The 576,716-nt window shown below is 36.0% G+C and overlaps 4 protein-coding genes, 1 long non-coding RNA gene and 1 pseudogene across 6 annotated transcripts; 3 read left to right on the top strand and 3 right to left on the bottom strand.

Annotated features, from left to right (window-relative positions):
- Positions 1-12,886: 12,886 nt before the first annotated feature.
- LOC145687126 (general transcription factor II-I repeat domain-containing protein 2-like) lies at positions 12,887-20,086 on the top strand. The gene is made up of 2 exons (XM_081760582.1): positions 12,887-13,498; positions 20,003-20,086. Exons 1-2 carry the CDS (start codon positions 12,887-12,889, stop codon positions 20,084-20,086), a joined length of 696 nt encoding a protein of 231 aa, XP_081616708.1.
- A 9,217-nt stretch (positions 20,087-29,303) lies between these two features.
- LOC145687635 (uncharacterized) lies at positions 29,304-33,256 on the bottom strand. The gene is made up of 2 exons (XR_014131689.1): positions 33,119-33,256; positions 29,304-29,805 (listed from the first exon to the last, which is right to left on the bottom strand). It is a non-coding gene; the product is annotated as an uncharacterized LOC145687635 (long non-coding RNA).
- A 5,724-nt stretch (positions 33,257-38,980) lies between these two features.
- On the top strand, positions 38,981-40,006 carry LOC145687125 (general transcription factor II-I repeat domain-containing protein 2A pseudogene; annotated as a pseudogene).
- Positions 40,007-118,087: 78,081 nt separating this feature from the next.
- Positions 118,088-431,480, top strand: LOC145687848 (leukocyte elastase inhibitor-like). Of its 2 annotated transcripts, none has more exons than XM_081761317.1 (5): positions 118,088-118,285; positions 276,729-277,439; positions 418,142-418,346; positions 420,553-420,719; positions 428,273-431,480. In XM_081761317.1, the coding sequence occupies exons 2-5, from the start codon at positions 276,766-276,768 to the stop codon at positions 428,463-428,465; spliced, it is 1,239 nt and encodes a 412-aa protein (XP_081617443.1). In that variant the 5' UTR covers positions 118,088-118,285; positions 276,729-276,765; the 3' UTR covers positions 428,466-431,480. The 2 variants fall into 2 exon arrangements, with proteins under 2 accessions (XP_081617443.1, XP_081617445.1); XM_081761319.1 differs by lacking the exon at positions 118,088-118,285 and adding an exon at positions 253,510-253,623.
- Positions 431,481-460,075: 28,595 nt separating this feature from the next.
- LOC145687124 (uncharacterized) lies at positions 460,076-460,519 on the bottom strand. Its single transcript, XM_081760581.1, has one exon. It carries the CDS (start codon positions 460,517-460,519, stop codon positions 460,076-460,078), a length of 444 nt encoding a protein of 147 aa, XP_081616707.1.
- A 1,377-nt stretch (positions 460,520-461,896) lies between these two features.
- LOC145687123 (uncharacterized) lies at positions 461,897-463,408 on the bottom strand. Its single transcript, XM_081760580.1, has one exon. It carries the CDS (start codon positions 463,406-463,408, stop codon positions 461,897-461,899), a length of 1,512 nt encoding a protein of 503 aa, XP_081616706.1.
- Between the last annotated feature and the right edge of the window lie 113,308 nt (positions 463,409-576,716).

Raw genomic sequence — 576,716 nt, 5'->3', positions numbered from 1 at the left:
TGAACCAGTTCCAAAACAGTCGAAACCAGCACTGCACCAGAAGATCCTCCTGTGTGTTTGGTGGACTGCTCACGGCATCGTGCATCGGAAACTCCTACCAGCTGGTCAGAGCATCAATGCAACTGTGTGCTGTCAGCAGTTGAGCCATGTTCAAGAAAAACTCAAAATTCTAGAGCCAGCACTTCTGAATTTCAAAGGGGTCTTCCTGTTACAGAACAACGCCAAGCCCCATGTGGCTAGGATGACCCGGGACACCATTCTACGAATTGGATGGGAAACACTACCTAGGTATAGCATCCGCCATACTTCAAGGACATTGCACCGTCCGATTATTACCTGTTCCATTCCTTGGATCATCACCTTAGTGGGTTCCAGTTCAAATCCCCAGTAGAGGTGCAACATGCACTTGATACTTTCTTCGCTTCACGGCTGACAAAGTTCCACCGCAATAGAATCTATGGCCTTCCAGAACGTCGGTAGAAGACCGCTGATGCTGATGGAGACTATTTTTGATCTTCCAGATACGCCTTTGGTGACATATCGCTGTTCGAAGTTGGTGGGTGAAAAAGCGACAGACCTTTCTTGGTTACCTTTATACATAATACATTTCTGGTTGTTCAGCAAGGAGTTTACACTGAAAGTTTTCTCTCAGTTGAAGGTTAAAGCTACTTTTCCCACCTCTTCAGGTTAGAATTTTTTGAAACTATTCAATAAATTCCGGCGATAAGTTCATTCATCTATATCAGAAATTTCGAAAAAGAACACAATCACGATTTAAAGTTGAAAATCTAATGTCAATGTCATATAACAGCGATACGGAAATTAACAACTAACGAGTAATGTTACTGTTGTACGTGTGATTGAAAGATGGAATATCTTTATTACACATCCTGCTGCCTTTTCTATTCTAGAGTGTCAGATGATAAAAGGGAATCTTATTATCTATTATATGCAAAACACAGCGTATTGCTACGTTGTCTTTACTGCACACCTCTAATAGGTCTCTATGTATAAATTCTTTCTGATACTTTCTAAAGTTTTCAAGGCTGTTTGAAGAAAGAAATATTCCGGAAACAATTTTTAGAAAGTTGTTTTGATTTGCAAATAAGCGTGAGCTCGTACAAAACACTGTAAACAAAAGAACTGTAACCGGCCAGTTATAAACTTTTTATTTTAGTTGTAACTTGGTCTTAAATGTAATTCTTAAAAATAAACAAAAGAGAAAAATCCTTTACATAAATTCAAATAAAAAATCTATAATAAAATGTTAAAAATTATGTAATTTATCTGCAAATTCGTTTTATGTGCTAAAGACAGTTTAACTTATATAATGAACTTCCTCATTATGTAAATCTTGCGTTAACAGATTTCTTTGTCTAAACCAAATTCCAACTTAAACCCAATTTTCTAGGTCATAGCGTGGTTCTACGTCACTTTGGGTAACAACGTCAACACAAGAAAATAGTATATAATCTCACAATATTTCCAAAATAAAAAAAATATATAACCGAACTTTATATCGTTAATTATCTCAATGTAACTAAAATATTAAAAACACAGTTTATCTTCAAACACCAAACATCATAGTCTACGTCAAATAAAGTTTTAAAAAGTTACTATTTTGTCAATCCTAACCAAATTAAAAACTTGTGCTAAAATTAAACCTCAAATAACTGTCGTAAAGCAATATCTTCAACAAGAAACTCAGATATGTGCTTAAAAATTCTGTCAACTATCAAAAATGTCTCCACACATAAATCAATTCACAAACACCACATAATTAACCTAGAACATTAAATCAATCACACATTTAAGACTTGTATCTTTTATTCACGCCTAAAATTTCTAAGTTTAATTAATATTGTATAACTCTCCTATCAGGAGTACAGGAGAGAGTTGGTTATGTTTAAAATACAAAACCTCTCGCAACATAGACCAATTAAGATGAACATTAAACATAACCACAAAACCAACATTTCAGGGGTAAACAGGTTTTTATGACATTTTATGCGACCAAATGTGTTTTATTGACAAGAAATAATTTTGTTTCAATCAAAGGTTCAAAATGTATATAAAACTATAAAATTTCGGGATCGTGCTTCAATTATTTTTAGCAAGTTTTGGTTATAAATACATACTGTACTTACTTTCCGTAACTCGTTTCTTAAGTCTAAGCTCAACATTTGGAGGTCAATAACTTGTTAAATAAAGATCTGCACTTCACCATACTTGAAACGTTGGCAGAAGTTGACAAATTTAATATGCGCATGAGATACTATGGCGTTCAAACATTTGGTTCAGAGTTATTAACTTAAACATAAGTGCAAGCCTCAAATTCAATGGCAAATAACTCAAGAACGAAACATCTCCACAATAAATATATATATATATGCGTAGTAAGCTGATAAAAGGTATACCAACATGTCAATTTTGATAAAGATCGAATGAGTTCAGTTAATCGCTTTTAGTGAAAGTTCTTGCTTTCTCTGACCTTGAATTCAATTTCTATGTCAATAACTTGGAATGTAAAGATCTGTATACAATAATGATTCATACTATGCTCGCAAAACTCCTCATCTTTATATTTGGTGAAGATCGGATGTGCTTTATCCATCATAATTTAGTGAAATTTATTCATTTCTCTCTAAGTTCAAAACTCAATTTGGTTGCCAGTAACTCAAGAAAAAATTAGTTTCTATATCACAATATTTCACAAACATACTAAGCTACACTACTTCAAGATTCTACTATAGCATCAAATTATGTCAAGATAGGATCTGTATCGTTGATAGCATACTACATGTAATAAACTATCACTAAGTCGAGCCCCAAATTTCATGGCGAATAACTTAGGAAGTAAAGGCGTACACACCATAATATTTCACGTACTTACTAAGCTCGTAAAGTTCTATTACCATCCAATTTTGGTCAAAATCGAATGCCATAGATCGAGTACAATATGTATTGTCCTTCTGATATTGATTTAATAAAAAAAAACTCAAGAACAAAAATGAAGCTACCTCATATACATATATGATGAGAAGTGTCAATACTATTTAAACTTCTAAAGTATGTTTTATAGGTATGGTGAGGTGATGATATTTCCTTCATTTAACTCAAAAACTGCTATAATGACTTAAATGTTAGAATTGTAATCTTGGAGCAAATTATAGACTACTGTCACGCTAGTATTCTAGAATTCTGCCTAATAGCATTAAAAATGTAGTTTAATCTGGAAAATAATTGTGCTTGGTTCAATTCTTTTGGTTACGCGATGATTTCCGTGAAATAAGATGAATCTACTGCTTTCGACTAAGAATCTGGTGGAAGGTAGCTCTCGAATTTTGGGTACGTTCTTGAGGGAATACTTCGAGAATATTCACTTTGGGAAGGCTACTGCTTTTATGAAACTAAATGAATCAATCGTTTTTTTTTTTTTTTTTTTTTTTTTAGTAGAAGGAAACGATTTTGGTAGGTCTGAATTAGTCTAAAATCAATGTAAAGCGATTTTTTCCCCATGAGACGCACGGAAAGGTTTAAAAGTTCAGTGAATTTCAGCTTGAATCAACGAGTTTCTTGACCTTGATTTACAAGGTTTTATATTTTTCAACTATTTTCTAAGATCAAAATTACGCGAAGTATACGCATTTACATTTTGGGAGTGAAGGTAAATAAGAGATTAACTTCAACTCATACTATCTTCATATTTCTTTTTAGCTGATTAATAAAAACAACTGTAAATGTTCTATGTAGTTGTAAGTATTAACAAATGTGGGCTGTAATGCTTCTAATCTGTCCTGTGAAAATCCGGTGGTACAAAACATCGATTTTTAAACTGTAGAGAGTCGTAAAAAAGTTTTGAGATTGCAAAAGCTGATCGACAGAACCCCATACAGAGAAAATTATGATTACAATCTCCAATATTCACACACGTGTTTCTTCATCCATTGAGTAAGAGCTATTTATTTCTCAGAGTTTGCTCCATCTTTGGAAGTGATATCATTGCCAGAAGATCCAGCATTGTAAGTGAAAAGATTTAACATATTACGAGGTATATCTCAATGCCTAAGTCAGCAGTGAAAGGAGAAAACTAAACAGTTTCTCACAAAGAAACTCAACAACAGTAGGGTTACACAAACAGCAGTGGCAATAAAACAACAGTAAGGTTAGTTTAGTACAACAAAATAACAGAAACGAAATAAATATTAGGATTTAAGGGAAAATAAATATGTTTAAGGACGAGACATGCCAATCAATTGATCTCATTCAGCTGAACAGAATGATATTGCTGAGTATACAGACGTGTTCAAATTATTAGACTCAACATTCAGTTTCTGAATATTTTACGGTTCTTACAATATTACGTGAGAAAATACATTCGAACTTAGTCCAAATTACTACTTTGTAACTCTCTCCTACACTGTAAAAAAAAATCGCCTTAAATTCACTGACCAATTACTCTCGCTGCCATCCGATTACCCTAAATTTTACGGACCACTGTTTTTTCATAAAAAAGGTAGACCGTATATTTAGAAGCAAAATAATATTGACCGTGTTTAGAAACAAATTTCGTAACGTATATTTTGAGGTAATTTACCGTAATTTTTAGTTTTTTTTGAAAAAAAAAAAACAAGCACAGGTGTGTTATTACCGTACAAAATTTATGGTAATTATCACACCGATTCCCTATCTAGAGGTCCTTGCCGGTCCAGCATGCCCTTTTGGTAGATCCAGTAAGAATTCTTGCTGGGTAATATATATTGACCCAATTTTCATCGAATTGCTGGAAACTGTATCAGTACACACACTGGCTAGCAATATTTTTTCCTGGATGGATGCAACTAGAGTGCACACTGCTCCACTGGTGTTAAAGACTACTTAACTAAAGAAAACACAAAAGTGAACGAAAGAAGCGTTGCACGTACGGCGTGCATAATATCCATAAGAATAAAAGTTGAAATTAATTCTTAGTTTGTAATATCGAACCCTTGTTCTGATATCATCTTGAACATACATTGCTTTTTCTTTTCAAAATTACTAATTTTGTCATGTATTGAAAAGAACACCATAAGAGAGGTTCGATATCACACAAAAATAAATAAATAAATAAATAAATAAATAAATAAATAAATAATAAAATAACTGTATTTCTTGAATTTTATAGCTGAGTTTTCGCACGCTTTGAAGATGTAGTTGGAAAAAATCCATGTCTTTTTAAGATATTCATAAATTGATATTCTGTTGCAGTGTTAAGACTAGCTTTATTGCATGTATTTTCGCTATAAGTACCAGTACACTAATAGACCTCAAATATTGTAGGGGTGCGCGGTGGCTCAGTCGTAGAGCGTTCACCTCCGGTGCTTGGGGTCCCTGGTTCGATCCCAGCTGGGCCGTGTGGACTTTGTGGTGGACAAACACCGTACTCGTGGGTTTTCTCGGGGTTCTCCCGTTTCCTCCCTCTTTCTTCATTCCACCATTTCACTCATCAATCATCACCGTCTCCTTTAGCCTAACCGGCATAACCATGAGAGATTTCATTTCATTTCATTTTCAAATATTGTAATCAGCGATTCATTAGATTAGCCGCATTATTACGGTTTCAGATAACGAAGCAGGCACCCGACAACATAGCTGAGAATGACCAGAAGTACGACAAAACAAATGTAAAATCATATGACTTCTCACAACACGGTCCACTATCCAGTATCCGCTATCCCAAATTAATAAATATGTGTTTGCATAATTATGTAACAGTGGCATCAAATCTTAAAAAAAAAAGTCACCAAACTTCCAGAGTATCGAACTATTGCATGTTTATTAAACGCTCAAATGTATTAACAAGACACCATAACAGATTATAGGTACTCAGAACAAAATTAAAGATAAAAACAACATTTACAGAAATATTTTTCAAATCTAACAATTCATTTATCCAAACATAGTGACAGCATGGGCGCCCGATGAAAATTTTCTATGGGACTCATCTCCCTGGTTACTATATACCTTATTACCTTTGGTACTTTTTATTTGTATTAAGAAATTTAATACGTTTTCATTAGCTATGTGAGCCACCCCCCTTACCCTCCTTTGGGCACACATGAGTGACAGTATACTTTTATTTCCGTAACATGAAAAATTCCAGTTGATGCAACCAGTGTTCAAAGTGGAAAATAGGCAGAGGCGGTATGTTTTATTACAATTTTGACTCGACATACAGGCTATCTAAATGTTGAAATACAGCGAGGATGTTGCCTAAAAGATTGAATTTCTATTTACATAATGACTAAAAACCATTGGAGAGATTCTCTTTATTTACAAGGAAGGAAGGGGCATGATCCCCTGCCAACACGTTTCTAGGAAAAAAAAATCAAAAATATCCCCTTATGTAGTATTATAGAGAATTATACACAAAAATGCTCAAGAACCGACTTTTTATATTAAGAATTTCCTGCGAGAAAACTCCTGGACCCCACTCGACTGAGGGATATTCCAACCCCCCGGAAGATCCGGCCTCCACAGCAGAAAACGCCTAAATCTGCCCATGCTCAAAACACGACATTTATATACATTAAGGCAAGAAGACACACACACACACACACAGGTAAGAAATAAACAATTCAATATGACAATCAAAATATAAACTAGAAGAACTTCCTTGAAGACACCTCATATTAAAAACAAAAGATAGTAAAAAGAAAACAAAAATGTCGGTGTTGTCAACTTAGAAATTATTTCTACATAAGGGATCAAATCTTTTTACTTGCAAAGTTATTTATCAATTACTGTGTATAAAACTGATTTGTTAAAAGGATTGTAGCACGTGCTCTCCAGTGACGGCATGTCCTGATCACTGAAAAAACAGCGGTGGTATGCCTTCATCACTGAAAAACCAGAGGCAGTAGGGCATGCCATCACATACCGTCTCACTTCGACCACTGGATGCAACACAATTTATGTAATACTGTACTAAGTACGGTAAACTACGAAGCACTTTTCCTAAAAGTTTTTTTTTGTTTGTTTAAGTAATTCAACATTGTGATTCTAATTTTAGCTTCACCACCATTCGTAGTTGGCTACATTATCATAAAAACTTTAGTTTATACATCCAACAGCTTCTTGGTTTCGCATCGTTGCACTTTGGAGCGATCTGCTTGCTACGATAGGCAACTAAAGTTTTGTTTGTCACCGAAGAAAGTTTAAATATTAACATGATGCTTTCCCATACATTACCTTGCTTAATGTTGAATTTCCAGGATATCTTCAACAGTAGTACTGTATATATCACACCAGAAAACCACACACTAAACAAACAAACAAACAAAAGAAAGAAACAAAACAAAACAAAGCACAACACATCCGAACCTACGCGCCATCAATCATCGCTTCGAACATGTGCTTTTTCTCTCCAATGCGCATGCTCGACACAAGTATCTGACAGGAAAACGGTATCCTACTATTATTTTAGAAAAACGGTAAACCGTATATTTTTCATGGTAGAAGGCACTTATTTTCACGGTTATTGGTTACAGTGTAATTTCTAGTGAGTGTGGCATATGCTTTTCAATATCAATGAAACAAATGCGTACGTAATATTCAAATATAAATACTATAAAGTGTGTATATCCAAATTGGAAACAAAAAAAATGGAATGGAATACTTACAAGAAAATTATCTCTCACACAATGATTAATATTTCTTATGAAATACCTTATCTTTATTAAGTCATTTATCCTTTGTGGCATCCTATGTACGAATTTAGCACATTTTGTCTACAATTCAGCATCGTCATACCACACATTGTTGATCTCCTTGATCAATTGAAGATTGGTTCTAATTTGGTTCTTCTCTAGCTTTTCTTTCATGAAGCTCCAAAAGTGTAATGTACCATTACAGTTAATGGAATTTTTGTTTGGAGGAGTCCATTAATTTTTCAACGCACTGTACTACAGGTTTTTCAAAATATAAATCACTTACTAATTTAGAATCACTCGTTGCTAATGTACCATTATCTAAATACTTAGTAAACTGGTTTATACACAAATGACCCTTTCTTTTACAATAAATTACGAGTAAACATTAGCTTAGGCCCATACGAACAGGTATTTAGACAAACTTACTTATAATTGAACGTTCCAAAAAAGCACGATCGTTTATATAACCTAGTAACCAAAATATTATTAATAATAATCTTTGCGTTTCTATTTAATTTGAGATTTGTCTATATGGTGTTGTTTTATCTTCGGGCTGCAGTCACAAATCCGTTGCGTGCTGCGAGCAATGGCATTGTTGACATTTTTCTGATGTGCAGTAGCATACTATTCATAACATTGAACTTTCATTGCATACAAAATTAAATTTTAAAGCTGTGAAGTGAATTATACTATAGTTTGTTACGACAGAAATTTATATTTGGTTCATGTAGGATCACACGTGTTAATTAATGGATTATATCAATTGCTGATGTTTAAACATAGTTATTTAGACTGCTTTGAACAGTCTTGGGCTGAGTAATGAAGTATAGGGTGTCTAAAAAGAAATCGGTGTAGAAAAGAAAAGTGAATAAATAAATAAATAAATAAATGATTAATGATAATATTATTAGTCTATAAATGTGTATAGTAATGAATATTAGTAGAATAAATATAATAATAATTTCCCGAGTGCATTAATTACCACGTCAAATCTTATATAAGAATAGTGTGTTATGAAAAATGATGGATGGTATTTTTCACTTAGCGGCTCGACTATTCTGAAGTAAATACACCGGTAATTTAGTCAACCAGCCTGACGATACAAATAATAGCCATATGACAAAATGAACCCGGATACCTCACAGTTAATTACATGACAGAATAGCTGCTTGCAGAGTTAATAGAGTTCAGATATAGGCGCTTGACCTGTATTTTGGATAATACCCGGCAACTTCGAATTTTTTTTCCACGTCACCCGACGAAGCCACGTTCCTTATTGTTCGTAAAGGTGACAGAGTGGATAGGATCAAATAATTTAGTAAATATATTACAGTACACTCTAGTAATACCGTACCAAGGCGTCTACCCCAATACCCATGAATTTTCACTTCTTTTATTTCTAGTATATAGTGTTCGAAATTAATTGACGCCTCAAGATGTAGCGACTCTTGCGGCTGGGATCTACTAGTAAGATTTCGCAGACAACTTACTAGTTCAAAATTTATTTTACGTTTTTTTTTTTTTTGGCAAATCCCTTTTAGATTTTCTACTTAGTGACTTTAGTCTAGTTTTCCATACTTCCCTCGAAACCCTTCTCAGTTTCTGAGGAGTCGGATATATTTTTTTTTAATTTAGAAATCCTAAATTAGCAAACCACACTGACTTTCCGGTAGGGCCGGAGTCTCCATGATCTCAGTCGGATTACAGCGAGCAGGGAGATTTCCCTAAAGCTTCTGTCTTTGGGGAAATCCCCTTGTGGGCACAGACTTACTATTGCTTTGGAGATACTTTATTTTAGGCTACGTATTTAGTAGGCCAACCATTTTTCAGCTTATGAAAGTATGTTTGGCTATGGATTGTTGTAGGTTGAAATTCGACCACATATCTTTGTAGTTTTAGTGCCCTAGCTTATTCCTTTGACGTCGCCATCTCCCTTTTCTCTTCTCTATCTATTTCTCTATTTTCTTCTCCGAGATTTCTTTTTAAATTGTAACTTCCCCCCGAGTTTTGGACTTTACAAATATTGATCATTCAATATACAGTTTTGAACCTAAATTACCAGAAGAGACGTCGCAAGACACTATTCGTAGAGGCACTCATTGGTGTGGGGTATAAAGTGAACGTTTTCCACAATACTGATGGACTGTAGTAGAGAGCGATGGACCAATCTATGATTAAATTTTCTTGTATTTCATTCTATCACTATTCGTGTAGAATCTTTGGTCAAATTACTAACTATTCCCACTAACTATTCCTATGTATATAATCAAGTTCTTAATCCGAGTGTGGGTTTGTTATATTATGTTGTTTCGCTTTTTAGGAAAAGAGATAATCTGTTGATACGAAAAAAAAAATACTGTAGCACTTGTTTGTAATTATCTAAGTATTATCTCCAGAAAATTAGCTTATGCATGTATGTGTGTACGAATAGGCTTAGCAAGGGGTTGGTCGTGGAGATTAGAAGCCAGTATTACACTATCAATAGAAGAATAGTATTTCTTACCCCACTTTTAAAGTGGGGCCGCGGTGGCTCAGTGGTAGAGCGTTTACCTTTGGTGCTTGGGGTCCCGGGTTCGATCCCATCCCCCCAAGTAAACTTGCGGTGGACAAACACCATGTGCGTGGGTTTTCACGGGGTTCTCCCGTTTCCTCCCACTTTCTTCATTCCATCATTTCATTCATTACTCATCATCACAGTCTCCTTTAGCCTAACCGGCATAAGCGTGGGACGTAAAAGCCAAAGATTTCATTTAATTTTTTCCACTTTTAATGTTACTTCGATCGCAAAGAATCACGCAAAATATTAAGAGAGCCAAAGAGATTTTCCATTTTTAACCCTTTCCGGATCCTGGCTTTTTGGGCTATTTTTTAGACTTTCAGTCAAGCAGCTACTGTATCGTCACTATTTATCCTAGGATCATGGTACATACCTCATTCTCTTCAGAATAGAGCTGGCTTTCGAATGGTATCACTTTCATACTCATACCATATACCAGAAGCGGGGAAAAATGTCAAAGTGAAAATTTCGGAGGGAAAAAATTTTTTCTCGAACTTTGGCCCCCCCTGGACCCCTCCTGTGTGATCGTAGCCATCAAACAAGAATCTGATAAATAGTACTTGGTATACTGAAAGTGTGTGCCAAATTTCAAGTTTCTATCTTGAATAGTAAGGGCGGGATAAGTTTTATCAAAAATTCCCACAATGCCCCAAAGTACCATAAAACACTAAGATCTCAGGGAAAAAATCCTGAGACATCCCTAATTACCCTAGGACTATAATCTGCCTATCATTCTCTTAAGAATAGAACTGTCTTTCAGGCGGTACCATTCACATGTCTCCATCATGTATCTAAGGCGGGAAATTCCTGAAAAAAGGGATTCTTGGGGCAAATTTTCCTTTTTTTCAACTTTTGCCCCTCTGGACCCCCCTGTTTTTACACAGAAAATGAAAAAAAAAACTTCTGGTAAATACTACTCGGTGGACTGAATGTTTGTGCAAAATTTCAATCTTCTACGTGAAAAATTAGGCCCGCCAGAAAAAAATCCCTACCATGCCCCACTTTTACCCTATACAGAAGTATATTTGGATAAAAATTCACTGAGACGGCCCTAATTACCCTAGAATAATAATTCGACAGTCGTTCTCTTCAGAATGGAACTGCCTTTCAGACGGTATGACTCACGTGGGGCGGGTCATGTATGTAAGGCGGGAAAATGACGAAAAACATCAAATCCCTATTTTTACCCCTTTGCCCCTCTGGTTTCCCCCTTGTTTTAGCACTGACATCGGAACAAAAAATATGGTAAATACTACTCCGTGGACTGAATGTTTGTGCAAAATTTTAATCTTCTACGTAGAAAAATAAGCCCGCCAAAAAATAATGAACATACGCTTAGAAAATGAGAAAAGAAATTTTTGACTTATGACGTCATCACCTCCTATGTCTGGACGCAAGACGGTCTGAAACCATACGTAATGTCTTCTGCAAGGCCTCTGGACTTAGAAAAAAAAACGGATGAAAAAGCTCAAATAGAAGAGAAATAACGCAATGTACCATGAAAAGTGCATATGGTACAAATTGTACCATAGGATCCCGAAGGGGTTAAGAGTGACCATTAGTGAATACCATTAGTTTTTTTTTTTTAACAAGAAGTGTCTTTTTAATGAGGAAAAATAAATTGTCCCTGGCAGGTTGCTTGCCGGTGGCTCTTTAAAAGTGAAAAAGAATGTTAAATCATATCAACGACTGAAGCTACACGCTTGTCTTTCTTCGATAGTTACTGACTGATTTTGAAAGTCACGATGTTGTAGGCCTACTGTAACAGCGTAAACTCGGAAGGGAACGTTCCAACTGAATGGTACGAACAGTTATTCCCAATGTCTTGAACATGAAAGGTGGATTGCACGGATAACGCTTAAAGTGGGCTGGACTGCACTGGAATTTCCTTCTGGCAAATTAGTGTTTGGTCGGAACTCAGTTCTTCTATGTAAATGTCTATTAACAACATTTGAACATTTCTTTTAGATAATAATAACTATCTAACTAACTCTATGGCCTATGGAACCCGAAGGTTCAATGCTGCGTTTACAACATATTTCCACTAACTTCTGTCCTTAGCCAACTGGATCCAGTTTCTACTCTGTACTCTTATTTCTGCAAGATCCATCTTAATATTGTCTTCCCATCTACGCCTAGGTCTTCCTAGTGGTCTTCTTCCAATTGGGTTTTCAGTTAAAGTTATGAAAGCGTTTCTAATTTCTTCCACTCTGGCTACATGGCCTGCCCACCTGAGCCTTCTACACTTAATGACCCTAACAATGTTATGCGAGCGGTATAAACTATGCAATTCCTCGTTATGAATTTCCTCCAACCCCATTTTCCTCCCTCTTTGGTCCGAACACTACTACTACTACTACTACTACTACTACTGCTACTACTACTACTACTTAGTAGTAGTAGTAGTAGCAGTAGTAGTAACAAAAGTAAATATTAAGTACATGACGAAACAGCTTTACTAGTGTATAGCAGACAGCAACTAGTGCCACTTATGCTCAGCCTACTATCATAAGTGCTTCCAGTTTTGGCACCTGCATACATAATACGTTAGTCATCTAGCCACTAACTCCCCCTGTGTACATCTGCTTATAGAGACCAGTATCGAGCACAGTCGTTGTAAAGAGTTGAAGGCGGTAAGATGGCGAAACGATGCCGCCCTACACCTACACTTAAGTTCAACACGCAGCGGGAGGAGGATTATCTCTTTGTAGAAGAAGACGGTGTAGCCAAATGTTTAGTGTGCTTTAAAACATTACACGGATTTAAAAAGTTCAACCTTCAACGTCACTACAATACTTATCACGTGGAGCAATACGGGGAACTTGAAGGGCATCTTCGCAAAGAAGAATTGAAGAAGTTGAAAGAGAATAAGGCCGCATCGGAAAAGGAAGACGGGGAGAGAACGTGTGAAGCCTCTGTGCGGGCGAGTTACAAAATTGCGTTGCATAATGCGAGGTTGTTGCGCGCCTTCACAGACGGACACCTAATAAAGGAATGTATAGTAATATCAGCAGAAGACTTTTGTCCATCTCGAATACAGCAGTTCGAATCGGTTCCACTTTCCCGACAGACTATTACGCGACGCATAAAACATCTTGCAGATGATGTTTTGAGCCAGCTATCGGAACTTTCGAAAACGTTTATTGCATTTTCCCTGGCGCTCGACGAAAGTACGGATGTTACAGATACTGCGCAGCTTGCTATCTTTATTCGTGGTGTACATAGTGATCTGGAGATTCGAGTAGGGATGGTATCGAGACGAGACGAGACGAGACTTTGCACAGTCTCGGTCTCGTCTCGGTTGATAAATAATGGTCTCGGTCTCGGTCTCGTCTCGAGTAAAAAATCACCATCTCGGTCTCGGTCTCGTCTCGGTCAACAAATGCTTGTCTCGATCTCGGTCTCGGTCTCGAGTACCAAATCTCGGTCTCGTCTCGAAAGTCTCGAAAGTCTCGAAATAAATAGTGTGAAATTAAAATAGTGAAACTATCATTCTCGTACAGTCTGTCGTTTCCGCTTATTTTTTCCTTTCATTTTGACTTAGAATTATGGTATCGTGTACCTCTTCGTCGCTAATTTGCTAGTGGTAATGCTTTCCATGCGCGTATTCCAGGTTCAATGATCAGTGGATATATCACGCTAAAACCCTAATAGAACTCATATTTGACTCTCAGCAATAGACTTTGTCTCATATAGCCTCAGAACTGCGGATGCACTTAAACTCTATTAAATTAACTCCAGTACTCTACAGTAGTTTATTTCCTTCCTTTGAATCAGAATTGTTCAATACCTCCTAACGGATAACGCAACACATAGCAGCACGAATGTATTTAATCGTACCGAAATTGAAACTTTACAATTTCTCATTTATTATTCAATACATTCTGCTTTGACTGTCATTTTAAAAACCAAAAATAACGTTCACTATCTTAACAAATAGGTTAAATTATTACTACAATATACGTATTTTGTTTGAAATTGATGAAATGTTATATTACAGTTTCACATCTCCGTGTTTAATTGACACTTTATAACACGAACGTCCTGAACCTTGTGGTGGGAGCTACTACACTCATCTTTGCTATCTGAGGTCTCGAGTTGGATCACAAAACAAGTTAGATTCAAAGTCCGCTGTTTCATATAGTTCGCGTCTCATTTTAAATGCATTCTGTGTCTTATACAAGTTCATAAGGTCGTAATGCATTACGTAAGCACATATCCAGTGCCATAACATAGATTAATCTTATTCCTGAGCTCTCAACGGTGCATGCAATCTTTATTCGAGAAAACTAATCTTGCTTCATTACCTAGAAATTTTATATTGATTAAAAATTACTTGCGAAACATGGACATACATATTATATAAGTATATAGGTAATTCGAGCTATCTCCAAAACAAATCATTCTTAACTTTCTAGTTTTCTTTTGTATTAATTTTCCTAGATTTGCTGCAACATGATGAATTGAATAGTCAAAAATATTTTTTTCGCTCTATGATTTTCATTAAATTTTGGATCCATTTTTACCCTACCTTACCTAGTAAAAGTAATATATTTAGTCTTAGTTGAGGAACCGGTTTTTTGCATCTGTAAAATTACGAAATTATGACTTGGTTTAGTTTACCTCCGAGGTCCAGATATAATAAAATCATCACCATCATCATAATCAACAATTATCAGTCCATTGCTAGATGAAGGTCTTTCCAATTCTTCTCCACAACTATCTAACTTGGGCAATTCTTTTCCAGCTTACTCCTCAGTGGCTCTTGATTTCGTCACACCTTCTTGTTTGGGGAGGTTTCCTAGGCTGGTTTTGTCTCGTGGTATCCAGTCTAGAATTGTTTTCGTCCGTCAATCATAATTTCTTCTTGCAATACGTCCAGCCCACTTTCCAGCTCATATTAAATTATTTCATTAGCACCATCAGTATTCGTTTCTATATATTTGAGCTGCAAATAGTTCGAATTCGCTACTTTCGGAGTACAGACACGCTACTTTTTAATCTTCAGATCTGGAAACACTGACGGAATGATTTAAATCAACACAATGTGAGGACCGCCATTTGGTCTGGCGACTAGCACTTTTGATTTCGGTTCCCGTGGTCTGGAGTTCGATTTCCGGTAGGGGTAATGTTGAACGACCGAAGTGGTTCCAATTCCACTATAATCATTAGCTCCACGTCTCCTTTAGCAGCCCTAGCATAACTGTGGGACGTTAAACTAAAACAAAACAAAACAAAAGTGAACACTGTGTATTACTAACTGTAAGTCCTTGAATAATTGCATATAGCTATATGGTATAGATCGAGTTTGAGGTGGTCGGTGGTCAAACTAAAGCAAGTGAAATGTAATTAGAATGTAATTAGAACTTTTAATTAAGTACGCTCTTAATCTAAAGTGTACACCAGGCATAAGGCTTAGCGGGAACAACTAGTGTTACTGAAAATATATCAGTTACATTTAATTTCAGTTACAATTTGCATTTACATGTGTTGCTGGAACGAAGACTTAAACATTAACGTTATAAGTAGCCCAAAGACTATGAAAAACGTCGTTTCTTGAAAGCATTCTTGCACCATGAAACAAATTACGAGTAATTTTAAAATATTTTTCAGTTTATCTATTTGCACATATTTAGAATAATATTTAGAAATTTATTTAAGTGAGCAACACTGCTTAAAATAATGTAACTGCGACTTGTAACTAAAACCACCAGAAACTATTGTTGTAATGTTATAGAAGCAAAGAAAAGCAATAATCTTTATAAAAATTTAATACAAATACGTCATAAGCCGTATAACAATCACTACCAATGTGTTTGGTATCTCTGAAACGATTTGAAATAACAATTGTTGTAAATGGCGTTATAAGCATATAAGTCTTTTGGAAGCATCTGCATGATGAGACGTGATATGTCAGCGCGTTTTCGAAGTAAAGTCTCTAGAAACATTTAAATTTTCCGTTTCTTGTAGCTTTGTTCCTTCATTCATTCGAAATATATTATACCATGATCATAGTATTTGACGCTAAGGTACAGTTGATGCGCATTGCACTGTCCATGTCATTTGAGTTATTAGAGATTTCCAAGCTACACTAAATAATGTGTGGGCTATTGTGGTTTTGTTAAATAACTAAATTAGAAATATGTAATACTTTACGTAGCGCAATTTGAGAAAATACAACTTTATTTTGCTTTAGTAACATTGCTTGTTTATCTAGTGATATTGCAGAGTATATCCAGGATGGCTATATATATCCAGGATGGCCCATTTTAATCTTTCCACAGAGATATCTCGAAAACGGTTGATCATAAATGAAGCAAACAAAAACTCAAATAGGAAATGCCATGGGGGACACTGAATGGTGTTGTCGCGGTGCCGCCTTAGTAGTACTTGGTCCTGGATCTATCCAACGTGTGAGGTAATAGAACAAAGGATTGCCGACAAATACTATTGTATTCGTAATAATGAAGTACCAGCGGGGCGCCCGGAGACAATGGGTAGAGAGTATAGTTGTATAGAAATACACTATTGTTGAAATGACATATGATGACAGGTAATGGTTGTTGTACTATTGTATGTATAGTACTGACACAAAAGAGAATAATAAAAGAGAAACCTTGGAAAACTTGTTGAACAATGCTAGCTTGTTATAAAGAAATAATAAAAGAGAAACCTTGTAGTTGTATGTAAAGAAAAACCTTGCAGGTGTATGTAAAGAGAAACCTTGCAGCTGTATTTTTTTAAAATAATAAAAGAGAAACCTTGGGAAAATCGTTGAACAAGGGTATAAAGAAATAATAGAACTATAGAATACTTTGCAGCTGTATGTAAAGAATAATAAAAGAGAAACCTTGGAAAACTTGTTGAACAATGCTAGATTGTTATAAAGAATAATAAAAGAAAAACCTTGCAGGTGTATGTAAAGAGAAATCTTGCAGCTGTTTGAAAAGAATAATAAAAGAGAAACCTTGGGAAAATCGAAGAACAAGGGTAAAAAGAAATAATAGAACTATACAATACTTTGCAGGTGTATGTAAAGAATAATAAAAGAAAAATCTTGGGAAAATTAATTGAACAATGCTAGATTGTTATAAAGAATAATAAAAGAGAAACCTTGCAGGTGTGTGTAAAGAATAATAATTTAGGTGCTGAACAATAGCGGGTTGTTATAAAAAGACTTTTTAACCTGGTAGCGGAAACGCGGACGCGGCGCGGAAAGGTGCGGGGACGCGAACCGTTGGGCGCGGATGGTAATAAAGTTGAAAATGAAGTAAAAGAGAGGACCTTGAACGTATATATGAAAAGAATTTTGGGATTTTTTTTTGTTAGTGCAAAGAAAAGTTTTTATGTTTTTTGTATTGTGTTATTAACATGCTTAAATATTGTTTTGAAAAGGAATAGGTGACTTGTATGAACTTGATGGTATTAGAGGACGCCATCTTGTTTGTTGGAACTGTTTAAATACGAGAGTTTTGGAAAATGTTGTATGTATTTTAGCTATGGCTGCTATACAGAAAGAAGATTTTGTGTACGCGGATGAAGAGACGTTGTTTTCTCCGCCATGTGTGGAGCATAACCCGAATACCGAGAATACCATTTTATCGGTAAATAGCAGAGCAGAGTCTCCAGACAGTGTAAAAACTATTTATTTATCATCATCTTCAGATGATGATGATGATAATAATATTGATATTGAAGAAGATGAAGAATTTGTGGGAGGATCACCATCCTTACTATCGAGGACATCAAGGTTCTGGAGGTTGAATTGCCGCTGCAGTAATTATAAAGTGGACATGAAGTGTATTGTGAAAGCGATTAAAGAGTGGGAAACAAATAAAATGTTAATTTGTAGCGGATGTTATGAAAGTGTTAACAATCAAATGGGCGATGAATGCTTATTCATGACTGATGAAGAATTGGAGGAACGTGCCATATCAACTTTAATAGATATAGAAGTTGAAGAACTGTTTTATACATATGCCAAATCGCATATAATAGGCATATGTACTCAAGAATTGTTTTATGAATTATACTATGATTTGGTTGAAGAAAGGGATAAGACATTTTTAAGTGATGTAATTGAAATTTTTAGAATGAAAGACAGAAAACATGTGTGAACTGAACTACAGATGAAAAGTGAACCTTATGTTTGTGTTTGTGTAAAGACAGAAAAAAGTGAAAGAAAGAATTAAATGTACTCAAGAATTGTTTTATGAATTATACTATGATTTGGTTGAAGAAAGGGATAAGACATTTTTAAGTGATGTAATTGAAATTTTTAGAATGAAAGACAGAAAACATGTGTGAACTGAACTACAGATGAAAAGTGAACCTTATGTTTGTGTTTGTGTAAAGACAGAAAAAAGTGAAAGAAAGAATTAAATGTACTCAAGAATTGTTTTATGAACTATACTATGATTTGGTTGAAGAAAGGGATAAGACATTTTTAAGTGATGTAATTGAAATTTTTAGAATGAAAGACAGAAAACATGTGTGAATTGAACTACAGATGAAAAGTGTACTTTGTGTTTGTTTGTGTTTGTGTAAAGACACAAAAAAGTGAAAGAAAGAATTATACTTTAAACTTTTAATTATATATGTATACATATTACGTATTTTGAAAATAATTTTTTGTGTATCGTATAGTGAACATCATACAAGTGCATACTTACGTTTTAATAATAATAATATTTCTTGTGAACAATGTTTATTTTATTATGATATTGGAAATTTTGCTGTAGGATATTTATCCAACGATACAACTTTTATTGATTTATTTGAAGAACATGATACTGAAATTTTAAGTATAATTTTTACACGCAAAATGCGTGATCATCGAATTTGATGTTACGTTTTTTTTTGTTAGAAAACAAGATGCAACCTTTTATTGTAAAGGTGTAGAAAAAAATCACATGGATTAAAAATATTTTTGTAATATCTAAAATTTTTATAACATTAATTGTATTGTATACAAAGAAGAAATAATTATTATTTTATGTATTGAATGAAAATAACATCAAGTTTTTTTGTTAATGTAATTTTATTGTATTGTATTGTAATGAAAATATAAAGAAATAAACTTTCGCATTATAATAATTTTTGTTGTTTTTTTTTAAAATGAGTAATGAAATAAGTAATTAGAAAAATTTGAAAATGATTGCAACTAACATTTGTTTGATATTTATTTTCTTTTGCATTTACTTATATTATTTTACAATTAGTATTGTTTCACACGTTTGCATTTTTTTAATTTTTCATAATATTATTTTACATTTTAAGAAAATATTTAAAGATAAATAGAAATAATAATAAAAGTTTAATACTTAAATAAATTTATGTTGAAAACAAATGAATTTTGAAAATACTAAATTACTTGAACACTTTGTATTGTCGTGTTAGAAATCGCAAAGAAAACTTTACATTTGTATTTTATCGGTTGTTTTGGATAAACTTTTTTTTTGTATTATGTGGAAAATGTTTGGAGAATTTGTTTTACTAACTAATTTTTTATTTTTAAACTTACGTATTATTATCAAAATTGTTTTACGAAAAGTATTTATTTAACATTGCGTAATAAATTACACGACCATGTTGTGTGAACTAATAAAATTGATTTGAAATAATAAAATGTGCAAAACATATATTAATATTTATTGTTTTGGATATACAACACAATTTTATTTTGTTTGATGAAAAATACATGTAAACATACATACATACCTGCATAATGAAAAGTAAAATTCTTATGTTGCAGTTGGAAGCTCTGTTAACCAATGGAAACTATGTTTACCAATGGAAAGTAAAATACCAACTTATAACACGCATGAGCATTTGTTAAAAGTTTATACGCATGCGCAAATTTATTTGTGAAAAGGAAAACACATGTTGGAGTTGGAAGCTGTGGTATCCAATGGAAAGTAAATATAAGTTTGTAACACGCATGCGCATTCGTTAAAAGTTTATACGCATGCGCAAATTTATTTATGTATACACAGGAACAATACTTAAATAGTATAGTATTTGTGAAGATGTGTAGTAGAAAAGTATCCCATTCCGAATATATTTCACCACGAGAGAAAGAACTTAAACTTGTTAATAGGAAGAAAGTTATTTGTGAGGTGAAATTATTACATTCTAATGAAGAACATTGTAATTCGTTTAGAAGATTTTATCGAAATGATGATGAAATACAATTTGAAAAAGTGTATCCTAATACAGATATTGAAATTCGTGAATTAGATATTATAAACTGTAAGTGTAATCGCTTTAAAGTAAGTAAGTTGTGCATAAAAGAACTTTTTGAAAATTATAAACTGAATGAACCACTACTTTGTTCTGCTTGTTCATTAAGAATACCAGATGAGCGCCTTCATTTATGTTTATTAGCATATAATAATCGATTAAAACGCTCTGTGTGGGAATTTGTAATTAAGAAGACAACTCGTGACATAGTGTTTAAACTGTATTTGAAGAAACATTGTTTACACGATAATTACAAACAAAACAAAACGCTTTTAAATAGATTTAATTTATCATATGAATCACTCACATTTTGTGATAGTTATATTTCTGAGTTAGTGGAAGTGTTTTTAAAAAGTGACAAAAATGCCTACAGGAATCAGACCGTGTCTGTATAATTGCACTTCTTTTTTTGTGAATGAACAGTGCGTGTTGGATTGTATTTCAAGATGGAAACCAGAATATAAACTAGTATGTGAAGGATGTTTCGAAAACTCTCATATTATAGAACACCATGATTGTATTACTTGTGAATATGAAATGATGTGCTTTAATGCATGGTGTGTTATGGTACGAGGTCGTACTTTTGATGAACTGTATGAAATTTTTTCAACATATCATGATATTGAAATAGATGATTGGACCTTTGTTTATATGTTATATAATATTTTATTAAACAAAAATTATGTTGATTTAATTACAGAGCTTTTGTTAAAAAAAGATTTTGCTTACAATTTTTATAATTTTTTTTAATTTGTTTGATGTGTTAGTGAAATAAGTAAACGAAGTAAAAGTTATACATTGTAAATATAGTAAATTTGAAAACAATACTTATTATAATTTTAGTATGATGAAATTGTTTTCATGTACATGAATTTAAAATTAAAATAGAATATAACATTACATATTTATTTATATGTAATCAGTTTAAATTATGTGAAAAATAAAAATATTATTTCTATAAAAGTATTTTTGTTATTTTTTATTTGTTTTAAATACCTAGTTTGTAATTTTTGTACGCACAAATAGTCTGTAATGTTATGTGCAAACGGATTTAGTTGTAATTTTGCACGCATTGGAATTTATTTTACATACATGATTTTATTTTATATTTGTGCATAAAATTGAATTACATAATTATTTTAATATCATTAGGTAAATTATTAAAAAAATGAAATAACATTTGTAAAGAAAAAAAAACTTTTCAAAGGTAAGTAGAAAAGAACTATTGTTTATATTAATACTTTAATATGATAAGAAGAAATTTTTAACATCGAGTTTGTTTTTTAGTATACGTAAATATTATTAGCACAAGTTTTTTACAATAACTTTTTTATTACGCAAGAGAATAACTATTAATGAAAAAAAAAAGACACAACGTTTACAAAAAGTTTACGAGAAATTATTATAAACGTTATTCGTTTATGATATTGATATTTTCGTTAACAGTTTATTTTAATATTTCCCTAAAAGTATAACATTAGTGAAAACAAAAAAAAAGATTTTTAGTAATCATGTATTACAAATACTGCAACTTAAAAAGTTAAAATCGAATATTACATAGTAATAAAAATACTGAAAAAAAAAGTATTAATCATCTGATACCTAAAGATAGTTTTATGGTGGGATGTTTTAATGCCTTGTACGAATGTATCACCGATCAGTCTGTGTCATATTATGATGTTACAAGTCTTTACCCCTGGGTAATGGCACGTAAGCCATTGCCTATAGGAAAACCTATAATATACAAGGGGCCTGACTTTCCACAAGTGCAAAGTATTCATGGATTAGTGAAATGTAGTATCTTGCCTCCCAAAGACTTATATTTTCCAATTTTACCATATACATGTAATGATCGCCTTTTGTTTGGGTTATGTCGTACGTGTATGGAACAAAGTGACAACATTTGCATCCATAATGATGCCGAGCGTGTCCTTACTGGTACATACTGTACTCCTGAACTTCATGTGGCTTTAGATCTCGGATACAAAATTCTACAAATTATTGAAATTTGGGAATTCAAATTATCTGGATCAGAAAATAATCTGTTTAAAGATTATGTCAATTCCTTCTTAAAAATGAAGCAGGAGTCTTCAGGATTTCCTAGCTGGTGCAAAACTAAACAAGATCAAGAAAAATATATTGCAGACTATTATGAACATGAATGTATTCAGTTAACGGAAAATAACATTGAATCAAATCCTGGTCTAAGATATATTTCCAAAATATTTCTCTATTCCTTGTATGGGAAATGGGGACAAAGAACAGATTTATCTCAATCTGTAATTGTAGATACTCCAGAAAAATTTTTAAGTTATCTATGGGCACCACAATATGAGGTACAAACTGTATTGCCTATTGGAGAGCGGCATCTCATTGTATCATATAAAAACATTGAAAACAAAAACAAGCCATGGAAATTTTCCAATGTTGTCCTTGCAGCCTTCATTACCTCTTGGGCACGTCTAAAACTTTATGAGTTACTAACAGTTATAGATCCTGAGCGTGTATTGTACTGCGACACTGATAGTATTATGTTTGTGCAGCAACGTAATGAAAAGCCTCCACTTTCTTTGGGTTCCTATTTAGGTGAGTTAACTAATGAAGTTCCTGATGGGTGGGAAATTGATGCCTTTATAGGCTTAGGGCCAAAAAATTATGCCTATAGGATGAAAGAAGTTCAAACAGGGAAAGTAGATTATGTATTTAAAATTAGAGGAATTACTTTAAATCATCGTACACGACAAGAAATTAACTTTGATCATTTTTATCAACTAGTTCAAGATAAAGCTGACAAAAAAAAAACAGTTACACAATCCAGGAAGAATTGTTCGTAAGCCTGGGTTTGTCATTGTATCCAAGTCTGAAACTAAAACACATCAGAAAGTTCAAAATAAAAGACGACGATTAAATCATAACAGTATTACTGACTATAGAACATTACCATATGGTTATCAAAGTATTAAGTGCATAAAATGAATGGTATTCTGTATATATGTAAATAGTAGACTGTCTAAAGGTACTATAATGTCATAATATCATCAAATATGTCCATAAGTTTTCCTATTTGTTGGTACTTGTACGTATATATATAATGTAAATATCTTATTTAAATATATCTTATTTAAATATGTATATCAATATTGGAAAATAGAATATTGTAGAGTATATAAATACAATAAAGCGTTACAATTTATAATAATATGTTTTATTTCTCCAAACAAATATTCATATAATACGAAGTATCTGTATTCTATATAAGATAAAGGAACAATACCTATGCTTCATATAAATGATCCTAAGTTGGAAATTATGTTGTCGGCATAATGTCTTCTACAAGGTGAACAAGCATCTTAGAAGTAACTAAAAGTATGAATACTCTAATGAATTAGAATCTATATGTAAATGGGTTATAACACAGTGATATCCTTTGTGCTTCAAATATCCGTACAACATCTTTGGTATGCTCACATTTTGAGGTAACATCTTTGGTATGCTCACATTTTGAGGTAACATCTTTGGTATGCTCACACATTTTAGTATTTTTCGGAACATCTTTAGTATGCTCACACGAAGTGTTCGAGTAATTTATTACGAGAGGTTAAATAAATAAGCAGTTTGCTTACCAATTTAAATACGATCACACTCTATGAGTGTTCTATTAAAAAGATAAGCAACTAAAATTTTAAAGCAAACGATACAATAAAATATATGAGAGGTTAAATAAATAATGAGATTGCTTAGCAATTTAAATACGATCACACTCTATGAGTGTTCTATTAAAAAAGATAAGCAATTAAAATTCCAAACGAAACAATACAATAAAAAAATACAAGAAGATAAATAAATAAAGAGTTTGCACAGCAAACGATCCAATAAAAATTAGGAGTTTGCACGTTAATTTAAATACGATCACACTCTATGAGTGTTCTATTAAAAAAAAGCAACTAAAATTTACAAATTACATCATATTGTGTAATATCACTGTTACTAAATTTAAAATATGTTAAAGTACCTGTGTACGAGATTACAAAACGTAATGCTTTTGGGTACGAGACTACAAAACGTAATGCTTTTGGGTACGAGACTACAAACTGTGTTGTAGCTTATACAAGTAGTAGTGTTATATTTTGTGTTAATATTATAATTATTATTTTGGACGGTAATTAAATTATATTTAATGCAAAGTATACGTATACTAAACGTGTACGGTAATTGATAATACATTTTTATGTTTATGTTTGCAACCGTTTGTGTAATACATGTACACAAATTGTAAATAAACTCTTAGGATTATGTTCGGCAATGTTCGGGAAACTTCGGTTAAGTTCGGAAGTATTCGTGTGGTACATTAACCAATATGTACAAAATTCTACATACATTTTTGTTTGTTCGGCAATGTTCGTAAAACTTCGGTTAAGTTCGTGTTAACTTGTTTAAATTTTTAATTATTAGTGTTTTTAAAAATAATGTATACTAAATTAATGCACATTAAAATCCATCCGCCATATTTGTTTCTTGAAAGAACGCCACCTGTACCATAACATTCACATTAGTGTGTATAAGACTGTGCGTGTGTGTACATGTGCCATAGCAAGTTACCGAGTGTTGTTTGTCCGGCAATACCCCGCGCAGTTTCCGGGCGGCAATATTTTACGCGTCCCGCGTCGCAAAAACCTTTTTCCCGGCGCAAATACTGCGCGGCGCGTATCGCTCGCGGTAAAAAAACGCGCGGCGCGTACCGGTCGCGGTAAAAAACGCGCAAAAAGGTATTTATTTTAGTAATATTATTCATTTTACCTATTCATATAAAAATATACCCTTTAATAAACATATTTCCAAAGTTTCAAAAAATTCGACGCCATATTGTTTATGCAAATTCATTAAATTTTTATTTTCAAGTTACAGTGTTCTAATCTGTATAGTCATGTTCCTTAGGTCCTAACGATTAAGAAAATACCTTTCTTTTCTTTCTACGACCAATAGTTTGGCCAAAAAAGCGAAAAAATAAAAAACTATACTTTTGGAACACACTGTATATAAATTTCAAAAAAATAAAAATTGTTCAAATGTATCATGTATGGTGTCTTTCTATATAGATTTTGACCTGATAAATCGATTTCTGTTGTCCAATTTCACCTACGATGAACCGTTTAGGATTTATGACCATTTAAAATTATTTTCAAGTTACAATGTTCTAAGCTATATAGTCATGTTCCTTAGGTCCTAACGATTAAGAAAATATCTTTCTTTTCTTTCTACGACCAATAGTTTGGCCAAAAAAGCGAAAAAATAAAAAACTATACTTTTGGAACACACTGTATATAAATTTCAAAAAAATAAAAATTGTTCAAATGTATCATGTATGGTGTCTTTCTATATAGATTTTGACCTGATAAATCGATTTCTGTTGTCCAATTTCACCTACGATGAACCGTTTAGGATTTATGACCATTTAAAATTATTTTCAAGTTACAATGTTCTAAGCTATATAGTCATGTTCCTTAGGTCCTAACGATTAAGAAAATATCTTTCTTTTCTTTCTACGACCAATAGTTTGGCCAAAAAAGCGAAAAAATAAAAAACTATACTTTTGGAACACACTGTATATAAATTTCAAAAAAATAAAAATTGTTCAAATGTATCATGTAGGGTGTCTTTCTATATAGATTTTGACCTGATAAATCGATTTCTGGTGTCCATTTTCACCTACGATGAACCGTTTAGGATTTATGACCATTTAAAATTATTTTCAAGTTACAATGTTCTAATCTGTATAGTCGTGTTCCTTAGGTCCTAACAATTAAGAAAATATCTTTCTTTTCTTTCTACGACCAATAGTTTGGCCATAAAAGCGAAAAAATAAAAAACTGTACTTTTGAAACACACTGTATATAAATTTCAAAAAAATAAAAATTGTTTAATTTTATCATGTAAGGTGTCTTTCTATATAAATTTCGACCTGACAAATCGATTTCTGTAGTCCATTTTATCGTACAATCAATCGTTTAGGAGCTATGCCCATTTAAAGTTATTATACGGAAAAAAATCTTAGTCTTTATGCATCAACGCCACCTATATACAAACACATGTCAGTACCATTCATGCTTTTGTGCGGTTAGCATCACATCATATGGGTCTCGTCTTATTTAAACAACCGGGAATGCCTTATACGTTTACCGACGAAATCATTTTGTCGTTTCCCGTCTCTTTTTCCCTCCATATATTAGTGCTTCGTATATGCTTCAAACATCAAACAAAACAGTTTATCCTAGGTAAGTATCATCATTTTAACATTTCTATACTTTACATGTGCTTTTTAGTACACATCATAACATTATGATCTAACTTTACATATTTAAAAAGAAAAAAAAATAGTCACTCAAACCCGTTTACATATTCAGTTAAAATTTCAATAAACGCATGCATATACGCCACTGATATCAACAGATAAATTATTCGTTTTCGTTCATGTATTTGTTTTCTCTTGGCTTACACAAACTTGCAGTTTCTGTGTTCAACATCACGCTTTTTCCCCTCCTTTTAAAAGACCGTAAATTCCGCTGCATTCAACTAGGAATAAAAAAAAAAAAAAAAAAAAAGCCTGAAGCAGGTTAACCCCGCGCCTTCCCCCTGTCTTCCGCTCAGCAGCACACGTATGCATGCTTCGCTCTACCTCTCTCTCTCCCTATCTTTTTGCTCGTGTCTATATTGCTCTTACTCTTCAAGTCAAACAACAAACAAAATTTCCCCCGCACGTCTCCTCTCCTCTTACGCACCCAACGCATTTATCCAAGCTTGCTCTCTCTCTCTCTCTCTCTCTCACGCACACTATTGGTCTTTTCGTCAAAGTACAAGCACCAAAATCCTCCCACCCTCTCCTCTCCTCTTACGCACCAAACTCAATTATCCAACCTTGCAAACATTCTCTTTCTCTCTCTCTCTCTTTATCGCATACACTCTTTCCGTAAAACACCCTTCCCGTCTCTATTGCTGTTTCCTTCAAACTAGAAACACCCCCTCCCGCCCTCGCTTCATAGCATGCATTCAGCGTATATGCATGCTTCCCATATTATTTCTCTCTCTCTCTCGCTGTCTTATGGTAGGTAACCTATCCGTTCACTATTGGGCTTCTTGGTGTTTTAAATATCCACAAAATACACAACATTTCTGGTTTCCGTATTTCAATCTTAAATTTGCCGTAACAACGGTTCTATCTGACATTTGTCCAATAAATAAAAGCAAACACAAGTCATTTTAATATTCCCATTGATTTTCGCTTATAGTTAAGGAGCCATACTTTCCATTTAGGGAAGGACGAGAAACGCTATACTTTTAGGAATTATTCATTCATTATCTAGGATGTTAAAAAGTAGGTAATAGACTGAGTTCTTGCCCTTGTACTTAAAGTGTTCACGTAGTGCAACAGTAAGATGTATCCTCATGCACGAAAGATGACAAGTAGCTGTTCTTAACTATTACCTCTTTTTCGTTCATAATAACGCTTACAAAAACTTTTAATTCAGCTTTATTCTTAACCAATTGGATTCATGCTGTACTTTATGCAATATTCATTTTAATATTCCCATTGATTTTCGTTTATGTTATAAGTTTCACTAGTGAAAAATGTACATAGGATTTCCTTTTTTAAATATCATACATATTCAGTGAAGTCTTGTACACATAATGATTTTTTATGAAATATTTTTCAAATTAATCTATTAAAATGCATCAATCAATGAAATATGGAAATAATCCCATGGAAATTATGAGTTATATATCAAAATTTTAAGTAAATTTTCCACTTAGAAACAAACTTGGTCTTGATTTTCAGTGTTCCTTCAATCAAGATCAAAATACGTTACCAATACATAAGTTATAAAGCTTCAATAGTGTTTTTTAAGGGAAACAAGCAAAATTATTTTAAAAAACGGGTAGCAGAAAAGAGGTGAATTTTATTTATCTTTCTTGTTCTTAATATTATTATTATTTTCATTGCATATAAAAATAACTAACTAAGTCTATGACCTATGGAACCCAGAGGTTCACACAAGCTCTTCACTGACTTCTATCCGTACCCAATTGTATACAATTTGTACTTTGTATTCCAATTTTTGCGAAATTCATCTTAATATTTCCTCCCATTTGTGCATAGGTCTTCCTAACGATCGTTTTCCTATAAGTCTACCAGTCAAGACTTTGAAAGCATTCTATTAAACCTATATGACATGCTCACCTAAGCCTCCTAGACTTGATAACCCTAACAATAATGGGTAATTCTATAAACTATGTAGTTCCTCAATATGAAGCTTTTGCCAATCACCATTCTTATTCCTCTTAGCTTCCTAGAATTCTGTTCTCAAATACTTCACTCAGAGTAAGAGATTATGTGTGACAACAATTTCAATGCATATAGTTTACGAAAAATTGTCTTTTTTTTTCTTTATATGAGTATAAAAGGAAAAAGTAGAAGGAAAGCAATGGATACGAAGAATAAGATAAGCATAATTTTTTAAAAAAAAAAAAAAACAGAGTCAAAATTATTTTCCAGGTCTGTCAAATGTATAATAATAATAATAATAATAATAATAATAATAATAATAATAATAATAATAATAAATATTTAGATAGCTGAGCTGGATTCCAGCTTGCACGATCTAAAATTTGTCTTTTAATCAAGTTCAAAAAAGCATCTTTAGTCAGCAATTGGAAATTATATTTTCAGCAAAACAATCTTAAATCCCTGTGAAACTAATATTCTTTGCTGGGTCTTCCATAAAAAATTATACAATACCTTACTCCACTCCATTTGTTAGCTGAAGTCTTCCTACAATCCACCAGAAAACTGAAAGAGAAAACCATAAAAATGTGGTCGCTATAAAGCCTTCCAACCACCCAAACAACCAAGTAACCTTAAAACCTGATTTTTCTCAGTTCAAATTACCTAAAGTAATCATATTGGAATTAATAAAACACACAACTTATATTGTCTAATCTAATTTTCTTTTTTTTTCTTTTTATTTCGTATATTTACATTTTTTTCTTTTTTTTTACATTTTTCTTCTCTTTAATTTTAACTTTTCGACTGCTTCCACCCGTTTAACAGCCAATATTAACAATTTAGCTGTTTCCTCATCCAAGGGAAACAGTTCCCAGAGATCATCTTCTTCTTTCTTCATTTTTTTTCTTTTTTCTTGTTCTTGTTCTTCGCCCTTTCTTTTTTCGGATTTGTTATCTTCATTTGCAACCGCCAATAACATTGCGTCTATTTCGTTAAATGAGCCAATAATCTCGAATGATGTGGATGGTCCCTCCATTCTGCAAAAAACAAAAATAAACACTTATAAATATCAAATAATACTATAAAATTTCAGATGTTATATTTAAGCAGACGTGCTATTAAAAATATATTAAAATAGGTATCATCTTATTTTTTATATCTCTCAATAATTCATTCAATCAGTTCACTGTTCTATTCTCAAAATAAATAGCTACTGTACATTGAATACTCAGTTATCACTCTTATACTTATTCGTTTAGCGCCTATAATTTGATCTGTCAAAGTTATTTCATTATTTAAATATCAGTTCTTAAAAGTTGGATCTTCAATACAAATAATGACTGTAAACAAGCTGCTATTATTTATTTTCCATCAGTAAAAAACTCTGGGGATCTAAGTTCCCTAAATTATAATTATAAGGCAATTTACCTATATTTCCAACAAAAGTAATATTTCATTCCTTCAAACATAAACAATCTATTTTTTTTTTCTACAATTTTTTTACCTTACTTTTAAAAGTAACCTACATATAACTGTCTACAATACCTTAAAAATTACCAGTTTGAAACATATTCTAACAAAATTACTTTGTAACCCTCCCAACAAAAAATTTCAATGTTTGTCTTTGCCTACATATTCAAAATATCAAATAACATACGTCCTTATTACGATTGTATCAACATATTCGTATCATTTATATAAAATTCCACACAAATTAAGCAAAAGTTTTTTTTCTAGGAAACATTTCTATTTACAATACTACCAAGATAATATTCAGTTATCATTACGTTTTTTATTTTACTTTTTCCATACAAATCCTAAACTAATTTCCTCTAGTACATTTGGTTCATAGTTCTGTTTTTTGCTTAAATCATAATTATAGATATTTTGCCTTTAATACCATGTCACTTGCCACAGCTAACAAGCTTGTATGCTCCACGGTCCTCCGCTAACCTTTTCGTTTTTACGTATAATCTTTTTGTTTTAATATTAGCCATTAATTCTAGTCTTCTTTGCCCCCTCCCTTTCTTTCTTCTCAACATACCCTCTAGGACATTCCTTAACAAGAGATTTGGTTAACTAATCTTATACTAAACAATATTATCATCATAATTTTTTCGGAATGCTTCCATTTCCTTCCACATCCTTAATTATGATCTCCTTTTACCCTGACTCGCATTACCGTGCAATATAAAGTGCTAAGTGTCATAAAAACAATTCATTATTTTCAATAAATTATTATAAGAAAACAAAATCCATTTTTCCTAAAAAACTATTGTCGTTCATAAGCTCCTACATGTCTAAGCGGTTAACGTACGCGCATTTGCCATAGGTAACCAGCATTTGCTTCCCGTGGCAAACTCATGTGGTTCCCATTGCACATACAGTTGTAGGTCCACGTCTCATATTCCATGGCTGCACAAGGGAACGCTAAAGTCATAATCAACTTAACTCAACTGAAATCTTCTTTATAACTACATTTTAAATACGGTCATTTGATTTTTTTTCTATACTTATATTAATATAATATAATACATGAATTTACTTTCAGTCTGAGTAAATATTTTAGCCCCTCAATGCTTTTATGTTTCCTGTATTTTTAATTTTTATTCTTTCGGACATAAGGGCAGTTACATAATCTTATACAAGAGGTATAACGCCATATATAGTCCAAAAAATAATAATAATATTTAAGTCGCAAGCACACGTCGTGAAATAGTGATATTCCCAATAAAAAGTCCATATGGGTATTAATTTCAATTAAATTTAGGCATTAAAACATTTCTCTGTACGTTATTAGTTAAATCTATACTAATATTACACATGCATGGTTTTGCCCAATTCTTTACTTAACAAATATAATTCAATTATCTCTTTTCCAAAATAATTATGACACACTTGCACCTACATTACCAATTTTCATGTCATAAATGTTGGTGAGTGTTTCCAATATTAAAAAACTGTCATTGCCAAACTGGCACATAATAACAGTCTGTTTAAATCCATGGCATTTTTACGTAACCTTCTATTTACACGCAAAAATATATGGCAAACTACACTTTTCCAATTAAGCTAGCGGTGCATTAAACGTAAAACAATTCAGTTCAATTCAACACATTTACTCAACTAATTTCAATTGCACATTATCTTACATAACATTGCTTTTGTTTTTTCAATTCATGAATTAACTAAAAGTTTATATTTCATATCCTCTTTCTAATAATAAATTCCAATATTTATTAAAGCCAGTTTGCGCTACCGCGCGCCTCCGGTGCTTCAAATCTCTCATACAATCCCAATCCGCAACAAGTGAAATTTATGCTGCGCAAACACCGTATGCGTAGGTTTTGTCGGGGTTCTCCCGCTTCCTCCCATTTTTCTTCATTCAACCATTTCACTCATCATCACCGTCTCCTTTAGCCTAACAGAAATACACAGCAACGGTATGCGTCATAGCTACTACGTCACTGTAAAAAACCATGTAAGTACTCTCATCATGCATTTTCTCGCAATTTTTCCCTTTCATCCCACACTCTCATTTCACCATTTCATCCATCTTGCATTATTACCCTTTACCCTAACCTGCATAAGGGTAAAACGTCAAACTTAAAAATTTTATTTTCTATATCATTAATAAACTTTTATTTTTGCACCATCTTGTGCTTTTTTCTCCATATGTTCCAACGGTACCTCAATGTTATAATGTACACCTCTGGTGCGTGCAATCCCTCCTTCAATTCCCCCGCAAATTAACTTTGTGTTAAACATCATTCTCTTATTGGGTTTTCACGTTTTTTCTCTCACTATCTCATTCCAACAATTATTGAGTTATTATTTATTTGCCTTAATCACGCGTCAGTCTTAGCATAACTGGTATAACCGTGGGACGTTAAACTTAAAAATTTCATTTTCTATCTTTTCATCGTTTCCTCTATATATGTTTCAACGGTATCTCTCATGCGTAAGGTCTTTCATTTAATCCCTAGACATGTAACTTTTTAGTGGACAACATCGTGTTCGTGAGTTTACTCGGGGTACTTCCTTTTGCTCCTACTTTCTCATTCCACCAATTCTTCCAGCATCATTCACTTGCCTTAATCACGCATCAGTTTTAGCCTAAAGGACATAATCGTGGCACGATAAACTGAAATATTGCATTTTCTATGTTATTTATAAGCTTTTATCTTTCCATCGTTTCCTGCTTTCCTCTCAATAAAACTAGGCTACACATACTATACTCAAAATGTTCGCAACTAAAACTAATCTTTTCCAAAAAGTCAATTAAACATAATAAGCTCCACAGTTTTCCTCTCTTAAGTTTAAAAATAAATAAAATAATTTATTTCTTACCTCAAATGTAAAAATTCCTTCAAAAATCGCTTCACAATCGATCCAGGAAAAAATCTAAAACAAAAATAAGAAAAAATAATTAGTATAAATTCAACACATCCTCCGCAAACACACAATATCATTCTCTCTCTCTCTCTCTCTCTCTCTCTCTATATATATATATATATATATATATATATATATATATAAACTTTAATAAAAATTACTTGGGTGGTTTAGAATTAAGTTCTATGCTATTATATAAATTTAAAAATTAATTCCACCATCAGCTTTTCAATATTTCTCATTTTATTTTTCTTAAAAGTCAATAAATAAAAATAAACTCATATTACAATTTACATTAAAAATGATATTATATTCGCACTTCAATTATCTATAAAAGTTAAGTTCTTTCGTTATTACTTTATAGAATAAATATAAAAAACAAAATTCAACTTACCTTCCAAATATAGATATTTCCGGTCAACTAAAAACTCCTTTCCTCAAATATCACACGCAAATGTGGTATCACCCAGTAAGCTCTAAACTAAAAATAAGCGTGTTCTCCAAAACAAGATATTTATATTTTTTCACAAATAAAAGAGTCAAACTAACGCCAAACAATTTACGCTTTCTTTTCTTTTCTTTTTTTTTTTTTTTAAAATCTTAGCGTCCCCTGCAAACACTTTCGTCCAATTACTGTGTGTCTTAAAGCAAAATTCTTTTAAAAGACTACCCCCTACAACTTCCCTTCAATACAACACAAAATTTACGCAAGTATCTCTCTACAAACAATAAATTCTCACATAAAAGATACTCTTTCCCTTAAATACAGCTTGTAGCGTCTACATAATTCACAATAGCCAAAAAAAAAATACAATACACTTTTGTAGGTTCTGCAAAACGGAAACGAAACCAATGGTTTGCCTTTTTTCAGTTTTATTATCTTATTCAGCACTGGAAGAGCTCTTTTCCGTCTCTCTCTCTGTAAGTATAGCACCATACAATGACATAATTCTTCAATACTAAGGCGTTCAGTTTTCGTGCTTCAAGTCTCAGCTTCAGTCACACTTTACACCACATACATATTTTAATATATCTATAATTCACGTTATACAATATTCCATCTAACGTAGCAAAGGTTCAATCCCCGACCCAATCAATTCAACTTTATGTTAAACAAAGACCGTGTTCGTGGGTTTTTTCGGGATTCTCCCGTTTCCTCCCACTTCCTATATACTTTTAAGAGCTTATTTTAGCTCCCATATTTAGTTCAAACACATCAGATTGTTCAGAGTTTGTAAAAAACAAACGAACCAAAAAATAATCATCGTCTCCTTCACCTTAGCCGTACACGTATCAATGGTATGTACCCTAGCTACTACGTCAATATAAAAAAAGCATCTAAATACTATCATCTTGCAATTTCTCGCAATTCTCCCATTTCATCCCACTATCTCATCGTCTCCCTTAGCCTAATCCAAATAACCATGCAACGTAATCTTAAAAATTTCAATTTCAATATTCCAACTACAAAAAATATAAGTTTGTAAGCATCAGTATTATACACAAATTATTCACTAACTTTATGCCTCATGTAGCGTCGCTGTTGAAACCAAAGCAAAACTAACATCAAGTCAAGTCAAAATCCATTCAATTCATATTGTGTTCCTTCGAATTTTCATGTATCTTCCTATCAATTTTAATCCAATTATCACAACACTAATAAAATATTTATCTTTAATGTATCAAACATCTATGTTCCAATCCTCAGCTCACAGCATATATATTTTCCCATATTTTATTCTATTTTTTTTTTCTCAACTATAATATAATATCAAATCAATCATGTCTCTTCTCATCTGCATCTTTTCAACTATATAACATAAAAATTCAACTAAATTAAAACTTCAAACAAATCCATAACCCCGAAATATCTAAATTTCTATTGCAAATATTATCTTATTTTCCACGTAAGTTTCTCACACTCCTTTTCAAAACTACAAAAATCCATTCATGATAGTATCCCTAACTTCAACAATACTTTTTTTTCTTTTTTTCTCACTCTGTTAAACCACTGGTATAATAACAATCTTACTCACAACCTGTCTGTTTTCGCCCTTTCGTTTTTTCACAAAAAACAAGTACAAAGCTATTCTTTAAAGTTAACAAGAATCTTTTCCAGAAAAATGGCTTTTTCTTTCTTTCTTTTTTCATTCTAACAGGGCATGCTAAATGGAACATTTTTCTGTCTAAGTCAGAAAAATCTTTTTTTTTTCTTTTCTAAAAAAAGTTACGTTCAACTCAAAATTACAGGGGGTCCCATCCCTCAACAATAAATGTCACATACATTTTCTCAAATAACTTTCTATATCCCAACAACTTAAAAGATCTTTTTTTCTTTCTTTTCTAAAAAGAGTTAGACATACAGCTGGGTTGAAAGTATCATGGCGTTTTCTCATCCACACACAAAAAAAGTTTCGCTTTCTATTGTAGTAATTTTAACTATTCCCACGTTAATTTAAACTGGTCCTTTGGTCAAAAGGACACTACACTTTCCCTATGTAACATTTTCAAGGTATTTCTTACATTCTCTCTCCTTCAGTATACTCATTGCTCTTTCTCCATAGGGTGCAAGTTACACTGTCAATTAAGCAATGTCTTTTTATTCCATGGGCAGTACAGTTCGTTCCCCACCTCCAAAAACCCTGGAACACACACATACAAGCAGGTGTCTCCTATTTCTTTCTTTTCCATGCAGTGAAATCACAGTCCATCAATTAACCAATGTCCAGAGCACAGTACATCCCCCTCCAACTCCAAAAACTGGACCACCCAAAATTACAGTACACCTGTGTATATGTTTCTTTCTTTCTTTAGTACACATCAAAGAATTCTCTCCCTACTCATGCCATTCTTAGGTTACATGACTTTCTCACGTCCTGCTGTTACACTATTTTCTGGCTTCCAACAGTTAAACTTTCTCACACAATATATTCTTTCTTTTAATGAAACAATGTTCAAATTGTAACAGTGTTACAAAAAGCTTGTCAATTTCAAATTGTATCCTTTTCTTTCATGTTTCTCATGTTTCTCCACCTTCCAACATTTAAAGTATTGTGCAACATCCATATGTCACATTAAATTGACACTTTGTTACTTCCTTAATTGACACAAAGATGGAATTACGACACAGCTTCAAAAGAAGCATCTGCTACGAATACAATGGTGTTTGTCGGCTATCTATTGTCTATAAGACCTCACACGTTGGATAGATTTACCACTACGACTACTCGCCTTTCATGGGATACCAGGGCCAAACTTTAAAATTTTAAATGGAAACATGGGGCGAGTAATACCTCGTTCCATAGATCTTTAAAAAGCAAAAAGCGTTGTGGCAAAAGATTTTTCATATCGGTCACCGTATTCAAGATGGCCGCCAAGACATGATGCCTGTATCTGATAAAACGTCCAGTACTACTAATACGAAAACAGTTGGAGATAAACGAACAGTCAGAAAGTGAAACAGGAAAGGATGGGGCGCGTCGAATAATGTTCTCGCGGTACTCCCAGGGCTGCCTTTCGAGGGAGCCAAACTTAGAAATTTTAAACCGAAATATAGGTCAAGTGATACGTCGTTGAATAAATTTTGAAACACTAAACAGTATTGTGGCAAAAGATTTTTCATATTGGTCACCGTTTACAAAATGGCCGCCAAGACATGGTGCCTGTATCAGATAAAACGTCCAGTACCACTAGACTCCTAATATGAAAATAGTTGGAGATAAATGAACAGAATAAAACTCGTATAAGAAAGCACAGAGGGTATTTATCATTCCACGGCTCGAGTATAATGTAACGGAGAAAAAGATTATTAAAATATAATTGACATGATGCAAAAGAGGAAATGATAGAAAATTATCTTTCCGGTCTCTGTCCGTAAGTAGGTGAAGCGGGAATGAATGGTAAAATCTCAAACGAGAACCTCACTTTTATTTGCAATAGATGTGGTTTGTCTGAAACACTTGTGTGTACAAATGACTGGTACTATAATGAATAAAAATAAAGTGAAATAAGGTGAATAAAAATAAGGTGAAATTCAAGTTTAGCAACATTTTACCCGCCTCTTCGCCCTGATAATTTAACGCATTGCGTGCAAGATTTTTGGGACATATCTGCATCAGTATGTACCGTTTCGTTACCAAGGATCAAAACTGAAATTACCGCTGAAAGTTATTCGGAATGTAGCTGTGGACATTTCAGTGAAACTCATCACATGGAAGGAACAGAAGACAGAAGGAAAAGAATCGAACCAATATCATAATATCATGCAGAGGACTGTTGAAGAAAACCAACGTTCGTAAACATTGTTCTAAAATTGCATTGTTCGACAAATTTGTTTTGCATTTCAGTTGATTCATTTCCGCATCAAACCATTGCGCGCAATCAAAATGGAAGGTACCATTTAACAAGAATTTTATATACTTTATCCCATTACAAAGACATTTATCTCTTTTAAAAACATATTTCAAATAACTTTGTTTCGTAGATACAATTTGCAAAAAACTAAGGCTCTCATTTGCAATTTCACCGATCCTTCCCGCTTCACTTACTTACGGAGTGAGGTTGGAGCGATAATTTTCTAGAAGTTAAATTTCTTCCTTTCCATTATGGCACTTTCACTCTAATCATCTTTTCTACTGTTGCAACATTCCCGAGCTATAGAATGATAAATACCCTCTGTGATTTCCCATTCGAATATTTATTCCGGTGTTTTCATATTAGTGATACTGGACGTTTTACCTGATGCAGATACCATATCTTGGTGGTCATTTTGAAAACGGTGACCCATATGAACAATCTTTTGCAACAGCACTCTTTAGTTTTTAAAGATATGTCGAACGAGGCATCACTCACCCCATGTTTCCATTTACAATTTTGAAGTTGCGCCCTGGGCCCCATGAAGTGTGGCCCTGGGAGTCTCCGCGACAATATCAATCGATGTGCCACATGACATTTTCTGTTTGAATTTTTGTTCGATTCATTTATGTTCAACCGTTTTCATATTAGTGGTACTGCACGTTTTACTGTATCCGATAGAGGCAACAGGTCTTGGTGGCCATTTTGAATACAGTGCCCGATATAAAAGATCTTTTGCCACAACGCTTTTTAGTTTTTCAAGATCTATCGAAAGAGGTACCACTCACCCCTTGCTTCCATTTAAAATTAAAGTTGGGCCCCCGGGAACCCGCAGGGCGGACCTCGGTGGCAACGCGACCAGATCTCTCTCTCTCTCTCTCTCTCTCTCTCTCTATATATATATATATATATATATATATATATATATATATATGGAGAGAGAGAGAGAGAGAGAGAGAGATGAATTCTAGTTGCATCAGCAGTGGATTTTGTTTCGGGAGAGGCTTGAGGAACGAGTAAGAAACATTTGCGTTGTACGTGCAATGCAAAAAATTATCACATTTTTTTTTTCGGGAGGGGTTTGAGCCCGATAACCACCCCCTAAATACGCCACTGTACATGAGTCAACCGTTCTCATATTATCAAACACAGCAACGAAACAAATTTTGAGTGAAGGTAATTTTAGTATCTATCAATATCAATATTCGAGACGAGACCGAGACTTTCGAGACTGACCTAAGTCTCGTCTCGGTCTCGTCTCGATTTATAGAGGTCTGTCTCGGTCTCGGTCTCGTCTCGGTGTTTGAAAGTCCGTCTCGGTCTCGGTCTCGTCTCGGTGTCTGAAAGTCCGTCTCGGTCTCGGTCTCGTCTCGATAATTCGAGACGAGACCGAGACGAGACCGAGACTAGTCTCGGTCTCGGTACCATCCCTAGATTCGAGAGTAACTGTTGCACATAGTACCTATGAAGGGCACCACAACGGGCGCTGATATTTTTGCGTGTGTTGAAGAAAGTGTCGAAAATACAGGCCTTGCGTGGAATGCACTGGTTTTTGTAGCGACCAATGGGGCACCTGCTATGGTTGGGAAGGAAGCAGGGTTCGTGGCGCGACTAAAACAAAAACTGCAAGAGCTTGGGGTGTCGCACGATATCAGGGGAATTCATCGTATGTTGCATCAGGAGCAGTTGTGCGCAAAGAGTGTAACGATGAACGATGTCATGGACGTTGTAGTTCGTACCACTAGCTACCTCAGAAAACATGGACTGAGACATCGCCAATTTAAATCCTTCCTGGAAGACCTAAACAGTGCATACGGAGACATGCCTTATTATACTGAGGTGCGCTGGCTGAGCCGTGGAAACTTGTTAAACCAGTTCTTTCAGTTACTAAACGACATTCATATGTTTCTCGATATGAACGATCATTCCGTGCCAGAACTGAAAGACGACCAATGGAGATGCAACCTTGCGTTTTGGGCAGACATAACTACTCATCTCAATGCTCTTAACCTCTCATTGCAGGGTCAACATCTGCTAATTACAAATATGTGCGATCGCGTCGAAGCGTTCAAAATGAAGCTATCCCTTTGGGCGAAGCAATTTGAAAACAAGATTTTGGTTCACTTTCCCAGCTTAGGCACCTTACAAGAATCCGGTAAACTTCTTGACTTGACTCATTACCGCAGTTTCCAGCTTAGCCTTAAGGACGAGTTTGAAACCAGATTTCAGGACATAAAATGTTTGGAGATGAGCTTCAGGGTATTTGCCACCCCATTCTCTACAAACATTGCAGACGCTCCTCCTGATGTTCAGTTGGAACTTATAGACTTAGTGTGCGACAGGGAATTTAAAGAGAAATTCCATCAGAACAGCAATTTACAAGAGTTCTATAGGAATTTACTTCGATGTCGATTTCCGCGACTGCATAGAAATGCTGCCAATATTATGTCAATGTTTGGTTCGACGTATGTGTGTGAGCAATTATTTTAAAAAATGCGACTGACGAAATCAAACCAGAGAAGTTCGTTGTCCAACCATCACCTGGAATGTTTGTTACGTCTCAGCTGTGTTCAAACAATATCACCTCGTACAGAGACACTTAAGAAGAAATTGTGCGGTACATCTGCCTCAGAGAACAAGACTTGAAGTAAAACACTTGTCAGTTACTAGTGTTTATAGTGTATTTTCTTTTTTCTGTGTTTCTAACTTTATACACATTCGGCCTCTTTGTGCGTTTTCGTGTTCTGTTGGTTTGAATTTTGATTTGCTACTGTCAGAAATTTGTCTCTTGTGGCGTTAAGATACTTGAATACGCTTCGGCAATTGTGATTCCATTTTCGGAATGTGCAACAAGTGTTTTCCTTTTGGGACCTTTGTCTACGATCTCGGATTTCTGTGGTAAGTTATAAAAGCTATTACAATGTTTATATTTTGTAGCTACGGAAATCTAATAAGTATAGACTATTTGGATGATTTCTAATTGAATAATATATTTTCGAATAAAATTTACTCAAATAATCTGAATTTCGAATTGTTCCTCATCTCTCTTTCTTTGCCTACATTAGCATCCAGTGGCAATTTACGGCAGAACTCAAGCAGGTATTATGCATATTTCGAACACGATCTTATTATTATTATTATTATTATTATTATTATTATTATTATTATTATTATTATTATTATTATTATTATTATTATTTTCAACCTCCCGTCGTTCTGCTATCAATCTAGCAACGCAAGGCGTTCACAACTTAGCAAACGTGAAGCGAGCGACAAGTTACAGACCGAGTGCTAATGTAATACAACGTCACGAATTGTGTAAGCAAGCTAAAAAAAAGGCCTGAAACAATTCGTTTCCAATTTTTGCAGTCGTTTTTACGTCTGTAAGCTGACATGTTTAATATTAGTTTCTTTCTTTCTTTCTTTCTTGTTCATTTGTTAGTTACTTCAACGCTAACTATAACCTCTATCATGCGTCTTCCTCGATCAAAAAACGTACCAAATTTATTTCCTGCAGTGTTTTCGCGTCACTGCTTTCGAAATGGGGAGGGGGAGAGCACACCTGCACATTTCACGCTTGCGTCTGCACAATGCTTCAACATCGTGCGAATTTGTGACCAGGCTTGGCCGTAGGTTTTTTGCCATCATGTGTGGTTGGCAACACTTATCGGATGCAGTGGAAGGGGCGGAGCTACCAACACCTGTGCTCACCTGTTCTTATCTCCGCTCGTGCTCGCTCACGCATCGGCTCCGGGAGCCAATTCATGGACAAGCCTGATATAAGGCGATAGTGATTTAAACCTGGTCAAGGAACTAGTTAATTAGTCGGAATGACCAGAGAAGTAAAATAATCACCATAATAGTGGAGACGACGCTTTGTCCTTGTAATCTAAAAGTGGGAGAAATATATTAATAAGTACATCTATAAACAGAATATTTGTTGGTTACAATTAGCAACCTAATCGTGTGTGTATACGCAAATTAAAATAAAGTGAAATGTTTGGACACCAGAAAAGAGTAATTTGATATGTTGTGCAATAAGAACGCTCATCGCTATCTACGAGATAGAACTCGAAAATTCACTCAGAAATCTTCAAATATGAGAATGGACTCATTCAAACCCTGATATAAAGTTATTTTTTTTTTCCAGTTCTGGTTTTGTAAAATATAAATGCCTTTTATTGTTTTTTAATTCATATTATTTTTAAACAATTTAAGCAAGTATCTATGTATATCCAAATATAAAATGTTCCTCTTAACCTTTCTGTTAATTTCTCCCACTTTTCCCATAATATATATATATGTATGCATTGCATGTTCATAGTAATTTGTGTCTCATCCTAGAATAGATGTGATAAATATTTACCAAATTGTAGTTAGATGGTTTCTGTTACATTATTTTTATCCATGTCGATACACTGTCCTGTATGTATGTGAGTGTGCGTGAATGAATGACGAATTTAGTTTTAAGTGGTAGCATTAAAATTGACTTCCGGAGGTAGTAGTGTCTGTAATACATGTGTAATAACTAACTAACTAACTCTATGGCCTATGGAACCCGGAGGTTCAATGCCGCGTTCACAAAAGCTCTCCAATGACTTCTATCCTTAGCTAACTGTATTCAGTTTCTACTTTGTATTCCAATCTCTGCAAGATCCATCTTAATATTGTCCTCCCATCTGCGCCTAGGTCTTCCTAATGGTCGTTTTCCGATTGGTCTTCCAGTAAAGACTTTGAAAGCGTTTCTACTTTCTTCCATTGTAGCTACATGACCCGCCCACGTAAGCCTCCTAGACTTGACGACCCTAACAATATTGGGTAAACCGTATAAACTATGTAGTTCCTCGTTATTAATTTTCCGCCATTTCCCATTCCCGTTCCTCTTGGGTGCGAATATTTGTCCCAGGATCTTGTTCTCAAATACTTTCAGTCTATGTTCTTCCCTCAGAGTAAGTGACCATGTTTCGCAACCATACAGAACAAGAGGCACGATTACCGTTTTGTATATTTTTAGCTTCAAATTTCTCGACAGAATTTGCGACGACAAGAGATTTTGAACCGAATAGTAACACGAATTCCTTGCTTTTAGTCGACATTTAATTTCTCCGTGAATATGATTTTCCTCTGTTAATATTGAACCTAGGTATTTGAAACTATCCACTTTATCAAAAGTATTATTTAATATTTTAACGCATCCATAGTTTGCTGTATTCCTGTCCCGACGCACTTCCATGTATTTAGTTTTCTCTGCATTTACTTCTAAACCCATATCCCTGCAGGTTTTTAATAAGATCTCTGCATTTCTTTCTATTGTTCTTCTATCATCCCCTATTAAATTTACATCATCATCATATGCCATAACCTGGTGAATACCGTTCAACTATAGACCCTGGTTGCTATCTTTGATTTTCCTTATAGAGTATTCCAGAACGAAGTTAAATAATAATGCATCTCCTTGTTTCAGGCCATTTTCGACGTGAAAGCTCGTGGACAAAAATTTCTACCTGGACTTTACTTTGGGATTCATTTAAACATATCTTAAGTAATCTAATTAGCTTTTTCGGTATTCCAAGTTCTGTAAGAACGTTGTATAATGTTTCTCTCCTAAGCGAGTCGTACGTCTTTCTAAAATCAATAAATAGTTGATGTACCGGGGTATTGTATTCCCACTTTTATTCGAGTATTTGGCGAACGGAAAATATTTGGTCGATAGTTGATCGATTTCGTCTAAATTCGCACTGATAATCTCCAATAATTTCATCTGCGTATGGGGTCAGTCGTGCTAATAGAATATATGAAAGGATTTTATAGGATGTTGCAGAAGAGAAATGGTTCTCTATTCGGTTGCGTTCTGGAATATACGGTTCTCCGGTGTGTATCTTCTTTTCTCCGCGCACACTAGTTTTTGGTTGCGTGTTAAGCAAATCGTCAAATAAATCTTTCCATCTATTTAAGGTGCTATTTCTCTCTTACCTGGCTCTCTTCTAATTTCTTTAAATTGAATCTCTCCGTTTTCGAACAATGAATATTACCTTTATTCAACGATAACCTCTCTCGTATTATCGCTGCTACCAGGTAGTGGTCAGTGTCACAATCAGCCCCTCTGAACGACAAGACATCAATTATGCTAGATTGCCTTCTTCTATCTACTAAAACGTGATCAATTTGATTATATGTTTTTCCGTCTGGTGATGTCCAAGTGTATTTATGAATGTCGCGATGTGGGAATTTTGTACTCTTCACTATTAGGTTTTTGGATGTTGCAAAGTTCACGAGTCAAACACCGTTGTCATTACTTTCCTTATGCAGACTTTCGTTCCCTATAATCGGTTTGAAAATATCCTCTCGTCCTACCTTCGCATTGAAATCCCCTGATAGAATTTTCATATGGTATCGCGGGAGTTGGTCAAATATCCGTTCCACTTCTTCGTAAAGACTGTCTTTTATGTCGTCATCCTTACCTTCAGTTGGGACCTGTACATTTAAAACAATAATATCACACCACTGTCCAGTGCATGACTGAGGTCATGAATGATAAGTAATTCAAAGGTACTCAGAATCAGCTCTATGGGAAAGGCCAAAGCAAAAGGATGAACCAGAATGACGACAGTCTGTCCAGAAATCTTAAAACTTCTGTTTGTGGAAAATATATTCATTACTGTATTTTTTTTTCTTTTTGGGGGGGGGGGCGATTCAAATGTGTGATGGATCTTCACTATGGGAATTCAGATACTGAGTAAAGGTTATGCAACGTTTGGAAATAACAAATAAACAAATAAATTAAAACTTTTTCGTCATCCGGGCTGAGTCGGGGAAACCCCCACTTGTGTAATTGCCTGGATCCAGGTCAGGGTCGTATGGGGGAACATGTGTCTCTTCCGGATCACTTCAGCATTGATCCTCAAATAATAGCACTTGGATATGAATTACCTCCCAATATCTATTTAAGTTCCTTCACCATATTCCCATATTTATCCAGTAATTCCTTCTTCTCTAACTTCCTCTACCTTTCTTCTTTTCCTCCTCTCCTTCTTCTCTCCTACCTTCTTCTTCTTTCTTACTCTCTCTTTTCCTATTTCTAATAAAACCGAAGAGGGGCCGTGACTGGGAGTTGTCTCTATTGACACGGTCACTAAATTGTTTTGATGTTTCTCTTCGAAAGTCCGATATGAATTAGTCAACTCTAAAACGAGCATTTTGAAGTTAGAATAATAAATAAAATTCATTTATTTTATATTTGTTTTATATTTTTGACTAAATTATCGTAGATTACAAAAGAAGATTTTTATTTTCAATTTTTCGAAAGCTAGCGAGTTCATTCTTTTCTCCCATTCACGACATTCTTATTTCAAAAGTTTTCTATAGGATTCATATCAGGACTAGTGTCTGACCACTGAAGAACACTAATTTCGTTGTCCTCGAAGAATTTCGTCACAGATTTGGCCCGGTGGCATGAGGCTCCGTCTTGCATACAGATGAATTGTACGCCATCAAACCAGAGTGCACTCTGGGAAAGCAGTTCTTCTTGAAGAACTTGTAGGTATTAGTCGTGCTTCATTGTCCTCTCTACGATATACAGTTTTCCAGGACCGAAGACAGAGATCACACCCCAGACCATAACTGAAGTAGGATGCCTCACAGTTTATTAAATACATCCCAACTTGAATTTCTCCTAGGTCAACGTCGCACATATTGTGAACACTCATCAGACACAAAGATACATGATTCATCACTGAAACACACTATTCTCCAATCGTCAGCAGTCCAATATTCTAGGCCTTGTGCCCATTCGAGGCGCTTCTTTGTCCTGATTGGAGTAGACTATTTTTTTGTTCTCCTTCTTGAACGTGTGCTTTTATTCCCTCGGCACAAAGAATCCTTCGAACACTTTCAAGTCAAATGTCTGCGTCATACTCAGCCATTTTTATGCTTAAGTCTATTAGAAGTTGTCCTTCTGTGTCCCAGAGCCAATCTTTTTAGTTTTCTGATAGGCCTACCTCTTAGCAATAGCCTTTGGTTTTCGCCGACACTTCCCAACCCTATTTTGGCTCTTGTTCATTTCAACAGATATTCTACTCACAGATTTTTGTTCTATCCCAAATCTACTAAAATGTGTCGCCGTGTATATCTTATTTCCACCAGAAGTATTTTGTTAACTTCCACTTTACGCGGAGAAATGTCCTTTGCCTTTTCCATTATGGTGCGATTATAGGACTACACAGAATAAAAGATTGATACACGAAACACGTCACGATCATTTTAAACTGGCCCATTCGAACTGTTGAATGCTTTGAATGTCGTTAACTTCTTACGACAGCAACCACACCACTTCAGACTGTAGCTTGTTGATAGGAACCACAATAGCTATCTACAACGGAAACACCACTTTCAGAATTCCTCCCCCCTCACTAATACCATCTGCTGTTCAACGGTGATATCACCGCTTCAACTGTACAGTTAACAAATGGAGGATCCTATAATGTTAGTTTAACCATTAAATGAAATGTTCTAGAACACTGAAATTAGGACTTCTACATCAATTTTGAATTTTTCGAGCGAGAGTCTTATAATTTGAACACGTTTGTAAATTATAATGCGTATTTCCTCAGAAAATAAATGTGAAGATGTCGAACTTACGATCTTAAAAAATATTTCGTTCATTGGGAATCTGAATCAGTTGGTAGTTTTTATTATCCAGTATTATTTACTAACAGAAGTGCCCAGTGTTCGTACGGGAAGAATAATATTTACGCAAAATCTTTGAAAGTAAGGAAATGGGTGAAATAATATAATAACGAGCAATGCTTTCTGCATGGCCCGTATTGATTTTCCGGCCAGCAACCTAGACAACACCAGAGTGGTGTGGGTTGCCTACCTCATAAGCAATGCTGTACATATACGCACCATATAGTTTGACCCCCAAAATCTTCCCTCGAGCTAAAAATCGAAAAATGTGTTTCATACGCGATTAGATCTATATGTGGCTCTGGCTGACTTCTTTCTGTGCGAAAATCTGATGAAAGACACAAAGGCATACATTTATATTAGTATAGATGTACTGTATTGAAAAAATATCCACTGTTAATTAGTACTAATTGCTGCTTGATTTTACCAAACAATGACACACAGACTACTTGAAAACTATTTGTTCTCATTTTTGCCAATAATCATGTTCGATAGCAATTGGTGGCGATGCACATCTACGTATTTTATTAAGCTTTCACCATGTGAGGTTATGCGATCTGATTTTCAGTTTAGCGTATCTTGCAGCAGCAAACGTGATCTACAGCTTAACGTGGGAACTGAACCATATGAGCTCCCACTGGAAATCGAACTTTGATCTCCCACGCCTGAGGCCCGTACGTTAACAGCATAGTCACGAGAATGCTCAAAGCTTTCATGATTGTATATTCACTTTCAAAAATATTTCTAATCTTACTTGATATTTAAAAATGTGGAAGCCCAGGTACCGATAAACTGTCTTCATATTTGGAATCGCCATTCTCCATTTTGAATAATTTTAAGTGACAAGACCTGTACCTCATTCGCGTTGCCAGGAAACTCATCTGGGAATTTCGCAAAAATGTCTGTAAAAGTAATTGCATGAATACCCGTTTCGCGTGCCATTGACACAAGCTTATCCTTAAAAACATTGCCCTGTTTGTTTTCGATTTTATATTGCCTTACGTGACTGCAGAATCAACAGTCCCTAATCCTAACTACATATAAAACTACATGAACTGACATAAAATAACAGTTTGACGTAGAGAGAATACTATCTTTCGGTTGACGTGGATAGTTGAAATTTGACATGATTGTAGTTTTTCGGGACTATCCACAGGAAAAATGCCAAAAACGAATATTTTTAATTTTTAGGTAGTCTAGAGGGGAGGATGAAGAAATTTCTCATGTTATTTAAATGAGGCTTTTATAGACCTATAATCTTATATTTTAGGTACTTGAAATTGGAATAAAAACTTGAAATTCGGTATGCTTGTAAGCTTCCATTAGCGTTAACTAAATAAATCACCAAAAATAAGAAATTACAACTTCAGTGTGGTTTTATGGACAATTGAAAAATCTTATCCAGGTTATTCATAGGGATATCTTCTACACCCCAAAAATTATTGGACACTTCCTGTAAGCCCATAATAATTAAATTTGGCATGGTTGTAACCTTTCGGGACTAACAGAGAGGAAAATTACCAAAAGTTAATATTTTAGTTTTTAAGGGGGGATGAAGAAATTCCCATGTTATTTAAATGGACGTTTTGTTGGAAAACAAAATCTTATATTTTGGATAGTTGAAATAGGAAAAGAAACATGAAAATCGTTAGAAATGTGGGTTTAAGAGGTGTGAAGCCGTAGGCTAAGCAAACGTGAGAGTCCGTGGGCTCAGCCCCCAGTTAGCCAAAGGCTAGTCATCCTTATAAAATGAAAAAAAAAAGTTACGCTGGCTAAAGTAATCATGATGGAAACATGTGAAATTGAGGGGGAAACAATTTGATGTGATTTGAAGTGTTGATAGGTATGTTAGTGGCCGCCACATGGAATTCAAGTTGAAAATTTTAAAAGTAAATGGCATCATGTGATGCATAAAACAGGGTTAGATTTTCAAAACTAATTCAATGGTGAAGGTTTGGTTAAACTCCAACCTAACTTCAATTAGCAAGAAGTTGTGAATGCATAGGTTGTACTAGAATCCCTCTAACATGTGATTGACATATTGAGTTAATCTTCCAGAGACATGCAAGTACCGCTGCAACTGGATTTATGTAATGCCATCCAAAAATACAGATTGTGTCGTATGTGGAAGTTACGTACTTACTCAAGATGTTATTGGAAACAGGACTACGACACGCAATGTTCTGAGCGTCCATAGAGTGTAACTTACGAAGAAACGTTAATTTGCCCAACTCATGGTGTAGTGATAGGCAATCATCAATCATTTTAATCTTGGATAGCAACAAATAGAAATTACATTATAGAAATGTTATGCAGCAGAGTCTTAATACAAAATTGCCTGACAGATAGGGGCCTGTTCCATGGCTTCCACGTTCCCCAGACTTAACCCATTGGACTTCTACCTTTGGTTACAACTGAAAAAATGGTGAATTGAATGAAACTCAGGGATCTTGATCATTTGCGACAACACATTGTAAGTGCTTGTGATGCTATCACACCTGGAACATTTGAACATCCGAGTGACTGGGAAAGACGCTTGACAGTATCCATATAGGAACCAGTTGAGAATGCTCCATGAGCATTACCAGAACGAACTTTAAAGAATGGAGAGATGGAGCGGGAAGGATAACTGTCACTGCTCCTAGATGTAGAAGTAATATTTTTATCCGCACATTCTTCTCTTTCTCGCAAAAATTAGCAAAACATCTTCTCTCTATTACTTACGGTTTCCGAGATTTGGTTATTTAAATATCTAGAAATTTGTACTTTTGGCCAATATCTGGGGATGGTGGTCAGTTGGCCAGTAGACAATTAATCAGTTGTTACCGGTTATTATTTGGTATTAAAATGTTCACCACCCTCTTAGGTATTGATCAACACCAATATGATCTCTGTGCGACTTGCGGTTCCCGAGATTTGGTTCCTTAAATCTCCGGTAATCGAAACTATCTTTTGGCCAATAGCACGGGACTGGTAAATCATAGAGAGATCATATTGGTGTTAATCAATAGCTAAGAGGATGGTAAAAATTTTGGTACCGATATTAGTTGGTGGCAACTGGCCAACTGGCCATTGGCCAAAACAATGGCCAGTTAGACAGTGGCCACCGGTTACTATTTGCTACCAAAATATTTTCCATCTTAGGTATTGATCAACATCAATACCATCTCTCTACAACTTATGTCTCCCGAGCTATGGCTCGTTTTATATTTCCCATTCCTTATAAAATCTTTTTTCGATAGCTCCTGGACTACGAGAAATAATGTTATTATATTGTTACCTTGAATAAACCAATTCACAGCCGAAAGTATATCCTATGCAAATTTCGAAACAAAACGGAGAGAAATTTAAGGATTATAAATAACGATTACTTGTACTTAATTTACGTTGCTATATAAATTAATCTGACTTAATACATTGTCTTTATCTCATGATTACGCTTTACAAGGGCTTGATATTCAGTTTTGGATAGAGACAGACGCGAATTTGCAATATACTCATAAAATCATATAGCTTCCTAATTACTAATGTGAAGAAATTAGAAGAAAAAGAAGACAGTTATGGACATTTATTGTTGTATACTGTTGTAGAACGACCAGTCATAATTGTGAGTAACTTTAACATAGAGGGTACAACTTTGATTGCCGCCAATGAGAGATTTAGCAATAGCGTGAAATACTATATTGCACACTCCCAGTTCAAGCTTTTAGCTTCTCTCGTTTGGTAGTCCTTCTTCAGCACAAGCTGCAAAGGTATGCACAAGGATAGGCAAATAGGGAAGACCGGGGACAATTGTGACGCGGGTCAATTGTAACATTGGCCATTACTTGTAGAAGTCAGTTTCGAAATATCACTTGTATCCTCGTCGCCAAAAGTGCTTTTACAGGCATGTGACCGCGCAATACTCTAAAGAAGGGATGGTTGCATAAGAATGTGTGATTAATTTTGAAGAGTTTTTATTTTGACTAGGGAAATAACGTAGGTATAGGGAGTAAAGGCACAGATTTAAAGCATCAGTCCACTGTCATCTCTGAAAAGACTCGTATTCTCCGTTTTTCAATTTATTGCTTTATATGTTAAGTTAAACACCACAACATCTGTCACTGATAGCGTAGATCATCTTACTTTTCAAAATTGCCTCTGTAGCCTATTTGTCCAAATATTAATCTCCAGACACGATGTAGAGAGAAGAGAAAGAAAGAGATGAAACATCTGTAAGATTTATATAATTCACTAAAGGACTATAGGGACCGACTGAGTTAATTACTGCTACTAGTGCTTTTCACTCTTCAGGAATTTACTACATGTTCGCAGGACACTTTCTAAGTCCTAAATCTGTGCATGAATTATTTCATTCGCCTCGAGAATGGAAACTGATTACGCTGAACATGAATATGTTTCGCTATCGTAAAGCAAGGGCCGTAATAAATGTAAATAAGGTTCTTGTTATTACATAAAACACATAAGTATTTATTCCATGTGTAGAACAATATAATACAGTAACTAAGCAACATCATAATCACAAACGCCCGCAGGGGAGGGGTGCGGCAAAAGACCGATATAGAATTCGTTTTTTATTCCCTATAAATGTTAAGTTAAAAGTCATAACATTTATCATTGACAGCGTATATCGTCTTTCGCCGCTGTAGCCTATTAGTCAGAACATTCATCTCCAGATATGATGTCGAGAGAATAGAAAGAAATATATATGAACAGGGGTGTAACTAATTTTACTGCGCCCTAGATCGATCGATCATCAATTTACTCATACCCCCCAGGCCCCCTGCCCCAGGCATTTCAGCTGCTGCGTTATACCCAAATAGCACACTACGTCCCTGAAATGTCCCATTTTGATCCCGATCATCCCATTCGGGCCCCGAGATTATCGGGACAAGAAGAAAGATGTCCTGAAGGATTCCCATGTAGAATGTCCACGGGACGTTCCAGATGGGACCGGAGGTCCGAGAGAAAACCAGTAGACATCTCTTTGTGGACCCGTTTAATATCCCGTATCCCGGGTATTAGCGGACATCTGGATCTCACGCTAAAATCCTGTGGATGTCCCGGAAGCACATTCGGATAATCTCGGTATATCCCGTCGTCCGTTGCGGGCTTAGTTTCGGACATCCGTGGACGTACTTGTGTTATGTGGGATATATATGGTTCCATGTCAGAAGGGCCAGACAAAAGGGTAAAGACATAAAGGCCCGACTCAAAACGACCACGGTCAAAATGGCCCGGGTCAGAAGGGCCCTACGTCAAACGGGCCCGGGTCGAAAGGGGCTCCGGTACAAAAGGGCCTGAGTCAAAACGGCGCTACGTCAAAAGAGCCCGGGTCAAAAGGTCTCCGCAACAAAAAGGCCGAATAAAAACGCCCCTCATATAAGGTTCCTTGTCAAAAGGTGACCCGCTACAAAAGGGGTCGAGTCAAAACGGCCCCGCGACAAAAAGGCTCGAGTCAAAAGGGCCCGAATCAAAACGCCGCTCATAAAAAGGGCCCGGGTCAAAAGGGTTCCACGACAAAAGGACCAGAGTCAAAAGGTCCTGCGTCAAACGTACCCAGGTCAAAAAGGAACCTCGCTACAAAAGGGCACGAGTCAAACGGCCCTACGTCAAAAGGGCCCAGGTTAGAACTGCCCGAGTCAAAAGGGGCCGAATCAAAACGCACCTCATTAAAAGATCCCGTGTGAAAAGGGTCCCACGACAAAAGGACGCGAGTCAAAATCCCTGCGTCAAACGGGCCCGGGTTAAAGAAAGGCAACGCTACAAAAGGGCTTGAGTCAAAATGCCCGAATCAAAAATCTCCTCATCAAATGGGCCCGGGTCAAAAGGTCTCCGCAACAAAAGGGCCCGAGTCAAACGGCCCTGCGTCAAAAGTGCCCGGGTTAAAAGGGCCCGAGTCAAAAGGACCCGAATCAAAACGCCCCTCATCAAATGGGCCCGGGTTAAACTTCTCCGCAACAAAAGGGCCCGAGAATCGTTTGTTAACACAACCCAAGAATTTGCGATTTAGGTAGTGATAATAAACATAACAATTATATTGACTCCATTTTTGCGTTGCGTTACTATACTCAGAATTTTTGAGAAGACTGGTACGGAATGACAACCAACGTCGGTAACAGAGGGGACTCTCGAGGGAAGTGACATTGGTAAAAATTAACATTTTAAGAATGCAATCCACGAGAAATTAACTGCGCAAATGTATGATGAAATTTCATTTACGATGGAAAACATTAATGGTCTCAAAACAAACGTTCAAACAAAACACATCAACCACTTTTTGTTCATTGTTATGGATATTTTGATTATTATTATTATTATTATTATTATTATTATTATTATTATTGTTGTTGTTGTTATTATTATTATTATGTTACTTTTATTATTTTCATTAATAATAATAATATACAAGGTCAGTGGTAGCCCATGCTTTCAAACCAGTATACGGCACTGCTCGGAACTATTAACTCTATATTAACATCGGTCGTCTTTCGATCATTTTATGTTACTCCGTCCCACTCTCCAAGGTGTGCAAAGGTGTCTTATCTCTTACTTCAAAGGAGGAAAAGCAAACAATATTTTCGCAAACACAGCCAGGGACAGAGAGGGGGTGACACAGAACGCACACAACTCGCTATTTAGCTGTAAGAGACCCATGGGTAATTATAGTTGCTCTCTTGTTACAAGGCGTTCAGTCAAGGCGTACCTATCAAGTCAGTTCTGGCAGTTGAACACAGAGTTGTCTGTTAGAAAACCACAGCAGCACACAACCATCCAATCTGTTTACACGAATATTTTTTTGCCTTTATGCGTACAGGTCACGAATTGCATAGATTCAAATGACATGCTGTGTCAAGTATGCATTCCCAAATGATATGAGTACTCAGAAGGCAAAAATATGTAACTATTTTTTTTATTTTTCTATTAGCCAGTGGAAGTGTATATGATTGTTTCAACGCCCTTCTTTTAGTGTGCTTAGGGTTCACTTCCTCTTTTTAGTTGAGCTTTTGGCTATGAATACCACCGCGACAAGTCGTGGTGCTTATGATAGTGGCATATTTTCGCCCGGAGAAATTACGGAAATAATAAATAATGTAGAATCCGATGCTTTTGAAACGGACGATGAACGAAGTTTGTAGGAAGATTCTGCCATCGATTTATGTGACACACACATCTCGGAGAAATTACGGAAATAATAAATAATGTAGAATCCGATGCTTTTGAAACGGACGATGAACGAAGTTTGTAGGAAGATTCTGCCATCGATTTATGTGACACACACATCTCTTTTCATATAACATCGCTGCTGAACGGGACGTTAAATTCAAAATCAAAACTCATCACATACCTCTTTCTACTTTAAACTATTGTGTAGTATACAATATGCGGAATTCAAGATGGTTGCCATGATGTACACTAAATCATTTAACTCAGTTTCTACACCAATGCCAAATTGTAATATTTGCTCAACCTCCGTATATGCGTTACTTTGTTACTGCCCCATCATGATACATTTTTCTATTAGATACATATGTCAAACAACACACTCTGTCTTAAACAGATGATGTGTCAAAAATGAGTTCACATTATCATTAGTGGTAATTTTCAAGCCTAAGTTGAAGTGCAAAATCATAATCTTTTACATTTAAAACAATACTGTGTGATATGCAATATGGCGGAATTCAAGATACCTTCCATGGTGACCACACTGCAAATCAATGCAGTTTTTGCAATAATAATATCTGTAACATTTATTTTTTCTCCGTCTACGCATGTCGTTATTATTGTTCTGTCCCAATACTCTTCACTAACACTGTTGTAGCGTCCGCAAATATCATTCAATATCTGCCACCTGTTTTTTTTTCTTTTTTTCCTTTTCTTTGCATTTCATTGCAACAGAATTCGCGTCTCATTCACTTCTTTTAAACTCCGAATTCTGTTGGGAAGTTTCGCTGTAATTTTTCCTAGCTGGAAACCAGACATCATGTCTGCCTTCAAGTCTCAAACTCGAGTTCCCCCTTTCTGACCTGTAGGTCAAGAGCAGTTAAGATAAACATTCTCCCCTTTTGGTTCTATACAGAAGCCTGGTTCTTTTTTTCTATATTTATGTAGTCTTTTAACAAGTTAGATTATTATTATTATTATTAGTGGTAGAATACTGTTAAGAAAACCCATACAGTTTTGTGTATCTTTTAAATGTCATTTTCTGCTTCTAAAAAGAAGATTCTTTTTCGTTCTTCGAAACATTAAATATATATGTATGTCTTTGGTAGAAAACAAGTAGATAAACTGTCGAAGGGTCTTGAGTTCATTATGTATAAAACCTTTCAAGTTTATTACTTGAAATCTTTTATGTTTAGTATATGTTTTATAGTTTAAGATACTGTTTGTACAATTCTCTGTAAACTAGATGTAAAATCATTCTTCCATAGAAAGGGGCTCACACACCTAAACCCAAGGACTACACATCACACGCACACGCATGCGCACACACAAAATCTTATCTTTTGCCTGGCTCCGCCCAAGGCACCTTGTTCTAGCCAATCTAGATGTTAATGGCATGGCTTGTTCCAATAGCTAGTATCTCCGCCCCTCAGAGTGGAACTCTTCCGAGCCCCTATGCACCCGAAACCGTGTGCAAAGCCAATAATCTTTCTTTTCAGGATACTGGTCCCCCTCGGGCTCCGCCCTAGGTACTTTTTAGATCTCCACGCATGCTCAACCTCTAACCAACGTTTGCACACGTTACTATTTTGCACACAGACCGTAAATTGGTGCCGGTTGCACCCCCGATCGAGGCCCTTAAAAACGCGTGTTTTGGGCTCTCTCATCGGACAACGTCCCTCTCCTGAACCCTCAGAGACGTGCGGCCTACGAGGAGTACGCAATTCGTTAGGTACGTCTCAGTTCAGGAACTTATCACGAAGAAGTCTCTAGTTGTCCAACCCTCTGCCTTCCAACCTCTCTGCCTCCACGGAGGCCTGCCTACTCACTCTCTTGGTTAACTACCTCACTCTCTTGGTTTACCCAGTACTTGGCAATTTGTTTCTGAAAGCTCGATGGCTCAGCCAGGGTTCTCCCATAATTGCTGGTCGGCTTAGGAAACTGACGGTCAAAGTACTACCCTACCTAATCCTCACGGTAACTTGGCAATCTGTTTCTGAAAGCAAGACGGTTCAGCCAGGGTCCTCCCATAATTGCTGGTCTGCTTAGGAAACTGACGGCTAAAGTTACCTCCTTCCGAACTTGGCAATCTACTTCCGCAAGTTTTGCTACAGCCCGGACTCGCTCCAGAAACTGCTGGCAAGCTTAGGAAGTTGACGGCTAAAGTCCTGTCGCACCCCTATTTGATGTGTGTTTTGACAGACTCTAAGTTTATTGCTTAGCTGGCTAAACACACGGGTAATCAAATAGTTACACCCTGTTTGATGTCTGTTCGCAGACCGGTAGATCAAACGGTAAACCCTTACACCTTCCTTGTTTGATGTCTGTTCGCAGACCGGTAGATCAAACGGTAACCTTAATTCCTTCTGGTAACCAACTTTGTTTGATGTCTGCTTAGCAGACCGGTAGATCAAACGGTAACCTTTACACCTACCCTGTTTGATGTCTGTTCGCAGACCGGTAGATCAAACGGTAACCTGTTCCTAACCTCTGGTAGCCTACCCTATTTGATGTCTGTTCTGCAGACCGATAGATCAAATAGTATACCTCTTACCTACCTACCCACTAGGACTGATTCGTGCCCTCCCAGTCTAGTGCAGTTTTGTTTTATTTGTGAACAGTGCAACAGTTAAGCTCTTTTAATCAGTAAAGTAATTTAGTGAGTTTATTTTTTGAGAATTATCTTTGGAACACTCTTTTATAAATATACACAATACTTACACCATCGCCCCGGCTCTGGTTCTTGTAATTTGCTTAGAGCCAATAAACTGCAGGCTTACTGCAAGGAACATATTTGTCGAGTTTTGTTTCAAGAGATATCCCAAAGGATTGTTTGGTTATCAAACCTTAATCAGAATAACGATTTTATTGTTTCCACTAGAAGTTAAGTCTTGGCCTAGGCCAACGCTACCGTGTAATACTAAGATTCCTCAGACTGTTTTGTTAGCTGAGTTCCTGTTTCCAGTATAACTTTGCCGCTCGAGTTATAGTTGGTGTTTTGCAGAAACTTTGGTTGACTAATTAGAAGTATTTTGGTAAATTACAAAACTCTCTTGTGTGGGTGCCGGTCTACGCAAACGCATACAGCCGGCCCGCCACACTGTATACAGATCCACATATGTCACCTCACAGCAAAATTAAACTAATCTTTTCCACAGAATATGTTTCATACTATACTTTGATCCAGGAGTAGAAATGGAATTTTAGAAGTAAGGTTAAACTCAAAATAGATAAAGTTCGAATGGGCTATGTCACGAGGAAGATGGGAGTCAGGGGCGGACTAGCCAGGGCCGTCATGCCGCAATCGCGGCCTAGGCCTCTCAGAAAAAAATAATTAAACAATAAAGAAAGAAAAAGAAAGGGCGAAAAGCTAAAACAGAAGAAAGCTAAATAATTCGGTAGATTACTGTTATTATGCTACCAACACACACTCCTCTTCCATCCTTCCATCAATCAGTAAGTTATCTTTTTCAATAAGGTCCTTTTGTTACTGGATTTCTGGCTAGGTCCATCTTTCATTATGGTATTTTATTATCACAAAATGTGATTTAGTTTACCTGGGGCCTTGGGCCCTTCTTTCAATATATTGGACAGTTGGGTCCTGTCCTGGGTCCTTTATTCATTATATTGGGCAGTTGGGGCCTTTTTTCATTTCATTCAGCAGTTGGTGTCCTAGGCACTTTTCATCATGTTGAGCTGTTGGGACCTGGGACCATTTTTCATTATATTGGAGAGTTGGGGCCCTGTCCTGGGTCCTTTATTCATTATATTGGGCAGTTGGGGCCTTTTTTCATTTCATTCAGCAGTTGGGGTCCTAGGCACTTTTCATCATGTTGAGCTGTTGGGACCTGGGACCATTTTTCATTATATTGGACAGTTGGGGCCCTTTCATCGTTGAAGACTGGCTGAGTCCATATTTAGCCACAGGCTGATTGGTCCTTTATGGATGTTAATACATCTTGTAGGTCTATATTTGATAACTCAAAAATGGAAAAACAACGCATTTTTAAAAAAGTTATTTTCTATCAAAAACGTTTACAAAATTGCAGTAGAAAACAGTGGAAGACGCCAAGAAAGCTGGCACTTTCAGCATAATGATTGATTCTATTTAAGATGTTTCAGTGATTAATCAGCAGGTTATAATAATTCTCTACGTTATAAACGGTTAAGTATTTGAGCGGCTGCTAGCAGTTGTCGTAAACAGTGACACTACAAGACAAGTAACTTATAATGAAATCATAAGTGTACTTTGTGCCTACAATGTCTTGACATCGGGTATTGTAAGCTGCTCTTTTGATGGAGCTGCTAACTTCAGTGGATGCTATAAAGGAGTTAAAGCATTACTGGAGAAGAATAAATCTGATATCATTTACACCCAATGCATTGCTCATGCTCTTAATTTGGTTATGACAAATTTGACTGACTAGATCCCTGAAGCTGCGAACTTATTTAATGTGGTTAAAACCTGTGCCGCGTTCTGCCTGTTTACCACAAACGAAAGGATGTTTGGAAGAAAATGATTGATGCAAGCCAGAAGAGACATGGCAGACTAGGAAAAGTTTAACAAGTTGGTGCAACACCATGGGGGAGCAAAAACAGGGCACTGAATGCGGTAGTCGAAAGTAACGAGTTTCGCTACGAAACATGAAGCCAAGACGAGGACGACTGTCTATCATCATCAAGATTTCTTTCATTTTTATTGTTTCTTAATGATAACGTACAGGACAGAGGTTTTAATGTGAAATCAAAATTTGAAGCTAAATTTTGCTGAATAAATGGACAGAATTTAACACTGTAATGATGTGCTCTGACCGGAACCTGTTTCAAAATACCTGCAGTCTCACGGTATTTTATCTACAAGTCGAATTTGTCACATGGTATTTTCTACAAATTGTCTACAAGTATCCAGGTTGTAAGATAGCCCATATCTTACAACCTGGAGACTTGTAGCTAATTTCCAGCAGCAGCTTCAAGAGAAAATACGGGCAAAAGATGTCTGTTTAATACTTTACGAAGATACAAAAAAATATTTTGTGTGAAAATAAATCAATAGCTTGCGCAATCTTGAGTAGAGATAGCAATGGAAAGAGACTATCCGTCCAGAAGTATCTTAAAGAGAATGTGAGGAGAGTTTGCGGCAGATGAACTGGAAAAGAACTTAAATATAAGTGAAAATGATTTATTGAGAATAAAAAAACTTCAACGAAAATTCTGAATACAGCTCTGGCATGTGTCAGTGACAGATTTCAGCAGCCAAAAGAACTACAAATGCTGGATCCCAAGCACTTTTCGGAAATCAAGAAGAATGGTGTGTCTTTAGGAGCTTTCAGAGTTCTTGCGAAAAAAACTAAATATAAAACAGGAGGAAATATACAAAGAGCTCCAGTAGTTCTCTGTCGTGTATTACACTCTGTCACAAAACGTTCTAGTTTTTGATGAACCTGAAGAGAATGATGCCCCTGAATCCGTAGAAGAAGATGAAGATGATTATGCATCTAAGCATGCTATGGAAGATGGAACACCTTTGGACGGGATTCATAGCAAGAGTGATAATGATGCTGCAAACACCTTGTGTAAAAATTGTTTGTCATGTGCAGGGAAAATTTTGTAGCAATTTCTGTCAGTCTACTTGTCTTAATAATTTAAAGATTGTATACAAACATGCATTGTCTCTACCATGCACGCAAGTGACATGTGAGAGGTGCTTCTCAAAGTTAAAGTTAGAGAGTAAGCACATCTCACAGTCAGAGCTAATTTATGTGAAGACATTTTGGACACATTTATACTAATGAATATGAAAAGAGACATGTTAAATTTAGTGACTGTAAACCAAGTTTTTCAGGAACTCTGCAATTCATAATCTGAACTGAAAAGAGTATTAACTTTTTAAAATTATTAGTTGTTTAGTGGTTCAGCAGTGTTTTTCATTTTCAGTAAAATATCGTGTTTATTGCACAGTCAAAAGTTATTATTAGTTGTTTAGTGTTACAATTTTCAGTAAGCTGTCCTGCTCATTTCATAGTAAAAAGTTATTGGCCATTATTTGTTTAGTGTTTCAGCTACTATACAGAGTGTCTAAAAAGTCCCATGACATACGGTAACTTTTATTATCAGAGATACAACAAAATGTAGAAGGGGAAACCGTCTCCAAATATGGTGTTTTCAATCTAAAGTGAAATAATTTTTCAAATCGGACAAGCCGTTTGGGCTGTACGCTATACGCGCCCAATGTTACATGAAAATGCAACGTTATCATTTACCTGGACCCACAACATAAATGAATGAAGTTACTGTATATTAAAAACATCATATTTGGAGACAGTTTCTCCTCTTACATTTTGTTGTAACTCTGATAACAGTTATCCTATGTCAGGGGAATTTTTAGACACTTCGTGTGGTAACACAATAATAATTATAAAATATTTTCTTGAAAGTTTGTGTTTCTGGAAATCCTGTGCTTGCTGTGACATCAAATTTCCAATGACCAATGATAAATCATAGTTTGGAAAAACTATAAAGTAAAAACGAATTTACAACTGCATAACGCGATGGCTCATCGCAGATGTCCATTGTACGCAGTGACGCAACCAGGATTTTATTTCGGGAGGGGCCAAGAATATCCAAAACAGTAGTCTGCAAACGGGCTGCACCATTTAATATGGACAAAATTGAAAGTTTGATTTCTCCTCATTACAAGCAATTTAGTTATCCTTATTATTAACATGCTAATAAACCTTAAAATGAAAATTCCAATTCACAAATCCCCTATTATTAACGGTTACAAGTTTTAAAATTTGCGCTATAATTATTATTTTGTACATCTTAATTTTTCCATAAAATGACGCACTCTTTACTAACATTTATTACTCTAAAAAGTTAATGTAGGGGTTTTCATTGGGTATTGCTCCTTTCGTATAGTGCTTTGACCTTATTCAATATTCATTTGTGCATTGATCTCTTTTGAAATTTCACCAAAATTTGTCTGCAGTGCTGCTGTATATGATAGACCAGCTTTGTTTCTGAGAGGGCATGGCCCCCCAATCTCATAGCTGGTTGCGACACTGATTGTACGTTATTTTACAAATTGGTGTTATAGTCTGAGGGCCCTCCATGGTAACCGCGGCCTAGGCCCTAATACACCCAGTCCACCTATGACGGGATTGCAAGCAAACTTTCATGGAGAAAGACTTAAGCGATAGGATTGTTGCAAAACAATTAACAAGCAAACAAAACTAATATCATCATTCAAATTTCCTATTTGTTACTAATAACCACAGATATATTTCCTCCTTTTGCACAAACATTTCAACTTGCAAAGGGGACACAGCCCCGTTGGGCATGCCTGATCTCAAGCTTTTTACACGTGGAACAGTATTTAGCGGGCCCTTTCTGACTTGTGCCTTTTTCACGCGGGGCCCTTTTGAATCAGCAGTAGTTGACGCCTGGCCGTTTTGACCCGCGCCCTTTTATAGCGGTGCCCCTTTTGACCAGGGCCCGTTTGACGCAGTTCCGTGTTGACTCGGGCCGTTTTGTCGCAGAATCAGATTCATCAGAAATAATCAACATTGCAACTTTTCACTTGTTTTACTTAATCTCTCTCGCACAGTAGCGCATTCCCTGTTCGCCTCGTTGTGTGAGGGATGTGTATAGAGGTTACAAATGCAGTGTGGTGTCTATTGGGACAATATCAGTAGGATTTGATACAGTAGCGTAACAATAGGAGAGGCAGGGTAGACATTGCCTAGGGAAACCGTGCGCTTGGGCATATTAGGGGGGGATATGGGGCGCCACTACGGATTTTGCCTAGGGACGCCAAACGCCATTGTTACGTCACTGACTTGAATTTTTATGTTACGTCATATTTTAATCTTGGCTTGCTTGTCCAAGCTTGCTTTAAGTTAGGCCGAAGAAAAGTTATTTCGAGCTAATGTGTCAAGGTACCTGTAACAAGTAACTCATCATTCATGCATTTGTTGACACATTGAAATTGTATATTTTTAAATAGTGTTGCTTTTAAATTTGGGGATGTAGTCTATACTCTTAGTTTGAAATCTGTGAAATCTGTGAGTTTTACGTCCCACGGTTATGCCGGTTAGACTAAAGGAGACGGTGATGATGAGTGATGAATGAAATGGTGGAATGAAGAAACTGGGGGCAAACGGGAGAACCCCGAGAAAACCCACGAGCACGGCGTTTGTCCACCACAAAGTTCACTTGGCGGGTGCTGGGATCGAACCCGGGACCCCAAGCACCAGAGGTGAACGCTCTACCACTGAGCCACCGCGGCCCCTACTCTTAGTTTGTTTTTCCCATCTGTTATTAAACCTATCTGTATTATTAGTAGTAGTATCACTACTATTAAACCATATATATTGTTTTGTCATGCCACATATAATGTACTTTTCAATAAAGGCATCATGTTGCAATTGTCCCAATGCTCTGTTACAATTGACTCGGACACGGGGACGTTTGTAACAAGACAGATGCTGTCATAAAATGTTTCGTAACTTTCTATATTAGAAATTGTCATGTGTGAAAAAAAAAATGGAATTTAACAACAAATCTTCACTTAAGATATTGTATAATTTTCAGACTTATTGGAGCATAAATATGCGAGAAAAAAAATAAAATGAAAATTTGTTACAATTGTCCCCGATCTCCCCTGGTGTATGCTCTCTCAAGCGTCTGGCTGTGCGTATATTACAATCACACACTGATGCTGCAAACAGAGTGATTTTATCAAGTAAAGATGGCTAAATGATAACCTTGGTACAATCATCACGAACAATGATTTTGCAGAGTAGTGAACGAATTAATTTGGAGTTTGCTACTTAAGTAACTTTTCCAGTTTTACAGGTAAAAGTTTTACTATGTGTGTAAAATGTGTAGTGTTGCTTGTGAAGTTAATACAGTAAAAATAGCGGATCGAAATGGGCCTTCTGTTCAACAGTGATTTAAATAGAAAGAAGAGAAAAACTTAACGTATTGTGGAAATGCAAAGTCGATTTCATGCACATTTCAAGAGTGAATGGGCTCCATCTGATAGATAGGCCTTCCAGACGTCCCAATTTAGCTGACGCAGTCTCGGATTTACATCGTCTGTCCCACAAAACATTGCTCAAAACCCCAAATATTCCAGTTTTTGGAATATAACTCCAAAACCTTATGTTAATATCGTGCAATACTTAAAAAAAAAAACTATTTTATTAGTTACATTTGATAAGCGTTGATCTACTAGTTAATTCATTTTGTATTTCAGCGAAAATAAAATGCATAAATATTACTATTCTGTAAATTTTCATAGGGTGCCCTGTTTTATAAGACTTTAAATCCGGGAGCCCTATACATAATCTGTATTAAAAGTTCAACATGTGGGACTAAAGTATCTTCAGCCTGCCGTTGTGTGATCTACAGAAAATGTGCAGGCTATCCGTGTGGTGTGACAAAGAATCCTGGAAAGACAACCCCGAAACTTTTTGCAGGAATTGGAATATTAAAGCGATCAGTGCATTGAATATCAATCGATGAAATTTTTTTTTCTTTTTATCGATTTCCAAATCTGTTTTATTGTGGACAATTGTGGCCACCAAACAGGCTAGATTTAATTCCTTGTGACTTCTTTCTTTGGCGATTTCTTAAGGAAAAGGTAAAAGGTATTCAACAAACATCCGCACAATGTAATGAAAATGAGAACGAAAATCATTCTGACATGCAGTGAAATCAGTGAGGGAATGTGTCACGGTGTAATAGGATACGTAACTGTCCATTTTGAAAATTTACTAGTAAAAACGTTTGACATATTGAGCATCAGCTCAAGAGAAATGAATCTTCCTATTCGAGAATGTAATGCATTGACATTCGATGCTTTTTGAAAACATCATTAATTTCTTTTCTTTTAATCGAAACTAAGTCCCAGATTATTTCGTGTTCCACCCTGTATATATCCTATATGTTGTTTTGTTAATAACGTTCTACCTAATTAAATAATTGGAGTAAAGTTTTCGGCACTGTATCAAGTTACCTTAAAGAAAAAGGGAACTGAATTAAAATTGGTCAGATTATTCCGAAGTTATGCACTCATACCCAATTTCTGGTTGTGAGTGTATATACAAGGCCCTGTATTTGTCTGTAACTCTTTTTTATTTCTTTATTACTTTCTACGTTTCTATTTTTCAGTCTCATATTGAAACTTTCACAAGTAATTCAATATTTACGAAAACACAGGCGAAGTTTATCAACATCATATAAAAACAAACATTATGTAATATTAAAATGCAACATCAAAGTGGACTTTTTATTTTTTCATTCCTTGCGTCTCATGAAGAACAAAGTGAGTTTTGATTTATGTATTTTTTTCTTTCCTTTGAAAATATTGATTTTATTTTTAACAGGCAAGCAAAAGTAGTTTTTGTTTACTTGGCACCGAACAAAACATTGTTCAACTTTTATCATAACTGTTTATTTTCCTCGCCTTTCCTTTGGCAATCAAAAGTGAGGAATATTCTGTCAAATAGCAGTGAAATAATTTCATCGTAGTTTGTAGTAGGTATTGCAGGAAGAAATTTAGTTATAACATTGTTATAGTTAAAGCTGTTCACAATGTAGGAAAAAGCATAATCGTTAAATCCGAAATATATTTATTCTGATATTTATTAACGAAAAATGTTTTTTATTTTTTTTCAGTTTGAAAGGCTTTAGCATATACCAGTTACCGGTGGTGTAAACAGAAAATCATCATGGGTAGTGTATGTTGTGAAGAACCATATGCACTGACCACGTAACTATGAAGTTTTGCAAATAAAATTGTTAAAGTTAGAAGAAAACAATTTCAGCTCGAAAGAATGTGACATATGTAGGCATTTTCAATGACTGTTTAATGACTCGGTACGGAAGAAAAGCTCGCAATAATAAATGTAAATAAATAAAATCTTATGAAACCATCATTCAAGTATATGTTATTTAACAATTTACTCGCGTACGTAGCATGTGAGTTGGCAGAATTATGTCCGCTCAAAAGGTTTAGATTGTTATTTCAGATAAATAGTAAGAAACTTCAAATCTTTGTGTACTAACGAATAAAGTAACCTAAAAATAATTACCTGTATGGTTTATAGAGGTTGTTAGTTGTTACCTTGACAATCAATGATTAAATGTACAGAAGAAAACATGAATGTTGTTTAATCTTAGTAAACTAAAAAAAAATCGCATTTATTTCATCAATTTCCGCTTATCGCTTTCAAACATTCTATTAGCAAGTTTGACCCCATACGCAGATGAAATTATTGGAGATTATCAGTGCGGATTTAAACGAAATCGATCAACTATCGACCAAATATTTACCATCCGACAAATACTCGAAGAGAAGTGGGAATACAATACAAACATTGTACAACATCCTTACATAATTTGGAATACAGAAAAAGCTAATTAGATTAATTAAGATATGTTTAAATGAATCCCAAAGTAAAGTCCAGATAGGAACAGTTTTGTCCACGAGCTTTAAAGTCGAGAATGGCCTGAAACAAGGAGATACATTGTCGCCATTATTATTCAACTTTATCCTGGAATACGCTATAAGGAAAATCAAAGATAGCAACCAGGACTAGAGTTGAATGGTATTCACCAGGTTATGGCGTATGCTGATGATGTAAATTTAATAGGAGGGTGAATCCATGCAAAGTGATCGAGAAAAAAGAAAAATTGCCACCCTACCTTTTCAAAAAATCTAATTCTTTCATGAATGTTTATTCTATATAAGAGTACTTCAAAACCACAATTATTTTTTTTTACAACATCCCATAGCGACGCAGCCGCTCCCGCAATTTTGTGTTTTTTTTTTTCTATTTTAGGCGTTTACGTTGTTTTGAATATCTCAGCATGTATTTGTCCTACCAAATTGAGACTTGCTGGATGTCTCCAACTCATGCAGAGGTAAAACTTTGATCTCTTAACATTTTTGCCTAAAAACACTTGAAGGGGGTGAAGTCTCACAAAACATCTCGAAGTAATCTCGCAAAACGTGCAGTGAAGCTTCATATACACACCTACAAAGTCCCATATTTGAACTATTTTTTTTTGGAATAAAATATTAAGCTTTTGATCAAAATTCTGTTTCCATGAAATTCCTTTAGATCAAACATAAACAAGCGATGTATAACTCAATTTCGGTAAAAAAAAAAAAAAAAAAAAAAAAAAAAAAAAAAAAAAAATGGTGGCTTTTGATACTAGGCGTCTCATATACTATCCGGTAACTTTCTAAGCTTTTAATGTTCCTCTTTGCCTTTGATTGGGCTTTACCTCGGACGTCTACTTTTACCCAAACATGTCCTCTTTCTCGGGCCCATAAAACAATCCAACCAGTTTTTGTGATGAGGGGAAACAGCTTCAACTTCAAAATTCATAATATAGGTAAGTTGCAAATAATTGTTAATGTTCATATTGTTCCAATGTTCTGTTTCCAAAGGAAATTCTGTGTAACAAAACCTGATGTGTACACAAAAGAAAGTAAGTTAATATTTTAATAATAGGTATGGTAAAAGTTAAGTTGTATATATATTCTCGCTATGCCATTAGGAGAGTTGTTGAGTTTAATATATTGGATGTTCTAAAAATGATACCCACGGACTGCAAAGCACAATTCTACAAGTCAAAGTAAAGCGAAAAACTATATGATTGTATACCTTTCGGGTCCTCCTCTGTAGACGTGAATTGGACTGTGTAGCAACGTTGCAGATGAAGAACCACAGAGTAGATCTACCGGTCCATCAAATAGTTACATCGATTTTTTTCCAAATGACAGTTAAAGTCGATATACATTGACAATATCACCACTTATTAGTGCAACGATCGATGTGATTGCTTGATGCATTCGTAGAGCAATGGTGATTGTTTCAAGTTGATTATGACGTCGCCACGTAGTGAAATTTTTGACTCTCCAAAGCGATTGAATGATGCCTTGGAGGTATACCATATTTATAGCAATTTCGCTTTACTTTGATTTGTAAGATAGCGCTCTGTTGTCCATGGGTGCCATTTTTAGAACACCCGATACATATGTTTTAGTTTAGCCCCAAAAGTGTGGGTGAACTTACTAAAAAGTCTTAACATTCATTTTAACCTTTATTATTTGTAAGTATGATAACTGCATTGGCGCTCGTGCAGGAGAAAGAACATACGTAAACTAGTGAGCAATGACAAACAAATTTCCTTATGCGAAGATCTAGTGCCAATACGAAAACGAACATTAATTTGTCTTTCCTCTTCGGGTACTGTGATTAGAACAGACAAAATAAAGATTCCAAGTTTAAATTTCATGTACTTTGAAGTCCTCCACTTTCTTCCCTTAAGAAACGAGTGGTTGATCTTCGAGAAGTTAATGTGTCAGCCGAGTGATTTAAACATGCACACGCACATTCCTTATTGTAGCTGTGGGATTTTGTTAAGTGAAAGGCACTTGTTAATTATTATATTAGAGACATAAGTTTAGTTGTTATCATCACCATTATGGAGCATTTATTACTTACTACTCTGTTAAGTGTTACTGCTAATACCGTATTACTATCTAATTCTATCATTAACAGACAGAATGCACCCGTTTTGTACGCTCTTCGTTGGTTGCTTGCTTGACTTGGAGTTAAGTGTTCCATTCAGCACAGAGCCTATATGAGACAAGTACCTACATCTTAAAGTGGGGTCCGAAACACAAACTCTCCCTTGCCGAAGGCGCGTATGCTAACTATATAGGCACAAGGGAATTCCCATTGTTTTGTATGTTAATTTGGATCTTAACGTCCCATTCAGCATCAAGGTTGTATCCTATAGCTTAAAGTGGAATCTCTCATTGTGAATCGAAGCCAGGTCTCCACGTATGCTCACCATATAGTCACGAGGGTGTTACCAAAATGGCAGCCATGTTAGAGTCAAAGAAAAAGCTGCAGCTTAATCTTAGCGATAAATTGCAAGAAAAATGGAAAAGAAGATACAGAACAATGTGGATTCAATCTATCAACACTGGAAGAATGTTCATTTTACAGTATAACAAACGTTTTATTTTGCATGAGTTTGGTTTTATTTTGTAGTATAACTCACATATAAATAAATATATGACTGCTAGTTACTACGATAAGTATATATTGATTATACACTATTTGCAATCATTTAAATGCACTATATTTCAGAATACTTGCTATTTGTTTCACAGTGATTCAGTACACTTCTACATAATAACATGGCGTCCACTTGCATTATATTTCTAATAAGCATAGATAAACAAGTCTGGCAAGGGAACTGTTATCATAGCAACAGTACTATTATCCTTAAGACCGGAGAAGCTTACAAAGCAAAGTGTGTGCAACGGGGTGTGCAGAAGGGGGGTGGTAGTGTCATGTTTTGGGAATGTATTTTCAGTGCTGCTGTAAGCTCCTTGATAGAGGTGAGCAACCTCATGACAGCTGCGGAGTACCTGATTATTCTGGAAAATGAGGTGGTCCCATTCGTCCAGTTTCTGCAAAATGGCCACATCCCCGATCCCAAATTCCAAGACGACAACTGCAGCGTTCACCGAGCCAGGATTGAGTAGGATTAGTTTGCTGAGCATCAGGTGGACATCCCACATCTTTCCTGGCACGCAAATTCCCCTGATCTCAACGCGATCAAGAAAATTTGGGACATATTGAAACCGGCAATGAAGAAGAGACAACGACATACCCTCACATTGGCCGCTCTACGTGCCCAATTGTTCCAGGAATGGACCAAACTGGAAGTGAATGTCATCCGATCGCACATTGACAGTATGCTAAACAAAATCAAAGCTGTTATCCGAGCCAGTGGGGATGTAACACGATATTAACCAATAAAGTACGTACTTCGTAATATTTGTCCGGGGTGCCTATGAGACCTGATCCTTGATTATATAATGAAAGATGAAGACGTCTGGGACATTGTAATCCTGAAATGTTGCAAAATAAAAATTTTCGTTTAGTGTGGGCAGCATAATATGCAACTACAAAATCTTTCTTATTCTGTTACCTAAGGGTCTTATTCCTGTTACCTACTTTTTTTCACTACCCCCTTCAAGACTAAGCATGATTCTTCCGTAACTTCCTAATCTCACTATAAAGAATTTGTGGTCAAAACTTCTAACTCAAGAAATAGAAATTATGAAACCTGTTAACTTAAACGCTTGAAGCAATTTCACGACCAGCAATTACGCAATAGATGATTAGGATATGTAACCTATATACATCCTATACGATAGTAGAGATGATACAACTATGATCTTTTAACTGAAAGTATGTCGAGTAAACGTAACGTCATATAATACTGGGAACTCATACACATACTATTTACCCTTGTGTATACTATTGTATGCAGAAAATAGAATTGTTGACGAAACGAGACAATACGTCCTCCTCCAATAGCCGTTTTATGAAATTAAATTGCATTTTCATGATACTTCACGAGACAAAAAGACCGAAATTTCATTTCGTGAGCAACACTAGCAAAAATCACGAAGTTTACGTTGTGCCGTGGGGAATTCCCTCGTAATAGTTAGTGTTCATCTTCGGCACAGGAGACCCGAGATCGATTCCTGTTGGGAGCTTATGTAGTTCATCTTCCACGTTAAGGTGTAGGCCCACGTCTTAAACAGTCTCGGCGCTGAACAGAATACTAAACTCCAAATCAACCTACCAACCAACCAATGGCGTCGGAATCGGGAGTGTCTTTCCCTGTCATAATTGGGGTATTGTGGCTCAATGATTGAGTTCCCACCTCTGGTTTCAAGGTCATGGGTTCGATTCTAGGCTATGTCATGTAAGTCTGCGTTGAATAGCATCGTGTTCGTTGGTTTCTAAGAGTTCTTTATTTCCTTCCACTTCATTCCTCAGTTACTTGCATTCATTTTGTTCACTCATCATCTGTTTCTTTGACCTTTAGAACATAACAGTGCGATGTTAAAAGTTCCATTTCATTTCATAATGTTCGACCAATAATGCAGTCTTGAATTTCCGAAATCACTTTTCATTGTTCACACGTCAATTACCTGTGATCGTTAAATATCAAGAAATTGGTCATTTTTGGTCAATATCACGGGAACTGTAAGTCATAGAGAGATCATATTGGTATTAATTAATACCTAAGTGGGTTTAAAAATTTTGGTACCAATATTATTTGGTGGCCACTGTCCAACTGTAGACTCAAACCAGTGTCTAGTTGGACAGTGGCCACCGGTTACTATTTCGTACCAAAATATATACCATCCTTCTAGATATTGATCTACACCAATATGATCTCTGTATTGTTCCCGAGATATGGCTACTTAAATCTCAGGAAATTGGCCATTTTTTGGCCAATATCTCGGGAACGGTAGGAGTGACGCGAAAAATGTAATCACTTTCTCTGATAGTTTTGATGTTCTATCGAATGCAGGGTTTAAAATTGAAAAAGTCGCAAATAACAGTCAGACGAACAGACAGACAGACAGATAGTCAGACAGACGTAGAGAATTTAGTAACGAACTTTTTAAGTTCGTTGCCCAATTATTACCAGTTGAGAATGCTTCAAGAGCATTGCCAGAACGAACTTAAAAAGAATGGAGAGATGGAGTGGGAAGGATAACTGCCATTGTTCACACATGTAAAAGTAAATCCCTTTACCCACACCTTCTTCTCTTTCTCGCAAAAAATAGCAAAATATCATCTCTCTATGACTTACAGTTCTCGAGATATGGCTGCTTAAATCTCCCGAAAACGAAACTATCTTCTGGCCAATATCACGGGAACGGTAAGTCATAGAGATATGATATTGGTGTTAATCAATCCCTAATAGAATGTTATACATTTTCGTACCAATATTAATTAATGACCACTATCCAACTGGACACGGGTCAAACCAGTAGCCAGTTGGACAGTGGCCAGCGGTAGTATTTGTTACCAAAATATTTTCCATCTTCTTAGGTATTGATCAACATCAATATCGTCTCTCTACAACTTATGTTCCCGAGCTATGGCTTGTTAAATATCTAGAAATTGGAAAATTTTGGCCAATATCATGGGAATGGTAAGTCATAGAGAGATGATATTGCTGTTAATCAATATCTAAGAGTATGGTAAATATTGTGGTACCGGTAGTAATTGGTGGTCACTGGCCAACTGGCCATTGACCAAACCAGTGGCCAGTTTGACAGTGGCCACCGGTTACTATGTAGTACCAAAATATTTACCATTCTCTTAGATATTGATCAACACCAGTATGATCTCTCTATGACTTACTATTCCTGAGATATGGCTCCTTAAATCTCTGGAAATTGGCCATTTTTTGTCCAAAATCTCGGAAACGGTAAGAGTGATGCGAAAAATTTATTCACTTTCTCTGATAGTTTTTGATGCTCTATCGATTGCAAGTTTCAAAATTGAAAAAAAAAAAATAGCAAATAACAGACAGACGGACAGACAAACAGACAGATAGACATACACACAGACATAGAGAATTCTATAACGGACTTTTTAAGTTCTTTGAATATTATTTAGAATAATGTTTAAAACATGCCTAAACGATTCTCATGTAAAATGGTTTTAATATATATATATATATATATATATATATATATATATATATATATATATATATATATATATATATATATATATTACTGACATTACCTGACTTATATAGCGCACAATTATTTATGTAATCGAACACAAGGATCTGTTCACATTAGAATGTTTACATTAGGAAATACGATTCACTCATGCAATACTAGGTAGAATTGTAATATATATGCAGATTTTAGCAAAACTATTTATATGAATTGTATAAAATTGTATAATAAATTACCGACAAAGTAGAAGGGCATCAATGAAAAAGAGGTAAGCAGAAATACTCTGTTACAATAATTGTTAGAAAAAAGTTATTACTCTGTTGAAATTTATCTTACTGATAACATATAGAGAATGCATCCATATATGGCAACTGTAAAGCTAATTGGGAGTATCATCATATTGTAAGCTTTGAACAGGCAAATAAATGTGAGTATGAATATGATCTTTAACGAAACCTCAGAAGAAGATATTCGGAGGAGTGAGGTGACCATGTAATTGGACCTATACGGCCAATCCACCAATGTTGGAAGAGAACATAAAGGAAATTCTTGAGGAAACGAGCTAGTGTGTCGTCCTGTTAGTAGTTATAGGTCACGTCTTGTTCATTAATCTGATGAATTAAAATAAATCCAACATATAAAGGTACATGATACCAGCGAGTGTTCTCTATGAAGAAAAAAAATAAAGATCATACACTTTAAATTTCCTAAAGGTATTTACCTTTGGACTGTCAAGGATGCGTTCAATGGTTTGACGTGGGTTTTCACTGCCTCAGAATCTAATGTTGTAGGTGTTCACCATATCACTGATATGAAATGTACTCTCATCGCTGAAGATAATTGTGTGAAGGAATGTTTCGTTTTCCTCTATTCGATCCAACTTTTCCACACAGGACTCTCCAAGAGCAACTTTATCTACGTCAGTAATTTGTTGTATCATTGTAGCTATGTATGGTTCCAAGTGTAAACGTTTACGTAGTACCGCGAAACTGTCTTTAGTGGAATTCCTGTCTCGCGAAATGCATGTCGCGTTGATCTTCTTGGGACTACGGGCAAAGCTTTCCCTCACCTGTTCGACAACAGCAGCTGAAACGCGCTGGGACCTGGTGCTTTCAAATGACAAACAGAACATCAAAGTTCTTGTGCCAACTGGAAATTGTAGGCCTCCTTGGAGGTTCCTTACTTTATTGCGTACGAAATCTGCGCTGAAAAGCGGTTGCATAGTTCGTTTCATGAAATAACTACACACACCAAGCACACTCCGCAACCAGTGAAAGTCGCTATTTTAGGAATTTACTTTGGTGGCGTTCGGTTGCGGAATGGTAATACGGCACTACGCCAGTCGAACTTGAAGTATTTTGCAACAAATTGACAACTATTTCGATTCTCTAAGTTAATTCAATACGTTTTTTATGCTTTCAAAGTTGTAAAGTCCTTTTAGACCCACCCTGTATTATCTTTTCCTTTATATATATATATATATATATATATATATATATATATATATATATATATATATATATATATATATATATATATATATATATATAATAACACAGGTCTGCAACTAAAAAGGTATTTGCATAAGCTTAGCTGATTTTTTGCGCTTCTGGATGCACCGAAGTCGAAAATTATCCCCGTTCCTTCCTGGGACATCAAGGTTTTGCACAATCGAAATGTAACTTGGTCAAACGGGTAGCTGGAAATCGCTAAATTGCAAATGCATCAAACGAAAATAAAAAATGAACATGAAGGATTAAATGTATTTGTGCTCCCCGGAACATGAAAATACATGTATATTGGTCCGGATGGGGATCACTGACACATATCGTAATATGTCATGAATGAGAGCACGAGATTACAAAGGAAACCAAAAACAATAAATCTGTTCATAAAACGACTTTAGTGAGATTACATCTTAGATTTCCAAAGGCTGGTAAGTAGTCCTGGCTACACTGTTTGTTGCTCAAATAGTACGAGTACGCGAGTACGCGGGGTTTTGTTGGCCCTGATATTAGAAAACTCATATCCGACAAAGACTTCATCAGTTCAACGACTCCAACTCAAAAAGAGGCTTGGGTTGCCTTTACTGTGGTCATCAAAACGTTTTTGGGAAACCGAAAGGACCCACAGTACAAGGAAATGATAAAAAAAATGTTGCACGCATTCCGAAAGCTTGGTTGTTCCATAAGCTTAAAAGTCCATTTTCTCAAGTCCTACCTTGACTACTTTCCTGACAATGTGGGAGCAGTGAGTGAAGAACAGGGGGAGCGTTTCCACCAAGATATTAAAGAAGTGGAACAAGGTATCAGGGGAACTGGAGTGTTAAGATGATGACATACTACATCTGGATGTTGTTTAGGGATCTGCCGGCAGTCACCTACAAAAGGCAAGCTCCAAACGAAGTTTGACCTTTAAAAAATACGATTTCATAAGCAATCTGATTGAGGGTGGTATTACTTTTTTGTCTTCACGTGTGTGTGTGTTTCTGTACCTTAATTTGTGTTACGCTGTTAATGGTGTTTCTGTAAATCGCATATTTGTGTTCATATTTTTGTTCAACAATGACCACCCGTTTGTTCGAAACTCAGACTTCCAGGACAAAACGGTTGTCATTCCTGGATTCAGGGCACCCCAACACATACGAATCAGTTAACTAAACCGATACAGCTTAGCATTCTTTTACTTTCGCAGACCTGTGTAATTTGTGTATGTGTATATGTGCATGTTCCACTATAACTTTGAAACAGCTGGAGCAATTTCAACCGAAATTAAGACACATATTACTTACAATAAGAAAAAGAGTAAGACTCCTAGCACATCTAGGGAAGGGAAAGGGGAGACATAAAATGATGGAAAATAAGCGATATTAATGTCGAATATTACTTTTCGGGGCACATAAGCTGATTGGTGACAGTTGCTACCCCTTTAAGTCCAAGTTTAGCCCCACAGTGAGAGCAAGTCCTCCTTGTACACTTAGGGGTTGGGGAGGGGGATGCATATACATTGATCGGAAAAGCCCTATATGATCCGTAGTTTTTGGAGTCACTGAGATGAGCATTGACACTCGTGATGCCGCTCAAATCTAAATTCACCCCATTAGTACTCCTGAGAGGGATGGTGAAATGGTTGCATATAAAAGTAGTTGAAAATGACCGATATTAGTGTCGAATCCATAGTTTTCGGGGTCCCTAAATATATTGGTGATAGTTTTGGTGCCTTATAAGTTGAAGGTCAGCTCCAAGTTGGGATAAGACCCCCTAGCACTACTAAGGGGAGGGGAGGGAAAAACATATAAGAATGATCGAAAACGACATGTATTAGTGTCGAATCAATATTTTCGGGGTCGCTTAGATAAACAGTGACATTCCCGATGTCATTTAAGTTCAACTCCATTAGCACATGAGGAGAGTGAATTGGTGACATGTAAAAATATTGAAAACGACAGACATTAGTGTCGAATCATTAGTTCCAGCGTCGCTAAGTTAATTGGTGGCAGTCATAATGCCGTTTAAGTAGAAGCCCAGCCTCCAGTGGTTGCAAGTGTCCCTTAGCACTTCTAGGTCGAAGTGGGATTGGCAGATATAGAAATTGTAAAAAGAACGACTGATATTAGTTTTTGGGGTCGCTTAGATAAAGACTGACATTCCCAATACCACTAAGGTTCAAGTTCAGTCCCCATTAGCACCATGGACGGGAGTCAAATTGTGGCATGTAAAAATAACTGAAAAAATGAACGATATTAATGTTGAATCCATAGTTTCCGGGATCACTGAAATTAAAAGTGTCGCTCCCAATGCTGTTTACATCCAAGTTCATCCCCATCTGCAGAGGACGGGGTGGGGGAAGTGAAAATAAGATTTCAAAAATGACGTATTTGTGTCGAATTTATAGTTTTCAGGGTCGGAGAAACGTCTGATAAGTTTGAAATGACTTTTATAAGGTAGTTAGTACCCCCTTTAAGCAGTGATTTTTAATCATATCGATTTGATTAAAGGTGTATTCTGTGGTGGAAGGGTGTTCCAATATTTATACCGAAAATAGAGTATCTTCTGTATTTTTATGAAAACACTTTCATTGGAATAAGTATTCTAATGGGGAAGGGATTCGAATATTTCTCATAAACCTATCCTCCCTGTGGGAAGAACAAGCATTTCAGCTAATCTATTGGGTTGGCAACTAAGTTCCCGCCGTTTTTAATAATGTTTGGTAAAAGGTTATTTTTCAATAAACATATACAAAAAGTTAATCAAGAATGTATTCTCCGTTGTTGTTTACAACGTTTTCCCAACGTTCCACCAGTTTTTCAATACCTCGTTGGTAGAAATCACCTGTTGGAGACTCGATAAAGTCATCCAACCAATCTCTCATTTCTGCACCAGTATTGAAAGAAACTTCCCGCATAGCATTTGAAAGAGATCGAAACAGGTGAAAAATCCATTGGTGCCAAATCGGGAGAGTATAGTGGGTGTTTCAGCACTTCCCAACCATTAGTTTGAATGGCTTCCTTAGTCATATTGGCGATATGATGGTGGGCGTTGTCGTACAGCAAAAGAACACCATGCTGCCGATTAGGTCTTTTCTCTTGAATAGCCGTGTTGAGTAGTTCCATTTGTTGCACATAGAGTGCCGCGTTTATCGTTTGGTTCCTTTCAAGCAATTCGAAGTGGAGAATCCCTTCCCAGTCCCACCATACACACAACATCATTTTACGCAGATGAAAGTCCTGTTTCGCGCTTGGGGTCGCTTGTTTACCAGGGCTAAGCCATTTCTTACGCTGCTTCATATTCATGTAGAGGCACCATTTTTTAACGCCAGTAACGATTCGGTGAAGAAATCGTTCCTTGTGTCCATGGGTTGCACGGTGACGAGCAAGCAAACCACCGGAGATTGTGGCTCGTTGATTTTTGTTGGTGACACTTAAAGTGTGAGGCACCCATGCTCCACACTTTTCAACTTTGCCCATCGAGTGAAGATGCTTCTCTACAGTAGTGTGGGAGCAATCCATTGTCTCTGCCAGTTCCCTTGTTGTTTGACGCAGATTTTCATGCAAAAGATGGTTCAATAGCTCTTCATCGAACTGAACTGGACGGCCAGAACGAGTTGCGTCTTTGAGGTCAAAATTTCCTTTTTTGAACTTGTATACCGTGCATACCAATCACGGGCGGTTCTTCCAGCTATAGCACCCACTCCATACACAGCACAAATGTTGCGAGCAGCTTCTGCGGCTTTAGAACCTTGATTAAAGGCAAAAAGAGGGAGGTGTCAAAAATGCTCATTCTTCTCAACTTGACATTCCATGTTAATGATCTGTGAATAAGAAGAAAATATATCTTCTAGTAACAACGAAACACATATTTAGGTAGAACTATATATTCTCTTTCGAATTATGTAACACTTAGTGCTAAAAGTATTTAATGCCATACAGATTTTTCCAATTTAAAAAAACGGCGGGAACTTAGTTGCCAACCCAATATATAAATGCATCTGTGCGTATGTGTATGCTTCAGCATAGTCTAATTCTGGAATGCCTGGATCAATTTTAACCACACTTTGCACACACATATTACTTATAGTCTTGAAAATAGTACTGTTGGTGTAAGCCCCCTGACACATGTAGGGAGAAGTGGGAAGAGGTGGTATAAAATTATCGAAAACGACCAATATTACTGTTGAATCCATAATTTTCAAGGCCTCTGAAACGAATTGTGACACTTCTGTTCCTTTTTGGGTCGAATTTCAGCGCCTTTAGCACCCTGGGAAAGATGAAGTTCTGACGTAAAATGAATTGAAAAGTTACGGATGTAGTTTTTATGGTCTCTAAGTTGATTGGTAGCATTTCCGATTATCTTTAAGTTCATTTTCGACCTTCGGTAAGGAGTAGGTGTCCTAGCAGACCTTGGGAGAGTGCAAAGGTTAACATATAAATTGATTAGAAACGAACAATATTAGTGTCAAATTCATAGTTTTTCGGGTCGCTGAGATAAACAGTCACATTCTAGATACCTTTAAAGTCCAAATTTAGTCATTATGGGTATGAGGGATGAGAAAAGGTTAAAAATAAAACTTCTAAGGTAACCAAGATCAAATCCAATCTATCATCGATTACAGTGTTTTTGGGATCGCTTAGCTGTTGGGTGCCAATGCTGATGAAATGTAAGCTACATTTTAATCAAGAACGGGCATGTAAGGTTCTCGTGAAAATGCAGAGGCAGCTCCGATGCCTCTATTTATTACTTACTTATTTATTTATTTATTTATTTATTCTACTTGTATCAATATATTGTGACAGGGGTAACGATGAAGGCGTTGCTTGTCGTTATTTATTTAGTCAGTTCCTTATTTTGCGACAGGGCAATGTCAAAGGCGTTGTCCACACATCTATATACATAAAAAATCTATGTATTTTAAATTCAACCAAACTTGTATACGTATGATTTATAATCTGAGAGAAATTGCTGTTTGCTAAAACATTCCTAGCTCTATTGGGAGTGGCAGTAGATATGGGTAACGTAAAAGTATTCCAAAATGATATATATTAATGCCGAATAAATAGTTTTCAGTGTTTCTGATATGAATACTGACACTCACGATGCCGGTCAGTCCAAGTACAGCCTCCACTCTCAGCATCAACTAGTTAGGTATAAATGGCTTGACATGTAAATATAATCAAAATCGGCACATATTAATGTTAAAAGTACATAGTTTTTGGAATCGCCATGATGAATGCTGACACTCCCGAGACTGTTTAACTCCAATGTTATTCTCAAGCGGAAGGAAGGATGAAAAGAGTACCGAAAAAAAATAACCAAAGCGATGCTTAAGATGGAGGAACATAGGAGGGCAAGAAACACGGACATCAATGAATATAGAAGGCTGAATAATGAATTAAGAAAAGAGACGGACAAAGCCAAAGAAAAGTACATGGAACAGATACGTGAAGAAATAATGGAATTTCAATTGCGCGGCAGCTATGTACCGTGTTATGCAAAAGTGAACTAAGTGCCAAACTTTGAAAATCCACGTAAATGCGACGATTGGTTCCTGATACGAATTATAACGTTTTGCACAGTCGAAAAGAGAGGAAAACCAACACCTTTCTTAAAAAAGAAACATAATTTCACTTTTGATTACGGCTATATTTGTGTTGGACATCAACCTTTATGCGTAATTTTCTTAAAAGTATGAAAGTGGCGCTTAGTTCGTCTTCGCATGACACGGTACATATGATCTGATGTATCAAAAAGCACAATAATTAGGGGGGAAAACTAACAAAAGTATACGACCGTTTGGAATTGAAGATCAACAAGGTCATGTGGTCACTGGCCATCAAGGAATTCTTAGAATTTGGGAGGGATACATAAAATATCTGTATGATCAGAAGAATCGCCCCAAAAGATATTGCGATGGAAGCAGAGGAGGAGGTGGATGATGAAGAAAAAGTACCCAGTATATTGAAAAGTGAAGTAGTACAAACAATCAAAGACATATAAAGGAGGAAGGCCACTGAGGACGACGACATACCAGTAGATTTGCTCAAAATGTGTTGCGTATGAACGTCTTAATTGCTATTTAATGAGTTCTCTAATACAGATGCAATTAACAGAGTTCTCTGAGTCGTCTAATATAGATTTACTGAACAACACACCATCCTAAAGACTAAAGTTTCTTTAGGACCAGCAAGTTATCTCAATTCGTACTAAACTTTTTTTTTTTTTAAAAAAAAAAGAAAGTTTCTCTGAGTAAATAACCGTCAACTTTAGCATATTTTCATATAGAAACTTCTGATGATTCTTAACATATTTATAATTTATTTTATATATATATTTATCATATAAAATTTCCTAAGTATTTTATCAAAATTTTGGAAACTGATTTATTATTGGAACACTTTTTCCTAAACCGGGGGCAGCGGGGACTTAGAGCGTTTACCTGTGGTGCTTGGAGTCCTGGGTTCAATCCCTGCTCCCGCCATGTGAACTTTGTGGTGGACAAATACCGCGTGTGTGGGCTACCTCGGGAATCTCCCGTTTCCTCCCACTTTCTTCATTCCACCACTTCATTCGTTTCTCATCATCACCGTCTCCTTTAGCCTAGCCGGCATAGCCGTGGGATGTAAAACTAAAAAAAAAAATCATTTCACTTTTTTGTAAACCAAGATCATTTTGTAATGATGATAGAAGACGTCATTTAGGGGTGTTATATGATTATCTATCAAATCCAATCTCAGGTGAGGAAGTGGGAAAAAAGTTCATATTATCAACATTTTTCTTGAACACAAAACACAAAACTGGACACAAACGCAAAATAGTTTTATGTTTGTGAGGTGTCTGCTGTTCTGTTATTTAAGTATACATAATCTATATTCTTAACAAAGAATAGAAGGAAGCACAAAATATTGTAAGGAAGAACACGCAGAGGTATTTACTGGTAACTTTTTTTTTTTCTATGATGCATTTTAGTATACTAGAAAACGACATTGTATTACAAGGTATTATGTTATTTTTCCTGGTATCCATGTGTCTTGATTAATTCCGTGTTCTTTGTTTTCCATGAGGCGTGATGTTTGTTACAAAGAAAGACATTGTAATGATTTCACGTTCATATTTTTAAATGTTCCTTCACAGAAGAATTTTGTTAACTAGGAATTGGCAAATGAACAATAGCAACGGAACGATTTAAAAGAAACTGATAAAAATGTCTTCCTTTTGTTTACTTCTCGTCCATGAGTCATCATGACTATAGCAATAGTGGCAGCAATACGTGGCTTGGAATTCCCACTATTCATAAATGTTCTATTCTCAGTATTTAATGCCACGATTCCAGTACGCATGAAATAGAGCCTTCAATTGCTGGTCATGACATATCTTTACGTGTGTCGCAGGTCAGCGGTAATATTGTTGAGGAACAATATACAAGAAAATAATTAATGCAAGAACTTGTGAAGGTCACATGTTGTGTGGTGCAATGATTGAAGCAACATATCAGAGATCCCCCTTAAGCATGCTTAATATATTATTACTCTACGCTGTTCTATTTCCATTCAAGGCAAAATTATTTCAAAATAATTCGAATATTACATAATGTTAGTTTCTTATCAAGGATGGAATAGTATGAATTGATAGGATCAGACTAATTCATTTAAACTGTTTTCAATTTTTGTCCGATATGACATATTGCAAGGCTGAATATATTACCCTTAGGGTATAGTAAATTTTAAAAAGGAGTTAACCAGTCACACACAACGTCTCTAACCAATGAAAAAGAAAGATGTCAAATTGGTATATATACAGTTGCTAAGACTTGAGTTTGAAAAAAGTTTTTTCATCATATTGTATAAAATATATCAAGAAGTTTCTTTCTTACTTAAATAACCAATATTGTTTTTGTATTGTTAAAACTAGCAATTGCATACAAAAAATATATAAGATAATACGTAACTAGGTAAAAAAGAAATTTTTAATAAACAATCGTAAAGTAGTGAGGTTCTCCGGGAGTCATGTAGCATGGAGGATAATGAAAAAAAGCTATTATGGAGAACTTCAGGGTCTAAATGATAAAAGTTGTTGCATATAAAAAGGTAAGGGAGAAGACAGACATAATCCAAACATCATGCAGAAATCATCCAAAAATCATCGAGTACTCATTCAAATTTTAATCTAACAAAATAGCTAAACTTGAACATTGGTGGAAAATTGCTATTGTTTCTATAAGTTGTACTTTTCACCTTTGTGTATCAAATGCTGTTATTTTTTAAGGCTCCAAACTAAACGAATTGGTTTCCCAAGTAATAGTTAAAATTTAGTTTGTATCCTTAGCTTTTTTAAGTTCATAAAAATAAAGCCTTGCTTTTTGCAATATATATATATATATATATATATATATATATATATATATATATATATATATATATATATATATATATATATATAAATCTATTATTTTACTATCCTTCAATTAATTTAATATACAACCAGCAAAAATACTTGACTACCAAAAATAAATACTCTAAAACCCTAACTACCGCACTATTTAAACATGGCTCCCAGCGCGATCTACAATGCCTGCGTTCACCCACCCTTTTAAAGGCACGAGCAGACTACGCAGAAGCGTCATTTCAGATTTTGCTTGGGGGGGCAAGACCCCTTGATATAAGTAAAATTTCGCGTTTTTCACTCATTTAGTACTATTCTATTGATAAAATCTATATACATCTGAAACTCAGGGGGGGGCAAATGCCCCTTCCTGCCCCCTCTAAATGACGCCCCTGAGACTACGCTGCCTGAGTTCCAGTCTTTGGTCCTGTAACGAGCATAGTGCCCCTTCAGAACTCGCCGTGGTTACATTCCCACATGCAAAGTTTGAAACATACCCCGACAATGTAAACACTACGTCAACAGTAGCAATCGTCAGTAATTGCAACAACAACATTCTTTTGTGTGTGTGTCTTTGGCTGTGCTAAAATAAAACTTACAACATACAAGCGATGAGCAGGGGCCAAGTATGAATCTAATTATCGCCCTGCGGCTCATCAACTGATTACGGCCCACAATAAACACTATCACCTCATAGCACATTGAGTGCTAGACTAACAAACAACAAATTTAAACTTAAGGTAATGCAATCTCATCATCGTCCATAAACAATGAACCAATACAAACTGTGTTTTTGTGTGTAAGTGTATATAACAATAACATAATAGTTTATAATTATTACTGCTCCAAACAGTGTCTATGAGTCCTACAAACTTTTACGTAACTCAACACAGTGTGAAAAGAACTGAGTTTAAGAAGAGAAATGATAGACACATACTACGGTGCTGTTCAGGAACAGTTCCTCATTAGTGGGGGACTGTAATAAAATTATAAGACTTGAGTTTAATGAACACAGGCATTGTAGACCGCGCCGGTGGTTTCAATAGCTATGGTGAACTTAGGCATGGGAGAGTTCCCGTGGCTTTAAAGGGCTGGTGAATACAAGCTTTGTTGACCGCTAGTTTTAATAGGGCTGGTGAACTTAGGTGGCATTGTAGACCGCCTTGGTACCTCCAATAGGTTTGGTGAACCCAGAAATGGGAGTTTTTTTTTTGGGGGGGGGTTAATTGGATTCATTAGCTCAGGCATCGTAGACCGCTTTGGTGCTTGCAATGGGTATGATGACTGGACCCAAAGACTTGAGCGTTGTAGGCTTTTGAAGGGTGAAAATGAAATGAAATCTTTGCGTCCGACTGTTATGCCGGTTAGGCTAAAGGAGACGATGATGATGAGTAAAGAATGAAATGGTGGAATGAAGAAAGTTGGAGGAAGCGGGAGAACCCCGAGAGAACCCACGCACACGGTGTTTGTCCACCACAAAGTTCACTTGATGGGGCTGGGATCGAACCCGGGACCCCTAGCTCCAGAGGTGAACGCTCTACCACTGAGCCACCACGGCCCCGCTTTTGAAGGGTGGTAATTGGTTTTGGTATAAGGTTAAACCGAAAGGAGATTGTTGTATTTTTATGTTATTTTTTATACAAGATTGTATTTTATGTTTTTTTTTAATAAATACTTGTTATGTTTGAGGTTTAGTAGTGTTATAGTAAATATTTTAGTGCAAAGAATGTTTTTCCCCTTTATTTTATTTTATTTATTTTCTTTTATTTATTTTTTTGAATAGCGAAAAGGCAGTTTAAGACGGATCTTTTTATTCAATGTGAGTGAGAAGGCAAATTGTAAAAAAAAAAAAAAAAAAAAAAAAAACTTAAGATAGTTGTAATATTGTTGTATGATGCAAGCTTACGAGCAAATAGTAAGTGTAGGGAGTTTGTGGATTTGATAGGTTGTTTTATTTTTAAAATATTAATTTTAATTTTGTGTGGGTGTGTATAAAGGATGTGAGATTGAAACGTTATAGTTTGTTTGTGGGATATGGTGGATGTATTGATTGTAGGTGGGAATTGTTGCGATGGGGGTATGTGTTTGTATGTGACAGTAGTTTTTGTACGCTAAGTAACGTTTGCAACAGACTATACTGACAGTAATAAGTAGGGTCCGGAAGTTGAGGAAAAATTCTCTTTTTTACGAGTGCCCGAAGACGAGGCTTAATATAATATATGTTTATTTTGGGTCATTGTAGGCCAGAAAATGGTGGATTTTATTTTTTTCTTTTTTTCCTTTTTTGGCGTTTTTTTTCTTTTTGTTTATTGGTCTTTTCTTTAAAAAAAAAAAGCTTTTCATAGGTCTTAACGCCTTTTTTTGCACTTCATCTTTCGACCATAGAATTACTGGCCATTAACTCGAATCACCACTACCTCTTAAAGAAAATTCAAAAGATAGGACATTCTTCAACGACTGGACTGATAAGGCCATATCTGCAACAATCACAAGTCAGATAAGGAGGTGTAACAATGTCCTCCAGCAAAGGTGGGGAAGTTTTCTTATTTTAGTTTGTACTTCACTTTGTGGAAGGACAGATCGTTAACCTACCAGAAGCTCGTAATTTCTTGAGCATTATGTTCATTACATATGTAATTCTAATTAAATTGGTTCTTATTTTTACGTCCCTTTTTGCAGTTTTTAGGCCCTTTTTAGATATTTTTAGGTCTTTTTAGGCAATGTTTAGGTTTTCAACTTCCGAGCCCTAGTAATAAGCAAGAATAGTGTTAGAGGTGTTATTGTTAGGAGGGTGATATTAGAGAGTGAACGGGCTAGAGTTGGGGTAGGGAACAGGAGTAATAAGGAGAATTGAATGTTGAAAAAAGAGAAAAGGGAAAAAATAATGTAATTGTGCTAATGGAATGGCTTTTGGATTTGAACTGCGTACCGAAAGTTGGAAGGATTTAAAGCGTTTCTAGAGGATAATAAGAAATATTGAGTTAGTAATTGTTATGAGAAATTGTAATAATGCTCTTGTAGTACTTATAGGTATGGAATATTTAAGCGGTATTTAACTGCTTTAAGGTAACGTTGTATCGTTGATTGTAATGGGTAAAATTTTGGATATTTTGGAACTGTAATTTAATGGTATATTAGACAATTTGGATTTAAATTTGAATAATCGATTATTGGGCAATAGAAAGAAAGAATCATTTATGTGTAAAGCATGTGTTAACAAGAAATGATGTGGCAAAATTTGACTATGGTGGCATAAGTTCGGCTGCATAACCAATATTGTTTTTGTAAAACTAGCAATTGTATACAAAAACAATATTGGTTATTTAAGTAAAAAAAAATCTCCTTAATATATTATATACGATATAAAAACATTTTTTAAAACTGAAATCTCATAATTTTGTTACAATATCAGTCACCGTCGTTTGAGATTCAATACCACGTAAGCAACGTTTCAGGAGAGACAAAAATGTATAAAAACTAACTTCAGTTTTAGTATACGTGGTATTACTTTGAGGAAATAGCAGAGCCATCTTTCGTGATATAGATGTACTACTTAACCAGATTGTACGCCATCCTATACTGATTCAAATTATATAAAAAAAACTCAATTTCGCCAAAATTGGATATACCCGGTGTTGACACTTGGACCAACAACATAAAGTGAATGGGAGCATTTTGAAATGGAGGCTGACCATCGACAAGTTAGTGTAAAAGGCAGTCATATCATTCACTTATGTTGTGGGTCCAGGTAAATGGCAATGTTGCATTTTCAACCAACATTGGGCCCATAAAGAGTGCACAGCCCAAATGACTCGTCCGATTTAAAACATTCCTTCACTTTAGATTGAAAACATCATATTTGTAGACGGTTTTCCCTCTTACATTTTGTTGTAACTTTGGTAATAGCAGTTACCTTATGTCAGGGGACTTTTCAGACACCCTGTATATATCTATCTATAAATATATATAAAGTTTATTGAAAATATTTGAAATATATATATACATCGGGTGTTCGAGACCACCCATAGACTCCTCTGGAAGTCTGAATAAGTAAATTTAAAAAAAAAAAAAAGAAAAAAGAAAATGCAAGAGGAATTTCATGTATTTGGCTGTTTTATCAGCTAGTGCTATTTTAAGCTTCCGGTTTTTACCGGAAATACATTATTCAGATCGAATGTGATTTATTCTAAAATTAGTTAGGTTAGACGAAATAAGGATTAGGCCAAACGATGCAATATAATATTTTTGTTGTTGTTGTTTGTTTCAAAATTGCCTATTGATGCAACTTCGATGTCACTGAAGTTACGTAAACACTATCTCCATTTCCTTCTGTAAGAGCAACATTTCGTACAATTTCATCTTATACATGAGGCAGATTTAGATAAAAAAAAAAAAAAATAATATTTGACTGTTAATCGTTCTAGGGATGCGATGAACGAGAAAAACAGCAAGTTCCTCAAATTTTCCACTTAACGGTTGTACTTAGCAGAATTCTGTACTACCCACAGCCTACAATGCAAGGACTAACTTTATACAAATTTTGAAGTTTCTACACCTAAACAATTTCAAAGATCTGGTTATTGATGAATCAGTGTGAATTTATGGTTTAGCTTTCTTTGAAAAGTAGTGGTGTGAACACATTCTTTTCTCATGTTCTGGGAAAAGTCGTGCCTTATCCAGAAAGATGGTCAATGTGAATACTTTCTTGCTTGTTTGGGTATGTTCTTTCATCAAGGTTTATACAGCTAACCAAATCACGTTAAACTGCGACTTTTTTTTTATTTTATGCAGTAGTGGAAAAAGTAAGTACTTGAAAAAGGAATTTTACTATGTTCTTGTAGCTAAATGTATTTTTTTTTTTTTTAAATATACAGTCAGGAATCTTGGAGTTCTCGACGTAAGCAGGCTAGCTGTTAAACAGTGGTGGTGAAATAGATAAGATATGACACTAGAACATACGTCATCAAACCAACTTCACCCAATCCCTCATTGGATGATTAAATTCTATTAATTAATATTATTTAAGGTTTATGTTAATACTATTACGACTGACACATTCCATAGAATTCAATCTTCCACAAGAAATTTTTGATGTGCCTTTTTGTTAACTTTCTATTCAAAGACAATCAAAATAGATTTTTCTTCTTACTAAAAGCTTCTTTCGCCATTCATACTGCATTTCCATGATTCTCGCAACAATTATAAAGATTTTAGACTAGAACTTCCTACATATTTGTCATCCACGGCGTCCGTAATGTGCTATACTTGACTCTTCCTCGATTTCTTTCTGGAAATGCTTCAGTTTAATATTAATATTATTATTCAATAAATATATTTAATATCCTTTCATTTTAGTTTAACGTCCTATGATAATGCACCGAGGCTAAAGGGGACTGTGGCGATAAGATGGATGATAAAGGAAATGGGAGAATATAGAGAAAACACATGCAACGCGGGGTTTGTCCACCAAAAAAACCACCTGGATTTGATTTTGAGTTTAGTGGTCCTTTTAGCAGTGAGGTTATGTGAGGTTGGACCTCCAGCTTAACGTGGGATCCGAACCATATGAGCTCCACTGGAAGTCAAACTCGAGTCTCCCACGCGAAAGACACATACTCTAACCGCTTAGCAACAAGGGAGTTCAATGAAAACTCACTCGGTGGGAGCTTCAATCAAACCAGGGAGTTCAAGCCCCAGAGTTCAGCAATTCACCACCGAATAGAGCGACCTCATTTTATAAAATGTGAAAAAAGATGTTGAATAATGACGTAAACTACATCAGTTGTATATCGTTGAATTTTAAAGTTGAGAACCAGGAAAACAATTACGATTTACTTTAGATCTGAGATATATTAGTGAAACAACGGTAAAATGCTGTAAAATCCACTACGTGTAATTATACTTTGAGCGTATAAAGTAATAATTTGAAGAGTTTTCTAGGTTCGGAAACTGATATCACGTATTATTTAGCGTCCATTTAATTGCATGTATTGACGTACTTTTAACAAAATAAGGAAATAGTATCTTTCTTGGGTCTTAGCATTACAGAAGATTGTGTGTTCCGTTTATTTATAGAATACATGGAAAGCAGAAGCACTGATTTGGATAACCCAGCGTCTTCCGCATCGACTCTTTACAGACAGACGGAGGCTGTCCCTTGATGGCATGTTCTTAAACTGGTTCTCAATTACCAACAATTTCCAAGAGATTTCCCAAATACTAGACAGAACCATCACATATCGAACATAAATATGTTCAATAATTGTGCGTTGTGGAATGGATTGACTCCAGATAGTACAGACATAAACATACAAACGACCTGGATCATCTTCTCATTTAAACTGTGTTTATGCAGATCTGACCTTTATCAAAGCAATCTAGACTCCAAGAAAGGAATTGCTGTTTCGTCAATAAATTTTTTACTCTTTTATTCGGCACTGGTTTACATATGAAGAGTTGTCTATAGATGATTTGATTAATAGTTGTGATAACCGCTTGGAGTGTTCAACCTATCATTTGTACCCATTTGCTAGAACGCATGACAGTACATTACGACACGATGGAGGAATATAGCTTGCTTCGGCCGGTGTTCACTTCTAGACCATTTAATTTAATTCTCGTCTGCAGCATCTCCTTGTCAGACTTGCACTCTCAAGTTTCGAAAGACTCCTCCGAACACCTTTCAGTTGAGGAAGTTTATTACTGCAGGGAAACTATCACATCACAACCAGCGACAACCACAGTGGCTCTTAACATTTTGCTATGCTCGTGAATGATGTTCAAGTATCTTGTTATTTTTCTTTTTCTTTTTTTTCTTCTTTTTTTTGTCCTCCAAATTTTTACTATTTACACTGTATACTTTAATTTTCAAAAAACAATCAGATTGACTGGAAAATAACACTCCTAAACATCAAAGTAAAGCTTATTGGAATTCAAGTTTGATACATTAATCAAAATAAATCAAATTTAGTGATGTTAAAACTTCTGGCCCTCCATTTCTCTTTTAGAAAGTCTGTGAAAAGAATCCTATATCTAATGTAAATTAATGAAAGAATAGGATAATCTTTTACATATTATACAGTTAAATGAATTGAATATAATCATGAGTTTAATCAAACTTTGCATATGTAGACGATTAGCTCTAATTGATAAAAAATTCTCCAGAATGTTCTTGTTCCTTTTGTCCACGCTTGAACCTGAGCTACTAATACAAACCGTTCATAAAATTAAAAATTAAATAAAAGAAAGTTTAGTCAAGACCTCACGAATACAATGATGTTATCTTTCCTGTTTCTGTTCCTTCGTGAACAAATTGAGCACGAAACGTGAACAGCTTCAGTTTCTTTAAATTCTTCACTGTTATTTGGCAAACGGTCTTCATATTTACTCCGACGAGAATTGATATAACCCTGAGACTTGCATTTTGGTTATTCAAAAATATATTCCATATTGTATTAATCATTTTGTTGTTTTAAAAAGCCTGTTGTCATCTTCCACGGACTCACTCCCAACGTTGAGCTTCTTATTCTATTAAAAACAGGAGACTAGAAAGGTAATTGTTTCTCATAAACATTTTCTAACATCTCAAATGTCCCCTTCGAGTTTTCTGTAAGGATGCATCTAACTTAATATTCACTGGCGTTTCCTAATTGACGCACTGTGTAGAATCGTAATGAAATGTTGGAAATGTCAACGAAAAATTGAGTTAACATATGAAATGCCAGAGAATGTTGAAAATTATAAATTTAAACTCTTTTACCCAGTAGTGGGGGCGCGGTGGCTTAGTGGTAGAAGTGTACATCTCCGGTGCTTGGGGTCCTTGGTTCGATCCCAGCTCGCGTTATGTGAGCTTTGTTGAGTTCATTGAGTTGATTTTAGTTTAGCGTCACGTTCAGCAGCGAGGTAATATGAGACGTGGACCTACTGATTAACGTCGAATCCGAACCACATGAGCTCCCGCCGGGAATCGAACCCGGGTCTCCCACGCCAAAGGCGCGTACGCTAACCGCTTAGCCACGAGGGAGCTCTGTGAACTTTGTGGTGGACAAACACCGTGCTCGTGGGTTTTCTCGGGGTTCTTTCGTTTCCTACCACTTCTTCATTCCACCATTTCATTCATTACTCATCATCACTGTCTCTTTTAGCCTAACCGGCATAACCGTGGGACGTAAAACTAAAGATTTCATTTCATTTTTTTTATTTTACCCAGTAATTCTTCAACGATTTAAAACGCAACTACTACAAAGTTTATTGAAGTGTCATGAATATACACTACGTTTTATTAAAACCAATATATATCTATATCTATATCTATATCTATATCTATCTATCTATCTATCTATCTATCTATCTATCTATCTATCTATATATATATATATATATATATATATATATATATATATATATATATATATATATATATATGATATAATTATTTTGAATGTACATGAGTAGACTTGTAACATTGAGAGATTTCACCTCACATTTACCCCTATTCTTAATGAACTGCAGTTCCAAACAAGAGAAGGGCCACGGTGTCTCTGTGGTAGAGCGTTTCCCTCTGGTGCGTGGGGTCTCTGGTTGTATCCCACCTCGCAGCAAGTGAACTTTGTGGTGAACAAACACCAAGTGCGTGGGTTTTCTCTGGGTTCTTCCGCTTCCCCCCCCCACTTTATTCATTCCACCATTTCATTCATTGCTCATCATCATCGTCTCCTTTAGCCTAACCGGCATAACCATCACACGTAAAACTGAAGGATATCATTTCATTTTTTTCCCAACAGGAGGAATCTTTCTGGAAGTGAAAGGAGAGTACACTGATGAAATTCTGAGGGCGCCACTGTGTACATTAGTTTGGAACCGTTAGAGCTACTATTTCCCCGAACAAGCCCGGGAAGGGGCTGTCATTTTATTTACACTTCTACCTACGATTTTTACAGAAGGTTTCATTTTACACGGACTAGTTTTCGGAGAGTAATCGTGGAACTGTGAAGTATCTGTGTAATCTACAAAAGGTGTCTGAGAATGTACAATCTTAATAAAAGTTTTTTTCCGATGAATTTTAAAGAGAGTTCCTGATTTTTTAAAACATAGTCGCAATTTAATAAATAATAGAATTTAGCGAAGCAATTTAAAGGTTTGCACAGTTATCTCATAATCATGTCAATCTGATTACACAGATACTTCACAGAACAGATAGTTATTCTAATCATCACTGTCTTATTTAGCCAAGACAACAAAGCTGTGAGACGTAAAACTGAAAAATGATTAAACCATTTTTCCTTTCTTTTAATTGCCATCTTATATATATTAGGAATTACATTTCTGAGCTTTTGGCATCTACTGCCATGTTAGCCCATCGTACACGCTCTCCCGGGGAATTGGAGAGGAAGAAAACGACCTGGGACTACTATGTTAGGTACCATCCTGGAATTTGCCAGCCGGCTGGAAAGCAAGATAGATAACAGGTTAGAATAAGATCGATTTGGATTCCGGAAAGGAAAAGCCACCAGAGATGCTATTGGATTGATGAGAATTATATTAGAAAGAATTCTTAATGTAAACGAAGAGTTGTGTTTGTGCTTCATCGACTGGCGGAAAGCTTTCGACCGAGTCAATTGGACGAAACTTCTGAAAATACTTAAAGAAATCGGAGCCAACTGGAGAGATCGACGACTCATTCAAAACCTGTATATAGGACGAGTGAAGCTGGTTTGAGTGAAGGAAAAACCAATAGTGTTGAGACTGGACGAGGAGTCAGACAAAGATGTAGTTTGTCGCCCCAATTATTCAACATTTACAGTGAATGTTTAATGAAGGAAGCATTAATGGGAATTGGAGATTTCAAGATTGGAGCGCAGATCATTAACAAGATCAGATATGCAGACGATACGGTTATAATAGCTGAAACCGAAGGAGGACTACAGGAGATGATTGACAAAATTGTTGACACTGGAAAACTGTATGGAATGGAAATTATCATCGAAAAGTCGAAAGTCATAAGAATATCCCGTGGAAACAGGCCCTTACGGATCAGAGTAGAACAAAGAGAACTTGAAGAGGTCGATAATTTCAAATATCTGGGAAGTATTTTGATGAGAGACGCTTACTGCACCAAAGGGATCAGGTCAAGAATTGCCATAGCTAAAGAAGCACTCAACAAGAAAAGATCGCTCTTAACTAGCAGGCTCAATATTGGACTTAAGAAGAAGTTGATCAAGTGCTATATATGGAGCATTGGATTGTATGGTTCAGAGACTTGGACATTACGGAAGTTAGAGAAGAAATATTTGGAGAGCTTCGAAATGTGGTGTTGGAGGAAGATGGAGAAGATAAATGAACAGAGAGAGCAACAAACGAAGATGTTTTAAAACGAATAGGAGAGAAGAGGACATTTCTAGCCACCATCCTTCGTAGAAAGCCCAATTGGATTGGACATATCTTGTCTTATTTACATCGCCATAGAAGGAAAGATGGAAGGGAAGCGAGGAATAGGAAGAAGAACACAGCTGATCGATGATTTGAAAGATAGAAGAACATATTGGGAGTTAAAGGAGGAAGCTGAAAATCGAGAAAAAGTGGAAGAAACATTTGCAGACCCAAATCTAAAATTGAAATAAAAATCCTCATTAGTCCAGGACCTGCCGAAAGGCAGAATACTTAATAATAATAATAATAATAATAATAATAATAATAATAATAATAATAATAATAATAATAATAATAATACCTATATGAAATATTATAATAAACGTACTCGCATATCACTTACCCCTATTACAGCGGGAAAACGTATCAGCATAGGAAAACGTAATCTAGATTGCTGTAGTTAACAGTCGTGGTAATAGGTATAGTACTGTACTCGGCAATGAAAATGTTGCAAATGTTTAAATCCATATTACTAATAAACTCTTGCGCCAACTTGCTATATATTCAGAAACACAATTTTCGATCGACTAAGTGCTCCTGCTCTTCTTGTCTAAGCTGTCTCTGTAACGTAATACACTCTTTCCATTGAGACGGAAAAACAGGAACCATGTTTGCGAGCTTTATAGTCCTAAAACCGTCCCTTTCATTCGTTTGTTCTGAAATGACTTTTCAGAACCTGAATAAAAAAATGTCACAAAATGTTCCTATAGCTTCGTAAACGCCTGTATTTGAATTCTTTCAGTTCTTTGAAGACTGCATATCACATCAAGGTAGGAAGATGCTGCTTGTAAAATCTTTACAAATTTTCAATTATGACAGTAGATTTTGTGCTTCCCAAAATCTGCAATGTGGGAGCAGTGAGAGAAATGAGTGTTATTCAAATATTAATTTCATTTTCTCCGAGTAATTGCAAATAAATGTTCCAGGAGCGTCATTTGGGCAGGACAGGAGGGTGTAATTCACACCCCTTAAGTTTGACAAACACATATTGTTTAATCAAATGTATAGTGAAACACATATTAAAAAAAAATTAATCTCATATATCGGCGGACAATGTCCCCCCAAACAAAACCTAATGACGCTGATTTTAGCAACAAGCCTAGTGGATACACTGAAAGAGAAAGCTTGAAATATGAAGACAGAGAGGGGTGATTTACAATGCAACTTTAGAACTGGAGAAAAAAGTGATAGGACAGCATTCATATTATGACGAAATTTGTGATTTTGTGAAAGAGACGAAAGTTTACGAACTGTGAGGATCACATCAGGCAGTTGTCGAGTTAAGGTGGAGAACTCTTTCTAGAGCATCAGATGATTGCGAAAGGAGAGAAAGATCTTAAGATACAGAAAATTAAAGATTTAAAAGAAATCTTCAGCTTCAGAGACGGATGTCGAACCACGAACCTCTTAACTGTCGAGCTATAAATTTATCCATTCAGCCACGGAAAACTCTACGCGTTCATTCATATACATTTCCTTTAGCTACGCTGAAAAACTACTGGAACGGAATATCCCAAAATTGACTCGGTGTGTGTGCCGTTGACATTGTCCGTAGACCTCTTGTAGCTTAGATACAGGGTGCATTATGAACTGCTTCTTGTTCAGGAACAATTTTTAAGAGAGTAAAAGTTTGTAACTACTGTGTTAATTGAGTTATACTTGATAGAACAGTATGATAAGATAGTGCCAAATACTTTTACATAAATCACCTTTTGCGAAGCTCAAGTGGAAAATGAAGCAAATCTCTTTAACATATTGGATTTCTAAAAAGAAAAAGTGATTTAAAAAAAAAACAACGAGAATGTGCGTAAGAGTGTCACGTAGATGTGAATAGGGATGAGCACGAGTTGAGCTAAAACTCGACTCGACTCGAAACTCGAAGCAAATTCAAGTCGAGTCAAATGCAATTTTCTCGAGTCGAGTTCCGAGCCGAGTTTCTGAGGTCGAGTCGATTTGATAAATGGCTCTCTCGTTCAACTCGTTTTAATTCTTTTATGAAATCATTGCCTGATTAAACAGGAAAGCGAAAGCCATGGGAAATGTAAGCAGTAATGTGGAATATTTTTGGTGTTGCTCACGAGATGGGACAATGGATTTTTATAACTAGACAGCCTCAAATATCCTGAACACAAATATAAGTATATACTGTAGTTCTTACCATCAAGACTGAGACCTGCACGGTCGAAGTTTTGAGCCCAACAGAAGCCCAACTCGGGAAGTAATGTTAACCGGCTCAGCTCGGTTCAGCTGAGCGAACAGCTCGAGCCGGCGCGGTTGGGATGAGCCACTAACTCGGTTCAGATGAACCATTGGCTCGAGCCGGCTAGGTTGGGTGAGCTGTTGGCTCGCCCCTGTAGTGAATGAGCTGCGAGCCGAGCTACTCGAGCCGTTGACAACCCTAGACCCAGGCCAAGCAACACATGTTTTTTGACACATGTTTGGCAGGCGCCCTATAACTTTTAGGCCTAACAACTTTTGGCTTGAGCCCGAATACTTGCTCCTGCGGAACTCTAACCCAGAATCTCGTAAACGATGTCCTTGCCTCCTAGACTTCAAGAGTACCGAGGTCACCAGTCAACTAGTTTTAGTATTCAGTTACAAACCGCCTATCCTTCTTTATACACTGTGTTGTTAAATTAATAATAATAATAATAATAATAATAATAATAATAATAATAATAATAATAATAATAATAATAATAATAATAATAAAGTTGTAGTAGTAAGTATCATTGATAATAATTATATTGTCTATATAAGATCCTTGAAAAAAGTACTTGAAACTACAAACAGCATTTGGCTAGACTTGGTTCGATTCGACTCGACGCAAATTCGAGTCGAGTTTGAGGAAATTTTTGAGCCGAGTTCTCGAGTCGAGCTCAACGATGTCTATTTCGGATCGAGTCGAGTTTCTATGAAAGCTTGCTCGAACTCGCTGGTGCCTAGCGCTAGATGCGTACCCGTAACTTAAAAAATAGCGTGTTTACGCCATTGTCTATTAGATGAATGATTAGTGTAAGGGACTCCTATGTGGATGGTCCTAGGTTCGAATCCCAACCATTCTTATTGTTTTGTTTCCTTTAGCTACGGCTTGTGCATTCCAGGTCAATTTTTAATTAAATGTAGTCGCAAATAGTTTAAACTGAAATTATTTTGAAATATGAGATTTGTTATTAGATGCTTTTCTTTAATTTGTGATGTTTCAACTTTGATATTAAATCTTACACCTTTATTTAACCCATTTCAATACATCATATCATGTTGAAATTTTTGCAGAACGACAGCAGTCTCCATTGTTACTGTCATATATTTATATATCTGTAGAAATTTTTGACTCAGAAGAAAACGTAAGGTGGACAGTACGATGCAACATGCACTCCTGGAGAAATTTCAAACGGATTTAGTATACGAACAAATTGCCATCTGAAAACTATACTGTGTGTCTAGTAAAACACTGAAACCATTCCTAGGAGGAGAAAGGATGACATGTAAAAGTAATAGAATACGAAAAATAATGGCGTAGAATTCATAGTTTTCGGTTTGAAGAGATGAATAGTGACACTCTAGATTAGCAAAAAATGAAAATGAAATATAGTCTTTGAGTTTTACGTCCCGCGGTTATGCTGGTTAGGTTAAAGGAGACGGTGATGATGAGTAATGAATGAAATGACGGAATGAAGAAAGTGGGACGAAACGAGGGAACCCCGAGGAAACCCACGTACACGGTGTTCTCCAGATAAGCGCTCCCCACTTCTTTTTTTTTTTAAATTATATTTTTCCTTTCAAATCTGATTTTCTTAAAAATAAAGTCCTTCATCTTTATTGTTTAATTCTATTCTACTTAGTTATAACTGCATACATTTCGTATTTATTTTAAATAGCTTATAATATACTTGACTCCCTTATGCATTTAACGCACCATATGCCAGTATTTAAACTATTAAGAGAACAATACAATTGTTTTTCATTAAAATAACACCAAACAATTCCTTCCATTCCATTCTGACTAAAAGTGTAGTGCAAGCTCAAGCATTTTCGGCACCAAAAGTTGAAGTTTGAAACAAACCTCTTGACTGTTCTCCCAGACGGCGGAGGCGGTCCATTGCAGAACGTGACCCTGGCTCTAACGGGAGACTAGTTTATGACCGAATGCAGCAATGACCCTGGCTCACGACAGAGAACCGCACCCCTTCAGCTTTCTCCCAAAATAATCCATCCATTCTCAACTGTATCGAAAAAAAAAAAGTAAAAGCCCATAACCACACCAATCGCATCGCTCCCCAAAACTCCCATTCTCCTGAATCCACTTCTTAAAGTATTACTTTCACGTTTGCTACTAAACTATAATTATTACTATTACTAGCTTTTACTGTTCTTATTTCTTATTACTCATTTTATGTAATATATTTTAATTCCTACAGCTGGACAGCATTTGGAATAGATTCATAAAACTTACTTGTATTCTGCCTAACCTATTCAGTATTACATGATGTAAAAGAGGGCAAAATATAAAACTTAAATGATATAAAGTCACATTATTATGCCTAAAAATTTACAAAATGACGTTTCTAAAACTTATGTGTATCAAAACGGTTTACGTATTGCTTTGGCATTGGCAAAATCATTAATAACGACATCAAAAGTTTAAGAGTCAAATCAGCGTCGATAGCTAAAACAGCTAGATGAACTAATCTCTTACGACAAAGAGTAGATCTCAAATAGTTTTTAATTCTTGGCCGTGTGGAAAATTACCTTTCCATCTCACAGGTAATTGCTGGTTGAGTTGAGTTGATTTTGAGTTTAACGTTCAGCAGCGAGGCTATATAAGACGGAACCTACTGATTAACGTGAAATCCGAACCACTTGAGCTCTGGCCGGGAATCGAACCCGGGAGTCCCATGCCAAAGGCGCGTACGCTAACCGCTTAGCCACGATGAAACTCAGTTAGGTGCTGGTGTACACAAAACACTTTAAGGCAAATACTTAACCTAGGTAGGTTAGGATATAAGTCCTGAAATTTTTTCGATATGAGAAATCGGTTAAGTTGCGATAGTGATATTTCTTCAGCATTTCCCAACTTCTCTTGAGCTCTTAAATGAAAGTACTCAACAACAAAGATTCTTCGATGTCAGCTGTAACTAACTTTTCTTTCCGAAACAAAAATGGTGCTAATGTAGGCCATACTGCTTCAAACCGAGAGAAATAGCTTTGTTGGTAGCTGGCGTTGGGTTCACATTCGGAAGGTCGTGGGTTCCACCGTCACCGTAGACCATCCTAACTGGGATTTTCTCTATTTCTTTCCCTTGTCATATCTAGTGTAGAATGGCCTCCATATTCTAGAATTTGTTGTATAAATAAATACAAAACAATTTGTGAAAGTACGAGTGTCGAGCTGCCTACTGCCACCCTTTCTAGCAGATCCACCCACAACTGATCAAGTTGAGTTGATTTTAGTTTAGCGTCCCGTTCAGCAGCGAGGCTATATGAGACGTGGACCTACTGATTAACGTGGAATCCGAACCACATGAGCTCCCACCGGGAATCGAACCCGGGTCTCCCACGCCAAAGGCGCGTATGCTAACCGCTTAGCCACGAGGAGCTCACACACAACTGATCAAATCATCATAATAGCCAACTGACTTAAAACAATATTTGCTACGACTAATCTGCTACAATATTGTCATAGTCACTGCCATTAAAAAAATGGCTTTCGCTTATTCTATTAAGTTGTTAGTAAAATATGTATCTTCAATAGTTTTATTGTTTATCTGCTTAACTTAAAACCACGAATTATTACGTTATTTTTGTTTTGCCCTAAAATTATGAACACGAATATATTCTTGCAAAGAGAAAAGATCTAAATATTAATTTAAACGACGAATCCTTACGTTCGCCATACGCAGCTGAGTGTATGTGTGTTCGCTAGATGTCAGTAAGATTCATTTAACTATTTTTGGCTAATATTTTGCATTGAAGGCCAATGCTTATTGGCGAAATGACTAAGTTGAAATAGCATATTTACATTGTACCGAGAATTCATTTGTTTGTTATTTCTCTTTGAAATAATGGTATTTTTTGCAAAACAGAATACAATAATTCGTGCTAGATTGATTGGAATATTGACTTATATTGAGCTCATTTTTCCCCACTGAAGTTTTGTCAAGATGGACAGTGAAAGTGACTTCGATTTAGAAGTTAGCGGTTCCGACTAACTCAAATGCATAGAGATTTTCTAATATCTGTCATTTTATTGTTATTAGCCTGCGACATTCTATTCAAAAATATTCTAAATAAATAAAAACGTATTAGAATATATATTTCTTTCCCTTTTGCTGAATATGCTAGTGTAATTTTGTAATGTTTATTGTGGAACGTACATATTCGGGATTTTAAATTTTTTTGCAGGAAAATTTAAATCTCAATTTTGATCAGCTTGAAGTTCAAGTAAATTCAACGAACTGCATAAAATATTTTAAAAGTTTCGTTGCAGCTTCTTGTATACAAAAAATGTTCAAAAAATTAAGACTAACAACAAGATTCATTTGCTTTTACTACGAACGAATATATTCGTGGTTTTAAAATAGGTGATTTTCAAGTGCCTAATTTGGGCCTAAATTTTGGACAGTTTTAGTAATGTTTGCTTCCACATACCTCTACCTTCAACGTAAAATAGAAATAACAAATAAAAAATAATATATAAAATTTGGAACGACTTTTGCGAAAAAAAAATATATAAGTTAAGCGGTTATAATATTTTTTAAAAACACTGCCGCCCCTTAAAATGTGCCACCCTCGTCCCGGGCACATGCGGCCCATGCTTAACTCCGGCGCTGGACACATAGAGGCTTATAGTAGATTTCATTTAAATACATAATGGCAGAAGGTTCAAGTTATCAGTCAACCATGTGAGGATGAAATCTCAAACAAGTTTCAACTACCTATGTATATTACAGCAGCCGTCTTTGATGAAATCTAGTAACACATCTACGATCCAGACATCATAATCAACTAATTGACCAGAGAGCAGAACGAAATCATTTAACCACCTTCTTTTCAGAGCACCATATTTTGTATTTAATTCCTGAGAACAGAGGGTGGAAAGAATAAATTCAGTCTGCATTCGATGGAGAGGGGAAGACTAGAAAAAGTATATGATATGGCACGGAAATCATTTTTTAAACACACACACACACACACACACACACACACACACACACACACACACACACACACACACACAAAGTTCCTTGACCTTCGCAACTTTTGGTTTTCTGTTTTATCAATCACCCTGCAATCAAACTCTTAGCAATACACTTCTAAACTTACATTTTTGCTTTAGTTCGGCAGCAGTCATTATGACTTCTAAAACACGGTAGTGCTTGATCTTAACACCAGGGTAAAAGTGATTCATGCTAGTGAACGTGATAAATTGAATGTAAAGCAAATCATGAAGTCATTCAACGTCAGTGAAACTCAGATGCAGGAGATTCTAAAGACAAAATCTAAATTTGGAAGCGATGGGAAAACTGCAGCAATGAAAATATAAATAGGACACTTAAGAAAACTGAAAACTAAGACATTAATTAAATAGTGTGGGAGTGATTTGTTAGTGTCAGACCCCCCCCCCCAAAAAAATGACAGCATATCTGGTCCTATATTACAGGAATACGCTAAAACGGTAGATGAAAAGTTGGTAAAACTGAACTCAATATATCTAATGGATGGTTAGAAATTTTCCGCAAAAGACATGAGATAGAATTTTAAGGTGAATTGTGTGATGTAAATAGTGAAACATTTGATGAATGAATTGGTAAATTACTTTTCATAATAGAAGAACATGAAATTGAATTGTATTTATTTTAAAGGAAATGTCTACCTCCATTTTGTGAGTCCCGCTTGATTCCGCTAAAGACAGGTTTCACTGTAGATAGATAGGTAGATAGATAGATAGATAGGAAACATACCTTTGAAAATGTTAAGGCGAGTGACTCACCTGTTCATTATTACATATTTCAAACTCAAGCAGTGATGATGATTGAGGAGCCTCCAACAGAATACACACCATATCGCGTGAGAACCGAGTAACATTGGTAAAAGTTTTGGGCGATCATATTCTAATATAAATAAAGTAAAGAGTTTGTTTGTGTGTGTGTGTGTCTGTCAATGTGTCTATGTGCGGCAACGGGACCAGACAAGCGGGCCGAGAGTTACCAAATTTTGGTCACGTGTACCTTGGTCCAGGCCCCAGAGCAAGACGAAACTTGAAAAAAAAAAAAAGTACCAGGGTGTCTCATAATGGGACATTTCCCGGGTCATGTAAAAGTAGTATAAAATGGCCGATATTAGTGTCGAATTCATAGTTTTTGCGGCCGCTGAGGTGATTGGTGATATTCCAACAGGCGTTAGCTTCCAAATGCAGTCCCCATCGGCGGGGGACCAGAGGCGTTTCTTTTTCAAAATTCGAATTAGGGGGTCTCAGGGGACTTTTACCGATATATGTAACGGTAGTAGAAAATGACCGATATTTTTTTTCTTTCGTTGTTCAGTTTGTTTACATAAATATTTTACCTGACCCATGCGAAGATTTTGTATTTCAACTAGTATTTAAATAAAGTAACCTCGAACTTCGAGGAAGCTTATCTCTGATCGATTTTAACCTCAACTAACGGTGTTGATTGGGAAAGCCTAAATAAAATATACACGTTGTTGTAAAACAATAGAACTCTTTTCAGTTATACTGGAAAAGTATTTTTGCTGTCTGATTATGTGTTCGTGCAAACTTATAATATGACCATTATATCCGACAGGTTACAATCCCAAATAATGAAGTTGTTTCCAAAGGGTGCAAATGTAATTAAAATAGGATACATTTTACGATAGTTACCTTTGAACAGACAGATGGGCAGGTAGATGGATAGAAGGACATAGAAATTTCTGATCGAATCGAAACTCGTTACATTCTCTTGAGCAATTATCAAGTATTAGATAACAATATTGAGAAGCTGTGCCAGATCCCACATTCAATAGGCTAACATGTCATTCCCAAATAAATGACATATATGAAATAATCTATAATTATTGTTATTATTATTGAAATGTATAATAAAAAAAGGAATAGCTCCAAAAGACGAAGATAGGAAACCCGGGTTCTAGTCCCGCTTTTCAATGTAACACTATATATAAAATGCGGACTTTTGTGTCCACTGAATTAAAAAAAAAATGGACCAACGTTATCTTGGTTGTCCGTTACATGTGAGGAGCATACTGAAAGTAATGAGCAACAAACGTATAATTATACATAAATGAAGTAGATAATTGCATTCTACAGACTTCACTGAAAATGTCGAGACAATATTGCTTCATTGGTGATTACTTAAACGTAGACAGCTGTCTTGAAAATGAAATCTTTGAATTTTACATCCCACGGTTATGCCGGGTAAGCTAAAGGAGAATGTGGTGATGGGAAATGAATGAAGAAAGTAGGAAGAAATGGAAGAACCTGGAGGAAACCCACGCACACAGTGTTTGTTTACCACAAAGTTCACTTGGCACGCGCAGAAATCGAACCAGGAACCCCATGCACCTCAGGTGAACGCTATACCACTGGCAGCTGTCTTGTTTCAAAGTTACTGAGAGTAATGTTTATTTTCGGCAACATGCTGTGATTGAATTTCTGCTGCTGAAAGCGTTACTATAGAGATCTGTTCTTGGATGCTATAGTGGTTGCCAAAAGTCGCGAAACTTAACGTAGATCTACCAATTCTAACAGCCAATAGAACGCGAGAGTCTATCCCGGTCGTTAACCCCATCCAGGAAAATTGGTCAGTGTCTTTTCTTCTGCTATACAGAGGGGAAATTTCGTTTTATTTATTTATTGTTGTTGTTGTTGTTTTATATTTTTGCTATTATTATTGTTACCGTTTTTTAGTGCTCATGTTATAGTTCTTCAAGTGCTGTCATTTGTTCGTCATGTCTTCTAAGTTTGAAACATTGGTCGTTCACTTCTGTTGTTTCATGCTTTCTCACGCGTTCGTTCGGAAGGCAGCTCCACGAGTCGTGCCGAATTTTTCCGATGCATCACACGTGAGGCAAAGCATTTCTATCATTGATGTAGAGTCCAGGCTTCACGGATCGTTGTGGTCACTATAACAGACATTATGAGATGCAGAAGGGTCGTTTCAAGGGCTAATTAATGCTTGTAATACAGAGTTGCACATCAAATTAGAATAAAGTAATGCCATATTATACATATAAAAAAAATAAAAATAAAAAGGTAACATTCTGGGGGAGAAGTCTCTTCTACCGCCCTCCGCGTGGATCTGCCAATGCCAGCGGACGTACAAGATGGGCAAAATACTATTAAGAAAATGAAGAAAAGGTTGTGAAGTAGTTCATTTCCTGTACTGAAACATAATCCCAACTTGCTTTTGACTTTCTGGCAATAAATGAGGCTACTTGTCAAACTGTTATCAATACAATTTAAATAGCAGTGATAACAGAATGGTTAGCGCGCTTGTATTTGATTCATGTACTCCTGGATTCGACTCCTGGTGGATGCTCAAACTTTTTTTTTATGTTGAGCCATTATTTTCTAGAAATTGGATTGTATTTGAAGTAAAGATTAGCTACTGTCGAGTTAGGGACCGGAAATCGAAAAGAATGTCCTGAAAACGCATCAATTTATCTTTGTGCTCTGTACTGCCAGAGACTTTACTGAAATCGCAACGTTTACATAAGCTAAAAAGAGGCGGATGATTATTTAAAGCGAATCATTATGAAATAAACGATGAAATGACAATGTGGAGGAAAACAGAAGAGCCCCCAAATAATCCCACAATGTTGTCAACCCCACAAACCCACATGGGCATCTCTCACCAGAAGTGAACATTTTTCCACTGAGTCATTCTTCCTCCCCTCCCTCAAAGAATTGACGACTTTGAAAAAAAAAAAGTCAAGTCCAAAAAGTGACAGTGTAAAGGAGATAGCTTCACAAGGGTTTCTCGACGTCCGATTTTCTTCAAACTTCGCACATTTATACTACATTGAAAATAAATCGACACGTATTTTTTTTTGTTTCTTTCGGAAAATAGCTTAAGGGGGCAAAGGGCTCCTTTACAAAAAAGGCTCCCATTGACTAAAAGGGCCACATTAAAGAAACGAAACTCTGACAATGCAAAGGTGACTTCAAAGTAGGAAATACGGGTTTCGTCGTTTTTGCGAGTAAAGAGATTCACGGGGTAATGGCTCCCTTCGAAATGACAAAGGACAAATGATAATGTTGTAAATTTTGGGCCAATGGGCACAACCAAAGTCCTAATGGGCAAAACCAAAAATCACTGACCGTTTGGCCACTATAGGGCCATTTTTTTACAGAACGGATAGGGATTTCAAGAAAATCCTAGACCTTTACGTTGACGGCCCTAGTACTCCTTCTAATTGTTACAATTATATTAACTATATCTCATTGTAAAGGTTATAGTACGCACATTCCAGCAAGCTAACTTTTGTGTCCCTCGTGACAAACCCATAGAATAAGAAGAAGACGATTTTTTGTAAAAATGAGAAGTTTTTGGAAATTTGTCAGAAGCTGGCAACACTGGTACTTGTCGTAAGCAGGAAAAATATTTTCACGTGTACACCAGACACTGTGTACAATCATGTAGAAAAGTGAAGGGCGAATGTTAAATACCAAATGAGAAAAAATTCCGAATTTCTTTCCTACGAGAATCACCCTGTACATATTTTTCGAAATATTTTGGTATACCCTGACGCCCCTAATCGTCACAGAGATATAAGCCATACCTGATTGGAAAGCCCATGGGACACAGATTCCAGCTAGATTATTTTTGTGCTCCTCGTGCCCAACCCGTAAAAGAAGAAGAAGAAATTAAAAACATTGGGAAAAAAGTACATTTTGCGATGTTTGTGGGACTATGGTAACCCTGTTATTTGTCGTATGTTGGAAAATATATGTTCACGTGTACGCCAGACATTGAGTACAATCATGTAAAAAAATGGAGGCGAATGTTCAATACCAAGTGAGAAAGTAAATTCAAACGTGTGTCCTACGAGAATCACCCTATGACCATACACAGGGTATCATTGGTTAGGATGTTTATTTATCTTTATTGATAAGACTTTTTATGTTTATAGCTCCTTTAGAGGGAGAGTCTCCCTCCCCAAATGCTGAGGGCGGGGGGACTAAAATATCCAACTTTTCCCCTACCCTTCTGCTGATGGACCCCCGATGTGGACAAAATGCACACCGTTGGAAAGTTTGATCCTTTCTAAAGAGATGGACACCTAAACCATCTCTTTAGGTTAATTAGGAGCAAAGTGATGGAGGTTTAAGCTGGTGGCTCAACACTTGAGCTGTTCGTCCTGTAAAGGTTAAATGAGCAGAAGGTGACGGAATTCTGGATTTCGGTGTAATCGATTGAAGCCATAATATGATCCTGAGAACAAGTCTCAATGGGCACAACCACCCATCACTGACCGTTTGACCAGTTAAGGAGCACATTTTTTGACAACAGCAGAAGGTGGTATTCTGGATTTCGGTGGAATTGGTTGAAACCGTGATATACTGTAGATATTGTGATCCTGAGAAAAAGTCTCAATGGACACTACCACCAACCACTGACCATTTGGCAACTACGGGACCACATTCCTTAGAACAGCTTTAGGTAAATATATTCTGAAACTTTTGTTGAATTGTATGGAGCCATGAAAAGTCCTATCCCACAACCCGAAAAAGGGATGGGGAGAGTAGCGGCTAACATAAGCATAGACAACATTTCGATGTTCATCTTGATGGACAGAGCAAATCCCTAGAAAGCATTCGGTGCCTTTCATTTCAATTCAGGCAGAGCATGTACCATCACCATCTCAGATATTGTTGAAACTTTTTTATAGCAACTAGACATGTTTTTAAGAGACCCATATTTTTTTGTTTTGTCGAAAAAAAATTTTCCGCCAAGTAATGGGCCATCAAAGACGGGGAGTACAATTTATGAATTGTAGAAGACATGGAAAATGGTCAACTTCGGAGCCTCACCATTCGGCTATCAAGACAGGTAGAGTTATAATTCTTGTTGTGGTATGTACATAGGGATATAAATAAACTATATTTTATTATAGTTTGGTTTGCGCATGCGTATCTTTTTGTACATAAATTAACAAATGAACGTCAATTTATCTGAAAAGTCGAAGTTTGCGAATTTTTTTCGAGCACTTCCGGTTCGAATTTTAAAATTCTGTTTTCACGGTTAGTAAGACCTGGTTACCCGCTTTCCGAAAAAAAAAATGTTTCGCTTCTGTGTGCAACCGTTTTGTCGCAAAAAATTCGAGAAATTGTAAAATTTTCAAAAATCGCCATTTTTGGGCGCCATTTTCTCGCAAACACCATCTTTTAAAATTCTGAAATTTTGTCACATGGTTCAACTTTACATGAGTAATAAACACACCAAATACCATTCTCGACCAATGCTTCATGAATTAACTGCAGCCTTTTAAAGTAGCGAAGTTTCGTTAACTTTGATGTCACAGTTAGCAACACTGGGAACAAGTGCAATGATTTGATGATGTTTGTGGTTCACATTCATTAAATGAAGAATAAAAGGTTTTCTTGGCTGTTTTTTTATTGTTTTGAACAAAGAGGCTCTCTGAAATAGTAAAATGGGCCTCCCCCTACTCCTTCGTTTTCTTAAACCGAAATAATCTGAGGTGGAAATTACGATTACGAAACACACAAATTTTAAGTTTACTTGAAATGTCCATCCAATAAATTCTGATCTACAAAAAGCCTGAACTATTACCTCAATGATGATTTGGAATGCTCCAGATAAAGTCTCATTTAAGTGCGATGTCATTACAGTGATCGAAAAAGGACAAAAAGTTAAAAAAAAAAATCGAAACGTTTTCTTACGCGTTCCAAAGAAATTTACTGACTTTTTAAACAGAACAATCCCAACATAAGAATGGGTCACTCGGAATTTTAGAGTATTCGACTAAAGTGGGTCAGTCCGCAACTTGCGAGGGAAGTTTGTATGTGTGTGTGTGTGTGTGTGTGTGTATTGTCCAAATTTTAAGTTAGCTGCTACTGGGTTGCTACAAATCAAAGGTGCAGCCTGTATTGAAGCTGTCATGAGTGACCTATTTCCTTTAGTAGTATGATCCGTAGAAAATTACAACTGTCTTCTTCAAGAATGTGGTGAATGTCCTGGAGTGGAAGGAATAAGTGTGGAGTCTTTAATTATTGATCCTGATGAAAATGAAAGTGTTACGTATGCCATATGGGAAAACAATAATCTCGTTAAAAAAAAAACTGACACTTTCTGTTTTCGTATCGTATATTGCTTGTTTAACTGTAAGAATTGTAATCAAGAATTGTAATCAAGAACTGAGTTTGTATATCAAGAATTAATTGCTACCGAAAAGCACCGTATAAAATTTCAAGATACAAATTCTATTTTACTTCAATTGGACTTCGCTGAAAACTGGACTTTTATTCTGCAAAGTGAAATTCAGAGTTATCACCGGAATATGAAACAACTGACAGTTTTGTTGTAATAAACGACGATAAAACACACGATTCGGCTCATGTACTCATAGCCATAGACAAGATTCTAAAAATACTCGAAGAAAAGCGAAAATATACTTTATAGACTAAAGGTTTGAATACGAGAAAATAAGTGCCTACAATTTCCCAAACCGTATCAGTGATTTCTGATGGCGCTGCATCCCACTTTAAAAATCGATCTAAGATGTTCGAGATGCAGACAGGTCCAATAAAGCAGTGGTTTTGTAGTGAAACCGGCCATGGATAGTCTCTGCGACGGTACTGGGGGGGGGTGTAAAGAATGTGGCAACGCGGCATAACCTTAGGCAAATACGATACACAGTATTAAAACCGCAGAAGAAAAAAAAAATAAATGAAATCTTTAAGTTTTACGTCCCACAATTATGCCGGTTAGGCTAAAGGAGACTGTGATTATGAGAAATCAATGAAATGCAGAAAGTGGGAGGAAACGGGATAACCCCGAGAAAACCCACGAGCACGGTGTTTGTCCACCACAAAGCCCACACGGCGCGATTTGGGATCGAACCAGGGACTCCAAGCACCGGAGGTGAACGCTCTACCACTAAAACCGCAGAAGAATCCGTGAGTATAGTGCAAGTACAAACTCCGGGTATTACTCTCGTTTTGTTGTCTGGAACTGAATTCGACGACTTCCGGAAGAAAAAAAGGGAAAGTATGCAACCGGTAACTGGTATTCAACGAAGTCATTTTTGGCTTTCGGAAAATGGCAAAGTTTTTATTGCAGTAACGGGTCACCATGAACTAACTTCATGCTTCCCCCAAAATCGAACTTCTGCAATTCAAAGTGTAGATTTAAGAAATCTGCAAAAAGGAACTTTTGTTACATACATATATGTATGATAACCAGTGGTGCGTAGCAGAAATATTATGAATAAATCATGAATTACGTGAAGTTGAAGAGCTGTTTTTATGCTTCCACATGGACGTTCAGCATTTGTGACTATAGACAATTTGCCACGCAGGGGCGGAACCAGGACGGACTTCTGGAAGGGGGGGGGGTACTGCTACTTAGAGCTACGAGCTCCAAACTCGGTTTTATTTATATATAAAATAAAAAAAGTTTCTTCCCCCTAGATCCACTCCTGGACAAGTTGTGAGTGAGCCAACACCTATTGGAGCACCTGCACGGTTACATGCTATTAGACACCAATCAAGCAAATGATTGGTCCATGTAAAAATAAAAAAAAGTGAAATTTTGTTTCCGAAGACCATTTTATGTAAGTGAACTTGAAATTTGTGCGTTTCGTAATCGTAATTTCCACCTCAGATTAGTACGGTTTAAGAAAAAGGGGGAGGCCCATTTTACTATTTCAGAGAGCCTTCTTGATCAAAATAATGAAAAAAAAAACAGTCAAGAAAACCTTTTGTTCTTCATTTAATGAATGTGAACCACAAACATCATCAAATCATTGTACTTTTATTGTTCCCAGTGTTGCTAACTGTGACATCAAAGTTAACGAAACTTCGCTAACTTTAAAAGGCTGCAGTTAATTCATGAAGCATTGGTCAAGAATGGTATTTGGTGTGTTTATTACTCATGTAAAGTTGAACCACGTGACAAAATTTCAGAATTTTAAAAGATGGTGTTTTCGAGAAAATGGCGCCCAAAAATGGCGATTTTTGAAAATTTTACAATTTCTTGAATTTTTTGCGACAAAACGGTTGCACACAGAAGCGATACAATTTTTTTTTCGAAAAGCGGGTAACCAGGTCTTACTAACCGTGAAAACAGAATTTTAAAATTCGAACCGGAAGTGCTCGAAAAAAAAATTCGCAAACTTCGACTTTTCAGATAAATTGACGTTCATTTGTTAATTTATGTACAAAAAGATACTCATGCGCAAACCAAAGTATAATAAAATATAGTTTATTTATATCCCTATGTACATACCGCAACAAGAATTATAACTCTATCTATCTCGATAGCCGAATGGTGAGGCTCCGAAGTTGACCATTTTCCATGTCTTCTACAATTCATAAATTGTACTCCCTGTCTTTGATGGCCCATTACTTGGCGGGAAAATTTTTTTCGACAAAACAGAAAAATATGGGTCTCTTAAAAACATGTCTAGTTGCTATAAAAAAAGTTTCAACAATATCTGAGATGGTGATGGTACAATTTTATATTTTTTTGCCTGAGTTGAAATGGAAGGCACCATTAGACAATTTTTCTCAGGATCATGACATCTACAACGTATCACAGTTTCATTCATTTGCACCGTAATCAAAAATATCGTTATACCCTGCTGTTTTCAAAAATCTGAATCTGTAGTGGCCGTACGGTCAACAATTCATGGTTGTGTCCATTAAGACTTTCTTTCACGCTGAGGAGATCTACAACATATCACAAATTTACTCATTCTAACAGAAATCCAAAACATCGTTATACTTGGCTGTTTCCAAGAAAGTAACCCTGTGGTGACCAAATATTTGTGACTTGTGGTTGTGTCCATTAAGGCTTTCCTCAGGATGACAATATCTACAACACATCATAGTTTCTGCCATTTTGACCGAAATCCAACATATCACTATCTTCGACTCGGCTGCTTTCAAACAAGTGGCCTCGTACTGGCCAAACGGTCAGTTATTGGTGGCTTTGCACATTTAGACGTTTTCTCAAGATCACAATATTTACAACACATCGCAGTCTGGAGCAATTCAACCGAAATCCGGAATACCCTTATCTTCTCTTCTTTTTAAAAAAAGTGTCTCTGCAGTGGCCAAATGGTCAGTAATTGGTGGCTGTGCCTATTGAGACTTTTTCTCAGGATCGCAATATCTACAACATATCACGATTTCAAGTAATTCCACTGAAATCTAATTTCCGTAAGGATTGTGCGGGGTCCTTTCTCATTTCGAAGAGAGCCATTGCCATTGAAACTCTATTCTTGCAAAAACGACAAAACTCGTATTTCCTACTTTGAAGTCATCTTTGCATCGACAGAGTTACGTTTCTTTAATGTGACCCCTTTAGTCAATGGGACGTTTTTTTTTTTTTTTTTTTTTTTTTTTTGAAAAGTGACCCTTTGCCGTCAATCTATTTTCCGAAAGAAACAAAAAAAAATCATTGTCGATTTATTTCCGATGTAGTATAGATGTGCTAAGTTTGAAGAAAATCGGACGACGAGAAATCCTTGTGAAGCTAGCTATCTCCTTTACACTTTCGCTTTTTGGACTTGACGGATTTTTTACTCAAAGTCTTCAATTTACTGAAAGAAACAGTGAAATACAACAACTTGAATCAATTTTAAACCAACGCAGTAATTGTCGTGGTGATTACCAGAGCATATATATATATATATATTTTTCTCAAAATGTGACGTCCTATTTTTGTGTGTAGAGATGTATCGATGGCAGTTGTGTTGTAGACTAAACGTTATCAGACTCATAAAACAAGTTATACGTTCTTTGGGAAAACCAGGTGCAGAAAAAAAAAATCCATTCTATATAAATGAAGGCATGCTTAAACGAAAACTACAAAACCAAATAACTACTATTAACATCTGCAGTATACCAGGATTATTATCTTGATTGTTTAGTCCTCCCTTTCGATTGGATTACGATCTCCGATCGCCTCTTTATGATGGAAAGGTGCCTTTAATACCTATCATATTGAAGCTATAAACAAAAGTAATGTGAGCATCAGCGCCAATTACTAGCCATAAGCGGTAATTGCATTAAACAAGATGATGCTTACTGTGACTGAAAATAATATTCTTATAGTATTCTAACAACTTCAGCTTTTAGAAAGATTTTGTAAGTCATCTTTGGTATCCTGAACGTGTTTCATATAAGAACGTATATACAACTAAGTTAATTGTAACACATAAATCCTTGAGTTTTTATACTCAATTCTGGAACATTTTCTTCCAAAGTTTTCTATCTCATATATCAGTCAATGTTAAACAAATACTAAAATGCATTTTATAAATGGACTGAAATTAATTAATCATTTACTATAAATTAAACTATCTTCTCATCAAATGAAATCTTTTAGTTTAACGTTCTACGATTATTTCCTTTAGGCTAAGGAACAGGGGTGTAGCCAAGGGGGGACATCGGGGCCAGGACCTCCAAATGGTTTCCTTTCCCCCCAAATGACCAGCTTTTAAAACATCATAGTAAAATTATCTCGCTTCATTCATTTAAAAGTAACAAAGTTTATTGGCAATTCATAATTTATGGTAAAATAGTATGGAGAAATATTGCTTTTCCATACCGTTCGAAAAATAGTATAGTATCTCTTCCTTATATCTCTTCCTTATAGGATACTTTTTTTTGTGACAGCAGATTACACAATTTACGGCGATTTATATTTGACAGTTTGAAGACAAACGTCTTAACAAGGTACTACAAATACAGCCATAAAACAAAGGTACTAAACTGCTTTGCAAGTACAGTACATTTTTATATGCTTTAACAAGTGTTTTGAAAGGCATAGAGGATGGAAAATTTGGTGAGAAACAATGTTTTTATTCAACTCTCTCTTTTATTTCTACTCAGTGTAATAAAATAATTATGTTTCTTTAGTCACGAATAATAAATAAATATTGTTGTCAGGAAACCGTAAAGAAATTAAGTGAAATTTCAAAGAAAATCAATCTTTTGTAGATAGGTTCTGTATACAAGGTCTTAAATTTAAACATAAAGGTAACGAAGAAAAGTTTTGTTGCTTTTTCACCCACCACCTTCGAATATCGATATGTCACCTAACCTGGAAGATCAAAAATAGTCAACATCAGCATCGACGGCCTTCTGAAAACCATGGAAGGCCATGGAATCCATCGCGGTAGAACTTGGTGGGCCGTGAAACGAAGAAGGTATCAGGTGCATTTTGGACTTTTACTAGGGATTTGAACTCCTCTAAGGTGATTGTCTACACCTTAGGTGAAGGTCTAAAATTGTTCAAGTACACTAACTTTTGGATTAATAGGACTTATTATACATTGCCGATGAAACGATAACTGAGTCAGTAGACACATTCCTATATCAACCCCAATCAATGCCCGTGAACTTGGCCTCAGCCACATCGGCACTAATTTTAAAGCATATGCTTAAAAAATAGTGCACAATTAGTACTGACGACCTGTAATGTTGAAAAAATTGCTCCGTTACACAGAAGTCAAACACACACACAAAAAAAAAAAAAAAAAAAAAGAAAGAAAAAGATCAAACCGATCGAGACGAAACCTACACACAAAGTTAGTGTTAAATTAGTGCTATCGATACAGCATAAAAATAAAATTAGTGCTATTATCAGAAGGCCAAAATACATTCGAAAATGTTCAATGGCAAAAATGTTCTTGTTTCATCAAAGAAAACAAATGATCCCTCATTTTTATGATAAGATATATATAACACTCATCTTCTTTCTATGCAGTATCGTCAGCACTAATTTAGCACTATTTTTTGGCATAGTTTACAAAATTAGTGCTGCATTATGAAAAGTGGGTGGGGCTGTCTTCACGTGAACCTGGCTCCACCCACACAAGCACTAATTTTAAAACATATGCCAAAAGGAAGTGCCTAATTAGTGCTGACGAAGTTATCGCCATGTTTCTACGTCAATTTGTAGGGATTTTGATATTTCTGAATTTTTCGCCCACCAAAAATCTTAAATAAATCCCAAATAATGATAGCAAAAACGTTAGTGCTTAGTGCGTTTACGTGCACTGACGATGCACTAATGATTGTCGTTAACTCAAAGCCATTTTACATTTTTATTTGATAAACAAATGAGTTTCTTTTTACAGTATTAAACCATGTTAGACTTCCAATTACAAATACTTAAAGAAATAGGGATCAACTGGAGAGACCGATGGCCTATTCGCAACCCGTACATGGGACAACGAGTCAAGATGCGCTTGAATGAAGGAGAAACCAATAGTGTGGAGATTGGAAGGAGTCAGACAAGGATATAATATGTCGCCCAAATTAGTCAACATTTACAATAAATATTTAAGTATTAATGGAATTGAGGATTTCAAGATTGGAGGGCAGATCGTAAACAAGATCAGGTATGCAGATGATACGGTTATAATAGCTAAAACCGAAGGAGGACTACAGGAGATGATTGATAAAATAGTTTACACTGGGAAGCTATATGGAATGGAAATCAACATCGAAAAATCGAAAGTCACGAGCGTATCATGTGGAAATTCACACTTACGGGTCAGAGTAGAACAAAGAATACTTGAAGAGGTCGACCATTTCAAATATCTGGTAACTATTTGGACGAAAGCTGCGTACTGCATCAAGAGATATTACGTCGAGAATCATTCAATAAGAAAAGGTCACTCTTAACTAGCAGCCTTAATATTGGACTAAATAAGAAATTGGTCAAGTGATATATATATGGAGCATTTGACTTTGGGTTCAGAAACTTCGACATTACGGAAATTAGAGAAGAAATATTTAGAGAGGTTGGAGGATGACGGAGATAAAATGGACAGAAAGAGTATCAAACAAATGCGTTTTAAAACGGATAGGAGAGAAGAGGACACTTTTAGCCACCATCCTTAGTAGAAAGACCAATTGGATTGGACATATCTTGTGAAGAAATTGTCTTTTTTATACCGCCATGGAAGAGAAGATGGAATGAAAGCGAGGGGCAGGGAGAGAAAGAACACAACTGATCGATCACTTGAAAAATAGAAGAAAATATTGGGAGGTAAAAGAGAAAACTGACAATCGAAAAACATGAAAGAAACATTCCCAGATCCAAACTAAAAAATAAGAAGAAAATAAAAGAATCATTAGTCTCAGGATCTACCAACTCATTAGCCCCAGGCAGAAAACTTGTAATAATAATAATAATAATAATAATAATAATAATAATAATAATAATAATAATAATAATAATAATAATAATAATAATAATAATAATAATAATAATATACTTCCAATTTAGGGGAATTCAATACTCAAACTTCAAGTAGTACATCTATAACTACTGGTTGGAGTAATAAAATCAAAGAAGAGCCTGTTTCTCGGACGCTCAATCCAAATGAAATGTCCATTACTCGGTATGCCTTTATTATTACTATGTTCTATGGTGATAAAGGCTGAAAGAGAAAATCATTAATTTAAACCACTTCTGATTTGAATAGATTGTTAAGAAAGATATCTGGTAGCGCCACGTCACTGATCACGTGCACACATGTCCCAAAGGTTCCTTTGAACGTTGAGCCTTCATGATTTTAATCTGATTTCCTATTATATATATATATATATATATATATATATATATATATATATATATATATATATATATATATATATATATTAGCTAAATATACCCACTCTTCGCATGGAAGTCAAGGCCTGTGGAAGTATTACCCTCATTTCCGCGACTGCGTAAACTATGGATCTGAGACTAAATCGATCATTTTGGATTACTTTTACATGTCTCGGTATCCCCCCCCCCCCCGCTGACTAGCGGCCCGCATACAATGGTAACTGAATTTGCAAATCATCGCTAATGGAAGTGTCACCATTGTTCTCAACGATCACTAAAACTATGGATTTGACACTAATATCGGTCATTTTGTATTACTTTTACATGTTTCGGTATCCCCCTCCCCCCGCAGACTCCCGGCCCACATACAATTGTAGCTGAGTTTGCAAATCATCGCTAATGGAAGTGTCACTATTGATCTCAGCGACCGCGAAAACTATGGATTCGACACTAATATCGGTCATTGTGGATTCCTTTTATATGTCTCAATATCTCAACTCTCCATTCCCCCCGGTGACCCCCGGCGCGGTGCCGCATAGCATGATTTTGGAAATTAATGGGATTGGAGTTTCACCATTGATTTCACCGACCGCGAAAAGTATGAATTCAACACTAATATCGGTTGTTTTCTACTACTTTTACATGTCCCGGTAAACGACCCCTGAGACCCCCCTGGTTCGAATTTTGACAAAGTCGTTTAACTCTGGTCTGGAGCCTGGACCAAGGTATTCGTGACTAAAATTTGGTAACTCTCGGTCCACTCGTCTGGTACCCAGGCCGCACAGAGACAGAAAAACAAAAAGAAACTCTTATTTTATTTATATTAGACAGCTGAATATACCCATTCTTCGCATGGGGGCAGTATTTGGAAGACAACGCCTGTTGAAGTATTACCATTCATTTCTGTGACCGCAAAAACTATGAATCTGACACTAATATCGATCATTTTGGATTACTTTTACATGTCTCGGAATCCAACCAGGGGGTCTCAGGGGGGCGTTTACAGGGGTATGTAAAAGTGGTAGGAAATGGCCGATATTACTGTCGAATTCATAGTTTTCGCGGTCGCTGAAATCAATGGTGAAACTCCGTCCGATATCTGTAATGAGGTGGGGGGCGCCCAACCCCTCGACATTTAAACGTCCTTTCCCCTTGGTTTCGCCACTTGTTGAAGACAATCACCACAGCACTCCTCGAACACCTGACAAGTCCTGCAGTTTCCAAAATTCTCGTGCCGAGTGTTTCTGAGTGAGCACTTTCTTCAAAATAATATTAAAAATTATAGAAAGATTTTCGAGACATTCGAGTCGAGTCGAGATTTTAACCAGCTGTCCCGACTCGACTCGAGTCTCGACTCGAAAATTCGAGTCGAGAAATACGTTTATCTCGACTCGTCTCGAATTTTACAAAGTGTGTCTCGACTCGAATCTCGAGTCGAATTCGAGTCGAGTCGAGTCGAGATTCGAGCCATGTCTCGACTCGTGCGCATCCGTATTCATTTCCCTTGCTGACTACCTTCCCGTTCTTATTTTTTACTGCCATTGTAATACCCCCTTGTTTCTTCCGAAATGCCACAGATTTAACCTCCTTGTACATTTTCTCATATTTCCCAACTCTTTCTAGCTCTTCCATGTCCTCGCATATTCATTTGTAAAACTTCCCTCCGCTTCTCTTCGTAATTCATTATTTAACTTTAAATTTCTTCTTTATATAGAGTGTTCCCGGTTGGGATAATATGCTTCCTTGATATCCTGAATAAATTGCAGAAAACAGTTTTTCGCTATCTATTACAAACTATCTATTTTTATTCTATGACGATAAATACAGAAACCGTAAATGGTTAATTTTAACTAGTTACGGATTCAGTAGAGGGTTAAGGGAGATCAAATGTTTTCTTCGGAAACACAATCGATTGCAAAAAGCTACATCTCGATGTCTCTTACCGTTTTTGTTCTACGGAAATCAGTATTGAAACCGGACCGTAATATTAAATTACAACCATTTCCGGTTTTTGGTAGAGTGTTGTGGTGGTATGTTCTCTTGACAACCGGACTCGTTTGCAGAAAATCCCTTGTCGCTATCTAAAAGTATTTTGTTCTATGGAGATAAATTTTGAAATCGGAAATAGTTTGATTTAACCATTCTCGGTTTGAATAAAAGGTTAACGAGAGAGAGATGAAACCTATTTTGGGACACTGAATCAATTGTAAATAAAAAAAAATATCGATATATTTTACCGTTTTTTGCTCTGTGAAAATGAACATTGGAACTGGAAGTAATATTAAATTTTAACAATTTCTGGTTTTGGTAGAGTGTTCGGGATAGTGATGGTAATTTCCTTTGAAACGCTGAATCCTTTGGGAGGAAAAAAAGAAACACTGCTCGCCATCTGTTACGTTTTTCATCTTACAACGATAAGCGTACAAACGCGGAATGACTAATTTGAACCACTTCCGAGATAGATAGAGAGGTAAGAAACCCTGTTCTTGGGAATTGATTACAAAAAATCATACCACTTACCGCTTTTACTTTGATACCTGTCAACAGAGGTTCTATAATATTTCTGGTACTTGCGTAGTATAGTTTGGAGGTCTCATAAACAATCAGTATGAGATTGTATTTACATTGTCTCCTGTAACAATCATGTATGATAAAGAGTTCTGTGTTCCTAACTCCATCCGTCCAGCTCTTTTCTCATCTATTTTGAACAAACGTCTTTTTGTCTTCGGAAAGCTTTGTCTTCTGTTTGTGTGTCTGTCCAACTTTGCCATCCATACTGAAAAGCAGGTACAACTATTTTGTTATTCATTTTATACTTAATTTCTGCGTTACTTTCTTATTGCATTCTGCTTAAAGTTGGTTGACTGGACTGTGTTAAGCGTCAATTTCAGCTCCGAAGCCATAATATGAGACATGGACTTAGAGCTTAACCTGGGATTCGAATTATATGACCTCTCGCGAGGAATAGATTCCGGGTCTTCTGCACGTACACTAATCATACAACCACAAGGGAGATAGATCCTGTCAAAGTATTTAATAACATAACTATCTCTATCTGTTGTAAGATCGAGTTTGAAATATGTTAGACCTTTTCATATATTTTAAGTGCAACAAGGAACAAAGAGAAACTGGTTGAAACAGTACGAAAAGAAAAAAAGAAGAAAAAAGTCTACAGATGATAGACGGTACTATAATGTATATATCACAAAGATATATATATATATATATATATATATATATATATATATATATATATATATATATGTGTGTGTGTGTGTGTACACAGGGTTTTGAAAACAACACCGACAACGTTTGGGAGGTGATTCCTGACACCAAGACAAGACAAACATATAGACCAACCTGGGTGCAAAAATGCTTCCTTTCAGAGTTATAGGCTACCGAAAACATGAAAAAATGAACTTTGAAGGTCCATAGCTCCAAAGGTATGGGACCTTCCCGTAGTCGGGTCAAGACTTCACTTAGGAACTAATATGTGCCCTATCCAAATATCCATGTTTCAGAATCCTGAGGTACTTCCGCAACAATTTTTACAGAGGTAGTTTGTGAGTACTTCAATTTATATGCCCGTTGCCAAACTCTCTCCATAAAAAAATGTTGTGCGAGTACCGAAGGATTTTGAAACATGGATTTTTGGATAGGGTATATTCTAGTTCCTAAGTGAAGTCTTGATCCGACTACGGTAGGTTCCATAGTTTGGGAGCTATGGGTCTTTAAAGTTATTTTGTTATGCTTTCGGCAGCCTATAACTCCGAAAGGAAGCATTTGTGCACCCAGGCTGGTCAATACGTTTTTTTGTCTTGTCTTGGTGTCAGGAATCTCCTCCCAAAGTTGTCGGTGTTTTTTGAAATACCCTATGCAGTATATAGGTTGATTTCGAGTTTAGTGTCCCTTTAGCACCGACGCTATATGAGACGTGGACCTATAGCTTAACGTGAGATCCAAACCACATGACCTCCCACCCGCACTGAAGACGCGTACGCTAACGATATAGCTATATAAGGAAGCTGGCAACAAAGAAAAAGGGAAGGGATTAAATAGGTTATAATTGGTAGATGGGTGTTAAAACAGATAATGGCTACCCGAAGTCGAAGGGGTTAACTCAGAACCGTAGTGAAAACTTATCAGTTTGCAGTAAGTATTATGCCAGTACTTACAAAATACCTATTATTATTATTCAGAAACCATAGGCCTAAATACATTTGAATTTTGTCCTTGCAGAAGAATAAAAAAAGTTTAAAGAAATACTAATAATAATATTAAGTTTGTGTAAGATTTTCGATCTGAACAAATTTAAAGAAGTAAAAACTAGATCAACACTACCGCTAACTGATTAGCTTTCTTTCTTAACGTCCAACGTTTTTGCACCGAGGCTAAGTAAGACAATGACAACGAGATAGATAATGAAGTAAATGGGGGAGGGGAATGGAATAACTCCCTGAGTACCAACGCAAATGTTTTTTCCAGGTCTTCATAAACCATACTTTGCTGGAGCTGGCAGAGATCGATCCAGGAACCCCAAGCACCGGAGGTGAGCGTTCTACTGCTCAGCGTTTGCAGGAACCCGCTAAGTGAATGTGAAATTGTTAATATTAGTATTAGTAATAATAATTGTAGTAAACAAAATATAGACTGATTTGTATTTTTGAGTTTTTTTTTTTTTTAACGTAAGTGTGTGCATTTCTTTATCTTTTCCCTTTCTTTCATCTTTTTGTATGTTTAGTTGCCTGATATACTTTTCTATTGGATTTGATGGAGTCTTTCTCTTCCCAGGAATAGCAATATTTGTAACACTTCCGGCGAGGGATTGGACGTCGCCTCACCTTTTGACAATCAACGAGTCGACCTTTCCGAGGTCGTGGCAGACTGATTGTGGGCCCGCTCGGACCGGCTCGGCTTGTATCGGTTCGTATCGGACCAGCTGTCGCGGGCGGGAAACCTCCGGTGCCGTATTGTAGCAAAAGAGTGAATCGAGTGCTGTCAACCAACCACAATCCGATTTGCATACGTGGTAGCCTTCCCTTCAACCAACTACAGTCCAGGGATGATTAATTGTGGAGACCACCCCTCGACCATGCGAGGAAGCTGAGGTCCAGTGGCAGACAGCGTGGGACCTCCCACCTCACCTGGCGGCTAGGCCAGACCATCTCAACCCGGCGAACAGGTAGGTACCTTTCTCTGATAGTCACACTTTAAGTTGTTAAACACTGCTTTTATACAGTACTAGGACTTTATTAGCATTGTCTTCCATTGTTGGTCGAACTCTTCCAAGTAGTGTCACCTGACTTGGAGGTGAAGTTGTCTGCGGACTTTCTCAATGAATTTCTTCAGCTGTTGTAGACTGGCCGGAGGGGAAACGTGTTCCACAACTTCCGCGGTGGTCATTCTAACCCAAAAAACAAGACGAAGAATATAAACACTCACAAAAAAATGAATCGGAACTACTTGATTCAGCTGTCGTCCAGCAATTGCCTGTTGCACGTCAATTGATTGACCAGTGAACGTGATGCAGACTTATGCATTTCAATAATGGTACCTGGGTGTTTCTAGTTTTGTGTCATTTACGGAACTGTTGAATGAAGGATTTTTTTTTTTTTTTTTGTATTTGTGTAAGAAGTCAAACAAGTTTCACATCGGGAGTGCTCCCGACTAAAACTGCACGCGCGAACTACCGTTATATGTTCTTTAATCCGACAGTTTTTTTTATACATATTCTCAGGAATCACTATCCGATATGTTTATAATGCATAATAATATAGTGCATACTCGGATTTTAAACACAAATTGAAAAGGAAAAGACTAATCAAACCTTCTATAAGAATCCAAAAATTGTTCGATATTGTTCACTAAAGTATTGAACGTGCGTTTGAGATTTCTATTTACCGCAAAATAACCATAAAATGACTACAGCATTCTATAATTCCGTTAGGGCAGTCAAATTTTGAGGTAAAGTGCACTTAATATACCACACAATATAATTGTAATATATTACAAACCTTATACAACATTAGACGAAAGGAAAAATAAAGAGAAACACTTTATTATTTGTTAGAAATAAAGCGAAAATATTTATATATAAACCATTTCTTAACTTTTATATTTGATTTTAATTTGAGATATAATGGTATAGAAATTAACTATACAAAGTTTAGATCTACACTTACACGATCGTGCTAATTTGGGTTTTCTCTCGAGTAAGCAATTATCTTTTTCTCACTTTTCCTGAATAAAAAAAAAAAATCTGAGTTTTCTTTCGGGTGGTCGTATTTAGTCTACGCATTAAGCGGTAGGTTCATGTTTCATATTGCATAGGTGCTCAAAGTAACATTAAACTAAATAAAAGTTTAGACTAAAACTGCAGGCTTTTCTACAAATCAATTACTAGTTGTAAATATTGAGCGTATAACATTGAAACTGTGTCGATTTTAGTAGGCAAACGAAACTAATTTTAATACCTTATTCTCTTCTCCTGAATATGGAGTACCATTCAGTTAATGAAATTCCTGTGTTGATATAATTGTGAATTATAGCAACGTTTTATGAGTCATTTATAAATAACTAAACCTCATTACATTTCGAGGGAAAAAAAAAAACTTGTTAACAGTTAACTAAGTTTATATTTAGTTTATATTTTTCATTACAAAAGCGACGTAATATGCGAACCTGCAATTTAATGTCAGATTTCAATTACGTGTGAATCAAATGAACTCTCTGGTATCGAAGTCGCGAACAGTAATTAACAAAATTCAATTAACTATTATAAATATACTAATGGAACGCCTTATCAGTGGATTTCTATTATATTTATCTATTAGTTATTATTTTTTTTTCTTTTTTAGATATCCAATGTTCAATTTACTCACAGTTTCAAATTAAAATAATTGTGTTCTTCCATATTTCACACCGGTAATGCAATTAAATAGCGTTAAGCCAGTGTATGCTAAATGTGGTGTTTCCAACAGCTGCTGGAGGCATGGTGGCTCACTGGTAGAGCGCTTAACCTTGCTATATGGGGTTTCTAGTTCGATCCCCGGCCAAGTAAGTTTGTAGTGGACAATTACGTGTTCGTGGCTTTTCTGAGGGTACTTCTGTTTCCTCCTACATTCTAATCCCACCGATCCCTCCAGCATTATTCACTTGCCTTAATTGTTCGCCTCGCTTAACCTAAAGGTCACAATCGTGGTACGTTAAACTGAAAGATTTCATTTCATTTCCAACCAGCTGTTCTTCTCCCGAAGTAAAATTACTTGCTCTCTCCCTTGTGGTAAACAAAACTCGATCGCATCAAAGTAAAATATTTTAAATTTATGTATGAAGATTATATAATACTTTATTTATTATATAAGATCTGGAATGTTTCTTGTATGTTATCGTATAGTCGTGTAGAAATATATTTCAGAATGTATTCCTTGCTGCTAACAATTTAGTTTGAAATGTGTTCTTAGATAGCAACAAAGTATCTGCTGGAGCTAGTGCCTTCATCATTTGTAGTATGAAAGCTTTGCAATCTATTTGGAGTCGATCAGGGACGCCTGCAGATCTTTTTGCAACCGGGAAAGGGAGGAGGGGCAATTACCGACACACAAGCGCAGTTGTGACTACACACACACACACCTTTATGCACGTGTGAATATTATACTTATTATTATAAACAACAATTTATTTACGTACGTTAAATATAAACATACAGTATTTAATAATATATAATATGTTAAAAATGTTATAGTATGTATGTAAAGAAATATGTATGTGTTTTGACATGCATTTCGAATAACTGAACCCCTTTGAATATCCAGGGAAGAACAATTGATCCTGCTCTCTATCAGTGGCGGTAATGGACTCAATATTCTTTTTTTTTTTTTTCGGAAATGCAGACTTGATTATATTAAAAGTTGAGGTTGAATTTCTTGTGTGGCTGATATCACGATTGACTTCAAAATAGATCCACAGGTCTTTTGTTTTTGTATGACATAATCATTCCTTTAACTTATTAAATAATGTATTATTTTGAATATTGTTCAATTCATACGATACTTGTCTACTTACATTTGATTTTCTATTTTATTTATTTTTTTTTAGTTTTAACACTGCTTGCACTAAGTTTCACACATCGTACTTTACTAAAAGATTTATTTTTTTTTTTTTATCGGCACCTTTGAATATTTGGAAACCTGAAATGTTTTGAAACTGTGAAAATACAATATGATACTCTTTGTGTGTACTTCAGCTTGTAAAGCTGACACATTCTACCTCCATTGTCAGTTTTGAGTACTCCTTTGTCATGCATTTCCTTTATGTAACAATGCACATGTTATCGTTCTATTTGCTTTGTAAAGATTAAATTCACAAACTAGCTTGCTCCATGCCTTAACATGCCGAAAACTTCATAGCTGCAGACGCAAAGATAGCCATCTTAATGTAAAAGCCCTCGGTGTCATATTATGTGAAAACAATTGAAACCGGAATATTGTTAACCGAATCCCTAAGTTCCTTCCTTGTATTAGTTTCAAGCTTCTTATAGGTCTGTGGGTCTAAATAGTGTTCGATCTCATATGACAAACGTTTTTCTTTCACTAATACATTTGGTCACATCTATGTATTGTTCTTTATGGTTTAACTTTCTCTATTCATCAAATGAATCATACCATTTTTGTTTTGATTTCTTCCTTACTTTTTGTTTTGTTTTGCAAACCCCTGCGAGAGTGAACGCGCAACTTTTACAACCATAAAAATTACAACAAACAAACCTATTCATGTTTATTTTTTTTTATTCGATATTAGTCATGATGACATGTTTTATACACAGTACTAGTTCCTCTTGAGTTGCTTAATCTGTTTATACTTTCTTCGTGTTTTCTAAATTATTATTATTATTATTATTATTATTATTATTATTATTATTATTATTATTATTATTATTATTATTATTATTGACTTAATAATAATATCTGTTCCCATGTTTCTCTCATTACTATCTCGATTTTATTGCTGTGTATTCTATATTGTTTGCATTAATTTTGAAGTCACGCAATAGGGGCATTAGATCATTTAACGTTGACCATTTCACCTATAATTGTTACCAACGATCACCTAAACGGGATAAGCGATTCAGCACAACAAATTATTATTTTACAATTTACTTTACCACTTATTTTACGAATTGGTTTAGAAAACATTGGTCAGAGTTAGAATCATGAAAATATTCTAAATAAACAATATTTATTGTAAACAAACAATAAATGGGAAAATCATTTAAATGCGAAAATATTAGAAACGAGTTCCAGTAGTACAGGATTTTAATACATAAAATTGATGTGCAGTACTATTTTGTTTGGAAAATAACAAACTTTTTGTTTCACTATTTATCTCAAGGACTATTCTGGCTTAACCAAATCGTGAGTATATTTGTGAATAGTGCAAGTTTGATTTCTGCTGGGACACAGAACTCTTCATGTTGACTATACGTGGTAAGAAAACTCAGAGATTAATAGAATTAAGACAGCGAAGTCTGGTCGAGAAAGCCCTTTCCGTTGGACAACAATAAACAATCAAACAAAACTCTGGTGTAGAAAGCCAGCAATAAAGACGATAGGAACTGATGCTATAACCACACTAATCGTCTGACGAGATGAAGTCGTTTGTAGCCTGCAATCACACAAACGAATCACTGACATGTCTTTCAACAAGCAGCTCATTATCGTATTTATGAGAATGCAGCTATTCTGTTTGTGTTAAGCTTACTTATTAATACTGAAGCCTTGCATTATTGTTTTACTCTAATTCTAACAGTATTAAATTAAACATACTACTACTGTAATTTGTCTCCTCATTTGTTAGGAAACGTATATATAAAGGTAACTTAGAAAGTTTTGTAGCTTTTTCACCCACTATCTTCGAATAGCGATATGTCACCTAAAACGTACTTGGAATATCAAAAAGAGACCCCATCAGTAGAGACACGATTTTGTGGTAAACAAGAATTCTTAATTTCGTTATAAAAATACGCATAAGGCGGGATAAAATCGGCGAATAAAAATTCAATGTAAGAACACTATTTTCCTTGGCAATTTCAATTGGTTACATTTTATTTCACATTAATTTCCACTCATCAATCATCATGACATAAGCTCAAGCATGACTATATTAAACAATATTTGAGGTTTAAAAAAATGGCACTAAGAATCCTTATTGAATAAAAGTATCATTTACAGAAAAAGAAAAAAAATCTTCAGTGTTCACAGTTTGCTTATGCAAATAACACGTAAGCATTGTTTCAAGTTTTCTGGTGTTAAATTTGTTCTTTTGTCGATCATTGTAAGGAAGCTATCTCCACATAAACATTCGAGACTGATATATACACTCATGTCCAAAATTATTGTCGCATATCTATAACTGTCTTCTTGTAAGAATATAATTTGATAATGATTTTGTAGGGTACTTTTAATACTGATATTATGTGTATAATCGGGAAATGTATATTTGTGGTAAATTCCAAAGGAAAATAATTATAAATAAGAAAATTATAATGAGTAAAATAAAATGTTGCTAAATGGACAAGAAAATTTTTATTTTCGTTTTATTGTTCTTATTTACTGCTCTTTTTACATGAAATTTACCACATACATGTCTTTGCTGATTTTACACATACTAACATTATAAGAATTACCGGCCGAATTCGTTATCAAATTATATTCCTAGAACAACATATTTATAGACATACGACAATAATTTTGGACATGGATGTACATTAGTTGGGAGTCTGAATGTGCATTTAACTGGTGGTAAAAGTGAGGGGAGGGGGGACGCGGGAGGACGTTCAAAGGTCTACTTCCACAAAATATCTATGACATATCTCCACTTCCTAAAAGAAAAAAAATGCAGTGGTCAAAAAGTAACGGAGGACGGCGTAATATTATCATCCGTCCCCCTACTTTTTCAGATCCACTTTTTCCCCTGCGTCTAACATACCTCGCAACACTCCTTCCACTTTGCCAGTAGATACCATTTGGAGCTCATTTTGTAACTGTTAATTTCAAAAATTCATGTTGGTCTTTTTTTTTGTCAAAAATGGGAATGTTCATCACGTTGCTAGTAATTGTCAAATAATGGTAATGAATAAATCGGAAAAGCGTCGAAAATTTCGTAAATTTCGTGGAATATCGAGACTTGTTGCACATTTCGCTAATTTGACAGAATTTCGCGTTTAATCGTGAGTGTTATATGGCCTAACAAATAGTGAAAAAAGTATATATTTTAGGTACACAACATTTTCATACAAAACTGATTCATTTCGCGTTTTCGAGTGTCGCCAAAAAAAAAAATAAATCGTGTCTTTACCCATCAGCATCGACGACACCTGCCAACGTTCTGGTAGGCCATGAATTCCATCGCCGTAGAACTTGATGGGCCGTGAAGCGAAGGAAGTATCAAGTGTATCTTGCACCTCTACTAGGGATTTGAACTTGCATCCTCTAAGGTGATGATCCGAGGAATGGAACATGTGATAATCGGACGGTGCAATGTGAGGGGAGTATGAAGGATTCAATAGTGTTTCCCATCCAATTCGTAAAATGGTGTCCCGGGTCATCCTAGCTACGTGGAGCTTAGCGTTGTCCTGTAACAGGAGGACCCTTTTACAATTCAGAATTAAATGGACAAGAAAATTTTTATTTTCGTTTTATTGTTCTTATTTACTGCTCTTTTTACATGAAATTTACCACATACATGTTTTTGCCGATTATACACATACTAACGTTAAAAGAAATACCGGGCGAATTCGTTATCAAATTATATTGCTACAACTACATATTTATAGACATGCGACAATAATTTTGGATATGAGTGTACATTCCTCGTTGCTCCTCGAAAAACCGCTATGTGCTAAATTGGCAACTCTCCAGGAGTCCTAGCGCAATCTTTAAATGATAATAACTCCCAACTTAATGAAGAAGATAAAAACTTCGTTTAGATGTCAAATTTAAAGCTAATATATGTGTTAAGCGTTAGAAGTCATTGTAGGTCATATAGTGGTAGCTCGTAATTTTTAAATATAGCTCGAGATTTGTCCAAAATTTAGTTTCGTTCGTTTCTCTGTATTTCTTTTATGGCGAATATCTTTGAAAGCATTCCAGATATGGATAACGTTTTGAAATAAACGTTAGGGGTTAGAATGTGAACCATTTCAATACCATTAATCTATCTTTTGATTTTACGTATCACGTGGTGGTGTTTTCAATCTTCAATATAATGAAAGTCCAGAACTCCCTCTTGGCTAAGCTGTTAGTGCATGGACCTTTGGTATGGGTGAGTGGGGTTCGATTCCTGGCAGGAGGTCATGTGGTTCGTATCCCACTTTAACCTGTAGGTCCACGTGTCATATAGCCTTACTGCTGGAAGGGACGCTAAGCACAAAATCAATCAAATCAAATAATGCAAGCCTAGTAAGTTTATGCTAATGGGGTATAATAACCCAGAACTAATTGCAACAGAAATCGTTATTATGTTATTTTCAGTTTTAACAATAACATAATAAAACAGTAAAGCAGTGTACATAAGGAAACACCTTCAAAATGGTGGATACAATACGACGGGTACTTTGTTATTTCTTACCACAGTATTTGGCGAAAAAACTTTAAAAATTTGAGAATATCTGTTTCTTTGCTATAATATTTTTGTGTCTATTGGTGCCAGAACCTCTGTACCAGCTGCAACAGAATGAAAACAAAATGAATGCATTCTGATGTGTATGTAAGTTGTATTTAAAAACTAGATTACTTGGTGCTCTACGAGGAAGGAGTTGAATAACAGGAGTTCTAAAAATACAGGGTTTTCATAAAGTCTGGACGGATTTAATTTGCTTATAATTTTCACAAAAATGCTCATAATGAAATGAAATAAAGTGCAAACGGTAGCGGAAGAATTAAATTTTTAGTTGACAACACTGTTAGATAAGCGGCAACTCTGAACACGTTGAGAGAGGGAGAGGGGTGAGACAGTTCCTTGACGAGAAATTCCCTAACCGATGGATTGGCCGCGGTGGCCCGACCGCTTGGCTGCCAAGATCACCCGACCTTACCCCCTGCGACTTCTGGCTTTGGGGTCATGTGAAAACGGAAGTTTATGCAAAGAAGCCAAGTGGTTTCGAGAACTTAAAGGACAAAATCAGGGCGTCTGTGGCTGACATTTCGGATCAAACACAGCGGAATGCTGTGAGTGGATTCCAGCGCCGCCTACGCGAATGCGCCCAGTTGGAGGTGAATGAACTGAGCTGGTGCAGACTACAGTTAAAAATTTAATTCTTCCGCTACCGTTTGCACTTTATTTGATTTCAATGTGGGCATTTTTATGTAAATTATAAGCGAATTAAATCCGTCCATACTTTATGAAAACCCTGTATAACAATGTTACACCTACAATAATCATATTTTAAAATTTACAAATATGTACTCCTGAATATACTCTTCTTACTGCTCAGACTCTTTAGTAGTCAGTGAACTGATGTAGCTTAGATTGCAGCAGTCAGCACAGGCAGAACTGCAACTCAAGTTGTTCTTTCTACATTTACGCTTTTAGTATAGCATGCTGTTTTACGTTTACACCCTCTCATGGACAGGAAGCGTTCTGGTGCAGAGGAAGATGTCACTATTACGAATTGCAGCTTATTTACTTGGCAAACCCATCCGAAGTCCTCAGATTTAGAACTTTTGCTATTTCCCATCCAACTTTGCACTTGATAGAAGACTCTTAATAATTGGTACTGCAAGATATGCTTAAATGGTCGAAAAGATCTTCCCCTATCACAACAGTACTTGTTTCCTTTGAATAATGAACAGGTGTTGTAGCAATCATCCCATCGGCATCACCGTCCGCATGTTAAACTTCAAAACCAGAACTAGTCAAGGGGCTGCGGTGGCTCAGTGGTAAAGTGTTCACCTCTGGTGCATAGGGTCCTTGGTTCGATTCCAAGTCGCGCCAAGTGAGCTTTGTAGTGGACAAACACATAGTGCGTGGGTTTTCTTGGGGTTCTCCCGTTTCATCACACTTTCTTCAGTCCACAAGTTCATTTATCGTCATCATGGTCTCCTTTAGCCAAGCGAGCATAATCGTAGGACGTAAAATTTAAAGATTCTATTTCAGTTTTTTTTTCTTCAGAACTAACCAAATATTTACAAAACATGTTAATAAAAGGTTGTTTATTCGCTTTATTTTGCAAGAAATTCTCCTTCTTGGTAAGGAAATGTATGATTTTTGATAAAACTACCGTAGTGTATGCTCTTCCTGCACTTCGTCTTTAATAGATGGATTCTCATACCCATCAAAACAACAGCAGAGACATAAACTTTTTTCTTCATGTATTGAAGATATTTCTCACAAATTTGTTGGTAAGATTCTGCAGAGGTCTATCACTTGTCGGCATGATGTATTTTGTCGTTTTCCACATTGATTCTGCTAACTCAGACTTACGAGATACTCTCATGAAACCATAAAAGTCAAACATTCATGGTACACAAAGCTCATGCTGAAGCATTGTTTCAACATCTACATCTATAAACTTAGCTGGAAGAAGAAAACCCTGGAAGCTTGTTTGTGAATCAATATGTACTTGTTCACCATGTAAAAGCCTCACAAAATGTTCTGCCTCCATTCCTTAACTTTTTCTACGTTGATGTTCTCCGCTGCAACCACTTCGTTGGCAACGTTTCTCAACACTCTATTTCCATTATTAATAAATGGGTTTCCATCTTGGAGGAATGAAAATATAGCTTGCAAATCTTCGTTCATTCGGGAATTTAAACACCCTCTGTGTTCATCACTGGTGCGGTACTTTATCGATATCAATTCCTGCATAGCAGTATTAATATCTGAGCATAAAGGCATGGATAGGATCGAAAGGTTGGCGTTGCGTCTCATATCAAATTCTCATCCATGAGTTTGGCTTTCAACAGATTTTATACTTCTCATTAGAACTTTTCAATGGCTACGTCTGTTGCAACTACACCCCAGAAAGTTTCTGTTCTACAAACTACGTGTACAAAATGTCCATCAGCAATATTTTTGGATGTATTGTCTCGAGCTCTAGCGTCTACTGATGATGTATATACATAGATTTTGTATAGTTCTTGTTCCAGGATGCAAATATGGAAGGATGCTTTGACAGATTTGAAGGTAAAACATACGCTGACCAGTCCTCTTTACTTGGATAAATGTCCTCATTATGTCAATCATGTCCATGTAATGAATCCAGAGACAGGACATGCAATTCACCGTTCTAAGTTCTCTTCATTTTCCCATAAAATTTAGTTTTTATCCTACAAAGTTCAATGTTGCTCATGGGCGTATGCAGTGCTTCCTTTGATAAGACTTCATGGTACATTGTAAGAACGTCTTTGAAATCTTCTAAATTTATCTCGGATTTTTCATTACCATTAAACGTGCACTAGGACAGAAGAGCACTAAATGCATTGTCAACAAGCAAGTGTCCTCCCACTGCTCTGGAAACAGTTTTTCCCGACAATATGTTAGCAATGCTATGGGAAACATATATCTGCTCAAGTGTTTCGTGTGAACCTTTAAATGTTATAGCTTGATCTAAATGGTATGGTTGAACTTCGTTACATTGAAATTCAAGAGTTGAGTAGATGTACGAGCGACAAGTTGGATCCATGTCAATAATCGGTAGAAAGAGAAAAGTAGATTTTCCAGTTCATCGTTAACAGCTTGCATAAATCCCGACCTAAGTGGCCATGATATTTTCCATAGCAGATCAAGACAACACATAGTGTCGCTAATCGAATTTTCAGGCAAGATTCCACTCTTAACACCTGCCGTACCAATCCTCCTTTTGCGATAATATTATATTGTAATATTGTTAATTTATTTTACGTCTTTTAATATTATCTTTGCTCTGGGAGGAACCGTGTTTTCATATTGAATACTGGAGTATATATTTTTATCGTTCCCATGCCATGAAACGTTTTTTTTTTTCGTCTAGACTTAGAATATCATGATCTACATTATCTGCAACAAACACCACTGATTGATCTGGGTGCAGAGTATGATTCTCTCTTTAATTGGTTAAAGGGGTACACATTTAAACTTCTTATCCTCAGTATATAAAACGTAAAACCCGGGTTGATGTGGTGCATCGATCAGAAAGCGAGGTCCAAATTGGTGATGGCATTACACACCTAAACTACGCTGAATAGACATTATAGTAATTCGTGATCGAGTTGCTTGGGTAATAGATTTTCCAATTGTAACCGCTTTCCGGATCTGCCCCCTCCTGTCCCAGCAACGAGTACTTTGAGGAGATCTGAACTACTCTAGCCCCTAAGATGTTTGACAAACTTGCTGAAGTTTCATCAGTTTGTGCTCGCCTAATCTAACCTAACCTAATCTAATTATATTAACATTAGAGTACTTTTTGTCGAGAATCAACATGCACAGTCTGTCGAACACACTTAACGATATGTTCACCGTGTTCTTCGCTTGCACTGTTTATTCTAACAACTCTCTTTGCGCCGGGAACATTCTCTGGTTTCAGATTATCATCCGCTGGGTTCCCACAAATAATACAATTCGCTGTTAAAAATATTTAATCACTTTAAAATTTGTAAGAGATAATAAGTGTACAGTGATTTCAAATTGTGAAAGCATGCTGATGAAAAAGTGGGCAATATTTCTTTTATTCTAATTTTGATAGTGATTATCTCGTCTAATCAAAGTATTTCAGCTTCCTCTACCAAAGCATGCATTGCAAACTGGATCTACTAAATCACAACGTTCTGCTGCTTCCTCTATGGCATAAATCAATTTCAGCGTTGTTAGTTTACGACATTCAGTCAAAAATCAGTGTTTTTAATTTGTTAATAGCAAATCCCCAGTCGTGTCGGAAGCGCTGAGATCCACAAATTAGACAAAAAAAAAACTAGATTATTTATATTTTCCTTCTGTAGATAGTGATCACTTTTTATGTAATATTAAAAGAAAACATTACCAAAATTTAAAAAAAAAATGTAATCTTTTCCATCAGGGTGATAAATGCAAAACAGTTATTCGGCAAGAATTGCGAAAAAATCATGTTAAATACCCGCCATAGTTGTTCCCCTTATGTATATATATTTTTTATATTTTTATCATATTGTTGATAAAACTGAAAAGAACATAATGGCGCTATCTGTTGCAACTGTTGCAAATACTTCAGGGTTAGCTCCACTATTAGCGTAAGCTTACTGGATTTGCGTTATATTGAAGGTCGAGAACACAACACCGTGAAGGATCTCAGTCAATTTTTAAGATACATTAATGATATTCGTACCATTGGAAAGAAGTTCTGCTTCTTCACGTTTGTTTTAAAATGTTTTTCCATCACTATAACGATTTCGTTGATATATGCCAGGAAAAATACATTGAAACGAACGAAACTAAATTTTGGGCAAAGTATGCGCCATATTTAATTGCTGCTATGGAGATAATCAACAATGGCTTGTAACACTTAATGCATATAATAATTTCAATTTGACACCTAAACGAAGTTACTACCTTCATTGATTGAAAATTTATCCTCATTTAAAGTTTGTATTATGACTCCTTACCGCCGTCATATTGATCCGCCATTTTGAAGGTGCTACCCTACAGAAGTGGAAAAATTCCCGATCTGGACCACTTTCTATCAAATTTTTAGTGTTTTTTGGAACCATATCTAGTAACTTTTTGTAGTATTTTATGGCCTCTTTTTCAATGCTAAAAAGGAGTATGAGGGTGTATTTGTTCTTTTTTATGACTCTATATAACGTAAGACCATGAACATTTATTTTCGCAACACATAGCACAGCTAATAAAAGACTATGTCTCACTTATTTTTCAATCACTATTTAACATGAGACTATGAACACATTTTCCAACTTCTATGTAACATATCAAAAAATACACAGAGACTACGAACATGTAGGAAAGCTGGTAAAAGAGTATAGCGTAATTTTAATCACTATTTAACATAGCACATATTACATAAGACTACGAACATCTATTTTAGCAGCTCTCCTATGTATAAAAGAGTATAGCTTATTTTTCAACCCCTCCACCCCTACTTAACATAGCAGAGATTTGACCAGGTATAGTAAACTTCTTTCAACCCCTATATAACATAGCTGAAATTACACAGAGACTACGAGCACGTAGCAGAGCTAATAAAAGAGTTTGGCTTATTTTTCCACCCCTATTTTAACATAGCAAAAATTACTTAAGACAATGAAAACAGAGACTACGGACACATATTTTAGCAGCACTCCTATGTAACATAGCAAATACTAATAACATAAAAGAGAATAATGGGGGGTGTACTTGTTCCCTTTTATTAACCCCCTTTTTTTTGTAACATAGCATATAACACATAGCACTATGAACACAGATAATACGAACGCATATTTTAACAGCACTCCTATGTAACATAGCAAAGACAATAAACACATCTATGGCATACCGCAACCCTTATATAACATAGTAGATATTACACAAGAAAGGCTACATAATATTAGACTATGAACACATTTTCCAACCCTATTTAACATAGCAGAGATTTGACCAGGTATAGTAAACTGTTTTTAGGACACATTTTTAGGGGTGTACTCGTTCTCTTTTATGACCACTTTTTTGAACTCCTATTTTAACATAGCAGAAACTACACAGAAACTACGAACACCTATTTTCGCAACCCCTATGCGTAAGAGTATGGCTTATTTTTTAACCACTACTTAACACAGCACAGATTACAACCCCTATTTAATACAGCTGAGAATATGAACTAATAGCAGGAGTATATTCGTTCCCTTTTATCAACCCCCATGTAACAAAGCAGAAAATTACACAAGCATTCATCAAGTACCTCATGTCCCAAAAGTACTGATCATCGAGGACAATTTATAAACATACAGAAACTTAAGTCTGCGCCAATGGGTTAAGAAACACTTTAAGTAGTAGGGAAATTGATCTTGGATACTTTGATAGTCCACTGTGTTTTCCTCCTTGAAGCTTAAGGTGTATTTCTAACACTGAGATGTTGGTCTACAACGGATACATAATCATGTATAGTCTTTGAAATGAAATGAAATCTTTAAGTTTTACGTCCCACGGTTATGCCGGTTAGGCTAAAGGAGACGGTGATGATGAGAGATGAGTGAAATGGTGGAATGGGAGGAAACGGGAGAACCCCGAGAAAACCCACGAGCACGGTGTTTGTCCACCACAAAGTTCACTTGGCGGAGGCTGGGATCGAACCCGAGAACCCAAGCACCAGAGGTGAACGCTCTACCACTGAGCCACCGCGCCCCCCTCATGTATAGTCTCACGGGAACTCTATGTTTTTGGGAGCCAAAGTTGTCAAAAAAAAACTTCCTTGTCTTTTCAGTATATGCGACGTGTATCTACATTTAACAGCTAACTCACCTTTTTCTGTGATCGCAATCCTCTATTCAATCTCTCTCTCTCTCTCTCTCTCTCTCTCTCTCTATATATATATATATATATATATATATATATATATAACCCTTAAAAGTACTGAGGAAGGATCAGTTTTGGTCACGTGTTCAAATTTTAAATTTTTTACAGGATAAAGTATTTCCTAAGATCTCTGACTTTTTACGTTGTTGATTTGAATGTGACGTTCCCTTTCGTTAGTTTTGTATCACAATATTATTATTTTTTTTTTGTAAAAACAAAAAAAATAAGTGTTCATTTTTTATGAGCTGGTGTCATCCTTCATTGCTACTATGTATAACACATCTTTGTTTTCATTATTTTTCTTTTCAGTTTTCTTTTACATTCCACAACCTACATTGTTCTTTAAGTGTTACTGCTGTGTCTTATATAACTCGGAAGCTTACAAGAGTATTTTCTAGTGTTAGTTATATTAAGAGTTTAATCCTTTCTAGAGTGGTATTTCTGTATGCGTAGTATATACATGATGATTTATACATAACTTTTCAGAGGTTTCTGGCGGTAACGATCACTTAGAAACAGTTCGGGTAAATTTGAATCCCCCTAATTTTCGTCCTTAATTTGATGTTTATAAATAAGTAAATAAAGAAATCAAGTTACAAGAATAGCATTCTATCAGTGGAACTCACATAATCTTGAAGAAAGCTAACATGCTGACACATCTCGACGAGTTTGTTATGCATGCTAGATACTACAATGTGCAGATGTCTGGTTCGAGAGACTTTGGCCACTAAATTTGGGTTTGAACTTATTGACATCAACAAATTTCACGAAAAGAGAAATTTATCAAGTCTTGATGAAACTAATAAAGTTGTAGATGTTGACCTGGTTAGTGCGCATAGGAAATCTGTTTTGATGACAGCTATTCAACGAATCAGCTAGAATATAGAGCATTCACAAGGTACAGAGATGATACAAACAATTGCAAGGTATATTGTATTAAAGCCAGCTTCCAGTTCCTTGTAAAGATTCTCCATCAGACTTCTATACAAATAAAAATGTTGACAAAGTTTTTGTTGCGACGTTTGTTTAAAATCAACGAAGAACGGATTTTTCTTGCTTCCGTTACAATTACTTGTTAAAGAATCACAAACCGCAGATAAGAAATTTTAATTTGTTGACAATGTCTTCTACAGAAACAAAAGCGAAGAGATATTCACTATTGTGAAACATGTTTGTTGAAAACTATTTACTGTAGAATATAGTTGGAGTGGACACTAGTAAACACTTTAAGTTCAGAAACAGACTATTTCCGTATATATGTATCTGGAATTCCTTAAAATAAAGATTATTACTAAGTTTTGAAGCTATAATTGCCACTTCTAGAGATTCATAAACACCATTAGTTGAGCTTCCGCCTGCTACTTTGTTAGCATTCTTGCTTTTCATGCAAGATACTCCAGTTGCATTCCCGGTGGCAGTACTTTGGTTGCATCCGACATTAATCCATACCTTCTTATACTATATAACATCGGAGCTCCTCCGTGGCTAAGCGGTTAGCGTACGCGCCTTTGGCGTGGGAGACCCGGGTTCGATTCCCGGCGGGAGCTCATGTGGTTCGGATTCCACGTTAATCAGTAGGTCCACGTCTCATATAGCCTCGCTGCTGAAAGGGACGCTAAACTAAAATCACCTCACCTCACCTCACTATATAACATCGGTACTTGAAGATTAATATTTTATAGTTTTCCTGAGAAAGATGTCAAACGTAGTTACTTTGGTGCAAAATTATGAATTTTCATTTATCAATGTTTAATCCACTTATAAAAACTTAAAACGTATGTTTGTTTTCATCGGATATTTCCGTCTTTTTTTTTTAATAATCAGAGAGCACCTGTCTTAAAGACGTGAAAAGTCTCTTTCATATTATAAGCAAATTCATTCAGACGCATATTTTTATGAATGAATCTCCTTCTTCCTATCAGTTATATGCTGATCACGCCAGTGCGATTTGTCAAGGAAGCTTGTTTAATAACCGACCAAGCCATTGGCATACTTCGCATGTAACCTTGTGTTGCTGTATATGCAGTGATCGTCCACTTCAGGGGAATTGAGCCATTTCCTCATTCACACTTCCATTAATTCTAAACTGAAACGCTAAACATCAACAATAAGTGTTCTATTTGTTATAGTTATTAGTTGTTGTTGTTGTTGAAAATACAAGATAATATTATATAATTCGTAATACTTTCATTAACGATCAGTCTGTAAGTAGGAGCAAATTATGTTGTTAGTCTAATACAGGTGTTTAATAGGAATAAAAATATTTTTGCTAATTACTACTTTAGATAATTCTGACATGTGAGCTGAAACAACAATTTCTCTCTCTCTCTCCACACACAAACACACACACACACACACACACACACACATATATATATATATATATATATATATATATATATATATCAGTTTTCACTGCAGACCTTTCATATTGTTTCGTGCCACTTCTCTCCTTTCAACATTAAACATGAAATGGGAAGTCAGGATATGCATTCAGTCACTATATATATTGGCGCCAAGATAGCCCGCCCCCAAATGTCATCTCCTCTTTCTCGAAAACTATCAGGGTACAAACAAAGCTTTTTTTTCGGTACAAACGGTACAAACAATTTCCTTTCGAATGGTTTATTTAATTTTTTTCTGCTGTGATAGGGGGGTGGGCTATCTTGGCGCCAAGATACCCCCCCCTAGTTGACCTCTCAAGTAACTCTATTAGGAAAATGGTACAAACTGTACAAACGTAGTAGAAACGAATTATCTAGTCATTGTTTCAATTTTCTAAAGTGAGGGGAGGCTATCTTGCCATACGTGTAATTCGAGTCTCCAGACGAAGACCCGAAAGATACATAATTATGTATATTTTCGCTTTATTTTGACTTTTAGAATAGTTCTCCACAATCCCTGGGAGTTTTTTTTACAACCCGATATATATATATATATATATATATATATATATATATATATATATATATATATATATATATATATATATATATATATATATATATATATATATATATATATGCAGAATGTTTCAAAACAACAACGACAAATGTGATTCCTGACACCAGGATAAGACCAAAAAAAAAGTATAGATCAATCTGGATGCACAAATGCTTCCCTTCGGAGTTATAGGCTGCGAAAACGGGAAAAAGATGAAATTTAAAGGCCCATAGCTCCAATACTATGGGAGCTACCGTAGTCCAGTCAAGACTTCACTCAGGAACTTCAGTAGTACCCTATCCAAATATCCATGTTTCAAAATCCTAAGGTGCTCACGAACAATTTTTATAGAGGGAGTTTGGCTACGGGCATATAATTTGAAGTACTCACCAACTACCTCGTTAAAACTTTTTGCGGAAGACCGCGGGATTCTGAAACATGGATATTTGGATAGGGCACTAATGAAGTTACTAGGCGAAGTCTTGACTCAACTACGGTAGGTCCCATACTTTTGGAGCTATGTTCCTTTAAAGTTCTTTTTCTTCATGCTTCCGCAGCCTATAACTCCGAAGGGAAGCCTTTGTGCTCCCAGGTTGGTCAAATTCTTTTTCTTATCTTGGTGTCAGAAATCATCTCCCAAACGATGTCGGAGTTGTTTTGAAACACCCTATATATATAGGTTGTTTCGAAACAACTCCGACAAGGTTTCGGAGGTAATTCCTGACACTAAGATATATATGTTCCATCAGCTCATGATCGTAGGAATGAAGATTTACCATTAATCATTGCTATAGCCATCAAGTTCATAAAAAATACATAAATTCCATTTAAGACTTTACTTACATCTGCTTACTATTCTCTCTCTTTTAATTTGTTCTACTCATATAGAGCTATGTTATAGGTATCAGGTTAGGTTAGGTTAGGTTAGGTTATAGGTATCAGGGCCGGTAACATGGCCTTGTGATCCTTGTTTCCGTAAGGATAGATAGTTTGGTGGGGAATGGCCTAAACTGTGAGGGTTGATTTCAGTGATGTAATGATTGAACGTTTGGATGCTATACGCTAGACCATTCGTCCTTTCATAAATTTCGTTTGAATATACACTGGACTATAAAAATATTAGGTGTATACACCCCATTACTTACCTGGTTGATTTAACATTATGGTTTATGCACCCGCCAACTGCACCGAATTCAAATTCTTGTCGCAGTTCTCATCACATATTATTATTAAGCCCTGTTCTTTATAACCTCGGCGCTATATAATGACAAAAAATAGAAAAAGGATAGAACTCATGTTAACATTCTAAATTACATAGCATTCTCAGGGATATACGACATTGCATTTACACTCATTCTTTTAAAATGTAATATTTTCAGTAGAACTTTGTTTTCGTATACTCTCATCCCATATTTGCTCCTGTGTGCTAGCGCTCACCTTTCGCATTTATACAGTGCAAGGAAAAAATGTTTTTCTATTAATATAGTATATATTTTACTTTTAATTTCTATAATTTCCATATTATTATTCGTATCATATTTTTTTGACAAACACAAGTAAAATTTCGCCTTTCATTCCTAGCTCGCTACAAATAAAAAACTACATTTTCGAGAATCGTTAGACTGTGACGATTCACTACGAGTAAATGCTATTTTTCGCAACCACATAATACATTAGACCAAATGATACTTACCAGTCTATTAAAATGCTACAATACCAATAAAAACGTCTGAGCTCCAACCTCTAATTGTTGATTTCAAACCTTTGATATACGGTTATTTATGATTTCACGTAGGGATGCACGCGAGACGCGAGAAGTCTCGTCTCGTCTCGCGTCTCGTCTCGCATTTGCGAGACGAGACACGAGACGAGACTGAAAATTTTATGCGAGACGCGAGACGAGACTAAACCATGCGAGACGAGACGCGAGACGAGATTCAGTTAAGTCTCGCACGAGAAGTCTCGCAACATTTATGAATTACATGTGATTATATATTTAGTGATTTTACATTTATAGAATTTTCTAAGTTGAGCGTTAATGCCTCCAGGAACAAAAAAGTGATTGGGGCAATAGACATTTTATGAGATTTATTATTATTCAAGGTTGATTTTCAGAATTAAAGCCTTCTTTAGTTTCTAAACATCATTAAAAAAGAAAAGCTTTGTAAATTGGAAATTTATTACAACATCGATTTAGGACTTTGTTTTGCGACACAAACACATAAACGCGGGGGCGCACGAATACTAGAACTTCTGTTTTTTGGTCTGAAAAGCGAATAAGACTCCCTATTGCTGCAAAATGTGATATTTCTGTTTTTTTCACATTACTACTAGCGATTTATGTTGGGGGATGGCGGGGAAATCCCCTCTCGTCAAAGTTTATCCCGGGTCCGGCTCGCAGAAATAACATGATATTTTTACATGGAATAAGTATTTTCTTTCTATATATTTATCAAAAACATCCCCCTCTAGTTCGGAAGTTTAATTCAAACACTTTCTTGGTAGGATGGCCCTATAGGTTTGATGCGAGATAGTATGAATGGCCCTATATCTGTCAGTAATTTTATTTTCTAGATCTGGCAACACTATATAAGTTGAAAGCGAAAGTTGATAAAATGCGATAATGCAACATTGCTACAAGCGCTTTTGGTGGTATGAAAACATCTTTATAATGGAAAATCACCCTCAAGGAAACGACCAAAACGTGTAAATGTTGATAGTGGCAACGATATTTTAGAAGAGCCAAATATTGCTGGAGACCTCTAAGCTGGAAAACAATGTTGGATCCAGCAACAATTTATGCTGGTTTTGCTGTAAATTATGCTATTAACCCTTTGGGGATCCCATGGTACAATCTGTACCATACGGGATGTTTCATGGTACATTGCGTTATAACTCTCCTATTTGAGCTTTTTCGTCCGTTTTTTTTTTTTGTTTGTTTTTCAAGTCCAGAGGCATTGTAGAAGACCTTACGTATTGTAACACAAAGTGAAAAATGGGGGGTTGCGTAGCTCGAGAGGGCTAAAGCAACTGGGCAATGGTAGAGCAAATATATAACAAATAAAAGAACGGTTTCAAATTAGAGAATGGTAGCTTAAGGTGCGTGAAGGGATAGATGGTAGAGCAAGGGAATAGCAACTAAAGATTCAGTCTCACCCACACTAACAAGATGAGCAGGCCGGTGTCTGGTCCTTCTGAGGATGGTCTGGAATTCTCCGGCAGCCAAGTGAACCTTCGGTGAAGTAATACTGCGGTTAAGTTACCATCGACTGGTCTCCTCTCAGCAAGTCGACCCGCAAAATGACCAAGATCAAGCTTTCTCAAGTCTATTTGTTCCGACTGTCTCTCTGAACAGTAGTGATGTTCAGAGAGACTTACTTAGTAGTGATGCTTCCTAGTTGTGTCAGACCCTGGGTAAATGTTCGGAGCGTCCATTGATCGACAATAAGGCATGACTATGAGAGTCCAGTAGAAACAAACTTATTGAGAAAGCAGCTGATCAAACCAGAAGTACGGAAAATAGCAAACGCGGATGAGACTGTTAGAGGTTAAGGTACTGAAGGTTGCTACCACTGTTTATTACACAAAATACATACAAGGAGCTTCCTTGTAGTAAGCAAACAGTTTTCAATTTTAATGATTCAAAAGACTAACGCTGACATCGGGCGACGTGGTCTGGTGTTGTTGACATCTGCCAGGCGACGAACTCCCAAGGGCGATGACTGAAGCACTTCCAAAGAATAGATGAAATCTCGGGAAGGCTGGTGGGCAGGCCTTCATATCCCGTTACAGTATGGTTTCACACCTTCCTGCGTCGAGACATAGGAGGTGATGACGTCATAATTTTAAAATATATATTTTCTTTTAATATTGCGGGGCCGGTCTATGTTCATTATTTTTTGGCGGGCTTATTTTTAAACGTAGAAGATTGAAATTTTGCACAAACATTCAGTCTACCGAGTAGTATTTACCATATTTTTTTTTCAGATTTCTGCGTTAAAACAGGGGGGATCCAGAGGGGCAAAAAGTTGAAAAAAGAGATATTTTACCAAAAAATTCATTTCTTCGCGATTTTCCCGCCTTAGATACATGATGGAGACAAGTGAATGGTACCGCCTCAAAGGCAGTTTCATTCTGAAGAGAATGATATGCGACACATGACCCTAGGATAATTAGGGAAGTGTCAGGGAATTTTTATGAAAATATACTTCTGTATAGGGGAATTTTGGACATTTTCGGTATTATTTTTTGCGGGTTTATTTTTGCACCTAGAAGATTGAAATTGTGCACAAACATTTAGTCTACCAAGGAGTATTTACCAGATTTTTTTCGTACTTCTGTGTTAAAACATGGGGGTACAAAGGGGCTAAACGTTGAAAAAGGGAGATTTTTACCAAAAAATCTCTTTCACGGGATTTTCTCGCCTTAGATACACGATGGAGACAAGTGAATGGTACCACCTGAAAGGCAGTTCTATTCTGAAGAGAATGATGTGCAAACCATGATCCTAGGGTAATTAGGGATGTCTCAGGGAATGTTTAAAAATGTCCCTCTGTATACGGGAATATGGGACATTGTCGGTATATATATATTTTTTTTGGCGGGCTTACTTTTGCACCTGGAAAATTGGAAATGTGCATAAACATTCAGCCCACCTAGTAGTATTTATCAGATTTTTCAGATCTCTGCGTTAAAACAGGGGGATCCAGAGGAGCTAAAAGTTGAAAAAAAGGATATTTAGACCCAAAAAATCCCTCTTTTAGGGATTTTCCCGCCTTAGATACATGATGGAGACATGTGAGTCATACCGCCTGAAAGGCAGTTCTAAGCTGAAGAGAATGATGGGCGAAATATGACCCTAGGGTAATTAGGGATGTCTCAGGAATTTTTTTACCTGAGATCATGATGTTTTACGGTAATTTGGGGCATGGTGGGAATTCCTGATAAAATTTCTTCCGCCCTTACTATTCAAGATAGAAACTTGAAATTTGGCACACACATTTAGTATACCAAGTACTATTTATCAGATTTTTTTAGATGGATACGTTCACACAGGGCCGCTCCAGAGGGGCCCAAAGTGCGAAAAAAATTCCCTCCGTAATTTTCCCTTTGACATCTTTTTCCCGCTCCTGGTATATGGTATGAGCATGCAACACAACTTTTCTTTTAATTTGAAGCGGAGGGGACACAAGTTCGGATACCATGTTGAACTTCAGGTTCCGTCTCCTTAGGATGTTATGAACATTCATCCCATGGAAAGCAATGGCAAACCACCATGGATTACCTTGCCAAGGGACTTTTAGGTCAAATACCTGCCTTCTGACAGAATATCACATCATCATTCATTAACAGCCATATAATAACACATTGCAAAATTTTGACTAGAATATATGCGAGACTGCGAGACGATGCGAGAAATTCTCGCGCGAGACGCGAGACGAGACTCAAAATTTTATGCGAGACGCGAGACGAGACTTCACATTTGCGAGACGAGACGAGACGAGACGCGAGACGAGACCAACATTTGAGGCTGCGAGACGAGACGAGACTTTTCCATTTCTCGTCTCGTCTCGTCTCGCGTGCATCCCTCACGTTTAACAAAGACAAATATTTTAAAGTATGTGTACTTTAAATAAATAATTTAAATATGTCTTTTTCATAAAGTTTATCCTTTTAAATTGTTGTTCAAAGAATTTGCATTTTATTAAACCTTCTCCAAAATAAATGCAAACGAATTGAGATGCCATCTTTGGAGATTTTTGTTTTTTAAACTATACATTTGTGGACGTTTGTGGCCAATCCTTTCGACAGCGAGATCTCGGAAACTACAGGCTCTAGAAAGATGACGTTTTCACTGATCGATTGCAAATTTTGCGTAGATTGTCCAGTTCAAATCGAATATTTATAAAACATGGCCGTTATTTCTTTATTACACTTTACGGGTACACTGAATGTGTTGAAATTAAAAAAAAAAATAAAATAAAATAAATAAAGTATCATATTCCACGAGTTCTACATTCCAACATGACATAATTGTATATAGGGGTTGTATATCTCTCAGGCTTTTGTTTCATGGCCAAATAATAATGAAAAACGAAGGATAATCATTACTCCAGTCTAAGATGAGTCTTTATTGTTTGGAGTGTTTTGCTTAATAAACACAGTATATCACTGACGTTATAATTAGTTGTTTGTGTAATGTATTTGCTTATTGCATAGCTACTGCATGGAAGAATAAAGTAAACACTGGTCGTATATGAATTAAAAACTCCAATTGGAAGTATGCTCAAATCTTGCAACTTCACTTGTGTCTGGAAAAGGATATGTATAGATGTTGTGAGGAATGACAATGAGATTCATGCTCATATGTGAATGATACGCTGTGTAGAGGGTGCAGGTTCAGCTAGCCTGTGCACTAAAATATTAGGTTTAATTGTTTGTCTCCAATCCTTTCGACAATGAGATCTCGAAAACCATAAGTGCTAGAAACGTGCCGCTTTCACTCATCGATTCCAAATTTTGTGTAGATTGTCCAGTTTTAATAGAATATATCATTTCTTTGTTACGTTTTTTAGGAGTACACGGGAAATGTTGTAATTGAAAGAAAGTATCATATCCTATCAGTTATACATTCCAACATCATATAGTTATATGTATGGCTTGTACATCTCTCAGGCGTTCGTTTCATGATCAAATGATAATAGAAAATGAAGGATCTCAATTCTAAGGTGAATCTTTATTGTTTGGAGTGTTTTGCCGAATGAACACCATCTATAGCTGCCATTATAATTAATTGTGTATGTAATGTATTTGCATATTACATACTGCATTCGTTGCATTCATGCTCATTTGTGAATGATGTGCTCTGTAGTATAAAATAATTTGTTTTAGATTAGCGGCGAAGACAACTAACTTTGTCATTCTCGAACGCTCTTATCATTAGAGAACAGAGTATGACTTTTTTTTTTTTTTGTTTACTTATTGTGTTCTGGTCAAATGCTTGGAAACCCTATCTGCTTTTGAAAATTCTGCTAAGGAAAGACTAAAACGATCTCTGTATTCTGGGCCTGTACGACATACATGCAAAATATTTTAGTTTATTTTATTATTTTGTTGGTTTTGTCGGACCACTGTCATTTTACCATTACATTGTCTATATTTGTTATCACTTTTTTTTTTTTTTTGCGTTCGTGTACACAACTTCATTTTGGGGCATATAAGCCCAAAATTTTAAAATTATGTTGTTCAGTAAATGAGATAATTTTCTTTTTTACTATTAAACAAAATTCAGTTCAGTTGATTTTGAGTTTAACGTCCCTTTCTGCAGCGAGGCTATGTGAGACAGGACCTACTGATTAACGTGGTATCCAAATCACATGAGCTCCCGCCGGGAATCGAGCCTAGGTCTCCCGCACCAAAGGCGCGAACGCTAACCGCTTAGCCATGAAGGAGCTCTATTAATCAAAAATGGTGGGATAACACTTTGAACACAAAGGAGATTATCACAGATGATCTCCTACAACTTAACTATGTTTTTTTTGAATTTGCTTCACCGTTGTCAGCAATTGCAGCAAAACTGAACGTATGCGAGACACACTCAGAAAAGAAATGTAGGTGGCGTTCTTAACAAGGTAAGTTACATGCGTAATTCCTGTAGTTTTTGAACTTAATGTACAGCAAACGTATAACTGAAAGCGCATGTTTTATAATACTTTCCGTATAACTGTTTCATCTATACGTACTTTCCGTATGAAACACGGTCAGGATCTCACATACAAATGGACGTACATAACATATAGCTGAAGAATGTAACATAAGTATATGCATGTGATATAGAAAAAAACTGTTAGATGTCAGACATCCTGCAAAGGCATGATGTAACATCTAAGGGCAGTGCGTATGTGGCATACAGATAGCGTATGCTCCATACTGATTTCTGTGGTAAGGATGAGGATTCCGTATATTTGGACAATATACCGCTGTCCAGAGAACGGATTTTTCTCAGTGCATGCGCTACAACAAAATACAATCAATTTGGTAACAATACCTTGCTTGGCAGGCTATTCAGTCAGTGTTTATATTATTACGATATGACTATCACATTATCCTAAGTTTACGTTGTTTAAGGTAACATAGTATTACTACTTAAGGTATAGAGAAAAAATATTTAACACACACACTTTAGAGCAACTTTTTGTAGCTGAATGGTTAAAGCGAGTATTTTCGAAGCACGTACACCTGAGTTCGATATTCTCCTGTAAAAACTTGAGTCGGGATTCGACTGTAGACGGTAGGTTCTGTCTTACATACCCTTAGTGATAATGCTATATATGGTCATCACCATCATCATCATAGGTATTCTGCCCTTACTGGCAGGTCGCCTGTGCTCCACGCCCCAAGGCCTTCTGCTAACCTCTTTGCCTTCATGTACGATTTCTTTGTCCATTAATTGTAGTCTCGTTCGTCCCCTCCCTCTATTTCCTGCCACCATATCCTCTACCACATCCCTCATGACACAGTTCCTTCTTAGCCAATGTCCCAAACAGTTTCTCTTCCTCTTCTTAATAATATCTAAAATTTTCTTTTCTCCCCCACCATTTCCAACACACTCTCATTCGTTTTCCGCCCGACCCAGCTAAATTTCTCCATTCTTCTCCACACTCACTTTTCGAAAGCTTTGAGTCATTTTTGATAATTTTCGGTAATGTTCATGTTTTTAACCCGTACAGTATAATGGCCCACACGAAGCAATTTATGAGTATTTTTCTCAACTCTTTATTCAAGGTTCAACAAAATAGTATATCATTCCTCCTAAAGGCTTCTTTCGCCGTTCCTATCTTTACTTTTATTTCACGTTCACGTTCCTATCCTTGCTTTTATATCATCACTAATAATAGTAAATAGATATCGGAAAATAGTTATCTGTTCTATTTTCTTCCCTCCTATTTCAACATTTGACATCCACGACTTCATTCCAAACAGCGTGCCTTTTGTCTTTCTAACATTTATTTTCATCCCATATTCTTCACAGCTCTTTCTCAAGTTTTCTAACATCCAATTGATTTCCTTTTCAGATTCTGCAATAAGCACGATATAATCTGCAGACCGTACACACCTAATCATTCCACCTCCTACTGAAATACCTGAAATACCTCCGTCTTCATTTTAAAGACTCTTTTCCCTTATTCCTTCTAGATAGATATTAAATAATGTAGGCGAGAAACAGCAACCCTGTCGAATTCCTCTTTCAATTCCACTTTTCTCTGTTATTACCTCCAATATTCTAACACTTATTTATTGGTTCATGCTATTTATATTCCGAATACTTATTCTTTACCCTTGTTTTCGGATTTATGTTTACACTTGATTGTGATATATTGACTAAAATAAGAAATACTACAGTCTTTATTAATAATGGTCAGAAAGGTTTTCGTAAAATATTACATAGTATCATTCCTCGTTCTGGCGGCATATTATTATTATTATTATTATTATTATTATTATTTATATTATTATTATTATTATTATTATTATTATTATTATTATTATTATTATTATTTAGAAATCAATTTATATTTTCGTAATTGCTAGATCCCACTGAGAGAAACTGAAAATCTCTAAGATGTCTAACGTTTATGCACATAATTTGTTTAGCTTCGAAATGCTTTTTATTTAACCTTAAAAACACTTTCAAGTACCTTAATGTAGTAAGTAATGTTGCTATTTGGAAAATTTATTTATTTTCTTGAAGTTGGATTAAAAGCTAAAAAAGGAACCTAATCTAAATCATAACTTAAAGACAAATATTAATTTGTTCAATAATTTATTAGTTACTGCTTTTCTGATATCATCTATTCGGTTCTCATTATTGGTCCAACGTCAAATCATTCGGTTTAAGATCGGAAGTGTGCATTTTGGTTGCGTGGGTGACAGCCGGAATGTCAACCTCTTTAATTGTTAGCGGGACATTTGTGTCTAGCTTCACAAAAAGTGGAGCTTCTGAAATAAGCAATATATATATGAACCCGTTTCAACAATTACATTAATTTTGCAACAATTACATTAATCTGCAATTTGAAGATTTTACTTTACATTTTTTGTTACAAAATAATAAGCATTAACTCCAAAATAAAATTCGATAATTGAAACCAATTTAAAATGTTATATTCAAGACAAAATGGAACTAGCAACGCCATTTAAGTTCTACAGTACTTGATCGTTCACGCACATTGTGTATGTGGCCCTTTGCACAATGGGCAATGCTTGTGTTTCCTGATACGAAAGATTTTTGTTGCTTTTGTTTGTCGATTGGAACGGAAGTAGTTAGATGATGATCCCCTGGCCATGTCTGCTGTGGTGAAGCGAAGTTTCCGAGGAGGTGATCGCTCCAGACCAAGCAACATGAAGCTATTGACCTCCAAGAAGCAGACATCTCAGGGTCAAGACGTCTTCCAAGAAATAACCTGATTTTGCGTGTTCAGCCACAGCCATTTCCTCTTCACTTGCCGTAAGATGGACGAAAGATAAAGGTGACCAGAGAGATCGGGAACTGGGAAGTTGCAGGCTTAGGATGCTATTCGTGAAACAATAGACAACTTGGAAAGCGCACGAGAACACATAAAGTTTGTATGTACAAAGCACATATGGAACCGTTACTGATATAGAAAATTCATTTTAATATATACTCGTGGGGTAGAGTATAGTACCTAGGTAGATGCAAGCTAATCACATTTTGAAGGGATGGAAGAGTTTGAATTCATTATCTCATACTTAATCGATTTCAGCCCCAAGCAATAGGCCTGATTTTTAAGCCTCAGAATAAACACGCCGAAATTCACCAAAATCAAGAAAGAGTAAACAACAAATACGTACAAATGCGTATAATATCAAACAATACAAACTGGCTTTTCAGTCCCGTTAATGACAATATAATTTAAGTGGAACGAATGAAATAAACAAAAACAATTAGTTTTATCACCTAAGACCTATATATTAATCGCGATAATGGTATATAAAAGTAATGAAATACCAAATTGTATGAAAATAACATGAACTGAAAGAGTAATACACGAAAAAGAAGTACGTTCAGCACAAACCTCACATACTGCGGGAAACTTTGCAAATCATCTGTACATTGTTCTGGTAGCAAGTGAGCAAAAAATACTTATATGTAATCATAGCATTTTTGATTAAATTAAGTCATTAGAACCATAATCAAAAATCATTATCAGAAAATGTTGTACTTACGAGTAAAATATGTTTCACTGCTAGAATTATGTTCACCTTTAGAGGTATTTGTGCCTGGCAGTAATCACACTCAGCAGCAACCTAGGCTACATTTCCGGAACCGCCTTTACCAACAAATAAATAAATAAATAAGACATTAGAAAAATCAATTTGTCGCGATCCAGCGTTTATTCGAGACTGTACAAATCTCATTGTTGAATACACGTTTATACGGCAGGATCAGGCAAAAAGGAAAAAAAATAGGTATATATTATAATCTTTAACACAGAAAAGCATGCAAGGAAATGTCCAATGCATTAAATTAGTTTATTCTATAATCATAAAATTGAAGAGAGGGAGCTAAAGATGCCAACTCTATGCTGCATATCTCTGTAGGCTCTAGCCTGTTCAGCCTAGGCGATAATCTGGGCCTATAATTATATCACCGTTAGGAAAACCCAAACAACAATAGATAGATAGATTTTCATAGACAAATAACTAATGCATTGTAGCAGAAAAGCAACTATTATTTATTGTTGTCAAAGAACGGAATATATTTTAACACCACAACTATTCTTTTTTTGTTGTTTTTTTGTCAAAAACTACGCATGATTATAACTAACCCTTTGATGTACGACTCATTTCTACACAAGATTATAATAATCATGATAGGTATTCTGTTATTATTAGCAGGCTACTTGCCCCAACTAACAAGCTACCATGTTCCAAGGTCTTCCATTAACCTCTTCTTCTTCACGTACGATATCTCTGTTTTGATATCGCCCATTAATTGTAGTCTCCTTCGTCCCCTCCCTTTCTTTCATGCCACCATATCCTCTAGTACGTCCCTCATGATATAGTTCCTTCTTATCCAATGTCTTAACCAGTTTCTCTTCTTCTTCTTCTTAATAATAACTATTTTTTTCTCTCCCACCATTTCCAACACACTCTCATTCGCTTTCTGTCCGACCCAGCTAATTCTCTCCATTCTTTTCCACACCCACATTTCAAAAGCTGCCTCTCCTTTCTCTTCATTTTTGCGTAATGTCCATGTTTCTCCCTCATAGAGCACAATACTCCACATGAAGCATTTTTTTTTTTGATTCTTTTTCTCAACTTTTTATTCAAAGTTTCACAAAATAGTATTTTTTTTCCTTCTAAAGGATTATTTCGTCATTCCTATCCTTGCTTTTATTTCACGTTCACACTTTATATCTGCACTAATAATACTATCACACAATGTCATAGTGACATAAAAAATTAAAAGTCAGAGCTAATGAAAAGCTTGTGCTATTTATCGTTAACTATAATCTTTCTGTTGTCAGAGTAAAAAAGTTCATGAGGATATGCTCCAGTGTCATTTTGTCATCTTAATATGTAGCATAGTAATCCTACCGCAATTTTTAGTTTTTTTTCTCAATTTTCTCAGAAACTACGCATCATGATTTACTCTCACCCATTTCATTTTGTTTGTTTCAATCAGATGCTAATAACATTGTAGACCTGGGAGGGGGGTTCAATGCATAAGGGAATCATGTCCACCTTCGGTCATTTCAGACATATTTTAGGAGCCACGGCGGCTCAGTGGTAGAACGCTAACCTCAGGTACACTCATGTCCAAAATTATTGTCGCATATCTATAACTGTCTTTTTGTAAGAATATGATTTCATAATGATTTTGCAGGGTACTTTTAATACTGCTATTATGTGTATAACCGGGAAATGTATATTTGTGGTAAATTTCATAGGAATTATATATATGTAAATTATAATGAGAAAAATAAAATGTTGCTAATGGACGAGAAAATTTTATTGTTCTTATTTACTGCTCTTTTGACATGAAATTTGCAACATACATGTCTTTGCCGATTATACACATATTAACATTATAAGAAATACCGGTCGAATTCGTTATCAAATTATATTGCTACAACTACATATTTATAGACATGGGACAATAATTTTGGACATGGGTATACATGGGGTCCTTGGTTCGATTCCCAGCCAAGTTAGTTTGTGGTGGACAACATCGTGCCCGTGGGTCTTCTCGGGGTGCACAGAAAGTTTCATACACAGAATACAACTGTGTGATTCATTAGCTCTAACTCAATGAGGTGAGTTGACTTGATTTTGAATTGAGCGTCCCTTTCAGCAGCGAGAGAATATGAGACGTGGATCTACTGATTAACGTGGAATCCGAACCACATGGGCTCCCGCCGGGAATCGAACCCGGGCTCCCACGCCAAAGGTGCACACGCTAACCGCTTGGTCAGGAAGGAGCTTAACTCTAACTGAAGAAATGAGCGGAAGGAAGGATAGGAGAGAAGGGGCGGTGACACGGGGGAAAATTATCTTTGCTTTATATAACGGTTAATCAAATAACTTTTTAAATATTTATACCACAATTTCATATTTTATTTTTAAGTGCTTAATTCTATATACGAATAGATTAAATTGTGACATTTTACGAGTGAAAAAGAGCTTAACCTGGGTCATAAGCTCCACCTGGTCTTACCTGTATTAATTCAAAGATCATTGTCTCATCTATTCTTTTGTACAAATAAGCGTTCGGAATTTGACTAATCATAGGTGATGTGACTAGAATTAGAAACCTGACTAGTAAAAGGATTTTAACTTTCTAAATCCCACCTTCTGTTTGTGTCTAACAAAAATACAACATATGTTCGTAACTCCAGCAAACCTGTAATAACTAAGTAATCATTGGTTGTTTTACGGCACCATTCACGCCTTTGAGTACTCGCTGTGTATTTTTCAACGTTAGTTGTGTGTTATTACGTAGTTAAAAGGGTTTTAAAAAGATACTAAACACGGTATTTTAATTGCCTCGCAATTTGATGTTATTGTGGACTTGTTTTGTGCAACAGGCGGAAAGATTCTACTATTTTTTGTTCTTCTGAACTTTGTTGATGCAGTTCTATTGTTTTGAATGTCTCACGTACAGAAGTTACAGGAAACCGTCAGACTTTACTTTTTCATGTCGCACACCGGAGTAACCAGGTCACCACGTGATACCTTAGTCGAATGTAGGATAGAACGCAATTATTTTGTTGAAAAGAAAAGAAAAGACAAAAAGAAAAAAAATACTTTATTAAGAGATAACTATGCCATCAAAGAAATACTTTTTTTATATTCCACCGAAATACGTTTTCAAGTAAATATGTCTACGAAAAATGAGAGTTTCCTTTATTTACAGGGGAGAACAATGGCTCAGTGATAGAACGTTTATCTCTGATATGTGGGGTCCCTGGTTCGATATTCGGCCAAGTAAGTTTGTGTCCGTTGGTTTTCTCAGAGTACTCCCGTCTCCTTCCGCTTTCACATTCCACCAATTCTTCCATCATCATTCACTTGCCTAAATCATTTGATTCCCTTAGCCTAAAGGACATAATCGTGGGACGTACAACTGACAAGTTCCATGTAATTTTTTTCCCCTCTTTTCTTTTCTTATTTCGTTTTACTTCCTTACAGCTTTAGGTTTTATAGCAAGATTATCTACCCATTTTAGTTTTAACAATTTTACTTTTCGTTTTAGAAACAACTAGCTATCTACAGGGTATTTCAAAATGACTATCTGGGTTTTAAGTCTTTGTAGTATTTATTACAATTGACTTACACTTATAAGTAATATATGAAATGAAAGAGCAACTCAAATAGTTTTGTATGCATGCATGCACATGCACTGTTTCCTCTGTCTGCCGTTAGAAAGGGTTAATAGCAAAAATGGCGATTAGTGAGCAGAAATCTTTTTGTGTTTTATATTTTGCAAAGACTGAATGTGTAGTTACAATGCAACCGTCTGTGTGGAGAATTTTAAGGAGACGCTTACAACTACGTCTTTATTGTTTGCAGTTGCTACACGTTCTAAAGCCTGCAAACTACGGTTTACGTGTCAATTTTGCAAATGAAATGTTACTGCATGACTATGAAGATTTTCTGGTGGTGAATCGACACCTCAGTTAAGTGGTGATGTGAACACTCATAATGTTCGCATATCATGGACAGCAATTCCCCACGAGATGGTACATTTGCAACGATACTCCCCTAAATTGAATGTGTTTTGTGTCATATCCCGCTTTATGGGCTTTTCTCGCATGTTGACTCGATGAGTGACGTGTGACGAATGGTGCTCACAGTGAACACTTGTAGCAAGAACTGTTTGAATTGGTCTTTCATTTGATGTGTGATTTATAGTTGTATGTTAAATGTAATAAACATCACAAAGCCTTAAATTCCCGATATTTATTTTGAAACACCCTGTACTAATCTGTTTACTAGCCCTCTAAATTGAATCTTAAAGCAATTACAAAATAATACAGACTCCTGAGGATTACCTCTCATGATTCATCGCTCAACAACAATCAAGACGTTGGCCACCCGTGCCCTACAGGCTAATGTAAATGAAGACCGTAGAGAGGGTCGAACTTCGTACTGTCGAAAAGGAAAGTTTTCTTGAAAGAGGGAGAGTGGAGCATTAGGACCTGTTTTCCTATAACTTTCAAATCACTTTTCATACACTTTGCAAACACATCTCTCGGACCCCCCCTTTTTTTTTTCATTTTTCTCCAATATATCGTATTTTTGCTTTAAGAAAGGTAACATAATATTGGAAATATAATACTGAATAACTGAAATTACTAAGAATGCATTAGCATTATTAATCAGAATCATTGTAAAACACTAAAACTATAGAGCTTTGACTTTTATAAGATCAATAGAATTATGACAAATAAGCCAAATTCCAAATAAAACAAGTTAAAAATTAAGCAAATACTATTAGCAACAAGAAACATGAAATTTTACTCAATTTTCATTATAAATTAGTATTGAGTTCATTGCATGTAATTTATGACAGTGATATGAGAATGGGGCAGGGTCAATGCACATCAGAATGCAATTTTAAACTGCTATGGAATATATATATATATATATATATATATATATATATATATATATATATATATATATATATATATATATATATATATATACTTAATTAAGAATGAACACATTAAGAGCAAAAATTTGCAAATCATTCTGGAGTGCAAAATGGTAGAAATATCCCAGGAAACTGTAGTTGGACTGCATCCCACGTGAATGCATAGCGTGGGTGGACCAGGAGACAATGGATCCTCAGCACTGCCAAACAAGGCGCCTGCACTCTATGAAGCGAAGGTCATGCGTGAACTAAGACGAGTGTGGTTGTGATTTGTGAATTTTTGCCCATTTCTTCCTGCAGTTTCGATTTCCAGGATCAACTTCGTACGGTAAGTTGGTCGCCTGTAATTCAAGCAAACAGTTTATACTTGACAAGTAGCCCTCTTCAGCCTATTGTCGCGGTATTGTTTCTACAACAACAAAAAAACTGTCATTTTCTTTTTTCGCCATTCAAAAACTAGCGATGCATTCAACAATATGGATCAGCGAGTCAATGAATTATATTAGAAGAGCATTAACTTTCTACGCATGCGCGCCTCACAGTTTTAACACGTTGGTGGTTTGTAAGTTCTTGACAACCAATTCATCCTTACGCATCGGAAATGGGCTACATCATATATATATATATAATAAAATCGGGTTACGAATTTATGTTGTATTAATGACAGTCTCTCTAAATGTCATTGCAATCCCTGGCACGTTGTTATCTGCTTTCTATTTCTAGTTTGTGCTATTTTAATGTGTTATTAGTTTGATTTTGAATATTTTTTTTTCAGTGTTGCAGGCAAAAGGAAAGTATAAGACAATGAAACGCTAATTATCTGGATTAATAAGGTCTTTACGTAATCCAGATCGTTTAACGAAGTCATAAAAAGTTACTTTGTGGGAGTTCTCTAAAATTGCATTTCTTAAAAAAAAAAAAAAGAAAAAAAAGAGAGAGAGAGATACATCTAATGTATGTTGAAAATAAGGTCACTTTTACAACAAACAATTAGAAATTACATCCATTTCTATTATAAATTTTGAAATGAATTTAGGTTTGAATAGAAATTTCAAAGGAATTATATTTTTACGAACGAATACTTACCGTTTGAATTTCGTTTTTTTTTTTTTTTTAATGTTATTTTTCTGAAATACCAAATTCAGATATTTGGCAATCTTACAGTATTTTATTTGCTATTTTCTTGAACAATTTTTGAAAATACGGAAAAGTAAATATACCAAACTATCATAAGTACTAAATAGTGGTCTATCTTCTTGAGTTCGATCCGGAAGACTGAGTTTGTACCCTAATAAGAGTACATTAGGTTCGGATTCCACTGTTCGTAAAGCGTCAGTGTTGCAAAAGAGAGATTTTTAACCTCAAAGTAAACAATGAATTAATAATATTTTAAAGCATGCGGAGTACATGTAGCAAATTTATCAATGTTTTGATTCGTTTGTTTGTTTGCAAATTATTACAAATCCTTTTCCTTATTGAGGACCTGCAATTTATGGTGGAATCCGAATGATTGTAATGCGCTCAAATTTCAAAGCTCTAGCAGCAAGAATCGAACCCGAAACCACGTGTAGAAAAGGCGTATGCTAGCAACAAGACCAATATTTTCGAGATGGACATTTTGCCCTTTGCTGAGTGCACTATGATTGGTGACATATTTATATAGTATTTATTATTTTAAAACAATAATCATATTAAAGTGCAATGCATTAACATGGTATGTGCTTAGGGAGTTCAATTTTCCCTACCTTCAAAACACTTTTATAACATAATACCTTTGTAACATAAATGCATGACCAAAAGTGACGAGGTGATTGCAGATATCGAAATAAGTAAAAATGTTCCTATAAACATGGGTCCGACGCCGCTTCGTTTCCGAGATACAGGGTATTCAAGTGTCGAGTCCCTCCAATGACTCACTATGGGAAAATGAATGGAAATGTTCAATATTACAGGAATAATACAATCAAGTGTAATTATGATTGTGCAAATACATTTACTCTAAGATAGAGAATGAAACTAATCAACATTTGAGATTATTGGGCTGTTAGTGTTGCCAACCTAGTGCAAAGTGTTGTTTCAAATACCACTAGACGTCCACACGTAGTGAGCAGCATTGTTATCCACAACAGTACTTTGTGTTTTTTAACAGTTAATTATTTTGTGGCTTCATACGTAAGTTATTCTCATGTGAATTCATTTCTAACGACACAATAACACTTTCATGCAAGGATTGTGAACTATGAACCGTTAATTGTCTTCGCACTTGGACGCCTTGTCTTTCGAAAGCGAAGCGGACTCTGCCCCATGTTTAGGAACGTTTTGATGTCAGCAATCGTATACTAACGTGTAGACCTCTAGTGCTGCTGTTTGAAAACAACACTTTGCACCAGGTTGGCAAAACTGACAACCAAATAACCTCAAACGTTGATTAGTTTTATTCTCTATGTTAGGGCAAATGTATTTACACACGTATCATTCCACTTGATTGCATTATTTCTCTAATATTGAACATTTCCATTCATTTTAACATAGTGAGCCACTGGAGGGATTCTACATTTGAACACACTGTATCTCCGAAACGAAGCGGCGTCGAACTCATGTTTATAGGAACATTTTGACTTATTTGGATGTCCATAATCACATCTTCACTTTTGAACATGCATTTATGTTACACCCTGTATATATCACCCCCCAGAAAGCAGAATAGTGCTAAGTGCCACTTTTCTTGATTTCCAACTAAGTGCATATCCTGACTACCTATTTCCTGTTTAATGTCGTGCAGAAAGGAGACCGTGGCAGGAAACAATATGCAAGGTCTCCACTGAAAACTGAATTCTAGAAGAAAGAAAGAATCGGAACTAATTATTACTTCATTCGTTTTTATTCATCTCCTGAGAAATTTGCATTTTGGCGCTTAGCACCTTTCTTCTTTGTGGGGGCGATATATAATTTCCTATGCGAGTTTATATAATTCGAATCGTTTTCAAAGTCCACGCCTCTTCTGACCTCTCTGTATGGCAAATAAAATTTAAACGCTAACAAACACACCTAGAATGACACGCGTAAAGTTAAATTTCTGATGTTCAGTTTTGATTTTCTCTTAGTTTTAAAATTGTATACGAAACCTAAAAATACTCCAAGGAATATTATTATGTATGGTTACCGGTACACCGAAAGAATATAACACTGCATGCTCTTCCACCGGGAATCGAACGCGAGACATTGTGCAGTAAAATCGCTGCACCAGGGATAAGATCTCTCCTATACATATTAAAACATAAATATAGTAGCATTCTCCATTGGAGTTAGTTTGATTTGTCATGTAGAATACTAATATCTTATTTGTAACTCACTACAGGCCAGAAGTAAATAAAACCTATAGTTGGCGTCCATTTTCTTTTCTCTTCTCTCCCAGGTGATAGTTTGATGAATGTACGTAAGTCATATTTTTTTCCTGAATCTTTGTTTTATCCTACTTCTTGTATCAAATCTAAGACTTGGTAGGGCTCTAGGCTTGGGCAACAAGCATTTGAAAGTAGCTCTTTGAAATTGGATTTCTCTTTGTAATAACGCCAACTTGGGTTCCGTGTGAACCCCAGAGATGGTTGTGTTTAAGTATTTCGTCTTTGTCTTGAATTGTAGACTTCCAAACTATACTATGCATAAGTGCTGGAAGTCTTATAGAACGACATTGTTCGTCTGTCGACAGGTATCATAGCTAAAACGGTAACACATATCGAGAAGCGTTTTTTTTTTTTTTCAATCGATTCAGCGTCCCAGGGATAGGTTTCATCACCTCTGTTAGCTTTCTATTCAAACCGTCATTTCCAATTAGTCATTTCCAGTTTCACCGTTTATCTCTGTAAAACAAAGCCCGTAAATATAGTGAAAAGCGTTTTTTTTTTTCTTTCTTAGAAACGAATCAGTATCTTATGACAACACCTACCAAAACCGAAAGTGATTCAAATTTACTATTATTTCCAGTTTCAGAAAAATAAACACACTGCTGAACAAGACTCCACTTATTTAATAATAAAAACACATTTACACGTGACGTTTCGATCGTCTAGCCAAGATCCTCATCAGACGTACATCCTCTCAGATATCTCGGGAACAATAAGTTATAGAGAGATGATATTGGTGTTGATCGATACCTAACAGGATGGTGAATATTTTGGTACCAAATAGTAACCGATGGCTACTGATTAACTGGCTAACGTTCCCCAGATAAAGGACAAACAATTTCGGGAGATTTAAGGAGTAATATCTCGGGAACCGTAAGTCATAAAGAAATGTTATTTGCGAATTTTTTCGAGAAACAGAAGAAGGTGTGGATAAAAAGATTTACTTTTACATGTAGGAACAATCACAGTTATTCTTCCCGCTGCATCTCTCCATTCAGTGGCGGCAATTGGACGTTAAAAGTGGGGGGTCAAGACATGATCTGAATATTTGTATATCCATATTAGTTTACCTGGTTGATGCTAACATTTTGACAAAAGGTTGTATAACTAATAGTATATTATATTTTTCAGTTAAAATACCGTATATCGTATTTCATATTTTATTAAGTCAATTGACAAGAGCAACGGAAGTAGGTACTAGCCCTTTGTATTGTTAAACAACGAAAGTGTTAGAAGAGATTTGATTCCTTGCTCATGAACATCTTAAAATTCTGTCTGGAAAATTGTGTGATCAGATTAAATAATTATTTAATAACAAATTTGCAAAACAAATAAATAGAAAGGATAATATTATCATAGTAATGAATACATGCTTGTTTTGCAAAAGTTACATTGCAAACGGGAATTAATAAACATCTTATATTTTTAATTCCACACATGCTATTAAATGTATGTTATTACTCTTAGAAAGACAGTAAATACTACGAGCGTATGCTACGACATTTAAAGAAATACTTTTGTAACTTCCCGAAACATGTTCGTTGCCATTAGGTGCAGTTTTCACTTTCTTGGAATACATCTAAACTCAACAATACTTAGAATTACTCCACACTCCAGTTATACAAAATAATACTGAAACCTTCAATTATGTTGAACTCACTAAATTTAATTGTATATACATTCGTACACCCTTAAACATAACTTCGCTCGTAGTACATACACTGCAAAACAATGGAAAAAGTAGAGGTGTTTCTTATTATTCTGTTTTTATTCAATATTTCTTATTATTATAAAAAAAGAAAATTTTAGGAACTGTCAATTTTTATACAATTAAAGAATAACTTGTGAATGATTTTTTTTTTCGAAATGTTATCTCAATTAGTTTCAAAGCGGCTGAATAACATTGTAAGTAAGAAATGAAAGTACGCTGGAATTATTGCGCTCCAATAGATTAAATTTTGGATCATTTTCCGTGGCAATTGAAACGCAATTCCTGTAACTTTCTTTTGGGGTAGATGCTCCGTGTTTTGGCTGCATACGCGAAATTTGCCTACCAACACTTTGCTATTGCTCGCAGAAGTTTAATTTTTGGTCGGTAAACATGTATAGTAGTTCTGCGTCTCGGTGTTAATTCTTTCCTCTGAATCTTGCCTTTTACGCATGTGGCATGGGCTCAAATTTTTAGCAGAGCCGTAAAATGTATTTTTTTTTCTTGGAAATTACTGAAGGGATTCGTTTAATTTTTATACCACGCACCCTACACTAGCTGGTAATGCTACAGAACTAGTATTATTTTTGTAGGTTACATACAAAGCTAATAATTATTTAGAAGAAAGTTGAAGAATTTAATTAATGTGATTTTTTTTATATTCACCAAACAGTAATTGATAGAAATTAAATAACTATGCTATAATGTTTATTCAGTAAATAGAGGTACATATGAGTAAGATTTGTGAAAAATTTGGCTACTTTAGCGTTAATAGTTTTTTTTTTTTTTTTTTTTTTAAAGAATACGTGAATGTCCAAAAATGCAATTTTGAAAAAGTAAAAGTTTAAAATTTACAATGGAGTTTTATCAATAAGGAGGATGACAACATTCAGAAAGCACCATAACCATGTTCTTCGTCTTCGGCCGTGTCTTCTTCATCCTTTTTACAACTTCTTTTTCTCATTCTTGATTCCTTGGTAAGCTTCAAGTTTGCCAACTCAGGTTTCGTTATACACTTTCTGTCCAGGTCTCGCAGTAGTTTGGAGGTGTACTTACCGCTTGAAATTCCCATCTTTTCCAGAACACCAGTTCTTGCTTCACGGCCACTATTAAAACACAGAACAGCACCATACACTGAAATTTGTACGATTATTGAACCCAAAAATGTAGTTTTTGGGCATCATTGCCATATCAGTGCATTGAAACTTTCATTGCGGTTCTGTGTTTTTCCCATGCAAAATTTTTTCCAAAACAGCGGGAACCACAAGAGCTCTGTAGGTAGGTTTGATAGCACCCATCACTGCAGCATGCAAAGAATGCTTATGTTTGTAATGTTATTTAGTTGTTTGAGACAGGGGCGGATCCAGGACGGACTTCTGTGGGGCATTGGGTTGTAATACTGTTACTTAGAGCTACTTTTTAGAGCTCTGGAATGGGTTTTATTTATTTATAAAATAAGAAAGTTTCTCCTTCTGGGGGGGGGGGCGATCGCCTCCCCCCTGGATCCGCCCCTGGATTGAGATCTGTTACACCCTCAGCAAAATTTTCTCCTTTTGGACAAAGCATATGCGTTGATTTCTCGTCAATTGAGTATTTATGAAAGTAAGTTGCCCATACTGTTTTATTCATCTTCTGCAGTTTGCCAGCGTCTTCCTTGATTGCTTTCCCATAATATACCTCTAAGTTATCAATTTCTTTGGCAATAATGAAAACAAAGAACTGTGAATGCAAAATAGTAAACAACAATAAAATGATCTGTGTATTCTTTCCGGAACGACAAAGCAAACATATATTTACTACATCATAACAGAAGATTATGATAATAAAACAACCTGGAAGGAACGTCAAAACCAAAAATAGATATTTAAGCCCGAAAATACAACGGAAGCACATAATAATTTGCATTTCTCGAAGGGAATATCATGTGGTATAAACATGAAACTTCCCGCAATAAAACTTCAAAGACTGTAAATTCTGAAAATACTATTTTTCAAAAATCAAAAATTTCAACCCCAAACGCGGACACCACGAGAAAAGAAGTAACCAATACGTAATCACGCAACGGGAAATTCTGTGAATTCCGGAAATTTTACGTTCTTTTACCGGGAAGGAAAAAAAATCACCAGTTAGGAACAGGGTTTTTCGTTCATAAACGTATATTACCAGCAATTAAACGGGTTGAATTTGTTACTAACAGACTTTCTTTTATTTCTCTTAAGGGACGGAGGTGTGATATTATTGTTTCAATTGTACAGGCCCCAACTGAAGATAAGGATGACGATATAAAAGACAGTTTTTACGAAGAAGTGGAACCGATATTTGACCAACTCCCGCGATACCATATGAAAATTCTATTAGGGGATTTCAATGCGAAGGTAGGACGAGAGGGTATTTTCAAACCGATTATAGGGAAGGAAAGTCTGCATAAGGAAAGTAATGACAAAGGTGTTAGACTCGTGAACTTTGCAACATCCAGAAACCTAATCGTAAAGAGTACAAAACTCCTACATCGCAACGTTCATAAATACACTTGGACATTACCAGACGGAAAAACACATAATCAAATTGATCACGTTTTAGTAGATAGAAGAAGGCAATCTAATATAATTGATGTCCGGTCGTTTAGAGGGGCTGATTGTGATACTGATCACTACCTGGTAGCAGCGATAATACGAGAGAGGTTATCGTTGAATAAAGGTAATATTCATTGTCCGAAAACGGAGAGATTCAATTTAAGGAAATTAGAAGAGAGCCAGGTAAGAAAGAAATACCAGATTGAAGTTTCGAATAGATTCTCGGCTTTAGAAGATTCGGAGTGCACTAGTGTTGAGGATACCTGGATTGAAATTAGAGATAGCATTAAAATTTCAGCAAAAGAAAAATTGGGACACACGGAAATACGTAGGAACAAAACCATGGTTCGACCAGGAATGCATAAAACTAGCAGAGAAGAGAAAACAGGCAAAATTACCCTGGCTACAAAATCCGAATGAAATAACTACATAAAATTTCGCAGATATCAGGCGGGAAACTTCCAAAACTTTTAGAACAAAGATATGCGATTTTCTGAAAGCTAAAATTAAGGGACTTGAAGATAATAGTAAAAATAAAAACATAGGGACATGTATAAGGGAATCAACGAATTTTAAAAAGGTTATCAACCTCGTGCTTATATATTAAAGAAATCTGACGGTACAGTTCTCACTGATACGGATAGCATCTTAAATAGATGGAAAGATTTCTTTGATGATTTGCTTAACACGCAAGCAAAACTAGTGTGCATGGAGAGAAGGAGATACACACCGCAGAACCGTATATCCCAAAACCCAACCGAATAGAAGTAGAAACTGCTATAAATAAATTAAACAAACACAAATCTCCAGGTGTAGATGAAATTCCGGCTGAGTTAATTTAGGTGGAGGCGAAAAATTGTGGAACAAGATACACAAACTCATTCTCCTTATCTGGAACAAGGAAGAATTGCCAAAAGAGTGGAAAGAATCATTCATTGTTCCAATTTACAAGAAAGGCGACAAAACTGACTGTAATAATTATCGATTCATTTCTCTTCTGTCAACATCCTATAAAATCCTTTCAAATATTCTATTAGCAAGACTGACCCCATACGCAGATGAAATTATTGGAGATTATCAGTGTGGATTTAGACGAAATAGATCAACTATCGACCAAATATTTACCATTCGCCAAATACTCGAAAGAAAGTGAGAATACAATACGCCGGTACATCAACTATTTATTGATTTTAGAAAGGCGTACGACTCGGTTAAGAGAGAAACATTATACAACGTTCTTACAGAACTTGGAATACCGAGAAAGCTAATTAGATTAATTAAGATATGTTTAAATGAATCCCAGAGGAAATTCCGGGTAGGAAAATTTTTGTGCAGGAGCTTTCACGTCGAAAATGGCCTGAAACAAGGAGGTGCGTTGTCGCCATAATTATTTAACTTTGTTCTGGAATACGCTATAAGGAAAATCAAAGATAGCAACCAGGGCCTAGTGTTGAACGGTATTCACCAGGTCATGGCATATGCTGATCATGTGGTTGAGTTGAGTTGAATTTCCCTTTCAGCAGCGAGGCTATGTAAGACGTGGACCTACTGATTAACGTGGAATCCGAACCACATGAGCTCCCGCCGGGAATCGAACCCGGGTCTCCCGCGCCATGGGCGGATCATGTGGTTGAAATTAACCATTACTGGTTTCAACATTTGTCGCCATAGAAGACAAATCATAGTAGATAGGAACTAGCGGTTTTGTTCAATTGATTGAAGACTTAATGGGGCGTTTACACTTAGTCGATTTGCGTTCGATTCAGTTCAATTGACGTCACTTTCAACTTAATCGACCGTGTAAACGGGAATTCAACTTAATCGCTTGTTGATCGAAAGCGACTAATCGACTGGCAACTGAATTAAAAGACGTTCTATTTTCTGTGGTTGAAATAATTGAACACATCCATCGATCTTATTCGGCCTAGTTGCTTCGATTTAGTGGCAAATGCAGCGAGTCGATTTAGTCGTGCGACTAAATCGACCAAGTGTAAACGCCCCATAAGAACGTTATATTTCTTCAACTGATGATAATAGAATTGTCGGTGTAGCTGCGCAACCCAGTTAGTGGTAAAAAGGTAACTTAACATGGTGGACGGACGTTTGAGTTTTGAAGAATGGAAGCAGATTGTTAAATGGTACTGGAAGTTTGAATGTTGTTGCAGCTCAGAGCAGGGGCGGATCCAGGACCGACTTCTGGGGGGGGGGGTTGTCATACTGCTCCTTTAAGGGCTCCAAACTTTGGGATGGGTCTTACTTATATGTAAAATAAGAAAGTTTCTTCTTCTGAGGGGGCGATCGTTGCGATCGCCCCTGGTTCAAAGATAGTGGAGACGTGATATAGAAATGATCCATCTTCAGGGGCAGCAATTACACGTATACGAGACAAATTCAATATTTATCAGTGTGTGGTGTGCAGAAAAAACAATCAGGGCAAAGCAGTGTGGCAGCAAGTGCTTAATCCTCATTTGCGGTGCTGAAGCTGTTTGAGCGATCACCACAAAAATATTCAAGGCAAGGGCCACGTAAGATTGATGTAAGTTATAGTAGTGTGGTATGCATACTGAATGAAGGTAAGGTGTACATTCCAAGGGTGGTGCAACTGATAGGTGACTACCACTCAGATCGCAGGATGCATTATGTGAATGGCCTCAGGAGATCGTTACACGCAAACCAGAATTCATGGGTAGCATTGTTGGTCAGATGAAGTTCAATTCAAACTTAATTGAACTGTCAGTAGGTATAATTTCGTATAGGTCTAGTAGGCTGAAGATAATTCCCACATTTATGTTGCAAAGGCTACGAATTTATATGGTATAAACGTGTGATGTTGCTTGTCTGCTAGCAGATTCATTGAGCCTTTGCGTCTTGACAAGACTGTAATTGGAGAAAAGTACCTAACAATGCTTACTGCCATTTTCACTGCGATCCATGCAATGTATGGTAAAGACAGGTTTTATAAGCAACAAGATGGTGCTCCGTTGCACTATCGTAAGGATGTGGGAACACACCTGGATGAAAATGTACCAGGGTAGTGGATAGGACGCAGGGGTCACGTTTCCTGCTACCTCTCCAGACCTTACGCTGCTCCATTTTTTCTTACGAGCTTAGTAAAAGGTGAGGTGTACAAACGTAAACTACGTAACTTGAACACACTTTGAGATCATATTCAAATTGTGTGCACATAAATTCGATTGAACACCTTCATGCGAAATATGGAAGCAGTTGTGACTCACACCCAGAAATGTATAGATCCTGAAAGCCTTCATTCGAAACATTTACCGTTTCAAACCTTCACTTTGACCAGAAAGTGTACTTATTTTGCAAATTGGACTATAGCCTTACTGACCTTCTACGTTGGAAAATAAATTTTCTATGACAGTTCAAAGCGTGTAATACATTTTCTGACGCACTCGGTATTTATTCACAAACTGTTGAACAACAAATTTGATACCTTTAATTCCTTACTCCAATGAAAGTTCACGTACGTCATCAAACAAGAAGTGAAAATACATTTTCCTTTGTCCCAAGAGAACAAAAGGAAATTAATATTCTCCAGTTTGAAAATTTCTATCACTTTGTAAAATATAATCTGAGTATTGACATACCAGAGAAAGCAAAACGATTTAAAACAATAATTATTTATGCAAGTATATGTAGGGGGAGATGGGCTAATAAGAGAGGGATAATAAGAGACAAAATGGCTGGTAGTTTGGTTTATCATAAGAAAAAAAAATAAAAAATCCACAGCTTACTTACTGTATCTTTCTGTGTACAAACCTAAAAAATCACTTTTAAGCAATTTCTTTGCCTTCTTTTCTGTCTTTTAAAAAGTGTCTACCAAAAACTTTAGGTACCTAAAGTCAGTCTTTTTCGTGAAGAATTTCTTTTACAACTTACAAGGAACCTCTTGAGTGCAAGGTCGCAAACGGCCAATGATGTTTACGCATTCGATGCCTCACATATTGTCTAATCCACAACTACAATATTGGCTGGAAATGGCAGGCAACAGGGGAGGAACTGGAGGTGTCCAATAATGAGCACAGCATGAAGTTATGAAGAATAGTTGAACTGTTTAGTCGACGTGCAACGTCAATTGTTCTACAGTGCTAGTGGTGTTGATATACAGCAGAGTAATGGCAACGACAAACAAAGCAAATATTGCATTATATCTACAAGAGTTGCTGAAATTGACATTTCATCAGAAAGGAACCCAAGGAATTTCTCAAAGTGAGAAACAAGTGGCAGATGCAATATTAGCGTTCCTACATGGTGAGTCAGTGGAATGTGTGGTGTTGTATACTCTCGACTGTGCGGACAATGTACTACCATGAGCAAAATAAATGACGCGTCTCTTTATTTTGATTTTTTTTGAAAATATCTCTGTTTTCTTTATATGTTCGAAATTTCGGAAGGTTTCCCCACCAGGAGAGGTTAATAACAAACCCGTTTTTAATATTTGTGTTAGATATTAGCTTAAAATAAATAAATTAGAAGCAAAAAACATTAAATCGACAGAAATCTCGAGAATTACCAACTCTGCTAAAGTGGGAAATTTTCAAGAACGCGAGGGAATTCTGCAGTTCTACACGAAGCAGCGACATCTATGTCACTGAGAGAAATGTGGATAAAATCTACAAATGAAACTTTTAACGAAATATTTCTAATATGTCTTATTTCGTGCATTATCTGCAAAGTCCAAATATATGAATATATGCCAAGTATTAATGTAAAGATAGAGCAAAAAGTGGAAATTGTCTATGGAAAAGGACGAATTGGTAGCGCGACCGTAATGAAAAATCGTCTTTACCGTAGAACAGGGTCAGTTCACGTAAGGAAACGTATAGCTCAGTTAGTTAAAGCAACTAGTCTGTATGCCGAAGGTAGCGGGTTCGAATCCAGATGGAAGTGACGTAATTTTTATTATTATGGCTATTTTATTTATTTTTTATGTGGGAAAGAATCAAATTGTAACATATGTGTAAAATTCATGACGATACCAAAAAAAGAAAAAATGTCGTTGTTGTACTTGCATTAGCATCCCTAATTTTGTTTGCAAAAAGTTTAGTAATTATTTCCCCTGTGCTCACTGCTCACTGTACGTAATGCTCGCTGGCGCGTTGTTTCCCAGTAAATGTTAATCCTAATTTGGAGAATTTTATAAAGTTTCACAATATTTCTCACTAGATACTTCTATCTACTTGTTTGGATATTTTGATAACAGATTTCCCTATTAAATGTTTAATTTTCCCTAGATGTTTAATTACGGAAAAGTTTTACAATGCATTTGTATTAAATTGAAATTGTTTTGAATTTACCACATGAGATAAGTAGCTCGAAGGAGGAAAACTCAAGTAATTGATATTCTACGTAAAATCTACCTATTGTAGAATGATGATACTTCTTGCCATCAGCACATAATCTTCACGTTAGAGAGTCAGACAGAAAAAAAAATTCTGGTTTTTCCTCTCTATGACCACCCATCTTAAACCTCTACATTCCATTGTTCGTCTCACAAAATGTCGGTGCTCCAAAAACATTCATATAATAATAATAATAATAATAATAATAATAATAATAATAATAATAATAATAATAATAATAATAATCCTGAATATGCCATCCTTACATAATGTAAGGATATCTCAGTTTCTTAGTTTAAATCTTAGATATCTTAGTCTAAAGTGCTTTCTTTAGTAATTATTTGAACAACCATGTAGGAGGGGGTACGGCGTTTTATTTTGCCCCTCTCATTTCAGTACCCTTCCAACAGAAAGTAATTTCTCATAAGCAGGGTAGACAAAATGAATAAGAAATACATTTACAGCATCCTCTCTCCTTTCATGATTGGAATATCACGTAGCATTTTTTTATTCTACCAAAGATGGCCCTGTGCGGTCAGGGGTAGGTAACTAAAGACATACCTAATATATAGCGCCCCTTGATTGTAATATTACCGCTTCTTTATTTGTACGAGGGAGCCCCAACAAGGTGATAAAAAATAGGAAAAATGTCTATTGAATCCAGTGGCGGATCCAGCATAAACTTCTGGGAGGGGGTAGTGAAAGATTCTTTTGATGATGTGAAGCTGTCACAAATTACCACTTAACTAAACTAAACATAATAGTGGGGTGAACTGGAATCCAGTCAGTTTAAATTGATATAAAAGTTTAATTTATGGCTTCATATTGAAGTTTTGGTTTCAAATGAAAATTTCAGTCTCAGTGGTCAAGGATCAAATCTCGTGGGGCTCTTCAGTGTAGGCTAATACGGGCCCCTTATGAGAAAAGGCAAAAATATTAAAATGTTTCTAACGTTCGAATTTTTCGTCTATTATAAGAATTGTTGGGCTTCGTATTAAAGTGTTGGTTCCAAATGGCAATTTCAGTCCGATGGAGAATGATCAAATCCTGGAGTCGGGGGGGCTCATCAGTATAGTGTGCTACGGCTCCATTATGGGAAAAGGTAAAAATATGAAAATACTTATAACTTTCGAATTTTTCGCCTATTTTAAAGAAATTATTGGCTTCATATTAAAGTCTTGGCTTCAAATGACAATTTCAGTCCTTGTGGACAATTATCAAATCTCGGAGGGCTCTTTGGTGTAGGGGTTTCGGCTTCTTTATGGGACAAGATTCACGTAATTGATATTGCAAAATTGTTTTGTATACATTAGTGTAAACTTGCACCATTTGTTTAATTTTACCTCTCATATTTTGCAGATTTCAAATTCCAAGCATAGTTACTTCTGAAAGCTAAAAGGCACTTACTAGTTTCATTAAAAGGAAATGTCTTTTATGAAAAGTTGTCATGGAGTAGACGAACGAACAGGCACCCAAACATTGGTTGAGTCGGACGGTTGAAACTCGTTAAGCTCACTTCAATTATTATTATTATTATTATTGTTATTATTATTATTAATATTAATATTATATTATATTAATATAATAATATTATATTAATAATAATAATAATAATAATAATAATAATAATAATAATAATAATAATAATAATAATAGAGCATTCATGGGGTCCGTGGCTCGACTCCACTTCGCGCCAAGTGAAATTTGAGGTAGACAAATACCGTGTGCATGGGTATGGGTTTTCTTGGAATTTTCCATTTTCCTCCCACTTTGTTCATTTCATCATTTCATTCATCATCATTCTCCCTTAGCGTAGGTGCATAATCGTGCAACGTTAAACTAGATATTCCATTTAATTTTAATTTCAATAATAATAATAAACAATTAATTCAACTGAAAGAACTGTAATTTATGTTGACGGCAATTATCATAAATATGTAACCATTATAAAAACAATGCTTTGAGTAGAAAGATAATCCTTCCCAAGTGTTAACGAATGCGCACGAGATAAGACATGTCTCGAGAAAGAGACGAGACGCGCTTTGTGACATCCAAAAGAAGACGTAACAAATGTTTTGGACACGAGATAGCTTTTAAAATGTCTCGTCTTGTCTGGAATGTCTCGAAAACAAAAGTCTAAGTTTTAAAATTATTTTTAAAGATCTATTCTGTCAAAAGTAGCTCTCTGCCTTAAAATTAATAACGGCATTTGTGATTTTTTTTAAAAAAATAAACAATGTCTAAAGTTAATAGTTAACTTTTCGAAAAGAAGCTTCATTAAGTGTCAACCTGAAAGATGTCCACAAACTTCGGGAGATGATTCGTGACATCAAAAGGAGACAAATAGCCCGCTTGCAGTTTTCGAGTTCAGCTTCGTTGTCGAGATACAGGGTTGCCAACTGGTCGTGTTTGAGAAACTCACTGGAAATAAATTTAACTCCAAGAATAAGCTACTACAGGTCAATTGACTTATACCATGCTGCAAGGTTAAATATTTGTTTATGAAGTGTGTACAAAATTTGCCAGTGTCCTTTCTGAGAACACCGTCGAGAAAAAGTCACCTCCAAGAATAAACTACCCCTCGTAATTTTTTCTAAGAGAAATATCTGATACTGCAATATAGGGTTGTTAATTAAATATTGATTAATGAAAAATAAACAAAATTGTTAAAACCATTTTGGAGAAAATAGCTTTTTTCGATTTTCGGCTGTTAGTAAACCTCACTTATTTTAGGCGGTAGGAAAAAATGGGAAAATCTTCTGTAGGAATACTATGTAAACCCTAAGTTTTAAATTTGGTGTAGATACGTTGAACGGTATGGCCTCTAGGCGAGTGCACAGAAAAGTGTACCAAACGGACGGACCGGAAGGACGGGTATCGAGAAATCACATTTCCGGTATGTAGACGCCATGAAGTATGTAAATCCGTTGAAATCTGAATTTGATGTACTATTTTCACAATCACCATATTTTCTTCTCTCTTTTGTCGCTCGAAAAAGAAAAGCCTGAGTTTACCACAAAAAGCTAGGGTGTTTACCCTTCCCTATTTATATTTAATTTTTATATTCAATTACAGGGCCACCGCACTAAACTTTTTCAATTCAATTTCTTAACTGTGTTAGGCCGCAGTTGTTACTGAAGTGTGTATTTGGATAATACGAAAAAAATATCGTATTATTCAACTACATCAAATGTCAGATTATCGAATAAAAAACTTCGATTGAAGAAAATCCACACTACAAAACTAACTCACACTTTGAGCACATTTTCATTAGACATATAATAGAGCAATTAATGCAATAATTGTTTATGAAATATGAAAAAAATCAAATGAGTCATTTTCGAGAAAGTCGTTCAAAAAGAACACGTCAGAAGTAACCTACCTCTTGTGAATTGTTTCGAACAATGAGTTAAGATATACTTTTCCTTATTAGGGGCACAAAATTACCAAATTTTACTACAACCACGTGTTTGGTATTTTGGCTCATTTTATCACCTAGTGATCAACCAATCAGATTGCATGAAAGATGGTAATCAACTAATCAAATTGCATCAACAATAACTTTGCTAAATTTCAAAGTGTTGTAGCATGTATTGCCTTTCGTCTATGAGTCATAAGATTCAAATAAGGTTAGCTATAACATTTCTAAAGCTCAAGGTCAAATCAATCACCACCAATGATCTTAGACTATGAGCTGTGACTAAAGTTCAAAGTATTGTTTCAAATTTCGCGCCTTATGTTAAAGTTCTGTTTATCACAATTCCGAAATTTAAAGAATACTTCTCTCGATATACCTAAGTCTTAGAATTAATCATATCATTATATGTTCAATAAGGGCAATAATGTCCGTCAATTGTTTACCTGATTAGAACCAACTGTTTTCTGCAAGTGTGTACTCAAACTTAAGAAGTACCACGACAAAGGAAATGAATCCCTGTACACTACGTCATCAAGGTCAATCACGTGGTGCATCGTATTGCTTACGTTTATATTTGGTCCATAGGCTGGAATAATCAAAACCAATGACGCAATTTCATTTGACAATTCTCAAATTATCCTACAAAATTTCAATGTACCAATGTCCTGGACTCCTAATCCCATCATAGGTCAATAACTGATCACGTGATCATACTCATATTTGACAATGATTTACTCAATGAATGAGATACTATCCAATTTTAAGAACAATTACCAATTATTGATACGACAATAAGAAATGTACCCCTCCCAAAATTTAGGATTGGTACACAAATACACCTGTGTCTTATGAAAAAGTAATAAATCCTGTAGTTATTCAATAATAAAGCCGGTCAATAACCTTTAAATTTTGAATATTTGGCCATAAGAGGAACACCAACATCTACAATGGGTCCTAGAAAACGTTTACCGAATTTTGTTATTTGATAATTCCCAAATTTAAAAGGGAACATAAACATATGAAGGTAATAAACCTCTGTACATACTCATATAACGTGTTAAATCCTTATCAGACGGGGTCAATAACCTCCGAAATTTGACTTTTGGTAGTTCTTTACCCACGAAAGGGAACGAGGTGGACCATCCAAATTTATAGTGATACATATTGAAGTCCTGTACTATGATACCAAATGCTTATATTAAACAATTTCTAAAACCGAGTGGATGAGCCAAGATACCCCTCCCAATTTTTTAAAGGGTGCATCAATGTATCCATGTCTTATGATAGAATATGAACCCCATATACATGACCATATAACCATATAAGGTAATAGAACATCATCAAAGGGGAGAAATTGGGCCAAAAACCAAACACATGGTACAACATATTGCTTATGTTTATATTTTGGCAATTTTTTTACCCATGAAAGGGAACAAGGTGGACCACCCAAATTTATCATGATACATGTTGAGGTCCTGTACTATAATACCGAATGCTTAAACTGAAAAATTTCCAAAATTTAAAAGATTGGCCATGGTACCCCTCCCAAAAATTTAAAGGGGTGCATCAATGTAGCTATGTTTTATGATAAAGAATGGACACCTATACATGATCATATAACCATATAAAGTAATAGGACCTCATCCAAGGGAATAAATTGGGCCAAAAAACAAACACGTGGTTGTACTAAAATTTGGCAATTTTGTACCCCTAAAATGAAACGAGGTGGACCACCCAAACTTATAGTGATCTATATTAGGGTCCTATACAATAATACCAAATATATAAAATGAGCAATTTCCAAAATTAAAGGGGTGGGCCAAGGTACCCCTCCCAAAAAAATTAAAGGGATGCACAAATTTACCTATGTCTTATAATAGGAAATGGACCAATATACATGACCATATAACCATATAAAGTAATAGGACCTCATCCAAGGGGATAAATTGAGCCAAAACCAAACACGTGGTTGTACTAAAATTTGGCAATTTCGTACCCATGAAAGGGAACGAGGGGAACCACCCAAATTTATAGTAAGCTATATTAGGGTCATATACTATAATACCAAATATATAAAATGGGCGATTTCCAAAATTTAAGGGGTGGGCCAAAGTACACCTCCCAAATTTTTAAAGGGGTGCACAAATGTACCTATGTGTTATGATAGGAAATGGACACCTGCATACGCCCATATAACTATATAAGGTAATAGGACCTCATCCAAGGTGATAAAATGAGCCAAAATACCAAACACGTGGTTGTAGTAAAATTTGGTAATTTTGTGCCCCTAAAAGGGAACGAGGTGGACCACCCAAATTTATAGTGAGGGTCCTATACTTTTATACCAAATGTTTAAATTGGGCAATTTCTAAAATTTAAGGGGTGGGCCAAGGTACCCCTCCCAAATTTTAAAGGGGCGCACAAATGTACCTATGTCTTATGATAGAGAATAGACCCCTATACATAACCATATTACCATATAAGGTAATAGGACCTCATCCAAGAGGATAAATTGGGCCAAAAGACCAAACACGTGGTAGAACGTATTGCTTACGTTTATATCTTGGCAATTTTATACCCCTAGAAGGGGACGAGGTGGACCACCCAAATTTATCATAATACATATTAGGGTCCTATACTATAATACCCAATGTTTAAATTGGTCAATTTCCAAAATTTAAAGGGTGGGCCAAGGTACCCCTCCCAAATTCTTCAAGGAGTGCATTAATATGATCATGTCTTATGAAAGGGAATGAACCCTTGTATACACCCATATAACTATATAAGGTAATAACACCTCATCAAAAAGAATAAATTAGGTCAAAACCCCCCGAAATTTGAATTTTTGGCAATTTTTACCCATAAAAGGGAACAACATAGACACCCAATACTAATAGAGGTACATACTGTGGTCCTAGGCTACCATACCAAATTTTTAGATTTGGCAATTTCTAAAATTTAAGGGGGTGGTCATATGTACCCCTGCCAAAATTTAGAGGGGGGTGGTCCTAGGTACCCCTAGGTCATTGACCCCGTGCCAAGGTCATTGACCTTTGACCTGTGACGTCACAAAGGTCGGGGTCAAAGTCCAAAGTTAGGTCAGGTGTCGCAATTACTACTTCCGTTCATTGTTAAAGGAGCAGAATTTGTAAGTATTAAGAATCTTTATTCTGTTAAAAAGAGAGAATATTTGGTTTAAAAAGTTTTGTTTAGACCTATTTTCTGTTTTAGAGCTTAAAGTTGCATTCCATTATTGTTAAAGGTATACACGCAGGCTATTTTTCATTTGGTATAGCCTATTTAATTTTGCATAGCCTACTGTGTAAGAAGTCACTGTAGCATAAACAGTTGTTCTTAGAATGTAGGCCCTACCTTTTTAATTAAAAAAAAAGTTTATATGACTACAACGTGTAATTTTGTCATTTCAAAATGCTCAAAATGAGTGAAAAGCTTCACAAATTACGAAAGGCTGAAATAAGTATAGTTTGTAATTAAAAGCATTCAAGTTTCAAATACGACTTTCACTAACCTTAATTTTCACATGGCAATTAACAGAAAAGTAGCCAAAATAAAAACATGTAAAAAGGTAGGGCAATAGAATACATCTTAGGCATATCCCTTGAAACCCCAGTTTTTATAACAAGGCACAGCATGAAAGAAATCTGAACAACGTCTCTTATTGCCCCATACGGAGTAATAAGAGACAAGAACTGAAATTTAAAAACAAATATATTTTCGCAGCCTTCCTGTACATTGAGAAGAAACAAAATAATTTTATATTGTGTTGCCCAGTAACAAAGTATACACACACAAAGAATCAGAAATGTCACTTGAAAACTGTTAACATTTTAAAAACTTTTCTCTTATTACCGTGAATGTCTCTTATTACCCCATCTTCCCCTAAGTAACTTTTGCCTAGCTGGAGATTTCTTCTCCAGACTCCAGCGTTTACTCGGCCTACAACCTTGCATCTCATATTTCAGCCTTTGCTCCCGTTCACGGCAAGTATACGATTATGGCATTAGTCTTTGTGAAAAGAAAAAACTCCTTTCTCCATTAAAGTACACATATCAATCAAAGTGGATTCAAGTGCTGACTGTGTTTAAAAATGTGTTTCGTATGATTCATTCGTTTTCCCGTCATGATGAAATTGACAACCTGGAAGTTACTTTTATGTATTGAGAGAAAAATATACATTGTCCCCTTTTCTCGCTAAAAAGCAGAATTTCTGAAAACGCCGTGTGGAAATTTCTGTAAACGATGTGGCACGTGCTCACTTGTTTTGAACAAGGAAATTGTATATCAAATTTCATATCCCTAAGATGTGTCTAATCGTAAGGGATTTCGAGAGCTCCCTAGTGGCTAAGCGGTTAGCACACACGCCTTTGGCATGTAGACTTGCGTTCGATTCCCAACGGGAACGTATGTGGTTCGGATCCCACGTTAAGCTGTACTTCCACGTCTCATATAGCCTTGATGCTGAATGGGACAACAAACTAAAAATCAAATCAAATTAAATGATTTTGAGTTAGGACCACATTATTATAACAACTGCAACCCTTCAGCCATTTTTGTTTCCTTATACAGAAAATATCAAAAAAACGCCGAAACACTCCTTTGAAATATTTTAAATGATAAGCCTAAACCAGTTTTCATGTCTCTATGCTTAACGGATTTGGAGGTATACCCATTTTATTACAACAGTTGTAGTTTCCATCGTACCTTTCAGGGGATATGAACTCTTGCGAGATCTTAATATCCAGACTCCGGAAGCACGCAAAAATAACTCTGATCTGAATTTTTTTTCATAAGATAGTTAATGGGAAGTTAAAATAGGAAACTTTAGTTCAAGAATTATCCTTATGTGTCTCTTCCCGAAAAACTCGGAATACCCATCTATTCCACCTTGCGTTCCCTAGATTGGCAATTATACAGAGGTCTCTTTTTCACCGACTACCAAACTATTGTATTTATCCAAAAACCGATGTGGACATTTTTTTCGAGTTACCCGGTGTTTGAAAGTTCATTTAATTGCATGCTGGCAAGTAAAATTACTCTTCCACTCTTTGTTGATATTATTGGTGCTATTGTTGATATATATTTTTATTTATTTATTTATTTTTTTTATTTTTTTTCCTGCTTCTTAACATTCCCCTGTGTAAAATGGCAAAATTATGCTGTATCTGGGAATTTGTTCCATATATATAGAAAACAGTTAAAACATATATTTCATTATTTTAAATGAAACTAAATATGAAGTATCTAACCTTAACGAATTTGGAGATATAGTCATCTTATGATAATAATCTCACTCTTTTTCTTGCCTACGTTTCTTCTAGGGAAAATATCAAAAATCGGAGAAACACATGCATAGATATTTTAAATGGGAACTTCATATACCAAATTTCATGTGCCTTATTTCAAGAAATTTTGAGATATGAATGTTTTACTATAAAATTGCCACCCCTATCCCTCCTTTCTCTTGCAATTTCCAAATATCCTTCTTTAGTGGCACCTTACGTCACAAATCCTATGCTCTGACAAAATTTCAAGATTCTAGCGAAAGCGGTTTGACCTGGTCGTTGATTAGAATATCACTCTGTCATGACTTATGTATATAGAGAGATGAGCACCTGATTACGTGCAACTGTTGTAGAGTATTTACCAAAACTGTTGGCAACGGACAACATTCTAGTCGAACTCTTCAATTACAATTAATTTTCTGTATTAATTGTCAAGTTATTTGTAGAAGTTTTTGATAAGCTCTTCGGTTAAATTCAAACGTATTTAGGTCTCCCATCAAAATTCCCTATCTGTTAACCCAGCATATATTTCGTTTAATTTCTCTATAAACCTAGTAGAAATATAGTAGAGGATACTGTAATAAAATTTTGCTCAAGCCATCATAAGTTATAAAAAGTCTGAAGCACTGGCGCTTACGTTAATGAGCGTCAATTTCTACTTTAGGCAGCAATCAAATTTCAAAAGAATAATTTATTTCCTAACACTCTTACAATAGAAGACGTTTGATTTTATTACTGGAAGTTCGTTAGACATAAATTATTTAAGTCTTTTTGTTCTAAAATATGTTAAATTGTTCTTCTGATTAGTTTATGGCCCATTTACCTGTATGATGCGCTTACTAAATATTTACTTTGTACTACAACAATAATATCAATCTTTACATTGTATGCTATATCCGATTGATTGTTAATATAAATCTGGTTAACCAATCGGTATTGAGTGCATTACATTGTTCCAAAAGAACCTCTCTCTCTCTCTCTCTCTCTCTCTTGAACAGCATTCATTTTTGACCATTATAAAATTAGCCTCTGAGAGTTTCTCTTGAGCCTTCATTATTTTTCACTCTGAAATTAACGACCACGCATATGCACAAAGCGTCGGAAATTTTATTTCTCTTCTCTACCCATTCCTTAATCAGGCGTAATTACTTTTGCTTGTTCATGCAACCGCATGCTGTGCTTACAATAAGCGTGATGTAATATCACTTGCGAGTTTTGACCCCATGTATATAAAGGGGTTTCGTTTGTACTGAACCAAATACTTCTAAAGTAATAATAATAATAATAATAATAATAATAATAATAATAATAATAATAATAATAATAATAATAATAATAATAATAATAATAATAATAATAATAATAATTTCCTTTTAACTTGTCATTAATAGTTGCACAGATTCGAATTTTTCATAATGGGAAATAAGACTACATATGTCGCTCCTTCTTTGGTTGGTTTGAAGCTTAACGTCCCTTTCAGCACTGAGGCTATGTGAGACGTAAATCTTAACGTGGCATGCGGATTGTATAAGTTCCCAGTGCGGATGAAACTTGAGTCTCCTCACCATAGGAGCCTGTGCTCATCACATACCCACGAAATAGCTTTCTAAAGTTGTTAATATGTTTAATAGATTTTAATAGATTGCGACGAACGCTCAGATTTAAGAAGTTTTCTTTGTTATAGAGAAAATTCAACTTTGTTTATTAACTTATGAGTTTTATGCTGTGAAGTTAGGCTAGAGAATGCAATGAGAAATAAATTTGACGACTTCGGACTGCTGAAACGATAATACGAAACACATACGTCCTGAGTGGAATTCGAACCCTCGACAAACAAGTCTTGCCATAGCTAGGTTAATGTCTTATACGTATAGTGGCCTAATGGGGGCCCGCGGGCATAAGAACAAGTGTCTTGCATGCACTTTCGACTCTCTTAAAACAAGGACTGTAACGCAAGTAAGCTTCAAGTATTCGTGTACATAGAGTTCAATACATACGAGAGCTCAGATATACACGGTGGACCACTTAAACCGATCTCTTCCTGTAACTTCTAAATTAAGCGACAGGAAGACCTGAAATTTTAATAACAAGTAAATATCGAAATGAGAAAGTAGTTTAATATATTTAGCTTTTATATCAGATAGGTAATGCTGCCATTCCAACATAAAGTTTTTAAAAAATACTACATCAGGTTATTAAATATCTCAAATCTACATGTAAAATGAAAACTTCCAACAATAACATATTTTATATTTAGCGCTTCTAACTAAGGGTGCTAAAGTGTCACAAACTTTCAAATTCTGGAAGAGGGTACAACAGTAATAACGCAACTGAGATGGGCAAGGTGATTCGCATCCAAAACAACTTAGTCTCTGCCTATTATGAATAGATAAGAACAAAGTTACAATGAATTGCAAATTTAGCTTCTTTGGAAACGCTTTCTTTCAAGAAAGTGCTTAGATAAGTGTCCTATGTAGAGAATTATATGGTGTCCAATACACGAAATAATCATAACGTCGTTTACAGTAGTTTCATATCTCCACCCGTTCCGAAGATATTGTAAACATTGGTACATCGTTGATTCTTGGTGAGAGCCTGTGTTCGATCCCTGCTAGGATTTCGTGTGGTTCGAATCCCACACAATAGAAAGATGATGGCGTTAATTCATTTCAATTTTAACACAAACCGACTTGACCAATTATCACTTAATGTACAATTAGTAAGGGTGGCACCCTATCGCGTTTTTGATTATCCTCAATGATTGGCCCCAAGGCCCGGGATCAATGACCTAGGGGTACTTAGGACAACCCCCTCTACATTCTGGCAGGAGTACCATGGCCCATCCCTTAAATTTTGGCACGGGTACATAGGAGCACCCCCTTAAATTTTGGAAATTGCCAAATCTAAAAATTTGGTGTGGTAGCCTAGGACCATGCTATGTACCTCTATGAGTACTGGGGGTCTATCTCGTTTCCTTTCATGTGTAAAAAGATGTCAAATGTCAAATTTCGGGGGATTTTAATTAATTTATCCCCTTTGATTAGGTTTAATTACCCTATATGGTTATATGGCGTATACAGGGGTCTATTTTCTTTCAAAAGACATGGGTATATTGATGTACCCCTTTAATTTTTTGGGAGGGGTACCTTGGCCCACCCCTTAAAGTTTGGAAATTGTCCAATTTAAACATTTGGTATAATAGTATAGGAAACTAATATAGATCACTATAAATTTATGTGGTCCACCTCGTTCCCTTTTGGGGCTACAAAATTGCCAAAATATAAACGTAAGCAAGACCTTGTACAGCGTGTTTCGTTTTGGCCCAATTCATTTCCTTTGATGAGGTCCTATTACCTTATATGGTTATATGGTCATATATAGGGGTCATTCCTATCATAAGACATAGGTACATTGGTGCACCCCTTTTAAATTTTAGAATGGGTACATTGACCCACCCTACAATTTTGGAAATTGTCCAATTTTGAGCATTCAGTATCATAGTACAGGACCTCAATATATATCATGATAAATTTTGGTTGACCATCTCGTTCCTTTTCATGGGTACAAAATTACCAAATTTTAGTACAACGTGTTCGGTTATCCTCAATTTATCCTCTTTGATGAGATCATATAGAGTTATAAGGTGTGGACGGTTATCCCCTTTCAATTTGGTAGGACCCTTAGGGTGGCAAATGCTAGTATGGTTACGTGATCGATAATTTGGTTTTGACGCGCGAGTCTTTGATACGACGACTGGTCCCTGATCAATGTTCTCTATGACTTTGGTGCAAATTTTGAACAAGATTCATGGCATTTAGAAATGTTTTCAACTTTCAAACAACAACAACAAAAAAAAAAAAAAAGAATCAAAGCACAATTTAAAAAAAATCAAACAAGATTTTGAAATGAAAAATTTTTCAAACTAAATATTTCTAACAAAAATTTCAAACTAAAAAATATGAAACAAACATTTTGAAACAAAACAATTCAAACTAAAAAAATGAAGCTATTTTTTTTAAAACAAGAATTTCAACTAAAATAATTTCACGTTTCAGGGTTAACCGTCAAACTTTATCCGGTTTTTAAGTATTCGATTAACAAATAAACGATTTTGATCATTTATCAGTGAGTGCAAAATGTTGAACGAAAATGTTTAAACCTTGATTTTTAAACAGTAATCGATAAATGTTAAGCAAAACTTAAAGGCAAATATTTGAAAATCATCAACCAATCAGATTACGTGAAAGATAGTGATCAACCAATCACGAAGATTTGAAAGTCATCAACCAATCAGATTGCATGAAAGATAGTGATCAGCCAATCAAATTGCATCAACAATAACTTTGCCAGTTTCAGATTACATCACCTTGTGACTAAATTTCAAAGTTTTGTATCATGTATTGCCTTTAGACTATGAGTCATAAGATTGAATAAGGTTACGTATTAGACTTCTGAAGCTCAAGTTAAAAATCAACCAATCAGATTGCATGAAAAATAGTAATCAACCAATCAAATTGCAGAAGGAAATAAGCAGAACCAACTGGTGTCTAGAAGGCAACAAATTTTGAAAAGGAAATGAATCGCTGTACACTACGTCATCAAAGACAATCGTGTGGTACAACGTATTGCTTACATTTATATAAAAATTGGGTCAATAACCTCCAACATTTAAATTTTTGGCAATTTTTTTATCCATAAAAGGAAACGAATAGACCTTCCAAATTTGTGGTGATACATATTACGGTCTTATAGAACTATATTAAATGTTTAAATAGGGCAATACATAAAATATAAGGTAATAAAATTTCATCAAAGGGAAGGGGGATCAATAACCTCTGAAATTTGATTTTTTGGTAATTATTTACCCATGAAAGGGAACGAGGTGAAACACCCAAATTTATAGTGGTACATATCGTGCTCCTGTACCATGATACCTAATGTTTAAATTGGGCAATTTCCAAAATTTAAGGGGTGGGCCAAGGTACTCATCCCAAATTTTTAAAGGGGGTGCACCATGGTACCCATGTCTTATGTAAAAGAATGGACACCTATACATCCCATATAACCATAACTCCTTAAACACATACATCCCATGTAATAGGAACTCATTAAAGGGGATACATTGAGCCAAAAACCGAACACGTGGTACAATGTATTGCTTACGTTTATATCTTGGCAATTTTTTACCCATGAAAGGGAAAGAGGTGGACCACCCAAATTTAAATTGATACATACTAGGGTCCTACACTATGATACCAGCTGCTTAAATTCGACAATTTACAAAATTGAAGGGGTGGGACAAGGTACTCCTGCCAAATTTTTAAAGGGGTGTACCAGTATAACCCTATCTTGTGTAAGAGAATGGACTCCTATATAAATGTATCATATAAGGTAATAGGAACTCATCAAAGGGGATAAATTGGGCCAAAACCAAATACATGGTCGTACTAATTTTCGACAATTTTGTACCCATGAAAGGGAACGAGATGGACTACCCTAATTTATCATGATACATATTAAGGTCCTGTACTATAATATCGAATGCTTAAATTGGAGAATTTCCAAAACTGAAGGGGTGGGTCAATGTATCCCTCCCAAAATGTTAAAAGGGTGCACCAATGTACCTATGTCTTATGATAGGAAATTGACCCCTATGCATGACCATATAACCATATAAGGTAATAGGACCTCATCAAAGGGGATAAAATGGGCCATAAACGAAACACGTGGTACAACGTATTGCTTACGTTTATATTTTGGCAATTTTGCACCCCTAAAAGGAAACGAGGTGAACCACCCACATTTATAATGATCTATATTAGGGTCCTATACTATTACACCAAATGTTTAAATTGGACAGTTTCCAAAAATTAGGCGGTGGGCCAAGGTACCTCTCCCAAAATTTTAAAGGTTGCATCTATATACCCACGCTTTATGAAAGGGAATGGACCCCTGTATTCGCCCATATAACCACATAGGATAATTAAACCTCATCAAAGGGGATGCATTAGGTCAGAAACCTCCAAAATTTGACATTTTGGCAAATTTTTACCCATGAAAGGGAACGAGATTGACCCCCAATACTGATAAAGGTACATAGCATGGTCCAAGACTACCACACCCAATTTTTAGATTTCACAATTTCCAAAATTTAAGGGGGGTGGTCCTAGGTACACCTGCCAAAATCTAGAGGGGGTGGTCCTAAGTACCCCTAGGTCATTGACCCCGGGCCAAGGTCATTGACCTTTGACGTTTGACGTCACAAAAAAATTTGCTGTCTCGGTTAGCCATACGGGGGCCGCTACTATTGTACAACACCTGCTCCTGAGGTCACATTGGACGAAGTTTTCCTACCCATATAATCTAGATAGCTGTATTGGGCGAAAGAGATTTCTAATCACAACCCACCTCCAGGGACTGCTTTGGGCCAAGATGGATCCCTATAAAACCTCTCCCATAGTTGTGAAGATTCCTTTATAAAAGCCTGGAGACTGCATTGGGCAAAAGGGTTACCCGTACATATTTAATTCCAACCTTCATCAACCGAAGCCACTTTACGCGTACTGAGGACTAATATTCAAACACTTATTTTATATTTTTACAAAGAAACTTAGTAATTATTCCATACAGGATTATTTTATAATAAAATTGATGAAGGGCTACTCCGGGACTATTATTAATATTGAGTCTACCAATAGACATCACATTGTGATAGGCACAGATTTTCGTACGGGACGCTCTTTTTATTAACGGAATTTGGACTTTGATTTTGGCACAATAATAGGTCAGTATAATGTTACTTCTTTCCTATTTTTTTCTTATTTTCTTCTTTTTCTTCTGTAAGTGCGATTTGTATGCCGGAAACAAAATCTGGTAGGCAAACGTTATTTCGGGTTCTAGATTGTTCATCTTGAGTAGAAACCACGAACGTATCAGACTGACATGAGCAGGCAAACATCGTCACTGGCGTGCTGAATGGTAAAATGTGGTGTTTTGGAAGAGTCCCGTTTGAACTTGTCCTACATTGATTGCCACATACGCGTACAATGCTACCGTGGTGAGCAGAATCTGCCAGCTTGCATTGTTGAGCGTAATAGCGGACAAACGCCCAGTGAGATGGTGCTACTTGATATTGGCGCAATCGCAAGTCATCCGCATCCAGGGAAATCTGAACAGCAACTGGTATATTGGTGAAGTTTTAGATCCCGGGGTGATAACCTGTATACAGGCAACCCCAAATGCCAAATTTCAGCAGGACAATGCCAGGCCATATGTAGTGAAAAATGTGCAACTTTTCTTTGCCGAATGCCACGTATCACTATTTCCATGACTTGCTCTGTCACCTGACATATGGTGGCCATAAACTCCCTCGTCACGGTTCACCACTGATAAATGTTGATGCCTTGTAGACTCGCGTACAAACCGTGTGGCAGAATATTGCCCAGGATGATATCCAGAAAGTTTTTGATTACATGCAAGGACGTATAGAGGCGCTGATCTCAGCACGTGGTAGATTCACACGATACTGATTTTTCAAGATCACAACTGATGTACAGTTCTGTAATTCTAATCATTTGTGGCTTGTCATGTACCTAATCTCTAGGATAAATTTCATTGCTCTACCATAGATCTTTCTGGGTGTTGAATTTTCCATAAACAGCAGTATAAAGTTGAAATGGTCGTTCATCGTATAAGAATAAGTTTATGGAAAATATTTTAACCTCCTTCTCCATTAGGGTAAGTGTTTCAATGCAGAGCTCTGCACACGCCCGGCGCGCCCATTTGGACCGGTGGATTACCCGGCCCAGCCCGGACGCTGAAGGATGAATCGGAAACTAATGTTGACAACCTATGTTAATCGTAATGTGTTTGGGAATCTGACTCTTTATTCAAGACTGCAAAGTACTGTAATACTACTACTATTACTACTTCTGCCACTACTACTTCTTCTACTATTACTACTACGACCACTGCTAATACTACTACAACTGCTATGACTTTGCGTCAGAGTTGACATGTCTGGTGGTATAGAATTTACCTTCTAAGTACAGAAAAAATCGGAAAAAATAATGCTAGTTAGTATGACAGGTCTGCGTAGAATGTGAGCCGATGATTGATCTACGAGGAATAACGCTGGCTCAGTAGGTAAAGTACACACATCTGATGCTAGAGGTCGTCAGATCGGTTCCTGGTCGTGCTATGCGAGCTTTGTAGTGGACAAATACTGTGTGCGTGGACTTTTCGGGTTGGTCCCGTTTCCTACCACTTTTTCGTTCCACCAAATCATCCCATCATCATCCATACCGGCTCAGCCGTAGTTACCTAAATAACGTATGATAAAGTCAAGTACTTGACCTACTAAGTAGAATTTGTTACGCTGCCATTAGACTACGGAGGCCGAAACCATGAACTGGCGTGTTCATAAGATCAGTGAATTTGCGGTAAGGTTCAACTAGCAAGGCAAATACCAAATAGTATTACATGTTCCTGTGTTTTTTATAGTATAATACTTTTTTTTTCTTTTAGTCCTGCCTTTTCTTGTTCGTACGGTCTTATTGGCAGACGCATCTGCCCCTAACTCTGTTTTAATCTCTCTCTAGTATTTCATTTCATCTCTCTTTTCGTTTTTGATCTACTCCAAAAGCTGGGTCTGGGGCTTATATTTTTTTTCCTGATACCTTATTATTAAATCAGGCCTGGTTTCCTCTTTTTATTTCTTGATCTGAAAAATTAAAAATAATTATTATTTAACAATATACATACATTAATACATACATACATAAACGACGCATAACAATACAATAATACACATATACCTAATAGTATAATACTACAAATATAACAAAATAAAGTCTTCCAAAAGTACTGCTAAAAAGTAAAAAGTTGTAACTTTGTAACCATTTATTGTATTTGTACGAAACTTTTAGTGGACTTGTAGGAAAGTCTGAAATTTTGTTTCTAATCTTTTTTCAACGTCAAACCTCCGGCTGAGCACCATTTACGTCCAAATATTGCTAAAGTATTTTCGGGAATCCAAGAATGTCATTTCGATGTGCTTCATCCGTAATACTCCCAATCACATCACGTATCACGTATTTACATCCCAATCACATCGCAGGTCCTGAACATCTTTCGGTTTTTGTTTGTAAACTTCTTTATCATTTTCTTACGAACGATATTGTGTAGCGTTGTCATTGGCACTCACAGCTCCAAGGACCTGCGTTTCAACGATTTCTTTGGATTTCGCAACACGCTTTCCTGCACGGACTGAATCACATCAACACTGGTTGTTGGCCTTCCGCTACGAGTCAAGTCCAAGACACTTCCGGTAGCTAGGAACTTATCGTACCATCTCTTGATACTTGAACCTACAAGTGATTGTTTCTGATATTTTTGTCGGAATTTTTTTCTCACCAAAACACCAGATTTTAACTCACAAAACCACGTCACACACTGCGGTTTCTCTTGAGTAGACGCCATCGTTGTCACGTGATTTGCGGTTATGACGTCAACGTTTACATCCGCTCATTGTTGCGAACAAAAATTTTAACATTTCCACTAAACATTACATCCAAAATACAAAATTGTAAGTAGTACTTTCAAAGTTACAGCTTTTTACTTTTTTGCAGGACTTTTGGAAGACTCTGTATAATGATCAAATAAATCACCAAGACGCCAGAGTCGATTAGGTATTCCTGGAACGGTGGCACATTGGTTGAGCGTTCACCTCTGGTGCATGTAGTCCCTGGTTTGATCTCAGCTTGCGCCAAATGAAATTTGTTGTGGACAACACCGTGTGGGGTGTTCTCGGCGTTCTCCCGTTTCCTTCCACTTTATTCATTCCACCATTTAATTTTTTTCTCATCATCACTGTCTCCTTTAGCCTAGCCGGCATAAGTGTGGGACGTAAAACTTAAAGATTTCAATTTCATTGTTTTGTTTTCGTATTACTGGTAGTGGTATTCGCTGTCGTATTAGTATAGTATTGAGTAGTAGTAGTAGTGGTAGTAGTAATAATAGTAGGAGTGGCAGCAATAATTGAATTAGTACTAGCATTTGTAATCGTAATAGTAATAGTAGTATTAGCAGTAGTAGTTGTAGTATTAGTATTACATACGATATAGCAGTTTTACATATCTTCTCTGTTACTCGTAACACACTAATGAGTGTAGTACAAGACTTTTCCTTCCATGAGCTGTATTATTATATAATAAACATGGTTGGACAGAGCAAGTACAGGTAACAAATAGACAGACAGAATAGGAATATAGAAAGCAAACTTTGAGTAACCTCTCACACGATTTTCCCATTCGAGAAGGACAAATATACATTGCAATATTATGACGACACATTTCTCATTTTCCATTGCATATTAAAGGATTGACTTGACATATCAGACTTGGTTGTTCTCAGGGCGGTTACTCCCTGCCCGTTTAGAGTCCGGCCCGGTTAGAGCCCGGCCCGTTCTCCGCCCGGCTCGAGATTCGAACTGGGTCCGGTCGGGTAGGGTCGAGCCGAGCACAGACTACAGATCCATCTGGGCCGGGCTGGGCCGAGCCGTCTTCGGGCCTGGGTTTGCAGGGCTCTTTTTCAATGAAAGGGTAATGCTAAAAATCCATAAGATAGTCTACTGAAGCATGAAATGTTAAACAACATACACCCTTAGAATACATTTTTAATCAAATTGGTGTGATTAAATAACCGAGCTTGAGGTGGGTACAATGCTCCTAAGCCATTTCAAACGGGCCAGCTCTTTCTTCGACTCCGAAATCTATAATTCTGCACTAAACTCAGTCATTTGGACACATTATGGATGGAATGGGCACGAGAGAGTTTTCTTTGAAACTCGACTCGACTAAAACCAGACATCTTTAAGTTTGACTCGACAACTTGGCTCGAAAGTTTTCCTCCAACTCGATTCGAAACTTGACTCGAAGTCAGGTTGAGTTTCGAGTCGAGTAGAGCTAAAAGGAAGTGTTTGATCCTCAGTTTTTGGGGTTGCTGAAATGAATAGTTAGATTTCCGATGCAGTGTAGGTTCACGTTCAAACACAGTTAGCATCCGTATGGGGTGGAAAGGATATGCAAAAATGATCGGAAATTACCAATCTTAGTGTCAAATCCATAGTCTTTCGTGTCACTGACATGAATAGTAACACTATAGATACCTTTGAAGTCCTAATTTAGTGTTTATCAGTATGGGAGTGAGTAGAGGTGAAAAATAAAATTTCTAAGATGACTGAGATTACTGTAGAATTCACCGGGGTCCATAGCCGATTACTGTGTTTTTCGGAGTAATTTAAGTGTTAGGTGCCAATCCCGATGACATTTAAATCCAAACTTAGGCAAGGTAAGGAATGAGCATGTTAACTAGAGCGGGAATTCACACATTATTTATTCTACCCGGTACGTTATTTTGTGATAAGGGTACGCCGAAGCCGTTATTTGTCATTATTTTCATTGATTTTCGTTATTTATTCTACTTTGTTCTTTATTTTCTCACAGGACAAAGAGAAAGTGTTGATCATACATTGTTTATGTCAGTGATCGCCAAACTGTCGATCGCGAGTTATTTTCGGTAGATACCCATAATATTTCGGTTGACTAACCTTGAAGTGTAAGTTTATAGGCAACAAACAAATGTAAGATTTTTTTTTTTAAGTTGGTAGTTCACGTAGGACTCAACCCTTTTAGGATTTCCAGTTTTTGAGGTTTAGATTTTCACTGAAACAGCTACTGCTTCATTACTATTTATGGTAGGATCATGGTTCATACCTCTTTTTTTAAAAAATAGATCATTCTTTCCAACGATAGCACTCGTTTGTGCGTAGTATACATCAGAAAGAGGAAAATAAAAAAAAATAAAAAAACAGGAGATTTTTAGAAAATATATTCTTTTTTTTTTTCGAAATTTTTCCGCCTCTCTGGCCTGTGCCTGGGTTCACGTAGGAATCTGAATTTAAAAAAAAACACGTTGTTATATTCAAAATATGTGTTGAAAATTTCAATCTTGTATCTTGGAAACTAAGATCGGGAAAAAAAAAATTAAAATCTGAAGGTGACTCTTTTTTCATATATTTATACTTCAAAAATTACTGCATCATTACTATTTGACCCAGAGCCATGGATCAAAGTCATTTTCTTCTGTATAACAAGCCCTTTCCAACGGTACTACTCACATGTTCATATCATAACCTGAATCGGAAAATTTGGGAAAAAATGGATTTTTTCTGGAAAGTCACACCTTCGGAACACATTCGCCCCTCGGACCAAGCTCCAGATTCATGTAGTTACCTCAGAAAGAATTGAGAAATACCCAACGGTATACATAATCAGTATGCGAAGTTTCAATCTGATATCTTGAAAAGTCAAGGCGTGATTTTTTTTTTTTTTTTTTTTTTGAAATTTGCATTAAGAAAAAGTCACGGCCCTCCGCCCCCACTTGGCGCCACCAAGTTGACCATCCGGTTCCAAAACGCATCTGAAGTGTTCTTTTGTCCATCCTTGACTTCCCCCCCCCCCGCCAAAAAAAAAGAAAACTTGGATTAAATACCTTTTAGAACCTAAATAAGCGGTCAAAGACGATACTACGCCATGGTAACAATAATTACCAAAAATCCTAAAAGGGTTTCTCAGAAGCTTCATAAGTTTGGCGTCCGCCGGTATGTATCAAGATCTATCTAAGTTCCATCGTAACTTTGAAAGGCATAGAGTTATTTCAATTAAACTTAGCACACTTACGTTTTACAACCTGTGAAAAAAAATGCTGTGGGGTAAGACTGAAAGTGAGGGTGACGTAAATGTAATAGAAAACGGCGGATATTAATGTTCAGTCCATAGTTTTTGATGTTATCGATATGAATACTGGAACTCTCGACACCGCTCTTTCGGAGTCCAGCCCCCAGTGTGGGTGAGACGCTCCTAGCACCATCTTGGCGAAAGTGGTGGCAAGTAAAAATAATAGAAAAAGGGTCATATTAGCAGTGGTGGATTAATGCACAAGCACAGTAGACACGTGCGTAGGGCGCCAGCGGTGAAGGGGCACCCAAGAAAAATATTTAAAAAAAAAAACAGTCATCGAGAAATCGGTCATTGCTTAAAAAGATACTTGATAGGCTTATTTTATAATTTCAGAATAAAGCACATATCTAATGTTGCACTAGCACTTTAGTTTTTAAAAGCGCTGTGCAGTTTTGATTTCAATAAGGCACCGGTCTCATTTTCTGAAGCGCCCACTTGTGTACGCAGATCTTATTCACTTCCTTTCTGTACTGTAGCAGATTAAAAGAAAGAAAAAAAAAACTAAATAGAGAGCGCTGTAGAGTTTGATTGTTTTAAAGGATTGTAGATGGAGCACTGCACTGCAATGTTGTCAGAGGAGACATTCGGATCATCACATAATGGAGATTACAAGGGGTTTTAGAAGTCAAAGCAGAATTTGACCCTTTCTTAGCCGAACATATAGCACGGTTTGATAATGCTGGGAGAGGAATTCCTTCATATTTGAGCTGGACCATATGTGATAAATTCATCCAACTTTTAGGAGACAAATTAATTAAACAAATGTTGAAAGAAGCTAAGTATTACTCAATCATTGTTGATTCCACATCTGATACTGCACATATAGATGAACCCACTTTCGTGATCCGCTATGTTCTTCCAAATGGTGAAACAGCAGAAAGGTTTATTAGGTTTATTGAGCACCCAGGACACAAATCTGAGAAGTTAGGATACAAGGACCAGGGTACAAGTCGTGCTGACACAAATTCTAAATCTTGGACTTGATATAAAACACTGTAGGGGACAAGGCCACGATAATGCTAACAACATGTCAGGAACTTACGCTGAATTACAAGCAAGAATTAAAGATGCTAGCCCTTTAGCAGAATAAATACCCTGTTTTGCACATTTCCTAAATCTTATAGGAACTTGTTGTACTGAGTCTTGACGTGACGCTATTTCGTTTTTTGGTTTACTGCAGAACCTATATAACTTCTTCTCAGCCTCAGACAGAAGGTGAGAAATTCTACTAAAACATTTGAAGCGAGGATTAACTGTTCCGAAAAGCTTATCAGCAACTCGTTGGTCAGCAAGGGGAGATGTGTGTAAAGCACTTTCCACAAGCACAGTGAAATACGTGTAGCTCTGGAGCAAATTACAAGTGACAACAATGAAAAACCACAAACTCGTAGTGATGCTGATGGTTACTGTGAAAACCACAACAGTTAGACTCGGCGTTGATGTGTACTATCTGGAGAAAAAAAACTACTACAAGCAACAGATATTGACGTGAGTGAAATAACAGAAGTAATTGCAGGATTTCAAGCATATTTGCAAATTGTTCGTACAGAGTTCGATGCATACGAAGGGCAAGCAAAGAACATAAGTGGGTGTCATTAATATCTGCATGTTAAGAGACGGAAGAAGACTAGGAAAACTGCTCCCTAAGAAACAAAAGAGGGAGAACTCGTGTTTACAGGAAAAGAACGATTTCGTATGGAGACATTTAACGCAATTGTGGATTTCCTCATCTCTGAATTGTGCAGTGCAGAAGGAAAAAAGGCATACAACATGATAAATGAAATAATAATAATAATAATAATAATAATAATAATAATAATAATAATAATAATAATAATAATAATAATAATAATTTCCTCGAAAAACTGGATAGTGTTGACTGTGAAACCATCCGAGGAAAATGTGAATGCATTGGTTCTCCGCTACAAAAATGACTTAAATGACAGTGTTTTTCAAATGAATGTATTCACTTCAAAGTTCACTTGAAAGCGTTTGTTGTAGCCATCAAAACTGCATTTGAAATGTTGAAGTACATTCGGACAAAGAAACTTGAAACCATCTTTCCCAATGTCGATATTTGCCTTCGAATGTTCGTATCTGCGCCAACTGCTAACTATTCACCACAACAAAAAAAGCTTTCAGCCCTTAGGAAATTATGTATTGAAAGCGAACTATTAAGAAAGACAGATTTTGAACCAATTGTTAGTTTATTTGCAGATGCTAAAGCCAGAAAAAAGTTTTACTGTGTAACAAATATCGTACTATTTGCAGTAACTGTTGATATTTAAAGATAAAAAGATAGTATTACCGTCCAAATTATGACATGTAAGTATGTAACCTATAACCGCTCATAAATGTTTGTTTTATGCAATGTGATAAACGGAGCTCTTTTATATACTGGTATGTATATATATTAAACATGAGTTGTGCTGGTGTTTTATGAAAAGTGCGTAGGTGTAGGCAGGGGGCGCCTTATGTCAGAGTGCCTAGGGGCGCCAGAAACCTTAATCCGCCCCTGCATATTAGGTGCAAACTGTAGTTTTCAGAATTGCTAAAATGAATGCTAACACTCCCGAGGCTGTTTAAATAAACGTTGAGTCCCCATTGGCACGGCAGGTGAGAAAGGGTGTAAAATAACGTTTCCAAAATGACCGAGAATAGTATCGAATCCATAGTTTTCGGAGTCGAAAAAACCGCTGACTCGCTTGAAATAACTTTTGGGACATAGTATGTACTTCAACGTGACTTTTTATAATGTCGCTTATTAAAACAATAATTAAACAGCAATTTGAATAAATATTATTAAAAAAAGTAATAACAATTATTTTATAAATTGAGATTACGTATTATATGTGTACATATGAAAGATATGACGAGAGCAACATTAATGTTATTGTTGGCTTCCACTGTATTTCCCCATGCCCTTGATATGTGAGCGCGCGAATGGAATTGACTCCTACGCGAGTGTGTGCAGTTTACTTGCGGTAAGTATCTTGTTTCAAAAGAGTCAAAAGTGCACGCAAGACGCTTGTTCTTATAGCCGGGTAGACTTCCAAGAGCACAAACGACAGAGCGAGCGAGCGAGTGAGTGAGTGAGTGAGAGAGAGAGAGAGAGAGAGAGAGAGAGAGAGCATAGGGTGTGGCCCCAGAGGCTCTCTTCCCACTTCCTCCCATTGTACTACGAGGGATTTAATTGTGGGGGAGGGATCAAAACACGTTGAGAAGATACTTCTGCCTTGCTCAATACCGTATCCCATATGAACACTCGAATTGCCACACTCGCGAAGATGGTGGAAAAGATGCAAATAAGCAGAATATCTCCAAAGCAGGATGATCACTACAATATTAGCGTATTTATACTTACATCTATATATTAAAATGCTAGGTTTATAAGTTTGTCTCCAAAGGAAAGTTTAGGCCTATATGTTTGTCTCCAATCCTTTCGACAATGAGATCTTGAAAACCACAAGTGCTAGAAACGTGTCGTTTCCGCTGGTCGATTCCAAATTTTGTGTCCAGTTCTAATTGAATATTTATTTTTAATAAAACGTGGCAGTTATTTCTTTGTTACATGTTTTAGGGGTACACTGAAAATGTTCATTTTTAAAAAATAAAACGTCATATCCTATGAGCTATACATTCCAACACAACATAGTTGTATATAGGAGTTGTGCATGCTTCAGGCGTTTGTTTCATGGCCAAATGATGATGGAAAACGAAGGACAACTACGTACTTCTCCAGTATAGCCATAAGATGAACCTTTATTGTTTAGAGTGCCCCATGAACACCATATACCACTGACGTTATAATTAATTGTGTATGTAATGTATTTCCTTATCACATACTGTATGCAAGAAGAAGAAAACACTGATCATACATGAATTAGAAACTCCAACAGGATGCAGGCTCAATCTTGAAACGGTGCAAAATATTGAAAAAATAACAATCGAAAAAAAATATCCTCTTTATGGTACCCGTTGCCGACTTTTATCAAGACATCTTTCACTTGCGTCTGTAAAGGGACATGTGCAGATGTGAGGAATGACAAGGAGATTCATCTTATATGTGAATGGTGTGCTATATAGAGAACGCAGGTTCAGCTAATATTAATTTATTTCCGTTTTCTTCATCCTCGTATACTAACAGCACCTACTCTTTTTTCTTTTCTTTTTTAAATAGAGTATTTCTGATTATTTGAATGGTTAGGTCGCTTCTCTTTGGTCCCATTCCCGTGGGAGAATATCAGATGCGCTACAGAGGCAGGGGCGGTCTGGCATCGCTGGGGCCCTCGGCTGCAGGAGGCCAGGAGCCCCCCCCCCCTTAAAAAATGCCCACTTGCGTATGTTACTGAGTTCTATTATTATTGACCCACTTAAGTAAAGTTACGAATCACATTGTTTTATAGGGGTTTTATTTTAATAGCATACCTTTACAGTAGGCTTAAATTGCATAAAGTTTACCATAATATTCTTTAAAAACTTATTTTCATTCCCTTGATCAATAATATAAGGTAAATAACCAATAAGTAAGTAACTACTAGAAGTATTTTATGCGTTTCACTCTTTATTACGTGAAACTTACAAAAAGTGAAATGAAATTTTTGAGTTTTACGTCCCACGCTTATGGCGGCTTGTCTAAAGGAGACGGTGATGATGAGAAATGAATGAAATGGTGGAATGGAGAAAGTGGAAGGAAACGGGAGAACCCCAAGGAAACCCACACACACGGTGTTTGTCCACCAGAAAATTCACTTGACGGGAGCAGGGTTTGAACCCTAGAACCCATGCACCAGAGGTGAGCGCTCTACCACTAAGCCACCGCGGCCCTCATGAAACTTACAATACATACTTGTTACTTGAAACTTTGAAATAGTGATTTTGCATAGGCGTATAAAACACTAAATAAAAATTCTAATAATATCAAAGAAATATATAAAAAAAAAAAAAAAAAAAAAAGATGAGTACGTATTCTAGTTAGATTCACTCAGAAATAGAAAATTCTGTATTCTGTTGATGAAGAAGAATTTAGCATATTATGAATACAATATTTACTTAGAAAGAAAATAAGTCTCTTTCTACCTAGATCACGTCTATGGGCCTAACGCCTAAATGCATCATTAAAGCAATAACTGTTTCCTAAGTTCCTCACTCGTTATTGCTGCTTCATGTATAATCATTTTTTTTTTAAATCTAAATTTACAAACAAGTCTTGTTCTATATTCATAAAAGTAGCTTAGATATTAAATCTTGGTTTAGCGAAGACCTTAATATATTCTCAACAATTTTAAGTTTTGAAAAGGTCCTTTACAGGTTACCTGCGTACAAAACAGAGTTAATATAAACTTTTAAGTTGTATACAGATTGGTGAAAATACCGGATTGTGACAGTATTTAAACAATATTAAAGGCATTTGCTATGCATCTAGAACATTTCTTCTTCACTAAGCAGTGAACATAATTCTCTTCGTCTTCTTCTAACTCTGATTTGAATTTTCTTCTTCGTCTTCAGTTAAGTTATTCAGATCTTCTACTTCATTATTTTGATCCCACTCAGTCTTAACAAGACTGTCGTACTGCTCAGGAAACAGTTTCAGCTCTATTATAAAAACATTTCTCTCAACTTTGGCTAGGTGACAAATGGCGCGTAAGACATATGTAGAAAATTCGTCAATATCTGCAATTTTAGGGAACTTTTTTTTTTTTTTTTTTTTTTGGATGAAGATATGAACAATATTTCAAAATATCATTGTTTGGATTAAATCTTTTTTTTTTTTTTTCAATACTTTACTTACCACAACCGACAACAAGGAAATAGATTAGTTTAAATTTCTGAACTATAGTAATTTCTGAAACTTGATTTTCAGCATTTTCAGCAGACATTCTTGTTTTCTTTTCCGAAATTCTTTTCTCACCGAAGTCAGTAAAACTTCTACATCATCCATAACCTCTAAAGCCCCGTAGGACTGTGGCCTGCCAGCGGACTTGCTTCAAACCGGTGATGTGTGATCAGCGCAACGCCACCCACAGTCAAATAGCTCCCCAGTTGTCCTCACGCTGCTGGGTCAACACCAAAATTTTTGAATGATCCTACCGAGAATCGAACCCGGGACCATTAGTACCGTAGCCACGCACACTAATTATTCATCTAAAAACAATACTAATCAGCGAAGATATTTATATTTGACAATTGAAAAGGGAGCCCTAAAAACAAGAAAACAAAAAAGTATCAAAATTGCTAATCATCTACAATTTCACAATAATTATTCCTCACACGTAAGAAATGAATAAAAACATAAATATTGAGTACGATGTAATGAACGGGTTCAGCCTGGAGGCCCCGCTATTTTTTACTGAGCACCACTAAGTTAAGTAAGTTTCATATTTTAGTTCTAATTTTCAGCAGTCCACTAGAATTGCTTTCTTTCAGAATGTCAATCAAATGTGTGTTCATACTAATGGTTGTTGGGAACATGAGTTAGTGCGAACGAGGTATAGCCCCACAGCCTATTTGAAAGAATCTTCACACATTCTGTGCTTCAATACGATGGGATCTGAATATATGTAAATGCTTTTAATACCAACCAAAACATTATCGTTTTGTTCCTGGAGGCCCCAGAGCTCCGGGGACCTAGGCGATTTTCGAACTGTCGACCTGGCCAGAGTGCCCCTGTACAGATGTTTAGAAGTTAGTTTAAACTGTGTAACCTCCTTCCTGAAATGACATGGGCTATAGGTGAACTTTACATAAATCACGTAAATACAGATCAACCAATGATAAGGCTATTGTGTGATTTCTCTATTATATTTTTGGTTTATCTAAGGATCTAGACTAGTGGTAGTGTTCTTGCTTCACAAACTGGAGGTGCTGGGTTCGAATCCATGAACCAGCCATTCTCATTGAGAGTTTTATATGGTTTTCCTCAGCCCCACAAGGTGAATATTGGAAGAGTACCTTTAAACATAGGCTCTGACCGCATTCTCTATTGTTGTTTGTTGTTAATTATGAAGCGCATGCTATATCTATTTTTTTTCTATAAAAATACTCAAATTAGTTAATATTGTTAAATGAAATAAAATAAATATGTATCGTTCTCATAACATGAGTAAGAGCTTCCTGGTTTTAATATAAATTCTAGTTCCGATTATCAAATTAATTTTCGAATTTAATTCGTCGATTATGTTAATTAATTTTCATAGTTGTTTTCTTTTTAATTTGACCCTAAAGACCAATACTAAAATCGCCTTTAGAAAACGGTCTAATTCCTTAATTTCTCTTCCGTTATTAAAACTTGCAGTGGAAAATGGTCCGAAAATTTTCACCTTATACATAAATTAAAAACTGAAGTCTTATTACACAAATTTTGGTTATTAAAAAGTTGTTCCATTTTTTCAGGTTTGATTGTTGCGCTGAAGTCTTCGGCTCAATGTACACCACGACTAAAGTTGTGCTTAATTAAAAACTGTAATTGATGTACACCTGTACCAGCAGGTTGACCAATTATTATCCTCCCTTCCGCATTTAGGTCTTACTAATGGTCGTTTTCCGATTTACTTCCAATTAAGACTTTGGAAGCATTCCTACTTTCTTCCATCCTGGCTACATGATCTACGCCCCCATTCTGAGACTCCTTGACTTGATGACCCTAACAATGTTTGGTAAACGATATTAGTTTTGTAGCTCCTCATTACGAAGTTTCCGTGATTTTCCATTCCCGTTCGTCTTGAGTCCAAATATTCGTCTCAGGATCTTGTTCTCAAATACGTTCTTCCTTCAGAGTACGCGACCATGTTTCGCAACCATACAGAACAGCAGGCATGATTATTTTTTTTATATATTTTAAGCTTCAAATTCCTCGACAGAATTCGCGACGCTGAAAGATTTTGAACGAATAATAACACGAATTTCCTTTTTTTAGTACAAGTTTAATTTCTTTTTGAATATGGTTTTGGTATGTTAATTTCAATCTTAGATATTTGAAAATACCTAGTTTGCCGAAAGTATTACTTGATATTTTAACGCATCCTTAATTTTCAGTACCACGATTATGACGAACTTCCATGTGTTCAGTTTTTTCTTTATTTACTTCTAAACTCTTGCGCCTGCTAGCATTTAATAAAACCACTGATTTTTTTATATTGCTCTTCTATCATCTCCTATCAAATTCTAGTGCAGCGCAAGGGCTACTCAGGTAGCACGTCCCGATTAGGGGTTCCAGATCAATTTTCAGCAGTAAAAATGCTCCCAAACTCGGTGCGTGGAGGTAGGATGAAATAAGTTTGAAGAGGATGAGGACGAAGAAAATGTCAGCAGTGTGTATAGGTTTTCCGGGACCATAGTCTAATACTTTTCTGACAAGTCTCTTATTTACAAAGTCCACTCGTTCCAGAGACTAACTACGTCATGGCTCACCTCCAGATCTGGTCAGAATCCAGGTTCAAATGTTAGACAAACTAATTAGGTTTTTAGAGCTAATAGTCAAATCAAAAGTGGTAACAATTTACCATTTCCGGTGTTAACGTACATCACCATAGAGCAAAAAGGTAATAAATAAGAGACAAGGGGTTTTGTGCAATCGATTTAGCGTCCCGAGGATGCATTGTATCTCTAACTATCTACTAAAACCGGAAGTAGTGCTGAGCAAATGCAAGACCATGATCAAGACTCGGGTGTTCTTGGTCTTGGTCTTGGTCTTGCACGTCCATTCTTGGCCTTAGTCTTGCACTGGAACCCTTGGTCTTGGTCTTGTACACCCATTCCTGGTCTTGGTCTTGCTTACAAGAGTCTTGCAAGTCTTGCTTTTAAGAAATCTTATGCTTTTCATGGGTAAATTTTACTCTGAATACATGGGATTATAAATTCTACAATACACCAATAGTAACGGAAACACGATGTATGTTTCTTAATGTAATATAGTTTACCTTCGTGTAGGTATGATGATAATACAATATAGACGATGACTTTTTATTTTTTATCACTGGGTGCCTATACTTCACTACTTATAAATCACAACGTTTCGTGATCTTTTTATATTTTTAACATATCAAAAATTCTACTGGTTCTCAAACTGGGGAGGTTACACTGTAAAAAATGAGGGTTGACACAACACAAAATGACTACTACTTTAGCGTGTTACTTGTGTGTTAATTCAGCACGAAGCACATCCCCTTCCGGGCATATCAAAAATAACTCGTTACTATCTGAGATAATTTGCATTGGCAGTTATCGTATAACATGAGAAAAACGTTGCGAAATATATTTGGCACTTATACCAAGTAACGAATAATGTGTTATGTTTACTGTAATCAGTCACAATAATATTGTTGTAAACCTGTGAGTCGTGTGACAAGAGTTACATAGACAAGAGTTCTGCCATCTTCTGTTCATACGTGCTAAGATACCAGAATAACAAAGAAAACAGATGGAAGCATAGTTATCTGTGTAACTGTTGTGAAATTATTCACAGGTTTACAACAATATTATTGTGGCCGATTACAGAAAACAGAATGTTATTAGTTACTTGCCATAAATGCGAAATATATTTTGCAAAGATTTGTGGTTTGGATACAAAACCTCGCGGCCAGAACCTCGCGGCGACAACCTCGCGGACCAAAACCTCGCCTGCCCAAAACCTCGCCTGGCCAAAACCTCGCCTCCCAAAACCTCGCAGCCCGAAATCTCGCCGGGCCGAAACCTCGCCTGGCCGAAACCTCGCCGCCCAAAATCTCGCCTGGACAAAACCCCGCCTGGCCAAAACCTCGCCGCCCAAAACGTCGCGGGCCAAAATCTCGCGGGGCCAAAACCTCGCCTGGCCAAAACCTCGCGGGCCAAAATCTCGCCGGGCCAAAACCTCGTCTTCCAAAACCTCGCGAACCAAAATATCGCCATACCCAAAATCTCGCCTGACCAAAATGTAAATGTTCCAACAGATGATAAGGATGACGGTATAAAAGACGCTGTTTCAGAAGAAGTATCACGGGTATTTGACCAAGTCTCGCGATACCATATGAAAATTCTATTTCTGTATTAGAGGATTTCAATGGGAAAGTAGGGCGACAGGATGTTTTTAAACTGGTTATAGGGAAAGAAAGTCTGCATAAGGAAAGTAATGACAACTAACGAGGTTAGTTTCGTGAACTTTGGAACATCCAAAAACTTAAAATTTTAACAAAAATCTGATAATATTTATGAAAGTATGAAATAATATATGAATTTTTACGACGTCCCTTGATTATGTCCTGTAGGTTAAAGGAGACATAGATGAAGGAAATGATCGATTAAAGAAAGTGGGAGGAAACGGGAATAACCCGAGAAAGCACACGCACACGATGTTTTGTGTCTTATTATTATTATTATTATTATTATTATTATTATTATTATTATTATTATTATTATTATTATTATTATTTGTAATGTGGAATTGCATATTAAGAAACTCATTGGGTAAATTTTAAAGAAAAGTTTCATTCGCGGCGAGGTTTTGGCCACGCGATGTTTTGGGTGGCGAGGTTTTGACCCGGCGAGATTTTGGGCGGCGAGGTTTTGGCCCGGCGAGATTTTGTCCCGCGAGGTTTTGGGCAGCGAGGTTTTGGCCACGCGAGGTTTTGGGCGGCGAGGTTTTGGCCACGCGAGGTTTTGGCCCGGCGAGATTTTGTCCCGCGAGGTTTTGGCCGGCGAGGTTTTGGCCACGCGAGGTTTTGGCTCGGCGAGATTTTGTCCCGCGAGGTTTTGGCCGGCGAGATTTTGGGCGGCGATGTTTCGGCCGCGAGATTTTGTCCGTATCCCAAGATTTGTTTATACCAAACATTAAAAAACAATGCAAATACTCACAGTCAGTAATAAGATACTTCTGATATGCTGTAAGGCGATGTGCTTGCTGTTGATTACACCCCATTAAGAGACGATAGACGCTCTACTTGCACATGGGGCATACATCTATAATCGAAAACGTAGAATTGAACCATAGCGATCGTCAGCACCATTGCCAGTATGCTGCGAGCGCTGTCTGGAATATAATACACATACCACTTCTGAATGTAAAAACAATTATAAGTGCTGCTCTTTGCCGGACCCCATTCAACACGGTTCTGTATCAATTTACACCAACCAGCGAAGTGTTCCACATGTCTCGATAACCACCCCACTTACAGCTACAAGTGTAAATCAAAGCCGGAACCATTCTGAACTTGTTGTACCACTACGTATGACATCCGTTGCCCCTTCCACTCCGTCTACCACTGACACCCCTGTCACATTAAATCAGTTGCTAACCTTTTTCACCCTGGCACTCCAAAATATTCACCCTTTCATAAGGCCACACATTCTACAGCAAATTACTCTAGCAGCTAAATCAACATTTCATATCAATTTCTCAGCTACTTATTCTGGTAATACAGTACACTTTCGTGCATCTCCAATCACTCATCTCGGATAATCACCCTTTCATTATGGCTTTAAACTTTCTGTACTTGAATATCAGATCATTCTCTACAAATAAACTACTGTTTGAAACTCTACAAATAAACTCCTGTTTGAACATATCACAGTTTTTCTGTTAAACGAAACATTCTTGACAAACGGAACATTCTCCATGCCGCATACCCGGTTACACCATTCTTAGGGCAGACAGTCACATTCTAGCACAACGAACGAATGGGGGCATAGCAATTGGTTTCTCTCCGCATTTCCCCTATCGTCAGCACCATTGTCCCATCAATCTGTTACCTGAACATCTCATCACCACTGTATATTTCAAATCTCTCAGCATCACGTTTGGAACCATTTACGTACGTCCTGGTCACCCTCTTCCGAATCAGTTTGTTCAATATATTTCAAATATATACCGTCACTATATCATCATGGCCGATTTTAATCTGCACAGTCGCTCACAACTAGATCGTGCGAATTTCGAAGCTTTTATACTTACACACACAACTGGGATCATACATCCTCTCCCAAAGCCTACTCGACCCATTTCCAACACAACACCTGACATTGTCATCACTTCAGCAAATCTCTTCACCTATAGTCTCATCTCTGTTCTCGATACAATAGGTAGCGATCACGCTCCTGTTCAATTAACGCTTCAGTTACAAGCCACTGCATCACCTCGCTCGCAATTGCCTTTTCGCCTATGTTATCGCTTCGATAAAGCAAACTGGACTCATTATCGCAGCTATCTGACTCAACATACGGCACACCTAACATCACCCACTACTGAAGATGAACTTTACGCTACAATGGATACTATTATCAATGCCATCCAGGAAGCCAGTAAACTTTCTATTACAACCAGTAAAAGCATTCCATACCAACCACGCCTACCACCAATTATCTCACAATGATATCCCGCTCCCGCCAACTCTTCAGAGATTATCTTCGTACCGGAAACCCTGAAGCTTTACATCATCATAAACAACTGCAACGTACAGTGCACAACTACATCAAAGCGTACAAACTCAGATGCTGGGTTAAAACCTGCAATAACCTATCAAACATCAGTCATCCCACTAAGTACTGGAAAAGGTTCAACGCTGTATGCGGCAAGTCCAGCAACACTCCATACCCTATCCTGATTCGAAACTCCACTGGTCCTACAGATACAGACACAGCAAATGCTTTTGCCGATCACCTCCAGAGCATCTCCACCCCGCCAGCCTCTGAAGACCGGCCAAACATTGCTGATTGAGTAAACCCATCTACTCCATTCTTATAGCCTAGTCATCTACATGTTCTCAATCAAAATCAACCTGTTACTGCACGCAACCACCGTCACGGAGATCACCGATTCCATAAAATATAAACGAAATACAGCACCAGTACTCAATAATATAACATATCGCCAGATCCGAGAATGTCCTTCTACATTACTACTTCTTCTTGCAAAAATTCTTACTTTCATTGTGCGTACTGGATACTTTCCTATGTCTTGGAAGACTTCAAAAACGCTAATATTTCCGAAACCACATAAACCACCTCATGAACTATCTTTTTACAGGACGATTCAACTCACATCAACATTCAGCAAGATTATTGCGCACATTCTTGTTAAATACGTCCATAGTTATCTCTCAGACAGAAACATCCTACCTCTCAGCCAAGCGGTTTCCGGCTTCAGCTACCTACCGCATGCATACGCCTCGTCTTTAAGTTTCTCTCCAGCCGTCTTACATATGTAGCCATCCGAAATTGCCTATCTCATCCGATCTTCTTACTCTCATGAGTCCCTCAAGGTTCTGCTCTCTCACCTCTACTGTACATTCTGTTTGTAGCTGACATGCCACGCCTTCCAGATTCTGTTCATACCTTAAAGTATGCAGACGACACTGCTTTCCTCACCTTGGCATATCCAGTCAACATATCAACCGCATCTTACAAATCGTCATATATGACTTTTGCCTATGGTGTAGACACTGGAAACTTAAAATTAATGCTACTAAGACACAAGTCATCGTCTTCATCCCGAAGAAAACATCTAAAGTACGCAGAAATCGACATTGTCTCTCCCTGCATGTGGATCAGGTTCCGTGGCAAGCTACCAGGTCAGTAACCTACTTAGTCATCACTTTTGACACTCACCTTACATGGATGCACCATCTTAAAACCATAACGACAAAGGCTTACAACATACTAAATTTGCTTAAACGTCTTGTTGGCACGACTTGGGGCCTAACACCTTCTACTGTATTAAGCACCTACAAGTACTTTCTGCGCCCTTCCTTAACGTATGGCTTCATAGCTTGGATTGCTGCTTCCGACACATTCTACAATAAACTACTTGTCCTTGAACGATACGCCTTCCGGATTGCTTTTCATATAGCATTGCCTAGTCCAACACGTGATCTCTGTTCTTGTATCTCATTTCCAACATTGCAATATTACCTTGAAGCACTCCGACTCCCCTACTTCCGTAGCCGCTTTCAAGCTCACCATTCCGTTCTCTTTGACACAATGCAATGCTTAGCATTTCATCCCACACCTTCACGATATGTACACACACCATTATCCCTTCCTTTCACGCTATATCATTACACACTTCCACCCGATGATCCCTCACTTTTGCTTATCAATGATTACATTACTCATGTTCATCGTCCTCTCATATTCCCATCATTTCATGCACAGTGATTTCCTCTGCCTACTAGCTTGGGTTCCCACCGTCTTTCATCATAACCTAGAGTCCCCCTAGGCAAGAAGATAACCGCATTCGTCTGCTAGCATTTAACCTTTTGTGTTGTCCTGTACATCGCAGCTCACTTCGTGTTATTTCCGTAACTATCATACATACTGAAAACCTTACTTTCATTATTTTTTATTATTTTTTCTGCAATTCATAACAACTGCATGACTGTATGTATTAACATGTATCACTGTATTTAATGTTTGTCAATTGTGATCATTCCTTATCCACTCCAAATGTTAGGGAACGCAAAGTTCCTTGAGTCCAGCAATTAAATTAAATGAACACTTGGACTATCCCCAGACCTTGAAACCTAAGTCTTCCCACACCACTTCCCTAAAACATGGCGTAACCCTGTAAAAGGTAGCTAGCCATGGCTAGCATTGTAAATTAAACAAAAAAAACTTGCTGTTGAATTAACACACAAGTAACATGCTAAAATGGTAGTCATTTTGTGTTGTTTCAACAACACATTTTTTGCTGGGTACCCCTGAGACGAATGAAAGAAAATCAAGACGGACAGATTACTGAAATACCCTGAATTGTAAAATTATTTTTACACTCAAAAGGCGTCAGATTTCTTTCTTTCAACTACGATTAGCTAATCTTTGTATTGAACTAACTTCCAATATGTAGCGTATAGGGCAGAAAAATGGACATTACGCAAAAGCGATGAAAACATTGGAGACTTTCGAAACGCGGACATGGGGGGGGGGAATATAATTAGTTGACTTGAACGTAAAACAAATGAGGTGTTAGTAATGGTAGCAGTAGGGGAAAAAAGACGAATTTTAGATGTAATTAAGACGATGGAGAAGAGCTGGTTGGGACATTGGCTGAGAGAAATTGTATTATGAGGGACGTGGTAGAGGGTATGGTGGAAGAAAAGAGAGGGAGGCGGCGAAGGAGACTGTAGTTGAAGGAAGGTATTTAAACAGAAAATTGCTAGGTAAAGACGACGAGACTAGTTGAGGATCACCGTACATCGAAGTTTCTCAATTGTAACAAATGACCTACCAATAATGGCAAAATAACTATGATGATGATATGTTTAGCAATATTGGCCAAAAAAAGAGAGAAAATATAATAATAATAATAATAATAATAATAATAATAATTACAACCAAACCTCTTAATATTTAGAATAATTTGAGTAAAAACTGAAAATGACAACTGTCTATGTGTTTTGTGTAAACTCAATTTCTACAGGGTGTTTCAAAACAACACTGTTTAGGAGGTGATTCCTGACACAAAAATAAGACAAAACGTACAGATCAGCCCGGGTACACAAATACTTCCTTTTGGAGTTATAGGCTACCGAAAACATAAAAAAAAAATTATAGATCCGTAGCTCTAACACTATGGGACCTATCATAGTCGGGTCAAGACTTTACTTAGGAACTAATATGTGCCCTATCCAAAAGTCCAATGTTTCAGAATCCTGCGATAGTCACGCAACAATTGTTATGGAGGGAGTTAGGCTGCGGGCATGTAATTTGAAGTACTCACCAACTACCTGTATAAAAATAGTTTCGGAAGTACCAAACTATTCTGAAACTTGGATATTTGGATAGGGCACATACAAGTTCCTAAGTGAAGTCTTCACTCGACTTCGGTAGGTGCGATAGTTTTGGAGCTATGGATCTTTTAAAGTTCATTTTTTCATGTTTTCTACGGCCTATAACTTCAAAAGAAAGCATTTGTGTACCCAGGTTGGCCTATACTTTTTGTCTTATCTTGGGGTTAAAAATCACCTCCCAAATGTTGTCGCTGTTGTTTTGAAACACCCTGTATAAATACTTTTGACCTGTATTAGAAATACACAATAACGGCATCAAACTCCAAGTTATTTGAAATGACTGTATATAATCACCCTCACTGGTGAATATGGATTATTTATTGTTGTATAATGTTATATCGCTCAAACCTCGATGTGCTGTGTATCTAAGGAGACTAAAAGTTATATTGATAAACAACTATTCAACCCATAAGCATCCACCCATAAATCAAACTTGCGGACACATGCACTAATTTTTTGTCAATGTCATGAAAATGTTATTTCGATATTGATTTTATTAGCACACATTAAAAATTACCAACGGATTCTTGAGCCTCGGAGTTGATGGTTTTCGAGAAACAGGGGATGACATTTGGGCGGCGGCTATTTTGTACGCAAGATACGCCCCGTAATGTGTACTTTTCCATGCCCAATAATAAGTATTATGTGTTTATTCATGTGAATTTGTGTGTATTTAGAACTCTGGTTGTACATATCGAAATAATAATAAAAAAAGAAATTGTTAGGAATAACTCAACGTTAAAATTGAATCGGCGAGTGGGAAAACAGAGTGAGTTCAAAATAAGCCATTTTGAGGTAAAGGCAAAAATAACACTAAAGATGTAGAACTACAAGTTGTAATGAAGAGCAGTACAATTTGCAAGACCTCGCACGTTACAGCAGAATGCTATATTGTCAACTGTACATTTGTTGCATTAACAAACGTATGTTATTTCTTCAAATATCTCAAAATGCGTTTTGTGGACTAGTGGTGTTTTTTCACTCACATATTCAATTAAATTTTCCTTATTTCTACCCTTATCCGTAAATAAATAAAGTAAAAAGAATAACAAATTTTGTACAAATTCAGAAAGAAACTTTATTTACAGAAATAATCGTAAACAATGAAAAATAGAAAATCAAATGTTAACTCACCCAAACCGCATCCTTCCACGTTTCAGCTTTACACCAACTGAAGAAATTACTTGTTTGTAACTGTCACATTAATGCCTCGAGAAGCTTGCCGCTTTCATACCAAAGCCCTGCGCGGGCCGGGCGCGCCCAGTTCGGCCCGGCCCGACCCGTTTCAAGTAATATCAAACTGGACCGGGCCCTAACCGGGCCGTGCACATTTCGGGCCGAACCGGGCCGAATCGGGCCGGGCACATTTCGGCCCGGATACTCTGAAAAGCGGTTCGGAAACTAATGTTGTCACCCTATTTGTTTTTTTAATGTCCTCCACTACCTCTATTTTTGCCCTATTTGTCTTACTGTCAGCCTATGTTAATCGTAATGTGTTTGGGAAACTGTTTATTTAAGACTGCGATGTACTAGTAATATTATTACTATTACTAGTAATACTATTACTATTACTACTTCTACTACTACTATTACTACTACGACCACTGCTAATACTACTACAAGTGCTACGACTTCGCGTCAGAGTTGACATGTTTGGTGGTACCGAATTTACCTTCTACAGAATAAATTGGAGAAATGCTAGTTATTATGGCCGGTCTGCGTAGAATGTGAACCGATGCTTGACCTACGAGGGAGAACAGTGACTCAGTAGAAAAAAACACTCACATCTGGTGCTAAAGGTCGTCGGATCAATCCCTGCTCATGCTATGTGAGCTTTGTGGTGGACAAACATCGTGTGCGTGGGAGTTTCTGGGGTGGTCCCGCTTCCTCCCACTGTTTTCTTTCCACCAATTCATCCCATCATCATCCATATAGCCTGAGCCGTAGTTACCTAAAGAACGTATGATAAAGTCAAGTACTTGACCTAGTAAGTAGAATTTGGTACGCTACCATTGGACCACAGAGGCCAAAACCATGAACTGGCGTGCTCATAAGATCAGTGCAATTTGTAGTAATGTTCAATTAGCAAGGCAAATATCGAATTGTGTTACATGTTCATGTATTGTTTATAGTATGATGCTACAAATATAACAAAATATAATGATCAAATAAATCACCAAATCGCCACGGTCGATTAGGTGTTCCTGGAACGGTGGCTCAGTGATTGAGCGTTCACCTCTGGCGTATGGGGTCCCTGGCTTGAGCCGAGCTCTCGCCAAGTGAACTTTGTGGTGGAAAAACACCGTGTGGGGGGTTCGCGGCGTTCTCCTGTTTCCTTCCACTTTATTTATTCCACTTTTTCATTTATTTCTCATCATCATCGTCTCCTTTAGGCTAGTTGGCATAACTTGGAACCACTTACCAAGAAGAATAAACTAATGGACTGGGAAGATAGACATTCAGTCTCTGGTGAATTTGATGATGAAGTAGACATCTACCTCAACATGTCATCATATGTAAGAGAACTAGATATATTGCAGTGGTGGAAGCAACAAGAACAAACATTACCAAAATTGTGTAAATTAGCGCGTCAGTATCTCGTCATTCCTGCTTCTAGTGCGTCTACTGAAAGAGCTTTTAGTACTCAGGAACGGAGAAATGCTCTAAAGCCTGAAACTGTTGAATCTGTTTCCGTGCTATTCGATGCGTACAAGGACATACAGTAAAGCGATGTTCATTTTGCACTATTGGTTTCTTATTAAACCTTATATTTTCATTTTCTTAATATCAACTATCCCTTCTATTATATGTGATGTTAAGAGGCATTTCTGATAGCTGATATCTATACATTTTTCATTTAGGGGACTTTTGAGGTATTTTTTGATCAACAATGATATGTGTGGATTTTGTTTTGATTTACTGCCTCGCATTCCGTCATATAGCTCTGTTATTTTCTTGTTACGAACCGTTCCAGGAACACTTCATCGATCCTAGGGTCTGGGTAATTTATTTGATCATTGTTTTTTGTTATTATTATTATTATAGCATCGAATTATAAAGAATACAGGAACATGTAATATGATTTGGAATCTGCCATGCTAATTGAACATTACTACAAATTGCGCTAATCTTATGAACACGCCAGTTCATGGTTTCGGCCTCCGTGGTCTAATGTAGCGGAACAAATTCTAATTAGTAGGTCAAGGACTTTACTTTCTCATATGTTATTTAGGCAATTACGTCCAAGACGTATGGATGATGATGGATGAATTGGTGGAATGAAGACAGTGGACGAAAACGGGCTAATCCAAAAACTCCCACGCTCGCGGTGTTTGTCCACCACAAAGCTCACATAACAGGAGGGATCGATCCGACGACCTCTAGCACCAGATGTGAATGCTTTACCTACTGACCCACCATTGCCCCTCGTCAAGCATCTGTTCGCATTCTACGCAGACTGGCCATAATAACTAGTATTTCTTCGATTTTTCTGTACTTAGATTGTAAAGTCTGTACCACAAGACATGTCAACTCTGACGCGAAGTCGTGACAGTTGTAGTAGCAGTAGTAGTAGTAGTAGTAGTAATAGTAATAGTTGTAATTGTATTAATAATAATAATAATAATAATAATAATAATAATAATAATAATAATAATAATAATAATAGCAGTAGTAGTAATAATAAGAGTAGTAGAAGTACAGTACTTTACACTCCTGAATAAAGAGTTATTTTCCCAAATACATTACGATTAACACAGGCTGCCAACATTAATTTCCCATCCGTCTTTCACAGTGTTCGGACCGAGCCGGGCCGGTCAGGCTCGGCCCGGTTTGTGCCCGGCCCGTTTCGGCCCGGAATGTGCCCGGCCCGGTTAGAGCCCGGCTCGAGATTCGGGCCGGGCCAGGTGGAGCCGGGCACAGAATTCAGATTCATCCGGGCCTGGCCGTCATCGGGCCTGGGTTTGCAGGGCTCTGTTTCATACCCAATAGAGGAAAGCAAGTAGGCCGTTGCTGAATAATAGGTATTTACTTACGGAAAAGGGCACAAATAGAGAACATTTAATTGAATCAGTGAATGGAAAAACACTACTAGTCCACAAACGCATTTTGAGATATTTGAAGAAAGAACTTTCGTTTGTTAATGCAACAAATATACACTTGACATTATAGTATTCTGCTATAACGTGCGAGGTGTTCTAAATTGTACTGCTCTTCGTTATAACTTGTAGTTCGACATCTTTAGTGTTATTTTTCCCTCTACTTCAAACTGGCTTATTTTGGACTCACACTGTTTTCCCACTCGCCGATTCAATTCTAACATTGAGTTATTTCCGAATGTTTCTTTTATTTGGATATGCACAACCAGAATTCTAAATACACATAAATTCATATGAATAAACACATAATACTTATTAATGGGTATGGAAAAAGTACACATTACGGGGCCTATCTTGCTTACAAGATAGCCCCCAATTGTCATCCCCTCTTTCTCGAAAACTTTCAGGGTACAACACAACCTTTTTCGGTCCAAACGGTCCAAACGATTTGCTTTTGAATGGTGTATTTCAAATTTTTGTGCTGTGACACGGGGGGACTATCTTGGCGCCAAGATAGCCCCCCGCCCCAAATGTCATACTCTGTTTCTTGAAAACTATCAAGGTACAAACAAAACTTTTCTCGGTACAAACGGTACAAACAGTTTGCTTTCGAATGGTGTATTTCAATTTTTTGTGCTCTGATACGGGGGTGCTATCTTGGCGCCAAGATAGCCCCCCTCAGTTGACCTCTCAAGTAACCCTATAAGGAAAATGGTACAAACGAAAATATTTTCGGTACAAACGGTACAAACGTAGTACAAACGAATGACCTTGTCATTGTTTCAATTTTCTAAAGTGGGTGGGTGGGTGGGGGGGCTATCTTGTCAGACGTGTGGAAAATTTGATCGAAAGCGGTCAGGAAATTCAAGAGTTATCAAGCCACAAACATAGTGACTTTAATTTATTAATTTGAATCGAAATGTGTATTTTTAATACGATTAGTGAATTTGTTAATATATATATAATATATATATATATATATATATATATATATATATATATATATATATATATATATATATATATATATATATATATATATAAAGTGTCGTATGGAAGGGGGGAAGGGGGACAGAGGGGCCGGGCCCCCAAAGAGGTCCGACAATATACTTTGGTACTTTGATGTTTGAAATTTTTTATATATTTTTTGTGTTTATATATTTTTTTGTTTGTAATTTTTCTATATGTATTTATAACAGCACTTGCCCCCCCCCAACACACATCCTGGCTACGCTACTGGATATATATATATATAATTTTAAAACATTTTTTTAATGTTATCATTGTTGTATATGTTGCTGAGATGTTTTCAATGTCACGCCTTTCATTCAAAGAGACAGCTGTTAAAAGAGAAACAACACCTGTCGTTCTTCCTTGTTTATGATTTGTATGCCTTTCCGATCACGTTTGAAATATGAGTCTTGTTCTTTCGGTTGTTTCAACAGTAGCATTAATTCCCTTCATAAGTCTTGAAGAAGGAGAACCTGCGGCAAGGCAGATTTTTTTCTTTCCTTTAGAGGAGAGACGTGATTTCTTCTTCTCGTGCTTAATCAGGTTATTAAAAGAGTCTTGAGCTTTTCGAGATCAAAATTGAGAAGGCATTTATTGTGATTACAAAATAACATTGTGATATCATATATGCACCTTTTTCTTCGGTGATATACCATTTATGTAACAAGACCTTAATCCCGTCGCTATAGAACTTCTGTGCTTTCTGGTGAATAGGGCCGCGGTGGCTCAGTGGTAGAGCGTTCACCTCTGGTGCATGGGGTCCCGGGTTCAAACCCTGCTCCCGCCAAGTGAACTTTGTGGTGGACAAACACCGTGTGCGTGGGTTTTCTCGGGGTTCTCCCTTTTCCTCCCACTTTCTTCATTTCACCATTTTCATTCATTTCTCATAATCACCGTCTCCTTTAGCCTAACCGGCATAACCGTGGGACGTAAAACTCAAAGATTTCATTTCATTTCTGGTGAATAGGGTTACCACCCGTCCAGGTTTGACCCGGACATTCCGGGAATTAAACAATTCAGCCGGAGTCCGGAGGGACATCTACTCCGGACACCAAATGTCCGGGAATATGAAAATTTATAAAACTACATTTCATACCATCATACATAATTCAAATACAAGCGAACTTAAATGGCAGTGAACTATATAAGTACTAAAGTGAGCTTTGAGGTCATTTTTGAAGTAAGCATTTTAGTAATCTCCATACAATGTGTATGTCTAATGTAACTGAATTTCTTCCTATACGTGTTTCATTTTGATAAACTGAAATTACAAAGTAAAATAGAATACGTAAAAAAACAAACAAAAAAAAAAAACGATATTTTTAAAGAGAGCAAATCCGAGGTTGCGTACTAAAAGGGTGTAAGTTTAAAAAGAAAATGTTACTCTTTTTCAAGAAAGAAATAGTTGCTCTCTTGAAAAGAAGAACTTTTTACTTTTTGCCTTTTGCAGTGCAACTCCAGGATTGCTCTATTTAAAAGTACAATTTCTCACTTATCCTCCTATTATTACCTTCTTACGCTAATAATAATAATAATAAAATGTTTTTAATATTGAGAGTATACCCTTGCATGTGGTGTGTAAAAGGGGTGCATTATAACTAGTTTTGCATGTCTATCTTTTATCTTGACTTCAATTCTCGATATGTCCGGGAATTGTCCAGATAAAAGGTGGTAACCCTATTGGTGAAACAAATGTGACACCTGGTTTTCCTTAACGCCATTCAGGAACATCTGGAGATATCGAAACAAATGATAGTATGATGGTTACAATATCGGGACTATACTGTGGATGAGTCAAAACCTTCCAGCCAAATTCTCTGAATGTCGGACGGGTCGTTTCATATACAGTGTATCCATAAAATCCGTTGCCACCCCGTGTATCTGCAAAAGGTCCGAAAATATGAGAAAAGTCAAAAACAAGTCTTTCATTATTTTAAGAAGTTTTACAAACGTATTTACGATACTTACACCCTGATTACAAATCACAGAAACGTAGAAGGACCACATTTACAAGCCTTAGCTATCTAAAAGCCGCCAAAGGCCTTCACTCTGAAATTTAATTTCACCAACCATTTAAGTGTCGGGAATCTAGCAAATTTAGAATTTACAGCAAAAGGTCTTTTGTCGAACCTGTTCAAATTACTCAACCCCCTTTGCCATTTGAAATGTTGAAGTTTAGACCCGTACCCCTATTTGGGTGAGGGGTGGAACTTTTACAACACGTAACTACAAGCACTTAAAATAATGAACGTGTTTTTGCGTTTTCTCATCTTCGCAGTCGTTTCGCAGATACACGGGATGGCATCGGACTTTATGGACACGAAATGTGAATCCCCGTCATTTTAGATGGGGTCAACACAGCAACTTAAATTTTTCGACAAAATATTTCTCTTCTTGAGACTTTTCCAACGATATATTACTCGACCACCTTTGCCATTTGAAATTTTCAAGTTAACACCTCGTAGTTCTATATGGGGGTGTCTGGGTTGGATCTTTTGTAGCTCAAAATTCAAGCTCCTCACAATAGTGTTTCTGCGTTTTCTCATGTTCGCAATCATTTCAAAGATATATGGGGTGCAACTTACTTTATGGACACCCTGTATATTCAATCTATCATTGTCAATATGATATACGAAACCCTTTTTATTGATCAATTCTGGTCGTTTTTTTCTGAATTGATAGTGCATTCGTGCTCTCAACAGTACATGCCTAATTCTATCGTTCTGCCCGGCGGCAGGATTTCGGTTCTTCCAATCCCACCAAACACATAGTATAGAACCTTCCTGGGCATGATTGTTGGCTTTGCCACGGAGTGTGGAGCTTTTTCTCAATCAACTATGACCTTTTTTTCACATCATTGCTGTCGTAGGTTATCCACTTCCATCACTCGTGATCAACGGCCTCAGAAATGGCTCGAGTTCGTTACGTTTCAGTAGAGATTCTCAGATAGGCCTAGAAATTCGATCAAGTTAATGGTTTTCTTTTGTCAGATAACGTGTTACCCAAACGTTGAGCTTTTTTGTAGACAGTTTTCTTGAATGGTTTAACACTGTTTGATTAACTATATTGCGGCTGCTTACAGGCCAGTATTACTCAACTTTTATCAGAATATAATCCACTCTTGCTGTGATTCGTCGCCTTAAAGGAGAAGCATTTTGTACATCGGATAACTAAATACTGTTTTACTCTTGCTTTCTATAAGGTATAGACAAGTGCCCATAAACAGGAAAAAAAATCTTTAAAAGCCTACGGGTATTTGCGCGTTTATCGAAATAAATTTGTAAAATGTAGCGCAGTTTAGTGGAAAGTTCAATCTTCACGGCTCACTACCTTACGTCGGATTAGAAAAATTCCAACATTCATGGGACATCTACGAGCTTCAACTGCCGGCTGCCGAACGACGTTAGCCTTGACTCATTGCAACGTATATAGCCTGAGACTACAAATGCTCACTAATTGTAGATGACCTAATAGTTTGACTTCTAAAATGAAATCAGATATTTTAGTTTTACGTTTCTCTATTATGACCCGTAGCAAAGGAAAAAAATCATAAATGAAGATGAATGAAGTGAAATAAAAATGTTGGGGAACTCCAAGAAATTCCATGATATGATGTTCGCCTCAAACCCACATAGCGTGGAATTGCACTAGAGGCTTCTCGCAGCATAGCTTTGCTCTGTATCAAACTTTAAAAACTCTCTCGTACCTTATGTCCTCTTACTGATATTTTCATGAATACCATACTGGAAAGGGACACAGATACAGAAAGAACGAGGGCAGTTAAAATAGCCATAGGAAGACTCGAACCCCGAATGAGTTTCATCTCACAATCGTCCATTTGATACCGCTCAGCTACACTACACTGCTTCCCTTAGTTGGGCTTCTATAGATTGGTTAATTACCTCCAACTGCGCAGGTACGAGCGTTAGTAGGCCTGGTCTGCCTTTTTCCATGCTTTCTGTCAATTTCTCCAACATAATATCGTCGCATAAGAACCAGAGGAACATAACTCCAAAAATGCTGTTTTCGTTGTCTTCATGTTTGAACATAATTTTGAAAGCTCCACTTGGTGTAAATGGAACAAAACGCCATCTGTTCTCCTTGTTGATCGTCTGTTGAAATGTAGCCCAATTACCATGTTATTAAAAACACATCTTTCTAAATAATAATAATAATAATAATAATAATAATAATAATAATAATAATAATAATAATAATAATAATAATAATAATAATTCACGTTGTGCGGGCCGATTTGATCCCCCTTGGTCATAGGTACTATCCATCTTTGTATCTCCAAAATTCCTTTCAGTTTTTTTTTTTTTAATATATCTAAAACATGTATTAGTTTTAAAAATATTTTTCTCCTTTATATAAACAGTTAGGCTTTCATAGAAATTGCAGTTTTAGTTACAATACTGTTTTTTTTTTACATAGTATTATAAAAAAATAGTAGAATAGTAGCATATAATCCCGTTCCGCTGGGTTTGAAAATGAAAATTTAAATGCACAACTTCGTATCTCGTGTGTTTAGTTTTCGTTTTTAATGGCATCGATCTAAACGGCATCGGAAAGATCATTGATCATCTTGGCGACCCCGAAAACCATGGATTCGACACTAATATTGGTCATTTTCGATCATTTTGTTATCTCCCCTACTCCCAAGGTGCGGGGCTGAATTTGGATTTAAACGGGATTGGAAGTGTCACCGGTCATCTCAGCGACTCCGGAAACTATGGATTCGATATTAATATGGGTTATTTTTTATCAGTTTTATGTATTTCTCTTTCCCCCTCCCCAAGATACGTCACTGAATTTGGATTTAAATAGCATCAGAAGTGTCACTGTTCATCTCGGCGACCCGAAGAACTATAGATTCAACACTAATATCGGTAATTTTTGACCATTTATATATATAATGTTTGAATATAACATATGTAATGGTGAGAAGACTTAGGTATATATGAAGTGTACACTCGGATGCAAAGCCACTGTTGTTTTTCTTGGAGATAAGCTCATAAAATCGTCAAGTATACATTTGCACGAGCCACAAAAAAAAAAAAAAAAAAAAGTCAATTGAAGCAGATGTTTAGTGGGTAAAATGACGAACAGGGTAATCGAGGATCCAGTTCAACTATTTCCAAGGATTTATAGATACGTCCATTTCTTTATTGTAAGACACAAGACAGTGGATTTTTTTTTTTTTTTATCTTGGGAGAGGGTATTGCAATCGTAGTGCAAGTCTCAGACGTTCGTAGTATAATAAGCACAGAGTTGGATTGTCAGATTTCACCAATAAACAGTGGAATAGCCAAGTGGAAGAGTGAAGAAAATTTCACCCTTTTTTTTTTTTACTGTATTGTATGAAAATAAATGTGACAAAATGGGGAAGAGTGAATTATAGTGTTGAGTGATGACATTCAGATGTGAATAGAGAATTGTCTCATGATAATCCATATTTACATTGTTGGAGTTATTGAAGCAAGGACAGCAGGAGAATGAAAATCTATTATTGATGTTGGAGGTAGGGAACCGAGCAAAAGTGCAGAAATTGAAGTACAAACGCTTAGATCAACGAATTAATACTTTGAAGGAGAGATTAAAATCTAGAGCTATGGGTTTAATGGATTACATTGATACTGTATTCTATTGCATACATTTGGAAAACTGGGTGTGAGTGTACGACAGAAGAAAAAGTACAAACAAATGTAGATGTACAATATCTCTTCTCTAATTTTCATTTCTTTTAATCCTGATCACTTAGTTTTATTTAGAGATGCAAGGGCTCGGAAAAAACCCGGCTTTTTTGAAAAAAAAACTCGTTTTTTTCTGCTTCGCTTTTTTGCTTGGGAAATTTTGGGCTTTTTTGAAAATTCTGCTTTAAATTGATAAACCAGATTTTGTTTCGCTTCTCTATAATACAAAAAGTCATTTAATTAGTGGTTGATGCCGATAATAATATAAAACCTCGAAAATAAACCATGGATTTCGAAAAGATATTCAAACAGTTTTACTTCTCATTATATTTACATTGTGAATTCCAAAGGATTAACCAATGTATATAATATTTTTTTAACCTCTTACATACAAAAGTAAACAGGGTTGGCAAGAACCATGGTTGCTTTTGAAAATTCAAAAAAAAAAAAAAAACGTTTTTTGGGGGGGAGTTTAAACTAGGATTTTTGGGGTTTAAATCAGTTTTTTTGGGGGGTTTAGATATTTTGCTTTATATATTTTTATTACATATTGACAGAAATAAGTTTGTTTCGCCTTGGTGTTATTATGCAACAACGGGGTTATGCTGGAAGAGGTCACATAAGCTTAAAGAAGCCCGGTCAGTAAATTTCTTAAATTGAGAAACTTCCGCCCTAGCCATCGGGAAAATCCCGTCATTATTCTAAATGTAAAACAATAACGGAAAAATCCTGTTATTGCTTTGCATGTAAAATTTAAAGGTCGACGTATCATAATCAGTACGCTAAAACTGAAGTATTAAATTATAAATTTTGTACGTACATATCATTGAAAGTACAATCCAAGCTAATGTTGGAAGCTACGTAGGCAATCAATAAATTTTGTCAATTTATATCAATATATTTAAACAACCTTGGCTTCTTTATAAAACAACAGGCATTCAGGCATGCGGAAATATACAATTTAGTTCGTTTCGTATGTTCAGGCTTAACATCCTTACGTAATACCGAGGTTATCAAGGAGAATACTTTCGCTTGAAGTTACATCCGAACCGCTACTTTGTTTACGCATGAAAGAAGGGTTGTGGTTCGACCGAGAATTGAACATGAGACACCTTGATTAAAAGGTGAAAAGGAAATAAAACTAATGCAGATGGTTTGATGTGTGGAAACGTCACCATAAAGTTCACACGATTCGCATTTTTCGTTCTTTTTATTTTATTTTTTGGTTTAAACCAGTTGTTTATTTAAAAAAAAGAAAAAAAAAACAGCTGGTGTAAACCAGCCAACCCTAAAAGTAAATACTTCTTTAAAAAATATTCAAATAAGTAGCAAAATTCTAGGTAGTATTTTTACTTCAAAATATTCCATACCCTCATTTTGGGCTGACACACAATCATAGTCATACGTCTTGCAAATAAAATCAGGAAAATAAACACGCTGCTGAACAAGACTGCACTTATTTAATATGAAAACACATTTACACGTGACGTTTCGATCTTCTAGCCAAGATCCTCATCAGACGTACACTCTGATGAGAACGTCTGATGTATCCTGATGTATCCTCTGATGAGAATGTCATCAGAGTGTACGTCTGATGAGGATTTTGGCTAGAAGATCGAAACGTCACGTGTAAATGTGTTTTTATATTAAATAAGTGCAGTCTTGTTCAGCAGTGTGTTTATTTCTGTTTTTGGAACAAAATAAAATTAAAATAAAACATAAGAAAAATACTTAGATTTATATGATACACTTAAAGGCTGCACGTATACAGCTTTTGGTTTTGTATATTCTTGAAATTCTACATTTTATATAAGCACCATCACGGTTTATTCATTCCTCAAGTTTTCTGTATTTTTAACAAGAGGGATTCAACATATCAAGGGTGTGAGGTTTTTTACTATTTAAGAAATTAGAAATTTTCTGCTGCACAATCCATTTTGAAAGTCGGAAAGCTGATTTTTCACATAAGACTCTACATGAAGGATTAAACGAAGCGGTATGCGTTGCTGTCTATCTGGTGCTGCATAACTCAGCAATTGAAAAATTGTTAGTTACCATGTTCTTGGCTCACACCCTTCATATCATTATGGAACTCTCCCCACCCCACCACCACCAAAACAAAAAAGACTACGGAATATATTAAATATATATTTATATTATTTTTTTTTTTTTACACAAGACCTTGCAAAAATCTCAATTTCTGATTTTTTTTTGACTTAACCGACTTTACACACGCACGCCAGATTTAAGTTAAGATAAATACAACTGCACAACAAACATGATTGAGTGGAGCTTTTGCGCTTCTATCGGGAAGTCCGGGATTCAACTCAGCATTCGACCATTCTGACAAAACTTTTCTTCATTACATCTATGAAGTAGAAATAGTGCGTGTACTGTGAGTTGGCCGACTTCATTTCTTATTGTTTTTAAATCGTTATTATTACTAATTACCTGCAGTAACGATTTTGCGAAGGTTAGGGGGACGGTCTTTCGGACTGAAGCCTGTTCCCCAAAATTACGGAATGTCTAAAACAAACGAAATATCTATTAGTTATGCCTTTACTCATAAACTTTAAGCTCCCGTCAAATAAAAATTACGAATGTTTAGAAAAACTAAACATTAGTAAGAAAAAAACCTCCCAAAATACTTTTCTAAATCCGCCACTGATTCTCAGTATAAAATGATCTTCAAGATTGTATCCGGAAGATTATATCTAAATATATAAACGAAACGAAATACAGTATTAGTTATGCCTGTATCAGGGGTGCCCACAAAGGGGAGCTATGACGCAAAGTGCGTCATTGAGATATTGGGGGGGGGCAAAACTCTATATAAATATGTTTGAGGGGGTGTAAAAATTAATCGAAAAGATTTTTTTTTCATGGAAGAACACCTACGGATAGACAATTGAGGGGGGTGCGTCATGAACATGAGGAGGGTGGCCACCACTGCCTGTATTCATAAACTTCAAGCTCCTCCCAAATAAAATTAGGACATTTTAGAAAACGAAACAATCAGAGAAACCCGCCCCAAAGTACGTTTCTAAATCCGCTACTGATTATTTGTATAAATTAGTATTCAAAATTGTATCCGGAAAATTATTGCTAAATCGTTGCACAGCTACAGTATAACAGAAATGTGGAAGTACGGTTAGACGGATATATTGAAAAACGTACGCTTTGACGGATATATAGAAAAACGTAAGTTTAACTTTGGCGCTAGAAGCTAGAGTACTAAGCTCTTAGAAATGAAACACAAACGACAAACTGAAATGATCCCGAGAAGAAAAAAAATGTCGATAACTCAAAAGTTAAAATAAAGTTAAATAGCCTCTAAAATTGCCCTCAAATACTACATTCTTCATGTTAGCTTTAATTCGTAAAACATGTGCTCCATCCATCTTGATGGTGAATTTTAGAGCGAAATATGTCATTTAGGTCATGGAATTCTTATCTAACTATAGAATATACTATAAGAAAGCTATTTAGATAGAAAAACCATGAAAATGAAAAAAGCCAAAATTTCCAAAATTCTCGTTTTTTTCCCAAAAAAGCCGGCTTTTTATGTGCAAAAAAACCGTCGATTCAAAAAAGCCGGCTTTTTTGCATCTTTAGTTTCATTTCATGCTAAAATGATTTTACTTCCTTTTGGTGACTTGAATTAAATCAATATTTTGAAATCACATAAAGCTGAAATCCCCAAGAAAAATCACAAACTCAAAAAAAAAATCCCTTTGCACTAACAGTAGACGAAACAGGAATAGACAAAACCGGAATTCCTGTTTCGCCTACAATTTTGATAACTTAAAATATTGATAAATATTGCTGGGAGGCTAGTAGGCGAAACAGGAATAGGCAAAACAGGAAGGAGTCATTACCACTACTCCTAAATCTATGGATTCGACACTAATATTAGTCATTTTCGATCATTTTTAAAATGTTTATCCCCTTCCCCTACATTGTACCCTGCCCCTCCCCAACTATCAGGGCTGAACTTGGATTAAAACAGCATCAGAAGTGTCACTGTTTCTCTCATCGACCTCGAAAACTATGGATTTAATACTAATGTCGGTCATTTTTGATCATTTTTAAATTTCTTTCCCCCTCGCCCGCCCCTACTTTGCATCGTCAAAGTGAATATCCTAAAGTAATCCCTTCCCCTAAACTCATGTATGTTGAGAATCTAATCGAGATTGGTTGGGTGGTTCAAAAGTTATTAGGTTGTATTAGTTTTTATTTATACGTGCCCCTCCCCTCCCCCTCCCCTAGAATCTACCGTTAAAGTGAAATTACAAAAACTGTTTCCATATGCGAATCTCATGTATCTTGAAAATTTGATCGAGATCAGTCGGATAGTTCAAGAGTTATAAATTTACAAAAATAGTCATTTTCATTCTTATATAAATTGATTTTTATATATCTCTCCTCCGTCTCCTCCCCTACATTGTTCCGTCAAATTTATCATAAAAACAATCTCAGGCTTGAACCTCATCTATGCTGAAAATTTGATCAAGATCGGTCTAGTGGTTCAGGAGTTATTAAGTTTTATTTATTTTTACCCCCTCTTCCTCCCTCAACCCTCAGTTCTACCATCAAAGTGAATAGCCTAAACCAGCCCAGCCTTGAACCTCATCCATGTTACAAATTTAATTAAGATCGGTCTGGCGGTTCAGGAGATTTAGAGTCACAAATATAGTGATTTTCAATTGTATATTGTATATAGATATAAGGAATTTTACGAACTGTATTGAGCGTTTTTTTTTTTTTTTAATAAAAGGCACAATTTCTGGAAAAGTTTCTTTTTTGAAATTTAGTTCAACACGTTAGAACAAATTTAACAAATATGCTTTGAAAGCTACTTAAAACCAGTGCTGGCAAATTTTACCCCCCTTGGTCCTTCACATACGAGATGCGAGCACGGACTTTCTAGGGTTAAAGAAAGTCATATACATTCAGCATGTGAAATTTGAATAAAAGCCCATTTTTGTTTCAAAGTTCAAGGTCACTATTCATCCTGGGCCTCCAGTTATAAGTTTCTAATTACCTATTACGCTCAGTAAATCTGCCCTGAAAAGTGTGTACCTTGCAAATGGACTAAAACAATAATAAATAAAATCAAATCAAATCAGTGAACTCTGGAGTTTTAATGAGTCTTGGATAAATCTTGTAGTTTTACGTCCCACTTTTATGCCGTGTAGGCTAAAGGAGATGATGACGATGATAATGAATAAATGGTGGAATTAAAAATGGAAGGAAACGGAAGAACCCCCAGAAAAAAAAACATGCATACGGGTTTGGCGACCAGAAAGATCACCTCCCGCAAGTTGGGATGAAACCTGGAACCTCACACATCAGAGGTTTACTCTTTACCACTGAACCCCGCGGCACCAATGAATCTTAGAAGTTGGTAGAGTAAACCATAGTTAAATAAAGAATGAAATATGTATATTATAGTGTAAGCAAAAAATTCAGTCTCTCAGAATTCAACATTAAGAAAATAAACATTGAATTTGAAATTGCGAAAGTCATACAGTTTATTATTATTATTATTATTATTATTATTATTATTATTATTATTATTATTATTATTATTATTATTATTATTATTATTATTATTATTATTATTATTATTGATCTTTCTTCTGGCTATGTCGATAAAGTACGCGTCTTTGATATGAGAGACCGAAGTTCGACTTCCGGCGAGAGGCCATGCGGTTCAGATCTCACTTTAAGCTGTTGATTCATATCTTCGAAAGTCCCGCTCCTAAAAGGGACGCAAAACTCAAATCAAATCCAATTCTTCATCTTCTTCTTTTTCTTCTTTTTCTTCTTCTTCTTCTTCTTCTTCTTCTTCTTATTATTATTATTATTATTATTATTATTATTATTATTACTATTATTATCATTATTATTATTATTATTATTATTATTATTATTATTGCGTATTATTGAATATGCATTTTGAATAAGCATACACTTTCGTTATTTTAAAATCCTGGTTAGTAATTTTCAACTTTACAATAATGAGCAATGAACGGTTTTCTTCTTAATAATATATATTTTTAATCGAATTTCTATTGCTGTCATATCCTGCGTTTTTATTCTCAACACTAGAGAAAGCTGTGGTGGACACGATAACATTTTTTCCGTTTTTTTGGTTATAAAGAAACCGGTTTTCATCTTTGAAAACTTTCTAAAATAGGTTGTTATAAAACCCGATTCAACTTACTGTCGAAAGCCTGTTCAGCTTTCTATCAAACCGGTTCGTTGTTTTAAACTTGTTCTGTTTTGTGTCAAAGTAGTGGATTTGGTTTTAAGATGATCGGTTTCTTACAGTAGAAGAAATCCGTTTTCGATTAAATTGGTTTTGGTTCTAAAACCAGTTTCGTTCTCTATTAAAAAAAAAAAAAAAAAAAAAAATCTTGTAAGTTCGTGTGTTAATTAGTATACTTAAAAATGTCAGATTTCGCTAGAATCCCACTGGCTTAGGGAGAAAATGGAAAACCAGATAAGTTTTTAAAGAGAAAACCGAAACCAATTTCGGTGTAAAAGACGAACCAGCTCTTAGTGAAAACCGAAATGTTGGTTTCCGGCTTTTCTACGAACTGGTTTTAGAGAAAAGAAAAGTGGTTTTGCCACCACCAGGTAAAAGTACCCTCTCCTCAGTTGTCCGGACGCAAAGAGAGATTTCTAACTTGTCAGCTAACTTCTAACTAACTAACTTCTAACTTGTATTGCAATGTTACCCAAAGTTTCTCTACTGAAATCATACTTGGTCAAATTTGCCTCTTGAAAGGAATGACTTAAAATACCTGTGAATACATCGGAAAGATACAGTAGGTCGAATTACAGGGTCGTATCCAGAAGTAGTAGGACTGATTTTTTTACGCGTGCGCGGAGCAATGTGGGGGGGGGGGGCTGCAAGTCCGGATGTTATGGAGGAGAGCCTTGGGAACAGCTGTTGATCGGCGACAGTCGCCTACGTGCGTTAGTTGAGCGTGGACCACTGTGTTAGTGACCTCCTGTTGTGACGCTTTGTTGTCGGTTGCGATGGAGCGAAATTTGGTGCAGCGGTACGCCAACAAGTTTTGTGTCAAACTGGGAAAATCAGCGACCGATACCAAGGGCATGCTTACGCAGGCCTACATGGAGGATACCATGAGCCGCACAATCATCCCGTAAAGAGAAGGCCAGAATGTCGAAATCGAAAGTGAAATCGATGTTGATTGTATTTTTTGACAGTCGTGGCATTTTCCATAAGGAGTTTGTACCTCCTGGACAGAGTGTAAATGCAAGATTTTACGTGGGAGTGCTCACACGGTTGCGAAGTCGGATCACACGCGTGCGACCAGACCTGGTGGGAAAATAGAAGTTTAACCACCACGGCGCGTGGATTGTGAGGGATCTCCTGACCAAATTCGGCGTTTCCACGTTGCCTCCCCCCTACAGCCCTAATGTGGCACCGCCGAACTTCTTCCTGTTCCTCTTATAAAGAGGCAGCTCAAGGGGCATCGTTTCGACGCGGTTGAAGCGATCCAAGCGGCTACGACGAGGGCGCTGAACGGCATCCCGGAGGACGATTTCCAGGACTCCGCGACCTGAAAGGCTCGCTACCAGAAGTGTGTGAATGTCCAAGGGGAATATTTTTGAAGAGTATTAAATCGATGTACCAAAATGTTCAATATTTAAAAAAAAAAAAAAAAAAAAAAACAGTCCTACTATTTCTGGATACGACCCTGTATTTCATAACGGGAAGCCTTGAATAAAATGCTCGAACTTCGAATTTTGGGAAATTTGAATTAGAATGCAATAAATAATTCTGTACGTTTATATATTCTGTATTCTAGCCCAGATTTGAAACCAAAAATAAAAAGAAGAAGAAGAAGAAGAAGAAGAAGAAGAAGAAAGAAAGAAAGAAAGAAAGAAAGAAAGAAAATATGTAAATTAGATGTTCATGATTGTTATGAATTGCTTACGAGGAAACATCTTTTCATTGTGGGAAGTATTTGATGTTAGTTCCTCCCATCATACATATATTTTTTATGCGGTTTTTCAACTGTACTTGGATCACCCTGTGTTGTTTTCCATTGAAATCACTGCTTCACCTGCTAGTATCTGGTTGTTAGTGAAATCTTTCAGCGTTGAGAATAAGAACTTTCTCTTCTGTCCTTTTGCATTTGCATTTAAAACGTAAGATTATTACGTGTATAATGTTGTACATATTTCTCCCATTTGAATACTTCATGGGATGCGAGTAGGCTTTTCTCGTAAGATTGTTAACATATGCAGCAGCGGAAGAGAGTTTTAAGTGTTGTTACATGTGTGAATGAATGCTGATGAGGCAAATTTCATTTTTCTCCTTATTGAACAGTTGAAGAATCCTCAAAGCTGCTTCACAACCTACTTTTCGCTTTATATATATATATAATGGATGACTCTTTGTAACTTCATTTATTTATTTTGTATATTATTATTATTATTATTATTATTATTATTATTATTATTATTATTATTATTATTATCTGTTATCTAAATGCATTATCAACAACAAATGTCCCAAACATTATTCTACATCCAATTGGTAATGAACAAGACCATGCTAAACTTTTCACCTGTTTACATATAAGTTTTAGTTGTTGAAAAACTTTCAAATTTTAAAATAGGAATAAATACACGTATATGAGAATATACACTGCTCCACAAAACTTAAGCAACTCGAAGCATGTGGCAGAAAATAAAACGACACGAACACTGCACCAAGTATAATGAACAACCAGAGGGTCCAGATGCACAATGCAACACAAGTGAAGACAAACAATACAGTTAGGATGTACAGAGTGACCAAAAAGTTCAGCACAACGATACCTCAACAGGTGAAACTGGATTGAGCGACGGCATAGGCAGTCAATATGGCGTGTGACCACCACGAACAGTTATACAGGCACGACATCTGGCCTCCATGCTGCAAATCAGAGTGTTGATCAAGTCTTGCGGCAGATGGTGCCACTCCTCGAGGAGAGCTGTTTGAAGATCAGGGAGAGTGCGTGCTGGTGGACTGCGCTGCGCTATTCTCCGCCTAAGAGCATCCCACACATGCTCGACGGGTTTCAAGTCCGTCGAATATGCAGGCCATGCAATACGCGTAATGTTTTCGCACTCCAGATACTCGGACACAAGATGTGCACGGTGTGGGCGGGCATTGCCATCCATGAATAGGAAGTCTGAGCCAAATGCTCCGCGGAAATTGCGCACATGTGAATTGAGAATTTCATCCCGGTACCGTTGTGCTGTCAAAGTGCCATTCACACAATATAGAGGTCCGTTTTCCCATCCAACATAATTCCACTCCACACCATAATGGAACCACCGCCATAGGACGGCCGTTCAGCAATGAAGTTTGGATGATAGCGTGTTCCTGGCTCTCTCCACACTAAAGTCCGACCAGAATAAAACGACAGGCTGAACATCGACTCATCGGAGAACATGACACGCCCCCACTGGTGTTCCCCCCACGCAACATGTTCCTGACACCATGTGTAACGCGCACGTTTGTGCTCCAGTTTCAATGGCACACACAGCACAGGCCTTCTTGCATACAGTCCTGCTCTATTGAGCCGCCAACGAACAGTTTCACGACTCACGTGTTGTCCTGTAGCCTGAAACAACTCATTGGCCAGTTGAGAGCTTGAAGCTTGACGGTTACGTTTGGCAGCAATTGTGAGATATCGGTCCTCGACGGCCGACGTCTTCTTCGGACGGCCTCTTCCATGACGTCTATTGACTTCACCTCCATTTTGGAAGCGACTCCACAGCCTCGACACAATTTTTTGTTCACGTTGAATTCCTGCGCCATTTCCACTTGCGATCGGCCCAATTCCAACCGACCAATTATTCGCCCGCGGCCAAAGACACTCAAATGTCTTCTACCAGCCATTGCAAGGTGTGTACCTCACACAAAATTACTAACTCAATGCTTGGAGCCTTGGACACTACTGGGCTGTGGTGTACTCCTCATGGCATAATTTGTTCACCGCGCTTGCAACGGTGCTGATTATGATATAGAGTGGGTGCTCGCCTTGCTTGTGTGTCTCTGTGTATGTGCATGTCACTAACCAGTGTTGAATGGGCCCCACACGTCACTTATACTACGTTCTCTCGGGTTGCTTAAGTTTTGTGGAGCAGTGTATTCATGACTGATATTGATATTGAAATTTTAAAACCGAAGAAACAACTCTCATGCTGCATATGTCGACGTACGACAAATCAAAAACAATGCTATGCTAATTAACGAAATACGAGATACGTTCAAGTTCTAAGGTCTCCTAATTTTTATTTTGCAGAATATTTACCTGAGGCGTTGAACTTAATAGAACTTTGCAATAGCGGCCCATACCGGTAATTTGCATACTTATGAGCCTTCATATTTCCGAAATTCAATCATATAACGCTCTGACAGAAAATTATTTTAGTTTCATCAGATATAACTGGACGTGAACGTGGGCATATGCAAAACAAATTGGATAAAATACTGCTTATCCTATCGACACAACTTATCCACCCCGAACGCCATCTTGGATCCGCCATATTGGATTCAACTTTATGTGAAAGTGATACATCAAATTCATGTACAATTTTCTCGGAAATTCACTAGTGTAGTGAATTTTACAGTAGCTTGTACCGTTTGGAAGGTATTGCATGTTAAGTCCCTCCAGGCACTTCGCGAATAGACATTGCAAACTAAGATGTTACTCTTACGTTTTTGATGTTGACAAATGAAAACAATTTCTAACTGGAAATATACTGTAGGTATAAACGAACTCTTTACAACATTGCTGTCATAACCTTATTATATTTCTGTGGGTAATTGTTATTACTTCCAAGTTATACTATAACAAGGAAGTATTGTATTACGGTCAAAATGTCTGATGTAAATCCAGATACGACCAGATTTGGGTGAAGATCTACCATTTCCGTATTGACGTTCGTGTGTCTGTATGTATGTACGTTCAGAGAGTATTTATTCAGCGACAAATGACGTAAAATATTACAAATACACACGGGGACCTGAACAACTTTCTATTTGGTTCAATGTTCGTGAAGTGCCTGACATTGAAATCATCCAATAACTTGCGAACGGTGCAAGCTATGGTAAAACTCACTACACCAATGAATTTCCGAGAAAATTGTACATGAATTTGATGTATTACTTGCTCCTATTCCCATTTGAAAAAAAGGAAAAAAAACAATACTTATAAAAAGTTGAATCAATATGGCATATCTAAGATAGCGACCGGGGTGGGTAACATGAGTCAGAGAAGCAGCACTTGTTTCAATTTGTTTTGCATATGCCCACATTCATGTCCAGTTACATCTAAAAAAAAAAATAAATAAATAAAAATAAAAGCAAGTTTGTGTCCGAGCGTAATAGTAATGTATTATTGAATTCCGGATATATATATGAAGGCCAATAAATATGTAAATTATCGGTATGGGCCGCAAAAAAATAGTACAGTACACATTGGGCGGCGGTGAACTTTTCATTTGAATCAATTTTAGAGGAATCCCGAGAGGACACTTCGCGAATGTACCTTGTTAGTCACTTCTTACCGTAATCTTGCTTGAAACGCATGCATTCTTCTTCTTCTTTTTCATTGTCGACGTCATGATTCCATGTCCTCCAAGAACGCTTCACTAGGGATATGTTTCAACTACTTTGAAATTGCTGATACCAGAACGGACCAACTGGAAAAAGAGCGTCCATGAAGGTGTCATTCATTGTCGGAAACAACTAGAAATCGATAGTAGAGTGTTGAGTAGAGAGCATGAGACGCTACTTCAAAGTTCTTGTAACAAAGAAAACACTAAACAGTGTTGCCAAAAAGTTGACATAAAAGGTCGTTAAATAGGAGATGAATTTACTCCAATTTCGGGTAAGAAGTCGATAAAAAAATTAGTTTCTCTCTCTCTCTCTCTCTCTCTCTCTCTCTCTCTCTCTCTCTCTATATATATATATATATATATATATATATATATATATATATATATATATATATATATATATATATACTGCTCCACAAAACTTAAGCAACCCCAGAAAACGCGGTCTATAAGTGACGTGTGGGGCCCATTCAACACTGGTTAGTGACATGCACATACACAGAGACACACAAGCAAGGCGAGCACCCACTCTATATCATAATCAGCACCGTTGCAAGCGCGGTGAACAAATTATGCCATGAGGCGTACACCACAGCCCAGTAGTGTCCGAGGCTCCAAACATTGAGTTAGTGGTTCTTGTGTGGGGTACATACCTTGCAATGGCTGGTAGAAGACATTTGAGTGTCTTTGGCCGCGGGCGAGTAATTGGTCGGTTGGAATTGGGCCGATCGCAAGTGGAAATGGCGCAGGAATTCAACGTGAACAAAAAATTGTGTCGAGGCTGTGGAGTCGCTTCCAAAATGAGATGAAGTCAATAGACGTCATGGAAGAGGCCGTCCGAAGAAGACGTCGGCCGTCGATGACCGATATCTCACAATTGCTGCCAAACGTAACCGTCAAGCTTCATGCTCTCAACTGGCCAATGAGTTGTTTCAGGCTACAGGACAACACGTGAGTCGTGAAACTGTTCGTTGGCGGCTCAATAGAGCAGGACTGTATGCAAGAAGGCCTGTGTTGTGTGTGCCATTGAAACTGGAGCACAAACGTGTGCGTTACACATGGTGTCAGGAACATGTTGCGTGGGGGAACACCAGTGGGGGCGTGTCATGTTCTCCGATGAGTCGAGGTTCAGCCTGTCGTCTTATTCTGGCCGGACTTTAGTGTGGAGAGAGCCAGGAACACGCTATCATCCAAACTTCATTGCTGAACGGCCGTCCTATGGCGGTGGTTCCATTATGGTGTGGAGTGGAATTATGTTGGATGGGAAAACGGACCTCCATATTGTGTGAATGGCACTTTGACAGCACAACGGTACCGGGATAAAATTCTCAATTCACATGTGCGCAATTTCCGCGGAGCATTTGGCTCAGACTTCCTATTCATGGATGGCAATGCCCGCCCACACCGTGCACATCTTGTGTCCGAGTATCTGGAGTGCGAAAACATTACGCGTATTGCATGGCCTGCATATTCGCCGGACTTGAAACCCGTCGAGCATGTGTGGGATGCTCTTAGGCGGAGAATAGCGCAGCGCAGTCCACCAGCACGCACTCTCCCTGATCTTCAAACAGCTCTCCTCGAGGAGTGGCACCATCTGCCGCAAGACTTGATCAACACTCTGATTTGCAGCATGGAGGCCAGATGTCGTGCCTGTATAACTGTTCGTGGTGGTCACACGCCATATTGACTGCCTATGCCCTCGCTCAATCCAGCTTCACCTGTTGAGGTATCGTCGTGCTGAACTTTTTGGTCACTCTGTACATCCTAACTGTATTGTTTGTCTTCACTTGTGTTGCATTGTGCATCTGGACCCTCTGGTTGTTCATTATACTTGGTGCAGTGTTCGTGTCGTTTTATTTTCTGCCACTTTCTTCGAGTTGCTTAAGTTTTGTGGAGCAGTATATATATATATATATATATACAGGGTGTTAATGAACTATACCGACAAACTTTAAGGGGTGATTCCTTTCATAAAATCAATATATATATAATAAAAGTAAGTGTGGTTTGTCCGTGCGTGCCACAAACTCTCCGAAGTCAAGCCCCATGGGAGTTATACGGTATTGTGGCGCCCTGTATCTCCCATAGTAGTAATTGCATGACTTGGTCTCACTTTGGACTTTGACCCCGACCTTTGTGACGTCATAGGTCAAAGGTCAATGACCTTGGCCCAGGGTCAATGACCTAGGGGTACATAGGACCACCCCCTCTAAATTTTGGCAGGGGTACCATGGCCCACCCCCTAAATTTTGGCAGGGGTACCTAGGACCACCCCCTTAAATTTTGGAAATTGCCAAATCTAAAAATTTGGTATGGTAGGGTAGGACCATAGTATGTACCTCTATCAGTATTGGGGGTCTATGTCGTTCCCTTTCATGGGTAAAAAATTGCCAAAAAGTCAAATTTCGGGGGTTTTTGACCTAATTTATCCCCTTGGATGAGGTGTTATTACCCTATATGGTTATATGGACGTATACAGGGGTCCATTCCCTTTCATAAGACATGGGTATATTAATGCACCCCTTGAAAAATTTGGGAGGGGTACCTTGGCCCACCCCTTAAATTTTGGAAATTGCCAAATCTAAAAATTTGGTATGGTAGCCTAGGACCACAGTATGTACCTCTATCAGTATTGGGGGTCAATGTCGTTCCCTTTCATGGGTAAAAAATTGCCTAAAATTCACATTTCGGAGGTTTTTGACCTAATTTATCCCCTTGGATGAGGTGTTATTACCCTATATGGTTATATGGGCGTATACAGGGGTTCATTACCTATCATAAGACATGGGTATATTAATGCACCCCTTGAAATTTTTGGGAGGGGTACCTTGGCCCACCCCTTCAATTTTGGAAATTGCCCAATTTCAACATTGGGTATTATAGTACAGGACCCTAATATGTATTATGATAAATTTGGGTGGTCCACCTCATTCCCTTTTAGGGGTAAAAAATTGCCAAAAATTCAAATTTCGGGGGTTTTTGACCTAATTTATCCCCTTGGATGAGGTGTTATTACCCTATATAGTTATATGGGCGTATACAGGGGTCCATTACCTTTCATAAGACATGGGTATATTAATGCACCCCTTGAAAAATTTGGGAGGGGTACCATGGCCCACCCCTTAAATTTTGGAAATTGACCAATTTAAACATTTGGTATTATAGCACAGGACCCTAATATGTATCGTGATAAATTTGGGCGGTCCACCTCGTTTCCTTCTAGGGGTACAAAATTGCCAAAATATAAACGTAAGCAATACGTTATACCAAGTGTTTGGTTTTTGATCGATTTTATCCCCTTTGATGAGGTGTTATTATCCTATATAGTTATATGGTCATGTATAGGGGTCTATTACCTTTTATAAGACATAGGTACATTTGTGCACTCCTTTAAAAATTTGGGAGGGGTACTTTGGTCCACCCCTTTAATTTTGGAAATTGCCCCTTTTACATGTTTGGTATTATAGTATAGAACCCTAATATATATTACTATAAATTTGGGTGGTTCACCACGTTTCCTTTGATGGGTACGAAATTGCCAAATTTTAGTACAACCACGTGTTTGGTTTTGGCTCAATTTATCCCCTTGGATGAGGTCCTATTACCTTATATGGTTATATGATCATGTATAGGGGTCCATTCCATATCCCCTTAAATTTTGGAAATTTTCCAATTTAAGCATTCGGTATCATAGTACATGACCTCAACATGTATCATGATAAATTTGGGTGATCCATATTGTTCCCTTTCATGGGTAAAAATTACTAAAATATAAACATAAGCAATATGATGTACCATGCGTTTGGTTTTTGGCCCAATTTCTTCCCTTTGATGGGGTTCTATTACCTTATATGGTTATATGGTCATGTATATGGGTTCATTTCCTATCATAAGACATGGGTACATTGACGCACCCCTTGAAAAATTTGGGAGGGGTATTTTGGCTCATCCAGTCGGTTTTAGAAATTGTTTTAATATAAGCATTTGGTATCATAGTACAGGACTTCAATATGTACCACTATAAATTTGGATGGTCCACATCGTTCCCTTTCATGGGTAAAGAACTACCAAAAATCGAATTTCGGAGGTTATTGACACCTATTTAGCACGTTATATGGTTTATTACCTTTATATGTTTATGTTCCCTTTTAAATTTGGGAATTATCAAATAACAAAATTCGGTAAACGTTTTCTAGGTGTTCCTCTTATGGCCAAATATTCAAAATTTAAATGTTATTGACCGGTTTTATTATTGAATAAGTACAGGATTTATTACTTTTTTTTCATAAGACACAGGTGTATTTGTGTACCAATCTTAAATTTTGGGAGGGGGTACATTTCTTATTGTCGTATCAATAATTGGTAATTGGATAGTATATCATTCATTGGGTAAATCATTGTCAAATATGAGTATGATCACGTGATCAGTTATTAACCTATGATGGGATTAGGAGTCCAGGACATTGGTACATTAAAACTTTGTAGTATAATTTAAGAATTGTCAAATGAAATTACGTCATTGGTTTTGATTATTCACGCCAAATATAAACGTAAGCAAGACGTTGTACCACGTGATTGTCCTTGATGAGGTAGTGTACAGGGATTCATTTCCTTTGTTGTGGTACTTCTTAAGTTTGAGTACACACACTTCTAGAAAACAGTTGGTTCTACTCAGGTAAACAATTGACGGACATTATTGACCTTATTGAACATATAATAATATGATTAACTCTAAGACTTAGGTATATCAGGAGAAGTATTCTTTAAATTTGGGAATGGTGATAAACAGAATTTTAACATAAGGCGCGAAATTAGAAACAATACATTGAACTTTAGTCACAGCTCATAGTCTAAGATCATTGGTGGTGATTGATTTGAAATCTGATAGCTAACCTTATTGAATCTTATGACTCATAGACGAAAGGCAATACATGCTACAACACTGGCAAAGTTATTGTTAATGCAATTTGATTGGTTGATCACTATCCTTCCTGCAATCTGATTGGTTGATCACTATCTTTCGTGCAATCTGATTGGCTGATGATTTTCAAATCTTTGCTGTATTCAGTTTTAAGTTTTGTTTAACATTTAAAAATCTTGGTTTCGTTCAACATTTTACACTCACTGATAAATATGATCAAAACCGTTTATTTGTTAATCGAATAGTTAAAAACCGGATAAAGTTTGACGGTTAACCGTGAAACGTAAAATTTTTTTAGTTTGAAATTTTTTTGCTTGAAATTTTTTTGTTTGAAAATTTTTTCGTTTCCAAATTTTTTTGTTTCAAAATTTTGTTTGAGATTTTTTCGTTTGAAATTTTTTGTTTGAAAATTTTTGTTCGAAAATTTTGTTTAAAATTTTTCGTTTCCAAATTTTTTGTTTGAAATTTTTTGTTTCAAAATTTTGTTTGAAATTTTTTTCGCTTCAAAATTTTGTTTGAATTTTTTTGGTTTGAAATTTTTTGTTTGAATTTTTTTTTTTCGTTTCAAAATTTTGTTTCAAAGATTTTTGTTTGAAATTTTTGTTTCAAAGTTTGAGTTGACATTTTTAAAAGTTTGTGCACCTATTAGTAAAGAACCGGAACTGTTTAGAACAAAAACCTTTGACAACATTGTGGTGCAATAGTACACGTCAGAACCTGGGGTTGTACTTGAAATGAAAAAACACAATTCATTGAAATGGATCATTTTATTACACTCCACATACATCCATACCAGATAGTGGTTCTGGATATTGTCGATACAATGTATTTTGAACTTCTTGCACTAGTTTGTCTTTAGCATATAATTTTAATTCCAGTTGAAGTCTTTTAAGGTCTAATGCAATATCAATTGGTGGTAACTCAATGTCCATTTGATCACAAATAAACTGTTTATCAATACAGGTATGCACCCACGAAAGATGTTGACAACCATCACAATATCTAGATACATGTTGTACAATATGCATAACACATTTTTCAAAATAGTACTTTTTCAGGAATATACTAGTTTTGTTGCACACTTCCACTGCATGTTTAACACACTGAAATACGCTGATGAATTTGTTCCATTCCGTTTTTGTTAGATACACCATGTTGCGAGGGACATGAAATGTACTCTTTTTACGTAACAGCACCATCTTCTCTTCGAGGACTGTACGCAGCACCACTTCATGATTTGAGCCTAATGATTTGACTATGGTCACATTTAGCTCATCATGAAAATAATCGTTCATTTGGTCGATTCGTGAACATAATATTTGCCATTCTTCACAGGTCAGTTGTACACCAAATTGTTCTGCTTTGCCCAATCGAATCACAGGTTCAAATGTTCTAGCACTGATACCAATCATCACATGTTTTGTTTGAAATATATTTATTGGATAATAGCTTGCGAAGATGAACTCTTTATCGTTAGAAGTACACATCTTTCCTCCTGAAAAGCACTTGCTCAAATGATTTCGTGGGATGACAGTGTATTGGTTAATTTATAGAACTACGGCTGACGTCATAGGAAGGAATGTGCTGACGTTTGAATTCATGGTTTCATCACAGTTGCTGACGTCATGCCGACCAACCACATTCATACAACTATGTCTGACGTCAAAGGAATGTGCTGACGTTTGAATTCATGATTTCATCACAATGGCTGACGAATCTGGCTGTGTACTAAATTCAAGTTGATGACTTCGACCCAAGAATCCTTTGTAACATAAAGATACAGATCCAGTATTTAAGAAACGCAGCAGTTCTTCTTGTTTTGATGGTTCCATGGGTAAATATCTTGCTGGTAAAATTATATTCTTATCATTTTCAAGCTTCACTACGATTCTTAATCCAAACTTTGTAGGGATCATTTGGCTAGCTAAGATTCTATAAGGTACATTCTGTTGTAAATCAGTAATCTTGGTAAATGATTTCATCACATCACGTGTGTTTAGAAACTGCAGACAAGTAGCCATGATGACGTTATCATGAATACTAACTCGAACGATACTTAGATATGATGCAAAACTGATGACGTTGCATTATTATGTTCTGACGTGTACTATTGCACCATGATAAACAACGTTGCCAGATGTTTTTGTTCTAAACAGTTCCGGCTAGTGCATACCTGTATTGATAAACAGTTTATTTGTGATCAAATGGACATTGAGTTTCCACCAATTGATATTGCATTAGACCTTAAAAGACTTCAACTGGAATTAAAATTATATGCTAAAGACAAACTAGTGCAAGAAGTTCAAAATACATTGTATCGACAATATCCAGAACCACTATCTGGTATGGATGTATGTGGAGTGTAATAAAATGATCCATTTCAATGAATTGTGTTTTTTCATTTCAAGTACAACCCCAGGTTCTGACGTGTACTATTGCACCACAATGTTGTCAAAGGTTTTTGTTCTAAACAGTTCCGGTTCTTTACTAATAGGTGCACAAACTTTTAAAAATGTCAACTCAAACTTTGAAACAAAAATTTCAAACAAAAATCTTTGAAACAAAATTTTGAAACGAAAAAAAAAATTCAAACAAAAAATTTCAAACCAAAAAAATTCAAACAAAATTTTGAAGCGAAAAAAATTTCAAACAAAATTTTGAAACAAAAAATTTCAAACAAAAAATTTGGAAACGAAAAATTTTAAACAAAATTTTCGAACAAAAATTTTCAAACAAAAAATTTCAAACGAAAAAATCTCAAACAAAATTTTGAAACAAAAAAATTTGGAAACGAAAAAATTTTCAAACAAAAAAATTTCAAGCAAAAAAATTTCAAACTAAAAAAATTTTACGTTTCACGGTTAACCGTCAAACTTTATCCGGTTTTTAACTATTCGATTAACAAATAAACGGTTTTGATCATATTTATCAGTGAGTGCAAAATGTTGAACGAAACCAAGATTTTTAAATGTTAAACAAAACTTAAAACTGAATACAGCAAAGATTTGAAAATCATCAGCCAATCAGATTGCACGAAAGATAGTGATCAACCAATCAGATTGCAGGAAAGATAGTGATCAACCAATCAAATTGCATTAACAATAACTTTGCCAGTGTTGTAGCATGTATTGCCTTTCGTCTATGAGTCATAAGATTCAATAAGGTTAGCTATCAGATTTCAAATCAATCACCACCAATGATCTTAGACTATGAGCTGTGACTAAAGTTCAATGTATTGTTTCTAATTTCGCGCCTTATGTTAAAATTCTGTTTATCACCATTCCCAAATTTAAAGAATACTTCTCCTGATATACCTAAGTCTTAGAGTTAATCATATTATTATATGTTCAATAAGGTCAATAATGTCCGTCAATTGTTTACCTGAGTAGAACCAACTGTTTTCTAGAAGTGTGTGTACTCAAACTTAAGAAGTACCACAACAAAGGAAATGAATCCCTGTACACTACCTCATCAAGGACAATCACGTGGTACAACGTCTTGCTTACGTTTATATTTGGCGTGAATAATCAAAACCAATGACGTAATTTCATTTGACAATTCTTAAATTATACTACAAAGTTTTAATGTACCAATGTCCTGGACTCCTAATCCCATCATAGGTTAATAACTGATCACGTGATCATACTCATATTTGACAATGATTTACCCAATGAATGATATACTATCCAATTACCAATTATTGATACGACAATAAGAAATGTACCCCCTCCCAAAATTTAAGATTGGTACACAAATACACCTGTGTCTTATGAAAAAAAAGTAATAAATCCTGTACTTATTCAATAATAAAACCGGTCAATAACATTTAAATTTTGAATATTTGGCCATAAGAGGAACACCTAGAAAACGTTTACCGAATTTTGTTATTTGATAATTCCCAAATTTAAAAGGGAACATAAACATATAAAGGTAATAAACCATATAACGTGCTAAATAGGTGTCAATAACCTCCGAAATTCGATTTTTGGTAGTTCTTTACCCATGAAAGGGAACGATGTGGACCATCCAAATTTATAGTGGTACATATTGAAGTCCTGTACTATGATACCAAATGCTTATATTAAAACAATTTCTAAAACCGACTGGATGAGCCAAAATACCCCTCCCAAATTTTTCAAGGGGTGCGTCAATGTACCCATGTCTTATGATAGGAAATGAACCCATATACATGACCATATAACCATATAAGGTAATAGAACCCCATCAAAGGGAAGAAATTGGGCCAAAAACCAAACGCATGGTACATCATATTGCTTATGTTTATATTTTAGTAATTTTTACCCATGAAAGGGAACAATATGGATCACCCAAATTTATCATGATACATGTTGAGGTCATGTACTATGATACCGAATGCTTAAATTGGAAAATTTCCAAAATTTAAGGGGATATGGAATGGACCCCTATACATGATCATATAACCATATAAGGTAATAGGACCTCATCCAAGGGGATAAATTGAGCCAAAACCAAACACGTGGTTGTACTAAAATTTGGCAATTTCGTACCCATCAAAGGAAACGTGGTGAACCACCCAAATTTATAGTAATATATATTAGGGTTCTATACTATAATACCAAACATGTAAAAGGGGCAATTTCCAAAATTAAAGGGGTGGACCAAAGTACCCCTCCCAAATTTTTAAAGGAGTGCACAAATGTACCTATGTCTTATAAAAGGTAATAGACCCCTATACATGACCATATAACTATATAGGATAATAACACCTCATCAAAGGGGATAAAATCGATCAAAAACCAAACACTTGGTATAACGTATTGCTTACGTTTATATTTTGGCAATTTTGTACCCCTAGAAGGAAACGAGGTGGACCGCCCAAATTTATCACGATACATATTAGGGTCCTGTGCTATAATACCAAATGTTTAAATTGGTCAATTTCCAAAATTTAAGGGGTGGGCCATGGTACCCCTCCCAAATTTTTCAAGGGGTGCATTAATATACCCATGTCTTATGAAAGGTAATGGACCCCTGTATACGCCCATATAACTATATAGGGTAATAACACCTCATCCAAGGGGATAAATTAGGTCAAAAACCCCCGAAATTTGAATTTTTGGCAATTTTTTACCCCTAAAAGGGAATGAGGTGGACCACCCAAATTTATCATAATACATATTAGGGTCCTGTACTATAATACCCAATGTTGAAATTGGGCAATTTCCAAAATTGAAGGGGTGGGCCAAGGTACCCCTCCCAAAAATTTCAAGGGGTGCATTAATATACCCATGTCTTATGATAGGTAATGAACCCCTGTATACGCCCATATAACCATATAGGGTAATAACACCTCATCCAAGGGGATAAATTAGGTCAAAAACCTCCGAAATGTGAATTTTAGGCAATTTTTTACCCATGAAAGGGAACGACATTGACCCCCAATACTGATAGAGGTACATACTGTGGTCCTAGGCTACCATACCAAATTTTTAGATTTGGCACTTTCCAAAATTTAAGGGGTGGGCCAAGGTACCCCTCCCAAATTTTTCAAGGGGTGCATTAATATACCCATGTCTTATGAAAGGGAATGGACCCCTGTATACGTCCATATAACCATATAGGGTAATAACACCTCATCCAAGGGGATAAATTAGGTCAAAAACCCCCGAAATTTGACTTTTTGGCAATTTTTTACCCATGAAAGGGAACGACATAGACCCCCAATACTGATAGAGGTACATACTATGGTCCTACCCTACCATACCAAATTTTTAGATTTGGCAATTTCCAAAATTTAAGGGGGTGGTCCTAGGTACCCCTGCCAAAATTTAGGGGGTGGGCCATGGTACCCCTGCCAAAATTTAGAGGGGGTGGTCCTATGTACCCCTAGGTCATTGACCCTGGGCCAAGGTCATTGACCTTTGACCTATGACGTCACAAAGGTCGGGGTCAAAGTCCAAAGTGAGACCAAGTCATGCAATTACTACTCCCATCCATGAAGAAGGTTTTGGTTTGGACCAGCAAGGGTCCTAGAGGAAGAAAATGCCCTAGCAACGGTGTTACTGTGCTAAAAAGTGGGTTAATATTTAGCGACAGTGCGTGCATTTCAATATTTTCAATTTCAATGTTGCTTTTCTTTCTATAAAAATCATTATTGAACGAATATTCCATAATGTTCTAGAATTATCAACAATCTTGGAAAATGTTACAGACTGTTACAGAAGGTTCTCAAAAGTTCGAGAATGTTCTACAATTTTCAGGTTGCTCTAGAACCCTCCAGAATGTTCGAAATTGTTGTAGAATGTGCACCACTAGTGAGGTACACATTAAGAATATGAGGTATCAGGTTCTTCTCAACCTATTTAATGTTCTGACAGAAAAATAGTTGGGTTATGTCTAGATGAGGGGAGCCAGACAACAGAACCTACCTAACCTAACCGAATCCGAGCTACTACCACTATTTGTACTGCTACTAGCACTACTTACTACCACTGGCGTCTCTGGCATGTATTTTTTTTGGGGGGGAGCATCAGAGGAAGTGATTTAAATGCTAGTACCTCAGCGGAATTTTAGATTATATCTCGTCGATTTGTTATTTATTTATTAAACAGATGACTGTGATAGACTGAACAAAATTATCTTGCAGCTATTCAATAATATATTGAACAATAAAATTTAAAAAAAATCAACACGAAAATGCAAATTCACACATACAATGACGTAAGGAATACAAAGTCATTGTAATGTCCTTTAGTTACTTTTTTTTAATGGCGATTAGACCAAAGATCGTCATGCGACGGTCACTGCTTGCAGTAAATCTGTCCGCTAATTCGTCTAGGCTGAGGTCTAGTAAATCATGATGTGTGAGACAGATGATAACATGATTCAACCTCTCCTGTGTCATTGTGTTTCTAGTCTTCGAATAGAGCTAAAGCTCTGTTCAGCTTCACATGAAGAAACTAACAGCACAATCAAAAGACGCAATAAGTTTTCAACGTTTTTAAACATTGCTCGAACTTCTGGTTCCACTTCTTGTAGTACAGTACTTTGCAAGCATGACTGACACAAGACACACCAGTCTTCTGTAGAAACATTTTCATCTCAAGAGAAAATGACACTGCATCTATTTCTGGATAATTTTCAAGTATGTCAGCTTGTTCGACCACACCTGATAAAAGCCGTATCTTCTTATTGCCGAAGACGCAGGAAGTCCTACTGAGTAAATCTTGATTCTAGCACCTTGATTACATCAATGATGGCATATTTTTCCCCCTATAATACTCACTGACATCTTCAGGGACAAACTCTTCTACCGTTCCTGTGTACTTACTTGGTACTCTCTTCATTCTTGGCAATGAAAAGGGGTTCAAATTATATATATATATATATATATATATATATATATATATATATATATATATATATATATATATATATATATTACTTTCTCACTAGCTTCTTGCATTATCTTGTCAAACCTTTCTTTGTTGTGTAGGTTCTGAATATTTCCTGAAACAATTTCAACACCTTTAATCAAGCCTGTTACAGTTTATTTCCGACTTTGGAATGACTTCTTCAGAAGCACTAGCATACCAATTATTTTCTCTCTAAGTAATAAATCCAAAAGCTTTATGCCAGTTTCAAAATGGGATAGAAGAACTGGAGCCCTTATAATCTCTTTTTCGGTTTCAGAAATACCATGCAGAGTTTCTAGTATAACATCATATCTATCTGGAATTTCTCGAATCTGGTCACCTCTGTATAACCACCTTGTAGGACAAAGCGGTTTTATTCTAGTGACATTGCCTATTGGTCCTTCAGATTAGATTCAATTATAGCAACAAAATTTCCTCTTGCTATAACTGATTGAGAAAACAAGACACCTAACTCATGAGCTCATTGCATTGCATTCATGAGTTTCCAAACATTACCCTGAAGGACTATTACTCGACTAATGAAGGAAGATAAAAATATTAGACCTACATTAACATAATGTTATAATCCAACGGTTCTTAATCTTCTTTTAGTCACGGTCCCCTCTGAGACTATTATTGGAGTTTTGAAACTCATTCTAAGAAATATGAACTTAAATATAAATTTTCGTATACATTATTTTACAGAAACTTGATCGTATCATACACAATAAATTACTACTCTGTTATCTAATACTAATAATACTCAACCAACACTGTAATCTAGTCCAACCTGTGAATTATCTTCGATTCAATTTGTTACCTTTCATCTTGTCTCCACGGACCCCCTGAGACATAACAAGAACTCTGTTATAATTGTTTCACAGCCTGAATATTATATTCCTAATAAGTATAATTATTATTATTTAAATGTTATTCTGTCGTTAGTACATAAATTAAATTAGAATAAAATATTGAATATGTCGTACTTCAAAATTTTGGGAGGTACGCGTCCCCTTCGCCCCCCCGCCAGAGACTCCCGTGCTTACTACTATTAGCAACTACTACTACTACTATTTGCTCTACTATTACTACTGCTACCACTATTAATACCAACTACTATTATTACTATTTGCACTAGTACTACTACTTCTACTAAACGCTGCCTCCCATATCTAAACACAATTATCTCTATGGCGTCCCTGAAGTTTACCTATTCCAGCTTGAGTATCGCCATGCGCCAACACAAGAAGAGTCTATATTTATAGAGTAGTGACGCTATTTCCACAAAGAAACGTGTTTCAGAGTTACGGTAAGAATTACTTATTCAGAAGCATAATTAACTAAAATTATAGATTACTGAGAAACAATTTTTCTAAGAGGTACATTGACAGAAAGTTAAATACATGTCAGTTTCACCTTCAAATTACTTAATGCTCTTTGGCACCAGTGTGCTCAAATAGCACCAAAGAAAGTTAACAGGCAGCGATGGACCGAAGTCTGAGCCATTACATTTATTTACAAGTTTGTTTAAAAGAAGAAGATATAATGTCTAGAGAAATCGTTGAAAATACGATAATGGTTAGTGATGAGCAAATGCAAGACCAAGACCAAGACTGGGGTGGTCTTGGTTTTGCATATCTAGTCTTGGTCTTGCTCTTGCACTGGAACCCTTGGTATTGGTCTTGGTCTTGGTCTTGCATGCAAGAGTCTTGCTAGTCTTGCTTTTAATAAATCTTATGCTTTTCATAAGTAAATTTTACTCTGGATAAGAGGGATAATAAATTCTACAATGCGCCAATAGTAACGGAAATGCAATGTTTATTTCTGAATGTAATATAGGTTACCTTCGTGTATGATGATAGTGTACAACAAAGGCAATGATCTTTATTTTTTTTTTCCAATGGGTGATCACGCCTTACTGCTTATAAGATAAACTACAACGTTTCGTAATCTTTTTTATATTTTTTAACAGATCCAATACTCCACTGGTTCCCAAACTGGAGAGGCTATCCCTGAGATGCATATTTTTTTTCACGCACTACACTAGGCAACTGTAGTGTAGTGGTTGGTCACAAGGAAGTGAGTGACGTTAGATTTACATCGAAGTTGTACAACCTGATACGACGTAATGTTACGTGCAGTAGCGTACGCAGGAATTTATTTCGGTGGAGGTCCAAACTCAATATGAGGATATTTTATATTAAAATTCCTAAAATTGTCCCTAAAATTAGGCTAAATTTACACAAAAGTCGAAAATTCGAGGGGTCCGAACCCCAGGACCCAACCCCTACGTACGTCCCTAGTCACATGGTATTATCATGGGGGTCAAGGTGGAATAAAACGAGCCCTGCGGGGCTTCTATCTCTATTCGCTCGCTGACGCTCTCTGAGCTATGTAAGGATGCGTTCGAGTCGAGTCGAGACAGAATTTTCCTGACAAAATTCGAGTCGAGACACAGCTCTTCCAATAGAAAAATATATATTTTTCGAGTCGAGACATCACTTTTACAGCACATTTTCGAGTCGAGACAGTCTCAAATCTTGTCTCGTGCGCATCCCTAGAGCTATGTTCCATAAGTAAATCACATTTTATGTATTATATATTACTAGAGGGGCAAATGAGTATTCTTTTTATCTTATTATAATGATAAAAGAGTGATGTTACATGACGAGAAACGGATAACTTCAACCAATCAGAACCAATCAGAATCAAAGTCGAGCGTGATTAAAATATCATATGCCCCTGAGACGCATGAAAGAAAATCAAGAAGCCCAGATTACTGAAATATCATGAACTGCAAAATTAATTTTACACTCTAAAGACGTCAGATTTTTTTTTTCTTTTCAACCTCAATTAGCTAATCTTTGTATTGAACAAACTTCCAATTAAATATTGAGATTTTGTTTTACTGATTCCAATATGCACTCTATAGGGCAGGAACATGGACATTACGCAAACGTTATGAAAAAGTGCAGGCTTTCGAAACGTGGGCATGGAGGAAAACTGAGAGAATTAGCTGGGTTGAACGCAAAACGAATGAGAATGTGTTAAAAATAGTAGCAGTAGCGGAGAAAAGAATAATTTTAGACGTAATAAGAGGAAGAAGAGGAACTGGTTGGTACATTGGCTGAGGAAGAACTGTATTTTGACGGACATGCTAGATGGTATGGTGGAAGGAAAGAGGGAGAGACAAGTTAAAGAGACTGTAGTTGAAGGAAGTTATTAAAACCGAAAGTGCTACGTCAAGACGAAGAGACTAGCTGAGAACCACCATACATCGAAACTTCTCAGTTGCAGCAAGTGACCTGCTAATAATAGCAGAATACCTATGATGATGGTTTGTTTAGCAATATCGGCCAAAAAAGAGAGAAAAAATTAAAACAATATTTATTATAATCAAACCAGGTTTAAAGAAATCTTCGAAGCACGCGTGAAATTTACTTTTTGCGCTCGCCACTTGCGGTTTTCATTTTGCAGATTTCTTATTACTGGACGTTTGTGGCGTTTCGTCAGCAGACTGCATGAGGCAAAGCAGCTGAAGGGTGAAAAAAACCTCTTTTGGTATATTTATCCCAGGACGATTGGTATTAGGATTTAGATTTCTGGGTTTTCGGTATCTAAGGCCATTTAGCCCTTCACGTTTTTAGGGATGATGTCCCTCGGCGAGCACACAATCCGAGGAAAGGGAAGGAAGGAACCTTAGTTAGGTACCACCCTGGCATTTGCCTGGTGTCAGTGAGGAAAACCCAGGAAACCCTCAATAAGGATGGCTGGCCGGAAAATGTTTTTACACTTTTTCGACCGAATGCCCCCACCGGGAATCGAACCCGGTACCGAAGGCGAGATTATCCTAGAACAAGTTGACAAACTTTACGAAGTCCAAGGCCAAAGGATTAAGTTTACTCCACATAACACATAGCTGTAGAATAGTGTCTGATTTCCCGGTAGGTAATTATAAGTAATTCTCATCGTTTAGAAACGCAGGAATACATCGTAATCCAGCACCAAGGATACATTTCTTGATGTGAAACAAGCTTTGATTACAGTGACACCTGTGTGGCTTGAAAACGAGTAATAACTACAGAAAACGCGAACAACCGATTCAGAAAATGAAATACTGTAGCTATATGCTACGGGAGCAGGTGGACCCACACAGGTTGCATAAACTACTGGGAACACATTCACTACAGCTGCATTTCTACTGAAGCCAAGAAATGAGAAAGATGTGACAATTTTTCCCTCTTTTTACATTCCATAAAAAAAATTAAAGTACTACCGCTGCTTGTGCAAGACTCTTGCGCAAGAGTTTTGGTCTTGGTCTTGGTCTTGCACCCCTTGGTCTTGGTCTTGCATCGAGATTTCTGGTCTTCGTCTTGGTCTTGGTCTTGCATGCAAGACTCTTGGAAAAACTGCAAGACCAAGACTCTTGCGCTCATCACTAATAATGGTTTCAGAATTATCACAAAGTACCTAAAATGCCCGTTCTTAGCACAAGGAAAATACGTTTATAGGAAATGAAATACTCTCTTTAAATTGGAAATTAAATATATGTCAGGGAAACTTTTAAATATAAGATCGGATCAAGGAAAGTAAAATTGTCAGACAGTTAGTTAATTATGTGCCAGTGATATGTTTGAAACGTAACAAGTGAAAGTAAATTACTAAAGGAATTACTAAAATAAATTACTAAATGTATTAAATGGAATTTAAGAGTGTTAAGTAATAATAACGTTAAACAGAATGCCGAAACGTAAAAGAGGATGCAATCTTGTCACTGATGACTCTAAAAGAAGGACACAAAAAGAACAGCGAAGAAATAAAACAGATGAGGAGCACTAAGCACGTTTAGCGTCACAACGGAAGAGAGTGAATACATTAAGAAAAAGCTTAACATAGGCACACCGAGAAGAAATTAAAGAGGATCGAGTGAGACACGCAGTAATCAGATACGGAGAAACTGCTGAATAAACAACATTACAAAACGAACTAAGTAGAATTACAATGACTGGAGTTCGTGAAAGACAATGATCGCAGGCGCATGAACAAAACATTAATCTTGGTTCAGAGGAGCAGAAAAGTCTGTTGGGGTCCCGCAGCAGAAGAGTATGTTGCGGACCCGCGCGTGCCGGAAATACATTGATTCTTATCACTCATGCCACACGAGCAGACTCCCCCGCGCGACTCTGCCGCGGACCAGCAGCGGGCAAAAATTTAGTTGCGGGGACTGCTGGATCGCAACGAGTCCGCACATGTGTAGCGGGTCGGCAAACCATTGCTGGCAATGAGTCAAGCCATACGAGCAGACTTTCCCGCGCTCGCAGAAATGGGAATCGAAGAACTGGATGTAGAACTATTTATTAACGAAATACAAAAATATCCCAAGATATGGTATTTAAAGCGTGAAACCGTAGGCCTATGTGTGAGAGACCGTGTGAGAAATTTAATGAAAGAAAAAAAGAAGAAAAACACAGCATTGATATGTATTATTATTATTTTTTAATATGAGAATCTGATATTCATGTTGTGTTATTAGTGACATAGTAACACCTTAAAACTAGAGTCAAGATATCGTTAAGTCTTAATTGTTTTGTTTTTTCGTTTGATTGGTTTTCTTTTTTGCTTTGTTTTGTTTTTGTTTATCAATCCCTTGTCTGTGATTGTTCCTGCTGTGTTGACCTTCCCTTCCCTGTTTATCAACGTTTGTAGTCGAAAGTGCTTGAATTTTATCGTTTGTGCAATAGAACTAACGGTGTTATTAAATGTATAACGGGGAACAAAAGTGTAACTTTCATCTGTAGAGCGATTTTCATTTCTCGACTTTATTTATTTACCTAAGGATAAACAAATGAAATGAAATATTTAGTTTCACGTCCCGAGAAATTGCAGGTGAATGATGAACGAACAACTGTACGAATGAAAAAAGTCGTGGAAACGGGAGAACTCGAAAAATATCCACGAACACAATGCCACGAACACCACGAATTCACTTGAGGTGAGGTGAGGTGATTTTAGTTTAGCGTCCCTTTTCAGCAGCGAGGCTATATGAGACGTGGACCTACTGATTAACGTGGAATCCGAACCACATGAGCTCCCGCCGGGAACCGAACCCGGGTCTCCCACGCCAAAGGCGCGTACGCTAACCGCTTAGCCACGAGGGAGCTCACGAATTCACTTGACTAGGACATGGGATCGAACCAGGGACCCCTGGAACCAGAGGAGAATTCTCTACCACTGAGCCAATGTGCTGCCTTATATAGCAGGATACGTTATATTACAGGGCATACAAACACATTTTATTTAGAGTTGGCTGCTTCTGTACCTGTGATAATATATTTTTTATTATAAAACTTACTTCATGAACAAATAGTAAAAGAGAAGATTTTATCCCTTGCACCGCTTCTGCCTTTGTTGCTGGCAGGTCCGTCGACGTCCTGTTGCACTATCGTTTCTGAAACCGAGCATTCTCTGTTGCGTATTCCTCATACAAATAATGACACATTTTCTTCCTTCATTATACATAGGGTAATTTAATCATAGAGGTCTACAGTTAATTTAACTTTAAAAAAAATCAGCAATTACTACAGTTCTTACTTAATTTTACACATTCCATTTTTTTATCTGCTTTATATTAACTTGTTAATAGCTATAGAGAAGCAACCAACTATAAATGGTTAACATTGTTTGAATTATTCAAAATATTATAAATATATGAACTATTTTGCACTTCGTATAATCGTCCATTTTACATAATAGGCTTGATGTTTCTATGAAAATAAATCTTCAATTTTGAATTCTCACATTGAATTCCCTGCAATATCATAGTGCGAAATAGAACAAATCAGTCAATCTTTAAATAAGTGAGAATTAATTTTATAAGTTTGTTTCCCGCTATGTTTTATTTTCACTAATGCAGTTAATTTCCTTAAACAAATAATAATACCTAACCACTTTCAACCACAAACGTAGTACAATGAATATTCTAGGCCTTTTGCAAACATAGGATTCAAGAAGCGTCCCGACGAACTTGACATCGTAACGTGGGACATCTAATATTAAGTAATGGCGTTATTTCTATGAAAGTGAACCTGTAATTTTGAGTTTACGTATTGAATTATTTGCAATATCATGGTGTGAATTAATGCAAGTGCTTGCATCTTTTAAATAAAGAAGACTATTAATTCTTTTAATATTGTTTCCAATTTTCTATTAACAACGCCGTTAGTTTGCTGCACAAAACGATGAAATTTTAGCACTTTCGAGTACGAACATAGGAGAATAAATATAATTTGTAACGTTATTTATACTTTTTGTTACCTTTATGTTACCCACAGTTCGAGTAAGTCAACACGATTCGGTACTTTAATTTTTACACTTAATTGCAAAAACTAACAATTGCATACCTTGGAAGCTAGGCTCGTCAAATAGATAGAATAACTAACTTTTATTCTCAAAACTCCATGAATAATAATCTTTCTGTTGTCATAGCAACACGAAACAAACAACTATCTCTAGTTATAACAACTACCATTACATGAATATCAATCTATCTCAACATATATTCTACATTTTTTTTCTTTTTCTTCTTCATAACACACTGTGCACTTTCAAGCACCGTTGCCCAAAATAGCTACAATTAGAAATGGAAGTAATTCACAGATGTCAGGTATAAAATATGTCAGATATACAATATCGTTGTATATATGGGCCCTGACGAGGACTTCTTAAATTGATTACAATTGAAGAAAGAATCCTGGACCGTTACATAGCTTACATACGTGGTTACCTTACTTTCCGAATAGCCCTCACATATATAATATATAACATATATATATATATATATATATATATATATATATATATATATATATATATATATATATATATATATATATATATATATATATTTCATTTTGTCTCAATAATATTCTTACATTCATTTAATAATCAATTCCATTTTAATTCTATAAAATTATCGACGAAGAGGACTTATTCAAAATACGATCCTTTTGCTGATTATTTAGGTCCTAAAATAGATTCTTTAGTTCAATATCGTCGGAGCTTATAAACAAATTAAATTAAAGTATATTGAAATGTTACATAACGTATTTTTTTTTTCATTTGGGCATAATTAAGATAGTTATAAAAGATTTTGAAAGCACAATATTGATAAGTGAAGCGAATTACAAAGAAATCATAACAATACTCAAAATGAAACAAAACAATACTTGATTAATATAACGGAATAATACAAATAAAGAAATTATTATATTATGAATCAGCAAAGTTTATGTGAGTTAGAATACAATATAACATGTTTTATTTATTAAGGCATAGTTAGCATAACTTTGATAGGCAATATTCGTATTCATACTACAATGATTTTTTTTTTATAAATTATGATTCTTGTTGATATGGATTAGTTAATTTCTGTGTAGAATTCAAAGTACAAATAACAAATGAAATTATTACGATATTTAAAGTGAAATAAAACAAAAGCAATTGAATATATTTTCTCGGACGCCACAACATTAGCTTAAGTTATATTACCAAAGAATTCGGTTAAGTTGCATTGCACGCCACAATCTTGAGTACAGTCTTGTATATTATGGATTCCTCCAGATCTTTGGTTTCTATTTTGAGAATTTCTGCCACCTATGAAATTGTTACGAAATCAATTTCGAGAAAAAAAATAGACGTACTGTTTACCTGATTTCTAAATGTTGTGCGATTACTGTTTCTATTTCTTCTGAAATTGGGTTCGGTTCTATTACCGGTATAATTGAATCTATCATTATTTCTTACATTGGGACTACATTCTTCACGCACATTAATATTTCGGATTGGAATATGATTGGCTTGGCTTCGGTTGTTATTAGTTTGGTTTCGATTAGTGTTACTTTGCACCATTGATTGATTTTCAAAATTTGGTACTATCATAATTAGATGATTGAAATTAATGCATTGTGCAGAAATCAATATTTGCTGTAACGTAAAAGGAAACAATATCCGGATCGATGCTATGGTTCGTGATTCCTGTTGGTACTATTTAATTAATTTCAACTCATTATATACGGAAATCACAAAATCAGTAAGATTCTTATCAATTTTGGGATCATACCGTCTGTTTCGAACCAAAGCATCTCGGTTTGTTAACATAAAATCATTCTCAAAATTGGAAAGCAGTGCGTTCTTAAAATCCAAATAATTACGTAAATTCCCCCTGATCACTTTGAACCAGAGCAAGGTGGTAGTAAAACGTGTGGTAAAATCTTAATAAATTTAGACTTGTCTACACAAATTAAATCGCATTCTTTATAGTTGCCAGTGTGTGTGTGTCATTACTGGAAAACAACATCTGGCGCATAGGATGGACCCAGCACCCTAAAATGAAGACATAACGATGGCTAGTATCTGTCAGTATATAACCTATGGAAGACCAGGATATTTTGGCACAGCATCAGAGAGCCACCGTGATGTTTCAAGTTAGGCGGACACATTAAGAATCATATACGCTTCTTTGCACGTCCGCCATACAAACACAGCCCAAGTTTGAAATAAAGTAAAGAATGACTCATCTCGACCATGTCACACCTTTTCAGTGTCCATGTCTATAACGTCTGCAGTACCTATGGTGACACGCTAAAGCGTTATGGTTCCTTATCAGTGGTTTCGCCCGTGCCACCTTACCTTGTATGTCCATGCCATGTAATTCGTGGCGGACTATGATTGTTGACAGAGGGTGTGATTGATTCTGCTTGAGTTCGTCCGTCACTTACACCGCAGTCACACAAGAATGACTATTCTTTTTATTATTCGGTGGATTCTGTCACAGGAAGTATTCTTCAAACCACTGTTCCTCTTTGCTGCTGTGGTTCTACTGTAAATTTTGTAGATCATTATAATTTTCTGTGAAGTGTCACATGGTCACCATTACTTTCTGAGTACTTTCATGTAACCTGAAATTTTCTTGGTGGTGGAAGTCTGTGCTTCAATTGTGGCAATTGTTGTTTCGTTTCATGATTGAAAAGTGGCATCAATGGTTCATCGATTGTGACAATTGATGAAAAGAAAGCACCAATAATGGCGTCGACGTGTGTTGCACCACAGTATTATGGTCAGCAATTCCGCGAACCTACCTTTTCACATTTTCAGGGGTTTATGCAGAATTTTCTCAACAAATTCCATAAAAATAACTGGGAGAGCACGAAAATCACACTACTTTATTTTCATTAATCACCCATCTCCTTTATTCCAAAGGGCATAATTATGGGACATTAAACTGGAGAAAATAGGTTGCATTTAATTTATACGTACATACATTTTTCACATCCTTTACACCTTTACTACATGTCTCGATGAGTTGTCGATGAATATTGACATGTGCCACACAGGTGGAAAAAGCGGATGATCAAACGGTGTCTTTGTCCACGTTCTTGCACACTGAACGTCGCTCATTGTAGTATCAGAAAAGGTGCTCATTCTAGCAGTGGCTGTATGAACTACGAGCACTGAACGGTGCTGCCTTCTATATTAAGAATTTACAAATAATGTCCGCATATTTTAAGATGAACTGTATCCTTTTACCTGAACTGTAACCTTAGAACTTGAATGCTCCTCGTACAATCTCAATATTTTTATCTTACACGTGTATCGGAAACGTGATACTACCTTAAACTGTAGTCGACGTTTCATATAACCTACGCTGAAAGGGACACTAAACTCCATGCAATCACTCTATGGGAAAATGCATATATATACAGGGTGGGCACCAAGTCGCTTTTGCCAAAAATCAAGTAAGGAAATAAGAAAAATAGGAGAGCTATAAACAAAGGTTTTTTTTTTAGGTACTAGAACTGCACTAGTTTGTCTCTCAGTGGGGCTGGGACTGGTAACCATGTTTTCATAATACTTATTTTATTTAAGATTTGTTTACTGAGTGAAGTTATGCAAAGCGGTACAAGTGTTGAGATGAATCGCAGATTAACAAAAGTACAGTCTCTTTCCAAGCTTTGTGAAAAGAAACACACACACACATACAAATGTAGTGATAGTAACCTTAAGAATAGATTTCTACGTGCGGAAACATCGTTACGTCAAGCCATGAGGAATCTGAGTCAAAGAGTTAAGGCTAAAGGTTATATGTATGATCCACCGGAGAACCGAATACCACGAAGTGTACAATATAAAGGAAGCGCTGAATTTGTTGCTCAGAATTGTGCATGTAGCCCGAATAAGTCTACCAGAAGGCACATGTGAACTGGGGATGACACGTGCCTCTTATATGTTAAGTGATTTCAAGATGAAAGCTTCTGCATATGTTGCTTAAGTGTGATCCGGACCAGGATGTTGAGTTTTATAAGCGGTTTCTTATTCGGAACGAGGCTGACAGAGACTTCTGGGAACGAATTTTTTTTGGATGGATGGGGCCTCATTCTAGATGAGCAATCGTGTATACAGGAACAATTGTGTTCATTAGAGTAAAATGAAATGGAATTTTTCAGTTTTACGTCCCACGGTTATGCCGGTTAGGCTAAAGGAGACGGTGATGATGAGTAATGAATGAAATGGTGGAATAAAGAAAGTGGGAGGAAACGGGAGAACCCCGAGAAAACCCACGCACACGGTGTTTTTCCACCACAAAGTTCACTTGGCGGGGGCTGGTATCGAACCCGGGACCCCAAGCACCAGAGGTGAACGCTCTATCACTGAGCCACTGCGGCCCTGCACGAAATTGTGATAGAAGTGTTACTCTTCTCTGGTGTCACTTTCTGGGGTGGTATTTGGAGTACTGGTATGATAGGTCCATTCTCTTTTGAAGAAACTCTTACCACTGACACATGTCATCAGATGTTACAGGAAGTTTTCGATCTAGAACTTCAAAATAGCCCTCGTTACGAAAACATTCAGTTCAAGTGCCAAACATTTTAATACCACCTAACGTTGGTTTTGTTATGAGGGATTACTTGGATCGAGATTTGGATGAATGGGGTGACCGTCGTGGTACGAGAGATTTACCGTCCCGTTCATGTGATCTCACGCCACGAGACTTGTCAATGTGAGGTATTGTCAAAGTCGAGATGTTTTCCGGACAACTACAGAGTTTGGATCATTTGAAAAAGCTAACCGAACAGCCATTCGAGAGATTGGATGCCAATACTCGGTTGTGTTGTGATGTTTTCAAATCAGTGCTGAAGGGCTGTACCTTGTGCATGAAACGTGCTGGAAGACAGTTTCAATAGTGTTGGTAAATACTATAAAATTGACACTTCACATAGCTTCTTATATTTTATTTTCTCACATATTGTGGAAAGCGACATTGTGTCCACCCTACAGCATATATATAGGGTGTAATGGTGTTAATGAACTATACCGACAAACTGTAAGAGGTGATGCCTCACATCGAAATAAGATAAAAGTTCATATGGACCTATGGCGAAAAGAGTATAGTTTCAGAAATAGGGATGTCCGAAATCGCGAAAAAGCTAAATTTCAATAGGCCACATTTCGAATTCCAGGAACTGTAAATGGCGGTTTTTATCAACGTAAAGGAAGCCAGGCATACACAATCTAAAAGTGCATATTTTATCGATTGTCAATAGGTGTAGAGGGTATTATCTACAAGGTGTAATTCTCAGATATGTTTTCAATACAATTTTCAGATATATCCTGATTTCAAAAAGATTCCAAAGTAGGCTGGAGGTAAACCTTGACAACAATGGACATCCAATGTTTCGGAGGGAAAGCGGAAGTGCTAGAAACCGGCAATTTCGTGTTTCTTTGTGTTCGGAATGACGTGTGATAATATGTATTTCATCACGCTATATTTCACGATTTCTTCACTTATAAGCGTGAAAGAAAACATCGCATCATGAGTTTTCCCGAGTACGAGAGACCGTGCTGCTGACAATCCTTAACACTTCCGACATCGCGCCAAAGGATTCCATGTTTACTGCTATCAAGGCTTATCGTTTGCCTACTTTGGACCAATCACAAAGTCAGAGCATATCTCAAAATTCGGTTGATGCCATGTCTGGGAATCTCACCCTTCAGGGAATAATCCGTACACCCATTGAACATTAGCGGAAATATGCATTTTTGGATTGCGTATGCGTGATTTCCTTTTTGCTGATAAGGATCACCATCCACAGTTTCTGGAATTCGAATAGGGTCCCTTAAAATTTTCCTTTTCGCTATTTTGGACAGCCCTACCTCTGAAACTATGCACTTTTTGCCATAGATCCATATGAATTTTTTCTCTTATTTTGATGTGAGGAATCACCTCTTAAATTTTGTCGGCACAGTTCATTCACACCCTGTATATATATATTGGGTGTTCTAAGAATGGTCCCCACGGACCACAGAACACTATTCTGCAAGTCATAATAAAGCATATATATATATATAGATGGTGATCAGAAAAATGAAAACACCTGAACAAAATTGCAACTTACCAGATTAATATGGTGTCGGGCCACCTTTCGCCTTCAGAACAGCCTTGATGCGACGTGGGATGGAGGCATAGAGGTCGTGAATGGTAGCAAGTGGAATTTTACACCATTCCTCGTGCAGGGCATCGGCCAGTTCTGTGAGAGAGGATATAGGTGGAAATCGACGCCGGAGTCGTGTTTCCAAGACGGACCACAGATGTTCAATTATGTTGAGATCTGGGGGTTGGGCGGGCCAGGGAGGTGTTGAACTTCATCCCGATGTTCCTCAAACCACGCTGCAGCAAAACGCCAGCTGTGTGAATGGGTGCATTATCATCCTGGAAGATGGAGTCATTGACCGGGAACAACATCCGGATCATAGGATGTAAGTAGTCTTCTAAAATTGCGACATAATCGTTGGTAGTGATTCGTCCGCTAAGTGTGACCACAGCACTCAATGAAAACCATGATATGGCAGCCCACAGCGTCGCCGAGCCGCCGCCATGTTTCACAGTTGGGCGGATACACTGCAGATCATAAGCTTCTTTGGGCGTTCTCCACACATAAACACGGCCCGTGGTCGGGAATGGGTGAAGGATGACTCATCCGACCATATCACACGTTTCCAGTCCACAACGGTCCAAGTTGCATGGCCGCGGCACCATTTGCGGCCTGCGAAAGCGTTATGGTCCCTGATGAGCGGTTTGGCCCGTGCAACGCGACCCCGTAAGTTCATGTCATATAATTCGCGGCGGACTGTGATTGTCAAAACAGGGCGGGGGAAGTGCTGATTGAGTTCCTCCGTTACTTGCTCCGCAGTGGCACGACGGTTCTGCGTGACAATGCGCTTTAATACCCGGCGTGACCTGTCACTCATGATTTTGTTCCGCCCACTGTTCCGCTTCCCCGATGTGGTTTTCCCGTGTGTTGTGTAGGCCGTCATCACCTTCGACACTGTCCCACGCGACACACCTAACACAGTAGCCACTGCCGTCACACTCACTCCACATAACCTCGCACCAACAATTTGCCCTCTTTGAAAATCTGAGAGGTCTCCCATTTTACACTACCTCCGTCTGCTGCAGCCACTGGACACTGCTGTTCCACTGCGCCTGACTGAGTACGGAGACCGACCTAATACACCACCACCAGCGGTCCGGCGATGTGGGTGCCACGAGACCACTGCCAACCCATATATCTGACGTGTTGCCAACTACAGTTTTTTCCATTTTTCTGATCACCATCTGTATATCTTCCAGGTCTTTGTCTGGAGACACTAATTGCACTATGTAGCAACGTCGCAAATAAAGTGCCATAAACTATATATACTATTCTATCAAATAATTGCATCGATTCTTTCCAGGTGACAGCTGAAGTCGATATAGATTGATACTAGAATCACTTATTAGTGTAGCAATCGATTTAATTGCGTGATGTATTTGTAGAGTGATGATAATGGTTCCAAATTAATTTGCGAAGTTGCCACATTGTGAAATTTTGATTCCCTATAACGGCTAAAGGAAGCCCCGGAGGGCAAATTATCCTATAATATTTTCGCTTTATTGTGGCCTGTAGAATAGTGCTCTGTGGTCGGTGGGCGTCATTTTTAGAACACCCTATATATATCAATGTATAAGGTCAATGCATAAGTTTGTGCGGTTTTCTTTTGGCTTGACATGACAACAATGTGGCGTGAAGCGATTGTTTGTCATTATTCCGTTGTTTTACTGTAGTTTGCAGTTTGTGTGCTGTGAAACAGGTTTTCTTGATTATGAACGTATTATTGTATATATTTCAGACAAACTAATAATGGTTGTCAACAGGCCTGTAGCAAGCCCAAAAATGTAAGGGGACCCGGCTGAAGTTAGGGGGGGTGGCGATGCAACTATATTATAGTTCATCACCGTATTGTAGTTCATTTGCCAGTCTACCGTGAAAATTTTGGGGGGCGGCCCCCCTAGACTCCACCCTGGATACGGACCTGGATGTCAAGTTGAGAAAAGTGATCATTTCCATCACATTTTACTTCTCGAGTGTAACCGAGGATCCATAGCAGCAGAAGCTGCGAGAACAATTTGTGCAGTGTACGAGAATGAAGCAATTGCTGAAAGAACAGCAGAGAAAAGCTTCTCTTGATCAATGGCTAACATATTTCTTCTGGTCAAAACCGAAACAGTTCCACAGGCGAGGCATTGAACTGTTACCTGAACGTTGGCAGAAGGTTATAGATAGTGGAGGTGAATACATCACCTAGTGATTGTGAGTTTTTGTGAGTGACAATGAAATGTATGCAATGTATTGTTACACTCGTAGAATATGTTAATGTCATGTCTATGTTGTATATATATTTGAATGAACAGAACAGCAGGATAAAAATAAAATATAGAATATAAGAACGGCACGAACTTATGCATCGACCAAATAACATTTTAGTTGAAACGAGAGAGCTTCTATCATTTGACTCGAATGGTACTTGTGAGTTTGTATGTCTATTCATCTATCTCTCTCTTGTCTGTATGTGCTTTATTTCAGACAACTGTCGTATACTTTATTCGGTTTTAATGAACTTTGTATGTACCTTCCTCTAACTTAAAAAAGAAAAAGAAAAAGAAAGAATTGTAAAGGAAAAATACAGATGACTACCTGAACCAACCTAGACTAAGATAAAACTAGAACATTTGGTAAAAGCAAAAGGCAATTTTTACCACCTGATGCCAATTCCTCGCGATGAACAAACCCAAATAAAATTCACGAACTGGAGAGATATGTTTCTAGGATTAGAGAACTTTTTATTATCAAACACTTATTTCAACTTCGATCGATACCACATTATAAGCTACAATATATATATATATATATATATATATATATATATATATATATATATATATATATATATATATATATATATATATATATATATATATATATATATATATATATATATATATATATATATATATATATATATATAAGAGTAATATCAAACTTGTACTTTTTTTTTTTACTCTCTGAATTAATAAATGTAATGCGGTGATTCCATATTTACTCTAACGCAGTGTGTTTTGAGACTGTAACAAATTTCCTGATTATAAAAGTGATACCTCCACTGGTTTTAATTAAGTTTTGCGATAGTGGAGAGACGATAGCAATTGTGAACCGCTATCTCCACGTGTCACTGCCTGGTAGAGTGAAAGTTTTCAAACGATGATAATCGCAACAAAATATCATACAAAAGATCATACTTTTAGATAACATGTGCTACATTAAACACCATTGCTAGTCGTGAATTTCTTGAAGTGTTTAACCAAGGAAGTGAATTAACACTTACACTCCAACTGTAAGTGGGTGAGTAAGTAAATAATTGTCTTTTTAGTATGTAGTTCTTTAAAAAGGACAGAATGTGTCTAACTGAAAAGTTAGCATGTTTTGGTTCTACCTTGAAATATGTTTTATGTAAATGTTTTACTAATCTAAACACAAGTTCCTTCGTGGCTATATAGAGAGCGCACACATTTGTGGCGCCTAAGACCCGGGTTTGATTCCTTTTGATAGCTCGTGGATCGGATCCCACATTAAGCAGTAGATTTATGTCTCATATAGCTTCGGTGCTAAACTCCAAATCATCCACCCAATGTATAGAGGATATAAACTGTCACATCTATATGTATTTCTACTGTACACGCACACTATAATACTTCATACGGAATGTTTAATCACTCTTCTTCCCTACCCAGTTATTCAGTGACCTTCTGTTATTATTATTATTATTATTATTATTATTATTATTATTATTATTATTATTATTATTATTATTATTAGACTTCCAAACTATGCTATGTATTAATGTCGGAAGTCTTATACAACGTCTTTCACCGTCCGTTCGTCTGTCTGTTGATAGGTATGAGAGCAGAAATGGAAAGATGTGGTTTTCTGTAACCAATTTATTGTCTTCTTAATTAACCCTCTATTCAAACCCGAAGTGCTTCAATTCAGTCATTTAAAGTTTCTACTTTATTTTATCACAGAACAAAAAGCGAGAAATGGTGTACTTCAAACGATTCATTTTTCAACACGACGTACCGTGACTATTCCAACCACTCTACCGGTACCAGAAGTGGTTTAAATTTAATATTACTTCCGGTTTCGATACTGATTTCCGTAGAGCAAAACGATAAGATATCTCGAAGTGCGGTTTTCTCTACTAAATTCATTGTCCCAAGAATAGGTTCCGTCTTTCTCATTTAACCTTCTTGTTAAACCGAAAGTTGAAATTTATACGTTTTCGATTTTCAACAATTGAGGATTTTGATGTAATAAGGGCGTAAATCTGAAACATGCAATTGGAGAAAAACGATGTTAAAATTTAAGTAGCATTTTTTTTTTACATAAATAATATAATATGCAACATTTTATTCCGATATTGAATTGAAATGTTACCAGGAGGTTAAACAAGCATGGCAAAAAACACAAATGCGTTTGATGCAAAAAGGGCGTAAATTCGCTTACGCCCTTATTACATCAAGCTCCTGAATTATCGCCATAGCACAAAATAGTAATAGATAGAGTTAAGCTGTTTTCTGCAATCAACTCAGAGTCTTAAGAATGCGTACCGTCACAACCAGCAACACTACCCAAACCGAAAATGGTTGAAATTTACTACTACTACTTCTCATTTCAATACTGATTTATTTAAAGTAAAATCGATAAGAGATATCAAGATGTCGTTTTCTGTAAGCGATTCAACTTTCCAACAGTAGGTTCTATCTCCTCCTCTAACCATCTTTCCAATCCGGAAGTGGTTTAAATTAACACTTTGCGGTTTCAACCTTTATCAGCATAGAATAAAAACAGTAAGACATATTGAGTAATGGATTTAGCGTCCGAGGAACAGCTTCTGAAATTTTCTAATAACATACACATATTTCGGTTTATTTCCTTCCTTTCTATATTAGTATATTTGCCTGTTTCAAAAGATATTGACTGTTTTTGAACTGTGATGCGTCTGGCAGTTAAGGATATGCAGGAAGTTAAAAATAATCAAATTTACACAACTTTTCTGCAAAAACACGGCTGTGGTCAGAATACCAAGACGGGCGAAAAGGAAGCGTTATTATTTTATCTTTGGAAATGGAGATAACTTAAATACAGCTCATATTGTTGCTTGGTTAAGATTTTAACCTATATTTGCGTAAACGAAGAATTAAAAGTTTCTGAGATGGCTGAAGGTAGTCATAGGGTCGAACTCCTCATAGCTACGAGCTCTTATTCTCCTGTTTTCTTTCTTGTAATATAAAAGAACAGTGGAACTTCTTTGTTACCTTCTGCTTACGTATCAATGCATCCTTTGAAAGTTCATAAATATATCTGCATTATGGATGTAAGTTCTGCGATGTTGGCGATAGTTATTAACAACAATGTTTCTACCAAAGATGAAAATTATCTTAAACAATCAGTTACATCATTATTTAACTTGCATTCACGGGTTTGTGTACTGAGCTACTCATCATGCAGTTATGTGACGCTTTATGACTACTGTGTGTTATGCTCTTGCACGGCACTTTTTTAAAACATATTTTCAATGGTTGCTTAACAAATAGGCCTATAGGAAACACGTACAATTTTACAGTATGCATTATTCTCTCATGATCATTATTTAAAAGTATCATGAACTTGTTCTACTGAGATAGTAAAGAATAACAATAAAATATAAAAGGAAAAATGTTTCTCTGTTCCAATAATGAATGTTCACCACAATTTTTCTTCAACATGTCTGCAATAATAATTTTGTTCTATCAGCTTTGATTTCAATTGAAATATAGATGATTTGATTACAATAAGGTAACCTACTTAGCTAGTTTTTGCTTTTCTTCCTTGTAATTAATTCGTTCTCGAAAATGAAAAAAAAATAATAACAACGTAATGTGCAATATGATTTCTTTAATAGCTCGATGGCACATTTTCAACTGGGTGTTCACTGATTAAATGCCACGTAAAATTCAGTTGCTATAGGGGATTCTCTATGATGCCAGTTAAAATAATAATAATAATAATAATAATAATAATAATAATAATAATAATAATAATAATAATAATAATAATAATAACTCATGATCCCTGACACTGGTTACAAGTTACATATGAGTATGTTGAGAAACCAACTATGAATAAAACTGACTCCATCATTATCTGATGTGAGTGAAGAAATAAATAAAGGAAAACTAAAATTTCTGAAACCAAATCTATAACATTCTAGTAAATGGTGTGTAAGTACTGCCGCTAAACAGCCTTTTATATAACTTTAAATAAATTAAGTGGTATTTTTATTTTGATCAAACATGAAAGCTTTGTAGTTCCTTGGCAAACATTTTGTCCGAGCTGAAATTCCATGCACATTGATCCAGAACTTTATTCTGATCCCACTACTTCAAATGAGATTAAGCATTATGTTAATTTCGAAACAGTAGTCGAAGCTATTAATAGAATCACTTTGTTATATTCGAAATAAGGATATGGTATTTTCCTACTTGTATAAACTATGCTGTGGCTTGGGCAATAAAGAGAGCTTCAGACGTAACGAAATGGTTTCGCCAGTGCTATTACTATTAACAAGCTATTACTACCACACACACACACACACACAAAAAACATGGCATCATACAAGCTAGTGACAATTCGTAGTACCAAATCAATTAAACTAGCTCAATGGATTTTAACATTAATTCCTTTTACATGTCTTTTCTCAAATTTAGTCAACGAATCGTTTTCTTCTTTGATTTTATTTTGTTTTGCAGTTCTTTGATTTCTCTTAATAGCTATGTGTGGTAAAAACTAAGTACAAAGTAAATATAATGAAGGTTGTCAGAAAACAGTAGTTTAAGATTTGTACACTAGTAAAGCACTCATTACCATTTATTCACTAAATTAAAGATTCACTTAGTAATTAATAGAGAGCTGATTATGAAAACTAGGGAAACCAACACCATGGGAACACGTTACTTGGTAAAACCAAAGCACAGTGTTGTATGCAGCACTTGTTTATTAATAAAGACTTACGTCTGAAGCACGTAATTTCAAAGGGTGATTTTTTCTCAAGAAACTGGATTCTCATCAATCTTGCACACCATTTTTATCAGTTTCATGTTGAACAGACGGTCAAGGCTATTGGCGTACATCATTGGAGATCCGCTTATGAACGGACTAGTTGTAAGAAAACAGGTTCCTCTCGGACAGGATTATCATTAAATGCAGAACTTCAAGGCAACAAACACTGTACACAAACCATACTCCCTCTCGACTGATCCATTAGGCAATAAATGTATGTACACGGAATCAACATTACAATCGAGATAAGAAACAAAAAAGATGCCCAACGCGAAAGAGAAAAGGAAGTTTGTTAATAGTATATGATATCCTAAATTGCCATTTAACAATAAGAAAACAGATAATCTCCGTAACGACTCTCGCAACACATCATATAATGCCGCAATCAAATAATAGAGGGTCTAATTGTCATATTAACGCACGACTGTGACCATCCTATGATTACAGATTGCATTTAATTCGGTTTGAGATTTCTCTGTGTTGAATAGGTGTTCTACAGTTCGCGGTTAGCAAATGAATTGTGTAACAACACTATATGAGAACTCGTGAAATGCATTAGAACCGCCGGCAAATCACAGTACAACTTAATTTGTTCGATTCTTCGAACTGTAATAACAGTAATTTTGAGGAGTACTTTCGAGACTTAACAACGTGTAAACATCATTTTCTTGTTACACTACTATAACAGGTGCCAGGGGAAAAATGTCCCAGAATGGATTAAAAAAAAAAACTTATTTTTGGAAATCGCAAACTTTGGTTATCCTATTTTTGTAGACTCCACAGCGCTTTATTACGACACCTGTTACGAATGAATAAGAAGGTTATTTTAAATGTCACCTTGATGGTCTTCTTATGACCTGATGAGATACTTTATATTTAAAATAAGTCTGCTTCAGGGTTCAAACCCAGTACCTTGGGTTGATGGCTATGCTGCGACCAGAAAACATTTTGGTTAAAGATGTGTCTCGTTTCTTATAACATACACCTACCTGATTACCGAGGACTTAAATTTATTCACAATTAAAGCTTGGGAAATTACATTAATTCGTGGCTTTATGAAATGTTAGAAAGAAGATGTAGCCAATGTAGGAAAGAAGAATTTGAAGATCTTACGTTAAATAAACAAATAAATAAGCAATCTTTAAATAATAGCTCGTACCACAATACCTATAGCATTACAGCCATATTTTAAAAAAGAAAAGCTAAAGATGAATCAAATTCTATTGTTTTAATTTTTATTATATTTATTTATTTCTTTATTGTTTGTTTGTTTGTTTATGTAAGTTCAGTGCTCCTATTCAGCACGAAGGATACATGAGACGTGGTCGTAAAGTTTAACATGATGCATTCAAATTGCTTAGCGCTCTCCCACATCGAAGGCTTAAGCGCGAACGACTAGATCAGCGATGAGCGCTAGCACTTTGTTATTAAGATGTGAGTAGTACGCTAGAAAGAACAATAGTCATGTAGAGTCTTCTTCAAAATCTTTGATCACTCAAATCTTCGTTAGAAAATCTGTATTCTAATCTATCGATAGAACTAAATCAAACTCATTTCAAGCCAAATTGTTTCATCTTGCTGCTAATGGCTGTAAGAGTGTGGTTTTTCAAAGAAGAAAGCCATTTTTTAAAACAAGAAAATACAATAATACGTAGTTACATTGCATGAAAAAAAGAAAAAAGCACCTGCATACTACTTTCTATAGAATAGATTCCTACTTTAATGAGTAATGTAGAGAACACCGTAGACTATCGGATAAGTTCATTACATTTATAAATCTGGGAAAAGTCAAATTAATATGTAATATGTTCTCTGAGGGAACAAAGAGACAAAAGTATGCATCGAAATGTGGTGGAAGAAAAAATCAAATGAGTTTTCTTTGTACCTTATGAAGCACAAACTGAAAATGACCTGAGAAATGTTTTATACAAAATTTGAAACATTCAAAACTAAATCTGATTCAAACTGATACTCAAAGGAAAGAATGTGAACCAAAACATATCAACCTGTACTTCTCCTCGCACCACAGCCACTAACACTTTCCCTTTCATCTTGGGTTCGATTCCCAGTGGTGACACTCAGCCGAAAAACTTCAGGTCAGCCATCTTTTTCAGGTGATCCATCTTGAGTGAAGGTTTCCTGGGATTTCTTCATCCACACCAGGCGAATCCGGGGTTCGTACCTAACATACAGGTCACAGGCTGTTTCCTTCCTTCCCCTTTTTCCGGATAGTGCGCTCGCCCAGGGAGACTTACGCCTGAGGGACTCGTAATGTTTACAAATATGTACAAATAAATAAATAAGGAACTTTATCTCGGAAAATCGAGAAATCTCCAGCCTAAGTCACGATAAGACACTAATGGGAAAATAATATGTACAGTTTTAACACTATATAAAACGTTTCTTTAGTTAATAAATTACTTACTTATGATTGCAATTATGATAAGGATATTGATACATAACTCTTAGCGTGTTTGCACACGATACCGACAAAATCGGAGGAAGCTCCGATAATATCGGTGTCGGTGTCCGCGTACTTTGCACTCGTCGCCGACAATATCGGTGGAAGCCCCGACAATATCGTTGCCGGTGATGAGCGAAGTAAGCGACACACACAATATATTTTGCACTGTTTCTAAAAAATCTTCTCCGTATATGGAAACAAATAAAAGTAATAATAATCGGGAAAATTATCTTTCAAAAGAATGATTATAAAAATTGTTCTGAAGAGGTGTGGAGAACGGTACAAGACTTAGAAAAAATAGGCCTGTGCCTAAACATGTTTAGATTTAACAGTGCCATTTTAAATAGATGTCGTAAACATATTATTTTCGTTTCGATGAGAATTGATGCTGCGGTACATTGCAAACTATATTAGTTTTTAATTTTTGTTGAAACACTGTTACATATTGTATGTATGTATGTTATTTTGTTTTCCATGCAATTAACACTAATGTCATTAGTAGATTAAATTATAAGATTCGAATTAGTAATTTTGTTCTACATTGCTCTATACACACAGTGGCGCAAATCCCGGGGGGATTGTCCCCCCCAATAATCCGATTTGAAATGTGTTTTTTGGGAGAGAAATTTGATTGTGTCCGGTCGCCAGAAAGGAAAGTGAGATGAAATTAATGTCCACTCAAAATAAGCCTCAAATCTGCCCGCCTCCCAATGTTGAAGACAACTCTGCTCCCCTGATCCTCCACAGCATTGATTATCGAGCACAGAAATATTTTGAACATCTCTCTCTATCTCTCTCTCTCTCTTTCTCTCTCTCTCTCTCTCTCTCTCTCTCTCTCTATATATATATATATATATATATATATATATATATATATATATATATATATGTACTCCTTCCAGGCAGGATATCTCGCTTACCTCGCCACCATGTATTGCAAGTAATAGAAATCTCCTCATAAGAAAGAGTAACCAAAAACTTCCTGTAGTTTTTAAAAATATTTTTAACGCTAATCCTTTCTTTTCCTGATTTCATTTTGTTTCATCCTTCCTTATTTTTTTCATTTCTGGTCTCGAAGTGGGGGGGGGTCCGGACCCCTCGAACCTTCCTTGGCTACGTGCCTGATTCACAGTGTATCAAACTTTGAAAATTACGCTTAAATTAATTTCCAAAATGTATTAAAATGTAAATGCATTAATATATTAAAAAAATATACCATCGAAGAGTGTGTGTGTGTGAGAGAGAAAGAACAAAAATAAAAGAAGGAGTGGAAAATAATCAAGAAATTGGTTATCTAAATTTCCTATATTCTATTTGGTAATAGCCATTTAGAGGGAAACCAGTACTCTTCAGACTTCCCACATGTTATACTTATTTAATAAAGGGAATTAGCTACTCCAAAACAGAGATTAAAAAAATAATAAGCTGTTCCGAAGTTGTTTATAGGACAAGATAATAATAATATTATTATACAATTGTAATAGAAAAATGGAAACAACAAAATTCCAAAGACAAGAAACGAAACATGAAAATAATATGTATACAGCACCTTTTCAGTCACTCTCTTCATCTAACCCACTGGCCGGCCGACATAATCGGCCGCATTTGCATACAATCATAAGAAAACATTGCTCCCGACAAAATCGGTGTCGGCGATGTCGTCGACAATATCGGGGACTTGGTAGACAGCATCTGCGTGTCGGAGGATCGGCCGATAATGTCGGTGGCGTGTGCAAGCCACGATTTGAGTACATTGGAGTCGATTTCACCGCCGACATTATCGGCGCTTCCACCAATAGTATCGTTGTCGTGTGCAAACGCACTTAACCCTCACAAAGCAGTTTTGAGAAAAATGTAATTAAATAGAATATTGTAAATGCAAAACTTAAATCACTTAAATTCAACCTCCTATCTGTCACATCAATAACTTCTATGCGACTCGTTAGCCACTAAGCTACTAAATGGTAGCATTTACAACTGTTATCAATCGAGTTTCCATGGCCAGTACTTGATTTTTGAACGGGCGTTGACCACAGCAAAAAGCTCTGGGTCATATGTCTCACAAACTCCTAAATTAACTAATTCTTACAGAATACACATCAACACCAATAGTTTTAATGTAAAAACTAGATGAGCCTGCGCTCTCTACACAGTGCATCATTCATATATGAGCATGAATCTTCTTGTTATTCCTCACATATGTCAATGTCCCTTTGCAGACACTAGTGAAAGACGTCTTGATAAAAATCGGCAAGAGATACCGTAAAGGCGAGATTTTTTTTTTTTTTTTCGATTTCTCTTTCAATATCTCGCACCGTCTGCAAGATTTCAGCCTACTCCCGTTTGAGTTTTTAATTAATGTATGCTCAGCGTTTTCTTTCTTCTTGCATGCAGTATGTAATAAGCAGTGGTGCCCACCCCCCTTATGTCCATGACGCACCCCCCGCAATTCTCTATCCATAGGTGTTCTTCCATGAAAAAAAATATTTTCGATTATTTTTATACCCCCCTCAAACATATTTATATAGATTTTTAACCCCCCAAATATTTCAATGACGCAGTTTGCGTCATAGCCCCCCCTTGTGGGCACCCCTGTAATAAGCACATACATGAACTAACTGTATGGCCTATGGAAGTCGGAGGTTCGAAGCCGCGTTCACAAAAGCTCTGTACTGACTTCTATCCTTAGCCAATTGGATCCAGTTTCTACTTTGTATTCCTATTTCTGCGAGATCCATCTTCATATTGTCCTCCCATCTGCGCCAAAGTATTCCTAATGGTCGTTTTCCGGCTGGTCTGCCAGTTAAGATTTTGAAAGCGTTCATTCTTTCTTCCATCGTGGCTACATGGCCTGCCCACGTGAGCCTCCTAGATTTGGTGACCCTAACAATGTTGGGTAAACCATATAAATTATGTAGTTCCTCGTTATGAAGTTCCCGCCATTCCCTATTCCCGTTTCTCTTGGGTACGAATATTCGTCTCAAGATCTGGTTTTCAAATACGTTCAATCTATGTTCTTCCTTTCGAGTAAGCGACCATGTTTCGCAACCATACAGAACGACAGGCATGATTATCGTTTTATATATTTTAAAATAAGATAATACATTACACATAGAATCAATGATAATGTCAGTGATATATGGTGTTCATTGGGCAAAACACCCTAAACAATAAAAACTCAACTTAGTCTTTAGAAAGGTTATCCTTCGGTTTTCATTATAATTTGGCCGTGGAACAAACCCCTGAAAGGTATGTAACCCATATATGCAATTATGTTGTGTTGGAATGTATAAGAGGTAGGATATGATGCTTGATTTTTTTTTTTTTTTTTTAATTTCAACACTTCCAGCGTACCCGTAAGAATGTAATAAAGAAATAATGGCCGTGTTTATTTTTTTAAAATATTGAGTTAGAACTGGACAATCTACGCAAAACTTGCAATCGATCAGTGAAAACGTCATCTTTCTAGAGCCTGCAGTTTCCGAGATCTCACTGTCGAAAGGATTTGCCACAAACATATAAACGTCCACAAACATATCTATCTATTAAAATGCTACAATAGCAATTAAGAGCGCCTGAACTCCAACATATAACTTTTGCTTTCAAATCTTTAATTTACGGTTGTGTGTGATTTCACGTTCAACAGAGACAAACATTTTAAGTATTTGTACTTTAAATAGTGTAAATTAGTTAACTATATTTTTTCATAAAGTTTATGATATAAAATTATTGTTCAAAGCCTTTGTATTTTAATAAGCCTTCTCTAAAATCAATGCATGCGAATTGTGCTTCCATCTTCCGAGTTATTTTAAACTATATGTTGAGGACCTTTATATGTTTGTGGTCAATCCTTTCGACAACGAGATCTCGGAAACTACAGGCTCTAGAAAGATGTCGTTTTCACTGATCGATTGGAAATTTTGCGTAGATTGTCCAGTTCTAATTGAATATTAAAAAAAACATGACAATTATTTCTTTATTACATTTTTTAGGGTACACTGGAAGCGTTGAAATAAAAAAACTAAAACGTCATATCTTACGAGTTATACATTCCAACACTACACTGTTGTATATAGTGGTTGTATATGCCGCAAGCGTTTGTTTCATGGTCAAATAATAATGAAAAAGGAACGATAACCATTTCTGCAGTCTAAGCAGTAAGATGAATCTTTATTTTTGGAGTGTTTTGGCCAATGAACACCATATATAACTGCCATTATAATTAATTGTGTATGTAATGTATTTGCTTATTATATACTGCATGCAAGAAGAAAGAAAACACTGGTCATACATGAATTAGAAACTCCAACCGGAAGTAGGCTCAAATCTTGCAAACGGTGCGAGGTATTGAGAAAAAATAATCGAAAAAATCTCCCATTTATGATACCCCTTGCCGATTTTTTTTAAAAATCAATACGTCTTTCAGTTGTGTCTGTAAAGAGACATGTACACATGTTGTGAGGAATGAGAAGGAGATTTATGCTCATATGCGAATGTTGCGCTGTGTAGAGAGCGCAGGTTCAGCTAGTAGTTTTAAAAAACTGCAAAGAAGGCAGGACAATTCATTTGCATTTATTTTGGAGAAGGCTTATTGAAATGCAAAGGCCTTGAACAATAATTAAAAATGATAGACTTTATGGGGAAAAAATCTCTTTAAGTAATTTATTTAAAGTACACATATTTTAAAATTTTTGTCTTTGTTATAAACGGGAAATCACAAATAACTGTAAATCAAAGGTTTGAAATCAAAAGTTATAAGTTGAAGCTCAGACGTTTTTATTGGTATTGTAGCATCTTAATAGATAGATAGATGGTTTAAAAAAATAAAAATAGTCTTATAAAATAATTTCTGTATGTTTATGTTTAACATCTTTCTAAGCTACATTATTAAGCATTTATTTTCTTTCATTGTTGTTTGGAGGATGTAAACAACAAAATTAGTAATTTAATGTTTTTTTTTTATGGTGATGTCTTGAATTCTATACGATATAACAAATAGAAGTATTATTTCACTTTGCTTAGGGTGTTTTTAAAGAAAGAGCTCTCCAGAAATATTTTCCTTCTTTTTACAAGTAAGTGCACTATACTTGTCGGACAGCGGTACAAAGTGTGATAATTTTGCCTCAGCATGCTAAGAGAATAATCCGGCATTCTAAAGGTCAACCAACTGATCTTGTCAATTACTTTGGACCAGTGGATTTTAATCGTCCAATAGTACTACTAATGCAACCATAGCCCGAAAACAGTTTTTTTGAGTATTCTACAAGAAGCGTCAAATGAAACATGGACCATCACGGTACACGGTCAATAGCATTACCAAGCTATTGTTGCATTTGTAGTACTCTTGGACGATGAAAGTATGTCGCTCCAAAATGTATAGCGCCATCTATTGGTTGACTTTGAGAATGTCGGATAATTATTTTGACATACAGAGCTGGAGTTCTGACCCTTTGTAAAACTGGTCGTGAATTTTGGTGTCTTTACCTGTAAAGCGAAGGGAAATAAAATGTGTTACTTTTGAATAATTCTTTCTTTTTTTAATAAGACCTTGCATAAAAACAAAACGTTCAGACTGAAGACTCTTTCAAGTGGAACGAGTATGGAGGGGCAGATAACTCCCAAAACTCAAAACTTTCACTGACTAAGAAATAATTTCAAGTAAATGATTATGGATTTACGGCCGAAGTAGTGTAGTCGGCAAGATCCCTACTAGGGAACTGGATACAATCCTTTGGAGGTGGGGTACGATTTACAAAGCGTGTCCAAATGAAACCTCCCTGGCAACATTGCGCGCTCTACTGAGAATTGAGGAAAGTGTACGTGTTGGGCAAAGAAATCAACAATTAATAATAGATGCATACCAGACAAGTTGTTAATGCGTTACGTTCGAATGTGGTGGCACGGAAAGTGCGTGGCGACAATTGCAAACTCAGCCCGCGTTGATCGACGCGCTGTGATTCAATTCTTGTCAGCAGAGGGATGGCAGCCCAGTGAAATGCACAGGAGATTGAAAGAGAAGTGTGTATCGGAGGCAACTATAAAGAATTGGGGACGAATTTTCCTTGAAGGTCGTGACCACACGACAAGCTCTCCATGTCTAGGCCAGGTATATGCATCAACAGTGATGACCTCGTAGTGAAAATTGACACCAATCAACGGAGACTAGAGGATTACCAGGAAAGTGTACCTCCGCAAACCGTTGAGTTATTCCAAAGATGGTGACAAATTTCTTCTGCTCGTTGTGAAAGGGGAGGAGACGTTGTTCCATTATTTCGAACCCTCAATGAAATCAGGAATTATGCAGTGGAGGCATCCGTTATTGTCATAAGCGAAGAAAATGAAAACCCAACAATTAGCTGGCAAGATTATGCTTATGACATTTTTGGACCACCAAGGACCATTGTTGTTAGAGTTTAAGAAAGTCGACATCACAGTGAATCCAGAACGCAACACCGCGACCATGACGCTCAACAAATTGTGAATTGCATACGAAATAAACGCTCCAGGATATTGACGTCTGGTGTTATCATTCTTCATGATAATGCTGGCGTTCATAGTGCAGGAGGCGTTAAAGGAGAAGCAATGGGAAGTTCTGCTTCTCCCACACTGCATCCCGGACTTATCACATCTCAAGGGAAAAAGTGTTTCACAGCAATTATGCGGTGAAGTGCGCTGTGATGGAGTTGTTCAGTGTACAGAGATAATCCTTCTTTTGGGTCGAAAGTCGAGTCCTGGTGAAGTAGTGGGATACCTGTCTGAACCATATCATGACTACTAATCCCTAACATCGGCTACTTTTGACCTCTGCATTCTTTTCTACATGTGCTCCCTGTGTTCGCCTGTATTTTCGATTCCCATCATGGGCAGGTTCCATTTAGACACCTTACCTTCCAAGTTCTTCCTTCGTTACAATGTAGCTCAGGGGCTCACCGACCTCCTGTAAAATCAGTACTTAGAGAAATCTGGATGGTGACTACGTCAACTTCTGCACATTCCCAAGTTGATTAAATGCTATCATGGTAGCTATTGATATAGGACAACCTTTTAAGCGGTTAAATTTGGAAGTGTTGACGTAGATTCTAGGGAAGGTTGACTTGGAATGAAAGGGGAAAGATTTATCAGGAACTTACACTTGAATCAACAAGAGCCAACACGAGGGATAAAGGGTAATTGGAGAGTGACTTAAAGAAATATATTGTTTCTAATCAAAATTATTCAAAACATATTTAGAAGAAATAATACATAATAATGAACAGCAGAAAGGATGATAGTTTTGTAGCAGGTAGACTGATTAGGTATACCTTAAACTGCAGAGAACACGTTTCTGTTTTGGGGATCTCAAATCAAACATAGCCTGTTGTTAGGGAACTTAAAACGTAAATAATATAAGATGAAAAAAATGTTAGTGCTGATTAGGATGTAGCGGTCTGTATCAAATAAAGGTAAAAAAAAAATGAAGAGATGACTATTTTCCTAACCTAAGTAGCACTAATAGTGAATAAGTTTCTCTCCTGGGTATTAAATTGGCGCGTGTGCCCTTGGTGTACACAGTAATTTGACTATCATTCACTTTCATTGCTGTCTGTTTTAGCTTAAGTACGTAACCATGGGAAGTTAAGGTAAAAGAAACCAGATAACATTTCATTTCACTCTTTGAAAGCTAAGCTAGAAATGAAAGTAAGGAAAGAGGAGAAAGGGAATATTTTGCAGGAACATCGAAAAAAGAGTAAGGAGAAACACAGGATGCAGACAAAATTTACAACTATTGGGGATTTTAGATATATGGATGTAGAAAATAATGAATAAAAATGGTTGATTGAAACAGAAAATCAGTAAGAAAAAGCAAAGGATAGCAAGAAAGGAATGAGCAAGCTTTATTTTTTTTAAATAGGAAAACATGGTTGAGTCATTGTTTGAAAATAGATTTGATAAGATGTCTAATGCAGTCATTTCCAACTGGATTGCTGTTCCACTTTTCTGTAAACCATACATAGAGTAAATCTGACGTTAGGAGTAAACAGTACAAAGAAGAAAGATTTTTTTTTTTTTTGTTTTATATTCCACTGTTATTCTGTGTAGGCTAAAGAAAATGGTAATTATAAGTAAAGAATGAAGAAAATGTGAAGAAGCGGAAAAACTTCAAGAAACTCCCTACGCTCGCACGATGTTTGTACACCACAGAGCCTAGTTGACACGAGCTGAAATTGAACCAGGCATCGCAAGCAACAGAGATATACGCTCTACCACTGAGCCACCAGGCCCTACGAAAAAAAAAACATTCTTCAGGCATACTCATGTATCCACAACTGCACTTCCAACCCTTGCTTCTCTTATTCTAGTGTTTCTCTTTGCTAGTTATCTTACCATAAAAACATGCTCCAATCTCAAACATCGGACAGTTGAAAGTGACTGGTCTTATAGTGGAAGTAAAAGCAGTGAAGAAGGAAGGTACAAATAATTGGCTGGATTAAAATTAGTAACTCAGACGTCAAACCGAAGAAGCTAGCCCCAGAAGAACCATACTGCTCGACATGATGATAATGATGGTGATGTCAGAAGTTGAGTAAGATTTGCAACATAGATTGCTTCGCCAGCGTTCTTTCGAACTTTCCTTCCTCTTGCATCATTTAGAAGAACAACAGGATAAACAGGATTACTGGCTTCAAGGAAATGACCATTTTCCTTCTTTTCATTGCAGTTTTATGTGCATACTTGCTGAAAATGGTTAAAAGAATTTTTTTAAAATAACGTATCTTCAATGTTTTTAAATTGTAATTTAGCTCATTTACCGAATAGTTAGCGTCCTTGTTTTGTAAATGAAAGATCCACGTATTTTCATCATGAGGTGATCCTGACGAATATCTCCTATGCCTTTTTTTAGCCTTTTTAGTTGACGTTTCCTTCCAAAAACTCCCCTGTTATATTCAAATATAAAAATCCAGCGCTAAATGAGTCTGGGACAATTTAACTCTCTTTGTAGAGAAAAGTTTTAACCAATCTATTCAGTTTAGTGAGCAGGGATAGGGTTGCCTGTTCTTTTACCATGAAGTTATAAATTATATTGCTACAGAAAAACACGTTAGCCGCCAAGCCATATTTCGGAGTTTTTTGCGCCACGCCAAGACATTTTATTAATTATTTTTGTTCCCGTCCCACTGCGCCATGTGCACCAATTTGATACACAACTAGACTTTCTGTACCAGGCCATGTGCATACATCTGGTACACATTATTGTCGGAAGTTCAAAAGGCTTTGTGCCTGTTTAGTGAATGCATATTGTTAATTGGAAGAAAGTTTTATTTTATTGTTGACTTGAATAATAAAACGCAATAAATAGCGGAAGGTTTTTCTTTTTTATATTGGCAGCAGAGAATCGTCGAAAATTTGGTCATTTGTAAGTGCTTTTATTCATACATAGGACCTTCTGCGGGCATTACTGTTGTCGTTCTTCGATGCTGTTGGCTCCTTACAGCGATGGCCAATTCTGATAAGATAAAACCGTGGTTAGAAGATGAATACAGTGCAAGTGACCTAAGTAATTACAGTATTTTCAGTAACTTGACTGATAGTAATGATCCTGAATATTTTCCGGAAAGCCATATTGATAGTTCTGATGATGACTACTTACAAGTTGGTGATAGGAATTCTCCTGAACCTCGAGAAGGAACGTGCAAGAGGAAACGTAAAATGTCACCGGAAACGTGCAAGAGGAAACGTGAAATGTTACCGGTACTTGCAACAAATCCAGATTCCTCTGGAACAGATACAGCTTCTCAAATGGATTCTTCGAAAACAAACTTGAGAAGAAACCCAGAACCGAAAATAATCTGGAATGCAGTACGTGGTAATCTACACCAGTGCAACGTTACAATGGTTGATAGTGGAACTCAGGACAATGCATTTCGGCAATTACAAGGCAAACAGAACGAGTTAGAATATTATCGTTTGTTTGTTGATGACTCCATCATCCAGTTGATCGTGACAGAGACAAATCGCTACGCAGAACAGTGCATTGTAGACAGTATTGCAAATGAAAATTGCAATGAATATTTAAGAATGACAACGCGGACTGACACCTGTGATGAAGAGATAAAGACGTTTCTTGGTTTTGTCCTATGGATGAGGCTCGACAATAAACCTGCTCTTGAAAAATATTGGTCTAAAAATCTGTTGTATAAAAATGATATAAGTAAGATACTGTCTCGTAATCGGTTTGAGTTGCTACTTCGCATGTTTCATCTCTCAGACAACTCGGTGCAAAGTAAGGATAGACTGAGAAAAATTGCGCCGCTGGTTGAAAGAATGAACCATAACTTCCAAGAAGTTTACACACTAGAAGAAACATATATATATATAGATGAAAGTATGGTTCCTTTCCGTGGGAGAGTAGGCTTCAAACAGTACATACCTGGGAAAAGACATAAGTATGGGTTGAAATTATTCAAATTGTGTGCAAAAGTAGGATACACTTGGCATGTAAAAGTGTATTGTGGGAAAGAGGAAGCTCCGAAAGATCAAGCGTTCTCAACAAGAGTTGTACTCGAAATGATGAAACCTTTATTGAATAGTGGGCGAGTGTTGTATACAGATAATTTCTATACAAGCGTTGAGTTAGCACATGAACTCAACAAGGAACAAACTCATCTCGTAGGTACTTTGAAAAGTAATAGAAAGCACAATCCAAAGCAAGTTCTCGATGCAAAATTGAAGAAAGGCGAAATGACTTGCCTTCAAAGCAACACCAACGTTGTAGTCGGAAAATGGAAGGACAAGAGAGATGTTTTGTTTCTTACGATTGAAAGCATACCCGAATTACAAGAAGTAACCAACAGAAATGGAAATACCAAAAAAAAAGAAAACTATTTTGGATTACAATTCAGTGAAATCCTTCATTGATATTTCGGACCAGATGGCAGCATATTCTTCCACTATTAGAAAGGGTGTTAAATGGTATCGCAAAATTGCCTTTGAATTGCTGACTAACACCGCTGTAGTGAACTCTCATGTTATTTTCAAAAAGATTACACAGAAGAACAAATCCATAACCACGTTTCGTGAAAATCTCGCAGTGGCTTTGATCTTTGGTTGTGATTCTGAACGTGACCAGCGAGAATGCAAATCTCCAAGTCGCAATCATGTTTTGCAAGAAAGTGGAAAGGAGGGAAACCGCTGCAATGTTTGTTACAATACATTATCTGCCCAGTACGGACGAGATAGTGCAATCAAAAATTCAAAGAAAGTTACGACCAATTGTGCTGGTTGTACAGACATAAAACGTACGTGTCTTGACTGTTTCTTCAAAAAACATACCGCCATGCCAAAATAAAGAGTGAAGCGATATAAAAAAAATGCTTCTCAGGTTTCATTTATTACATTATTATTGCGTATATAATTGTAGAAAATTTTACGATATTATACAATTTATAAAAGAAAATACCTTTTGTAACGTAAGTTTCGAAGTTTCTTCAGTTGTACGTAAAAGAAAATACAATAAGTAACATATATTTGGAAGTTTGTATATATAAAAAAAAATATATATATATACCATGATCATCACAATGCATGTGTACATATTTGATGCACATGGCGTCGTGAGACAAAATAAACAATCAAAAACATAAAAATCGTATCCACAGGCCGCGTGCATCAAAATTGGTACACGGACAAAAAGGAGTCAAAATCTGTTAAAAAAAAAAACTCCGGAGTTTTTGTACCATTTTAGGGCCTCACGAACCCGATTTAATAAGGAAACAAATCGGAATAGAACAAATTTTTTTATGAAACTCGACCTATGCTGAAAACAGACATTAGCATTGTGTATCAATTTTATGCACAGGGCGTGTGCGGAACCACTATTTGTGCATCAGAAGTATGCACATGGCGGCCAACGTGTTAAAAAAAAAATACAAATTGTAGTTTCAAGAAATACATGGCTACATCCTATTTCTTACATATATGATTTACATATATGAATGATTCATATATATATAAACAAATATTTGTAAATCTAATAATGAATTCCTTATAATTACCCTAAAGGAGAAACACTATCAATTGCTGTTACAAATTTTACTATTTATTGTATGTTGCACCTGCTTCCCAGATTCTATCATCATTTTTCATTACCGAATTTCACATTTTACTCTGGATTTAAAATAAAGTGTTGTCTGCTGCGGTGGGTCGACATTTCGAAAGCATGAGGCTTGAATCCCAATAGCATATAAAAGTTGCAATTTGTCTTACGTAATGAATTGTTAAATTTGAAAAAAAAAAAAAAAACTAACGAAGTCAAAACATGTCTTTGACTTCAGTCGAGATTCAGCCTGTCGTCTGATTCTGGTCGGACTTTAGTGTGGAGAGAGCCAGGAATATGCTATCATCCATACTTCGTTGCTGAACGGCCGTCCTATGCGGCGGTTCCATTATGGTGTGGGGTGAAATTATGCTGGATGGGAAAACGGACCTCCATATTGTGCAACATGGCACTTTGACAGCACAACGGTACCGGGATGGAATTCTCAATACACATGTGCGCAATTTCCGCGGAGTATTTGGCCCAGACTTCCTGTTCATGGATAACAATGCCCGCCCACACCGTGCATATCTTGTGTCTGAGTATCTGGAGAGCGAAGACATTACGCGTATTGCATGGCGTGCATATTCGCCGGACCTGAATCCCATCGAGTATGTGTGGGATGCTCTTGGGCGGCGATTAGCGCAATGCAGTCCACCACCACGCACTCTCCCTGACCTGCAAACAGCTCTCCTCGAGGAGTGGCGCCATCTGCCGCAAGACTTCATCAACACTCCGATATGCAGCATGGAGGTCAGATGTCGTGCCTGTATAGCTGTTCGTGGTGGTCACACGCCATATTTACTGTCTATGCCCTCGCACAATCCAGCTTCACCTGTTGAGGTATCGTCGTGCTCAGAGTGACGAACGTTTTGATCACTCTGTACATCCTAACTGTATTGTTTGTCTTCACTTGTGTTGTATTGTGCATCTGGACCATCAGTTTGTTCATTATACTTGGTCCAGTGATCGTGTCGTTTTATTTTCTGCCACTTTCTTCGAGTTGTTTAAGTTTTGTGGAGCAGTGTATAAAATACTGGGTAGAGGGTAGCTCGTCTATTGCTAATTGCAATTAGCTACACAAATGGTTATGAGAGTTTCACATATTTAGTCTGGATTTCTCTTCTTTTGGTCAGCTGACGGGTAACGGTGTGTTAAAAGTGAAAAACATCACAACTTGACGATCATTTCATCGTTCATAACATATACAGTGAAATATTAGCACTTTTTTTTTTTTTTTTTTTTTTAGTATTTTAACATAGTTTTAGTAACACTCCTAGAATTGAATTTATGTGCAAGTAATTCATTGTTGAAGGTGTAGAAAAACAAATCAAATTGAGACACGAGCATTACACGTGCCTTGCCTTCTTGCACAAGTGAGCTATCGCATTCCTCATCATTTCGTTAGATTTCCGTATCAATAAAAACTTTTCGTCAATATTCGTTCGGGGTCACAGAGAAAATGATGATGAAGTCCTATTCTTCATTATAAATTTCGATATCAAGTCCATTGTAAAGGTGAGTGAGTAAATTTTATTATCTTGCAATTGCTTTATTAATAAGTACAATATAATTAAATATGCGTGGAATATATAAGTATAGTTTATTTTTACTCTAATGCTATTGATGTGATTAACAAAGATATTCGTAGTATTGTATTTTTAAAATGTAATGTTACTTATCCTTTACTAACTTTACTATTTGTATTACTAATAAATGCATTCGAAAAAAAATAAGAATAATATAATTTGACAAAGTATAATAATATCAACAAAATATTATAATTACAACATATAAAAGTACTTACAACCTAACATAACATAATTTTAAACGCTACATTACTTACATCAAGAACGCTACATCAAGTTGTATTACACTACTTACATTTCCCTTCTCATTCCATTACAAACTATGTGAATTCTTGATGAGTATTCCGAACAGTTGCTTCTCATTTTATAAACTCGTTCATAGTTGTCCATCTCTTATCATCCAGGGCGTAAACGTGGGACATTAAAGAAAACAAAACAACAAACAATCAAATCTTTCAGTTTATCCCAGACTAAGGGAGACAATGATTCGGGTGAATGAATGATGATGCAAGATTTGGTGGAGTAAAAAAATAATAAATAAAATAAAAAAATAAAAAAAAAACGTTGCAACGAGTTTCAACGAGAAAATCCACGGACGCGATATGTCCACCACAAACTTACTTGGTATCGAACCAGATATTGAATAATTCAAATATATGTTAGATTAGGTTAGGTGAACTCTTAAAATTCAATTACATCATTTGCCGCTTCTCTTTCTCCAGAGATCTTGAAAGTCACGATTTTATGTATGCTACCATCATGAACAGGAAGGAAAGTATACTCTCAGTCAAGGGCGCCGATCCTGGGGGGGGCGGGCCCTCCAAAGCTCATGTGGGCCCTCCCTATTGTATTTATGAATACACAATATTTGGCATAATTCGAGTGCAATTTCTCTTAAAAATGTTAATAGGCCTATATATACCTTCTGCATCTGAATGGGCTTCCCGAAATTTACAAAGAAATCGGCGCCCTTGCTCGCAGTCAGAAAGGCCTAAATACCACAGATACAATTTCATTGTGTGTTTTATTTTATTTTATTTTTATTTTATTTATTTTATTTTTTTTAGATAATCTATTATGTTAACGAAATATAAAGCAAACAAACCTGCAGATGAAAGATGGTAATCGTTTTTATAGAATTCAATTTCGAGCTTCAATCTCAATATATCAGTTGGCAATTCCAGTGTAACTAGCTCTTCTGTTTTTACTTCTTGATTTTCCTTCGACGTCTGTTAAATATATATATATATATATATATATATATATATATATATATATATATATATATATATATATATATATATATATATATAATGGAACTTGTTTCCACCTTCTATGATAAGGAACTTGCTTGTGACAAAGAGAATACTAGTTTTCATATCAAAACTGTGATAACTAACTCAATGGAACAGGTGTTTGCTGCAGTTCGAGAATTGAATTCTTGTATTTGACAACAATCAAGCAATTCATGCTGGGATTTGTTTTGCATTTTCTTTAGCACTATCCATATGACCTTAACCTAATGAGATCTAAACATGATTTAAGAGTGTAGTATTCAAATAGAAGTCAGGTTAGTAAATTTAAGTACTATCATCATGAAGTCTGTTTCGAACAGGAAGTATATTGTAAGTAATATAGTTATGGCAGATTTTGGCGCCCCACGAAACTTGCTGTCCCCTGTGTTGCACATATGATAGACCCGCCCCTGGTTACATAGCATAAGTCATCTCCTAAAGATCACCATACTTGGCGTTAAACTTAAGTTGCTCATTGGCACCCATTCAGATGCCCAACACCAGAAGTAAGTACACTTCCACTGGGTCACCGTATCAATTAGGACAATAAACCAAAAATATCATTTTTATTTTCATGCTATGAAGGTTTCATGTGAATAAGCGGGGAACAGCTGAAAATGTAACGTGAATTAAGTCTTGGGATCGTCTTTTTTTTTTTTTTTTTTTTTTTTTTTTTTTTTTTTGAAACACAGTACAAATGCCTTGATTGCTGTCTTGAGACTTTTCTTCTTCAAATGACAGAAACTGTAAATCAGCTTGTATCTTTACATCCTATGAAAATACATTTTATCATAACTAAACTAGCACTTATCAGTAAACGTACTACTTACCAAAATTTAGTACTAAACATCTATACTCTTTGGAACAAACAATGTAATCAGAAGTCCCGTTTCTGAATTATAAACTTTATAGAATTCACAAATTCACAAGTTCTCAATTCAACTTTCTGAAAAAAAATGCATTAAATAAATTAATGAAATTGTTAATTAAATGTAGTATTTTATTTCCGGAGAGGTGTCTTTTGTTCCAGGTAGTATGTAAAAGGAATGGTAAAGCTTAAGTAGCGGATCTGCATTTAATTACCAACAATAGAGTAGGAAAGAAGTGTGTGCTTCTGCAGGTATGAAAACCGCATACGAAATATATTTCTATGTAATAATCTTATGCATCATGATATGACAAAGAGATTCATTAAATTGTTACCCGCTTATATTTTTGTATTGCTAATAATGTTGCGCATTGCCATTAATAATGCAACCTATTACACTGAGATGTTATCCAACTTTTTTTTTTTATCATAAATTGCATCCGTTGAGAAGTGTCCTAGGTAATGGCCTTCACACTTCATTGCAAATTACGCGGATTGAAGTGAAATTGACCTACATCCTCCGCTCATGGGCGTCTTTCACTGGCGCTGAGGGAAAGTAGCGGCTCCATTGGTTTCCACTTGTGACGTTCAGGCTTTGTGCGCTTCGAGAGGCCACAAACGATGAAGTGAAGTCTTTGTAAAAACGTGTGATAGTAACAACACGCGCCAGCATCTCTTCTCTGTTTCCTGCAGAATGGGGTGACACAGAAGGGCCTTTCAGCTGTGTTCCTTTTGACTCTCAGTACAAGTGGAAGATTCGTGATTTTGTTTTCTTTCTTTCAAATAATTAAAGCTACTGTCATGCTACCAAGAACACAAAGATTTGAGGAAGTGAAAAATGTAGCACATGAAAAAGAAGTGTGATGGTTATCAACAAGAAAGTCGCATTATTATTTCTGTAGTATCTGAAACATAAGGATTTGAAAACATATGACAGCTCCTTAAATGTAGCGTTGCTCTTTCAAACAAACCTTAAAAATCTACATTCATATATTTGAGTACTTAATGAGAATATCTCTGTGAAAACATCTTGTAATGGTGATATTGTCTCTGTTTACAGAGGTTGGTACAACTTCGGAAACTGGACTTTGTCAACAATGTGGGTGATGAGACTGCTGTGCGGTGCTTCTGTGATTCTACATGTGATTGGTAATTTTGCTAGTTCCGCTTACGGGACCAATGTTCAGCGGCTATCGCGAGCACACTTTGAATTTACATTGGACTTATACAGGAATCTAATAGACGAACCAGGAGGACGAGAAAATGTTATATTTTCGCCGTACAGTATCACAAATGTGTTATCCATGCTGTTTCTAGGTGCAGGGGCTGCGTCCAACACGTCTCGTCAGTTAAGGGAAGTGCTTTATTTTACCAACCTTAGTTACTCAGAGGTCCACAATGCATTTAAATTAGTTCTGGAAAATTTCCAGGATGCTTATTACAATGATACAGTGAAAGTGGCTAACGGTGTGTTTAAGCAAGTTGGTGTTTCTGTCTCAGCTTACTACGAGCGGGCCCTCGATGAGTTCTACAAGACTAAGATGGATGAAGTGGACTTCTCTCACAACGAAAGTGCGGCCCGCGATGTGATTAACCGTTGGGTCCGTTGCAATACAGACAATAAAATTGCTGATCTGCTGTCGAAACCGCTTGCAGCAGGCACGAAGCTTATCCTTGTGAATGCCCTGTCAATGAAGGCGAAGTGGCTTTTCCGGTTCGACGAATCACAGACGTTTGCGAAAGGTCTTTTCTACATAAATTCACAACGGAGGTAAGTGCTGAATATTCATAGCTTTTATTTTCGCATTATTTTTTTTTTTATTACAGTGCTCACTTACGTGTCTTTTCATTGTATAATCGATGTATTTATTTGTTATGCAAGTCATATGCATACACATACGCACACACACACACACACACACACACACATATATATATATATATATATATATATATATATATATATATATATAATCTTAACATAATGTAGTGTGTAAATATACGGACTGAAGTGAAGGAAAATATAATGTTCTTATAGCATGAAAGACTAAAGTATAGTAATTTAATTGTAAAAATAAAACTCTACATAATATTTTTTTTAATACATGATTTCATAGATTACAAATACAAGCAAAATGCAAAATGTATTGATTGTATCGAAATTTAAAATCAATGTACCTTATACTTACATTTTATTATCTTAGAAGAGCTATGTTCTTTAACCCGAGAAAGCCTAGGGGATGCCTCAGAGGCACCCTGGTCCACTTTTAATGCCATTACTCTTAATAGATGTTTCGTCGCGTGTCTTCTGCTCTAGAATTCTCCTATCTCTTTGGAATATGCCCCCTGATTGAGTTGTTCATAAGTTTTCTTATTTTACTTCTGAAAAAAATAGTTTTTTTTTTATTGACGTAAAGGCCCAAGGGGTCCCTCGGAGGCGCCCTGGTCAATTTTTAATGCCATTATTCTTAATAGATATTTCGTCCCGTGTCCTGCGCCATAGAATTCTTCTATCTCTTTGAAATACACCCTCTGATTGCGTTTCCTAAGCATTGCATTTTTTTTACCTCTGAAGAAATAGAGTTATTTTTTATACTAGCATAAAGGCCCAACGAGTGCCTCTGAGGCTCCTATTGAAGTATGTACTTTTCTAATTATTTGATACTGTTCATTCTTTATTACCATTGACAAATGATTTCATAGCAAAGTAGTGACTAGCCTTTCCTATTAATGACGGAAAATACAAATGGTCGCGGTGAGTTCAGGTAGCCTGTATATGCAGCAGGGAGCCTCACAGGCACCCCCTGGGTCTTTTAAGGGTATTATTAACGTGGGCTTTCTCGGGTTAAAACAAATCCGCTTCTGGAATGGATTAATAGACGAAAAAAATAAATTGTGCTGTATCAAATCTCATTATACAGCAAATTGGAGCCAAAGGGAGTTAAAATCCTGGAGAGAAAATGAAACGAAATCTTTGAGTTTTACGTCCCACGGTTATGCCGGTTAGGCTAAAGGAGACGGTGATGATGAGAGATGAATGAAATGGTGGAACGAAGAAAGTGGGAGGCAACGGGATAACACCGAGAAAACCCACGCACGGGTGTTTTCCACCACAAAGTTCACTTGCCGGGGGCTGGGATCGAACCCGGGACCCCAAGCACCAGAGGTGAGCGCTCTACCACTGAGCCACCACGTCCCCAAAATCCTGGAGAGAAGAACATTCTGGAGCATTATTCAGTCAAATAGGTATATGCGTTCCTTGCATGACAATGCAATTGTACAATGCTCAGAGTGATCATTTATCTTAGTAAAATAAACACCTGTTCTGAATTTGCCTTAACATGAATCATAGAAACATGTTAACGAGTGCTTAAATTCACCCCAAATTAAATCATGTGCAATACAAGGAGCATAATTTATTTAAAATAATAATTGTATAAAAATATAAATAATCACTGCTTGTTTAAATAGCAAAATATATTATTGTGTTCCGCTTTATTTACTTTGGTGCAGTTTTATTGAAAGAAGTCTGACAGTGTAATGCTCTTTTCTATGTTTCATGTAAAATCATTTCTAATCAATTTGATTGACTTTAATGAAGATGATACTGTTACTAAGAGTTTTTGTTGCGAGTACAACGTGATACAACTTGCACACTGAATTCTTATTCATATAGAACTCTGAATATACAGTATTTCGTCGATGAGTAATGGTGGTATATTTGATTTAGCTAGTGTTATAGAGAGAGACAAATACACTGTTGGTAAATTGCAGATGTATCAGATATTTGTAAATAAGTAAAAGTTGATATTAATGCGAATTTCCAACTTGTAAGAAATCAGTTTGACATTACAACTTTTAAGTCACAGTTTTCCTCCTCCGCTCCCCCTCCTCCTCCTAGTAATAATAATAATAGACATCCCCTTTATTCAAGCGGCTAGTATATGTCTATTGGGGCACAAGGTCTTGAGTTCGATTTCCGGTGTAGAACTTTCAAATTTGAACGCATTACGGTAGTTTACATTTCTAGGCCCAGCTCTCATATAGCTTAGATAGTGAAAAGGTATGCTTCAACGAATCAGTTATTATTATTATTATTATTATTATTATTATTATTATTATTATTATTATTATTATAATTATTATTATTATTATAGTGTAATATTTTCGGGCAATTTTGTGTAAGATATTCTTAAAGATGCACTACTATTTTTGGTATATATATTCATCAATAACTAGATTTGAATTTTTTTTTTAAAGAATATTCATTACAGTATGGATCTTATTATAATGTGTGAATTTTCATTATTTAATCTGTACAGTTTTTTCGTTTTCCTTTCTATTTTTTACCATAAAGTGACCCAGATGTCCCTAGGGAATTTTAATTCAATTGAATGAATTTCTTAGTGTGTAATAAACTATAAACTCTAAACAACAATATTTCTCAAGTTAAAAAAAAATCTCTTACAGTCCGGGTGCAAAACAGTCCAACAATTAAGATAAAATATTGCATGCACTTACAAACACACATCAGAACTTTATAATGTTTTACTGCAGCTTAGTTTATTATTTCGATCTGCGCTCCTTAAGTTTTAAGTAAATATAAGTACAGGCACGTGAATTAATTTGGAAACTATACGTATAATGAAAATTTTACCTATTTTCCTCAAGAAAGAAAAACATTTACGCAGGTAAAGCATATATTTATTTGAAGCGATCTCTTTCTTTGTATTACTAGGATTAAAACAAGGGTTATTTACCAAATTAGCAATGCACGAAAACTGTACGATGTCTTTAACCGTACATCCAGCCAAATACGATTTCCTTAGCATTTTCTTTTGTTTCAATGGACCTTGAGATTCTAATTTCAAGAGTAACATTTGCCTCTATTTATTTTTTAAATATTTTTTCTTTCCTTTCTTTCTTTTTTTTTCTCTCAATTGCTGGCAATAATAGGATACTATTGAAGCTTATTACTGGTTTCCTTTACATCAAGAAACATCAATACAGCAAGTTTAAACATATATATATATATATCGTTGTGACGGCAGAGAACAGTGTCTTTCTGTGAATTCATCTCTTTTAAAGATACTGAATTTAACCACCCAATCTAGGCGCTCTATGACCACCATAGAACCCAAATTTGCATTTTTGTTTCATTAATTTAAATTTGTGCGTGTATGTGGTGGGACTGTGAATTTCTTAACTACAGTGATTTCAACAGGTGTATGACAATCTGTTAACATAGTTTGAACCATGACATTTCTCTGTCTGGAATCTGATGATTCGTGCCACCTCGCCCAACAGGAACTTTACGAGTGAATTTCAAGTTTATACAATACTCCTGGAGTTGGAGATTGTTGATATTTCACACTTTATACAGTCAGCAACAAAAGTTGTTTTCGTGTGGTAAAATTTATTTTAGGAATGACGATGGAATGGCTGGAAAGTACAGAAAATTCAATTCTTTTTAATTTACTGAAAATTGTAACCAAATTTTCCTTCCATTCTGAAGTTATTTAAGGAAGCAATTTCATCAACGGAAATAACTTTTGTCACTGAATGTACAAATTGAAGTGTACTTTATGGATGTAGTCTGTAATTTCTTAGAGTGGTGTGCTGATATGTAAGTCATGTTAGATTTACCAGTCTTATTCAGGATAGTATTAACGTTAACATTTACAACGAAACATGCACTACTAACGATAACATCTAATTTCCACAAAAAGTGAAATTCAGTTATCATCGAGCAGATCTGAGAACAAATATGACTGCCTAATAAAAACATTGTCATCTTTTTTATTCCTTTTAACATGAGACAAACTACTTGAAATGTTGTTCTGTACTTATCCAATATGGATGACTTGAACATTTGAGATGGAAGAGAAAGGTCAATAGAACAGTGTAGGAGGACTTGGCGTCGATTCTAGTCTCTCTGTTATTACGTCACAACTCCCACTCTTGAGAAAGTGTGTCTGTAGAAAGGTGTTCTCCTTTGTGCGATATTAGATGAGCCAGAAAGCAGCCAATATTCAGACTAGTTTATCTAGCTTCATTATAAACACTTTCTTCTATTCCTCCTAAGCGAGCATTCTTCAACAGTAATCCTATTTTACTCTCTACCGTGTTATGCAATTATTATACTTGTTTACATGTATTACGAAAGAAAATTGTTGATTTTCCTGTTATTACTATAAAAGGATATTCATATCATTCAACTTTGCTAGGATTTATTTTCGTCTAAGCCAGCATTAGTAATCTTCTCAATAATACTTCCTCCTTATGCACTACAAGTTTTCAATTTGTAATAAGTACACCTATTTTTCATAATACTAATTATGGCTGATTCTAGGTAAATAGTAGGTAGCCAAACCTTAACAAGTCAAGAAATTCTCTATTTCTAATATTGTAATGTTCCTTGAAGTAAACACAACCCTCATACTGTGGGCATAATAGTAGTACTGACCCCTTATAGATAGTCGAGTCACCAAAAATTTGACGATTCTGATTGGGTCTTATAGGTCACGTGGTCTTAGGTCCCACCCCCGTGGTAAATTCAAAATTAGCTCTGCCCCAAGGTCACGTGGTATGTCTTCATAAGGTCACTTGGTATTAGGCCAGACCCTCGCGGATAATTCAAAATTAATTCACATCCTGTTTTATGACATTATTAAAAAGGCCACAGGGCATCTCCGTTGTGAATAAAGATTCGAAAAAAAATATTAAAAATGGAAAAATTTGGTGATTTTCAAGCAAAAATGGTGGATTTTTTCCCAATCATAGTAGTCGTTTGGACTCTTCACTGGTAAGATGTTCTATGCTAAATGCAAAATTAGCATTTCTAGTTGATCACAGTGTTCAAATGAAACGTAAATGACACGTGGGACGCACATTCTTATGTGAGGGAACCTGAAACACATCTGTCTCCCAACATTGTTGTATTGTTCGTATTTTAAGGGTTGAAGGCAATAGACTGCTGAAGTGGCAACATTGGTTAACATAGAAAAATGAAATGAAATCCTTAAGTTTTACGTCCCACGGTTATGCCGGTTAGGCTAAAGGAGACGGTGATAATGAGAAATGAGTGAAATGGTGGAATGAATAAAGTGGGAGGAAACGGGAGAACCCCGAGAAAACCCACGAGCACGGTGTTTGTCCACCACAAAGTCCACACGGCGCGAGCTAGGATCGAACCAGGGACCCCACGCTCTACCACTGAGCCACCGCGCCCCCATTGGTTAACATAGAGTACCTTAGCAGTGTGGAACCCAAACGACTATTGAGATTGGAATATTTCCACAATTTTACATTGAAAATCGTCTTTTATATCTTTACTCATAACGGAGATGGACTATGACACGGTATATTGCATTTCATTGGTTGTGCCGATTGTTAAATACGTTTATCGAATATAATGTAATAGTTTTAATATTTCTATTAGAATAAACATTGATATAAAAAATCTATTTTACTTCTGAAAATTTTACGACCAAGTCTTAACGTATATACATCGAAATAAATAAAATAAAATTTATTAAAATCGCATTCCATACTTCTGTAACATTTACATGTAGTTCAACGAATACTGGAACTATGAACTATAGGATGGAAAGTCCTCAACTAGGCTAATGGCTAGCGCCTGTGCCTTTGGTGCACACATTCCCGAGTTCGATTCCTAGTGAGAGAACACAGAGAATTTAATTTCACAATCATTTTATTTCAATAATCGTCCTAAAGAGCAAAGCCATTGAACGTTAAACTAAAAATTTATTTCATTTGTAGGATCGACGGAGCATAAATCTTAGCTTAAATTGTTAGGTACTGTGGGTAGTTGTGTAGAGTGGAAGTGGCTGGAATCATTAAGCAGTAAAATGCGGAATATAAATACTTCTATAGTCTTTTACTTGAAAAGTAAGATCCCACTATCAAACATAACATACAATAGCTCAAAACTTATTTTATACCAAATAAAACAAATTTAGAGTCATTCCTTTGAAATAATTATGACTTTTATTTCTTGCCACATTTTGTGTCAGGATTCGAAATTACCGTTCAGAAGTAAATTTATTAATATTTACACTGGTATATTAGGCCCTAGTTATTTTCTTATGGACAACAATAAATCATGATTTAACTTTTTATAACACCTTACATGAACACTACTCTAATGTTGCTTTTACTCGCATTAATGTGGTTTCAATTTTTATTATATGTTTCAAACTTTGCAAAATAACTATCTATTACTAGGGCTATCGTACACTGCTAATTTTAAGAAATAATAATAATAATAATAATAATAATAATAATAATAATAATAATAATAATAATAATAATAATAATAATAATAATAATAATAAAAGTAGAAGACATGTCCTATGAACCCTTCATACTTCGTACGGAATGATTTATATTTGTTAACTTTACACACTGCAATTCTACTGGCTTCAATATAGAATTACTATTCGGTCATTTTTTCAAATGAAATTTGTATCGAAAAGAACTGTGCTGTAGGCTTCATTTAAGTAAAGTTCTGCTTTACTAGATTAGAAAAGGGTTTAAAGTTGAAACCCTTCAAGATTGTATCGGATTCCAGATTGTATCATATTGTTTTGCAACTTTTTCCAAATTGTTCAATTGTGTGTTTGTTTGGAGTATAGCATTCCTTTTAACAAGAGGGCTCTTGACATGAAACCCCGCTACAAAGGAAATGAGGCTAAATATTAGCCATGATGGAATCCATTTTTATGTGTTACAAATTTGTAACATACAATATTATTCCCAGAGATCCCTTGTGGGTACGTGGTCAGCGTACACGCCTTTGACGTGAGGACCCCTGTTTCATTTCCGGTGGGAGCTCACGTAGTTCCTATCCCACATTAACTTGTAGTTCTGTGTTGATGTATCGCGAGATTTGATAAATTAATATTAATGTTATTATTTGCTGTGGAGTACTCTCATTTGTTGTCTGCAATACCAAACATCCGAGAACTGCAGGAAGTCGCTTTCCTTCTTTAGTTAGGCAAGAGCTCACAGGCCTCATTTCAATATTCACTCTCCATTCTTAAGCCAGACTTCCAATTACCCATTCACAACTTAACTGCTCATAAAGGAGGCATAAGAGAGGCAATTCAATGGAAATAAACAAAAACTTTATGAATGAGCTTACTTCTTTTAATTGTAGCTCTCTTAGAAATTACATCCGATCCACTACATCGGTAACCATTGTTCAGGTATGGAAAACGACCGTTGGTGTTAATGGGGTGACGTCGGTAATTCATGGAGCGTGGCTTGCGTCCAGTTGTACGTGGTTTTTGCTTTCCTCTAACATGTAAGTGCAAACGAGGCAGACATAATTTTGTAAAGAAGTAAATGTGTTAGAGGAAAATACGAAGTTTCAAGTACATATATAATGTTCTGTAAGGGACACGACGACTTGTATCTGTAATCATATTTTATTTTTGTTTCCTATCTTGAAATAAGCTTACAAAACGTTCCTTAGTTTCCTCTATTGTGATGATTTCGTATAGCGTTGTATAGCTTGACACATACAAGAAAAGTTTTGTTTAGGCGAAGTAGTTTTAAAACTAGTTAGATCCTTGTTGTGCAAAAATTGCACTCAGTTGATTTTGCAGCAATTCTTTATAAATACTGCATCTAGTATAAATAAAATAGAGTCTGTTTGTGGATTTGTCTGTCTCTCTGTGTGAGGCCTGGGGACCAGACGACTGGACTAAAGGTTTGATCACGGGTACTTTGGTCCACTCCCCAGATCAAGACGAATCCCTTAAAAAAATCGAACCAGGGAGTCTCAGGGGGTGCGTTTAATGGGACTGGTCTGGGCACCGGACAGGTTGACCGAGAGTTACCAAATTTTGGTCACGCTTACCTTGGTCCAGGCCCCAGACCAAAGCTAAGCATTTTCTTCAAAATTTGAACTAGGGGGATCTCAGGGGGAGCGTTAACCGGGATATATAAAAGTACTAGAAACTGACCGATATTAGTGTCGAATTCATAGTTTTCGCCGTCGCTGCAATGATTGGTAATACTCCCACAGGCGCTGGCTTCCAAATACAGCCCCCATTGTATACTCAGCTAGTTTATAATATAACTAACCACTGACATGATCATTTGCTTCCATATGGGTCAAATTACCGTTTAATAAGAATTTTATTTCATGAAGTTTTATTCCTAATAGCAATCAGAACTTGTGTGTTTGTGTGTGAAGCTTAAACGCTAAGTTTACTGAAAGTCTGAAGTATTCTATCGATCTTGAACAATATGGGCCTACAGTTCCGAAGGACCAAACTAACTGAAAAACAAAATAATATAATCAAATGACTCACCGAATCTTCTCATTTAAAAAGATGCTTTGTACTAATGTATTAAAAATAACTTGAAGGTATAAGTCATATCCATAGTATTGATATGGTGTTGTTTACATTATGAACAGCACTGCCTCAAAGACACATTTAAAATTGCTGACTTTTTATTAAATAGATCCCGTAGCTTCATGTGACCAGACTGATTTCATTCGATTTTCAGTTTAGCAGCGAGGCTGTATGAGACGTGGACCTACAGCTTAACGTGGAATGCAAACCACATGAGTCTCTTCTGGGAATCGAAAATGGTCTCCCATGACAAATGCGTGCATGCTAACTGCTTAAGCACGAGGGAGCTCTATCGTGTGATTGGAGATGTATATACTAATATCATTAATATATATGTGTTAAAGAAAACATATCTTCTTATTATGCTCTTTAAACTTAAATTATCTTTATCCAAAAAGTAACTGACACAATTCGAATCGAATATTATGATTTTGTATTTTACATCCTTTCGCAACACCAATGTTACGAAGGAGAGACTTACTGCAAACCACTACCAGGGTTTGTTCTCTCCACTGTATAATGGGTAGTGCGCGCGCATTTGGTTGAGGCTGTCCCGGGTTAGATTCCCGGTTGGACAATATTGAAATTTAAACGTATGATAGCTGTTTTGATTCACCTTAAACTGTAGACCCATGCCTCGTATATCTTCGCTGCTGAAACTCCAATCAATCACCCAACCACCTGGGATTGAACTCCGTCCAATTTACGAGTCACCAGATGATCTTGTAACATAAACACTTGTAATATAGGTCGTTACTCATCTCCAAGATAGCGGATTATAGGACGACGCTACTGTTTTCGTTGGACTCAATATTATGAACTTCCATGTTGTTAAAGGCAGAGAACTTTATTGGGTATTGAATACTTGGTTGTTTTATTGGGTATTTGATTTGTTTTATACATCCTTTCCGTATAAGTGTTCCGAATAAACGTACTTTCCGTATGAAAGAAAGAACTGTATATAGGCGGTAACAGATGAACGTATATAACATATAGCTGACGTATGTAACATACATATACGTAAGTAATATACGAAAGACTGTTATATATCAGACATCCTGGAATGGCATGAAGTAATATCTTAACGAGAAAAGTATGTAGCATAGGGATAACGTATGTTCCGTACCGATTTCCGTATTAAACATATGGATCCCATATATTTGTACAAACGGATAACGGGTTTTCCTCAGTGTACAAAGCTTGTACTGTCACATTAAATTTATACCTATTAAAAGTTTTTTTTTTTTTTTGTACAATATTGTTTTTTTCAATGGCTACCCAGCTTTCTTTGAAAAAACACTCTTACCTGCAATCGAATCTAAACCAAACATCTGCCAATTTTCTTTTGTCCAGTTGAAATATTCATTATGTATGGTTACCAGAATATCAGCTTCTGAGGCAAAGTAGATGGCATTTTTTAACAGGAAAATAAATGAACAATCTGTTCTACTAGATCAAATACTATCAATTAAGTTATTGCCAACGAATAAGACACGAATTTAGCACCATTTAAGAGTTAATCTCAGTTTTCACATACAGCTCATTAACTGTACTGAGTGACGTAATGCTAGATTTTTGACAAGTATACTCTAGACCGTTCTCAAAATATGCCGACACCTATACATCCTCATTCTACAGTATATTTAAGGACAATATATGCTACAGTATATACATTTAGGTGAAAATGAAATCTTGGAATGTAACGTCCCATGATTATGCTCTTTAAGCTAGCGGTTAGCGTACGCGCCTTTGGCATGGGAGGCCCGGGTTCGATTCCCGGCGGGAGCTCATGTGGTTCGGATTTCACGTTAATCAATAGGTCCACGTCTCATATAGCCTCGCTGCTGAACGGGACGTTAAACTCAAAATCAACTCAACTCAACTCTTTAGGCTAAGGAAGGTGATGAAAGAAATGATGGAATGAGAATTTGGGAGGAAACGAGAGTACCCCGAGAAAAGTCACGGGCACAATGTTGTCCACCACAAACGTAATTGACCGGGGATCGAACCAGGGACCCGACGCAACAGAGGTAAACACTCTACCACTGAGCTACCATGCCCCCCAACATTTAGGTGAGTGTACGGCTCAAGAGCAACCACGCAGTGGATCCAGGAGGTCCGGAGCCCCCCAACATACATTTGCACACAATTTTTAAATAAAACGATTGATACTTCATCTGGGCTCTTTCTTATTTTTATAAGGGAACAAACTAGTTTTATATTTTTTTTCTTTTCTGAATATATGTGTGGCAGTGTTTGTAATTATTTATCGTCTTTTCGGATGTAGAGTAACATCGGTTGAATATTATATATACGTAGAGTCTTGTAATATTTTACCCTTCTCAAAAAATGTTCCTGGGTACCCGGCTGGTATACTCTCCATTAAATTCCTGTCTATATTCTGTAACTGTTTCATCTTAGTAAGTGAGGTTCTTATTGCACAGCTTCAACGTTAGGGTTTACAATAAATAAATAAATAAATAAATATACATTTTTTAATCTCAAATTTCCCGAAAACAATTCGTAAATATGCTCATTCACCATATTTTGTTCGGCTAAACGAAAGCTGTTTACTGATTATGTCTGTGTTATCTGAGGACATTTATTTATTTATTTATTTATTTATTTATTCGTTAGACTCTAATAATTGTCGAATATATATTTTACATGTTAAAGTTGCAGAGTTGCCAGTCATACAATTCTACTTTATTTCAAACAAACAAACACGCAAAAAAATTTAATTATTTTCCCACTTACGAGATGGCGACTTAGACTCATAGTCATAAATCAACTTATCAAATTACGTTATTAGGAAGTGTAGCAAATAATAATCAAAGCTAACCATAAAAAAAAAAAAAAAACTCATGCATTCAAAAGTGTGGTTTTAATTGTGTCATATTTCTCATATACTAAATAATGTCTAAGCAACGCTTATACATGTAACATTTTACCTGATGCTTTGCAACACTGTCTTATTGATGTTTTTATTGTGTAACCAAGTTTTAGGCATGTTATGTGTATGGTGCTATTTTCAATCGTGTATGTATAGATTTCCACTTCCGCAAATACAAACAAATGTGGTAAATATGAAAGTTTGGATTTGTTTTTTTCCAGAGACCAAACAATAATAACTTTCTCTGGCAAGAGAAATTTCCAAAGGTCTGCCGAGAAGTTAATCATATTTTTCTTCCGTTTGTTTTATTTCCATTCGTTTCTAATTCGTTTTTGTGCTATGTTCATGTTGTGTTGAAAAAAAAAAAAAAACAAAGAAATCAATGCTAGCGTTTAACGTATCTCAAATATTATTTATTGTGAGTTCTATATGTCATTTGACAAACATAATATTTCTAGTACTCCAGATTTAGGTGATTTGTAATACATCAATACAGTCGCATACGCAGAATTTCGTCAAGGGGGAGGGTTTAATCACTCAATGATATGTAATTCCACGACACATGTGATTTATATATATATATATATATATATATATATATATATATATATATATATATATATATATATATATATATATATATATATATATATATATATATATATCAACATCTTGTCCATAAGGGCATCAATCCCAGAGAATTGCGTATAGCACTGATTCAACAGAGTAACTTGGCCTTGGATATAGATCCAGCTAGAGATATTCGTGCTATTTTTAGGAGAGATGACAGTATTACTTCTAGCCTTACGTTGTTACGATTATATACATACATAGAGTGGATCGCCAAAGTGTATAAAATCTTCCTGAAATCAATACTTGATGAATTGTTATAGATATTGATTTACTTTTAATGAAATTGCAACAACATAATACTTAGATTACAGAAAAGTAATTACATTACGTGAAATGTGATTGTACCCGGTTCAACTAAATGCCGAACTACATTACGCAACCGTAGGAATCTTGATGAATGATTCACTGAAAAATGCTTATGAAACATCTACAACATTTTAGGTTACGAAGCTTGTACCTTGTACAAATGTATAAAGCATATTGTTATTATTTTGTAAACATGTACATGACCTATTCTCTAAGAAAAACATTCGTTCAACACAAGCAAAACCTTAAAAAAATAATAATAAACAAACTTGTGTAATGACCTCCCTTTTAAATTCTGAAACATCACGCTGAGTTAGCTATTTTGTTAAGCATATCAAATAACTTCTATTAAGTAGTGTTGACTTATAATTCGTCTACTTTTTTATTTCATAGTACTTTTTTTTTTACCTGTCAAATTATCACTATGACATGTTATTCAGTTCGTACAGTACTAATTAACCGCTAAGGGGAGGAAAATGTATATTTAAGCTCTTAAAAACTTTACACCCAACAACACATTTTCCAGTATCCACCACTTTTAAATTAATGAGTTGTAAATACAAACCATTCACGACATATCAGAACTATTTATATAATACGAATATAAGGATTATTTAGAAATTCGCAACAGTAGAAAAATAATGAAAATATATAACGAACAAAAAAGATAAAAGCATTAGTATTATTATTATTTATTTATTTATTTATTTATGAAAATGATGTCACACCCAAGGCTTTGAATTGGTGACATAAAAGAAAACAATACATGAATAAACAAATCATGAAAAGTATATTACACACAAACACACACACAAAAAAAAAAACACGAACAATTCATGAAATTAATAAAACAAAACAACTTACATAGAAATTGACAACACAATACTATGAATACACAGAATTGTCGTAGAAAAGAAAAGGTGACCCTCATTAGTAATAATCCCGATATATTGATTCTTAACTTGAGAAAATTGTTTATTTAAAAAAAAAAATAGAGTATTAAATGTTTCTTGTTAACCATTTGAATATTTTATCTGTCGAAATACCAATCAAATTAGTTAAACAAAAAGCAAAAAAAAAAAAAAAAAAAATCCAGGATTGTAAGATAGAATGACGATGTACAAGAAATCAATGAAATCAATCTTACTATGGATTATACTGTGAATTAATTTGATCTGTTGTATATTTCTTATTTCAGGAAAGGAAATGAGATTGAGTTTCAAAAGAATAGCATCATTGGTTGAAGTATTAAATTTGAATTTAAATTGAAGAAAAGCAAAAAAAAAAAAATGAAATTTGAAAACTTTCAATATTTTGGGAGATGGAGATTAATTTCCTATTCTTTATCAAAGTAGAGCTCCTCCGTGGCTAAGCGGTTAGCGTACGCGCCTTTGGCGTGGGAGACCCGGGTTCGATTCCCGGCGGGAGCTCATGTGGTTCGGATTCCACGTTAATCAGTAGGTCCACGTCTCATATAGCCTCGCTGCTGAAAGGGACGCTAAACTAAAATCAACTCAACTCTTTATCAAAGTAGCATATTCTAAGGGAGGTCTAACATAAGCACAATATAAAACATCTTTAAAATATCTTACTACCCATTTAAAAAGACTTAAGTTCCTTCTGGCCTTTGACAAAATTTTATCAACATGTTTATAAAGAATAATTTATTATCTATAACAATTTCAAGGTCTTTTTTGTACGTGAAACTATTTCAATTTTATGATCATTTATTTCATACTGATACATGAAGATCATCAGGATATAAAAGAAGACGACAATTCAAATAGATACTATCATTCACATACATACTTAATAACAACGGGCCCAATTTAGATCATTGTGGGGTATTAAAGAAATGTTATACCTATATGAATTACAACTCATATACCTAACCACAAATTTGCGATCAAACCTATAAAAGCAAAACCAAAATATTAAATACAAAGGAATATCAAAAAAGGGTGCTATTTGAGAAGACTGTGATGAGAAATATTCACGGAATCAAAAATCCTTGAATTTATTAGAAATCAAAGGATCGACAAAAGTTAGAAATCAATTTTAATTCTATTAAGTTAAAGCCATCTTGTTCGGAGACAATGCTACGATGAAGAGAGTCGTATAAGTATTTAAACATAAGTTGGTCAAAAATCTTAGGTATAACATCATGTAAATAAATTGATCTATAATCTGTTATAGCCTTTCCATCAGTTGTAGGAACTGAAATTACACTTATCATTTACCATACATATGGGTAAATATGAAAAGCTAAATTCAAACAAAGATACCAAAATTTGAACAATTAATTCAGAGATACCTTTAACTATAGAAATCACGAAACAAGCATCAAGTTTTAATCCTTTTATAACCTCAACTACCTGTTCAAGAGTAACACACAATTTATCACCACAAACCTCATTAACTATATCATCACTTTGATTTGAATCATTCTTCTGATAAAGAGCTCCAAACTGCTTAGTCATAAATTCGGTTAATAGCTGTGGGTTAAATTCAAGCTCTTTATTAACCAATACCGTCTTATTACTCTCCTTAATATTCAACTTACTCTTAGTAAACTTGCAATTTTTTTTAGGATTCTTTAAGCTATTTTCAATTCTACCAAAATAATTGTTTCTTTTTTTCGAGAAGAATTTGTTTATTAAAATGTAGACGACATCAAGAAAGAAGTATCATAATCATGTGCCAATTGAGTTCTTTATAAATCTTATAAGGATTAATTTTCTGGTTAAAAAACCTAATTGGAGTACGAGAATACCATCCCGGATATTTAGAATATATTTTAACTGCTATTAGAACATTGTTATTAATCACATTCACTATCCTTTGTTGCAACAATATTAATATCTTTATTCAACAAAATATTAGCCCATGCTTCTCCTTGAATTTCTCTAATGAATCAGTCCTTTATGATATAATAAACATTGATCTCTCAAAATTTTTATACTGTAGAAGAACATTTAATAGAAATAGCAATTGATTAGCAGGGATCATGAGTTGACCATTTTTATTATATTTAGCATACGTGTTATGTAAGATCAAATCAAGAGTTGAGGCGGTACACCCTACATTTAAGTTCATATCTAACTAACTAACTAACTCTATGACCTATGGAACCCGGAGGTTCAGTGCCGCGTTCACAAAAGCTCTCCACTGACTTCTATCCTTAGCTAATTGGATCCAGTTTCTACTTTGTATTCCTATCTCTGCGAGATCCATCTTAATATTATCCTCCCATCTGCGCCTAGGTCTTCCTAATGGTCGTTTTCCTATGGGTCTACCAGTCAAGACTTTGAAAGCGTTTCTACTTTCTTCCATTCTAGCTACATGACCTGCCCACCTAAGCCTCCTAGACTTGACGACCCTAACAATGTTGGGTAAACCGTATAAACTATGTAGTTCCTCGTTATGAAGCTTCCGCCATTCCCCATTCTCGTTCCTCTTGGGTCCGAATATTCTTCTCAGGATCCTGTTCTCAATTACTTTCAGTCTATGTTCTTCCCTCAGAGTAAGCGACCATGTTTCGCAACCATACAGAACAACATATCATCCAAAGAATTGAATAAAATGCCAGCGTTAGATTTTGAATTTTAATTAGATATATTAAAGTCACCAATAATCACTTTCATATTAAAAAAAAAAATCAAACAATAAATAAAATTCCTAAAATTCATGAAGCTTATCATAGAGTGTTTTCGGTGAAAATAACAAAATGCAACCAATAATTTCTTTCTATTTACTATATCCATATCAATCAATACGCATTCAGTCTCATTTTCTAAATCAAATCTCCGTGGACGACTTATTTCTTTTAACAATAAGTAAAATACCGTAACCACGATTATACTGTTTAGAAAAAAATAATTTCTGTCAGAGCGAAAACATTTATATGCTTCAAGAAAATGATAATAAGAATGTTGATTATTACTAAACCAAGATTATGTTATACGTAGTTATAATATCAAAGGAACAATCAACAATATAAAATATATACTACTTTTGGTTCTCAAGCCTCAAACATTTGGATACCAAATATGTAACTCCATTATTAAGTTATTATTATTATTATTATTATTATTATTATTATTATTATTATTATTATTATTATTATTATTATTATTATTATTATTATTATTCTCATTGTTACTTTTTTAAAAATCAGCATTAGTTGTTAAAAATCACCCATAGAAACGAACAATGAACATACCACTTGGCCAGATCGAAGCGTCATTTGTAATGGCAAAACCTGTACCAAATACTTCAATATCAAATGATGCACTAGTATGTTTAGTTTTTAAACTCGTGCACTGTAAGTAGGTTAGTGAACATAGTAAAGTAAAGTAAGGAGAGTTCACGCACAATTAAAAAATAAGAGCTTTCATAAAATTGCCAGTATTGAAAATAAAATGAAATCAGTCAGTTTAACGTCTCACGTTATGTTCTTTAGGCTAGGGAGACAGTGATTTAGGTAAGTGAATTACGATGGAATAATCGGCAGAATGAAAATGTGGAAGCAAATGGGAGTATCACGAGAAAATCCACGGACACGATATTATCCAGCAAAAACTACTTGGCCCGGAATCGAGCAAAGGACCCCACACGCCAGAGGTAAAGGCTTTACCAGTGACCCATGGTGTCCCCCAATATTGAAACAATATCATTTGTGGTTCGGTACTTTGTACACATTACCAGATCGCAATCGTTATTGAAAGTAAAAAGATCGCGGATATGGGTAGCTGAAATCGCGTAGAAAGGTGACAGTAAAGAAGCTGCCATATATGATGAAAAAATATAAAATACGTGGACTTGAGCGAAATAGTGGTGTAATCAACGTCCACATTTCTCACAACATAATAATAATAATAATAATAATAATAATAATAATAATAATAATAATAATAATAATAAACACAATAACATAATAATAATAGAACAAACAACAAATTCCAAATTAAATCTCAACTTCTAACACAAATCTACAGTACACCGTACAAGATAAAAGTTTCGTTGCACTAGCTGCCAAATGTAATCTCCATAAAACCTCCATTTATATTTTCAGGAGAGAACGAATAACTTTAAGTCTCTGTTTCTCATTTTTAATTATTGCTAGTTAGGCCACTATTCCAGTCAGGTCCCCATAAGTTTTAGAGACATGACATAACTGATAATGGACATGTGTATGCTATTGTACGAAGCATTACTTAATATCGCTACTATGAACCATAACTACAAACTGTGTTATCAATGTAAAAAAACAGCCTTGAAATAGTTATTTAAGATATAATTCCTCATCGAAACAAATATTAATCTTAGGTCCGTAGCAGAGCACTAATACAGGGGCAGCCGAGATATCTTCTGGAGGGGGTAGCTAATTTGACTTAACCCCTCATGCATAGAAGCTACGTTGGAACAAACAACTCAGATATTCTCAAGCTAAAGGTGATCACTGGGGGGACGCTCAGCCCCTGGCCACACCTTACGTTTGACGTACCAACATAAACAACTGTAATTGTTCCGTAATTTCTCATTATTTTGTCTCGTTTGCGAATAGTATGCCACTTATTCCGTATGCGCAAAATCTCCTGTTATTGCGTTCAATGAGTCTCCTACTTCATGATTGCGCAAACTGTCCTATTTGGGTGTGGGCTAACGATCCCAAATAACTTGGGTAGATTTTTCCAGACTAGTGCTAAACTATGTACAACGCTAGTTTCGTCAATAAACTAACTCAAATATGCATCGCAATTTGATTATTTGACATTACAACCTTCCAGTGAATTTATGTCGAACATTTTGGAAAATATACACATTTACTATGCATCATTCGCGCAACACGTGAAACATATTTCTCATTGAACAACTTCTGTCAGCACATGCATTTAACTGACAACTCTATTTGCAACGTTGTCAATTCTCCCTTTCTTACAGTTCTCCACGCCTTTCCTTCAGGTCCATGTCCCCAACCCAAAACTTTGTAAATTGAAACCTTTTTTCTGTGCCAAAATTTTGTACTAGTTTTTTTTTTTTTTAGTTTTGTGCCTCTATTAGTTTTTGATTAAATAAAATAAAATTTGGAGTGCGGCTAGATACATGCAGCCCCTACTTAAGAATTTAAAAGCTTTCTTCCATGTCAAAGATTTGAAATAGTATTATACGGTTTCTGTCGCCAGGCCTGTGTTTTGTGTTACCTCCATTTTTAAGATGTGCCCCCTATTAAATATGGTGGGACTCATGTCCCCAGCCCACTAATTTAGAAACTGGAAGTTTTTTGCTTTTATTTTCTAATCCAGTTTTGTGCCGCAAACCCCGAGTTTTGTGCTGCCCTCATTTTCAAGATATTCCACACCAAATAGTATCATCAGGATTTTTTGTTAGTGATTCCTGATATCAGTATAACAGCATTCTTGCAGTGTTTCGTAATGATCTTACAATTCAACATTTTAAGCAATAATTCATGTGGTGTCAACACACTATAGTTGATTACTGATTTTTTTTTTTTTTTTTCATGTCAGATGATACCAATGAAAGTCTATCACTGTGATTTTGTAGTGGTCCATTGTACTGTTTCATTATATTTACAGTATGAAACAGTATGCGCACAGTATGAAATTTATTAGAATGTCTTGTGCTCTTTGTCAGAAATTCTTTCTAACCTTCTACACTCGCTTATTTTGAGTGATTCCTTATAAACTTGTTTTATCACGTATGACAAGATAGCACCTCCACTTTACAAAATTGAAACAATGACTAGGTCATTCGTTTGTACTACGTTTGTACCGAAAATATTTTCGTTTGTACCATTTTCTTATAGGGTTACTTGAGATGTCAACTGGGGGGGTGTCTTGGCGCCAAGATAGCCCCCCGTATCCCAGCACAAAAAAATGAAATACACCATTCGAAAGCAAATCGTTTGTACCGTTTTCTGTGCTGTGATAAGGGGGGATATCTCGGCACAAAGATAGCCACCCCCAAATGTTATCCTCTCTTTCTCGAAATCTATCAGGGTACAAGCAAAACTTTTTCGGTACAAACGATACAAACGATTTGCTTTCGAATGGTGTATTTCAATTTTTTGTGCTGTGATACCGGGGGCTATGGCGCCAAGATAACCCCCCAAATATCATCCCCTCTTTCTCGAAAACTATCGGGTTACAAATAACACTTTTTTCTGTGCAAATGGTACAAACGATTTGCTTTCGAATTGTGTATTTCAATTCTTTGTGCTGTGATACGGGGGGCTAACTTGACGCCAAGATAGCTCCCCCAGTTGATTTCTCAAGTAACCCTATAAATAACATGGCACAAACGATTTTTTTCGGTACAAACAGTACAAGCGTAGTACAAACGAATGACTTAGTCATTGCTTCAATTTTCTAAAGTGAGGGGGGGGGGTATATTGCCATACGTGTCTTATCAGCACTTGTACAAGTGGTTATTTGTAAATTCAGTAAAACAATCTATATGACATATATTGATATCAGTAAATACAATGTACATAATTCAGAATTATGCAAACTATTCTATTTACAAACGACTCATATCTCTTTGCGTCAAACTAATTCCTAATAGTAAGCAGTCACATAACGGTAATAGGTGTACCTACTTGTGCCTGACTAATGTTAGGTCATATCTAGGGATGCGCACGAGACGAGTCGAGACAGGATTTTCCTGACAAAATTCGAGTCGAGACACGGCTCTTCCAATAATAAAATATACATTTTTCGAGTCGAGACATCACTTTTACAGCTCATTTTCGAGATGAGACAGCAGCAAATCTTGTCTCGTGCGCATCCCGATTCATATCGTTAACGTCGTAGCAACTTGCAGAATTAAAACTATTGTGACTATTTAATTGGAACCTTAAACTTTTTTCTATATTGTTTGAATTTAGTTGGTTGGATTAGTATTTAAAGTCCCATTCAGCATCGAGGGTATATTAGACGTGAACCTAAACTTAACAAAGGATTCGAACCACATTACGTCCCACTGGGAATCAGGCCGGGGTGTCCCGCGCCGAAGACGCATATGTTAACCACATAGCCACAAGAGAACTGTTTCTAATTCAAAATGGACACCAATGATAGTGAATAAAAACATATTTTGCTGTTTATTATTAATCATATTTAGATTTCAGTATCGATGTGTGTACACCACATGTTGGTTGGTGAGAAAACTCAATATGTAAATAATAACAAATAGATTAACTATAAACAATTAATGTTCTCAATTAAGTACGATTTTAATGTACATTTTACAACGGGCCAAAGGATTGGGCGCAACTGGTGCATGTCTTCAGCACCCCCATTTACTCATATTTTCAAAAACAAACACCTACATCGAATATCCGATTGGATCCGAATTGGGCATGACGGCATTTCTTGATCTAGTATATAAGGGTGCAAAACATTGCGTTGCGTAGATTTATTTATTTATCTTTTGGTTCACGAGTAATGTTTGTCAAATTTTGGGTCGTATTTTCGAAAACAACAAAAGTATCAACGATATTAATCAGATCAGTTTCAAACTTTACATTGGAAAAGTAGGAAGTGGGGACATGAATTGCAGCATATTTCGTAGAGGCATATCTCTAAAACGGGGGCAGCACAGAACTCGGGATTAGCGTAACAAAACCGCACAAAACTTTGGCATGGATCAACTTTTGTAAAGCGGAAGCTGCATGTCTCCAGCCTCCCAAATTTATTTTTACTTTAAGTAAAAACTGGTCAGGATATAATACTCGGGGTTTGCGACACAAAACGCAGGAAACTTTGACATTTAAAAAGAAAATCAATTTCTAAAGTGGGGGGCAGGGACATGCACCCGTTTCCTTCTTTCCATGTGTTCTCGCAAGAACTAACCTACCGAGATCTCTTCTGACTATTCCAATCTCGAAAGACATACTTTAAGTCGCCACAAATTTCGTTTTCCTCGATTTGTCGCCGGAAACTAGTTGCAGTATCTATTTTTTTTTTTCAGCTTGATATGATTTATTAGTTGATAAACTTTTCACTTCTTTCTTAGTTTATCAAAAGGTTTCTTTGCACTACAGCCTTATACGTACATCCATTCTTAACTTCTGATGCAAGCGAGTATCTCTCCCATCATCGATTTCTACCCTTCTTACGTTCTGCATCGGGTTATTTTCTTCATTTACTCATTTTTGCGATACAAAATGCTATTCTTGATTATGCATATATGGGAAGTTATTACATTTCTTTCGTTTTTTTTTTCTACTAACAATCTGAACCCTTTTAAAAAAAGAAAACACATACTCATAAATTATTGTGAAACAAATACATTGTATTAAACGGGAAACATTGTTGTGAATTTTAATCAATCACCCGAAATGAAATAAATTAGTAAGTGGTTTTCGAATTTACATTTCTCAAAACATTAGAGTAAGTTTTGAGAATAACCTTCGGCTAGACCCTGGAACATTTTATGTGGGCAACGTTAGTTAAAGGAACGTAAATCTGGAAACTCATTTTCTATCTTGACATCCGGGACGCACTTAACATTTCGCTCGCTCAAACACTCAAGTTTGTAGGTTGGATGTAGGTAGGAATAAATAAAAACTTTGAAAAAATAGTACTCTTCAAACATTACTATAGTAGTATTTTGCATAAAATAATATGACATTCTATGTGGTGCCTTTCAGTAAATATGCATTAGTATGTGATATGGAATAAACGTATTTTCATTCAAATATGGTAAGAGTTAGTTTGAAGTAAAAATCATAAGCTGTGCATTAGTTTAGGTACCAATACCACATTAAATAATTTTAGTTTTAATATTCTGAGTATTCAATTATTAGAATACTATTACGTAATTGTGGAGTATTGTTGCTGCGGATGGAACAAGTATCATGGAAACAAAGCCATGAGAATATCGAAGGGTTATCTGAGGACTGTTGAGCATGAAACTTCTTAATATGCGACAAATGACCTGGTAGTCATGGCAAAATACTCATGATGGTGACGATGATGACTGCATTCAATTATGAAAATGGTAATTTTTGTTGACTCTTCAACCACTTGAACGTCACACGCAACTGCTGCATACGCTAACACGTGCATTTCATGTGCTAAAAGTTTGTTTCCTTTCACGTTTCGTATAGAAAGTTCGTTTGCACTTTTGCTTAACTGCTAGCTTACGATGCTATTGTGGAATCTGCCTAAAGGTGTTATGGGCTAATATTCTTTTCTTGTAGAAAGTCAGGAGAATTTCTTTTCCCATACTCATCAATCGAAAGAAACTTTTTTCTTTACACTAAAAAGAGGAGAGATCGGAGTACATGCGAAAGAAAAAATGTTTTTGTTAGGCAGTTCATGTCAATTTTATTTTTCTGTCTCTATCTTTTCACTAGAAATTACGATTTAAGTCTTGGTAGTTGCAAGATTTGAAATCTCTTTTTGGAGTAGCTAGGAATTGCATTGACGAGTACTTAACGAATCACTTTTTGTTGTCAGATGAAGGTTAAGGAACCAATTTTATTTTCTCTTTCCTTGGCCTTTCACTTTGGACGTGTTCCAGATTGCACATGGTAATGACTCAATTACCCCACGCTTCAACGCCCTGTTTCACGACAGCAATGCTCAAGTATTCGATTGCTACAAGCACATGCATCTTTTTATTTAAAGATCCATTTTGAATGCTAATGTAACATAGGATTTTTTTTTTTTCCAGTAAAACAGCATCTTCTCTTTCTGCTTTTCAAATTTGTATAGCTTATGCGTTTCATATAAATCGCTGTAGAAAAATTGCAAAAGGTGCACATTTATTTAATTGAATTTAAAATTACAATTAATAAGTTTATAGGCCTAATTACTACCTTCAATAATTTTCCTTTATGCATGTCAGGGCAAGTTGTACCGTATATTTTGAACCCCAAATAACCTTTTTTTTTTAAAGTATTAAAATATTGTTTCAGTAAAAATAAACGTTTCCTCTTCAGCGCAAGATAGTATTGATGCATCTCTAGAAAATTCATTTTAACAAACTGAAAAAAAATGCGTTTCTGGTACAATGACAGCTGCCATTGAATCCAGTAATATGAAGCACATGACAAGGAACTATTATTTATACCTGCATCGCTGCTATCCCCTCATATTGTTCACAGTTGCAGAAGTTCGGCAACCGCTAATTAGCTTCTGTAATAGTTACGAATTCCTCCACTTGGTAACACCTGGTTCCAGGCACGTAGCCAGGATTTCGTGAAGGGGGGTCCGTGATACAAAATACTGTGGTCATCACACCAGCGGCTCGACCATTCTAAACTTTTTACTGGAATATATATTGGTTCGTTTAGCAAGGATTTCGTAACGGAAGGGGGGGGGGATATGAAATTCTGAAGGCCCAGGAGCTCGATCAATCTAAACTCCTTTACTATCAACATATATTGGTTTGTTAGGACAAAAAGAAATGAGGATAGGTTGCTAAGTATTTTAATAACAAACTATGAAGAAATCTCGAGTAAAATAATGAAAAAAAAAAACGTTTTGAAAAAGATTATAAACTATTTACGTCCTTCCTCTGTTTATTCAAATATAACAATTTTCCTTTCATTATGACCTCAAGTACTATAAAAGCCACATATTCACAATTATAAACAGTCCATATTCAATAATGTCTTGTAAAGAATTTAGAATATCTGCGTTCCTTTCTCTGTTGAATCAAATGTTAACAGAACTTTCTTTCCACATACATTTTTGTTTTTATTATTCCGTCAACTACTGTCTGTTCCAAATGACAGGTCAAAAGACAAGCAGAAAATGTTTTTGAAATTACATGTTTCATACTGCAAGGATGCGATGAAAAAATTATGATTAAAAAAAAAAATGTCCACGCAGTTACACAACAGTACTATGCTTTCGGAAGCATGAAATCTCCCTGACTAGTATTAGAAATTCTTACAATTCCGTAACTTTTCTAGAAATTGCAAATTCCCTGACTCTTCCAGGATATCTTGCTCACCACGCCACCATGTATTGCAAGTAATACAAATCTCCTCATAAGAAAGAGTAACCAAAAGCTTCATGTAGTTTATTTTTAACGCTGATCCTTCTTTTTCTAATTTCATTTTGTTTCACCCTTCCTTATTTTTTTTTTTCATTTCTGGTCTCGAAGGGGGGGGGGACATCCCTTTGGCTACGTGCCTGCTGGTTCACAAAACACGAACTCGCAAACAACAAAATATGCGTTTGGTGATAGCAGTGTTATCACAAGGTGTAACTTCGGGGTGGGATTTTGACCCCCCCCCCACACGGAGCTAAATGAGCTGAAATTGCTATTGCAAATATAACCTTACAGCTATCACATTTTTGTTTTCTTCCCCAGAGCAAAGTTTTCTGAAGGAAGCCAGAGTGGTAGTAAAATAATAATAATAATGATAATAATAATAATAATAATAATAATAATAATAATAATAATAATAATATTTAGGAAAGCGGGCTCAACATAGTTTGGTGACCCGCAGATTATGTTCTTTTTTTTTTACTTAAATCAGTACTTACTTACTCAGTAGTAAATCTTACTTACTTGAATATCGAGGAGTTAGTGAAAGTGAATAATCCTTCAATTGCCAAATTCTTTAATGATTCGTTAACTTTATTGTGGCCAGATCGTATCCAAGGGCGCCGATTTCTCTGTAAATTGGAGGGGGGGGCATTCCGATGCAGAAGATATATATATATATATGAGAATTTTAAGATAAATTGCATTCAAATTATGCCAAATATTGTATATTCATAAATACAATAGGAGGGCCCACATGAGCTTTGAGGAGGCCCGGGCCTCTGCGGCTCCTCCAGGATCTAGCGCCTTGATCGTATCCAGTATGACAATGTGTTATTGACGCGGCTCTGTATATTGTGTGAAAATGTTGAAAGTGTTATCCTAATTTAGTCCCCCTACACACGGTCTTCATCACGTAACATAAATAATCAGATGCCAATATCAGGAAGTAGACACGCTTGCATCAAATAGAAATAAAATATTTCTGAAAGCTGAATCAGGGCACGTATCTTTCGCGAATTTCGAAAAATGTACCGCTACGTGTACTCTCAAAAACAGTTTTAACCGGATGGGATTCGTGGCTAGAAGCTGTGTCGTATTATGCAGATAACTTAAATCGAGTGAAGACAGTTGTAGACTCACTAAATCCTGATGATACAGCCGCTATCTATGTCCCACAAAAATGTTTCTCTACAAGGGTGTCTTCCCGTTTAGCCTTTTCCCGTTTTGCCTTATACTTGTTTTCATTACTTCAGGCTATGATGCTAAGATAGTGTATGCTAATTTGATTGTAACGCGAAACTTGAATTCCCGTTTGACCTTTTCCCGTTTCGCCTTACAACAGAGAAGGGAATTTTCAGATTATGATAGGGAAATTTATTGTCATTTTGCAAAACATTTCATACTATTCACGTTTGAACGAATAAAACATCATATAATCAAAGTAAGTATTCAGAGTAATGTATTATTTTTTTCGTCACTGATTACAAAAAAGTTTAATTAAACCGTAATTCAAAGCGAGTGAAAGGTATAGTTATGTTATGACTAAGGCCCGCGAGTTTGTTATAACATATACTTATTTTACATGGAAATCGGATGATGAGGTGAGATCTTCACGTATCAGGCGAAACCCAGCTGAAATAAGCAAAGTTGATGGGACATATTTTGACATATTTTCCACATTTTCCAATTTGATATATTTTTTTTTTTCACTTTTCTATTGATAAGACATATTTCTATATATGTTTTGCAATATACTTCTTTAACTTTTTTCTTATATGCCTTCTGCCAAAGCAATAAAATCCGCGTTATCGCTGTGGTCGATTGAACTTGCATCAGACTATAATTGCTGGTTGTATTGAAAACGCAATCCAGGCTTTTTTTTTTTTTAAGAAGGCGTTCCTCGTGACAGGTTCTCGTACGTGTAACGGATGCACCTAGATATATGGTGAAAGCGGGAAAGCCTTGAAAGTTCTATATCCCGAAATGATCCACGTTACCTGTCTGGCACATAGAGTCCACAGACTATGTGAACAACTTACAGTAAGATACCCCAACGTAGATCGCTTTGTGTCAAATATGAAGAACATTTTCTTGAAGTGCCCATCACGACGCCAGGCCCTAAAGGAGGCTACCCCGCATGTTGCTTTGCCACCACAGCTAGTGATGACACGGTGGGGAACATGGCTTAAAGCAATTCAATATTACTGCGCCAATCTGCCTATTCTTGCCGAAACAGTTGCTGAATTTCAAACTGAAGATGCAGCATGTATTAGTGTTGTTCAGGAATTGCTTAATGATATTAAATTAAAAGATTATATTGTGTACATTTCTGCAACTTTTGGGTTTCTGGTGTCATCTATTGTGCCACTGGAGACAAATGGTCTCAGTGTGGAAGACTGTCTTGAAACTGTAGAAGATGTTTCGACAAAGTTGTCGACATCAAAGAGACCAACAGCAGATTTGGTGAAAGACAAGTGCACTGCCATCCTGAGCAATAATCCTGAATATGGCAATTTCACCAACATCGTTGCTGTTCTGAGTGGTGACGGAGAATTAACTCTCAAAAATGTTGAAGATTTTACACCTGCAGATACAGTATGTTTCAGGTTAGCTCCTTTGACTTCGTGCTATGTGGAGCGTACATTCTCACGCTACAAGTCGCTGCTTGTAGTAGCGAAGTTTTACAGAACAGAAAACGAAGGTCTTCGTGTCACAATGCAATGCTTAAAATTAATTTTGCCTATTGATTTGTCTGATCTTTATTTTTCATTTTCAAGTGTATAGCATAGTATGGCATTGAAACATATACATTCTCTCCATCTGTGCGTGTGTGTGTGTGTGTGTTCAACTAAAAGAAACTGAAATCACAAGTTCTAGAGATTCGTTACAAGCTGTTCAAATTAACACAAGAAACTTCTATAATTGTTTTATTGAAAAATGTTCCTTTTGTAACCGTAAGCTAAGTAAAATAAAACACGATATAACTTTCCTTAAAAAATCTGTTTAGAAACAAAACTCGAAAATGTTCCTTTTGTAGCTGTCAACTAAGTTCAAATAAAACATTTTAAAGAAATAAAAAAAAAAATGAAACCAAAAAATGTTCCCTAAAAATGAGTTCGTAAATTAAGTACTCATATTCTAATATTTTTTTCTGTGGTTTGGGGAGATGACATTTTTTTTTTTTACTTTTTTAAAAATTTTCGTGACATTTTTTCAAGTTTTTATGATATATTTACATACACATTTTACAGTTTTATAGGGCATAAAGTCCCGCGCCCTAGTTATGACTATGTTGGCCAATAGTTTAGCAAAGAGTCTTTTAAAACTTTCGATCCTAAGCCCGAGTCAGACTCGGGTTGAATGTTTATTCCAAAACCAACGCCGGAGAATGTTTATTCCAAAATAAAATATTTGATTGAATGAAATACTGTATATTGGATGTTTTTATCCAATAAATATACTGTATAATAATTCTATTACTGTTTCGACGGACTACCTGCGTCTTCTACAAACATACTGCATATTACACACTGAAACAATTGCTCTTGCAGCCATGTATAAAAGTAACCAAGAAAGTTTTGTCGCTTTTTTGTGAAGATCTGTGTTCAATTAGTCCTCACACCATGAGTTGAATGCGAATGGAAATAAGGTGAAGGACAGTTGTTGGTGTGGATATATCCAACATACTATCGTTTTGTGGCAGTTTAGTTTACACCCTGAACTTTTGTAAAGGTAGAGTGGACATGGGACCTCCACAGAGCGTTATAGGCGTGCATGCTGTACGACTTCTAACTGGAGTCAAACGCCGGTGCAGCAGGCCGGAAGTTATGCCAAGCCTTTGGTGAGGGTTCCTGGCTATGCGGACAGTGCAGCGGTGGTTTACCGCGTTTAAGGCATGTGAGGAAACACAAGACCAATACATGCACAAAAAAATCTTTAGGCAGCAATTGAGGCGAACAGTGGCCAGACATGTGAAGAACTGGGATTACAATTCAGTGTGAGTGTAGAAACAATTCGGCAGCAACTCCATTAACTTGGGAAGCACTAAAAGTTGGGTCGATGGGTCCCACATGATTTCACTCCGGGCCAGAAGGCAACGCGAGCAGATATCCATGCTTATTTGCTGTCTCGTCTAAGGAAGGAGTAACTTCTGGACAAGGTTTTAACATGTAATGAGAAGTAAGTCCTGTACGAAGCTCCACGGCGCCGTCATCATTGGTTAGCATCCCATGAACCGGTTACGAAACAGTCGAAACCAGCAGTGCGCCAGAAGGTCCTCCTGTGTGTTTGGTGGACTATTCGCTGCATATGCATCGGGAAATGCTACCGACTGGTCAGAGCATCAATGCAACTGTGTACTGTCAGCAGTTGAGCCGTGTTCAAGAAAAACTCAAAACTCCGGAGCCAGCACTTCTGAATCACAAATGGGTCCTCCTGTTATAGGACAACGCTAAGTTCCACGTGGCTAGGATGACCCGGAACACCATTCTGCGCCCTGGATGGAAAACACTATTGCATCTGCAATACTCCCCGGATATTGCACCGTCCAATTATCACCTGCTCCATTCCTTGGACAATCACCTTAGAGAACTCCAGTTCAAATCCCTAGTAGAGGTGCAAAATGGACTTGATACCTTCTTCGCTTCACGGACGACCAAGTTCTACTGCGATGGAATCCATTTCCTTCAAGAACGTCAGCAGAAGGTCGTCGATGCTGATAGGGACTATTTTTGATTTTACAGGTATGTCTTAGGTGACATATCAATGTTCGAAGGCGTTGGGTGTAAAAACGACATAATTTTCTTGGTTACCGTTATATGTGTACCTCAAATAAGAAATGACAATGAGATAAGAAATGTAATTTGATCAAGTAGAATATCATTTTAAATTATACGCTATGTTTTTATTGTTATTTATATATTTAATTCTACATATGTGGTTAATAATTTAATACTTGCTTATTATAGATTTAGGAACAGTGAATTTTTTGTAATTTCATATATTGATGCTGTTTCATATTATGTCCACATAGAAACTTGATATGCTATTTTGGGAGTGATCAGGCCCGTAGTCACGGGGGGGCTAGGGCGGGCTCAGCCCCCCCTAAATTTTTTGCAGCCCCCCTAACTAAAATCATAGTTCGAATTAACGGGAGATGCCGGGGAAATTCCCCTTCGATAAAAATTTATGTCCGGCTCGTATCACAGAAGTAACATAAATTTTCGCCTTCTACATTTACAGCAGCAACACATAAGCATCCCCTTCTCGTTCGAAAATTTAATTCGAACACTGACTGAAATGTTGGAAGAAATTGTATTTCCAAATGTACTTTAGAGTGATATATATATATATATATATATATATATATATATATATACACAATGCTTCATGTGCAAACGACCTTCGCTGCAGGAGAAAAATAATTTATGGTTATTCTATCGGCAAACATGTATTTGTGTTCAGAAAAATATACTTTTACCTTAATCTGCGGACGAAGAGTTTACTTCTTCCTGTTCTTTTTGGAATTTGCAACTGAAATTATCCTTTTGCTGTGAGTCATTGGCTTTCGATTAATATGCGAGAGATTGAAAAGACAGCATCCCTCAACAGGGGGTCGCAACTGCTTCCCTCTAATAATCACACAGGCGTATGGGTTTGTTTTGTGTATATTGGACATGGAGAGAGAGAGGGGTGGGGGATTTTGACTCCGTTTTATGTCACGTGATAACGGAGTAAGAAAAGTTTCCTTTTTTGAATTGTATTTACTCTTGTTGTGTTGTAAGTTGAACATGGTTGTAATTGAAAGTTGGTCGATGCTGGTTTCTGAAGATGCACCGAAGTTCACTTGAAGAATGAGAATTGTAGTGTAGCAGCAACTTGACTATTTGTTAAATAACTTAGAATAATATATCTTTAAACTAAAGATAAGTTCGATTTACTTTATCTTTATCGGGGGTGAATAATTAGATACTTATATTAAAATAATTTAATAATTGTTGCCAATTTTTGGTGCCAGAATCAAATGTTCAAGCAGATCATTAGACGTAAGCCTAATCATGCAAAGTTACTATTTTGTAAAAGAATACCTTGCAATCTTCTGGTATGTAAACAAAAAATGCAGCGGACTAAACGGAGGTAGTAGTTACACTTATAGGAAAAACAGAATTTTCAATTAAAAATTGAACATTATTGGATGATAATATGTATAATGCTTTATAAATTTGAAATTTCACCTTTGACTTAAAACAGTGTGCGTTGGGTAGTTTAGCGTCTCTCTTCAGCAGGGAGGCTATAAAGAAACGGGACCTATAGCTTAAAGTAACATCCAAATCACTATCGGTTTGAATCCGAGGACTCCCAGTACGGTTTGAACCCGAAACCAGACGCGCCGAAGGCGAGCGTTGTACCCATGAGGCTACGGGGTAGCCCACAAAAGTAACAACTTGTTAATGTAGTTTCAGTTTGAAGAATTGAAGAATCTTCAATAGAAATAAGTAAATAGCTGTTTAAATAATTAGTTCTTAACTTAAACATTTTAGTACCTACGAAAGGAACTAATCTCGAATTCTTATTTGTACAATGTAAAGAAGAATTTCATGTATACTTTGATATGAATTGTACTATACAAAGAAAATTTAATGAACTGTTACTTCTCTTATCAATTTCGTTTCGAGAAAGAAGGTAACTGCGCTAGAACAGGGAACTTTTTTTGGAGTTATTTCTTATTTGAATGCTCGAGTACCAGATCATAACAGATTATTTTTACTTAAACATGACTTTAGTAGCAATCATCCTAAATGATTGTTGATAGTATGTTCCAAAGAGTCTAGAGCAGTGGTTCTCAAACTGGAGTCCGCGGACCCCAGGGGTCCGCGTGACCTGGCTGCGGGGTACACGACGTCTAAAAATTGAAATGTGTTGTGATAAAATGGAACTCACAGCTGTTATGCAAAAAGTATTTTTTCAGTTACTAAAAAGAAAGCAATTAGAAATTATACATTTGTAAATTTGAATATTTTCTTTACTAAATTTCTGCCCTGAAGCCGGCCAACCTTTATATAGAACTACTTCAGGTGAGAGGAATTCCTTCTTTGTTAGGGCATTTTTTCAAAAGGAGTTGTACATTAACTGCACCGTGCCGATCTTGTTTTGCTGAGTTACAAGAACATCACCAGAAACCTCGATCTGGACACAATTGTTTTAAGATTGGCAGCATCCAAAACAAGGAGACTTATACTGTGATTGTGTTGTTAGTGATTGTTCAAATGTTCAATTTGTTTCTATTATAGTGTGCCAACATGAGGTGTGTATATATGCGTGTTGTGTTTGTGTTTCTTAATCTTATGAAATTTATAAATTTGTAGATAGCAAAAACCCATAAACATATCATTATTTCTTTCGAGCATCACCATAAAAAAAAAGATCAAAAAATGTTAGAGAAATACAAGTGTAAAATAAAGCGCGTGATATTTAAATAAATATAAAGTTTCATATCTAAGGAAATGTAAATAATAATACAGGTAAAATGTTAATTTCATTTTTCCAATATGCATGTATTTGAAGTAAGATTTGAAGCTTTCCTGGCGGCGTATATGATAAAGTTCTTCTCGGGCAATCAGCCAGGTGAAAACTGGTGGATAGGCCAACGTTTCGAGAGCTGTCATCGTTCTCATCATCAGGGCAATTATGTAGAGATCGGCGGATATAAGTAATATATACTCTGGGCTGGCGAAAATGCTGGTTCCTGATTGGCTGAAAATGCTGGTTCCTGATTGGCTGATTCAATCTGAAAACTGGAGCTGTGATTGGCTGGCTATGTTCCGTAGTCCGTGGTACTGATTGGCTGAGGGTTATCTGGATGTTTGTGTGTCGTTTTCTTTGCTTTGGTGCTGATGACCGGGTTCCACAGGGGACTGAGTTGAAATCAAGTGTCTCTATTAACGTTGTTCGGTTCATGAACTATGGCAAGAGATTCGGCTACTATCCTGGCGCAGTAATTGGTGCTCTTGGTAATGATGGATGTGTCCTTAAATAAAACTTTATGGCCTTCTGTTAAACTGTGTTCAGCTAAACCTGATTTTTCTGGATGGAATAATCTAAAGCAAACGCCAAAAATATAGGCTTGTTGCGCGCGCACCTTACAGCTCACTGTTGTCAACTCTCCCTTGTCATATGCCACCTCCTTCCCCTCCTGTTGCAGGAGTAAGCAGACGACAACCGTTTACCTAGCCACAGCTCAAAGCCTGCGTTCTGCTGTAACCAATCTTCAACACGCGCGCGAAACATGAAACCTTGACAGTGACAGCAAGACAAATGTAAATGTGGCAAATGCGTAGGTTGCTAGTTGGCTGTTGCTCTCTCCACCCACTTTTTGTTGCGCGCGCAACCCGCCTATATTTTTGGCGTTTGCTTTAATGTAATTTTCATGTTCTCTGCAACGTTGTTCAATGGTGCGTCCTGTTTGTCCTAAATAAGCCTTACCGCATTCACAGGGTATACGATACACGCCTGGTGTCTTTAAGCCCAAGTCATCTTTGGTCGGGCGAAGTAAGTTTCTGATTTTTAGTGGCGGCTTGTGTATGGTCTTAATGTTGTGTTTTTTTTTTCAGAATCCGGGAGATCTAGAAAGTTGTCCAGTGTATGGTAAAACTGCACTCAATGGTTCTTCAGTTTTTTCTTTGGATTTCCTCTGTTCAGAAAAGGTTATTTTCAGGGCCAAGCTGATATCATGCTTCTTGTAATTATTCTGGAGTAGCGTCTTTTTGAGATGATCCAGTTCCCGAGGGAGGGATTCTTCGTCTGAGATGTCTTTCGCTCTATGTGCTAGTGTGCTGATGACGGTGTTTCGCTGTGACTTACGATGAAAACTGTTGCCATTGAGATAGAGGTCAGTGTAAGTAGGTTTCCTGTAGACGCTATGGCCGAGACTACCATCGGGCTTCCGGCGGATGAGAATGTCCAGGAATGGCAAGCATCCGTCCTTTTCAATCTCCATTGTGAACTTGATGTTACTATGTTGTTCATTAAGAAATTCTAGGAACAAAAGCAGTGTCTTCTCCCCGTGAGGCCAGATGACAAACATATCATCTACGAATCTATAAAAACATGACGGCTTGAAAGGTGTCAGTTCTAATGCTTTTTGCTCAAAATCTTCCATAAAGAAATTCGCAACTGCTGGTGAAAGTGGTGATCCCATGGCGACTCCATCCGTCTGTTCATAGTACTGTCCATGCATATATTTGTTTAGGCCACATGTATTTCAAAATATTGATTTAAGATTCTGAGACCCTTCTCTGTAGAATCTCTTAGAAGATAGTATTAAATCTCATTACTCTCTAGATGTTTTCAAGTTTCACAAATATTTTTTCAGTCATCAAAAATTAAAAAAAAAAAACTTATTTCCTGTACTAATTTGGAAATTTTAATGATTGGTTCGTTCGGCCAACTATTTTTTAACAAATATATTTTTTTATTTCCTTGAAGATGAGAAAACGGAAGAAATATTTTGTTGCCATAACAAATAAAATAAAAAGGAGACACATAGTATTATAGCTTTCAGGTACAGTTGTACTAACGCTATAGGGGAAAATTTTAATAATAATTCCTTCACGCTGTAGTTTTAGTTTTAAGAGCATAAGAAATTATTCATCATCACACACAGAGACAGACATTATATATATATATATATAATATTCAGAAATGAAAATTAGATTAACATTAGATGAGATAAACCTATTCATATTAGCCTATACTAATTGTAAAAGGGAAATATGTTAATCTGCGCGTCATGCTATCCTAGAATGTTATACAACCTTGCTTAAGAGAGATGTTATATATATATATATATATATATATATATATATATATATATATATATATATATATATATATAGTATAATGTCTGTGTCTCTTTCTGTGTGTGCCCACCCTAATTTACATTTAGCCCCCCCTAAATTTGGAGGCTGGCTACGGGCCTGGGAGTGATAATAAAATTTATGTTCTTGTAAGATATTTCAGTTTAATTTGTCTGAAATAGTAAGACTTTGCAGTTGAGAATAAAATAAACCCCTCTTTGTAACAGATACGGAGTATTAATTCCCTTGTATCTTATAAGGCGAAACGGGAAAAGGTCAAACGGGAGTTCCCCTTCCGCCTTCAGATAACATGCTTATAGGTTCTCTGTCAAAATATGTTTGAGTGCATAAGGCGAAACGGGGAATGGCCAAACGGGCACAGATCTTCTACAAGTGACACTGAGAACAAAATTAAGTACATTCACAACCACTTCTCGAGAGTGCCTGGAATTATCAGACATTTGGAATCTTGAAACAATGCTTGGCAGTATTCACTCTCCTTGTTGGGCGAATTATCGCAGACTTTGTCCAGTGAAACTCACGGTGTTGCGAATATAACATCAGATATACTTTGCCAAGTATTAGACACAAACCCCGGGTACAAAACCAATCTGTGATATTGCAAATGAAATTAATGGTGAAAACATGTAATTGGAAGAGGAACTAACACAGGGAGACATTCGATGCTTTTCACATACACCAGGGACTTCTGCAGGAAGTAGAAATGAACTTTTCGATCTGCAAAATATTTCTCAGTGATAAACGCAGGAAGTTAACAGAAAAGAACACAAGGAAGACGTTCACTGCAACAGAGGTCATTAGGCTAAGCTATTTTTGTAAGAAATTGAAATTTTACTTCCTTAGTGTATATTTCAGCACATATGCTTAATTTTTAATGAATATTTTAGTGCATTTTTTGAAATTTTTCATACATATTTGTATGCATATCTCACTGTTTGGTTCGTGCATGGAAATCTGTTCTCTAATCATCAGTGTATATTTGCAAGTAATTAAATTGAAACAAACGACACACTTTAAAGTGCAATTAACTTGTAACAAGCAATGATTAAGTCTACGCTCTTAAACATTCAGGTGATTTTGCAGAGAAATTACCGTAAATTTTACAAATATTTTACCAGAACGGATATTTCAGGTCAGATTTCAATACTTTAGAAAAATTATCCAGCATTTGATAAATTATATTTTGTGATGTTTGAAATTGTTGACATATTTCTAGTCATAGGCGGAGCTATGGGACATGGGGACATAGCCCCCAATTTTTTTTTTTTTTTTTGACAAAAAATGAATTGTTCTTATTAGCTCGTGTAGGAAGTATTCCACAGGTCCGAGATCGACCGAAAGATCTTCCCCACAGCAGACAATTCCTGACTCCGATCATGAACTGAATGTTTATCAATTTATAATATACAAAATAACTTTTAAGAATATTGTTTATCATTTCCTCTTAATTAATCGTAAAACAACTTGATGCGTTTATACTAATACTTTTAGTATTTAACAACTCGTTGATGTTCTAAGATTGTTCCTACAGCAAATGGAACCCACTTTCGTTACTGCAGCTTCTGCACATGCCATGATAAAATGGCGTGTAAGAAAAACATGGCGCATTTATGCAATTGGATTGTGTGCATTTTTATACAAAGAAATTACTTAAAATTTTCGATGTTCGACTATTGAAACATTAGATGTTAGTTTCACTTGACTTGCTAAAGATGAAACACGTTGGAGCAGAGATTGCAAGGGGAAATGTTAGTTAGTCTTTGGGAGATTGCCATACTTTGAATAATTACCTATGTCCTATTCCATAATGTATAAAACTGACACCTGTGGTGCGAAATCTGCTGTTTGAACTCTGAATGAATCGGGAAAAATTTACGGCAAACGTCTTGCGAGTTCATATTTCTTCACTGTGTCCCGATTTTGTAATTTATTCTTGAGTGGACTGTATTCTAATTTATTATTAAGTCAACAAGATTAAAACACAGTGGTTCAACTTCACAAGTAAAACACAACAACTGAATAGTACCACTGCTTGTAAGCGACCTTTTTATTTATTTTATCCCTGTTAAGACTACAATGTGTTGGGTACAGAAGATTTCAGTATAGACTAGTAATTCTCAACTTTTTTTTTTTTCATATCACGACCCTTTTTTATTACACCCTCTTGCCAGTAACTCTCATAAGTACTTTCTTGGTTGTAATAAGCTTTTTAGGTATATCTTAAAATCTACCTACTATGGAGATTTCACACAATCTCTCAATATACATGGTGAAAAAGAAAGTCCTCACCACTCTTGCGTATTGAGAACCAGTTGAGGGAGAATGATGAAACTTGAAAATGGTCTGACACATCAGATGGTGCTATCAAGCATCTTGGCGGCCATCTTTGATTGCAATTCGAAATTTCAAATGCAAAGGGAGTCATTTTACGTGTTTTAAGAATAGAATTTTACCAGAAATGCGTTTGTGCGGTTATTTTAGCCCTAAGACAAGTCATTTCAAATTTACTCTTTCTGAATGTTTCCTAGTTATGTCCTTAGGGGCTAATTCACGTTTCGTGAGGCGGGTGAGGTTTTAGTTCCAAAACTTGATTACTATTTCAGAACACTGATGCTAATAAAATTATTTTTAAATAATCCATTTTCGAAAAGTAATATTTGAAGCACATTTCGCTTTGTGTTAACTTTAGAATATTTTCTGCAAGCCTATGTAATTGGTTCCATTTTTAAGTCAATAATTTATTGAAGAAAAGTAATATTTGAGGCGTTCAAAGCACAATGGATCCAAGTCCATTTTCAATAAGGTTCAGTTTTACTCAGGAAATGAATTCTACTTCAAAACGTAATATCTTCACACTCAAGAGTCTGAAATAAATGTAACTAAAACCACGTAAAATGGCGGAGGATAGTTTCATATGACAGCCGCTAGACAGGGGCATCAGTGGGTCAGGGGGCAGTCGCCCCCAACCCCACCCTGAATCTCGGATTTTGGGGACAGTAAGGCAGTTTTAGAAACCTTTTGATAAGCAAAGTCCAACATAACAAGTTTGAAGTCCTTACACCGAATAAATAGGGAAGAAATATAGACAGTCGAAACTGTAACGTTGCTTAGGCCCAATTTCCAGAATTTTAGCAGGCCCGAAACTCGAAAGTAGATCCACCTTTGAAATCCTAGGCCAAAACATAAACAAGAGAGCAATTTAGGCCTATAGTTCCTTACGGTCAATAGAAATGGCGATCAAAGTCCGTATTTATTCGGTATAAGGAATTCATTTTTTTTCTCTGGATTTTGCTGAGCAAATGGTATCTAAATCAGCATTACTGCTCCCAACATCTGAAATTGAGGCTAGGGGGCGGATGACCTCTAAACGGACGCCCTTCTCTGGCGGCAAACCTATAAAACTTTAGATTGCACCTTGTCATGTAGTTTTTCTTTCTTTCATTTCGGATTGTTTCTATCTCTAAAGATGTATGTATGAAGACTGAGAACCAACATGTAGTCTCGGTTCAAACGAGCAGAAAAGTCTGCTGCGGACACGCAGCGAGCAAAAATTGAGTTGCGGAGACTGCTGGCTTGCGACGAGTCCGCGCAGGTGTAGCTGGTCGGCAAACCATTGCTAGCAATGAGCCAAGCCACAAGAACAGACTTTCCCGCGCCTGCAGAAATTAAAATCGAAGAAAAAAAATAAATGGAACCTTAAGTTTCACGTCCCACGGTTATGCCGGTTAGGCTAAAGGAGACGGTGATATTGAGAATTGAGTTAAAATGGTAGAATGGAGAAAGTGGGAGGAAACGGGAGAACCCCGAGAAAACCCACGAGCACGGTGTTTGTCCACCACAAAGTCCACACGGTGCGAGCTGGGATCGAACCAGGAACCCCAAGCACCGGAGGTGAACGCTCTACCACTGAGCCACCGCGCCCCCCAAAAATCGAACAACTGGATGTAGAACTATTCATTAACGAAATACAAAAATGTCCTAAGATATGATATTTAAAGTGTGAAAAATATCGAGAGAGAAATAAAAAGCGAGAGACACGGAACAAGATGTGTGAGACCGTAGGCCTGTGTGAGAAATTTAATGAAAGAACAAAGAAGAAAAAAAACAGCATTGATATGTATTATTATTGCTTTTTAATGTAAGAATCTAATAGTCATGTTGTGTTACTAGTGTCACAGTAACACCTTAAAACTAGTGTCAAGATAAAGTTAAGTCATAATTGTTTTGTTCTTTCTTTGTTTGGTTTTCTTTTTGCTTTGTTTGGTTTTTGTTTATCAATACCTTGTTTCTGGTTGTCCCTGACCTTCCCTTCCCTTTCTTTTTTTCTCCCTTTTCCATTTACTTATGAAATAAAGGATATCGAAAAATAAAAAAAATAAATAAATAAATATTCCCAATGATGATACCTCGCCGGCTTTGAATGCTCAAGGCAACGCGGCTGAGCGAATGTATTATTATTATTATTATTATTATTATTATTATTATTATTATTATTATTATTATTATTTCATGTGGTATTTGCATTTGATTTTCGTTTAGCATTCCTTTTCAGCAGCGAGGCTATGAACATTTTACTGTGATATTAAGAATAGACAAAAAATAGTTTTGGAGAACGAAGTTATTGTTAATGCAGTTCCTTGATGAAATTTCTTTATATCACTCACTCCGGAGTGAATGGACCATTTGTAACATAGCATTATTTTTTAGGTCAAGGTCACGTATTATGTAGCCTCTGTGCTGAAAAGAGACGGCGAAGTCCAAAACAACCACCAACATAATAGCAGAACAGAAAAGAAGAAAACAATCGTTATTCGGCTCACAATTTGTAGCCCATTCCTAACCTATTAAATTTTAAAAATACTAGATTTAACACGAAAATTTGTTGAACATCAGAGTACTCATGAGGTTAAAAAAAAGCGTGCTGGATACGTAAGAAAAATATTGGTTCTCGTATAATTGATAATATTGTGCACATGGTTGCTATTTTAGAGATACATAAAGAACAACTTAAAAATTGCCATGAAACTCTACCTATGTAGCTACCGAAATAATAAGACCGTCTTTTTCTGTTTTCGTTTGCTGTATTGCCTCCTTGTGGTATGCTACACATATCGGGGATTTTCTCAAATCTTTTTATAGTTATTCGTAAAATATTTGAACCACCTTCCCTCTGATGATTGCATTTCAATATAAGTGTAAGTACAAAACCCCATTAGATACTCTGTTTTTTGGCGTAAATTTTGAACTCCCCTATCCACTTAGACTGTAAATAAATAAATGAAAATTTCGATATTATACAAATGACCGCCCTTCCTCTTTTAGCAGGGGAATATATGAAAGCTTTGAAACATGTTCCATTGTTTTGTGTAAGAGTTCATATTTTGAATTCACATATTTAACTTAAGAGACTCTCTCACACGGCACTGTGTGAACAAATAAAGAGAAATGTCACAATCATAAAAAAATATTATACTTTTCCCACCTTAGAAGTGGACTGTTTGAAAACACTAAATCCAATATTTTTATTTAAGAGTTTATATTCGGAATGTCACATCTCCAATTTAAGCAAATCCTCACATTGAACACTTTCTCAATACATAAAGGGAAATTTTACTACTATAGAAATGAAATGAAGTCTTTTAGTTTTATGTCCCACGTTTATGCCGGGTAGGATAAAGGAAACGGTGATGATGAGAATTAATGAAATGGTAAAATGAAGAAAGTGGGAGCAAACGGGAGAACCTGAGAAAACCCAAGCACACAGTGTTTGTCAACCACAAAGCCTACTTAACGCGAGCTGGGATTGAACCAAGTAGTGATGAGCAAATGCAAGACCAAGACCAACCGAGTCTTGGTCTTGGTCTTGGTCTTGGTCTTGCACTCCCGGTCTTGGTCTTGGTCTTGCATTCAAGAGTCTTGCAAGTCTTGCTTTTAAGGAAGCTTATGCTTTTCATAGGTAAATTTTACTCTCGATATAAGGGATAGTATATTTCATGTTAAGTGCCAAAAAATAGAAAAGTTCGGTCTAATGCAAAATGTTATGTGCCTAACACTAGGCCTACTAAGTGAAAAATTGGTTACCTAGTATTCACTGTGGAAGTAGTTCAAATAATCCTCAGAATATGACGCGTGCCTATATGTCACATCAGTTCTAAAGTAACATCTGAGCTGTTTACTCAATATTTTCGTTTTCACACTTAGCACGGATTTAATACTCAGTCTATGTCTTTGTCTTTTGTCTATGTCTTTTGTATTAAATTTATATTACTTTTTAAATCTATTAGAAATACAAAATAACGGCATCAAACTCCAAGTTATATTGAAATAACTGTACAAAATCACTCTCACTTGTAAATATGGATTAACTGTTGTATAACGTTATATCGTTCAATCTTCAATGTGCCGCACAGTGGTCGAAATAACAAAAAAGCTGGACAAAACCCCCAAAATGAACTCTATCACTGGAACGAACGTCTATAATCTTTTAGTAGGTGAATGTCAATTCTATATAGAACACAGAGTCTTGGACTCTGTTTTTCATCCTGGCATTACTCGTTCGTGAGGAATTGAGCTCCCTCCCAAGCGGTTAGCGTACGTGCCTTTGGAGTGGGAGACCCGGGTTCGATTCCCGGCGGGAATTCATGTGGTTCGGATTCCACATTAATCAGTAGGTCCACGTTTCATATAGCCTCGCTGCTGAAAGGGACGCTAAACTAATATGAACTCAACTCGTTCGTGAGGAAATACCTGTCGAAATTGGATATGGCCGTCTTTGTAGAAATGCTTTTTGTGTATGGTTGTATGACGGACCTGTTAATCTTAAGTATGTTGATGGTTATGAAATACCAAATATTGGTATTATTGATCGGAACAATAACAATCCTTTAAGGCCAATGGCAGGCCTCTGAGGTACTTCGTATGCGCACTGAGGGCATTTTTACAACACTATATTCAAAATCAATGCTTTGCTGTATATTCGTAGATTTTCAACATTTTCCTAGCAAGTCCAAGGTTTCATTTTCATTTTAATAATTTTTGTGGTCTATCCATTAATGATTTTTGCTAGCTGCTACTACCTGCTAGCTGACAAACGTAGCGAGCTTCAATGAGTCTGGGCGCGCGCTCAATGCCCACAGAGACTGACTGCTAGTCCCGTTGTGTCGTGTCAACTTGCCACCAAGACAAGTCTTCGCGTACATGATAAATCGCTGAAGAATTTACTATACCCGTAGCTTCTCTCCCAATAGAGATGCTAAGTGAGGAAGCTTAGACGTCTCGAGAAAGACTTCCGCAGGTATCGCGAGAAATGATGCCGGGAAACTTTTTTTTTTTTTTTTTGTCATCGTCAGACCCGGTAATTTTATCGTTGAGACCAGAATGCCCCAAATCATAACAATATGCCGAACGAAATTTTACAACTTTTAAATATCCATCGCCAATCTCATGTATGGGCACCAAAGACTTTTGAAAGTGATTAATTTCACAATCAAATTTTGTGATTTTTATTGTAGTTGATTGGACAACTCTCATTGGTTTGTTTTCAAATACGCAAGTTGCGAAAATAGTTTTGTTTCTGTAAACATTTCTTACACGTAATGATTTTGGGTTAAATTCATTATTCATGTCGTTACCGTCCAAAAATAGGTTTGTTTACTTTAAATGATATCTTTATTCTGCAATTTTAATAAGAATGGCATTACCACAGGTTCTAAATTATTTTTTTTTTCATAACGACCCAAGATTATATTTGTAAATCTTATTTTGAAAATGTGGACTTTCTTTCGCTACCTACATAGGCAACCAACATCGCCGACCATAAACGGTAAATTACTATTCACATTACAGCAGAACAATCGAAAATAACCTAATGCGCCTTCTAAAAAATACCATATCGACAAAAACGCGCTTTCAATACCCTCTCAAATAGTTTCACAGCAATTTCTGGTCATTCCGAATATTGTTTGCAGTATAAAGGCATACAGGAGGCTAAAAGTTATATTAATAAACAAATATTCACCGTATAAGCATCCGGCCACGAAATCAAGCTTGCGGTCACATGCATGAAGTTTTTGTCAATGTCATGAAAATGTTATTTCGATATTAATTTTATGAGCACACATTAAAAATTTCCAACGGATGCTTGAGCCTCGTAGCCAAGGCCGTACCAATGTAGTCGGCACCTATGGTGTACGGTATTACCGATGTTCACGAAAGTTTCGAAGGAAAACACCACTAATATGTTTTGAAATGAAACGAAATATCTAGTTTAACGTTCCACGAATATGCATCGAGGCTAAGGAAGACGGTAATGATGAGAAATTAATGAAATGGTGGAATGAAGAAAGTAGGAGGAAACAGGAAAACCCCGAGAAAACCCACTCACACAGTGTTTGCCCACCAAAAATCTCACATGGCGCAAACTAGGATCCAACCAGGGACCCCAATAATCACACGTGACTGCTCTACCAGCGAGCCGGTACTTGTGCAAGACTCTTGCGCAAGTCTTGGTCTTGGTCTTGGTCTTGGTCTTGCATGCAAGACTCTTGCAGAAACTGCAAGACCAAGACTCTTGCGTTCATCACTAGAACCAAGGACACCACACACCAGAGGTGAACACACTACCACTGAACCACGGCGACCCCCTGCTATAGAAATCCTCTTCAAGTAAAAAAAAAAAAAAAAAAAAAAGCTGGAACCTGTACTTCATTATTTTTATTTAGGGGTCTACATTCCAAATTTTACATCTCTAACCGAAGTGAATTCTCACATTCGGCTCTTTTGCGAATAAATAAAGGGAATTTTACTGTTACCGAAATGCCTCCCTTACCCTCTTAGAAGCGGAATATTTGGAAACGCACAAATAAGTGTTTAATTATTAATTTAAAATTGCCAACATATGCCAAAAATTGTAATTAGTCACGCGGTAATTAAACCATGCTAGTGGACGCTAATAACAACGGAAAATGCTTATGAATAGGTCTCCGAATATTTTACTTTCTGTATTCATACAAAGGATAGTTAACATAATTAGCTTACATTTAATGTAACGGCTAATATTTGAATTGATGGTATCGGAAGTCTTATGATAGTACCTTCTGCTTTAATTTTATTACTTATTATCCTTAAGAGTTCATCAAACGAAGTGCTGCTCATGCGAAAATAATTTAAAGAACTTCTCTTCGTCATTGCTTAAATCAATAAACATGGCAGACAACTGTAGCTAAAAATAAAATAAACTGTTTCCTATGTTGAACTAACGCCCCCCCCCCCCGAGTTAGTTGCGAGCCCGCAGCAGACTTGCTCGTCTGAACTGGTTGCTCTGACGCCCGTGCGAGTCTGCTGCGAGTCTGTTGCGGGCCCGCAGCAGACTTTTCTGCTCGTCTGAACCGAGCCGTACTGTATCAACGAATGCTTGCGATATTTCAGAAGCACAATTTAGCCAAAACCCCTTTGTTTTCTGAATACAACACAAAACATTGTTTCCATGATAATTATTTTATTTATTTTTTAATAGGCCTATCAGTTCTATAAGAAGTCCAATCTTCGACTACGACACTTTCTCGCAAGTTAACTGATAAGCATTTAAACAGTACAATAAACGTTAAAAACAAGGGGAAAGAAGAGACAAAATAATTTGTAGATCACCACATTGACCTGCTGTAGCCACGAGAAATCAAAACATTCACATGGGAAGAAAATAGTCTTTTGAATGGGTAGCACTTTTTGACCATTTTCTTTCTCTGGCAGATTTTTTTCTTTTTTACAAAAATGAAATAAAATAAAAATAAAAATATGCTTAAAACAAGTCGTAAAAAATAGTGATGAGCGCAAGAGTCTTGGTCTTGCAGTTTTTGCAAGAGTCTTGCATGCAAGACCAAGACCAAGACCAGGAATCCCGATGCAAGACCAAGACCAAGGGGTGCAAGACCAAGACCAAGACCAAGATCATACCTGCAAGACCAAGACTCTTGCGCAAGTGTCTTGCACAAGTACCGGCTCGGTGATAGAGCAGTCACATGTGGTTATACGGGTCCCTGGTTGTATTCTAGCTTGCGCCATGGGTACTTTTTGGTGGCCAAACACCTTGTGCATGGGTTTTCTCGGTGTTTTGATGTTTCCTCCTACTTTCTTCATTCCACCATTTCATTCATTTCTCATCAATACCGTCTCCGTTAGCCTCGATGTGTAATCGTGGGACGTTAAACTAGATATTTCGTTTCGTTTCAAAACATATTAGTGGTGTTTTTCTTCCAAAACTAAAGATAAATGTAGTTTTGAACATTTGAAATACCGTACACCATAGGTGTCGACTACATGGGTATGGCCTTGGCTCCGAGACTCAAGCATCCGTTGGAAATTTTTAATGTGTGCTCATAAACTTAATATCGAAATAACATGTTCATGATATTGAAAAAAAACTTAATACATGTGACCGCAAGTTTGATTTCACGGCCGGATGCTTATACGTTGAATAATTGTTTATCAATATAACTTTTAGCATCCTTAAGTATACGACACATCGATGATTGAGCGATATACCATTATCCTACAACAATAAATCTATATTATAAAATTGAAAGTGCCTATTTTTGTGACCCCTAATCTCTTGAACCACCGGACCGATCTCGATCAAATTTTCAACATAGATGGAGTTTGGGCCTGGAAGTGTTTTCATGACTTCACTTTAATGGTGAAGCTTAGGGGAGGGGAGAAGATAATAAATAAAACTTAATAACTTGAACCAAACGAGTAATTTCTATCAAATTTTTAACATAGATGAGGTTCAAGCCTGGAATGCTATGTCAGTTCACTTTCATGGTAGAACCTAGGGGAGGAGGAGGGGCAGGGTATATATATAACTTAATAACTCTTGAACCACTGGACCGAACTCGATCTTATTTTCAACATAGATGAGGATCGGAACTGAGATGGTTTCTGCCATATCAGTTTGACGGTGCAGTTTAGGGGAGAGGGAGAGGAAAGATATTTAAAACTGATCGAAAATGACCGACATTAAAATGGAATCTATAGTTTTAGGGATCACTGAGATAAACAATGATACTTCCGGTGCTGTTTAAATCAAATTTCAGCCCCGTAGCTTGGCGGAGGGGAGAGGAGATTTATAAAAATAACCGAAAATGGCGAATATTAGTGTCGAATCCATAGTTTTCGAGGTCTCTGAGTTGAATACTGACAAGTAAACCTTACGTTTGGGTGAATCGAGTTGCTGACGGAGACACATATGAGAAAGTAGTACTAAATGTGGTCAGTATTTCAGTGAAGTTATAGGTGCGAAGCTCCAGGGGTTTAGGAGATACAGCTACCAGAACATCACATGGAAGTACAGAATAGTCTTCATACAGTTGGAGGTAAAAGCTCTATAAGACCTCTTGTAGCGACAAAAGGTGAATAGCAAATATATGGATACATATTAGGACTAAGGAGAAGTCATATAGTAAGGGTATATCTGACGGCGGCTATCTTGAAATCCGCCATTTTGAATTAAGGTTAAGTTTTAAAAATAGGAATAGGGTCATGTGATACATGATTTAAGGCGCAAATTTAATCAGAAGAACAATGGTGACGCTAATTTTGATTTACGGGCAATTGGTAAAAAGTTATAGGGAAATTAAATATTGTTGCAGCATATGTATTAGTCCTTTAACCCACCTTGTAAATTTTTTGTTAATGATAATTAAATAAAAAGCAGGTAGATAAATATTAGGTCTATGGTAAGAGTTCCTTTGATGGCGGCCATGTTCAAATCCGCCATTTTGAATCAGACAAAGTTTTAAATAGCGAACGAGAAATAGATGTGAACAGGATACAAGAAAAACAACGAAATGGCGTGCAAGTACAGCATCAAACAACTAACATTGTAACGCCAACATTCTACTGGGTGCGGCACGTAAAACCGGCACGTCCTAATATTCTGGTATATTGTGTTTTTGGCAACACTTAAATAATCTACCTTCCTACCAAGAGATGGCGTGTCGAGGTCGGGTCGACTTACGTGACCTGCAGCAGTCACGTGCAGCCGCAGCCAGTGAAACTTGTCGAAACCAGTTGAGAAAAAGGCCTCGTTGTGTTAAGCCGGGTGAGTGTCAGTGTGTGATAATGCCGTATTCGATACCCGAGCGTGTTGCCATTGTTGAAGGGTTCATTCTCACTGGATCTTTTGTGAAAACAAAGAATTTGTTTCGGGAGAAATTTCCAGGAAGTTATGTGCCAGCAAAAAGCACCATTCAGGAATTGCTTGAAAAATGACGGCGTAGAGGATCGGTTCAAAATGCTCCCACGAACAGACGACCATCTGTCTGCACACCTGAACTACAGATGCAGGTGGAGGAGATAATGACAAGAAGTCCTCGAAAGTCAACCAGGAGATTGAGTCAACAGGTTCATGCGAGTGAGAGAAGTTGCAGACGTGTTTTAAGGGAACTGAAGTTAAAACCGTACCGGATAAGTGTTGTGCAAGAACTGAAGGAGTCTGACCCGCAGAAGAGGGTGCATTTCTGTTCATGACTGTTGAGCAATGTTGCCAGTGGTTTCTTGGATCCACTAATGCTCATCATGAGTGACGAGGCGTGGTTACACCTGTCTGGGTACGTAAATTCCAAAAACAACCGGTATTGGTCGACAGAAAATCCACACGGAATCCACCAGGTACCCTTGCATGAGAAGAAGATTGGTGTTTGGTGTGCCATTTCCGCCACACGCGTTATTGGGCCCATATTCTTTGAGACGACAGTGAACAGTGACGTGTATATGGGAATCCTGGAGGAGTTTTATACACACTTGACCGAAGAGGAGCGTCAGTTATGTTACTTTCAGCAGGACGGTGCAACATACCACACATCAGCTGCATCATTGTCCCTTGTGCATGAGATGTTTACACCAGAGAGGACAATCAGCAAAGGCTTGTGGCCTCCTCGGTCACCAGACTTGACAACGTGTGACTTTTACTTATGGGGACTGTTAAAGGGAAGAGTATACGAAACTAGTCCACACACAATTGAAAAACTCAAGACCAGGATCCAGGATGACACCAATAGCATTACAACACAAGAACTGACAAGGGTATATATGCATCTCCTCAATCGTGCTCACATGTGTGTTGAAGTGGGCGGAGGACACTTTCAGCACCTGCTGTGAAGGCTGCTGTGAAGGCTGCTGTGAAGGAGAGTAGTAATATTCAATACATTACGTTTCATTTATGTATTGTAGTTAATCATATTCAATACATTACATTTCATTTTATGTGTCCACTTTACGGGCCGGTTTTACGTGCCGCACCCTGTATTTTTGATTAACTTCTAGCCCGAAGTCATCTATTGCATTACTCTATTCCCATTTAATTTTGTGCTGAATAATGATAAAGCAAAAATGGTTATACCGTTGGATTTATGGCAAATTTACTATTAATAATATGTCACTGTTATGCGTTTTGTTTAAAACTTTTGTCTAATTCAAAATGGCGGATTTGAACATGGCCGCCATCAAGGCAAATCTTACCATAGACCTAATATTTATCCACCTGCTTTTTATTTAATTATTATCATTAACACAAAATTTACAAGGTGGGGTAAAGGACTAATACATAGCCCCTATGCTGCAACAATATTTAATTTCTCTGTAACTTTTTACCAATTGCGCGTAAATCAAAATTAACGTCACCATTGTTCTTCTGATTAAATTCGAGTCTTAAATCATGTCTCACATGACCCTATTCCTATTTTAAAAACTTAACCTCAATTCAAAATGGCGGATTTCAAGATGGCCGCCGTCAAATATACCCTTACTATATGACTTCTCCCTAGCCCTAATATGTACCCATATATTTGTTATTCATCTTGTGTCGTTACAAGAGGTCTTATAGAGCTTTTACCTCCAACTGTATGAAGACTATTCTGTACTTCCATGTAATGTTCTGGTAGCTATATCTCCTAAACCCGTGGAGCTTCGCACCTATAACTTCACTGAAATACTGACCACATTTAGTACTACTTTCTCATATGTGTCTCCGTCAGCAACTCGATTCACCCAAACGTAAGGTTTACTTGTGAGACTTCCTATACCGTTTACGACCAAATTCAGCCTCGCAACTTGGGGAAGAGGGAGATACACGATAATGATTAAAAATGACCAAATATTAGTGCGGAATCCATAGTTTTCGGTGTCTCTGACACGAACAGTGACACTTCTGATGCCGTTTAGATCCAGATTCAGCCCCGCAACTTGGAGAGGAGGAAGAGAGAGAAACATAAAAATAATCGAAAATGTCCGATATTAGAGAGCGCTTTACTAACAGTAAAAAAGTGATTGACTAACGAAATATAATATTATTATTTTAGTTTAACCTAACGACGTGGGTACTTGATGCTAGTAATCCATATTCACAAGTGAGACTTCAAATAACTTGGAGTTTGATGCCGTTATTTTGTATTTCTAATACAGGTCAATATTATTTATATAAATTGAGTTTACACAAAAGACATAGACAGTTTAGTCGTTTTCAGTTTTCACTCAAATTATTCTAAAATATTAAGAAGTTTGATTATAATAATTATTATTGTAATTTTCTCTCCCTCTTTTTTGGTCAATATTGCTAAACATATCATTATCATCATAATAGCTATTCTGCCATTATTGGCAGGTTATTTGCTTCAACAGACAAGGTTCGACGTTCGGTGGTCCTCAGCTAGTCTCTTTGTCTTGACGTAGCAATTTTCTGTTTTAATACCTTCCTTCAACTAGTCTGCTTCGCTCCCTCCCTCTCTTTCCTTCCACAATACTCTCTAGCACGTCCCTCATAATACAATTCCTCTTCATCCAATATCCTAACCAGTTCCCCTTCCTCCTCTTAACAATATCTAAAATTCTTTTTTGCTTCTACTGCTAATATGTCTAACACCTTCTCATTCGTTTTCGTTCAACACATCTAATTCTCTCCTTTTTTTTCTCCATGCCCATGTTTCGAAAGTCTGTATTTTTTTAATCGCTTTTGCGTAATGTGAATGTTTCTACCCCATAGAGTACATATTGGAATCAGTAAAACAAAGTTTCAGTATTTAATTGGAAGTTTGTTTAATACAAGGGTTAGCTAATCGTGGTTGGAAGGAAAAATCTGACGCCTTTAGAGTGTAAAAATAATTTTGCAATTCATGGTATTTCAATAATCTGTGCCGTCTGATTTTCTTTCATGCGTCTCAGGGGTAGCCTCCCCAGTTTGCGAACCAGTGGAGTGCTGGATCTGTTATATATATATATATATATATATATATATATATATATATTCCCTTTCCTCCCAATTTCTCATTCCACCAATTCTTTTATCATAATTGATTTGTCTTAATAATCATCTCTGTGAATCTAAAAGTCATAATCATAGGACGAGAAATTCAAAGATTTCCTACCTGACAATAATAGATGACGCTACTAGCATGTAAGCAACTTGAAGATGAATTGGAGGCTTTAGTATTAATTACACATCTTTAATTTCAAAGTTTAAAAGAATATTTACTTTGCGGTAATTTTCCATATTACTAGTGGAAGTGTCCGATCTTTGCGCGAGAAGAATAACATTTAATAAATTGAAAATGAGAAATTTGAATATTGAAGAAATTGTCCTTCTCTTTTACCTTTAGGAGTAGAAGTTTTGAAATCGCTTCAAGGCGTATTCGCTTATATTTAATGAGAAGTTTGTATTCTGAGTTTCATCTTTACTTTTGGGGTTCGTGAAATACGCCATTCTTAGCAAAAAAAAAAAAAAAAAGAAAACTCCCTTTACCTCCCTTCAAGACATATTAAAATAAAAATCTTTCTTATCCTTGCTTTCGATCTCTGTCCAATTTCAGGTTTTAGTATGGTTGACGAGTGGGCTACGTCTATAGATTATTCTTGATAACAGAGTTTATATATGCAATATACTTAAGAGAAACTGGCTCACATGTTTATTAAAAATAATGTTCTCACAACTATAGAAAGAACAATAAAATATCATTTTGTCACTGTCTTATTTCACTTATCGATAAGATTATAGGTCTTTCTAAAGCTATATGTGCCCTGAATTTTTGGAATAGACTGTACACTACTTTTATACAAGTAACTATAATACTCCTATAGATTTAAACAATCTCTAAATTTTAAACTTGAAATATAAATAGCCTGCTCCGCAGGTCTAGTGGCTAGCGCGCGCGCCATATATGTATGTGGTCATTAGTTCAATTCCTAGTGTGAGAATATTAAAAGATTGAATGTGTTTTGTTGGCTGGATTTCATCTTAGATTGCAGGTTTACGTTTTATATAGCACCCGTGCTGAAAAGCAACACTGAACTTTAAAAATCAATCCAACTATAAACAATCCATGGATTTTAGACTTAAAAGTTGTCAATAATAATGCGAAATTGCTTCTAAAACTATAGCAGGCAACAGTATAAGGCAGTTTCTTGTTGTTTAACTATATTACAAACACAAGCAAAGTAAGAAGTTATCAGGCATTTTGAACGAACAATTTAAAGAACGCAAATACTCTTCTTTCGGGGTGACATCTTCCCAGACCCTAATGTTGTGCTGCTACAAGTGAGTTTCAAAATGAATATATATATGATGTAACGTGTGATGACAAAGTGAGAAAAATACTTAAAATTTGAAATACATTATTTAAATTTGGAACCAATTAACTCAAATACGAAGGAGAGTAGACCTGTATTAAATTTTGCAAACAATAAATTTTAGAAATTAGGAGTGTATTGGGTACAGAACCTCTTCATGGACTGTAACATCATAAAGGTTAGTTTCTAATTACTTTAGCTAACAATGTCACTATCTCTACTTTCCCGGGGCGTATGGTAAATCGTCGACCTGCCATCTTCCCAATCTGTACAAAAAAAAAGTCATTGCTCGAATGACAACAGAGGCCGCTTCTCCATCAACAAACTTCATGTGTTTTAAGAGTTGCAATTCTTCATTGTGAATGTTGCTGCTAAATATCATAAGAATAATATACAAAGGCAAACCATTACAATGTGTCTTCTGTGTAACATATACAGAGCTTTCCCTCTTGCATTACTGGATGACACTTAACATCATATACTGCCCACATGGCATTAGGTAAGGCTCTCTACCAGGGTTCAATAGATATTTATTTACTGTGGGATTTCCCACGAAGAACAGGTTACATTTGTTCCAAATCATTGAAGAAGAGTTTGGGTAGCGTAGAAAATTCACTCGTCAGGTGTTCAAAGCAGAATGCGGGATTACATTTGTTGAAAGCTTTAGTTATTGGTTGGACAATAAATTACCACACACGAAACAGCAACAGAAGGAATCTTCGTGATGAAACAAATCAGTTTGCAGTACATTGCATTTGCATTTAACAGAACAGCCAATAAATTTGCAAATATTAGTCATTGACATTTGTTTAGTTTGAGTCTAACACATTTTTAATTATCTAATAAACTTATTTCATTAAAGTGCTAGTAATTGGATTACCACATTGGAAATACCAAATTGAATTGCCTCAAAGGAAAGTACCTTCATAGGAAACAAAACAAATCATCAAAACTTTTGCTGAAACCAGAGATAATTGACGTCATCTGCATTTAATATATTCTCATGTCACAACAATTTTATAGGATTATTTACATATGTATTTACTAGCTCAAGCCATTTAACACTTACACTCATTTAAAATTACTTTCTTCTTTATTTACTGTTCTTCAGTAATTATTAAGAATATATATATATATATATATATATATATATATATATATATATATATATATATATATATATATATATATATATATATATTAATTCTGAAGAATTAACTACAATATTTTAGTCTTCGTGACCTTGAATTTTCTCAGATTGGAAACTGAAAATGTCACTAAAGTGTATCTTTGTTGTACTACATGGATATGTATGTTCACTTGCTTCACTTACAAGGGAGTAGAGCTTAAGTCTTCTTTCAAACACAAAATTTCGTGCAGAGTTGAAATTTAGAGAGGTAATCAATCCATGGCAAGACACCAAGATTTAAAATGTACGTTATATAACGTGAAGACAAATATGTACTGATATTATTACCATGGAAACAGTATTCAGAACTCTATGTTGCTTGCTCTTCAATAGATTTCCACGATGTCTCTGCTGGTTCGAATAACATTTAATGTGTACTTTATTATGTCATGTATTTTGGTAAAATATCCAAAGTGACAAAGCATATGTGATCTGTTATAACGCTTTCTCAAATATTTTTGCTATGAAGTTCTGTAGTGAATAGGAAGTCCTTCACAAATCATCACAAAAGGAAATTAAATGGGATAATATTCGAGAAGCATAAAAGTCGGAGGATTGCGCAGTTTATCTAATCTACAAGTTGTGGAGTGTGTTGTCAAGAATGTGTGGATGCCAAAACTCCAATGTGATATGGGGTACCATCATGTAGGGAAAAAAATACGTTACGCAGTATATCTTTCATCTGAGATACGGCGTAGTATACAAGTATATATAGATATATCAGTACATCGGTAACGGTATGTTCTTCATGAATCAGCCTTTGTGCAAGAGACCGCATCACAGAATCACACACACAGTCTACTACTCCATTCAGCTTTCCGAATTCCAAATCCTAATATTGTACCGTCCAACGCGTTCAAATGTGTGAAAGTTGTCCTCGTTAGAAACCACTGTGCCTGATGAAAAGTTTTTGAAATCAGTTTTTCAGCCTATCATAGTGATTGCAAAGATTCCTGGGAATTCTCGGTCGTTTAGTTTAGTTTCGTGAGAAAATTAGACTTTATAGGCAGTTTGAAGTAACCATCAATTAAGAATTTTGAGTACTGTAGAATTTTTTACACGTATCTTTTGTGCTGCTTCTTTTACTGACTTAGGGAAGCTACTTTGGAGTGATCTCAGAACGTAAACGACAGTTCTTTCTGAGATACCGTGATTGTAGTCATCCTTTATAACAAAAGCTCCATTGAATTTGCTGCACCACAGACAATACCCGGTGCCATGCGCAGAAGAAACACACATGCTAACTATTTGGAAGGGCATTAAAATATCCTTTAAATAACTATTTTAACATTACCTATACTCAGCCATGTTCCCAATATATATCTACACAGACGTTCTACGACTACTACAAAAAGGTACAATCGTCTACAGAAGTAATTGTACGCTTGATTGCTATAACTTCATTAGGTCAGGTGCAGCATTTTTCCTGGTATCGCAAACGCCGCGACAGATGCAATAAATTCACACATAACATTTGAAGTAGCGACGACATTTGGTAGGCCTATCGAGCACTGAAACATACTTTTACTGTGCAGTTGATGCACTAAAAGTTATTCTCCATTTTAAGATTTAACTCTGTTGTTTGGAGCGTATTATTCAATGAGTGCCACATAGCAAAGACATTATAACTCATTATGTGTATAACGTATTATTTCACAACATACTGCACATGAAAAGACAAATATATATCATACATGAGTTAGAAAATGGTTGAAATAAACTGAAAGTATCAAACCTGGAACAATTGAATGAAATTAATTTATAAATATTTGCCTGCATTTATTGTCCTACTAAAGTTCCACGCCCCTCTCCTCGTTCTAACCAGTGTTGGGCAAAATCAATTGAAATCAATTGCAATTGATCAATCAATTGAAAGTAATTGCTCTGAAAAATAATTGCAATTGATTCCAATTGCAATTGATTTCAATTTGTAATTGACAATTAATTTCAATTGCAATTGAATTCAATCATAAAATTTGCAATTAAATTTTCGTCAATTGTTAATTGTTAATTGTTCACCAGGCAATTGAAATTTTTAATTGTTAATTGTCCATTGCAAAGGGTGCAATTCAAACATTCAATTGTTAATTGCAATTGACAATTGAAACTTTTAATTGTTAATTGTAATTGTTAATTGCAATTGAAATCAGCAATTAAAAATGAAGACAAGATGATGTGAGCATATTGTGTTGTCCACTTGTTACTGTTTTACATATTTCAAATAAGGTACTTATAAGAAATGCTGGATAACTACCATCCCTTCGCCAACCTGGGAAGAAAGCCGTGAAACTAAGTATTTTTTTAAATATATTATGTTTATTGTTCTATCTCCCTCGAAAGAATTCTATATGCCCGTCATGCATACAATAAGAATGGGCACGAGCGAGTTCGAGCGAGTTTTCTTTAAAACTCGACTCGACTCGAAGCAGACATCTTTGAGCTCGATTCGAGAATTCGGTTCGAAAAATTTCCCCCAACTCGACTCGAATTCGGATCGAGATTCCATCGAGTCGAGGCAAAACGAGCCAATCCGAGCTAAATTCTTTGTGTATTTCCAAGTACTACTCTCTTCAGGTATCCTAGATAGACAATATAATTATCAATGATACTACTACTATTACTATAACTAATTATTATTATACCACCGAGTATCTGTATAAACATGGAATATAGCGGTTTGTATTTGAATACTAAAAATTAGTTGACTGTCGATCTCGGTCATCAAGAAATCTTCAGGAGGTACGGACATCGGTCACGAGGTTCTAGGTTTGAGTTCAGGTGGAGCAAGTATTCGGGCTCGAGCCGAAAATTGTTAAAAGTTATAGGACTCCAGCCAAACATGTTCAAAACTGCTCGCCCGGGGTTTAGGTTTGTCAACGACTCAAGCGGCTCGCTCACAGCTCATTCACTTATCGAGCTGAATCGAGAAGTGAGCCGAGCCAACAGCTCATCCAACCGAGCCAGCTCGAGCCGATGGCTCACACGAGCCGAACCGAACCGAGCTAATTGCTTACCCCAACTGAGCCGGTTCAAGCCATCGGCTCAGTTAAGCTGACTCGAACCCAGCCTATGGACTCGTTTCAACGGAACTGGTTCGAGCCATTGGCTCCAATCGAGCCGAGTCGATGATTCGCCTCTACCGAGCCGGCTCAAGCCATCCGTTCAATTGAGCCCAGTCGATGGGTCATCCCAACTAAGCCAGCTCAAGCTGTACGCTCAGTTGAACCGAGCCGAGCCGGTTGACACCACAATCCCAGTTGAGCTTCTACTTTGGCTAAAAAATTGTACTGTACAGTTCTCAGCCTTGATGGTAAGAACTACAGTATATACTTATATTGGTGCTTACGGCGTCATTAACTTGTTCCCCGACCAACGAATTTCGAGGTACTTTATTTTGCATCTTTATTGCATCTTTTGTGTCGCTTTATGCGCTTATTCCCACATTTTGTGCGTCACCGGAAGTGGGTCAAAATGGACCTACAAATATGGCGGAACAAGCTATTTCTGTTCGTCACCAATGAATTTCGAGGTCGTTTCCTTCACATCGTGTTGTGCCGTTTTGCGCGTCTACTTCCACATTTTGTCCGTCATGGGAAGTGGGTTAAAATGGGTCCCCAAGATGGGACGAAAATGAATCACTGTTCCGTCACCAACGAATTTGGAGGTCGTTTCTTTCGCATCGTTTAGTGCCAGTATCTTGCCGTTTTGAGCGCGTATTTTTACGTTTTGTTTGTCACCGGAACTGGGTCAAAATGGGCTTCCAAGATGGGACGAAAATGACTAAGAGTTTCGCCACTATCGAATTTCGAGGTCGTTAATTTCACATCACGTACCCTTTTGTGCATCTATTTCGACGTTTTGTGCGTCACTGGAAGACGGTCAAATGGACCTCAAATGTGGGACGAAAATGACCCACTGCTCCGCCACTAACGTGGTCCTTCCTTTCGTATCGACTAGTGAATTTTCGTGCCGTTTCGTTCCCCTATTTCCACGTTTTGTGCGTCACCGGAAGTCGGTCAAAATGGGCTTCCAAGATGGGACGAAAATGACCAAGAGTTCCGAAACTATCGAATTTCGAAGTCGTTAATTTCACATCACGTACACTTTTGTGCGCCTATTTCGACGTTTTGTGCGTCACTGAAAGACGGTCAAAATGAGCCTCAAAGGTGGGACGAATATGACCCATTGCTCCGCTACTACCGAATTTCAAGGACCTTTCTTTCGCATCGAGTGAATTTTCGTGCCGTTTCGTTCCCCTATTTCCACGTTTTGTGCGTCATCGGAAGTGGGTCAAAATGGGCTTCCAAGATGGGACGAAAATGACCAAGAGTTCCGCCAGTATCGAATTTCGAGGTCATTAATTTCACATCGCGTACCCTTTTGTGCGCTTATTTCGACGTTTTGTGCGTCACTGGAAGACGGACAAAATGGGCCTCAAAGGTGGGACGAAAATGACCCATTGCTCCGCCACTATCGAATTTCGAGGTCCTTCCTTTCGCATCGACTAGTGATTTTGCGTGTCGTTTTCGTTCCCCTATTTCCACGTTTTGTGCGTCATCGGAAGTGGGTCAAAATGATCAGATAAAATATCAATGTAAACAAACTAAACAGCGGGAGAACAATTAACAAACATTTCTAACATTGGATATATTTTGTGTGAATATATATCCAACAACGTACATGTGTTTTCATTGGGAAGGCCGATGGGGGCTGAATTTGAACGTAAACACTATCTGGAGTGTCACTATACATCTGAGCAACGCCGATAAATATGGATTCGACACAAATATTGTTCATTTTCTACAACTTTACATGTCCGAGTGAACGCCCCCTCAGACCCCCTTCGTTCGAATTGTGAAAAAAATCTCCTCTAAGCCCCAGCCGATACCGCGAAAACTATGAATGTGACACTAACATATGCCATTTTCTACTATCTTTTACATATCCCGGTAAAAGCCCCTATGATCCTCTGGTTCCAATTTTGAAAAAACGCCTCTTGCCTGCAGCTGATGGGGCTGTATTTGGAAGTCAACGCCTGTGGAAGTATCACCATTCATCTCAGCGATAGCGAAAACTATGGATTTGACCCCAATACCGGTCATTTTCCATTATTTCTACATGTCTCGCAATTCCCCACTCCCGGTGACTCCCGGCCCGCAAACAATGGTGGCTAAATTTGACAATTATCGCTAATGAAAGTATCACCATTGATCTCAGCGACCACGAAAACTACGGATTTGACACTAATATCGGTCATTGTGGATTATTTTTACAGTCTCGTGATCCCCTTTATAATGCCCCCCTTCCTTAGCTAATGGGGGCTAAATGAAAAGTAAACGCGGGCTTGAGATTCACCATTGAGCTCAGCGACCCCGAAAACTATGAATTTGACATTAATATCGGTCGTTTTTGATTATTTTTACGTCTCGGAACTCCCCCCTGTGGTGACCCAAGGCCCGCATACAACGGTGGATGAATTTGGAAGTCATCGCTAATGGTAGTGTCACCATTGATCTCAGCAACCGCGAAAACTATGGATTTGACACTAATATCTGTCATTTTGGATTACTTTTACGTTTCGCTCCCCCCCCCCCCCGTTAACCCACGGCCCGCAGCCGAATAGGGTGAATTTGGAAGTTAATGCTATCAGAGTTTTACCATTGATCTCAGCGACCGCGAAAACTATGAAATCGACACTGATATCGGTCATTTTTACTACTTTTACATGTCCCTGTAAACGCCACCCTGAGACCCCCTACTTTGTCAAAAACGCTTCGCCTTGGTGTGGGACCTGGACCAAGGTATCTTTGACCACAATTTGGTAGCTCTCGGTCAACTTATCTGGTCTCCAGGCCGATCTCGGTAAACGTCCCCCTGAGGCTTCCCTAGTTCGAAATTAAAAAAAAAACTATTCGTCTTGATCTGGGGCCTAGACCAAGCTACCCATGACCAAATTTTGAAAAGTTTCGGTCCACTCGTCTGGTTCACAGGCTGCACAAAGATAGACAGACAGACACGAACAAACTCTTTATTTTATTTATATTAGAAAGGTCAGATCCGCCCTTATTGTAATAGAGTGATGCTTGAACGATTGATCGTAGAAATTCAAACTCCGATGAGTGATAATTTCATAGGCTTGTTTTATTACAACTTTGAACTCTTTAGTCAGTAGAGAAGAGGGCTTGAATCATGGGTCAGAGTTGATGACAATGGGTTTTGGTAGGTCTGTGGGTCACAGTGGGTGAAAGTGGTTCATTGTGAGTGGTGGGTCAGAGTGGGTCACGGTGGGTTGTGGGTCACGATGGGTGGTGAGTCAATTGGTCGTGGCTAAAGTTTTCATTGCCCCACGCCCTCTCTGAACTACAGTGTTGAAAATTATTCAGTGAAAATCAATTGCAATTGATCAATCAATTGAAAGTAATTGCTGTGGAAATCAATTGCAATTGAATTAATTGCCAATTAATTTCAATTGCAATTGAATTTCTGAAGTCAATTGCAATTACTTTCCACTGCAATTACTTTCAATCAATTGATTAATTGCAATTGATTCTCCATTATTAATGGCCAACTGCAATTAACAATTAACCATTACTTACTTCAATTGTTAATTGCAATTAACAATTAAATTTACAAATTAATTGTTAATTGTTAATTCAATTGAAATTTGCCCAACACTGGTTCTAACATGTCTCTCCTCCTCCGCAGAGAACCTCTTGCTTATCAAATTGATTATGGATTGAAATTAAAATTGAAGCATGTTAAAAGGTTCAGTTCTGCTGAAATTCGAACCCCTATATCCTGCTTGAAATCCCAGTACGGTAACAATTTACATACGCTAGTTAGGGCCTTGACGTTGCACAACGACTATACGCTAGTTAACACCCTTTCTTGTAACTACCGACGAGCCACTAATGCCTTTTAAATAGACCATCATTAGTTGAGTAATTTTCTCCATCAAGTTTTATTAACATCAAATTAATTTATTTTATTAACATTCAAGTTTTTATTGCTTTGTTATCAACGATCACTCCGACCCTCATCATTTCACAGATTCAATCTGCTTCAGTTATTGTGTAGTAAATAAAAAAAGGCTTGTACGATAAATACTTTTATGCTTTGCAAGATATGTAACTTCCAATTATTTGCAGCAAACTCAGTTGTGTCTAACCGTAAACGAAGCTGGTAAAAAGTAAATCCTACCTTTTTCACCAAAAATAGCAGAAGTTCTATAGCCACTTGATTATGGTGTTGCCAAAACAATGGCAGTAGGTTATCGAACAGAACAGTGAATATATGGTCTCAATAATACTATTTTCAAATTATAATATACATCTTCATAATTTTGACAATCAAATGCTCAATACATTTTTTTTTTGGTTTGGTTTTTGCCATCCTGATATTACAGAATCCTAACTTACCCATACTAGATATTACTGTTATTATTTTACGGCGCACTGTGTCATATTTGTTACTATGTTATGTTCATTAACTAATTAATTAATTAATTGTGATTTAATTTCTCTTTTCAGCTTTGTTTTAAAATTAAATGGGACTTTAAAGTACAATGCAAAACAGTATTCGAGTTTAATTCGACTTAAACATCTTCCCTTCGCGGAAATCGGTATTACACACGATAATTATAAAAAAGGAACAACATAAATATTTCTTAAAAAACTTTCACAGAATTTATGATTTTGCCATTTTAAAATGTATAACAAGAAACAAATGAACTATTCTGTTTGTAAAAAAAAAAAAAAAAAAAAAAAAAAAAAAAAAAAAAAAAAAAAACTCGCGGAATGATTTTATGTGGCGACTTAAAGGCTGTGGCAACATTAGGTTTAAGTGCTTTAGAAAGCAAGCGGAGACATTTTTGGGGGACGGCCTAATTTTTGTACTGAAAATAATAATTTTATATTACTTGAACTACATTGGAATACAATATGTATGGGCAACAATCGGGGACGGACGATGCCTTCATGAGGAGCTCCCACTCCCTTGTACTCCTCTTGCATCATCATTGCTCAAAGGATAATAGTTAGTTAATTAGAGTGTAGCGTCCCTTTCAGCATTAACCCTATATGAGGCTACGACCTACAACTAAATGTGAGATTTGTACTCCCGTGGGCTCCCACCGAGAATCGAACTCTGGTCTCTCGAGCCTGAGAGAATAATAACACTGGTAAACAAAATTTTGCTTATTATTATTTCTTGATGAATCTTTATGTATTTTGACCCCCTGAACACGAATCCGGCATTTATTTTTATGTAGTGTCAATATTTTCAATGATATAAGAATGTTTTATTTTTCTACCTATAGTGGTTTATGCAGACCAATTTTCGTACATTTATTTCGATGCTCGCTAGGTGGTAGTGCATTTGTTATTAAAGATAAATTGTTCTGAGTAGCAAACACAGAATATAGATTCTAAAGATTCATAGCAGAATTGTAAATTGATTAAATAGAGTCTAAGCAATAATTAAGCTGTAGCCAATTCTGGTAGTAACGAAATGGTCGAAAAGTGCTGCTTGCACATTTTCCACAGTTATTTTATATGATCGTATAAGTCTATCTGATTGTATGTGCGTGTAGTTAAATGTCAGTGGGTAAGTGTCAGTGTGTAGTTAAAGTATTCGAGCAACATGTTGTCAGGTCGGAAGTGCAAACTACGTGCGGATTCTCTTTGTTATGTGTGTGGATACTATATTATCCGAAGCAGATGAAGCATGGGACAGTGCCTAGAACAAAATTTTGTGCAAAATATAAAGCTTACTTCGGAATGGTGGTTGGGGATCTTGACAAGCCATGGACCCCACATATGTCTTATGGTAATTGCAGGTCGACGTTGGAACATTGGTTGCGTGGGAATAGGAAAAGCATGCCGTTTGCCATGCCATTCCGCGCGTGTGGAGAGAACCTACCAACCATCATGATGATTGTTATGTTTGCATGATCGACTTGACGCACTACAAGAAAGGCAAGAACAGACGTCATCTACAATACCCAAACATACCATTCTCCTGAGCACCTGTTCCGCATAGTGAACTCCCTATTCCCTCACCTCCACCCCAAACTGTTTTCAGTGAAGAAGCAGCCCATTCCGACAGTTCAGATAGTTCGTTTTGGAAGATAGTGGGAAACCTAATTTACTAAACCAAAAAGAACCAGATGATCTTGTTAGAGATCTACAATTACCGAAAAATAAGTCCGAATTGCTAGCATCATGACTCAAAGAGTGGAACTTCCTACTTCCTTCCTGCAAAATATCTAAGTACAGAAGCAGACACCAACGTTTTTTCGTTTATTTTGCTGTTGAGGATTCATTGTGCTACTGTACAGATATCGGTGGTCTTTTTAGGTTTATTGGCTTTCAATATGAACCAAAGGAATAGCGATTGTTCATGGACAGTTTGAGTACTAGTCTGAAGGCTATTATTTTGCACAACGGGAACAGGAATCCCTGTTGCACATTCCATCCACATGAAGGAAAGTTATTCAAGTGTGAAGCTGATGTTGGAGAAAATTAGATATGAGAAACATCAATGGGACGTGTGTGGGGATTTCAAAATTATTGTTTTTTTTTTTCTTGGGTTGCGAAGTGGTTATACTAAATATTCCTGCTTTCTATGTCTGTGGGACAATCGGGCAACTAACCAGCATTATGATCAAACCGTGTGGCTTGAAAAAACGGAGCTTATTCCAGGAACACATAATGTGATACATGAAGCATTAGTGCCCATGGAGAAGATCCTCTTGCCAACATTACATATTAAGCTGGGATTGGCAAAACAATTTGTGAAAGCTCTGGATTGCAATTTACCTACCCAACAATGTATCAAACAAATGTTGCCAGCTTTATCAGAGGCAAACAGGCATTTTCACAAGGCCTCAGATTGGTGTCATGCTTAATAGTGCTACACTTAAACAAAACATGACAGAGTTGGAAAGAGACGCTTGGGAGACTTTTCATAAGTTGTTGACGGGATTTCTTGTGCATAACCGAAGGGAAGCGTTGGATCACTACGTTAAGACACTCATTGATCAATATCGAGCATTGGGATGTAGAATGTTTTTAAAATTACATATGCTTCATTCACACTCGGATTTCTTTAGGGAGAATTTAGAAGATGTTAGCGAAGAGCACGGGGAACATTTCCATAAGGACATTGAGGTAATGGAAAGCAGATATCAAGGAATGTGGGACTGTGCAATGATGGGTGATTATATTTGGGGGCTATTTCGTGACGAAGTAGACGTTTTCCACAAAAGAAAAAGAACTACTAACCTTCACTTTTAATTACGGAATTCCAGTACTTGATGAACACTTTCCTCCAATCGCAAGTACTTTTGTATATTTTTTTATAAGAAATGTAATATTTGCATATTTTGGTATTTATGTATTGTTATGTAGATTTTTGTTATCCAGAAAATTTATGTCCAAAATGTGTGTGTTATGTTTGTAGTTCAATGTTCCTATTAGATACAATTGTATAACATGTTACTGTTTTAGTAAAATCTAATATGCTTATATCATTACAAATTTTGACATTACGGGAAAATAACTGCTATATGCGTGTTCAGCGGTTACAAATCATTAAGAAGCCAATGAAAAATCAACAGGAGCATGACTACAGTGTTTGTGTTACGCTTGTAGTTCAATGTATTCATAAGATACAATTGTATAAGATGTTACTGTTTCAATAAAATCTGATATGCTTATATTATCACAAATTTTGACATTACGGGAAAATAACTGCCATACTCGTGTTCAGCGGGCGCAAATCATTAAGAAACCGACGAAAAACCATCATAAGCACGACCTTGATCAAAATTTGTATACCAGTGTAATAGAATAGTTTACACTTGTTTCAGCTACAATATTTTACATGTACAATTCTTACAGTGTTGTTTCCTAATAATCGAATTTGCAAATAAACAATTGATAAAGGCTTATTGAAAGAAATGTTCTCAGTGTTCATGTTAGATTAGGAGCACACGATAAGTGAAAATAAAAAAAAAAGACGCAAAGAAACACTAATACGTGATTAATAAAGTACTCTCAAAATACTCGACTACCGGTACTTCTCACCTTGCATAAAATCTGTTTCGTGTAAAGTAGTTCTCGGTTTCACACTGGGTTTTGTTTAGTTAAATATACTAAATTTACGTCCAATAATTGGAAGTTACATCTCTTGAAGTGTATAAACGTATTTCTCGCATAAATCACATTTTACTGGTTCAATCTGTAAAGTGGTGAAAATTGGAGTGATTATTATTAGTAATAAAGCAATTATAATAACCTAAATAAGATGAACTGATGAAGAATATTAATTAAACCAACTAATGATCGTTAGTGGCTCGTCTAGACGTACAGGAAAGGATTTTAACTAGCTAGTGGCGTTGTGCAACGTAAAGGCACTGATTCGCGTAGGTTTAGTTGGTTACAGTATTGGAATTCTAAGCGATAGATCCAAGTTTGACTCCCGGCAGGTCCGAAGTTTGTAACATGCTTCAATTTGACTTACAATCCATACTAAGTGTGACAATCAAGATCTCGTGTTTAGGAGCAAATAGATGTAGGAGTGAGGAGAATGACGATAAATTGAAGGAGGATCATAAATCGAGACATATATTTTACAAACTTGTTTCTTTAATTGTACCAGATTTGATATTTTCAGCTTATTTAAACCATTTTCTTACTCATGTATTATTAGTTTTTTTTTTTGTTTCTTCTCATATGAAGTATGTTGTAAAATAATACCTTATACACACAAGTTATAATATATATATATATATATATATATATATATATATATATATATATATATATATATATATATATATATATATGTGTGTGTGTGTGTGTGTGTGTGTGTGTGTGACAGTCACTGGACAACACACTCCAAACAATAGTGTAAATCGTTAAAATGGAGATTTTTTCGTACATCATCTGTACAGTAAAAGTATGTTTCAATGCTTCACAGGCTTACCAACTGTCGTCACCAGCTTGAAATGTTACGTGTTTCATCTGATACCAGCAAATATACTGGACCCAACCTAATGGAGCTATAGCAGTCAGAGGTGCAATTACTTCTGTGGTTAGCTGTAGAAATCTTCTTACTTAAGGTGTGTAGGCAGTGCAATAGCATCCTAGCCAGCTTATTTATTCTGTGATTTACAAATGTAAATGGGAATCTCGAAATTTTGTAAAGGGATAGATTGAAAATATAACTTGTGATGGAGAAATTTGGTTTCCTAATAGGTATATTCACTCGCACATGATTATTAGTTTTCCTGCATCGTAAGTCACTACGACTTCTTATACACAACGTGTTCCATAAACTATTGAACTGAAAAATAGGAAGTGTCAGGAATTTTTTTTGGGGGGGTACCCTATGTATTATTCAAAATATATTCCTTACGCTTTACTACATTGAATAAAATGTTCAGCTACTCAACGCACTTCTGGAGATATTTGACGTAAATAATGGTTGAATACTCGGTTGAAACCTTTCGAATATCTAAAACATCAAACTAGACCCCTTGGAAACCGAGATTCAAGTTTCGAGAAAAAATAGTCGTCAGTGGGAGACAAATATGGGGAGTAGATGAGGAAGGGAAAACTGATGATAAGCGCAGACTGCTGACTTGGTGTATTGTCAGCCAAAATTAATCATGTACCATGCTGTTGGTATTGGGCCTACCCACATTTCCTTAAAAACCTCCAGATAGAAGTTTCCTGTGACGATCTGTCTCTTAAGAACAAATGAATGAAATCAATGGAGTCGAAGAATCTGATGAGCGCCATCCTGATAAGATGCTTTTGTATGCAAACTTCTTTGGGTCTGTATGCCGTCTTTATGTCCGTATGTCCGTCTTTTTCCCTGAGAATATTCACAAGGGGTAATTTATTCTTGGGATGAGTTTTTGAGGATTTTGTGAAATATGGTATCTGTTTCATTTAATAACCTATCATACTTACTGCGTAGTTCATTTCATTACAAAGAAAACTGTTCAAGGAGTAGTTTACTAGTGAGTGTGAGGTTTCTTTGGGCGAAATTGTCATAAAACGCTTTATAATTTTGTTCGTATTTCACAGGAAAATGTTTCATTGATAACTGTAACACTACATGATTTATGTTAAGGAATCAGAGCGAAAAAGTTTAGTGTGGTGGTTCTTACTTTTAGTTAATATCTTCCTCTAATAAACTATCCATATTTTTAAGTTAACGAGAAAATTCGACCTTGCCCTCGAAGGGTATCAATATTCATGAGGGTATCAATCTTCTGAAAATGTTAAGTTTAAAATTTGACTTCAGCACGTTCAAATGTATGGTCTCTAGGCACAGGACAATTAGTCGAATTGACAAAGAGACAGTTAAACAGACATTGAAAACTCACTTTCTCGCCATGTAGAGGTCTAGAATTCTGCATAGAAATCTCAGTTTTTTTTTTTTTTCCTTTGTTCATCCTCATGATCTATTTTCTCCTATCGTCGTTCGAAAGTTAAACGGATCTAGCTAGCTAATAAAAGTGCTGTTCAGTTAGAATATCATTCAGGAGTAGAACTATTAGATTTCAGTAGGACAACAGTGACTAGAAGCATACATTTTGTAAGATAATAGAAAATAGAAAAAGAATATTTAAAAATATATTTAAAAATCTTAATATTGAAATTTCGAAATGTGTCGTAATATCTTAACACCGAAAAATATCGAAATATCAAAAATATTGTAGTAACGAAATATCAAAAAATATCGTAATATCGAAATATTGACAAATATCGAAACATCGAAAAACCGAAAAATGTCCTGATATTGAAATATCGAAATATAGAGAAATATCACATTGTCGGAAAATATAGAGATATTGAGAATATCGAAAATATAGAAAAATAATCTCAAAATATCAATGAGTAAAATTTGTGGATATCAATTTTTGAAAAATATTGATTAATTGATCGATATATCAAAATATCGCACAACCCTACATTCACTAGGACGTTAGCACGGAAAATGATGGGACACACCAGATCTTAACCAACTCGTTGACAGAATTAAATGCCATTTAGTTGGATAATGTATAAATCATACTAAGTTTATGACTTTCACGTTAGTCTAATATGATCAAAATCACCTATCAAATATACTAAATACAGATAAAAATGATATGAACTTTGTGTATTGCCACTTAATGCAAACTTGAGAGGTTTACAATGAATTTTTGAACATAGCACTGTCCTCAAACAGGGCTTTTAACTATAATTATGAGATGAACAAGGGGTTTGAAATCTAGAGTATCACGAGAGTGTAAAATTAAGAAAGTGAAACTTGGCATGTGAGCCCCTCGTTAGACGATATGTGCACACGTGTATCCCAGGATATTCAGAAGGTCTACCAAGTGTGGTACTACAGTAAACTATGTATGATTAGTTAGTCATACGTTTGGACTGAATGTGAACGTTTATACAGGTTACAAGACGTAGCTGACATTGAAGACAGAATCCAGAATCTCACATTTCTGTAATGGCGGATCTAGAAGGTAAAAATTGGAGGGATGCAGAAGGACTCTGGTAACTTCCTTAGAGTATATGAAATTAAGCACAAATTAGGGTATCAATGTTTTATAGTCCGCAGTAAAAAAAAATAATAACTGCAACATGAGCATGTAAGTTTATTGTGAAACGACGAAGTCTTTTGCTCCAAAATAAGTGTGCAGGGGAGGACACCGAGGTTTCTCCTGGCGTGATTCGTGCCACTTAGTCTCGGTTCAGATGAGCAGAAAAGTCTGTTGCGGACCCGCGCGAGCCGGAAATACATTGGTTCTTATCATTCATGCCACACGAGCAGACTTTTCCGCGCGACTCCGCTGCGGACCCGCAGCGGGCAAAATTTGAGTTGCGGGGACTGCTGGCTCGCAGCCAGTCCGCATAGGTGTAGCGGGTCGGTAAACCATTGCTGGCAATGAGGCGAGCCACACGAGCAGACTTTCCCGCGCCCGCAGAAATGCAAAGCGAAGAACTGGACATAGAACTATTCATTAAGGAAATACAAAAATATCCCGAGATATGGAATTTAAAGTGTGAAGAATATCGAGACAGAAATAAAAAGCGAGATGCATGGAACAAGATGTCTGAAAAGAAAACAAAAACAGCATTGATATGTATTATTATTGCTTTTTAATGTGAGAATCTAATATTCATGTTGTGTTACTAGTGCCATAGTAACACCTTAAAACTAGAGTTAAGATATCGTTAAGTCATAATTGTTTTGTTTTTCGTTTGTTTGTTTTTCTTTTGCTTTGTTTTGTTTTTGTTTTTCAATCCCTTGTCTGTGGTTGTCCCTGACCTTCCCTTCCCTTTCTTTTTTTCTCTCTTTTCCATTTGCTTATGAAATAAAGGATACGAAAATAACAAAATAAATATTCCCAAAGATGATACCTCGCCGGTTTTGTATGCTCAAGGCACCGGTTGAGAGTTACTCAGCTAAACGAATGTGATAATAATAATAATAATAATAATAATAATAATAATAATAATAATAATAATAATAATAATAATAATAATAATAAATTTATGCAGTATTTACATTTGATTTTCGTTTACATCCCGTTTCAGCAGCGAGGCTATGAACACTTTATTGTGATATTAACAATAGCCAACAAATAGGTTTGGAGAACGAACCTATATTATAAATGCAGTTCCTTGAGATTTAATATATCACTCACTCCGGAATGAATGGCCACTTGTAACAGAGCATTATATTTTAAGTCGAGGTCACGTATTATATAGCCTCTGTGCTGAGAAGGGACGCTGAAGTCCAAAACAGCCATCAACATAATTGTAGAACAGAAAAGAAAGAAAAAAAAATAGTTTTTCGGCTGATAATTTGTCGTCCTTTGTTAACGTATTAAATTTTTAAAATATTAGATTTAACACGAAAATTTGTTGAACATTAGGGTATTCATGAGGTTAGAAAAAGAAATAATGCGTATTCATGAGGTTGAAGAAGAATATTATTGGTTCTCGTATAATTGATAATATTGTGCACATCATTGCTATTTTAGATAAAGCAACTGAATGTTTCTTGACATAAAAAACAACTTAAAAAGTTGCCATGAAACTATACCTATGTATCTAACAATAAATAAATAAATAAATAAATAAATAAATAAATAAATAAAAAATAAGCCCATCTTTTTCTGTTTTCGTTTGCTTCACATTGCCTCCTTGTGGTGTGCTACACATGTCGGGGATTTTCTCAAATTCTTTTATAGTTATTCGCAAAATATTTGACCCACCTTCCCTCTGATGATTGCATTTCAATATAAGTGTAATTACAAAACCCCATTACATATTCTGTTTTTGACATAACTTTCGAACTCTCCTATCCACTTTGACTGTAAATAAGTCTAAATAAGTGGAGATTTTAATATTATATAAGCGATCACCCTTCCTCTTTTAGAAGTGGAATATACGAAAGCCTTGAAACATGTTCAATTTTTTTCTGTAAGGGTTCATATTTGGAATTCACATCTTTAACCTAAGAGACTCTCACACACGGCACTGTGTGAATAAACAAAGGGAAATGTTACAATTATAAAAGTATTCCCCTTTTCCCACCTTAGAAGTGGACTATTGGAAAACACTAAATCCACTTTCTCAATATATAAAGGGATATTTCACTACTATAGAAATGAAACGAAATCTTTGAGTTTTACGTTCTACGCTTATGCGGGGTAGGATAAAGGAAATGGTGATGAGAATGAATGAAATGGTAGATCGAAATATTGGGAGGAAACGGGAGAACCCGGGAAACCCCAAGCACTCGGTGTTTGTCCACCACGAAGCCCACTTAACGCGAACTGGGAACAAACCAGGGACGCCACGCACCAGAGATGAGCTCACTACCACTGAACCACCGCGACCCCACTGCTATAGAAATCCCCCTTCTTCTCTTCAAGAGAAAAAAAATCAAAAACACTGGAACCTATGCTCCATTATTTTTATTTAGGGGTTTATATTCCGAATTTTACATCTCAAACCGAAGTGAATTCTCACATTCGGTTCTTTGTGAATATATAAAGTGAAATTTTACTGTTACTGAAATGCCTCTCTTACCCTCTTATGAGCGGAATATTTGGAAACGCTCAAATAAGTGTCTAATTTTTAATTTAAAGTTGCCAACATATGACAAAAAATGAAATTAGTCACGTGGTAATTAAACGACGCTACTGGGCGCTAATAACAACTGAAAATGTCTATGAATAGGTCCCCGAATTTCTTCCTTTCTACATTCATACAAACGATAGTTAGTTAACATAATTAATTTACATTTAATGTAACAGCTAATATTTGAATTGATGGTATCGGAAGTCTTATGATAGTACCTTCTGCTTTAATTTTATTACTTATTATCCTTAAGAGTTCATCAAACGAAGTGCTGCTCATGCGAAAATAATTTAAAGAACTTCTCTTCGTCATTGCTTAAATCAATAAACATGGAAGACAACTGTAGCTGAAAATAAACTCTTTTTGCTATGTTGGACTGAACTGCCCGCCCGAGTCCGTTGCGAGCCCGCAGCAGACCTTTCTGCTCGTCTGAACCGAGACTTAGACATTATGTTGATTCCTTGCACTGTTAGGCGTAGTTTCACGACAAACTTACTTACTCATGTTGCAGGTTTTTTGCTGCGAACTGTACACACATTTACTAAACGAGACGATCGAGAATCGAGACGAGAAGAGAAAGATTCAAAACGAGAACATATTTCTTGAAAATTTACGAGATTGAACTAGAAAACCTGATTTCTCGTCCTGTGTCGTCTTGGGTGAACATATTTTTTACAATTCGCATCTGGCGAAAGATAATATTACTATCGGTCTCGTTTTGTCTGAAAACTTCCAGACGACACCGGTATTGTGACAGGGTTTTATAAACCGAGACAAACTCTTGTAATTTGAGACGACACAGAGACGAGTCTAAAATCAGTCTCGAAAATTTCAGTCTCGCCTCAAACATTGGGAAAAAAAAAGAAAAACAAAAAGAATACTGAAATTACATTTATTCAAAATTATTTCGGTATTAAGTTGTTTGTATGATGAAAGGAACAATTCTGCTTGAATAGCTCCAGTTACAGGCGTATACATGGGAGCAAGCGAGGCAATGTGAAATTTGATAACGTGCTATATCGAAAGTGTTTTCAACAGCACATCATTTTGAATTGGGATTCAATACATGTTATGTTCTTCTCAGTCATTTTAGTTACTCAAAAAAGTGAGTATCGTTTCACAGTGTAAAACTAAGTCTTATAAACTATAGGAATTCAATACTCCAACATGAAATACTTCCTCTAAAAGTACTGGTTCAAATAGAGTAATAAGATGAAAGATATGACCTGTTCCTCGGACGCTGAGTCCATATCATAACGTCATTATTTGCTATCCTTTACCGTTTTTGTTCTGTGGTGGTAAAGGTTGACACCAAAAACCGTTTCTTTCAACCATTTCCGGTTTGAACTGAGGTTTAACGAAAAAGATGGAACCTATTTTAACAAGCTGAATCAATTGCAAGAAGCCGCTTCCTGGCATCTTCTGCCATTTTCGCTCTTCGGAAATCAGTATTTAAACCAGACACTAAAGTAAATTTGAAGCACTTTCGGTTTTGTAGAATGATGTGGATGGTCATGATATTTGGCCTTGAAATGCAGAATCGTTCGCAAAGAACCGCTTATCGCTATCTGTTTTCATTTTTTGTTTTATGGTGATAAACATTGAAACCGGAAATGGCTAATTTGTATCCTTTTTCTTTTGAATAGAGGAACAACGGAGCAAATAAAACCTGTCCTTGGGATACTGAGTCGATGGTGAAAAACCGCATTACGGTATCTCTTACCGTCTTTGCTCAGATACATGTCGATAGACGGACGCACGGACCGACAAAGCCATTCTATAGAACTTCCGACACTCATGAATAGCATAATTTGGAATTCTAAAAGCATGTTGACATGTTCTGAAACCTAATTTTGTAAAACGTACACACAATATTTTAACGTCCCAGCCTTGGCTTTGTAAGCAGTTTAGCAATTATCCAGGGAAATATGTGCTTAAAATATCTTGTTTTGTTTTAGCCTCTCTCTTTAGTAACGATAGAACTTTCCTTTAAAATTGAGGATTAAGACTTCAGATTTCAGGAGAGTAGGAGCAGACAGTTCAGAACAGGGTAGGCAAAATTATGGAAAGAGCACCAAATTAAATTACCATATATGTTTACACAAATTACTACATGGTAAAATTGACTGCTCCGATCTTACTTCCAAGGTTCAATTGCATGTCTTGTCAGGTAAAACCCGCGTAGGATACAACAGTATATTTTACTGCAAAAAGACAAGAACAAATATCATTCTTAAGTCGCCTATAGATGTTTTTGGAATATAGGAGACAGCATATAAGAATACCCTACTGATAGGGATAATGTATAAACGTATAAACGTGTTAAAAATATAACTCTGGGAAAATGTATTTATAAATAAACAACACTATAACTGGGCTTAGAGCCTGTTATGTTGAATGAATAAACATATATAAAAATACATGATAATTGGTTAGACCAGGATTTCTCAACCTGGGGGTCGGGAGGATAAGCTGAAGAGGTAAATGTAATTATAATCTAATACCGGAAAATATTTTTAAACCTTATTTTGGATTCTGTTGTGATAGGCATATTTTTTTTTTTTTTTTTTTACTTTTATACATACTGTTAACAACAACAAGAAATAGGTCTACTATACGTTTTCAACAGATGCAGAGTTCTTTAAAAATCAATTTAAATGAAAGAGGTACGATACGAAACTAATGACCAGAAACATACAAATGCAACAAAATATGCATATTGAAATATAATTAAAATTGAAAGCTAATGATATACCTGAGCACTGTATGATTTCACTAGTGCGGTAATGTCCGGTTCAATCTTAACGCACATTATCCAGAGTTGAAAAAAAAAACAGTTAAAAACATGTGTTTATAATATGAAAAATGTGTTCAAAATATTTTAATTATGTTTTAAAACACAAGAAACACGTTTTAAACATTTTGAAAAATTTAAAACATGATTTTAAACATATATTTCAAAATCGTGCAAGAACTTATTTGTTAAGGCGTTTTTCTCTTTATTTGCAACCGCTAGTATATACCGATTAGTGCAACATTTATAACATACATAAAATGATTTGCCTGAAAAATGACTTTTATGTAGTTTTTTAATGAATTTTTGTAGGCCATGTTAGATTCAAGGTGATTTTCTAATAATAATAATAATAATAATAATAATAATAATAATAATAATAATAATAATAATATATATATATATATATATATATATATATATATATATATATATATATATATATTCGTAGTCCACTAGTAATACTGAACGTTAATATGCTACCCAATTTCGTTTTTGTAGCACCAGTAGTTTTAGAAGTGACTTTTGAGTATTCATATCGGATTCAAAATGCTCACGTTCTATTTCCGTAAGCTATAACTGATAACGTACATTTTTTTTAACCTAACTTCTTTGTGTAACACCAGTGGTTTGCAAAATGACTTTCGAATGACCATGGCCGGATTTAGCATTTTGGCGCCCCTAGGCCCAATATTTTTTTCCGCTCCCTAGTCTCGTTAAAGTTACTTTCCTAAAAACCTTTATTAAAAAATTATATCAGGCCTATATGTTAATTGGTTAAACACCACTCCACGATGCAATTTTATCATTGCAAATTTTTGAGGAGTTTACTTGGTTCTGGGCTTAACAAAATACCGTTAATGTATTAACAAAAGATTGGTGAATAACTTTGGTTTTGTTCAATTTAGCCATTTGGGCAAATAAATAAATAAATAAATAAATAAAACTCTGTAATACATTATAAAATAGCTTTAATCTCAGAAACACAGCTTACATGAAGTATTTTGATAACGTGACACAAAAACTGTGTTTTAAAGTAAAACTAGATATTTTGTATGTACAAATAGTAAATTGTACTAGTATAAAAATGACATTTTTCCGTTCGATTACGAGATTGCCGCTCAACGACATCCCTACAGCCAGTTCTCCCGTGTTTGAGATCAATGTTGTAACGAAGTTGATGCATAATGTTGAAAAATAGTTTAACTTTACCAACAATTATTTGTTCCAATGACCTTCAAAATCAGAATGCTTTATTAGCCTGATTTTTTAAAATCAATTCAAAAAAAAGTTGTTATGGCTGTTTATTTTTATTTCTAGATATTTTTTTAACTTTTACTCTCGGCCGTGCGCCCGCTGGGAGCTTGCGCCCATAGGCCCGGGCCTACCGGGCCTATTGGGAAATCCGGCCCTGCGAATGACCATATGATTTAATATGGCATTCTTTGCGGTATTTGGCTCAAACAAGTGTATTGTTATCGAAATTATACACACGTCTGCGTAATTTTTACCCAATTGGTCACCTGCAGGTGGGTGAAATTTTAGATGTAAAATATGATTGTTATTTTGGAACACTGATGCTAATAAAATTATTTTAAAATAATAAATTTTCGAAAAGTAGGATAATGTTTGAAACACACTTCATGTTGTGCCAACTTTAGAATATTTTCTTCAGAACCTATGTATTGGTTGGTTTTTAAAATCGATAATTATATCGAAGAAGCACAATGGATCCAAGTCCATTTCCAATAAGATTCAGTGTTGCTCAGCAAATGAGTTCTATTTCAAAACGTAATACCTTCGCAGTCAAGAGTCCGAAATAAATGAAACTAAAATCATGTGAAAGGGCTTGAGCTACTTTCATATGACAGCCGCTAGATAGAGGAGTCAGTGGGAGGGGGGGCAGGAGGGCAGCCGCCCTCACCCCCACCCTGAATTTCAGATTTTGGGGGCAGTAAGGCAGATTTAGAAACCTCTTGATAAGCAAAGTCCAACAGAACAATTTTGAGGCCCTTACACCGGATTAATACGGAGGAAATACAGATGATCAAAACTGGAAGTTACTTAGGCGCAATTTCCAGAATTTTAAACACAAAGTAGATCCACCTTTGAAATCCTTGGGGGGAAAATACAAAAGAGCAATATAGGCCTATAACCCCTTGCGGCCAGTTGAAATGTATTATACCTAGGTAACTAATCAAAATCTATATTTATTCGGTGTAAGGTCTAGAAATTTGTTCTGTTGGATTTCACTCAGCAAAAGGTTTCTAAATCTTCATTACTGCCCCCAAAACTCTGAAATTCAGGATAGGGGGCGTATGAACTCTAAACGGACGCCCTTCTCTGTCAAAAATCATTTAAAACTCTGGATTGCACTTTGTCACGTGTGTTTACGTTCTTTCATTTCAGATTCGTAGTTGCAAAGATATGGCGTTTACCATCGGTGTATTCCTTTTGACACACCCTGCATCCATAGTCAGTGATTATACATCACTGACTATGACATTCGGAGCTTGACTTGTTAATATTTCCCAGGCTGCAACGTACACAATGCAATGTTAGTATCTTAATTTTTTGAGCAGGGAGGAGGAAATTAGCCCTCCTGTTCCCCCTTTCCAGAAACGCCCTTTTCTAGCGGTTGTCCTATAAAACTCTAGCCACAACATATCCTTTTACATGGTTTTTGTTTTATTTATTTCGGACTCTTGGCTACAAAGATACTACGTTTGCTGAGCAAAAATGAATCTTTCGAAAATGGACTTGGATCCTAGTGTACACCCCATATCTAAAAATATTTTAGAAAATAAAACTAAGTTGCAGCCAAATTTATCCTGTTTATTTTGATCGAAACATACAAAATTTGTTTGTTTGGTTTGTTTGATTAGTTTTGCATCAGTAGCAAGGCTATATGAGACAGAACTTATTGTTTAAAGTGGGACGTGGGAGACCCAGGTTCGATTCCCGGTGGAAGCTCATGTTGTTTGGATTCCACGTTAATCAGTAGGTCCCGTCTCAATAGCTGAGCTGCTGAAAGGGACGTTAAAATCAAAATCAACTCATCTAAAGTGGGATCCGAACCAGTAATTTTAAAATTTTACGTCGGATCGCAGTCGAAATCTGTACAACAAATTCTAGATATCTCGTGTCTCTACCCTCAAAAGTTAATGTTAAAAGACAAAAGTTGTGCTTTGTAGCATGACACATACATGCAGACAGACGAACAAATGTAGATGAAGTCGTCCCAGGAACCTCACGTACGTTCAGCAATGATGTTCAAATAAGTATCAGGCTTTGTTGGTTTTCTGAACACAACACAAAAATTTGTTTCTAAGATAATTCATTTCTGCAAGATATCATTTCTGCAAGCAAGGACCCCGATCCTGCTTTGGGGGGCAAGGGCCCTCCAAAGCTCATGTAGGCCCCGCATTTTATTTATGAATATACAATATTTGGTATAATTTGAATTCAATTTGTCTTAAAATCCTCATATATGCCTTCTGCATCTGAATGCCCCCCCCCCCCCAATTTACAGAAAATCAGCGTCCTTGTCTGCAAGCAATCCAACCTTCGACTACGACACTTTCCGCAAGTTAATTTATATGCATTTAAACAATAAAATAAACACTGAAAGAGACAAAAAAAAAATGTAGATCATCACATTGACCTGCTGTATCCACGAAAAATCAAAACATTCACACGGGAAGAAAATAGCCTTCTGAATATGAAGGACTTTTTGACAATTTTGTTTTTCTGACATATATTTTTTTTTTTTTTACAAAAATAAAATAAAAAAGTAAAAATATGTTTTAAACAAGCCTTAAAAACACGTGTATCAAACAAATTGTTTAAAACGTGTATTAAATTTGTTTTAAACAAAACAACCATTTTCAAGTAATTTTCAACTGATAAGCGATTTCTTTTATTTGTTTTAATGCATACGATGGAAGAAAAAGGACTTTTGCACAGGTACGATGCAGTAAATGGAATTATTACTTTTAAAGCAGCAGGTACCAAACCAGGATATTCTTCTCTCGTCAACAGCCAGAATTTGTCTAAGTCTTCGTTACAGAAAACCAATTTCAAGGACCTGTCGCACGATAATTCTATTAGTTGGTCAAGAAGTTGTGGGCTTAGATCAGCTATTTTAATCGCCTCTTCAATGAAGGTGTGTAATATCCATCTTTAACCAGTACTTTCATCGTAGGGGAAATATTACTGTTACTGTATCCATTATATACAAGAAATGGATTGCACTATTATAGAAACAGATGGATATTGTGAGATCTTCGCAATAGGTATATTAAAAATCAAACACAAGCTTATTATAAACCAGAAATTATAAGGGGGGTCGCTGGTAAGAGGATGCGATAAAATGGGACTCGTGATAGGAATTAGGTTGAGAACCACTGGGTTGGACGTGTCATGTGTACTGAACTGTATATATATATATATATATATATATATATATATACATATTTCCTTAAAAAAAATGTTAACCAATAAAAGTGCTACAAACATTATATCTTTATTTATGTATGCGAGGGCTGTAGTTTGAAATAAATTACAATATATGTAGTGAAATTACGGATTCAGTGGTTATATGGTATGTAGAATTGAGTAACACTAATTAAGCAAGAAGTAAATAAACTATTCAGTTGATTGATTACAGTTTAATTATCTAGCCCGTACTAAGTTAAATGAGGCAAGCTCCATTACTTGAAGTGCGACTTAAATCGCTATTTGAGGTTTATCCAAACTTGATACACCGATGAGGATTTGAACTTGCGAACACACGCACTTCAAGTACGAGCGTTATTCATTTAGCTGTGAATGTGTATGGAGCCTACCACAATATCCCGGTCAACAATGAAGTGAGAAAACATAAAGAGGAACAACTGGCTGCAAAAGGATCATACTTATTAGTTATTCGAGACGAAATCGAGAGTTAGATCGAGATTGTGATTTTCGACTTGGGGCGATACCGAGATCAAGATATTTGTTTATCAACCAATTCGAGACCGAGACAGCATGAAGTTTCAACTCGCCATGGCTAAATTGATAGTGTTTTTGTTTTCAACACGGGAGATCGGGGGTTAAATTCAAACGGGAACTCGTGTGGTTCAAGATTTCACGTAAACCTATTGATTCATGTCTCATAACGTTGGTAATAAAAGGGACATTAGAAACTGAGAGGAAAACAGTGAGAACTTCCTGAATGAAAGGAAACGTCATTAAAATCAAGGATCTTATAAAATAGAGGATCTTCCCCATATATATCTTCATCCTATTAAATAATGAAGCCAAAAAACAACCAAGCATCGGCACGTCTGATTGGCTGTTCTCGTTTCCGACATCGTCTGATTGGCTACTTTCGTTTCCGCCATGATTGTTGGCTCAAAAAAATTGCAATCCTATTGAGCGGAGTGGGCAGAGTAGGGGTGGCAAAACTGTGACGTATGGCTTCAAGATTTTATTGTAAGGGCAGATCCTCTATTTAGAAGATCCTTGATTAAAATACTTTTTATTGACGTATTTAATGTCAATGGAAAACGAAATTTCAGTTTGACCCAATTAAGTACAGACTACAGCTAGAAGGTACACATATGACATATATATACACAAGGCGTTGCGTTGCAAAGCACTAAGTAGGTCATTGTACTGACATATTTGGAACAAGTTCATTTTTTCAATCCAGTATTTAACTTTTTTTTTTGTTTGTTCTGAGCCGGTCTATCATGTCTGATACTATCTAATACATCAATCCACATATGTAACTGCAGTCTGAGGCAGGTCAAGCAACTGCTATGCATAACATGCTTAGTTTTTACTACGTTTCGTGTTCACACATGCATATAAACACGACATAGATATTGGCGTCACTTCTGCTTTCAACGGTGAATTTTAAAGTGCGTATACGTCATACCTGTAAGTATGATTAGCTCACTTCCAAAACGTTACTTGTACTTGGTTCGGAAATATTTGTACTACTCGATAAAGTATTTGCTAGTTTCACACATAGGATATATATACTCTTTATCTGAAAAGCTGCCTTATACTGCCTGAAATTGGCAAGGAAATATTTGACGAGTACAAAATTAATAAATGCATAATAGCTACTACCGCAGAGCTATTAACCTACATAAGGCAAATGGCGAACAAATGTGTTAATGATAGAAATATAATTAATATACACGATTTCAATACATTATTTTATTTATTTCTTAATTTAAGATAAAATCGCCACAATATTGCAAATTGTTATATTGAAGCAATTGTAAATGCAAACCAGGACTTTCTTATCGCTAAAACATACGTGCCTTTGGTGCCAAAAGTTAAAATTTCGATTTTCCGTGGGGGCTTACGTGATTCGAATTTCACGTCAATATGTAGGTTCACGTCTCATATAGCCTCGCTCCTCAGAGAATGCTTAACTCTTAATTCAACCACCAACCAAATTTAAACAAAATGACATCAACACAATGTAGAAAGCAAACAAAAAAATGTTATTGTATTTTTCAGGAAAGAAGCATAAAGAATTTGCACATATTGACAATGTATATTTTCTGCACAGCAGCAGAAATTGTGTGTACATTTCAGCGTCGCCGATTTCTGTACAACTTTGAAGGGAGAGGTTTTAGTATGTGGGTTTCATTGTTATATATTTTTTATAAAGTCCCAAGCAAAAAAAAAATCTGTATTTGGAGAGGAAAGTAAAATTCGTGAGGAGATAGTGTCTAGTACTTTCTACTCAACTGGATCAAGTTACTGATGCATTGATGAAACTGCATGACACCTCGGCTGTAACACTTGCTACCGGAGGAGATACAGGTTTGCTTTTCTCAAACATCCATTCAATTAATGTTATTGCATTGCTTTATCTCTGGTCTGAAGTTATCTAATATATTGATCACATCCAAAAAGGTCTGTACTCTATGGACATGACTTTCCATCACTCTCTTATTCAGTTGGAGAATATAGTGCGTACAACTGATATTTAGAGATTCAACCTGCCAAGGCACGTCATATATGCAACGGAAGAAAAGTACAGAGAATGGAACGTGACAGTGGAAACATACTAAAGTAGAAAAAGAAAATGCATGCTGGAGAAAAAAAAGAAGGAAATAAAAGCAATTGATGAACCTTTGACTACTCGAGCCGAAATGAAGCCCTGTATCAATGAAATTCTAGATAGAATGAGGCAACAAAGTTGTGATCGCTTCTCCAGATGCGAAATCTAGATTATAGATTTTGATTCTTCTGTTCTGTTGCCGACTTCCTCCAACACAATTAGATGAAACTTTGAAAGTGAGGAAAACTAAATCCCAATGATTTTGACGTTGTGGAATTATACCAGAATTATAATATTAGTTCACTAAGATTCGGACAGGATATGCGGGAGAAAATGCGTATCTTCCATGAGTTTTGAGACCTATAACAGTTTGTAACTGCGCTTCGAAGTTTAATTTCATTGCCAGGTCTTTCACGTCATGTAAACCGCCCTTCAGTAAAATTAAGCTAAAAAGCCGTGATTGCGTTCTCCTCTAAGAAAGGAAAAACTTACAGATCAGTCTGTTTTTTTTTTTCCTTTCATCGAGCATGAAACAGTATAGATTTTAGATTTTGAGGATGCAATTGAAACTTTCGCAGCTAGCAGAGCATGAAGGGTTTCATTCTTAATGTTATCGCAGAAACAGGCTGAGATGATAGTAGTATGGTGACTGGAAATATCACAAGTAACAATGTGTACTGAGTAGTCATTTATACAGATTACACTGCACATAAGTCCCATAAAAATATATAAATATTATTTTTTTAATTAAACACACACAAAAATTATAAGTAAAATAAATAACGTCAAAATCTGATTACTAACCTCCACACAGTGATGGATTTAAATGGAAAATAAGAATTCCGACAAATAGTAGCAGTGTGTACTCAGATTCGTTTCAGAGCTAATGTTGATTAATTTTGCTTTTTCTGGGCCTCTGTCAGGCTTACGCTGCATCTGACTGATGTTTTATTATTGGTAGCAGCTGACATTCTTCCACTTCAACACATTCTTATCACGTTCTATGTTTCTAATGTAATTTCTTCCTTAATTTCTTACTCTTACATATCTTACCTTAGTCTTCACCTGGTGGCCTAACCAGAAGACTATTTCATTAACGAAATGTTCCAGCATAGGAAGGTTTATAAAGCACACAACTTTCTTTTCCTTTACATATTTCTTTTATGAGTCAAGTTTTCAATCTTGAGGCTTGTCTTCAATCTGAAGGAAACGTCAAATTTATTTTGCTCATAATGGAACGTGAATCACTCTGGCTTCCAACTTCACTATCATCTTTTCTCAAGACAATGTTCGTGTGGCTACTCCACTGAGGCCAATTCGGCATGTGTATTCTTCTAATAAGAACGTAGCTCTAAACACTATAGTAAGACATTCTCCCAGATTCGACACGTATTGGAGATGCTTCTCTTAAACAAAATATATTATTCATATATATTTAAAACAATGTTCAAATAGCTCATTCATCAGGTAATTTTAAGACCTTAGGTACAAATAGTTCATTAATTTGAATAAACGATCATTCAATATGTGATTACAGTCATAATAGTAGGAAAAGATTGCAGTAACTTAATTCTATGTGAATTTTCTGCGACGCAATTTACGTAAAGGTTATCGAACGTAGAATCTGCAAGAAACTCAGAGTTTCCTTTCAATATGGAAATCTTAGCATACAATGAACTTTTCTGGAAGGCGACTTGACCGCTATGTGTTTGTTGTAAAGGTGGGGACCAGAAGTTAAATATACTACGTTTCTCAGAATCCGTATCTGGTCTACAACTCGCACGTAACATATTTTTATTGCTTGTGGCAGTTTTAAAGCTTGCTTGTAATTAACTTCTATATATGTACGCTGGAGTTTCCATGAACAACGTTGAAATCACTGCAGAGTGTGTTGTTTAAGACCTATTCTTGTGCCAACCTAACATGTAATTAGGGATGGGACAAAAGCTTTTGCGCCTCAGAATCTTCTGTCATAGCTACGAACTCAAGAGTTCTTGCGTCGCTTCCTACCATTGGTAACTCACGCTGTCCTATGGAGCAAAACAAAGAAAGCAAAATCGAAGTGAATGCCCTTTAGACATTCTTTTTTTGGAAGCAGAAAAGAAGGTTAACAAAAACTAACAAGGTAACGTGTACCAACAATGATGCTAGAATATATGCTTCCGTTGCAGTGAAGATCTGGTAGTTCTGGATGGTTAATTCCACATTAAGGTTGAAAACATTTCTTTTTTTCTGGTAATTTATAAAAGGTGTAAATTGTGACATGAACATAATCATATTTGCAATTAGATATATATCTGTCTTAATTAAAACTGACAGTGATTTAACACACACACACACACACATTCAAACCACCTCTACATAATGACCACAAAACATACAGTGACAACTTAATATAACTGATATTGAATTTTGTTCTACAAAAGCCAGTGTTATTTTGATGTGAGGTCCCGCTTTCAGTTCCAGGTGGGGACACTCGTTCGGAAAAGTGTAATAGCCTCTTCAGGTCCAGCCATCCCAAATGAGATTTTTCTTGGGTATTCCTCATTCACACCAGACACATATCGGGATGGTACCTAACATAAAGGCATGCGGCTGCTTCCTTCCTTTCTATTCGTTTCTTCCTTCCCTACTTTATGATTGTCAAGGGATATCATCCCTCATATGTGACAGGTTTAAAAGGACATAGATGATGATCACCCAGAAAAAATCCTTATTTTTACCCTATTTCGAAATGAAAAGTGCAAATATATTAAACTTTCTTTAATTGTAATTGATAAAACTTGTAATCTCTGATTGTCACATTCAAATTATAAACCAATCAGTACATACTGCAATTTGAGGAATTATCAATTCAGTTTTTTCTACTGTATGATATATATATATATATATATATATATATATATATATATATATATATATATATATATATATATATATATATATATATATGTGTGTGTGTGTGTGTGTGTGTGTGTGTGTGCAAACACTCCTACTTTACAGTTCTTCTGATCGACTGCAATCTCGAGTTTCGACTTGTCATGTGTGGCCTGCAGGAAGCATAACAGCTGGGCAGAGAGCAATTAACCTATGCACTGGCGAGATGTGCGGTGCTCAAATTAGAGAGTGCTGTGTCTCATATGTTTTCTGGTCGTGGATCTTTAGCTGCACTTAAAGGGAGGCAGCCTTGTCTCGCAATTCTCCAATTCGCTAACAAAACTCTAGAACAATGTTAATTGAAAAGCATAATTCATATAATTATATATAAAGCGCTCATCAACGGGTGAAAGGAGTTAGAACGCTGTAGAAGCTTTCTACTATATTTCATAAACTGGAAATTACGCATAGGACTTTAATATGCGATTTTTTCCAAGTACTAAGAGATTAATACCTGCGAAGTGTGGTTTCCATTTAGAATCAAATGTCTAATAAACTCACAAACGGAAATCTAAAACTTCTGTATAATGATCATATTACTTACCCATTTCGTGTTCAAATGAAAGTTTGAAAGAACAAACCACAACACTATCACTGATTTCTCAGAATTCACAAAATGGTCACAGTGGCTCAGTGAGAAAGCCCTCATTTTGATTTGATCCTAGGTCAACTGAGTTCGTGGTAGACAGCATCGTTTCCGATACTCTCTCCTTTCCTACCTCACTCCAATTCCCTAAATTCTATCATCTTCATTATCATTTATTAATTATCCGAACGATATTGTTTACTCTAAACGGTGTAACACTGAGTCGTAAAACTAGAATTCAGAACCGACAGAGAGAGTTGTATTCTTGTGTATGTTAACATAATTGTCTCAATACGTAATCCTCTCCTCCTGATCTACATAGAGAGTGAATCTTTGGTGCACATGGATAAGGGTTCCACTCCTTTATTCACTCAAGACCGAAGACTTGGGTGAACTCGGAAAATTTTTCGTCTTGTCTCGAATTTGAAATCGCACTTCTCGTGTCTACTTTTGTATTTGTATGTCGTTTCAGAAGTTATTTCTTTTACATGTAGTTTCTCCATGAGTGGGACATATACATTGGCTCGTAACAGAAAGATATAGGGGCCCCAGAAATATATGTTGGGTATGTGAAATACATGTTGGAAATTTCTGCAAATTGTTTGTGAGGTTTCGGAGATTTAGAGCTTTATGGAAAATATTTCAGAAGGGTCTTACTCCCCTTCAAAGAGTTTCTTCCGCACAAAAGAAAAATACGTATTTCTTACTTTTAAGTCTACTATCTGCATGCATAGTTTCCTCGGAATCGCTTGTACCCTTTTGTCGAATTTGGTCTTTGTCATTATTTTTGGAGATATTTAAATGGGGGCCGTTGTTCCCCCTGCAACCGTTTTTTCACACAAAAGAAAGAAAACGTATTCCTTAGTTTTCTATCTGGTATGTGTATACGCCTTTTTCTGCTAATTGCTCATGTTCTTTTGGAGATTTCAAGCTTTTTTGAAAATACTTCGGGAGGGGCTTAGGACCCTTCAGACCGTTTTTCCGCACAAACGAAAAAATACGGGTCACTTTATTTTGTGTCTAGTATCTACCTGCAAAATTTCGTTTAAATCGGCGTGCAATACTTTACGGATGTTCCATGTTAGTTAGAAATTCTTGAGTTTAAAATTTAGTGCGTACGACATGATTTGTAGTGGAGTGTACAGTGGGCCACATAAATTCTTGAGGTACGAAATTCGTGAGTTAGGCAACCCAACTAACGCCCGCTCCAAGATTAATTACGCCTGGTAAAGCAGCAAGAACAGCAACATCAAGTTGCCCCCACCTGTTAAAAGAACAAATCGTAAAGAGTGCTTTTGTGCAGGAGTGAGGCAAAACGCTGGCTGACGAAATGACAAAAGGGAGTCTTTGCATACTAGTACTCACAGTACACAACACAGTAACAGAATAAAAATATGCGGACACCAGAGGCGCCGATGAGACTTAAATGATTTTATAATTAACTCTAATGAGGGATTATATAAGCAAGTTAACTTACTTCAAATGACTATACATATATGCGTATCAAATAATATACGGATAGATTATGCGATATATGTATTAGTTTATTTTTTAAAGTAAACAAAAAGCCTTGTGCTGAGTTTTAAAACTATTAACAATAGTCCTACCTGCAAATCAATTAAAGTATGGATTGATCATTCAGGGGAAGAACCCAGCTCCTAATGAAAATTTTGGGGGTCTAGCAGGGCATGACCTCCTAGGTTCCGGCGCCACTGATTGATACCTAATATTACTTCGAAAGAAGAACTTATATGATTTCATTATTCGTTAAATGACTTTTCAAAATGGTAAATATTGTTATGCAGTAATTTATTTGTAAATATTAAAAATGCAAAATTCGATAACAGTTAAACGAGTTGGAGAACTTATCCGTACTAAGCGTATTTCACCCTTTGGTTACAAATATAACCGAGGGTTTGTGATTTGTTTAATATTTGTGCAAATTTACACATTGAGACACAAGGAGAAAAGAGGAGAATATAGTGTCAATAAACAACAATTTTAAAATGCATGACATTAACGGTTAATATGAGAACCATTGACAGAATTAACTCTGTAATTCGTCTCCTCCATTCATTTTTCTCCCTTTATTTTCAGGATTACATCATCACTGAGTTTCTCCACTGGAGATTATCTTTCGTTTAGCAGCATCCAACTAGAGCTCAGCCTTGTAAATGAAACATTTTAAAGAGTGTAAACGGCGAAGGCGAGAATCTATCACGGATTGCCAAATAACGAAACTACAAAGCTAACCACTCATCTACAACGTAAATTATTCAGGCTCACCTAAATAAAGAGCCTTTTCTGTTCGCTCAAAGCAGTAGCTTGTTAATAGTCAGTCTGTTTGGCAAAACACAGGAATATGTAATAGAGGACTAGTAGGGCATTATATCACTGCATTCACTAAACTATCAACATTACAGATTTTTTAAACAAGAATTTTAGGAATGATCCAAAAAAATGGATCAAAAGATTGCGATCTTGGCCAATAATTAGATGTTGGGTCAGGAGCCACAAAATTTTTGAACGGCCTCTAGATAAATCGAGTTTCCGTATATTTTACGGAACAAGCACATCAAACTGAGTTAAGTGATAGTTTTGGTTTGGATACACTATATGCAGATCACCAGATATAAGACGTACAAGAAAACGTTAGTTGAATGAAATATATTAGATTTTTTGGAGCAGGGGCCACAAAATGTTTGAACGGCCCCTAAATCGAGATTTCATATTTTTGCGGAATAAGCACATCATACTGAGTTAAGTGGTAGTTTTGGTTTGGCTGCACTATATGTAGTTCTGCAGATATAAGACGTACAAGAAAACGTTTGATTGAATTAAATATATTGGATTATTTGGATCAGGGGCCACACACATTTTAAATGGGCCACAAATCGATATTTCGTATCTTTTTGTGGAATAAGGGCATCATAATGAGTTAAGGGGTAGTTTTGGTTTGGCTGCACTATATGTAGTTCTCGAGATATAAGGCATACAAGAAAACGTTGGATTGAATGAAATATATTGGATTTTTTGGATGAAGGACTAAAAAAATTTTGAATGAACCCTAAATCGAGACTTCATTTTTTTCTTTTTTTTTTTTGCGGAATAAGCACATCATACTGACAAGTAAACCTTACGTTTGGGTGAATCGAGTTGCTGACTGAGACACATATGAGAAAGTAGTACTAAATGTGGTCAGTATTTCAGTGAAGTTTTAGGTGCGAAGCTCCAGGGGTTTAGGAGATACAGCTACCAGAACATCACATGGAAGTACAGAATAGTCTTCATACAGTTGGAGGTAAAAGCTCTGTAAGACCTCTTGTAACGACAAAAGGTGAATAACAAATATATGGATACATATTAGGACTAGAGGGAAGTCATATAGTAAGGGTATACCTGACGGCGGCCATCTTGAAATCCGCCATTTTGAATTAAGGTTAAGTTTTTAAAATAGGAATACGGTCATGTGATACATGATTTAAGGCACAAATTTAATCAGAAGAACAATGGTGACGTTAATTTTGATTTACGCGCAATTGGTAAAAAGTTACAGGGAAATTAAATATTGTTGCTGCATATGTATTAGTCATTTACCCCACCTTATAAATTTTGTGTTAATGATAATAATTAAATAAAAAGCAGGTGGATAAATATTAGGTCTATGGTAAGAGTTGCCTTAATGGCGGCCATGTTCAAATCCGCCATTTTGAATCAGACAAAAGTTTTAAACAAAACGCATAACAGTGACACCTTATTAATAGCAAATTTTACCATAACTCCAACGTAACTTTTTACCAATTGCCCGTAAATCAAAATTAGCGTCACCATTGTTCTTCTGATTAAATTTGCGCCTTAAATCATGTATCACATGACCCTATTCCTATTTTTAAAACTTAACCTTAATTCAAAATGGCGGATTTCAAGATAGCCGCCGTCAGATACTATATGACTTCTCCCTAGTCCTAATATGTATCCATATATTTGCTATTCACCTTTTGTCGCTACAAGAGGTCTTATAGAGCTTTTACCTCCAACTGTATGAAGACTATTCTGTACTTCCATGTGATGTTCTGGTAGCTGTATCTCCTAAACCCCTGGAGCTTCGCACCTAAAACTTCACTGAAATACTGACCACATTTAGTACTACTTTATCATATGTGTCTCAGTCAGCAACTCGATTCACCCAAACGTAAGGTTTACTTGTAAGTTAAGTGGTAGGTTTGGTTTGGCTACAGTATATGCAGTTCTCCAGATATAAGGCCTACAAAAAAAATTATAATTGAATGAAAAACATTGGATTTTCTTGGATCAGAGCTCACAATTTTTTTTAATAGCACCTAAATCGAGTTTTCGTTCTTTTTTTTTCGAAATAAGCACCTCATACTGAGTTAAGTGGTAGTTTTAGTTTGGCTACACTATATGCAGTTCTCCAGATATAAGGCCTACAAGAAAATTTCTGTCTGAAATACATTGGATCTTTTATACAAAAAAAAAAAAAAAAAAAAATACAAAACTCCTTTATTTTGAATCAAATACGTTGCGTGTAATATACTCGTAAAAAAACTAAAGACGAATACTTGCTGCGTAGTAATCGTGGTTCAGTGGTCAAGGCGATCGACCAGTAATCTGAAGGTACTCGAGTCGAATCGTATCCACGAAAGACAAATATTATTTTTTTTTTATTTTTTTATTTTTGGTGGCGATTGATCGGCGATGACAAACGTTTTATTTTCTTCTGATATTTGAATACTTGAATGTTTCAATACTTGAACTATTAGATCTTCAGGAATAATTATAATAATAATAATAAACCAATAATAAAATTATTATCTCATAGAAGATTAAAAGTTGGGAGCTAATTTTCGCTCAGGGCATAACATTACAACTAGAAATGTAACATTCGGTAAGAATATTTCGGTTTTGTTTAGTGTTGCTCACGAGAAGAGAAATTTCTCAGTTCGTTTCTTAAACAAAACAAGCAAAATTAAGAAGAGAGAACATTTTACATTCAAGACGGGACAAGGCTAACTCAAATTATCGTCTCGCTTTGGACATGGAAATTGAGACGAGTCGAAAAGTATCGTAAACATTTCTCGTTTTATCTCGATTCTCGAAATAGTGTAAGTAACAATTGCTTTGTAGACTGAAACTTATATGCTATTTTGTTACTTTGTATTTCGGAGCTCATTGAATTTATTATGGTCTGCGTAAGTATGCCACCGACCCCCCAAGCCCATTTATCGTATTTAAATCAAAATGGGAAAGACAGTGTTAATTTTGAACATAATTGACCGAGCCTCGTATATGAAAGAAAGAGCTCGAAGCCCTCTCTCATAAGTTTAGTATACGTATGTATGTGTTGGTGTGTTTAGCTCGAACCCTGTGATCATATATGGTTAAGGAACAGGGGCGCTGTTCCCATTATGCTTGCATTCTTTGTGTCTGCCCCTTGAATTCGAACTTTTGGGACTCTTACCTTTCTCCCACGTCTTGCTGTAGGTGGAAGCTCGTTGGACGAACGAAATTATTCGCGCTCTTGTGTGAATGGGAGCCCGACTTCTGGCGTCCGTGCTGTTCCAAGTTTTATTTTATAATTTTGTGTCAAGTGAACTCCCCATTGCGTGGGTTGAGTATTTAAAGACGAGATATCAATTTGGGAAGTAAATATTGAAGTGAGTTTTCTAGCTTATCAATAGCCTGTTAATTAGTGAAGTTTCACAATTCGTGTATTCGAATCCAAGTTTGACGGACTCTCGTGTCCGTGACAGCGACACTCAAAAATGCAGTTCGGGTGTACTATTTTAAAAGTGCGTATTTTGTGAGTGTATGTACTGAAATTAATTTTTCATTACGATATTTCGTGGGCAGAACATTGCGATAGAATAATTGTTTTAGTTTGCATACAACATTTTAATAATAGCCAGTTTTTTTACGCGGACAATGCATTGGTATTTGACTTGGAGACAGTTGAAAGATTTAGCCTCCTTCGGGGCCGTAACTGAATGAACAAACCTGTGGACCGTGCCGTTGCCTTCGATTATATTACTGACAAGGAAGGTTCACGCAGTGGCTCCACTGAGATCCGAATGAGACAATTGTGTTTGCATTTGATATGTTATAAGAAGACGAATCCCAAAGTTATACGTGCCACCGGGCGGAATGTCGTGAGTTACAATATATTTTGTAATATAAAAGCTACAAAGCTGGCAGAATAGTTTGAACCGAGTCATTTGTTCGGAAGCGGTTGGGTAAATGGAAAACTCGGACAATACGTATTCCATCATTTTCAAGGACACACTTTTTTGGATAAAAAAGTTTGCCCATGGGTCCCAGACGGGGTCCAACTCAAACTTTTTAAATGGCAAGGGGGGTTAAGTAGCACATCGTTTGAAAGCTGTTGTAAAATGAAAGAAAATGCAGCAAGTCTTGACTCTACGACAACCCTTTGCAAAATAGCGGAGGGTCAAAATGTAAACAAAAACTGAATTGAAAAGTCCATGGTCACCCCTATAAATCGGAGACGGTGAGACAAATATGAAAATAGGAAAGGGAGTGTGACATTATTTTCAAAGTACAACTATTTAAGTTAAAGCCTCTTGTCCCAGGGAGCTCACAGGGTCCCAGGTAGAGTTCAACTAAAAAAGTTTCAAATGGCAAGAGAGGTTAAGAAGCTCATCGTTTGCAAGATATTGTTTACAACGATAACGTTGTATGTAATATTAACAATCTGTGCCAGTTTATAAAAAAGGGATCAGAGGCGAATTATTTGAGCAATGTTATGTATAAAGAAAAGAAAGACAAAGACACATAGAGATTTCGAGATTTCGATTTTGTAATCGTTAACTAAAGAGAGGGTGTTGTTACTATAGCAACGTCGTAAATAAATGTATATGTACGTGGACATCTTGTCGAGAAAATAAGTGTATGTATAAAGGTGTAGACATCTTGTTGTATAGCAACGGTGATTATGTACGCTTCTCATGGTTAAGTATTAAAACCCAGCTAAGAAAGTGTTAAAACGTTTTGAATTATTTTGAAGATTACTAAAATACGAACCAGGACAGACGCTTACAAATTGGTGCCTCACCACCGGGAGTTATATAAGTGTCGTTTTGAAGGATAGTAAAAACGGCAAGCTTTCAACGCGACCTTAGTATTACCATATTAAGAAGTGGAAAAGTAATTCATCGAAATATGGCCATGAGTACAACAAGTAATAATATAATTGGTGAACAGAGTATGTATCCTGAATTGACTCCTAGTGAAAATTTGACAGACATGTCAAAAGACTTGGCCCAACAAATAAGAAACCAGTCAGAGCAAATTAGAAACCAGTCTGAGCAAATTAAGGATCAAATACGAAAAGGTGATGAGTTAGCCCAACAAATGAGGGACCAGTCTGAGCAAATAAGAAACCAGTCAGAGTAAATTCAACACTTTGAAGAAAAATTGGGCCAGAAGATAATACAGTTAGCTAATGATTTTGACGAAAAAATAGCGAAGTTGAATCAATGCAATGAAAACAGATGGGATCGTGTTCAACATCAATTAAATCAGATGAACCAACATGTAGTGGAAAAATTTTAGAAGTATGATGAGAAAATGGAAAAAAGTAGTACAAAGGAGCATGGAAATTCAAGAGTCAATGGATGTTTTAGAATCAACGATTAATACCCATGAAAATCATATCAAATTATTGCAAGACGAAGTAAATTTCATCAAGGAAAGATGCATTCCCGAAACTCCACTTCAGGATAACGGATGCACGAATCATCCTACAGTCACAGGTTGGGTATCTGATCGTCCTCCCAGACCAACTTTAGAACTTGATGGATCTTCGAGTGGTGCAGAGAGTAGTGAAAGAGAAGGAAGAGTAAGGCAAACATCCAGGCGCAAACGCATCTCCAGTAGAGGTATGAAGACGAACACAGGTAAACAGTTGCGATTCAGCGAAGTTAAGTCGCTTACAAAATTTAGTGGCGTGCCAGAAGATATACCCGCTAGGGCATTTCTCGAAAAATTTCAGGATGAGTGTGAGCTCATGGGTGTAGATGAGTCTCAGTTTTTAAAACTATTGCCGCACATCTTGTTACCACCCTGCTTAACATGGTTTAAAGCTATTAGAAGAAGTCTTCATACATATTCAGATTTTAAGAACGCTCTTCTATCAAATTATGAAAACGATTTTATGGTAGCAAATAGAGATACCGTATTGCAAACGAAGCATTACAATCCAAAATTACACCGGAGTATTACTGAATTTGTAGTATCTACATATCATGAGTTAAGATCACTAAATCCAAACCATCCGGAATCCCGAATTATAGCTTCTATTAGAATCTTATTGCCATTTAGATTACAACAGTTGTTAATGTCGGCACAGTGCATTAACCTCAACCATTTAATTATGCTCACTCAGAATTATGAGAGTCAGTCTGCAATACAGAATAACAATAAAATGCAGGATAGAGGTCAGGGTAATTATGCACGTAATCAGACACAATATGCTTCTGTTCGTAATGTAGATATACAACCTGAAAATGATTCTAATGTTCGTAGTTTTAATAATAGAATGAGTAGCTATAATGGTACCGGAAATCAAACGCAACCTAATTATAGAAATTGAGTTAGGAATTTCAGAAATAACAACAGGAATTAAAGTAGAAGTAATAATTATCGCCGATTTTCACAAAATCAATTTGCAGATGGCAGGAATTTTGTAAATAGGAATCAAAATATGGTAACAATGCCTAATCGCTCAAGAAGTACTATAGATTGTGGGATACAATGTAACTTAAATGCGGTTACAAGTCAGCGTAATTTAAACTAGAATGTGCTGATGTGGGAGGGGTTGAACCCACTTCAGCATCGAATACTTCTGATCAATTTTCTGATTGCGAAACTAATTTAAAGCTTTTAGATACAAATATCGTTTATCAATATGTACCAATTGCCAACTGTTTTTAGAGATTTGATGATGATATGGATGTAAATTTAGGTAACATTGACAAAGATTTTGTCTTTTTAAAAATCTTCTGTACGGCGAGAGTTGATATAACAGTTAATAAAATCCCTATTCATGCCTTAATTGATACCGGAGCTACAGTTTTGCTTTTATCGTATGCTTTTTGGCGAGAAATAACTAAGGACTCTCGAACCCAAGACTACAAAAGGTAGACAATTTGTTATTGGTCAATTATACCGGTAAACTCAAGAAAAGGGTGTTAGGTAAAACTCAAATCGAAATAGGCATACATAACTTTAAAATTATGATACCTATATTAGTCATTAACGAGTTAAATGAAAAAAATATTAATTGGATTGGATTTCTTAACACAGCTGCGTACCGTATTAGATTTCGAAAAAAAAAACTTTTATTATAAAAACGTTGGATGATGCTATTGTTCAAAAATTAATTCCTGCACAAGACAGTATTGCATCTCAGTGTCAGCCTTTTGGAAATGATGTTTTTAATATTAAATTTAACAGACTGAAAGAAAATAATGTTAATATGATAAATGAGACGCCAATTATGAAAGATGATGATTTCTTCTACAAGCGCGTAGACGAAATTTTAAATTCATTAAGGTCAGTTGACGAGGAAATTGCTTCATCATTTAGAGACATACTCTATACACATAAAAGGATATTTTCACGTAAATCAGGCTGTTGTAAAGATTTCGTATACATATTGAAGTGGATACCAAAGATCCCATCGTGACAAAACCATACATTATTCCATACCGCTTTAGAGATAATGTGCGCAAGCAAATAGCGGAAATGTTAGCTCAAGGAATAATAGACCTTCCCAGAGTATCCATCTCAATCCATTACATGTAGTACCCAAAAAGGATGGAAAAAATCTGAGAATTGTAATGGACCTCAGAAAACTGAACTCGCACATTAAGTTACAACAGGTGAGATATCCTCCCGTAGATGAGATCCTTGGTACATTACAAGGTAACACTGTGTTTGGGAATTTGGACTTAGTCATGGCATACAATCAGGTGTTATTAGATGAAGATTCTAAACCATATACCGCCTTTTTGTTTGAAGGTCATCTTTATGAGTACAATCGCGTAGTATTCGGACTGATTAATGGCAGTGCAACATTAGTTTCTTATCTGAATAAAGTATTAAAGCAAGATCTACGCGATAATGTAGTTTATTACGCTGATGATATTTTGATTATGGGCAAAACTCCGAAAGAGTATTTGAAAAATCTGGATTTAGTACTTGAACGATTAGGAAATTTTGGTTTAACAGTAAACATTGAAAAATCTAAATTCTTTCAGAGATCTATAGAATTTTTGGGTTACTTAATAGACGCCAATGGAGTGTGCTATAGCGACTCTAAAGTACAAGCGATTAGAGATCTACCAATTCCCACGAATTTAAAAGAAACTCGGCAGGTATTGGGACTTTTTAATTGGTTTAGGAGATCCATTCCTAAGTTTGCTGAGATGGCTGAACCTTTGTTTTCTATTACGAAGAAAGGAGTACCATGGCAATGGGGAGAGGCACAAAAACGAAGCTTCCAACGTTTAAAAACCTGTATAATGAGAAACATCCGTTTAAACCATTCAGACTATAGTCGACCTTTTTTGTTCAGTGCGATGGAGCACTCACAGGCATTTCTGGTATACTCTGGCAACCGGGGATTAATACTAATGAACCAGCAGTGATACATTGTGTAAGTCGGACTCTGAAAAATTTGGAAAAGGCATATACCATAACAGAAATCGAACTATTAGCGGTGCGATTTTCTTTGCAAAAATTTGCTCCAAAAATTTGCGTCCATACTTAAGTGGATGCCATTTTACCGTTATTACTGACCATAGCTCACTATGCCATTTGAAGAAAATACAGGGATACAATAGTCGCTTGTTAAGATGGTCCTTAGAAATGCAATCCTTCGATTTCGAAGTTAAACATATAAAGGGAATAGATAACGTGCCTGTAGATACACTATCCCGCTTATTTCCTAGTGAAAACCATCATGTATTATCAATAAATGTCTTCAAAATTTTACAAGAAGAAATTACAAATATTTCTGTTGACGAATTGCAAAAATCTCAAAGAGAATATGAACCATATGCAAAGATCATTCAACATCTGACTTCATGTCCAGATAAATGTGATTGCCCTCGTTCTTGGAACACCCTGTATCGTATGTCGAACAATGTGTTGGTAATTAAGGATTTTAAATTTGAACATCGGAACAAAATTTGTGTTCCGCCCAAATTGGTGCCCCACATATTGAAAGCTTATCACGATGACTGGACATTTCGGTTATCTGAAGGTATATTATCTTATAAATAAATCATTCTACTGGAAATCATTTAGATCTCAGACTAAAAATTATATTAAGAATTTGAAGAATGTATGAGGATCAAGCACAACTATCGTTCTATGTATAAACCTATGATGCCCATAATACCTGAACGACCACATTCATTCATCTCCATAGATTTGTACGGACCACTTCCAAGAGCTTCCACTGGCGAAACCTTTTTGCTTACTGTAATGGATATTTTCACCAGATACATAGTAGCATATCCTTTGCGAAGAGCAACTGCATCAGCGATAGTTAACCGTAATTTAAATGTATACATTCCGCATTGTGGTTCTGTTGAACATGTATTATGCGATAATGGTGGACAATTTAGGAGTCATGTGTTCTTACGTGGTATGAATAATGCAGGTATCAAAGTACATTTCGTGAGACCGTATCATCCCAGCAGTTCTGTTGTGGAGAATATCCATCGACATCTAGGAATGTTGTTTCGACACTGTTGTCGTAATAATCATAAGGACTGGGTTAAATATGTGACTGAAATCACGTATTTTCTAAACTATTCAGTGTCTGATACACTTGGAGTGGCGCCTGCCAATATTCACAATGGTACAAATTACGTAGCACCAATTGAACAACATTTTGAAATACGACTCGACAATAACAGTGAAATCGATTATTCCCACCTGGTAAGCATAATCCATTTACGAAGAGTACAGAAATTTAAATCTCGAAATTCGAAAATTGAAGAACAACAATTGGGAAAAGTTAAAATTCAACCCAAATATTTTGTATTTGTGCGATTACATCCTCAGAGTGACGCTACATTAAAAACGATATACAAATTTTGTGAAATGTATGCTGGACCTTATCTATGTTCTAAACAACTCAGTCCTAAGGTATTTGAACTTGTGGATATAAAAACGGGAAAAACTTTAGGACTTCGGAATGTTGAAATCAAGCAATGGCAGCCTACTGAAAGTACTAGAAAACGGTGGTTAGATGTAGTCAAAACTTTAGTCCCTTCTGAGGTCATGACGCAAGCAAGTATAAATAATAATTGATAAAAAAAAGGTTCATTGTATTAAACTTTATATTATCGTTGAATTTCCAGAATTGTATATTTTATCTGATGTTTGATGTTTGTGTTTCATGTCTTTTGCAAGGTTCTCTCATAATTACTTATATGAATATTATAGAAATTTAAAAATAAAAGATCATAATTTTAACGTAAATGTATGAAGGTAATGACAGACTTATATAAGATAAATACTACTTATTATATGAAAAGAATAAGAATAATGAATATTGAATCTCTTAATTTTTCAAAGTTTATTAATGTATTAAATGATAATCTTCAATGTGTTTATATGTTCTAATTTTGTTGCCTTCTGACCCTGCTAATATTTAATATTATGAAGATCTTTGTTTATAAATAATGTTGTTTGTATGTGAACGAATAGTTAATTTGTACCCTAGAAGAAAACTATAGTTAGATTTAATTTTTGAATAGCCTCATTCATGATAATTGTAAATCGTCGTTATTAATATTGATATATATTGATAAATATAAAAATGTGCAATGTTATACTATATATAAATGGAAAAGTAGAATATGTGTATTAAAGGTGATATTAAATATACGAGGGCTATTCAAAAGGTAGATGTTTCATAATATTTAACCCAGGGTTCTTTCTTTCATAGTAGAACTATCATGGAAGTCCCGTCCGAGCGACATCTACAACGATAACGTTGTATGTAATATTAACAATCTGTGCCAGTTTATAAAAAAGGAATCAGAGGCGAATTATTTGAGCAATGTTATGTATAAAGAAAAGAAAGAAAGACACATAGAGATTTCAAGATTTCGATTTTGTAATCGTTAACTAAAGAGAGGGTGTTGTTACTATAGCAACGTCGTAAATAAATGTATATGTACGTAGACATCTCGTCGAGAAAATAAGTGTATGTATAAAGGTGTAGACACCTTGTTGTATAGCAACGGTAATTATGTACGCTTCTCATGGTTAAGTATTAAAACCCAGCTAAGAAAGTGTTAAAACGTTTTGAATTATTTTGAAGATTACTAAAATACGAACCAGGACAGACCCTTACATGTTTAATGAAAGTAGATTGAGCAAGTCTTGATTTTCTACGACAACCCTGTACAAGATTGCGGCTTAATTGAAAAACTATGGCCACCTTGAATCCAAGATGGCCGTTTAAAACCTATGTCATTCATAACAGTACAAATCTAAATCTCTATTTTTCTCTATTACGTATCTACAAATAATACGAAGACTAAAGAACAATTTAATTTCGATTCACTTCAACTATTATTTCATTCGGTAACAACACATATATGTTTTCTTCTTAATGCACGTTCGTCACGGTTCTCTCAACATTATTTACTTGAATATAACGAATATGCGATGAACACACAACTCTTGACTTCCTACTCGTACTGCTAAACAAAAGTTGAATACCTTCGGGTATTTTTCTAATTTTTTCATACGTAGTTCATACAGAAAGAACTTGCTGCACCAGTAGGTTGGGGGCTCTATTGTAACGTATTGGTAACGTGATGGTTACATTTTTATGTCATTCGTTGGTTTGATCGCAATACTTCAAGCAATACCAAATATACAAAATAAATAAATAAATAAATAGATACAATAAAATAAAATTGCAAGATTGGCGAGTAGTACCAACCATGTGTAAGCCATTCAGTACATCGAGCTGCGTCAAACTTCGTTGATTTGGTCACTGTATTACAAGAAATAACATATTTATATACAAACTCATTTTTCACGCTGGTAGCCATATTGGATTACAGGTTATACTCTTAGATATTTTGTAGATATCGACTAATAACCATAAACGTTCGCTTCTCCAACACTAGTGGTGTGAGCTGGATATGAGTTCGATACATAGTGCGGCATTTTGAACTCAAAATATCGCTTCTTTGAACATTTTCATTATTTTAGTCACTTACTAATCAACAATAATGCCAAATTTGTTGTTCTAGCTTCAGCAGTTTGGTATGCTTATCCTTTCGATATAGGCTTTAAGCGGCCATCTTGGATTCAAGGTGGCCATATATTTTCAATTAAGTTTTTGTTTACATTTTGACCAACCGCAATTTTGAACAGGGTTGTCGTAGAAAGTCGAGACGTGCTCCGTCTTCTTTCACTTAACAAGAGCTTTCAACAATGTCCTACCTCTCTTGCCATTTGAAACTTTTTTAGTTGGACCTCACCTGGCACCATGTGGGAACCTGGGACAAGACGTTTTCACTTAAATCGTTGTACTTTGAAAATATTGCCACAACTTCCTTTCCTGTTTTCACATTTGTCTCACCGTTTCCGATTTATAGGGGTGACCATGGACTTTTCAATTAAGTTCTTGTTTACGCTTTGACCCGTTGCCATTTTGCACAAGGTTGTTGTAAAGAGTCAAAACTTGCTGCATTTCCTTTCATTTTACAACAGCTTTTAAATGATGTGCTATTTAAAAATTTTGAGTTGGACCCCGTCTGGGACCCGGGGGACCCTGGGACAAAGTTTTTTACCCCAAAAAAGTTTGTCGTTGAAAATGATGGGATACGTGTTGGCCGAGTTTTAGACTTACCCAACCGTTTCCGAACAAATGACTCGGTTCAAACTATTCTGCGATTTTTTTTTTTAGTTCTTACATTACAAAATATGTTGTAACTCACGATATTCCGCCCTATGGCACTTATGACTTTGGGTTTCATCTAGTTATGACATATCAAATGCAAACACAATTGTCTCGTTCGGATCTCAGCGGAGCCACTGCGTGACCCTTCCTTGTGAGGACAATCGCCCACTCTGTGGACAAATTTGTGGTAACTATAAAAGAATACTACGTAATGGTTGTCGACGCAATCTCCTTTATTGGTACATATTTTGAATTTATATAATAAGCGCTGAATAGCAATGTTGGTTTGTGCAAGCACGTAAATCTTAAAAGTTACAGGTCCATATATATATACGTGTGTGTGTGTGTGTGTGTAATATTTGTGTTCGCATGTTTTCTTTTTTGGGTTATTTAATTAAAATCAAAAATGCACAATTGCTGTTTTTTGTATGTGTGTGTGTCATACACTCGCATACATTAGCTTACGGCGCTCATGCCTAAGATCTGTCGCATCCCGGCTGCGATAGAGGCTAAGCTGGGCGTGTTGTGGATGGGTTGTTGTGACTAGCTGAAAGAGGGAGAGAAAGACAGAGAGAAAGATAATCGTGTTAGATTAAAGTCGCTGCATTATTTTGATAAAAGCAGTCAGAACCAACCACGACCACAGGTATTTTTGTAGCAAAGCTTTTATAATTATTCTGCATATCCTAAAAGTTAGTTTATTATATTCCTTATTGTTCAGTGACATTCAGTTATTTTTATTATTGTTATTTTCCTCAAAACGTACAGTAGAATACTTTCTACATGAAACTTTAGTTTACACTTTGGTTTAAAATTTTTGTAGTTACAGAGGTATGTCCTGAAGGTCCAGACACGCTCCCGAAATCCCGAGTTATCTGTAAATTTTGCCTAATTTTATGGCAATTTTTAAAACTTTTAATACTATTATTATTATTATTATTATTATTATTATTATTATTATTATTATTATTATTATTATTATTATTATTATTATTATTATTATTATTATTATAACACCGTGTATAAACATGAATACTAAAAAATAGTTGACTGCTGACCTCGATAGTCGTGAAGACTAGGAGGCAAGGACATTGTTCACGGGGTTCGGGGTTTGAGTTCCGGAGGAGCAAGTATCCGGGTTCGAACCAAAAATCGTTAAAAGTTAGAGGGCGTCGGCCACACATGTTCAAAACTGCTTGGTCCTTGTTTAGGGTTCTCAACGACTCGAGCGGCTCGGATAACAGCTCATTCCATATGGAGCCGAGTCAACAGCTCACCCACCCAAACCGACACGAACCGAAACAAGCCCTGGTGAAGGCTCACCCCAACCGAGCCGGCTCGAGACGATGGTTCACCTGAGCCGAGTCGGTGCCTCATCTCAACCAAGCCGACTCCAAGCTGTTCGCTCAGTTGAACTATTTTTCTCACAACTTTATTGCTTGATTGCCCTGTGCCCTAAGCGCTCCATATAATAAACATAATCTTCAGCAATTATTATAGTAGAAAGCGCATGGTTTCTGTTTCTCAATTTCTTTGTGATTTTGTTTCTCAACTAATATCGATCATTTTAGATTATTTTTACAAACCGACCCACTACCAATTTTGCATATATAGAATGTGCCGCTCTCCCTAATAAAGAAGAATTAAAAAATAAATAAAGAGTTAATATATTTCCGCTCCGTAAGTTTAACGGCTTGTGAGATACTCGTTTTTTTTCGCACAAATTCGGATCCCCACTACCCCCTTTAGATATTATTATAATGAAAGTGATATGATGACATCCCACTTTGGATTAAGGCCTAACTATATACCAAAAGTCATTTCATTTGACTTTGCAATTTGGCCGTGATGACCAGGCACACATAGTTACATCCATTTTTTATATAATAATTTATATATTACAGTGATTCAAAAATGTATTTTTTCTCGTAAAGTCTTTCCAGCCTTAGAACAAAGTAGACGTAAACAAGGCGAAATGTATTACTCCGCGGCTCACACATGCTTCGGTAACGAGAGACGTGATCAGCAAGAACTTCTGCTAGCTTATTGTCGCCGCATAATTTCTAAAGTGTAAGGTTCTGTTGGTTGGTATATAGTTAACGCACTGCCACTGACTACTGTTATGTTGGAAATACATATTTTCTTAAATCGTTATATAAATGAGATTGCCTCTGATCCTGATGTTCTCTTTTGTGTTCTATAACACGAGAGGAGGCTGGATTATTGTAACACTTTTTCGCCATGGAACACTCTGCATTCTACAATTTCAAATGAGTGGGGTCGGCGCGCGAACGCATAGGCATGCGCAGTAAATAGTATACTATTTGTCCACGGACGGGTGAGGTTGAAATAGAGCTACAGCTGTTTTTAAATGTGATATATATTGCGTTTATTATCACAAAGTACAGTATAAATTCGGATATTTTCATTTGAAATTATCGTTTTAGTAGGGATTATATTGCGGTAAGATAGTGCAGTGAGACCAACAACCAATCACTGGTCATCGATCCACTGGTAGTCAGGTGGGTTTGTTTACATACACTTTTTTCTAAGGCTGGAAAGAGATTAGTTAGCTCCTCTAAAAACTGAAAGTCTCGAAAGCCAAGTAGTAGTATAAGTCCTATTGCTATTATTGCAATTAAAATTATCAATATCCAAAAATGCCTGAAGTTCTTTTTTCACTTAGATATGCTCATCTCAAGTAAGTAAAGAGGAACACATGAAAAAGAAAGGGTAATGGAGGTCTTGAAAGTAAAACGTAGACAAATCCACTAGTGTTCAGAAGCATGTTTTTAAAGGACACTCGACCCTAGCAATAGGAGCTAAATACGCAGTTCTGATTAGTTGGTGTAACTGGCTCTCTGTTCTGGTATATGTGGCGATCTGCTGCAGACAGAACCAGAAGAGATGATTTAACCTACGGGGGCAACTGAGGCTTGAGAACCTCGCTGCTGCTGAAATTTGCTAATAGTTGAAGAGCTCTGGCTAGGGTCCTATCGGATCCTCACCTTTGCATTGCTCTCAAATTGATTTTAGGCGCATAATTTCTACTTGTAATGTGTTATGTCTTAAGATATACTACTGCGGGATATTATCAACGAATTAGAATTAGCTGTAAACCTTCACCAGACCAGCCTTGAACTTTGTAAGTTAACATGCGTACAATTAATTGGCAGTTTGTAACTTCTCCTATTCTTGCGACAGACCGAATTTTATACTTATTCAGTATATAAAGTCAGTTGAGAATGCTCCAAGAGCATTTTCAGAACGAACTTGAAAAGAATGGAGAGATGGAGCGGGAAGGATTACTGTGATTGCTCCTATATGTAAAAGTAAATCTCGGTGCGAGCGGTCCCGGGTTCTATTCCCGGTGCAGTCACTCGGTCAAAAAAGTGTAACACGCTTTTTCAGGCCAGCCACACTGAATGAGGTTTTCCTGGGTTTTCCCCATTCACACCAGGCAAATGCCTTGGTGGTACCTAACCTATAGGTCCCAGACCGCTTCCCTCCTTCCCCAATCCTTTCTTCCTTCCCTTTCCCCGGATCGTGTGCTCGCGAGGGACGTCATCCATCATAATCGTGCAGGGCTTAATGACCTTAGATGCCGAAAGCCCATAAATCTAAATCCTAACTCCCCTAAATTCTAAAAGTATGTATCTTTCTTGTTTCTCGCAAAAGTTCGCAAAATACCAACTCTGTATGACATATGGTTCCAGAGATATGCCTTCTTTAAATCTCCCGAAATGAGAACTATTTTTTTTTGGCCAATATCTCGGGAACTGTATGTCATAGAGAGAAGATATTGGTGTTAATCAATACGTAAGAAGATGGTAAACATTTTGTTACCGATCTCATACCGATTTTGTTTGGCCAGTGACCAGTGATCAGTTGGACAGTGGCCACCGGTTACTATTTTATACCAACATGCTCATCATTCTCTTAGATATTGATCAACACCAATATTGTCTTTCTATAACTTATGATTCCCGAGATATAGCTCATTAAATCTCTGGAAATCGGCCATTTCTTGCCAATATCTATGAAATGGTTAGAATGACACACACACACACACAAAAAAAAAAATCTATCACCTTCTCAGAGAGTTTGTGATACTCTATCGAATAGAGAGCTCACAATTGAAAAAATCACAAATAACACACAGACAGACAAAGAGAGAGAATTCAGTAACGAACTTTTCAAGTTCGTTGACTAGGTTCTTTGTTCGTTCCCATACGAAAATTGAAAATCACTATGTTTGTGACTCTAAATCTCCTGAACCGCCCGACCAATCTTGATCAAATTTGTAACATGGATGAGGTTCGAGGCTGGGCTGGTTTTAGGCTATTCACTTTGATGGTAAAACTAAGGGGAGGAGGTGGTGGAAGAGGTACAAAAATAAATAAAACTTAATAACTCCTGAACCACACGTCCGATCTTCATCAAATTTTCAACATAGATGAGGTTCAGACCTGGGATCATTTTTGTGATTTAAATTTGACAGAGCAACGTAGGGGAGGAGAAGGAGGGGGAGATATATAAAAATCAACTTATATAAGACTGAATGTGACTATTTTTGTAGCTTAATAACTCTTGAACTATCCTACCGATCTCAATCAAATTTTCAAGATACATGAGGTTTGGATCTGGAAATATTTATAAAATTTCAATTTAACGGTAGATTCTAGGAGAGTGGGAGGGGAGGAGGGGGTATAAATAAAAATTAATAAAACCTAATAAATTTTGAACCACCCAATCAATCTCGATGAAATTTTCAAACTATATTAGTGTCAGACCTTGGGTGTTTTCTGTCGTTTCACTTTGACCAGCCAACCTAGGGGAGGGGAAGGGGGAGGGGGAGATATATGTAAAAGAGTTAAAATTAAAATGACTGCCTTTGTGAGTTCATCACTCTTAAAGCACCCGGCCAATTCAATCAAATTTTCAACATACATGAGTTTAGGGGCAAAGATTGCTTTAGGCTATTCACTTTGACAATGCAACATAGGATTGGGGGAGGGGGAGATAAATTTGAAAATGATCAAAAATGACCGATATTAATGTTGAATCAATAGTTTTTGGGGTTGATGTGAGAAACAGTGACACTTCTGATGCTGTTTCAATCCAAGTTCAGCCCTGATAGTTGGGGAGAGGAGTGTAAACGTAGGGAAGGGGGCTAAGCATTTTAAAATGATCGAAAATGACTAATATTAGTGTAAAATTCATAGTTTTAGGAGTAGCTGAGATTAGCAGTGACATTCTGATGCCGTGTGCTGCAGCATGGTGGAGAGGAGGGAGCTATATAATAATAATAATAAATTTAATAATAATCATAACAACAATAATAATAATCGAAAATGGCCAATATTAGTGTCTAATCCATAGTTTTGGGGATCATTCAGATTAACAGTGGCATTTCCGATCCATTTTTAAATTCAAATTCAACCCCACAACTTGAGGAAGGGAGGGAGAGATACTTAAAAATGATCAAAAATGACCGATATTACTGCTGAATTCACATTTTTTGGTGTGGCTGAGATAACGGTGACACTTCCGATGCTATGGCCCGCAACATGGGGGAGAAATATATATATAAGTGATGAGATATATATATATATATATATAGACTCTCTCTCTCTCTCTCTCTCTCTCTCTCTCTATATATATATATATATATATATATATATATATATGATCGAAAATGACCAATATTACTGTTGAATCCATGGTTTTCGGGGTCCCCGAAATGATGAATGATCTTTCAGATGCTACTTAAATCGATGCCATTAAAAACGAAACCAGCATATATCACGGGTACTAAACGCATGAGATGTGGAGTTATGCATTTAAATTTCCATTTCAACCCAGGAAAACGGGTAATATATGGTAGTACATAATATAATAAAGGAGTAATATTAATGATTGTGTTAAAATAAAAGATTCAACTATGTCAATTTATGAAGCTCTCGTAAAATTAGAGATGTTTTGCTTATATATTTGGAACTTAATGGTATTTTTTTTCAGAAGACCTCTCTCGTTCCAAAGTCGAGAGCACTTAACATTTATTCACACAGGCTCCAAACTAGGGGTACCCGGAACCCTTAGCCGTTTGATCTGCTATGTGACAATCTTTGCGATAATGATATCTGATAAAATCGCAATGAGAATATTGTGGCAAACAACACCTAAATGGAGTAACGACAAATCACACATGTGGCAACCTATATGCCATTAATTTAAACGACATCGGTTGTGTCACCATTCATTTTAGAAACCCTGTAAACTATGGATTGGACTCTAATATTGGTCGTTCTCGATCATTTTAACATATGCCACCCCTCCTGAGCCCCCATCTCTCTACTTTCTATAGCAATTGGGCATACATTTGGACTTAAACGCATCGGCTATAGCACTATTCATCTCAGTGATCAAGAAAAATGGATTAGATGCTCAAGGATCCTAAAAACTATCGATTAATCACTAATATCAGTCATTTTCGATAATTTTACGTCATTCCTTCCCATCTTCTCATCCCTACTCATCCTCACCCTTGCCTCTCTTCACCCCTTATATCGATAATGCAATGAAAATGAAGTTACGGCATGGTCCACTGGTTATACAAAATACTCGTATCTTCATATTCGGTCTAGGAGTTGGCCGACAAACATTCTTATATTTCACTTTTAGTAGACTTCCAAACAATGGTTTGCATAAGTGTCCGAAGTTTTATAAAATCGCCATGTCCGTCTGTTTGTCCGTCTGTCGACAGATATCAAGAAGCGGTAAGACATAGCAAGGGGGAAAATTTGGAAACGATTGAACGTCCCAAAAATATGTCCCATCTCCTACATTAGACCTCTATTCAAAACGGAAGGGGCAGAGATAAACTATTTCGCCATCAGTGTTGATCACCATAAAATAAAAACGGAAGAAAATAGTAAGAAGCGGCTTTGTGTTATCGATTGAACGTCTAAAGAGAACATACCATTACTACCCACAACACTTACGAAAACCAGACGTGGTTAAAATTTATAGTAGGCCCACTTATGGCTAACGAATTTCAAAATTTCGTTACTGAATTCTCTATGTCTCTGTGTGTGTGTGTGTGTGTGTGTGTTATTTTCGATTAGTTTTTTTTTTTCAATTTTGAGCCCTACATTCGATAGAGTATCAAATATATATATATATATATATATATATATATATATATATATAAGAAAGTGATGGAATTTTTCGCATCACTCTTACGGTTCCCGAAATATTGGGCAAATAGTGATCGTTTTCCTGAGATTTAAGAAGCCTTATCTTGGGAACCGTAAGCTATAGAGAGATGATATTGGTGTTGATCGATACCTAAGAGGATGGTGAACAATTTGGTACAAAATAGTAACAGATGGTCACTCTCAACTTGGCCAGTGGGCCATTGTCCACCAGTTAATATCGATAAGAAAATGTTTACCATAGTCTCAAGTATTGATTAACACCAATATCATTTCTCTATGATTTACTGTCCCTGAAATATTGGCCAAAAATAGTTTTGATTTAGGGAGATTTAAGGAGCCATATCTCGGGGACGGTAAGTCATAGACAGATGCTATTTTGCGAGAAAGAGGAGAAGGTGCGGATGAACAGATTTACTTTTACTGTACATGTTGAAACAATCACAGTTATCCTTCCTACTCCATCTCTCCATTCTGTTTAACTTGGTAATCCTCTTGGAGCATTCTCAACTACTTTTAATACTTATTTCCATAGAGCAAAAGTAAAATGTCTATACAGTAAAACCTGTCAACTTTACCACCTCTCTAAGTTGGCCACCTGCTTATCTTGCCCTGGTTCGTCTTGAACCTGCACTTTCCCATAAGTAATTCGTTACTTACTACTCTATAAGTTGGCCACCTGTCTATCTTGGAAGTTGGCCACACTGAAGCATTGTTTACCCTATGATGATAATGATAAATTTACCTGCGTATCTTGGCCACGCGAATACGTTTTGTTATTTTTCTTAACTCTTTCGTATTCCCGTATGAGAGCCAAATGTTATGTACTTGTTACTGGAGACAGACAAGCATATATTCCCACGATTTGTTCTTGGAGGTCAATGGCCAGAACACTATCCTGAAAAAGGGGTGGTGAAGGAAGATGCGAATAAAATAAAAATCATGTACAGGAATTCGGGAAATGGTTGTACGTATTTGGTTACCCTGTCTGTTTTGGTAAAACCATTAGCTATATCCGCTCCTTCCGTCAGTGGGGAGCTTCAGTAATTCCGGAAAATTCTCAACTTTAAAGCTAACCTTCTCAATTGTTATTTATTGCCATCTGACTGCTTGTCGAAAGATAGCGGAGGTTTTGAGATATGAATTCCATAACATTTTCTCGAAACATCTTTCGCTCCGAGGGAAACACTTGTAGCTTATTAACAAAAGGTAGTTATTACAAAATTAGAATGTGCATATGCGCAAAAAAGAATAAAAGACATATGTCTAGAATGAACCACCATGTCGAAAGGTATCTGCAGAAAGTATTTGTCTTTGCAGAAAGAAAAAACATATAAACTGCATATAAATTATTGAATTTATAATTTTGCTCTTGTTTTCAATCTGAATAACTCAGTGTGCTACAATACCAATTTCAATAAACTGCGTGCATATGTTTCGATTTTATGCTTGTTTCTGTGATTGTATTTTCCATCCGAATAATTCAATGTACCAGACTAGTTTTCAGGAAGAAAAAAGGTGCATATATTAAATATACTGTAGTATTTTTTCAAGTACTACGTATTGTTATGATTATTCTACATACATTATTTAAAAATAGGTGTCGTGGTATTGCTTATTAAAATTTTACAATCAAGTAATATTATAAATCCTATTCTAAAAATACACCAATCACACCTATTTTCTGTAAGTTGGCCACCTGTCTAAGGTGGCCAACATAAGCAGGTTTCACTATATATATATATATATATATATATATATATATATATATATATATATATATATATATATATATATATATATATATATATATATGTGTGTGTGTGTGTGTGTGTGTGTGTATATATATGTCAAGGAGCATTTTCCTAAAGATATTCAGCACCTCATCAGTGAATTTAGTCTTGACTTTTATCTATATTTCGAAACTGGAAGTGGTGGAAACCTATAATTTCCGATTACAAGATTTATCGAATAATGGATGAAACGAAAATAGGTATCGACAAGCAGTTTTTGTATACAGATTCAATAAGTTTTATTTCTGATTTTGTTTCTCTGTTGCAACGGGAAGTGATAAACATCTATTAGGACTGAGGGCTTCAATGCTAAGCTCCGTAGAGCCAAAAAGTAAAAGAAAGCCAGTAATGATTTTCTGATGTGGATTCATTACCAGAGGAACAGATACTATCTTTAATTTCGTTCCTCCGTTGCAACCAGTAGTTACAGATGCGCTACTTAAAATTTGAGTATTGAATTTCCATAGTTTGGAACTCTACCGTAATTTCACACTATTTTTTGTGTAGAAAATGCCCTTGAAACTAAAACAAAATAAAAAAAACAAGAAAAAAGAAGATACTGGGTCATGTTCCCTTACGGAAATACGGAAATAAATTATAGGTGAAGAGAGTCCCTTAGCAAGAAAGCTCACCCCCTTGAGTGATGCACCAACCTATATCTACGTGCACCTCCTACATGCAGTTAGAGATCCAAAACAGCATATCGAATGTTGTGTCGCGCCGCGATTTTTATCCTGAGACATTTACCGGGCAGTGTGTGTTAGAGAAAGAAAGAAGAGTAAAATGAAAGATAGGAAAGCACGTGATTTTTCACCTCACCATTGGCTTGGGTAGTAGGAGGGAAAAACCTGGGAAACACATGGAGTCCAGGAAAACCCCCTTTATCGGTCATGCACATGCTCAAGTTATTTACATGGTAACCACACTAACAAGGGTGGAGAAAACCCATGTAAAATTATTAATTTTACTGTCTGTATTTATTCTAACTTTGAAAGCTGGGTGTGAGTTAATCTAAATTGTTAATTGTCTGGAGTTTGGTGGGTAAGTATGGTTAGTGGGGCATTATGTTATTTTTCCCTTATTCCCATGTTCCTTTATTTCTAATGAAGAATTTATATACGGAGTTTCATCTTCCTAACGTGACTGGCTTGTGAGAGGGAGATGCATTTTAATCAAGTAACATGATAAAGGTAAAGTGAGAAATAGTTTATAACTTCAATCGGTTCAGCCATTCTCCCATGATTGGATAACGCACAAGATGACTTTCTGTTTTATATAATACCAGCAGAATACCCATTCTTTGCGCGGGGAGAATATATTTCCTTTTAGACATAAAGGAGTGGATTTGGATTTAAACAGCATCGGAAGTGTCACCGTTTGTATCAGCGACCCAAAAACTATAGATTAGATTCGGCACTAATATCGGCCATTTTTTTATCACTTCTATACATGTCTACCTCCCCTTCCTCTAAATTACACCTCCAAAGTTAAATAACAAAAAGCATTTCAGGCTTGAATGTAATCTATGTTGAAACTTTCGTGTGGTTCAAGAGTTATTAAGTCACAAACTTAGTCGCTTTCATTTATATTGTATGTTAGGTGGCGTAGTCGTTGAATTCCACAGGTTTGTTTTGAATTTCCACTGAATTCTCGCCTATAGAGAATATGATGTAAGATAAAATCACATGTTTCCTCCCATTTCTCTATATAATTAAACTGTTTACTTTAGAAAGATACTTCATTATGAAAATAAGGTAGACTCGTGGTCCAATTACATTCTAAATTTGGAATAGATTATTTTCAACTTAATATCAATATAGTTATGAAAGGGAATATTTAGTTAGTATCCATCGGTTATGATTTTCGACTGCAGAGAGATAATAAATGCAAGCAAGAAACCATGGGAGAATTTGTGGAAACAAGAGAAAGCACATTGACACATTGATGTTCGCACGTAGCCTGGGTTGGAACCAGGAACCATTCACAAAATGTGAACTCTATCTCACTAACAAGGGACGTATGCAAACTTTGGCAGCTAGATAATTCTGAAAACTAGTACGCTGACTAACTGTGGATCGCTAATAATCGTGGCGATAGTCACTCGGTGTGGAAATTTATTTTTTAATCGCTACGTATAATACGAATACCAAGCAGTGACCGGGTGAGGCTATGACAAATTATACCGCAAACATGCTGGAAAAAGGCAGAAAATAAAAAAAAAATGTATGCAGGTAACATGATACCTTCGGGCGGGGGACACGCGACGAAGAACACAGCACTAGTCACACAAGCAATGTTCCCATGCCAACACAAACTTATAATCCTTCAAGTAGAATGTATATCATTTTACAGCATTAACACAATTCACATAAAACTTGAAAGGAAATAACTAAACAGTGTGTTATCAGTGATAAGGGAGACATGAGGCTCTAATGTTGCGAAATTGTGGGGTCTGTACAGAGAAACGAACAAATGTACAACAAACAACAGGACTGCAGAAGGAACAAATGTACAGTAGGGAGAAGAAATTACAAAATGCACAATATCCAATGACTAACGGGCTTGGTACAAGATTCACTCAAAAAAGGCCGCATTTTTGAGTAGCCGTAGAAGGAAGTCCCATTTGACATAATGCGGAAATGTGAACAGCAGGTCTTCCTGTACCTGGATGACCTTTGGTCAATGGGTTTGTGTGGAATCGCTATATGGAACCGTCCCCGAGAGCTATAAAACGAACTTTCTTGGGGTTGCAACACTGTATAAAATCCTGCATGCTTTCCAAACCACAGAAACAACTCCATAACGCCTGAAAAGAGTACAGAAAAGCTCTGGCACGAAATGTAACAAATCTGTGACAACAAGGTACGTCGGAATCAATTCGCAGGGGTGTCAGTCGAAAGTATAGGAAACGTTATCATGTGAGATAACGATGAAGACAAAACACCCTGCATTCAGGTTACAAATAATATACAGGCGCAAAATATTCTAACGTAATACCAATACATACAACAGAAAAACCATCCATAGTGTGGCAAAATACGTTCATTTCTCGTCCTAACCGCACACTCAATATGACTTGATCAAGCCCGTTAGTCATTAGATACTGTGGTTTATTCTGTACTGTACATTTGTTCCTTCTGCAGTCTTCTTGTTGTTGTACATTTGTTCATTTCTCTGTACGGACCCGATAATTTCTCAACTTTAGAGCCTCATATCTTTCTTATTTAGCAACACTAAAAAAAGCACTGTTTACTTATTTTCTTTTACGTTTTATGCTAGTTGTTTTAATACGATAAAATGGCATATGTTCTATGTGAAAACTATAAGTTTGTAGTGGGATGACAACACTGCTTATGTGGCTCTTCGTCACGTGTCCCCCTGCAGGTATCCGCTTAACTGTATGCATTTTTCATTTTCTGTTTTTTTTTTTTCGGCGTTTTTGTGGTGTAATTCGGCACGCCTCACCCGATCACTGCTTGGTATGCCTATGCATTATACGTAGCGAGTAAACACGACATTTCCGTAACGAGTGACTATCAGTACGATGATTAGCGATAGACCATGGGCGGCGATTCAGGGGGGCAGTTGCCCCCCACTTTTTATGAAATTACCCATTAATGTATATAGTTTCATTTGGAAATATAAAGTTTTGTAGGTATTATTGGTTCATAGAATAAAAATGGTGCCATAAAATATTTGTCGTTCTATGAGTACGTATTGGTTGTCTTCCCGTGGAATTAAGAAAGCTACAGGAATTGCGTTTGAACTGCCACTAAAAATGGCCCAAAAATTAACCTATTGGAGCATCACAATTCGAGCGTACTTTCATTTATTCTTGTAATTGATCGATATGTTAGTCAGCCGCTCTGGAACTAATTGACATAACATTTCGCAAGAAAAGAAGTCCTTTACAAGATATATTCTTTAATTGTACAAAAATCGACAGTTCTTAAAATGTATTTTTTCTTTCTAATAATAATATTTTGATTAGATTTTTTCAGTTTAACATCCTGTTCAGCAGCGAAGTTATATGAGACGTGCACTTAATGATCAACGTGGAGTCCGAACCAGTGAGCTCCCCCCCGGGAATCTAGCCCGGGTTGTCCCACGTCTAAGGCACGTACGCTAATCGCTTAGCCAGGAAGGAGCTCAGTAAGGAATATTAATTTTGCACTGCAGTATACGAGTTTAGGGGTGTGCATATACAGTTGTGTATGCACAATTAAATTTAGTGCAGTCAGCATAATTCTAGGTTTTAGGATTATTTTGTATAACTGAAATGTGGAGTGACTCTAAGTATTACTGAGTTTTGATATATTACAAGAAAGTGAAAACTGTACTTAATGACAGCGAACATGTTTCGGGAAGCTGCAAAAGTATTTCTTTAAATGTCATAGCATATGCTTATAGTATTCACTGTCATTCTAAAAGTAATAACACACATAATAACATTCGTGGAATTAAAAATATAAGTTGTTCATTAATTTCCAGTTTCAATATAACTTTTGCAAAACAAGCCTCATTCATTACTATGATTATTTGATTAATATTATCCTTTCTGTTTATTTGTTTTGCAAATTTGTTATTAAATAGGCCCCTAAACTGATCACACAATTTTCAAGACAGATATTCATGAGCAAGGAATCAAATCTCTTCTTGCACCTTCGTTCTTTAAGAGTACAAAGGGGTAGTATCTACGTGCGTTGCTCTTGTCAATTTACTTAATAAAATATGAAACAAGATATACGGTATAACTGAAAAAGACAGTATCCTAATAGTTATACAACCCTTCGTCAAACAAAGTGTTACAAACAACCAGGAAAACTAACATTGATATTAAATATTCAGATCATGTCTTGCCCCCAACTTTTAACGCCCAACCGCCGCCACTGCGATAGACAGTCAGGGTACCAATTTTCATAAATATCTAAATGTCACGGTTCGAATACGTCTCTTGTAAGTCACTGTTTCCCCCAAAATGTGGCTTAACTATCAATAGTAGTTTTTAGTACATTTGGTTTCAAAACAACAACAAGAATTTTACCAATGATAAAAACAAAAAAAGTATGAAAAGATTGCGATCTTGCTCAATAATTATTTTTTTTTTTAAATTTTTATCAGGGGCTACAAAATTTTTGAACGGTCCCCAAATCGAGCTTTTGTATTTCTTACGGAATAATCATATGATATTGAGTTAAGTCATAGCTTGGGTGTGGCTACACTATATGTAGTTCTCCAGATATAAGGCCTACAAGAAAATTTTTGCCTGAAATATATAGGCTCTTTTTATCGAAAACCAACTGAAATGAAACTTATTGGTGAGACTCTCAATCCCTCCGAAAAGAGATAATCACCATGTTTGATGTATAGAGATAAAATAAAACCGGACGTGGCAACAAATTGTACTTCCTGTTAAGTTGGAGATGGAATGTATGCATGAGGTATTGGATCTGTAACAGAAACAGATTCTCGGTATCCATTAACGTTTTATCACTACAATGATCACCATTGAAACTGAAAAGCTCAAAGCATACCAAACATCAAGTGTTTATTCCAGTTAAAGTATGCTACTTTATTATTTTTTTTTCTGCTTATTGCTAGTGGTTAGAAATATTTTAGATAACATAATGTCTGAAGTATGATGAAGTGATTAGTAAGCGTCATTCTTCTTTCATTCCTTGCTGTCAATATTTGCATTTGTGCCATGTAGAGCACTTACCTCTGGTGTGTGGGGTCTCTGATTCGATCTCCGGCAAAGTAAGTTTGTGGTGGACAAGATTGTGTTCGTGGGTTTTCTGGGGTGCTCCAGTTTCCTCCCACATTTTCATTCCTCAAATTCTTGCCTGAATCATCCGCCTTCCTTACCCTAACAGAGCTCCTCCTTGGCTAAGCGGTTAGTGTACATGGCTTTGGCGTCGGAGACCCGGGTTCGATTCCCGGCGGGAGCTCATGTGGTTCGGATTCCACGTTTATCTGTAGGTCCACGGCTCATATTGCCTCGCTGCTGAATGGGATGCTAAACTAAAATCAACTCAACTCAACTCATCTCCCTTACCCTAACAGTCATAATCGTGGGACTTGTCGTTTCATGTTCGTCTCATTTTTGAATTTGTGCCATATCGTGCAGGGCGTGTAATGTTGTTCATGCTAACATACACGTATTAATTATTATTTTTTTTCCATGGTTGTAACAAGTAGAAAAAAATCAAGAAGATTCGGAGAATCGCGCACAATCTATCGTCACTGGGGCTAATATCAAAAGTAATAAAAGTAAATGTCATTATACAGGACAAAAAGTTCAATATTAACTCTCAGAGACAAATACCCGAGAATACATAAACTGTCGTGTTAGATAATACTTTCATAATGTTATATTGAAGGTAACAATATATTATTCAAAGTGTAACATGTTCCTCTCACTTTCTTCACTCTACACAGAGAAAAATCCGTTCTCCGGACAGCGGTATATTGTACAAATATACGGTATCATCTTGCTTACTATAGAAATCAGTAGGGAGCATACGTTATCCGTATGCTAGATAGACACTGCCCTTAGGCGTTACATCATGCCGTTGCAGGATGTCTGACATCTAACAGTTTTCCGTATATCACATGCATATACTTATGTTACCTTCGTCAGCTATATGTTATATATGTCCATATGTATGTGAGACCCTGTCCGCCTATATTGTTTCATACGGAAAGTACGTATAGATGGAACACTTATACAGAAAGTATTATAAAACATGCGTTTTCAGTTATACGTCTGTTGTACGTTAAGTCCAAAAACTACAGGAATTACGCATGTAACCTATCTTTTTAAGTACGCCACCTACAATTTTTTTTCTCAGTGTACCATTTCCTTCATTTATTATCGTCACCGCACCGTCTCCTTTAGCCTAGCCGCCCTTCGGACGAAAAACTTAAAGATCTTATTTCATTTTCAAAGTGTACACAATATTTTATTCTTGGTCAGATTTTGGATTGCTCTTCCTAATAAACATTTTTTTTTTTTTTTAAATTAATAGCGTCAGAGTGTAACTCGCATGACAAATTCATAGAGTAAAAGTTTATGGGAACAGGCATATGGGTGGATCAAGGAGAAGACGGAGCCATACTATGAAGGAAGTAGTACGATTATACAATCAATCTTTATTGAAAGCGAGATAGTAAGGGAAGAAAGCAGGGCGGTAAGTTGTGGGAAATAGGGGGCAACTACCTCCCAGGGAAGCTTCCCGCCGTTCGAGGGGGCCCACTTTAAGACAAAATTTTCTTACTCCATGTACGACACGAACACGAAATTATAAATGAAGCATCAAACTTGTTTACTACATTACATAAACAAAACAGCACAGAAAAGGTAAATACAGAAAAAAATGAGTCGTGAGCTAATTTCAGTAAAAAAAAAATATAACCATTGTTCGGGGCCCTAGAAATAATATTTATTCGTATGGCTTTCAGATTTTTTAATATTTTCCCCTTAATGAATTTGTAATGTAAGGAACGGGCCCAGGGGCGTTCCGGAGAGCCCACAGGCCGGGGACCCACAAAGAGTAACAGAAAGATGGGAAGAAGGGGACTATTTTCGAAATTTTGCGGGAGGGCAGAAAACAACTTTTTGCAGGGGTCCAAATATTAATGATAGTCCCCCAGAAAAAAAATCTAAGTTACGGCGCTGGGAGAACGTCCTATACATTCAAGGCCCTGTCGTGGCTCGGAGGCCGCGTTAATAGTACACGTTGTATAAAGAAGAAAACCAGAGAACCTCAATCTCATAAAGGAAATGATTATCTATAACTTTAACTATGTAGCTTTAGTGTTGGTTTAAATTTAATGATAAGGTATTTGTGCGACGATGTGAAAGCCCGTGGGTAGAACTTTGTACAATGTTTGCTAACCGCTTCCTTGCAAAGAATAGCTCATAGAATAAAAGATAGTATGGACGTGTCGATTTTGTCATCAAGGCAGGATGCTTATCTAAATAAGATCTGTAACTTCTGTTCCCGACGTTTGTTGATCCAATGAATGGTTACACACGAATCAATTGGGCCGAGACATACAAATTACATGCTATACGGAATATTAATAATCAAATTTAATTAGTATACATTACCTGTGTAGAGTATCTATTGTTTTCGCAACGACTAAACGCCGCATGCGTTCGCACACAGCTTTTTAACGAGTTAGCCGTTATGACTCGTGTGGAATAACTTTGAGGGCAATGTTTAACGTTTCCAAGATTGAAATTAGTGAAGTTGAGACCACTTGCAGATAAACGCTTATAAAACTAAACACCGACATTAAAACATTTATACTATTTTTATGGGCACACACACACACACACACAATATATATATATATATATATATATATATATATATATATATATATATATATATATATATATATATATATATATATAATATGTATGTTTTGTTTTACTTTTTAAAGTAGATATTTGTCATTAATACTGTTTGTTCCTCATTATGGGTATTGAATACATGTCTGCCAGTATAAAACATTGATTTCTTAAGGAACATTTGATTTTTTTTTGGGGGGGGGGTTAGATTTAAATATACTGTACAATACCAATGGTACACGAGACATGATACTACAGATGCGATCCGAAGCAGATAAACTTAATTCATCCATTTCTTTGGTAATACAACTATCCGAGAAAAGGAAATGATTCATACATAGGAGTACAAGAACTTTCGTAATTTATAACAGAAAATTAGTTTCTTTGTTTACCAAGTGAATCTCAGTGTCATCACGAAGACCAATATTTATCAAATCTTCTTCTGTGTGTCTCTTACATTCAATTAGTATTTGAGAATAATGTATACTAAAAATGAAATGAAATCTTTCAGTTTAACGCAGCGTTTCCCAACCTTTTTCAACTTGCGGCACACTTCAGGGTAACTTGAATTCTCGCGGCACACATATTATTATTATTATTATTATTATTATTGGAAAATATAAAATACTGTAGTATTTTTTTTCTGATTACTGACATCCTTCTCACAGAGAAGAAAGCTAGACCACTGTTTTTTCCGTGGTAAATCATTATGCTTATTTTTCATTTTAATTTAAAAATAGAAAACAATTACAAACAGATATAGAGCTCAAGTTGTTAAAAATACACTTTTTTTTTTTTCGAAAACTGTATCCAACCTTTCATTAAGGAGGAGGATCACTAAATAACGAACGAACAAACGAATCTCTTTTATTTTTAAAACACAAATATAGGTAATTCGTATGCATGTTTACTTTGCCGGAAGGATTGAATAATATTTTAAAATTTCAAGTTACGAAATAGTCTGCAACAATAAAGAAGCAATAATGGTCATAACAATGATAACAAATACTTTACTTTCAAAATTAGAAATGTACAGAAAAATGTTCTACAGAAAAGTAACACAGTATGAAACTTTAAATTTTAGATTCATAGTAGTAATTTGAAATACAAATATACTTTTTTTTTTGTATGTCTTGCAATTTGATTGCTATAGAATTAATAATTTTGTTCCGATTTCCTCGCGGCACACCAGCGATCCATTCGCGGCACACCACTGTGCCGCGGCACACCGGTTGGGAAACGCTGGTTTAACGTGTCATGATTATGCTAAGGGAGACGGATGATTAGTGCAAGTGAATGATGATGGAAGAACTCCTGAAATTAGAATGTGGAATGAAACGGGAGTACCTTGAGAAAACAAATAGAACTCGATGTTGTCTACCTCGAACTTGGCCGGAGATCTAATCAGGGACCCCATGCGCCATAGGTAAGCACTCTACCATTAAGCCATCGTGCCCGAGCACCAAAATTGTGTGCTTTTGAAGTACAATGCAACAGAATAAACATATGATAATAGAAAACATTCAAAGTCAAATGTTTGAATTTATACAATCAATGAGAAATTCGTACTCCGTGTGTGTGGGGGGGGCGGTGGCTCAGTGGTAGAGCGTTCACCTCTGGTGCTTGGGGTCCCGGGTTCGATCCCAGCCCCCACCAAGTGAACTTTGTGGTGGACAAACACCGTGCTCGTGGGTTTTCTCGGGGTTCTCCCGTTTCCTCCCACTTTCTTCATTCCACCATTTCACTCATCTCTCACTATCACCGTCCCCTTTAGCCTAACCGGCATAACCGTGGGACGTAAAACTCAACGATTTCATTTTTTTCGTACTCCGTGGAACTTCTTGGTGGCTATATCATAGCACACGCATCTTTGGTCTTAGAGATCCGAGTTTGATTTCCGCTACAAGCTCAAGTTGTTCGGATTCTATCTTAAGCTGCAGTTTTACTTTTCATATAATGTCAATGCTGAAAGGGACATTAAACTTCAAACTAGCTAAATTATATTTTGTGAACCAATTGACCCTCAGATGACAATTATACATCTAAATGCTACATGTATAAAATGAGACATAACATAACATTTCAAAATATGTAAACGTCTTCACCTCTCTTTGAGAAAGAATTGCACAACACATTTTCTTTCCTGCAATCTAGAATTTATAAAAAAAAACATTTGTACGAAGTTTCAACTTTTCATTCTCATATTTTAAATGGAAATCCAGTGATGGGTGAAGCCACTTTCAAAGCACTTTCATTTCTATTGGAATCGAATTTCATAAAATCCCATTTTACCCAAGTTAGGGAGTTTACCGATAAAGGTTGTGCAAAGCCTCAAATTCCTAGTTTCGGCAGTTTGGACTGTTCATGAGCCAGTGAGTCAGTAAATGTAAGTATACAATGTGCGTTACAAGTAAAACACAAAACACACACACGCAAACCTCAGCAGACACACATTATTCAATTTGCATGAACTTTTGCGTATTAATATTAAACATTTTGCTCTTTCTTTGCTGTACGAAATTGATTCCTGTTGGATTTATAGGCCTACGACTAGACATACAACGGCTCGTGAAAGAACAACTTTTTTTAAAAAAATAAAAAATAAAAGAATATTTTTTTCTCTAATTTTTTAAAAATAAATATTTCCATTATAATAAATAAGTAGCAGTACATTCGACTTTTACTTTCCCATTATAAACATTCCATTACTGTATTCTCAGGAATAAAAAAAAGAAAGCTTTCAAAAATGAAAAAAAATGATTATTCGATAGAAAAAAAGAAAGGGCCACTCACTGGACTCAGTAAGTATTCTGGTCCCAACGAATTGTTTCCAGAGCTATTACATTAACGTTCAGGAACAAAGTCTTATAGTAAAAATTTGAACAGGATAAACAGTAACCAGGAGTGGATGGGTATCATTAGGGGGGCGCGGCCGCTTTTTCAAAAGATCCCAATGTCACAAATCAGATTGTGCAGTTTTGTTTGCACAATAAGTCAATAGTATTAACCATTGACAATTAAAACTTTATATTCTGTTATCAGCATATCATTCTGAATTGTTCAAAGTATTGCACAAAGTTCATGAATATGTAAACTATATTATAAAATTAGCAGATGTTTTAGTGGACTACTTATTGATGCTACAAGGTCTCTCACCTTTTCGTTCGAAATATTCTCTAACAAGTTCTTTCCAATAAATATAAACATAAATGTTTCCAAATATTTCTAAGATATGGCACCTCTTAACCTATTTTTATGTATTTCAGTTTGGAAAACTTCTTTCGCGTGTTGCATGAAATACGGGCAAAATCAGCAGCAATTTGCATGCTATTAACAAATTGGATAAGTATTACTGTACAAATTATAATTCTGCAAAATTAAAAAGCAACACATTGGACAATTTTTGTAACACACTTTTCACTCGCATTTCTTGTAAAGAAATGTGTTTCCTTCTAATCCTGAATTATTTGCGCTACCAGCATAATTAGTCGTTTCTTCTAGGTTGTACTCGTCAGCAAGACTGACATTCAATAATTCCCACTTCCTTTAAATTTTAAGAGTTCTTATTTTGTAGAATCCTCGGAAACATCTTTACTGATATTTTTTGTTTTGTTTAGAAGGTGCGTAAATTTATCGAAAGCCATATCTGGAAGTTCTTGTTACTTCGTTGAAGTTTCTAGAATCCAAAAACAACAAATCAGCACATAAAGTATCTTGCTTCTTGAATCGCAAAGAAATACTCAAAATTATGTATCTAATATTGTGTTGAATGCTTTGATGCAGTACCTGGTCATTGGGCCAGAAACAGCTTCATCTTTACATTCGTAGGGAAACATCCATTTTCACCTCCGAAGACGTTTCCGGTAGGTCAGTAGAAACAAAGAAATAAAATTCTAATTCTTCAAGTTCTACTCTGATCCGTAAGCGGGTTTCCACGGGATATGCTCATGACTTTTTATCTCTCGATATTAATATCTATCTCATAATATTATTTCCACCGTAGACAATTTGTTCCTTATTTCCTGTAGTCTTTCTTCAGTCCTAGCTAAAATAACTGTATTATATGCGTACCTGACCTTGTTAATGATCTCCCCTCGAAATATTGTTATCAGACAATTTAGCACAAACACAATTCTTCCTGTATGTCAAGAACTTGTTCTGATATAATTCTCATTAATCCAATAACATCTCTGGTGCATTTTTCTTTCCGAAATGCAATATTTGATCCTCCAAAATCTCCTCTGTTTTACTTTCCGGTCTCCTGCTCAGTATGCGCAATAATCTTTCCAATGTGAGAAATGGTTCTATAATCGCTGCAATTCTTTGCTTTTTCTCGGGCAATTCAATCATTGTAAAATTAAGAAACTCTTTTGACTATCCTCAACGCAGGTAAATGAAGTCAGTACTTTCATTGTACTGTCTCCTAATTCATTCAGCAAATCTGCTGGTATGTCGTCGTCTTCAGTGGTTTTCTTCCTTTGCATGTCTTTGATGGGTTTTACTACTTTACTTATACTGGATCCTTTTCTTCATCATCCACCCCTTCATCTGCTTCGATTGCAATATCTTCAGGGCGGCTCTTCTGATCATACAGATCCTTTACGTATTCCTCGCAGATTCTAATGATATTTTGATGGTCAGTGACTACATGACCCTGTTGATCTTCGATACACTTTTGTTAGCTTGTCCTCCTAACTCGTTTGCTTTCTGACACGTCAGACCATATCTGCCGCGAAGTTGAAGTTTCATCAATTCTTCACATAAATGTTCAATGTACTTCTCTATACATGTGTTCGTCTCTCTTCTCAATTCATTATTCAGTCTTCTGTACTCTTTGACGTCCTTGATTTTTGCTGTTCTGTGTTCTTCCATTTACTTAAGCTTTGCTTCAGTTATCCATGGTTTTCACGGTGCTCTTACCTTTTTGTCAACGTCGTTGTGGAGTGCGTCTAGTAGGATCTGTTTAATTTTCTCCCAGTTATTTTCTGCACTGCTTACCATATCGCCTATTGCACATAACTTTTTCTTCAATCTCTTCTTTCATATAATTATCCATTCTTCCTAGTTGCTCTAAGTTACATTTTCGATCTCTTCCCATTTTTTTCTTCAATAACGTCAACTAGGTTTTTATTTCCGCCACTTGGAAATTGTGATCCGAATCAATGTCCGCTTACGTTAGCGTCTTCGTGTCTTGTGTACCATTTCTAAAACGTTGTTTGATAAGACTGTAATAAGTTTGGTAGCATTTCTTACTTCCTGGACTTTTCCACGTGTGAAACTGTGTGAGCCAAGGCCATATCCGTGTAGCCGGCACCTATGGTGTACGAAATTACCGATGTGCAATAATACATTTCTCTTTAGTTTTGGAATAACATCCCTTATATGCTTTGAAATGAAATGAAACATATAGTTTAACTTCTCACTATTATTCACCAAGGCTAAGGAAGACGGCGAAGATGAGAACTTATTGAAATGGTGAAATTAAGAAAGTAGGAGGAAACGGGAAAACCCCAGGAAACTTACGCAAACGGTGTTTGTCCACCAAAAAAGTTCACATGGCGCAAGATGACACCCGTTTGGTTTGGAAACGAGTAACAAATACAGAAAACGCGAACAACCGATTCAGAAAACGACATACTGTAGCTATATGCTACAGCGGCAGATCCACTCACATGGATTGCATGAACTACTGGGAACACATTCACTCCAGCGTAATTTTTACTGAAGCCAAGAACTTCAAGTGAAAGATGTAATTATTTTCACCCTTCCTTTATAGATTCTCTCTCTCTCTCTCTCTCTCTCTCTCTCTCTCTCTCTATATATATATATATATATATATATATATATAAACAAGCTCAAGTAGTACCGGGGGGGCGCGGTGGCTCAGTGGTAGAGCGTTCACCTCTGGTGTTTGGGATCTCGGGTTCGATCCCAGCCCCCGCCAAGTGAACTTTGTGGTGGACAAACACCGTGCTCTTGGGTTTTCTCGGGGTTCTCCCGTTTCCTCCCACTTTCTTCATTCCACCATTTCACTCATCTCTCATAATCACCGTCTCCTTTAGCCTAACCGGCATAACCGTGGGACGTTAAACTTAAAGATTTCATTTCATTTCATTTCAAGTAGTACCGGTACTTGTGCAAAACTCTTGCGTAAGAGTCTTGGTCTTGCATGCAATACTCTTGCAAAAACTGCAAGGCCAAGACTTTTGCGCTCATCACTAGTCTTTATATTTGTTTAGTTTCGTACTAAATCTTCTGCGTATGCTATGAGCATACTGCTACATCTATTAGAGTTATTTCTTGCTACATTTTATTGATAATATATAGTAATGTCGGATGCGTTTGCAGGTACTGTTAGTTCCGTGTTATTAATTATTATCTGTTTCTTCATGTCTGAAAATCCTTGAATAAGAATAAGACTTATTTAATATGAAACAATTAACAGCAAGCTCTTCAGAGGAATTCGAACCCCTAGTGGATTGCGCCTCATGATTAGAAGCCGAACACCAGGGATCACTCGGCTAGTGCCACCGGTTCAATTTGCCACGAACTCCTCATATTAATATAAGAAAATAAACTAGCAGTTATGAAACATAAACATAGAACTGTCTATTTCTACACGTGTTGATATAATTCAAAGAATGTGACAATAATTTTTATCGTGTTTTCTTCTTTGGGAATTAGAAGTTATGGTAAAGACAAAAAAAATGTAATGTAAATCTGGACTATTCCTGCAATCGATGACCAGCACTGTAACTTAGATTCTTTTCTGTGGGGCAAACCTTAATAAGCTTATTTTGGCCCCCTAGAAAAAGTTGATTTTCTAATTATTGGGCTCCCTCTCTCCAACTTTCTCTTAATCTTTATGGGCTCCCCGTAGCCAGTTGGACCTTCCGCACAGCAAGGTCTGCGGTTCGTTAGTTACTACTTGGGCCCATTCCATACATGACAAAATTATTGAGGGGACAATATTGATAAATCTCCAAGCCATACGAATAAATATGACTGAAATGGCTCCACGACTCATTTTTGTTCTATTTATCCTTTGTGTGCTGTTTATGTAATGTAGCGACCCTATTTGATGCTTCATTTCTAATTTCTTGTTCGTATCATATATGGAATAAGGAAATTTTGTCTCAAAATGGGCCCCCTTGAACGGAGGGGAGCTTCTCTGGGGGGCCAGTTGCCCCCCCCCCACAAGTTATGACTCGGTCAATGGCGTAGCCTCAACTTGAAGAACATTTCGTGATATTTTCCTCATTGAGCAACGTCTATATAACTTGTTTTCGAGTTAAACAGGGAAATCTCAAGTTAGTCATTAAGACACTCACAAAATTTGCTTACATTTTCTTATTTATATTTTTATTTATATTTTGTTTATATTTGTTTGTTTTTCATATATTTGAGTATCTTGTTTATATTTTTCCATGAAACTATTTTAACTATTTATTAGTTTTGGTGGAAGGTTAAGTGTCGCGGTAGGTGAGTGGTTAGCACATTCAACTTCTATTCTTAGACCTGGGTTCGAATCCCGGTCAGGCTGAAAATTTTGAATCGTTCCTGTTTCAATTTCAATTTCAATGCATACTCAGTGTGATAAGCATGATCTTTTCTTCCCGAGAAAGAAAAAGATGTTGGAATAAGGAGAATTAGAAAAGGTTTGTCAATGGAGACAGTGATTTACAAACTTATTTCCAGCAGTTGTTCTAGATTTGATATTTTCGTCTACTTTCAAGCATTGTCTGATTGATGTGTGATTAGTGGTTTTATTTCTTTGAATTACAGTATATAATGAAATATACACAACAATATTGAGACTAACATATGATGTTCATTGGACAACACACTCTGAACCAGATAGATTGATCTCAGAACGGAGAAATGTTTCGTGCGTCATCTACTCACAATTTTACTTGCATAAGACTTGACTCAGTGCTACCAACTGCTGTCAGTGCCGAGAAAAGGTACGTGTAAGTTGGGTTGCATCTGTTTAGGCGTTCTCTCAACTGCAAATGACCTGGACCCCAAGTAATGGAATTATAGCGCTTAGGGGGGTATACTTTGTGAGTTTCTGTACCTCTCGGTTTCACATATTGTTGTTAGTTTCATTGTTGGGGTCACCATTGTTAAATAAGCAATCGTTGTAAGCCACCATTCAATAAACAATCAACTTCAACATTCAACATTCAATAATCATTGTTAAATAAACCATCAACTTTATCTGCCATACTTTCGACCAGAAACTGACCCAACTTTGCACATCTATTTCCAATTAAATTATCGAGGGAATGATGCATGTCGATTTCACATATTGTTGTTAGTAATATAGTTGGAGGCTACCATTGTGAAATGAACTATCAACTTTACTTTCCGTACTTTCTAACAGAAACTGACCAAACTTTGCACACCCATCTACGATTGGAATATCTAGGGCAGCGTTTCCCAACCGGTGTGCCGCGGCACACTGGTGTGCCGCGAATGGGCCGCTGGTGTGCCGCGAAAAAATCGAAACAAATTATTAATTCTATACGAACCAAATTGCAAGACAGGGGAAAATGTATATTTATATTTCACATTACTATGAACCTCTACTATAAATCTACAATTTTAAATTTCATATTGTGTTACTTTTCTGTACATTTTTAATGTTGAAAAACGTATTTATCATTGTCATGACCATTATTACTTCTTTATTGTTGCAGACTATTTCGTAACTTGAAATTTTAACATATCATTCAATAAATTCAACAAAGCAAGCATGCATACAAATTACCTACATTTGTGTTTTAAAAGTATAGAAGATTTGTTTATTTGTTCGTTATTTAGTGATCTTCCCTTTTAGTTAGAGGTTAGATACAGTTTTCGAAAGAGAAAGTGGATTTTTAAAAACCCGAGTCCTATATTTCATTGCTATTGTTTTCTATTTTAAAATTAGAATGAAAAATATGTATAATGATTTAGCACGGGGGAAAATCAGTGATCGAGCTTTCTTCTCTGTAAGAAGGAAATTAGTAATCACATTAAAATACCACGGTAATTATATATATATATATATATATATATATATATATATATATATATATATATATATATATATATATATATATATGGGTGTGCCGCGAGAATTCAAGTTACACCTGTAGTGTGCCGCAAGTTGAAAAAGGTTGGGAAACGCTGATCTAGGGAATAGCGCATACCGATTTCACGCATTATTGCTACTTTCATTGTTGCAGACTAGGGTGAAAAAAAAACACTATTCATTCAGAACTTCGTTGCGCCTCCTTTGCAACCGCTGTGAATCAGTTTCGTGCCGCCAGATTGTTTTTTTTCTTTTTCTTTTAGGCGAAATGATCCCCAACAGCGTTCCAAGGACTTCTACTCTAAAATCTTTATAACTGACACAGCAGACGCAGCACACTTCAACTCTGCTGAGATTCTGTGTAAGCTTGACGTTTGTTAGGCAAGGTTGCTTACGTACACATTAAGAAAATAAACATTTATTAGGGAATGAGAAGTTCTCGAAATAAATTTACCAATTGAATATTTGCTCGTGATAAAAGTGAAGGGTAATTCTGTGCCCTTGAAAATTTCCAACTTTTGATCATGGTAGAAACGAGGAATAAGAATAAGAACAACCTAGTGCGGAAATCACTTCCCAAGAACAGGAAACTATCAGCGAAGTGTAGGGCATATATGACAACTTTCCAATGTTAAGATATCACAAACTTGATTTTTCTTATGATCTAAATAAATTTCGGTGCATTATTGTGCATTCTCGTATTAGAATTTATATATAAATAATACGTATGCATAGGGGTGTTGTACCATTCTTTCGCCAAAGCAGCTGCAAGTAGTTGTAGAAACGACGATGGTGGGTAGCGGGCTCGCAGCTTTGTCTCCAAAACTGACAACAAGGGCTCATAATGACACGTAAAATTCATAGCCATCTTTTTGACTATTTAGGATTGACCTAGCAAACAGATAGTGTCCTGTTTCTCACTGCATTTTTTTAAGCTTGTCTGTCTCATTCACGATGACCTTGACCGTATATTCCACGACAAAGATCTGAATGAACTGTGAAACACATCACACACATGCGTGCATGCATAACGTTCAAGAGTTGACGTGGGTCAATGAAAACTTGACCCACTCTGACCCACCACCCACTGTGACCCACTCTGACCCACCACCCACTATGATCCACTCTCATCCACTCTGACCAACTCTGACTCACCAAAATCAATCGTCATAAACTGTGACATATGATCCACGGTATCTTCTCTATTGACTAAAGAGTTTACACTTGTAATAAAACAAGACTGTGAAATTGTCACTAATCGGAGTTTGGATTTCTACGGTAAATCGCACAAGCCCCACTCTCTTACAATAACGGTGGATCTGACCTTTACGATATAAAATGGTAAAGTGTTTGTCAGTGAGGAAATTGAAGCACTTCGAGGTGGGGAAATTAGTATGTGCCAAAAATATACTTGTACTAAGAGATTATCCTTGCAAGTGTTCATTTCTCAACACATTCCAAAAGAAACTTCTATTCGCAGGAAAATATCCATGTATAATATGGAAAAGGTTATGATTTCTCAGTTCACAGTATTTTTCTCGCAAAAGACTTGAAAAATCAGTTTTCCATAGTGTATAAAGGTGGTCAGGTACCCTATGTGAGAGCATGTCCATAAAGTATGCTCATAATTGTAATTTGTGTAATCATAATATTTAGTCGTTGACATGGAGCACATTCATTTACCTACTAAAAGATTCGTAATATACATGAAATGTTTCCTTAAAATTTTCTCTCTGTTCTTATTATAGAAGTAATAGAGACATTGTTTTTATGGTGCACCCAAGCGAATACCATCACAAAAGAAATACCCGTGATAAGAGTAATGTGTTTTCCATGACCGTTGCATTGCAGATCCCGTTATCTCCAACCCATGAATAAACCTTCTCCCAAAGAAACATCATGGTTCTTCATCCGGGAACTAGTTCAGCTGGTGATATATATAAACGTACAATAAATGTTTACTCGTCATGCACAATAGGACTTAGTAAACAAAGGGAGTTCAGTTTTACCATCCCCGAATATCCTACAAACATGACTTTTAGATTCTCCATGTTCATTTAACACTCCACGTTGTGGAAACTTTAATCAACTAATAACTACATGCCATTAACTCGGAAATCTAATGAAGGACAGCCTGGTGAGATTTCTCGTTCGAAATGAAAATTTTACTTGGCACAGGAAGAGGAAGGAAAAGGAAGAACAGGAAGGGAAAAGGAAGAAAAGGAAAAAAAGAAAACAACATAGAAGTAAATGTTTTTCTATGTGACTTCGTCTTGTAAATACTAAAATATTGTACATGTAAGCAATATAATAACGTTGTAAGATATTGTTAACAGTTGAATTTGAGATCAACGAAGTTCATTTCATGAAAGGGTGTAAGGGATCAGTAACCGTTTTTGCTTCGCAATAAGGATAATTTTAATTGGGGTCGAAAGGATGTTCATGCTAACTGATATCTTCTCTTAGTTTTTCCTCAGTATTTCCTAACAAATACTAAAAAATAAAATAAAATAAAATAAAACACTTTGACTTTTACGTCAGATGGTTATGCTGTTTAGGCTAAAGGAAACGGTGATGAAGAGGAATGATTGAAATGATAGAATGAAGAAAGTGGAAGGAAACGGGAGAACTCCGAGGAAAACAAAGCATACGATATTCGTCCACCATAAAGCTCACTTGGAGCGAGCTGGGATCAAACTAGGAACCTCACACATCAGAGATGAACGCTCTACCACTGAACCACCGCGGCATCCTAATAAATATTGCAACCTTAAGTACACGTACCTTCTCCTTGGCTTCATTTTTTTTTCAGATTTTGTTTCATTGTTAAAGTTTATATATATATACACGGGAACTGTAGATTCTGAACGTTTAGTGACGTATCTTGGTCTTATGAAAAATGTAGACGAAGTTATCTTTAATGGAAAGAGGATAACCAAGAAAAAAATGTACTTAACTGCGTGATTAAAGGAGAGTAATTACTACGTGGTTACTTTGTTGAATAATGGAGGGGGGGCAGTGGATCAGTGGCAGAGCGTGGGAACCCTACTTCAATCCCCAGCCAAATAAGTTTGTGTTGGACACATCGTTCTGTAAGTTTTCTCGGGGCAGTCCTGTTTCTTCCCAATTTCCCACTGCACCAATTCTTCCATAATCCACTTGCCTTAATCATGGTCTCTATTAGCCTAAAGGGTACAATGTGTGACGTTAAACTGAAAAATTTGTTAAACAAGGCACAAATGACCAGGTTTTAAAAAATGAAAAATGCTTTGGTTTTATCAGCAAATTTCTAGACTGCTGAAAGAGAGAAATCTTCAATTAAAAGAAAGATTTCAAGAATGACTTCTAAAATAATTGATAGTAGGATTTCACTTATGTAGAGTGTAATGAAGGGAAGGATAAAAGCAAGGAAAAGATCACTTTCCCAATGTCTGCTTAACATCCGCTCGGATCCAACAACTGTTGCCAATCGTTATTGCATGACAATTAAGGACATGTTGTGCACGCTTTTATAGAACTCTTCTCGGTAATCCTTGCATAGCTTTGTTATATCGAAATAATGACCAACTGTTATACAATGAAGTTCCTCTCAAGGAAACAAAATATGCCGTATGTCGTTGTTACCTTGCACCAAATTTAAGATTTTTTAAATCGCATGTAACTTACAAACGTAACTATTTAGAACACTCTGTTTTAAATATATAAAAGCTAGATATATGAGGAAAATATTCGTGCAAGTGCACTAGTAAACATTCAGTATGACCATAGTTATTGAAATATAAATTTTGGGGCAAAATTACCCAACAGGTAGATATACTTTGCACAACGTATAATATATGTACGGTATATGAAATGAAATTTTTGAGTTTTACGTCCCACGTTTATGCCGGTTAGGCTAAAGGAGACGGTGATGATGAGTAATGAATGAAATGATGGAATGAAGAAAGTGGGAGGAAACGGCAGAACCCCGAGAAAACCCACGCACACGGTGTTTGATATATATATATATATATATATATATATATATATATATATATATATATATATATATATATGTGTGTGTGTGTGTGTGTGTGTGTTCAACATAGGAACATAATGTTTGTGTACAATGTTTTTCCTTCAGTATTTATACATTTCACTTCCTACACAAAACTGCATGTAGTCTACAAATATTGATATCACAACGATCGTACCGGTATCAGTACTTAGTATGAATTATCGATATTTGTAAAGAAAATTATGTACTTTCTGGTACCAGCACAGGAACCACATTCTGATATTTTAGCATGTGCCCCACAAAAATGCCAACTCAGGCTAAAAAAATGCCTTGGTTTCTCTTTATGTCCAAGAATATAATCCCAAACGTAATCAGTGGAATATTTACGGGGTTTGGGGCTTTTAGGCTGAAGCTCACCTAAATTGCACAACTTATTATTATTTTTTTTTAATCTAATGTTAGTCATTCCTATGCGCATAAGCTTCAAGCCTCCCAAAAGTCTACTGATTTCTAATAAAAAATAAATAAATAAATAAAAAATAAAAAAAATAATAGCAAGGAAATAACATGAACGTCCGGACATCCAAATCAAACCTAGTCCATTCAATAAACATAACAAAGATATGTTCATGCACCGAAAAATTAGGTACCATGGACAACGGAGTAAGTTCCTGGGGTCCATTAACACTGCTGGTATATAGAAAATCGTAGACTCGCAGTGAAATAGCTATTGCATCAATACTGTTCATTGGAAAGTCATGGTTTATAGTTCATTCTCTTCAGCATAAAGTAAGCTTTCCAGGGATATTATGTTGGGACCCATAGCGTACACGAATATGAAAATTTGGGAGAATGTTGGGAAAAATCCCTCCCATCAACTTTGGGCCCCTCTGGAGAGTCCCCGGGTAAAAGCACACAATCCAAATGTATCTGGAAAATTGCAATAGTGGATAAGAAATGACTGTACCAAGTTTTGTATTGATAAACATTATAGATATGAGGGAAAAGTTTGTATACCACGCTAGTAAATACTCTTCGTATTACTACGGATAACAGTGTACACTCTATGCAAGTATTTGTTCATTGTTCGTATTGAACATTTTGGGGATAAATAAAATATTAGTATCCTTGGTTGCACGGCTTCAATAAGTTTGTGTTTTATGTTACTTTTCATAAGAAACATGTAATTAACAGTAAAATTTTTCGAGAAATTGTTCCAGTTTTTGTGCTATTGATTAGTCCCATGGAGTAGAAGTTTGATCATAAGTATCCTATAGACTAATTAAATTGTTATTAATAAGATAATTATCAAAATCGGTATAATGGTTTCAGATATTTTAACTCGAGCACATATTTTGTATTATTAGCTATTAGAACTTATTTCAAGAACGTATCTGTTGTGTCCTTTTGAAGGTTAATACTGCCAATGGATAGTTGAATTTTCGTTTTGCGTTCATGTTTGGACAGTTTAAGAAACTACAATGGCGGGAAAGAAAGTCGGTTTGCTTTGCCTTAAAGAACGGCCTCACGACTGACGGAGTTACTGCAATGTGTGTTTTATAGTTTTACATAGGGAATGTAACTGGTAATCAGCAGCCTGTAAGAATGTTGTATGATTCTTGCGTGAGCAACGTAATGAAGTAATCATTTTAACGGCGGTATTTTTACTTCGTGTTTTCATGCACATTGCACTGTTCACACTTCGGTGCTCTGCAATGTTCCGATGGAGACTGTATCTGAATTACATGTTGCTTTTTTTCTTCGTTTCTTCATATGAGTCTCTCCTTTGGTTTTATGGCGACAAATGCAGCCATAAATGAAACTAATGAAATGGCACCTGATACTCTTCCCGCCATGGAGTCAAACACCTGTTAAACGCCATTCCCATGACTTGTAATGGCTATCGCCGTCTGCGATATGCCTTTCGGAGCACCGAAAGGCCACACACTGGTCTGAAACAAAGCCGCACTTGACGTAATAGCCAATAATGCATTGCGATAAATGCGCACATTGTGAAATAGTATATTTTCCGCAGTGCAGAGCAGTTGCTTATTGACAAGAAAACCTAAGCAATCGGACTCCCTTCTGGTCTAAGTGTAGCAGGGTCTGTCCACATCTAATTATGTTCCCTCATTCATTACCCATTCATTTATAACAACACCATCGACAGTTTGTGTTTTCAATGCCAACGAATGTCATCAAAAAATGTAAATATCGTAAACACATTTCTTTCTACACAATTTCTCACTAGCTTTCTGAATGAATTAATTAATGATTGTGATTTAATGCAGTCGTCAGTCGTGAGGCCATTTATTCCCGTCAAACTAAATCCAACGGCCGACGTAAACTGTACATTAAAAACTTAAAACTTTTGAAATGTCTAATTAAGATCAAAGTACTAAAGGTAAGACATCAAAACAAAAGTCGTAAAGAAAACTAGACAGATTGCGTATAGACAAGCTTCAAAAGTGAACTAAACGAATTTAGTCCGATAGTAATGACAAAACCAAGTATATTAGCTTTCTAAGTTAATCTTAAATTCCAAGGATTGCAATATTAGGCTAATCTATACTAATATACCGGAAACTCCGGGTCTATAGGCAGGAGCGTCATTTCAGATTTTGCTTGGGGGGGGAAGACCTCTTGATATAAGTAAATTTTCAATTTTTCCACTGATTTACTACTATTCTATTTATAAAATGTATATAAAACTCAAACTCAGGGTGCGGCAATTGCCCCTCCATGCCCCCCCCCTAAATAACGCCTCTCTCTATAGGCCAACTCCGTACGCAAAGGGATAACTTGTCGTCATTCAGAAGGAAAATGCATATGATAGCAGAGGTAATATGTTTTGGAGAAAAGGTGGATTTCATATTGTCAAAAAGGATTCCCCAATCATCGTAAAATCCTTTCCATTTTAAATAAATAAGAAATTGATAAACCTATAATACACTGGTTGCCAGACATCATTGAAGTAGAAACATAAACGAAACCCTTCTGACACTTATATTATTTTAGTTCATCAGCGTAAAGAGTCGTCACCATCTTGGAGTTCTCTATCCTGCTTAAGATACCCATTTTATTGCATTTGTTTCAGAACTTTTTCTTCTAAAATTTGGTTGGGGTGGAAATTCCTTCACAGCCTGGAATACATGTCGTGTGAAACTGAAACCGATTTTGCACTTACCAGGTTTAAAATATTGTAAATGTCTTCTTCGTAAGCTTATTTTTCTTCTTTTCTTTGGTTTCGTCGCCAAATTCACCACTGTTTTTAGACTCACTGGAGAAAAAGCTTTAGTACACCAACAAATCAGACAACTTACTTTTGGTTGTCTAATACGTTGTTTCTTTTTATGACACTCACGGTCAGTCACATTTACTCTCCAACTCATATTTTGGACACACATATTGCACACTATTACACTATTATAATTGCAATGAAGATCGCCGTTAGTCCTCATCCACTATCATGCTAAGGCACTTCAGCCGTTTTCACAGACATTTTCGTATGCACGTTTGTTATATATATTATACATGATTTATATCTGAAAGAAGGGAGCCATGACTTCTCCACAGGGTTGTCTAAACCATTAGGGATAACTAGGGTAAGACATAATTCTCTCACCTTGGTTTCTCTTAATGTGTTTAAATAACTCTGCAGGAAAGTCCTGGCTCGCTTTTCCGACACAAATTCTGAATGGCATAACCAACGTATTTCTAAATATGGAAATTAGCATTAGGCGTTAGTCAACTTTTACTACGATGTTAATCACACGTGAAAACGTTTCTGAATATGACTGTGTTTAAGTCAGGAAGTTAGTTTAGTACGTCCTGTTGCAGTGAATGCGCATTATTCGACCAGATTATCCCTAGTTATTTGTCTTCTCGAAGAGTTTAGGTATACTGACAGCAAAATATTTATATACACAATTTTAGGAACTCAAGTTTTAAGTTTCATGATGTGTTTCTTTAAGATAAGGTATTGTTAATCAACTTTTAAAGAGTTTGGTTTACCAAACTCCTTTTTATATATACCATGCCCATGTGTACGTCCGGGAAACAAACAAATAAAAAAAATAATAAAAAAAAAAGATAAATCATTCAGAACTTCATGAGTCATCACCAGATTTATTGAGAATGTAGAGAATAATGCTAGAACTAGAGATATTAACCATTTCCAGCTTTAACGTTGATCCCTGTAGAGCAAAAACGGCGAGAGGTGAGAAAAAAGGGGAGAGAAGCTATGTACTGAAATTAATTCATCGTTCCAATAGAAGGTATCATCTTCTTTCCTAACTTTCTATTCAAACCGGAAGAGGTGCGAATCAATCACTTCTGGTTTTAACGTTGATCAGCATAGAACAAAAACGCTAAATTATTACAAGAAGTTGTTTTCTCTAACCAATTAAGTGTCCCGAAAACATATTCCATCTCCACATTAACCCTTCCTTCCTTTATATTTCTTCTGTACTAAAACCAGAAGTGGTATAAATGTAAGTAACATGGCTCTGCCTTTTCATCATCCACCTCGTTCGAACATTGATATATCACCTAAGACGTACCTAGAAGATCACAAATATCCCTATCAGCATCAATGCCAATGTTCTGGAAGGCCATGGATACCATCGCGGTAGAAGTTGGTGGGTCGTGAAGTGAAGAAGGTATCAAGTGCATTTTGCACCTCTACTAGAGATTTGAACTGACATCCTCTAAGATGATTGTCTAAAGAATGAAACAGGTGATAATCGGACAGTACAATGTCCGGGGAGTATGGCAGATGCAATAGTGTTTCCCATCCAAGGTGTAGAATGGTGTCCAGGGTCATCCTAGTCACGTGGGGTTTAGCGTTGTCCTGTAACAGGAGAACCCCTTTGCTATTCGGAAGTTCTGGCTTCAGAGTTTTGAGTTTTTCTTAAATACAGTACAACTGCTGACAATACACAGTTGCTTTGATGCTCTGACCAGCTGGCAGCAGTTCCCGATGCATGATGCTGCCAGCAGTCCACCAAACATACAGGAGAATCTTCTTCTGATGCAGTACTGGTTTCGGCTGTTTTGGTACCGGTTTATGGGATGTTAACCACTGATGAAGCACCGTGGATTTGTACAAGACCCACTTCTCATCACATGTTAACACCCTGACCAGAAATGGCTCCTTCCTCACGTGAGACAGCAAAGAAACATAGGTATCTGCTCGCGTTGAATTCTGGCCCGGAGTCAAAACATGTGGGATCCATCGGCCGAACTTGTGGTGCTTCCAAAGTTAATGGAGGTACTGCCGAATAATTTCTCCACTTACATTGAATTGTAGTCCCAGTTCCTTACATGTCTGGCCACTGTTTGCCTCAATTGCTACCTAAAGATCTTAATTTTGTAGGTGTACTTGTCTTTCGAGACGTGGTGCGTTTCGAAGTGTTTCGTCACAGTCCTTAAACTTGTTAAACCAGAGCTGCACTGTCCACGTAGTGACGACACCCTCACCAAAGGCCTGGCATATCTTCCGCCCAGCTGCAGCTTTATTTGACCCCAGTTTGAACTCGTACAGCATACACGCCGCTATGACGCTCTGTGGAGGTCCTATGTTCAGTCTATCCTTACGCAAGTTCACGGTGTAACTGAACTGTCACAAGCAGGTAGTATGTTGGATATGCTCACACCAACAAGTGACCTTCGCCTTGTTTTCAATTCATATTCAACTAACGGCATGAGGGCCAATTGAGCAGGGACATGCACAGGAAGCGACTGAACTTTATTGGTTATCTTCATAGAAATCAATAATTTCCGGTTTTAACGGTGATCGTCATAGAGTGAAAACGGTAATAGATAGCGAGAAGTGGTTTTCTGCAATCAATTAAGCGTCCCAAGAATAAATTCCGTTTCTACTTCAACCTCCCAACTAAAACCGGAAGTGACACAGAAATCCACCACTTATGCTCTTGACGTTGAACATTATAGAGTGAAATGTGTATCACATAGCAAGAAATTGTTTTCTGTAATCGATTAAGCGTGGGAAGAGTATATTCAATTTCCACTTTAATCTCGCTACTGAAAAGAAAAGAAGTGGAAACATTTCAGGTTTCAATAATATAATAACATATCACACCATGAAAAGCTCGTTCACGTGGTGTGCATTTGACTCTGCTACTTTTTAATTGAAAACTAACATTATTTACTGACGCTGATAAAAGCTTCCGTTGTGCAACATCGGTAGAAGCAATATAAACATGTCCTTAAGATGAATTCAATCATTGCGTAGAACTTCAGTAAAACCTTTGTTGTATTTTGATATAATGTCTAAGGTTGTAGAATTACTTGGCAGTGCAAATCTAAATCTTTGCCGTGAGAAAGACCTGTGGCAAGTCCCAATTCCACGTGGTTCTGATTCCACCTGTCGTTTGTTACTGTTATTATTAAAGTGTAATTATATATATATATATATATATATATATATATATATATATATATATATATATATATATATATATATATATATATATATATATAAGCGAACTTGTATATCTAAGTGTCTAAATGTCTAAAAAAATGTTTGCAAAATAAATAAAATTTATACAATCCATAATTGATTCGATCAGTGTCATACCGTAGTTAAGTGCTGTAGAACTGTATTATTCTCTGTACCTACACAGATACTTGCATTGTAATAAGGATTTATTTTTATTCAAAATACATAAATTAAAAGGAAAAAAAACTTGCAACGTTATCATTAAATTTTACAAACCTATATTAATTATTATTAAATGCAGAGAGAGAGAGAGAGAGAAAGAGTACACCACTAGAACTGACCAACGCTCAACTTCAAAAGAAAGGATTCATAGTAGGCTATACATTATTAGAGTGACGCAGCGAGACTTACAACATTTTGTTGCTAGTACGTTCCTTCGTCCGCTGGGTAACTCTCGATTGCAAGTGATTTTTGATTTTTTTTTAAATAGATAACCCGATATACTGTTTTTGGCATTAGTGCTGTATTGCTGGAAAGAAATGTACTACCTCAGGTTAGGTAAGGTGAGGTTAGTTAGGGTAGGTTAGGTTAGGTCAGACGTTCAAAACGGAGGCGTATAAACTTCTCCAGGTAATCGAAAGCAAAAGTACCAAAATGTAATAAATTAGGTAAGAAACACACTAAATTAGATAAGAAATGTAGTAATATAGGTTACGTTAGGTTAGACCTTCAGAACAGAGGCGGGTAAAGTTTTCCAGTTTCCAATGATCGTGCGGAAATATACGTGAAATTACTGCAGGGCCATTCCACGCGAAAGTGAGCCTGAACCCAAATTTTCGAAAACTGTTAAAATCAATGCATTTTTACGTATATATGAAGTAAATAGAACGAAATTTACTTTTTCACAAAGAAAAACTTGTTTCTACTTAGAATTCACGTAAAATTTTAAGTCTGAGTTGTGAATTTGTAACATGTAAGCTGGGAGGAAAATTTTTATTCTTGTTATCGGCAACATTTTACGGTATATTGTGCATGTTTGGCTGAAGTAACTTCGAGCTATTCAAGATGCTTCTTTTTGCTACAAGCTGCAGTTGAAATAGTGTTTACAGGATAAAAATTGTTTATAATATCATTAAAAATATAAACGTCAACTTGAGTGTCCTGCCCGTGACAGAAAACTACCAAAAGTTATTATACTCAATTACTAAATTTGCGAATGTGATTCGTACTTAGTAGAAGTAACAATTTTCACGTGTACTTCACATTTGCCAAATTTTGGACTAATGCTAACAATATATTTCCTTTTATTTCAATTTGAAAACTTGTCCTGCCCGTGACAGTGGGCATGCCACTGGTGGGATAGTTTGTGTACGTTGGTTATTCACGATAGAAAATTATTCCATGTGTACTAAAATAAAGTTTTCTAAGCATGAACATTATTTACTGAAATAGAGGATTATGTATTACTGTCAGTATGATGTTTTAACTTAAAATAAATGTCATATAAATATTATCATTAGTGTCACCTTTCTGTTCGTTTCAAGGGAACAGTAGATTGGATTGAAGTACGTACAAAACGGCCAGTATGGAACTTTGTGAAACAAAACAAAGTAATTGTAGAATGTGCTGCTAATTTCGTAGTAGCTTCAAACTCTTGGTTTCAAAATACATCTGTTTTACTACTATCATCAGCAGAAATTGAAAAAAAAATAAAAGACGTTTTGAATAAAAGACGGGAAACTGCTCTTGTCAATTGAATGTCCCCAATCAAAACAGTTATTCCTGCAATTTTACAGTGAAAATTTGGTAGTTCGTCGAACTTTTAAATTAGAGCTTCATCCGTATAAAATCTTTAAATTTCTAACAGACTTTTATTCAGATTCTGAAAATGGTGACTCCAAAAGCCATGAAGGTATCCTGAGGGACGGCTTACAAGGCTTGTGCACGTTAACAAGGTTTGTGTTAGACCAGCTGTTGAAGATATAACACAATAAACATTTTTGTTGATGGAATTTTTCTCTAGTGGACAGAAAAAAGAAAACATAGACATGCAACTATCGCACAAACCCCAGTAGAAGAGGACGAAGAAGTCAAGGAAATTCGTATGAAGACCGTAAGCGATTGCGGTAAAATTTTCAAGACTGTTGAAGATGTGTCTTACGTGCATTTCGATCAAATAATACCTTTAATACCAGCAGTACTGTGCCCCGGGGGAGGGGGCGAGCGTGGTTACGGCCCCCCGGGCGTCAAAGCAAGGGGGCGCAAAATTCAGGAGGAAAAAATAATATATATATATATATATATATATATATATATATATATATATATATATATATATATATATATATATATATATATATATATATAAAATGGAAGGAAAACAGTATTAAGTGCTCAAAATCAAGGAAAAGCAGGGTTTATTTTTGAAAATTTTCTTACGCATCGCGCCAACCATGGTGACGCTTTGCGGCTGGTCTGCCGATCTCACTCATATTTGCGGGGGCGCCGTCGCGACGCGTCGTATACTCTCGCCCCGGGCGCTGATTTTCCACGGCACGGGCACTGGATACCAGCAACTATTTTATATACTGTTAGACAGTGTTTTGTACGAATTTCCCTACAAGGTGGGTGTAAATGGGTAAATAAAACCATTTCCTAAAGTGTAGGTGGTGAGAAATAAGTGTACGGCATATTATTATTTTTATGTGGTAAAAGCGAGCCTCAACTAAAGTAAATATACTTATTTATGTAATATGCTATAACAGAACAGCAGAAATTAACTTATTTTCCATTTTATTTCATTTTTGAAATCATTCTTATTGAGATGTTGCGTGTTGATTCACACGGTGTCCTGCCCGTGACACAGTAAAGTTTAGTTTATTCATTAAATACATATTTGGCAAATTTCTATTATGTGAAGTTTGTTTAAAAATTTCATCATTTATACATTTCCGTTTAAATAAAAAACATTTTGAGCTAAGAATTCACAGAGTTTTGTAACATTCACTTGGTGAGTCGAAAGTCACTTCTCTTTTTTGTCCAAACCCGTGACAGACATTTAGGAATTAATATTTTCTACTCTAAACATAAAAAAAAAAAATACTGAAAACATCAGCTACATATACTCCTAAGTCTGTACTGCTCATATATCATACAATTAGCAGAATTTATGTTGTACTTTTAGAAATATACAACTTCAAATCATCAAAAATGTAGTGTAAATGTTCTGCCCGTGACGATGGAATGGCCCTGCAGTGCTTTTCCTGCTACTAATCATAAGTGTATCCCTCCACCAAATTGTTCCTTCCGCCTGCATATACAATCACTTCTCTAACTTCAGCTATTCCCCTCAACTGACTTTCACTCACTCTTCTTTACAGACCAAAATAAATTCTCCAATTCTTCCGGTAAATTTCCTAAAATTGGTCCGACGATACAACACTTAACACGATTTTTTTGGACAGTCAATCCGTTAACATGCTAAGGGATAATAGTGACAAACTATGACTATTTATAGATCATGTTGTATACAGGGTGTTTCAAAACAATACCTACCAATTTTAGGAGAAGATTCCTGGCATCAAGATAAGACAAAAAGTATAGACCAACCTGGGTGCACAAATGCTTCCTTTTGGAGTTACAGGCTGTCGAAAATATCAAAATATGAAGTTTGAATGTCCATAGCTCCAAAACTATGGGACCTACCGTAGACGGGTCAAGACTTCTCTTAGGAATTAATATGTACCCTATCCAAAAATCCATGTTTCAGAATCCTAAGATAGTCACACAACAATTTTTGTACAGGGAATTTGGCTACGGGCATATAATTTGAAGTACTCACCAACTGCATTTTTATAAAAATAGTTGGGGGAGTACCTTAGGATTCCTAACGATGTATTTTTGGATAGCATAGATATTAGTTCCTAGGTAAAGTCTTGAACCGACCACGGTAAGTCCCATAGTTTTGGAGCTATGGACCTTTAAATTTCATTTTTTCATGTTTCCGGCAGCCTACAACTCCGAAGGGAAGCATTTGTGCTTCAAAGTTGCTCTATGCTTTTTGTCTTATCTTGGTGTCAGGAATCACCTCCCAAACGTTGTCGGTGTTGTTTTGAAACACCCTGTATATTTTGTCATTACAATAGTGAGGCAAGAGAAATGAATTTTAAAGATATCAATAAAATGATTATTATATGTTCTACCTTAAAACTGGGTGATTTCTCATCATCTGTACCAAATTGTTATTATTTAATTATTAAAATATTGATAACTCTAAAATTTTTAGGTTTCTCGTATGTGAATCTCACTCACTAGGTTTCTCTCCGTATGAGAACAACACTAATTGAAATTTCAAAATAGAACTCACTAAAGAGTTTTTCACTTGTGAGACATTTCCTATGGTCCTCTACAAACACTTAGACACTACTCAAACGTATAAACATATGCTTTTTTTAATTTAATTTAAAATTAATACATTTACTGTTTTTATTAAAGTTTATTAACTCTATTCCCTTTAATTAACTCGCCCAGGTTTATTAACAGAGTCAATTCTTTAATGTTTTAATAGATAAATTAAATGGAATGAAATCTTTGAGTTTTACGTCCCATGGCTATGACAGCTAGGCTAAAGAAGACGGTGATGGTGAGAAATGAATGAAATGGTACAATGAAGAAAATGGGAGAACCCCGAGGAGACCCACGCACACGGTGTTTGCCCACCACAAAGTTCACTTGGCGCGAGCTGGGGTCAAACCAAGGACCCTATGCGTCAGAGGTGAAAGCTCTATCACTGAGCGACCGCAGATTTTAATGGATAAAGAGAGTCACGTTTTTCCGTTAGTGCATACGGCGAGTTTTAAACGAAATGACTTTTTCTTTTTTTTAGCGATTACGGTATCTCGCCCAAGCTCATTAATTGAGTCTATATGTTAGCATCTTAAGCAACATGGCTGTCCGTTACTGCACATGATCATTCTTGAATGAAAGCAACTTTTTGAATTATGTTTATTTATATATTTATTTATTTTGCAAAGGTACTAGAAGTTATGCATCTCGCCTTAAGATGACATCAAAGCGGTTGACATCTACTGGGTGAAAGTCAATCGTCTAGAGTGTGTGATTCTTTCCAGTCTCTACCAAAGTTTACTTTTTCCTATTTACCGTCAATTCGATTTTGTACGGACCATAGTTTATCTGTATTGTTTCTTTCTTTCTTCTTCTTTTTTTTTCATTTCATACAGAATAGTCAAACAGTCAATTAGGCCATAAAATTGCTACTTTCATATAACGACTGTTCTTTAAAATAGTTGCCTTTCTTGAATTTAATAAATCTAATTTAGAATGTCTCACACGCTGTCGTGCACGATATTATTAAGCTTTTCAAAGTTAGACTCAAGATAGAAAGTGGCTTTTGTTTCTCCGGCCATAAACGTTTTGTTATCTTTATTCATGGATTGATTGATTGATTGATTTTTAGTTTAGCGTCCCTTTCAGCAGCGAGGCTATATGAGACGTGGACCTACTGATTAACGTGGAATCCGAACCACATGAGCTCCCGCCGGGAATCGAACACGGGTCTCCCGCGCCAGAGGCGCGTACGGTAACCGCTTAGCCACGAGGGAGCTCCTTCAGTCATGAAGTTAAAACATACTGCATATATAGTTTTCCTTTTCTTTTCTTTTCTGTTTTTGAAAGAAAGGATTACTTTGCAAATATATTCGTCCCATCAAAAAGAAAAAAAGAAAGAAAAAATAAAAGAAAAGGAAAGAAACAGAAGTAAGTCTACATTTCATTTTGCAAAGAGACGCATAATTACGTAACTTAGACGTTAATTCTATGATACATTTCCGCGTCCGTAACTCCGTAAGTGTGCATCTCTCAGCAGTATGTGATTCAATTCCTTCTTGTTTTGATGCGAGGAGTGTATATGTCAAATTTCTTTTAACACTTGTTTACATATGTTAGTGTTCTATAAACGTTGTTAAATAATATTTTCCTACATAAACGCAATGATAAGCATGTTTCATAAAAATCAATACAATTGGAAACTAAATTAAGCGTATTGTTGTGTTTCTGGTGTTAAATATTTCCTTCTCTTCTGCAGATTCGAGATTCCAATGATGATAGGAAAGCTAAAGTTACCACTGGGCTATAGCCAAGATTTAGAATGCCGGGTTTTGGAGATTCCCTTCAAAGAGCGCAGAATCAGCATGTTCATTCTACTTCCCGACGATATGGACCGCGGGTTGCGCCGATTGGAGGCAAACATGTCTTCAGACAACGTGAAAGCTCTCTTCTCTACCCTGAAGGTAAGTCTTGATTGCAGCATTCAAAAGAAGCCATGCAATAGAGATACACAAAGATTCGTGAAGTCTGATATGATAATGAGATTTGCCGAAACGATACTTCTTGCATCTTGGTGGAAAGGAAAAAGGATGCTTTTCTCCAAGGTAAACTTCGTCATAAATATTGTATCTATCTCGGGAAAAATGAGATCTTGCAATTGTTTCGTTTGCTTTCTAGGGGAAACAAAAGAGCTCAAATAATATTAGGAGAGAAGCATCAACCAAAAGTTATTAGCTTTTGTTAGTAGGTTTGTGCACAAAGTCCAAATATCTGCAACAATATCCAAATGTTCTCTTCCAACCATTTTTTTTCCTTTTCAAACGCTATCTCAATATGTTTCTAGACCCGTAGAACCTGATAACTCTAACCTTAAAGAAAGATCATGTTAGTATATTTTTTTTTTCGTTATACATTTGTCAATTTTCAAAGTAATGGATGAACCAAGAGCAACACCAACAAAATAATTCAAATCTCGAAACTATTGACACGTTTTGTGTAATAGTTGCTAAGTAGCTACTTGATCTTCACCATATAGATGGAATAATGGTTCAGTGATACAACACATTTGTCGACAGTAGGTTCTTGGTTCGATTCTAGAACATACTGATTTATGATTAATACACTAATAGTATTGTGTCCTTGTACTTCTCGGGTTTCTCCCGATCTCCTTTAGTATTCTCAATCTAGCAATGTTAACAGAATTACAACTCAGTCCTTTAGTCTAGATAAAGTAAATATATAATATTTTATTTTATGATCTATCAAATTTGATAATGCTATTCATTTATCAATTAATTTGACTTTTTAAAAGAAAAAAAAAGCTGTAAGTCTGCTACGAGTTTATGAATCTAATGCGTTCAGTGAAATTTTAGCGCAACTAGATATAAGTGAGATTTGAGCACAGATCATGTGAAGTTATTCATTTTCCCCTAGAATGTTTGCATATGTCGCCTATAATCAGAGATGCATTATTATTATTAATTATATCATAGCTATTATGGTTTGAATTTTAAAGTTACATCGTGATCAAATGTCTGGATTAAAGGGAAAGTGGTGGGAGATATTTTCTGATTTTACCATTTAACTATTTTAACACTTTTAATCTTAAACCTTAATAGGACAAAGCTTGAGTGTAGCTCTGACATTACGTGTGAGTCTCTCAGATATCTTCCACGGGTGATGGTTGGTTCTCGGTTATGTGGGAAACTTATTCGGACAAGCACAAGCATCTAAAAGAAAGCGTTATTTGTTGGATATCTAGTGATAAAATTGTGCGGATCTTTTATACTGAAAGCTGTTGTGAGTTTTGTTGTTTTGCACACTTCATTCACATATGTGAATATATTGTTTACGTTGTTTTTTTTAATAGTAATACATGAAAGAATATCAATGGATGAAGAACAAATAACAAACATTTTAGTAGTTTTACCAAACGATAACAATGATAAGCCAATTTTGTATCTTTTCCACATTATGTATATGCTGTTTTAAAGAATATTTTAGAAGTATATGAAAGAATATTTTTAAAAGTAATACACTTTATTGTAGCGATTCCACCCAACAATATTGTATAATTATTCTACTTTAAGTCGGTTAAAAATGCTTATTTTGAGCTTAAAATAAAATTAAAATGAAAAATGTATTATCTATGTAGAAGAAATAAAACATTTAGCTGGATAATTAGCCTAAGCTATATTCAATCTTATAAATCCCATTCTTGTTGCAATACGCTTTCCCTAACCTATTACAGCTGTCGAAATTTTTGTGAGGGTTGCTTAACAAATCATTATCAAAAAAGAAAAAAAAAACTCGTTTGTTGTTTTCCCTCAGCCAATCATAATGCAAAAACTGTCAGGAGGATGACGGTGTTCACCCATCGATTGAAGAGGACACAGGCATTTATTTGAGCTGTTTCTATTGTGCATAGTGAGTACCCCAAGCAATAATACTAAGTGGAATGCAACACCGCTGTTTTCGGCAGCTGTAATAGATGAGTTTGAACATCAAATAGAAGTTGTTGAAATATCAATACCCTTTATTATGTATTCACCTGTACTGAACATTCTAATAAGATGTCCTTTTAAATTACTATTACTACTAAATATTTACTTTCATAATTTGTCTTAATTCCATTCCAATTACATATAGTTATTCTCTTGTTTCTCAAAGGACGAAATGGTAAATATCCGATTACCAAGATTCAGAGTTTCTGGGAGTGCAGACTTAGTCGATGCGTTAATCAGCATGGGTGTGACGGACATCTTTTCATCGTCGCGTGCTGACTTTTCTGGAATGTCTGAAGAGAGAGGCCTATATGTTAGTGGCATAGCGCATAAGTAAGTCTTCAATGCCATGTATTGTAGATCGAACTGAGTTTATATATGAATTAGAGTTGGAATCATAGAATTATATCATACAATGGTAACCAAGAAAGTTATGTCGCTTTTTCACTCACCACCTTTGAAAATTGATATGTCACCTAAGACGTACCTGTAAAATAAAAAAAAAATAGTCCCCATCAGCATCGACGACCTTCTGCCAACATTCTGGAAGGTCATGGATTCCATCGCGGTAGAACTTGGTGACCCTTGAAGCAAAGAAGGTATCAAGTTCATTTTGCACCCTCTACTGCGGATTTAAACGAGCGTCATCTAAGGTGATTGCCCAAGTAATCGAACAGGGATAATCGGTTGGTGCAATGTTCGAGGAGTACGGCGAATGCAATAGTGTTTCCCTTCCAAAGCGTAGAATGGTGTCCCAGGCCATCCTACCCAAGTGGGACTTAGCGTTTTCCTGTAACAGGAGGATCCCTTTGCGATTGAGAAGTAGTGGATCCAGAGTTTTGAGTTGTTCCTGAGCACGGCTCATCTGCTGACAGTACACGGTTGCATTGATGATTTGACCTGCTGGTAGAAGTTTCCGATGCACGATGCCGCTAGCAGTCTATCAAAGACACAGGAGGGCCTTCTTCTGGTACAGTGCTGGTTTTGGCTCTTTTGGATGGGATGCTAACCAATGATGATGGCACTGTGGAGCTTCATACAGGATCCACTTCTCATCGCATGTCAACACCCTGTCCAGAAACAGCTCCTTCCTCAGACGAGACAGCAAAGAAACGCAGGTGTCTCCTCGCGTTGCCTTCTTTCCTGTAGTCAAATCATGTGGGACCCATCGACCCAACTTGTAGTGTTTCCTAAGTTGATGGAGGCGCTGCCGAATAGTTTCTCTAATCACGCTGAATTGTAGTAACAATTCCTCACATGTCTGGCCACTGTGGCCTCAATTGCTGCCTGAAGATCTACATTTTGTACATGTGTTGGTCTTTCGGCACGTGGTGCATTTTTGAATGTTTCAACATGCAAAAACTGGTTAAACCAGCGCTACACTGTCCACGTAGTGACACCACCCTCACCAAAGGCCTGGCATATCTTCCGCCCAGCTGCAGCGGCGTTTGACATCAGTTTAAAGCCGTGCAGCATATACGCCCTTATGATGCTGTGTGGAGGTCCCATGTTCACTCTTTCTTTACGCAAGTTCTCGGTGTAACTGAACTGCCACAACCAGGTAGTATGTTGGATTCACCCACACCAACAACTGACCTTCGCCTTATTTCCATTAGCATTCAACTCATGGTGTGAGGGCCAATTCAACACAGACCTCCAGAAAAAGCGGCAGAACTTTCTTGGTTACCTTTATAATACCTAACATAGTAAAATTTACCCATGATCGAATCTCTCATTAATAGAACGCTGTACATAATAAAAAAAATAAAATAAAAATGTTGTCCTGTAAAATTCCAAACATAACTACATATAACTAAATTATTATTGTTAATAGTGGGTAAATTTGTGCATGCGTATGTTATGCAACACAGAACAACTCGTCTGTATAAAATACTGTTTGTGTTATATAAAACAACTAGCGAGTAGACAAATATACCAAAATTTTACTAAAATATCATTGGTCAGGGCCCATCACTTCGTATCTCTTTTCTTGAAATTTAACAAACTATATATATTAGATTAATAACAAATCAAAATAAAAAAAAAAAGAAATGTAAAATATTATTCTGCATCAACTCATTCTGGTGAGACTTTTCACAAAATTTGCGTCATAATGAAAACTATATTGTGGTTTATTCTTCGTCAAATATTTAAAACACACTGTAATTATTATTTTTGTTTACCATTATTATGATATGTCTTTGTGTTTGTTTGCTGATCACTTCATGCAGTTTAGAAATGTCCATCCACTAACATCTCTCGTCTGGAAGAAGAAATTAGAAACTTGATTAGCGTAACACAAGTTTTCTTCTCTCTTTCTCTATAAAGGTTTATTAGAAAGAAGATTCTTATCCAGTTTTACGAAGTGGTAATGAAAAGAGTTACTCTTAAGGTATCAAACACTGAAGTTTCCTCACACATTTCACTATTATCTTGCCACAATAGAGAAAAGAGGATTAGCAGAATATATTGTTATAACGTGACATGTAGCGAATATTATTAGATATATCCACAACATTGAACTACACCCGCTGGTGGCTTTGGAAGATGTGTTGTAGATGATTTTGTCAGTTGATATGGCGCTGACATTAGTAGACACATCCATATTACTAAAACTGTGTTTTTAGTTGAACGACGCTGTTAATTCAATTCGTGCATATCGAAGACGTATGGAGTTATGTCCTGGCTCATTTTCTCGTGCGTTTTTAACCGAAAAGTAGATAAGTTTGAGGAAGGTAATCAGAGGCCAAAGTGGAAAGAGGTCGCAAATGATTGTCACAAACAAATTGAAAACGTTGGAATCACTATAATGAAGTAACCAATGGTATGGGCCCTGCGAATGTAGTGGCAATATATTTTAATTTGCCCTATTCCAGTGACTGTAGCACTTTCGTGAAATATTATGGCTCTATCCCATCAAATTTACAGTTACACATCAATCGCTTCTCACAGAAACTTGCATGAAATTTGCACTGACATTACTAGTGCAGTTGGAAGTGAACAATTATTGCATTTACTTTATCTAACATTCAAACAGTGTTAAGGACAGTGAACAACCACAACTACTGCATATGGACTCACAAAAAAAAAAAAAACAACCTACAGAGGCTAGCTATACTTTAATGAAAATTGATTGTTTGGTTAAAGTTTATTGCTCAGTTCATCATCGAATTTTGAATTACAAACTACTTGTAAAATGTATTATATTTCAATTCATTCATACACATAAGATTTTTTTACCCAATTAGCAAACCAGATTTTTTACCCATTTAACAAAATATAATTTTCTGATTTCAAACAACCAAAAGTTAGAGGTTGAGAAACGAACAGTATTACTTTGAGGAACAATAAATGAGTAATTATCCAGGTCCGTCATAAATATGGTAATATACAGCCTATATTTGAGATTATGTAGTTTAAGCAACGACAATATCTAGGTTCAATCATTTCCATGCAAAACGACGCAAGTCAACGTGTTGCGTCCGATGTTCAGCAATTCCTTGCAGAACATTTCACACACCATAGGATAATTAGTGATACATTTCTCTTCCACAAGCAACCAGATCATTAGGTTTAACCAGGGCTGCAACTAGAAAGGAGCAAACGGGTCGATTAAAGGGGTTGTGTATATGCAAATTGGGGAAGCCGAATTTCGTGATTGCCCCAGGTGACTCAAACCCTAGTTGAGGACCTGGCTTAACAACCTCTAACTTTTGGTAGTTTGAAATTAGAAAATTCTGGTATACTAATTGAGTAACAAATCTGATGTGTATGAGTCGAAATATAATGCGTTTTACAAGAAGTTTGAAATTCAAAATTATGTCTACTTGTTTATTTAGATTTTGATTCATTTTTTGTGTGTTGACATTTCTGACTAATAGTTTTATGAATGGCTAATATGAAAATAAGAAAAAAAGAAAATATTTCAGTTACAATTAGTTCCAAGATAAATTATAAAACACATTTATTGTGGTAATTTATAATCGAATATCTGCAGATGCAGAGTGGAAGAGGGATATTTTAATAAGTATTTGGACCTCTTTCATTTCTGAAAAAAAAAATAAAAAAATAAAAAGGTATTATTGCTGATTCTGTTATTTCCTAAGTTCTCGAGAATTTAGTTTTCTTTATGTGATCACGCCGTATACACGGACAGGTCTGATTCATTTGCATCAGCCTATAATACAAATCTGTTGTAGCTTAAACGATGTCCAAATCTTTGGAGAGTCGTCGATACTCAAAATTTTGTTGAAGCAATGCCAATGAATCCTAGACTTGAGTTTTGACTGGCTTTTTCAAAATTGGACCCTTAGTGGAGGGAGGAGGAAGTTGAAGTTTTCCTAGCTCCTCGTCAAATCACCAAAACAGTTGGGCGTAGGAACTTGAAATCTTGTGAATATTCTCCATGAGCTCTAGGCTGGATGAAAAATGGGCTTTTGTGAAATGCAACCCCTGAAGGGAAAAATGAAATTCGACTTTTCTCCCATTTTGTTAGGTGTGTAGACTTAAGAGACTTTGAAGATTGAAATATGGTCGCTAAATTCCATATTGTGGATGAAATGGAGTTTTATGGAATCCAACATCTGATTGGGTAGGAAGCAGGCCAGTATCCAGGGGATCTAGGGAGGCCGTCTCCCCTAAAATTTTATTGGCAACCTAAAACAAGGTACTATTACATAAGCTAGGCGAATATAATTTCTCTTCTCCCTTGATCAAGTTCTTTTCATCATATTTAAATCATCGAAAACAAACTGTTATCTACAAGGAATATAAACCATCTGATTATATTGCATATTCTGGAATTCCCCAGGGCTCTAATCTAGGTCCGTTATTGTTCCTTTTAGTCATTAACGATCTCCCTGATCATATATTATTAAGTAACAAATTGCTTTTTGCTGATGACCTCAAAATATATGGTAGGATAAAGACCATCCATGACTGTCTCTATTTACAACGTGACATGGAAAATATTGCTGATTGGTGTTCTCTTAACAAACTTAATGTAAACATAAATAAATGTAACATTTTATCGTTTACCAGAAACAAAAGTCAAATAGAGTTTGATTACTCAATGAATCAGATCTTACTAAATAGATTAAATTCAGTCAGAGATCTTGGAGTTATATTTGATACGAAACTGACATTTAATAACCATATAGAGAACATAGTTAACGAATCTTTCAAGATGTTAGGGTTCATAATTAGAATTGGAAAGGAATTTAACAATAGTACTACACTAACAAAAATGTATTATGCCTATGTGCGATCAAAACTGGAATATGCTGCTGTGATTTGGAACCCATCACAACAGCAATACAGACACCAACTGGAAAAGGTCCAATCTAAATTTATCAAATACTTGACGTACAAGACAACTGGAATCTATCCATATTATGAAAATTATCTAACATTAATAGACAACTTCTGTGTCCCTACACTTGAACAAAGGCGAAATGTGACAGATTTGATTTTTCTCCATAAAATACTACAAAACGAATTTAATTGTACAGATCTCATATCAACATTAAATTTTCATGTCCCAACACTTAAAACTCGTGCTAATAACTCTGGTCTGTTTTATTGCAAAAAAGCAAGAACCAACGTATTATTGAAATCACCAATTTGGAGAATGTGTTCTACTTATAACAAAATATGTATCAAACACAAAGAAATTGACATCTGCCATATGAACTCTATGTTTAAGAAAACTATTGTAAATGTATTATGTAATACACCAACACTATAATTGGGCTTATGCCTGTTGTGTTGATGACAAATAAATAAATAAATAAATAACAAATTTTCATGGTAGGCCTGCAAATGAAATATAATATGGTGATGAACTATAATATTGTTGGATCGCGCCTTCCCCCCTAACTTCAGCCGGGGCCCCTACATTTTTGGGCTGGCTACCGGCGCGGTAGGAAGAGGAACTATGCGCGTTCATGGTTTTCATCAGATTTTCGAAACTCTTACTTACAAAAATTAAATTATGTAGAAATGTTCCCCTTATACCTACATTAAGGGTAAGACGGAGTTTTGAGAAATTTCACCTGGAAGATGAGTAGGTATTGTGTCGCGCATCTACGGTCACCATAGGAAATAACACGATATTGGAAAGTGAATTACTTCCGTCTCAGAAAATATGGATTAATCCAATAATGTTTTACATTTATTGGTGAATTTGGCAGTTCTTCAGTAAGAACAATATAATTTGGACTACTAGAATATTGAACTATAAGAGAAATTTTAGAAACATTCATACCACATGATAATTAACAAGTGATATGCACTTTTCATTCCTTAACATGTTGTACAAAACGTTGAGACCCATCTCAACTTTCATGAGAATGGATAAATTGACGGTCAAACTTGTCTCGATCAGTGGAGATGGCGTTTGAAACGTCCATTGCCTACATACATTTATATTACATGTTCCTGGAGTTTAACTAGAGTTTTTCGTTTTTGTGTAACATCGAGATGAAGAAAGACTGGGTTTACTATTAACGTGGGCCTCGAACCACGAACAAGGCTATTTTAAACGCATAACTTAACTTTGATGTAGGCAAGTGCACAAACCATTGTGTAATGCCTTCAACGCATATGCCGTTCTCCATCACACAATATCGCCCCCAAGAAGCTGAAATACAGGACAGTGCCATCGGCTTCTGCACGAAACATGATTTACTTTAAAGATCGTAAAACATGCCAAAAGGGTAGACGTGTATCCGCCGTTCATTTTAGTCCACGTAATCAAGGGTTCAATTCCGAACGGGAGCAAAGGATTTTCAGTATTAAACAAGCATCGCGAGGAAATTGACAGCGACTCGACTTAAGAAACAATACACTTTAATCTATAAAACTAGGAATATAATTACTGTTATATAACAGATTACGTTCGGCACCGTACTTTCGTCTAGAAATGTCCTATGAAGTGGAATAAAATAGGGCAAATAGTTTCCTGGTTTTCATTTTTATTTTATTTTTTAAAGACTAAAACATAAAAAGAAAAATCAATCATAACAGTAGTATGCACCGTAATGATTCATTAACCTCAGCCGTCCTTGACCACACGAAAAGGTGATTGACTTTAATTAGCGTATTACGTAGATCAAATATTATGGTGTGTATTCTTTTGGTTTCCAATTTATACACCATCAAATTTGAGATTTGGATTGGATCAAATATTGACAACAGAATCTAATTTTTATATATATAACATTGAAAGTGACTACGTCTGTTACTTAATAACTATTCAACCACTCGACCGATTTCGATCAAATTTTCAACATAGATGAGGCTCGGATCTGGAATAGTTTTTGTCATTTTACTGCAGCTGTGCAACTTTTAGAGGAGGGGGTTATATATAAAAATAATAAAAAAATGACCGATATTAGTGTCGAATTCATAGTTTTCGGGGTCGCTGAAATGAGCAGTGACACTTCCGATGCCGTTAAGTCCAAATTCTGTCCACATTGACCTTTATGTCCAAAATGAAACGTGTTCTCCCCGTGCTAAGAACGGGCAATCTGCTAGTTTAGAATTAAAAAAAAATAAATGGAACAACTGAACAAGCTGGTAATTAAACGTTAATTTCAGATAAAAAGAAAAAAAAGGTTATGAGATTGCTGATTAGTAAATTTTGTACTGGTGAAGGTATTATGTACTTTCTTTTTTCTTAAAAAAAAAAAACAAAACAAATAGGACGAATGTTTAAGAAACTTATTATGTATTATTCAATGTTTATAGTATATTAGTGTATTAAATGTTTTAAATTTTAATAAAGTATTAAGGACAATAATATATTCTTCTGTCAGTATTATATATATTCTGAACATAATGAAATCTTGTAATGTGATAACACAACTTTGATTTCTTTCTTTCAGAACAATTCTTGAGATTCGTGAAGATGGTGCAGAAGCAGCAACAGCGACATCTACTGGTCTAGAAAGGATAGGAACCTTTGGAGACAAATATTTTGAAGTTGATCACCCATTTATTTTCTTCATTTGGGACTATCGAAGTGGAATTGTGCTGTTTATGGGTCGAGTAGCGGACCCAGTGCCTCTAACAGTTTAAAACATGTGACAGTAGTTGAAATATTATGGTACGTTGAAAAAACATAGTTAAAAGAAAAAATAGCTACAGGGATTCAAGAAAGATTCCTGTGGTTTAAAAATTCATTGTTGTCCAAGTGTGATGAAAAATGGTGAAATTGAGAGAACCGAGAAAGAAGGAAACTTTGGTCTCACAGGTGGATTTCAACGAGAAGTGTCTTCTTCCAGTATATTGTGCCAAACTTGCTGAAACTTGGTGCAAATTTCAGTGTATGCTACCGACGGGCTGCGAGTTCTTGTTTTAAAATGGTTTGCTCGCCGGTGTTGGATGAGTGAACGTGGTTTGATAACGGTGTTGGAGGGCTTTAGTTACATCATCTTCCCTTCCTTTGATTTCCGGTTGAAGTCTCCTTTCTTTCCTGCTAATGAAACAACGTGTCGCTTACAAAGAAGGCCCATGGACATTGTTAGTCGAACATAATCGGAAGTCGTGTGCCACGCACACGCTTCTTTGATGAGACAGGTAGTGGTCACGTTTGAACACAGATAAAGCGGATGTGATTCATTGGCGAAGCACCATGTGCGTCATTTAGATCCAATGGCGTCAGTCACGCATGACTGCTCTTTTCTAGTGTATTTAATAACCAATATGAACTCCCCGTCTTTAAGCAATCCACTTCGACGACATTGCGATAAGGGGTGTGTCTTGATGAAGCTATATAGATGTTCCCACAACCATGTATGCACGTAGAAGACACAATGGAAAGGTCAAGGCCATGAGAGACAGTCGGATTCAGCGTGTATCGGGTAATTAACGTCGATGCATATGTACTGAATATAAAGGTACCCAACTCTCGTCTTCATTAGTACTGTTCCTTGCTTTTGCAGAAACTGTCAAATATCATATACAATGCAGCAACGGCTTTGTGAGGTTTTGCTTTTTTTTAAGTTTAGTGTGTAGAATGGGTCATAGTGTTGAGTAGTAGCGTTCTAGGTTGATCTATCCAACAATGTACCTTCCAGTGTTTTAAACTACTTAATCCTATACGAGGACAAACAGTTCAACAAGAATGTTTTATTTCCTTTCTTAATTCATGTTGCCGTATAAAGCGTCCATACTGTCCCTCAAACAAGGGCTAAATTCTTAGCCAATGTATCAATGCATTTCTAGCATCTGTGCTTGGAATACAAATGAAATGTTACCTTAAACTATCGAATTATGATTTCAGTGTTGTTACTAATTGTTCTCAAGACCTTACAATTTGTTGTTAAAACCTAAACTGTTGTAGATTTTCTTTGACTTGTTTCAGCTGATATTCTGGATAGTGCGTTGGGTAGAGTAGTGTTAAAACTTCGTGTATGTTAAGGTTTTAAACTAAGAATTTGGTGTATTGTTATCAGACAAGGAATACTGTATTATTATTATTATTATTATTATTATTATTATTATTATTTATTTTAAATAATACATATTTCGTAATAGAAACTAGAAGTCGTAATTAATTTGTGAGTACAAATTCTGAATATCGAGCTCCAGTTTGTACTGTAAACTTTAAGTATTATGGTACACAGTCTAATTTTAATTAGTGTAAGTTTAATGTATGCATTTTTTTTAAAAAATTTTAAATTTCACTATCATCGCTAAATTATTAGAACAAGATGTACAATATTTCCACAAATTATTTATTTGATAAATATCAATAACTGACAAATATTAGTAATTACCAAAATTTCCTGTAGAAGTATTAGGAAAGATTAGCAGTTCTTTTTAACTGTACAATGAAATACATACAATATAATGCTTGTTAAAATATTTTTCAGTAAAAAAATATGAATTGTTTTGTTGTAAATTCTTTATTTGTTTTCTATTTATATAATAATAGGGTATAGCATAATTTTAATATCAATACGAACATTACTATTAAGCTACCCAAGAAATCAAAATCCAATTAACAACTGAACTTTAAGTGGAACTTGCAGAATTGTATTCAAATTGTTTTAAATGTGTTTGGGTTCAATTTTCTCAAGAGGAAAGTTAGGTTACATTATAGCATAGTAGCTTCCAGCTTCTCAACTATTGGGAGATAAGATATTTAAATTTAACCCATTCTTGCTTTCTTGGAGGCAAGCATTTTTTTTTTATATGACATATTTTTGTATGTGATAAAACAATATGTCACGGGCGTTTCCATATTTCTTCACGAGGGGCAGAAGATATATAAAATAGAGGTGTTCGTCCAACCATGTTCCACGGCGCAACTCGTAAAATTATTTTACTAGCATGCCCAGCCAAACATATCAGTGTATTTTTTCAAGTCACTCAGTAGTTCTAACTTCCTGGGTATGTTCATTAAACTTTCTTATGTAGTATAAATTAGTCCTAGTCATTTCTAGCTGACCGATGTATGACGTTGGAGATTACAATCAGAGAAACGGCAGAGAGAAATACTAGAGCAAAATAAATGGGAACGACGGGGTTGGATAATGAAATAAACATATGTGAAATGATAGATCCATGAGTAGTATGACTGGTAAGCCATCGAGAACACTATCGATGTTCTCGCTTGAATATCACCTCTGTCTTTTGAAAATACCAGAATGTCCTTCCCCTCTCCGTGTCATTTACCGAGAATGGGAGCAACCATTGTGACGTCATATAGTGATGCGTTGGAAATGACTGACATTATTATAAAGTTTCTATATTTGTTTAAGGTTACTGATTAGTTTAATATATTTTTGTCCTCTGAACAGTAGCTAACGTTTCAATGACTGACATTCAGTGATGTTTTTTCTTTTCTTTGAGGCACCTCATTCCAGAAATTTAGAGGGTAAATAATTATTTGTGATCTCATTGCATTCATTTTTGGTAAAAATATTTGAATTTTGTGTTCAAATCGACTGCATAGTTTGAAATATGTTAATTATTGTGTGTGTACTTCGCAATGTTGTCAGCAGAAAATACAACGGACAAAGTGTATTGTCGTGATGTTGTTATAAATTGCCATCAATGTAACACGAGAAATACATTTCTATTAAAGTAGTGATAAAGAAGAACAATATAACTTATTTAAACATCAGTCGTATCTTTGAGCTAAACTGCATTATGTTTAACCAACGATTTCCGAGTGATAATTTCTTGTAAAATTCCTTAGAAATCTTCTAATGTACTCCAAAGTTTTCAGTAGGGAGAATGTTTTGTATTGGCCCACTCGTGAAGGCGCTAAGGCAATATGCAACAGATGCAATGCACGCCTGACCTCCTCTGCCCATTACTGTCGGTGACTGCCTTGTTTTAAGGCTTTAAAATGGTTGAGAGGAAGATAAAACAAATATGTTGGTAATTTCGTGTGCAAGCGTTATGAATTCAGTATTTTTTTAATAAATGATATTGTAAAATATAGTTGCAATATGACATTGTCACTTGTGTGTGATCTAATCCAATAAAACAAAATTTATATATATATATATATATATATATATTGTTTTATTGGATTAGATCACACACAAGTGACAATGTCATATTGCAACTATATAATCTTTGTACCCTAATCTTTGTACCCTAATGTCCAAAATGATTGTCGCATATCTATAACTGTCTTCTTGTAATAAAATAATTTGATAATGATTTTGCAGGGTACTGTTAATACTGATACTATGTTTATAATCGCTAAATGTATATTTCTGTTAAATTTCATAGGAAAAGAATTATAAATACGAAAATTAGAAAGAGTAAAACAAAATGTTGCTAAATGGACAATAAAGTTTTATTTTCGTTTTATTGTTCGTATTTACTGTTCTTTTGACATGAAATTTTCCACATACATGTCTTTGCCAATTATGCAAATACCAACATTATAAGGAATACCGGGCGAATTCGTTATCAAATTATATTCCTACAACAACATATTTATAGGCATGCGACAATAATATTGGACATGAGTGTACATAAGAGCCTTCAAGCTTGAAACAATGTTCAATACGCCAGACAATATATATATACGGTGTCTCAAAAATCCCCTGGCATAGAGTAATTCTGTTATTATCAGAGTTACAACAACATGTAAAAGGGGAAACTATGTTTTCAATTTAAAGTTTTTTTTTCTTTCTTTCTTTCTTTCTTTCTTTCTTTTTTTTTGTTTTAATCGGACGAGCCGTTTGGGTTGTACACCTTCTATGCCCCCAATGTTAAATGAAAATGCAACGTTGCTATTTACCTGGACCGACAACATAAATAAACTAAGCTACTGCCTTTTACGCTAACGTGATGATGGCGAACCCCCACTTCAAACATGTCCCCATTCACATATTATATATATAATGTATAATCATATTTTTGTCAAATATGGCCATAATATAAAATTACAAAATAAAGTACAACTTTAGACATATATCCCATACCATAAGCGTCGGTGGACCACCGATGGGCAACTAGCGACATCTCGCCTAAATTGGCGGCCCCGCAGCTACGATCCGCGGTGGTTCCAGTTTCGTTTTGAAAACTATACCACCAGCGGTAGAGACGCTACGAAACGCCAATGAACAAGACAATTAGTCCTAAAAGATGTTCAATCGCCTATATGTGCAATATGTTTGCATTAAGGTGAGTCTAAAACACTAATAATAATAATAATAATAATAATAATAATAATAATAATAATAATAATAATAATAATAATAATAATAATAATAATAATAATAGTAATAAATAAGAGAAAGGCACGAACCACCAACCTCTGGATTACTAGGAACTTGCACTTCCGTCTTCGCTACGGAGGCGATGAGGAGAACGTCGGCTGTAGAAGGGTAAACCGTTGAGGTCTTTTTAATTTGACTAATCAGCGTGCTCCTATAACCCTGTATATTCGGTGATAACCGTTTGGGATGACACAGTGTTGGGTAAGTTACTTGTAAAAATGTAACGCGTCACAAGTTACTTTACTTTCTCTTAAAATGTAACGCGTTAGTAACGTGTTACTTGCCCCCAAAAAGTAACTGTTACTTTACTTCGAAAGTAACGCGTTACTAACGCGTTACTTTTAGGTCCGAAACTTTAAAAATGTGAAAAAAACATATGACTTCAATTTTCTGTACTACTATTACTACCACTATTATATTATTATTATTATTATTATTATTATTATTATTATTATTATTATTATTATTATTATTATTATTATTATTATTATTATTATTGCACGTTCTGAATCGCTTTATGTAAATGCAAGGACAAATTTTTACTTTATATATAAACATTTTCATATAATGAAACATTGGCAAAATGCCATACTGTGTTCCTCGTAGGGATGGACACGAGCGAGTTCGAGCGAGTTTTGTTTGACACTCGATTCGACTAGAAACAGACATCTTTGCGCTCGACCCGAGAACTCGACTCGAAAAATTTCCTCCAACTCGACAAGAACTGGGGTCGAATTTCGAGTCGACTCGAGCCAAATCCAGTGTGTAGTTTCGAGTACATTCTTCAAGTATATTACATAGACAGTATAATTATTATCAATGACACTACTACTACTACAAATTTTATTATTATTATTATTATTAATTAATTAATTAATTAATTATAACAACTCTGTATGTAAACATGAAAGATAGGCGGTTTGTATTTGAATGCTAAAGAACTAGTTGAATGAGAACCTCGGTAGTCGTGAAGTCTAGGAGTCAAAGACAAACTCGACTGGACTCGAAATTGGACGCGAAAAACTGAATCAGCTCGGAACTCGACTCGAGGATATTACCCTTGAATTGACTCGAAACTCGACTTGAATTCGAGTTGAGTCGAGTTTTAGCTTGACTCGTGCTCATCCCTATGCGTTAGAAAGAATGGTTGCTTATTATTATTCTGCTAAACTAATAATAACAACAATGTTGTTATGTAAAATTAAAAATACAGAATATGGAGAAACATTACACTACTCTATAATCAACGGGACCCTAGGATAAGCAAACTGATCTGAAAGAACTCCATTATTACAAATCATCAGCAAACTATTTTATAGTACTAAAGTAGGTCTGCTCATCAGAACACAGTTTATTCATATTAACCCCTTACTGTAAATCGTTAATTATGGCACCCTAGTTGTTGATAAATATTTTCCGCCGGAACACTTCAGACACTTTACTTTTAAATTCTGTCCACCATCGTACTCAGCTCTTAAGAAAAAAGTATTCTTTCAAATGTTCCAACGGAAAATATTTTCGTTCTCCATCTTTATAAAAACAACACCAATCAAAGTAAAATAGACTACCGGTATCATTGCACTCCTAGTTCACTCACTGAATGTATTGATTTGGTGCTGTCAAAATCTACGACAAAATCTTCCAGGTGCTTGCAATCAGTACACGCGATTTCCCTAAAGCTATCCCCATCTTCAAAAAACAGCAAGTGGCACTACGAACTTATCTGTTTCTCTGTGTGTCGGTGACTGTCGGTCACTGACATATGTAGTTCATGTTCGATTGTTTCATTCTGAGAAATTCACTTACGGAAAAGAAACATTTATTTCCGAAAAAAATATACATATATTGTAGTTACTCATCCGAAATGTAACGCAAAAAAAGTAACGCAAACTAGGTAAGTTACTTAAAAATTTGTAACGCGTTACCGTTACAGTTACTTTGGAAAAAAAATGTAACGCGTTACTAGGAAACGTTACTGTAAAAAGTAACGCATTACTTGCGTTACGTTACTTCCCAACACTGGGATGACATAAAATCCACTGGGCATGTAATTTTATAACAAAAATTGGCTATCTGGGGACTCTACCCCCATACTTCCACGTTTGCTCAGCCTACGGCCTCGCATATCTTATGTACCAGCCTTTGCATCAACAGTGAATTTCGTGCATTTGGTCTTCATATTTTCTCAATTTGTCCAGCTAGGTGCTTCGTTACCACAACTCCGCATTTGCTCGGCCTACGCCCTCGCACCTTTTAAACTCACAATTCTACCGAATTTCAAGTTTCTTTTCCTATTTCTACTATCTAAAAGATAAGATTTTGTAGCCGAGGAAACCGCAATTTTTAAAACCCATGGGAATTTCTTCATCCCCCTTTAGACCCCTTGAAAATTAAAAATATTAATTTTGGCAAATTTTCTGTCAGTTCGTCTCTACAATCATGACAAGGATACAATCATGACAAATTTTATCATTCTAATCCTGCCGAAAGTGTCTAAACATTTTTGGGTATAGAAGACTTCTCATATAAATAACATGGGAAAGATTTTTCAGTTCCCCGTAAAACCACTCCAAAGTTGAAAATGTTTATCTTTACTGAATTACTAAGGTAATGCTAATGAAAATGTACAATCATACCGAATTTGAAGTTTTTATTCAAATTCCAAGTACCTAAAATATGAAATTAGAAGTAGATAAAAGGTCCATTCAAATAACATGGGAAAATTCTTCATCCCCCTTTAGCCCACCTAAAAATTAAAAATCTTCACTTTTGACAATTTTCCTGTGGCTAGTTCCGGAAAGCTACAATCATGCCAAATTTCAACTTTCCACGTGAAGCGGCAGTGCCCCTTAAATTTATGTTATTTCATGTAGTTTTATATATAGTTAGGATGACGCGCGTCTATGTAATTTATTTCATTGTTCTCCCATATTCACTTTCAAATGATCGGCGACAGCTGCCATCTAAATTCATACAATTATAGGCATTCATCTCAAGATTTTTCACTTCATGATGTAGAGGCAGGGGTTACTCTTGATCCCTGGAGCTCACTTTAGTTCGTCAGGAATATATATGCTAGGACGAATATATATTTGTCAGGAAGTTAGGTGGGAAGGAAATGGATCTGAGAATTCCGGAAATTTTACGTTCTTTTACGGGGAAGGAAATAAAAATCACCAGTTAGGAACAAGGTTTTTCGTTCACAAACGAATATTACCAGCAATTAAACGGGTTGAATTTGTTACTGACATACTTTCTTTTATTACTCTTAAGGGACGGTGGTGTGATATTATTATTTTAAATGTACATGCTCCAACTGAAGATAAGGGTGACGATATAAAAGATAGTTTTTACGAAGAACTGGAACGGATATTTGACCAACTCCCGCGATACCATATGAAGATTCTATTAGGGGATTTCAATGCGAAGGTAGGACGAGAGGATAGTTTCAAACCGATTATAGGGAACGAAAGTTTGCATAAGGAAAGTAATGACAACGGTGTTAGACTCGTGAACTTTGCAACATCCAAAAACCTAATCGTGAAGAGTACAAAATTCCCACATCGCGACGTTCATAAATACACTTGCACATCACCAGACGGAAAAACACATAATCAAATTGATCACGTTTTAGTAGATAGAAGAAGACAATCTAGCATAATTGACGTCCGGTCGTTTAGAGGGGCTGATTGTGACACTGATCTCTACCTGGTAGCAGCGATAATACGGGAGAGATTATCGTTGAATAAATGTAATACTCAATGTCCGAAAACGGAGAGATTTAATTTAAAGAAATTAGAAGAGTTAATTTTAATTAGAGGCGAAAAATTGTGGAACAAGATACACAAACTCATTCTCCTTATCTGGAACAAGGAAGAATTGCCACAAGAGTGGAAAGAGTCAATCATTGTTCCAATTCACAAGAAAGGCGACAAAACTGACTGTAATAATTATCGAGGCATTTCTCTTCTGTCAACATCCTATAAAATCCTTTCAAATATTCTGTTAGCAAGATTGACCCCATACGCAGATGAAATTATTGGAGATTATCAGTGCGGATTTAGACGAAATCGATCAATTATCGACCAAATATTTACCATTCGCCAAATACTCGAAAAGAAGTGGGAATACAATACCCCGGTACATCAACTATTTATTGATTTTAGAAAGGCTTACGACTCGGTTAGAAGAGAAACATTATACAACGTTCTTACAGAGCTTGGAATACCGAGAAAGCTAATTAGATTAATTAAGATATGTTTAAGTGAATCTCAAAGTAAAGTCCGGGTAGGAAAATTTTTGTCCACGAGCTTTCACGTCGAAAATGGCCTGAAACAAGGAGATGCGTTGTCGCCATTATTATTTAACTTTGTGCTGGAATACGCTATAAGGAAAATCAAAGATATCAACCAGGGCCTAGAGTTGAACGGCATTCACCAGGATATGGCATATGCTGATGATATAAATTTAATAGGGGATGATAGGAGAACAGTAGAAATAAATGCAGAGATCTTATTAGACGCTTGCAGGGACATGGGTTTAGAAGTAAATGCAGAGAAAACTAAATACATGGAAGTGCGTCGGGACCGTAATACGGCAAATTGTGGAGGCGTTAAAATATTAAATAATACTTTTGATAAAGTGGATACTTTCAAATATTTAGGATCAATATTAACAGACAAAAATCATATTCACGAAGAAATTAAATGTCGACTGAAAGCAGGGAATTCGTGTTACTATTCGGTTCAAAATCTCTTGTCGTCGAGAATTCTGTCGAGGAATTTGAAGCTTAAAATATATAAAACGATAGTCATGCTGGTTGTTCTGTATGGTTGTGAAACATGGTCGCTTACTCTGAGGGAAGAACATAGACTGAAAGTATTTGAGAACAGGATCCTGAGAAGAATATTCGGACCCAAGAGGAACGAGAATGGGGAATGGCGGAAGCTTCATAACGAGGAACTACATAGTTTATACGGTTTACCCAACATTGTTAGGGTCGTCAAGTCTAGGAGGCTTAGGTGGGCAGGTCATGTAGCTAGAATGGAAGAAAGTAGAAACGCTTTCAAAGTCTTGACTGGTAGACCCATAGGAAAACGACCATTAGGAAGACCTAGGCGCAGATGGGAGGATAATATTAAGATGGATCTCGCAGAGATAGGAATACAAAGTAGAAACTGGATCCAATTAGCTAAGGATAGAAGTAAGTGGAGAGCTTTTGTGAACGCGGTACTGAACCTCCGGGTTCCATAGGCCATAGAGTTATATATATATATATATATATATATATATATATATATATATATAACCGCATGCATATGACTGGCGATCGTTCATGTTGGTTCTTTCGCGATTTTTCGCGACGAATCTGAGGGGCGCGGACCAAAATTAACTCCTCGCCGCTACGCGGTGGTAACTTCAAGACCCCGACTCTAGATATCTCGACTCGACGAAACCCTGCTGTCAGTGGCACACTAGCGGCAGTCCTTCGACGCGTCGCTATAGCGACGATCGACGTTTACCGGCAAGTGGGTCACTAGGTGTTGGTGACGTTTACGGCATGCGGTAGGTTCTTATTAATATTCTTTTTATTTCACTTTAAAAAAATGAAGATTTTCTTGACTGAACCTTATATATAGTCTTCGATCTGTACATTCTTAGTGTATATACAGGTGAGTCAAAACGATGTCCCCGATTTCAGTGATTTTATTATTATTATTATTATTATTATTATTATTATTATTATTATTATTATTATTATTATTATTATTATTATTATTTGCTTTTAATTCGCATATGAAGGGTAAGAGCAATAAACAAGGAATATCCATTTTTGTGCTTTAAGGGGTTGCTTTGTCTTATGTTGGTGACTCTTGGTACTATTTGACTGTATATGCCTAGATGTAGAAATGTCCATGTAAAAAGGAGCAAAAGATTTATCTAACCCTATTCATTTTGTACGCGGTTTCAATATTAAAACGCAGTTTTCTCGAAAATTGAGTTTCGTGACATTCCTTCTTTTTTGGCTTACCCTTCATATGTAAACAAAAATTACACACTGATTAATAAAACTCAAAAAGTGATATATATGACGCAAGCCGCGGCACAAATGCCCTAAATTTTCCAAACAAATTCCGTTAAATTTGCACAACGGACTTAGTCGCATGCAAATCAAGCACAGAGGCCTGTACAAGCCATGTTGCTCACTTCAACTAAACTGGCTCCTGGTGGACGTCTACGCAACTAAACCTCTGCAATGGAAAAAGAGAACTTCTTTAGAGTACATTCCAGAAAAAACAAAGAACTTGTATTGGCAAGAAAAGCTCATTACTGTTCAAATGATAAATGAATGAAATCGGTAACATGTTTTGACTTACCCACTATGTATATATATACACAGATGGTGATCAGAAAAATGGAAACACCTGTAGTTGGCAACACGTCAGATGTACGGGTTGGCAGTGGTGTCGTGGCGCCCGCAGCGCCGGACCGCTGGTGGTGGTGTATTAGGTCGGTCTCCGTACTACGTCAGGCGCAGTGGAACAGTCGTGTCCAGTGGCTGCAGCAGACGGAGGTAGTTTAAAATGGGAGACCTCTCAGATTTTCAAAAAGGGAAATTGTTGGTGCGCGGTTATGTGGAGTGAGTGTGACGGCAGTGGCTACTTTGTTAGGTGTTTCGCGTGGGACAGTGTCGAAGGTGATGACGGCCTACACAACATACGGGAAAACCACATCGGGGAAGCGGAACAGTGGGCGGAAGAAAATCATGAGTGACAGGTTACGCCGGGTATTAAAGCGCATTGTCACGCAGTGTCATTGTCGTGCCACTGCGGAGCAAGTGACGAAGAAACTCAATCAGCACCTCCCCCACCCTTTTTCGACAATCACAGTCCGCCACGAATTACATGACATGAACTTACGGGGCCGTGTTGCACGGGCCAAACCGCTCATCAGGGACCATAACGCTTTCGCACGCCGCAAATGGTGCCGCGACCATGCCACTTGGACTGTTGAGAACTGGAAACGTGTGATATGGTGGGATGAGTCATACTTCACCCTATTGCCAACCACGGGTCGTGTTTATGTGTGGAGAACGCCCAAAGAAGCTTATGATCTGCAGTGTTTCCGCCCAACTGTGAAACATGGCGGCGGCTCGGTGATGCTGTGGGCCACCATATCATGGTTTTCATTGGGTCCTGTGGTCACACTTAGCGGACGAATCACTGCCAACGATTATGTCGCAATTTTGGGAGACCACTTGCATCCTATGGTCGGATGTTGTTCCCGGACAATGACGCCATCTTCCAGGATGATAATGCACCCATTCACACAGCTGGCGTTGTTGCAGCGTAGTTTAAGGAACATCGGGATGAAGTTCAACACCTCTCCTGGCCCGCCCAATCCCCAGATCTCAACATAATTGAACATCTGTGGTCCTTCTTGGAAACACGACTCCGGCGACGATTTCCACCTCCATCCTCTCTCACAGAACTGGCCGATGTCCTGCAAGAGAAATGGTGTAAAATTCCACTTGCTACCTTTCACGGCCTCTATGGCTCCATCCCACGTCGCATCAAGGCTGTTCTGAAGGCGAAAGGTGGTCCGCCACCATATTAATCTGGTAAGTTGCAATTTCATTCAGCTGTTTCCATTTTTCTGATCATCATCTGTATAGTGTCTATGTTGAGGCATAACTTTGAAGTAAGTGCACCGACTTTACTATGTATTTTTTTGTTTGAAAGAGTCTTTTCTTTCATGTATTCATATGTAAACTTCTGAAGAGTCTAACCATATCCTTCGGAGCTAGAGCATGAAATTTGTCAATGGTTGGCAGTGTTCATCATTAACCTTTTGCGTTTCAGTGACACCCATGGGCGGCGATTAGAGGGGCAAGAGGGGGCAGTTCCCCCACTTTTTTCAAGTGACGCCATAATTTATATAATTTCATTTGAAAATGTAAACAGGATGTCCACACAATTTGGAGAAAAGATATTTGACCTTTCCCTGATTTTCCATGACGAAAGTTCCAGATTTCCCTGACCCCTGAATAACTTTAAAATATAGAAAAAAGAAAGAAAAACTCCAGCCTCCACACTCCCCATAGTTGGCCTCGTTCTCTTCCGCTTCTGTTTCTTTCTTTTTTCAATTTTCTTTTCAAAGGAATTCAAATTTACAAACATGCATTAGGCTGATATTGATTAGGCCTACATATTACACCAAATGTAAAGTTACAAACGAAAGTGTGCAGTATACAGAGTACTTAAGATATGAAAAAATTACAAATTATATGCTTACAGATTATAATACCAATTAGACAGCATTATAATATTGCCTATAGTAATAAACAGTTCATACATGCTTTTACTGATTATTTAAAAAATATATATATAACATACTTTTGATGGTGCAGTTATTAAATGCGATCCATTTAGAAATTTGTTTTCATCCTTTCTCGCATAGTTTTCTTCTCATTGATCTGAATATCCTTCTTGTTGTTTCCGCAGTTTAATCTTCTTTTCTTCTTCCTCCAGTTCCTTTAGTTGTTGCTGAATCTTCCGTTTCTCTCTTCGTCTCCAGCATTTATTTCTCTTTTCTTTTCCGAATACACGTGATATTGTCTCATTCAATTTCTCATTGAATTTATCATACCTCTTGTAATTATTAGTCCTGATGATCCACCTATTCTCATCACAAAATCATATATGATCCGTTGAGCCACCAGAGATTCTTCTTGTAAGTTGTCAACAATGATAATTTTATTTATTGTGAAACCACTTTCAAAAAATGCGTTTCCGTGAAAGAAGATAAAACACAATTTCTTAACTGACGATAAGGCAACGAAATTCTTCCCATTTCCTAAAACTAAGTAAAAAACTCATCAAGTCCAATGCCGTGTCTATCATTGGCTATGAATTCATTCGAGTGTTCCTCCGTGCTCGTGGGTTTTCTCTGGGTCCTCCCGTTTCCTCCCACTTTCTTCATTTCACCGTTTCATTCATTTCTCATCATCACCGTCTCCTTTAGCCTAACGGGCATAATACGTGGGACGTAAAACTGACAGATTTAATTCCATTGGAGTGTTCCTTAAATTCTTCAGTCTGAGCTTTCACTGTGAGCTGGAGATTCTATTTCTTCGCGTTCTCAGCCACTTCTCCAGATATCCTCTTGGCACCACGCAATTCTTCTAGAACAGCGTCTACCCTTTTAAGCAAATATGCCAGGGTGCAGTTAGGTATGTGTTTTTCGCAGAAAATTAGTTTCAACAACTACATCATAGAACACTGTCTCCCTCAATATCATCATTGAGAACACTACATTTTGCATCCAGTAACAGTAAAGAAATCAACCCTATTTCATAAATTCAATAATTGAACAATGGACCTAAATCGATTTTTCCCTGACATTCCCTGACTTCAACTGATACATTTTTACCTCCCTGACCTCTCCCTGACTTCCACTTATTTTCCAGTATGTGGACACCCTGGTAAAGATTTTGTATGTATTACTGTTTCATAGAACAAAAATGGTGCCATATGATATTTGCCGTTGCGTGAGTACGTATTGGTCTTCCCGTGGAGTTAATAAAGCTACAGGAATTGCGTTTTAATTGCAATTCAAAGCAATTAATGGGGGGCGCGGTGGCTCAGTGGTAGAGCGTTCACCTCTGGTGCTTGGGGTCCCGGGTTCGATCCCAGCCCCCGCCAAGTGAACTTTGTGGTGGACAAACACCGTGCTCGTGGGTTTTCTCGGGGTTCTCCCGTTTCCTCCCACTTTCTTCATTCCACCAATTCACTCATCTCTCATAATCACCGTCTCCTTTAGCCTAGCCGGCATAACCGTGGGACGTAAAACTCAAAGATTTCATTTCATTTTTCAAAGCAATTAATATTGCAATTGCATATTTTTTTTTAAATGTCATAGCATATGCTTGCAGTACTTACTGTATTTCATTTTCTACGAGTAAAAACATTCATCTAATGGCATGTGTGGAATTAAAAGTATAAGTTGGTAATTGAATCCCAGTTTCAATATAACTTCTGCAAAACAAGCGTCATTATTCGTTACTATTATGATTAATATTATTATTCATTACTATGATTGATGTTCATGTGCAAGAACTCAAATCTCTTCTTACACTTTTCTTGTTTAAGAGTATAAAGGGCTAGTACTTACCTGTATTGCTCTTATGCATCTACTTAATAAAATAGAAATACGATATATGGTATTTTAAGTGAAAAATATAGTATCCTATTAGTTATACAACATTTCATCAAACAGTATTAGAAACAACCAGGAAATCTAATATTGATATACAATATTGTTAAGATCATGTCTTGCCCCCCCCCCCCCCCCCACTTTTAACGTCCAACCGCCGCCACTGATGACATAAAATATTCCGTAGCAAAACACCAGTGACATCCATGGAAATGTCATGAAAACGTTTCCTTTATTAAGAGTCGTATTAATCCTCTAGGTCATGCATTTTTATTTTTATTTTTAGAAGACGGAAGGAACGAGTTAGTTCTACTCTTTCTCCTCAGGTGACAGCACTTTACTCAACTCCAGTCAGGGTTGCCAACAAGAAGCAGCATAAAACCCCTTCAGAACATCAAAATTTCCCTTTTACAGGTCAAATGTTCAACAATGCAAATATTTTTTTCAGTGTTGTTAATGCTCTCCTCGCGCATGCATGTGTGTATGTATGTGTGTGCGATTGTACAAAAAATATTTTCATTCAATCTTATGTAATGACTCTTTCCAATATAATGGTATAGACATTCTTTTGCCAGTAAATGAAAACCTGGTACTACAGCATGCACATAGGAAAAATTAATCTGGAACGCAAGAGGTTAGTTTCAGGGGCGTCACTTAGGGAGCAGGAATGGGCAATTGCCCCCTTCAAGAGTTTGAAGAATACATATACTTTAATCGATTGTATATTAATTTACTAGTACAAAAGGTCAAAGTCTTATGTCGGTGGTGCTCTTGCCCTCCTCGAACGTAGTCTGAAATGACGCTTCTAGTTAATTTTGTGGATTATCACGTATCACTTCGACTATAAGTGCACCGATTTTAATGATTCTATTTTTTTTTTCTATGGAAAAAATATTATTTTGTTGTGCTGTCTCATGAAAACTTCCTTGTTCGATCTCAGGCTATGTGAGCTTCTGAGAACCAGAGTTGGGGTGGGTCAATGAAAACTTGACCCACCACCCACCGTGACCCACTCTGACCCATGACCCACCATGACCCACCACTCACCGTGACCCACTGTGACCCACCATGACCCACCACCCACGGTGACCCACTCTGACCCACCACCCACCATGAACCACTCTCATCCACTTTGACCTACTCTGACTCCCCAAAATCCATCGTCATCAACTCTGAACACGATCCACGGCCTCTTCTGAACTGACTAAAGAGTTTACACTTGTAATAAAACAAGACTGGGAAATTGTCACTAATCGGAGTTGTCACTAATCAATCGCTCAAGCAGCACTCTGTTACAATAAGGGTGGATCTGACCTTTATGATATAAAATGATAAAGCGTTTTTCAGTGAGGAAATTGAAACAGTTCGAGGTGGGGAGAAATTAGTGTGTGCCTAAAATATACTTGTACTAAGAGAGTATTCTTGCAAGTATTAATTTCTGAACGCATTCCAAAATAAACTTCTATTCGCAAGGAAAATACCCCTGTACAATATGGAAAAGGTTATGATTTCTCAGTTAACAGTATTTTTCTCACAAAAGACTTGAAAAATCAATTGTTCTTAGGGTACTCTATGTGAGAGCATCTCCATAAAGTATGCTCATAATTGTAATTTGTGTAATCACTAAAACACCACGTTAAATTTAAGTTACAAATATGCATAATTTTAATTATTATGAATATTTCTTCAAAGTAGTGTACCTATAGCAAAGAAGAGACTTACTAAAAATTAGGTACAAAGTTGAATAATACAAATAAGCCATTAGTAATACAAGTATACATTTTCCGTAACTCGTAATTTTCCACCTTAAAACACATCTGAAATCGGATTTATTTCCTGTTGGTAACTTTTTGGCGGTAAATCATCCGCAGTGGAATGATGTTCGTCATTCAGCCAAGAAATAACTAGCTCGTCTACTTTGAGCTTGTCTAGCGGTGGGCCATTAACATTGATGAGCAACAAGTTAGACAATGTTTGAGCACTTAGTCTATTTCTAATGTCAGTCATCTGTAAATTCATAAGGGGAAATCCCCATTTGCACTCTGTCGTGGAAATTGATAATACTTCTACCCGATTTCTGCAACTTCTCGTCGACAATCTACTTGTTAGACTTAAGTCTGATAACGACTTTCTTTGGTTAGGTTTGAAATACTTAGCAAGAAGTATCATTTCGCTATCACCATACAACATCTTTTCCATATCGACCATGTCAGTTGGCAATGCCGACCCATGTAGAACAGAAACTTCATCTATCTTCATTAAACTTGTGAATAAATTATCAATTAAAGCCTGATAAACTGATTTCTTATTTGTTTATAAATTTAATTTTTGCGATTACACATGAAGGTTTGATAACATTACCAAGCTCCCTCCACCGTCTAGAAAGCGAAAGGGAACGAGGTTCCTGGAAAGTGTTCAGAGGTGAATGGCAATTTCCCTCCTTCTTCAACTTCAATTACCGCACTGCTGTTTGCCATGTGCCAAATTATGATGAATTTCAATTAAATTATCATACTATAATTATTTCCTTGTTGAATTATCAATACTTTTCAGTGGAAAAAAGGATGAAATTTCAAAGTTCCAAATCAAAGTAAGTAGACCAACTTAAAGGGAAAAAAGTGTAAAATTTTCCATACAATTATGCGTACAATCCAAACTTAAAATTTCCGTGTAATTAAGCTTACAGTACAAATTTTATGCCTATTTTTCTCAGAACTTTATGGGTTGATTGCCCTGTGCTGTAAGCGCTCCATATAATAAACATACGCTTTAGCAATTATTATAGCAGAAAGCAACGGATATATGAAGCCAAGCACTGTATTTTTTGTTTCTGATTTTTTTTCTTAAATAACATCGATCGTTTTCGATCATTTTTACAAACCAACTCACTACCAATTTTCCATATATAGAAAGTGCCCCTCCCCCCACATAAAGAATTTTTAAAAATGCTAGGACATTCTGTTTATTTTCAATAAAGAGTTAATACACTGAATTTCAGCTCCGTAAGTTTAACGCTTGCGAGATACTCATTTTTTTTAACGCAAAAATTCGGATCCTCACTACCTCCTTAGAATATTATGCATTATAATTAAAGCAATATAACATCCCAATTTGGATTAAGGCCTAACTATATACCAAAAGTAATTTCATTTGACTTTGCAATTTGACCGTGATGATCAGGCACACATAGTTACATTCAGTTTTTTATATAATAATTCATATATTACAGTTATTCAAAAATGTATTTTCTCCAGTAGTTAGCTCTAAAAACTCACAGGTCTCGAAAGCCAAGTTGTAGTGTAAGTCCTATTATTATTACTATTAAAAATATCAATATCCAAAAGTGCCTGAAGTTCCTTTTTCACTTGGTTAGATATACTCACCTCAGGTAAGTAGACAGAAACAAGTGGAAAAGGAAGGGAAATGAAGGTCTTGAAAGTAAAACGGAGACACATTTACCAGTCTTCAGAAGATACTGTCTACAATGCAGTGAGCAGAGAGGGTCGGTAGATCATACAGAGTCGGTGGGTCACAGTGAGTCACGGTGGGTGGTGGGTCGCAGTGGGTCATGGTGGGTGGTGGGTCGCAGTGGGTCATGGTGAGTGGTGGGTCAAGTGGGTCATGGTGAGTGGTGGGTCGCAGTGGGTCATGGTGGGTGGTGGGTCACAGTGGGTCACATGATGTTGACCCACGACCCACTGACCCCCTCAGAAAACTTGACCCACTTGACCCACTGACCCACCGACCCACTGACCCACTACATCTCTGCTGAGAACCACATTGTCCACTGGTTTTCTTGAAGATTTGCTATCCTATTCCACGTTATCCTTTCCACAATGTTTTCATAGTGATGAGTTGGGTCCTTTAACCATCACCATGAGACGCGAAACTACAGCTTTAATTTCGTTCATTTACAAACCACAAATAATATCTAATGACATAAATGAAATGTATTGAGACACTACATCAATGGTTGTATTATGCCCATTTCTTGTGGTTCTAGCCCTCTTTTGAGCTGCACAATGTGCCAATTAAGACAATATCACTTGGCTTTCTTTCAGTGGCTGGTCTTGTGGGAAGATTTAATTAATGATAGTACATTAGGTAAGTTTTTTTTTTTTTTTTTAACTCAAGCTTGGAATGCCCTGAAGTTCGTACTTGATGTAGAGCAGACGATTCTAAGATGTACCCGGATTCGAACGTTGATACCATGATTAGATTAGTGCTCCAATACTCAGTTGTGTTCGTGGCTCATGTCTGCTTCTTCAGAATACAAGGGGGAAACAACACCATGGGTACCAAGTACCGAAGTTAAGTTTCAGGACGCATAGAATAATAGTGAAACCTATATTTTCCATAAGGTAAATGTCTCATAAAGCCCCGGGTTCATATCTGTGTAATATCTCATATAACGTCGGGAGACGGGAATTTCAGATTCCATTAAATATTAAAGGTAAGCCTAATATTCGATTTATAAAGATTAATTTACTGCGCTACTTCTGACAAAATAAACATATCATTCAAACATTGTAAACATGAGCTGGAAATAAACATTGTAAAACACGTTTGGAACCTTACCTGAACATACATTCATTAATGAAACACTCAAATTATAGATACGGCATGTAAATATCTTTAATAGAATTATGTAAAACAATCAACATATATCATATAAATTGAATTTTATTGGAATAAACAATGCACGAGCACTAAATTATACTATTAAAGTAGTAGAATTTTAACTTTAATAGCACAGCATTAACATTTCACTGTAACATACGATAATTATTTAATATATTTAAAATGCAGTGTCGAAGGATATTCTCACAACTAGGGTAGGCTCGACAAACTAATAACACAAATAATATTTAATATGTATGATAAAATATTTAAAATTACAGTCAGAATTCTATTTTCCTTACTGAGTTAAAAAAAAAACTAACAAATCTATTTATTTAAAAATGTTCTTAGCTGTATTTCTAACACTGTTTAGAGTTGAATTTAAGTGCATGTATACATAGTAGTTTTTTTTTGTTCTTGTTTAATTATTAAGAAAGATTGAATATGTAAGTAAAACTAGACGGAAAGTAGTCTATTATTATTATTATTATTATTATTATTATTATTATTATTATTATTATTATTATTATTATTATTATTCAACAAATATTTACATGAGGGAAATACGGAATATGCATCAATGGAATATTCTCATTTAACTTCACTACAAAGGTAGTTCATACTTTCTTCTCTCTGAGATTTGCAGGAGGATCACGAGCATTTCCTACTCAATTAGGTAGGGACATGCCAAAGAGACCTCGCGATCGAGGACGAGGTTTAAGTCCCGGTCGCACCCTTGATACTGTCACAAACCCATACATTCAAATGAGTAAGCGCATGCCGAAGATGTACGCTACATCTCGACCTAGAGGTCGACCGCGAGGGTGAATTATGGGGCGTTTACATTTAGTCGATTTGCGTTCGATTCAGTTGAATTGACGTCACTTTCAACTTAATCGACCGTCTATACAGGATTTCAACTTAATCGCTTGTTGATTGAAAGCGACTAATCGACTAGCAACTGAATTGAAAGACGTTCTATTTTCTGTGGTCGATTCTATTTTCTTCTGCTATAACACCGCAAATTGTAACAATTACTTTTTGCTTGGACATCTTTAAAATTGGCAGTCGATTTCGAATCGACCAGAGGAGAGTGAGTCGACAAGCAGCATTCAATTTCGGTTGAAACAATTGAACACATCCTTCAATCTCATTCGGTCTAGTGGCTTCGATTTAGTCGCAAATGCAGCGAGTCGATTTAGCCGTGCGACTAAATCGACCAAGTGTAAACGCCCCATTAGTGGTCGCGATGATAAACAACCGAGTTTGTTTTTAGATCGATGTTCAGCGGAAGCATCGCTGTGGCTCTTGTTATTATTTGCTCTCCCTGAAGCGCTGCACGGTATAAAGTCTTCATTTGTTTAGAATTTCGTCTGCAGTGGATTGTGCGTGTCTTCGCTCGAGAGGATTTGCTGTACTATTATATTTGATTATGAAAGATACGTTAATAGAACTAATGAGGAATATTCCAGCAATATGGAATAAGAAACACAAACAACATCATAATAGGTACATTTTAAATAGAGAATGGAAGAAAATAGCAACTGAAATGGGAATGCCAGATAAGTGATTTATTTGAGAATTATACTGTAGCTTATTATTATATAAGGCAGTGGCGGTCACAGGGAGGAGACTTTCGGGCTGATGCCCGTAATTTGTATATTTTTTATAGAACAAAAAATAAGCTACTATTAATCACATCTATGCTTAAAAACCCCACGCCCCCCAATTCGGAGATAAATAAAAAGGGTTTCTTCTAAATTCTTTATGTATATAAGGTAAAGAAATACCTGTAGAGACAGGAGCGTATACCCCCTCCACCTCGAAACCTGAAGACATACCTAATTTATTTATTTATTTATTTATTAAATTTTACTGGGAACGATTTCTCGCCTGAGTGCTGAAAGAGGCATTTCTTCACGGAAAATTGGAAAAAAAGGTAAAAGTCTTTGATTTAGAATATTAATAGAGATGAACAAGAGACGAGACTCAAGTATTTTTACGAAACAAGAGACGAGACTTTTTCGTTTATCATAGATCGTTTCGTGTCCATCCCTATTTATAAACTGTTCGGCCCTTTCAATTTCAAAATGTGGTTTCGCAGTGATTTTTATGCACTGACGGAATAATTACACATGCGTTACAGCAATGTTTCTCCTTAAACTGAGAATTTAACAGCGAGGGTGAGACCTTCTCGTTATATGCGCCCTTCATTCATCGCGACCTAGACATCGAGGTCGCGACCGCGACTTAAACCTCGACCTCGTTCGCGAGGTTTCTTTGGCATGCATTTACCCTTACTGTTTTTATTTCCTGCATCTTTGAAAACGAAGGCAGGGAAAAAGGTAATACATTCTTACAGTTAGAGCTGTCAAATTTCTTGGATAAGCGTTTGTTATTTGCCCCTCTCACTTTAAATTAAGTACAATACTGTATTTAATTAATGCATCACGCGATAATGACCACTACAAATGTTAATTCTCAGAAAAAAACTTTATTTGAATCAACGCAAGATATTTAACATTGTATTCTATGGAATGACATGTTAAAGGGAGTGACATAACGCTTAGTACAAACCGAAATTTTATCGCAACTTTTTATTGTTTTATATATATTACAGAATTTTCACATTTTCACGAATAAAGTTAGTGAAGCCCTTCCCGAAACAAGCAAAGCCCCCAAAACAAAATCGTAAACATCCCATTGATTCTATGGAGTAGAAAACTCAACTAAAATTAAACACAAATATAATTATTTTATCCTGTTCAGTAGCGTTTGGTAAATTCATACGTAAGTTAATGTATCCGACTTATATTCTACAGTGGTAGAACGTTACCTCCAGTGCTTTGGGTTCCTGGTTCGATCCCAGCTCGCGCTGTGTGGACTTTGTGGCGGACAAACACCATGTGCGTGGGTTTTCTCGGGGATCTCCCGTTTCCTCCCATTTTCATTCCACTATCTCATTCATTTCTCATCATCGCCGTCTCCTTTAGTCTAACCGGCATAAACGTTGGGACGTAAAACTTAAAGATTTCATTTCATTTCATTTTCATTTTACTTATACTCTACAAGCTATTATAGACAAAGCGTCATGTAGGAAAAAAAAACAGCTACTCTGAGTAACTCCTGAGAGTATATACTTAAATTAAACCATTGGAATAAATAAGGGCCCCACAGACTAGAGACCTGCATGGGCCGAATTTTTTGGCCCGAGCCTAATCCAGCCCGAACGCACCCCGAAATGTTTTGAAGATTTTCGGCCCGGCCCGATAAGTTTTCTAAAATTCTTGGCCAAAGCCCGGCCCGGGCCCGATAAATTTTAAAAGTTTTTGGCCCGACCCCGGCTCGATAATTAAAAAAAAATAGCTCTAGCCCCAATCTTTCTCAAAATTTAGTACTAAATTTGACCTAACCCTCAGAAACATTTTCTAAACTCTGGTTCACAACCTGACGCTTGTCTCCCGAATGGTACCATTGCCCCCTAGAACTTTGCCTGTCATCGAGAGAACAAAAACTCCATTCACTGTAACAAACATCTAATTTAATTGATTTTTAATATAAAGTGAAGATGGCAATATTGTTTAGCGACAGGCAAAATGTTCCCACACCTTCTTGTTATATTTTGAGTTCAGTGAAGGTCAAGGTCAGAGCTCAATTTACCGCATAATACCTGCAATCCTCTATAGTGAAGTGGAACCGCTAAGCAACACAAACTGTAAATAGTTATTGCATTCTTTGTAACATTTCACACACACACTTCTTCAACGTTTGGCTTTATTCCAATTATCGTTTATCGAAAGTCAATAATTATTAAAGAACTGCAATTGATCGGTCCCAGCCCGGCCCGACCTGAAGAGAAATCAGTCGGCCAGCCCAAACCCGGCCCGCGGGCCGGGCTTGGCCCGTGCAGGTCTCTACCGCAGATCCCGCATAGCAGGAGGGCCGCAAGCCATCAGGGGCCACCAAATCATGAAATGGGACGTAGAGAAAGTGCCTCGCCCCACGCTGTCTGCGGGACGGCCCCCAAGCTTTTAGTTACGCCACTGTACACAGAAACTTCTTACTCTGTGTTAAGGAAATCATTTTATAAGATATTAGCATTGAAAGATGCCTTCAACGCTAAAACTAAACTCCCAGAGGTAAGCCTTTGCAGCTTCCCAACAACGCGTGCAATCTTCAGCAGCATAGCCCGTAAACCTGTCTGGGGAGCTGGTGAGGCTCAGACAGAAGCGACTCCGAGTGTTTCCAACCTACTATTTTGTAACCGAGAAAAAACTTGATGTTGAAATATTGACTTTATTTTATAAGAAACTAAAGATAAAGAAAATATACGGTAGCAAACAGGGTAGGTCAGGCCTCAGAGCCTCATAGTACGATTTACCACTGTTGATATATGGCTCTTTGTACGTTTGACACGAACGACGACGGATTCACGCGCACGAGAAATGTTTGGGATTTTCACATGGAATAGAAATGGTTGGACATAAAACACGTTTTTCTAGTTAGTAGGTAACAACATGATCCGGCCTTTTCATGGTTCAGCCTTGTTTAACACTGCCTAACTTCTTGTGTGATGCGCAGAATAGCATTGTTACCGATCAAACTTCATCATCTAAAATTTCGTACTTATATCAAAAGAAGACATTATTTCTTATGAGTGAAAGCCTTTTATTGAGTTTCACTCATTACTAAATATCATTGATTTTCTTCATATTTTTCAATAGAATTTTAATTTCTTCGAAAATAGAGTCTTTCCGTGATGACACTACAGGTGTTGAGTATCGTTCATGATGGCGCCGAATATTTCTCACTGCGTAGCGTCACTTTTATTCCAAACAAACACTGGCGCAGTAATACACTGCCATTTCAGCAATTAATCCATTCGGAATATAGTTATTATTGGCAGGAATACAATACAATTGTTATTTCTAATTTCTATAGTTGATTTTGACATGTTTTGCTGAATCAAATAGTAAATATTATATAAAATGTACCATATTATTAATGCACTTTTTACACTAACTAAAACGTTTGCTTGGTAGGTGGGTGGAAAGGAGTCCTCAACGCATACCATTACCATAATTGGGAGTTTAACCAGCACAGACTTCCTGGAAAACAGAGGCGCCCAGAAGGTAGCAAAAAGAGATGAATAGAATTGTGTTTCTAACAAACTTGAAGTTTGGTGAATAAAATTTTCCTCTGGAACCATTAGTCTTTGTATAGTTTGAAGCGAGAAAATGTTTTTATTTACCGGTGTGTCTTCCCTCTGGAGCCGCGACTGGTTCTTTGATTCAGCGATGTGCTTGATTAGAAGTTGTCCAGTGTCATTTTATTCTCTGCTTGTTTCTGTTTTAAAAGATCTATACATCTACCCATGTTCAGGTGTGAATTTCCTTCCTTCTTGTTAATTTTGTGCCGCAATAATCCAACCCGGTTTGTCATCTTCTGCATTGTTATCATACTGATTCACCAGTCTTCTGCAAGCAAGAAATGAGGCGCCTAGTATCACCTCCATTTCACTTAGTTTCGAGTAATCTCGCAAAACGTGCAGCGAAGCTCGATATACACACGTGCAAAGTCTCATATTGGATTGGAACTAGCCTTATTAAGTTTTTAAACAAAATTACTTTAGATCAAACATATAACAAGCGATATATAACTCTATTTCGGTAAAAAAAAAATGGATTTGGCGGCTTTTGGTACTAGACGCCTCAAATGACATACCAGTAAAAAGATCCTTCGCGATGATGTACCGACAGAAATATACAACAAACTCAGGTAAACCGTATATCTGGCTTCTACCCGTACAAAGGAACTGTTCTTTAAAGCCATTAAATGAGGTGGTCACATGTGCCATTTGGGTGAAACAAATATTCTACGAAGTTTGCTTCAGATTGATTTAGAAGCATAGGTGTGTGGATGTATAATCCTATGTGCAAAATTTTAATCCCAGACATAGGTTGATACATTTTACATCTCAGAAATAATAGTTACATTAAATGGCGTACGCAATGGGAGACAAGGCCTTTCCATGTCTAATCCGTCTTGAGCAAGGTATTATGGAAAAATGAGCATATACTATATTAATATACATGCACAAAAAACACACTTACCCTGAAAGAATATGAACTTCAGTGCTGTAACCCTTTCACTGTGGAAGGCGACGAAAAAAAAAATCCCTAACCTGCGAATGTCGATTATAGTCGACGTGTTAAAATTTGTCTGTATCTTGGGTTTGTCGATTGTAGTCGCCAAAGGTTTTCTGTGTGATTTCTATTGTTTATCGAAAACAATAGAACACAAACAAAAATGAACGGTAAAACTTTGGCGACTACTCTCGACAAAGCCAAGATACGGACAAACAAATTTTAACACGTCGACTATAGTCGACATTCGCATGTTAAGGAAATTTGGTTCTGTCGACAAAAGTCGACTTCCTCTGTGAAAGGGTTAATGCTCTTTGATGGACTTCCACGTACGTCACTAGTTACAGTTAGTATAGAACAAAAGAGAGTATATACAGGGTCGATTTTAGACATTTCTTAAGTGTAAGCAAACAATATTTAGGCGCCCCCATCTAAATCATAATAAAAGAGTAGGAAGTTGTAACGGACAAAAATTCTTCAAATAATTATTACAATTGCAAATTTCTTCAATAGCTATAGTCTCTCTGTAAATACATGGATAATATGTAAATGACGAAATTATAACTAATTGACTAGATCAATACTGAAAAAAAGTTCCAATTTTAATAAGTACAGTGAAACCTCTAACAACGGACACCTCTATAAAGCGGACACCTCCCGTAACGGACATATTTTGTAATCCCCAAACACTGTAATAGGAAAAAACATATTGATAAACCTCTCTAAAGCGGACCCTCTCTAGTACGGACACGGACAGTCTTTCCTGTCTTTTACAGGTATTATTTACCTCCGTATTACGGACACTTTCTCTAGAAACAAGTTGGAAAGTGCAGTAAAAATACATTTTTAGTAGTTCATACATGTGTCATCAAGGAAGCATTGTGACATTTTGCCTCCTCAACTGGCTGCTCAGCAACCCAGACGAAGTCTCTGTTTAACAACACTCCCATGTCCTTTGCTTGTATCCACTCCCACCCAAACTGTTTTAGACAGAAAAGTGTTTGACAGTTACCCACAATTTGGGATGACACGTTATGGTACTGTTCCGCTCGAATCTGTAAGCAAGCAGAAGACAAGTTTGGTATTTTTGGCCCGCGGGTACACATATTGTCTGAAAAAATACACTACTGGACTGCAATTAACTCACAAATTAAAACAACATACCGAAAATGTAGTAAGTAGTAGCAAGTGTAAAGAGCAGAGAACTATATCATCTTATTTCCATGTTGTGCCTCGAACATAGAGTATTGGGTGGCGGAGGATAATTCAGGCATTTTTGTAATATTCGTAAATACAAGATTCATCCAAAAATATTTGTTTTCTAATTGTGTACTAATTTACGTCATAAAATATTGAAACCTCTCTAAGGCGGACACCTCTCTATAGCGGACAATTTTTGATTCCCCATGGCTGTCCGCTTTAGAGAGGTTTCACTGTATTAGTATTTTTTATTAAATAAGCACAAAATACAACTAAGATATACATGTATACGTAAGATGTAGTTTAATGTACCATTGAAACATAAAACTCGAAACAGAATAAAAGTGAAACAGATTAAATCTAACATTAACCCAGGTTTGATTTTGACAAATAGATGTGTCCTTATACTTCATAAAGAGCATATTTACATAGTATTTTCTAGTGATACGATTATGGTAATTAGCTTATTTTCTCATTTTCTTCGTTGCTGAAAATTCATGTTATAAAGACATTTCTCTGGCTTTCAATTTGGCAAAATCTCTTATTATTGTATCCGTATCCATTTTATTGAGGATGCCATTCTGAATGGCCATCAAAGCTAGTTAGTTTAATTGTTCTTCAGATATAGTTCATCTCAAGTAATTCTATAATATTTTTTTCTGAAATTGTTTGATACACAAGAAGTAACAAAAGTTTGTGCCTTTAAGTCTGTCCATATTAAATTTGCCTTCGATCGAGTGGTGGAACTTCAAAATCAGGTCTCCAGCAATAATTATGTTTAGGACCCCTTAGACTTATAAACAATTCAGTCGTTTCAAGTCTCTTTCCAACATAGACGTTCGAAATCAGGCAATTAGTAACCCAATATAAACAGAACTAGTGGAGCGCCCACGATTTCTCTTTCGGGTCCGAAGACTTTTTTCGGAGTAGCCTACAAAATGCAAATAATTATGTGTATTTTTCCCCTGAAATTGTGCAAATTTTCTTTTTAAAAAATAATAAAAGTTCTGGGGGATCCATACTCTTGGACCACCTCCGTTGGCGCATAATTGAACACAAGTAACTAATGATCAATACTTACTTTGCATTACCAAATGTTTAAAAATATCCGTCCATCTAAATTTAATACGAGAGCATGGATTATAACAATGTTAATGTATAATTGATTGTTACATTGTTATAATATAACATGCATATGTATAGGCTGCTTTGGTTGACAGTGAGAGTTCTAAAAAAAACTTTTAGCTAATGACTTTTCGATTACAGTTTCAATTTTGAGTACAGTTACCCTTTGGACTTATATACGGATATACTACGTGAAAACTAATTATATTCAAAAGTTATGAAATATATTAAATTTAACTCAGACCCATCCATTCCATTTTAATTTAACAATTAAATTATTGCAATCGTGTAAAATAAGCTTACAGGTTCAAAAGTTTGTAGACTTGCAAATGCTTCGTTAACAGTAACTGATATTTCCAACTCCCCCGCGTCAACATTTGTATGATTATTACTTTCGAAATTTTGTCCGAAAGTCGAAAGAAACTTTTTTTAAACCTTTGTTTGCTCTCATCTTCTTTCAAGTTTCGTTGTTTTCTTTTCGGATAAAATGCTCACTTTGGCCAATATTATTACATGGAAAACAAATTACTATTGAAAAGTGGAAAAACATCATTATGAATAGAATAATAAAAAATAAACGAAAGAACTAACTAACTCTATGGCCTATGGAACCCGGAGGTTCAATGCCGCGTTCACAAAAGCTCTGGACTGACTTCTATCCTTAGCTAACTGCATCCAGTTTCTACTTTGTATTCCAATCTCTGCGAGATCCATCTTAATATTGTCCTCCCATCTGCGCCTAGGTCTTCCTAATGGTAGTATTCCGATTGGTCTTCCAGTCAAGACTTTGAAAGTGTTCTTACTTTCTTCCATTGCAGCCACATGACCCGCCCACGTAAGCCTCCTAGACTTGACGACCCTAACAATGTTGGGTAAACCATATACATTATGTAGTTCCTAGGGGGCACGGTGGCTCAGTGGTAGAGCGTTCACCTCCGGTGCTTGGGGTCCCTGGTTCGATCCCATCTCGCGCCGTGTGGACCTTGTGGTGGACAAAAACCGTGCTCGTGGGTTTTCTCGGGGTTCTCCCGTTTCCTCCCACTTTCTGCATTCCACCATTTCATTCATTTCTCATCATCACCGTCTCCTTTAGCCTAACCGGCATAATCGTGGGACGTAAAACTTAAAGATTTCATTTCATTTCATTATGTAGTTCCTCTTTATGAAGTTTCCGTCATTCCCCATTCCCGTTCCTCTTGGGTCCGAATATTCGTCTCAGGATCTCGTTCTCAAATACTTTCAGTCTATGTTCTTCTCTCAGAGTAAGCGACCATGTTTTGCAACTATACAGAACAACAGGCATGATTATCGTTTTATATATTTTAAGCTTCAAATTCCTAGACAGAATTCGCAACTACAAGAGTTTTTGAACCGAATAGTAACACGAATTCCCTGCTTTTCGTCGACATGTAATTTCTTCGAGAATATGATTTTCGTATGTTAACATTGATCCTAGATATTTGAAGCTATCCACTTTATCAAAAGTATTATTTAATATTTTAACGCATCCATAATTTGCCTTATTACGGTCCCGACGCTCTTCCATGTATTTAGTTTTCTCCGCATATAAACGAAATAACTCCGGATAGAAACAAAAATGTTAACGAATGACAAATAAAGTAATAGACATTAACAAATTAAGCATTAAACAGTGGGCAGCGATTGTGAGCCACTGATATTAGAAACTTAAGTTAGAATTTCCTTCAGAAATCACCAAAAATTCCAGTTGTACTATAAGTTTGTTTTTGGTATTCTCCCCCTCCCTAGATCAATGGACAACTAAAGCATAGTCGCTTGAATTTCGATAATGTGCATTTCATTTACACTGATCTTTTTCAACCCTGAACTGCGGTCATTGAACAGAAGCACTGTGCGGAGACACTGTTTATGAGAAGGCGGTGCACCCCAGAAAACAAATCTTTCTACTGCGATAATGCCACCCAATTCATAAGCAACACGTGCCTTTCACTTCCTTTTGTTAGTTGATCTATTCCCATTTCAGATACATATTTGGTAATGATTTTCGCTAGAAAGATCGTCAAAGGGCTGTTCGGAGAGGAATGAATAATCGGTTATGTTTGAATTTTGTGCATATGGTGGGATTATAGAACGATTTCCGCTGTCCTTAGTCGAGGTGCCGTAGTGTTTAATATAACATCTATTGCAAAGCTGAAGTTCCCTCTATTGTATCTCATATTCGTAAAATCTCAAATTTTCCTTAAAAAAAAAAGAAAGAAAAACAAAAATATTTCCCAAATCTCCCTGCGCCATGGGAAATTAACCTCAAACTAGCATAACTTGTGAGTGCGGCATTGGCACCAATTGATGTACGAATCCATGTCAATTATAAAGGGACGTTTTACAGAAAACCACACAAAGATTTAACTTTGTTGTCGTTTTGATGTATGTTATCTGTCTCAGACTGTACAATATTTATTTGAAACTATTTTCTTAAAAAGTCATAATAACATTTTCTCTAATAAATATTCACATTTAAAACACAAATTTTATTTCCAGTTTGGCGCCCTGTTCACCTGGTCCATTCTGAGAACACTTAGTTCGCAGGATTCAAGACCCGGCCCTTAGTATATACTACTTACGTCAGTTAATGTTCTTCACTCAGAACCATGTAGGCACGGAAGTCTGGGAGGTCATTCTGTACCAACCTTAGCAGTATTCTGCGCACAGCGATGCAACGCGAAAAGCTTTTATACTCATTATAGACGATCAAAGAAAGCTTGAACAAGATTCTTGCTCAAAACCATTCAATACTATTAGATGAAAAAGGACTCAGCACTGACGTAATTTTTCACTTGAATTCAATAGTTTCATTCAAGAGTGTTAGGAACAGAATTAAGCTACCAGTTTAATCTTCCTCTAAAACCTGTTGCGTTTTTGCCTCCTTTGTTCTCTACTAAAAACCACAGACTACTACACAATGAAATTTCTCACCTCTTGATACAACAGTTTCTCACCTCTTGCTACAAACTTAACATCCTCCCACCTTTGATTAATACATTAATCAAACAAAATATATATTACATAAGGTGCATTCTTAATCTAAAAATTTCTTAGGGAATTTCACTTGCCTACCACTCCTTGTGGTTAAAGTCTTTTCAACTTTAGGTACACTTGAAATCCTTTTAAGTTTTTCTGCATTAATTCCTCACCGGAAGTTACTTCCAAAGGAAACATACGTTGAATGGGTCGAATCATCTCTCCTGATGAAGTTTTCAAGCGAACAACTCTGTACAGTCCGTCTCTATCAGGATACAATGACTCTAGCCAAGGGCCAAGCCACTCTTTTCTTGTATTCTAGTTCCAACAGAACTACATCACCTTTCTTGATGTTTTGAGAAGTATCTGTCTTCCCAGGCCGTTGTATCAATTGACTTAAATATTCACTCCGGAAGCGTTTCCTTAAAGTATCTCTCAAATTCTGTTGATGTCGAAATTTCTTGTCAAAAAACAAACGACCAAATTATCTAAATCTGGTACACCTACATAAGAAATATCTTGCAAGAACATTGCAGGTGTAATAGGAATGGGATCATGTGGATCATCAGAAACATAAGTCAGAGGTCTTGAATTTGCGGTAGCCTCACAATCACATACAATAGTCAGTAACTCCTCATACTGTAGAGATGCAAGTCCCAATACTCTCCTTAGAAGCCTTTTGACAATCTGTATGTCTCTCCCAGAAACCACACCACCATGTCACTGTAGGCGGATTGAATTTCCATTCGATTCTTCTTACTGAGGCTTCTCTTTGTATTTCATTCTTGTCCACTTCATTGATCAAATTACTTGCGCCTACGAAATTTGTCCCATTGTCACTAAACACAATTTTCGGACCTCCTCGCCGAGCAATGAACCTTCTAAATCCAAGCAAGAAACTCTTAGTGGACAAAGATGTGTAGAGTTCAAGGTGGACAGCTCTTATAACAGCACACGCAAATAGGATAATCCAAGCTTTTGTACCATCTTTCAAAATAAGATTGCCACTTAAATCAACACCGGTCACTTCAAATGGAGAAGCATCTCGTATTCGCTCTTCAGGTAGCGGAGCGGGCATGCACTGAATCCCTTTTGTTTCATGTCGTTTACATCTAACACCTGAGCAAGAATCCTTTTTACCGTTCTTCTACCTTTGAGAATCCAAAATATTTCTCTGAGAGAAGTCAATACTACACTTACACCAGCATGATTCACACTGACATGTTGCTCAAAAATCAGCAATTCCTCCAATTTATGTTTACTAGGTAGAATCAAAGGGAACTTAAATTATTCTTCATCATGACGTATTAGCTTCGTCTTTATTCGGCAAATACCTTCCTTATCTTGGAAAATATCAAGATACTTCAATTCGGATTTCCTGTCAGTTGAAAAACTTTCGTCTTGTACGTTCCTGATTAAAATTCGTTCTGCTGAATTAAGCTAAATAGCTGTCAACTCTCCGTAAACTCGTTCGTTTGATTTCTTTGCATTGTGGCAAAATCGAATAATCCAAGTAACCAGTCTTACTATCTTTGAATACTTCAAAAAATAGGTACAGTACCACAGATCTACTTTACTCTCAACGTACATGCTCATCACCAATCCTTTCTTTCTTTCAGCACTTACTTCTTCTTTATTTGTCATGACAGTAGATCAAGGGCAATCTGTTCCTTCTTGCTTGACCCTCCCACCATTGCGATTCTAATAGTTTTCTAACTGAACATCCTCGTGAAGGCAGGTCCGCCGGGTTATGATGCCCTGAAATATGACGCCAGTATTCTACATGTGTTAAATTGCGTATTTCCTTCACTTTATTATTAACGAATGTTGCCCATTGTCCTTCATTCTGTATCCAACACTGGGCTGTAGGCGAATCCGTTCAAAAATATTATTTGATGGTTTCAAAATCCATTGCTGTTTTCACAAAATTCGCTACACGAGCTCCTATGAAACATGCCAGTAATTCTAATCTAGGTATAGTGATACCCTCCAGTGGCGCAATTCTCGATTTAGCTCGCAATAATTGTACTGAAACAGTGCCACTAACCTCAGTTCTCAAAAATACTACTGCAGCATAGAACATTTTAGATGAATCACAGAATATGTGTAAACTAGAAGATTCTATGTCTACAAACGAAACACTCCTAGGTATTTTGACAGGCCTTAACAGAGTAAGTTCTTCTAACCACTTAAGAAACAGTTTGCTTGTTTCTTCTGGTAATTTAGTACTCCAACTTAACTTTTCTTTCCACGTTTCTTGTAACCATAGTTTTGGGAAAAGAGTAACAGGACAACTGAAACCAATAGGATCAAACACTCGTTGCGCAAAGGACAAAACAACCCTTCTCTTTACTTGTTCAGGAGATTTCTCACTTAATTTTAGGTCACAAAATAAAACATCATCTTGCTTGTCCCACAATAAACCTAGAACAGATATTGGTACACATTTCTGTTCTTACTTACACAAGGTAGTATGCTCCCACCCTCTTAACTCAAATTTTCCTTCAGCCGTAATATTCGTTGCTTGTTCAATAAACTCTTTCAATTCATTTTCAGAATCAACGGACGTTACACAATTATCAACATACATGGAAGTTTTCTTTTCAGTTACACTGCTATAAGAATAATTGTATTGTTTCAAGTGGTGGTCTATCACAGCATGCAAAAGAAAGGGACTGCAGTTAACTCCAAAAACTACCCTGCGGTGTCGAAACAGTTTAATCACCTGTTCATTATAATCTTGCCACCACAAAAAACGTAAGTAATCGCGATCTGCTGGATAAATAGAGATTAGTAAAAAGTCTCTTCTTATGTCCGAAACAACACCTATTCCTTTCTTTCTAAAATTCATGAGAATAGCAGGAATAAGTTCCAACATATTAGGTCCCTTTGCTAGACAAATATTTAAGGAACGAGACTCCTTTTCTTTACAAGAAGCATCAAAAACAGGTCTAACATTTGTCGTGGAATTTGCTTTAAAAACTCCCCGATGAGGTAAATAATGCCCTCGATTACCTAACTCTTCTTCTGTAACTTCTTCTATAATTCCCTCATTTTTCCAGTCTTCAAAAATTGCGCTATACTCATCAAAATTTCCATCCGCTATTAATTTCTCAGTTGCTTTTCTTAGTCGCTTCTCCGATAGATCCCGGTTATCGGGAATATCACTGTTGCCATCTAGCCAAGGTAAACAAGTCTCATATCTTCCCTCTTCGTTAACAGTTACAGTTTTCTCAAAATGATCTAAAAACGCTGCGTCTATTTCACTTTTTCTCAAGGTTTCACAGGGGTCAAAAATTCCTATGGTTTCTAAATTCCACAATCTGCTAAACGTGTATTTTGATTCAAAAGTGTAAGAGTCACTCATATGCTCGACCAATTTTCTGACGACTACCCAACCTAGCACAGTTTGAATAGCAGTTAGAGCACAATCTAAGTGATGCAAAGTTCCTATATAAAGTTTACCCATAACATCAGCAGCTAGCAATATTTCGATTTTTGGAGAATCGACACCAATATCTGAGACAATTATATTATTTGCCTTCAACTCTTCAAGCCAAGGACCTGGTTTCAATTTTGGTATGGGATTAGAAATAAGAGTTTGATCCAAAACCTGTATTTCAGCTGCACCATTACCTACCTTACTTTTTAACATTAAATTGTAACATTTATGTTCTGTTTTCTTCGAAGAACCACCTCCGAATAACGCATGTATTACTTGTTCAGTTTTCACTGCTGTGTAACACATTTCTTTAGCAGCACTAGACAAAATGTAGGACCGCTGAGAACCTGAATCAATGAGCGCCCTTACAATGCACCTTTTACCGTTAGCTTCCAACACTACAGGTAAAGTTTGTAAAACAACATCTTGTGTACAACACTGAGTAGATAGGGTAGCTTTAGGTTTCTCTTCCTCCTTTTCCGATTCGCTACTATCCTTACGTTCGGACGGTAACTCCGCGCACATAATCACCCAATGCTTTTGTTTACAAATAACACACTGCACTTTTGCTTTACAAGCCTTTGAAAAATGTCCAACTTTTAAGCAAACAAAACACGCCTTTTGTTTTTTACGACTTCTTGATTCTTGTTCAAAGAAAGCTTTGAAGCATGTAAATATTCCTTATTTTCGTGATGCTTATCGCAAAAAATACAATTAACAGAATTTTGATTTCGTTCACCCACAAACAATTCACTCGTGGTCATAACGTGCTCCTCTTCTCTCTCTTATTGGAAGCTTCCATTAACTTGAATCCCGTTTTCGCAAGTTATATTCTTTCTTCACCTTACCAATTAGAAGTTACAATCGCTATAAAAGATAAACAAATATAAATCTCTGGGTGTAGACAAAATTCCGGCTGATTTAATTTTAGCTGGAGGCGAAAAATTGTGGAACAAGATACACAAACTCATTCTCCTTATCTAGAACAAGGAAGAATTGCCACAAGAGTGGAAAGAATCAATCATTGTTCCAATTCACAAAAAAAGCGACATAACTGACTGTAATAATTATCGAGGCATTTCTCTTCTGTCAACATCCTATAAAATTCTTTCAAATATTCTATTAGTAAGATTGACCCCATACGCAGATGAAATTATTGGAGATTATCAGTGCGGATTTAGACGAAATCGATCAACTATCGACCAAATATTTACCGTTCATCAAATACTCGAAAAAAGTGGGAATACAATACCCCGGTACATCAACTATTTATTGATTTTAGAAAGGCGTACGACTCGGTTAGGAGAGAAACATTATACAACGTTCTTACAGAGCTTGGAATACCGAGAAAGCTAATTAGATTAATTAAGATATGTTTAAATGAATCCCAGAGTAAAGTCCGGGTAGGAAAATTTGTGTCCACGAGCTTTCACGTCGAAAATGGGCTGAAACAAGATGCGTTGTCGCCGTTATTATTTAACTTCGTTCTGGAATACTCTATAAGGAAAATCAAGGATAGCTACCAGGGTCTATAGTTGAACGGTATTCACCAGGTTATGGCATATGATGATGATGTAAATTTAATAGAGGATGATAGAAGAACAATAGAAAGAAATGCAGAGATCTTATTAAACGCCTGCAGGGACATGGGTTTAGAAGTAAATGCAGAAAAAAGTAAATACATGGAAGTGCGTTGGGACCAATACAGCACATTATGGATGCGTTAAAATATTAAACAATACTTTTGATAAAGTGGATAGTTTCAAATATTTAAGATCAATATTAACAGAGGAAAATCATATTCACGAAGAAATTAAATGTCGACTAAAAGCAGGGAATTCGTGTTACTATTCGGTTCAAAATCTCTTGTCGTCGATATACAAGACGATAATCATGCCTGTTCTGTATTGTTGCGAAACATCGTCACTTACTCTGAGGGAAGAACATAGACTGAAAATATTTGAGAACAGGATCCTGAGACGAATATTCGGACCCAAGATGAACGGGAATGGGGAATGGCGGAAACTTCATAACGAGGAACTACATAATTTATACGGTTTACCCAACATTGTTAGGGTCGTCAAGTCTAGGAGGCTTAGGTGGGCAGGTCATGTAGCTAGAATGGAAGAAAGTAGAAACGCTTTGAACGTCTTTACTGGAAGACCAATTGGAAAAGGACCATTAGGAAGACCTAGGCGCAGATGGGAGGACAATATTAAGACGGATCTCGAGAGATTGGAATACAGAGTAGAAATTAGATCCAGTTAGCTAAGGATAGAAGTCAGTGGAGAGCTTTTGAGAACGCGGCATTGAACCTCCGGGTTCCATAGGCCATAGAGTTAGTTAGTTAAGCATATACGACAGCTAGCTTCTTACAGATAATTTCGAGCTCGAAACACCAATGTCGTGCGTGGCAATTTGATTGGGTCTTTTACTGTTCCTCGTCTTCACTTATCTGCTATCGACTACGTGGGCTTGATCAACTGACATTGTGAGAAGGTAGTTGTAACAGAATCTCTTATAGCAACGGCATTATCTGATGGTGAGCTACCAAAAATTTTAGAAACCGTAGATGTGGCAGATTTGCTTCGGGAAGTATTGAAATTTCCATCTCATACACGATCTGTGGTGCTGAGTTAAGCTGATGATGGATTCATCATTGGCTATATCTGGACCAGAAGCAAGGGATGGTTTCACCCACACACGTCTAAAACTACGCAAGACAATGCCTTCTTTCAAATCCAGGAAGGACTACAAACCATCTGTATAAAAGCTCCAACTGTGATATTTTAAGTTCCCATAATGTTCAAGTTGAGTAGATGAACGTTTGTGAGTATAATATCGGACTTTTTTTTAAAAAAAAAATATCTTTTGTGTAATTTCATTTCTTTTATGGAAACTGTTTCCAATTTCATCTTTTTTTGTGTGTGTTAGATTTTGTTCAAATTCAGATTTGTTTATGTTAAGCGTTCACTTGAGGGAAAAAAACATTTTGAGTTTTGCAATTTTTCGCTTTTATTTTAACAAGAAAATCATGCAGCGCCCCTCAAAATGCTAACTATATCGCCATTTGGGGGGGGGTATTTAATATGTTCTTAATACATAAATGTCTCTTCGCAGTGAAATGCCGGCAATAGTTAAAAGCACTGTTTTCCATAATATAACTATAAAGTTAAGGTGAAAAATTATAATAAAACTTTGCGACAGCACTGCCTCCAGGATGTTAACCGATATTTGTCCAATTTTGCACATTAACTACTTATTACGAAAAGCAACTTTTGGTAGCTATTACAAGTCAATGTTAAACATTTTTAATTTTTCGCCCCATTCTAGTGTGTCTAAGAAAAAGATCAAAGAAAAATCTCTGACAAAGAAGCAAAATCAATTGAAGAGCTGAATTCCAAACGAGCCTAAGCCAAAACAGTAAGGTTTGCAGGAGGCGATATTTTGTGTGCGTTTTGATCATTCAATTTCCGAAAAAGAAAAGTAATCTACGCAAAAGAAAACTGTAATTGCCTACGTTTCGTAAGATAACGGTGAAATTATCATCTATAGCAAGAGTTTTATAAGTGTTTGTAGGCATGAGTCAGAAAATAACTTCAGAGAGTAGAGTTGACTAAGGATATTTTGGGAAACGATGCAGTTTTTCTTTTGCCTACAACTAATTTGATTTATGTAGTTTTGGCATAAAACCCTGTTCAATATACTAAGGCGCTGAGAAGGAACTTAATGGAACCAATATCTCAAAATTGACAAACAATGACTTAGGCTCTTTTGGAATCCACCCATTCAATTTCTACTACAATTGTGCTAAAGTGAATAGTCAATTGGATAGTAATAATAATAATAAAAAAATGGAGCGTAGTAAAATAGTCAATGGAAACATTTATATTACTTCACATTTAACAACGATATCTACTTTAAATGAAAGTTAAAATAACAGAAGATTCTGAAAGAAAAAAATATAGATTGATTTGTTATTGAAAAAAAAAATCATTATATTAACACTACTGTCTAGATTATTTATCTACTTATTTTTGACTTGAAATTTGTTGGGGAAATGGAAAATCTGTTTAGATTACATATTAACTGAAGAACAGTGTAAATGGCAACGGACGATTAAAATTCTAAATGCATTTTTCCTGCACGTAGAATTAGATTATGAAGACTCGTGTTTGAAACTGCAGTTGTTTACAAAGCAGAGTTCCCGTTTCGTTTCCCCAGTTGGCTGTGTCTGTTTTGTAAAAGGTAATTGAATCTTATTTCCAAATGACGAGTGGTGTTTGGGGTATTTGCGTGGGGGAACTGGACGTGTTCGACCTTCTCCAAGGCCCCTGCTTGGTTCCGGGTGGCGTGGAAGAGAAGAACAACTGGTTAATTGTAAGCATGACTCCTATAATGGGACATTTCTAAACATCCCACGGCGTTCGGTCGACAGTCGGTAATTCTCATACATCTCGCATCGTTCACCACGAAACTTGCTTAACCTGATACCATGAGATCGAGCTGCATTTAGCATGGGATGTGGAAAATTGATGATATTTTGTTTTTGGCCTTTAGACAGAAAGGAATTTATTAAGTTGAGCAGTCCAAGTAGACAAACTCCTAGTAGGACGCTGTTTATCTAGTAGTTTATGTAACCCATTCATAAGAAAGTTATGAACCATTTAGAAATTCCTTCCACCTTTGTCAGAAATGTGTAGTTAGGAATACGAAGCTTCCACACAATATTGTCTAACCATGTCCATATTTCAGCAACATACTTCATATCCGAATCAAAAATAATTTTCATAATTTCTTGCTTATTTCAAGCTCATATTAGCTGAGAATGTATTTTTAAAGACCGCTATTTAAGTGGATATTTTCTGTTAAATTGATTGGATGGTATCCACGAACAGCAGAAGGCTGTGCTTCTTTATGTAAACGAATAATATAAAGTCACATCTGGTAATTTTCTGACAGGAAAATAAACGATGCAACATGTTTCTTACATATGTAAAATACAGCATAAGAAAAGAGTATAGGATTTATGTTGATAGTGAATCAAACTGCAAAAGCGCTTTTTTTTTTTCTTTCTCAATTACAATTTCTTAAGACGAAAGAAACAAAGATTTTTATACTTTAATTTCTCATATTTATTGACGATTAACGTTTCAAAAGTTATACATACATCTTGTTGTTTATTTCTTCTCTCTCTCTCTCTCCACAATATTTCGAATCTTATCATAATTCGAATTTGATTCTTCAAGAGGACACGCATAGAAAGCGAAGCTCAATATTTTTGAGCGTCCAATTTTCACTAGTTATAGGTTACTTTTCTTTACCATCTTGCACTTTTTTTCTGAAATATTTGAGGGGCGCGGTGGCTCAGTGGTAGAGCGTTCAACTTTGGTGCTTGGGTTCCTGGGATCGATCCCAGCCCCCGCCAAGTGAACTTTGTGGTGGACAAACACCGTGCTCGTGGGTTTTCTCGGGGTTCTCCCGTTTCCTCCCACTTTCTTCATTTCACTCATCTCTCATCATCACCGTCTCCTTTAGCCTAACCGGCATAATCGTGGGACGTAAAACTCAAAGATTTCATTTCATATTTTTTTTCTGAAATATTTGCCAGCTCATTTTTTTTTTTAATCGTTAGAGAAAAAAGTGACAAGTTTAACTTTACAAAGGTCTCTTACAGTCATTTACAGTCCATGCCCTTAGATAAGTTAAGACACGTTGTTGTTATAGTTTCTAAATGCTGGAGCCAATTTTGTCTCTAGTGGTCGCCATCCACCTGTTCTTGGGAGCAATCTCCCCTACAAAAAAAAAAAAAAAAAAAAAAAAGTAGTAGAAGACACCAGAGTATGTTGTGTCAAAAGCAAGGCAACTTGTAACATACATTTTATTCATTTCATTCAATTTAGGAAGGTTTACTCGAGTGTCATTATAACCCGCCTTTATATATATCCAGTGGCGGATCCAGGATTTAATCAAGGGGAGGGCTAAACCACAGTTTGCAGCTTTATCCAGTGTAAAGCAGGATTGAAGCCCATATATTTACAGGGTGTTTCAAAACAACATGGACAACGTTTGGGAGGTGATTCCTGACACCAAGATAAGACAAAAAGTATAGACCATCCTGGGTGCACAAATGAACTTTAAAGGTCCATAGCTCCAAAACTATCGGATCTACCATAGTCGTGTGAAGACTTCCCTTAGGAACTAGTATGTGCCCTATCCAAATAATCATGTTTCAGAATCCTGCGGTACTTCGCAGCAATGTTTATAGAGGCAGTTGGAGAGTACTTCATATTACATGACCGTAGACAAACTCCCTCTATAGAAATTGTTGCGTGAGTGCCACAGAATTCTGAAACATGTACTTTTGGATAGAGCACATATTAGTTCCTAAGTAAAGTCTTGACCCGGCTACGGTAGGTCCCATAGTTTTAGAGATATGGACCTTTAAAGTTCATTTTTTCAAGTTTTCGGCAGCTTATAACTCAGAAAGCAAGGATTTGTGCACTCAGGATGGTCTATACTTTTTGTCTTATTTTGGTGTCAGGTATCACCTCCTAAACGTTGTCGGTGTTGTTTTGAAACACCCTATATATATATATATATATATTTGAATGAAAGGATATTAATTGACAGGGAGATATATAATTACGTAGAGAGGTTTTAAGATGTCGGTCTACCTGTATGTCCGAACGTTCGTTCGTACTATTAGTAGGACACAAAGATAAAGGAGAACAGAACAAAATAGTTGCAGTCACAAGACGGGAGGGTCAGCAGAATTACACATGACTAGGTCGTTGGTCTGCGATGACTCAGTGGTAGAGCTGTCTCCTCTTCTTCGTAGGTTTCATAATTTGATCCCAGCTCGCGCTAATTAGGCTTTGTGCTGGTCAAATCCCGGGTGCATGGATTTTCTCTGAGTTTCTCGTTTCTTTCCACTGTCTTCGTTCCAGCATTATCACCTATTTCATTCTTACCGCCTCCATTATCATCGAGATTTTAAGCTAAACAAAAATGAGTAAGTCGTTTTAACTGAACCCACAGAACACTGGGCAACAAAACAAGGTATAGGCTACTGTTAGTGCAGCATGGTGTCTGTTTGGAGAAAGTTCTTGTGCAGTAGTGCCTAGAAAGGTCGTAATGGACAGCGAAAAAGTGTTCTCTTCCTTTCAGCAGATACCCTCTCAATTGTTAATGCAGAACGCACTAGTTATAAACGTTGTGATTTCTAATACACTCAACAGATAGCAATTCAGTTCCTGACAACTTATCATTCAGACACTCACAAATGTGCTTGTAGCTAATTTGTGTACTAAAATCCCTTGATTGGTATTTTTGACAACTGACAGTAGCATTCACAATTGTGAGGGGATCTGCTGAAAGGGCTAAGGATGAAAGGGAGGGATAATATCATAGAAAGAAAGCATGTCTGCTAATGGAATAGGACATCACTTAGGCAAAGTGCTTGTGTTGTTAACAATCTTCTGAGACTTGGAGACTAATATAGGTAATATAAGTCACGGGACGAATAAATGCTTCGAAGACTGGAGACATTAACTTCGCAACAGGCAAGATATTTTTTTTCGAAAGCTAAGTGGTGGTGAAACATCTCTTGCAGAGTTGGGACGACACACTTCCGTCCGCATGCGTAAGTCCTGGAAATAGCTGTGAGATTTTGCAATTATCTGCGATAAGAGCAAATGACAGCCACGAAATTAGGCACGACACAAGCAGCGACACATGACTTGGGTCAAGGCATGTATTACTTGGAATAAGGCATTGCAACGAGTAATCTTCAGTAACGAGAAAAAAAAGATGTCCTGATGGCTGGATCCACGCCGCTGAGACTACTAGTGACTGATTTCAGGAGAAGGATATATATATATCCTTGATTGGTCCTTCAGTTCCCAGATATGAGTGGAATGAAAAAGAAACTTTGATATATTTTATGACTTATGGTGTATTCCATTCTTTCATTCTATCTCTGCTCGTTTTTACCTGGAAAGAACTAGATGACGTAACGCTCAATGTCGAGAAAGAAAGAAAAAAAAACTGTTTTAACAAGATTCATTAGAGAATTGTTTCGAACTTTCCTGAAATACCAAAATCTCATTGTTTGCTGAGGAATGAAAATCGAAAACGTGATTCTCTAAATAATAATAATAATAATAATAATAATAATAATAATAATAATAATAATAATAATAATAATAATAATAATAATAATAATAATAATAATAACTGTGTTAAGTGTTACTTTATATTTCATGAGCACAAATATTTTATCAACAACGTTAAAATATTACATTTTTTCTCACAAACTATCGGAAAAGGTAGTTTAGTGATGTAGATGTGTTTTGTCTCGATTTTGTAGAAAATGTCTCCAATAATTTCCTTGAGATTTTGTTACTAAACCTAGAATAATCCGTTTCTGCTTGAATGACCTGGAGAGTGGATTTGGTTATACGTTGGAGTTTCTTCAGACAGAGTTTTTCAATAACTCTTTTCATAGTTTTGTTCATAATTTGTAAATATACATAAATAATAACAACTGTAGCGCGATATGATTTAATAAAGAGGAGAAAGTTTTGTATGGTAGGCTGCATCTTGTCTTCCTTTATTTGTTCATGGAAGAAAAATATAGGTACAGTAGACGCTCTTTAATTCAGACATCCCACCATTAGGCATATCCTGTAATTCTTTTAGGATTTACGGTAACTTTAGATATCGTGTCGTAGTGTTGTCTTCGGCCGCTTATTTAGGCTCTATAAAAGGTATTTTAAGAAGTTTTTTTTTATTGGTTAAATCCAGGGGCGTCATTTCAGACTTTGCTTGAGGGGGGCAAGAATACTACCGACATAAGAATTTTACCTTTTGTACTAGTATATTAGTAAACAATCGACTAAAGTATATGTATTTCTCAAACTCTTGGGGGGGGGGCAATTGCCCCCTCCTGCCCTCCCTAAATGACGCCCCTGGTTAAATCAAGGATGGACCAAAGAATACCGTAGGTGCATTTCGGACCCTGATGGTCAACTTGGCAGTGCCAAGTGGGGCAGAGGAGCTTCACTTTTTTTCTTCTTAAGGCACATTTCTAAAGATTTTCACGCCTTTAAGTTTCAAGATATGAGATTGAAACTTTGCAAACGGATTGTATGCACCTTTGGGTATTTCTAAATTTTTGAGATCCCGAGGGGCGCGAGTGTTCCGAGGGGGTGATGTTTTCAGGAAAAATTCGACTTTTCCCGATGTTTCCGTTTTAGGAATATGATACGGACATGTGAGTGGTAACCGTTGGAAAGGGCTTGTTATACTGAAGAAAATTACTCTAGGTCAAATAATAATTACGAATGTAAGTTATATATAATGGCTCGCCTTCCGACTTTCAAAAATTTCTTCCGCCCTTAGATACAAGATTGAAATTTTGCACACGTATGATGCATATAACAAGCTATTTTTATAAGAAAATTCAGATTCTTACATCAACCCAGACCCGAGAAAGAGGGGCGCAAAATTTCGATTTTTTTTTCGAAGAATAGCCAGTTTTTCCCGATATTCCCATTTCTTGTGTATAATACGGACAACCGTTGTAAAGTATGCTCTATCTTTTTTTTTTTTTTTTTTTTAAAGTATGAACCATGTTTTTCCGATGAACAGTAAGGAAGCAGTAGCTGTTTGACTGAAAGTCTAAAATTTACTACAAAAAGTGGAAATCTTAAGAGGAAATCCGGCAGTGCTTGAGCTGCTCGAGTTTATTTATTTATTTTCGGGTGGATTGGAACATTCACGAGGCCACGTCACTGCACTGTACACGTTTTAGGTCGCTCATTGTTTATCGTGACTGTCATTTTCTTGTTTTTATTTTAGTACTGTGATTCCTGTTTTCTAGTGAGTTACAAAGCACGGTTTAGATTATATAAGAAATAATAAAGAGCCGAAATTAAACCTCAATCATACGTCATTACATTATTTAATAATCTATTTGCGAAATAGTACTTACCTGATTAAACTATTAATGCCATACTCACTTATCTTTAGTAAGAAAATTATTTAAATATTATTATTATTATTATTATTATTATTATTATTATTATTATTATTATTATTATTATAACACGAAGAAGAAGAAGAAGTAGAGGAAGAAGGCAGCCAACATTCTATTTGAACTATTTAACGGAACTAGTTTTTTAAAATCTAGTATTCGATTAATTGTATACTTCTTTATTTATAACGGTATGATGTCAGAAGTTTAATCCGTATCCTTTCATTTCATACATACTCCGAAAATTTACGATGTTAAAATGTATACTACTAATCGATTTACAATAAACAAATATTCAGATGATGTTAAATTGTATTAGAAACAGATGATTATGAAGTATTGTATTACAGGATCTACATTTAAAGCATACAAGGATGAGTCATAAGTCTTGCAATATTTTGGTACACAACATGTATGTATTTATTACAGTACTATGAAAGCAGATTAACATTCAAAGTATAGGTCCTCGTGTTGGACTGACTGTACCTAGCCTAACCTTACCTAACCTTCCTGCTAGTTTCTCGGTTCCATATTTATAATATGCCTTGTCCTTAGAGGCAGGGCCGCATTAAGGGATGAACTTAGGGGACTTCCAGGTGGACAGGGCTTCCACTGTGATCGAAATCTCAACTGGCTATCTGAAAAAAAAATCTTGAAGATAGAATCATCACTATAAAGTAAAATATGACCAAACAATATGAAACATTTCCTTAAATTTCCTACTGTACTTTCAGACAAACGTATTAGGTCAAGTAGGTGACGTCAGCAGGAGCCATATTTTTTTTCTAGCCCCGGGCCTCCACGTGGGTTAATCCAGTCCTACTTAGAGGTAAATATCCTGCTGGGAAGACTGCTATTTTGACCTCCTGCTGGTTGATTAAATATCGTGATTTCCGAAAGTGCGCCATGGATTCAAATATATATTAAACCGAAGAAGAAAGGTCAGAAAAAATATGCTGGGTCTGACGTTAGTTCCACCCTATCAAGTTCTTGAATTTCGTGTTGCGTTTTTCGAGCTAAGCGTGATGTTGCGCTATTTTGTTGCAGCCAGACACACTTTCGGTTCATCAATACATTCTACCTTAGGTATAGTGCAGCATATAACCAACCCAACGCTTTGAAATAAGATTGACACTGATTATATGATAGTTAGGGAGAAACACGAAGTGAAATATCAGTTTTGGATTACTGCAGCAGCGTTAATACCTGAATCCCACCTCATACAATAACAGTTGATGAGCTCTCTCGTGGCTAAGCAGGTAGTGTACGCGTCTTTGGTGTAGAAGACCCAGGTTCGATTCCCGTTGGGAGCTCATGTGGTTCAGTCCCTACGATAAGCTTTTAAGTCAACGTTTTATATACACTCGCTGCTTAACGGGACGCTAAGGACTAAACTAAAACTCAAATCAAATCAAATAGCAGTTAACGTATTAGACATTGTTGAGCACTCACCGTCACTGTCATTAAAAACTGACAGAGTTACGGCATCAATGTTAGTAGTCCGCTTACGCCAGTTTGACCTTGTGCTTAGGGTCGAGCTCGGAGTATACAACAAGCTCCTGCTGTTTGAATTGTGGAAATATTACAAGATATATGAACTACTTCTGCAATTAAAGCATATTGTTGAACGATTTGAACATCACTAAAAGTTCATAAATGATCTTGCATCACACTTATAATCATTTCATCTTTGAACTTTTTACATTATGAATCAAGCAACACTAAGACAGTATTTGTAATCTGATGTTTTGACTGGGTGAAATCTCGTCTCGTCTCGTCTCAAATTTAAAAGTACGATTCTCGTCTCGTGGACAATCTAATCAGAAACAACAATCCGACGGTGCAACTTTTCGGTTACTTACAAGGGACGTATGCGGACTGTGATATTTATAAAAAAATTGGTATCCTGAATAATTGCGGATCGCTAATCATCGTAGTGATAGTCACTCCATGCGAAAATGCCTCGTTTACCCTCAACTTATAATACATACACCAAGCAGTGACCGGATGAGACTGCGGAGTTATACTGCAAAAACGCCGGGAAAAGGCAGAAGGTAAAAAATGTATGCAGGTAACCTGATACCTACGGGAGTGGGACACGTGACCAAGAACACGAACAGTACTGCCGTGTCGTGACAAAACGCTGTAACTTTGGCGAAGTTTTGCGAAAATGAGCCGTAAAGTTTTCATTCGAAAATGTGATCTGTATCGTGTAGAACCAGTGTAACTAGGCAATAATGGTCAACGAATCAATTTTCACCAAATTTAGTCACACAACATGCATTTACGTAACATTACATGTAACCACGTGTTTCCAAAGTCAAGATACACTGGTTTTACACGATACAGATAACATTTTCGAATGAAAACTTTACGGCTCATTTTCGCAAAACTTCTCCGCCAAAGTTACAGCGTTTTGTCACGACGCGGCAGAGTAGTATCACACAAGCACTGTTGCCATCCCAACGCAAACTTATAGTTTTTTTCTTTTAATAGAACATAGACCGTTTTATGGCATTAAACCAATTTGCATAAAACGTGAAAGAAAATAAGCGAAAGTTGGGTTATCAGTGTTGCTAAATAAGGGAGATATGAGGCTCTAAAACTGAAAAATTTTGGGAACCGTACAGAGAAACGAACAATAACCATAAGACTGCAGGAAGAACAAATAAAAAATATACAGTAGTGAGTGAACTATCTCATGCATAGAATTAAGTATGTACCAGGCTTGATACAAGATTCACCCAAAAAGAGCACATGTTAGAGTAGCTGTAGAAGGAATAAGTCCATTTTATGTGACATAATATGGAAATGTGAACAGCAAATCTTCCTCTAGCGCAGCAATTCCAATGGCGCTTGTGTAGAATCTATATTTTGAACCATTCCTGAGAGCTATAAAACGAAACGCTGCACAAAATCCTACATGCCTTCCAAACCACAAGAACGACAGCGTAGCAACTGGAAAGAGTACAGAAAAGCTGTGCACGCAAAGTAACAAATCTGTGGCAAGAAAGTATGTCAGAATCGATTCGCAAAGATTAATGACAGGTGATAGGTGTCAGTCGAGAGTATAGGAAATGCTAGGATGTGAGACAACGATGAAGATAAAACACACTACATTTGGGTTACCAGTAATATACAGGCGCATTTTTTTAATATACCAATACATATAACAGAAAAGCCATAAATAGTATGACCAAATACGTACATTTCTCGTCCTAGCCGCATACATCATGTAACGTATCAAGAACTTTAGTCACTGGGTGTTGCGCATGCTGTGGTTTACTCCCTACTGTATATTTATTCCTTCTGCAGTCTTATTGTTGTACATTTGTTTGTTTCTCTGTATGGACACTATAATTTCTCAGTATTAGAGCCTCATATCTCCCTTATTTTTCAACACTGATAACCCACGTTTTGCTTATTTTCTTTCACATTTATATCAATTGTGTTAACGCAATAAAATGGTCTACGTTCTATTCGAATAAAAATGTAAGTTTGTTTTGGGATGACAACACTCTTCTTGTGACACTACCACCGTCTTCTTGGTCATGTGACCCCTCACGTAGGTATCAGGTTACCTGCATACATTTTTCATTTTCCGCCTTTTCCCGCAGTCTTTAGAGTATAACTCGGCATAGCCCCACCCGGTCTCTATTGGTATATGCATTATGCGTAGTGGGTAAACAAGGCAATTTCCGCACCGAGTGACTTCCGCCACGATAATTACCAATCCATAATTAGTCGGGGTACGAAGTTTCATAAATATTTAGCTGTCACGGTTCGCATACGTCAATTGCTAGTACATTTATAGAAATACACTCCCCAGACAGCAATCAGCACCAGTCCCTAACAGCACCAGATGTGCTAGGCATGTGCCATTTAGGGCCCCAGCTACTTTGTAGGTACCCTACACTTGACACATAAGATATTCATGTGCTAAGTATGTGCTTAGGCTACCTACAGTTTTAGGTACTTGTTACACCTAATTGATATTGGCAACTATGTACCACAAATATATCGTTTATATACCTGGCTCAGTTTCGCACTCTAACAGTCATTTGTTTTTATGTCGTCACTTGGGACATATATTTGTCATCTTCTAGATACGTCATTTAAGTATATATTGTTTCAGATACCCTAACAGCACAAGATGTGCTAGCATTCGCCATTTAGGTGTTCTAAGTTCATTTCCCACATTTGATGCATGTGTTGCTTCTTTTTCTAGGCGATTGTGTACTAGAAGCAATAAACGCATCAACTTTATTAGATGGCAACTGTCGCCGATCATTTGAAAGTGAATATGGAACAACCATGAAATAAAGTAAATAGACACTCGTCAATGTGTTATAAAATTACATTGCGAGCAGATTTTACCTAATCCCAAACGGTTATAGTCGAATAATGCAATTAAAAAAGCACTCTGATTAGCCGAATGCAAAAGACATCAATAATTTATCCCTCTACAAGCGACGTTCTCTTTGTCGCCTCTGTGAGCAAGTCGGAAGAGCACGCGGCTAGTAACCCAAGGGTTGGTAGTTCGCGCCCACCATAGGGTATCCCTACACTTTCTTACTTGTTTAAAGTGTTGCTTAGACTTACCTTAATGTAAACACATTACACATATAGGCGATTTAACATATTATGTGGTTCATTGACGCTTACGGCATGGAGAACATGCCTAGAACATACTAGGCATGTTCCCCATGTACATGTCAGGCATGTGCCTAGGGGCGGACATAACTGTGACTATCACTTGTCATCCATGTGATTTCTTCCTCAGAAGTATATAAGGCACATACTGGACAAATTTCCATGTACCTAAGGGAAAATGATATTCATATGCCTGCTATGTGATTGTGCTGTTAGGGAGTAACAATACTCAGTACTACATAAAGTCACTCCTTTATAGAAACGTATAGCATTACATTATTATAATTTGTGTTATTATTTAAAGAAAAAAAAGAGGGAAACAGATTTGTCACGACATCGTGAATACACCAGTTTGATTCAACAAAGTGCGTCATCAATCAAAATAATGTTGAGTACTACTGGTCTATGCTATGCCAAGCTTGTCTACACTTTCCTGAGAGTCCGCTCCATAGATGTTCTAAGCAGTTTATCAGGACATTCTGTTGACCGGTGGTTGCACGGCTCATTTTTAAATGTTCCTAACGAAGTTTCACAATGGAATGGCTTGTGGTGCGTTCCTTCATCACGTCTTACCCAAGCATACAGTTTTTTTTTTTTTTTTTTTTGAGAAGGTAGCTCGATATCGAGCTTCAATCTCAATATATCAGTTTCAAATTCCAGTGCTACTACCTCTTTTACCTTTATTTCTTGATTATCCTTCTACATCTATTAAAAAGTTTAAAAAAAATACAACAATCTTGTTTCTACCTTCATTTATAAGGAGCTGATTTGTGACAAAGACACGACTAGTTTTCATATCGAAACTGTAATAGAAAACTAAATGGAACAGGTATTCGCTATGAGAGTTAAAGTCTTGTATTTGACAACCATCAATCAATTCATGTTGCGATTTGTTTGAGCATTTGCTTTAGCACTGTCCATATCGTCTCAAACTAATGTGACCTAAACATTATTTATGAATGTAGCATTCAATAGGTTAGCGTAATAAATTTAACTACCATCATCATGAAGTCTGTTTCCAACAAGAAACATTTATTTTAAATAATGTATTTATGACAGATTTTGCCACCCCTCGAAATTTGTCGCCCCATGCAAATGCACGTGCATCGCATATGGTAGAACTGACCCTGTCTATCACCTTAAGCCCTTCACATATGTGAGAAATGACGTTCCTTGGTGAGCACATTATCTGGGGAAGGGAGGAAGGAAAGAAGAGGCCTGGAACCTGTATGTCACGTACCATCCCCGCATTCGACTGCTGTGAATGAGGATACCCAAGTAAAGCCTCACTCAGAATGGCTGAAAAAGGCGTTACGCTTTTCCGACCTAGTGTTCCAGTGGGAAACGAATCCAAGATCGCTTGCACCAAAGATGAGATAATTTCATATAATCATCAATCATGGAAGTTAGGTGAACTTTATAGTGTGTATATTATGAAATTCACTAAAATAAATATAGAAAAGGACTTTTGGATAAAACAATGCCACATTTTGTTTCTTCTATTTTAGTATATTTCCCTGATAGATTCACTAAGAATTTATCTTCATTTCTAGTTGTCTTCCTCAGGTAGAATTGTTTTGCAGACGGTTAATCCATCGAATAGAGCTTTCCAGTTTCGGCAATTACAATCGTGAGTGCGTTCGTTTCGCAAGACTATCGCACCACACCTCTTACCATAAATGCTTCGTAGTGTTCTGAAAGGTGGAGCAACGCGCAACTTCAGTGTTGGTCTGCAGGTGGGTAGGAAATGCAACATCTACATTGAACACCCACAACCTTCATTTAGTGAGACAAGATAAAAACGTAAGAGCGGGACGCTGACCCTGCACTTTAGTGAAACAAATCTCTTATATATCTAGTGAACAGATATAATACGTTATATCTACATTTTTTTTATTGGGTAAAGAAATGCACACACAAACCGGATGTAAAGTTTTCCGCAACTATCCCGGATTCTAGGTACGCGTTTTGCAAGAGTAAAGTAAGTGTGTGATTTATGAATGTGTCAATTCATGTACAAAGTAAGATACATACTCACATGAGTCATCACCTTTGCTTCGTTCTAGGAAGTTCTCAGATAAACAAGCCCTGAATTTGTGAATGGATGGTGTACATATGTCATTTCTATGATAGCATCATCCGAAAAGAACCATTCTTGATTGTCGAAGCTTCGTTCAGAGCTGATATACGTTCTGCATCCTTGTGATAACAAGGAGAGACACCATTAGACGCGAACAGGAACTTAGTCAAAAATTCTCACGAAGTCGGACAAGAAAGTGCTTTTACCTTCTCAATTGCTTTCGATGAACAACCTATGCTCCGTACAAAGATTTCAGTTTCAAACTTGCAGATAGAATGTGCATGTATGTGGAATCGCTAGGAAAAGACAAACAACGGTAGATATTGTGTTATTCGGTAATGATTTGCGTCAACACACGCAAAATTTGTATTCTAATTTGCGATAATAGACATAACAGTTATCATTGAGCTAGGGATGGTGCCGAGGTCGAGATGGCATTTTAAAAAAATAGAGATGATGTTATGATTCAACATACCAGGACTTTCTTCAGGCGAGACCGATATCCAGACAGAAACTTGTGCTTCGAAACGATACTGAGATAAGAACAAGCTCAGTCTAGAAAATATCCGTCTTGTCTCGAATATTGACGAAAATCCGTTTACTCAAAATTCGTTGCATTGTTGTTTGTATTTAGAAGATAGTGGAATGATTATCCTTGGATGGCTGGAGTTGTAGGGAGGGATAAATACCACCTCTGATAACGTGCTATATCGCAAGTTTCTTAAAAAAAAAAAAACAAACAAACAAACAAAAAAAAACACTGAATTGTTATTTGATATTCAACATGTTTTCTATTTCTTCCAGGCACTTTAATTACACATACAGCATGTTTTCAACATATTCCGAAGTGTAATTTTGTAAAACAAACACATAAGGCTAAACTTTCCAGCATTGTTTTCCCACAGCTTCTCGTGGGAAAGACAGTTTTTTTTTTAATCTTATTTTACTGCAATCCATTGTAAAACTAACAGTATCGAATTCCTTTCAATTTGAGGGCATAGTCGTTACATTGGAAGATAGTATTACTGAATAGAATCAATATATTCAAATGGTAGGTTTATATGTTTGTCTCCAGAGAAAAGTTTATAGCCTATGTTTGTCTCCAATTTTTCGACAATGAGATCTTGAAAACCGCAAGTGCTGGGATCTTGAAAACTGGTCGATTCCAAATTTTGTGTAGATTGTTCAGTTCTTATTCAATATTTTTTTAAAAAATGGCCGTTATTTCTTTAAGCTGGAAGTTCATGTCCCTTATAGCCTCGATTCTGAAAAGGCTAAATTCTATACTAACCTACCAACTAACAGACCAATATTTGTGTTTGCTATAGGTAACACATTCCTCTCAATCATACGTAATAATAATTTATTTTTGTTTAATTGTTCAAAAGTTACATAAAAAAATATTATTGTAAAGATGTGATTGTTGTGCGGTGCAAGACTGTCAGATTTCTACTGTCTATGGAAATAATGAAAGAACTAGAGTGTACCTTCCTTAATGAAGCATAACTCTTTTGTTGCTGTACATTGAAGAGAATATATCAATCAACTTGAACAGCTAATAAAGTTGAAATTCTTCGTTTTATTTCGCCAGAAGAGCCAAATGCGTTAAAGATGTATCAGCAATCATTTAGACAAGAAACTTTGTTTCACACGCGGCAGTGAAGGCTGGAATTGTCAAAGAAGTAACGATCAGTTAGAGTAATTCATAGAACGCCAACTAGTACTTTATCAAGAAATATATGCACAGGGTTGGCCCTAGGCAATTTTCCGCCCCGTGCAATGGCATAATTTGCCGTCCCTTTTGTCCAGAAAGAACTAATCTTAGAAACCACAATTTTAAGTATGCTACTCCATCATTGACAACGAAGGGGAGGGAAACTGCACTCGCACTCAGAAAGGCCCAAACACTACAAATACAATCTTGTTGCGTCCAATTTTTCTTTAAATAATAATCTATCATGTTAGTGAAAGATAAAGCAAACACACCTGCAGAGGAAAAATGGTAATCTTTTTTATAGAATTCAATATCGAGCTTCAATCTCAATATATCACTTTACAATTTCAGTCCAACTAGCTCTTTTATCTTTATATCTTCATTTTCCTTTTATTTTGTAAAAAGCATTTTTAAAAAAACTTGTTTCCACCTTCAATGATAAGGATTTTAGTAAAGACAAGACTAGTTTTCATATCAAAACTGTGATAACAAACTAAATTGAACAGGTGTTCGCTACTGTTCAAAAATTGAGTTCTTGTATTTGACAACAATCAAGCAATTCATGCTGGTATTTGTTTCACCATGAAGTGCTAGAAACATACTGTTTTCACTGGTCGATTGCAAATTTTGTGTAGATTGTTCAGTTCAAACTGAATATTAAGAAACGCATAACCGTTATTTATTACAGTTTTAGGGGCACACTGGGGATGTTGAGATTAAAAAAAGATCATACCCTACGAATTATACATTCCAACACCACATTGTTGTATTCAGGAGTTATATATATACCAGGCGTTTTTTCATAGCCAAATGATAATTAAAAACGAAGAATTACCGTTTCTCCAGTCTAAGTTAAACTTTATTGTTTGGAGTGTTTTGTCCAATTAACACCATATATCACTGATATTATAACTATTTGTGTATTTAATGTATTTGGTTATTATATACTGCATGCAAAAAGAAAGAAACCGCTGATCACACATGAATTGTCTTGTCTGTAAAGGGACATGTACAAATCTTATGTTTATTTCAAAAGCGACACAACTCAAAAATCGCTCTTATTTACTTATGGGCAGAAAATGAAAGATAATTGTGATGTCTATCCCTGGTAAAAAAAAAATCACAAGTGTGCTCCCAAAACTGGGCGCTACAGAGGACTTTGTGTCATTGTTTTCATTGAGTTTCGAAACTTTCAAACGCTTCTCCTGAAAAGTTAGGAGTTTTGTGTTATGTCATTCTTTAAATAAACGGACGAAATGTTGTGAAGAATTACAAGTAGATTCATGCTCATATGCGAATGATACGCTGTGTAGAGAGCGCAGATTCAGCTAGTGTAGCATTAACACTAGAAGCACGGAAATTTTGAACCCCCTAGAAGCACGAAGCAGTCAAATTGACTGCTTTCCATTTCTAACTAAAAAAGAAAATAATGGTGTTACAGGATGACTGTATTTTGTGACTTTCTTATTGAGACATTTCTACAAGTAACCCTACCAAGCAAATTATTTATTTTATAATGTTTATTTATAAACATTAAGCACATCATATATATAATATCAAAATATTTGTGAATAAAATAAGTTTAATATCATAGATTTTAAAATAATGAAAATAGCCAAAGATTACTGTCAACTCTTAGATAATAAACGTTTATTGTAAAATAACATTTTCTATGGTATCTTTCAAAAATATCTCCTTAGGAGGAGGCCATTACAGTGGCACTTTCACTGGGAGCAGATAATTCGCATTCGGATCTCAGCAGTACACTACCCACTAACGTACTTTCGACATTTGAAACATATGTCTGCTGTTTTGTAGTTTTTGACAATCGAACTAGACATTGTATTCGCTTGCGTATGGAAGGAACTTCTCTATCTTCAGATACACTGTCACTGTCATTTGCCACATTGACCATCATGTCTTTGGCCAAACGTTGGGGATATTGTAGCCAACTGATTTTCTTTCCAGTAGCTTCTTCGTATACAATCCACGAGGTGAAGTATGTAAAATCAACCAAATTGAAAAGAACGTACATTGGCCACCGTCTACACGCACATCTCACTGTGTATTTCTATACCATTTGATCCACGATGTCTACACCAAACTTTATCTGACTGTAAAATATTATAGTTTATGGTCACTTTCTTTGGTGTCGTGGAAATTGATACTTACTTATGCATGGAATTCAAGACTCAAACACTTGATCCGCTTACATTTGTAGGCAGTTAATATATTACCACTCTGGTCATGGTAAGCATCACAGTGATACAGGTCTTTGTCTTTTGAAGTTGCAAAACTTTAGGAAGCTCTCTCCTGTTTTGTTTTATTTTCCCAACTAAACTAGTACATTTTGCCCTAAAAGAATCAGTTAGTTTACATGTCGTGAAGAAGTTATCACATGTAACACTTATTCCCTTTTAGTGAATGGATTTATCAAACTAGACACCACAAATTCACTTAACTGTGTCCCAGCAGGGCATTCCAAATCTTGCCCAGATAAGGAAGGTCTTTTAGGACATACTTTGAATGCACGTCAGCAAGTAATCAGAACTTGATGCGAAGTTTATCGGATTTATTTCGCATATATTGATGTAATCGACATCTGACTTTCATGGAATAGAGTTGGTCGTCAACGACACGTCATGCGGTTTCTAACATTTTTTTGCGCTTCCCAGTAAAAGTTCTAACGCGAGTGTGAATTTGTCCATTTGAAGTCTTGCAGATTTTGTTCCCCAAATAATATTGTAGTTCGGAAAGAGTTGAAGTGCATGTTGTTGAGTTCAGTTGCCTATACGCTTTAGCTTTAGTGAACTTTAGTATATGCTTCCTCATTGGCTCATCAAATAATAAACAAAAAGCACTACTACATTCTTCTTCAGACACTCGCCTCTTGCCAAAATTTATCGGTCCTGGAGCTTCACGAACATATTCTTCTTCCATAGACGGTAAACGTCACCTTGTTCCAAATCCAATTTTGTCCACATTGTTCCATCTGGAGAATTAAAACTATCACCACTATTGTCGTTGTATTTTCCATCATCGTTCCTTTTATTCATCACTTGAATATAACATGTTCTATTTAGGTTCAAAAACACTCAAGTTTCCATCATCTTCACTAGAATCCTGCAAATTTTCATTATTTTCTTCAGACTCAATTTCTAAGAGATCATGTATTTCTTGAGGTCTCATCGTAAAATGTCACATGTACACGGTTCACCTCAACTAACTATACGTACTCACTATTGGCCGCATGTATCTGAACTAATTTGTTTGTCTACAATAACACACTACCTGATATATTGTAGGACAGGGAAAAATCTATTATGACCTTGTTAGAGAAAACAATAAGTATTTACAATCAATAAAGGTTTTAATTTTTGTTTTGTACATAAATAAGAAGTGTGTAATGCTACCACTTGCAAATCACAAACAGAAACATTAATTTTCCATACTCTTGCAGTCAAAATGACTGCTTCGTGCTTCTAGGTATAACTGACACTAGCGCCCCTGTGAAAAGGGACATAAACTTATTGTTAATATTATCAAAAAGTGGACACAAAAATATTAAAAGTCAACGAATTTCAGGGCCTTATCGAAAATATTACAGAAGTGATACGAAATTATATTTCTTGAAGCAGTCAAAATGACTGCTTCGTGCTTCTAGTGTTAAAATAGAAAGTCAGATTCCTAAATTTAACTACCATCATAATGAAGTCTGTTTCCAGCAAGAAATCTATATATTAAAATGTTAGGTTTATATGTTTGTCACCAATTTTTTTCGACAACGAGATTTCAAAAACTGTAAGTGCTAGAAACGTGTCGTTTTCACTGGTTGATTCCAAAATTTTGTGGAGATCGTCCAGTTCGCATTCAAATTTTCAAAAACCGTGTCGTTATTGTTCTATTCAACATTTTATGGACTGTTTTGAGCCCATAAGATTAACATTATTGCAGGCAGAAACTGCGGTGTTAGACAACCAGTAAAGAAACTGCGTATGGTGGGTTGACGGATATTGCAGGCGTTTTGCTTATATTTGAGTGGCAAAACTTATTACTGCATGCTGGCAACTTCAAGGGTCACAGGAGATGCAATGAGGTATACTCGGACGGATAGAGATTTATTTTTTTAAAAAAAATATTTCCACTTCATATCGTTACTTCTGCAAATTTGCTACAAACTCACTCCAACATAGCAATTCACTTACTTTGTGAGTCTCCTATCCTTTACTTGTGTGAGTAAGGAGATATGCACAGTGAGAAGGTGATTCATAGTCACAATTGAACGATGCGCTGAGTAGAAAGCGCAGGTTCAGCTAGTCTATATATTAAAATGCTAGGTTTATATGTTTGTCCCCAATCCTTTCGAGAATGAGATGTCGAAAACGACAAGCGCTAGAAACGTGTCGTTTTCACTGGTCGATTCCAAATTCTGTGTAGATTGTGCAGTTTTAATTGAATATTTAAACAGATGTAGCTGTTATTTCTTTATTAATTTCTTTCAGGGGTACACTGGAAGTGTTGAATTTTTTTTTTAAAAGTAGAGTATAATATCCTATGACATATACATTCCAAGAACACATAGTTGCATATAGGGTTGTATATCTCTCAGGGTTTTGTTTCATTTTCAGATGATAATTAGAAACGAAGGATAACTATTTTTCTAGGCTAAGATGAATCTTTATTGTTTGGAGTGTTTTGTCCAATGAACACCATACATCATTAACATTATAATTAATTGTATATGTGATGTATTTACTTATTACATGCTGCATGCAAGAAGAAAGAAAACATTTATCATACATGAATTAGAAACTCCAAGCGGAAGTAGGTTCAAATCTGGCAAACAGTGAGAGATGTTGAAAAAAAGATCGAAAAATATTTCCACTTTATATCCCTACCGATCTTTATCGAGACGTTTTTCACTTGTATCTCTAAAGGGACATGTATAGATGTCGTGAGGAATGACAAAGAGCTTGATGCTCATGTATGAATGATAGCTCAGGTTCAGCTAGTATATCTTTGAAAAAGGAAGAACATAAGATTACACTAAAGAATTGGCTAATATTGTCAAGATGCTAGCCAGCAGTTTAGATTCAAAACTTTAACAAACTTTATTAGTTTCACAAAAAAAAAAAAAATCGATTTACTAATCAATAAAAGTATCAAAACTACCCTATCTTTTTTCTCTATACCTAATCCCAATATTTGCATTGAAATGATAAATCATGTGTTAAGAATATCATAATTCTTTAAATGCACTAATGTAATCCTGGCAACTAATCACCTTATTTCGGCCCAGTTACAATAGACACAAGCTGCTGTTAGCTATTGGAGCTGGGAATTCTTCTTTGCTCAATTTTTAAGAGAACTGAAACTCTATGCGTTAAAATATCGGAGTTTCCAAGTAAAATTTTTTTCGCAATATTTTGTAGTTTGATATGCAACCCCCCTATATTTATAAATTTGCTTTCTTAGTTGTAGAATTTCAATGAAGATCTTCACTTAAGTCAAATTAAATATGCTAAAGGTAATTCAGATTATTTCATTGTTAACTAGATTTTTCTACATTCGCGAGACAATGAAAGATATTCGTGATACTTAGTCTGCAATGCGTTATGTATCCATCTTTCATGCTGTAGTTGTAATTCAGAAGTGGTGCAAGAAGAACAAAATTATTATTAGTAATAATAAACATAAAGCAGAGTTGTAAGATCTTACTTTTAAAACGAACTTAGCTCAAACTCAAAGTGCAAAATGTGAGTTAACTCACGCTCGAGTTTTAATTGAGTTATGCTCAACTTTATGCTTAACATCAAGAAAATTACAAATAAACTCTCTAATGATTTAATAACTAAACATATTTACAATGTTGCAGATTGAGAACGGTCCGGCATACGAATCAAATTTTTTGGGCGAATCATATGACTTTACAAAGAAAGAATAATGTCCAACGAATGCATTTATACAAGCGGAAAATCTCTAATTACACTAATAAAGTAGATATGAATGTGATCACTAAATGTACCTCTGTAAGAGAGGGCTACACATGATATGTTCATCTTTGTTATCATTTTTTTTTATTTTGATGTAGAATGGTGCATATATACACTGTTACTTTTTAATGGTTCCCTCCTGTTGGGTTTTAAATGAGTCGGAAATATTAAACTGATTTTAACTTCCTATTTCCCGTCCCGTCTTCCTCCTGATTTAATTTAAAACAAAACATTTCTTTAAAATAAATAAATGCTATGCGCCTTCACACTAAACTTACACCAAATCGTATTATGCTGCAGTTATTAATGAAACATTTTCTTGCGAAAATATCCAAAATATCCAATAGATTTAAGGCAATAATTTTCTTCTAGGCCTTATATCTGGAGAACTACATATAGTGTAGCCAAACCCAAACTATCACTTAATACGAAAACTCGATTAGGGGCTTATAGTACAGTCAACGTACGTAAGAAAAGACACTTTATCTTGAACAAATTGCAATAAAAATTAAACATACGCCAAAATGTTGCTGAGAACATTCTAAGCAAACCCGAAAAAGTCCTCAAGAATATTCAATCTGGAAGGTCCTTAAATCCAATATGGCCGCCGTTGGTGGTCATTACTGTGAGGCTATATTTTTCCGGAAAATTTTCCGTTCTAAAAATATCAGTAATCAAGTAACTATTCCTCAGCAATCATAAAATTGGTTGAATTAATGTACAGAAATGTAAAAAAGTGAAAGATCCTTTAAAGAATCTGAAAATTTTCATGGTTTAGGCAATTTTCAGTAGTATGTAGGAACAAGTAAAACTATTTTTCATAAATCGAAATATGTTGTGTCTTGTATGGAAAAATTGAAGAACTTTTTTTGAGTCGGAAAATTTTCATCATTTTGAAGCAAAAAGTAAAACAACTTTTGTGAATCGGAAAAGTACACTTGTTCCTACATAGTACTGAAAATTGTCTGAGCCATGAAAATTTTACAGATTCTTTAAACGATCTTTCACTTTTTAACATTTTTATACATGATTTCAATCAATTTTGTGAATACTGAGGACTGTTACTTGAACACTGATATTTGTTAAGAACGGAAAATTTTCCGGAAAAGTATTGAAGAAAATTTTCCACCTTACATCACGGCTATACAACGATGTAGGAATAAGTAGACTATGTTTTTATGAATCGGAAAATTTTCTGGAAAATTTTCATCACTGGTGGTCATTTACGACAGGCATAATAACAAACGCAGTAATTATATGACTTTGTAACAAAATTACAGGCTCAACATCCCTGATAAAAGTTTTTCACCATTATGTGTCCTTTCGAATGAGGCACTGAATATATCTTTAATATACAGGGTGTATCAAAATCCCCTGATATAGGTAACTCTGTTATTATCAGAGTTACAGCAAAATGTAAGAGAGTAAACCGTCTCCAAATATGACGTTTTCAATCTAAAGTGAAGGATTTTTTTTAATTTACTGTACATTCTTCATACTCCCAATGTTAAATGAAAATGCAATGCAACCAGTGCTCTCAAACGGGTCGGGTCAGACTACTCGGGTCAGGTTGTCGGGTCGGGTCAGTCGCGTCAGCTCGGGTCGGGTTGTTGGGTCTGGTCAATCAAGTCAGATCGGGTCGGGTTGTCGGGTCGGGTCAATCGGCTCTGCTCGGGTCGCGTCAGTCGGGTCGGATTGTCGGGTCGAGTCAGTCGGGTCGGATTGTCGGGTCGGGTCATTCGGGTCAGTTCACTTTGGTCAACTGAGTTTAGGTTGAGCTTAAACTCGGCTGGAGTCGAAAACTGCTGTTTTTCAGTAGCTGCCTAATTAAAAGTAGCAATTTTCAATTGATTTTATAGAAACCATAAATCTATTTTGAACACTTGCAGCTAGTGCTTTGGAGACGATTTTCCCTCTTACATTTGATTGTAACTCTGATAACAACAGCGTTACCGAATGTCAGGGGACTTTTGAGACACCCTGTACTTTATTCATTATCTACACATTGTAGGCCATTTATGCTTCTTGTAAGCGTAAATGTAACTCTGATGTTATTTTTTTCAAATGGTTGAATGGTTGAATACTGAACTGTAACTGATGATTTTAATTGTATCTCAGAAAGAATGCCAAGGAATTCAGAAAGCGAGTGAATTATGAGCAGCTGCACTGACAGCCAAACCTGAAAAAGAAGTACATCAAAAATACCAAAGGAAGCATGTGAATTTCAGTGAAATCAAGGGGGACGCGGCAGAAGTCCTAAATGGCAGAAGTCCTAAAATGCAGAAGTCCTAAAATGCAGAAGTCCTAAACGGCATTAGACCTAAAATGCACAAGTCCTAAAAATTATTTCGCGGCACAAGTCCTAAATGGCAGAAGTCCTAAAGTGCAGAAGTCCTAAAGTGCAGAAGTCCTAAAATGCAGAAGTCCTAAAGTGCAGAAGTCCTAAAATGCAGAAGTCCTAAAAGGCAGAAGTCCTAAAAATCATACCGAGGCAGAAGTCCTAAAGTGCAGAAATCCTAAAGTGCAGAAGTCCTAAAAATCTCTTGTGGCGCTACCATCGCGTCCGTAAGAAGAATACTGTCAATCTGTTAGTCAAGTTTTAGATATACTGTTTAATATTACAGAGCTTTAGTTCTTACAAGTTATTTCTATAAATACATATTCTATCGTTCTGAAATAATAAATAAATAAATAAATAAATAAATAAATAAATAAATAAATGAAGCCTATTGTCCTTTCTTACTCTTTCCATGATATATTTCTATGTTGACAAAATTTTAACTTTCTACCAAATGTGATTCCCAGATCTTTCATAATGTCTGTTTTTCTCTATTTCCACACCATTGACTTCATATTAGTAACATAATATTGTGTTTTAGTTATGTACGTCATAAATTTTGCTTTCCTTGTGTTGTTTTGAAGTAAATTATTTTTACACATATATTTCTTGTACAGAAGTCTTTCTGTAGCAAATAATTGTCATATTCGTAATTAACTACTCTTGGGATACGGCTGTTTCGGTGTAGGACGTTTTGGTGCAGGGCGTTTCGGTGTACGGATTGCTCGGTGTAAGGACGTTTAGGTGTGAGGCTGGTTCAGTGTAAAAGTTCTAATGTTTACACCGAAACGTCCACTCTTCAAAATGAAAATTATTCGTTAGGGAGAAATAAATTCACGAAGTAGAATATATAAATTAATAAATAAAATAAAAATTAAATGTTTCAGTAATTGGCAAGGGTTACTTATTTATAGTGAGTCCCCTCGCTTCACTCTATGTCAGAACTTCTTATATCCTCAAATGTTATAATTATTAATTGATTGGGAAAACGTTTTACGGTAATGATATATAGTAAAAAAGTGTGTGATGCATAAACATTGTGTACACCACACACACCTTATTACGGCAATAACTGTGCACAAATCGCAAAATGCTGCACAATCTTTGAAAGAAAATTTTCAAACACAGATGGTTTTTCTTCCAGTAACCGCTTTTATATCATGCATACCCAATAAGATTAGCAAATCTAGGAAAAGAAAACTGATTATGAATCAGTGATGAGATCTTAATTATATTATTACGGAGATGTAAATTCATGTTATAGTTTTAGAGAAGGACAGTGTCAGAAAAATGTCTCAAGAAAATTTTTAACGGCCTAAAGAACACAACAAGAGGCTGAATCCTACCAGTTGTTCCTGCAGAAATTGTTTCTATTATGAGTTACTCTTTTGTTCTTAAACGTGTTTAATAATTACAGCAAATGAAGGATGTTTATAATAGAATGTGAAAGAATACAGTTTTAAAAGAATTAAACTACGTCAACATGTTAAAATAATTAAAAGAACCTAATTAATTAGCCACTTTGTACTCTCATTTGCTTAACTGGAATAACCGAGGCCTAAAGGAAAAGAGTTTTCTGCCCAAATCTTATAAGCAGCGGGATATTTTAATATTATAGAAATTGACCCTCCTTCCCCTTAGAAGTGTAATTTTCAAGATACTGAAACATATAGTATTTTATTACTTTTAGTTAAAAGTTCAAATACCGAGTTTCACGCATCTAGCTTAAACAAATCTTTCCTTAATTTATTTACATATTTTCTGAGTAAGTAATGGGGAATTCGAACATTAAAAAAGTGCTCCGTTTGCTCTTTCCTTTTTATGTGTTCAATTTTCAGTTTTTTTTAACAGGAAAGATTATATGCCAAGTTTCATTTTACTAGCTTCAGAAACTTGCGAGATACACTACCCTTTAAAAAAATCTTGCCCCACCCGTTTTACGATACTTATTTCCAAAAATTCTTTTTTTGTCCTGCTTTCATAAGAAAATTATATTTTATAATTAAAATTTAACGACTCTACTTGTAGTAGTATGCCCAAAAAATCACTCATCTTTACTCTTTTATATAAGAGTACAGAAGATAAATACAGTCAAACAAATGGACTTCCATGAACAGTTTCCGATTTCTTATAACTACCTGATTCGTACATTTCCCACAAGCTGTGATTTTAAATTTACGCTCTGTCAAGGTCCAGGTTTCAAAAAGGAACTAACTGGAAATATAATAATATTATGTATTTGTGTACATGTGTAATATGTATAAATTTATTGTCTTATTGAAGCTTTCGTAATCTGGAAATAAACTTTTGATTTGCTTTTAATATATAAAAATCATGCTCCCCTAGAAAAATTTGCAGGCTACACCCCTAAATGACTATGTAGTAATTTCTGCAAAAATGGCACAGGACCTAAAATTTAGGTCTAATGCCTATATTTTTAGGACTTGTGCCATTTAAGACTTATTAATGTCACCGACTGTATTGCATAATAAATGTTCTTTGCTCAATTTTAAATTTACTGCGTTCTTTATGTACACAGTTGGTATTTAATGTTCACTCGTGAAATGTCTAGTGAGCTTTTGTCCTAATTAAGTAAACTTTGGTGGATTTTTGTCCTACTCTTAATAAAATACGCTCCGCACAGTATATATTGCAATTCTGAATGTTTGCTTGGTTTCAGAAGTCTGGTAAAATATGCTTTTTAAACATTTTTTTTATTACTTATTTATTTTTGTTTTAGGAATTTGTCTTGGGATTCTCGTATCTCCATTCGAAAGAAACGAATTTCTTAACAAATTATGTGATTAATTCTTAGAATGAAATAGGTTGTATTATGTAATTCGTGTATAAGTGCAGAACAGATAGTGATAATAACGATCTTAGTAGTACAAATATAGCTGTTACTGTTGGAATTAGATACGTTCGTAACATTATTGCCAACCAGTTGCTGCATCGTCCCAATTTCGTGTGGTGGTGGCGAATTTCAGAACTAAAGCAAGTGAATGATAAAGGCACAAGTCCTAAATGGCAGAAGTCCTAAAAGGCAGAAGTCCTAAACGGCAGAAGTCCTAAAAGGCAGAAGTCCTAAAGTGCAGAAGTCCTAAAATGCAGAAGTCCTAAAGTGCAGAAGTCCTAAAGTGCAGAAGTCCCAAAATTTAGGTCTAGTGCCCATATTTTTAGGACTTCTGCATTTTAGGACTTCTGCACTTTAGGACTTCTGGATGTCACCCAAATCAAGAAGGATACGCAATCTAGAATACAGTCCGATGAAGAGACTTCTGAAGAGAGTATTCTGCGTTCAAATTCGCCAGCATTTCATTTTGCTCTTAACTGTTTGTTTTGTTGTAAGCCTGATAGATATGCAGTAAGTGGAAGGATCACTGTATAATTCCACTAAAGGCTAATAACTTTCAAGAAACAATATTGAAAATATGTGAAGAACGCAATGGTGATTTGACCATGACTGTAAAAAGTTGTATTGAATACCTATGCTAGAGATTTGTTTGCGAAAGACGCATTGTACCATACTACTTGCAGTGTAAATTTTAGAACAGGAAATGGGATTTCAGGAAAAATGAGGAAGTGGATGTCATTAGGTAAATACGAACCGAAGAAAAAAGGCAGGTCTATCCACACTGAAAGAGACGATGCTTTGTTGCGAGTAGTTGAGTGTATCGTTTTAATTCCCTCTTTTGAACATTAGAGAAAATGCGCAATGAATTTTCCAATTGTTTTTAGCCTTGTCACCAAACCAATTGTGCATTAAAAAATACAACTTATGACTATTTACATTTACTAGACTTAGATCTGACACTTCATTCTCGAGTTTTTCTTTTTTGTGACAAATTTGTGGTTGATTATAGCATCGATAGGAAATGTTTTCATAGCCGGGTGATATATGCAGGGTGTTAATGTTCATCCTTCACAATGCTTAGGAGCGAATCTACTCATAGAAACAATAAAAATAAATAAATACATAAATTATAAAGTGAAAATTTCATCGGAACCTCCTCGAACACCCAAACTTAGAGAGGTACACTCATCTCCATAATGATTGTCGCAAATCTGTAATTGTATTCTTGTAAAAATATAATTTGATAATGATTTTGCAGGGTACTTGTAATACTGATATTATATGTACAATCGGGAAATGCAAATTTGTGGTAAATTTCATTAAAAAAAAGTATTATAAATACCAAAAATTAGAGTGAGTAAAACAAAATATTGCTAAATGGACAATAAAGTTCTATTTTCGTTTTATTGTTCTAATTTACTGCTCTTTTGACATGAAATTTTCCACATATATGTCTTTGCCAATTACGCAATACTAACATTATAAGAAATATCGGAATAATTCGTTATCAAATTATGTTTCTACAACAACATATTTATAGATATGCGATAATAATTTTGGACATCAGTGTACCTATCTCAGTCTTATACTATCATGTAAAAAATTTAGATTTGGCAATTTTTAAAATTTAAGGAGGGTAGTCCTCTGATCCAATGTTACGAAAAATATAGAAATTGCCCCTTCCTTTCTTAAACTTATTATTATTATTATTATTATTATTATTATTATTATTATTATTATTATTATTATTATTATTATTATTATTATTATTATTATTATTATTATTATTATTTTGAACTTCTGGGTGACGTGGACGCTTAGCTGTACGATGGTAAGTTTCTATGCTGAGTTAGCTTAAGGTATTTATGTCGTGCTCTATTGAGGGCAAAACGTTTGAATCTCATTTACCTCCATTAGCATATGTATTTCCAAATATATATATATATATATATATATATATATATATATATATATATATATATATATATATATTCATATTCTTTAGTCTCGTAAAATAAACTCCAAATCTTACGTTTCTTGATATGTTAAAGGGGTCTAAATTTTGAGGGAAATACTTTCAGCTTTCCATATACCCATTCATGTTACCCACATATCTTTCCAGGAGCGGAATTTTCCAAAAGGCTGAAATATGCGTTTCCCTTATTTTTAATTAATAGTTATATAAAGAATGTCATTCTTAATAAAATCATTGCATTGAGCATTTTGTCAGGAAATAATTAAAGAACTTAGTATTATTGAGAATGATTCCTTTATCCTCTTTAGAAGTGAAATACGTATTTAGTTATCTATATTTTAAAATTGCTAGGTTTATATGTTTGTCTCCAAAGAAGAGTTTAAATGTTTGTCTCCAATTATTTCCACAATGAGATCTCGAAAATCACGACTACTATAAACGTGCCGTTTTCGTTGGTCGATTTCAAATTTTGTGTAGATTGTCCAGTTCTAATTGAACATTAAAAAAAGAAAAAAAAAAACATGACCGTTATTTCTTTATTACATTTTCAGTGCAGTAGAGAAAAGGGTGAACCCGGAAAAATGGTACAGAAACCTTTTATGGCTTGTTTGAAAAGGTTGATGTTTGTACTTCAACATAACCAAAATTCCTCTCAGGAATATCAAGATATGACGTCATAAAAATGACCACCAGTGAATTTCGCCTGAGTACATTGAAAAGTGTATAAAACCTCTACCGTTCGTTAGAAAAGTTACATTTCCGGTCCATTTCTTAGAGAAAACGTCAGAAAAGAATTTCTGTGAAAAAAAAATGTCATGAACATAATGCCGCCATGTCGTAAATATGGCATCTAACAATAAAATAAATCGACTTTTCTAAATGCAGTTTATGTGAGGAACATTTCTTTACAACCCTACTTACTGCAGAAATCCTCATATCAGAAATTCAGTGAAAAATTCTACGCAAGTGTTCTGTTCTTCAACCCCTAGCACATATTTTGTTAGTCTGCATGATCGTATGATAAATATCAAAATGGCGGAAGTTAAAACTTTTCAAATATTCGTAATTTGCGCATTTCTTAATAATTGCGGACTAAACTAAACTAAGTATAAAGATGGATATATATATACAATGTCTCAGTTGTGCGTTAAGTCAGCATGATTCTGCAAAATCTTTGAATATGGCAGTCGTTTTAAAGAAATATACCTTTTCTATTCTTGCTTCTTTGTGTCAAAAGGTTTAAGGAAAATTAACGGAAATATCTACAGTAGTTCTTCATTTCTACCCGACAAAATGGTTTAGAATCTTTTAACAGCTAGAATCAAAGTACTTACTACCAACAACAAAATATCCAAAATTCGCCAAAATCCATCAAGAGTAACGGCACTTTTGCTGCTCATAAAAGTATTTGTATTCAAGAAACACATTTCAGTGAACTTTTTTATTTGCACATCAGTAATTTTATTTGTATGTTCATCGCCACTGACAATTTCCTTACAAACAATATCCTCACAATAAGCGCTGTTGTCAACAAATGTATGTTGTTCAATCGTTGACACTCGTTGTTTATGTTCACTTCTTTCTTCTTTTTCTCTAAAATTTATTTATCTATAAATGCTGAAGAAGAAAATATCGATTAATAAAAGAAAATCTCTAATAACTTAATGTAATATGTAGCACAAAAAGCAAATGGGAGACAAAGTTCTATTAAACTTCATTTCAGTCCTCCAACAGTTCACCATTTTCTTCAACTTGCGGAAAGTCAATATTCTGGCATGCGTCACCGTTACAATGACTACAGCCCACAACACATTTTAGGCCGTACTTACGACATGAGCAAGCACTTGTTCCACGTGGCCGCTTGGAGAACATCTTGCATTTACAACCTATTGCTTTTAGCAGGTCATCAGGAGCAGGAGCTTAGTCAGTAATAATGGGTGCCAGCTTCCCATGCTCGAGCTTCCAGCCCCATTCAAGAGGACAGTGAAAGTGGCTTCCATGAAACGACTTGAAGATGCACTCACAGGCTGTGAAAATACGCTGCTCTTTCTGTGGGTGGCAGTCTCAGGTTGAGATAGAGAACCACTGGTTTCAACTGTCTTCATGTATAGTTTGAAAAGCAGAACACTGAGGAAGTCTGTGGCGCTACAACCATGTAATTTAAGAAGAAACTGGATGTCACTGGATGCAATATTTCTTTGGGTGGAGTTAACTTTGCCAATCTGTTCACTGAGGATTTGATTATCGTTTTATACTGCGAGTATTTTACGCAATTTCCTTTTCCACATCCAAAGAGAGCGAGGAATGTGGCATCACACCCAGTCATTCCATGGATGAACAACAGATACGGCTGAAGATTTTCTCCCACATTTTGTAACATATGGTGCACACTAATATATTTAGTTGCACCTTTCTGTCTAATTCCAGACATGAAGCAGACATTAGCCATTTCCGATTTTAGATGATAAAGTAGCATAATGAGAATATCTGTATCATCAGCAGCTACGGTCACTTCATGACCTTCTAAAGCTATTTGAAGCGAGGCTGCAACGACTTCTGTGTCCGTGTTACTAGAAGTTTGGATCACTTTGCGGCCATCGTCTGAAAGATGCTTGGAAATGAACTGTCTTTTGTTGTATGTATTTACGAGGAAAGCATTTTGGTTTCTCTGGATTTTCGTGTCTTCAGTAACTTTTACGTTAGCTGACATGACTTTAGCAGAGCGCCGTTGATGTTTATGGTCTTTAATGGAACACTGGCCACTATAGACATCAAATACTACTATAATTTGATTGGATCTTCCATATTTGCAAAATAATAATAATAATAATAATAATAATAATAATAATAATAATAATAATAATAATAATAATAATAATAATAATAATGTACTGTCTGCACTGTTGACAGATGTCTAAGAAGGTTCCAGTTGTAGTCCATTGAATGCGATGAAGAAAAGTTCCATCATCTAAGACATATCTGTCACACAGTTTAGGTTGTGAAGCATCAGGCATGTCCTTCATTAATATCAGGTTAGCCTTGTCGTTCTTTCTCATGTAACTGTCTCTGAATAATGCTGCAGACTCAGCAGTAAGCTCATATTTGAGTTGCCCAGCCATATTTCCATTTCGTTCAGCAATGGTAGAAAGTCGCAAAAGCAGTACGGACAGATCAATATGGAGCACTGTGTGGCCAACATTGATTCCTTTCTGCGAAATCATTAGCGTTTGTACTTGGTCTGCTTTTTGAATTGATGCTTTGCACACTTTCTTGTTGTCCAAAGTCTTCTGTATTCTTGTACCAACATCTCCAGCGTCATTTCAATTAATCACATCTTTCAAAATAGCACGAGTACCTGATGTCAAATTTCGAAGTGAATCGTCACTGACGTCAAATGAGTTGTGAACTTCAAACCACTCAGATACCTGATCTAGATCTGCTGCATCGTGGTTCCTTCTAGTCGTCATCGTTTCGATGTGTTGTTCTCCGGAAATGTGACGATTTACAGTTAGCAAAGTAGTAGCTTCGTGGACAACGAAACACATACGCATAGTGTGGACCCAAAGCAATCTTACATAATCAGAGAAACCCCTTCCTTGAGTCAGACCGCCTCTTCATTAGCGTTTGTTCGATGACAAGGTCTAGCTATAAACCAGTTCATTCGGAACTCGATTGACGGATTATACAGGCATTTGATATGAACTGTTCATATAACCACGGATGAGATGTCGGAAGTTAGTACATGAATTGCAAGTACAGACGAGCACATTTTGCGTATTGTATGTGTCCAGTTGCTGCAAAGAGAGGGTGACCATATGACTACATCAAACAAGTACAAGAGTCAATCACCACCAACACGCTCAGCATGAACAAGTAATTTCACAGTTTCCACATACACGAGATACTGCAACCACAATCTTAATGTTCGGGAATATTCTGCAAGAAATTATTGGACTTCTGGAGATGGTGTTCCACGAGAAAATACACGTTGCATTATAAAACAGGTTACATTTCTGCCATCTTAACGCATACAGAACTGCTACTGGGCTAGTTTTGAATGTTCATTATATACTCAAATCCTGATTTAAATATATATATATATATATATATATATATATATATATATATATATATATATATATATATATATATATTTTAAAGTTATTTACCATTAAACACTGTAAGGCACTCTATGAAAGTCTATTTCTTTTATTTTTAGAAGCCATATTTAAAAATGGTGACAATATATGCATGGTATTTTTCACATTAATTATATTCTATATTCACGTAAATTCTATTCTATTCGAAAATTTAACTTTTCCAATGAACAGTAGAGGTTTTATGCACTTTTCAGTGTACTGAGGCGAAATTCACTGGCGGCCATATTGATGACGTCATATGTTGATATTCCTGCGGGGGATTTTGGTGGATTTTGGTTATGTTGAAGTACAACCATAAACCTTTCAAACAAGGCATAAATCATTTTTGTATCATTTTTTCCGGGTTTCACCTAAATGAAGGATTCTGCTACTGTACTATTTTAGGGGCACACTGGAAGTGTTGAAATAAAAAAAAAAAAAGTCAAGCTTCATATCCTATAAGTTATACATTCCAACACAACATTATTGCATACAGGGGTTGTATATTTCTTAGGTGTTTCATATCCAAATGATAATGACAAACGAAGGACAACCATTTGATTGTTGATGGTTGATTTTGAGTTTAACGTCCCGTTCAGCAGCGAGGTTATATGAGACGTGGACCTACTGATTAACTTGGAATCCGAATTACATGAGCTCCCGCCGGACAACCATTTCTCCATACTAAGATCAATCTTTGTTATTTGGACTGTTTTGCCCAATGAACACCATATATCACTGACATTATAATTAATTGTGTATTTAATGTATTTGCTCGTTACATACTGCATGCAAGAGGAAAGAAAAAATCATCATACATGAATTAGAAACTCCAACTGAATGTACAGCTCAAATCTTGCAAACGGTGCGAGATATTGAAAAGAAAATATTCGAAAAAATCTCTCCTCTATGGTACTCCTTGCTGATTTTTTTCAAGACGTCTTTCACTTGTGTCTGCAAAGGAGCATGCATAGATGTGAGGAATGACTAGGGGATTCATACTCATATGTGAATTGTGCGCAGGTTCAGCTAGTTTTTATTTAAGAGCTTTCCCAGATCTTTAAATCTCCAACTTAAAGAAATCTTGAGAGTGGGTACTTTCTCAATAAAGAAAGGGGAATTTGGGTGACCACCTTCCCCCTTCCCACTAAGGAGCAGAATTTTCGAAAACGTTGAAACACGTGTACCATGAGTTATATTTAAGAGTTTATATACCACATTCCATAACACTGAGTCGCTGTTTTTGGAGATGTATTTGAAATACAGTGAAGTTTTTTTTTCTTAAATATTATTTTACACTCCACGATGTATGGATAATTAAAGTAAAGGATAATGAAATAATTTGTGGAATGAGAAAGTAGGAAGAAAGGGGAGAACCTCGAGAAAACCCACAAACAAAAACTCACTTGTGTTGGGGTCGAAGCAGGAACCCTTAGCACCAGACTGTAATGGAAACGGCTGTTAATTTGTTTAATAATACTACAAATTAATAACTGAATCATGCATATCGTTAGAATAGTTTGTTTATTCTTTGATGCTTATTTTTTTCTTTTCTTTCCTTTCTTTCTTTTCTTTTTTGAGAAATAAATGAGAAGTCTCCACATTGTAATTAGACTCTCAATATCGAATATACTACTGAGTGTAATAATTTATATTATGTTTGTTAAACACTAGGAAAAGTGTTACTTTTACAAGTGATAAATTGATTGCTTATTCTCGGATAGGCATTAAGCTAGTTAAAAAGAAAAGAAAACACTGTTCAACCACTGAGCAATTGCTCCCGTTGGAAATCCATTTATTTGACTTTGCTCTTATACAGGGTGTCTCTGAAGTCTTCTGACATAGGGTAACTCTGCTATGATATATGATGTGATTTATTTATCTTCGAACTTCAACAGGGATATATCCCTAATTATAGATGTCTTACATAAAATACATTATTTCATGTTATACATACGTAACAAAATAAAATAAGGAAACAAACGTAATCATAAAAAAAGAAAACAAAATCACTGAAAAGTGTGACCAGTGAATGATTAAAACATTTTCAACTTATTCATTTTACACCCGCAATTATAACAACACGACCGATATTTTCATTCTGCATATATATTATTTAATAATTTTACAAACTTTGCTAAATTAATACTAGAAACTAATTCTTCATGCTGGCTAGCTAATTTATTATATGTCTTGCACATTCTTTTTGACAATGAGTTTTATAAAGAAAAAAGTTCTCGGTATATTATTTGATAATAAATCTCTTGATCTTAAATTTCATTGTCTAACATTAAAACAAATCCTTGAGGAAAATCAATGTTATTCAATATTCCATTTATTGACTTATATAAAAATATCTGATCGAAAATTTCAGGTTATCGGTCAGTGATATACAATTAAGTTCTTTTAATAATTCTACATATGGAATTATTTGATTTAATACCGATTTATTATATATCTTATAATAGAAATATCGAAAGAACTTCTTTTGAATATTTTCTAATTGCTTTTGATAGCATTTTAAATTTGTGGACCAAATTGTTGATGCATATTCCAATTTACTTCTCATTAAATTATTAAATAATAATTTAATAGAATATGTATCCGTCAGTATTTGCTTACTTCTAATTACAAAACCCAATGTCCTATATGCTTCTGCTAGTATACCATGTGCTTCCTAAACGAGATATTGTGTATGAACGCAACACCCAAATATTTACTTTCGTATTTTCTCCTTATCTCAAAATTACTAATATAATATTTATCATTATTAGTAAATTTACAGTTAGTATATGAAATATAATAGCATTTGTTTTGATTCGATATTAATGAATTTTCTATACTCTATAGAAATATATAATCTACATGTATTTGTGACATTTACTTATCAATATCAGTTGTGCAACTTCAAGTTATCAGAATATAATACACACTTCGAATAGTTAATTTTCATGGGCAAATCATTTATATAAATTAGAAATAAGAGAGGACCAGATTTGATCACTGTGGAACTCCTGAATTCATATTTAAAAAATAGGATTGAGTTTGTCTGTAAACTACATAGTGTTTTCTTTGGCTAAGGTAAGATGCAATTAACCTTAAAAATGTTATATTCAGTCCAAAAATTGATAGCTTTTCCAGCAATACATCATGATTAATTTTATCAAAAACTTTAATGAAGTCAGAGTAGAGAGGATCTTCTCTTTTACATTTATCTATTGCCTCAAATATACCTTGACTAAAGTTTACTTAGTTAGTTGATGTCTATCTATACTTTAAAGAGCCATGCTGATAGCTCTTTATGTGAGTGGAAATATGAGAATTCAATACAAATTCCAATACTTTCTCAGGAGCACAAATACATTTCCACCTTTGCATCATCTCCATATTTAAATGCAGATATTTTCCACATATCAGGAAATAGCCGTTTCGTTATAATTAAATTATATAAAGTACATAAAGAGTACCTAAAAACTTCTCATCATACTTTAATTGCATACAGAGGTATACCATCCACACCGATATATTTCTTTGGTTTCAATTTCTTGATAGCCTGACCGTATTCGTTCTCATTTATTGTTTCCAATGCTAAAGTACTACACAATTAAATATCCGCAATATCTCTATAATTATATGCTGGTACGTACATATCACCATACACCGACATAAAGTAAGTTGCAAAACTTTCCGATATTGTCTTATTCGTGCTATATTCTATTCCATCTAATGTCATAACTCTCGAGTTCATTCTGCTAATTTTCTTACTCTGTGTATAATACTTGTTTCTTACACTTAATTCAGTTTCATTTATATATTTTTGTAAGCTACATTAATAATATATTTTACCTTTCTTTCTAAATTCTTTAAATTTTTAACAGCTATACATCGAGTTCTTTTTATGTTTTCGATAATAATTATTTAGTTTTATGTTGTTAATTATTTCTTTTGAGAAACAACATGGGTACTTTTCATTTAAAGAATATTTACTTTGAGGAACATTGCTTTCAAATATCTTACGTATACATGAATAAAAGTAGTTAATAGCAGCATTTACATCATCAATTTTATCAAATTCACTCCAGTCAGCCTTACTAAGTTCTTCATACAACTTTATAAAACTCGCTCTCTTAAAATCATAACTATATATAAAACTACATGAGCTGACATAAATTATTGAGCACTTCCTGTAGGGCTACAATGATTAAATTTGACATGTTTGTAGCTTTCCGGAACTAACCCACAGGGAAGTTGCCAAAGTAAATATTTTTAATTTTTTGGGCGTCTAAAGAGGGGATGAAAAATTTCCCTATGCTATTTAATTGGGCCTTTTCTTGGACATAGTATCTCGTTTTAGGTATTCAGAATTAGAATAAAAACTTGAAATTCGGCATTTTTGTACGTGTTCGTTATCGTTACTTCAGTGAATCATTAGAAATAAAAATTTCGAAACGTAGAATGGTTTCATCTTTGACTGAAAAATCTTTCCCGTGTTATTTGTATGGGACGTCTTTCTTCACTCCAAAATATTTAAGCACTTCCAGCAGGAATAATATAATAAAATTTCTCATGATTGTAGCCTTCCAGGACTAACCGACAGGAAAATTGCCAAATTGAATATGTTTTACTTTTTAGGGTCTAAAGGGGGATAAAGAAACTCCCATGTTATTTAAATGGGTGTTTTCTTGGGATGCAAAATCTTATGTTTTAGATAGTTGAAATGGCGAGTAATGTCAGTGTGTGGGGGCGAAGCCCCCGGATGGGTACTTTCAGGAAATATGAAGAGCAAATTCACGAAATTCACTGTTGATGCAAAAGCAGATAGATAAGACATGTGACTCCATAGGCCGAGCAGACTCAGGGAAGAGCAGACCCAGCTAGCTAAAGGCTAGTCATAACATATGAATATTTCATCTATAGCATACTTTTCTACTATTTTAGACGTTACTGTTAATATTAACGCCGGATGATGTGCATCGGGTTTTACAAGACACTTCTTTGTATAATTCATTATTTGAATTGATATTTGTGAGGACTAAGTCCCAAGTTTTACCATTTTCATTACGAACATTATTTATTGACTTTAAATTGTATTTTTTAAAAATGAAATGCTTTATAACATATACCTCCATTCAGTAGTGCCCACCCCCCTTATGTCTATGACGCACCCCCCAATTGTCTATCCGTAGGTGTTCTTCCATGAAAAAATCTTCTTTTCGATTAATTTTACCCCCCCTCATCAAACATATTTATATAGATTTTAACCCCCCCAAAATATTTCAATGACGCAGTTTGCGTCATAGCCCCCCTTGTGGGCACCCGTGCCTCCATTCCTTAATTTATAGCCCACACCAGTAACTTGAGATAAATTAAAATATCTAATAATAAAATTATTACCGTGGTGAAAATTATTATCTGAGTTACAACAAAACTTACGAGGGGAAATTGTCCCCAACTGAGTCATGAGCAAATGCAAGACCAAGACTCTGGTGATCTTCCCCTTCGTCTTGGTCTTGCATTGGAACCCTTCGTTTTGGTCGTGGTCTTGGTTTTGGTCTTGTACACCCAGTTTTGATCTTGGTCTTGATTTTACTTGAAGAGTCTTGCAAGTCTTTCGTTTAAGAAATCTTATTATTTCATAGGTAAATTTTACTCTGGATAGATAATGGATAATGACTTCTACAACGCGCCAATAGTAACTGAAATACAACGTATGTTTCTTAACGTAATATAGTTTACCTTCGTGTACGTATAATAATAGTATACAACATAGACAATTACTTTTATTTATTTATTGTTTGTTTCTTTGTTTGTTTATTTATTTTCGAATGGGTACCCACGCTTTACTACTTACAGGATAAATCACGACGTTTCGCTTCTTCTTCTTCTTCTTTCATTTTTAGCAGATCCAATACTTCACTTGTTCCCAAACTGGGGAGGCTACCCTGAGACGCATGAAAGAAAACCAAGACGACACAAATTATTCAAATACCATGAATTGCAAAATTATTTTTGCATTCTAAAGGTGTCAGATTTTCTTTCCAACCACGATTAGATAATCTCTGTATTGAACAAACTTCTAATTAAATATTGAGATTTTGCTTTACTGATTCCAATATGTACGCTAAGGGGCAGAAACATAGACTACACGCAAAAGAGATTAGAAGAATGAGGCTTTCGAAACGTGAGCATGGGGAAAAAGGAGAGAATTAGCTGGGTTGAACGGAAAAAAATAAACGAAAAGGTGTCAGAAATAGTGGCAGTAACGGAGAAAACAAGAATTTTAGATGTAATTAAGAGGATAGTGAGGAACTGGTTGTTGTATTGGCTGAGGAGGAACTGTATTATGAGGGACGTGCTAAAGGGAATGGTGAAAGGAAAGAGATGGAGGGGGCAAGGAAACTGTAGTTGAAGGAAGATACTAAAACAGAAAATTATTACGTCAAGACGGAGAGACTAGCTGAGGACCACAATACATCGAAACTACTCAGTTGCAGCAATTGATCTGCCAATAATGACAGAATAGCTATGAAAATAATAATAATAATAATAATAATAATAATAATAATAATAATAATAATAATAATAATAATAATAATAATAATAATAATAATAATAATAATGGTATTTTGCAATATTGGTCAAGAAGGAGGAAAAATAAAATAATAATGATTATAATCAAACGTCTTAATATTTTAGAATAATTTGGGTAAAACTGAAAATGCCTCAACTGTCTTTATCTTTTGCGTAATCTCAATTTATATAGCTAAATATTTTGGCCTATGTTAGAAATACGAAATAACGGCATCAAACTCCAAGTTATTTGAAATAACTGTACAAAATCACTCCTACTTGGCAATATGGATTATTTAATATGTTGAATAATGTTATATCGCTGAATTCTCGATGTGCTGTATACGCTGAGAAAAACTTAAAAACGTAAATCATGTAGTTTTTGGACTTAATGTACAGCAAATGTAAAAATTAATATATATATATATATATATATATATATATATATATATATATATATATATATATATATATATATATATATATATATATATATATATATATATTTGGAAATACATATGTTAATGGAGGTAAATGAGATTCAAACGTTTTGCCCTCAATAGAGCACGACATAAATACCTTAAGCTAACTCAGCATAGAAACTTACCATCGTACAGCTAAGCGTCTACGTCACCCAGTACGTTTTATCCGTAATTTCCGTACGTACGAAAGAACTGTGTATATAGACTCACAGGATCTCACACACAGATCAACGTATGTAACATACCTGTACGTATCTAATGTACAGAAGACTGTTAGATGTCAGACATCCTGCAACGGTATGGTGTAGCATATAAGCGGGAAAGAGGGCGGTATGTATGTAGCATATGAACAACGTATACTCCATACTGATTTATGCAGTAAACATAAAGATTCTGTATATTTACCGAGCGATGTAGCTCAAGTGGTAGAGCGTTGACTTCGCATTCGGGAGGTCGCGGGTTCGATTCCCGCTGCCGACCATCCTGATTGGGGTTTTCCAGGGTTTCCCTCAATCCTACCAGGCAAATGCCGGGTTGGTACCTCCTAAAACAGGCCCTGGCCGATTCCTTCCCAAATCCTTTCCATTGTTGTTGTTATTGTTATTGTTATATATCCAGTATAACATGGCCTCAGAGCTGTATCTGGTAATTGTTAAATGAATAAATATTTGTACAATATACCGCTGTCTGGGTAACGGAATTTTCTCAGTTTACCTAAGGAGGCTAAAAGTTATGTTTATAAACAATTATTCAACGTATAAGCATCCGCCCATGAAATCAAACTTGCGGTTACATACATTAAGTTTTTGCCAATGTCATGAAAATGTTATTTTGATATTGATTTTATTAGCACACATTAAAAATTACCAAGGGATGCTTGAGCTAGGGATGCATTCGAGTCGAGATTTAAGCCTGTCTCGACTCGTCTCGAGAAAATGTTGTATCGACTCGTGTCTCGACTCGAAAATATGTTTCTGTCTCGACTCGTGTCTCGACTCGACAGTCTCTGTCTCGACTCGACTCGAATTCGAGTCGAGACGTCTCGAAATTCGAGTCGAGACAAAATATATGAGTTAAAATATACGCACACATCAGCCAGACCATCATGACTACCTACCTAATTGTCAGTATGTCGACTTTTGGCATGGATAAAAACGGCGACACGTCTTCGCATACACGCAATGATCCTTGATAGGTCGCTGAAGAGAGCTGGCACCACATGTGCTCACTCAGGTCACCTAATTCCCGTAAATTCCGGGAAGGGGGGCGATGTGTTCTGACGTCACGTTCAATTACATCCCACAAGGGACATCACTCAAATGTCCGGCTCCAATTTCAATGAAACTTTTTTTGCTGATAGAAGGCATGTATGCATCATTACTTGTGAAGACAAACTTTTGCCATGGTGCATGTTTTCTATTTTTTTTTTTAATTAACTTTTAAGAGTTGTGATGTGGTTATTGGAGATTACTACAGAAGTCCCTTACTACCCTTTGTAAACGGAGCGTTAATGAAGAAAAGTGAAGAAAAACCATGTGGATACATATAAGTCCTGGGGGGAAGTCGTATGATAGATATGACCTTGATGGCAGCCATCTTGAAATTCGCCATTTTGAATTAAGGTCAAGTTTTCAAAATGGGAATAGGGTAATATGATACATAGTTTCGGGCTAGAATTTAATTAGAAATACATGTATAATGGTGAGGTTAGTTTTAAGATACACCCATTTGGGGGAAAGTTACAGGCATAGTAATTATTTTTACTTACTGTGTGCGTAAGTCCCTTCTTACTTTCGTCTCAAGACCTGTAAATCGATCGCAACGGCAGAGCCCGGTTTCGCAGTAGTGTTTAGAAATCTTTAAACTCACTTGAGGCAATATTTGTGGATTATTGTATTGTATTTTGCCTTTAATTAAATTTGAACCCACTTCATGATCTTGTGTAAAGTATCACTAAAAGAGAATTTCTGTTTTTATGGAGAACGTAAGCATAGCAATTATAAAAGGTGAGTAAGGTGCGTATGTATTTATAAGAAAGTTTATTTTACGAGTCTTTTGTGGTTCCGCCAACCTATTCTTTAGTTGTTTTTTTAAATACTCATATCTCATAAATAAAAGAGCTATTATAAAATATCTTACCACTATTCTTTAATACTTATAAAATTTTATTTATTATAAAACCACTGGCGAGATATTTCTTATCGCCCACTAAAATTATGGTGGAGCTCCTTCGTGGCTAACGGTCAGCATACTTTCCTTTGGCGTGGGAAACCTGAGCTTGATTCCCGGTGGGAGTTCATGTGGTTCGGATTCCACGTTAATCAATAGGTCCACGTCTCACATAGCCTCGCTGCTGAACGGGACGTTAAACTCAGAATCAATTCAACTCAAAATTATGGTTTTGACTTTATTATGATGTCATTAGTTTAAACGTCCAACTGCCCAGTAATTATAAACATTGACTACATTATAAAATTGTAATTTGTGACGACTAAAATATCAGAAATTAAAGATTATTCTTTGGGTTTTGGAACATTTTTAAAAACGTGAAAAACTGGTACTGCACCGATACAACACACCTTTTGGATTTGTCATTGTGTAAAGTGATACAAACTAAAGAAGAATTACAACTTTATGAAATTGTATTAGGACTTATTATTTAGAAATAAACACCAAATAAGTGTAATTTAATTGTTTACAAAACTAATCATGATGAGAAAACTCTTGAATACTATTATACAAACAATTATTCTCTTTTGTTTAACACTGTAATGTAGGGTATAAAGATCCAATAGTCAGAGAAATAAATATAATAATAATTGTGTTTGAACATAATTCACGGTCGTTTTCTACAATCCTAAAACACGATTGTCTAGTTTGTTCAGCATTGTTTATTAAAAGAATACTTAAGAGCCTGACCCTAAATGATGTCTGTCCGACCTAATCTTCAAGCCTGATTACGGCCATGGGTGTCAATATGTTTCCCATACTAAAAGAATAAGCCTTCAATTTAATTATGATTTAATTGTTTTTTTTTTAAATGAAATGAAATCTTTGAGTTTAACGTCCCAGGATTATGTCTGTTAGGCTAAGGGAGATAATGATTAAAGTAAGTGAATGATGATGGAAGAATTGTTGGAATGAAATTGTGGGAGGAAACGGGAGTATCCCGAGAAAACCCACGAGCACGATGTTGTCCACTACAAAACTACTTTGCCGGGAATCGAACCACAGCCCCACGCACCAGAGGTAAGCGCTCTACCACTGAGCCATAGTGCTCCATCTAATTTGTTTAGATAATAAACTAAGTAGTAACAAAGACTATCCACTGGTTATTTACTAAGTAGTATTTTGTGCTCGCAAATATGATGTACGCAAATGTTACCACCAGGTCTCAAAGGGTTAAACATGCATTTCACGGTCTGCAACCCGATTTCCAATAGTAATTCTGGACAAACATTCATCTACCAAGAGATAGAAACACGCAATGAACCCAGGAACATTGTCGAACATTATCGTTTTGGTGTACATGTGTTCTTGTGTGTGCGATTAAAAAAAGAAAGAAAGAAAAGAAAAGAAAATGAGTTCGTGGCTTCTATTGCTACTAGTGTCGCATTTAAAATAGCATATAGTAAATAACTATTAGTCTTGTAATCTTTTCTTTAACTGTAAAAATTTGAACTGCCCGGTAAGTTTGTCTAGGGTAATTAACAAGCACAGAGTAGTACATACCACATGTTTAAGGAAACTTTGATAAATAAAGCATTTCCACAGTCCATACAGGATATTTTGGTGCTTAAGAATGGTGCTCTGATTTGAGAAGAATTTCCTTTAACTGCCATGAAATAAAAGACTAACTTTTCAGTCCGGAGAAGAAGTCGCCTACTTAAGCCTTCATGAAACTATAACTTCAAATCGATTTTCTTTAACGCAGCTAAGCTGTGCTTCTATCATGAGAGAGCAGAACATGTGTTTTCTTACATCATACTCCCTCACATCTAAAAGACAATTTCAATAATCAGAAAGCTGTCTGGCCTAAAGTCCTAAACATGGAATGGTCTATAAACAGACTCTCCATCAAAAAGGCTAATTCTGTTACTTATAGGATTGAGTTGGTTGAATATAAGAAAATTCCTCTCACCAGAGAAGTGAAGCGCCTTCAGCAGAATCTTCGTTTGAGGTTAGGTTCGCATCGAGAACTAGTCCAGTATTCTATAAGTTCACACTCAGTTGAATACAGTCAGACTGTGGTTTAAAAACAGTCTTTGAACCTCGTAAACAAGCATCCTTCTTGCTCACAATTCAAATAAGGCTCTCAATCTAAAATCCCTACGACTTGCTCCGTTACTATGGAAACCAGGTATTGCTAGCAATCTTAAATATACGTGGAAATGTCAATATTCATAAAAAGACACTGTCTCCCGTGAAAATGTTAGATGTTCCCTACTAAGAAATAACATAAGAGTAATCTATTTCTCTATCCGGGGATTGATTTACCTTGCCTTAACTATAAACAAGTCGAACTGACTCAAAATAGTTCTGAATTCCACTCATATACTCAGAAATAGCATATTTCAACAGATATGCTGAATGCTTCAAAGTTTGTTATAGAGAATACTGCTCCAACTCGAGTTGTATATCTGATATATCCCAGATAATCCATTATTCTCGAAGAGAAACCTTTAAGTCAGGGTTGCCACTCTTGAGACAATCGATGATGCCAAACACGGGCCTGAATTACCATATATTTTTTTAAAAATTATGCCAGATTCTTTACTAATCTTTCCACACTAGTTTTAAAGACCAACCACCACTTATTTTCATTAAGAGGAGCTAACTGTATTCATGTACTTGTATTAAAGAAATAACATGACTCTTTCATATATATATTCAATTTTTGTTTAAAGGTATTTGAATGACTTAAATTTATATTTGTACGTTTTTAGTTCATATCCGTATCAAATACCAAGTTTATGATGAATCAACTACACAAAGTAGGATCCAAAAACGCTTATTGCAATTTGTTCCATCCTTCAGTCGAACCAGGAACTGCAACATAAAGAGTGACATTTTCTTTTTAAAGATACTTTGTCCAGCTAAGTATTGTGAAGGTTTATGTCAGTAGAAGGAATTGCATTCCATTATACAAGCGCAATTTCACAACTTTATGTACACATTACTAAATATCGAACACCCTTGTCCATATGATTATCGTACGCGTCTTTGGTGCGGGAGACCTAGGTTCGATTTCCGATGGGAACTCCTGTGGTTCTGAACCCACGTTAATTTGTAAGTTCACGTCTCATATAGCCTTGATGCTGAAAGGGACACTAAACTCTAATCTAATACTAAATACAAATATTTAAAGAAAAATGATGACGCACCAAGATGACGTGAATTTGGCTATCAAATCCATTTTGTGTTTTCAGTTATTTTCTAGTAGTATTATTTCTAGGCATCCTTTCAAAAGACAGTGATGCAAATTTCGTAACTGCGAATTACTGTTAGAAGCCATGAAATTATCCGATTAGATGCAAAATTTCCCGTCCACTAAAAAAGATACCGTAAATTTACAATATCTAACAATAAATAATTTTGAAAGATATTGCTTTCGAGGGAAAAAAATGAAGTGAAATCTTTGAGTTTTACGTCCAACGGTTATGCCGGTTAGGCTAAAGGAGAGGGGTGATGATGAGAAATAACTGAAATCGTGGAATGGAGAAAGTGGGAGGAACGGAAGAACCCCGAGGAAACCCACGCACGCGGTGTTTGTCCACCACAAAGTTCACTTGGTGCGAGCTGGGATCGAACCACGGTCCCCAAGCACCAGAGGTGAACGATCTACCACTGAGCCCCCGCGGTCCCGCTTTAGAGGGGCCATGACGTATAGTTGAACTCATTCTCGTAGCATGAAAGGCATTATTTATAATTATGCATGATAGGATCACAAACAAAATTTAAAAATATTATGTGCACTTTCTTTTAACAAACATTAAATTGTCTTTTATGGTGTTGAAGGGAATGTTATGTTCGAAAAAAAAAGTTCATAACACGATTCTTGTTGCTACACACTGCATGTTCCTACCCACAGAAAAGATGCAGCGATAGGTAGGCTATTTTTCAATTGCTTTACATTAGCTTGATGTTTCAAGTCTTTTGTGTGTTTCTGAAGTTCACTTTTACCACAAAAGAGCTCAATATTAACATGTCTTACATAGCTTTCGTTCGATTCTCAACACGGACTGCAACTACCCGTTGAATTGTGCATCCGAAAGGCACTCTTTGTTAAACCTCGCTTATCACCGCTCATCTTAATACAGTGAAACCTGTCTATGTTGGCCACCATCGGTTCCATCGAAAAGTGGCCAACTTAGACAGGTGGTCAACTTACAGAAAATAAGTGTGATTTGTGTATTTTTAGAATAGGATTTCTAGTATTACTTGATTGTAAAATTTTAATAAGCAGTGGCACGACAGCTACTTATAAATAATGTAAATAGAGTAATCATAAAAATATACAGTACTAGAAAGTATTACTATAGTATGCAAGGGCGCCTATTTCTCTGTAAATTTGGAGGGGGGACATTCAGATGCAGAAGGTATATATATATGAAGATTTTAAGACAAATTGCACTCAAATTATACCAAATATTGTACACTCATAAATAAAATAGGGGTCCACATGAGCTTTGGGGGGGCCGGACCCCCTCGGTCCCCCCAGGATCGGCGCCCTTGATAGTATGTTTAATATATGTGCATACCTTTCTCTTCCTGAAAGCTAGTCTGGTACATTGGATTATTCGGATTGAAAACACAATAACACAAACAACCATGAAATATAACTGTATGTACGCAGTTTATTGAAATTGATATTATAGCACACTGAGTTATTCAGATTGAAAACAAGAAAAGCTAAGTTATAAATTGAGAAATTCATATGCAATTTATATGACTTCTTTTCAATTGTTACTGAATGGTGGTTCATTCTAGACACATTTGCTTTATTCTTTTTGGCAGATATGCACCCTCGGAGCAAAAGATGTTTTGAGAAAATCTTCAGGGAATTCATATCTCAAAAACTCCGCTATCTTTTGACAAGCCGACAGGTGCCAATAGTTGCCAATTGAGATGGTTAGTTTTAACCTTGAGAATTTTTCGGAATTACTGAAGCTCCCCACTGATGAGAAGAGTTGATATAGCTAATGGTTTTACCAAAACAGACAGGGTAAACAATACGTACAACCATTTTCTGAATTCCTGTACGTGCTTTTTCTTATTCACATCTTCCTTCATATTCCTTTATGAGGATAGTGTTCTGGCCATTGACCTCCAAGAACAAATCGTGCGAATCTATGCTTCCTTGTGTCCAGTCACAAATACAGAACATCTGCCTCTCATATGGGAATTCGAAAGAGTTAACAAAAATAACAACACTGTATTTTTCGTGGCCAAGATACACAGGTAAATTTAACATTATCATCATAGGGTAAACATTGCTTCAGTGTGGCCAACTTCCAAGATAGACAGGTGGCCAACTTATAGAGTAGTAAGTAACGAATGTCTTATGGGAAATGCAGGTTCAAGACGAACTAGGCCAAGATAAGCAGGTGGCCAACTTAGAGAGGTGGCCAAGTTGACAGGTTTCACTGTAATATATATAACTTCACCGCGAAGCAAATGTTGCATTTCTCTCTTTCATCCTAACACAAAACAAAACTAGCCACAGCTGTGACACGAAGAAGCTATTTCGAAAAGAAACAAGCTGTGCTTCATAGAGATGTGTACCAAATGACAGAAGTATAAAGTATTGTTTTCTTTCCTGTTTATTGATATCAGTTGGTGTTTTTAATGAGTTTACTCATTAGTTTAGAAAGAGTATATATGGAATTTGGACATATGTTGTACGTATTCTCCTGAGAAATTGATGAGACCAGAAAAATTATAAGGACAGATGGAATAGGTTTAAGCGCATCTACGTGACTTTATCAAATATTTATTCTCCATAATGGTACCACGCGGAAAACTTGGTATAGGCCTACTTTTATCTTTACCTCCCTCTGTTAGCTGTTTCGTATCATATATATCGAATGGTTTTGATATTTCTTCTGATCATTAAAACAACAATGGTACCTGTGTGCGTGCAGAAATGCAAAAGCACAAGGTAACTTCCTATTTGTTTTGAAAACAACAAACCCATTTCACGTGTGCGAGAGAAATTGAGAACAGCGAGATCGGGTGTTTACTCACGGTCAGTTCGCAGCAGGAGTCCATGGTAAAAGATTTGGCTATCTCGAAAACACTCGCAAAACCTTACAAATACAAAAGACTGCGCTTCAAAGAAAGTTTAGACACAGATGTTTCAATTTTCTTGTGGCATCTTTCTTCAGCAAAAGAGTCGGTTCATTGTATTCGAAAAAGGGAAGGGAGAAAGGGTGAATATATATTTTATGTGGGGGTAACGTTGTAAGTAGTATAAACAATACATACCACTTCCGACTCCGACTCACCCCACCTCAAGTTGTAAAGTAGAAAGGGACAGAAGTATTCAACATGACTGCGCACTTGAGTTTCACTTCACAATACTAAAACCAGTAAGCAAGTAAACAGTCTTTAGTAGGATCGTGTTTTACTTCTTGAATTTATTTTTGAACATTTCTGTGAATTTAACAACAGAACGCAGTAGAAATACGGACTAGCTTTTACTCCAACCATTACTTTCGCTCCAACCCAGGGATGCCACATTTATGATTTCGTACTAGATTTAGTGATTTTACTATTGAACTAGTGATCTAGTACGTACTTGGGTAAATAGGCACATTCTAGTGATTTTTTTGCATTTTTTTCTGGTGCAGACAAATGAGAAGGAAATGGTTCTTAAAATAAAAGGAAGAAGTATATTGCAGTTCAAAACAAATGTAGAAACCTTAAATTATTTTTTTATTTTCCCTCTGACTGAATGAAACCCCTGCTGTGTAACGACCTTAGGTAAACAACGGCTATCTTTGGTCCGCTACCTCCTTTTGTTAGCCGACATGAGATGGGTTACTTTTTTTTTCTGGAAGAAAGTGAAGAAATAATTATCCAGTACATTTACGTTTTGTCAGGCACACAGGCGCAGTCTGTACTTGTTTCCTAACGAATTTTAGCAACATAACATAAATGAAACACATGTACCAGAAAATAGAGGCAGTACAAACGGAAATTTTCATCTGTGGCACATTTGATGAGAAATATAGTTAGATGTCACATGCAAGCACTCTAAACATGTCCTATCCTGTAATTCTATTCGTATGTTTATGTAGGTGAGACTGAGAAATCGAGAAACAATAATAACTGGTTTTCCTCCAGGGGAAAAATCTAAATGTGAAGGGGTGTTACACTGGGACTTTAATTGCGTCCTTTGTACAAGATTAACAAGTAATAGCAATTTTTTAATTTATCTTAGTTCTTGGGGAGAGGAAGATGGAAGCGAACCTTCGTAAGGACCTCTGCAAGGAAACATGAATACTATCCGCCACTGTTTGTTACATTACACAAAATAGTTATATATATATATATATATATATATATATATATATATATATATATAGAGAGAGAGAGAGAGAGAGAGAGTTTTAGTCAGGGTTTTCATTCTGCAGGAGAGGGGGGGATTGTAATACCTGACGAACATTTTATATTCTCAGAGTGTTGCAATGATAGCATTTCCTCCATTATAACTTGGCCAAGCTATTGCATTATATGTAGGGATTAAGTTAGCCTAAAAAAGCTTAAATTTCTATGGCTGTTTTACTCTGTACCCATGTTTCTCATTTTCAGTCTACGGGATTCTGTGTCCGGAAATTTTCGATGGCTTCCAAGTCCTAAAATAAGTGTATCAAAGGCATATATATTATATCTATGGTTATATGAGGCATGGATCTACAGTTTAAAGTGGGATACCGGTAACAACTTCATGAGCTTCCACCGTAAATCGAACCAGAGTCTCCCGCGATCAAGGCGTATGTGTTAACCATACAGCCACGAGGAAATTCACATAAACACACACACATATATATTGTTGAGTTGATTTTGACTTTACCGTCTCTTTCAGCAGCGAGGATATATGAAATGTAGACCTACTGATTAACGTGGAATCCGAACTACATGAGCTCGCGCCGGGAATTGAACCCGAGTCTTCCGCGGCAAAGACGCGTACACTAGCCGCGGAGTTCACACACACACACAGAATCAGAGTCCTCACACACCAAGGGTGAGAGCTGTGCCACTGAGTCACAGCGACCACGGGGCTAGGTCGAGTCCACTTTACGTTCATAGTTTCTTAGTACATAAATGTTACGATTATGAAATAGATTTTCCTTAATGAGCTGCATAAAAACAAAAGCTTTCGAAATGCATTAAACAATTAGCTCGATTTGAGTGTGAACTTAAAGTTATATCAGAGTGTAAATACGGATACGCACCAAAGCTCGAAAACTTAATACACTATTTCTCCTATATAGTCAGCATGTATCAAGCAATCGTTCAGCTTTCATTTGAGAGGATGGAAATCGAAGGCCCCTGAACAACTATGTTACTAATGTGCGGAATGTATTTATCTTACAGTGAACTGCTTTGATGCCAAGTGGCCTAACTACAAAATTGAAATTTTCCAGGAGTGAAAGTTGAAGTTCAATATCTCATGAACAATCCATATTTCTTTTATGTTGGGAACCAAAACCATAACTACTGTATGTAGTTCATTGTTTTATAACTTAGTGTTTACAGAAATACTTTAAAAAAAAATTCTTATTCATAGAAGTGAATGGTACTTATCTGTACTAGTTCTTGGCATCCAAGCAGTCCATTTATTGTAATACTAGCTTAATATACCCATTCTTCGCATGGGGGCTGTATTTGGAAGTCAACACCTGTGGAAGTATCACCATTCATTTCAGTGACCGCGAAAACTATGTATTTTACACTAGTATCAATCAATATGTTCTATTTATACATGTCTCGGTATTCCTCACCCGCTGACACCCGGACCGCATACAGCAGTAGCTGAATTTGCAAGTCATCGCTGATGGAAGTGTCACCATTGATCTCAGCGACCGTTAAAACTATGGATTTGACACTAATGTCGATCAATTTGGATTACTTTTACTACATGTCTCGCTAAACGCCCCCTGAGACCCCCTGGTTCCAATTTTGACAAAAACGCTTCGCCTTAGACTGGGACCTGGACCAAGGTATCCGTGACCAAAATTTGGTAACTCTCGGTCAACTTGTCTAGTCCCCAGGTCGGTCCCAGTAAACGTCCCACCCCCGAGACCCCCTGGTTGGAAATTAAAAAAAAACGCTTCGTCTTGATCTGGGGCCTGGACTAAGGAACCCGTGACCAAATTTTGGGAACTCTCGGTCCACTCGTCTGGTCCCCAGGTCGCACACAGACAAACAGACAAACACACAAACAAACTCTTTATTTTATTTATATTAGATAAGATATACTATGTAAAATAGTCTCGTATCATAATATGTGATGTTCAACAAATGTTACATTATATATTATCCGTAGCTCGTGATATGCTGCAACATATTAAAGCCTCAGAATAGTTGGGAAAGCGAATAATCCAGAAGTTACGTAACCCTATTGCGTTCATGGGAACGAAAACACAATAATTATAACTATGCTAAATTACTATAGACTACCAACTGCTCATTCAAAGAATTTATGAAGTTCACTTTATCGCAATAGTTTTATACAAACTAGATTTAGACTACGGATAATAGTTTTATACAAACTGGATAATCAATTATTATTATTATTATCATTATATTTGCAGTACAACCAAATACAACGACATTAACTATTAGTTCTAATTAACTGAATTGACCTGAAAATTAAATCTTGATCTTTAAAGATTAACTATTAATTTTATGCGTTCTGTGCCTTTCTGAAGGAATAAAAGCTGGAATTGGTTTCAAGGCTGTTTCTGAGTGAATACTTTCTTCAAAATAATATTAAAAATTATAGAAAGATTTTCGAGACATTCGAGTCGAGTCGAGATTTTTAAGAGCCGTCTCGACTCGACTCGTGTCTCGACTCGAAAATTCGAGTCGAGAAATACGTTTGTCTCGACTCGTCTCGAATTTTACAAAGTGTGTCTCGACTCGAATCTCGACTCGAATTCGAGTCGAGTCGAGTCGAGATTCGAGACATATCTCGACTCGAGCGCATCCCTAGCTTGAGCCACGGAGTCAAGGCCATACCCATGTAGTCGGCTTGTATGGTGTACGGAATTACCGATGTTCAATACATTTCTCTCTAGTTTTGGAAGAAGAACACCACTAACATGTTTTGAAATGAAATGAAATATCTAGTTTAAAGTCCCACTACTAATCTATTTCTATCCCACTACTATGCACCGAGTCTAAGGGAAACAATGATGAACAGAAATGAATGAAATGGAATGAAAAAAGCAGAAGGAAAAGAGAAATCCCAGAGAAAAGCCATGCATCATCTAAAAAGCTCACATGACGCAAGATAGGATCGAACCAGGGACCCATGCACCAGAAGTGAACGCTCTACCACTGAGCCGGTATTTGTGCAAGACTCTTGCGCAAGAGTCTTGGTCTTGGTTTTGGTCTTGCACTACTTGTTTTTTGTCTTGGTCTTGCATCGAAATTCATGGTTTGGTCTTGGTCTTGCATGCATGACTCTTGCACAAACTGCGAGACCAAGACTCTTGCGCTCATCAATACTCGAAATATGAAGTTTTCAAACTAAAGTGAAGGATTTTTTTTTTTTTTAAGTCGAATGATCCGTTTGTGTTGTACACTCTTTATGCGCCCAATGTTAAATGAAGATGCAACGTTGACATTTACCTGGACCCACGACATAAGTGAATACAGTGGCGTATACCCGTTTGATGGCTTGGATCACCACTAATCTTTACAACATCTGTATGTTATTATTATTATTATTATTATTATTATTATTATTATTATTATTATTATTATTATTATTATTATTATTATTATTATTATTGGTGTCTACTTTCTACATTATTTCACAGTCTTCAAAATGAGAATAAACCCTTACAATACACTTTCCTTTTTTTTATCAAGTAGATAAATATAATTTTCTCTCCACTACCAAGACTTATATATTATCTTATTAGTATTGTGGAACAACTATCGTATATTTCTACCATTTTTTGTTCCATGAAGAAACCCTATATTTTACTTTGGATACGTGGTAACTCTACTCATTAGAGGAAACGGAAGCTAATAGAGTAATAAAGAACGCTGCAATAGGCGATTAGCCAACGAAGGAGCCTTAGGCTGTAAGAGCCTAAACAACGAAACGTAAATAATTAACAAGTGTTTATAACAGCTATGCCAACTAAGGCAAACTACTGTGAAACTCATTTTTTGCGTTGACGCAAACCACTACCAAACGAGGCTCAAAATGTCCGAGAAAATTTCCAGAGACCTTCAAAATTTCTCGTCATTCCTCGTGTAATTTCCCTTTACACTTCGCTCTCGCGCAAGAAACCGATTTATCTAGAGACAACTGGTATTACCTGGCAGCCCGTTCGTATAACGGGCTGGAAGTGGAGCGAAGGGGAATGTGCCGATACGGTTCTTCCTGCAGTAGCTGAAGAGTGGTTACTGCTACCTTGTCATATCGAAGACTTCTTAAGATAGCGAGACAGCTCCGTGCGAAGAAGTTACTAATAGCCGATCTTTCTAAATACATAGTTCTCAGAAACCTGTATCACTGAAAGAAGATACTAAAGTGTAAAATTATCAATATAATTTAGTTTATATTAGAATAACTTTATTTTGTAATATTCTAGGGCTACCGCTGGTAGGCACGGTAGCCCACAAAATACGCCACTGAGTGAATGAAGTTATTGTCTTTTACGCTAACGTTTGAATAGGCAGCCACCATTTCAAACATGCCTTTCATTCACTTTATGTTGTGGGTCCAGGTAAATGGAAAGGCTGCATTTTCATTTAACATTGAACACATAAAGAGTGTACAGCCCAAACGGCTCGTCCGATTTAAAATATTTCTTCACTTTAGATTGTAAAGATCATGTTTGGAGTCCTTCTTACATGTTGTAGTAACTCTGATAATAACCAAGTTACCGAATATCAGACGACTTTTGAGACACCCTGTATGTGTATAAACTGCAAATAATACTACTACCACTATCACTACTACCACCACTACTACTACTACTACTACTACTACTACTACTACTACTAATAATAATAATAATAATAATAATAATAATAATAATAATAATAATTTCACAGAAGAGATAAGTTTAAACTTAATCGGTTAACAACTGTCTGCATCCACTTAGGTAAATGAGTGTAACAGCATGGAACATTTACTTCAGCTGTTTTAATTATACCAAGCTGTTGTTGACATTTTTATTTGTTTTTTTCTTTTATGTGAGTTTAATAAACATAACAGGCAAATTCCATTTGGGAGTGCAGGATGTTAGAGGGATCCAGGTTCCGCTTTGTTCCTTCTGTGACTACACCCCTGAAAATAAGTTGTTTCAAAATCAAAAGGAAAGAACTGGAAGATTTTGATTGTTATTTTTCATACTGTCAGCGAAGAAAAAAAGCGAAAAGCCAACAATGAATGAGCTACCAACATTTCATAGGACATCAAACAGTCAGTTTCAGCAAATTTATGCTGATTTTATTCTTATGACTTAATTATTATATTAAATAATGGAAATCGTTGTTTTCTAATACGCAATTAAAACTTAAATTGCTGCATTGGGAACATCGTGTTATCTTAACGATGACAGAAAATTGTTCTAGCAAATTGCAACAGATGGCAGCACAGGATGATGTTCTTCACATTGGTTTGAAGTGCCATATTCCAGAGTTGCCGTCAGATGTCAGAGGAAGCTCTCTTACCGCTAAGTAAATCCTTGAAATATTTAGATCAAAATGGTAGTAATAATACCATTAACAGCTATAATTGAACTGTTATGAGTAATTATTTCAAAAATGTCAATTTCCACCGGATTAAACATTAACTGAAATTTGATTTGCAAACATGTACTACTTCCTAGATTAAATCTCAATTTTATTAATTATTTGCGAGAATTTACAGCAAATATGTTTTAAGAGAACGTAACGTATTAGCTTCTTCTTATTTTTATTAATCATGGTTAGCAACACATTTCTTCTTTTTTTTAGAAAAGAAAACTGTTCTCTGAGGAAAGTCAATAAAGCAAATATTATTTTTAAATGTTTATGCTGAGTGAAAATACTCAATTCTCCTGCTCAGAATATCTCCTTTAGCCTAACCGGCATAAGCGTGGGACGTAAAACTCAAAGATTTCATTTTTTCCTGCTCAGAATTATAAAACACGGATAATATATTTTCTCAAATTATTTTCTTGAAAACAGCTGTGACAAAACTTTGCATTTCATAAATAAACCCACCATTAAATATCTCTATCTGTCTTTCCCAAAAAATAAAAGCAAAGGAGAATTTTAGGAATGATCAGAAAATGGATCAAATGTTGCGATCTTACCTAATAATTAGTTCTTGGATTAGGAGCCACATTTTTTTTTTTTTTAACGGAATAAGCTCATCATGCTGAGTTAAGTGATACTTTGGGTTTGGCTATACTGCATGTAGTTCTCCAGATATAAGACATACAAGAAAATGTTTGCCTTAAATATATTGGTTCTTTTGATACAAAAAAAAAGCATTAGTTGATTGATTGGGATGGGATTGAGTCTGTTAAAGATTTTATTTTCGTTTCTGTTCCTTATTTCGGAAGTTCTATATTTAAATCCAGTCCGCCTTTTTTTTTTAATGAGTTTTCTACATGATTAGTTTCAGTGCTAGTCATATGCAATTCTACGAATTCCTAGAAACTTACTGAAAACATCAACAATATATGTGTCAAAATTTTGTCTAAAGAAGATATTTTTATTCTTTTTTCAGTTTCCGCTGAGTTAAAGGAAATCACTTGAGCGATTGTCAAAACTATTGTATTGCGTTAATACTGAAACTGATGTATTGCGTTAATAGTGAAAAAAAAATATTTCTTTCCTTTCAGAAAGTAAATCGTGCAGATGAAGGAAAACAAAAATGAAAAATAAATAAGGCCAACTAACTGAACTAAGGACAAAGTTGGATAAAGTGTGTGTATCGTATTCTTAAGAACTATTTTATTGCGGAAAGCTATTTTAACTTCCAATCTGAGTAGTTGTTTAATTTTGTATCTTTGATTTGCGTGGTAAATAGTGCAGCAAAACAAAAATAAATAAATAAATAAAATTATAAGATGGCGAGTTACGAGCTATACAAATTCACAAATGGGGTGAAATACGTTTCTCTGTAAACAAGATAACTTTTTACCTATAACAGCTAGGGGGCTCAAATTTGGTATATAGGTACCTTAGGTCAATACCGAGATCCGAGAACCGAACCAGCCGTCTAGGGTTACTCTAGGTCAAAAGGTCAAATCACTGAAAAATTTTCTGAAATCTATAGAAAGAGACCTGTATGTTGCAGTGACCTTAAAAAAAAAAAGATGTGTGTAAGCAGATGACCCACACTGACACAAAATACAAACACCCATGGGTCACATTGAAGAGTAGAAAAATTTTTTTCTAGGACATCTATTTTTGCTGGAAAAGTTTTTATTTTGTGCCAAATATTAATAACGGCTTCAATAACATAAAGACAGGAGGATGATTTACAAGTTAACAAATATTATATACATTCACTAAGGAATATAAAAGCATCACGCTAACAGTTGTATCGTACCACTACAAATTTATGTCATTATTTGGAGACGATACTGACGTGGGCACCCGAAGGAAATTTTCTAGAGGGGGTCTCAAATATCTGCTTGTTATATTACGTTTGGTATTTTATATTTGTATTCAGGGGTAAAAGTGGATCTGAAAAAGTAGAGGGACGGTAGGTAGTGGCATGACGTCACGCTGTCCCCCTGCCTATCTTTGAGCATTGTAATTTTTATTTTTAGGAACTGTGTGGACGCCATGCACATTTTTGGAGCTGGGGGAACGGTGTCCCTTGCGTTCCCCCTCAATTTTACCCCTGTTTGTATTACGAAAATCTTTAAAAGAAAATAATACATTTTCGTAAGCCGCGGGGTGGGCTCGGTCCCCAACATTCTCTCCTCTTCGAGCGCCCATGGATTCTGATACATCTGTTTATCATTTAGTGAAAAGGGTATTTCGCGACCAGTAGCTAAACAAAAGGGCACCATACATCCCACAATCTATTGTGTTATATTGCCAACTATGTTTATATAAGAGCTTACTGCGTCGAGGGACAGGTAGTCTAGGTCTTTCTCTGTGAATCTGTAAATTAGCTGCTTCATTCTTTCGATACGTGTGTTATCTGCCATACCATACGAGTCGATTGTTCCAACTCTATCATGTCGTTGATCCAAAAAGTGTCCATCGTCAGCATAAGAGAAGATGATTAACTGTGACTGGAGCATCCTTTCATCACAATATTGATGTATGTCACCCGTACTCGAATGTCGAAACATTGTACAGTTTCATCAACAAAACTTCGTCGAAGACAGAATAAACACTATAGGGCCGAGTGAAAACGGTGGACCAATTATTCGAATGTCGGTCATCGCGTATGTACCCGCCACTATTACGTCATCATAAAAATTGAATTATCTGTTAGATGTCATTGCTGTGAGGATTGAGTTATACTGAGCAGTTGTCCGGCGTATTGTGCTAATGCCTTTTTTTTTAAAGATATGAGTAGAAATATTGTACTAATTTGTGTTTCGGCGTTATATTCATTACTCAAATCCATACCACATGAACTGACATAGATTAAATAGGTACTTCCGGTTGACGTGAAAAGTTGAAATTTGGCATGGTTGTAGCTTTCTGGAACTGATCAACAGAAAAATTGCTAAAAGTGAATATCCTAAAGTTAGGGGTCTAAAGGGGAGATGAAGAAATTTCCCATGTTATTTGAATTTTTTTTTTACCTATAATTTCATATTTTAGGTACTTGAAATTAGAATAAAAACTTGAAATTCGGTATGCTTGTACGTTTTCAATAGCATTACCTAAGTATCATAAAAATAAAAATTTCCAACTTTAGAGTGGTTTTATGGGGAACTGAAAAATCTTTCCCATGTTATTTATATGGGACGTCTTCTACACCCCAAAATGTTTAAGTACTTCTGGATTAGGCTGATGAACTTTGCCATGAGTGTAGCCTTCCAAGGCTAACCGATAGAAAAAAATCCAAAAGTGAATATTTTTAATTTTTAGGGGACTTAAGGAGAGATGAAGAAATTCCCATGTTATTTAAATAGACGTTTTCTTGGGATACAAAATCTTATCTTTTAGATAGTAAAAAAAAAAAAAAACCTTGAAATTCGGTAGAATTATGGGTTGAAGAGGTGCAAAGCCGTATGCCGAGCAAAGATGAGGTGTGGGGGGCGAATTCCTCAAAGTCAGGAAATATGAACATCAAATGCACTAACTAAATTCATTGTTGATGTAAGGTCTGAAACATAAGAGACGTGAGGCCGTAGGGGTCAGGGGGCGGAGCTCCCAGCTAGCCAAGGGCTTGTCCATTTTTACAGAAGTTCTTATCTTAGTGCATGCTTTGTATTTTCCTTGCTTTTGAGGATGTTTGTCTCATGTTTGCACCAGAACTCATATCTATCAACTGTATATCAGGGATTAAAAATCCGAAACTTTCTTCATATTTCCGACGCTGTAGAAGTGCATGTACATATATGCATTTTCTTTTTTTTAACGGAGTTCAGTGAACATTGGGTCGAACATGATGCCGGATGATGTTTCACATCTACTTATCGCAACATATGTCAATCTCAGGCTAGCTTCTCTGTTAGCAATGTCTATTACAGCTGTGTCAAGTGCGATGCCTTCAAATTGTCTGATAGATCACGGGGGCAAAGGCGATGGAGGCGAATGATCTTCAACTGACACCGGGAGGCAGTTTTTTCTTCTCTTTTCTCTCGGAGAATCAGTTGAGAATCACGTTCGAGAGAAGTTAATTGAACTCAGGAAGTAAGAATGAGGGATATTTAATTGATGTGAATATATATCATTTTTGTCATTTTTTGAAAATGTGATTCAAACCTCTCTCACTCATACCTCCTGCTATGGTTTTAATGAGGTTTGAATCTGTTCCAGAGATCTCGCCATCCTTGTTCCACGAGCGCCTAGTCTTACGTCCTTTTCTGATCACAAATTCATTGAACTCTCCCGCTGGTGCAGCAACATGCGGGCGCATCTTTTATAAACGTAGTCCTAGGTTGGACACCTAATGAGAAAGAGTTGAAATTTGAACTGAAATGGTTCGGATTCCAACATAAACTGTATGTTTATCTCTCATATAGTCTCGGTGCTGAAAACTTTAATAAATAATATAATCTCTTCAACATCCCATAACGCCTTTGCACTTCACAGCCTGTTCCATATATTTACTTTGACATAAAGTATTAGAAAAAGCTAGAATTCAGCTCCGTCGTTTTATTAGGGTCTCACAAGTAGATTAAGAACTTATAACATTGTGATGTTCGTAAATCCGTGCATAAATGGTGTTCCATAAAGAATACAACTTTTGAAATACCCACCCTTTCTATTCTAGTAAGTTGGCAACACTGAACGTTACACGATGTTTATATGTTGTCTTTGTGGTTAGTTGTCACGGAACATCGAATAGCACATGAACGTCATTTGTTTTCTGTACGGGTAGCAATGCAACGTTTCACTGCGGGACAGCGTGTTTTCAGAGTGGATGTGGTGAATGTTCTCAAACTCCTCGGAATGTTTGGTCAACGAACACCGAATAAGTCGACTGTGATTATATTTATTGCTAATTCAGTACATTACGTTGATCAAATATTTACACATTGCTCCGTTAAAGGACACCATACGTACATTCTGTAGTGGTTAATTATGCCGTACAAAACTGAAACTTCCAGCGCGTGATCGCTTTTACTGTCTACCAGACTTTTATTTGAATCACGAAGTGAGTTTTACAATAATGACTTCTTTCCGTCCGTCCGTCTGTCCGTTTCGCCCCAGATTAGTCTTGAATGGATCCGAATTTTTAAAATAATCTTTCTTGCAATAGATAGCTAGAGTTATTATCTCGGTCTAGCTTGTTAATGAACTAACTCTGTTAAAATATTAACGCAGAACGGGGCCTTCTAGTCCATATCCCATTATTGTAAATAAATTTTAAATTTTGTTTCTTGCAACAATGGGCTCCTTAAAGAAGTTTAGTAGGATTTCGCAATGCTTATATAACAATGATGAGTCATATAATTTGATGCAGTGACACGTAGACCTACATCCTAACGTGGCATCTGAACCACATGAGCTCCCACTGGGAATCAAACCCATTTCTCCCATATCAAAGGATAAGTCGTAAGTATTGCAATATTCAATATTAACGAAAGCTGGTTAACATTCAAAGTGTAGCCCCTCGTGTTGGACTGTCTGCAGCCACATTTCAGCCAATTCGTCGACACCATGTTGATACCACGTTTTGCCTTTCAAGAAGATAACTCATTTGATGCTTTCCCTACCTCCTGCTGGTTGGTGAAACATATTGTTTTCAGAAAACCATGCATCAAAATATATAGTAATCAAGAGGGAAGGTCAGAAATATATACTGGGTATGACATTAGTTCAATCCCATAAAGTTGCTGAATGTTGTGTTCCTTTTTCGAGTCGATTGTAGTTTTGCGTTATCCTGTTGCAGCAGGGCGCAATTTTCATTTACTAATGTAAGTTATTTTACGCGAAGTGTACAACGGTTTATCGTTGTACTGTCATTACTGTCATTGTCTGTACGCCCCTGTCATTGTCAATCTGTACCTGTTTTCATGAAAAGGATCAGAGGCGTCATAGCGGAGCAGCCATGCGAAAAAAGGAAGATAAAAGATATATCTTGAGGTTGCTAGGTAGAAATAATAAATAGATATGTATGAAGTAACGATTATTGAAATGTAATGTGGTGAGACTTCTTTTAGAATAAAAAAAAGGTAAAAATATAGTTACCCTCGAAAAGGATTTATTAATCTGCTAATATAATAATTCTGCTGATTACTAGTTATTCATACGTGTTGACTTGTCGTATTATGTTTATAAGCTATATGTCATTATATCTTTTTGGTGCAACGAAACCCGGGACCCTGTACAAATCTTGAAGTAAAGTAAAGATAGGGTCTTAATTTTTATAAAAAGGGCCGTATGAATATTGAATGTACCTTTTTGCGTAGTGGGAGAAAAAATATACGTCAGTCAACTATGACTAGTATACGCAGTGAAGATATGTCCGTAATTTGTAACTCAGAAGAATCTATGTCTGAAATAATAAATACTAAGCAGATCTTAGATATGATTCAACAATTAAGTCAATCCATGCAATCGAGGGATGATAACTTGATACAACAAATTAATGATGTTGCAGTGAAAGTTAATCAACAAACTAATGATGTTTCGGTGAAAATTGATCAGCAGGTACAACAAATATCTAACGATATTGCATTGAAAGTTGATGAAATTAAACAAAATACAAATCAACAAATACAGCAAATTTCTCAGGAAATTGATGAGAAATTAGATGAAAAATTCCAACAGTTTGCTGATAAATCGTCACAAGATATCAATACTTTGAAAAGATCTATAGAAGTTTTGGAATCTGCTATAACTCAACAAGCAACCCAAATGAAAGACACGACTTCTAAAGTTAATAATCATAGTCTACAAATAGAAGTTTTGGAGTGTGTTACTACACAACAAGCGACTCAAATAAAGGACAATATATCTAAAATTCACAACCATAGTCGTTTGATACAGGATATGCAGGAGGAGTTGGAAGAACATGAAAAGAAAAAGTTGAAGAAATTAAAGCGAATGCAGAGTGATGATGAAGATAATTTAGAAGATAGGTTATCAGAAGATGATTATGATTTGCTGGAAGGAAACTTGGGTGCCAAGGTTCAAAGGAAAAGATTCAAACGTCTTCGTAGAGTTGAGGATGAAGATTCCAAAGGTGAAGCAGAAGAAAACGAACAGCAGGAGAGAGACGCTTTTGCAAATCAGTTGTTTGATGGATCAGATCATGAAGAAGAGAAAACTTCCGAAACCGGACAGCATGCTGAAGCTGAGCAATATGATGATGAACAGTCGGAAGGTGAATATTCAGATGAAGATGGCTTCATCGTGGATGATGAAGGCAGGCCTGAGAAAAGGCGGAATAGAAGACCAATATTTACTGATGCTGCATTACAAGAGGCTCAGGACATCTTCGGTGTTGATTTCGATTATGATGAATTCGATAAATACGATGATGAATATGAAGATGATATGGAAGAAGATGAATATATGGATGATAAAGAAGGAGAAGAAGGTGAAAGAAGACGAAGAGCAAAGAAAGCAACACGCAAGAAACCTACAAAGAAATCTATATTTGAAATTTACGAGCCTAGTGAATTGAAACGTGGCCACTTCACAGATCTTGATAATGAGATAAGGAATACATATATTCATGAGCGTATGCAACTCCGTGATGTACCAGTTACTTCTTTCCCTGAAGGCTCGGATGAACCAGAAGAAGAAGCAGAATGGATTTACAAGCAGGCATTCTGTAAGCCCACAGAAGAATTGAAGGACGTGTACTTACGCTTCCTTCTGTATTATTCTCACGAGATTCCTGATATGCAACAGGCATGGAAACAGAAAGAGCGAGAACGGGCCAGAGAAAACAGGAAAAGGAAAAAGAAGAAGAAAAGGAGAGGAAGCGAAGAAGAGGAAGAGGAGGTTGAAGAAGAGGAGAACGTGGAAGAGCCAGTGGATGACAATGAGACTGTGAAACAAGCGGTTCGAAGCGGACCCTATGCCATATGTAGGAAAGCTGGTCTTGATGGTTTAGTGAAAAAGTTTGATCTGAGTGCTGAGCAGTTCGCTGAAAATTTACGTGATAATTATCAGCGACATGAAGTAGAGCAGTATCCTATCGAGCCATTGTGCTCTATCCAAACATTCACGTATCAGAATCCTGCGGTGCTTCCGCAACAATTTTTATACAGGTAGTTGTTGAACATTTCAAATTATATGCTCGTAGTCAAACTGCCTCTATAGAAATTGTTGCGTGAGTACCTTAGGATTCTAAAATATGTATTTTTGGATAGCACACATATTATTTCCTAAATGAAGTCCTGAGCCGCCTGCGGTAGGTCCCATAATATTGGAGCTAGGGTCTTTAAAGTTTTTTTTTTTTTTTTTTTAATGTTTCCGGCAGTCTATAACTCCGAAAGGAAGCATTTGTGCACCCAGGTTGGTCTATACTTTTCGTCTTATCTTAGTGTCAGGAATCACCTCCCAAACGTTGTCGGTGTTGTTTTGAAACACCCTGTATATTCTTTTTGTTACAATAGTGAGCCAAGAGTGATGGTGTGATCATAAGAGCTAGGAAGAATTGGCAGGTGTCAATGGTCATGAACGCTAATTGGTGTGCCTAGAAAGATAACCGAAGTTCTTGTTTACTTCTCCCCTCACTGCTCCTTCGGTAACTGGAGTTTGCGATGTCTGTTTCGTGTTATGCTTACTGCGAATGAGACAAGAACACATGCTTTAACGCCACACAACATCAAATTAAAAACGAATAGTTTACAGCATGATTTGGGCTGCAATGAGCTGTCTTATTTTATCAACAGCAAGAGTTAAAGTCCACCAAATTCTCAAAGTTTGAATCAAGTAGATATAAGTGCAGATATCTGAAGGAAGATCAGAGGGGAATATATTCTTCATTGTAGACACAAAATAACGAAACTTAAAAAAAAGTATTTAAAAAAAACAGATGTTACTTCGTATGAATAAACAACGTCTCCCAAACGCATTCATGAACGAGCGATTACAATTCACTTTTGTAGAGTCATGAATTTTCCCGTTATCTTTATGGACAAAGTCAACAAAAGGGTTGCCTCCCGTGGGACAGCCGCTGAGAGCAGATACGAAATTGGCTGTTCCGTCGATTGCAAAACCAATATATAAAAGGGTCAGTTCGTGTTTCTCCTTTTATTTACCCTCCCTCAATGATGTTACAGAAAGAAGACTACTTGCTAAACGTCGAGCTAAGGAATATCGGATAAAGTTCATTATTTTAACAAAGTATTATTTTCAGAGAAGTCCCAGCAATAGCTTCGTAGTCGATTGATTTATATTTGTTTATTCTTTACATTGGCTCTGAATCACACCAAAGCAGATTATTTTTTTTCTCGCAATTTCAAAACTCATGAATTTACTTTGCTGTATCTCGCTTTCTAAGATGTCTTGATTATTCGATGTTGCGATTGCTATACAATTTCTTCGTTTTCTTGGTTAAGAGTCCCTATCACTGCGAAATTAAAATACCGCTAATTTTACAGTAATTATGTGATATCTTCAAATAGATAAAAGATAATCCAAAAGTGGATCAAGACCTCTCTAGACGATGTTATTTTGCATGAGGTACCGTCATCACGAGTCACCTAGTAGCTTTCCGTTTGCAGTTATTTAGAAACGTGAAAATGAATGCCAATTTTCTAAACGTCTGGAAATCGAAAGCAAATAAATGAGTCATGATAACGGTATCTCACGCAGAATAATATTGTGTAGGGAGATCTTGTTCCACTTTTCGATTATCTTTTAACTATTGGAAGATATCACATAATTACTGTAAAATTAGCGGTATTTTAAATTCGCAGTGATGAGGCCTCTTAACTCTTGATATTCTCTCAGTCACTAGGTGCTTCCTGGCATTGCAATGTTACAAGTCATGCCATTTTGATCTATCATTTATAGAAGAGCTACTGTACGTTATTGTTTTAATTTTTAAACTAATAGGCCTATTTAGGGGTTGCTACCGCCTTGTAAAGTTTTCATTAAAAAAAAAAAAACTAGGAATGAATTAATAATACAATTTAGTTATAAGAGAAGTTATATTTAATAAACATGTAAACACATTGCTACTATATAATAAAAATTTAAACAAAAAAAAAAAAACTGTTAATATAACACACTTGCAGTTTTTTCTTCATAGTAAGACATCAAAGTTGATTCTTTGGGTCCGGATACTTGCTTCTAAATTGCTTAACTAGCAAGAGTAAAAAATGCTTTTGTCCTTCATCTCTGCTGTACTCTTCTATCAGCGTAACTCCAATTTCAACTACATTATTTATAACTTTAAGTAAACTAGCTGTTGCCTTGCTTTTTCTTGTAGGATTTGTTGTCTATCCAGGCAGTTACATCTGTTTGGAGAAGTCCTGATGGTAAATTCAGGATTTTGAAACACCTCATGGTGTTATTGGATACAAAATATTGCAAGTCCTTTGTAAAAATGAAATCTGGATCAATTTGGCACGTCTCAGTGGTTCGTCATTGTCTTAATTTTGTAAAGCATCCAACATTTTCCATTTAGTTTCCTGAGAAACATCGTCATAAAGAAAAGAAGCACAACAAGCTCTTCTGATAGGTAGCACAAATGTTGGAGACACTTTTTCATTACACACTTTGAAATTTTCTTATTGACACCTTAATATTGCTTTAAATTTCTCAAAAGTTAGAAGGCATTTCTGGAGGCAGTACAAGCAGGCGGTGCTAGAAACAGGCTGTTAACGGAAACTTTCACAACAAATGAGCAAATGTTACGAATTCCTGTTTCTTCTTGTTTGGAAAGTTTGAAATGATCTCTAAATAAGTATATATTTAGCGAGTAAATTGCCTTTGCCATCAATCGGGCTCGATGCACTCCCCCTGGAGCTCTAAAATGTATACCTCTCTCTCAGTGTTGGGTAGTTACTTGTAAAAATGCAAGGCGTTACAAGTTACTTTGCTTTGCCTTAAAACGTAACGTGCTACTTGCCCCCAACTGTTACCCTACTTCGAAAGTAACGCGTTATTTTAGGTCCGAAACTTTGAATATGTGAAAAAAAAAAATATTATTACTTCAATTTTCCGTAGTAGTACTACTACCTCTATTATTATTATTATTATTATTATTATTATTATTATTATTATTATTATTATTATTATTATTATTATTATATGCAGGATGTGTTCTTGCATCTTTATGTAGATGCAAGAACAAATTCTAACTTGACAGTTATAATGAACATTTTCGTATAATGTAACATTGACTAAAATGCCATACTGCGTTACTCGTAGGGATGAGCACAAGCGAGTTTGAGCGACTTTTCATTGAAACTAGACTCAACTTGAAACAGACATCTTTGAGCTCGACTCGAGAACTCGGTTCGAAAAATTTCCACCAACTCGACTCCAATTCGGGTTGATTTTCTAGCAGGGTTGTTTTGTTTGAAGCAGAATGTTTAAAACAAATGATTGAAACTTGTTTTAAACAATTGATTTTGTTTAAAACAAATTTTATATATACGTTTTAAACAATTTGTTTGAAACACGTGTATATTTTAAGTCTTGTTTTAAACATATGTTTATTTTTTTTTAATTTTATTTTTGTAAAAAAAATCTGCCAGAGAAATAAAATTACAAAAAAGTGATCCTGTTCAGAAGGCTATTTTCTTCCCGTACAGTGCTGCCACCCTTGGTACAATTTTCAAATTCAGCCCTTTTTGTCATTCATCGGCCAGTTGGTACCACGCTGGCATTTTCAGCCCATTTTGTGAAAAAAAATGGCACAATTCTATCCAATTCAGCACCATGTAACAGATGCTTGTCACATTTTCAAAAGTGTCAGTAAGACTTTTCCTACATCCCATGATTGATTGATTGATTTGTTCCTTTTTATATATTTTTTTTTCTCTAATAATTTTCCATAATACCGTTTTGGTCTATTGATCACTTCGAAATAGAGGCGCGTTTGATTTCCTTACAATACATACCGAAGATGATAACTGTTTTCCCTTTTAATTTGCGGCCTTTATTATACTTCCTACGTGCGGGAAAAGTTTTACCTACTTCCACAATTATTCGGGGTCTTCCAATTTGGATATTTTTAAAAAATTAATTTTTAAAAAAGAGCAATTTCTTGATTTGGACTCTTGGAAAAAGGGGGCGGAGTGTTCTAAAACTTTACTTCTTTTAGTTTCGTGTTATAGAGCCATGTAATTATTACACTGTGATAAAATAATGAATTCAGTTCTTTTTGTTTTAATTTGGTACTATTTTTCAGCACATTCCAGAGCTAGGACTGTGGCAACACTGTTCCCGTGTGAATGTTTTGATTTATCTTGGCTTCAACAGGTCGATGTGGTGATCCAGAATTTATTTTCTTTCTTTTTTCCTTTATTTCTTTATCGTCTATTGTATTGTTTAAATGCTTATCAGTTAAGTTGGGAGAAAGTGTTGTAGTCGAAGATTGGACTACTTATAGAAATGATATTAAACAATAAATAAAAGAATTATCATTGAAACCAGTTTTCATGTTGTGTTCAGATAGCAAAGGGCTCTTCACTAAATTTCCGTTCTGAAATTAAAATATCGCAGGAATTCGTTAATACATACAGTGCATATTGGTTCTCAGTCTTCGTACAACTTGGAATTGTTTAAGATGAATTTTACGGGAAGAAAAAAGGACATCATTTCGAGCAAACCGAAGAAACTAATTTTATACGTTTTGAACAAACTTGGGTTGTAGGATAATTCTGGTTCCAACTTAGGGCTTTTAAAAATATTTTTAGATATGGTTCATTCAGAGAACAAGGATCCACTTTCAAAAAGGTTCATTTTTGCTCAGCAAACGTAGTATCTTCGTAGCGAAGAGTCCGAAATAAATGAACCAAAATCCACATGAAAAGCTGTAGTGTGGGTTAGAGTTTCATAGGACAACTGCTAGACAAGGGCGTTTCTGGAACGGGGGAACAGAAGGGCTAATTTCCTCCTCCCTGCTCACAAATCTAGGATATTGTGTACGCTGCAGCGTGAGAAAGATTAACAAGTCAAGTTCCAAATATCATAGTCAAAGATGCATAATTACATTAAATAAATGCAGGGTGTGTCAAAAAGAATACACCGCTGGAAAAAGCCACATATTCGAAACCACGAATCCGAAAGGAAAGAAAGAAAACTACGTGACAAGATGCAATCTAGAGCTTTTATATGATTACTACTAGAGAGGGGCGTCCGTTTAGAGGTCATCCGGCCTCGTACCGCCTACCCTGAATTTCAAATTTTGGAAGAGTAATGCAGATTTAGAAACCTTTTACTGAGCAAAGTCCAACAGAACCAAATTGAAGTCCTTACGCCAAATAAATACGGAGTTTGATCAGTTAAAATCCATTTCCATTGGCCGCAAAGAGGTATAGGCTTATATTGCTCCTTTTTTTTCACCCAAGGATTCCAAAGGTGGCTCTACTTTCGAGTTTCAAACCTGCTTAAAATTCTGGAAATTGCGCCTAAACAACTTCCAGTTTTGATCATATATATTTCCTCCGTATTTATTCGGTGTAAGGACTTCAAACTTGTTCTGTTGGACTTTCCTTATCAAAATTTTCTAAATCTGCCTTTCTGCCCCAAAACTCTGAAATTCAGAGTTGGGGGTGAGCGCGTCTGCCCTATTGCCCCAACTGATGCCCCCGTCTAGCGCCTACCGTGTGAAATTAGCCCACGCCCTTTCACGTGGTTTTAGTTTCATTTATTTCGTACTCCTGACTGCTAAGATCTTACGTTTTGAAATAGCGTTCATTTGCTGAGCAAAAGTCAACATTATTGAAAATAGACTTGGATCCATTGTGCTCTGAATGTCCCAAATATTGTTTCTCTTCAATACAATTATTGATCTAAACAACAACCAATACACAGGCTTGCAGAAAATATTCTAAAGTTAGCACAACATAAAGTGTGCTTGAAATATCACTTTTCGAAAATTTATTATTTTAAAAGAATTTTATTAGCATTAGCATTCCGAAATAGCAATCAAATTTTTGCAACTCCAATTTCACTCAGCCCCCGGAGATCAATTGAGTAAAAATTATGTACATGTGTGCAAAATTCCAATAATAATACAACTGTTTGAGCCAAATACCGTAAAAAATGTCATATTAAATCAAATGGTCATTCAAAAGTCACATTGCAAACCACTGGTGTTACAAAAATTAAATTAGTTTAAAAAGAAGTGCGTTATCAGCGACATCTTACGGAAATACAAAGTCAGCATTTTGAATCCGATGCGGACATTCAAAACTCATTTCCAAAACCGCTGGTGCTACAAAAATTAAATTTGATATATTAAGGTGCATTATCAGTGTACTACGAAAATATTTAATCTTTTTTTTTTTTTCCTTTTTCGAAAATCATCTTGAACAACAAGTGGCCAATAAAAATTCATTTAAAAAGACATATAAAAGCCGTTTTCAGTCAAACGATTTTATTTCTGTTACCAATGTTGCACTAATCAGTATAAGCTGCAATTGATTTACTAACAACTTCCCCAAACATAATTTCGAGGATATGATGTCGGCAAACCAAATAAAGCATTTCTTTTTTTTCATCTTTTGCTCTAGAAGGACATATGCTCCACTACGTAAGAAAGTATTTGCTGATGTTGTATCAAAAGACATACATTTCACTTGGTCTGTAACTCTTCAGGATTTCAATGTTTCATTAACAGCACAAGCTACTGCTTTTCCTGTTCCTCATTGAAGTTTTGGAACAGCTAGTAACTGCTTATTACCGTTTTTTGAAACGATAATTGCTAGTCTATCAACCATTCCACTAATTGAAATATCTTCTAAGTTTTCTGTCCTAGTGAACGGTCAAACGCACACTGGCTAAAAATTCACTCTTTAAGTCTTCGGCTCTCTTTTCTCTCCTTTCGATTCTAAGACGGCGAATAGAAGATTTGTTCACATTACACCCGGAAGGGTTGCATCCTACACTTTTTGGTGTAGTAGTCAAAACAACAGCTGCTTTTCTGTCACTTAACTTTGCTGCCTCAAGGCTTACAGCTACGTTACTATCTAAAATATTATTTCTACCTCTTTTTTTTTTTTTTTTTTTTTTTTTTATGGAGGTGGATCACAAGATGAAACCACTTCTTTATGTACCGAACTAATTTCATTCTCAGTTCACATGCATCTGAAGGAATTAACCTTCGTTCAAAAAGTAATAATTTATTTTCTTCTTCACGCTTTTTTTTTTCAAACGTCCTTTTCTCTCTCTTAAAATTGCTTCTTTTTCTACAAATTTCATTCAAACATTTCCCATTTTACTGATTCAACACTTCTCATTTCAAAACGATAGCGATCCCTAAAACATTTTTTTTTTTAATCTGAAAATATTATGTAAGTATTTTTCTAAATAGTAGATCAAAATATGAGGGTACCTACTCCAGATAAATTTTAAAAGTTAGTTTTTAAGGACCACCCTAATAGGCCTATATATTCACATGCTCGTAATATATATGATGTAAATAAAATATTTCTCGGATTTCATGCACAAATCATACAGGCAATATGAGAAACATCGGATTATGGAACTAATGCGACGAAAGAATATACCTGAAAGATTTTTTTTTCATCTAGTATATTTTTGCAATAGGCTATGTGCACCATTGGTGACCCTGCACATGCGCAACCGATATTCTGTCTCCTTTCATGTTCATTCCAGCACGAGATGAATGCGATTGTCTTCGTTATTTGCTGTCTAAATTGATTTAAATCTTGAATTTTCTGAGCACGCGCCAGATCTTTGACGTGTCCTTACTGGGCGGCTATTCAAAGTGTTAGCCACGCGTTTTGTTGCTCATGCTTACGCTTGGAATAAGCTGAACATTTATTTAAATGTAGATGGCTAATCACAATACGCTGTAAATGCGAAAGCAATACAAACGCACAGAAAACGCCTGATCGAGCGTATTTGGCGCGTTTCGGAACAATAGACTGCCCGCTGTTTAAAAGAAAGAAAGGAAGAAAAGGAAAGACGTGTTCCCAGGTAAGATGATTTTAGCTAGAAACAGCTGCTTGGAAGATGCTTTGTGCAGCGTATTGGAACTCTGCTATTATAAAGTACGTGCGTGTATTACAAAAGAAAATTCACAAAAATACAAGGAAGTTCCGAAGAATTAGCTAGTCACAGAAAAAAATCAATGTAATACAAAAGGCTTATTTTTATTGATTAGCATGGAAGAAAATAAGGGTATAGCAACAAGGCCTGGAAACCCTTACTGGCTCGGCGAAAGTAAAATTACCGTTTAGCCACCTAGGTCGCGCTGTATCTAATTCATTCTTCGGATTCAAAATATTTAGACATGATGAGCCATCATTTTGTAAGACATTTTTCGGAAATGTACTATTGATATAATGATAGTTAATCATACTAAATTAGTTTAACACACAAGAGAAATGACAAGCGTTTAGAATCTCATAATAAAGACCCTGTATATAATTTTAAATATTGCCTTTTTGTGTCTTAAAATTAAACTGTGAGAACAAAAATAATGGTACTGCCTTCTCGTGAAGTAATAACACACTAGAAGCATAAAAATACGGCGCGGAGTATTTGAGTTACACGTACTTTTATCATTCATCCTGGAAGGGGTAATATATGGAACTTGAAAATTGTTATATATGCTTTTGCCCAACGAGAGTTTCAGATATTACAGCGTAAAGCTCCTTGTATTTATTCATCATAATGGCAAACGCAGGACCAGTTTCAATCTGCCTTCTAAGCAGCTCAAAGCCAACAGTTGTGGTGCACTATTGCACTTGAAAGCATAAGCATTCTGTTGGCATCCATTCTCTGAGATACACCTTCGAAATACGACCTGGATCTCGACTAAAAATGTCTTGCCTTTCTGCACGTTTGCACTGAAACAAAGCCTTGTTGGTTCTTCCCCAGATCGACTTTGATGCGTTTCCTTGCCACCTGCCACAACCAATTGTTCCTCAACACTCTCTGGGGAATAGAAGCCCTGGTGGAGACTCTTTAAAAGAACTTATCTCATGAGGATGCTACTTCACCTACGAGGAATTCAGACAAGTAGTTCTCAGAAGATGGTACGAAAGTACTTTGAAAGTTAAACAGTTATTACTTGGAAAACACCAGAGTCTATCGTGGCTAAATAATAATAATAATAATAATAATAATAATAATAATAATAATAATAATAATAATAATAATAATAATAATAATAATAATAATAATAATAATAATAATAATAATAATAATAAATAATAATAATAATAATAATAATAATAATAAATATTATTATTATTGTATTATTATTAATATTAATAATAATTATTATAATAATGTATTTCTACCGTGTTGCTGAATTGATTACGCGTGTAGTTCTTGATTTGATGAGTACAGATTACAAGTAATTTATGGTATTAACTCTGCATCGAGAGGCAATTGTAGATGTAATAAACTTTTTACCATAAATAATTACAAATAATAGTATCATAATCCAATGTGCTGACCACGCAACATATACACTTGATTGGCCAATAGTTGTTCGTGAGCCGTAGGGCTACGAAAATAAGTTTCAATATAGTGATAATAATACGTTATCATCTGTTTACTTGTGTTTCAAGAATGTAACGGATTTTGACTACAGAAGTTTTTCTTAGTCTTCCACCTATTCTACTAGATGAAAAATGATGATAGCTTCTCTTAAATTTCATATTAACCTTAATTATACATCCTGTGTTCAGAAACCTTAAATCCGATGGCGTAACAATAACTATACCAATGCGTTTGAGTTAAGTAACGCATATTTAGTTTTCTAATAATTATGAACACTCTAGCGAAGTTTATTATATCCGTAGTTTTTTTTTCTTTTTCTTTATTTTTTTAATCTTCTTCTCTCCTTGCATCTGTCTTGTATCTAGTAAAAGTTGTTGGTTTTCCGCGGGGACTGCAGCATCCCGAAACCCCTTGTTCGGCACGCTATTGATCTGAAGATACCAACTTCCGCCACTCTTTTCCCATTATAAAGGAAGTCTTCATAAATTTCGCCTCAGCAATTGCTCGTCGGAAAGTTTCCAGCATTGCAGGCAAGATAGTTTGAAGCTGCAGTCTGTAAATGGGTTACGCTGAGTGATAGCAAGTTCCCGAAAGTTATTGTAAATGTGAGAAGGATATACGACATTTGAGTGGGGAAGAACTAGTACAGTCACTTCTGTTAGTTCAGCAATTTATTAGGATCTGAAAGGAAATGGGATGCCATAGCTATTTCGTTTGTCATTCACAAATGTATTATTTTCTTTCCTTTCCAAGTTCTAAAGATAAGTTTTAATTTTTTCTTTCTTACAAATAGAAAAGAAAACAAAGAAGAAATATCCATCAATAAAGCTGTCACTATTCTTACATGTATATACAGTTATACTACGATTTTTCAACATTTGACGGTTCTTCATTTATGAGCCAACGTAATACTTCATTTTATGTTACATACGAGTGCTTTTGTTATATGAAAACAAACCTTTATATTTTGTCCATTTTGATAAGAAAAAGAGCGAACATCAATATTTTAATTAAATCTTTCTTTGTCATAATTTCGAAATGTAGATGTGGAGAAGAATTGAGAGAATTAGCTAGATTGAGCGAAAAAAAAGAGTGTTAGAAACGGTGGGTGAGAAAATAACAATTTTAGATATTATTGTGCTAGAGAGTACGGTGGCAGGAAAAAGAGGGAGAGAGAGAAGGAAGGTACAATGCATGGATGATATTAAAACAGAAAAAAATCTTACGTGAAGGCAACGAGGTTAGAGGAAGACCGTGGAGCATGGAAGCTTCTCAGTTACGGCAAGTAAGCTACCACTAATGGAAGTATACCTTATGATAATGACTACGACGATGATGATGATTATGATTGTTATATTAAATTAATTCGTTGATTTTTAATTAAGTCAGCATTGGGTCTACGAAAGACGAAAACTACAGTTTAAAGTGTAATATGAACCCTTATAATACGTTCGGCATCCTGTAATCGAAATTCGAATCTGAGATCTTATGCAGCAAATGTACGCGTGGTAACCACCTAGGCTCTCTTCTGAAACTTCTGATGTACCAGGTAAATAAAGTTTGTCATTTACATAAATACTTTCAATTTATAGAGAGGGTTTCTAAACGAACATTCAATGATGTAGACAGAATATGAATTAAAATATAAACTGCTACTGGAATTTCAAAAACAAAAAAAAAAAAAAAAATGTTCTACCAGAAATTCATCCAAAGAAAATTAAACCTGATAGAGGACCGTTTCAGCAAAACTTGCTTTCTGAAAAAAAAAAAAATCAGAAAAGATATTTAATAGAAGAAAAAATTAATACAATCACAAATTTGAATCGGTCTCCTTTAAACTAAAAGGTGTGTGAGAAGTTAATCTGTAAATAATAATAATAATAATAATAATAATAATAATAATAATAATAATAATAATAATAATAATAATAATACTAATAATAATAATAATAATAATAATAATAATAATAATAAATATTTTTTTCTAAATTTCAATATACCAAGAAAGTATGAAAGTCAATTTTTGTTAAATATATAATGTTCACGTCTAAAATAATTAATAAAACTTTCTGTTTTCAGAAATCAAGTTTTTGAAAACTTGCATATTATAAGGTCTCATTTTTTAATCTATCAACTCTTTAAATATAGCATTGATGGTATAATTAAAAATGTTACATCATATACTGGAAAGGGCAAAGTAATATGAAGGCATTGGTTTATACTGTTTTAATTACGAATCTTTACTGGTCTTCATGATATTAAGATTTATTAGAAGATCACATGAAGTAAATGATATGTGCAAACCTAATTTCACTTATCGGTCTTTTACGTACAAATTCTGGTTTCTGTGAACTTGTGAAATACCCCAGGGACATCCAACATGTTAGAGAGTTTTCACACCGTGCGTTCGATTGAGTGAAATAAAATTGTCTATTTTCCACAACCACTGAAACATAGATGTGTTGTATAAAAGTAGGAAGAACGTACAGAAATTGGAAAGCTGTAGTAGTAATGGGGTCACTCTGCCTCACTTTGGACTTTGACCCCGACCTTTGTGACGTCATAGGTCAAAGGTCAATGACCTTGGTCCGGGGTCAATGACCTAGGGGTACCTAAGACCACCCCCTCTAAATTTTGGCAGGGGTACCTTGGCCCACCCCCTAAATTTTGGCAGGGGTACATAGGACCACCCCCCTTAAATTTTGGAAATTGCCAAATTTAAAAATTTGGTATGGTAGCCTAGGACCATAGTATGTACCTCTATCAGTATTGGGTGTCTATGTCGTTCCCTTTTATGGGTAAAAAATTGCCAAAAATTTAAATTTCGGGGGTTTTTGACCTAATTTATCCCCTTGGATGAGGTGTTATTACCCTATATAGTTATATGGGCGTATACAGGGGTCCATTCCCTTTCATAAGACATGGGTATATTAATGCACCCCTTGAAAAATTTGGGAGGGGTACCATGGCCCACCCCTTAAATTTTGGAAATTGCCCAATTTCAACATTGGGTATTATAGTACCGGATCCTAATATGTATCATGATAAATTTGGGTGGTCCACCTCGTTCCCTTCTAGGGGTACAAAATTGCCAAAACTATAAACGTAAGCAATACGTTGTACCACGTGTTTGGTTTTCGACCTAATTTATCTCCTTGGATGAGGTCCTATTACCTTATATGATTATATGGTCATGTATAGGGGTCCATTACCTATCATAAGACATAGGTACATTTGTGCACCCCCGGTAGGGGCACCTTGGCCCACCCCTTTAATTTTGGAAATTGCCCAATTTAAACATTTGGTATTATAGTATAGAACACTAATATAGATCACTATAAATTTGGGTGGTCCACCTCGTTCCCTTTTAGGGGTACAAAATTGCCAAAATTTTAGTACAACCACGTGTTTGGTATTTGGTACATTTTATCCCCCTTTGATGAGGTTCTATTACCTTATATGATTATATGGTCATGTATAGGGTTCATTATCTATCATAAGACATAGGTACATTGGTGCACCCCGGGAGGGGTACCTTGGCCCACCCCTTAAATTTTGGAAATTGCCCAATTTAAACATTTGGTATTATAGTACAGGTCCTCAATATGTATCATGATAAATTTGGATGGTCTACATCGTTCCCTTTTAGGGGTACAAAAATTGCCAAAATATAAACGTTGTACCACGTGTTTGTTTTTTTTTTTGGTCCATTTTATCCCCTTTGATGAGATCCTATAATTACAAGGGGTCCATATCCTATCATAAGACATGGGTATATTGTTGCACCCTTCTTAAATTTTGGCAATGGGGGTCCACTGAAATTGTCCAATTGAAGCATAGTACAGGACCTCAATATGTTTCGGTGGTCCTATTTTCAAATTTTTAAGTACAACCACGTGTTCGGTTACTGACTCAATGTATCCTATTTGATAAGGTATGGACGGTATCTCCTTTCAATTTGGTAGTACCCTTCGGGTGTAGTACGGTCACGTGATCAATGATTTGGTTTTGATGCGCGACGAGGTCCCTGGTCAATGTTCTCTAGGAAAGATTCTTGGCATTTAAACTTTTTTTTCAACTTTTCAAACTAAAAAAAAAATGAAAACAAAAATTGAAACGAAAAAATTTCGAAACAAAAATGTTCAAACAAAAAATTTTAAACAAAAAATTCGAACATTTTTTAAACTTAAATTTCAAACAAAATGTTTTTTAGTTTGAAACAAAAAAATTTTAAACAAAAAAAAATTGGAAACGAAAAATTTCAAAACAAAAATTTCGAACAAAAAAAATTTAAACAAAAAATTTTGCAACAAAAAAAATTAAAAATTTTCAAACGAAAAAAAATTTCAAACAAAATTTTGAAAACAAAAATTTCAAAACAAAAATTTTCAACAAAAAAATTTCAAACGAAAAAATTTTTAAAGAAAATTTGAAACAAAAATTTTGAAACAAAAAAAAAATAAACAAAATTTTTGAAACAAAAATTACAAAACAAATTTCAAACGAAAAATTTTCAAATAGAATTTAAATCAAACAGTGATCAGCTTTCACGGTTAACCGTTAAACTTTATCCGGTTTTTAACTATTCGATTAACAAATAAACGGTTTTCAACTATTCGATTAGCAAATAAACGGTTTTCAACTACTCGATAAACAGATGAACGGTTTTAACCTTTTCACACCAGTGAGTGCAAGAGTTTACAATCTAAAACAAAAAGAAAATTTGTACTCGCTTTAAATACGCATCATTTTTGAAACAAGGTGTTAGTGTTCATCATGGATACACAGTGGAAACATCCATTTACCTGTATTCTCGCAGGGCCTAGTGGGTGTGGAAAAACGTATTTTGTGAAGCGATTACTGTCACATCTCCCAACCATGATCAATGCAAAATTTCGTAAGATATATTGGTATTATGCAGAATGGCAAGACGTGTATGCAACAATGCCAGTTCCAGTAGAATTTCACGAAGGACTTCCACGAATGAAAGATTTTCAGCCTCACGATGGACCACATTTGATTATTATTGATGACCATATGCGAGAAGTGAATAGTGATATTGTTGATATGTTCACAAAAGGATCACATCATCGAAATATTAGTGTGATTTTTATAACACAAAATGTATTTCATCAAAGTAAAGCAAATAGAAATATGAGTTTAAATTGTTCGTATTTGGTGTTGTTTAAAAATCCACGTGACAAGTCACAAATCAAGCATATGAGTTATCAAATCATGCCTGAGCATCCACTGTTTCTACAAGAAAGTTATGCAGACGCAACAAGAAATCCACATGGTTATTTACTGATGGATCTTAAACAAGATACACCCGATGAAATGCGATTTCGTACAAATATTTTTCCGGACGATTTGCATCATTATGTTTACGTACCAACAAAACATGTTTAAATTATTGTGCATGCGAAAAGAATGACTTAGTCTGTCACGATGTCTCCTACAGTGAAACACGCTGATCTGCTACGTGCTCTGCACAAAGCTAAACCAAGATTGCGTAAAGCTATTATTGCCAATGCAGACGCTTCATTAATTCATAGTATTTGTGAATGTTGTTATAATGTCTTAAAAGGCAATGTTCCACTGACAAGTGCGCAGAAGTCAAGATTAAAGCGTTACAAGAACACGCTCCGCTATCTCGTAGACAATACAAAATCATTGGATAAAAAGAAGAAACATTTAGCCGTACAACAAGGAGGATTCTTACCTGCATTACTTGCACCTATTGTAGGAAGTGTGTTATCCAGTATTTTGTTTAAACAATAAACATCATGGAACATAGCAAGAAGATGGTTTTAGTGCCACCAGAAATGCTTCAACGAATGCATGCATCATCATCCCGTGCGAGTGAAAATCGAGAATCTAATCTTGATCGTGAAATGCAATCCATATTGAATACATCGTATCCAAGTGATGAAGAAAAATGGAATCAGTACAATAGAATATTACAGAAATATCTTTATGTGATACGTAAACAAGAAGAACCAATACCACTTACAATTACATCAATGAAACCTGATGGTGACGTCCCGAATGTTGACGATAGCACGAAACAAGAAATTTTAGCCGCAATACCACAAATGTATCGTAAGAAAGCCGAACTACTATTCCGTCGTTTAAAACAAGATGACGCAATTACGTGGGATCATAAAGGAACAGTGTACATCAACGACAATAAACTACATGGATCCAATATTGTAGATTTAATGTGCGATGTGACTCGACCGAGGAAACATTCTAATCCTCAAGGCTGGGAATTGTTTTGCAACTACCTTGCATCGTCAAACACACCTCAAGAATTGATTGGTAATCCACGGAGATTAAACTATATTGTCAAGCATAATAGTACAACAGCATCTGAAGGATCTGCACCACCAAAACCGGCACCTGAATTATTTTCTTCCGGAGAAGAAGAAGAAGAAGAAGAAGATGATGATGATGTTTTAGAAGTCCGACCAAAAAGAAAACGTATCATTCCACAATGGTCAACGTACAAACCATGAACAAAAAGTTGAAATCCATTTATTACAATCCAGCACACCCTGCATCATTTTCTACTGCAAACAAATTATGGCAAGCCACAGGAAAATTTATACCTCTAGCCAAAATAAAACTTTGGTTAAACAAACAACCTACCTACACGTTACATCGTCCTGTACGTCGTCGTTTCCGTAGAGATTTTTATCTTGTCAACAATATTGATGATCAATGGGAATGTGATTTAAATGATTTACAATCACTTCAAAACTATAATGACAATTACCGCTATATTCTTACAGTGATTGATGTGTTTAGTCGGTACGGGTGGGCTGTACCACTAAAATCAAAAAGTGCCGAGGATATAGTGAATGCATTTGAAATGATTTTCCAGGACAGGAAACCAATTGTACTACGTAGTGATCAAGGAACTGAATTTACCAACAAGACGGTACAAAAGTTTTTCAGGAAACACAACGTGCAACATGTTACAACAAAGGATCCAGATATTAAAGCCAGCATCGCAGAAAGATTTAATCAGACATTGAAACATCGTATGTGGAAATACTTTACCAAATATCAAACATACAATTACATCAAAGTATTGCCTTTACTTGTAAAAGCATACAATGAAAGTCGGCATTCCAGTATTAAAATGGCACCTGCAAACGTTTCTCAGGACAATTTACTGGAGGTGTGGCATAACTTATACGACAAAAAGCTACAACGTTCAAAACAAGATACGGATTTATCTGTTGGTGATACTGTTCGTATAAGTAAAACAAAACGTATCTTTGACAAGGGTTACCTCGAGAACTGGACTTGGGAAATATTCAGAGTAAAAGCCATTGTACCAAGAAACCCACCAGTGTATCGACTAGAGGATTTAAATCATCAACTTATCGATGGTGTTTTCTACAGAGAAGAATTACAACCAGTGCCGCTCCCTTCGACGTTCCTCATCGATAAAATATTACGTACAAGAACAAAAGGTCGCAGAAAGGAGTATCTCGTCCAGTGGAAAGGATATCCTTCCTCATTCAATTCGTGGATCCCTGCAATTTCATTGAAGAAGAAGAAGAATGGAACCTGATCAAGATTTTTACGTTACACTTCCCAGTAATAGTTCCATGGATTATTTTCCAGAAAATACATTGACTTCATATATTACGAAATTACAACGACGTGTAGAGTTTCGCCAGAAATGGGATGTGGCAATTGTAGAGATTCATTATCCACATTCTTTGCTGAACATTAACAGTGAAAACAATAAAATATATTACAAATCATCAAGTAGTAATGATCAAGAACCGTGGAAGGTTGTAACGATCCCTGTACGCTATTATAACAATATACGGGATCTTATTCATGCAATTAATATACATCATAAAGAAACCAATTTATTTATATCTCATGACGCAACTAATAATATATGCCTCATAAGACATCCCAAAAAGGAAATCCATACTTCTGTACAAATTTCACCAAGTGTTAGTTTAATGCTTGGATTTGAACCAAAAAGTGATTTAAAAGATATGGAAAAGGGACAATATACACCGGATGTACGATTAGGCTTACCATCACAAATGTACGTCTATTGTGACATTATTGAATCTGTCATTGTTGGAGATACAATGGTACCCTTGCTACGAATTGTCAACATGGATCCTGTGAATCATACTTTTGGAAGTCATGCAGTGCAAATCTTTAATCCTGCACATTATGTTCCGGTGGAAAAAATGAATTTTGTGCAAATACAAATCGATATAAGGGATAGCACAGGTCATCCTATGCCATTCACCTTTGGAACGGTGTGTACAAAACTACATTTCCGTCGTCGTCGTCATGACTGATCCGTATTTGCAATACTACCAAAAACAAGCGTTATCCGGTATCGGCAACGTCTATGTGGGAAGTCCCTATCAAGCAGGACATGGCATTGGAAGTTTCCTTGGTGGCTTATTTCGTTCAGTGTTACCACTTGTGAAGCAAGGATCTAAAACTGTGGGAAAAGAATTATTAAAATCAGGTGCCAATATGATTAATGACGTTGTGATCTCGAATCATCCGCTGGAAGAATCGTTTCATCAACGGATGCAAGAGGCAAAAACAAATTTACAAGAGAAAGCTAAAAATAAGTTGAAAACTATGCTGGGAAGTGGATATCATAAACGAAAATGGGATGACTGCTCTCAGTTTGAGGTTGACCTTCCAACGATCAACAACACCATCAATCCTACAAAGAGACGTAAATTATCACATAAGAAGAAGAAGAGATCATTGGCATCGTCACCAGATATTTTTGATTAATTCAACGATGGCTTTCTTACATCATCAATCCTGTGAATGTGTAAAAAGTGAATTGGACATTTTTTCAACGTTGCCCACGCAAACCAGTGTTCTGGACAATCGTATTATTGGCTACAAACCAATTAGTTCAATAGCTGAAAATTCACCAATAGAATTTGTAGTGAGTGGTAGCAGTGATGAATACATTGATTTGCCACAAACCTTATTGTACATCCAAGCACAAATTGTGAAACCAGATGGTTCCTCCTTCACCGAAACGGATAAAGCAATAATTGCACCTGTCAATGATTTTCTAAATGCTATGTTTAGTGAAGTACAAATCTACTTGAACAATAAACTGATTTCATTTCCGTCACATAATCATCCATATCGTTCGTACCTGGAAAAACTGCTCAATTATAGTGATGGAGCTAAAAATACACATTTACAAACAGCAATGTGGTATCAAGATACGGCTGGTCATATGAACGCAACCACAAGTGAGAACAAAGGATTTCAACAACGCTATGAACTGACAAAACAAAGTATGAAATTCGATATGATTGGACATCTTCATTGTGACATTTTTAATCAAGATAAATTTTTAATTCATGGAGTGGAATTACGTGTGAAACTTATTCCTGCAAAACCAAACTTTTGTCTCATGGCCGGTGAAAGTGGTGTCAATGCAAAAATCAATATTCTAGATGCATCGTTGCAGGTGAAAAAAGTCAGCATTAGCCCTAGTGTTAAATTGGCACACAATAAAATTTTACAATCTACACCGGCAAAGTATCCTCTGACAAGGGTTCAAATGAAATCATTTACCATCCCGAAGGATATACAATCCAAAACTATTGATAACCTGTTTATGGGAACATTGCCAAATCGTATTATTGTAGGTTTTACATCGAATGAAGCATCCAGTGGAACTATTACCAGCAATCCATTTGAATTTCATCTAAACATTAATTTCTTTACACTGTACGTGGATGGAAAAGCTGTACCTTCAAAACCATTGCAACCCAACTTTGAAGAAAATCTCTACATTTCATCGTACCACACATTGTTCTCAGGTTCTGGCATACATTTTACCAATACTGGAAATACAATTTCAAGAGCCGACTACAAGAATGGATATACACTGTTTGTATTTGACCTAACTCCCGATTCTTCTGCTGGAGATTGTCACTATTGGAATTTACAACGACATGGAGCCATCCGATTGGAAGTTCATTTCCAAGAGAAATTAGCAGCACCTGCAAACTGTATTGTGTATGGAGAGTTTTCCTCACTCATAGAGATCGACCACCAGCGCAACATTATCCTGGACTTTTAAATTACAAGGTACGTATACGTTATGTATCATTTCCATTCACGATGTTGAATACATTACAATTAGCTAGTGCTTTACACGGTAGTCCATTATTCAGAAATCATTTTACCGGGGTATTTGCAAGCGATGAGTTACCCTCACGGATTTCTCTTCCTCTGGCAATGATTGTAAATACAGATCCATCCACAAAACTAGGAAGTCATTGGATTGCAATTTATATTGATCATCGCGGTGTTGGAGAATATTTTGACAGCTATGGCCTTCCTCCTTATGTACCACAACATGTTGCATTCTTAAAACTTCATTGTATGTACTATAAATATAATAATAGCCAAATGCAAAGTCTTGGTTCATCCGTATGTGGCTATTATGCTTATTTTTATTTATGCTGTAAAGCCCAAGGAAAATCTCTGCGTGAAATTCAATACTTGTTCACAACAGTACCCACGGTTAATGATCGTAGACTGCTGCAATATACCTTCCAGGTAATTTTATCATATTTATCATTGTAAGTGTATTTGTTTAATCATCATCTATTTCTATACTAATCATCTTTTTCCTCGTTGTTTTTTACAGAATTCACAATACGAAGCTTTGCAAACGGGTGCTATGCTGCAAAACATGGAAACAAATCATCGCAATCAAGAAGAGGAGGCGGTCTAATGAAGAAACCCAGCTCAATATACAAACATTGTCAATAAGAAAGAAAAAGAAGAAACCAGAAAAATGAATAAAATAAAATTTATACTTATTTATGTGTTTTTATTGTCCATTCCATATACAACGTTATCAGATTCTCCTAAAGAACTGTGCGATATAAGACGAGAACCCTGGACAAAGTTTCCACCTAATTCCTAGAGAACATTGACCAGGGACCTCGTCGCGCATCAAAACCAAATCATTGATCACGTGACCGTACTACACCCGAAGGGTACTACCAAATTGAAAGGAGATACCGTCCATACCTTATCAAATAGGATACATTGAGTCAGTAACCGAACACGTGGTTGTACTTAAAAATTTGAAAATAGGACCACCGAAACATATTGAGGTCCTGTACTATACTTCAATTGGACAATTTCAGTGGACCCCCATTGCCAAAATTTAAGAAGGGGTGCAACAATATACCCATGTCTTATGATAGGATATGGACCCCTTGTAATTATAGGATCTCATCAAAGGGGATAAAATGGACCAAAAAAACAAACACGTGGTACAACGTTTATATTTTGGCAATTTTTGTACCCCTAAAAGGGAAAGATATAGACCATCCAAATTTATCATGATACATATTGAGGACCTGTACTATAATACCAAATGTTTAAATTGGGCAATTTCCAAAATTTAAGGGGTGGGCCAAGGTACCCCTCCCGGGGTGCACCAATGTACCTATGTCTTATGATAGATAATGAACCCTATACATGACCATATAATCATATAAGGTAATAGAACCTCATCAAAGGGGGATAAAATGTACCAAATACCAAACACGTGGTTGTACTAAAATTTTGGCAATTTTGTACCCCTAAAAGGGAACGAGGTGGACCACCCAAATTTATAGTGATCTATATTAGTGTTCTATACTATAATACCAAATGTTTAAATTGGGCAATTTCCAAAATTAAAGGGGTGGGCCAAGGTGCCCCTACCGGGGGTGCACAAATGTACCTATGTCTTATGATAGGTAATGGACCCCTATACATGACCATATAATCATATAAGGTAATAGGACCTCATCCAAGGAGATAAATTAGGTCGAAAACCAAACACGTGGTACAACGTATTGCTTACGTTTATAGTTTTGGCAATTTTGTACCCCTAGAAGGGAACGAGGTGGACCACCCAAATTTATCATGATACATATTAGGGTCCGGTACTATAATACCCAATGTTGAAATTGGGCAATTTCCAAAATTTAAGGGGTGGGCCATGGTACCCCTCCCAAATTTTTCAAGGGGTGCATTAATATACCCATGTCTTATGAAAGGGAATGGACCCCTGTATACGCCCATATAACTATATAGGGTAATAACACCTCATCCAAGGGGATAAATTAGGTCAAAAACCCCCGAAATTTAAATTTTTGGCAATTTTTTACCCATAAAAGGGAACGACATAGACACCCAATACTGATAGAGGTACATACTATGGTCCTAGGCTACCATACCAAATTTTTAAATTTGGCAATTTCCAAAATTTAAGGGGGGTGGTCCTATGTACCCCTGCCAAAATTTAGGGGGTGGGCCAAGGTACCCCTGCCAAAATTTAGAGGAGGTGGTCCTAGGTACCCCTAGGTCATTGACCCCGGGCCAAGGTCATTGACCTTTGACCTATGACGTCACAAAGGTCGAGGTCAAAGTCCAAATTGAGGCAGAGTGACCCCATTACTACTGCTGTACTCCATTTTATTATTATTTGTATTATAATTTCATCACTTTAGTTCATTCTACCATCTAACAAAAAAAAAAAAAAAAAGATCAATAATTTTTGTGTAAAGATACGTGGTTACCACTCTTTGAAAAATAATGTGTTAACCAATGTTATCATACAGCGACAGCTATCAACGCTGATATAAAAGACTGAAATTACAACTTTCTATTTATTGTATGCAAATGCGTAGGCCTTTACAGTTTACATTTAATATAAATATATACGGAATACTGACGTTTGCTCAGTGAGAGGGAATTGTCCTTTTTCCAAAGATTTTCCTAAGTTGAAACACAATTTAATTTCTTTCTCGTACTATAGCAGTTGGTTCGCTGTACTTCAATCAAAATATTTATTCGTTAATTTACGTATTTTTAGAATATTTCCCACATTGCGCATAATCACCTTTAAAATTGACCAAACTGGAAGCTAAGTTTTCGAAAATACGTCCTTGATTACAAACTTGATAATGTAATTTGAGATCCAAAATTGAGCTGAAGGTAACGTCCGCTTTGTAATACGTAGAGCAATTGTAGAACAATTAATCTTAATGCAACACTTCATGAATTGATTTGTGATCCACCCAGTCTCATATATCATCATCATCATCATCATACGTGCTCTGTATTGTTGGCAGTTCACTTGACGCAACTGAGAATCTTCCATGCTTCACAGTCTCCCGCTGGCCTCTTCGTCTTCATGTACGAGTTTTCTGTTTTGATATCGTCCATTCAATGTAGCCTCTCCATAATCTCTGGCACGTTCCTTATAGTGCAGTTTCTTCTTAGCCAATGTTCCAAACAGTATCTCTTCCTCTTCTTAATAATATCTAAAAAAATTATTTATTACCCTACCAGTTCTAACATTCTGTCATTCATTTTCCTCTCTCCCACTAATTATCTCCGTTCTTCACCAGACCCACATTTCGAAAGCAAGTAGAAATATAACCGTGGAACCTAGTAGCAACATGAAAATAAGTGTTAACGAACCTTATCAACGTAGATCGCAATTAATGCATGTGAGTGTATTCGTACGGGGCAGGATGATTTTTTTCCGAGAAACTGGTATACCATACCATGAGATTTCGGCTCGTACAAAGCATGCTGTTATGACGGTGATGCATGTGTGGAATAAGTGGATACAGGAGATTCTTATGAAGAGATCGATAGATAGATATAGTTATATAAGAAAGTTTTGGAATATTTTGTGTATAAATGTAACTTTCATACTCTAAAGTATATTTTACAAATCCAAATAATTTAATCTCGTCCTTCATCCATCTCAACTTCAATGACATATCGAAGAATATATGCACTTAGTAGATATATGCAACTTTATGTCTCGTAGTTCCATTTTAGGAGCACAAAATGTTTAAAAAAGTAAATCAGAAGCGCATTAAAAACTTGAGTGGGAAATATGAACAGTACGTGAAGGATAAAAATACCGTCCATGATATATATTTCCAAAATACAGTCAATGATATCTAAATTAAATATAATTAGAAGCTATTTGTATGTCATGGAATAGTATGCTGAATAGTATGATGTGCAGTGAAATCAAAGAAGTTTTGAATTTAAGAAATGTCCATATAAATAATGACAATGAGATAGACGCATATGTGAAGAAAGTAAAAACTAAACATTTAACAGGCAGGCACAAGTAAGCCACTACGCTTTGACATCTTAGCAAAGAATAGAAGAAAATATGATAAAATAGTTCTATAGTCATTCACGAAATTTAATTGATAAACTGAAAGCTCAAGGTAGAAGTATACAACTGAGATTCTGACCTGTTAATAATTTTTGATGGTCACCGACTCCTACAAATATAGTTTCTAAGACAACTTGTTGATGTAGGTGCTTGGCAAGTCGTTTCAATTACATTTTGCAACATAAAAAGAAATAATAATAATTTTTCAAAGTTGAAAGAAAGAGTAAGATTTGTGTAGAAAACCTTTTTGACAGGGCAAATAAGTTTCCAGAGAAAGTGGCTGAGATTCTGACGAAGACAAATTTGGGTTGTCAGAACACCTTCCGAGAAACAACAAACATTTTATTTTCTTCAAGTTAGCGTCGTTTGCGAACCTTTAGATTTTGTTTTAAATTAATATCTTGACAGTGAGTTTTGACTGGCTGCTGATTTCACCAACATTAATTAAGTAACTTAACGACTTTTTTTAAAAAACTTAAAAAAATGCACAATTTAGGTTTGTTAATGCGACTTAGTTCTCTTTTTAGCATCGATAATCTGGAGACAGATTTTGATTAAACAAAAGATGAGAGAGAACTAAATATTTAATATTATTTTACTTTTGAAGATCGTTTACCCGTTTAAGTTAATGCCCTCTTTTTCAGTATTAGGCAGAGCCGGATTAAGGGAGGGGTTTAGAGGGACTATAGCCCCGGGGCTTCAGCTGGACTGAGACCTCCACTCAAAATCTCAATTAGCTATCTAGAAAGAATCATGAAGATAAAATTATCATCATAAAATAAAATATGACCAAAAATATGAAACATATTCTCTTAACTTTTATACTGTACTTTCACAGAAATGTATTAGAAGTCAGCAGGGGCCACATTTTTTTCTATCCCCAGGCATCCAGATGGGTTAATCCAGCCCCGGTACTAGGTTATATGAAACGTGAACCTATAGTCGTAATTTGAAGTTGGAATAAAAAAAAAAGTATTTACTCACAGGAAATTGAGCCTGAATACTTTTCACAATATAATTGTTGTAAATTTTTAGTGAAAACATTTGTGAATGTTTCTAAGAGTAATCGTCTAGTTCATGAAGTGTTGGTTCTATCCAAGTTATATGAACTTGGGATGAGCAATATGTTTTACGTGGGTTTGCTCGAGTTTCTCTTGATTCCAACAATACCATGCCACCATCTCTTCCGCAGTCATTTAACTTCGAAATCTTTTATAACCTAAAGGCGCATATAGATGGGACGTAATAGTATTTTTTTCAAGAGATTACGCGTATGTTGTGCTTCCTTTCTTAGTTGAAACATCGTGGCTATATGAAACCTAAACCACCGCCATGTGTTCAAATTTTGCAGTGGAAAACGGGCCCATAACCTAGTATACCAAAGTTCCACTAGACAAGCAAGGAGAAACAACGTTATTCATGAGTGTCAGATATGTTACAGAACGACTGTGTATGCGTTTGTCAACAGCTATCAGAGCAAAATCAAATATACAGAAACACAGTTTATATGCACAGATTCAGAAACGCAATAATAAGTTTCATCCTCTATAGAGCAAATATGGTAAGAACTAAAAATAAAGTTGTTTCTACCATACGGATTGAGTGTCCGAAGAACAGGTTTCATTTCCAAATCTTGTCTTCCTACTGAAACAGGAAAAGGCACAATAATCATTTCTGGTTTTATTGTTGGATTCCTGTAACTCGTATACTATCTGTAGTTTCACAATGAGAAGCGAAAGTACTTATTTTATCATCACATAATCAACACGTGAAGGGAGTTAATTGAAATGTGTGTATATTTGGTGATTCATTTTCATGTAACAATCCAAAGTACAGGTAATGGAGCTGCGTTCGATTGGTCAGCAACTCATAAGTAGTATATCTGCAAAATGATCAATAACACACTGTTTACGTGCCAGCATTGTAATTTCAATGCTGGTTTTGCTGCCTTCACGCTCTTTTAGTGTGGTTTGCTGAGAACTCGAGCTGCAAGCTGTGACTTCACAGACCATCCAGTTTGAAGTGACTAGTCTATACAAAGAAACATAAACTTGTTTATTTATGGGATTCACAATATGAATTTCGAGAATTTATAGCACAGAAACTAACAGATTTTACGTAGTGCAGCGTGAAAAAAAAATTAGCTAAAGTTACACCAGTCTTGGGAAGTAACGTAACGCAAGTAACGCGTTACTTGTAACTCGTTACTTTTTAAGTAACGTTTGCTAGTAACGCGTTACATTTTTTCCAAAGTAACTGTAACGATAACGCGTTACACATTTTTAAGTAACGTACCTAGTTTGCGTTACTTTTTTCGCGTTACATTTCGGATGAGTAAGTACAATATATATATATATATACATATATATATATATATATATATATATATATTCGGAAACAAATGCTTCTTTTCTGTAAGTGAATTTCTCAGAATGGAACAATGGAGCATGAACGATGTCAGTGACCAACGATTCCTACACTGTTCGCCTTTTCCCGTTTCGCCTTATGACCTCTAGCAATGAAATTTGCATGTAACACCTGTTATCACTTTTCATCTTAATGTAAGGCGAAACGGGAAATCTCGATGTGCATTTTCCCGCTTCGCCTTACGAACTTTATGTGGGTAGGGTTGCAAACACATTCATAGATACAATTTGATTTGTTTATTTATATAACAAAATATAGTTCCACTTTCTGTTTTTGGAAGATGAGGACAGCCTCAGGGAAATCACGTGTACTGATTGGAAGCACCTGGAAGATTTTGTCTTAGATTTTAACAGCTCCAAAACAATACATTCAGCAATGGTACCGGTAGTCTATTTTACTTTGATTGGTGATGTTTTTATGAAGATGGAGAACGAACATATTTAATCGTTCGAACATTTGAAAGAATACTTAAAAAAAAAAAAAAACTGAAGATGATGGTGAACAGAATTTAAAAGTAAAGTGATACCCCGGCGGGAAATATTTGTCAACAACTAGGGTGCCATAATTAACGATATACAGTAAGAGGTTAATATGAATAAACTGTGTTCTGATGAGCAGGCCTACTTTATTGATGTAATGTTGATGGTATGTAATATTAGAGTTCTTTTAGATCAGTTTGCGTATCCTAAAGTCCGTTGATTATAGAGTTTGGAACAACTAGCTTTAAAAAGCATGTATCGATTTTAGAATTACTGGCAAGTTTTGATTCACCCCCAGTTCATGTGTTCTCATATTTCTCTATATTCTGTACTTTTAATTTTGCATAGCAACATTGTTATTATTATATAATTAGCTTACCAGAATAATAATAAGCAACTATATTTTCTAACACATAGGGATGGGCACGAGTCAAGCTAAAACTCGACTCGAATCCAAGTCGACTTTCGAGTCAAGTCAAAAGTATTATTCTCGAGTCGAGTTCCGGGCCGATTCACTGTTTTTGGCGTCGAGTCGAGTTTTATAAATGGCTCGCTCGTTTTAACTCGTTTTGAAATCATGGCCTGATTACACTAGAAAAGCGAAAGACATGAGAAATGTAAGCTAAGCAGTAATATGGAATACTTTTAGTGTGAGAGGGGACACTTCTCGCATCTTCTCTCGTCTCGACAGCGAGACTACAAGAGATTTTTTATACAAGCTTAGCTCGGCTCGGCTTAACTGAGCCGATGGCTCAAGCCGGCTCGTTCGTTTGGGGTGAACAATCGGCTCGAGCTGGCTTGGTTGTGATGAGCCATCTGCTCGGTTCGACTCAACTGAGCGGAGGGCTGTAGCCGTCTCGATTGGGTGAACTGTTGGCTCGGCTCACTTCTCGGTTTGGGTCGATAGTGAATGAGCTGTGAGGCGAGCTGGTCGAGTTGTTGACAATTCTAAACCCGGGCCGAGCAGTTTTGAAGATATTTGGCCAGTGCCATATAACTTTTAACAATGTTTGGCTCGAGCCCGAATAATCAACCTAGACCCTCAACCCAAATTCAGAAGCTCGTGGACAATGTCCGTGACTTCTCGACTTCACGACTACCGATGTTGGCAATCAACTACTTTTTAAGTATTCAGATACAAACCGCCTATCTTTAAGGGTTAAACACAGTGTTATAATAATAATAATAATAATAATAATAATAATAATAATAATAATAATAATAATAATAATAATAATAATAATAATAATAATAATAATAATAATAATAAGTTGTAATAGTAATAATACCATTGTTAATAATTATATTGTCTATGTAAGATACTTGAAGAGAGTACTCGAAACTTGAGTCCACTTGACTCGAAACTTGGCCCGAATTCGAGTCGAGTTGTAGGAAATTTTTCAAGCCGAGTTATCGGGTCGAGCTCAAAGATGTCTGTTTCTAGTGGAATCGAGTTTCAAAGAAAACTGGCTCGAATTCACTCGTGCCCATCCCTACGAGTAACGCAGTATGGTATTTTAGTCAATGTTACATTATTTTTTTTTTGAGTTTTATGTCCCACGCTTATGCCGGTTAGGCTAAAGGAGGCGGTGATAATGAGAGATGAGTGAAATGATGGAGTGAAGAAAGTGGGAGGAAACGGGAGAACCTCGAGAAAAGCCACGCACACGATGTTTGTCCACCACAAAGTTCACTTGGCCGGGGCAGGGGTTGAACCCGGGACCCCAAGCACCAGAGGTGAACGCTCTACCACTGAGCCACCGCGGCCCCTGTTACATTAAAATGTTGATATAGCTGTCAAGTAAACATTTGTCCTTGCATTTACATAAAGACATTCAGAACGTATAATAATAATAATAATAATAATAATAATAATAATAATAATAATAATAATAATAATAATAATAATAATAATTATTATTATTATTATTATTATTATTATTATTATTATTATTATTATTATAATAGCGGTAGTAATAGTAGTACGGAAAACTGAAGTAATGAGATTTTTTTTTTTTTTACATATTCAAAGTTTCGGACCTAAAAGTAACGCGTTACTTTCGAAGTAAAGTAACACTTACTTTTCGGGGGCAAGTAACACGTTAGTAACGTGTTACATTTTAAGAGAAAGTAAAGTAACTTGTAACGCGTTACAAGTATCCTTCAGTACAACTCAAAACGTACAAGGCATTTTTCATTTTGATACACGTTGTACCTTTCATCGGGAGATTACACGACGATCTCCACATTATGTAGAAAAGTTTGCAGTATTTCTTAGACCCACAATTTCTCAAGCAGCTTACATATATTCTCTAAAACTGTCCACATTCCAACCTGCGAACCTTAGTATTTTTGTGTCGTGTGGGAAAGTTGGTTCTTCAAAATACTGCAAACCTCACATTTCAGAAGCAAAATCAATTTTTATTTTCTTTCATATTAATGCCTCTGGATTTTTTTTTCGTGAATAGAATTGCATCCTAAACGTAACAGGAATTGTGGAAAGATCTATGTATACGTCTTGTGGGTTCCTGCAATGTCGCTTCCTCTCACCACGGCATGGCGAGTCCTCACGTTGCGGATCGAGGAGAAGGCCTCTAGATATAGAGATTAGCTGCAAATATACTGAATTAGTAGTCGCGGACAGACGACTAGGAGTGGTCCTCCAGCTTGGGGGTTTGGGTAGGGCTAACAACCTCATCCTGTAAAAAGAGGCACTTGTTCAGAAATATTCACAAAAGCTTCGGACCAGGACTGACAACTTGGCACGACGTCAGAAAAAGAAAATGGACATGAGATTTGAAGCATGGAATGTTAGAAGTCTTTATAGGGCAGGCGCGTTAAAATCAGTAACGAATGAGTTAGAGAAATACAGAATGAATCAAGTAGGGGTGCAGGAAGTTAGATGGGAAGGAAATGGAACTGTGTATTCCTGGAATTTTACTTTCTTTTACGGGAAAATAAATAAAAATCGCCAATTAGGAACAGGGTTTTACGTTCACAAACAAATAACGTCAGCAATTAAGCGGGGTGTTTTTGTTAATGATAGACTTGCTTTTATTACTCTTAAGGGTCGGTGGTGTGATATTATTGTTTCAAATGTACATGTCCCAACAAAAATGAGGATAACGGTATAAAAGACAGTTTTTACGAAGAAGTGGAACGGTTATTTGACCAACTCCTGCGATACCATATGAAAATTCTATTAGGAAATTTTAATGCGAAGGTAGGACGAGAGAATATTTTCAAACCGATTATAGGGAACGAAAGTCTGCATAAGGAATGTAATGACAAAGGTGTTAGACTAATGAACTTCTCAACATTCATAAACCTTATCATGAAGAGCACAAAATTTCCACATCATGACGTTCATAAATATACTTGGACCTCACCAGACGGGAAAACACATATTCAAATCGATCATGTTCAAGCAGATAGAAGAAGACAATCTAGCATAATGTTCGGTCGTTTAGAGGAGCTGATTGTGACACTGATCACTTCCTGGTAGCAGCGATAATAAGAGAGATTATCGTTGAATAAAGGAAATATTCAATGTCTGAAACTGAGAGATTTAATTTAAAGAAATTAGATGAGAGCCAAGTAAGACAGGAATATCAAATAAAAATATCGAATAGATTCTCGGTTTTAGAAGATTCGGAGTGCACTAGTCTTGAGGATACTCGGATTGAAATTAGAGATTTTATTAAATTTTCAGCAAAAGAAAAAAAGAAAATAGGACACACGGAATATGTACGAACATACCATTTGTTTGTGTATGAAATAACAACGCTTGCAGGGACATGGGTTTAGAAGTAAATGCAGAGAAAACTAAATACACGAAAGTGCGTCGGGATCAAGATAGCAAATTGTGGATGCGTTAAAATATCTAATAATACTTCGATAAAATGGATACTTTCAAACATCTAAAATCAATATTAACAGACGAAAGCCATATTCACGAAGAAATTAAATGTTGACTAAAAGCAGAGAATTCGTGTTATTATTCAGTTCAAAATCAATTGTTGTCGTGAATTCTATCGAGAAATTTGAAGCTTAAAATATATAAAACTATAATCATGTGTGTTGTTCTGTATGGTTGCGAAACATTGTCGCTTACTCGGAAGGTAGAACATAGACTGAAAGTGTTTGAGAACAAGATCCTGTGACGAATATTCGGACCCAAGAGGAACGGGAATGGGGAATGGCGTAAACTTCATAACGATGAACTACATAATTTATACAGTTTACCCAATATTGTTGGGGTCGTTGAGTCTAGGAGGCTCAGATGGGCAGGTCATGTAGCTAGGATGGAAGAAAGTAGAAACGCTTTCAAAGTTTAAACTGGAAGTCCAATCGGAAAACGACCATTGGGAAGACCTAGGCGCAGATTGGAGGACAATATTAAGATGGATCTCGCAGAAATAGGGATACAAAGTAGAAACTGGATCCAATTGGCTAAGGTTAGAAGTCAGTGGAGAGCTTTTGTGAACGCGGCATTGAACCTCCGGGTTCCATAGGCCATAGAGCTATATATATATATATATATATATATATATATATATATATAAAATCAAATCACAAAATCGCAATCGTAGTGACAGGTTACAATGGAATCACTTCTAAATAAACAGGTTTGATAACCTTTTGTTAATAGATGAACTTATTGAGTTTATCTATTTCCAACGTACCAATTAAAACTTATTAAGCAGACTTTAATAATTTCATTAAGAAAAACTATTCATTATATGATATAACAGACAATGCGTATTCATGTTGATGACTTGTTCACGGAGACAAGCATGGACTATCCTGATAGTTACAGAGAGAGAGAGAGAGAGACAGATAGATAGGCACAAAACAAATTTCTTAATAAATAAACATAATGAATAATAACATCTTGGTTATTTAATATACTCCTATTTGTTAAAATTCTAACATCAGGAAGAGGTTAAAAGTACACAGCAAAAAATAAGATGGTCAAACAACACAAAATGACTACCACTTTAGCGTGTTACTTGTGTGTCAATGCAACAGCAAACACATCGCCTTCCGAGCATATCAGAAATACCTCGCTTTGGTATGAGCAAAGCTCTGCGGATTTTTTTTTTTTTTTTTTTGTGCATTTACACTACCCCCGAAAAGTTTGCGTACAAAGTAGGTTTATGTACACTTTACGTGTATTCGAGAAAAGCAAAGACATATCAATGGAATTTATTTTTATCTGGAACCTAAAATATGTATTTGAGAGGAAAATACGGAAATTTAACAGAAATGGACCATTGTTTTGTCAAAAGTAGCCTCCACGTGCTGTGATAACAGTTTTACAGACTGGGCATGCGGCGTCGGGCTCGATTGCTATCCAAGCTTTGAGAAGACACTCAAATAAGTGTTTCTCATTAGAGGAACGCATCTTTCGAAGCTCATCCCACAGTAGCTCAATTGGATTACAGTCCGGTGATTGTAGGGGCTACACCATATTCTTGAGATCTCCCTGTTGCTCTTTTGCTGACAAATATCCTCTACAAAGTTGGGATGTGTGTTTTGGGTCATTGTCTTGCTGCATGGTGAACCCATGACCAATGAACCTCTTCCCAGATGGCACTGCATGTCTGATCAAAATCTGATGGTACTGTGCTTTCTGCATTGCACCCTGTATTTGCACTAAATCCCCCACTTGATTGTTACCAAAGCAACTCCACACCATCACAGAACCACCCCTGTGATCTACCGTTGGCAAAATAAACGATAGAAGCAGTCTTTTGCCCTTGGAGCGACGCATGAAAACCTTACGTCTATGACTGAAGAGTTAAAAACTTTGATTCGTCAGTGAATATGCACTTGTTCCACTGCTATGGCCCCCAGCTTGCAAATTTTCTTGCCCATAGCAATCTCTTCTTTTTATTTTGAGGGCGCAAGAGCGGTTTCCTAGTTACCACACGACCGTTTAGTCCCCCATTAATTAAGTGCGTCCAGAGAGTTTCATAGCTGATCGGCTTTTCGCGAGTTTCATTCACGTGAGCTTGTATTTGGGCACTGTTTTCAACCTGTCGCGTTTGCTTGTCACTATAATGTACTTGTCCTCCTTTGCAGTAGTAGCTCTAGGTCTAACAGATCTTGCTCGAGAGCGATTTTCCCCCGTTTCAGCAAACTGTTTTAAAGTATCATGCACTGTAGTATGGGGTATTTTCACTTTTGCGGCTATTACCTGTATTGTATAGCCTTCTTCACGTAAAGTAACTGTTTTTGCTCTCGTTTCAATGCCCAATTCCCTTTTCGTACTGGACATTATGCTGACTAATAAGGAACAGTTTACACCTTACTTCAACACACACACACAACTAGCGTGCAATAGACAACTCCCTACATTGAGATCCGAGAGAGAAGTAGACAGAGCAGCTTGAGATACACCTATGAGGCATTTATTGTGTGTTCGACCTTCAATTTGCAGTGTAATGGCCGTTTTGTATCGCATGCGTACGTAATGCACCATCACAACGGTACGATATTTAAGTTTATTTTTCTCAATTCATCCACAACAGGTCAAAACCTTTTCTCCCGTCGGGTTCTAAAATGTTTCACCTTTCATTTGTGAACAAATTGTAACGCATTCTTACGTTACATTTTGAAAATTTCTTTATTTCGTTTTTATCCGGAAACTTTTCTGGGGTAGTGTATGTCAAGTAACTAATAACATTCTATGCTTTCTGTAATTGAATCGTCTGACAACTGTTATACTGATAGCAGTGCTTCCATCTGTTTTCCTTATCTGTTATTCTTGTGTCTAAGCACGTAAGAACAGAAGATGGCAGAACTGTTACCTATGTAACTGTTGTCAGACGATTCTCAGGTTTACAACGATATTATTGTGACCGACTACAGGAAACAGAATATTATTCGTTACTTGGCATAAATACCAAATATATTTCGCAAAGCTTTGCTCATACCAAACAATAAAAGCTAATGCATATTCTCACAGGTAGTAACGAGTTATTTTTGATATGCTCGGAAGGCGATGTGCTTGGTGTTAAATTAACATGCAAGTAACACGCTAAAGTGGTAGTCATTTTGTTGTTTCAACACTGCAATTTTTGTTGTGTATGTGGCGTAAATGGCAAGATTTGTGCGACAGAGTATGACGAACAAAGAATTGCAATTTCAGAGGAATGGTAGATGGGTGGGCCCAGCAGCGCACAAGTAGTACGCAACAGAAATGTTTATGAATTGCTCATGTAGTGAGTAAGGGTTACAGAGGATGGAATGTGAACAAACGACAATGTTCGAATGGTGTCCTATAGTCGGCCTATGGGAATCTTACCTCGAAATGGTTCGGTGTTGGGCATACCAGAACAAGAGTGACATGCAGACAAATATGTTTTGGGACGAGTGTTACTTCAATGTGTCTTAAAATCATGACCGCATACGCATGAGACACAATCTTGCTGAGCGCAACTTTCAATTCATGGAGATGTTTATGTGCAGCATAATAATTGGACATGTGTGATCCGTTTTGCAGACGCAAATCCGGTACAGATTTCGCCTTATTCCTTGTCATGGATCTGAGTGGTGCACTGCATGTGGAGCTACGTAACATTCCACTACCTATCATTCATGACCTTTATGGTTCCACTCCGTGTTTCATCAGAGCTGTTTTGAGGCCGAAAGGTGCTCCAACGCCATGCTAATCTTGTAAATTGAATAGTTCAGGTGTTTCCATCATTTTGGTAAATATAACTGAAGGTATTATTTAAATAAACATTCATAATATAGTTGATGTTGAAAAAATATATATATTGAACTCACAGAAGATATCTGTTGCTAAATTAAATCTTTAACAGGATACTGCGAATAATAACGCCGATGGTAGGCTAAACTGATACATTTTAAGCGGGAAGGGTGGTGATAATTAAGCTCATGCTCATTTGACTTCGTATACGTATACACACCTTTTGAAATTCAAATTTCATCATAAATTGGAGGTCCGATTTATTTTTCTTCGATACATACCTTTAATTAGAAACACGATAATTTAATGTATGTTTATAAGACGGTTTCATAGACCATTTAAATACATTTTTGGTACATTTTATTAAGTTTCTATTATGAAATAATCCTCTTCTAGTTTTAGTCAACAATAGTCCTATAGAAGGAAACGCAACATTTTATTTCACAAGTAGATTTGAGCATCAGCAATTCAAGAATGGAGTTCAGGATCTTGTCAAGAAAGTGTTGACGTGCTCAAGATTTTTCGCTTCGTTCTTTGATGTGTGTTGTGGTAGACAGGTGACGTGAAAAATGTATTCTTCATAGCCACGACGGGGGCAACAAGAAAGGAATATAAAAGCTTCCCGCTACAAGGGACCGGAAAGCGGAGAAAGAATACTGCAATTCTCAGTTGTCGCTTCAACAGTTACTGACTGCACGTGTATTGACCGCCTTCGTGTGTTATTGGGCAATGCGCTTGCGTCTACTTACAGCCACCGGTGCACAATATATATGTACCCGTAAATAAAGTTCAAATGCACCACATGTGTCGAATTATTGTTAATACATCATATTTTCTCAGGAAGTCGCACATAAACATGCTCCAGTAGGTTTCCATGCATATTACAACTTCATTCAATCCCTTCCTCTTATACAACCTTATACTTAAAGCACCGTAACTGATATCGTTCCTGTATCTACTCTGAAATTACTTACTACAATTTCGGAAGTTTATTGCACTACATCGTTGAGCTGATCTCTCTGTTTTGACATTTGATACCTTCAATTAATTGCAAACTGCTGTTCCTCCTCCATTTTCCTTCCACTGTGCTTTCCATTATGTCTCCCAGAATATTTCTTCTTAAACACTCCTTCTTTTCCACTTTTTAACTAGTATTCGGGAACGTGTGATTAGCCCATATAAGCCTCCCGGGTCGAAAACGACCCACTTAAGCATTTTGTTATTGCTAAAGCTTATGCATTTGTCCCCGGGTCGTTTTCGACCCAGTATCATAACTAGCCAATGGGAGATCAGCAAAACAAAATGACACTAACTTTACCAAGAATAGGTCGAAAATTATATATTTTGCAAAATAAATCACAATACAAAACACAACAAAACAAAAAATAATGGCATAGATGGGTTAAGACGTTTTCCATCGGTAGATATTTGATTGCATTTTCATGACACAGATCCTTACCGCTACACTCATTACGTGCTCATTCAATTACACAGTTTGTGAGCTTAATGTGACAGGTAAGTGACACTAATTTGATGAAAACCAGAAACAAAATATTGTGAACAATTAGGCAATGGAACCAAAATTTATTATCTACATTATAGGTTTTGAAGAAGTTATGAGAAGTTATTTTTCATTGAAGAATACCTGTGTGATAAAAATATCTTTATTCATTGTTAAAAAATCTACTAAGTGGAGATGCAAGGAAATTATTACATACACTATTTCGTAAGGTAACAAGGCATGAAGTTCAAGGACATCTTCAACCATGACCGCATTTTTGTAAACAGTTGTTTTTTTTAGTTATTATTTACGAAGCTTTGTTCCAGTTATCGAAAATAACCTGAAACATAGGCACATGTTATACTATTCTCTATCTATAACTATTTCTCAGCAAATCACGGAAATCATTTACTATCTTTTTTTGGTGCAGAAGGATCTTGACTTTGTCTTCAATCAATGCAAATTATTGTATTCGTTCTTTTGTCACAGGTAACTAAGTACCTTTTAACTGGAGAATCGGAGCTCCAAATATTCTCACCTCCGACAATGACGTTAAAGTGATGTCGTACTTGCTCTCTTATGCTCAGAATCAGAAGATTCACTTTCTGATACTTCGAGTCTGGAGACGGAACCGTTCAAGTTACCAACAGTATTTAGCATCTTAGGACCACGAGTTTCGTATATGACACACAAAATTAGCATTATTTGTATTGATAGAGCGACAACATGACATGTTTTGCTTCTCTTCCTTGTCGCTAGAGTGGGCGCTGCATTTGATAGTAGCTTGACAATTGAATAATGCTTTCCGTTGGTCCTAAGTAGTGTTTTGGAGGGAAGAAAATGCCGCAAAAAGGGAAAAATTCTACTGTTCTTTCTTTAACGGTTTAATTTCTTCTAATGAATGTTGATTTATCTCACTAAAACCTTGGGGCTAAATACGCAGTTGATTATTTTGCTTTTCTATTGTGTGAGGGAAAATGGAGGTCTTTGATTTGCCATGTGTCGTATGCGACAGTATGAAACCAACCGTTAGAACAGGTGATTATCTATAATCTAGAGAACTTTCATGTTTTCAACCTTTTCTCTTGAGTTTTATGAACATATGACCGTTTTTAAGGTATTGGATATTGTTATTGTATTTCATAGATATATTAAGTATGTAATACACATAGGCGTATTAATTGAGGCGGAAAGGAGAACAGACCACTATCAAAAAGTCGTTTTTCACTTTTATTGGTAGAGTTTCAATGTGTCTCATATGACACATATGATTGTCACTATTCTGTGCAAAAAAAATGTAATTTCTGTTAATCTTTGCATGCACGGAACGAAAGCAATACGAAAATATAAAATTTTCAACACAAAAGTATTTCGTTCTACTAGAGGTTATGAATGCATAGTAGATTTTTTTTCTCGGCATCCTAATATTGTTTGAGTGGGTAAATGGCATCTTTCTTAAATTAAGATTGGTTGGAATAAAATGTCTTTAAGCTTTTGTACTCGAGATGAAGCAACATATGATATGATGAGAAAACATTTCTTTGTCACCACTGACGGTTCCAGGGAGGATACGATGGTACAGTCGTAATCCCCTTGTTTTATGGACTCCGGGGCGACATACAAGCTGAACGTGGACTACTTTTATTATTTGTGTTTTATTCATTATCATTAAAACATATATTTTTATTATTATGAAAATGATAGTTAAAGACATTTATCTGCTAGAAGAAACACCCTCGGAGCAAATTGCATTACGAAGTATTATGAATGAATGAACGGAAAAGCTGCAAATTAAATTGATTGTGAATAAAAAATAAATAAAAAAAATACTCTTCGCTAAAATTAGTTGACTTTCTCGTTTGCTTTGATTTTGCAATAAATTGTACGTTAGTCACGTCATTTGGCAAAAGTATACGTGAAAGACGATCTGAAATTGTGAAATCGGATTTTATTCTGTATAAATATTAGATGAAGCAGTTTTGATTGTTTACGAATCCTGAATTCGCCAGTGTTCGTCTCCAAGATCAATAACAACTTTCGGAAACGTTTGGCTTTGCGGGATGAGTGAATAGTTATCCCGTAACAAACAGTGATCAGTATCCGTCGTCGAGAAAAAGTTTTACCAACGTTATAGTTATTGGAGGGGCGGTATAGAGATATTACGCAGACAAGTAAAGAGAAAAATGTTAATTAAGATAATATCCAGTTATTATACATCTCAGCACTCCTACTCTCCAGATTCACACTTTTCAATTAATAAGCATATAGACGTGAACCATACAAATCCACAAGGTGTTTCAAATCAACACCGACAAGGTTTGGAAGGTGATTTCTTACACCAAGATAAGACAAAAAGTATAGACCAACATGGGTGCACAAATGCTTCCTTTCGGAGTTACAGGCTGTCGAAAACATGAACAAGAAAGTTGTTGATTGAATAAATATATTGGATTTTTCTTAGATCCTAGGTCACAATTTTTTTAACAGTCCATAAATCGAGTATTCGTACTTTTACGGAATAAGCACATCATACTGGGTTAGGTGGTTGGGTTTGGCTACGCTGAATGAAGTTGTCCAGATATAAGGCCTACAAGAAAATGTTTGCCTAAAATATATTGGATTTGTTGATCCATAAATGATCTTGAAAGTTTCATAGCTCCAATACTATGGAACCTGCCGTGGTCGGGTGAAGACTTTATCTAACAAACTAATATATACACTATCCAAAAACACATGTCTACATGATAAAGTACTCACGCAACAATTTCGATAGAGGCAGCTAGGCTATCAACATATAGTTTGAAGTACTCACAAACTTACCTCTGTAAGAATTGTTGCTGAACTACAGGGGGATTCTGAAACATGGATATTTGGATAGTGCACATACTAGTTCTTGAGTGAAGTCTTGCTCGACTACGGTGGGTCCCATAGTTTTGTAGCTATAGACCTTTAAATTTCAGTTTCTCATGTTTTCGACAGCCTATAACTCCAAAAGAAAACACTTGTGCACCCAAGTCGGTCTATACGTTTTATCGTATCATAGTGTCAGGAATCGCCTTCCAAACATTGTCGATGTTGTTTTGAAACACCCTGTATAATGATGTTCAACTTAGTAAAGAAAAGTGGAACATTTTAATATGTCACATGTAAGTGGCATCACCTATGTATGAGTTATATCTTTTTTGCGATTCATTAACCAACCACTTAACCTATAATGAATTGCATCCTTTCAGATCTAACACTTTTTGATCTCACTATACTAAATTTCATCTCGGTCAACTGAGTGCCTTTAGATACAGCGAAGTAAAACTCATCCATTGATCAATCTATTGGAAGATTTTCATTGTGATCGAATCAATTATGTCTATATTGTTCTTCTCCTCTATTATTTCCAATACTTTCTCATTGCGTGTTCCGGGACCGCAGTGGCTCAGTGGTAGAACGTTTACCTGTGATACATGGGGTCCATGGTTCGATCCAGCTCGTGCCAAGTAAACTTTGTAGTAAACAAACACCGTGTGCGCAGGTTTTCTCGGGGTTCTTCTGTTTCCTCCCACTTTCTTTATTCCTCCATTTCATTCACTTATCATCACCAGCGTCTCCTTTAGCCTAGCCGGCATAATCGTGGGACGTAAAACTTAAAGATTTCATTTTGATTCATTTCATTGCTTGTTCGCTTCACTCAGCTATGTTCTCACAATTTTCACCATAATTACATTTCGAACTTTTCTAGTTGCTTTTGATACACTCATTGTTAAAATCTCTATTTGTTTGCATTTCATAATTTCTACGTTCGTGTTTTCTTTATTTTACTGTATTTTGCACGAAACATTTTCCAAGTCTTATTATTTTTTTCATTAATCTTGATATACACCAATGGATTAGTATGGATCTACATTTAGGGGTAATAACAAACGAAGATTATTTGCATGCGCCAGAATTTATTATAATAGATGCTAATTATCTATTGCAAGTATATCTTATTTGCTATCTCATTAACAGAAACTTACTAAACATACTTTTTCTTCTTCCTTATGTTTTTTTCCCTTCGGACCCAAGAGGAACGGGAATGGGGAATGGCGGAAACTTCATAACGAGGAACTATATAATTTATATGGTTTCCCCAACATTGTTAGGGTCGTCAAGTCTAGGAGGCTTAGGTGGGCGGGTCATGTAGCTAGAATGGTAGAAAGTGGAAACGCTTTCAAAGTCTTGACTGGAAGACCAATCGGAAAACGACCATTAGGAAGACCTAGGCGCAGATGGGAGGACAATGTTAAGATGGATCTCGCAGAGATTGGAATACAAAGTAGAAACTGGATGCAGTTAGCTAAGGATAGAAGTCAGTGGAGAGCTTTTGTGAACGCGGCACTGAACCTCCGGGTTCCATAGGCCATAGAGTTAGTTAGTTAGTTAGTTAGGTTTTTTTTCTTCACTCCTATCCTTCCTTTTACTTTCGCTCACATTTAAAATTCTTCTTAATAAAAAAATGCTACCTGAATAACAAAAATTAATCAATCCATATACTTCTTTTCTCCAAGCTTCTCCATCTCAGTAAACACTGTTTTTATTTTAGACTTCCAAATCATGTTATACGTGAATGAAAAATCATATAGGTCTGGAATGGCTGTCCGTCCATCTTTCTTTCCACATAGGTGAGATTAAAAAAATACGGACAGCTAAATGCTCGTATAAAATCTTTTTCCAAGACTGGCCTTTGCTTGTTGCTAATTAAATTGCTAATTAAACAGTGTTCATTACGTTCCTCTTATACCCAGTGCATTGATTTAGAACTTTGTGCATAAGTTTGGAACTAAAAGCCCACATACCATAATGTTGTTCACGGTTGTATAGTCTCTCAATTCTAAGTTTAATTAAGACAAAATTAATTTGATTTATTTTATTTTATTTATTTTTAGAAAATGTCACTTCAAAACTTCATGGTCCATAACTTGGGAACCGAAAGCCTGCACAATGTAGTAGAAGAAGGTAAAAGGTGACCAGACAAGTAATTGCAGTGTTTTGAGTCCCGAGTTTCTAATGTGGCTGCACCACTCCCTGATTGCGGATTGTCTTTTGTGGTGGTACTGGTACGGATGAAATGTGAGTAAACCCAGATCAACTGTCGCAATCATTTTTATCTTGAGTTGGGGGTCCATGCCAAAACAAAATATTTTATTTTATGCTTTTAAGAATGCAATTGGCATTGTGTATGTACATCTTAGTGATTTCGAAGTTGCAATTGCTCGGAGTCCTGATTGAGATGAAGTTTAGATACGTCTCAGAATCTTAGAACTTGTTGGTGTATAACTTCGTGAATATATGAAATGTCGAGATCTTCATTCAACTTGGCGATGCGTGTGTTCCTCGAATGTCCTGAAATTTCACATGGCGCAGTATGTTGGAAGCGCTGTAGAGGAACCTTGGTTGTTTGGAGGCAGGATGTGCACAAACATGATCACACACATGCTTATATACCAACTCAAGTTCAACCACTGTTCCAAGTGTGATCCCTATCAAATGAGTTTAATGTATGACCTTTTCTTTCAAAATATAACTGAAAATTTGACCTGCATAAGTCAAGAATCGAGAGCTTGTACAACATAGTAATTTAACATGTTTATATAGCAGATCAAAATCTACCATTATGGCAAGTTTGATCCCGATCGGATTAGCTTGGTTGAACTCGTACGATGTATAATGTTCTTTATTTTTGAAGAAAAACAAATGAAGAAGGAAAGTGGCAAGACTATCGATTTCTTTTTAAATATGGTTTCCAGGACCTCAAAATAAGTTTCATATTTTCTCTTAAACACAAAAATTGATAGCATATGGGGTGTTCAGAGCACAAGGGAATCATGTCAAGATTGTGATAAAAAGACTAAAAATGTATGGAATATTTACAAGGGTTGGGTAAATAGTAAGGTATTATTGTTATAACTCGTAACTGGTTTTATGCACAGGCTTGTTATATTCCTTCAATGTACTCATCTTCTGTCACGTATGTGAAAGGTGTCCGTGCGTCAATCTTTGTCAATGTCTCGCAATGACAGCAATATTGCAGGAATGACAGTTTATCTTGTTTCAAAGTGGTTTCCGCAATGCGATTCCTTTATTTTGGCGAAAAAGATCGTTACGAAGTCCCTGGAAACATCCTTGTATTTGAGCTGACGTGCCATTTCAATCTTGATCCACGCACGTTGTTCGTCTTTCTGAAAGATAACGTTTTGGCGCTTCCACTTTTCTCCTCTGCTTTACGACACTGCTGCTTTTGATTGAACAACACAGTCGCTACCACTCAACATACTTTGTTGCCTCACATCCCCTAATCAGCTACGGAACTCTTGCAGTGCTGCGACAGTCATCTGACATAAGAACACTGTTGTCACTATCTTTTGTCCAACCTATATTATTACAGGAAATATTTAAGCTGTTTCACCTCAAAGGAGCCTATTTACTACATCCTGTAAGGTTTGAAAGGAACTTCATACAGAGATTATAAGAGTGAAATATGACTTAAATGACGAAAAGTTGACTGCATTCCTTTATGCACTGAACTCTCTGTATCATTTACTATTTCAATGTTCATCATTATCGCTATAGAGCTAACACAGTAACGGTTGTTGAGAATATAGAGAAAGCATTACACGAATAATTTCGTCATAGCCGTTACTCTCTATTCAAACCAGGGTTCGTTAACTGTTGTAAGGCGTCCGGTTTTAATACACGCCTCATACAGCAAACACAATAATATGGTTTTATTATATACTGAAATAGTATTTATAAAAAGAAACCGAAAATGATATATTAATTATTTTCGGACATGGAATTATCATAAGTGGAACTCTTACATAGTTTCGCAATCTAAAACCAAACTCACTTGTTATTATTTATTGTTACTCCAAATAGTTTACAATTACAGAATAATTTCCATGGTGTCTTGAATATAGTACACCCCTTAAAATTTTGTTTATAATTACTAACATGAACAATTCAATGAGCAAATATACGATTTTATTGAATCACATCTTTGAAAGGAAGTGCAAGGTATAAAAAATGTGCATGTTGTATAAGACAATGCAACTGATAAAAAAACCGAATATGACAATGAAAAAGAAATAAACTTTGTTAAAAGATCGTATTGAGATGTAAGTTACATTTCCTTCTGAGATTCTGTAGAGTTCGGACAGAGGATATTCAACTTAGAACTAAGAAATGTAAATTAACAAAGAAGCAAAAGAAAGGCAATTAACATCACTGAAAGAAAGAAACTGCGAACTAATAAACAGACCTAACACGTGGAAATGTAGTAAAATTGCAGACATTTGTAACTTTAGGTGTTTTCACGGAATGCCGAGTAAAATCCACGAGTTGTGTAAATTTAACACGCTGGCTACAAAATCCGAATGAAATAACTGCACAATATTTCGCAGATATCAGGCGGGAAACTTGCAAAACTTTTAGAACAAAGAAACACAATTTTTTAAAGCTAAAATAAAGGAACTTGAAGATAATAGTAAAAGTAAAAACAGCCGGGACATGTTTAAGGAGATCAGTGAATTTAAGAAAGGCTATGAACCTCGTGCTTATATATTAAAGAAATCTGACGGTACAGTTCTCACTGATACGGATAGCCTCTTAAATAGATGGAAAGACTTCTTTGACGATTTGCTTAACACGCAAACAAAAGCTAGTGTGCGTGGAGAAAAAGATATATACACCGCAGAACCGTATATTCCAGAACCCAACCGAATAGAAGTAGAAACCACTATAAAGAAATTAAAGAAACACAAATCTCCGGGTGTAGATGAAATTTCGGCTGAATTAATTTTAGTTGCAAACGAAAAATTGTGGAACAGCATACACAAACTTATTATCCTTATCTGGAACGAGGAAGAATTACCACAAGAGTGGAAAGAATCAATCATTGTTCCAATTCGCAAGAAAGGGGACAAAACTGACTGTAATAATTATCGAGGCATTTCTCTTCTGTCAACATCCTATAAAATCCTTTCAAATATTCTATTAGCAAGATTGATCACATACACAGATGAAATTATTGGAGGTTATCAGTGCGGATTTAGACGAAATCGACAACTATCGACCGAATATTTACCATTCGCCAAATACTAGAAAAAAAGTGGGAATACAATACCAGGGTACATTAACTATTTATTGATTTTAGAAAGGCGTACGACTCGGTTAGGAGAGAAACATTATACAACGTTCTTACAGAACTTGGAATACCGAGAAATGAATCCCAGAATAAAGTCCGGGTAGGAAAATTTGTGTCCACGAGTTTGCAGGTCGAAAATGGCCCGAAACAAGGAGATGCGTTGTCGCCATTATTATTTAACTTTGTTCTGGAATACGCTATAAGCAAAATCAAAGATATCAACCAGGGCCTAGAGTTGACGGTATTCACCAGGTTATGGCATATGCTGATGATGTAAATTTAATAGGGGATGACAGGAGAACAACATAAATAAATGCAGCTACCTTATTAAACTCTTGCTGGGACATGGGTTTAGTAGTAAATACAGAGAAAACTAAATACATGGAAGTGCGTCGGGACGGTAATACAGCAAATTATGGATGCGTTAAAATATTAAATAATCCTTCTGATAAAGTGGGTAGTTTCAAATATCTAGGATCAATATTGACAGACGAAAATCATATTCAAGAAGAAATTAAATGTCGACTGAAAGCAAGGAATTCGTGTTATTATTCGGTTCAAAATCTCTTGTCGTCGTGAATTCTATCGAGGAATTTGAAGCTTAAAATATGCAAAACCTTAATCATGCCTGCTGTTCTGTATGGTTGCTAAACATGGTCGCTTACTCTGAGGGAAGAACATAGATTGAAAGTATTTGAGAACAAGATCCTGAGACGAATATTCAGACCCAAGATGAACGGGGATGGGGAATGGCGGAAATTTCATAACGAGGAACTAGTAAATTTATACGGTTTACCCGACATTGTTAGGGTCCTCAAGTCTAGGATTCTTAGGTGGGCAGGTCATGTAGCTAGAATGGAAGAAAGTAGAAACGCTTTCAAAGTCTTTACTGGAAGACCAATCGGAAAACGACCATTAGGAAGACCTAGGTGCAGATGGGAGGACAATATTAAGATGGATCTCGCAGAGATTGGAATAGAAAGTAGATACTGGATGCATTTAGCTAAGGATAGAAGTCAGTGGAGAGCTTTTGTGAACGCGGCATTAAACCTCCGGGTTAGATTTAGTTAGTTAGTTAGTTAATGCATATTGAGCGAAGACGCAAGTGAAAACCACTCCTTTGAAAACAAGAAAGACATATAAGGGAGGAAAATGAGTGCAATGGACACAAGACAACGACCTCAAATAAAAATTGCACCCAAGCTGCTGTATGGAGTCAGTCCACGAATTATCCACGGCTAGTACAAGGGCAACGCCGATACGAGACAAGTCTGGGAACTCTAAATATATGCTTTAGACTAGAGACAGACGTGTATATTGGACTATACCTAATGATTCTATATCACACGATTAGAGCATTGTAGTAGGCACTTCCACATCCTGAAGAAGTGTAGAAAACAATTCAACAACAATAGCAGAAAAAAGACAACATTAGCGATCAGTGTTAGCTCATAATATCTTGTTCAGCAAGGCATTGTGTGGAATATCACGGGCATAATTGAATCACCTGAACATCCCCCATCAAAATATAAACATTTTCCAACTGATTTATGTATTCTTAAGTTCTAGTTTTCCCATTTCATGAACAATCCGAATACGGAATAAAATCTGAAATATCTCGGTATTTGCCATTCAGGACAGAGTTCGAATGGAACCCATTCTCTTATTGGTACAATACGTCTTAGAATTTGTTGTTCCCTATGCCTTCCAAGTCGGTACTACAAACTGAGGGTGAAAGTATAGACTTTACAATATGGATTACAGAATATACAAGTATTTCAACTAAGTCTTTGTGCAACCGGTAACTCTCAGATGTCTTCAGATTTTCACATTGACGTTACGCGAACGCACATTTATGAATGAATAGGATAATTATAAGCACCATTAAAGGCACTGTTGCCCATAAATATGTTAATGAAGTTGACTATTCTGTGCCACTGCCAAACTCGGCCAAAATAATGAACGTACTGCAAAAAAAAAAAAAAAAAAAACTTTTCGTTCAAGAATTATCATGCACAGTAACGGGAGATTGTAACAACATTACTAGCGTAGTCTTTTTTTTAAAAAAAAGAACGCTATAACTAGAAATACACCAAAGTTTTGCACACTTCAAATAACTTATTAACACATAATTATGCACCTTCTCATTTCAGTAATCAACACTTCTCTATTGTTTGCTTTACAGCGAGAAGCTTTTAGAGTAACGGTGACAATTCTGCACTTCTCCACGTTTGTTCCATCAACAATCGATGAACCAGTGTTTGCTGATTCTGCGGAAGCTACCAATGTTTCTGAGTTGAGGACATTTTCAACAATACTATAGATTTGCGAGAACAACCAGGCACGTTAAAATAAAATTAGCACCAACAAAAAGAAGAATCTTTAGTCCACAGATACATTTTCTCTAGGTGCGTACCCATAAAGTTTTGTTGGGAATGGTCCAAACTTATTTGTGGGAACGGGTATTACTCTGCACTGAAAATACGATAAGTAATTCTCAGATACTTCCACTTTTATTTTCAGAAGAGAGATAGAGATAGAGAGATAGAGAGAGAGAGATAGAGAGAGAGAGAGAGAGAGAGAGAGAGAGTACAAATGAAGTATAAGATCAAATGTTCATGCTACATCAATAATTTCCCTGTTAAACAAAATAGTTTTCTTGAGAAAGTGTACAAATGTACTTTGAGCTACGAATTGTTTTTTGGGGGGGTGCCCCTGATTCTTTCCCCTCTTATTAATATGGAATTAAGAAGCAGTTCTAACCAAGCCTTTAAACTATGTTGTTTTTTTTTTATTTCTTTGTTTTTGTTTTCTTGTCCGAACCTTCTACTTACACAGATGGTTGTTCGTTATATATCAGGCCATTTTCGATTCGGTGCTACCACCTCGTGTTTCATGCTGGAACTATGGGAGTAGTAGGCCCCCCGTTATATCTAGTCGAGTCAGCAAAAATTTTTGTGACGTCATAGGTCAAAGGTCAATGACCTTGGCCCGGGGTCAATGACCTAGGGGTACCTAGGACCACCCCCTCTAAATTTTGGCAGGGGTACCTTGGCCCACCCCCTAAATTTTGGCAGGGGTACATAGGACCACCCCCCTTAAATTTTGGAAATTGCCAAATCTAAAAATTTGGTATGGTAGCCTAGGACCATAGTATGTACCTCTATCCGTAATGGGTGTCTATGTCGTTCCCTTTCATGGGTAAAAAATTGCCAAAAAGTCAAATTTCGGGGGGTTTTGGCCTAATTTATCCCCTTGGATGAGGTGTTATTACCCTATATGGTTATATGGGCGTATACAGTGGTCCATTCCCTTTCATAAGACATGGGTATATTAATGCACCCCCTTGAAAAATTTGGGAGGGGTACCTTGGCCCACCCCTTAAATTTTGGAAATTGACCAATTTAAACATTGGGTATTATAGTACAGGACCCTAATATGTATTATGATAAATTTGGGTGGTCCACCTCGTTCCCTTTTAGGGGTACAAAATTGCCAAAATATAAACGTAAGCAATACGTTGTACCACGTGTTTGTTCCTTTGGCCCAATTTATTTTCTTGGATGAGGTCCTATTACCTTATATTGTTATATGGTTATATATATAGGGGTCTATTCCCTATCATAAGACATAGGTACATTTGTGCACCCTTTAAAAAATTTGGGAGGGGTACCTTGGCCCACCCCTTAAATTTTGGAAATTGACCAATTTAAACATTGGGTATTATAGTACAGGACCCTAATATGTATTATGATAAATTTGGGTGGTCCACCTCGTTCCCCTTTAGGGGTACAAAATTGCCAAAATACAAACGTAAGCAATACGTAGTACCACGTGTTTGGTTTTTGGTCGATTTTATCCCCTTTGATGACGTGTTATTATCCTATATAGTTATATGGTCATGTATAGGGGTCCATTACCTTTCATAAGA

The sequence above is a fragment of the Thermobia domestica genome, chromosome 6 (assembly GCF_964235325.1).
Source record: "Thermobia domestica chromosome 6, izTheDome1.hap1.1, whole genome shotgun sequence".
Classification (NCBI taxonomy): Eukaryota; Metazoa; Arthropoda; class Insecta; order Zygentoma; family Lepismatidae; genus Thermobia; species Thermobia domestica.
Note: the sequence above shows the minus strand (reverse complement) of the source record. Positions and strands in the feature narration are given on the sequence as shown.

Excerpts from the sequence above, each read along its gene's own strand:
- LOC145687126 (XM_081760582.1), top strand. The coding sequence starts at position 12,887 with ATGGCGAAACGATGCCGCCCTACACCTACACTTAAGTTCAACACGCAG. Across the intron at positions 13,499-20,002 it reads TGGAGATTCGAGTAGGGATG|TTGGAAGCTCTGTTAACCAA; the intron begins GTATCGAGACGA and ends CTTATGTTGCAG.
- LOC145687848 (XM_081761317.1), top strand. The coding sequence starts at position 276,766 with ATGTGGGTGATGAGACTGCTGTGCGGTGCTTCTGTGATTCTACATGTG. Across the intron at positions 277,440-418,141 it reads TACATAAATTCACAACGGAG|ATTCGAGATTCCAATGATGA; the intron begins GTAAGTGCTGAA and ends TCTCTTCTGCAG. Across the intron at positions 420,720-428,272 it reads GTTAGTGGCATAGCGCATAA|AACAATTCTTGAGATTCGTG; the intron begins GTAAGTCTTCAA and ends TCTTTCTTTCAG.
- LOC145687124 (XM_081760581.1), bottom strand. The coding sequence starts at position 460,519 with ATGCCCGCTCCGCTACCTGAAGAGCGAATACGAGATGCTTCTCCATTT.
- LOC145687123 (XM_081760580.1), bottom strand. The coding sequence starts at position 463,408 with ATGTGCGCGGAGTTACCGTCCGAACGTAAGGATAGTAGCGAATCGGAA.